Consider the following 575,747-nt stretch of genomic DNA (forward strand, 5'->3'; position numbering starts at 1 on the left):
TTCTTCCAGATGAGGAAACAAAGACAGAGTTTTGCTTAGAGCTAGTAAAAGGTGGAACCTGCATCCCACCCCAGCTATGACTGAATTACCTTCTCCACTGCCTCATGAGTCTTTTCCTTCAGTAAAAAAAAAAAAAAAAAAGTGACCAGGAAGACAACTGACATGTCTACTCGCCCAGAACATGGCTTTTCCCTTATTGACTCTAATGAAACAAAAGCCTTACAAATGGATGCTGCTTTCTACCACATTGTATAGTCATTATCGGTGAAAGTGTCCTTTCCTCATTCCATTCTGACATCATGGAGTGGCAGGTTTGTATCTTGTGTTCAGTTCTGAGGGCACTGCTGATTGTAAATGCCCAGTAAATGTTGACCAAGGGAAGGATTTAACTAGAGCCAACCTTAGGATAGGATGCAATTCTTCTAAGTTTTACATTACAATGTTGCAAACATTTTTTATTTAAATATTTACATTTTTTAACTTGTCATGTTTACAAACAATTTCAGAATAGAATTTTAGTAATGCACTGGACACCAAATTTCTCACTGACATGTTTTCTCAAAAGCAGGATCAGACTTCTGCCAAAAATGTTTGCAAAATGCTGACTCTTTAAAAAATTTCTTAGAAAGATCCAATACCACTTTTGTTACCTAATAAATATTTAGAAGTCCTGCATGAGGTTGTGCTGGAATGAAATAAATGAGAATATGAAGTTCTTGTATTAGTTTGTAACTGACAATGCAATGGCGGCTCTTCTCACAATTAGAAAACATTTTTTTAATTATTTAAGAAATGAACATCAGTGGTGGAATCATGACTGACAAAGTGTGTAAAACCTCATGCCTCTTTCATTGCTGTAATCCAACTGGGCTGTCTCAGGTCCTGACGAAGATAACCCAGAAATTGATTTTGTCGCCACAGCCTGGAGTTCAGGAACTTCCATTGCTTCCCCCTGCTATCTAGAGTACGCAATGTAAACTTGGTGTGGCAATAAAATCCCCTGACTATTGGGAGGTCCATTCCATTTAAATCACAGTCTCCTATGACTTTGTTCAACATGACCTCAGGCATTTCTTGCCCGCTCCCTTTCTGGCCTAGGAACGCCTTCCTCTTTCAGCACTAGCTTTTCCAGTGGCTTTATCTCTGCAGAATGCACACTGATCATATTCCAGAGGGGCTTTTCTTCCCATTCCTTTCCCTTTCCTGCTCCATGGTTTCTGATGATGTGCTTGCCCCAGGAAGACAGTTGCCTTCTCATTTTCTCTTTTATTAAAAACTTTAAAAGCAATATAAACTAATTATGAGGGATCCATTCCACGTGCCCGCCAACCTTCTGCATTTTTTCTAATATCTAGAAAACTCCGGCTAGTTGCAAGTCCAGTTAACCACAAGACTATTTTCTGCAGCCTGGGGATCTATATGTGCATATTTCTGGTAATCCTGAAAGATTCGTTCTTGAAGGCAGAGGGATCTTCATCTACTTTCTGTCGAACTGCCTGTATCATATGCAAACTCTTTTGTTTGGGGACCCCCTTCCTGAGCCCCCCTACTATACACTTCTGATAGTGTTCAAGTTGTTTAGTTTAAATTAAACTAGGCTGGACAAGCAGAGTACCTTGAGCAGGGTCTGGGGTGTGATTCGGGCCTTTCTCATGTAACTGAAGTGCTTCCTCTCTGGCCTTACCAAGCACTAGTCTCTTTTCATCCTCAGTTAAAAGGATGTTGAGCAGGGCCTGAATATCGGCCCCATTGGGGTTGTAAGTGGCAAAGATGGAATCTACAAACCTGTAATTTTTAAAGGGTCATCCCAGTAAGAGGGGTTGGAGTTTTTCCAATTGAGTAGATCTGAAGTAAAGAAAGGAGAATGGGCCCAGTAATATCCTGCTGGGTGCCCATCCCCTGTGGTTCCCACTGGTATACGGCCCAGAGGGGAAATTGCCCTGCTAAGGAGTTAGCCTTATCCTCTCCAAATTCAGTACCCACCTCATCTTTGAGGGGAAGGGGTCAACCGTCTCAGGCTTTCTCACAGGGTCTACAGCATCTGAGATTCCAGGATAGGGAGGGAGCTCCTTTGCTGTTGGGAGCACTTGGAGCCTGTATATCATCCCATTCCTGACACCGGAGGACAGCCTTAACAATGGACCCTAAAACAGCCTCCTCCTGTTCCTGTTCCTCCTTCTCCTTCTCCTCATGTTCTCTACTTTTTGGTATGACCGGTACCTCATCTTTTCTCTGAAACATCAGCTTAGTTCCTTCCTTATTCCCATCAGAATCAAAATTATGCAATGACATAAAAGCCTGCACATATTGTATTTCTCCCCATTTCCCTGAACCTTTTACGAAAAGATTCTGACTCTAATATAGTACAACTAGTGACCTGGTGCACGAATTTGTGCACTTTGAAAGGAAATTAGTTAGAAGGTGGTCAGCAGGGCAGGAGTGGGCGAGAGGGGCCAGACACGCCCTGGAGCCAACCTCCCGTGGTCCCTCCCTTGTGTCTGCAGAGTGAGCGGGATCCCTCTGGCAGGTGGGGTCCCTCGGCCTGATCTGAGGGAAATGGGCTGAAACCAGCTCTCCGACATCCCCCGAAGGGTCCTGGAATGCAAGCGGGCACTATGCAAAGTTGCTGTCATATAGGGTGTGGAATGCAAACGCAAGTATGCAGTAAACCAGATTTGTGGCCAACAGTGCCCCAGCAAAAACATAACCCAGGGCCAAAGGTGGAATCACGTGGCTCCGCAAGGAATCTGGCTCCCTCCTCTCTGGTTTCAGGGTGTGTCACCCAAGAACCGCTGCTGCCAAGTCACTGCAGCTCAGCAGCTCCTAGGTTAAGCGTCTGCCCCCTGGTGGTCTGTGCACATCATAGAGACTGGTTGGAAGATAGGAGGGGCACTTAGCATATTAGCCTTTTATATATATACTAGAGGCCCAGTGCACAAATTTGTGCACAGGTGGGGTCCAGCTGGCCCCACCCACATTGGGGGGGGGGTGATCAGGGGTGGGGCTGGCCGGCGGAGGGGCCGTGGGCTGTTGGCCAGCCAGCCCCATTCCCTGGTTGAACTCCTGGTCAAACTCCCAGTCAAGGGGACAACTTGCATATTAGCCTTTTATTAGATAGGATATATATAATTCAAAGACCCATGTGGTGGCCACCTTTCCCCAGAATCTAACATATACACCAGTCAAACATATATGAATGTTTATTCCAATACTGCTGGCAATATGGCAGAGCAGCAGGTCATCCACAAAAATCTGCTCTGCACCCCACCATAAGCCAGCTGCTTATATTGGGTACATGGGGAAAGAGCCAAAGGGTATGCCAAATGGGCAGTTAACAGGTAAGCAGGCTGGAGATTTACAAAGGCCTGTGGGTATGCAAAATAACTGGGGATTTTCAAAGGGCTTAGTGATATGCAAGGGCTAGGGCAGGGGTGGGCAAACTTTTTTACTCGAGGGCCACAATGGGTTCTTAAACTGGACCGGAGGGCCGGAACAAAAGCATGGATGGAGTGTTTGTGTAAACTAATATAAATTCAAAGTAAACATCATTACATAAAAAGGTACAGTCTTTTTTTTCAATAGTTTTATTCATTTCAAACAGCCGGATCCAGCCCGCGGGCCGTAGTTTGCCCACGGCTTGGCTAGGGTCTTCAAAGGACTGTGTGTAACTGCCAGCCAGGTTAGAACGTGCCTTCTTTAATCAGACCAAAACAATTACGGTTAACAGAGCACGATTAATATTTCTTACAATTCTAGCTGGTTCCCCAACATTCTATTTCTGCCCCTATCAATTGGATTTGGCAATGATTTCTCACATATGATACTAAAGGCACAGGCAACAAAAGACAAACTGGAGTTCATGAAAATAAAAAAGTTTTGTGGATCAAAAACCACTATGAACAGAGTAAAGAGATAACACAAGAATAAGAGAGAAGATATTTGAAAATCACATAGCAGGGAAAAGATTAATATCCATAACATACAGAGAACTCCTAAGCCTCAACAACAAAAAAACCAACAACCTGATTCAGACAATGGGCAAAGGACTCAAATGAATATTTCTTCAATAAATATACACAGATGGCCTATAAGCACAGGAAAAGATATTCAACATCACTAATCTTCAGAGACTACAAATCAAACCTACTATGAGATACCACCTCACACCTTATAAAAAAAACCAACCCTCTCTCTAAAATCAATAAAACATATTCCTGGGCCTGGCCAGTGATGTTTTTTAAATAACTAGTGTGAGAGAGGATCTGAAGAATATGGAAGACCTTGTGTACGGTTGGTGGGAATGTAAAACAGCACAGCCCCTATGGAATACAATATGACATAAAAAAATTAAAAACAGAATTACCATATGGTCCAGCTATACAACTTCTGAGTATATATCCAAAAGAATCTAAACCAGGGGCTTGAAGTTATGTTTGTATATCCATGTTCATAGCAGCATTATTTATAACAGCTAAAATATAAAGCAACTTAAGTGTCCATTGACAAATGAATGGATGAATAAAGTATGGTATGTACATACAATGGAATGTACTCATCATTAAAAAGAAAGGAAATTCTTTAATATGCTACAACATGAATTGTGATGAATTGAATGTCAGTAAAAAATTTTAACAAGGATGGGGTCAAGGATAGGTAACCAGGCATAACTCCAAGTCTTCCACTCCCAGACATCGGCGTCAAGGTCCTGATTAGACCCTTGTAACTGTAAATCAAGGACGTTTGTGGTTTCTGTGTATAAAACCTCGCGGAACACAAAGCTCGGGGCTGTTACAGGAGAAAGCCTGTGGCCGTCACTGGCCAGTTCAATAACTCCTCGCTTGCTGTTTAAGACCTAATTGGAGTTGGTGGTCTTATTCTTGTGAATGTTGGTCCACAACAGAATGAACCTTGAGGACATTATGCTAAGTAAAATAAGCCAGTCACAGAAAGACAGATACTGTATGATTCCACTGTATGAGGCACTCAGGTAGTCAAAATTATAGAGACAGAAAGTAGAATGGCAGCTGCTAGGACGGGGGAAAGGAGGCAATGGGGATTAATCAATACAGAGTTTGAATTTTACAAGATGAAGAGTCAGAAGATGGCTAGCAGTGATGATATGTATTTAATACCTCTAAGCATACACTTAAAAATGGGTAAGATATAATTTAATATCTTATATAAATTTATTTAACACAAATAAATTGGAAAAAAATGTAATACTTCTTTCTGTGGCCAGGTTGCTCAGTTGGTTGGAGCATCGTCCCATACACCATAAAGATTTTGGATTCAACTGCCTGTCAGGGCACATACCCAGGTTGGACTTTAATTCCCATCTGAGACGTGTATGGGAGGCAAACGATCAATGTTTCTCTCCCACATCCATTTTTCTTTCTTCTCTCTAATATCAATAACATTTATTTCTGGACCAGGCCAGTGATGCTCAGTGTTTAAGCTTCAGCCCATGAACCAAGAAGTCACAAATGAGGTTCCTTATCAGGGCACATGCCCGGGTTGTGGGCTCAATCCCCAGTATGGGGCATGTAGGAGGCAGCCATTGATGTTTCTCTCTCATTGAAGTTTCTATCTCTCTGTCCCTCTCCATTCCTCTCTCTAAAAATAAATAAGAAGATATTTTAAACAAAAACATATTCTTGAGTGAGGATTTTTTAAAAACTTAAATACTTCTCCACTATAAGAGACATCTTTTTGTTGTTGTTTTGTTAATCTTCACCCAAGGATATTTTCCCATTTACTTTAGAGAGTTGAAGGAAGAGGGAGAGACTGAGAGAAACATTGATGTGAGAGAGACACAATGATTGGCTGCCTTTTGCATGCAGCCCAACCAAGGCCAGGGAACCTGCAACCGAGGTACATGACCTTGACTGGAATCAAATCTGGGACTCTTCAGTCCACAGGCTGATGCTGTATCCACTAAGCCAAACCAGCTAGGGCAAGATATCTTTAGGAAAGTGAAAAGAGAGTTCACAGAATAAGGGAAATGTTTGCAACTCATATCTGATAGGAACTAGTAACCAGCAAACATTAACGAGTCTTACAACTCAACAAGAAAAGGACACCCAGATTTATAAGGGCAAAGGATGTAAATAAAAATTTTTACAAAGAAGATATAAATGACCAAAAGAAACATGAAAAAGTGGGTAACATAATTAATTATTAAGGAACTGCAGATCAAAACTAAAGTAAGATACAACTTTACATCCACTAGAATGGCTAAAATAAAAAAAAGTAGACAATAACAAATGTCAGTGATGATCAGGAGAAATTAGAGGCCTCATTCATTGCTGGCAGGAATTTGAAATTGTGCAGCTTCTTTGGAAATAGTTGAGCAGTTCCTCAAGAGGATAAACATAGAGTTCTCACATGACCAAACAATTCTACCCCTAAGTATCTACCCAGGAGGAATGAAGACATATGTCCATGCAAAAACGTGTACTCAAATATCCATAGCAGTATTATTCATAATAGTCCCAAAGTAGGAACGACCAAAACATTCATCAACAGATCGATCGAAAAGTAAAATCTTGTATATCCACAAAAAAAGAACATTATTTGGCTAAAGGAAAGGAAGAATTCATGCAATATACTGCAGGACTAATCCTTAGAAACATAATGTGAGGTGAAATATGCCAGTCACGGAAGATTACAACATGTAGGATTCCACTGATATGAAGTGTCCGGAATAGACAAAATCATTGAGCTGGAGAATAGACTAGTGGTAGCCATGAGCTGTGGAGAGGGGACAATCGGGAGTGACTGGTAATAGATACTAGAGTTTTCCTTGGGGATGAGAAAATTGATTTGATGACAGCTGCATAATTTTCTGAACACACTACAAACCACCACTATGCATACTTTAAATAATGAATGTTAAGGTATATGAATTATATCTCACTAAAGGTGTGATAAAAGGCAAATAAAATAAAATTACATAATTCTGTGATGCATGTTTAGGAAGCAAATTGAGAAAGAAAAGTGACAAAGTAGATACCATCAAAGAAAGGGGTCATGAGGACCTGGCAATGGCACATGGGTGTCTTCTATGGAGCTAAAACTGTTGATTACTTGATCAGAGTTGTACTTACACAGCTCCCCTCCCTCTGTCTCTCTCTCCAATATTCATAAGATAAAATTAACGCTCCTTACCATTTCTAAGTGTACAGCTCAGTGGCATTAAGTACATTTACATTGTTGTGCAACCATCATCAACATCCACTGCCAGAACTTTTTCATCATCTCAAACTGAAACTGTCTTCATTAACCAGTCCTATTACTCCTTTCCCAGCTCCTGTAATCTCCACTTCACTTTCTGTCTCTATTAACTCGATTACTTGAGGAACCTCATATAAATTAAGTCATAACACGTGTCCTTTTGTGTGTGACTGAGCTGTTCTCTTCCAAATAATTTACTGAAAAATATATTTATGTTTTATTCACATTTTGTGGCTATGCTATGATTCAAAATTTAAATTTCAGGAAAGAAAAAAGTATGGGTGCAAATTGGAACAGAATGTATATATATATTTCCAGAATTTCATTATGTATGAAAGAGATTTTTTTTCTTTATTGATTAATGTATTACATATGTGTCCTTATCCCCTCATTGCCCCCCCTCCATCCCCACTCATGCCCTCACCCCCCTGGTGTCTGTGTCCATTGGTTAGGCTTGGTTGATCTCCCCCCCTTACCCCCATCCTCCCCTACCTTCCCTCTGAGGTTTGACCATCTGATTGATGCTTCTCTGTCTCTGGATCTGTTTTTGTTCATCAGTTTATGTTGTTCATTATATTCCATAAATGAGTGAGATCATGTGATATTTATCTTTCTCTGACTGACTTATTTCGCTTAGCATAAGGCTCTCCAGGTCCATCCATGCTGTTGCAAATGGTAGGAGTTCCTTCCTTTTTATAGCAGCATAGTATTCCACTGTGCAGATGTACCACAGTTTTTTAATCCACTCCTCTGCTGATGGGCACTTAGGCTGTTTCCAAATCTTAGCTATGGTGAATTGTGCTGCTATGAACATAGGGGTGCATATATCCTTTCTGATTGGTGTTTCTAGTTTCTTGGGGTATATTCCTAGAAGTGGGATCACTGGGTCAAATGGGAGTTCCATTTTTAGTTTTTTGAGGAAACTCCATACTGTGGTCCACAGTGGCTGCACCAGTCTGCATTCCCACCAGCAGTGCACGAGGGTTTCTTTTTCTCCGCATCCTCACCAGGACTTGTCATTTGTTGATTTGTTGATAATAGCCATTCTGACAGGTTTGAGATGGTATTGCATTGTCTTTTTGATTTGCATCTCTCAGATGATTAGTGACTTTGAGCATGTTTCATATGTCTCTTGGCCTTCCTTATGTCCTCTTTCGAAAAGTATCTATTTAGGTCCGTTGCCCATTTAAAAAAAAAAAATATATATATATATTTTATTGATTTTTTTTTACAGAGAGGAAAGAGAGGGTTAGAGAGTTAGAAACATCAATGAAAGAGAAACATCAATCAGCTGCCTCCTGCACAGTCCCTACTGGGTATGTGCCCGCAACCAAGGTACATGCCCTTGACCAGAATCAAACCTGGGACCCTTGAGTCTGCAGGCTGATGCTCTATTCACTGAGACAAACCGGTTAGGGCAGTGATGGCAAACCTTTTGAGCTCGGTGTGTCAGCATTTTGAAAAACCCTAACTTAACTCTGGTGCCGTGTCATATATAGAAATTTTTTGATATTTGCAACCATAGTAAAACAAAGACATATTTTTGATATTTATTTTATATATTTAAATGCCATTTAACAAAGAAAAATCAACCCAAAAAATGAGTTCGCGTGTCACCTCTGACACGTGTGTCATAGGTTCGCCATCACTGGGTTAGGGCAACCCATTTTTTTGACTGGGTTGTTTATCTTCCTTTTAAGTTGTATGAGTTCCCTGTAAATGTTGGAGATTAAACTCTTATCAGAGATAACACTGCAAACATGTTCTATCGTGCAGTGGGCTTTCTTGTTGTTTTGTTGATGGCTTCTGTTGGGAGCCATTAAAGATATTGGCTTAAACAAAGCCATCTTAAGAACTATAAGTTTCTGGCTCCTCCAGAAACTCCTAATTACCAGAAACCACCTGTGTCTTGCAAATTGGCCAGCAGTTAAAAGATAAACTACCCTCACACAGCCGATAAATCACATATCTCCACTGATAAGCACACAGCCATCCAGAGTCTGCTAAATCACACATCTCCGCTAATAAGCACAGCCATCCTAAATCACTAGTAATAGGTTACTGCCCATAGACCCCTTTACCCACCCCCCTTCCCTAAAACAGTATATATCCTGCCGCTGTGAGAATAAAGTTTGAGGCTTGATCAGAACTTGTCTTGCCTCCATTCTTTCGTGTCCCTTGCTTGTTTCATTCTCCTAGGGTGTCTCTTCGTTCCCCCGTTGTTGTCCCGCGGGTCGGGACAGTCTGGTGCCCAACGTGGCAACTTGGGGACCCCCTGCGAGAACGTCTGCTTGAAGCGCCTGGCCAGGCACCCCTTAGAGTCGCCGCGCAGTATTGACTCGTGAGTGAAGACTCGGCATCTTGATCGCCACAGTTTCGCCCGCCCGTGAGACAGATCGTTGTGAAGGTAAGCAGACGAAACTTTCCAAGCAAGAATTTCAAAATACCTCTTGAGAGCCTTCACCCCCTTTGGCTGGCCTTTTTAGTTTTCTTGATCTCCCTCCAGTCCACTAATAAGCGCTTCACCTCGCCGTTCGGGGAAGAGTGAAGGGTACCCGAAACCGGCAGTGAAAACTCTGAATCACTTGGAAGAGTAATTCTTCTCTGGCCCGACCTGTGTTGCCCTCTCTGGCAAACTCTGAGCTCGCTAAGTCTTAGTGGTTGCTATCCTGGTATGGGGCTTATACATCCCGACCTATGACACGCGAGCAGAGGCCGTAAGGTAAAAGGAGAGCGGTTACATAAGGATCACCAGAGATTTAAGAAATTCCCAGCTGACCTGGCACGGGGTTTATACGTCCCAGAGGCTTACGTGGAGGAGGAAATCTTGAGAACTATCCAGCCAAAATAATGGGCAACTCATTGAACTCTCATGAGGTATTTCTAGATGGGCTCAGGGAGTCCCTCAGGACACGGGGAGTAAGGGTTAAGAGAAAGATTTAAGAATTTCTCAGAGGGCTCAGGGAGTCCCTCAAGGCTCGAGGATTTCGGGTTAAAAAGAAAGATTTAAAGAATTTTTTCACTTTCGTCACTAACCTTTGCTCATGGTTTATTATAGACTTTTGATTAGCATGTTTAAAGTGTTAAAATTTTAGAAGGTAATCTTTTATAATTTTTGCATGTTATTATAGAACATAACCCTTGGTTTCTTGAAAAAGGTACATTAGATCTTAAAAGTTTGCCAAAAAGTTAATCAGAACTTGCCAAAAATTGTTTCCCCTTGTGGAACACGGCACTTCATTTCCTAGAGGCTTTAGAAGAGGTCAAGGAGGATGGATCTCCTCCCCCTTGCACCCTCCGCTCCTTAAGAGAAGCAGAAAAGAAAAAAAATGGGAGAAATGGCCTTCATGGCTCCCTCCACCTCCATGTCCTAATCCTGAAATGTTTAATTTGCCGTTAATAAAATCACCTGTGCAAAAAGGCCAAATTATAAAGAGATTGGAATATTAAAAGGTACTCCTTAAAATCAGGCTGAAAAAATAGTGCCATGGTCATCTTAATGTGTTTTCTTATCTTAATTTGTATTTGGAATCTAAAATCTGTAATAAGAAATGAAACCCCGCTGTTGAATCCGCCTCTGGTGTGGAGAGATTCAAAGGTGGCAAGAGAGAGCAGAGTTACAAGCTCTCCCACAATGAGATTACTTAATGTTTTACTTAAAAATTACCGGAGAACATCTTATGACAACCAAACTTTGGCTAAGATAACTTTGGGTGCTAGCCATGACTTTAGAAAGCAAAATAGGAATAAATTTAAAATGTCTTCTATTAAGCATGACTTTGGGAAAAATACGCCATCTGAGTCATTTGCTGAAACTTCCCCCAAAAGCAGAATGTGGGAGAAGGGAAGAAGGAACACGTGGCGATCCAGTGTGGACGCCCCCTCCCCAAGTATTCTAAAATTAAAGTCCTTCTTGTAATTGAATAGCTTTTACTAATTCATAAATGCATCCGGGATTTCTGTGCACATGTAAAGGGAAAAGGCCAGTTTAAAAACGAGTGCGCATAGTTTTGAGCTGAACTTGACCTTTTGCTGAGTACAGAATAAAAACCCGAGACTGTTTTGGTCTTAAAAATGGCAAAGATGAACCTGAGAAAGAAATGCAGATAGGTTTCCCAAGGTGATTTAAAGTAGCTCTTTTGAAATTTCCAGCCCTAAGGCAAGTACCACCAGGAAGTTGATGGTCAAGTTTACATGTGAATAGCTATGGTTTTGCTTATTAGCTGGAAACTTAAAACTTTTAAGTTCAAATCATCTAAAAGTATTGAAATTTATAATACTGAAATGTTAATCTGAGTATGCCTAGTATGAAGTCTAGATGATAGAAGTTAATCTATTAATTGAAAATGCCTTATATTTTGTTTGAAATGTATCCTTAAATGTAAAAGTATTGATTTGAAGAATGCTAAATATTTAATTTGCTTTAAATTTAATTGATATCTCTTAATAATTATAAGAAGTATATAATTTTTAAATTATATATATATTTGGTGGTCTCTCAAGTTGGATTTCAAAACTGTAACTAAGGAATGACTTTGAGAAATTTCACGGGCCCTGAAATGTTTTTCAAAAGTCTATTCTCTCTTTTTAAATTTAGCTAAATTTAATATACTTGAAATCACTGGGAAAGCTTTATCAAATAAAAATTAATAAATATATATTTTAAGTTTTTGCCTCTGAGAAAGGGCAAAACAAGTTATTTTGTTTAATATTTCTTAAAATACAGCAGTGAAATTTTAAGATATAATTTAAAATACAAAAGCTCCTCACTACTGCATTTTAAATTAGGCTGGAGGTGGGGCAGCATTTGCACCTCGTGTATCAGACATAAAGCTTTACTGAATTTACTAATCTTTGTAAGCAATTGAATCCTAGTAAAGTAAAATTCTTCTAAAAAGTTACTGAAGGCTTCCCATGATCCCTCTGTATATGCAAATAAGCCGAAAGGGAACGCTGTCTAAAAAACATTATTTTAAATTTAATAAAAAGAAGAAATTTTAATATTTTGAAATATCTTCCACTAACATTTACAGATTGTTGTTAAAATACTAAATCTGACAATAGTTAGTCACCATAAATGAAAAATCACTTGAAATATATAGCTTTGCCACAGTATTTGTTAAAATCTCAAAAGGCAACCATGTTCCTTACATTTGTTGCTTGTGTGAGAAAGAAAACTGTCTAGAAGGAAATAAAAAGAGTTTTCCTTCAGATGTCTAACTAAAATTAAAAATCAATATGTTGGGCCTCATAAGCTAAATTAAATAATTTGTATTTTGCCTCCTTAAACAAAGTTTATGTAAATTTACTTAAAGACTAATACCAGAAATTTAATTAATGTCATTTACTGTCCATAACTTAGGACAAGTAAAGTTAAAAGAATAAATGTTATTTCAAACTGACTTAAAATTGGCAAATTGGGCTAAGTGGATATTCAGGGGAACTTAGCAGTCAACTATTAAAAGATAAACTTTTACAATTTTTATATAAGACCTCCATCATTATGCCAAAAAAAACACTAAGCAGGAACCAATTCCTGGAGCTTTAACTGTTTTTACTGATGGATCATCAAATGGGAAAGCTGCCTATCATACTATAAATTCTGACAGAGTCATACTGACCAGTCATACTTCTGTGCAAAGAATTGAATTAGAAGCTATTAAGGCTGCATTGCAAGATTTCCAACAGCCTGTTAACATAATTTCTGATTCCTCTTATGATTCGGGCCTAGTAAGTAGAATTGAAACTGCCCGGTGACCAAAGTTTATTCTTACTATTTAAGCAAGTTCAACAGATTGTACAGCAGAGAAAATACCCTTTTTATATCACCCATATCAGGGCTCACAGTGTATTACCTGGCCCATTAACTAAGGAAAATGCACATGCTGATCAATTGGTTGCTTTATTAAAAGAGGCTTCAGAGTTTCATCAGCTTTTAAAAATCCCAACTTGAAAAACAAAAAAGGGGGATGATGGAGAAATCACCTTCAGGTAGGCTGCACCTAGCTTTAATTACTCTAAAATTTTTTCACTTGTGATGCTGATGGAAAGACACCTATGGAGCTACATTGGTGTCAGAATAAAACAAAAGAAAATGGTCTAGTTAAATGGAAGGATCCCGAATCTGGTTTATGGAAGGGACCTGACCCATTATTAACCTTTGGCAGAGGCTATGCTTGTATATTCCCAGAGAATTTTTCCAAACCCGTATGGATTCCTGCTAGAAATATTAAACTGCATCAGGAATCTAGCCAGACTGAAGATCTTGCGCCTGGAGCCATAACATGTAGCTGTAAACAATCAACTACCTCAGCCACAGAGAGCAGCGACTCCAAGCAGTCCACTGAAGATGAGGAGCAGGAGGAAGACAAACCAGACAACCAACAGCCCAGAGACCACCTGGGGCACGGTAAAGTGAAGTATGATAACAATTAATTCAGGTAAAAACTAATTCAGATAACATGCCTAAGTTTTACCTAGGTTACCCAAGGACTCTAGATAATGTGTTTACCCAAAACTGTAATTTAGATAGCATACTGTCTCTGCTTCTCTAAATGTCTTTTTTTTTAAAAAAACTAGGTTCCTCATTCCAAACCTTGAGTTTAGAAAATTAAAGGTGTCATGACCTAGAGCAAAGAATATTCTTACATGGTATTATTCTACAAGTTTTATTCATAAGTTTTGATGCTTTACAACAGTATATTGTGCATTTATCCCAAACAAACTTACAAATTAACATTTACTTTGGATATTTTGAGAATGTGAAGGGATTTATCCCCTCCTGGGGAAGGCACTTAAGCATTCTGTATTGACCTCTCTTGACTTTTTTTTGCCAAAAGGAGCTGTAGCTACCGGTTCCGCCGGATTAGGGACAGCATTACACACCTATAATAAATTATCTAACCAGCTAATTGATGATGTCCAAGCTCTCTCAGGCACTATCAATGATCTCCAAGATCAGATAGATTCATTAGCTGAAGTAGTACTACAAAATAGAAGAGGGTTAGATTTGCTCACAGCAGAACAGGGAGGAATATGCTTGGCCCTACAGGAACGCTGCTGCTTCTATGCCAACAAATCCGGGATCGTCCGAGACAAGATAAAGAAGTTACAAGAAGATCTAGTGAAGAGACGGAAAGAATTATTCGAGAACCCCCTTTGGAGCGGACTGAACGGACTCCTGCCCTACCTGCTCCCTGTTCTCGGCCCCCTTATAAGCCTTCTCCTAATCCTAGCTTTCGGCCCCTGGGCTTTTAGAAAATTAACAGACTTTGTAAAACAGCAGGTTGATAGCATCCTGGCCAAACCCATTCAGGTACACTACCATTGTCTAGCCATGTTAGACCGTGAATGTGATTATAATGACTGCTAAAACTCCCTCCCTGCGGGGACAGCATGACGCCAGAGGGATGCTTGCCTACTCCCCATAGAAGGAGAAAGGCATGGGCACCGACCTGGGTGCACGGCAAAGCACTGCAAGGGAAGGTCACAAAAATTTTCGACCGCCTCTGGATTTCCCTGTGAGCACACCTGGTTTGCATAGAGGTTGGTATCCATACATAACTATCGGCTCTGCCTCTCCTCCCCAAAAGATACCAAGAGCCACTGACGGTGGGATCCCACCATCCCACGGGAGGAACCAGGTCCCTACTCCCCCAGTCGGTTAAAGCCCACCCTTAATAAAGAAAAAGGGAGGAATTGTTGGGAGCCATTAAAGATATTGGCTTAAACAAAGCCATCTTAAGAACTATAAGTTTCTGGCTCCTCCAGAAACTCCTAATTACCAGAAACCACCTGTGTCTTGCAAATTGGCCAGCAGTTAAAAGATAAACTACCCTCACACAGCCGATAAATCACATATCTCCACTGATAAGCACACAGCCATCCAGAGTCTGCTAAATCACACATCTCCGCTAATAAGCACAGCCATCCTAAATCACTAGTAATAGGTTACTGCCCATAGACCCCTTTACCCACCCCCCTTCCCTAAAACAGTATATATCCTGCCGCTGTGAGAATAAAGTTTGAGGCTTGATCAGAACTTGTCTTGCCTCCATTCTTTCGTGTCCCTTGCTTGTTTCATTCTCCTAGGGTGTCTCTTCGTTCCCCCGTTGTTGTCCCGCGGGTCGGGACAGGCTTCTTTTCTGTGCAGAAGCTTTTTATTTTGATGTCGTCCCATTTGTTTATTTTCTCTTTAGTTTCCATTGCCCTAGGCCAATGGTCGGCAAACTCAGTCAACAGAGCCAAATATCAACAGTACTTCTTCAAAATAGACTCCCCCAGGCCGAAAACTGACTTCTGCGCATGGGCCACGAAGTTTCAATGGCACTGCATGCGCACCCGCACATGGCATTTTGTGGGAGAGCCACACTCAAGGGGCCAAAGAGCTGCATGTAGCTCGCGAGCCGCAGTTTGCCGACCACTGTCCTAGGCTGAAGATATTGCTTCGACATATGTCAGATTTTTGCAGCTTGTGGATTTCTCTAAGATTTTTATGGTTTCCCATCTTACGTTTAAATCCTTTATCCATTTTGAGTTTATTTTTGTGTATGGTGTAAGTTTGTGGTCTAGAGGAGATTTTGGATGGTGACTGGAGAGTGATGTGGGTTGAGAGTGAAGGTTTGATAAAGATGAAACATTACTGCATATAATGAGATTGAATCCAATGGACAAACATGTTTTGGAAATAAAAGACAGAAGGGACAGTTCAAAAAGTGAAGTTCATGAGAAACTGAAAGGGAAGTAGACCCCACTCACAAGTAGGAGAACTGGCCTTAGTTGGAATATGGACAATTTATCCACCAGAGTTGGAGGAAAATTTAGATACATGTGACTCATGTGGTGTCTCCATGTGAAAGTGCTCTTGATTGCTTTTATTTTTCTCAGGGAAATATGAGGCACGAAGACATTAGGGAAGTGAAGTGACCAGCAAAATGTAGGAAGAGGGAGGTACATTTTGAGTTCACGAATGTACCATTTGTCCACATAGTTTTTCTAGAGACATTTTCATTCTTTCAGGGCAGGTCTGATGCAAGCGCAAACAAATAACATACAACAGATGAGACATGACCGCACTTTTACCTGGGAGTCATTTATTCCTTCAATTAGTAATTCTAGTTAATCTACTCTTTTATTAACAATATGTTCTTACTGATTTTTTGAAAGAGAGGAAGGAGGAGAGAGATAGAAACATCTGAGAAGGAAACATCAATGTGAGGATCCAGCATGACACGCAGGCATGTGCCCTGATCCAGAATCTAACCAGTGGCCTCATGGAGCCTAGGTCAATGCTCAATCTCTGAACCATATTGGCCTGGTTAATTTATCTACTCTTGAACCTGGGTGAATAAGGATGAAAACAGAACTGGGCACTGGATACATGTAGATAACCTTTCTTTCTTTTTTTAACCCTCACCTGAGGATATTTTTCCATTGATTTTTTTAGAGAGAGTGGAAGAGATATGGAAAGACAGAAATATTGATGTGAGAGAAACACATCGATTAGTTGCCTCCTGCACAAGCTCCGACCAGGGCCTGAGCCGGGAAGGAGCCTGTAACTGAGGTAGGTACTCCTGACTAGAATCGAACCTGGGACCCTTGGGTCTGCAGGCCGACCCTCTAACCCAGCCGTGGGCAAACTACGGCCCGCGGGCCAGATCCGGCCCGTTTGAAATGAATAAAACTATTGAAAAAAAGACCGTACCCTTTTATGTAATGATGTTTACTTTGAATTTATATTAGTTCACACAAACACTCCATCCATGCTTTTGTTCCGGCCCTCCGGTCCAGTTTAAGAACCCATTGTGGCCCTCGAGTCAAAAAGTTTGCCCACCCCTGCTCTAACCACTGAGCAAACCGGCTAGGCTATTGTAGAACATTTTCTAACACAGGGAGACTTTGGGGATACCTAGTCTTTAATTGGCTTAATTTTAGGGTACCAACATGTCTAAGCCATCCAAAGAATGGTGTGGGCCTGGAGCCAACGTGCCCATGAAAATCATACATAAAATAAGGCTGCTCTGTTGGCTTCTCCCATACACATTTTTTGGCAATGTTATAAAAAAAATTTGAGAGGATGAATTTTGATGATGTTAAAAAATTAGAGTATTGTCCCTTGCCCCATGGTCACCAGCCCACTTAGGTCTATCCTGGAGCACAGGGAAGCCAGTCCCTTGCCTATCTAACAGACTGGCCTGAGAGATGTGCATATTACTATAAAAGCATCATTGAGGGATCAAGAACAACTTCAGTTTGATGACCATGTGTTACAGAGCAAGAGTTTTAGATGAGGGGAAAGGGGCAATGGGGCACACTGCCCACCAATGATCTTCAAGCCCCCTGGTCTGGAACATTAGGAGTTGGCCGAGCAACGGACACAGTAGTTGGGGGTGTTCCGTATGGCACAGTTGAAGAAGGCACGGAGGTTTTGTTTCCTCTCTCAAGGTACAATCTTGCACTTTACAGTTTGCAGTCTTTCTTATTACATCACAACATCAAAAGGACTATAGCCAAGGATCACTGAAGCTAATGATACGGAACTAAACCACAGAAAGGACACTATCTGAAGGATAACACAGAGGTCAGAGAGACTAGAAAGGACACAGCCATAAGTAGGCAGTACTCACCCTTTACACAGCCAGCAAACACCTGAAGCTAATCCCAGACCCTAAGGGTCTGCATGTCAAGGAGTGCTGCTGCTCATGGACCCAGGCACTACATCAGCCACTGATTCACTGGGGCCATGTCAGTGGCTGCCTATGTGAGGGAGTCTGCCTCCTCCTTGCCTTCTCTACAGAAGAACCAAGAGGTTATGATGTATGAGACAAGCAGAGTGCTTCAGACCTGGACTGCCCAGATGAAGGGCTTGGTGCTGGTACTGGTGCCAGGATCTTCACGTGTCAGGTTGGGGATTGTGCTGGTGTTGGTACTGAGTTTGCTGCCAAGCCTGTACTGTGACCTGGGATCAGTATATTACTCATCCTATGAAATAGTCATTCCCAAGGCTCTGACAGTTCATGGAAGACAAGACCCAGTGGAAGAGGCTTCTTATATGTTATGTATTCAGGGCCAGAAAGAGGTGATTCACCTGAAAGTGAAGACAGACTATTATATCAAGAACTTTCCAGTCTTCAGCTACCACAATGGCATCCTGGGACAAGAAATGCCTTTCATCTCACATGACTGTCACTATGAAGGCTACATAGAAGCACTCCCGGGTTCTTTCGTTTCTGTCAACACCTGTTCGGGCCTCAGGGGCATCCTGATTAAAGAGGGAAAATCCTATGGCATAGAGCCCATGGACTCTTCAAAACGGTTTGAACATGTGTTGTACACCATGGCCCATCAAGCACCAGTCTCCTGCAGTGTCACTTCCAAAGACAGCCCAGTGGTGTCCACCAGCCAACAACAAGGGAGCAGGAAGCCTGGCGGTCTACAGGAGCTGTCCTACTTGTGGTCACTCACCAAGTATGTGGAGATGTTTGTTGTGGTCAACAACCAGCGGTTCCAAATGTGGGGCAGTAACGTCAATGAGACGGTCCAGAGGGTGATAGACATCATTGCCCTGGCCAACAGCTTCACTAGGGAAATAAACACAGAGGTGGTGCTGGCTGGAATGGAGATTTGGACCGAGGGGGACCTCATAGAGGTCCCAGTGGACCTGCAAGTTACACTCGGGAATTTCAACAGCTGGAGACAAGAGAAGCTCCTCCATCGTGTGAAGCATGATGTTGCCCACATGATTGTCGGACAGCATCCTGCACAGGGTATGGGACAGGCATTTCTCAATGGTGCCTGCTCAAGTGGTTTTGCAGCAGCTGTTGAATCCTTCCATCATGAAGATGTCCTGCTGTTTGCAGCGCTCATGGTCCATGAGCTTGGGCACAACTTGGGTATTCGGCACGACCACTCAGCCTGCATTTGTAAAGACAAACCCCTCTGCCTCATGCGTGACAATATCACTAAAGAAAGTGGCTTCAGCAACTGTAGCTCTGACGACTTCTACCAGTTCCTCCAGGAACACAGAGGGGCCTGCCTATTTAACAACCCTCAGCGGCACAAAGGCCGCTTGCGTAGGGATTCCTACTGTGGAAACGGTGTGGTGGAGGGTGAGGAGCAGTGTGACTGTGGTTCTGCCTGTTACACTGACCCGTGCTGTGACCAAACATGTAGCCTGAAGGGGAGTGCAGAATGTAGTGATGGACTCTGCTGTTTTGGTTGCCGACTGAAGAATAAGGGATTCATGTGCCGTTCTGCTTTGGGAGAGTGTGACCTCCCAGAGTATTGTGATGGTACCTCTGCAGAGTGCCCCACAGACACCTATAAGCAAGATGGGACGTCATGCGGTAGACTGCACTACTGTGTTGGGGGTCAATGCAGGAACCCTGATAACCAATGCATGGCTATGTATGGGGACACTGCACGGTCAGCCCCAGAAAACTGTTACATTTCAATGAACAGCAAAGGGGACCGGTTTGGAAACTGTGGCCATCCCACCTCAGCAATGTCAAGATATGTTAAGTGCTTTGATGATAATGTATTTTGTGGGAAAATTATATGTACAAATATTAGACGGGTCCCATCCATCATCCCATCCATCAAACCCCATCACACACTGATCCAGATTCCTTATGAAGGTGACTTCTGCTGGAGCTTGGATGTCTATAACATTACTGATATCCCTGATGAGGGAGATGTGCACTCTGGCACTGCTTGTGCCCCAAACAAAGTCTGCATGAATTACTCCTGCACTGATCATGCTGTGCTCAACTATGACTGCAGACCAGCAGAAATGTGCAATGGGAGAGGAGTCTGTAACAATGTAAGGCACTGCCACTGTGAGGCTGGCTATGCACCCCCCGACTGCAGGACTCCAGGAAATGGGGGGAGTGTGGACAGTGGTTCTCCTGGCAAAATTGAGGATGAAAATCTAAGTGAGGAAGAAAGGAAAAGTCATAGTGTTGATCATGGTAATTTTGGCAGAGGAGAGAATGGAGATGAAAGGAAAGCCAAGGAAGAGGTTGTGTTGATAATCCCCTTTTTATTTTTCGCAGTACTTTTTTTATTTACAATTTGCTGTTGCTGTTGTTGTCTTTTTGCAATGATGTTTGGTGTACTTTTTGGTGCTGGTATGGGGACTGGAAAGAATTTATTTCCATGTTCACATGAAGCTCCAGAAGAAAGTGGAGAAGCAGTTACACAAGGAGAGAAGAAGGAATTAAAAGAGGAAAAACCAAAAGCAGAAAATAAGTAGTGCTGGAAGAAGTCTTTTATAGCAAACTCTTCATACACTTGGTGGAAGGAGGCTCAGTAGAGCAAATGTGAAGTGGGCATTGACAGCAGCTGTGGCTCTGATCAGGACTCTAAAGACTGTAGAAATGTACTGATGTGGGAGGAGAGATGATTTTCTTCTTCTTTTACTAATTAATTACATATGCATATGTGAAATCATTTCAAGACTTTTACTACTTTTTCCCGTTTTCACATTTCATGAAACCATTTAAATAAACTTTTCTCATGGACCATTCCTATCAATGTCTTGTCTTAATTGGGACATTTTTTAGTTACCAGCTTTTCAGTGAATGTTACCTTCTAATCATCTTTGTTTGACATATATATCTGTTTCAGGTTTTTCATCCCAATCACAACTACACATTATATTAGGAAGGTTGTTCATTTGGTTTGTTGTTCTTATTTAACTGGTGAAATATACTCATTAAATGAAAAGATTTTAAATTGAAAAGAAGTCTGGTCCATGTGGCTTAGTGGTTGAGTGTGAATCTATGAATCATGAGTTCTCGGCTGGATTCTAGGTTGGGGCATATGCTAGAGTTGGAGCTTGATCCCCAGTGGGAGGCATACAGGAAGCAATCAGCCAATGGTTCTCTCTCTTTCTTTCCCTTTGCCTTCCTCTCTGAATCAATAAAAAATACTTAAAAAAAATAAATAACAGTGTTCAGATAAGGCACATAAACTAGGTCTCCTTTTTGTGGCCTATGAACTAGGTCTCCTTTAGATTTGAGACTCTCAGTAAAGGGCTCTATCTGATCCAGGGTGGTGTGATCACCCTGTGTCTGAGTACATAGGAGAGAGTAAAGAACCTAGGCAAGAGGCAAGCTTGTCCAGTGCTAAGTCTAGTTGGAAGTATTCATTTTTCCTTTTTTTCTGATTTTCTAGTTTATGTATTATATTTACTTCTGATTTCCATTATTTAATTTTATTTTTGTTAATCCTCACCTGAAGTAATTTTTCCATTGATTTTTAGAGAGTGGAAGGAATGGGGACAGAGTGAGAAACATCGATGTGAGAGAGACATGCCTATTATGGGGAGACCAGGATTGGGGATTGGGCCTACAACCGAGGTATTTCCCCTTGAATGGAATCCAACCTGCCATCCTGCAGTCTGTAGGCTGATGTTCTATTCATTGAGCCAAACTGGCTATTTCTCATTTCCATTATTAAGTTTATATATTATTGACTGACAATCTAAAGGAAGAGAGCATTGGAGGGTAATTAATTGTCTTTAAGGAGAGCACAAAGCATGTAAAATAATAACATTATTAAATATGTGCAACACACTATTCTAAACATTTTACATTCATTATCTTAACCCTCCCATTCACCCTATTACACCATCTTCTTCCACATGAGGAAACAAAGACAGAGTTTTGCTCAGAGCTAGTAAAAGGTGGAACCTGCATCCCCCCAGCTATGACTGAATGTACCTTCTCCACTGCCTCATGAGCCTTTTCCTTCAGTAAAAAAAAAAGTAACCAGGAAGACAACTGACATGCCCTTACTTGCCCAGAACATGGCTTTTCCCTCATTGACTCTAATGAAACAAAAGCCTTAGAAATGGATGTTGCTCTCTATTATGAACCTACTGCACTGTGTAGTGATTATCAGTGAAAGTGTCCTTTCCCCATTCCATTCTGACATCATGGAGGGGCAGGTTTGTATCTTGTTCACTCTGAGGGCCCCGCTGATTGTAAGTGCTCAGTAAATGTTGACCAAGGGAAGGATTTAACCAGAGCCAACCTTAGGATAGGATGCACTTCTGCTAAAGTTTTACCTTATAAGGTTACAAACACTTTTATTTAAAAAATTACTTTTTTATTGTTGTTAATCCTCATCCAAGGATATTTTTTGCAGTGATATTTAGAGAGTTTGGAAGGAAGGAGGAGAAACAGACAGAGAGAAAGAAAGACATTGGTTGCCTCCCTGCATGCATATGCCCCTGGATCACAGCCGGAGGTACCGGCCCTCTGGGCTCAGTCCTTGGGCTGATGCTCTAACCACTGATCCAAAGTGGTTAGAGCAAAATTTACATTATTTAAACTTGTTATGTTTACAAGCTTAATTTCAGAATAGAATTTTGGTATTCCACTGGGCAAAAAAATTGACGTTTTCTCAAAAGCAAGAGCAGACTTTGGCCAAGAATGTTTGCAAAATGCTGACTCTAAACAATTTCTAAGAAAGATTCAATATCACTTTTGTTATTTAATAAAATTATGGAAGTCTTGCATAAGGTTGTGCTAGAATGAAATAAATTACGATATGAAGTTCTTGAATCAATTTGTAAATGACAAAGCCATGGTGGCTCCTTTGCCAGTTAGAAAACGTATTTAAAATTATTTAAGAAGAGAACAACAGAGGTTGAATCTTGACTGACCAAGTGATTACAACCTCATGCCTCTTTTATTGCTATCATCCAATTGGGCTCTCTAACGTTCGTTTTCTAGAGTAGACAATGTAAACATGCTGTTGCATTAATGTCCTGTGACAATTGGGTGGTCTTATCCATTTCAACCATTGTTTCCTATGACTTTTGAAAATAAGCATCTCCTCATATCAGTCCACCTAACAGGAAGAAGCTCTCTGTTCATTTCATACCATGGCCACATCAGACTCTAGGTTTTTCATCCTAGTCTTGTTTCCATTGAATAACCTTGCTCTTCCATATGCCTATTTAGTTCAGCTCTCACAGCTCCAGCGAGGATCTTGAAATTGATCCAGCACAGCATTCTCTACTCTACTGAATGAAACATGGGTTCTCTTTGAGGATACTCATGAAGAAAACCTATGGGGAAACAGTCTGAAATGAACCATCAAGCGGTTGTTTTCTATAGAACAGGGATATGTAAGCATCGTTGCATTGAGTGAAATTTCTAATTGGTACTCTGAGAGTTACAAATGTGTTTGTTTATTCATGGAACATGTTCTCAGAATATCAAATTCTGGAGGTACTCATGCATTAGTGGAAAAATGGAAAGAAATCTTGTAGGAGATAAAAGGAGTAAACTCCGAAACCACAACCTTTCTTCTAATAATGCATTTTCAGTCAATAGTCATGCGTTGGGTGGTAGTGCAGATAATTTCATAGGACTGAAAAAAATACAGGGTATCAGTGCCAGGGAACAGGAGAAAAGGCTCTCCTGGTGCCCTCCACTGACCACTTATTCACTCAGCCATCCTTCATAGTTCTGTGGCTAATTTAGGTCACTGTAGAACTAAAGAAAATCACATACCTATGCCAAACGAAGCAAAGGCTACCAATGAATCCTTTGCTTTTAAAAATTAGAATGATCAGGCCAGCATGGCTCAGTGGTTGAGCACTCCCCTATGAACGAGGAGGTATAGTTCCATTCCAGGTCAGGGCACATGCCCAGGTTATGGGCTCAATTCCCAGTGTGGAGCATGGAAGAGGCAGCCGATCAATGATTTTCTCTCATTATTGATGTTTCTGTCTCTCTCTTCCTCTCCCTCCCTCTCTGAGATCAATAAAAATATATTTAAAAAATAAAAAAAATTGGAAGGGATCCCAACTTTCAGGTAACTGATGTGTCTTGATTTAACAAAAGCTCACAGATAAGAATCTCCTTACAGGAAAACTAAAACAGCTGAAACAAAATTATATCAGTACATCAAATCCTCCAACTATTGAGAGTCTACATTAAAATATTCATATTTTATATAATAAGGCACGTAAAATAAAAACCTATGGTTTGTTCATAAAATTTTTCAGAACAGGTACAATTTTTATTGCTCTCTCTTGTCATGTTAGATGTTTTTGTAAGCACAGTAAATATCTATCTATCTATCTATCTATCTATCTATAAAACCCTAAGCGACTGATCGACCATTTGACTGGTCGACCATTCGACGGGTCGCTATGACGTGCACTGACCACCAGGAGGCAGACGCTCAATGCAGGAGCTGCACCCTGATGGTCAGTGTGCTCCCACAGCGGTAGTGCCACTCAGCTGACCGATGGGAGCCAGACACCAGGCTCATGGCTGGCAAGCGCAGCTGTGGCGTCACAAGTCTCTCCTGCCTCTGCGGCAGCAGTACCGAGCAGTGGTGGCAGCTGGCACAGCCAGGATGAGTGGTAGCGGCGCAGCACTCGGCCCGTGCTCAGGTTCCTCCCCAGCCGCCTGCCGCTTCATGCACTACTACATCTTTTAGGGGATGTTGGATTGCCCGTTTTGGCCTGATCCTCAATGGCCAACCAGGCCTGCAGGGATCAGGTTGAAACTGGCAGTTCAACATCCCCTGAAGGGTCCTAGATTGCGAGAGGGTGCAAGCCAGGTTGAGGGATCCCACCAGTGCACGAATCCATAACCCAGGCCTCCAGTATTAAAATGTTTTCTAAAACAACTCAGGCCTAGGAGAAAACAAGAGTCACTCTCTCTCCTAAGCACTGTGAGAGCTCCTCTCTTCTCCTTGGATGCTAAGCATATGAGTGCTGTGTATGCTTTGAGTCTTGTGTTTTTCCAGCCTAACAGACCCAAACAGGAAGAACTTCCCGAGAGCTGAAAAAGTAACTCTTTTTAAAGGAAGAAAGTTATCTTTCTTCTGATTGACATGGCTTTCATAATTATCTCCCTTAATCCCAGGTGTTACTTTCTGGCTGATTGGTCTTACACATGGAACTTCACTTCCTTGGTCTGGGTTTCATTTTCAGTACTCTCATAGAGTGGATGGGAGATTAAATTAGATAACATGTGTGCTGTCTCTAGTGCAGTACTGGGCTGGTGGGTGGTCAAATAAATGCTGAGAAGATCTAAAATCAAATGCGATGTTTGGTGTAAGATTATGCTATTAACTAGAGGCCGGGTGCACAAAAATTTGTGCACTTGGGGGTCCCTCAGCCCGGCCTATGCCCTCTCACAGTCTGGGACCCCTCGGGGGATGTCAACCTGCTAGCTTAGGCCCATCCCCCGGGGGATCGGGCCTAAGCTGGCAGCCAGACATTCCTCTGGCAGCCTGGGAGCCCTTGGGGGATGTTCACTTGCCAGCAGGGAGCAGGCCTAAGCTGCAGTCGGACATCCTTAGTGCTGCTGAGGAGGTGGGAGAGGCTCCCGCCACCACTGCTGTGCTGGCAGCTGCAGCCTGGCTTGTGGCTGAGCAGAGCTCCCCCTGTGGGAGTGCACTGACCACCAGGGGGCAGCTCCTACATTGAGCATCTGCTCCCTGGTGGTCAATGTGTGTCATAGTGACCAGTCATTCCCAGTTGTTCTTCTGTTAGGGTCAATTTGCATATTATCCTTTTATCATATAGGATAGAGGCTTGGTGCACGGGTGGGGGCCGGCTGGTTTGCCCTGAAGGGTGTCCCGAATCAGAGTGGGGGGTGCCACTGGGGTGCCTGGCCAGTCTGGGTGAGGGGCTGATGGCTGTTTTCAGGCTGGCCAAGCCCCCCAGCGGGGACCTTCACCCCATGGGGGTGTGGCCAGCCTGGGTAAGGGGCTGAGGGCCGTTTTCAGGCTGCCCACAGCCCCTTCAGGGTTGGGGAGTCCTGCTGGGGTGCCTGGCCAGCCTGGGTAGGGGCTGATGGCTATTTTCAGGCTGGCCACACCCCCGGCGACCCAAGCTCCCAGCCTCTCCTTTCTTTCTTCTTTTTTCCCCCCTGGGATTTATTTATCTTCTATAATTGAAACTTTGCAGCCTTGAGTGGAGCCAAGAGCCGGCCAGGGCAGGTGGGAAGCTTGGCTTCCTCCATTGCCAGGGGCAACCCAAGCCTCCTGCTCACTCCAGCTCTGTGGCTGCTGCCATCAGTTGGGTTAATTTGCATACTCACTCCTGATTGGTTTGTGGGTGTGGCTTGTGGGTGTGGCTTGAGCATAGCAGGGGGGTGGTTAATTTGCATGTTTCTCTTTTATATATAGGATCATATATTGATGGTGACAGTAAAATTAATCCACAATCAAGTCACAACACTGAATTTCCTTTATACTTAAGGCATTCTGACCTACCATTTGGTCATTTGCAAACATATTCTAGTTCCTCTACTAAATTGTAAATCTCCAGGGGATGAGAAATAAGATTTGGTTAATATGGCAATCACTGCTTGGGCCCAGTTATGGGTAAGACTGGTAGGGATTTTATTCTTTTTCCTCAGAGCCTCACTCAATACCACCATGACTTTAAAAGCAATCATGCTTTTTGGAAATTAATGATTCTAGCTTTCTCCCTGTTTTGACCATATCCTCAGACCTTATGCACAAATGATTAAGTACAGGTCTTGTATATTTTAGGCCTTGCTGTCTAAGCTTGATGCTTTTTACAGACATCAAAGTGTATTAAGGGACTGATACATATTGCCACTTATCATTCATTCATTCACTCATCCTTCCATCCCACCAATAATGAGTCTGTACCTATGAAATGTTCTAATCCTATGAAGATAGCAGTAAACAAGACAAAGTCTCTCTGATCCATTTAAAAAATTACAAACCTGCCCTGAGTAGGTGTGCAGTAACCAGAGCTGAGATGGATTGAAGGACCACTCCATCTGCTATGTAAGCAAGGAACAGGCAGGGGCAAAGCAATGGGCAACCACAGAAACATAGACTCCTTAAATGTGCCAAGCTGAGTTCTAGAAGCTTGTGGGAGAGTGGTTGAAGTGCTGGTGGTGAGAAGGGGTTGATCTGGGAATAATATGAGGTTGAGCTAAAAGCATTTGCTGATGGAGCAGATATAAAGTGTGCGAGGAAGGGAGCACAGAAGGATGTCTCTCCAGTAGCTTTGCCCTGAGCAACTGCATGAATACACTTGCTATTTACTGAGATGGGGATGCATGTGGAAAGAGCAAGGTTTGAACATGTTTAGTTTGAGATGCCTGTTAAACACCCAAGTTGGCTCTTCAGCTATGCAGCATGATGACTGTGTCTGGAAGTAGGAGAGAAGTCAGCTAGAGATGTATATTTGAGAGTTGTCAGCTTATAGATGACATTCCAAGCCATGGGACTGGGTGAGACTGCCTAGGCAGCAAGTATAGCTAGGTAAGGGAACAGATCCCAGAATGGGGTGAGGACTTAGCCCATGGCATTCCATGTGTAGAAGATGTTGATGGGATGAGAAGCATTCAGGAAAGAAGTGGGATTCAGAGTGGCCAGTGTGGTTGGAGTACCATCAAGAGTGTTGTCCTGAGAGAACCAAGATGGCGGCATAGGTTAACGCCGGAGTTTGCTGCTTTGAACAACTACTTCAAAAGTGAAACCAAAAAACGGAAGGGACATCACCCAGAACCACAGGAACGCTGGCTGAGTGGAAGTCCTACAACTAGGAGGAAAGAGAAACGCATACGGACACTCAGAGGAGGCGCAGTGCTGAAGTCAAATTCTGAGGTGCGGAGTGCGCGGAGCGGGCTGGCGGCGGAGGGCACGGTTGGCGTTTTCAATCGGGAGGGAGTCGCAGACTCTGAGCTCCAGATCCGGGCGAGTCTTTAGGGACCCAGACTCAAACGGGAGAAGCGGGACTGTCTGGCTTCGGTCAGAGCGAGTGCAGCTTTCTCTCTGAGCTTTGCAGCGGGTGCTGGGACTCAGAGAGGCAGAGCCCCTGGGGACAGGACTGAGAGCAGCCATAACTGCTCTCTCCGGCCCACCCTGTTGATCCTGTTCTACCCGCCCCGCCCAAGCCCTGCACACAGGCATTAGCCGGATAGCCTCAGGCAAAGGCTAGATTAGCACCTCCCTAGAGGACAGAAGTTCTCTCACTACTGACACAGCTGATTCTCATAGCCACTTGGCCTAGAGGTCAAACCCTCCCTGGAATTAGCTACAACAATCAAGATTTAACTATAAGACTGCAAACAAAGACCACTAGGAGGTGCACCAAGGAAGCATAACAAAATGCGGAGACAAAGAAACAGGACAAAATTGTCAATGGAAGATATAGAGTTCAGAACCACACTTTTAAGGTCTCTTAAGAACTGTCTAGAAGCCACCGATAAATGTAGTGAGATCCTCAAGAAATCTAATGAGACCCTCGATCTTATATTGGGGAACCAACTAGAAATTAAGCATACACGGACTGAAATAACGAATATTATACAGACTCCCGACAGCAGACCAGAGGAGCGCAAGAATCAAGTCAATGATTTGAAATGCGAAGAAGCAAAAAACACCCAACCGGAAAAGCAAAATGAAAAAAGAATCCAAAAATGCGAGGATAGTGTAAGGAGCCTCTGGGACAGCTTCAAGCGTACCAACATCAGAATTATAGGGGTGCCAGAAGATGAGAGAGACCAAGATATTGAAAACCTATTTGAAGAAATAATGACAGAAAACTTCCCCCACCTGGTGAAAGAAATGGACTTACAGGTCCAAGAAGCGCGGAGAACCCCAAACAAAAGGAATCCAAAGAGGACCACACCAAGACACATCATCATTAAAATGCCAAGAGCAAAAGATAAAGAGAGAATCTTAAAAACAGCAAGAGAAAGAAACTCAGTTACCTACAAGGGAATACCCATACGACTGTCAGCTGATTTCTCAACAGAAACTTTGCAGGCCAGAAGGGAGTGGCAAGAAATATTCAAAGTGATGAATACCAAGAACCTACAACCAAGATTACTTTATCCAGCAAAGCTATCATTCAGAATTGAAGGTCAGATAAAGAGCTTCACAGATAAGGAAAAGCTAAAGGAGTTCATCACCACCAAACCAGGATTATATGAAATGCTGAAAGGTATCCTTTAAGAAGAGGAAGAGGAAGAAAAAGGTAAAGATACAAATTATGAACAACAAATATGCGTCATCAACAAGTGAATCTAAGAATCAAGTGAATAAATAATCTGATGAACAGAATGAACTGTTGATTATAATAGAATCAGGGACATAGAAAGGGAATGGACTGACTATTCCTGGGGGGGAAAGGGGTGTGGGAGATGCGGGAAGAGACTGGACAAAAATCGTGCACCTATGGATGAGGACAGTGGGTGGGGAGTGAGGGCGGAGGGTGGGGCGGGAACTGGGAGGAGGGGAGTTATGGGGGGAAAAAAAGAGCAACAAATGTAATAATCTGAACAATAAAGATTTAATTAAAAAAAAAAAAAGAATTAGTTAAAACAAAAAGTTAAATATGCCCTGTGAATATGCTACATTACACACACACACACACACACACACACACACACTCTAGTGAATATGCTACATTACACACACACACACACACACACACACACACACAAAAAAAAAGAGTGTTGTCCTGAAAACCAAGAGAATAAAGTGTTTTCAGAAGAGTTATATACTTCAAATCCAGTCCATTCACAGATTCTCTTGACTCTACCTTCCAAATATATCCAGAAAATGATCTCTCTGTTCACCACCACCAAGTCTCCAATGCACTGCAAGTCACCATCAACTCCATGGTAGCCAACTGCAAAATTTTTTAAAGGGTTTCTCTGCTTCCTCACTGGCTCCCACAATGGCCTCTTTTGAACTCAGCAGGCAGAGTGATCCTTTTAAAAGGTAAATTAAAATGTATCCATTATCTGTTCAATGTTGCTGGTAGTGAGAAGGCTAACCCCTATTTTATAAAACTACTGTTTGGAATTCTCTGCTATTTTTTTAGACAGACTCTCATTCTAAAAAAAAAAATAATAATAATAGTAACTTTGATTTCTAGCCTGTTTTAGTCTGATTTCCAGCCTGTTTTAGCCTGCTTGAATAATAAGTGCTGGAGACCAAGATCAACAGTAATTGATATATATGTGAGGAGTCTGGCAGAAGGCTGACCAGGACTCCTTTTGATATTCCCAGGGTGAATATCTACATTTTATTACCTGCTGCTGACTCAATTGCCTAAAGCAAACTCCCCCCAAACCTGACTGTTTACTAAACATTACCATTGATATGTCTGTTTGCATTCCTAAAGGCAATTGTGTATTCTAGCTAATAAAATCAGCTGGGAATGGAGCAACGGAGAGAGCTTGACCGCTATGGTTAGGCTGTCCTTTGGTTCCCCCGGTAATCAAAAAATTAATATTTCGTCTTGTGTATCATTTGTGCGTCAGCCCTCCCTCCAAGTCTTTGAACCCGCAAAAGCCACGCTCGCCGTGGACTCTCGCAAATAAAAAAGATAACAGCTGTCTGACCTTGTAGGCCAGAGACTAGATACACGCATACCCTCAATGCCATGCCAGGTGTATTTTTTAATTGGCTAGAACTGTGTTGTTTTCAAGGCTGCCAGCGAGATAACCACTAAGCAGACATAGGGCTGGCTCTTTAATAAAAAGGGAAGTTCTGCTTGTAGCTTTGCTTAGAATTTGAATTCATTATCTCTAAGCCCACCGCGGTGAATAAAGTGATTTATTCCGTTTCTCTGTAACAGTAGGTCCCTAAGGAGAGGAGTGAGTGTTGATCATTTGATTTCACAGTAGAGTTATTCATTCCACCTGAAATGGAGCTGTTTAGATGGATGCATGGGGATGAAAGCTCATTCTAATGGAGTCAAAATATAAAGGATGAGTCAAAACACACTTCTGAAGGTGTTCAACCTCCTGAGTATTCAGAGGAATGAAGATTATATAGCCACAAAGATATATCACTATGCACCCACAAGATGGGCTATAGAAGACTGAAAATTCCAATTATTACTGTGGAACAGTGGGCACTCTCATAATGCAAACTGGTATGCCATTCTGAAATAGTACTCTTTATGTCCTAGTCAAATTGAAGGCTACAGTACCTTATCACTAGGCATTTTATTCTTAGGCCACGGGTGGGGAACCTTTTTTTTTTTTTTTTTTTTTGCCAAGGGCCATTTGGATATTTATAACATCATTCATGGGCCATACAAAATTATCAACTTTAAAACTAGCCTGCTGTATTTGGTCAAACATTTGGTCAACTCACATTAAGGCTTTGGCTGGGCCAGACCAAATGATTTCGAGGCCTTATATAAACTGAGGGCATGATGTTCCCCACCGCTGTCTTAGGTAAAACCCCTGGAAATGTCTAGTTATTAGCGACATGTTACGAACAATAATGTTCATAGGAGCCCTCTTCAAAGTACTGCAAAAGAAGAGAGCCCTGTGTTCACATATAATGGATGTTAAACGAAATAAATCCACAAAAAGAATTATAAGTGTAGAGCAATGGAAAGGAATGAACTATAGCAGCACAAAAAATCAGTAAGTAAATTTAAGTAGTAGGTAGAGTAAAGAGTTCATATATAAACATGACATCCATATGGATTCAGAGGAAGGTAAATGATAAAATGAAAATCACTTCCAAAATGTTAAAATAACATCCTCCCAAAATCGCCTGCTCTATAGAAGCAAATACAGTCAATATCAACTTCTTGGAAAGTATGGATATTACATCATAGTTTGTTCATTTAAAAACTAAACAAAAACAACAAAACAGCTGAATATGGTAAGGGCTGCAAACTATATGAAGTTTTTACTGCCATATTCCCATACCTTCTACTCAGGTCCCCCTATCCTTGAAAAACTCCATCATCACAACTACAGTAGCTGTGCAGGCAGCTAGTTGCCAGTGGAATGGCACAAAAGTTTGGAGCTCCCACCAAAGCCCTATGGCCATAGAGTTGCTACTAATTTACATGTCTGGCAGTTCTCTAGAAAAATCCTCATTCACAGGGCTTGGCTTGCTAGAAAACTGTAGTAAAAAACAAGCACAGTTTCCTGGCATTGGATTTGGCAAAGATTTCTCACATATAAAACCAAAAGCACAGGCAACGAAAGACAAAATAGATAAAATGGAGTCCATGAAGAAAAATAATCATGGGTCAAAAACCACTGTGAACTGAGTAAAAAGTAACACAAAGAATGAGAAAATATTTGAAAATCACATAGCAGGGAAGAGATTAATGTCCAGAATATACAGAGAACTCCTAAGCCTCAACAACAGAAAAAACAACAACCTGACTCAGAAAATGGGCAAAGGACTCAAATGAATATCTATAATAATAAAAGTATAATATGCTAATTAGACCAGTCAACCAAACAACCTTATGGATGTCCTTCCAGACGACCTTCTGGATGAAGCCAGGGTGTGAGAACCCAGGCAAGTCACCATGGCTGCAAGGGCCAAGCCCCTTGCATGTATTTTGTGCATCAGGTCTCTAGTTTCTTCAATAAAGATACACAAATGGCCTATAAGCACAGGAAAAGATACTCAACATCAACTTCTGGGTATGTACCCAAAAGAATCTAAAGTAGGGGCCTAAAATTATATTAGTATGCCCATTTTTATAGCAGCATTATTTACAACAGCTAAAACATAAAGCAACATAAGTACCCATTGAAAAACAAATGGATGAATAAAGTATGCTATGTACATGCAATGGAATGTATTCATCATGAAAAAGAAAGGAAATTCTGAAATATACTAAATCATGAATGAACCTTGAGGACATTATGTTAAGTGATATAAGCCAACACAGAAAGACAGATACAGTATGATTACAATGCATGAGGTACTCAGATAGTCTAAATTTTAGAGACAGAAAGTAGAATGGCAGCTGCTAAGGCAGGGGAGAAGAAGGCAATGGCGATTTATAGATGAATGAATACAGAGTTTGAGTTTTACAAGATGAAGAGTCAGAAGATGGTTAGCAGAGGAGATAAAAAATGGTGGCAGAGCCGAACCGGTTTTGCTCAGTGGATAGAGCGTCGGCCTGTGGACTGAAGGGTCCCAGGTTCGATTCCAAGCAAGGGCATGTACCTTGGTTGCGGGCACACCCCCAGTGGGGGGCGGGGTGCAGGAGGCAGCTGATTGATATTTCTCTCTCATCGATGTTTCTAACTCTCTATCCCTCTCCCTTCTTCTCTGTAAAAAATCAATAAAATATATATATATATATAAAAATATATATATAAAAGGGTGGCAGAGTAGGAGGATGCTGCATGGACATGTTCCCAGGAACAAGATGGAATTACAACTGAAATACAGAAATGCTTCCTGAATCATCAATGGAAAATTCACAGGAGAGAACCCTGATACCCAAGGACTGAAGGTGGAGACCGCATAGAGACTGGTAGGAGGGGTGGAGGCACAAAAGGGCTGGCCAGGCACCCACAGTCAGCAACTGAAGTCCTGGAGAGGTATCTCAACTGAGAACTACGGGATCTAATCCCGAATCTGGGCTCCGCAGCAGAGAGCATCAATCTGAGGAGGGTACCCACAGAACATCTAGCTGTGAAAAGCAGTGGGGTGCTGTCTGCCAGGGAGTGGCAGCTGAAAGTTTGGGTACCTCTTAAAGGGCCAGCATACAAAAATTCCCTGTGGAACCACCCACCTTGTGCTCTGGCAGAGGGAGGGTGAAGTGAGAGCAGAACCCAGGACTGGGGACTCAAGAGATAGAGCTGAGTCATTCCCTCACACAGAGGAGGACATCTTTCCCACAGACATCTGCCTTGCCTTGGGGGGGTGGGGGGAGACAGTCGACACACAAGGTGGAAAACACCTTGCCCTGAGGCCACTTAAAAGATTAAAAGTAACAATTAGCCTCCAGGCAGAAGCAACTGCCCCACCCTGCTGAAAAACTCCCATCACACCTGAGGATGACTGCCTGGGTGCAATTCAAGTTGGAATCCTATTAGTCTGTAGACAGAGGTCTCTGGAGGCTTTGAGTCCTTGCCTGATCCAATTAGTCAGAAACAGCCTTTAACACTGTCCTGCACTAGAGATTGAGAGGTATAGAGATCTACCTAAAACATAGTCACAAACCCAAACAGACAACCAGAATGAGGAAACAAAGAAACAACCCCCAAATGAAAGAACTAGCAAATTCTCCAGAAGAAGAAGTAAGTGAAGCAGAGATAAGAAATTTATCTGAAACAGAATTCAAGTAATGATGTTAAATGATGTTAAATGATGTTAAAAATGCTCAACAGTATGAAAAAAGATATAGTAACTATGAAAAAAGAACAGTCTGAGATAAAGAATGACATAACGCAAATAAAGAACACATTGGAAGGAATACCCAGCAGATTACGGGAAGCTGAGGACTGAATCAGTGAATTAGAAGACAGAGTTGAAGATATCACTCAATTAGAGAACCAAAAAGAAAAAACAATTAAAAAACAGGAGGACAGCTTAAGGGAGCTATGGGACAATGTGAAACATAACAATATTAGAATAGTAGGTGTACCAGAAGAGGCAGAAAGGGAGAAAGGAATAGAGAAGTTGTTTGAAGAAATAATGGTAGAAAACTTCCTTAACCTGGTAAAGGAAAAAGTCAGACAAGTCTAGGAGGCACAGAGAAACCCAAACAAGAAGAACCCAAACAGACCCATGCCCAAACACATCATAATTAAAATGCCCCAAATTAAAGACAAAGAGAGAATCTTAAAGGCAGCAAGAAAAAACAAAACTGTTACCTACAAAGGAGTTCCCATAAGGCTAACACCTGATTTCTCATCAGAAACTCTACAGGCCAGAAGGGAATGTCATGAAGTACTCAACGTAATGAAAAGCAAGGATCTGAGACTAAGATTACTATATCCAACAAGGCTATCATTCAAAATAGATGGTCAAATAAAGAGCTTTTCAGACAAAAAAAGGCTAAAGAAATTCATCACCACCAAGCCAGCATTACAAGAAATGCTAAAGGGATTGTTGTAAGGGATTGCTGAGAAGAAACACAGAGAGAAACCTAGCCATACAGAATTTAAATGGCTATAAATAAGTACCACTTAATAATAACAACCCTAAATGTAAACAGATTAAATGCTCCAATCAAAAGGTGAAGGGTAGCTGAATGGATACAAAAACATGACCCAACTATATGCTGTCTACAAGAGACCCACCTCAAAATGAAAGGCATACACAGGATGAAAGTGAAGGGATGCAAAAAAATTTTCCATGCAAATGGAAAAGAAAAAAAAGCTGAAGTAGCAATACTCACATCTGACAAACTAGACTTTAAAAGCATCATGCTACGGAAAACCAAGATGGCAGCATAGGTAAACACCTGTACTTGCTGCCTTCCACAACCACATCAAAATTACAACTAAAATACATAATAACTATAATCCAGAACAGCAGGAAAGCTGGCTGAGTGGAAGTACTACAACTAGAGAGGTAAAGAAGAAAGCGCACTGAGACTGGTAGGAGGTGCGGAGGTGCAGAATGAGCTGGCACCCGGGTGTGCTGCTTTTTTAATCAGGAGGGAGATACAAGCTCCTGCTTGCTCTGAGCTCCAGTGCCGGGCGAGAAAGAAATGTATGAAAAAAGTATGAAAAAAGATATAGTAACTATGAAAAAAGAACAGTCTGAGATAAAGAATGACATAACACAAATAAAGAACACATTGGAAGGAATACCCAGCAGATTAGGGGAAGCTGAGGACTGAATCAGTGAATTAGAAGACAGAGTTGAAGATATCACATTAGAGAACCAAAAAGAAAAAACAATTAAAAAACAGGAGGACAGCTTAAGGGAGCTATGGGACCAGACACATATGGGGAGAACTGGACTGTCCAGCACTGGGGCAAGAACATGGGAGCGGCTTTCTTCCAGATGGAGGTGCTCACAAGGTCATTGTTCCTGTGTTGGGACTTTCCCGGTGCAGGACTGACTGGCAGCCATTGCTGTGTGCTCTGCCCTGGAGATTCCCTGAGACCCTGACCTACCCAATTTACAACCCCACCCAAGCTGTGTGCAGCGGCTTTTGCATATGAAGGGCCTGTCCTTTCTCAGTCTAAAACCTGTCAAACAAACTGCAGCTGGGTCAGGAAGCCCCAAAGCTATCAAAAGAAGGCCCAAGGCCACACCAGCACCAGCCTGCCTTGCTTCACAGCTGGGCCTCGTCTGGGCATTTCCAAACCTGATGCAAAGAGGAGGAATTTGCAGATCTCTCTGTAGCTACTGCTGGGTGGCCCCAAGTAGTGGCTGACTCTGCACCTCCTTGGAGATCCAAGAGCCAGTGTACCCAGTGGTCAGTGAGAGACCACACCAGATTACAACTCTTCACATCCATAAGTGACACACTCAAGAGGCAGACTCTGTAGCACCAAAGCCCCACTGAAGCAAATACTGCACAGCAGCTCTTCCATTGTAGACATAGCTGGTCCTTATAGCCAATTGGCTTGGAGGTCAATTTCTCCCAGTGATACCAACAGCAATTAAGGCTCAACTACAACAAGACTGTGCACACAGCCGACAAAGGGGTGCACCAAGAGTGTCTACCTCAGGTGACTGGGGAGGCTGAGCCACTGGGCCCTATAGGACACCTACTACACGAGGCCACTCTATCAACTCAAGGAGACTTAGCAGCTACCCAATACATAGAAACAAACACAGGGAAGCAGCCAAAATGTGGAGACAAAGAAACATGTCACAAATGAAAGAAATGGAAGAAAACAAACTACTGGATATAAAGTTCAAAACCACAGTTATAAGGTTACTCAAGAATCTTCTAGAAATCTCTGAGGAACTTAGTGAGACCTTCAAGGATCTTAGTGAGAATGCCCCCAAAAATGAAAAAAGGGCCAGTCAGAAATTAAGCATACACTGACTGAAATAAAGAATAATATACAGAGATCCAACAGCAGACTAGAGGATCCCAGGAATCAAGTCCAAGATTTGAAATACGAAGAAGCAAAAAACACCCAACCAGAAAAGCAAAAAGAATCCAAAAATATGAAGATAGTGTAAGGAGCCTCTGGGATACTTCAAGCGTACCAACATCTGAATTATGGGGGTGCCAGAAGAAGAGAGAGGGCAAGACATTAAAAACCTATTTGAAGAAATAATTACAGAAAACTTCCCCTATCTGGTGAAAGAAATAGACTTACAAGTCCAGGAAGCATAGAGAATCCCAAACAAAAGGAATCCAAAGAGGACCACATGAAGAAACATCATAATTAAAATGCCAAGAGCAAAAGACAAAGAGAGAATCTTAAAAGCAGCAAGAGAAAAAAAGTCAGTTACCTACAAGGGAGTACCCATACGACTATCAGCTGATTTCTCAACAGAAACTATGCAGGCCAGAAGGGAATGGCAAGAAATATTCAAATTGATGAATAGCAAGAACCTACAACCAAGATTACTTTATCCAGCAAAGCTATCATTCAGAACTGAAGGTCAGATAAAGAGCTTCACAGATAAGAAAAAGCTAAAGGAGTTCATCACCACCAAACCAGGATTATATGAAATGCTGAAAGGTATTCTTTAAGAAGAGGAAGAAGAAGAAAAAGGTAAAGATACAAATTATGAACAACAAATACACATATATCAACAAGTGAATCTAGAAATCAAGTGAATAAATAACCTGATGAACAGAATAAACTGGTGAATATAATAGAATCAGGGGCACCGAAAGGGAGTGGACTGACTATTCTCGGGGAGGGGGGAAGAGGTGTGGGGGGTGCGGGAAGAGACTGGACAAAAATCGTATACCTATGGATGAGGACAGTTGTGGAGGGGTAAGGACAGAGGGTGGAGTGGGAACCAGGTGGAGGGGAGCTATGGGGAGAAAAAAGAGGAACAACTGTAATAATCTTAACAATAAAGATTTAATTAAGAAAAAAAACCAAAAAAACAAAGAGGACCACACCAAGGCACATCATAATTAAAATGCCAAGGGCAAAAGACAATGAGAGAATATTAAAAGCAGCAAGAGAAAAACAGTTAGTTACCTACAAGGGAGTACTCATACAACTGTCAGCTGATTTCTCAACAGAAATCATGCAGGCCAGAAGGGAGTGGCAAAAAATATTCAAAGTGATGAATAGCAAGAACCTACAACCAAGATTACTCTACCCAGCAAAACTATCATTTAGAATTGAAGGTCAGATAAAGAGCTTCACAGACAAGAAAAAGCTAAAGGAGTTCATCACAACCAAACCAGTATTACATGAAATGCTGAAAGGTATTCTTTAAGAAGGAAAAGGTAAAGATAAAAAATTATAAAATAAAAAAAAAAAAAGCCGAAACCGGTTTGGCTTAGTGGGTAGAGCGTCGGCCTGCGGACTGAAGGGTCCTGGGTTCGATTCCGGTCAAGGGCATGTACCTGGGTTGCGGGCACATCCCCAGTAGGAGATGTGCAGGAGGCAGCTGATCGATGTTTCTCTCTCATCGATGTTTCCAACTCTCTATCTCTGTCCCTTCCTCTCTGAAAAAAATCAATAAAATATATTTTTAAAAAAATTATGAACAACAAAGTGACAACAAATACATAACTATCAACAAGTGAATCTAAAAATCAAATGAATAAAAAATCTGAGGAACAGAATAAACTGGTGAATGTAATAGAATCAGGGGCATGGAAATGGAGCGGATTGACAATGCTCAGAGGGGAAAGGGGTATAGGGAGGGTGTGGGAAGAGACTGAGCAAAGATCTTATATGCATGTATTCAGTACCTATGGATGCGGACAGTGGGGTGGTGAAAGCCTACTGTGGGATGGGAACCGGGTAGAGAGGAGCTATGAGGGGAAAAAGAGGAACATCTGTAATAACCTGAACAATAAAGATTAAAAATAAATAAATAAAATAAATGGAAAAAAAGAAAAAAGCATCATGCTAAGCAAAATAACCCAGTCAGAGAAAGGTAAATATCATATGATCTAACTCATTTGTGGAATATAATGAACAACATAAACTGATGCACAAAAATCAAGCCAGAGGGGGAAATATATATTAGAATATAATAGAAGTAATCCTGTTATTTGCAAATTTTTAATATTTCCTACAACTTTTGTGATATCATACTATGTTAGTACAATTTTGGTAATATTATACTTAAAATCCTCTTATTCTTGAAATGTTAATGTTTATTGCATGTGATATTACATGTAAGATCATTTTTCTTGAATAATTGGTGTTTATTGCATGTAGCATTATCATATTTAAAATCATTTTTCTTGATATGCTGTTGCATGTAACATTATCATATTTAAGATAATTTTTCTTGAAATATTAAGGTTTATTACATGTAACATTATTATATTTAAAATCATTTTCCTTGAAATAAAAAAAATGAAAAAAATGTTGGTACATATAACTTAAAAATGTACAGAAATACCTGATAGTCTAAATGTACACAATAGGTACAATGGATTATTAACCCTAAATGAAAATACAAAAACATTATTGACTTCAAAGATATAGGAGGAAAAAATAAAAAAGAAGATGGTTAGCAGTGATGGTATGTATTTAATACGACTAAGCGTACACTTAACAATGGATAAGATATAACTTAATATCTTATATAAATTTATTTAATACAATCAAATAAATTGGAAAAAAATAGAATACTTCTGGCTCTGGCCCAGCTGCTCAGTTGATTGGAGCATCATCCCATATACCATAAAAATTTAGGTATCAGCCCTGACTGGTTTGGCTCAGTGGATAGAGCGTTGGCCTGCAGACTGAAGGGTCTCAGGTTCGATTCCAGTCAAGGGCATGTACCTTGGTTGCGGGCACATCCCCAGTAGGAGGTGCGCAGGAGGCAGCTGATCGATGTTTCTAACTCTCTATCTCTCTCCCTTCCTCTCTGTAAAAAATCAATAAAATATATTTTTTAAAAAAATTTAGGGTTCGAATGTCTGTCAGGGCACATACCCAGGTTGGAAGTTTGTTTCCTGCCTGGGGTGCGTATGGGAGGCAAACGATCAATGTTTCTCTCCCACATCCATTTTTCTTTCCTCTCTCTAAAATCAATAAAACATATTCCTGGGCCTGGCCAATAATGCTCAGTGGTTGAGCTTCGGCCCATGAACCTAGAAGTCACAAGTGAGATTTCTCATCACAGCATATGCATAGGTTGCAAGCTCAATCCACAGTAGGGGGCATACAGGAGGCAGCCATTGATGTTTCTCTCTCAATGAAGTTTCTTTCTATCCCTCTCCCTTCTTCTCTCTAAAAAATTAATAAAAATATATTTTAGCCCATATATTTGGCTCTGTGGATAGAGGCCTGCGGACTGAAAGGTCTCAAGTGATTCTCTCTCATCACTAATGTTTCTATCTCTCCCTCTCCCCTCCTCTCTAAAATCAATAAAAATATATATCTAAAAAATATATATAGCTCTCCTGAAACCAAGATGGCGGCATAGGTTAATGCTGGAGATTGCTGCCTTGAACAACCACTTCAAACAACAACTAAAGACGGAATGGACATCATCCAGAACCACAGGAAGGCTGGCTGAGTGGAAATTCTACAACTAGGAGGAAAGAGAATATCATACCCAGACTCAGAGGAGGCGCAGTGCTGAAGTGAAATACTCAGGTGCAGAGTGTGCGCGAGCGGGCTGGCGGCGGAGGGCGCGGTTGTTGTTTTCAATCGGGAGGGAGTTTCAGACTCTGAGCTCCAGATCCGAGCAAGTCTCTAGGGACCCAGACTCAAATGGGAGAAGCGGGACTGTCTGGCTTCAGTAGGAACTCGAAGGCAGCTTTCTCTCCGAGGTTTGTAGCGGTTGCTGGGACTCTGTGAGGCAGAGCCCCTAGGGACGGAACTGAGAGCAGCCATAACTGCTCGCTCCGGACCGCTCTGTAGATCCCCAGGGACCCGCCCCGCCCAAGCCCTGCACAGAGCCTTTTGCCGGATAGCCTCAGGCAAACGCTAGATTAGCACCACCCTAGAGATCCAGCACAGAAGCTCTCCCACTGCAGACACAGCGGACTCATAGCCAGTTAGCCTGGACATCAAATCACCCCCGGTATTGCCGACAACAATCAAGGCTTAACTACAACAAGACTGCGCACAAAGACCAGTAGGGGGTGTACCAAGAAAGCATAAAAAATGCGGAGACAAAGAAACAGGACAAAACTGTCAATGGAGGATATTGAATTCAGAACCACACTTTTAAGGTCTCTTAAGAACTGTCTAGAAGCCGCCGATAAATGTAGTGAGATCCTCAAGAAAACTAATGAGACCCTCGATGTTATGATAAAGAACCAACTAGAAATTAAGCATACATGGACTGAAATAACGAATACTATACAGACTCCCAACAGCAGACCAGAGGAGCGCAAGAATCAAGGCAAAGATTTGAAATGCGAAGAAGCAAAAAACACCCAACCAGAAAAGCAAAATGAAAAAAGAATCCGAAAATACGAAGATAGTGTAAGGAGCCTCTGGGACAGCTTCAAGCGTACCAACATCAGAATTATAGGGGTGCCAGAAGATGAGAGAGACCAAGATATTGAAAACCTATTTGAAGAAATAATGACAGAAAACTTCCCCCACGAGGTGAAAGAAATAGGCTTACAGGTCCAGGAAGCGCAGAGAACCCCAAACAAAAGGAATCCAAAGAGGACCACACCAAGACACATCATAATTAAAATGCCAAGAGCAAAAGACAAAGAGAGAATCTTAAAAGCAGCAAGAGAAAGAAACTCAGTTACCTACAAGGGAATACCCATACGACTGTCAGCTGATTTCTCAACAGAAACTTTGCAGGCCAGAAGGGAATGGCAAGAAATATTCAAAGTGATGAATAGCAAGAACCTACAACCAAGATTACTTTATCCAGCAAAGCTATCATTCAGAACTGAAGGTCAGATAAAGAGCTTCACAGATAAGGAAAAGCTAAAGGAGTTCATCACCACCAAACCAGTATTATATGAAATGCTGAAAGGTATCCTTTAAGAAGAGGAAGAAGAAGAAAAAGGTAAAGATACAAATTATGAACAACAAACATGCATCTATCAACAAGTGAATCTAAGAATCAAGTGAATAAATAATCTGGTGATCATAATAGAATCAGGGACATAGAAAGGGAATGGACTGACTATTCTTGGGGGGGAAGAGGTGTGGGGGGTGCGGGAAGAGACTGGACAAAAATAGTGCACCTATGGATGAGGACAGTGGGTGGGGAGTGAGGGCGGAGGGTGGGGTGGGAACTGGGAGGAGGGGAGTTATGGGGGGAAAAAAGAGGAACAAATGTAATAATCTGAACAATAAAGATTTAATTAAAAAAATAAAAATAAAAAAATATATATATAGTTTAAACAAAAACATACTCTCAAGTGAGGTTTTAAAAAAACTGAAATACTTCTTTATTGTAAGAGACACATTTAGGAAGTGAAAAGACAGCCCCCAGAATGAGAGAAAATATTTGCAACTCGTATCTGATAGGAACTAGTAACCAGCAAATATTAACGAGTTTTATAACTCAACAAGAAAAGGACACCCAGTTTTATAAGGGCAAAGGATGTAAATAGAAATTTTTACAAAGAAGATAAAAATGACCAAAAAGAATATGAAAATGTGTGTTACATCATTATTACGGAATTGCAGATCAAAACTACAATGAGATACCACTTCATGTTCACTAGAATGGCTATAATAAAAAAAGTAGACAATAACAAACGTCAGTGATGATGATGAGAAATTGGAAGCCTCACTCATTGCTGGCAGGAATGTGAGATTGTGCAGCTTCTTTGGAAATAGTTGAGCAGTTCCTCAAGAGGATAAACATAGAGTTCTCACATGATCAAACAATTCCACTCTTAAGTATCTACCCAGGAGGAATGAAGACATATGTCCATGCAAAAACTTGTACTCAAATGCCCATAGCACTAGTATTCATAACAGTTCCAAAGTAGAAACAACCAAAACATTCATCAACATATCAATCTAAAAATAAAATGTGGTATGTCCACACAAAATGGACATTATTTAGTCAAAAGGAAAGGAAGTATTGACTCAATCTACCACATGACTAAACTTTGAAAACATTATGCTAGGTGAAATATGCCATTCACTGAAGATTACAACATGTAGGATTCCACTGCTATGAAGTGTCCAGAATAGACACAATCATTGAGCTAGAAAGTAGAGTAGTGGTAGCCATGAGCTGATGAGAGGGGTAAATAGGAGTGACCGCTAATAGATACTAGAGTTTTCCTTGGGGATGAGAAAATTGATTTGATGACAGCTGCATAATTTTCTGAACACACTACAAACCACCGCCATGTACACTTGAAATAATGAATGTTATGGTATGTGAATTATATCTCACTAAAGGTGTGATAAAAGGCAAATAAAATAAAATTAGATAATTCTGTGATGCATGTTTAGGAAGCAAATTGAGAAAGAAAAGTGACAAAGTAGATACCATCAAAGAAAGGGGTCATGAGTACTTGACAATGGCACATGGGTGTCTTCTATGGAGCTAAAACTGTTGATTACTTGATCAGAGTTGTACTTACACAGCTCCCCTCCCTCTGTCTCTCTCTCCAATATTCATAAGATAAAATTAACGCTCCTTACCATTTCTAAGTGTACAGCTCAGTGGCATTAAGTACATTTACATTGTTGTGCAACCATCATCAACATCCACTGCCAGAACTTTTTCATCATCTCAAACTGAAACTGTCTTCATTAACCAGTCCTATTACTCCTTTCCCAGCTCCTGTAACCTCCACTTCACTTTCTGTCTCTATTAACTCGATTACTTGAGGATCCTCTATAAATTAAGTCATAACACATGTGTCCTTTTGTGTGAGACTGAGCTGTTCTCTTTTCAAACGATTTACTGAAAAATATATTTGTTTTATTCACATTTTGTGACTGTGCTATGATTCAAAATTTAAATTTCAGAAAAGAAAAAAGTAGTGGTGCAAACTGGAACAGAATGTATATATATTTCTGCAGAGTTTCAGTATGAAACAGAGGAGATACAGGATGTCAACTGGAGAGTGATGTGGGCTGAGTGATGGTTTGCATATAGTAAGATGGGATATAATGGATAGACAGGTATTTTATATATAAAAGACGAAGGGACAGTTGGAAAAGTGAAGTCCATGAGAAATTGAAAGGGAAATAGACCCCAGACACAAGTAGGAGGATTGGCCTTAGATTGGAATATGGATAATTTATCCACCAGAGTTGGAGGAAAATTTAGATACAGGCGACTCAAGTGGTGTCTCCATGTGAAAATACTTTGATTGCTTTTATTTTTCTCAGTGAAATATGAGGCACAAAGACATTAGGGAAGTGAACTGACCAGCAAAATGTAGGAAGAGGAAGGAACATTTTGAGGTCAGGAATATGCCATTCCTCAGAATAGTTGTGGGTTTTTCTAGAGATACTTTGATTCTTTCAGGGCAGGCATGACACAAGCACAACAAATAACATATAACAGATGAGACATGACAGCACTCTTACCTGGGAGTCATTTATTCTTTCAATAAGTTACTCTAATTCCTCTACTCTTTTTAAAAAATGTTTCTACTGATTTTTGAGAAGAGATGAAAGAAGAGGGAGATAGAAACAACTGAGAGAGAAACATCAACATCGATGGGTTGCCTCCAGCATGATCCCTGCTGAAGACCAAGCCAAAAACCTACATATGTGCCCTGATCTAGAATCCAACCAGTGACCTCCTGTTACATACATCACTGCTCAACCACTGAGCCACAGTGGCCGGGTAGTTCATCCTTTCAAATAAGGATGAAAACAGAAGTGGGCACTGGATACATGTAGGTCATTTTCTAACACAGGGAAGGCTTTTGGGCTACCTAATCTTCAGCTGATATAACTTTAGGGTACCAAAATATTCAAGCCAGTGGTTCTCAAACTTTTTAAACAGGGGGCCAGATCACTGTCCCTCAGACCGTTCGAGGGCCGGACTATAGTTTTTAAAAAAACTATGAACAACTTCCTATGCACACTGCATATATCTTATTTTGAAGTAAAAAAACAAAACGGGAACAAATACAGTATTTGTATTTGCATGTGGCCCGCGGGCCGTAGTTTGAGGACCCCTGATCCAAGCCATCCAGAGAAGGCATTGGACCTAGAGTTACCAGCAATTGTGCCCAGGAAAATCACACATATGCGAAGATAGCTCTGTTGGCAACTCCCATATACATTTATTGGCAGTGTTATAAATAAAACTCAAGAAACGGAATTTTGATAATTATAAAAAATTGGAGTCTTGCCCCTTGCCCCATAATCACCAGCCCTTTTGGATATATCCTGGGCACAGGGCAGCCACCCACTTGCCTTATCAGTCTGGCATGAGAACTGTGCATATCACTATAAAGCCTCATTGAGGAATCAATAAATCCTGAGTATGATGTCCATGTGTTACAGAGCAAGAGTTTTAGAAAAGGGGAAATGGGCAATGGAGTGTGCCCACCAACGATCTCTAAATCCTCTGGTCTGGAACATTAAGAATTGGCCAAGCAACGGACACAGGAGTTGAGGGTGTTCCGTGTGGTACAGTTGAGAAGGCACAGAGGTTTTATTTCCTTCTCAAAGTACAATCTTGCATTGTAGTTTGCAGTCCTTTGTGATTACATCACCATAATATTAAAAGGACTATAGCCAAGAATCACAGATGTTAAAGCTGTGGAACGAAGCCACAGAGGACACTATCTGAAGTATAATACAGAGGTCAGAGAGACTAGAAAGGACACAGCCAGAGGTAGGCAGTACTCACCCTTTATGCAGCCAGCAAACACCTGCAGCTAATCCCAGTGCCGAACAGTCTGCATGTCAAGGAGTGCTTCTGCTCAAGGACACAAGCCCTGCATCAGCCCCTGATTCATTGGGGCCATGTCAGTGGCTGCCTTTGTGGGACTCTGCCTCCTCCTTGCCTTCTCTACAGAAGAACAAAGTGGTTATGTATAAGACTAGCAGAGCGCTTCAGAACTGGGCTGCCAGGATGAAGGGCTTGGCGCTGGTACTGGTGCCAGGATGTTCATGTGTCAGGTTGGGGATTGTGCTGGTGTTGGTACTGACTTTCCTGCCAAGCTTCTGTAGTGACCTAGGATCAGCATATTACTCATCCTATGAGATAATCATCCCCAAGGCTCTGACAGTTGAGGGAAGGCAAGACCCAAGGCAAAAGGCATCTTATGTGATATCTATGCATGGCCAGAAACAGCTGATTCACCTGAAAGTGAAGACAGACTATTTTATCAAGAACTTTCCAGTCTTCAGCTACCACAATGGCATCCTGGGACAAGAAATGCCTTTCATCTCACATGACTGTCACTATGAAGGCTACATAGAAGGACTCCCGGGTTCTTTCGTTTCTGTCAACACCTGTTCAGGCCTCAGGGGCATCCTGATTAAGGAGGGAAAATCCTATGGCATTGAGCCCATGGGCTCTTCAAGACGGTTTGAACATGTGTTGTACACCATGGCTCATCAATCACCAGTCTCCTGCAGTGTCACTTCCAAAGACAGCCCAGTGGTGTCCACCAGCCGACAACAAGGGAGCAGGAAGCCTGGCGGTCTACAGGAGCTGTCCTACTTGTGGTCACTCACCAAGTATGTGGAGATGTTTGTTGTGGTCAACAACCAGCGGTTCCAAATGTGGGGCAGTAATGTCAATGAGACGGTCCAGAGGGTGATAGACATCATTGCCCTGGCCAACAGCTTCACTAGGGGAATAAACACAGAGGTGGTGCTGGCTGGAATGGAGATTTGGACCGAGGGGGACCTCATAGAGGTCCCAGTGGACCTGCAAGTTACACTCGGGAATTTCAACAGCTGGAGACAAGAGAAGCTCCTCCATCGTGTGAAGCATGATGTTGCCCACATGATTGTCGGACAGCATCCTGCACAGGGTATGGGACAGGCATTTCTCAATGGTGCCTGTTCAAGTGGTTTTGCAGCAGCTGTTGAATCCTTCCATCATGAAGATGTCCTGCTGTTTGCAGCGCTCATGGTCCATGAGCTTGGGCACAACTTGGGTATTCGGCACGACCACTCAGCCTGCATTTGTAAAGACAAACCCCTCTGCCTCATGCGTGACAATATCACTAAAGAAAGTGGCTTCAGCAACTGTAGCTCTGACGACTTCTACCAGTTCCTCCAGGAACACAGAGGGGCCTGCCTATTTAACAACCCTCAGCGGCACAAAGGCCGCTTGCGTAGGGATTCCTACTGTGGAAACGGTGTGGTGGAGGGTGAGGAGCAGTGTGACTGTGGTTCTGCCTGTTACACTGACCCGTGCTGTGACCAAACATGTAGCCTGAAGGGGAGTGCAGAATGTAGTGATGGACTCTGCTGTTTTGGTTGCCGACTGAAGAATAAGGGATTCATGTGCCGTTCTGCTTTGGGAGAGTGTGACCTCCCAGAGTATTGTGATGGTACCTCTGCAGAGTGCCCCACAGACACCTATAAGCAAGATGGGACGTCGTGCGGTAGGCTGCATTATTGTGTTGGGGGTCAATGCAGAAACCCTGATAATCAATGCATGGCTATGTATGGGGACACTGCACGGTCAGCCCCAGAAAACTGTTACATTTCAATGAACAGCAAAGGGGACCGGTTTGGAAACTGTGGCCGTCCCACCTCAGCAATGTCAAGATATGTTAAGTGTTTTGATGATAATATATTTTGTGGGAAAATTATATGTACAAATATTAGATGGGTCCCATCCATCAAACCCCATCACACACTGATCCAGATTCCTTATGAAGATGACTTCTGCTGGAGCTTGGATGTCTATAACATTACTGATATCCCTGATGAGGGAGATGTGTACTCTGGCACTGCTTGTGCCCCAAACAAAGTCTGCATGAATTACTCCTGCACTGATCATGCTGTGCTCAACTATGACTGCAGACCAGCAGAAATGTGCAATGGGAGAGGAGTCTGTAACAATGTAAGGCACTGCCACTGTGAGGCTGGCTATGCACCCCCTGACTGCAGAACTCCAGGAAATGGGGGTAGTGTGGACAGTGGTTCTCCTGGCAAAACAGAGGATGAAAATCCAAGTGAGGATGAAGGAATCAGTTACAGTGTTGATCATGAAAATATTGGCAGAGGTGGTGTGAATACAGATGAAAGCAAAATGAGAAGCCAATTACTGTTCATAATCCCCTTGCTTATTTTAGCAATACTTCTTATTCCTTGTTTTTACCCCTGCATTGTTTGTTTTCTCTTAGCATTGCTCTGTGGTCTAGTTATTGGTGCCGGTTTTAAAGCTGGAATGGCTTTAGCACAGCGCTCAAAAGAGGCCCCAGAAGAAAGTGAAGAATCAGTGACACAAAAGAGGAAAAAGGCATTAAGTGAAGAAAACCCAAAGGAAGAAAATGATTAGTGTTAGGAAGAAGTCTTCTATAGCAAGTACTTCATACACTTGGTAGAAGGAGGCTCAGTAGAGCAAATGTGAAGTGGGCATTGGCAGTAGAAGTGGCTCTTATCAGGGCTGTAAAGACTATAGAAGTGTACAACGTAAAGGAGGGATTTTGTTCTGTCTTTTACTAATTAATTATATATGCTTATGTAAAAGCACTTATAAAACATGTTACTGTATTTTCCATTTCATGAAACCATTTAAATAAACTTTTCTCATGGATCATTCTCATCAATTTCTTATCTTAGTTGGGACAATTTCTGAATTACCAGTTTTTCACAGAATGCCCCCTTCCATCCTCTTTGTTTGACATATATATCTGTGCCAGGTTTTTTCATCCCAATCACAACTACACATTATATTAGGAAGGTTGTTAATTCATTTGTTGTTCTAATTGAACTGGAGAAGTATACTCATGAAATAAAAAGATTTTAAATTAAAAAGTAAGTAACAGTGTTCACATAAGGCATCATTTAGGTTTTCTGTGGCCTATAAACCTTAGATTTGGGACTCTCTGGAAGGGCTCTATCTGATCCAGGGTGGTGTGATCACCCTGTGTCTGAGTATATGGGAGAGAGTAGGCAACCTAGGCAAGTGGCAAGCTTGTCCAGTGCTAAGTCTGGTAGGAAATATTCCTTTTTCCTGTTTCTACTTTTCTTATTATATTTATTTCTCATTCACATTATTAAATTAATATTGCCTGACAATCCAAAGGGACAGAGCAATGGAGTGTTGTTAATTATCTGTAGGAGAGCACAAAGCATGTAAAATAATAACATTATCAACTCTGTGGAAGACATTATTCTAAACACTTTACAGTCATTGTCTTTTTAAAAATATTCTTGTTTTATTGATTTCAGAGAGGAAGGGAGAGATAGAAACATCAATGATGAGAAAATATTTGATCAGCTGCCTCCTGCACATCCCTTATTGGGGATCCCAGAAATGTGCCCTTGACCAGAATCAAACCTGGGACCCTTCAGTCCACAGGTTGATGCTCTATCTACTAAGCCAAACCAGCTATAGCATTCATTGTCTTAATTTAACCCTCCCATTCATGCTATTAGACCATCTTCTTCCACACGAGGAAACAAAGACAGAGTTTTACTCTAGAGCAGTTCTCAACCTGTGGGTCGCGACCCCTTTGGCGGTTGAATGACCCTTTCACAGGGGTCGCCTAAGACCATCCTGCATATCAGATATTTACATTACGATTCGTAACAGTAGCAACATTACAGTTATGAAGTAGCAACGAAAATCATTTTCTGGTTGGGTCACAACATGAGGAGCTGTATTTAAAGGGCCAGAAGGTTGAGAACCACTGCTCTAGAGCAAGCATGTCAAACTCACGGCCTACGCTGCATGGCACGCAATGAGTATTTTTGCGGCCCAGCCTATATAATGGTATGTAAGGAACATCTTAATAAAAATTTGTAACTTAATTTTTACAATATCCTATTGTACATAATTATTACTAACGATTTACAATGTTTGCTAATGACTGATTACTATAATCGTGCTGCATTCATTTCCCTTATGCACCTTATTCACAGGTGCGCCATTTCTCTCCACTAATACTAGCAGCAAATATTTTAGCAGCCGACTGTCAGGTAATTAGTCTTGTACTGACTTGTTTGGTGTGCACAACAGGAAATATTTTGCTTTCGGAGAACAAGAAAAATAGGTTTATTTGCATTATTAGTTTGTGCAGTTAGTTATTCAGTGTCTGGTAAGTTAATGTTCAAGAAAAATATTAATTTTTTTATTAAAATGTTCTATTATTTTATGTTAACAATTACTCATTTATTTCAGCCCTTTGTATTCAGCATGTCTCTATAGAAATGAACATACATTTCTATGAAAATTGAAGCTTCTGTTTTTTTGCAGCCCACATAAACTTAAACCTTGTATATTTGGCCCGTGTTAGCCTTTGAGTTTGACATGCTTGCTCTAGAGCTAGTAAAAGGTGGAACCTGCATCCCACCTCAGCTATGACTGAATGTACCTTCTCCACTGCCTCATGAGCCTTTTCCTTCAGTAAAAAAAAAAAAAAAAAGAAAAAAGTGACCAGGAAGACAACTGACATGTCCTTACTTGCCCAGAACATGGCTTTTCCCTCACTGACTCTAATGAAACAAAATCTACCGCACTGTGTCATTATCAGTCAAAGTGTCCTTTCCCCATTCCATTCTGACATCATGGAAGGGCAGGTTTGTATCTTGTTCAGCTCTGAGGCCCTGCTGATTTTAAGTGCCCAGTAAATGTTGACCAAGGGAAGGATTTAACCAGAGCCAACCTTAGCATAGGATGCAATTCTGATAAAGTTTTATATTAAGAGATTAATTATTATTAATTATTAAATTATTTTAAAGAGAACATCAGAGGTGGATTAATGACTGACCAAGTTTTGCAACCTCAAGCCTGTTTCATTGTTATAATCCAATTGGGCTCTCTCACATCCTTACTGACATACCCCAGACACTAGTTTTGTCCCCACAGTCTGGAGTTCAGGTACTTCCATTGCTTTCCCGTTATCTGGAATAGACAATGGAAACTTGCTGTGGCATTAATGTCCTATGACAATTGGGTGGTCCTGCAATTTTCCACATGGCTAATCCTTGGAAACATTATGCTAGGTGAAATTTGCCAGCACAGAAGACTACTACATGTAGGATTCCATTGCTATGAAGTGTCCAGAATAGACACAATCATTGAGCTAGAGAGTAGAGTAGTGGAAGCCATGAGCTACAGGGAGGAGAGAGAATGGGGAGTGACTGCTAATAGATACTGGAGTTTGCTTGGGGGTGAGAAAATTGATTTGGTGACAGTGGCATAAATTTCTGAATATACTACAAACCTCTGGTGTGTATACTTTAAAGGGTAAATGTCACGCTATGTGAATTATATCTCAACGAAGCTGTGATTAAAAGGCAAGTAAAATAAAATTACAGAATTCTGCGAAGCATGTTTAGGAAGCAAATTGAGAAAGAAAAGTGACAAAGTAGATACCATAAAAGAAAGAGTGATGATAACCTCTGAAGCAGGAGGACTTGTGACTGGCAATGGCACATGGGTAACTTCAATGGAGCTAAAACTATTGATTACATGATCAGAGTTGTACTTACACAGCTTTCTCTCTCCTCTCTTGCTCTCTCCAATATTCATAAAATTAACCCTCTTCACCATTTCTCAGTGTACAGCTCAGTGGCATTAAGTACATTTACATTGTTGTGCAACCATCATCAACATCCACTTTCAGAACTTTTTCATCATCTCAAACTGAAAGTTTTCATTAACCAGTCCTATTACATTTTTCCCAGCTCCTGTAACCCCCACTTCACTTTCTGTGTCTATGAACTTGACTACTTGAGGAACCTCATATAATTTAAATAACACGTGTCCTTTTGTGTGTGACTGTTCTCTTTCAAATAATTTACTGAAAAAATATATTTATGTTTTATTCACATTTTGTCACTGTGCTATGATATAAAATTTAAATTTCAGAAACGAGAAAATTAGTGGTGCAAACTGGAACAGAATGTATATATGTATATTTCCAAAGATTATCACTATGTATAAAACAGAGATTTTAGATGGTGACTGGAGAGTGACGCGGGCTGAGAGCGATGGTTGGATAAAGAAGAAACATTACTGCATATAATGAGATTGGATCCAGCTGTTGAAATGCCCGAGTGTAACTTGCAGGCCCCCTGGGACCTCTATGAGGTCCCTCTTGTTCCAAATCTTTATTCCAGCCAGCACCACCTCTGTGTTTATTCCCTCTGTGTAGGCCAGGGCAATGATGTCCATCACTCTCTGGACCGTCTCATTGACGTTACTGCCCCACATTTGGAACCGCTGGCAGTTGACCACAACAAATCTCCACATACTTGGTGAGTGACCACAAGTAGGACAGATCCTGTAGACCGCCAGGCTTCCTCCTCCCTTTCTAACAGTCTGGCCTGAGAGATGTGTATAACAACATAAAGCCTCACTGAGGGATCAAGAACATCTTGAGTACGACGCCCATGTGTTACAGAGTAAGTTTTAGAAGAGGGGAAATGGGCAATGGAGTGTGCCCACCAATGATCTTCAAGCCCCTGGTCTAGAACATTAGGAGTTGGCCAAGCAACTGACACAGGAGGAGTGGTGTGTGTGTTGCGGGGGGGGGGGGGGGGGGGGTGTTCCATGTGGCACAGTTGAAGAAGGCCTGGAGGTTTGGTTTCCTCTCTCAGGGTACAATCTCGCAATTTAGATTCTGCAGTTCTTTTTTATTACATCACAACAATATAAAAAGGACTGAAGCCTAGGATCGCTGAAGCTAATGCTGTGGAAGGAAGCCACAGAGAAGACAATATCCGGAGGATAACAGCGAGATCAGAGAGAATAGAAAGGACACAGTCAGAGGCAGGCAGTTGCTATCAGGAGGCAGGACATATCCTTTATGCAGCCATCCTAAACATGGACCTCATCCCAGTGCCTAACAGTCTGCATGTCAAGGAGCACTTCTGCTCAGGGCCACAGGCCCTGCATCACCCACTGATTCACTGGGGCCATGTAGGTGGCTACCTTTGTGAGGGACTCTGTCTCCTTGCCTTCTTACAGAAGAACAAAGAGGTTATGTATGAGACTAACAGAATGTTTCAGACCTGGGCTGCCCAGATGAAGGGCTTGGTGTTGGTACTGGCGCCAGGATCTTCACGTGTCTGGTTAGGGATTGTGCTGGTGTTGGTAATGAGTTTCCTGCCAAGCTTCTGTAGTGACCTGGGATCAGCGTATTACTCATCCTATGAGATAGTCATCCCCAAGGCTCTGACAGTTGAGGGAAGGCAAAAACCAGAGGAAGAGGCATCTTATGTGATATCTATGCATGGCCAGAAACAGCTGATTCACCTGAAAGTGAAGACAGACTATTTTATCAAGAACTTTCCAGTCTTCAGCTACCACAATGGCATCCTGGGACAAGAAATGCCTTTCATCTCACATGACTGTCACTATGAAGGCTACATAGAAGGAGTCCCGGGTTCTTTCGTTTCTGTCAACACCTGTTCGGGCCTCAGGGGCATCCTGATTAAGGAGGGAAAATCCTATGGCATAGAGCCCATGGACTCTTCAAAACGGTTTGAACATGTGTTGTACACCATGGCTCATCAAGCACCAGTCTCCTGCAGTGTCACTTCCAAAGACAGCCCAGTGGTGTCCACCAGCCAACAACAAGGGAGCAGGAAGCCTGGCGGTCTACAGGAGCTGTCCTACTTGTGGTCACTCACCAAGTATGTGGAGATGTTTGTTGTGGTCAACAACCAGCGGTTCCAAATGTGGGGCAGTAACGTCAATGAGACGGTCCAGAGGGTGATAGACATCATTGCCCTGGCCAACAGCTTCACTAGGGGAATAAACACAGAGGTGGTGCTGGCTGGAATGGAGATTTGGACCGAGGGGGACCTCATAGAGGTCCCAGTGGACCTGCAAGTTACACTCGGGAATTTCAACAGCTGGAGACAAGAGAAGCTCCTCCATCGTGTGAAGCATGATGTTGCCCACATGATTGTCGGACAGCATCCTGCACAGGGTATGGGACAGGCATTTCTCAATGGTGCCTGCTCAAGTGGGTTTGCAGCAGCTGTTGAATCCTTCCATCATGAAGATGTCCTGCTGTTTGCAGCGCTCATGGTCCATGAGCTTGGGCACAACTTGGGTATTCGGCACGACCACTCAGCCTGCATTTGTAAAGACAAACCCCTCTGCCTCATGCGTGACAATATCACTAAAGAAAGTGGCTTCAGCAACTGTAGCTCTGACGACTTCTACCAGTTCCTCCAGGAACACAGAGGGGCCTGCCTATTTAACAACCCTCAGCGGCACAAAGGCCGCTTGCGTAGGGATTCCTACTGTGGAAACGGTGTGGTGGAGGGTGAGGAGCAGTGTGACTGTGGTTCTGCCTGTTACACTGACCCGTGCTGTGACCAAACATGTAGCCTGAAGGGGAGTGCAGAATGTAGTGATGGACTCTGCTGTTTTGGTTGCCGACTGAAGAATAAGGGATTCATGTGCCGTTCTGCTTTGGGAGAGTGTGACCTCCCAGAGTATTGTGATGGTACCTCTGCAGAGTGCCCCACAGACACCTATAAGCAAGATGGGACGTCGTGCGGTAGACTGCATTATTGTGTTGGGGGTCAATGCAGGAACCCTGATAATCAATGCATGGCTATGTATGGGTACACTCCATGGTCTGCTCCAGAAAACTGTTACATTTCAATAAACAGCAAAGGGGACCGGTTTGGAAACTGTGGCTGTCCCACCTCAGCAATGTCAAGATATGTTAAGTGTTTTGATGATAATATATTTTGTGGGAAAATTATATGTACAAATATTAGATGGGTCCCATCCATCAAACCCCATCACACACTGATCCAGATTCCTTATGAAGATGACTTCTGCTGGAGCTTGGATGTCTATAACATTACTGATATCCCTGATGAGGGAGATGTGTACTCTGGCACTGCTTGTGCCCCAAACAAAGTCTGCATGAATTACTCCTGCACTGATCATACTGTGATCAACTATGACTGCAGACCAGCAGAAATGTGCAATGGGAGAGGAGTCTGTAACAATGTAAGGCACTGCCACTGTGAGGCTGGCTATGCACCCCCTGACTGCAGAACTCCAGGAAATGGGGGTAGTGTGGACAGTGGTTCTCCTGGCAAAACAGAGGATGAAAATCTAAGTGACTATGAAAGGAAAAGTCATAGTGTTGCTCATGGTAGTTTTGGCAGAGGAGAGAATAGAGATGAAAGCAAAACCATAGGACAGTTAATGTACGTATTTCCCTTGTTTCTTTTAGCAATATTTTTATGTCTAATTATAGGTGCCAGTCTTGGGGCTGGAAATGATTTTTCACAGTGCTCACAAGAGGCCCCAGAAGAAAGTGAAGAAGCAGTTGCACAAGAAGAGGAGAAAGTAATAGGAGAGCAAACCCCAAAGACAGAGAATGAGTAGTGATACGGACAAGTCTTCTATAACAAACAGTTCATACACTTGGTCAGAAGTGGGCTCAGTAGAACAAATCTGAAACAAATTTGAGAGTGGCAGTGGCTCTGATTGGGACTCTAAAGACTATAAAAATATACTAACGTCGGGGAGGAATTTTATCCTTCTGTCTTTTAGTAATTAATTATATATGCATTTGAAAAAGCACTTATAAAACATTTTACATTTTCACATTTTATGAAACCATTTAAATAAACTTTTCTTATGAATAATTCCTATCAATGTATTGTCATTAGTAGAGCCAATTTTTGAGTTGCCAGTTTTTCAGAGAATGCTACCTTCCATCCTCTTTGTTTGACATATATATCCGTGCCAGGTTTTTCATCCCAATCACAACTTCACATTATATTAGGGAGGTTGTTTGATTTGTTGTTCTATTTGAACTGGAGAAGTATACTCATGAAATAAATAGATTTTAAATTAAAATGTAAACAACAGTGTTCACATAAGGCATCAGTTAGGCTTTCTGTGGCCTATAAATTTTAGATTTGGGACTCTCTGGAAGGGCTCTATCTGATCCAGGGTGGTGTGATCACCGTGTCTGAGTACATGTGAGAGAGTAAGCAACTTAGGCAAGAGGCAAGCTTGTCCAGTGCTAAGTCTGGTTGGAAGTATTCATTTTTACTTTTTTCTACTTTACATCTTATATTTATTTCTTATTTCCATTATTAAGTTATATTATTCCCTATAACCCAAAGCATTGGAGGGTTGTTGTCTGTGGGAGAGCACAAAGCTTGTAAAATAATAACATTATCAATTCTGTGCAAGACGCTATTCTAAAAACTTTACTAGTATGTTCATTGTCTTAACCCTCCCATTCACTTTTAGACCATCTTCTTTCACATGAGGAAAGAAAGACAAGAGTTTTGCTCTAGAGCTAGTAAAAGGTGGAACCTGCATCCCATCCCAGCTGCCTCATGAGCTTTACCATCAGTAAAAAAAAAAAAAAAGAAGAAGAAGATGAAAAGTGACGCCCTGACCAGTTTGGCTCAGTGGCTAGAGCATTGGCCTGAGGACTGAGGGGTCCCAGGTTCGATTCCTGTCAAGGACATGTACCTTGGTTCCTGGCACATCCCCAGTAGGGGGTGAGCAGGAGGCAGCTAATCGATGTTTCTCTCTCATCGATGTTTCTAACTCTCTATCCTTCTCCCTTCCTCTCTGTAAAAAAACAAATTAAATATATTTTTTAAAAAAGAAAAGAAAAAAAGTGACCAAGACAACTGACTTGTCCAGAACATGGCTTTTCCCTCATTGACTCTAATGGAACAAAAGCCTTAGAAATGGATGCTGTTCTCTATTATGAACCTATCACACTGTGTAGTCATTATTGGTGAAAGTGTTCTTTCCCCATTCCATTCTGACATCACGGAGTGGCAAGTCTGTATCTTGTTCAGCTCTGAGGGCCCTGCTGGTCGTAAGTGCTCAATAAATGCTGACCAAGGGAAGGATTTAACCAGCGCCAACCTTAGAATAGGATGCAATTTTGCTAAAGTTTTACATTAAAAGGTTACCAACTTTTTTATAAAAAATTTTACATTTTTTAACTTGTCATGTTTACAAACTTAATTTCAGAATAGAACTTTGGTGTTCCATTGGGCAAATTTCTCACTGACGTGTTTTGTCAAAAACAAGGTCATACTACTGCACAGAAGGTTTGCAATATGCTGACTCTTCAACATTAATAGTATTCCACTCTGGACATTAAGATTTACATTTTTGTGAACTATGGAAGAATTTCTAAGAAAGACCCAATACCACTTTTGTTATTTAATTAATTCTGGAAGTCCTACATGAGGTTGTGCTAGAGCAGTGGTTCTCAACCTTCCTAATGCCTGCCGCAACCCTTTAATACAGTTCCTCATTGGTGACCCCCAATTTCATTGTTATAAATTGAACATAATTAAAGCATAGTGATTAATCACAAAAACAATATGTAATTATATATGTGTTTTTCCGATGGTCTTAGGCGACCCCTGTGAGAGGGTCATTCAACCCCCAAAGGGGTCGCGACCCACAGGTTGAGAACCGCTGTGCTAGAGTGAAATAAATGAGGATATGGAGTTCTTAAATCAATTTGTAACTGACACAGCCAAGATGAGTCTTCTCATAGTTAAAAAACATGTTTAAATTTATGTAAGAAGAGAACATCAGAGGCAGAATCATGACTGACCAAGTGTTTGCAACCTCATGCTATTTCATTGCTGTAATCCAAATAGGCTCTCTCACATCCTTACTAACATACCCCAAACACTGATTTTGTTCCCACGGTCTGGAGTTTAGGAACTTCCATTGCGTCCCCCGTTATCTAGAGGAGACAATGTAAACTTGTTGTGGCATTAATGCCCTATGACAATTGGGGGGTCCTGTCCATTTCAACCACTGTCTCCTATGACTTTTGAAAATAAGCATTTCCTCATATCAGTATGTCTAACAGGAAGAATCTCTGTGCTCATTATACATCATGGCCACTTTGGACTCTGGGCTCTTCATCATAGTCTTGTTTCTACTGAATGACCTTGCTCTTCCATATGCCTATTTAGTTCAGCTCTCACAGCTCCAATGAGGATCTTGAAATTGATCCAACACAGCATCCTCTACTCTATTGAATGAAGCATGAGCTCTCTTTGAGGATACTCATGAAGAAAACCAATGGGGAAACTAGTCTGAAACAGACCATCAAACAGTTTTCTACAGAACAGGGATATGTAAGCATTGTTGCGTTGAGTGAGATGTCTAATTGGTATGGTGAGAGTGAGGAATGTGTTTGTTTATTCATGGAACATGTTCTTAGAATACCAAATTCTGGAGGTACTCATGGATTAGTGGATAAATGGAAAGAAATCTTGCAGGAGATAAAAGGAGTAAGCTCTGAAACCACAACATTTCTTCCAGTAATGCATTCTGTCACCTAATAATCATGAGCTGGGTGGCAGTGCAGACAATTTCACAGGAAAAATAGAAATGGAAAAATAGAAAGACAGTATCAGAGCCAGGGAACAGAAGAAAAGGCTCTCCTGGTGCCCTCCACTGACAACTTATGCCCTCAAAGCCATCCTTCATAGTTCTGGGATAAAGTAGGTCATTGCAGAACTAAAGAAAATCACATAAATATGCCAAACAAAGCAAAGGCTACCAATTAATCCTTTGCTTTTAAAAATTATGATGGATCTCAGCTTTCAGGTTACTGATATGTCTTGATTTAATAAAAGCGCACAGACAAGAATCTCTTTATAGGAAAATTGCAACAAAATGGTATCAGTACATCAAGCTGTTGATGTACTGATACCTTCCAACTATTGAGAGTCTACACTAAAGTATTCAAATTTTATATAAGGCACCTAAAATAAGAACCTGTGGTTTATTCATAAAATTTTCCAGAAGAGATCCTATTTTTATTCCTCTCTGTTGTCATTTTAGGTGTCTTTATAAGCACTATAAATATATTAAAACATTTTACAAAACAACTCAGGCCTAAGAGAAAATAAGAGCATTTCTCTCTCCTAAGCACTGTGAGAGCCCTTTTCTTTTCCTTGGATGCTAAGCGAATGAGTGCTGTATATGCTTTGAGTCTTGTATTTTTCCAGTCTACTAGATCCAACCAGGAAGAATTTCCTGAGAGGAAAAAAACAACAAACCCGTTTAAAAGAAGTAAGTCAGCTTTCTTCTGATTGACGTGGCTTTCATATTCATCTCCCTTAATCCCAGGTGTTACTTTCTGGCTGATTGGTCTTACACATGGAATTTCACTTTCTGGGCCTGGGTTTTCTTTTTAGTAAGATGGCCACACAAAGGATGCTTTCATAGAGTGGATGAGAGATAAAATTAGATAACATGTGTGCCGTTTCTAGTGCAGTACCAGGCATGAAGTGTGTGGTCAAATAAATGCTGAGAAGATCTAAAATCAAATGCAATGATTGGTATAAAATAATGTTATGTTAATAATCATACGTTGTTCAGCGACGATAAATTTTTTCCTATAAAATATTTATTTTAAGAATTATTCAATAAAAAATATTGACTTTTTTCTTTTGATCTTTATTGTTTACATAGGTCCTCCTTTTTCCCCTATTAACCTCTTCCAATCCTCTCCCATCCTCCCCCCATCCCAGACCCTCATCACCCCATTGTCTGTATCTATGGGTTACGCATATATGCATACAAGTTCATTGGTTGATCTCTTCCCACCCACCTTCCCCTGCCTTCCCTCTGAGGTTCAACAGTCTGTTCATGTTTCTATGGCTCTGGGTCTATTTTTGATCATCAGTTAATTTGGTTCATAAATTCCACAATAAGTGAGATCATGTGGTACTTTTCTCTGACTTGCTTATTTCGTTCAGCATAATACTCTCCAGATCCATCCATGCTGTTGCAAATGGTAAGAGTTCTTTCTTTTCTATTGCTGAGTAGTATTCCGTTGTGTAAATGTACCATAGTTTTTTTATCCACTCATCTGCTGATGGGCACTTAGGCTGTTTCCAAGTATTAGCTATTGCAAAATTGCACTGCTATGAACATAAGGGTGCATATATTCTTTCTGATGTGTGTCAGGTTTCTTAGGATATATTCCTAGAAGTGGGATGACTGGGTCAAATGGGAGTTCCATTTTCAATTTCTTGAGGAAACTCCATACTGTTTTCCACAGTGGCTGCACCAGTCTGCATTCCCACCAGCAGTGTAGCAGGGTTCCCTTTTCTCTACATCCTTGCCAACATTTGTCATTGGTTGATTTGTTGATGATAGCCACTCTGACAGGTGTGAGGTGATATCTCATCGCCATTTTGATTTGCATCTCTTGGATGATTAGTAACTTTGAGCATTTTTTCATATGTCTCTTGGCTTTCTGTATGACCACTTTAGAGAAGTGTCTATTTAGGTCCTTTGTCCATTTTTAAAAGTATATATATATTTTATTGATTTTTTACAGAGAGGAAGGAAGAGGGACAGAGAGTTAGAAACATCGATGAGAGAGAAACATCGATCAGCTGCCTCCTGCACACCCTCCCCCCCCACTGGGGATGTGCCCGCAACCAAGGCACACGCCCCCAACCGGAATCGAACCCGGGGCCCTTCAGTCCTCAGGCCGACGCTCTATCCACTGAGCCAAACCAATTTCAGCAGTCCATTTTTTTTTTAAAAAAAAAACATTGTAATGCATAGCGCAAATATTAGTTACTACTATTATTTAAACATTTAATTTTTAATTTTTAATTTTTTTTGGTATAGCAAAGGTGAAGATTTATTGAAAACGTATAGACTCCCACGTGGGGAGGGGAAAGAGTCCCTTATTTAAACATTTTAATATATTTTATTGATTTTTTACAGAGAGGATAGAGAGTTAGAAACATCGATGAGAGAGAAACTGATCAGCTGCTTGCTGCACACCTCCTACTGGGGATGTGCCCGCAACCAAGGTACATGCCCTTGTCTGGAATCGAACCTGGGACCTTTCAGTCCAAAGGCCAACGCTCTATCCACTGAGCCAAACCAATTAGGGCTCTTTGTCCATTTTTTAATTGGATTGTGTCTTCCTTTTGTTAAACTGTATGAGTTTCCTATATATTTTGGAGATTAACCCCTTATCAGATGTATCGTTGGCAAATATGTTCTCCCATGTAGTGGGATCTCTTGTTATTTTGATGATGGTTTCTTCTGCTGTGCAGAAGCTTTTTATTTTCATGTAGTCCCATTTGTTCATTTTCTCCTAAATTTCCATTGTTCTAGGACAGTGGTAGGCAAACTGCGGCTCACAAGCCACATGCGGCTCTTTGGCCCCTTGAGTGTGGCTCTTCCACAAAACACCGACTTCTGCACATGGGCCACGAAGTTTTAATCGCACTGTACGTGTGCGCCCGCATGTGGTATTTTGTGGAAGAGCCACACTCAAGGGGCCAAAGAGCCGCATGTGGCTCATGAGCTGCAGTTTGCCGACCACTGTTCTAGGAGATGTATCAGTAAACATATTGCTATGAGATATGTCTGAAATTGTGGTCTCTATGGTTTCTTCTAGGACTTTTATGGTTTCACGTCTTACATTTACGTCTTTTATCCATTTTGAGTTTATTCTTGTGTGTGGTGTAATTTGGTGGTCTAGTTTCATTTTTTTGCATGTATCTGTCCAATTTTCCCCAAACCATTTATTAAAGAGACCATCTCTGCTCTAATGTATGCTCTTGCCTCCTTTATCAAATATTTATTGAGTATAGTGGCTTGGGTTGATTTCTGTGTTCTCTGTTCTGTTCCATATGCCTGTTCTTGTGCCAGTACCAGGCTGTTTTGAGTACTGTGGCTTTGTAGTATAACTTGATATCTGGTATTTTGATTCCTCCAACCTTGTTCTTCTTTCTCAAGATTGCTGCAGCTCTTCGGGGTCTTTTTTGGTTTCAAATCAATTTTTGGAGTATTTGTTCTAGGTCTGTGAAATATGCCATTGGTACTTTAATAGGGATTAAATTGAATCTATAAATTGCTTTGGGTAGCATGGAAATTTAAATGATGTTGATTCTACCAATCTATGGACATGGTATATTCTTCCACTTGTTTATATTTTCCTCTATTTTTTTTCAATGTCCTTTAGGTTTCCAAGGACAGGTCTTTTACAACCTTGGTTAAGTTTATTCCTAAGTATTTTAATTTTTTTGTTGCAATGGCAAATAGGGTTGTTTTTAAGTTTTTCTTCCTGAGAGTTCACTATTGGGGTATAAAAATGTATGGATTTTGGGTGTTAATTTTGTATCATGCTATGTTTCCAAATTCATTTATTCAATTTAGTAGTTTTTTTTAGGGAGTCTTTAGTGTTTTCTATGTACAATATCATGTCATCTGTGAATAATGAGAGTTTTACTTCCTCCTTTCCAATTCGGATACCTTTTATTTCTTCTTGTTGTCTGATTGCTATGGCCAGGACTTCTAGAACTATAGTGAACAAGAGTGGTGAAAAAGGGCATTCCTGTCTTGTTCCTATTCTAGGTGAAATGGTTTTAGTTTTTGCCCATTGAGTATGATGTTGGCTGTAGGTTTGTCATATATGGCCTTTATTATGTTGAGGTATGTTCCCCCTATTCCCGCTTTGCTGAGAGTTTTTATTAAAAAGGATGTTGAATTTTTTCAAATGCTTTTTCTGCGTCAATTGATATGATTATGTGATTTTTTGTCTTGCAATCTGTTTATGTGCTGTATCACATTTATTGATTTGTGAATATTGTATCAGCCTTGCATCCCTGGAATAAATCCCATTTGGTCATGATGTATGATCTTTTTAATGTATTGCTGGATCCAGTTTGCTAAAATTTTGTTGAGGATTTTGGCATCTATGTTCATCAGGGATATTGGCCTGTAGTTCCCTTTCTTTGTCATGTCTTTATCTGGTTTTGGAATTACGATGATAGTGGCCTTATAGAAAGAGTTCCTTCCTCTTGAATTATTTTGGAATAGTTTCAGGAGTAGATGTGTTAGTTCTTCTTTGAATATTTGGTAAAACTGCCCCATGAATCCATCTGGACCAGGGCTTTTGTTTGTTGGGAGTTTTTTTGTTTTTGTTTTTGTTTTATTACTGCTTCAATAGTTATCAGCCTATGTAGGTTTTCTGATTCTTCCTGATTGAGTTTTGGAAGGTTGTATTTTTCTAGGAATATGTCCATTTCCTCCAGATTGTCCCATTTGTTGGAATAAAGTCATTCATAGTATTTTATTACAATCCTTTGTATTTCTATGGGGTACATTGTTACTTCACCTCTTTTGTTGCTGATTTTGTTTATTTGGGTCCTCTCTTTTTATTTCCTGGTGAGCCTGGCTAGAGGTCCATCAATCTTATTTATGCTTTTGAAGAACCAGCTCTTGGTGTTACTGATCTTATGTATTGTCTTTTTGTTCTCTATGTGATTTATTTCTGCTCTAATCTTATTTCCTTCCTTCTACCTGTTCTGGGTTTTTCTTATCATTCTCTTTCTAATTATTTAAGTTGTAATGTTAGATAACTTACTATCAGTTTTTCTTGTTTTTTGAGGTAGGCCTGTAGTACTATTAACTTCCCTCTCAGGACTGCTTTCACTGTGTCCTATAGGTTTTGGATTGTTGTGTGCTTATTTGCATTTGTTTCCAGATGTTTTTAATTTCTTCTTTGATCTCTTTGGTAACCCATTCATTGTTTAATAGCATGCTACTTAACCTCCCTATATTTGACCGTTTTTATTTTAGCTGATTTCTAATTTCATGCCATTATGGTCTGAGAAGATGCTTGATATCATTTTAATCTTCTTGAAATTGTAGAGACCTGTGTCCTAACATGTGGTCTATCTTTGAAAATGTCCCATGTGCACTTGAGAAGAATGTATATTCCATAGCTTTGGGGTGGAATATTCTGAAGATGTCATTTAGTTCCATCTGTTCTAGGGTGTCATTTAGGATTGCTGTTTCTTTGTTGATTTTTTGTCTAGAAGGTTTATCCAGTGACGTCAGTGGGGTATTAAATCCTCTACTCTGATTGTATTGCTGTCAATCTCTCCCTTGATATCCTCCAGAAGTTTTCTAATATAATTAGATGCTCCTGTATTGGGTGCATATATGTTTACCAGAGTTATAGCCCCTTGTTGTATTAATCCCTGTAGTATTATGAAGTGGCCTTCTTTATCTCTTGTTATGGCCTTCACTTTGATGTCTATTTTGTCAGAGATAAGTGTTGCTGTACCTGCTTTTGTGTTTCATTTCCACTTGTTTGAAAATTTTTTCCCCATTCCTTCATTTTCAGTCTGAGTCCTTTGTTCTAAAGTAGGTCTCTGATAGACAGCATATATATGGGTCATGTTTTCTTATCCATTCAGCTACCCTATGTCTTTTGATTGGTGCATTTAATCCATTTGCATTTAAGTTTATTATTGACTAGAGGCCCAGTGCATGAATTCGTGCATGGGTGGGGTTCTTCGGCCTGGCCTGTGATCAGGCCAATTGGTGCCGGCTGGCCAGGGGGAGCAACCATGGGAAGTTGGCTGTGGGAGCACTCTAACCACCAAGAGGCAGCTCCTGCATTGAGCTTCTGCCCCCTGGTGGTCAGTGTGCATCATAGCAACCGGTCAAGTGGTCGACCGGTCATAATGGTCGCTTAGGCTTTTGAATATAGAGATAGGTACTTGTTTGTTGTCATTTTTATTCTTTATGCCTGTGTTCCTTCTTCCCTTTCTATTTCTTCCTTTTATAACAGCCCCTTTAGCATTTCTTGCATTGCTGGCTTGGTGGTAATAAACTCCAGTAGCCTTTTTTTTTTTTGTCTGTGAAGCTCCTGATTTCACCGTGAATTTTTAATGATAGCCTTGCTGATTAGAGTATTCTTGGGTTCAGTTTGTTGCTTTGTATCACTTTGTGTACTTTATTCCATTTCCTTCTGGTCTGATGTGTTTCTATTGAGAAATCGGTTGATAGTCTAATGGGAGATCCCTTGTAGGTAACTTTCTCTCTCTTTCTGGCAGCCTTTAAGATTCTTACTTTGTCATTGATATTTGTCCATTTAATTACAATGTGTCTTGGTTTTGGTCTTTGGGAGTTCATCTTGTTCCTTGAACTTGTGTGACTTTTTTCTTCCCAAAGTCAGGGAAGTTTTCTGTCATTATTTCTTCAAACAGGTTTTGTATTCCTTGCTCAGCTCCCTCTCTTTCTGACACCCCTATTATGCAGATGTTATTCTGTTTCATGTTGTCCCAGACCTCCCTTAGATTCTCATCCTGCTTTTTTATTTTATTTTCCAGTTGGGTATTTTTTCTGCCTTATCTTCTAACTCACTGATTCACCCCTCAGCTTCTTCTAGTCTACTGTTGAAACTTCCCATTGTGTTCTTTTCTGCAGCTATGTCATTCTTCATTTCCTCTTGATTCTTACACATGGTGAATTTCTCATCCAGACATTTGACCATCCTTATAACCATTACTCTGAATTCTTTCTCTGACAAATTACTTGCCTCCATTTCATTTAATTCCTTTTCTGGCGAGTCCGCCTTTTCTTTCATTTGGGGGTTGTTTCTTTGTCTCCCCATTTTCGCTGCTCCTTTGTAATTGTTTCTATATATTAGATCAAACTTCTATGGCATCCAGATTTTTTAAATTGGTCTTATGTAGTAGATGTTTTGTGGGACCCAGTGGTGCGGTCTCTCAGGTATCCTGGGCTGGGTGTTCTAGGGAGGCCCTCTACTTGAGATATTTGAGTTCTCCTGATATAGTTGGGTCCTGAATGTTATTATCCCATTTGTGGGTGGAGTCTCCTCTCAGGTGTCTGATTATGTGGCTCGCTCCCTCCCATGTCGTGCCAATCATTGTGAAGGCACTGACTGGACAGCACAAAATACAATATGACAAGACACAACACAAGGAAAAGAACATGAATGTACATAAGACACTTATGACTCCAATAAAAGTGACCACCAGAGAAAAAAGAATTAGAAAAGAGAAAGGAGTGTAAGAATGATAGTGAAACAAACAAAACAAAAAGAGAAAAAGAAAAAATATATATGGGGAGAAAACAACAACAAAAAAAACAAATAAAATAAAAAGCACAAACAAAACATAAAAACACCCAGAAAACAAAGGGGGGCACAGAATCTGTAGATGCAGAGCTTAAATAGAAAAAAAATAAGGTTAGTGGATTGGAAGACTAGGGGAAGGTCCATGATTTAGAATAGAGGGGAGAAAAGAAATGAGAAGACTAGAAGAAAAATAAATAAAATAAAGTAATTTTTTCATTTTTTTTTTTTAAAAAAAGGAGAATAGAGGAGAGAGAAGATAGGCATAAATTTAAGAAGTGAAACAAATTTAAAAATTAGGAGAAGAAACAAACGAGAAGATAAAAAGAAAAAAAATGAGTAGTGAAGAAAGAAAAAAAGAGAAGAGGAAATGGAATAGGAGCAGGGAAGAGGAAATTAGATATATGAATAAACCAACATAGACTAGAGTAATAACACATCAATAAAGCAGATAAAATCATTTTTGAAAAGGGAGAAAAAGGAAGAAAAGAGGAAAACTAAGACAAGGAAAGGACAAGAAAAATGGGAGAAAAAAAAAGAAAAGTGAGGAAGAAAAAGGTACAATAAAATTTAAAAAGATAACATTAAAAAATGATAGTAAAATTTAAAATAATAAAATTTAAAAATAAAAAAGGTAAATGTCGTTCATTTCAGCAGAGTTTTAATGCCCCATGGGAGCTGGTTTAGGACCCCACTCCTCTGTTCTGTCTTCTAATCCTGGGATTCCTGTTAGGTACTTAGGTGCTGGCCACTCTCAAGCACTGTCTTTTTGCTTTTGGCACCCTGCTTGAAGCTCCAAACGAACTATAGGTCCTCTGCTTATGTGTCTCCACAGGCATTGGTTGCAAATAGGTGGGGCCAATCAACCCTCTTTTCCTGTCTGCCAGCTGTCAGTCTTAATTACTCAAGTCTCTGTTTCTGACAGGGCTTTAGGTGAGTTGGTGCTGTTTCGCTTTCCGGGAATAAGATGGGTGTTCTTTTCCTGACCCAGAGCTACTCCTCTGCAAGTGGCCCAAAATATTACTCTAGCCTTGGTTGGTCAGAGATCTTTTTATGGAGACCAATGGGGTTGGGAGCAACCTGGAGTTTTTATCAGTCTGGTTCCCAGAACAACAGGGCAGATAGGCTCCTCTTCCAATCCAGTCCCTGAGGGCTCTTTGGGACTATTCAGACCTGTAAGCTTGGCCTCTGCAGTTTGTTTCCTCTGGAAAGCTCAAACTGCAGGGTGTGGCAGGCTGTATTACCTGTCTTGAGGCTACTGGAAGAGGCTAGTTCTTCTGGGGAGAAATGGCCACTTAGGTTTGGAAGCTTAAGAATATCCCAATGCAGGGCTCCTGGCCACATCTCCCTGCCTTGCTTCCTTGCCCAGCCTCTCCTCAGTCTGTGCCTCTCTCCTTGCACCAAAGCCTCTGGTGAATGTTTGCAATTGAAAAGTCCTGCATGCTGGATTTAGAGAATAAAAGCAAAGACAAAACAACAATGAAACTGTGGGTTTCTCTCCTACCAGCACCTCACAGCTCAGGCAGCCTTTTGCCTTTTGCTGAGCAGCATTTTGCGGTAGTGCTCTTATGTCCAGATTCCCCAGCAGCCAGCAGTCTTGCGGCTTTTCTTGTTCACAGCTGGATGTTACCCATGTTGGTGATGATAACAATTATCTACAATCAAGTCACAACACTGAATTTCCTTTATACTTATAGCATTCTGACCTACCATATGGTCATTTGAAAACATATTCTATTTCTCCTACTAAATTGTAAATCTCTAGGGGATGAGGAACAAGATTTGGTTAATGTGGCAATCACTGCCTTGGGCCCAGTTATGGGTAAGACTGGGAGGCATTTTATTCTTTTCCTCAAAGCCTGACTTAAGACCACCATGCCTTTAAAAGCAATCATGCTTTTTTGGACACTAAATCAAGGATTCTAGCTTTCTCCATCTTCTAACCATATCTTCAGTCTTTACGTGGATATGATTCAGGGCAGGTCTTGCACATTCCAGGCCTTTCTGTCTAAGCTTGATGCTTTTTATAGGCGACTAAGTGAAGTAATGAACAGATACATTTGCCACTCCTCATCATCCATCCATCCATCCATCCATCCGTCCATTCATCCGTTCATCTATTCATTCCACCGCTAATGAGTATGTACCTATGAATTGTTCTAGTTCTACAGAAATAGTAGTAAACAAGACAAAGTCTCTCTGATCCATTGAAAATTTAAAAAATTAGAGAGCAACTAAGATGGCGGCATAAGTAAACACCGGGAAATTATCGCCTCACACAACAATTGAAAATTACCGCAAAGGACTGAGCAAACATCATCCAGAACAACAGGAAGGCTGGCTGAGTGTAAATTCTACAACTAGAAGGAAAGAAAAGCACGCTGAGAGCCAGAGGCGCTGCGGAGGTGAAGTGCAGAGGTACGGCGGCGCGCGCGTGCGAGGAAAGGGGGTAGCACCTGAGGACGCGGCTGACTTTTTGAGTCACAAGCTCCTGACTGCTCTGAACTCCGGTTCCGGGAAGTCTCTGGGGACCCAGGACTCATACGGGGAGAGGCTGGTCTGTCCGGCAGCGGGCGAACTTGAGGGCGGCTTTCCCTCAGAGGTGCTTGCAGCCGTTACCGGAACACTGAGACGCGCGACTCCGGGCGGAGAATCGGCCATGGCTGCTTTCTCCGCCCTCTGACTCCCTGAGACCCCGCCCCACCCAGGCTGCGGCAGAGGCTTTTGCATGTGAATGTACCTAACTGCAGCCGAACCAGGCAGACCTGGAACTTCCAAGAGAAGGCCCAAGGCCCCGCAGCGGCTTGCATTGCTTCACAGCTGAGCCTCTTCGTGGCTCCTGCTGTGTGGCCTCAGGCAGAGGCTGAATTAGCACCTCCTTAGATCCAGGAGCCACTGTACCCAGTGGTCAGAGGGGGTCCATCCAGACTGCAACTCCTCAGATCCATAAGGGACACACTCAGGGAGCAGACTCAGTGAGCACCAAAGCCCCACTGAAGCAAGTCTTGCCCCAGAAGGGTGTCTTCAGCACAGAAGTTCTCCCACTTTAGACACAGCTGATTCTCACAGCCAATTGGCCTGGAGGTCAATTCCTCCCAGTGATTCTACAACAACCAAGGCACCAAGAGTGCACCAAGAGTGTCCACCCCAGGTAACTGGGGAGGCTGAGCTACTGGGCCCTACAGGACACCTGGCGCACAGGGCCACTCTATCAACACAGGGAAGCTGCCAAAATGCGGAGACAAAGAAACAGGTCACAAATGGCAGAAATGGAAGAAAGCAAACGATTGGATATAGAGTTTAAGGCCACGGTTATAAGGTTTTTCAAGAATTTTATGGAAACCGCCGATAAATTTAATGAATCCCTCAATAAGGATAGTGAGACCACGGAGGACATGAAAAAGGACCAACTAGAAATTAAGCATACACTGACTGAAATAAAGAATAATTTACAGAGCTCCAGCAGCAGAAAAGAGGATCCCAAGAATCAAGTCAAAGATTTGAAATACAAAGAAACAAAAAATACCCAACCGAAAAAGAAAAAAGAAAAGAGATTCCAAAAATATGAAGATAGTGTAAGGAACCTCTGGGACAACTTCAAGCGTACCAACATCAGAATTATAGGGGTACCAGAAGGAGAGAGAGGGCAAGATATTGAAAACCTTTTTGAAGAAATAATGACAGAAAACTTCCCCTACCTGGTGAAAGAAATGGACTTACAAGTCCAGGAAGCGCAGAGAACCCCAAACAAAAGGAATCCAAAGAGGACCACACCAAGACACATCATCATTAAAATGCCAAGAGCAAAAGATAAAGAGAGAATCTTAAAAGCAGCAAGAGAAAGACAGTCAGTTACCTACAAGGGAGTACCCATACGACTGTCAGCTGATTTCTCAACAGAAACCATGCAGGCCAGAAGAGACTGGCAAGAAATATTCAAAGTGATGAATAGCAAGAACCTGCAACCAAGATTACTTTATCCAGCAAAGCTATCATTCAGAATAGAAGGTCAGATAAAGAGCTTCACGGATAAGAAAAAGCTAAAGGAGTTCATCACCACCAAACCAGCATTATATGAAATGCTGAAAGGTATTCTTTAAGAAGAGGAAGAAGAAAAAGGAACTCTTACCATTTGCCACAGCATGGATGGAACTTGAGAGCGGATAAATACCACAGGATCTCACTCATTTGTGGAATATAATGAACAACATAAGCTGATGAACAAGGACTGATCCAGAGACGGAGAGGCATTGATTGGACTGTCGGGACTTGGAGGGAAGGTAGGGGAGGGTGGGGGTAAGGGGGAAAGATCAACCAAAGGACTTATATGCAAGCATATAGGCCTAATCAATGGACATGGACAACGGGGGGGTGAGGGCATGAGCGGGGGTGGGGGGGGTGGGGGATAGAGGGTAACGTGGGGACAAGGACACATATGTAATATCTTAATCAATAAAAAAATATATTAAAAAAAAAAGAAAATTTAAAAAATTATAAGCCTGACCTGAATAGGTGTGAAGTGACCAGAGCTGAAATGGATTGAAGGACCACTCCATCTGCTAAGTAAGTAAACAACAGGCAAGGGCAACTGCAGAAACAGAGACCTCCTGAAATGTGTCAAGCTTTGTTCTGGAAGCTTGTGGGAGAGTGGGTGAAGTGCTGGTGGTAAGACAGGGTTGATGTGGGGATATTATGGGGTCAAGCTAAACGATTTGCTGATGAAACAGATGTAAAGTGTGAGATGAAGGTAGTAAAGAAGGATGTCTTTGCAGTAGCTATGCTCTGAGTAACTGCGTGAATACCCTTGCCATTTACTGAGATGGGGATGCATGTGGAAAGAGCAGGGATGGAACCTGTTCAGTTTGAGATGCCTATTAAATACCCAAGTTGGCTCTTCAGCTATGCAGCATGATGACTGTGTCTGGAAGTAGGAGAGAAGTCAGCTAGAGATGTATATTTGAGAGTTGTCAGCTTATAGATGACATTCCAAGCCATGGGACAGGGTGAGACTGCCTAGGCAGCAAGTATAGCTAGGTAAGGGAACAGATCCCAGAATGGAGTGAGGACTTAGCTCCATAGCATTCCATGTGTAGATGTTGATGGGATGAGAAGCATTCAGGAAAGAAGTGGAAGACAGAGTGTGGCCGGTGTGGTTGGAGTATCACCAAGAGAGTGTTGTCCTGAAAACCAAGAGAATAAAGTGTTTTCAGAAGAGTTATATACTTCAAATCCAGTCCATCCACAGATTCTCTTGATTCTACCTTCCAAATATATGTAGAATGTGACCTCTGTTCACCACCACCAACTCTCCAATGCACTGCAAGTCACCATCAACTCCATGGTAGACAACTGCAGAATTCTTTAAAGGGGGTCTCTGCTTCCTCACTGGCTCCCACAATGGCCTCTTTTGAACTCAGCAGGCAGAGTGATCCTTTTAAAAGGTAAATTAAAATATACCCATTATCTGTTCAATGTTGCTGGTAGATCCATAAAGGGAGGAGTAAGTGTTGATCATTTGATTTCATAGTAGAGCAACCCGGAATGGAGCTGGTTAGATGGATGGGTGGGGATGAAAGCTCATTCTAGCGGAGTTAAAATATAAAAGATGAGTCAAAACACATTTCTGAAGGTGTTCAACCTCATGAATATTCAGAGGAAAGAAGGTTATATAGCCACAAGGGCATATCACTATGTACCCACAAGATGGGCAATATAAGTGATAATTCCAAGTATTACTGTGGAACAGTGTGCACTCTCATAATGCAAACTGGTATGCCACTTTGAAATAGCACTTTTTATTTCCTAGTTCAATTAAAGTCTCAAGTACCTTATCACTAAGCTATTTTACTCTCAGGCCAGGGGTGCGGAACCCGATTTCTGCCAAGGGCCATTTAGATATTTATAACAACAATCCTGGGCCATACAAAATTATCAACTTTAAAACTAGCCTGCTATACTTGGTCAAACATTTAGTCAACTCACCCCTAATGCTTTGGCAGGACCAGACCAAATGATTTCATGGGCTGTATACATACTGCAGACATGACCCCTGTCTTAGAGAAAACCCATGGAAATGTCTAGTTATTTGTAACATGCTACTGGACAATAATAGTCACTGAAGCCCTCTTCAGCAGTGGTTCTCAACCTTCCTAATGTCGAGACCCTTTAATACAGTTCCTCATGTTGTGGTGACCCCCAACCATAAAATTATTTTTGTTGCTACTTCATAACTGTAATTTTGCTACTGTTATGAATTGTAATGTAAATATCTGATATGCAGGATGTATTTTCATTGTTACAAATTGAACATAATTAAAGCATAGTGATTAATCACAAAAACAATATGTAATTATATATGTGTTTTCCGATGGTCTTAGGCAACCTCTGTGAAAGGGTCGTTTGACCCCCAAAGGGGTCGCGACCCACCGGTTGAGAATCGCTGATCTTCCAAGTACTGCAAAAGAAAAGAGCCCTGTGTTCACATACAATGGATGTTAAATTGGATAAATCCACAGTATAGAGCAATGGAAAGGAATGAAATGTAGCAGCACACAAAATCAGTAAGTAAATGTAAGTACTGGGTAGAGTAAAGAGGTCATATGTAAACAGGACATCCATATGGATTCAGAGGAAGGTAAGAGGTAAAATGAAAATCACTTCCAAAATGTTAAAATAACATCCTCCAAAAATTGCCTGCTCCATAGAAGCGAATACTAGTACAGTCAATATCAACTTCTTTGGAAGTATGGATATTAATCGAATCATAGAACTATCAAGTTTATTAATTTAAAAACTAAACAAAAACAATAAAGTATCCATTGACAAATGAGTGGATGGAGCAAAGTATGGTATGTACATACAATGGAATGTTTTCACCACTTAAAAGAAAGGAAATTTTACAATATATAACAACATGAATGAACCTTGAGGACACTGTGCTAACTGAAATCAGCCAGTCACTTGAAGACCAATTCTATATGATTCCACTGTATGAGGTACTCAGAGTAGTCAAAATTATAGAGACAGATGTAGAATGGCAGCTCCTAGGGTAGGGGAGAAGGAAGCCATGGGGATTTATAGATTAATGAATACAGAGTTTGAGTTTTACAAAAAGAAGCATCTGAAGATGGCTAGCAGTGAAGGTAGCACAACATTATGAATGCACTTAATGCCACTCACTAAGTGTACACTTAAAAATAGATAACTTTTGTATCTTATAAAAATTTATTTAATTCAGTAATGTAAATTAAAAGAAAAAATGAAGTACTTCTTGCTCTGGCCAGGTTACTCAATTTGTTGGAACATCATCCCTTATACCAAAAAGGTTCCGGGTTTGATTCCCAGTCAGAGTACATACCCAGGGTTGCGAGTTTGATACCTGATTGGGGTACAAATATTAGTGATGATGAGAAGAAAATGAAATCCTTACTCATTGCTGGCAGAAATGTGAAATTGTGTAGATGCTTTGGAAATAGTTGGCCAATTCCTCCAGAGGATAAATGTAGAGTTCTCACATGACCAAACATTCCACTCCTAAGTATCTACCTAAGAGAAATGCAAACATATGTCCATGCAAAAACTTGTACTCAAATGTCCATAGCAATATTATTCACAATAGTCCCAAAGTAGAAATAACCAAAATTTTCATCAGCTGATGTATCTAATAAAAAATGTGGTATATGCACACAAAAAGAACATTATTTGGCCAAAGGAAAGGAAGTTTTGACATAATCTACCACATGGCTGATCCTTGGAAACATTATGCTAGGTGAAATTTGCCAGTCACGGAAAATTAGCACATGTAGGATTCCACTGCTATGAAGTGTCCAGAATAAACAAAATCATTGAGCTAGAGAGTAGAGTAGTGGGAGCCATGAGCTGTGGGGAGGGGAGGATGGGGAGGAATGCTAACAGATACTAGAGTTTTCCTTGGGAGTGAGAAAATGTTCTAAAATTGATTTGGTGACAGTTACAAAAGTTTCTGAACACAGTACAAACCACCGACATGTACACTTTAAAGCAGGGGTCCTCAAACTTTTTAAACAGGGGGCCAGTTCACTGTCCCTCAGACCGTTGGAGGGCCAGAATATAGTTTAAAAAGAAACTATGGACAAATTCCTATGCACACTGCACATATCCTATTTTGAAGTAAAAAAACAAAACGGGAACAAATACAATATTTGTATTTGCATGTGGCCCGCGGGCCGTAGTTTGAGAACCCCTGCTTTAAAGGATGAATGTTGCCGGAACCGGTTTGGCTCAGTGGAGAGAGCGTCGGCCTGCGGACTGAAAGGTCCCAGGTTCGATTCCGGTCGGGGGCATGTACCTGGGTTGCGGGCACATCCCCAGTGGGAGATGTGCAGGAGGTAGCTGATCGATGTTTCTCTCTCATCGATGTTTCTAACTCTCTATCTCTCTCCCTTCCTCTCTGTAAAATATCAATAAAATATATTTGAAAAAAAAAAAAAGGATGAATGTTAAGGTATGTGAATTATGTAAGGTATGTGAATTATGGTATCTCAATAAAGATGTGATTAAAAATAAAAATAAAAAAAATTACAAAATTCTGCAGTGCATGTTTAGGAAGCAAACTGAGAAAGAAAAGTGACAAAGTGGCCAGGACCGGTTTGGCTCAGTGGATAGAGCGTCGGCTTGTGGACTGAGGGGTCCCAGGTTCGATTCCAGTCAAGGGCATGTACCTGGGTTGCGGGCACCTCCCCAGTGGGAGATGTGCGGGAGGCAGCTGATCGATGTTTCTCTCTCATCGATGTTTCTAGCTCTCTATCTCTCTCCCTTCCTCTCTGTAAAAACTCAATAAAATATATTTAAAAAAAAAAAAAAGAAAAGAAAAGTGACAAAGTAGGAGAAACTAAGATGGCGGCATAGGTAAACACCAGGAAATTGTCGCCTCACACAACAATTGAAAATTACCGCAAAGGACTGAGCAAACATCATCCAGAACAACAGAAAGGCTGGCTGAGTGTAAATTCTACAACTAGAAGGAAAGAAAAGCACGCTGAGAGCCAGAGGCGCTGCGGAGGTGAAGTGCAGAGGTATGGCGGCTCGCGCGCGCGAGGAAAGGGGGTGGCACCTGAGGACGCGGCTGTCTTTTTGAATCACAAGCTCCCGACTGCTCTGAACTCCGGTTCCGGGAAGTCTCTGGGGACCCAGGACTCATACGGGGAGAAGCTGGTCTGTCCGGCAGCGGGCGAACTTGAAGGCGGCTTTCCCTCAGAGGTGCTTGCAGCAATTAGCGGGTCACTGAGACCCGCGACTCCGGGCGGAGAATCAGCCATAGCTCCTTAATCCGCCCTTTGATTCCCTGAGACCCCGCCCCACCCAGGCTGCGGCAGAGGCTTTTGCATGTGAATGTACCTAACTGCAACCGAGCCAGGCAGACCCGGAACTTCCAAGAGAAGGCCCAAGGCCCCGCAGCGGCTTGCATTGCTTCACAGCTGAGCCTCTTCGTGGCTCCTGCTGTGTGGCCTCAGGCAGAGGCTGAATTAGCACCTCCTTAGATCCAGGAGCCACTGTACCCAGTGGTCAGAGGGGGACCATCCAGACTGCAACTCCTCAGATCCATAAGGGACACACTCAGGGAGCAGACTCAGTGAGCACCAAAGCCCCACTGAAGCAAGTCTTGCCCCAGAAGGGTGTCTTCAGCACAGAAGTTCTCCCACTTTAGACACAGCTGATTCTCACAGCCAATTGGCCTGGAGGTCAATTCCTCCCAGTGATTCTACAACAACCAAGGCACCAAGAGTGCACCAAGAGTGTCCACCCCAGGTATCTGGGGAGGCTGAGCTACTGGGCCCTACAGGACACCTCGCGCGCAGGGCCACTCTATCAACACAGGGAAGCTGCCAAAATGCGGAGACAAAGAAACAGGTCACAAATGGCAGAAATGGAGGAAAGCAAACGATTGGATATAGAGTTCAAGGCCACGTTTATAAGGTTTTTCAAGAATTTTATGGAAACCGCCGATAAATTTAATGAATCCCTCAATAAGGATAGTGAGACCACGGAGGACATGAAAAAGGACCAACTAGAAATTAAGCATACACTGACTGAAATAAAGAATAATTTACAGAGCTCCAGCAGCAGAAAAGAGGATCCCAAGAATCAAGTCAAAGATTTGAAATACAAAGAAACAAAAAATACCCAACCGAAAAAGAAAAAAGAAAAGAGATTCCAAAAATATGAAGATAGTGTAAGGAACCTCTGGGACAACTTCAAGCGTACCAACATCAGAATTATAGGGGTACCAGAAGGAGAGAGAGGGCAAGATATTGAAAACCTTTTTGAAGAAATAATGACAGAAAACTTCCCCTACCTGGTGAAAGAAATGGACTTACAAGTCCAGGAAGCGCAGAGAACCCCAAACAAAAGGAATCCAAAGAGGACCACACCAAGACACATCATCATTAAAATGCCAAGAGCAAAAGATAAAGAGAGAATCTTAAAAGCAGCAAGAGAAAGACAGTCAGTTACCTACAAGGGAGTACCCATACGACTGTCAGCTGATTTCTCAACAGAAACCATGCAGGCCAGAAGAGACTGGCAAGAAATATTCAAAGTGATGAATAGCAAGAACCTGCAACCAAGATTACTTTATCCAGCAAAGCTATCATTCAGAATAGAAGGTCAGATAAAGAGCTTCACGGATAAGAAAAAGCTAAAGGAGTTCATCACCACCAAACCAGCATTATATGAAATGCTGAAAGGTATTCTTTAAGAAGAGGAAGAAGAAAAAGGAACTCTTACCATTTGCCACAGCATGGATGGAACTTGAGAGCGGATAAATACCACAGGATCTCACTCATTTGTGGAATATAATGAACAACATAAGCTGATGAACAAGGAATGATCCAGAGACGGAGAGGCATTGATTGGACTGTCGGGACTTGGAGGGAAGGTAGGGGAGGGTGGGGGTAAGGGGGAAAGATCAACCAAAGGACTTATATGCAAGCATATAGGCCTAATCAATGGACATGGACAACGGGGGGGTGAGGGCATGAGCGGGGGGGTGGGGGTGGGTAGAGGATAACGTGGGGACAAGGACACATATGTAATATCTTAATCAATACAAAATATATTAAAAAAAAAAAGGGAAAAAAAAAAAAAAAAAAGTGACAAAGTAGATACCATAAAAGAAAGGGTCATGATTATCTTTGAAGCAGAAGGATTTGTGACTGGCAATGGCACATGGGTGACTTCTATGGAGCTAAAACTGTTGGTTACTTGATCAGAGTTGTACTTACACAGCTTTCTCTTTCCTCTTTCCCTCTCTCCAATATTCATAAGATAAAATTAACCCTCTTCACCATTTCTAAGTGTACAGCTCAGTGGCATTAAGTACATTTACATTGTTGTGCAACCATCATCAACATCCACTGCCAGAACCTTTTCATCATCTCAAACTGAAACTGTCTTCATTAACCAGTCCTATTACTCTTTTCCCAGCTCCTGTAACCTTCACTTTACTTTCTATCTCTACGAACTTGATTACTTGAGGAATCTCATATAAATTAAGTCATATCACATGTGTCCTTTTGTGTGTGATTGAGCTGTTCTCTTCCAAATAATTTATTGAAAAATATGTTTTACTCACATTTTGTGACTATGCTATGATTCAAAGCTTAAATTTCAGAAAAGAAATAAGTATGGGTGAAATGTATATAAGAATGAAAATATATATATAAATATATATATATCTCCAGAGTTTCATTGTATATGAAACAGAGAGGAAATTTTGGATGGTGACTGGAGACTGACATGGGCTGAGAGTTATGGTTTGATAAAGATGAAACATTACTGCATATAATGAGATTGGATCCAAGGGACAAATAGATGTTTCAGAAATAAAAGACAGAAGTGTAACCAGTTTGGCTCAGTGAATAGAGCATCAGCCTGTGGACTGAAGGGTGCCAGGTTTGATTCCAGTCAAGGGCATGTACCTTGGTTGCGGGCGCATCCCCAGTAAGGGTTGTGCAGGAGGCAGCTGATCAATGTTTCTCTCTCAATGATGTTTCTCTCTATCCCTCTCCCTTCCTCTCTGTAAAAAAATCAATAATATATATATATATAATTTTTTTTTAAGAAACATTAAAAAAAAAGGACAATTGGAAAAGTGAAGTCCATGAGAAATTGAAAGGGAAGTAGACCCCACACACAAGTAGGAGGATTGGCCTTAGATTGGAGTACGGACAATTTATCCCCCAGAGTCAGAGGAAAATTTAGATACAAGTGACTCAAGTGGCGTCTCCATGTGAAAGTACTCTTTATTGGTTTTATTTTTCCTCAATAAAATATGAGGCACGGAGACATTAGGAAAGTGAACTGGCCAGCAAAATGTAGGAAGAGGGAAGTACATTTTGAGATCATGAATGTGCCATTTGTCCACATAGTTGTGGGTTTTTCTAGAGACACTTTGATTCTTTCAGGGCAGGCATGAAGAGAGCACAAACAAATAACTACAACAGATGATACATGACAGCACCCTTACCTGGGAATCATTTATTCATTCAATAAGTAATTCTAGTTCATCTACTTTTTAACCTGGGCATCTAAGGATTAAACAGAAGAGGGCACTGGACACATGTAGGTCACTTTCTAAAAAAGGGGATACCTAGTCTTCAACTGGCATAATCTTATGGTATCGATATGTCTCGGTCATCCAGAGAAGGGCCTGGAGTTACCAGTCAACATACCCATGAAAATCACACATAAGTGAAGGCTGCTCTGTTGGCATCTCCTTTTTGGCAATGTTATAAACAGAACTTGAGAGACTAAATTTTGATGAGTTTTGTCCCTTGCCTCATGGTCTCCAGCCCATTTGGGTCTACCCTGGGGTACAGGACAGCCACCTCCTTGCCTATCTAACCAACTGGCCTGAGGCATGTGCATATTACTATAAAGCCTCATTGAAGAATCAAGAACATCATGAGTTTGATACCCATGTGTTACAGAGCAAGAGTTTTAGATGAGGCAAAATGGGCAATGGAGTGTGCCCACCAATGATCTCCAAGCCCCCTGGTCTGGAACATTAGGAGTTGGCCGAGCAACCGACACAGGAGGGGGGGGGGGGGAGTGTGTGTGTGTTCCGTGTGGCACAGTTGAGGAAGGCACGAAGGTTTTATTTCCTTCTTAAGGTAAAATCTTGCATTTTAGAGTTTGTAGTCCTTCTTTGTGATTACATCACCACAATATCAAAGGACCATAGCCAAGGATCACTGAAGCTAATATTGTGGGAGGAAGCTGCAATATGGACACTATCTGAAGGACAACAGAGAGGTCAGAGAGATTAGAAAAGACACAGCCAGAGGTAGGCAGTTGCTATCAGAAGGAGTAGTATCCAGCCTTTATGCAGCCAGCATATACCTGGAACTAATCCCAGTGGCTAAGGGTCTGCACCTCAAGGAGTGCTGCTGCTCAAGGACAGAGGCCTTGTATCAGCCCCTGATTCATTGGGGCCATGTAAGTGGCTGCCTTTGTGAGAGAGACTGCCTCCTCCTTGCCTTCTCTACAGAAGAACCAAGTGGTTATGTATGAGACTGGCAGAGTGCTTCAGACTTGGGCTCCCCAGATGAAGGGCCTGGCACTGGTACTGGTGCCAGGATCTTCACGTGTCAGGTTGGGGATTGTGCTGGTGTTGGTACTGACTTTCCTGCCAAGTTTGTGCAGTGACCTGGGATCAGTATATTATTCATCCTATGAAATAGTCATCCCCAAGGCTCTGACAGTTGAGGAAAGGCAAGACCCAGGGGAAGAGGCATCTTATGTGATATCTATGCAGGGTGAAAAACAGGTGATTCACCTGAAAGTGAAGACAGACTATTTTATCAAGAACTTTCCAGTCTTCAGCTACCACAATGGCATCCTGGGACAAGAAATGCCTTTCATCTCACATGACTGTCACTATGAAGGCTACATAGAAGGACTCCCGGGTTCTTTCGTTTCTGTCAACACCTGTTCAGGCCTCAGGGGCATCCTGATTAAGGAGGGAAAATCCTATGGCATTGAGCCCATGGACTCTTCAAAACGGTTTGAACATGTGTTGTACACCATGGCTCATCAAGCACCAGTCTCCTGCAGTGTCACTTCCAAAGACAGCCCAGTGGTGTCCACCAGCCAACAACAAGGGAGCAGGAAGCCTGGCGGTCTACAGGAGCTGTCCTACTTGTGGTCACTCACCAAGTATGTGGAGATGTTTGTTGTGGTCAACAACCAGCGGTTCCAAATGTGGGGCAGTAATGTCAATGAGACGGTCCAGAGGGTGATGCACATCATTGCCCTGGCCAACAGCTTCACTAGGGGAATAAACACAGAGGTGGTGCTGGCTGGAATGGAGATTTGGACCGAGGGGGACCTCATAGAGGTCCCAGTGGACCTGCAAGTTACACTCGGGAATTTCAACAGCTGGAGACAAGAGAAGCTCCTCCATCGTGTGAAGCATGATGTTGCCCACATGATTGTCGGACAGCATCCTGCACAGGGTATGGGACAGGCATTTCTCAATGGTGCCTGTTCAAGTGGGTTTGCAGCAGCTGTTGAATCCTTCCATCATGAAGATGTACTGCTGTTTGCAGCGCTCATGGTCCATGAGCTTGGGCACAACTTGGGTATTCGGCATGACCACTCAGCCTGCATTTGTAAAGACAAACCCCTCTGCCTCATGCGTGACAATATCACTAAAGAAAGTGGCTTCAGCAACTGTAGCTCTGATGATTTCTACCAGTTCCTCCAGGAACACAGAGGGGCCTGCCTATTTAACAATCCTCAGCGGCACATAGGCCGCTTTCGTAGAGATGCCAATTGTGGAAATGGTGTGGTGGATGATGGTGAGCAGTGTGACTGTGGTACTGACTGTAACACAAACAAGTGCTGTGACAGTACATGTATGCTGAAGGCTGATGCAAAGTGTAGTCCAGGACCTTGTTGTAAAGATACGTGCCAATTTCAAGAAAAGGGCTTCAATTGTCGTCCTGCTTCGGGAGAGTGTGACCTCCCAGAGTATTGTGATGGTACCTCTGCAAAATGTCCCGATAACTTGTACATGCAAGATGGTACACCATGTATAGGATATTACTGTGTACAAGGTGAGTGTAAGAACCCTAATCTTCAATGCCAAGAATATTTTGGGACCTTTTCTACTTCTGCTGAAGAAAATTGTTATGAATTGGTAAACAAGCACGGGGACCGGTTTGGAAACTGTGGCCTTCCTACTTCTGCTAACAAAGAGTATGTTAAGTGTACAGCAGAGAATATACGGTGTGGGAAAATTATATGTTCAGGTATTAGACAGATGCCAATCATCAAACCCTATCATACAGTGATCCAGATTCCTTCTCCTGAAAACTACTGCTGGTCCATGGATTTCTATGACACTGAAGATAAAGATGATGGAGGAAATGTGAAATATGGCACTACTTGTTCCAAAGGGAAAATCTGCGCAAATGCATCCTGCATTGATGATGCTGTGCTCAAGTATGACTGCGATGTAGAAGCAATGTGTGATCGGAAAGGAGTTTGCAACAATTTGAAGCACTGCCATTGTAGGCAGGGCTATGCACCCCCTGACTGCAAAAACTTAGGACCAGGGGGTAGTGTGGACAGTGGTCCCCCTGGTTTGCCACCTGATGAACAGGCAACAGATGCTGCAGCTTCTGCCACTGGCCATCCTGCCAAACATGAAAAGATCTTAGACAACATGATCTTATCATTCTTAATACTTTTTCTCATAATATTAGCAGTTGTCAGTATTGCCTCGTGTATCCTTTGTAAAGCTTCAAAAGAAGAGCCCACAGGAGAGAAGCCTCCAGGAGAGAAGCCTCCAGAAGAGAAGCCTCCAGAAGAGAAGCCTCCAGAAGAGAAGCCTCCAGAAGAGGCTGCCCCAGTGGAAGGAGGGGAAGAAGAGGCAGAAGAAGAGGAGGAGGAGGAGGAGGGGGGGGAGGAGGAAGGAGCTAATGAATAAAACAAGTAGTGGAAGGAAGAAGCCAAATATATGAAACACTTCAAACACTGACCAGGAACCAGAGGTTCAATGACACAAAGGTGAAATGGGAATTGATAACTCCATGGCTCTGACTAGGATTATATAATAGTATAAACAAAATTTATACTAATTTTATAACAGTATAGAAGCTGAAACTAAAATTTTGTCTTTAGTTTGAAAATAAACTAATATGAGAAGAGGCCTACTCTCACTTTCATTATTCATTTCAGTAATTAAGGTTTTATTTACTTAATATAGTACATATTTTACTACTTTTGCTTCTTAACATTTCATTTGAACTCTTCACATGCATCTTCTGACATCAATGTCTTTGTCTTGGGCCAATTTTTGCAATCACCAGAAACTTTTTCAGAACATGCCATCTTTCATCTAAGTTGTTTGATATATGCTACTGTATGTGCCTGCACTTATTACTGTCACTTGGGTTTTTATTTCAAGTAGCAACAATTATGTGAGGATAGTTGTTTATGCAATTGACTATTCTAGTTTACCCTATTAACGTGCATTCATGAAATGAGTTTTTAAATAAATAAAACCCTATTCAGATTAGACATCTCTTCAGATTCCATTGGTATAGTTATTAGGTCTGTTTTGTTATTAGATTCAGTGAGAGAAACTATATCTGATAAAACAGAAGACCCCCTACCCTGACTGGTTTGGCTCAGTGAATAGAGCGTCAGCCTGCGGACTAAAGGATCCCAGGTTCGATTCCAGCCAAGGGCATGTACCTTGGATGCAGGAACTTCCCCAGTAGGGGGGTGTGCAGGAAGCAGCTGATCAATGTTTCACTCTCATCGATGTTTCTAACTTTCTATCCCTCTCCCTTCCTGTTAAAAATCAATAAAATATATATTTTTAAAAACACACACAAAAAAAACCCCCAGAAGACCTTTATTGCCCTAGAGCAGCCGTGGGCAAACTACGGCCAGTGGGCCGGATCCGGCCTGTTTGAAATGAATAAAACTAAAAAAAAAAAAGACCGTACCCTTTTATGTAATGATGTTTACTTTGAATTTATATTAGTTCACACAAACACTCCATCCATGCTTTTGTTCCGGCCCTCCGGTCCAGTTTAAGAACCCATTGTGGCCCTCGAGTCAAAAAGTTTGCCCACCCCTGCCCTAGAGTCAAGCGGCCAGTGTTGAAGTCATCCACCTTTTCAAATATGACAGATGTGTAACATGGTTTATGTGTATTTAAAGTTATTACTTCCAGTATTTCCAGGCCCTTTCTATAGCCCTACTCTCTTTATACCTAAAAGATTTCTTTTCCTTTTAGAGCAGCTTTCAGAGCCCTTCCTCTTTACTAATCTTCCTGGGATGAAATTTCAGTCATGATTGATTAACATCAGCCAGAGCTAGGAAATGAAGTTTATACTAATTTTATAACAGTATAGAAGCTAAAACTATAATTTTGTCTTTTCTATTTTTCTTTATTTATTGAAATTAGTAAGTTATTGACTAATATCAGAAGGAACCTCTCCAATTATAGGTAACAGAGTTTTGGAGGTTGTAGATACTTCTATGTGATGAGAGCACAAAGCAAGTATAAAATTAACATTATTCATTCTATGCCAGGAACTGTGTTAAACACTTTATAGTCATTGTCTTGCCAACTAACCTACATACGAAACCTCCATTGTGTATATGAGGAAATAGATCAAAGAGAATTCTAATAAGTTGTAGAACCTGCATGTCTCCCGAGGCATGACTCAATCTACATTCTCCACTACCTTATGGGCCTTTTCCTTCAGTAAAAAGTGATGAGGAAGGCAATGTGTTCTTACTGACCACTATTATGAATCCTCATGTTGTGTAGTCATTATTGATAAAAATATATTCTCTCCTATTACATGCTGGCATAATGGAGTGGCAGGTTGCCATCTTATTCTGTACTGTGGGCCTAGCACATTATAGATGTTTAATAAATATTTACCAAGTGAATGATTTAACCAGAGCTAGCCTTGGAATACAGGCCCAGATTCACTCCATGGGCAGGGTGCTACTTCCTAGCACAGTGGCCGGCAAACTGTGGCTCACGAGCCACATGTGGCTCTCTGGCCCCTTGAGTGTGGCTCTTCCACAAAATACAACGTGCGGGCACACAGGTACAGTGCGACTGAAACTCCGTGGCCCATGTGCAGAAGTCAGTTTTCAGCCTGGGTGAGTCTATTTTGAAGAAGTACTATTGATATTTGGCTCTGCTGACTAATGAGTTTGCCAACCACTGTTAGCACAACCAAAATCTTGCTCAGATGCAATAATGCTAAATATTTATAAACAGTCAAGTAAGTAATAAAAAGTTTATAAAACCTCAAATTCCAGCAAATGAAGGTTGAACACCATTAAGATAGACTATGGTAAAAAAAAAATTTTTGACAGACTATGGTAAGGGAGGGACCAGTTTCAATGTGGGTGGGATTGAGCAGATGTAACTCAACATGTTAAATCTCCATGTTCAGTGGTCAGCACTTTCTATAAAGCTCAAGTGACAATGGTTCATTCTGCATTGTGTGTGACTGTCTCTAGGAATTAATAGCATTTCACCTGATTTCTCTCCCCCATTGTATTTGGGGGATTCTGAAGAATGCTGACACATTCTAATAACCTGTTGGTAGTCACTTGTGTCCCAGTCAGCTGCTCCCAAAAAACACTCTGATAGTGATTTATTGCTACCCTTTACCTGCTTCCCTGGGTGGTTATTATCCTTTTTGTGCTGCCTCAGGCCAGCAGAGACCCAGGCCCTTCCCTAGTTCCTCAAAGCACAGCCAAGTCCAGGCTCTAGATTTTTATCCAGATGTGAGAAAAATTACAATGTGGAAAAGAACACATTTGGGTTTTGCCAATACTAATATTTCTGGAGTCCAGGGATGTGACATGCTCCACTGTGGAACTTGGGTAGGCTATGTCTCTCCTTTGAATTGATCTGACAACTTTTGTTCCTGCAGAAATGCTTTTAGGAATATCCTCATAGCAGGAATCAGACTCCATTCTCTGGGACTCAGTGAAAGGAAAAAATTTTTTTAAATAACATATACTGAAAATCCAGATCACATCATCATAACCACACATGGATGAAATCATGCCCACAATGACGACACAGCATATATAGACATATGGTATTAATTCCTTATCAGATATATGATTGACAAATAGGTTGCCTTTTCACTTCTGCTGTACAGCAACTTCTTAATTTGACATAGCTCCACTCATTTATTTTTCTTTTGTTGCCTTTGTGTTTGGTGTCATATCCAAAAAATCATTGCCAAGGCTGATGTCAAGGAGTTTGCCACCACCGTTTTCCTCTAAAAGTTTTATGGTTCGCGATCTTACATTCAAATCTTTAATTTATTTTGAGTTAATTTTTGTGTATGGTGTAAGATAGTGGTCCAGCTTCATTCTTTTTCATGTGGCTGTCCAATTTTCCCAACACAATTTATTGAAGATACTGTCCCTTTCCCATTGTATTCTTAGCTCTTCTGTTGTAAATTAACTGTCTATACATGTGCGGATTTATTTTTGGGCTCTCTATTCTGTTCCATTGATTTATGAGTTTCTTTTTATGCCAACACCATATTGGTTTTTTAAATTATTTTTTGAGAGAGAAAGGAGAGGGGTAAAACATCAATTTGTTGTTCTATGTATTTATGGATTCACTGATTGATTCATCTATGTGCTGATAGGGGAACAAATCTACAACCTTGGCATATCAGGACATGCTTTAACCAATTGAGCTACCCAGCCAGGGCCCATACTGTTTTGATTATATAGCTTTGTAATATAGAAATCAGGAAGTGTGATGCTTCCAGCTTTGCTCTTTCTCAAGATTGCTTTGGCTACTTGATGTCTTTTGTGGTTCCACACATATTTCAGGATTGTTTGTTGTTTTATGTGAAAATATTACTAGAATTTTTTTAGAGTTTATACTGAATCTGTAGATTTCTTATGGTAATATGAACATTGTAACAATATTAATTCTTCCAACCCATGAGCATAAAATATCTTTTCATTTACTATGTCTTCTTCAATTTCTTTCTATAATGTCTTACGGTTTCCAGTGTACAGTCTTTCACTTCCTTGATTAAATTTATTCCTAGTTATTTTATTCTTTTTGATGCAATTGTAAATGGGATTGTTTTCTTAATTTCTTTCTGATAGTTTGTTATTAGTCTATAGAAATGCAGCAACTTTATATTAATTTTGTATCCTGCAACTTAACTGAATTTATCAGTTTTAAGTTATTCATTATAACAGTTTTTGCTGGAATCTTCAGGATTTTTTATATATAATATCATGCCACCTGAAGTAGTGACAGTTTTACTTGTTCCTTTCCAAATTAGATGCCTTTTATCTTGCCTAATTGCTCTGGCTAGGACTTCCAATACTATATTACATAAAAGTGGTAACAGTAGGCATCTTTGTCTTGTTCCTGATGTTAGAGGAAAAACTTTCAGTTTTTCACTTATGAGTATGAAGTTAGTTGTGAGCTCAAAACTTCATTTTTGAGTAGAATTTTGTCATTTTGAGTGGGGTGTAATCTCACTGAAGTGTTTGTTGTTTTTTCTTAATCCTCACTGGAGGACATGTTTTCATTGATTTGAGAGAGAGAGCGGAAGGGAGAGACAGAGAAAGAGTGAGAGAGAAACATCAATATGAGAGAGAAACATTGATCCGTTGCCTCCCACATGTACCCTGACTGGGGATAGAACACAATCTAGGTATATGTCCTGACCAGGAATCAAACCCGCAACCTTTTGGTACATAGGATGATGTTCCACTAACCAAGCCACCCAGCCAGGACTGCAGTGTTTTCTTGAAGAAGAAAAAAAAATCAATTATTTTCCTTCATCAATCAAAGTGCTGAACAACTTTAAAAGTAATTTTCACCCTGCTTCTGGACATAAAGCTGTCAACCTTTTTGAGCTCCTTTATTACACCCCCTCCCATTATATATGTACTAGAGGCCCAGTGCATGAATTCGTGCATGGGTGGGGTCCCTCCGCCTGGCCGGCGATCAGGGCTGATCAGGGCCAATTGAGGCTGGTGGCCGGGGAGGGATCATAGGAGGGACCGCAGGCAGGCTCCAGGGAGTGTCTGGCCCCATTTCACTCAGTCCTGATCGGCCGGACCCCAGCAGCAAGCTAACCTACCAGTCAGCATCTGTCCTGTGATGGTCAGTTCACGTCATAGCGACCAGTCAGTCAACCGCTCAGTTGGACACTTAGCATATTAGACTTTTATATATATAGATCATGGCTCCAAGAGATTACTTTGCAATGGGAAGATGAGTCTTCCATAACACTTCCCATAAATAGGCACCTTATGTACTATTATGGAAAATGTTCTACTTCTAGAGTCTATTGGGGAGAAAAGGAGTTAAATACTATGAGATAGATCCTTATCTGGGAGTCACTTATTCATTCAACAATTCTAGTTCATCTACTCTTGAACCTGGGCATATGAGAATGAACGAACAGAAGTGGGCACTGGACACATGTAAGTCATTTTCTAATACAGAGGAGACTTTTGGGATACCTAGTCTTTAACTGGCATAATTTTAGGATACCGTGCTCACTTCGGCAGCACATATACTAAAATTGGAACGATACAGAGAAGATTAGCATGGCCCCTGCGCAAGGACGACATGCAAATTCGTGAAGCGTTCCATATTTAAAAAAAAAAAAAATTTAGGATACCAATATGTCCAGGCCATCCAGAGAAGAGTGTGGGCCTGGAGTTACCAGCCAATGTACCCATGAAAATCACACATAAGAAGTGGCTTCTCTGCTGGTATCTCCCATTCACATTTTGGACAGTGTTATAAACAGAGCATCTTTTCACATAGTTATATAACTTTTATATATCCTCTTCAGCGAAATGTCTCTTTATGATCATTTTCTAACTGGATTATTTGCTTTGATATTGGTGAGTAGTAAGAGTTCTTTATGTATTCTAAGAATAATTTTTTTAAATCAGATAAGTGGATTGCAAATATTTTCTCCCCCTCCATAGCTTGTCTTTTCATCCTTTTAACAAAGTCATTCACAAAGCAAGGATTTTTACTTTTGATGCAATCCAATTTATGGAGTTTTCTTTTATGGATCATGTTTTTGGTGTCATGTTTAAGAATTTTTTACCAAGTCTTAGCTTTTAAAATATGTTCTATGTTTTCTTCTAAAAGAGTTTCATAGTTTTATATTTTACAGTTAAATTTATGATCTATTTTGAGATGATTTTTGTATGAAGTGTGGAGTTTAGGTTGAGGTGTTTTTTTTTTTACTATATACACCAAACTTTCTAATACCATTGGTTAAAAAGACTATCTTTTCTCCACCCAAATTTTTGCCCTTTTGTAAAAAAGCCATTGGCCATACATGCATGCATTCTCTATTTCTGGTTCCTCAATTCTGTTTCATTGATCTATGTGTCTCATCACCAATACCACAGCCTTAAAATTGAATAGAGTGGTTCCTCCCACATTATTCTTTTCCAAAATTACTTTAACTATTGTATTTCCTTGCCTTTTGGAAAATTTATATTCACAATAAATATTTCACAATATACACATATATCAAATTATCAGATTGTACACTTTAAATACATATATTTTATTTGTGAATTATTCCCCAATGAAGCTGAGGGAAGGGGAAGCTGAGGAAAGAAAATACCAAAAGTTTGATAGAAAAAGAAGAAAAGACATGAACAGACAATTATTTAAAAACATATAAATGTTCAGGCACTAGAAGTTTACTGGTAGAAAAACCAAAAGGAAGAGCTCTATTCATAAACATTCTGTCCAATTCCAGGATTCTTGTGTATCAATTTTTCCTCCCTGAAAACACTCTTTCCCCAATCAATTGTTACAGGAAAACAAACTAAAATCACTATAGTATTAATAAAAGGCTAATATGCAAATTGTCCCCTCAACCGGGAGTTCGACTGGGAGTTTGACCAGGGGTAGGGCCGGCCGGCCAACTGCCCATGGCTCCTCCCCCTGGCCAGTCCAGTCCCCGATCACCCCTCATCCCAATGGGGGATGGAGCTGGCCAGCCAACCTCCCACGGCCCCTCTCCCCGACTGGCCCAGCCCAATCATCCCGATTGGGGCAGACCGGCCAGACCCCACCCGTGCACAAATTTGTGCACCAGGCCTCTAGTCAGGTGCACAAATACTAATAAATACTAAACTCCTATTTGATCAAAAGTAAAAATATAAAAATGGCCCTTAAACATATTAAAACATGTTCAAATTCATTCAGATTTGAAAAATACAAATTAACACTGAGATGCCATTTGTCACCGATCAGTTTGGTGAAAATTACAATGTGTGGCATAGCAACATATTTTGTTGCTTAGACTGTGCAGAAACAGACACTAATGCATTGCTAGTGAGAATGCAAACTGGCAAAACCCTTCTGAAAGGGGGTTGGCAATATCAAGCAAAGTTACAAATACAGTTAGCACTACCTTCCCATTTCTAGGATTATTTGTTGATGCATGTGTATAATTTCAAAACAATGTAAACAACTAAAAGCACATACACAAGAGAATGATTGAAAAAATTAAGGTATATCCACAAAATGGAGTACTATGCAGCTAATAAAGAAGAATGAAAAAGATCTCTATAAACTTATATGGAGTGATTTATAAGATGTATATGTAAGTTTAAAAAGGAAAGTGTAAAATGTCACGCTATATTTACATAAGAAGGGATAAAAGAAAATATACATGCATCTGCTAATTTGCAGAAAGAAATTTTAAAAAATAAACTAAATACTATTGAGATTGGTGAGTAGAATCTGGATGGAAAGAATGAGGACATGGGGACAGGTTAAAGACTCAAGGAGGTATACTTGGAGTACATTTTTTTCTATAGTACTGACTTTTAGTACTATAACATTTGACAAACCAACAGGAAATACAAGCAGTAATATATGAGCCCTACTAAAATAAAAATGAATAATATAACCACACTGAATAGTTCTAGATGGAAAAATACTAACCTAAATAATTTTGAAGAAAATTATTTTGACCTCATACTGGAAGGCTAAAGATAAAAATTACTGAACACAAACATTGTTCTCTAGTTCATATATTTGCTTTTTACAGAGGCAGGGTTAGTTATTCTAAAAATAATTTACATATATTCTATTGAGCAAATAAGTATATATATTGTGAACAACAGAGAAAAAAGGAAAAAGGATCAGAGGTTTGAAATGGGCTGTACGGCAGAGTAGGAAATGGTGCAAAGCCATTGGACAGCAGAGGTCTATGACTTACCCAAAGATCCACAAAACCCTGCTCTGGAACCTTTAGCTTCAATGACTCAAAAGAGTAACATGACAGGAGAAAGCTGTTCCAGGAGAACAGGGACTGAGGGAAGGTAGTTATGTAGTTTTTTCTTTTGTAAGGGCTTGATTCTGGGTCACAGTACTGGTTAGACCTCTGAAATTTTCCTCTCCTTGGTATACCCCCTTTATAAAGATAGCAGGAGCACAGCTAAGGAACACCAAACCTTGTTCTTTGCAGGAGGTTGCAAAGTAAGGACACTCCTAAAGGAAGAGCGACAACAGGAATAGGAAGAGAAACAGTCAAACGGCAGTTGTCATCATATAATACTCAGGGATGGGAGCAACTGTGCTTCTAGTATGCATGCCTTCCAATTTCTGGCAGCGTTAGTTATTCTACTGGGGAGAAATATAACACTGTCCAAACTGGCATAGCTTTGAGGTCTGGGCAAACGACTGTGTCTCAGACAAAGATTTGGGTTCCAGGGAATGCAAATGAGAGACAGAGGTATGGGATCACTAGCTATTTCACTTGGGCCATGACAATGATAATCCAAATTATTTACTTTGCCTCCCTCCTTGCCCTTTCTTCTATGAAATCAAATGGTCAGGGATAAGATTTGAACTGATTTTTCTTTCAGAACTTCCCAGGTAGGATGCTTGAGAATGGGCCATTCCCATATTAAACTACATGTCATCTTATTGCTAATAGTAACTATACTTCAAGGGATGCATCTTTATTAGTAGATACTCATCCCTAGGAATCTAATGATGTTCAGACAATTGGAAGAAAAAGCAGATGTGGCCTATGACCTATCTGCTCATACAATAAAAATGGTATATTATTAATTTGAAGCAAAATAAAGGATTATTTGTCAAGAACCTCCCTATTAATACACTTCAAACTAGGAAACTGGTCTTGGACATGCCTTTTATTCAGGATGACTGGGTATTCAGAGGGTGATCTGGATTCTCTTGCAACTCTCGGCACTTGTTCAGGGCTAAAGGGAATCTTGACTTTACATGGCATTCTTTCGCATCTAGCCTATACTTCAAAGAATTTTGAGCATATGATTTATAGACTATCTTTAAAATCAGGTCTTGTGAAGATAAAAAGGATGAGCTCTTAACCACTTCACAATTTCAGAGCAGAATAGAACCCTCCTCAGATACTATACCCAAATGTGGACATTTCCCAAATATGTTAAAAAGTCATTGTTGCTGACAATAAGCGATTCAAAAGAATAGTGTTACCAAGACAATAGGATATAACGGATACCCATGCCCTGGTCAACAGGTACATGAAGGAGCTAAATGTGAAAGCAGTATTTATTAGAGTAGACATATGGACAGAGAAAAACCTAATGAACACCTCCCTGACTGTTCAGGGAGTACTTCAAATTTTTCATTTCTGGAGAGACTAGCATATTTTGAAAAGACTGAAGCATGATGATGATTATTGGCCAAAGTCTTGGGAAGTACCAAGGCCATTCATTTCTCAGAGATATCTGCACTACTTAGAATGCAACAAGTTTTGAATCTTTCTCTCATGAAGATATGCCACATTACGCAACTCTCATGGCTCACGAGCGTAGCCACAACTTGAGAATGAAGCATGATCATGTGGCCTGCAAATGTCATGGCCAGACATTTTATACATAAACTTATTACTGTAAATATGGGCCTCAGCAACTGCATTTTTTAGGTTTATGTAACAGCTTCCACTACTTCCACCAGCTGTTACATAAGCACAGAAGGGACTGCCTATTTCATAAATCTTAGTTCCAAAGTTCCTTTGGAAACTCATATAGTGGGAATAAAAGAGTGGAAAAAGAAGAAGAATGTGATTATGGCAGTGTCCTTGATTATCAAAAGAATCACTGTTGTCTGCCCTCATGCTGGCTGAAGGGTTCAGTTTGTACATTTGGATCCTGCTGCAAGAACTACTGACTTCTAAAGGCAACTACACCTTGCCGTTCAGAGCTCCAAGAATACTGTAATGGTACCTCCATTACAGACAAATTCCTACAAGCAAGGTGCAGACATAGTGCAGATAAATACCTACAAGCAAGATGGCGCTCCTGGCAAATAACAAGGTTATTGTTATCAGGGCTGGTGGCAAAGCCTAGAGAATCAGTGTGTTAAAAATCTCTGGAAAGGGCACCGAGGTTGCTCATGAAAGTTAGTATTATCACATGAATACCAAGAGAGACAGGACAGGTCTAGAAACTGTGGCAGTAAATCTAAAGGGATTTTTAAGGTCCTCCGCAAGTGTGATATAAAATGTGGTAGGCTGCTATGTGAAAACATCTAAAAGTTCCCATACATTGAAAAACATCAAACATTCAGTTCCTCATGCAAGTCACATGGTGTTGGAGTGCAAAGAGGTGTTTTTTTTAAGCCACGGACAGGGCTAATGAGAAGTTGTTGAAGGATGGTAGCCTAGGTGGTCCACAGTGTTGGAGACCAGGTGTAAGCTAACAAGGTCCTTGCACCTGAAGAGGCTAGCAAGGCTGGGACCCTTACCCACAGTTTTCCCAGACTTGTTTGGATGGCGGTTATCAGAATGAGAGCAACCTCTGTAGAATGAGAACAGCCTTTCATGGCTTACCAAGAAGTCTGTAACTATTTACTGAGATTTGCTGTACCGAGAATTTGTCCTTCTGCTCTATCCCTCCCTTAGAGATTAAGAGGAACAAAGAATACATTCCTCTTGACAGACCTCCTATTCAGTGTCTTGTGTATAAATAGCATTGTGTGGTTAATAAACTTGCTGCAGTTCCTCGATTGAGCTGCAGTCTTCCTGATCCCACTTTCCTGTCTTTCTTTCTTTTCTCAATTCCCACCTCCCTACCTCAGCCCGGCTCAACCTGTCAGGCTGGCCCTGACACCACAGAAGATCTGTATAAATCAAACCTGCTAAGATACCACTATATTTCACTATGACTGCAACCTGACCTCGTGTCATGGGAGGGGTATTTGCAATAATTTTAAAAACCGCCACTGTGTCTATGTCTAAGTGCCTTATGAATTCAAGGGTTATGGGGTACAGTTTAAATAGTGGCCCAGGTTCATGTGTCCCCTCTGACTCTCAGTAGGACAAAATACTGATCAGCCTAACCTAGGTCTTTCTTAGCCTTTTATTACTTCTCATTTCCACTATTCTTTTGTTTGCCTACATCCATAGAAGATTTAAGACCAGTGTCAATGCAAAAGATTCATCTTGCAGAAGCAAAATGAACAAATCTGACAAATATTTGGTAATTGCCATCTTTCTGATAATTAATCCACATATGAAGTAATATTAAAAGGATGTTTTAAGGAATTGACTCCTTAGTTCTGGTGTTCCTCAAGGTCTATGGAGATGGGAATACTTTCTTGCTTCCATCTGTCTTTCTATATCCCAAATGCTTGTTAGTTTTCAAATTAAAAAAAGGTAAAGTAGCTCCCTGGATGAGGCAGTCTTTCTTGTTCTGTGCTACCCAGAAATCAGCTCTCCAGAGCTTTGGGGCAATGAGAAGACTCAAGATGTAATGTTGACAGAACAAGGACATGTTATCCTCCATAGTAAGGCTGAAACTCATGGCCTAAAATCTAAAGAGCTATTATTGAGCTCCCTAAAATTTCTATGGAGAGCTCCTTTGGAAAACTCTCTGGAACTTCCTTTTCAGAGTACCCTATCAAATCCCCCATTGTAACCTCCCATGTCGATTTTCTTTAATCTTAAGGATTTTGCATTGGACAGACCAAGGAATTTATCAGGTGAGAATCATATGATTATGAGTTCCAAATATTTTATCATTCCAGTTTTGTGCACCTGGCTTTTCCCTTTGTTTTGGCATCATAGAACAAGCCTCAGATTGGACTTGTTCATAACCTAACTAGAAAGATCAAACATTATTTGTTATGTGATTCAAGAAGAAACAGATTAGATATTCCAACCCATAAATGAGGCTCTAGTCTAGGAATCTTTTTGCCCCCCAAAGGTTCAAATTCTACTTACTAGTCATTCATTCATTTATTCATTTATTCTATAAACATATTTAGCTCTGTTAAGTTGAACCATGTAAAATTGATATTAGACCATTTTCACCTACAAAAATGGCAAGTTCAAATGGTTAAACCTAATTCAATTTTCAGCACTATTAAACCTTCTTAGGACTTCTGCTTGTAAAGGACATTTTAGAGTTTTTGATTCCTAGAGTTTCCTCTAGTCATGATTTCTCTTAAATCTTATTATTCCCTGTAACTTCAAAAGACTGGCCCTAATTTTTTAGAGTAGGATGGTCCCAAGACTTAGAATGGCACTGAACATATGAGACTAGACTATGGTGCATCTGAGTATCTCACTGTCACTTTTTTGATAGTTGTCCTTGCTTATTCTGAGTTTCCAAACCTCTTCAAAGAACAGAAACTTTCTTTGTCCAACCTCAGAGGCAGACATAGCAATGACAGCTGAGAAAACTGTTGCATGCCACCCTACTTCACTTGAAACCATGGAATAGAGAACCTGGAAGTGGCATGTATAAATAATAAACTATAATTAATTTTTCTAAGAAAAGACTTAGACAAGTCTAATATTCACCAAGGTAATAAGTCCTTCTCTTAGATGAAAAGTGGCTTCATCTCCTTGAACAAAGACTTTAAGAATCACTAGTGAATCTGAAAATAATAAAAAGATCCTGCCCAATTCACCTAGAATGGCTACTAAACCGTAGTACTATATTCCCTTTAATTTCCAAAAGACTAAAGATGTTCCCCAACACTTTTCCCAATCCTTTAGTATGGAATAACTGCAGTTCCTGTATCCCAGTACTAGTTTCAAAGAGTAGTAGAGGTGCTGGTAGCAAAAGCAAGGGTAGAGTCCAATGGATCTAGGCCCCTGCTATAGAATCTCTTCTGTGAGCATAATAATGGTGTCTGGGTGTCTGCATCACGCCGAGTTTCTTGCTTTAGTTGAAAGAACTTGTACTGTGTCCATCCATATACTCCACAGTTGAGCAGACCCTGGGATGATGCTGTTAGAGCCTGGAGGAGATGAAGGGGTGATGGAGCCCATCCTTCAGGTTTTCAGAGATCCAGGGACTAGTTCCCAGTCCCCTTATTTATAAAGAATTGTTATATTTCTTCTAACCCATACCTCAAGATCTGGCATCAGTTTTTAATATTTTCTACCTCTCCTGAACTCACTCTTTACACTGTACCTTGTCATGAATGATTAAAAGAGAGTTGGTCATATTTTTTAGTGTTTACATAAGGACAATGAAGTGATTTCAGTGCCCCTCCTTAATGCCCCATTTCCCAGGTCAGGATTGAGAAAACTTCCCTATCAGCTTAGTCAGCTCCAAAAGTCTTCTTAAATTTGATAAAGGAAGAAGAAAGAGAATTGTCCCATTTCTTTATTACTGTCTCCCTGTTCACCTAGAATAGCTCATTTATCCCATTCAATTCACTCTGAATGGGAGAGAATCATGTCATTATTAGTGCTTCATAAGAACATTTGCTTTTTTGTTACTCATCCCTTAAACATACATCAATAAGGTGAAGTTGACCACACATAAATATGCTCTGAAATGCATGGGAGCACTTTCACAAAGTATCTACCACATCTGTGAGGAAAATTTCACATTCTTCGTAACTAAATATAATTTCTCTTTTGCAATGTAGAAATACCCTGAGGGGAAAAATTTTTGCTTAGAGATGTATGGCAGTATAAGAGAACAGGAAAAGAGGGCATGAGAATATCGATGCTAGATGTTGAAGATGTTACCTGAAGTACATAGAGGGCCATGTGAAGCTTGGTGTCCTGTGGCTCAATCAGCTTTATGATCATCAAAATGACAGCTATGAAAACACAAAGTATAAATCTTATCAGCACTGGCTACCTGAGCATAAAATTCTTCAGTATACATGCTTAAGCATTTTTAGAAAATGGAAGCTACCGACAGAATGAAAACCAGCAGTAAGATTAAGCAATTATGTAAACCACTGGGCCTTGGGTCTCCAATGTTTATTCCTCAGTGATTAAACTTTACAGATTATTAGTGCAGCAATGGTGGTAAGACATACTACAGGAAGACAGTCACACTTTTTAACATTTTCGAGTTTATCAAGCTCTTTCATAAACATTATCCAATCTGATCCTTGCTACAACTTTATGTAGCAGGATGGACAGGTATTAGTATCTCTGAGTTCTGTCAGGACATTTCCTCTCATATCAGGTTGCATCACATGTCTAATTATCTTAACTTGCAAAACATAAGAAGAATTTAAGGAGGTTGGGAAAAACTGGGAAATATGAGTGGGAACAACTTAAATTTTACAAGCTGGACAGGAATTTGCAGTAATCCTTCTTGGTGAGACCTCTTTGCTTGATCAGAACCCCATAATGCCCTCTTCATTGCCCAGCTCTTTCCAGTAAGATACCCACCTGGGCCCCAGCAGCACAAGAAGGCCACTGGGTAGAAGCGTACTCGCTGCTCTACGATGTGAATCGCTGCCCACTGTTCACTTCCCAAAAAGCCAGTTGATTTCACAAACTTCTTATACAGAGTCTGGGCTTGGATGAGTAAGACCTAGACAGGGGTACAGCAGTGAATAGTTTGCCCAAGACTTAGTAACTTTCCAGGTCTATCCTCCTATAATTTTAGAAGGAACGTTCTCTTAGGATCTAATAGCAGAAAAAGCCCATTCCTCTGTCTTTACTATCTGAAACCAGGCTTTTTCTGATAGAAAATTATCTTCAGAATGAACTTTTGCTTGGCTAGGGAAATAGACAGATATTAGCCAAACTTGTGGTTACCGTGTTCAAAACACGAACCTTAACAATAATGCTCAGGATATTTTCTCACTGAGACTGATCATAATATGCATGAGAAATAAAATTACTAGTAAGATCTATGCCCTAGCCAGTTTGGCTCAGTGGATAGAGCATTGGCCTAGAGATCAAAGGTTCCTAGGCTCGGTTCTGGTCTAGGGCACATACCTTGGTTGCTGGCTCCTTCCTGGCTCAGGCCTGGTCAGGGTGTGTGCAGGAGGCAACCAATCAATTCTCTCACATCCAATATTTCTCTCTGTCTTTCCCTTTCCCTAAAAATCAATGGAAAAATATCCTCAGGTGAGGATTAAAAAAAAAAAAAATCTAACCAAACCCTCTTTAAAAACCCTTTATTAGAAGTTAAAGTACTCTATACTTAATATCCTTAAAATAAATATTTTAGCACTGTGACTGAGCTTAAATTCTCAATTGTAAGCAAAAAAAAAAGGGGCAGGGGTCTTTTCTTGCCCTTTAGCTAATTGAAAGAACTATAAATCAGTTCAGAAGTCCAACATGATTTTTGTGTGGAGTGAATTATGTAATAATCTTGGTAACAACTTTGACCAAATTTGAAACTTTTCCCTAATAATCCAGATCCATACTCTAAATTAACAACCAATTAACTAAAGGTTTGGCCATTTAAGTTTCTTTTTTCCCCACAGAAATAGGAATCAAAAGGAGGCTTGAACTTATTTGAGAATATTTATGGCTAGTAGAAGCAGTTAATCATCTGTTGTTTAAAAAAGAATCAGAATGCGCCCAGCTGGTTGAACATTGACCTATGAACCCGGAGGTCATGGTTCGATTCCTGGTTAGGGCACATACCTGGGTTGTGGGTTCGATCCCCAGTGTGGGGCATGCAAGAAGCAGCCAATTAATGATTCTCTTTCATGTTTCTATCTCTCTTTCCCTCTCACATTCCTCTCTGAAATCAATACAAATATATTTTTAAAAAAGGAATCAGAATGATAATTCTGAATGCCCACTGAAGCCTGGGTTATTCTGAAGAAGGAAACAGGAATCCCCACGGTGCCAGGCTACCTGTCTCTCTTGTCAATCAGTTCTAAATATAAACCATTAAAGCCATTTTAATGTAAATTAGTCATTGTGCAATCTTTACACACTTGCTGATTTGAGCTAAGTTATCTCCATAACTTATATTTGAATTATCAAAGGAAATTCTCCACAATTATATTTGGTTCATGTGTACTACCTGTACTAGGAAACAAAACATATTTGGGGGATAAATTTGGTCTGCAGGTAGATAGTCTGTAATCCCTGAACTAACATATAAAGAGAGGAGAAAATGATACTGAAAAATAGATATGGCAAATCAGAAGGCATATTGCTTGCTTACTGATTTTGTACTAGGCAGTTATATATGAACTAGAGGCCCGATGCATGAAATTCGTGCAAGAGTAGGCCTTCCTTCCCCCGGCTGCTGGCACCAGCTTCCCTCTGACACCCAGGACCTGGGCTTTCCTCCAGCCGTCGGCAGGCACCAGGAACCCTGGCTTCCCTCACAGCCTCGGCTTCATCTGGAAGGACCTTCGGTCTAATTAGCATATTATGCTCTTATTATTATAATGTATTGTCCCATAGCTGATTATTTTAATTGTACATAATTCTGATGATGTCGGGTGAGTATTTAATAACTGCCTGAGTCACTTAGCACCTTAACCCAGTTAGACATATCATAATCACAAATTTATAGCCAATAAAGAATTGAGAAAAGAAAACTCTTTCATTATTTTGAAAATTAAACCAAAGCTCACCCCACACATTCCAAAGTATCTATATATACTAGTATAAAACTCTAATATGCAAATAGACTGAACAGCAGAACAACCAAACAACTGAACAACCAGTCACTATGACATGCACTGACTACCAAGGGGCATGCGCGGAACATAGCAGGCATCAGCAGCAGACGGCAGAGTGTGAAACATGGTGGGCATTGGCCATTGTGGGATGGTGGAGCAGGTGAGAGGGGGCACCAGGCCAAGGCAGGGCGCCAGTCACTGTCATTGGGGTGAGCCTCTGGTGGTTGCTAAAAATTCTTAGCTTCCATGCTCTGCGATGCCACCCAGCACTAGCACCCACAGTTGGCGCCGGAGCTGCCACTTCCACCCACTGCTAGTGCCTGACACCGGCCCCTATCTCTCGGCACCGTAAGGGGGTGCGAGCGGCAGCTGCTGGCTCCAATTGCCCCTCAGGGCTTCTCCACCTCCCCCTGCTCCTAAGGAGCAATCAGAGCTGGCAGCTGCCTCTCACACCTGCTGCCAGCAACGGCCCCGCTCGCACCCGCTGCCAGCGCCTGGCACCAGTCCTGATCACCCCTGAGGGCTTCTCCACCTCCCCCTGCTCCTGAGGGGCAATCGGGCAGCAACCACTGCTCACATCCACTGATGGCACCGGCCTCGCTTGTACCTGCTCCTGGTTCCAGCCCCAATCGCTCTGCGCTGTCAGCGTGTGGGAACAGCAGCAGCGGGAACGGGGCTGCTGGCAGACAGGGGACTGGAGGTTGCGGCAGGAGGGGCTGGGTAGGGGCGCAGAGGATGGGCTGAACCTGCCCCTGTGCCCATGGCAGCCTCATGGCCTACAGTTCCTTTAAAGTTGCACAAATTCATGCACTGGGCCCCTAGTCCTATATAATAAAAGGCTAATATGCAAATTGACCAAACGGTGGAATAACCAGTCGCCATGATGCACACTGACCACAAGGGGAGCACTGCTCATCCAGAAGCTGGGCTCATGGCTGGTGAGCGCAGCAGTGGTGGCGGGAGCCTCTCCCACCTCCATGGCAGCACTAAGGATGTCCAACTGATGGCTTAGGCAGGAGTGGGCCTAAGCCATCAGTTGGGCTCCTGGACTGCAAGAGGACGCAGGCCAGGCTGAAGGACCCCCCTCCCAACCCTGACCCAAGTGCACAAATTTTGTGCACTGGGCCTCTAGTCATTTTATATAAAGGATATACTTGACACATTGTAGTTTTCTGCTCTGATCCTCCATGGGGATCCACAGAACACATATTACTTCTAGAATGAGGATAATTCCTACAGAATGAATACAGGTTCTTTTTCCCACTCATCATTTGATCTTGGGAAGTCCAAAAAACTAAGGTAATAATTAAATTGTCAATATCACCTAGCCACTTTGTTGTCTGGGACTATCAAAAGTAATTCTCCACCTCATCTTTCCCAGGCCTTGGAGTACTACCCAATCCCTCCCTATCCCCACTTCTTTCCATAAAGGCAGATAAGGTGGCACCATACCACAATGGTGAAGAGGCTGAGAAGAAAGCTGGCCAGGAAAATGATGAGCCCATAAAAATAAAGTGTTCTACAGACTGATGTGTTGGCAGAAGGCAGGAGTTCAGCCATGGCTGATGGTGGTGAGTGCATCAGGATACACCTAGGAAGAGAATCAATGGACAAGAGCACTGCTACAGATATAAAACTATAGAGATACCTATTAGTGCAACAAAAGTTCATGAGTATAAAATTTTACTTATCATTTTGCTAACACTTTGTTCCTTCTCATAGACACATTATTTTCTAGTCACCTTGTTATATTCTATGTATGTATTTACAGCCTTGACTGCACATTATTCTCATTATTCATATAGTTCATTTAAATACAACACCTTAGCCAGAATGTATGTAGAAAGTCCTCTTCTATCTCCATTTATAGAACAAAGTATGTGTAGACGACCATGAAAATGATAGATTTGGTCCTTACTTACCTGTTGTTCTGGCTAAAGTTTCGGAAACATTCACTGGCATTGCCCAGACAGAATACAGGTATCATCAATAGTAGAGGTATCAGGCTAGGAGGAAAAAAAAACTTATCACCCTAATATTCAGACTGTTTTATGCCCTCTTCCATTTGCAAAATATTATCCTGTTCTTTTCCCTCCTCTATCATCCCACCACTCTCCACTAATACATACACATTTAAATTCTCTAAGAAAAATCGTTCAAAAACCTTAACTATACTGTCTTTTTCAATACCTGGGGAAGAGAAGTGAGGAATGCATTTTATACTTAGGGATATGAACACTAACAGAGTTTCATAAAGAGTCTCTGGGAGTTGTGTGATCTGATAAAATCCAAGTGAGTCAAAATGAAAGGAAATATTTTACAAGGAGCTCTCTGCTTGCTCAGTCTGTTTCACTTTCCATGGTGACCAGAAATAACTTCATTCTCATATGTCCTTTCCTGGGAGCTTTTCTAAAATAGACCTTTAAATAACCAATTATTATCCAGAGGAAAAGATCCAAGAGTAAAAGTTACAAAATCTAAAACCAACTCTGTAATGACCACTTCAATGAAATCCAGACCCCTTCTGGGCTTAATAATTTTAAGAATCTCACCCAATGTTATAAAGGTAGATGAGATCTTGAAAGCCCCTATTATAAGTCTTTAAGAGATGTAGAAAGGAATTAAAAGTCCAAAGACTTAAAGGAAAATACCTGACAGGCACTTAGACATGATGGCAGAATTGAGGCTAAAACCCAAATCTGTAACTTCAAACTGTTTGCCTATTTGAGAAAATGGAACCAAAGATCACATATTTGTTGCTTCCTACTCAGTAAGGCTCCAAGAGGACATAGGCATGACAGACTCAATAGATATAAAGGACATTGTTCTCCTATTTTCTCCCACCTAGACCCCAGAATAATGAGAGTCCACACCTTGCTAGGAGAGAAAGCAAAATATCTTACCTTGACGAAATGATGGCTATCTGACCAACTTGACAAGTATTATCTATAACCTATGAAAAGGATAAATGTGAGCAATGTCTTAGGATATTGCCAATCATGTTATAATAAATACCAGGTTATTATGTGTCACTTGACAGAATAAAAATTCCCAAGAGTCAGCTTGCTTCGTTAAGAAATATTTGCTATAAAATTCAGTGAAATAGTTCCTTAGCATAGGAGATAAGAGAATTTTATCTGTGTTACTATATTCTAAATAGTACAATAGTCACAAAAAGAACCTGTAGGAAGTAGCTTAATATAAGATTTGACTACCAGAACAAATTCTCTTTAAAAAAAGGCAAATGTTAAATTACACAATGTTCCATCTTCTAATAACAGTTCAATCCTCTTCTTTTATATCCAGGGAGGTGTGGGATTTTCACTCCTTATGAATGGAGTGAAAGTCTATGTATAAGATGACCAGCAGCCGAACCGGTTTGGCTCAGTGGATAGAGCGTCGGCCTGCGGACGCAAGGGTCCCGGGTTCGATTCCGGTCAAGGGCATGTACCTTGGTTGTGGGCACATCCCCGGTGGGGGGTGTGCAGGAGGCAGCTGATCGATCTCTCTCATCGATGTTTCTTACTCTCTGTCCCTCTCCCTTCTTCTCTGTAAAAAATCAATAAAATATATTAAAAAAAAAAAAAAAAAGATGACCAGCAGAACCTAGCTGATTTGGCTCAGTGGATAGAGCGTTGGCCTGTGGGCTGAAGAGTCCCGATTTTGACTCCAGTCAAGGGGATATACCTCGGTTGCAGGCTCCTCTCCAGCCCGGGCCCTGGTTGGGGCTAGTGCAGGAGGCAACCAATTGATGTGTTTCTCTCACATCAATATTTCTCTGTCTTTCCCTCTCTCTTCCATTCTCTCTAAAAATCAATGGAAAAATAGCCTCGGGTGAGGATTTAAAAAAATTAATAAAGATAATAAAAAATAAATTTAAGAGAGATGACCAGCAGAAAGTATAACAGGCCAGGGTTAGTATAATAAGGGCAAGGTCAAATAAACCCTTTGGATTATAAGCCCTTCAAGACTTGTTAGATTCTAGAAGAAAGAACATTTCAAAAATCTCCAGTTGTGTTAGACACTGTAAAACAAACTACAGAAGAATGGTCCCTACCCAGTAGGAATTTATGGCGAAAGATATTGAACATAACACCTTAAAGAGATAACAGAAGAGAAAACAAGTGTTGTTGTTTTTTTCTATTTTACGGTAGAGACCATATGGGATGGCATTGTTAGGGATCAATAAGCATTAAGTGAGCAATTAATTAATAACCAGAGATGACTAACTGACTTGCCTTAAGAACTTTGAATCAAGAATAGCAAATTATTTCAAGTTGGATAGAAATTGCTGACTTTAGGTAAAATGGGAAATAAGTAAAATTAGTCTTTGGTGACTTCTCCCACTCATGTCCCTTTTTCTCTTTTTATTATATCCTCTATCCAGCAGGTGGCTAGCCTGTGTTTAATTCTTATTCTTAACTGGATATCAATGAATCTCTGATAAAAAAGTTTATTAGTAAAAGTTTAGGACATAAGTCTTGCTAGGGTATTTAAAAGAGAACTCAAACATGAAAAAAAAAAACCTGTCAAGGCTTTAGGAATAAAGCTAAAATGACAGAATAATAGACAGTGGAGTTAAATTTTTTGGCTAAAGTTTATCTTCTTGGAATATTAGTGTTATAGCATGTGTTACATAAAGAAAAGCACAATATGTGCATTTGTATGACTATAAAGCAATAGAATACCATATATGACAGTTAATCTTCGTCTCTCTCTCTCCCTTTTCTTCAAAAATTAGTTTGTTCTGCCCGGCTGGTGTAGCTCAGTGGTTGAGCCTTGACCCACGCACCAAGAGGTCACCAGTTTGATTCCCAGTCAGGTCACATGCTTGGGTTGTGGGCACAATCCTCAGTAAGGGGTGTGCAGCAGGCAGGCAATCAATGATTCTCTCTCATCAATGATGTTTCTATCTCCTTCTCCCTCTCCTCTCCTCTCCTCTCTGAAATCGATAAAAATATTTTGAAAAATATGTATAACTAGAGGCCCAATGCACGAAGATTGTGCAAGAATGGGCCTTCCTTTCCCTGGCTGCCGGCACCACCTTCACTCTGGCCGGAGCTGCCTTTCTGCCTTAGTCCAGGTCTGGAGCCACCTTTCCACCTTCCCACACTGCCCAGAGGCCCAGAGCTGCCTTTCTGCTTCGTTCCTCCACCTTCCCACACTGCCCAGAGGCCCAGAGCGGCTGGGGTGGTGTGGAACGCCAGCATTGTCGCCATTGGTACGACACAGCCGCTAGGTGCCTGCGTATGCAAATTAACCCGCCATCCTTGTTGGGTTAATTTGCATACTCACTTCTGATGGGCTGGTGGGCATCGTAGAAGTACGGTTAATTTGCTTCTTTTTCTTTTATTAGTGTTTTATAGTTTATAAAACATATAAAGACATTTAAATAAATGAAAATTGCTCATATCATAAAAATGTATTCTGCCAAGATCACTTAGTGATATACTAAAAGAGTCAGAAATAAGAAAGAAAATATACTATACAATGTAATACTATTCACCAATAAAAAGTAATGAATTACTTATATAATACTATAATGGATAAACTTCAAAAGCATTATGCTAAATTAAATAAAACAGACAAAAGAAATTATATACTGTATGATTCCATCTATATAAAATGTCCAGAAAAGGACAATCTATAGACAGAAAGTAGATTAGTGCTTGTCTAGTGCAGAAGGTGGGAAGGGGATTAACAGTAAATGGGCATGGAAGATTTTATTGGGGTGAAGAAAATATTCTGAAACTGTCATATGATGATGACTATACAACTTGATAAGTTTACTTTAAAAACCATTGAATTGTATATTTAAAATAGGTGAATTATATGATATGTAAAATACATACATGCACACAAAGAGTCCAGATGTACTGACTTAGTGAATAATTATAATGCTAGACAATGCCAAAACTCTGTGAACCAAAGGGGGAAAGACAACTAACTTCTCCCTGGGTTAATCTTATTTTCTGATTACCATACATTAATTCCCCTGCTCTTCTGCAAACCAATATTTTTTATCTACTCATACTGAAAAAATACAGCAGAGCAGAACACTCGCCCTTTCCATACCTATAGTTCAAATCCCAGGTTTCCAAGCTGAACACTTTCCCTGACTCTTCGCCAAGATCTTTAGCAACAATGATGTACTGGCATAGAGCCAGGATTATTTCTTTTACTGAATAGAACTAGGCAGGAATGGCAGTACTGTGCATAATGTTTCCCATAATGAGTCTTTCTTTTTTTTTTTTGTGGTATGAGATATGACGAAATCATGTTAACAGGATAGAAACTCAGTGAGAACATGTTTTCCTTTTATTAATCTCAATTAATTCACCTAGTCTGTGCTGAGTGTTTACAATATTGATCAAGGATACATGGGTTTGTTTTAGCATACTGTTCTTAACTATTAACTTTGAATAAAACTTACCAAGGAAAATGTGCTCTGTCCACTCTGGGTGTGTTTCATCCTTAGTTCTTTGTACAGATACCAGACGTAATTGACGGTGTAGAGAAATGAAGAAATGTAGAATATCTAGGTAAAAAAGCAGAACAACCCATCATAACTGCCCCACTCTGATTTCCTTTGATTTATTCCATTATTTTCTATTATAGGAGTTCTACCTACTATTCTATTAGTAACTTACTATCTAGTATCTATACCATGTAAAATATGGGAATTCTATCCAGCCTACCTAAAACATGCCTCAGCTTTTTTTTTAAATATATATTTTTTAATTTTTTAATCCTCACCAGAGGATGTTTTTCCATTGATTTTTAAAAAGAGCAGAAGAGAGAGGGAAAGACAGAGAGAAATATTAATGTGAGAGAAACACATCGATTGGTTGCCTTCTGCATGCATCCTGATCAGGGCCCCAGCCTGAGGAGGAACCTGCAACCGAGGTACGTACCCCTGACCGGAATCTAACCTAGCACCCTTCGATCCACAGGCCAATGCTCTATCCACTGAGCAAAACTGACTAGGACTATATTTTTATTGATATCAGAGAGGAAGGGAGAAGGAGAGAAACATCAGTAAGAGAGAATCATTGATTGGCTGCCTTCTGTATGTCCCCTCCTCGGGATTGAGCCAGCAACCCAGGCATGTGCTCTGACCGGGAATCAAACTGTGACCTCCTCGTTCATAGGTCAATGCTCAACCATGAGCCACACTGGCAGGGGCCAGCTTCCTTTTTAAAAAAGAAGTTTTTATTGATTTTAGAGAGAGAAGAATGGAGAGGGAAAGAGAGAGAGACCTGCCAGAAACATTGACTGCCTGCCTCCTGCACACTCCCTACTGGGGATCAAGCCGGAAACCCGGGCACGTGCCCTGACCAGGAATTTGAATGGTGACCTCTCCATGCATGGATTGACGCTCAACAAACTAAGCCAACTAAGCTCAACCACACTAACCAGGGCCTTATTTTATCCTTTGCAGAGGAACCACAGTATTATCCAATTCCTCTCACCTAACTGGTCCACTTTTATGCACAAAATAGGTCCAGAATCATGAGTGTATGAAACAGAATGACAGAATTCAGAGGGGAGGGAAGTAAAAGGGATGATGATAAGAGATTAACCAAAGAACATATATGCATAGACCATGGACACAAACAATAGTGTAGAGAAAGCCTGGGTGGGGAAGGACAGGGGGGTGGGGGATGGGGGACATCTTTAATACTGTCAACAATAAAAAAAAAATCATAGAATCTTTTTCTATTTTATTTTTTTATTGAAAATTCCATAAGGTTTTCAATTTATATTTTTTATTAAGTTTACTGGGGTGACATTGGTTAATAAGATTATATAGGTTTGAAGTGTACACCTCTATGATACATGAACTGTATATTGCATTGTGTGCCCACCACCCAAAGTCATATCATCTTCCATCACTATATATATGACAGCCTTTACCATTTACTACCCCCACCCCACCCCTTTCCCTCTGGTAATCACCATACTGTTGTCTGTGTCTAGGGGGGCTGGATGAAAAGGGTGAAGAAATTTAGCAAGAAAAACTCATAAATGCAGACATTAGGTGATTACCAGAAGAAATTGGGGGTGGGGGAGGTAAAGGTGGGGAAAAGTGATGGACAGAGACTTGACTTGGGATGGTGAACACACACTATAATATTCTGATGTATTATAGAATTTTATACCTGAAACCTATAAAATTTTACTAACCAATGGCACCCCAATAAATTCCATTTTAAAAGAGGAAAAAACTAACAGGAAAGTTGTTTTGAAAAATAACAGAGACATCCTAGCCGGTTTGGCTCTGTGGATAGAGTGTCGGCCTGTGGACTGAAAAAAGGTCCCAGGTTTGATTCCGGTCAAGGGCACATGCCTGAGTTGCGGGCTCAATCCCCAGTAGGGAGCATGCAGGAGGCAGCCAGTCAATAATTCTCTCTCATCATTGATGTTTCCATCTCTCTCTCCCTCTCCCTTCCTCTCTGAAATCAATAAAAATGTATTTAAAAAAAAATAATAATAATAAAATAAAAAATAAATAAATAACAGAGAAGTCAGTGCCCTGAGCAGTCCTGGATCTGTCTCCTGCTTCAACAGTGTTTGGATGGAACAGAGCCAGGAACACCTTCGACCACCCTCCTGTGTCTTATCCAGTTACCACCTTTAGAATCACCTCCGGGACCAACCAACACACCAGTTCTACCTTAACTCCTTGTTGCCGAATAACCATGAGCTCTCAAATTTGTCAGAATTATTCCACTGAGGTGGAGGCTGCAGTCAATCACCTGACCTGCATCTGTGAGGCCTCCTATAACTACCTCTCTCTGGGCTACTATTTCGACAGTAATGATGTGGCTCTCGAGGGCATGGGCCACTTCTTCCGCAAGTTGGTGGAGAAGAAACGTGAGGGCACTGAGCATCTCTTTAAGTTGCAAAACAAGCGTGGTGGCCGCATTCTCTTTCAGGACATGCTGAAACCTTCCCAAGATGAATGGAGCAAAACTCAGGACATCATGGAAACTGCCCTGCCCTTGGAGAAGAACCTGAACCAGGCCCTTTTGGAGCTGCATGCCCTGGGTTCTACCCATGCAGACCCTCATCTCTGTGACTTTCTGGTGAACCACTTCCTGGATGAGGTGAAACCGATCAAGAAGATGGGCAACCACCTGACTAACATCCACAGGCTAACTGGCCCTCAGGCTGGGTTGGGTGAATATCTCTTCAAAAGGCTCACCCTCAAGCAGGACTATGAGACTTTGGAGACCAGAGGCCTTTCAGAGGCCCCTCTGCATTCCCTTGGTACTTGAGCCTCTTCCCAAAACTACTAGTCATTCTTTTAATCACCCTGAAGCCCTCTCCCATGCATTGGACCAAATGAAACAATAAAGCTTTTTGCAGAAAAATAAATAAATAAATACATACATACATAAATAAATAAATAATAACAGAAGACGCCTTAGCTGGTTTGACTCAGTGGATAGAGCGTCGGCCTGTGGGCTGAAAGGTCTTGGCTTCTATTCCAGTCAAGGACACATGCCCAAGTTGCAGGCTCGAACCCCAGTAGGGGGCATGCAAAAGGCAGCCGATCGGTGGTTCTCTCTAAACATTGATGTTTCTATCTCTCTCTCCCTCTCCCTTCCTCGCTGAAATCAATAAAAACATATTTTAAAAATAATAACAACAGAGAAGACAATGGATGTCAGTAAGTCACATAGATAAGGGGCATAGTCTCAGTGTTAGAAAGTAGTTTAGTGGCAAGAATTTGGCTGAACAACACAATAGCTCAGGTACAAGATCCTGAACAAGCTCACTACATAAAATGCCAGGTCTCCATATTTTCAGTGAGTAACCAAAATATCATGTATTATCCAGACCTGCATTGTCCAATACAGTAGGTAACTAGACACATGACTATTCAAATTTAAACTAATAAATATTAGCCCTAACTGGTTTGGCTTAGTGGATAGAGCGTCAGCCTGCAGACTGAAAAGTCCCGGGTTCGATTCTTGTCAAGGGCATGTACCCTGGTTGCGGGCACATCCCCAGTAGGGGGTGTGCAGGAGGCAGCTGGTCTATGTTTCTCTCTCATTGATGTTTCTAACTCTCTATCCCTCTCCCTTCCTCTCTGTAAAAAATCAATAAAATATATTTACAAACTAATAAATATTAAATACAATTTAAAATACAGTTCCTCAGTCACACCAGCCCTATTTTAAGTACTCAATACCTAAGTGTGATTACTGGTTAACACTTTGGATAGCACAGACAGAGAATATTTCCATCCCCCCTGATCTTGAGACATGACTTTACCTCCCTCCTTACAATGCCTGACTTTAGACCATTTTATTCCTCAAGTTTATCAGGAAAAAATGAAAGAAAGAAATCTCAGATCAATACATTTGACTCCTAAAAGATATAATAAGGAGAGACTGAAATTTTTGGTTAGGTGAAATTTTGGTTTGGTTACCCATTCAATGATACTTTTCTGAATCTCCCCAGTTAGAACCAATCACTTGGGTGATGGGTAGGGGCTGGGAGGATGGGGGGGAAGGGAGGAGGGGAACAGGAAATATCTATAATACTATCCTATCTAATAAAGAGGTAATATGCAAACTGACCATCACTCCAACACACAAGCTGGCCGCATCCATGTGGACACAAGATGGCCAGCAGGGGAGGGCAGTTGTGGGCAATCAGGCCAGCAGGGGAGGGCAGTTGGGAGGGACAAGGCTGGCAGGGGGAGGGCAGTTAGGGGTGACCAGGCCGGCAGGGGAGGGCAGTTAGGGGCAATCGGGTTGGCAGGGGAGCAGTTAGGCGTCAATCAGGCTGGCAGGGGAGTGGTTAAGGGGTGATCAGGCTGGCAGGCAGAAGCAGTTAGGGGCAATCAGGCAGGCAGGCAGGTGAGTGGTTGGGAGCCAGCAGTCCTGGATTGTGAGAGGGATGTTTGACTGCCCATTTAGGCCCAATCCTGATCGGGCCTAAACGGGTAGTCGGATTTCACTCAAGGGATCCCAGATTGAAGAGGGTGCAGGCTCGGCTGAGGGACACACACACCCTCATGCATGAATTTCATGCACCGGGCCTCTAGTCAACAATAAAAAATAAATTTAAAAAATAAATTAACTGATTAATTAAAATAATTTTTTTAAAAAGAACCAATCACTTCTTTCACATTCCTAGTTTATACTTTTATTAAAGAACTAGAGAGGCGGTGCACGGGATTCGCGCACTGGTGGGGGGCGTTGCCTGCGGGGATCAGCCCACTGTGGCAGTGCCGCTCATCCCAGTCAATGGAGTGGCGCTCTCACTGTGGGAGCACACTGACCACCAGGAGGCAGCTCCTACATTCAGCGTCTGCCCCCTGGTAGTCATAGTGACTGGTCGAGTGGTCGTTCTGGTCATTCTACCATTTGGTCACTGGGCTTTTATTATATAGGATATAATTTGCTTTGTACTGTAATGATTTAGATAAAGAACATATGTCTAGTCTCCCATTAAATTTTAATTTCTGAGGTGAAGAATCATATTTGTTTCTATATTTATACCACCATAACATAACCAACCTCACTTTCTAGCAACTCAGCACAGAACTTTATGCACAGCCGGCACTCACAGCTCGAGGTGAATTATCACTAGAATTGTAAACTCCTGAGAATAAGAAATTTATCTATCTTGTTCATCCATGTGTACTCCAGAATGTAGTATAATGACTAGAACATTGTAAACAATAAACAGTTATCTAATAACTTTGAGGTCCTTTATCTGAGGCCACAGGCAGATGTAAGTTTAGTTTCTTAAGAAAAAATCTGTAGCAAAAGGATTTCTAAAATGTTTCCATCATTACTAAAGTGAACATTTAAAATAAGTGATGGTTTATAGCAGGAAGTAAATTACATGTCTCTCCAATCATGACAGTAAAATTTGATATGTGATTTGATTGCCTTGTCTTTCTCTCTCCTCTTGAGATTTAAAGAGAATGGCCATTCTATGATGAGGAAACAGAAGTCTGAGGAAGCAATAGCTGGGTGGAGGTGGTCAAAAAGGGGAGAAAATGGGAGACACCTGTAATAGAAATTTTTTAAAAGGCAATTTCATTTAAGCCCAGTAGGGGGAACCAGGATGTCATTATATCAGATAGATTCCCTCCACCCTCATACCAGACACAGAAAATTCTAAACTTGGCCTTTCTTACAGTTTAGAAAAAACTCTACAGTGGGGCCTTGACTTACGAGTTTAATTCGTTCCGTGACGGAGCTTGCAACTCAAATTACTCGTATGTCAAATCAAAAAGTGAACGAGTGAGACACATGATGCTGGGCTAATATTGTGGCATTCACTGTGACATTCGCTGCGCCAACTAGCAGTGGGGTATCTGAAGCTGGCTCATAACCCGAATTTTAGCTCGCAACTCAAAGCAAAAAATCGGCCGAGAGGTGGCTCATATCTCGAAAAACTCGTTAGTCGGGACACTCATAAGTCACGGCCCCACTGTATTTAGAAAAAAAACTATTCAAGCCTGAGAGATATTGTTGTTAATAACCTTGAACATTGTGATTAATGTTAACATTCTTCAATTTATAGTTGACTATAAATTTATCACCTTACTTTGTATTCTTTTGAGAAACTCAACTCTATCATCTTTACTCTCTTAAAATACCAGCGAAGCAAATAGTTACTGAATTACTAACATGTGTAAAGAAGAGTCTATAATAGGAAAGACAAACAAGAACCTTCTATTCAAGCTTATATTGGTATAAATTTTATAACTTAAAAGTATTTTTACATAAGACTGACATTTCATCCTATTTTTGTCATAAGAAACCCAAGCTGATAAGTGAATTTGTTTGTTTTAATATATTTTATTGATTTTTTACAGAGGAGGGAGAAGGATAGAGAGTTAGAAACATCGATGAGAAACATCGATCAGCCACCTCCTGCACACCCCCCCACCGGGGATGTGCACGCAACCAAGGTACATGCCCTTGACCGGAATCAAACCTGGGACCCTTCAGTCTGCAGGTCGACGCTCTATCCACTGAGCCAAACCAGTTAGGGCAGTGAATTTGTTTTTAAAGTGACTTATTTAGCCCTGGCTGGTTTGGCTCAGTAATAGAGCGTTGGCCTGCAGACTGAAGAGTCCCAGGTTCGATTCCGGTCAAGGGCATGTACCTTGGTTGCGTGCACATCCCCAGTTGGGGGGGTGTAGGAGGCAGCTGATAGATGTTTCTCTCTCATTGATGTTTCTAACTCTCTATCCCTCTCCCTTCCTCTCTGTAAAAAAATCAATAAACTATATTAAAAAATAAAATAAAATAAAGTGACTTATTTAAGGTCTGTTATATGGCAGAAACTATTTTGCTTCTACTATTAAAGTAATGAAAAAGTAATGTAAGAAGTTATTCACCCAAAATCTCACCAGCCTAAAGCAGATCCAACAAGGTAACTCCAGAGTCCTGATTTTCAATCAGGTCTTTTTTTTAATAAATTGAATCCTGAGACTAAATGAAGCCTCAATGACTTTGGTTCACTCTTTTACAAGATGAAGATACTTAAAACTATATCAAACATGTGGTTTTTCTACTTCTTTGTAAAATTGTCTTCAAAGATGGCAGCTCAAACTTATCATAGAAAATAGAGATAGAGTACAATCAAGTATAAAAATACTTGAGGATGAAATTTTTAAAACAAATTTCTGATTCTATGCCATCAGAAGTGACAGAAAATAATATAAGAGAGTTTCACTCTAGACTTTAAATGTCCCAAAACACTTAGGATGACAGATAAAGCTATTTCTATTACATGGGTCAAGGGTACAAGGGATTTTTTTCTTGCTGTTAAGAGTACTTACTCCTGCCCAGCCAGCATGGCTCAGTGGTTGAGCACTACCTATGAATCAGGAAGTCACTGTTCAAATTCTGGCCAGAGCACATACTGTTCAGGTTGCCGGCTCAATCCAATGGGGGACATGCAGAAGGCAGCCAATCAATGACTCGCTCTCATCATTGATGTTTCTATAGCTCTCTCCCTCTCACTTCCTCTCTGAAATCAATAAAAATATATATTTTTAAAAGGAGTACTTACCCCTAACAAAGAGGATTGGTCATGATACAAATCTGTTCTGTCACAGATCAAACACAGTGCCACTGCAATAATCAGACGTTTGTTAGTTTGTGGCTAAAAGAGTTGTAAAAGCTAGCCACAGGGGGCTAATATCAGAAATCTACTCAGACAGAAGGGCCTAGTGCCTCTAAATATGGGATTAAATCCAGGAAAATCAGCTATCAATTAGCAAAAGTTTATTTGAATTCCTATTATATTAAAACCATTTGAAGACTCTAAAAAAATCACAATAATTTTATATAGACCCACAGCCACTGTAGAATTTATGCCTTTGACTTAGGCTAAGTCTAAGAGGTCAGAAAGGCAATGAGAACACATTTACAAGTTAAGATAGTGAAATCCAATTCTAGCTGAGGGAATATTTTTATTTATTTATTTATTTTTATTTTTTAAATATATTTTATTGATTTTTTTTACAGAGAGGAAGGGAGAGGGATAGAGAGAAACATCGATGAGAGAAACATCGATCAGCAGCCTCCTGCACACTCCCCACAGGGTATGTGCCCACAACCAAGGTATATGCCCTTGACTGGAATCGAACCCTTGAGTCCGCAGGCCAACGCTCTATCCATTGAGCCAAACCGGTTAGGGCGGGAATATTTTTAATAGATCCCGCTTTCTATTGCCAGGCATTCAAAAAGAAATGGATCAGTAAGAATGTGGAGAAAATAAAAGGCCTACAGGTGAATTCTGTTCTTAAGGAAATACACAGAGATACTACTTTACCTTCAAAAATAATGATAATAAAAATAACAATAGTTTACACTAAGGGCAAGCATTTTGCATTTGTTATCTAATTTAATCTTCACAACAACCCTAAAAACCTTATCATTGTCCCTATTTTACATAGGGAAACTAAGACAGAGAAGTTAACTTGTTAAAAAAAAAAATAATCACACAGCAAACAAGTGCTAGAGCTGGGATTTCAACTCACGTATGTTTGACTCCAAACTCTATGCTTTCACTCCAAGCCGTGCACTTCACATCATCTGCAATCCCAACTGCTATCTCTAAAGTACCTGACGACCATCTTCCATAAAATGAAGCTGGGCTCGTTCACTAAGAAAAGATGATTGCTGACATGTCAACCTGTTTCCAAAAAAACACTAGAATACCCAAGAGTAAACAGAGAAGCTGACTAGGACAGTGTCTGGTACTGTCATTATCTTGTTTCTCCATAGCAGTTATCTCTGGTAAAGAGAAATATTAGTACAACGATACTCCTAGACCCTTTTGGGAAAAGCATTGAATTTGTTTTTGATCCCAAGATTGGTATGGGGACAATTACAAATAACCAAATATGGGGGACAATTACATATAACCAAATCAATTTTCTCAGTGCAGAACTTGTCATCTAATAAATTAAAAATCTCAGCATCTTAGACTATGGATTAGATTCCATCTTTCAGAGCTGGTCTAGACCAGGGTTGGTGAACTTTTTTCTGCCAAGGGCCATTTGGATATTTATAACATCATTCGAGGGCCATACAAAATTATCAAGTTAAAAATTAGCCTGCTATATTTGGTCAAACATTTAATTAACTCACCCCTAATGTCTTAGCAGGGCTGGACCAAATGATTTTTCAGGTCTTATAAGGTCACAGGGCTGGACATTCCCCACCCCTAGTCTAGACAAAGCCTTTTGAGCCAACAGGGCTGGACATTCCCCACCCCTAGTCTAGACAAAGCCTTTTGAGCCAAATATTATGTCACTTTAACATCTGTTTACTGATTGGCTAAGTTCACAAAAAAGTAGCACCTGAAAAACATCACATCTCAACTTGTTAATCAAATACTGAAATTATTTCTGATGGCTTGGTTCTCAAACTCACTTTGCTTCTCAGCTACGTTTCAGAAGAAAAGACTAGCTCTTGGTAAATGATTGATTTCTTCTGTTTCAGTTCAGTGAAGTGGCACAAGGGTACAGAGCCAGTTCTTCCCCACCCCCAATCATCTCTGGATTTCCTACAAAACTCTTTTCATCTAAATCAGACAGAAACTCAACAGGCACATAATGAAGTTATAATATAACTAGAAGCCTGGTGCATGAAATTAGTGCACTTGGGGGGGAGGGTCCCTCAGCCTGGCCTGTGTCCTCTTGCAGTCCAGGAGCTCTCAGGGGATGTCCAACTGACGGCTTAGGCCTGCTCCTGCCTAAGCCATCAGTGGGATATCCTTAGCATTGCCGCGGAGGCGGGAGAGGCTCCCGCCACCACCGCTGCGCTCACCAGCCGTGAGCCCGGCTTCTGGCTGAGCAGTGCTCCCTGGTGGGAATGCACTGACCACCAGGGGACAGCTCCTGCCTTGAGCATATGGCCCCTGGTGGTCAGTGCACATCACAGCGACCAGTCATTCTGCCATTTGGTCAATTTGCATATTAGCCTTTTATTATATAGGATAGGTGGAAAAGCCTGATTCTAATTTGTATCTCACATCCACCCCAAGAGAGGAGGAAAAGCTCAAAAGAAAAAAATATTCACATGTCCTGAAGCTTTAGCATCCTAAATCTGAAAAGGACTGTGAAAGGCCATTTAGTGGAATAATTTCCAAATGCTGGTTAAGAATTTAGTGCTGATCCCTGACAAAATAGTCACTGGTCTAAGAAATATTGAGAAAAATATAGTCAATGTAATAAGTATTTCATAAAGCTATATTTATTTACTACTTTAAAGAAACCACCTTTGCCCTAACCGGTTTGGCTCAGTGGATAGAGCGTCAGCCTGGGGACTGAAGGGTCCCAGGTTCGATTCCAGTCAAGGGCATGTACCTTGGTTGCAGGCACGTCCCCAGTAGGAGGTGTGCAGGAGGCAGGTGATCGATGTTTCTCTCTCATCAATGTTTCTAACTCTCTATCCCTCTCCCTTCCTCTCTGTAAAAAAATCAATAAAATATATGTACTTTAAAAAGAAACCACCTTCTATTCTGAGATTATACTAGCACTTTGCCTAGGTTTTTTTAGTATCAATTGTTATTCCTTTTAGGAATTCAGTGGTAGCTGTTTTTAAGTGTTCTTAATTTAGCAGAATACAAAATTAGCAACTCCCACTTTTTTTTTTTTTTTTAGTTTTACTCATTTGTAAAATCCTAAAGTCTAGGAAGCACTGAAACACTTATCTAGTGATCACTTGACTTTCATGTAAAAATAGAAGATCCATTTCACACAGATAAAAATTATAGACATATCTGATAGGGAAACAACGAAGAGACCATGATGACTTATTCCTAGCAATCCTCAAGGTTTCTTACCAAATTAAATTCTTTCCTACTACTGCTTAAGCCCATTTTTGTTTCATTCTGCTTCAATGGAAATTATTAATAACTACTATTTTCTAACAATCTCAGCACCAGTTTTCAAAAAGGTTTTTTTCAAAAAGGGTCTTCCTACTCAAAGAATGAAACTGAAAATCTAGATTCAGAAACTTGGATATCTTGTTTGTTTAGACCAGGTGACTGGTTCTCTTTCTTTACTATGATGCTTGGAAAATCTAGAACTTCTTCATCTGCTTGTGCAAACAAGGAATGCCCTGCTTTTCTCAAGAACCAGTTAGAGGAGAATTTTGAAAAGCAGAGACATTTAATCTAAACTGATCAAATTATGAAAGTGAGAGGTAAAAGAAGAGAGGTGAACTTTTACTTTTCAATTGTATATCCCTCTTTACTTTTTACCTGTTTATTGAGAATATATATTAGTTTTATAATTTATACATATCAAATTTTAATACAATACAGACAGCAAATGAGCATAATAAAATGATGTTCAACATCTTAAGTTATTAGGGAACTGCAAATTAAAACAACAAGATACCACTATATCCTTATTAGAATCTAAAGCACTGACACCAATGGCTGGTGAGGATGCAAAGCAACAGTGACTGTTATTTATTGCAAATTGGTGAGATTGCAAATTGTATACAGTCATGTGTTGCTTAATGATGGGAATATGTTTTGAGAAATGTGTCATTAGGCAACCTCACCATTGTGCAAACATAGAGTGCACTTACACAAACCCAGATGGTCTAGCCCAGTGGTCGGCAAACCGCGGCTCGCGAGCCACATGCGGCTCTTTGGCCCTTTGAGTGTAGCTCTTCCACAAAATACCACGTGCAGTATTTTAAATATGAGGGAAGCTTTTCTCAACAGGTTCCAGGAATTCAGAAACAGCAAAGCGGCATTAGCCTTTGTTAAAAAACCTCTCAATGCTACTGTAACAGAATTTAATTTTTCTCCCTTTAATATTGACATTGGCAACTTTGAAATGCAATTGCTGGATTTAAAAAACAAAGAACTCTCGAAATTTGAACGTCTTTGTGCTGATATAGAAATATTGGAGAAAAACAAATGTGAACTTAGTTCACAGCACAAGTGGTCTGCTTTGAAAGACCTGGAGAAGGAAGATATGTTGATTTTTAACACCTGGAATAGTATTCCTGACTCATATAATCAACTGAAAAAACTAGCATTTGCTGTTCTTTCCTTATTCGGGTCTACATATTTATGCGAACAATCATTTTCAAGCATGAATCTTATCAAGAGTAAATTGAGAAGTCGTCTTATTGATGAGAACCTGGAATCGTGCCTAAAATTAAAAACAACAACATACAAACCTGATTTACCCAAACTTTCCAAGGAGATGCAAGGCCATCGTTCACATTAGTGTTTGTCAGTCATTATCATGATTTAATTTTAAGGATATTGTAAGGTAAATTGTAAGGAATTTAATTTTATCAATAAATAATATTGTTATTAAGTATGATATCAAGTTTTATTCAACGTACCTATAGTTTAACTAAGATTTAAAACTTTAAGTAAAGTTTATTAAGTTAATTTTAGGGAACATTGTGGAGTGAAAGAAGATGTAGTGTCGAGGATTGAGAAAGGTATGTTGAGATGGTTTGGACATATAGAGAGGATGAACAAAAGGAGATAGACGAAACAAGTATACAAGATGAGTGTGGATGGGAGAGTTGGAAGGGGTCGACCTCAGCGAACGTACCTCAATCAGATAGAGGACGTTTTTAGCAAAGGCCAGCTTAGGAGTACCCTGATTAAGTTAATAACAATGTACCTACCTATATAGTTTAAGTTTAAAAAATTTGGCTCTCAAAAGAAATTTCAATCGTTGTACTATTGATATTTGGCTCTATTGACTGACCACTGGTCTAGCCTCCTACACACCTAGGCTATATGGTATAGCTATTACCCCTAGGCTGCAAATGTGTACAGCATGTGACTGTACTGAATCGTGCAGGCAACTATAACACAATGATAAGTATTTGTGTATCTAAGCATTAAAAAGATACAGTAAAAATATAGAAGATTTTAAAAACGGTGTACCTGCATAGGCCATTTATCATGAATGGAGCTTGCAGGACTGAAAGTTGCTCTGGATGAGTGAGTGAGTGGTGAATGAATGTGGAGAACTATGACATTACTGTACACTACTTTATAAATACTTTACCACTTACATTACACTAAATTTATAAAAAATATTTTCTTTCTTCAATAAACTAAACTTAGCTTACTGTACATTTTACTTTATAAACTTCAAAATTTTTCTTAACTTTTTGACTCTTTGTAATAACAGCTTAAAACACAAACACATTATAAAGCTGTACAAACCCTTTTCTTTATATTCTCATTCTATAAAGTGTTTTCTATTGTTAATGGTTTTATTTTTTAATGTTTTAAACATTTAAGACACATTACATACATTAGCCTAGGCCTACACAGGGTCAGGATCATCAACATCACTGCCTTCCACCTCCACATCTTGTCCCACTGAAGGTCTTCAGGGCCATTCATGAAGCTGTCCTCTCCCAGGACAACAGTGCCTTCTTCTGGAACACTGAAGGAGCTGTCTGAGGTTCTTCTTGAGGAGGTGTCATTCTTTTCATATATACATCCATGGTGGTTTGCTAGGTTTCTTTTTTCATTATAGATTTGCTTGTAAACAGATAATGTACCATGACTATTCCTCAGTATTAATAAAAACCTTTCAGTGTTGAGGTCTATGTTTTCAAACTCTTAAGGAGCTTGTTGAGGTGTGCAAAAGCTTCTGCTAACCCCTTCATGTGAATTTTCTTGGGAGGAGTCTTCTTTTCTTTCTCTTATAGTTACTTTTCTCTTGACTCTCCTTCAGCTATGCGTTCCTGTTCCAGTTCCAATAACTCATTAGTCAATTCCTTAGAAGCCACCTCCAGGAGCTCATCAATGTCATCCTCATCCACACCCAGGTTAAAGTTGTTAGCCATCTCGGCCATAGCCTTGCTGATCTCAACAACCTCCTATTCCTTGAAAAATCCTTTGAAATCATGAACTACGATGTCACTAAGCAATAGGAATATTTCAGCTCCATTATAATCATAGGGAACAACGTCATATATGCAGTCCTTTGTTGCCCAAACACCATTATAAGAAGCATGACTACAGACATTTTGGAAGATAGTTGGGCAGTTTTTTACAAATCTAAACAGAAGTTTACCATAGAATCCAGAAATCATGCCTTTCCCCCTAAACGATTTAAAAACTTATATGCACACAAAAGTTACACACAGATATTTACAGCATGGAGCCCATGCCCAACTGGTATGACTTAGTGGCTGAGCTTCCATCCATGAACCAGGAGGTCACGGTTTGATTCCTGATCAGGGGCATGCAGGAGGCAGCCAATCAATAATTCTCTCTCACGTCCTAGCCATTTTGGCTCAGCAGATAGAGTGTCAGCCTACAATTCTAGTCAAGGGCACATGCCCTGGATGCGGGCTCGATCCCCAGTATGGGGCGTGCAGGAGGCAGCCAATCAATGATTCTCTCTCATCATTGATGTTTCTATCTCTCTCTCCCTCTTCCTTCCTCTCTGAAATCAATAAAAATATAAAATAATAATTCTCTCTCATCATTGATGTTTCTCTCTCTACCTTTCCCTTCCTCTCTGAAATCAATAAAAATACATTTTTTAAAGTTGTGCAATTTCTTTTAAAAATATTATTTTTTTAATCCTAACTGGAGGACATGCTTAGAGAGAGGAAGGGGGAGGGAGGGTGGGAAAAGAAAGAGGGATGGAGAGAGAGAGTGAGAGAGTGAGAAAGAGAGAGAGAGAAACATGCATCAGTTATCTTCCATAGGCTCCCCAGCTGGGGATCAAAGCCACAACCCAGGGATGTGCCCTGAGTGGGAATGGAACCAGCAAACTCTCAGTGCATGGGATGACGCTCAACCAACTGAGCCACGCCTGCCAGACTATCTGGGTGATTTTAATTATTGTTTTGCTTCTCTGGATTTTTCAAATTTTCTATAATAAACAAATAATTTTTTTACTATGAAAAACAATAAAAGCTATTGTGTCAAAGTGTGACAATAAACAAAAGGGTCCCACTTCCCAGATTGTATTATTTTTTTGCTTCCTATTTATCTGAGTGTGCCTTTCTTGTAATGTACAGACACAATCTAGCAGTACTCACCTGTCCCACTGCTTGCAGGTTATAGCAGACAATGTCCTTATTGGCTGCTGAAGTTCCATAGAGAAGTGCTTCAATGAGCCAGCATATCCCCAGGAGGAGGTCAGAGAAGCTCAGATAAAAGAGTGGCCTCATCTGTCAAAGCAACAAAAGCCTCATTTCATAAATGATGTTAACAAGGAATTATTTGTATGTTTTACGTTTTTAGTAGAAACTGGGCATCGTTTTTCTGGAGCCTGTCCCACTGGTTGACTGTGAGGAGTGTAAAGGAATACACCAGGTAGGCGGGACTCTGCTATCACAGCTACCCTAACTGTCCCGGAATCAGAGGACTCATGGATTAACATTGGCCCTTGTTCCTCAGAGACACTCCTTCCTCAAACATAGAATCAAAGTAAACATAGAACCACAAATCCGTGCACCGGGCCTCTAGTTTATCTTATAAGTTTCCATATCAATGAAAATATCAGAATAAATTGTATATGTTGACTATGAATTTCTAACCACATTGGTAAAGTTTGCCTTTCTTACTTTCTAGTATCCTCCTCCTCTCTCTCTTTTTTTAAAATATATTTTATTGATTTTTTTACAGAGAGGAAAGGAGAAGGACAGAGAGTCAGAAACATTGATGAGAGAGAAGCATCGATCAGCTGTCTCTTGCACACCCCCTACTGGGGATGTGCCCACAACCAAGGTACATGCCTTTGACCGGAATCGAACCTGGGACCCTTCAGTCCCCAGGCTGATGCTCTATCCACTGAGCCAAACCGGTCAAGGCCCTCCTCTCTTTTTTATCTCCCTACTCCCACTTTTCTAAAAACAGTTTTGGTCCTCCTATAGAGAAAACTATAAAATATTTATTGAGAGATACCAAAGGAAGATCTATAGTGAAAAATATACCATGCTCATGGATTATAAGACCCAATGTTATAGAAATGTCAGTTCTCCCTAAATTGATATATAGGTTAAATGCAATCTCAATTACATCTCAACATATTTTCTTGTGAAATTTAGCAAGCTGGCTCTAAATCTAACTGACAGATACAAAATATCAAGGTAAACTCTTGAAGAAAAACAAGCAAGACACTCAAAGAAAAAGGAGAAGGACTTGTCCTACACATATCAAAACTTAATGTAAAGCTAGAGCACAGATACTGTGGTCCTAAGCACAGGGATGAACAAACAGACCAATGAAACAGAATAGAGAGCCCCAAACAACCCCAAGCATGTATACAGACTTTTGACATATGGTTGAGGTGGCTTTTTAGATCAATGGAAAAAAATATAGTCTTCTCAAAATATGGTACTATAACAATTGGATATCTATTGGATAAAAGTAATATCAGGTATCTATTGAATAAAAGTGGATAGAGCATCAGCCTGTAGACCAAAGGGTCCCATGATTTTTATCTCACACTCAAAAATCAGTTTCAACTAGTTTAAAAGATCAAATTGTCTTCGACTTCTGGCTATGGAGAGTTTTCCTAAACAAAACACAAAAAGCTCAAAATGAAGTAATTGGAAAATGTGACCCCATTAAAATGAAGAAGAAAAAAAAAAAAAGCATGTGTTAAAATACACCATGAAGTATAAAGACATGCCACAAAGTGGGAGAAGATATTTGCAACACATATAACTGACAAAGGACCAATATCCAAACCATATTAAAAACAAACAAAGAACTTACAAAGCAATAAGGAAACCCAACCAAAAAAAATGGACAAAAGATTTGAACAGAGGATAAGAAGAGAGGAAATCCAAATGGCCATAAACACATGAAAATATACCTGACCACACCAATAATCAAGGAAATGAAAATTAAAAGCATAATGAGGAAAAAAATTACATACAACCATTTGGAAAAGTTTAGCATGATCTAGGTCCTATTCTATATATGCATATTCTATAACAATTCTGTTATTAGAAAAATACATTAGAGAAATTTTTGCATGTGTGCACCTGAAGACATGTACAAGACTGTTAATAGCAGCACAGATTGATAAATTGTAGTATATTCATAATATAGAATGCTAAACATTAATGAAAATGAAATGAACCAGAGATACATAAAACAACATGGATAAGTGGCACAAATAATATTAAGGAGAAAAAGCAAATCACAAAACAATACATACAAAAAAATACCTATGTCAAATGCAAAAACAATCAAAACTAAGTTGTTTAGAGATACATACATTACTGGTAAAATTGTTCATAAAAATAAAGAAATAATTATCACAAAAATCTGGGTAGTGGTTACCTCTAGAGGTGAGGGAGAGAGTTGTGATTGGGAAGAACACAAACAGGTATGCTTAGGGCAGTGATGGTGAACCTTTTGAGCTCAGCGTGTCAGTATTTTGAAAAACCCTAACTTAACTCTGGTGCCATGTCACATATAGAAATTTTTTGATATTTGCAACCATAGTAAAACAAAGATATATAACTGTTAATGGGTAAAAAATTAAAACAATATAAAATAAACTCTGGAGGAGAGAGGCAGCCAAGTGACTTTTATAAACAAGAACATAATTATGGTCATTGATTCAAGAAATAACCTTATATATAGGGAGCTGTTAGCCACTAAAGCATACTTAAAGTTTTTGTCAGGGAAAAGGAAGGGGTTTACATATTTTTACTCGTGGTTGGAAAACCATTAGTTCTAGTAATAGGAGATAAAATCAATCAATTAAACAAAAATTAACTGAGTACCTATTATTGAGATCAAGAAAGATTTCACCCCTCCTATTAGTAAAATACTACGTTGAAGGTAATACAAAGAAATTGTACAGTATTAGGGAAATATAATCAACACAGTGCTTGATAAGGAAAACACGAAGAAAAGGCATAAGGCATGTGGCGGTGAGGGAAGGGGTCAATGGGGGAAAAAGGGAGACATCTGTAATACTTTCAACAATAAAGATAAATATTTTTAAAAGGCATAAGACATGATCCTAAATATAAAATCAAAGACTCTTTTTTAAAGCATACACAAACACACACACACACCTGCAAAAGCAGAATGAGGATGGGGTAGGGTTAAGCACTGTGTGACTTTCCCTAGCGCGGTCTGAGTCCAGGTCTATCCTGGTGAGGTGAAAGACCTAAAACAACTCATACGAATACTCTTCTAAAACTCTGCTTCCCAATATTTCTATTCAAGTAAAATAAAGAATATCCAAAGTATCAAATGTGATCTTTATGAGGAAATTAAGTCACACGCCATGCAGTGAACTATATCTGCCCTGAGTATTTTTTTAACATTGGCTGGCCTGGGACACTTTCTTCCTGTTTCAGGTTGTCTCTGAGTCACTGTCTAATCAGCTTGTCCCCTCTAGATTTCCCATGGATTTTTCCAATTTACTATAATTATTTTGCTGTTATTGTTAATCCTCACCAAGGATATTTTTCCATTAATCCTTTAAAGAGAGTGGAAGACAGAGGGAAAGACAGAGAGAAACATCACTGATTGGTTGCCTTCTGCACATTCCCCAACCAGGGCCTGGGCAGGGGAAGAGCCTGCAACCACGGTATGTGCCCCTGACCAAAATCAAACCTGGAACCCATTGGTCCACAGGCCGATGCTCTATCCACTGAGCCAAACCGGATAGGGCACTATAATTATTTTTAATTTAATAGACTACTTTGTCTTTTTTAGATATGCCTTCCATGTGTTTTTGCTGGAAGAAATAAAGGAAAACAGCCAAGTATGGCTTACATGTTTAACCTGGAAAAATTAGAATTTTTCCTAGGCCAAGAAAACAGAATATGTGGGAACCACTGAACTAGTGATTGCTAAGATCTTTTAAGTTCTGGTTATGTGAAAGGTGTCAGAATTGAAGCCAGAGAAATTAAAGGTCTCAATTTTCTCATCTGTGAAATAGGTCTACACCATCCTTCTCACAGAAGAGTAATGAGGACATTAAGGCACTCAGCATAGTTGGAACACAGTAAGTGTTCCACATACAGAACTATTTTTGTTATTAAAGTGGGCCCAACAAAACCCAATGACATTTTCCACATATATGTTCTCCCATATATGTTCTAAACTACATTTTGCCTAGTTTTGTGCCATTTGGCCTCATTAAAGAAACAGTTGTTACATTTCTCATAAAATCTTTTCTGAGCTAGAAAATTCATCACTCTTCTTAGTCCTCTCTGAATCAGGAAGGTTTTTTGTTTTATTACACCTTAAATACATACAATATTTGTCAACTATACCTCAATAAAAGGAAGGTTCTTACCTTGAACTTTTTGGTATGAATAGTTTTACATAGGAAGTATTTTTGCTGTTTTCACCATTAAATTGTAATTGTATAGAAGGCCAGAACAGCAAAAATAGTACATTTTGTATAGCAAAGTCTTTGAACTATTTCCTAGCCCCTCTAGCAACTTAACCAACATATTAACATCAGAAAACTCACCTCTAAGCAGGACCCTAGCAAACTTAGAGTGAACCTAGGTTCCAAACTACACTGTTTCCTTAACCTTAATAATACATACAAAAAAATAAATCCATATTTAGTAGTCAATCTCTGTGTTCAAAGTTATAATTAAAATAATTACCTAGAAGAAAAGGGAGACCTATTGACACTGTCTAAAATATCTCAACAGATCATGACAAATTTATAAGTGACTCATAGGATTATTCCATCATTTATAGGTGACACCTCTCTTAATTATATCAAAAGCTAAGTCACTAAAATTTCAAATCCAACACAAAAAGAGATTGCTCACCTCTGGAGATTTCTGTATATTCTGGAATACAGCATAAGCAATAAGTGAACTTGAACCTATAATACTAACATAGATAAAAGATCAATAAAACAGGACAATTGGGGTTCCTTCATTTATGCTATTGATTTTTATAGCTTTATTGACATATAATTGATGTAAAATTACCTGCACATGTTTAAAAAAATATATAGACTGCTTCATGAATTTGTGTGTCATCCTTGTGCAAGGCCCACATTAATCTTCTCTATTTCATTCCAGTTTCTAGTATATGTACTACCAAAACTATTGATTTTTTTAAGTAAATCCTATTGATCAAGTTGTCCTTTGATTTTCAGAAGTTAGCCCTCAATCTGTATTTTTTGGTCTTATTGTTGTTGATATTGGTACATTTTATTAATCTGAAAATATCAACTTGGTAAAGAACAACACTTCTCTCTAACTAAAGAATAAAAGCAAATCCCCAGGGTGGATAATGTAGAAACTTTCAGAATTCTCAAGTTTTTCCTTTTTTTTTTTTTTAAATGTATTTTATTGATTTTTTACAGAGAGGAAGGGAGAGGGATAGAGAGTTAGAAACATCGATGAGAGATATACATCGATCAGCTGCCTCCCTGCACACTCCCCACCGGGGTTGTGCCCACAACCAGGGTACATGCCCTTGACTAGAATCGAACCTGGGACCCTTGAGTCCGCAGGCCGACGCTCTATCCACTGACCCAAACCGGTTAGGGCTCAAGTTTTTCTTACACTAGTTTAAATAGTCATATCACATGAGATTATGTAAACGTACCTCAGAGTAGCCATAACAAATTGTATCCACTGTATTGCAGAATAAACCTAAACAAAATGAGAAAATAAGAATAAAACGAAGCCTTGTACATTTAATGTTCAACCTCATTCCAGTTTCACTGTTTATTAACTATCTGTGCAGAGCACAAACTATTTTTCAGTACCTAATCAAAACACATTATAAATCTGAGAATGAGTAGAAAGTCTGACTAGAACCATGGAAAGGCAGGGCAGCTTCTTTCTTCCTCCCTTACTGCTACACTCTGGGAAACAGTAAGATAATAGAGAGGTAGAAAGTGACTGAGTGGAAACAAGCAAACACAGAGTTAAATGAGAAAATTAATAAAGGGAAGAATAAAATGGAGAAGAGGTAGGAAAAGTTAAATTGTGAGACAGGACAGATATATGGGGAAAATGGGGAAAAAGAAAGGCAAACAAATGCTAGAGTTGAGTGACAGCTAGACAGACGGAGGAAAACAGAATACTAAGCAAAAGAGAAATAGAAAAAAGAAACAATATGGAGAAAGATACTTGAGTGAAAAATACAGAACAAGGAGGAAGAAAGGGGGAGCAAAAAAGAAGAGAGCTTCCCCACAGCTACTAATCTCACCAAGTCCAGATTGTCTGTCAGAATTCTAGCCTCCAGCAGGAATGCCATAGGGACTTTAGCCCCAGCTATGCTTAAACAGCCAGATCCTTCTGCGTCAGGTTCTGAATACCCAAGTGGTGAACAGGTGGCTCCGCCCCTATCCCAGCTGGGCTCCTCCCTATCCAATCCTGCCCTGTACCTTGAGGGCAAGGAGAGGTGGCAACAAGTGGAGGAGAAAGCCAAGTAGAAAGACAAAAATAGGAAAAGCAGGTGACAAGGAAACAAAGTTCTAAAAAAGCATTAAAATTGTAAGAACAGGTGAGGCAGGAGTAATAAAAGTAGAAAGAACGAGTCATAGTGAAAAGGTAAACAGAGCTGCAAGAAATGGAACAGAAAAAGGGAGAGAAAAATAGGGAAGGGAGGTTTGCTTAAAACTTGCCCCTTTTTATATACAGAAGCCTGTGATGACAATAAAACAATTAAAAAAATAAAAATAAATACCACTGGACTTTAAGGAATAAAACAATTAAAAAATAAAAATAAAAATAGAAGCCTGTGATGAGAAATATACACTGGACTGGATATTCACTCAATTAATAAAGTTTTAGTAATACCAAGAAAAAGCTGTGGAAAGAAGAGGTTATTAATATCTCATATTTATTTAATACTAACACCTTCAATATTCTATACCAAAAATCCCCACCAGAAATATCATTATATCATTAAATTACATGATTCATTTAATATACTTACGTTTATCAACTTTGTGTAAAGCATTGTGTTATGGACGATACAAAGACAAGATACAGACCCATACTTGCAGAAGTTTATAATATAGTAGGAAAAACAGCTTGAATACCAAAAACCTTAAATTATCTGCATACAAAATCATATGTACTGATTGGCATATGAGCAGTATTTGTAAGAACTGGTAAAATTTGGACAAAAATTGGAGGAAGAAGGAACCATACTTTTATACATTCTATGAATATTTACTGATAACATAAATTAGATCATTTGCTTGGCTTGAGTAATTTAAATATATGACATGTATTCATATGAGGTTAAGAATATAGTGTGGAGTAGAAGACGAGACATTGTTAAGTGGAGGTAGGCTGTAATCACTTTGTTTATTATTATTAGATAAATAAATTAGATAAATAAATTATTAAATAAATAAAAATACCAATAAATTTCTGGGTCAGAAATCCCTATTATAGGTTTTAGGGAGTGTTTTGCGGCTTCTAATCACATATCTATGTAATAAGGGCGAGGGGACTAATGACAGTCTCACCAAGTGATAAAGGAATGCTTTTGAACAAAGGACTCTTGTCTCAGTCAAGAACAAATCTCAGATTGTTCCGAGAACAGCCATGCGAAATTAGTCTGCTGCTCTCGATAGGACTTTCTCTTTTGGCATCTCTTCTAAAATGCCTATGTCACCAGCCAACATGTGGGGATTTACTTTTCCATTTTTCTCTCTAAATTAGTCCTCTGCCTTCTGTATATTCAGCACTATCTTCCTTTGAAATGTCTCTGGAAAAATAATCTTCCCATCTTCTTTTTCTACAAGGGTTAATCAAGCCCAAATGATAAAGTGAGTAATATTTATTTTCAGTTTTCTTTTCTCCTCCTTTTTTAACATTTTACTTGAGAGAGGAGGGGGGAAGGGAGAGAGGGATGGAAGGAGGGCAAGAAGGAGAGAGTTGAGGAAGAAGAGAGGGGGGAGGGAGAGGGGGGAGAGAGAGAGAGAAACATCAATATGAGAGAGAAACATCCGTAGATGCCCCAACTTGGGATTGAATCTACAACCTGGGCATATGTCCTGACCAGGAATGGAATCTACTACGGGATAAAGTAGGGGTACAGATGATGCTCCACCCAACTAAGCCACACAGGCCAGGATTCTTCTGTTTTTACTTCTTTAGCGAGCTCAAGCACACCCCAGTTCTCAACGTAATGGGCCACTCTATATTACATATCAATTTAACAGATATTCATTAAACTTCTACCATGAGCAAGTTAATGCAGTGGTTAAAAAGTCAAGAAAACACCTACCTAGTAAAATATTTTTATTTAAGTAAAAACACTCAACACAAGGAAGATTTTTTAGTACTAATAACTACCAATTATTGATTGCTTTCTATGTGTAAGGCTCTATACTAAGCATTTTAATCCTCACCACAACCTTTGAGATAAGCAGTATTATCCCCATTTTATTTTATTTTATTTTATTTTATTTTTTTTTTTTTTTTGGGCAGTTCTTCCTTTATTTTTATTGACAAATGTATTATCAAAACTTTTTTTTTTTAATTTTTAATTTTAATTTTAATTTTTTTAAATTAAATCTTTATTGTTCAGATTATTACATTTGTTCCTCTTTTTTTCCCCCCCATAACTCCCCTCCTCCCAGTTCCCGCCCCACCCTCCGCCCTCACTCCCCACCCACTGTCCTCATCCATAGGTGCACGATTTTTGTCCAGTCTCTTCCCGCATCTCCCACACCCCTTTCCCCCCCAGGAATAGTCAGTCCATTCCCTTTCTATGTCCCTGATTCTATTATAATCACCAGTTCATTCTGTTCATCAGATTATTTATTCACTTGATTCTTAGATTCACTTGTTGATAGATGCATATTTGTTGTTCATAATTTGTATCTTTACCTTTTTCTTCCTCTTCCTCTTCTTAAAGGATACCTTTCAGCATTTCATATAATCCTGGTTTGGTGGTGATGAACTCCTTTAGCTTTTCCTTATCTGTGAAGCTCTTTATCTGGCCTTCAGTTCTGAATGATAGCTTTGCTGGATAAAGTAATCTTGGTTGTAGGTTCTTGGTATTCATCACTTTGAATATTTCTTGCCACTCCCTTCTGGCCTGCAAAGTTTCTGTTGAGAAATCAGCTGACAGTCATATGGGTATTCCCTTGTAGGTAACTGAGTTTCTTTCTCTTGCTGTTTTTAAGATTCTCTCTTTATCTTTTGCTCTTGGCATTTTAATGATGATGTGTCTTGGTGTGGTCCTCTTTGGATTCCTTTTGTTTGGGGTTCTCCGCGCTTCTTGGACCTGTAAGTCCATTTCTTTCACCAGGTGGGGGAAGTTTTCTGTCATTATTTCTTCAAATAGGTTTTCAATATCTTGGTCTCTCTCATCTTCTGGCACCCCTATAATTCTGATGTTGGTACGCTTGAAGCTGTCCCAGAGGCTCCTTACACTATCCTCGCATTTTTGGATTCTTTTTTCATTTTGCTTTTCCGGTTGGGTGTTTTTTGCTTCCTCGCATTTCAAATCATTGACTTGATTCTTGCGCTCCTCTGGTCTGCTGTTGGGAGTCTGTATAATATTCGTTATTTCAGTCCGTGTATGCTTAATTTCTAGTTGGTTCCCCAATATAAGATCGAGGGTCTCATTAGTTTTCTTGTAGATCTCATTAAGTTTATCGGCGGCTTCTAAACAGTTCTTGAGAGACCTTAAAAGTGTGGTTCTGAACTCTATATCTTCCATTGACAATTTTGTCCTGTTTCTTTGTCTCCCCATTTTGTTATGCTTCCTTGGTGCACCCCCTAGTGGTCTTTGTTCGCAGTCTTATAGTTAAATCTTGATTGTTGTAGCTAATTCCAGGGAGGGTTTGACCTCCAGGCCAAGTGGCTATGAGAATCAGCTGTGTCAGCAGTGAGAGAACTTCTGTCCTCTAGGGAGGTGCTAATCTAGCCTTTGCCTGAGGCTATCTGGCAAATGCCTGTGTGCAGGGCTTGGGCGGGGTGGGTTGCACAGGATCAACAGGGTGGGCCGGAGAGAGCAGTTATGGCGCCTCTCAGTCCTGTCCCCAGGGGCTCTGCCTCTCTGAGTCCCAGCCCCGGCTGCAAAGCTCAGAGAGAAAGCTGCACTCGCTCTGACCGAAGCCAGACAGTCCCGCTTCTCCCGTTTGAGTCTGGGTCCCCAAAGACTCGCCCGGATCTGGAGGTCAGATTCTTCGACTCCCTCCCGATTGAAAACGCCAACCGCGCCCTCCTCCACCAGCCCGCTCTGCGCACTCCGCACCTCAGAATTTGACTTCACCACTGCGCCTCCTCTGAGTGTCCGTATGCGTTTCTCTTTCCTCCTAGTTGTAGGACTTCCACTCAGCCAGCGTTCCTGTGGTTCTGGGTGATGTCCCTTCCGTTTTTTGGTTTCACTTTTGAAGTAGTTGTTCAAAGCAGCAAACTCCGGCGTTAACCTATGCCGCCATCTTGGTTCTCCTATCCCCATTTTATAGATAAAGAAACCAAGGCTTAAAAAAGTTAAGTCACTTTCCTGTGGTTACAGAGTTATCAAGTAGTAATTCAAATTCAGTCAGTCTGACATCTCACTCTTAACACCTACAGTATTCTAACAGGAAACTGATTAATGGGAGGAAAGGGAAAGATCATTTTAAAAAGTAACATGACATCAAGAGAGCTCTTTTATTAAGCAATTACTTCTTAGATATGACAACAAAAGCATAGGCAACAAAAGAAAAAATAGATATATTGGTCTTCAAAATTAAAAACTTTTGTGCTTCAAAGGACACCCTCAAAAAAAAGAAAGAAAAGGCAACCTAACAGAATGAGAGAAAATATTTGTAAACCATATATTTGATAAGGGACTTGTATATAGAATATACAAGGAATTCCAACAACTCAATAATAAAAATACAACCTAACTTTAAAATAGGCAAATGTTTTAGAAATTTCTCTCAAAAATACACAAATCAGACCTGGCCAGTTTTGCTCAGTAGTTAGAGCATTGGCCCTCGAACCAAAGGGTCTCGGGTTCGATTCCTGGTCAAGCACAGGTACATAGGTTGCAGGTTCCTCGACCCTGGTAGGGGCGCATGTGAGAGGCAACCTATTGATGTGTCGCTCTCCTGCAGATGTTTCTCCCTCGCTTTCCCTCCTCCTTCCCTTCCACTCTTTCTAGTAATCAGTGGGAAAAAATATCCTCAGGTGAGGATTTAAAAAAAAAATACGAATCACTAATAAGCCCCTGAAAAGATGATCAACATGATAAGGTGTCAGGAAAGTAAAAATTAAAATCACAAAGAGGTGCTATTTCACGAGTATTAAGATGGCTATAATTAAACAGAAAGACAATAGCAAGTGTTGATGAAGATGTGGAGAAAAAGGTTGAACCCTCATACATTGCTAGTGGGAATATCATATTTGTAGCCACTTTGTCAGTTTCTCAAATAGTTAAACATATACTACATGACTCAGCTTCTAGATATAAACCCAGCTCTACTCCTAGAGGTATATTTAGATACAAATGTTCATAACAGTGTTATTCATAAGAGACAAAAAGTAGAAACAACATTAATGTTCATCAACTGATGAAGGAATAAAATGTGGTTTACTCATGCAATGGAATATTATTCAGCAATTAAAAGGAAAGAAATACTGATAACATGATACAACATGGGTGAACCTTGAAAACAGTACGCTGCCCTAGCTGATTTTGGCTCGGTGGATAGAGCATCTGCCCACAGACTCAAGGGTCCCGGGTTAATTCTGGTGAAGGGCATGTACCTCAGTTTCAGGCTCAATACTGGCCCCAGGTTAGGGTGCATGTAGGAGGCAACCAATCAATGCTTCTCTCTCACATCAATGTTTCTCTCTCCATCTCTCCCCCTCCCTTCCACTCTCTAAAAAAATCAATGAGAAAATATTCCCCGGTAAGGATTTTAAAAAACAAACAAACATTATGTAAGTCAAAGAGACCAGTCACAAAAGACCACATATTGTATGACTGCATTCATACAAAATGTCTAAAATAGACAAATTTATACAGTCAAATAGATTAGTTAGGGCTAGGAAGATAGTTTGGGGAGTGACTGCTAATGTGCACAGGGTTTCTTTCTTTCTTTCTTTCTTTTTTTTTTTTTACAGTCAGAGGGTGTCTTTTTAGGACAACAAAAATATTCTAAAATCATATAGTGGTGATGGCTATACAACTCTATGAATATACTAAAAATTCTTGAAATGTACACTTTAAGAAGGTGAATTATATCATAGGTGAAATATATATATATACACATATATATATACATACACATATATATATTATATATATACCCAAGCGATCTTCCGACTGGTAGCATGACACACACTGACCACCAGGGGGCAGACACTCAACACAGGAGCTGCTGAGCTACAGTGACCTGGCAGCTGCGGTTCTCGGGTGATGCAGCTGTAACCAGAGAGGAGGGAGCCCAATTCTGGGGTGCATCACCTGAGAACCACCTTCTTGCAATCTGGGACCCCTCAGGGGATGTTGGAGAGCCAGTTTCAGCCTGATCCCCACAGGTCAGGCTGAGAGACCCCACAAGTGCACGAATCTGTGCACTGGGCCTCTAGTATCTCAATAAAGCTGTTGCCAAAAAATGAAGTTTGGGACAAAAACAAGGAGGGAAATGTCCCATTGCTGAAATTCATGGTGTAATGATTAATGGATAACATGTTTCTGTCTTTACTACTGAAAAGAATAATATTGAGATTAAAAAGTGTAAAATAAACATTGCAAGAGGGAACTGAAGAGAAAGATTTTGAGAAAGCACCTGACTGCTCTAAATGAATCCACCACTCCTGGCCTGAACAAATTATACTCCAGCACTTTGATAAAACTTGCAGGTCAACCCAATAAACCATTGAATGAAATCTGAGGGTTCATGTAAAAATGGAAAAACTGCTGCCCTAGCTAGTTTGGCTCAGTGCGTCAGCCTACAGGACTAATGGGTCCTAGGTTTGATTCCAGTCAAGGGCACATGGCCAGGTTGCGGGCTCGATCCCCAGAAGCAGGCATGCAGGAGGGAGCCAATCAATGATTCTCTCTCATCATTGATGTTTCTATCTCTCTCTTCCTCTCCCTTCCTCTCTGAAATCAATAAAATATATTAAAAATGGGAAAACTGTTAGAAATTATAGAAAACTGGTTACCACTAAAAAATTTTATTTTTTAAAAGAGTAAAATCTGCAAATCATAAGTGAAAAGATTATAGCATTGATACCAGACAAGATTGTAGAATGAACTATCCAAAAGATGTTTTTAAATAAACAGAAAAATATAATAATTATGTCAGCATGGACTTATAAATAATCATGTCTGATTAACTTCATTCATTCTCTTTTTGGATAGAATTACTACACGTAGTATATATGGCATTTTGACAAAACATTTGATAAGAAATTTGGTGATGTAAAAATAAATATAGACCAAATAGAAGCACAATTAAGGACATTTCTTAAGTAAACCTAAGGGAATGCTAATTCATTGATGGATATCAATTTAGAAATACGTTCTAGTGGAGTGAACCAGCATTCTGACTTGGCACTGTTCTATAAAACACTTTCATCAATGACTTGAAAGAAAATATAGTAAGCATATGTATGAAGTTGTGTGTGTCACTTATCTACTGCTACGTAACAAATTTCCACAAATTTAGTGGCTTAAAACACATAATCTCACATATTCTATGGATCAGGTGTCCAGGGTTAGCTTAGTTGGGTCCTCTGCTTCAGTGTCTCTCATCTATAATAAAAGTATAATAGGCTAATTAGACCAGACGGCCTTCTGGATGACCTTCTGACGAAGCTGGAGCTTCGAGGGAAGCCCAGGTTCCGAGTGCCTGCAGGCGGCCGGAGGGAAACCGGTGCCAGCAGCGGGTGAGGGGGGTGGGGGGAGGGAAGGAAGGCCTACTCTTGCACAGATTTCATGCATCGGGCCTCTAGTAAGGTTATAATCAAGATGTTGACTGATTCTCATCTGAATACTCAAATGGGGAAGGACCTGCTACCAAATTCATGTAGTTGTTGGCCTAATTCAGTTCCTTGGGGGTTATTGGTCTGAGGGCCTGTTCCCTACTAACTGTTGGCCAAATGCTACACTCAATTCCTTGCTTGCCCTGTGGACTTGTCCTGCTAAGATGTCCTCCTAGCAAGATGGAAGTCACAATCTTATGGAACCAAATCACTGGACTGACATTCCATTATCTCTTCTGTATTCTATTGATTGTAGGTTTTGTCAACACTCAAAAGGAAAGGATTACAAGAGTGTGAGTATCAAGAGGCAGGGGCCATCTTAATGTCTTCCCACCATGTGAACTCTAACATGTCAAGTACTTTTCCAAATCAGATCATTTGCAATAGCTGTTCCCTCTCTCTGGAATGCTCTTCCTCCAGATAATCACATGACTGGCTCCTCATCCTTCTATTATCAGCTCAAATATCACCACCTCACTGCCAGAAGCCGGTCCATCCTTGCTGCTTGACACAGTTGCTGCAGGGAAGAAACATCTGCACAGCATATGTTTCAAGGGACCTGGCGTATATGGCATACTGTTCTTAATATGTTTGCTCCCCTTCTTAGCGCTATGTGTTTTAACCAGGACCGCTTCCCCGAGAAAGGTTGTTTTCCCAGGTGGGGATTTTTCCCTGGAGTCAGGGATTAACAGGACTAAGGAAGGGAATAAATCAGTAAAACCCCTTAACTAAGTGCCAGTCGGGTAGTTAATCACCTTAACTACGCACAATCATGCTTAAGCTACATAATCTTTACTTAGGATAATCTCCTTCAGTTACTTCCTTGTAGCTTGACAGAACAGTAGAGTAGTGACCTTGGAATGGAGATAACAAACGCCCTAACCTTGGGAATAGAATGGATAGGATTAAAATCAAATGGTATAAATACAGATGTAATAGGAGAATAAAGAGAGAACCTGGCTGGAGAACCCAACTATACTGATCATCTGAACGCTGCCTTCCTTCTTTGCTGACTCCGTCCACAACTTTGGGAACCCCTGGACCTGCTGGGGCTGGACCCCAACACCTCACAGATGAACATTTATGAAATTCCAAAATATCTGGTTTATTTGTTTGTGAGGCTTAGAAAAGTACATAAAGTAAGACAAAATACATGAATTGAAAGTGGGACAAAAGGAGGAGAAAAATTTCTGCTGAAATTACTTGATGCCTGGATGTTAAAATCTGAGTTTGAAAATATTACTCTATTGAATAAAACAATATTAAAAATAACAGAGCGCTAGCTGGTTTGGCTCAGTGGATAGAGCATTGTCCTGCAGACTGAAGGATCCCGGGTTTGATTCTGATCAAGGGCAAATGCCTGGGTTTCGGGCTCAATCCCCAGTGTGGGGTGTGGAGGAGACAGCCGATCCATGATTCTTCATCATTGATGTTTCCATCTCTCTCATGCACATTCTATCCCTTCCTCTCTGACATCAATAAACAATAATAGAGGCCTGGTGCATGAAATTTGTGCAGAGGTAGGGTCCCTAAGCCTGGCCAGCAATCAGGGCCAATCAGGTTCCCCGCCTCCCCAACTCCTCCTTCCCTTGCTCCCTCAGTGCCCCACTGCCGCCCCCTGGTGGTCAGCGCACATCATAGCAAGCGATCGAACTCCTGGTCTCCCAGTCGAACTCTGGAGAGGACAATTTGCATATTAGCCTTTTATTATCTATATATATAAAAGGCTAAGTTGACTCACACATGCACAATACATATAAAGCTCTCACTGGCGCCAATCACACATGTGTGTTTTGATCTGTCATTGATGATTGTGAATTTGGTTGACACTTGTATTATAGAGAAAAGTTGAATAGTGATATTAAAATATTTCTTCTAATTTTCTTTCAATGTGCACAAATTTGTGCACCAGGCCACTAGTATAGGATATACATATTAAACACACACACACACACACACACACACACACACACACACACACACAAACGTTGATGGCTCCAAATCTTTAACTTAATAAGACCCTCTACAACAGGGGTCCTCAAACTAGGGCCCGTGGGCCACATGCAAATACAAATATTGTATTTGTTCCCGTTTTGTTTTACTTTAAAATAAGATATGTGCAGTGTGCATAGGAATTTGTTCATAGTTTTTTTTTAAACTATAGTCCGGCCCTCCAACGGCCTGAGGGACAGTGAACTAACTGGCCCCCTGTTTAAAAAGTTTGAGGACCCCTGCTCTACAACGTGCCCTTTCACTATCAGGCTTTTCCCCTTGCTAGAAATATCCTTTGGTGTTTGCCTTGTAAATGCCTCCTTTCAAGATCCATCTTAAAAGTCATTTCCTGCCTTTAACTTTCCCTGACATCCCAGAACAGGACTGACTGAATCTGCATACGTATTTTCACAAGACTGTGTCACAGTCGTATTATCTACCAATGACATCGTACGTGTCACATTATGCCGCTGTCTCCTCCCCCCACACGGACTTCCTTCGGGACAGCGCTGTCTCGGCCGTCTCTGTATTCCCACAGGCAAACAGGACCCGGTGTAAACCCACCACACCCTGAACACAAGCTGCCCTATAGAATTGTTTGGGGCCTCCATGGGTGGGGTACTCGGCTTCCAATAAGGCCTGGCGCCTCAGGGTAGGCCCGACTGCCAGACTGGGCGGAGGGCAGGCGTGACCCGGATGAAGAGCCAAGTCCGGCGACCAAGTCGGGCCGCCAAGGGAGGCGGCCGAGGATGACTGAGGGGAACACTGCGCCGACTGAGGGTAGTAACTCAAGTCGGAGTGACTGACAGACTAACCGAGGGTAGGAGTCAATCCCAGCCGCCTGCCTGATGGGTCGAAGGCAGGAAAAAATAGGGCTGTGGCGTCGTCCACTTCAGAGACAAGGAAAGACAGCGAACCAAGAGCTGCAAAGACGCCGAAACACGCGCCTCAGCCTCTCCTCACGCGGAGGAGGACGGGAAAAGGGATGGCCAGTTGCGCGCCTCAGCGCGTGCGCGTGCGCGTGCCCCTCAGTCCCTCCCTCCCTCCCTTCCTTGCTCCACCCCACACGTCGCTCCTCCCTCTCATCCTAGGAAGGCGTGAGCCTCGCTGAGTGCGCGCGCACACGGCAGCCCTCTTTCCCCGCCCCTCACGTGGCCCCTCCCTCTCGTCCTAGGCGGGCGTGAGCCTCCGGGGCGGGGCCTCCTGGTCACGTGCTCCCGCTCTGCGCTTTCTCCGCTACAGCCTTACTAGCTCCCACTGCCAGAACCCGGCGTGATGGCTGCCGCTGTATCCCGCGCCTCTTCCCTCTCCCCGCTGTTTCCCTTTTTCTTGTTCCTCCAGCTTCTCTCCGCTCCGCAGGGCAGCAGCGGCCTGCACACCAAGGGAGCCCTTCCCCTGGATACAGTCACTTTCTACAAGGTAACGGGGGTGGAGGACATCGCGCCCAGGGGAGCGCGCAAGGGACAGAGGGCTGGCTAGAGGTGGTCTGCAACTACGGTCTTCGGGGCTCCCCACCATCCTATCGGGCTGGTGGACTCTGGGCCGACGCCTTAGCATGACCATGGGGTCTGCAAGCTCCAGGGCCCCTGCGCACCCTCGCCTTAGCAGTATTTTTACTTCCCCTTTTGTGAAAGATGCACCTCAGGGAACTGGGTGCCGCTTTCCTTCACCTATCGGGAGGGGGCGGTGTCAGGCGACATCCAATCCTGGAGTCCCAAGTGGGAGACCCGGGCGGTGCCAGGCGGACGCCACAGCTCAGGCTGTGGTTGGGCGGCGAGGTAGAAACCAGTCATGTTAGCTTGCATTTCTGCGCCCCTCTTCCCTTGGCGTGGATTGCAGCCAGCTTTGCAATATGCAAATAATGTCCAGAGAGCCTGCGTCTCCTTAGAAAGTGCAAGCGTTAAGAATAAGCTTCGGTTCTACCACCCTACAGGAAATATTGGGCCTGGGGACAAGGATCAAGGCATAGAAGGATTGCCACTACCCCCACACCCAAGTTTTCAGAATTTGGGGTTCTGGCCTGGATAAATGGCCGTTGGAAACGTTGAAGGCTGAATGCAGCCTCAACCCCTCCTCTTTCACCTGTCTTCACCCACTGGCAACCTTCAAATTTGCTTACAAGATGGGCAAACTAAGGGTTTGAGAGAAAGAGAGCCCGTTGTTTTCTTAATATGTACCCATTGCTGGGGAAGTGAAACCTACAAGTGGAGTTCAGAGTCCATCTCAAGTGCCTGAACCCTTCCTATTTTCAGAAGGGTTTCTTGTCGTGGGTTTGGCACGTGTGGCCCATTCAAGGCAGTTTCAAGAATTTAAAAGTGTAGGTATGGCTGATGGGTGGTCACCCCACAACACCCTATGCTTTGGGGGCATTTATTGGCAAAGTGACACCTCTACCCCCAAACATGGGACTGGGAAAACATCACAGACCAAGTGTGACTTAGAGGGAGGCTTTGCACTGTAAAGTTAACAGTATTTCCTAATCAGTTGATGCCTCACCATCTTTACTGCCACCACCCTGGTCAATGCTATCATTACAAGAGCCTCCTCTCAGTCCAAGCTGCTTCTCTCTCCTTTAATCTCCTAACCATTCTTTTTGTCCCCTCTGCTCCAGCCACACATTTTTTGCTGTTTAAATATTCCTAGCTCATTACTGCATTAGGGCCTTTGCACTTGTGACTACAACATTCTTTGAAGGCTGGTTGCTTCTCATTAGGCTTAGGTTAAATATTATCTTCTTTATTTTTTTATTGATTTCAGAGAGGAAGAGAGGAGATAGAAACATCAATGATGTGAGAGAATCATTGACAGGTTGCCTCTTGCACGCCCCCAACTGGGGATCGAGCCCTCAACCCGGGCCTGAGTCCTTGGCTGGAATTGAACCGGGAACCCTTCAGTCCGCAAGCCGATGCTCTACTGAACTAAACCGGCTAGGGCAAATATTACGTTCTTAAAGTCCTTCCTTGATTTCCCCATCCCCTAGCCTGAAGTGCCGGTCACATTACCCGGTTTGATTTCTGTGTAGAGCTCACTCATCACCAATTTTTTTTTGTCTCTTTTATCATTTCCCTCACTAGAATATTGTATGCTTGGGAAGAACTACCTTGCCTATTGGTTCATTGATCACCTGCACAACCTAGCAGGTTACATGTCACGTAGAAGATGTTCAGCAATAATCTATTGAATGAATAAATGTTTTATCTGGTCCCTTTCTAAATCTCACTCTTTTCATTATTATTGAACAAAAGGGGGGCTTCCTAATGTTATGTCCAGGGCCTTGGCCCATACTCTGCCTTTAAGTGATTTCCAGTGTCTTTGTTTCTTGCCCTTTGCCATCAAGAGTGATGAGACCGTCCTTTTTCTTTTTCTTTTTTTAATTGTTTTTAAATATATTTTTATTGATCTCAGAGAGGGAGAGGGAGAAATAGAAACAGCAATGGTGAGAGAGAATCATGGATCGGCTGCCTCCTGCATGCCCCACAATGGGGATGGAGCCTGCAACCTGGGCATGTGCCTGGCCAGGAATTGAACCGTGACCTCTTGGTTCATAGGTCAGTGTTCAACCCCTGAGCCATGCTGGCCAGATGCCTGTCCTTTTTCTCTACTGTCCATTTTCTTGTTTACTTAAAACAGTGCCTGACACATGATAGACCAGCCGTGGGCAAACTACAGCCCGCGGGCCGGATCCGGCCCGTTTGAAATGAATAAAACTAAAAAAAAAAAAGACCGTACCCTTTTATGTAATGATGTTTACTTTGAATTTATATTAGTTCACACAAACACTCCATCCATGCTTTTGTTCCGGCCCTCCGGTCCAGTTTAAGAACTCATTGTGGCCCTCGAGTCAAAAAGTTTGCCCACCCCTGTGATAGACTCTCAGTACCATTTTATTCAATGAATGAATGAATGAATGAATTCATGTATACACTGAAGAAGTTGCCTAAATCTAAGTTATGGTGGAGCCAATTCCTCAAGGATAAAGAAAAGAGAGAGAGACCTAAAGCAATTAAGAGGTACAGACTGGGTCAAAAAAATAAAGAAAAAATTTACTGTGCAAATGCTTGCCATTCAAAACCATTCTATCAGAAGGTGTAAGTAGATGGAGGCCTCTCAATTCTCTTTAAACATTAGAGCACTGTGTTAATTTATTCCATATTAATAATATTGTTATTGTTATTCCATAATACAAATGTAGGCCCCTTTCAGATAGAGATCATGTGTTGTGCTTTTTAAATTGTTTTCCCACTGAACATGTAGCATCTGCTACCAAAGTCTGTCCTAGTTTTGTTCATTTAGCACATATTTTCAGATCATCTGCTACATACAGGTACTGTTGGGCAATAGGGATACAGCAGAAAACAGGTCAGACAAGGTCCTTATTCTCATAAGTGTATATTCTAGTGGAGAGGACAGATAGACAAGCAAATAAGGATTTCAGAGTGATTAAATGCAGCAAAGAAAGTAGAGCAGGGTAAGAGAGTGTGGTATGAGTGGAGGAGGCCTCCATTAGGAGGGGATATGTGAACTGAACTTTGAATGATAGATAACCATGGAAAGAACTAGGGAAAGGGCAATCCAGCCAGAGACAGAAAATGAAAAGGCCCTAAGTGGGAATGAGTTTGGTGTATTGAATTGAAATAAGGCTAGCTGGGCCAGAGGGATGTGATCTGATTTACATTTTAAGTCTTCCTTGCTTTTAGGCCTCCAGAGCTCAGAATTTTGGGGGTCAGTGACCACTTAAAGATGACCTGTTCTGGTGGCTTCTCCCTCTTCCCTTGTACCCCTAGGCAGTGTGAAATTTTTTTAAAACCCTAAAACAGACACCAACACACAATAAAAAACAAGGACTAACAAAAACTGGAATGATGTCAGCTTGACCTAACTAGGACAGTAATTGCCTGTGATGAAATACTGACTGGAAATGATCACTTTGATTAGAAAAAAAATTTGTTGGAGAAAGAAAAGGCACTATTACTGATCAAAGACAATTTGTTAGATCAAATCTATGCATTGGAAGAAACCATCAAAAAAAGTCCTTGGGCTCTGACCGGTTTGGCTCAGTGGATAGAGCGTCAGCCTGTGGACTGAAGGGTCCCAGGTTCGATTCCGGTCAAGGGCATGTACCTTGGTTGCGGGCACATCCCCACTAGGAGGTGTGCAGGAGGCAGCTGATCGATGTTTCTCTCTCATTGATGTTTCTAACTCTCTATCCCTCTCTCTTAGAAATCAATAAAAATAAATATATTTAAAAAAAAAAAAGTCCTTGGGATCCCTCCATATGTCAAATGTAGAATTAACACATGACCCCTCAGTTCCACTCCTAGGTATATACCCCAAAGAAATGAAGACAAGTATAAAAACAAAAATTTGTACATGAATGTTCCTAACAGATATTCACAAATACCCAAAAAGGTTGAAACATCCCAAATGTCCATCAACTGATGAATGGCTAAGCAAATTGGTCTATTTATACAACAGAATATTTATTTGGCCACAAAAATAAATGAAATATTAATGCATGCTACAGCATGGATGGACTTTGAAAACATGCTAAGTGAAAGAGGGAAGTCACAAAAGGCCACATATTGTATAATTCCATCAGAGTAGACAAATCCATAGAGACAAAGTAGATTAGTGGATGATAGGGATTGGGGGAAAGGAGGACTGGGGAATGGCTGCTTAATGGGTACACGGTTCCTTTTCAGGTTGAAAATGTTCTGGAACTAGGTATTAGTGATGATCGCACATTGTTGTGGGATTGTTTTGTTGTTGTTTTTTTGTTTGTTTGTTTTTGCGTAGTCGGCAGGATTGCACAATGGTGTTAATGTACTAAAAATCCCACTGAATTTTACAATATCCCAGTAAAGCGAATTTTACAATTAAAAATCTTAGCCCTGCCAGTTTAGTACCTAGAGATCCAATCAGAGGGAACTGTGGTCTAGGGAAGGGATATTGTCCCCACCCTGGACTCTCAGCAACTTCTCTTGAGCCCTGAAATTGCAGAGTTCAAACTGTGGGTGCCCTAGCCTAAGTGCCCTCCATGGTGCCAACTCCTTTATAGATGGTTAGTTGGCTTTTTTTTTTTGGTCAGATTTTTTGGTTGAATGTTTCCTGAGAAATCCACCTCCCTGGGATGACAGACATGACAGGGGCTAAAGTATTGTGTGCTAAGGGTATCCTTGGCCTTACCAAAGGGCCACTGGAGGAGAAGGTCTTAGTACCTCTATAGCTTTGCTTTTTCTAGACAGGGTTGTATTTGTCTTCGATTTGTGTGAATAAGCATCTAATGGGGTACCCAGCATATAAATTGTTAAATGAATCAATAGGTGAATGAATGAATATTAGTAATTGAGATCTTGTCCCCTTTGTGGGCTTGGTTTCCACTCTGTTTCTTAACCAGGGTTCCGTTGGGAAAGGCAATTAGCCCCAACAATTCCTGGAACCCCCTACCCACTCAATTCTATATACCTTCAGGTCATTCCCAAAAGCAAGTTCGTCTTGGTGAAGTTCGACACCCAGTACCCCTACGGTGAGAAGCAGGATGAGTTCAAGCGTCTGGCTGAAAATTCAGCCTCCAGTGATGATCTCTTGGTGGCAGAGGTGGGAATTTCAGGTATGAACAAGTCCAGGCGACTGGGAAGGGCAAAGGGGGAGGAAGCTAAGAATTATTTCCCTACTTGTAGAGGGAATACCCAGCACCTTTCTGTCTGAGTCACACACTAAGTAAAAATGGGGTCATGACCTCTCAAGAAATCATGGCAGGCTTCTCTTGAGCAGATTCTGTGACCACAAAACCTCTGCTCAGCCTCATGGGTGCCTGAGGGAAGGGAATCCACCATTCTTCACCCTCCAACCTCCACTGACATTAAATTTACTATGAGAACTTGGAGCTCTTGCAGGGGACTGTGGTCAGAGGGGGTACCATGCCTCCTAAGGGACAGCATAGTCCATTCTTCCATCCTCATTTCAGCTCTTTTGTACCAGAACTATTGAGTTTTGGCTTCAGCTCAAATCCACCAGAGTTGCCACTAAACCAAGGGCAGCTGTCAACCACAGTGACAGCTTTGATAATAATAGTGGCCACCAATTAGCAGTTTACAGTCTGTAAAGATATATAGACGTTGCATTTTAAAGCTTCTCTTGAATCCCAACTTGAAAAGCAAGACATATTTTCTACCTGTTATACTGAAGCTCCAGGCTGTGGGGGAGGAAGTGGCTCATCCAGAACTCAACCTAAGTATTTATTCCCAAATGCAGTGGGTTCTTCCCTCTCTGTTTCCTCCCAGCTGGAATGCCTCAGCCCCCACTAAGCTCACACCTCCGTTTTATTTTCATCATGGCACTAATCATTTTATGTACATTTGTTTAACATCTTTCTTCTCACTCTTAGAAAAATATGAGCTCCTTGAGGTCAGAGAGCTTTATACTCTTAATCACAACTAGATATCCAGCATTTAGAACAGTACCTGGCACACAGTGGGCATCTCAAATACTCAGTAGCAGCATTTTCAGATGAGGAAAATGCAGTCCAGAGAAGTTAAATGTGGCTTGACTCATGCCACATGGCTAGGAAGTAGCAAGGAGGAATTCAGACACAATCAACATGCTTCTTCCTCTCAGCTCGGATAGGCCTCATAACAGTCTTCTGCCCCGCTTTCCTCATGGTCTTGCTCCTGATATCTGGTTTCTGTTCACAGATTATGGTGACAAGCTGAATATGGAGCTAAGTGAGAAATACAAGCTGGACAAAGATAACTACCCAGTCTTCTACCTCTTCCGGGATGGGGACTTTGAGAACCCAATCCTATACAATGGGGTGGTTAAGGTTGGAGCCATCCAGCGCTGGCTAAAGGGGCAAGGGATCTACCTAGGTATGCCTGGTTGCCTACCTACATACGATGCTCTTGCTGGAGAGTTCATCAGGGCCTCTGGCATGGAGGCCCGCCAGGCCCTCTTGAAACGAGGGCAGGACAACCTGGCAAATGTGAAGGAGACTGAGAAGAAGTGGGCCGAGCAGTACCTGAAGATCATGGGGAAGGTCTTAGACCAAGGTGAGGACTTCCCAGCATCAGAGATGACGCGGATCACCAAGCTGATTGAGAAGAACAAGATGAGCGACGGGAAGAAGGAGGAACTCCAGAAGAGCTTAAACATCTTGACTGCCTTCCAGAAGAAGGAGGCCGAGAAGGAAGAGCTGTAAAAAGGGACTCCAGGGTTTTCCAGAGTTTGGTGTGGGTGGGGAGAGTTTCCTGCTGGCTGTGAGACCTTTCTGAGATGTAAGAAATCTGAGCATGCCCAGACATTGATGCTGATATGACTATGCTTGGGACATCTCTATAGTTAGTCCAGGTACAGCTAGAACACTTACTCAAATGGCTTATGAATTTCCTCAGAAGGAACTGGTGCTATAAAGAATGTACTGCCCACATTCTTGAACGGTGTAATTCTAATCCAATTAAAGTTTCCATGTTTTGGTTAAGTGGACCTTAAGCCATTCAGTTTCTTTCACAAATGATACTTTGGACCATGACCTGCTTTCCCCTTTGACTTTATTTTTTAATCCAAGTTGGTATGGATTCCACTACCAGGGTAACAGACTATCCTGGTAACACTGTAGAAGCTGGTCTGTCCCAGTTCAAAGCCTGTCTAGATTACTTTCCTCTAGTTTTCAGACTCAAGGGGACTGGTTCTAGGTGGTAAATTGTGTTGTCCACATTTTCTTGTCTCTAAAACTGAATGGCAACATTAATAAACCTCAGTGTAATTATTTCCCATACTTCATAAGATATGTGTAGGAAATTCTTAGTTTTGCTGATATAATCTGATAGAGGTTTTTTTCCTGGTTCGATTTTAGACAGCTAAATAATACGATTCAGTCCAATGTGGGAGTTTAAAAGGAAAAGGGGTTGTTTGCCACCTAAGTTACTTTCTCACTCTCAGTTACTCGGTATATACCAACTTTTTTAAAAAGCAGAGGGAGCCCTGGCCAGTCACTCAGCTGGTTAGAGTGTCCCAATATGCCAAGGTTGTGGATTTGATCCCTGGTCAGGGCACATACAAGAATCTACCAAAGAATGCATAAATAAGTGGAACAACAAATCTATGTACCTCTCTTTCAAATCAAAAATTTTTTTAAAACAGGGAGGAGCATTATTCTAACTTTGAAATTTGTTCTCTGGATGAGTAGTATCTGCAGTGGTAAACTTCATAACCTCCTCATTTTTATATTTACTGTTTGAAAATTAGCAGAATACAGCTCCTGAAATTGCACCCAAATAAATTTAAGCTGAACAAAGTAGGCAAATAAAATTGTTCCTTCATTTTAGCCACATTGGTATTTAAACTCACTGGAAACAAAAAATGCAGGAAAACCTGTGTGTTGAAGTTGATGGAACAAAAACAGTTGTGGTAGTTTAGGCTAACAACTCCATTAAGTAAAAGATGCTCAACCTAAATGCCTGCCCATAGCCAGCATAGATACTCTCAACATTGACAAAAGAATTTTCAGTATTTCCCTTCCTTCAATTCTAAATGAAAACTTTGGATGTTTTCGGATGCTTCTCACTGGTAAACTTACTTTAGCTTATTCTAATTTCTTTTTTAATCTACCTAAAACAGTCGTTCCCAAAGAACTAAGTACTCACTGTCTTATGGAAGTAAGAGTACGACAAATGACTGGTAGGGAAAGAACTCTAAAACTAAAGTTTTCCAACATCCCTGAATGTGGTTTCATCTCAATGTGAGAGGAATAAAGGTGGCAACACATCCAGGGTACTTCATTGGATGGGTCCCATGGATATCATTATAAGCCATGAGTTGAAGCAACATGGACTGTTGGACAGGACTAGACTATCATATATCAGAGGCTCTTTGTATCAAATCTTTTTCACTAAAGATGGGCTGTTTCTAGCTTAGAATTTGAACTGATTTGCATATGCCACATAAAATCCAATCTTCCCTGGTACTTCCTTCTACTTAGCATTTAATTAAATAATATGGATTCCTTCCTTTTACTTCTTAGCATCTCATTAAATAATGTGGCTCAAATGCTGCTCATCTTAATGAAGGCTATGGACTGGTTTCCCAGAATCAAGCAAGTATATATAACTTTTAGGGAATTCCCAGATTACCTGAAGCAAATGAGACCTTGAACCCAACACGAACAATCCCATCCTAGAGAACTTGCAAGTTATCTCAATTATTGCTAAGAATATTTTAAATTTACAAATAGTACTTGGCATTTGATGCCACAAAACACTGCATTAGAATCATATTAGGAAAGATTGGTTATTCAGTAGAGAACTAAGACAGAATGGGAATTTGAACATGGCCATCAAGACTAAGAATGTGAGATGGTGTGTGTGTGTTGAGAGAGTGAGTGTATGTGTCTGGATTTTAGCTAATTTCATCCAAGCTTCAGATTTTGAATCTTATTCAACCCTTACCCCACTGGGTGGTCTTAAGTAGTAATCTCATATGCAATAACTACTTCTCTCATTATACCTTACCTGGGACCCACTTTAACTAGGATATGTGGAAGCTGGAAGTTACAAAAAAGCTGTGTTCCTGAAGCATAAACTCCTAAAGTACGTTAGACATCCCACAAATAATTTTTCTAAGTATTTGGCTCACAGTTGCTTACCTCCACTTGTATGACATACTGGTACATGTCTGCACTAAACAGTGATAGCATCTAAAAAACAGGGAACATAAAAAAATATAACCCTGAGCCCACCTTTTGGGAAAAGTTAAAAATGGCATTGAAGTATATCCAAGTCCTCACCTTTTGCTAAAGGAAAATAACAGTGGGATGGAAGCAGGCAAAAACTGACTTCTCATGCCGAACCGGTTTGGCTCAGTGGATAGAGCGCTGGCCTGCGGACTCGGGTCCCAGGTTCGATTCCGGTCAGGGGCATGTACCTTGGTTGCGGGCACATCCCCACTGGGGGGCGTGCAGGAGGCAGCTGATCGATCTCTCTCACTGATGTTTCTGGCTCTCTATCCCTCTCCCTTCTTCTCTGTAAAAAAATCAATAAAATATATTAAAAAAAAAACAAAAACCTGACTTCTCAGTGCTCAAATAAGAGCACTTAATAATCACAGAACAGACAAAAAGGAAACCTGAGGAAAAACAAACAGCTCATTTCCACTGTGTCAGTGCGGCAGAATAAACAAGGTCTTCACCTGTGTATTCACGTCCTCTTGGATGTCATGTCATCAACGTGTCTGCAAGCCTCCAGTTAACTTCCCACCAAATTTGGAATCACATTCCTTCCCCTGGCCTCAAAGTCCTTATTGCTCTGATCCCCACGCTACTCAAACCCTACCTCTCTCTTTCCATTAAGTCCCAGCTACTTGAGCCCTTTTTTTTCCCAGTCACTGGAACATGCTTAGCTGTTTGCTGCCTTGGGGCCTTTGCACTTGCATTCCTTTTTCCATGGCTGACTCTTCCTCATTCAAATCAGATGGTGGCACTCAAAGCATCCTCTCAGACCCAGTTTATCACATACCCTGATTTATTTTATTAAACAGAACTTAATTATAAGCTAATATTTCTTGTTACTTTTCCCACTTTAGCCACTAACTAGGATATACGGCAGTGATGGCGAACCTTTTGAGCTCGGCGTGTCAGCATTTTGAAAAACCCTAACTTACCTCTGGTGCCATGTCACATATAGACATTTTTTGATATTTGCAACCATAGTAAAACAAAGATTTATATTTTTGATATTTATTTAAATATTTAAATGCCATTTAACAAATAAAAATCAACCAAAAAGATGAGTTCGCGTGTCACCTTTGACACGCATGTCATAGGTTCGCCATCACTGATATACGGTCTCACTATTATATCAGCAGAGCCTAAAATGGAATGTAGCATGTAGTAAAATAAGTGCTCAATATACATATATTGAATTATTGAATGCTAGCATGCAACGCACTACTTTTAAAGAAAGACTAATGGCCTTGGAAAATAAATTTTAAATTCACAAATATTACAGTTTTGCTGAGGAACGTAACACTAAGTACAAAATTGAGGTGAATTAATACCATTTAAAAGGTAGACAAAAATAATAAAAGGTAGCTTCTAGGAATCTGAACAAAAATGAACGAGGCAGAAATGCCAACTTAAAGTTGTTTATATAAATTAACCCATCCAGTTTAAAGTAGTTTTCCTATGCTTAATTCTGAAAAAGGAAGAATATACTTCCCATTTTAATAAATCACATCAAATAAGTAGGAAGTTTCAATAACAAGGCCATAGATACATTGAAACCCCTTTTTATATTAAAAGTTAAAATGAAAGACAAATTCAGATTGAACATTGTGATTGCAAAATATAATGCAATTTGAACAATTAAAATTATGAAAATATACAAAATTGATGGGCAACACAGCTAGGCATTTGTACATTTTTCATTGTTTGGAGAACACTAAAAATTTATCTACCTTTAATCCACATCAGATAAATGATTTAAACCAAATGTTTGCTTTGGAGAGTTTTAACTTAGGATTCTCAGTAGTATAAAAAGCAGTAATTTTTCAGTCTGTAAACAGTAGTCGTGTTTTTCTCCTTTCCTTTTTTAAATAGCAATTTACCACACAAAAACAAAACAAAAACCCATACAAACCAAAAAACAGCAGCAGCAGCAGCAGCAGCAGTGGGTTATTTAAGAATTCTCTTCAAATACCAATGACATACGATTGCTGGAGAGGTTGCTTTTTACTCATGTAAGAATATATATATATATATATATATTTAACTGTACACAATTTATAGTGCATGACAGTTTCCAAAAGAACAGATTAATAAAAGATATTGGCCATTTCTGCATAATTTCATTCTTTTTACAATTTTCTCAAAACGCAAGAGGTTGGCTCTAATTGAAATGCTACGTTTAGTAGGAAAATCAAGTAACAAAGGAAATATAACCTCGACTTAACATTGCCCCTAAAACACACCGTTTGAGTTTTTAGTAGAGGTCCCAAGCAAGAGACTAGTTAGGTAGACACTGGAGTCACACACTGTCCCTGAGGACCAAGGCCAGCCCACTGAACACACACATGCTAGATTGATCAAGGTCAGTTGAAGACGTTTCAAAGAGCATTTCTACTTTTATGTACAGTATTTTTGGATATTCAAAGAAACATCATTTCAAAAACACATGCCATACACACATACCCCCCTATACACACATAAAATTCCATCTAAACAGGCCATTGTTTTATGAAATTATGATATGTCATTAAATTACATTTGGAATCAATATTTTCAATTCATCTTGTTGATCAGTTCTTCCTTTGGGGATGAGGTGTGACAGCTGTGGCTACCAACTGACATCAAAAACAGTATTTTCAAATTACTTGATGGACTAAGATTTCCAACAAGTCTTATTTTAAACGAGTAATGTAGTAATGCAGTAATTTTCTTAAAAATTTCCTTTGGGTTTAAACAGTTATTAATCACCCTATCAAACTGTAAGTCTAAGAAAGTCAAGATGAGGAGACAAAATACAATTGTGTTGCATACAGAGACTTTCCAAGCTCTCACTCAGTTGCTTTTGGAAGAAAAAAGTATCACATTTCACAGAAGTGAGTTGAAAAGGACATTTAAGGTCTTCAAGACCAATCCTCCACCAGGTGCTTGAATTTCCTCATCAAATTCATTTCTTTGCTCTTACAAAATTACTAACTTTAACAGTATTTAGGTAACAACAACCAAAAACAGAAGCACAGATTCAAATACAAAAAAAGTTACCAAAGGAATTACATAAACTGTATAACATTTTCAAGAGCAATGTTTATCTTTTCTGTCAGACCTAGTTCAGAAGCTGTCGTCTTCAGGAGCTCCAGGTGAACAACGCGTACGCCATCCTGGTGTAATTCTCAAGTTTGTAGTAAACTGAACCTCCAAACCAATGAGAAACATTTCCTTTGCCAACCTAAAACTTAAAGCCTAAGTTAAGTCCATAATATACATTCCTTCCTTCCTTCTCAAACCCCCCACTTAAAAAAACAACACTAAAGTCTTATATCTTTATTTTCAAGCATATATATGGTGTATATATGTGTATATATGTATATACACCATATATATGCTTGAAAATATACATATATATGTAAAAACATATACATATACATATATATATATATATATCTCACAAAACCAATGACATTGGTATTACACTTGCCTGCATAAATTATGTACACTTCTCTTCTTTAAAAGTGATTCCCATCTTTCCCAAAGAGATAAAAGACAAGCTAGTCCTCAGCAGGCTTATGAGTGGTCTGCATTGCTTTCCCCTCCAAACAGCTGCAAGGTAACAGAAGCCTTAGAAGCCTATCTGCAATCTAACTCTCACCCGAGCCAGGATGGGGATGCCTTGACTAACAGGACTATTCAGCCAGAAAATGAGCACCTGTAGTTGTCTGAGTGGTGCCCTTCAGTGGCAGGTGCTTATGCCAAATTTCATCTGAGGCCCTTTGGGTACCTGCCTTGGGTTCTGCAGGAGCCAAGCAGCTGAAGAAGCCTCAAAACCAAACTGCTAATGTGGAAAGAGGGCCTGCTCCCAGTATGGTCCCCCTATACTTCTCCTTTCTGCTTCTTAAGGGCTCAAAGACCAGACCAAAATGTCCACTGCTGTAATGGCAGGGTCATTTAGCTGCTCTGACATCGACGCTTTATGCTTAATTTCTATCACTGCTTTTATAGGACCCTCCTCCACCAGATGTTTCTGGTGAGAGAAGGGCAGAAGAAAAGTGGGGTTCTCTTGTGGCTGCCATATGCATATGAACATGTATAAAAAAGTGGTCAAACCCAGATGAGGGTCCCGCTTCCAATATATGTACAATAATTTAATCAGTTGTATACATTTAATACCTAAAAAATTAATTCACGATCAAAGTCCTTCATGCATTTTATGAGGAAGTTCTGGATTCAAATGATGGTCAACCATAAAGATTTTTGCCTGGGAAGATGATAGCATTTTCTGCCATAGCATCATCAGTGCCTATGGTTCACACTTCCTTAAATTTTTAGTTTCTTTGTGGTCTCAAGTCTTTTTTTCAGCAGCTCCCCAATTTCCAGAAGTGAGTGCAGATAACTGCTTTGCACCTTCCCTTGCACAGTCTTTGAAAACTTTCTCTCTTCCTAAAAAGGAGACAAGAATTAGTGGTCCTGCTCAGAAAGCATTCCCCCAGATAACAGCTCCTCAGCTATAAATTAAAATTACCATTACCTTTGTCTGACTGCAAACTCCATCAGAATAGTGTCATTTTCAATTTCATAAAATGCAAAGGCTAAAGCTCATTACAGATGTATATTTTTCCATCTGATTTTTCACTGAGACATTCTTTATTTCAAGTAGCCTTTGTCATTAGTTATATGAAGTCAAAAAAACGGACATTTCTAATGAGAAGCTTCCATCAACAAAAGTAGAAAATTGTTACTAGTTTGGACACAAAATCACTATTTTGTTATGAGATATATATACAAGGTGTAAAAAGTGAGATTTCTGATTATTAATTTCATCAGAAAAATGTAGAAATTTTATTATTATTATTATTATTATTATTTTAATCCTAACCCGAGGACATGCTTAGAGAGAAGAAGAGAGGGAGAGGAAGAGAGGGAGAGTTATGCTTATGTAAATACAGGCATCAAGTTTAACAGTATCATCATTTTTAGTTATAATCAACAAGTCTCTCTCCATATTGAAAAGTCCCTGGGTTCTAGGGGCCAAATAACTAAAAAATGAGCAAAGCTTTTCTCAGCCTACTCAGATGTGTGGGTTAAATATTTGCTGCTCATTTGACTTGTGGTAGAGAATATAAAAAACAAAGGGGATGGAGTATTCAAACACAGAAAGGAGGTTGACTAAGAACTGGTTAGGTTTACATGAAATTGGCAGTGTTCCAAAGCCTAGAAGAAACCAGGGAAGCACATCTTATGACCCAACAATCTACTATTTGAGATTTAATCTACCTCAGAAACACAAATGCGCATAAGAAAGTATGTACAAATATACACTGAGTGGCCAGATTATTATGACCACCTGACGTTTGTAGGCAAATTAGCTATAATTTCGTGCTGAAGTTGCTAGAGGGCCAGACCATTATAAATAGGGAAGCAGGTTGTTTACCATGACAGAAGTGATTTTTTTCTGAAGATATGGGTAAACAACGCAATTTAACAGCCTTTGAACGTGGGATATATTTGAATGTGAGTGGCTAGATTATTATGACCACCCCATCAGTACTTCGTTGGGCCACCTTTTGCCTTCAATACTGCAACGATTCTTCTTGGCACTGACTCCACGAGATGTTGAAAGGTGATGCGAGGAATCTGACACCATGCCTGATGAATAGCACTGTCCAGTTCTGTGGGATTTGATGGTTGTGGAACCAGCTGCCTGATGGCTCTTTTAACTTCATCCCACAAATGCTCAACTGGATTGAGATCTGGTGATTGTGGGGGCCACCTAACAAGGTAAAGTCTCCCTCGTGTTCTTGAAACGACTCCTGCACAATACGAGCACCGTGGCATGGCGCATTGTCTTGTTGGAAGAAGCCATCTCCATTGGGATACGCCATCAACACGATAGGATGAACTTGATCAGCAACGATACTTAGGTATGTTGTGCTATTCAGACATTGTTCCACACGAACCAAAGGGCCTAAATCATGCCCCAAACCATAACACTACCCCCACCAGCTTGAAGGGTTGTACTCATGCATGTGGGTTGCATGCTTTCATGCTGTTTCGGCCAAATTCTCCCCTGCCATCTGCATGATGCAACTGGAAACGTGATTCATCGGAACACATGACTTTTTTCCAATGTTCGATTGTCCAATCCTTGTGTTCCTGTGCGAATTGGAGACATTTTATCTTGGTAACTGCAGACAGCAAAGATGTTTGAACAGGCCTTCGGCTTCCATATCCCATACGATGCAGTGTATGGCTAATTTGCCTACAAACGTCAGGTGGTCATAATAATCTGTACACTCATAATAATATATATCCCACGTTCAAAGGCTGTTAAATCGGGTTGTTTACCCATATCTTCAGGAAAAAAAAATCACTTCTACTGTCATGGTAAACAACCTGCTTCCCTATTTATAATGGTCTGGCCCTCTAGCAACTTCAGTGTAAAATTATAGCTAATTTGCCTACAATTGTCAGGTGGTCATAATAATCTGGCCACTCAGTGTATTTCATTCAGTACTGTATGTAAAAGTCAATTATAGAAATAAGCTGAAATAGCCAGTAGCTGTGGTGCATTCATATTTTGAATACTAAACAGCTGTTTAGAACAAGATTGGCCTATATGCATTAGCCTGAACAGATCTCATGAATATAAGATTAAATGAAAAAAAGCCCAGCTTCAGAATAAAATAGAGTACCATTTATTTTGAAAACCTAACAGATAGTAGAGTACCTTATAAGTTTATATTAAAACCAAATGGTTTTAAAATGATACATATAATACTGTGTATTTTCTCTATGAATATAAATGAAAGAAGAAGAAAAAAAGACGATCTTGGAACGTAACCAGTTTCAGTGGATACCCCTAGGAAGGAGGAAAGGGGACCAGGACTGGCAGTGGTAGTCCATAGGACTTCTAGATAATGTTTCTAGTTTAGAAAGGAAGTTGGGGGGAGGGGGGGAGGAAAGAAGTAACCTAAAGGAAACTGAAGATTTTTTTTTTTTAAACTCAAAAGACAAGTACCCAACACTATATGGATCCTATATTTGGTGGCTGGTGCTGCTCAGTAATGTAGAATAATTTTAACAAAAGTAAGTAATAAAAGGTCATTGTTGTTTTATTTAATCCTCACTATAATCCTAAAAAGTAGGTATTAATATGATTTCCATTTTATAAAGAAATTGAACCCTAGCCAGTTTGGCTCAGTGGATAGAGCACCAGCCTGCGGACTGAAGGGTCCCGGGTTCGATTCCAGCCAAGGGCATGAGCCTGGGTTGCGGGCTCGATCCCCAGTGTGGGATGTGCAGGAGGCAGCCAATTGATGATTTTCTCCCATCATAGATGTTTCTATCTCTCTCCCCACTCTCTCCCTTTCTCTCTGAAATAAAAATATACTTTAAATAAAATAAATAAAAATCTCAAAGATACCCAGCAAAGCCCAACAATATAAAGCAATGTGACATTTATTCAAGTGTGCAATCTTTTAAGACTTTTTTGTTTTTTTAAGAGGTATGATAATTTTGAGTTTTTGTTTTTCTACATTATTCAGAAAAGGGGATGTGAGTTTCAAATAAAGAATGACTTTGGATTTGGTCTAAAAAGTAAAAAATTAAACAGTTCCAAATCTGTAACTACAAATTTCCAGATTTCCTTATATGAAAAGTGTACCAAAAGGACAGCAAGTGTCTCTCTTCTCTCAAGTAGGAGATAGGAGGCAAGAATCTTATCTGGGGTGTACCTACTTCTTTAGATTCACTCGGTTCCCAAGTGCCTGGAAGTCTTAAAGTCTAACGGCAGATATAAATGTGTCATAGAAACACAGAACAGGGAGAGGTGGGAATGGTTCTGGATAGTGGGACTGGGACTGATTGGAGGCTGGGGACTGGGGGACAAGGGGGTTGGAAATAAAGAAGGGGAAATGCACCACCCACACTCCCACCTCCACCGATACAACAAACTACTACTGCAGTCACCTTCTAATCAGAATTCCTGTAAGGAGAGAATGATGAATTGAAAATTAACATGTCCTTATGATAGAGAACATTTCAATATTTCTTTATAACTTATTGCTGATTGCCTACATTCTCTTACCAATGAGAGAGAAGTGTCTTCTAAAATAAGTTCTTCAAGTTTAAGTGCAATTAGATGTGTTTCAAGCCCTTTAATATGATCCACAACATTGGAAATTAAAGTCTGAAGCCCAGTAACATAGTCTTGAAAACTGGTAAAGACAGGTGGCTGAAAAAATCATTTTTAAAAAATTGAAAGATTATCAAACATATTCCTTATACTTACATCATTTAAGCTATACTAATTTCATACTATAGCATTACTTAATGCTATTAACAATAATAGTGATGGATACAGTTTTGATATTAACATAGTCTTGAAACCCATAGCATATTTAATTGCCACCAAATAATGCTAACTCGGCAACAATGACATAAGCATTCTTTAAAAATGAGATTTTAATTCACCCTGGTGAACTAGAGATGAAATTCCAATAGAAAAATATCTTGGCCACTGCTCAACTTTGAATTGAGAATCTCCTGGAACACTAAAGGAGATGAGAGGACCCCAAGACTTTATTTCTTCTCTTTTATGTCTTTGAGATTTCCTCTAATAGAAAAATGATGGGAGACTACAGTCAAGAAAATTCTGCCCTAGCTGGTTTGGCTCAGTGGATAGAGCATCGGCCTGCGGACTGAAGGGTCCTGGGTTCGACCCGGTCAAGGGCACATGCCTGGGTGGTGCGCTAAATCCCTAATAAGGGGCATGCAGGAGGCAGCCGATCAATGATTCTCTCTCATCATTGATGTTTCTCTCTCTCCCTCTCCCTTCCTCTCTGAAATGAATAAAAAAATATATATTTTTTAAAAAGACCAATGACAAACTGGAAGAAACGGAATCATCTATGATAAAGGATTAATAACACTATTATATTATTAAGAGTCCAACAGGTCAGACCATATCAAAAGGTAAAATATTACTCGCCGAAACCGGTTTGGCTCAGTGGATAGAGCGTCGGCCTGCGGACTGAAGGGTCCCAGGTTCGATTCCGGTCAAGGGCATGTACCTGGGTTGCGGGCACATCCCCAGTAGGAGATGTGCAGGAGGCAGCTGATCGATGTTTCTCTCTCATCGATGTTTAAACTCTCTATCCCTCGCCCTTCCTCTCTGTAAAAAATCAATAAAATATATTTAAAAAAAAAATATATATTACTACCACAATAGGAAACTTGGGCAACGACAGAACAAAAAATATAGCAAAGAAATCCCAGCAATACATCATACAATTTAAAACACAGATAAATGCAAGAAAGCTAGCCAATCAAGTAATAAACCAGCTTTTCACTCAAGAAGCAGTCTTTGAAGGTTCAACATCAATAGAAATTTTTAAATGCAAATTAGAAAAAAAGGAATAGTAATGTTTGCCTATCACAGTGATGGTGAACCTTTTGAGCTTGGCGTGTCAGCATTTTGAAAAACCCTAACTTAACTCTGGTGCCGTGTCACATATAGACTTTTTTTATACTTTCAACCATAGTAAAACAAAGATTAATATTTTTGATATTTTATATATTTAAATGCCATTTAACAAAGAAAAATCAACCAAAAAAATGAGTTCGTGTGTCACCTCTGACACGTGTCATAGGTTCACCATCACTGGCCTATCAGATGGGTAAGGGTACAGATACACTCAACACTGTTGTGAAATGTAAAAATGTACATACATAGTAACTTTAGATCTACGAGATATCGTAAGAAAATATTATAAATTAATCTTTGTGTATATGTCCATATTTTAATAAAAGCATAATTTATAATATTTAAAAATGAGAACCAACCAAATATTCACCAATGGGAATAAGTTATGGTGGTGTATTAATATAACAGGATAGTATATAACCATTAAAGGTAATGAGATACATATATATTAACTGAAATGAGATGTCAGTAAATGTCATTAAATAAAAAACAAAAACAAACCAATAGTTGCAAAACCTACAGAGCACGATTCTGGTTTGTTTGCAGTGGCTGTCGCTGCTTGGTGGGAATATGGATGATCTTCACTTTATTTACACCGTTAGGTTATTTAGATGATCATAAAAATAGGAAAGTTATTTTTATTTTCGGAATTAGAAAAGCAACAACTACAAACCCCACAAAATCCAAATACCAAAAAGCTACTTAACAAGTTCTAGGACTGTAGGCCTCCATTAACACAGAGAGTAACAGAGCAACTCTGATCTACCCTTCCAGACTTTGTACTCATAACTGTTAAATTATCTTAAACACAGTGAATGAAGGGGCAAGGGAGATGAGAGAGCAAAACAAAACAAATGTGCAAACTGTTAAAGTGGTGAGACTAGGTAAGGCTATTTAGGTGTCATTGTACTATTATTTCAATGTTCCTGTAGGTGTATAATTTTTTTTAAAGTTGGGGAAAGAAAATAAATGCATATAGGACCCTAAGGTCTCACAACATGCAGGAAAACAAAAAGCAGCATGCACCCAGATTATTACTTGTATTTTCTGTTATTACCATGATGATGCTGGTTTCTTTTTTCTTCTTTTTCTTTTTCTGTAAATTTAATTTGTATGGTCGCAGGACACTCTCACAGTAACTGGACACCCACAGAATAATAGAAATAGTCTGAAAGAGGAAAAATTACAAATTCATGAATAACGATTACACTCACGATATCAATCAGGAACAGTTAAATGTAATGGATTAAACAAATAAATTGACAGTTGTTCTAAGCAAATCCCTTCAATTTCTCCTCCAACTCTCCATTCTCTAATTTCAATGTTCACCACATTATCCAGGCCTTCATCATCTCTGGCTTAAATACAGCTTTATCCTTTCTTCAGGCTCCACTTGATCCTATTTCCTTTCTCTTGCCTATTGGAAGTGAGAATCTATTAACATCCTTTTCACTCAAGTGAGAAGTCCAAATTCCTAAACATGGAATCCAAAGGTTCTTTACAATATGTCTCTTTCCACCCACCTCTTCAGCCAAGTAAGATACTACCTTACCTGCAAACCTTAACTTAAATACATATGGAGAATCTCCCCAGTTGGTCAGCACACATCCTGTTTGTTAGATGTTTGTATGTCTTCTTCTATACTATAGTGCACACATGTACATATACACGCAATTTTATTCATTCATTCAGTCAGTGTATTATAGGCACTTATAATGTGCCAGTCACCAGACAGAGAATACTACCCTCAGAAAGTTTACAGACTAGCAGGAGAAGAAAAGAAAAAAAAAATGCCACAGAAATTACAGAAAAGATGTTATCAGTGTTTGTGATACATCCTCCTCTCAGCTAAAAGGAGGAGAGTTTTGATATACCAGCTCCTGGATCATCCTTCATAATGCAGAATCTCAGTAATTAGAGAACAGCCCGACAAATAAAAGAAGCTGGAGGAATTAATTTAAACTACATAATAGCTGAGTCAACAAGGAAAATGAACAGAAAAGAACTAGATTTGGAGTGCATCAGAAATCTTTCAAGATGAGTCCATTGTTTTTCAATTAACAAAAGGCAGGGGTGAGGGATTAAATTATAGGTCTAGGGTGCCTATTATCTGTTCATTTTTGAAAAATTAATCCGTCAGACAATAGAGAACAATCTAGTTTTTTAGGAAAAAAACGAAACATACCTCAACAAAGAAGACTAGATTTTCTAAAAGAGTAGGGTGTGTTTTCAAGTTACCATCTTTAATTTCTAATAGATCACCTTTACATTTACTGAAGACATCTAAAAACAGAAAAATATTTCATGGTTTTATTCAGTCCTTGTTTCATGTTATTCTTAGGAACACAATGTACAATCTACTACAGAATAAACAAATATTAAAGCTTAATCAAGAAAGCCTCCCATCCACACACAATAAACCAAATACCAAAGAATATCTATGTTAAGCTCTTTTAAAAGCCACATGACTATTGCTCTATTGTCTTTAAAATATAAAAGGTGGCTTTATAAATTACATATTCTAGTGTCTGAGCCTTTTCACAAATAGGCCATTGGCACAATAAAATTAAGATTCCCAGTGAATAATTTAGAAGAACTTGTGCCATTAAGGGCATGGTAGAGATGCACCTTCATAACAAATACCACATTTAATTCTTATAATCTTGATCATCTTTTAATTCTCATTCTTCATTTGGGCAATAAAATTAAAAACTGTTTAGAATCCTGAGGAGAAAGTCCCTTATAGATTCAAAATGCTTATGTATATCCTTTTACCAAATAATCCCACTTCTAGGAATTTAATCACAAGAAAATACTCAATAAGTATCTAAACACTTGTGTTTCAAGATGTTCATTTCAGCATTGTTATATATATGCTGTTTATAAATACTGCTACAAATAACTCAAGTGTATATTATGTATTCGATGGAGGGAAGCATAAACAAATTTGGTACAATGATTTAAAAAAAAAACCGTGGAATATTATGCAGTCATTAAAATGAATGGAGTGTACATGTAACTGAAATGGTAAGATATCCAAGATAATAGCAAATTATAGTCAGAAAAGCATACGTTATACCTTTTCATATGTTAAAGACAATTACTACTATGTATTTCCATATACACATGTATGGGCAGTTTGGGTGGTTTCTAGGCATACAGACTTCAAAGTGTCAACAGTTCTTACTCTGAGGGAATGGGGCTGGCAACAGGGGAAGGACCATACATAGCTGTGTACTATTTATATAATAGGTATCTCTATGGCTTTTGTAATAAAACCTTTTAAAGTTAAAAGCACATCTTAAACATATCAAAAGTATGCATTACTTTCAAATCCTCTTGCAAGTTCTAACTTAAAAAAAATGAGCTATTATCAGACAATCAGATACAAAAGGGGACACACAGTAAGTATGCTTACCTTTTAACTGTTCTAGTAAAGACTTAAGAATATTCTCTACTCGCTCCTGGATCTCTACTGTATCCTCTAAAATTGAAAAACAATGAAAAACATTCATTTTTTTTTTTTCCGCAAGCTCAATACCTGCAAGCCACATGTAGGCAAAGACATTCTTTTCTCTTAAGAGACAGAGAGACAGAGACAAATGAAAGGAAAAGAAAAGAAAAACTGAGAAAAGATAAAGGAAAAGACTTCTAGTCTAGGAGGACTAGAAATCTATGTGTTTCAAATACTCCAAATGACAGGACAGGAAGTACAAACCTTATGATTCAGAAGGGAAAAAAAACACCACAGCCTATAGAATATTTGTGATTCTCACTTGTTTTAGAGCTTAGAAAGAAACTTTTCTCCACAAAGTTGAAAATTTCTTTTTTTTTTTTAAAGAATAGTTTATTGCGCAGCCGGCAACCTATGAACCAGGAGGTCACGGTTCCATTCCCAGTCAAGGGCACATGCCCAGGTTGCAAGCTTGATCCCCAGTGTAGGTTATGCGGGGAGGCAGCCAGATCAATGATTCTCTCTCACCACTGATGTATCTATTTCTCTCCCTTCCTCTCTGAAATCATTTTATTTATACACACACACACACACACACACACACACACATATACAATAATTTATCCATTTTTAAGGAGAAAAGGGAGAGGGAGAAAGAGAAACACCAATGTGAGAATGCAACATTGATCAGTTGTCTCTTGTACGCCCCCACCAGGGATTGAGCCCACACCCGGGGATATGCCCATGATTGGGAATCTAATAGGTAACCTCCTAGTGCACAGGATGATGCCCAACCAACTAAACCACACCAGTGAGGGCTAAGGGCCTCATTTTTAAATAAAGAATTCAATCTGAAATCTAAAAACAGTGTAACAAATCAAGAATTTATTCAGCTTTTGAACTTAATAAGATTTCAAATATGGAAAGGACTTAAACTTCTAAAATATTACTTTATAACCTTTGAATGTACTTCCCTGTAAGCCAGAAATTTCCAGAACAGCTTCCAGTTTCCATCTCCTTTAAATTTTTCCAAATAGTGAGTTATAGATATTCTGTCGTATTTACTAAGTGCAATGTTGCAATGACAAAGACCCATAAATAGACTCATGCAAACATACACTTACCTAAACCATTGGTATCCAGCTCATAAATATCACAAACAAGATAAAAAGAACTGGTCTGACACTGAGAACAGCCAGAATTAAGGAATCCACCCATTCTGGTAGGCACAGGACCAAGGAAAGGATACTGAAAAAAAAGGAATAAAGTGATGTTCTTTAAATTCATATAAAATAAGAAATGGCTGTAACTAATGGATAAAAATCTATCTTAGTGATTAAGTTACAAACCACTGATCAGCAAACTATAGTACCCTCCCCCCCCCCCGGCCTCTTTATCCACAGGGAATACATTCCAAGACCCCAGTGGATGCCTGATACTATCAAACCCTGTATATACTATTTTTTTCCTATACATACATACCTATGATAAAGTTTAATTATAAGTCAGACAAGAGATTAATAACTAAAATAAAATAGAAAAATTATAACAATATAACATAATGAAAGTTAAGTGAATGTGGTCACTTGTTTTAAGGAACTCCTTGCTTAAGTCTTAGTATAAGATCAGTGCTTTTGGGAGCAACACATTGCCAGCAATCAAAACATGTATTTTGCATTAAAAAAAAAAAACACACACACAAAAAAACATGTATTTTGCTTATGTCTTCCACCCATAAATTTAAGCCCTTTCTACCTTAACTAAGCACTTACCACACACTGTGGACATAACTTTTGCAATTTGAGGTGCAACAGAAAAATACCACAAATTTCTTTTTTTTTCTTCACAATTTTATGGATGGAATATTGGTTCTTACTGTAGATCTTAGCAACCTCAGCATAAGACTTTTTTTCTTTCCTTATTAAATTGTGAACTTTTATCTTTTCACTTAAAAGGAAGCACTTTATGGCTTCTTTTTGGCATTTCCAAATTGCCAGCATCACTACTCTGTGCTTTGGGACTATTAAGTAAAATAAGGGTGACTTAAAAACAAGCAGTGCAGCCAAAACCGGTTTGGCTCAGTGGATAGAGCGTCGGCCTGCGGAATGGAAGGTCCCAGGTTCGATTCCGGTCAAGGGCATGTACCTGGGTTGCGGGCACATCCCCAGTAGGAGATGTGCAGGAGGCAGCTGATCGCTGTTTCTCTCTCATCGATGTTTCTAACTCTCTATCTCTCTCCCTTCCTTTCTGTAAAAAATCAATAAAATACATTAAAACAAACAAAAACAAAAAACAGAAAAAACAAGCAGTGCAATACCCTGATAACCAAGGCAGCTACTAAGTGACTAAAGGGCAGGTAGTGTATACAGTGTGGAAATGCTGGACAAAGGGATGATTCACATTCCAGGTAGGATGGAGCGGGATGGAGCTGGACAGTGTGAGTGTGCTTCTCAAAACAGCAAGCAATTTAAAATTTATAAGCTGTTTATTTCTAGAAATTTCCAGACTGTGTTTGACTGCAGGTAACCAACCATACCTGTGGAAAGCATAACCAGGAGTAAAAGGGGACTGTGATAACAACTACATCATTATAGAGAAAATAGATAGCTATTAAAAATGTGTCATCACACTGCCCGGCTGGCGTGGCTCAGTGGTTGAATGTCAACCTATGAACCAGAAGGTCAGGGTTCGATTCCCAGTCAGGGCACATGCCCGGATTGCAGGCTTGATCCCCAGTAGGGGTCGTGCAGGAGGCAGCCAATCCATGATTCTCTCTCATCATTGATGTTTCTCTCTCCCTCTCCCTCTCCCTTCCTCTCTGAAATCAATAAAAATATATTTTTAAAAAATTTACCATCACAGTCCTGGCCAGTGTGGCCCAGTGTGGCTCAGTTGGTTGGAGCATTGTCCCATACACTGAAAGGGTTCAATTCCTGATCAGGGCACATATCTACTAGATGGCAGGGTCTATCCTTGGTCAGGGCCCATAGGGGAGGCAACCCATAGATATTTCTCTCTCACATTGATGTCTGTCTGTCTCTGTCTCTCTTGCCCTCCTTCTCCCTTCTCTCTAAATATAAATGAATGTGTCCTCGGGTGAGAATTAGAAAATAATTTACTATCACCAAAAAAAGCTATTTTGCTTTTTCTCACTTTCCAGTTTGGATATTGAGACAGCCTCTACAATCCCCCAAGTTTGTAATATTTGCCTTTTTCCTACAAATGTCATAAACTGGGACAAAATTCTGTTTCTTACAATTCACCCACCCAAATTCATATTATTAAAAAGATAGTCATAAATTACTGAAGCTTCGATAGTATATACCTGAATTTCCTTCTCAATAAATCGCTTTCCTGTCTCCAGGGCCAACTCCAGCTGTTGAAGGAGCAAACGAAGAATATCAACCCGGGAGGCTACACCGTTCTCAGTGGTCTTCTCCGAGTTCTTTGGTTCCACAGGGTGGTTAAGACTTGGGAGTCCACTGATCAGCCTCAATGTTAAGGAACGGATTCTTAACCACATGGTCTCCTCCTCCAAGGAAAGTTTCTTATGCTCTTCAGAAACATCCCTTTAAAAAAATCCCCAAACCATCCCTTTTACTAAATGTGTTCGTTGCCTTTAAATCTTTCAAAGTTAACTTTCATCAGACAAGATGCTTTTGAGTGGTCCCAGCTTTCATTTACTAGCTGAATGATCTTAGACAAACCAAAATCATCCAAGTCCCCATTTAGGTATCCATAAATGGGAATGACAACCTACCTAACAGGTTATTTTCCCCTTAACTGAGACTTTTCTGATAATACAATTCAAATGACAGAAAAGTAAAAAGGAGAAGAAAAATGCCCTGATAACCAAGCATCCACCATATTAACAAACTTATAAATTTCAGATTTTTGCAATACAGGGGTACTCAAAGTATGCAACTAAAAGTATTTATACAATTTATTTTAAGCAAATAACACAGGTTCACAGTATTCATACTATTTTCCAAACTGCATCTTTTAATAATAGAATGTGTAGAAAAGATTAACATAGCAAGCCTGAGGCTATTAATTTAGAAGAGCCTGCTTGTAAGGGTAGCTCTAGGCTGATGTCTGGAAACTTGGTACTCCAACCATTCTCTAAATGACAAGAGTGGCTCACTGCGCCTAGACTGTATAAGCCTACTGTTTATGGTGAACACCTGTTTTCCTTCTGGGAGTCTAGAATGTTGGTACATGCTACACAAAGCATGCCTAACCCTTGGGCATCTACTCTCTAATGGGCTTCTCTAAGCAGAAACATTGCACACTCAATACTGTATTTTCCGTGGCTAGAGAAAGGAGCGTGTGTGATAGGGCACCTCCCAGGAAGGAGAGGACATTGGAAGTCTGTTCATGGAATTCTCCAGATTCCACCTGTATGTTTTTCCCTTGCTGATCCTGTGACGTATCCTTTTATTATAATAAACTTTAGCTGTGAGAACAAGGATATGTTGAGTCCCATGAGTCCTTGCAAATCACTAAATGTGTTCTTGGCAATCCCCAAGTCACAGTATATTCAGAACTACCTCATAGACATATCTCTGCACAACCTATTTCCTTAGGTTCCACTTTTCTAGAAGCAGATCTGCTGAACTAAATAGTATATGGATTTTTCAATCTTGATACATATACACATCACTAAAATTTCTGGTTAGGGAAAGTTATATAAAGTTTCACCCCCATGTAAACGTACAAAAACGATTTTCCCCACCACCTTGCTGAGCACAGTATTAATCCTTTTTATCTTTATCCGACAGGTTAAAATATTTTTACTGCTGGCCCTCACCAGTTTGGCTCACTGGATGGAGCGTCAGCCTGGGGACTGAAGAGTCCCAGGTTTGATTCCAGTCAAGGGCATGTACCTTGGTTGCAGGCACACCCCGAGTAGGGGGTGTGCAGGAGGCAGCTGATCAATGCTTCTCTCTCATCGATGTTTCTAACTCTCTATCCCTCTCCCTTCCTCTCTGTAAAAAATCAATAAAATATATTTTAAAAAAATATTTTTACTGCTGTAAGATACATTTCTTTGAATTTCCTGTTAAGCCATTTACCCAATTAATTTTTTAGTTATCTTCTTCTTAATTCTCTCTATATATGAAGGCTATTAATATATATAAAGAGCCCTGATCTTCATGATCTAGTGATTAAAGCATTGGCCAACACACCAGAGGGTCGTGGTTTGCAGGTTCTATCCCAGGCCTCAGTCAGGGTGCATGCAGGAAGCAGCCAATCGATGTGTATGTCTCACATAGGTGTTTCATACTCTCTCCCTCCTCTCTCTCTCTCTGCCCTTCCCCCATCCCTTCCACTCTCTCTAAAAAAACTCAATGGAAAAAATATCCTCAGGTGAGGATTAACAAATATATATATATGTGTGTATACACACACACACACACACACATATATATTTTATACTTTCTGATAAACTGATATATATATATATGAAGAAACTTACCAACTTACCACATATACTTCTATATAGAGGGCTAATATTTACGAAGGTTAAATCTTTTGTTTCCAGATTTGATGTAATGCTAAGAAAGGCTTTCCCTAACCATTTTCATTTTATTTTATATTTTCTTCTAGAATTTCTAAGAAAATATAAATTAACATAATCTTTAATCTATCTGGAGTCTGTTTGCATAGATGCTGTGAAGGACCTAACTTTTAATCCCAATATAGGGGTGAGATTTATTTTCTTTCTTTGGTTTACCTATATTTTCTGATCCCTACAATAAACATATTACTATATTTGTGTAAAAAGGTTTAAAAAAAAAACCCAATTCTTAGATTCATTCTAATTCTTTAAAAATAAATTGCTTGGGGGGGTACTTCCAGTTACCTATCTTTTGGATCCCAGCTGAAGAAAACATTTAAGTCTCTGTTGTCTCGCAAGGCTTCCCATGGAATGTCGTCTTCTTCTGGCCGAAGATTCATCGACTTTATACTTTCTGCTAAGCTGATTGTTCTGTGGTATATAAAATATATTTATGTATTATTGAAGTTATAAACCAGCCATAAAAACATTAGCTAGGACTTTGTTTTATTAGAAAGGAATGGGGGAAGGATTTCTACTAAGAAGTAAAGGCTCGCCCTAACTCGTTTGGCTCAGTGGATATAGCATCAGCCTGCGAACTGAAAGGTCCTGGGTTTGACTCCGATCAAGGGCACGTGCCAGGATTTCGGGCTCAATCCCGTGTAAGGGGCGTGCAGGAGGCAGTCGATCAATGATTCTCATTGATTTTTCTATCTCTCACTCTCCTTCCCTCTCTGAAGTAGATAAAAATATATTAAAAAAAATAGTAGTAGAAAAGGCTCATAGAAGGTGAAAGAGAACCAAGCACAGATCATGCCAGCCTGAGTCTGGAATCCACAAAGTGGATCCCTGAAATCCCATGTGTGCAGGGATCCTTATAAACACAATATCGCCCAGAGCCTAGCTGGCTTCTGTATGGAAGCTGGCAGTACTCTCATTCTCATGACATATATCAAGTTCTCTTCCCCTTTCTTCCCTGCATCCCCTTCTATTTTCTCCTTTCCTCCCATTTTTCTGTAGCTTAAACCTGTTAATGTCACCCATGAGCCCATTAAAGGCTCTCAGCATTTGATCTTATCCCTTAGTTCCTTTGTAGTTCTTATGGAATTCTATATAATAAAAGCCTAATATGCAAACTGTTCGATTGGGAGTTTGATCACTCGCTATGACGTGCTCTGACCACCAGGGGCGGTGTGGAACATGGCAGGCATCAGTGATGCAGAGCTGGCAGCAGTAGAGGTGCTGCCAGCCCCAATGGGCCCCAATGAGAGCAGGACTGCAGCAGGATGGTAGAGCAGGTGAGCAGGCGGCGCCAGGCCAATTGGGTGCAAGCAGTGGCCCAACTGCCCCGCCGATCGCCCCACAGACTGCAGGGGGGGGGGGGGGGGGGGCTCCGCACAGTTCCCAGGCCCTGAAGGAGCCAGGCAGGGGACCTGGTCCCAATCAATCACCCCTCACCCCGCAGGCAGGATGGTGGAGCAGCACCAGACCACGGCGGGGTGCCAGGTGGGGCTGCAGGGCTGCGAGGCTGGGGGCACAAGCAGGGGCCCAATCCCCACAGGCCACCCCGAGGGACCCCACTCATATATGAGTTCAGGCACTGGGCCTCTAGTACTTACATATTTGCTTCAAGTAGAAGGTCTAACAACATCCGTTCAGTACGGACTTGTGCAAAATGAAGAGAATTATTCAGCCTGTTCCTAAAAGCGATAAACTCTGGGATCTTCTCAAATGCACCATATTTGTAAGCTTGAATAATATATTCTGAGGTCTGGGAAGGAAAGACATTACCTTGGTATAAATATTTCACAGGTCAGACAATGAAGGCAAACATTGCCAGCCAAAATTTTAAAAAAAAAACAACAAACCCTCAAACTAAAATTAAGATGTTGAATCTACTCTTTAAAGGCCTTGGTCACCAAGGAGACTATTGACTTTTTAAAACATTATTTTCCTTCTTTCCTATACCAGAGTCAAATGTCTTCTTTACTAATATTACCACTGGTAATACCCAGCTGCTGCTGCCACCATACAAACTTTTTCTTAGCAATTTTGTCTTTCAATTCAACAGGACTGGAGGTTTGTTACACCAAATCAGTCAAAAAGTTGGTCTGTGCCATTGTGGAAGGGATATTACTCCATGTTTTTCTGCATCTAAGATAAACTGTTTTATACAAAGGTTCCAAAACACTAGAATAATATAACCACCCTACCAACACCACCCCCCAAAAAATCACTCTCCTTCAGAAAAAAAAAAGGCTGCTCCTTGGTTTTATTTATTTCTAAATACAATATCACAAACATAGGACATGTATTATATCAGGATAGAAATAAGGCGCCAAACAAAAGACCTAAAAAACTCATGTCATAATCTGTTCTGAGAACAGAAAGACTTCAAGAACCAGACTACTTGTCCATCCAAACTACCTAAGACCTTTGCTGGAAAATTCCATAAACAAGTAAGTGAAGGCAACACTCACCACATCTGATTTAATTTAGATTAATACATTTACAGATGAAACATTGTAAACAGAGGCAAGATAAAGAATTCTCAACAGAAATTCTGGCACAACAGAACAAAATCTCAAGGAAGAACATTTCATAGGTGGACCTATGCCATCAGGATTAGAAGTCAGGAGGGCACCCCTTTGGACCAAGGAAAGTGTGAAGTTCAAAGCTGATGTCTACCCTAAAAAATCCTTTCTAGATCCTTTCCAGTCTGTTTGGCATAACCTCAATCAGCTTTACCCCCATCTCCATAATGTTCCAATTATCTGCCCAATAGGAAAATAGGCCAATAGTTCACAACATACCCTCTGATACACAGCCTCGCAGGGTTCATTTCAGGCCGCGGGATTGCGCCACGGGCGCTAATTCAACTGCATTCGATGCGGCTTTTAAACCCCCATGGGACACCTCGGCGAGCTGTTTGCCTGCAGTATCTGGAGAAATTAAAGACGGACGGACACAAGAAAATTAAAAAGATTACTTGTGATCCTGCAGGTTTAAAGAAGGACTATCTGAAAAAGCTCAAGTGTACCTTCTAATCGAGCCTGATTAAAGGACAGTGATAGGCCCTATAAGAAGAGGCCAGGACACTCTAAACACATGCCTATCCGATGGCCACTTGGCTTGGAAAACAGCAAGGTTTACCAGCAGCCCTTGCAATAGGAACTTAGAAGTTGAAGGAAAAAAAAATAGCTGGTTAGGAACATATGATCCAGAAATTAATCAGGATAAAATATGACTTTGGTGATTCCAATCAAATTTATCAATTACAGATCCAAAATATGATATGTTTAAAAGAAAGAACCCAGCCTTACTGAGTGTAGAAGCAGTTTTAATTTGAAGTGGTCCATGGACTACCACTTTAGAAAATGGCAACAGCTTTAAAAAGAGAAAATAGGGGGCAACAAAGAGGGTGTAGTCCTTTAACTCTAGTTCTCTAGTTGCTCTTTTGACAATAGTCCTCCTTTAATGCTGCGGTAAACTGTCACTGCAGAACTAGAAAAGGGCTCGAGCAGCTACCAATAGGACAAAAGCCGGGAAAGGACTACAATTTGAAGACACCCCCCGCCATTAGAACTGCAGGCAAAACTGGAAGCCACCGGCACTTTAAAGACTTCTGAATATCAGAGAATGTTGTCCGTACCTATTTCTATTCATGTATGAACCACTGAAGCTATTTAGATCCCATTCGGATTCCTGAAATGAACCCTGGTCACTAAAAATTTGCATAATACATGGACATCAAACCCCTGAATAATAACTTCTATGGATACCTAAAATAAAGACTTTTAAAGGGAAATTTTTAAAGTATAAATATATAAGTAACTTACGAAGATATGAAAATCTAGCACTAATTCTCACATTGTAAAAATCTATTCACAAGCAATAATGACGGCAGACAATCACCTTCTCAGAGAGAAAATTCCTGTGCAGACCTTCCAAATATAACTTTTGATTCCACAGCACAAAGCCTTAAAAAGCAGAAAACCAGATTTTCCATTTAGGAGTAAAAGTGTTCTTTCAAAGAGCTAGTTGGGAATTGAAATACATCAGACACTCAAGGAAACACCAAATGGGAACACTAAAAACTACCAAGAATAAAAGATATAGAGCGTAGAGTTTTTGTTTCCAGAGAGATATTTCTAATACTACCCCAGAAGATTTAACACATATAGTACCAACACTACAACCGTGATCTTTCTCAGCCTCAAATTCCTACAAGAAACAGTCCACACCAGTCTCCATTTTCATATTTGGGGACTGGGGTTAGGCACTAAGGTTTAAGGTGTGTTTTCCTTGCTATACTGTGTTTGCTTTTGCCTCCAGAATCCCCAAAGATTATCTACCTAATATAATTAAGTAAGCTCTGTCTTCCCAGTTAGTAGTAATAAAAACAAATGTGTCAAGTAGAACATCCTAGTTCCAGATCAATAAAACACTATAATTTTATCAGGTTCAGCATTACAAGCATTGAGATGAATTGTCACTCCTGCCACATACAGCAAAACACCAAAGATACAAAAAGCCACGTTAGAGACAACATGTCCTCTCTAATCACTCCTGGGGATCTCCTTTCCCTACTACAATACTTTTATTTGGTGTGTGTGTTCAAAACAACTGTTCAGACACAATTTTTGTGGGGGAATAATTAAAGCTTAACTATAGGGTAAATAATGTATCTCTGTTGGCCAAGTCATGAACAACATGGCTCTTTAAGAATGTTAAATGACTGGAAACAAGTAAAACCAGCCACCAGACTTGAACTAACCCCTTATTTACCCCAACTCCCACTTCAAAACTATCTGAGAAACAAAACTTTGAAAAGAATTCTTCAGTAAATCAAATGTTTAATTAGCCTCTTCCTTAAAATATAGAAATGAAAGCTAGAATGAGATTTAAGGAACAGTTTTTTCTTTTGTGTTAGTAAAACTACTTGAAAACAGAAGGCAAAGCACAGATAATTGAATGCACAGTGAAAACTCAAGAGATTTATAACTGCCCACTCATGCTAAGAAATTTTAGAAATCCAAGGTCCAAAAGATACTCCCTGACCTCTAAGCCAGGCCAGCACCTTCTGAGCAATATGTTCAAATGCTGATGCCTACTTCACTCTCTCCCTGGTCAGGAGCTATGGCACAAAATGAGGTCTGGACAGAGATACCAACAACTGTGGGGGAAAGAGGTCAAAGGGGAGGAAAATAGGGCTTAAAAGCCAGTAAATGAAGCATACCAGTCCTTCAGGCCATGCCCTGAAACTTGTCAGGACATAATTATTACAAGCTGAGAACAACAAACCTATTGACTACAACCTTAAAGAATTAGATAGCAGATAGATTAGCCAAAGCTGTTATAGTTACAAAACATTTTTTAAAAATCCTCATGAGTGTTTGCCATGAAGAAACCCAGAAACCAGCTTGCTGACCCAGTTTCTTGGTTGCTACTAGACCAGAAAATGGAGAGCTACGGGCAGATATCTGGAATGGCCCAATTCCAGGTGATGAGTCTTGGAAGCACATGAGAACCAGTCGGCAGTGACCTAGAAGACATGCCTTAGCTTCACACATCTTCCTGGGTAGTTTTGCATAGTTGGTCAACTGAGTAGAAACCATATATATGGCTCTTCCACAAAAACGACTGCTTAACTGACAAGTGGAGACCAAGTTTGCTTGCAATGAAAAATATGGTGCAAATCCCATCCTTTCATTATGGCACATAAAAGCTCTATCTTATTCATTGCTGAAATGACCTTCAATTGGTCAATTTTATAATTCTAAGAAAACGTAAGTGCGTTTGCTGTTGACAAAGAGCACAGTGGTTATAGACTTCAGAAATAAATCAAGGTAACAGAGAACAGCTGCTATCGCAGAATCTTACACAGCTTCTCATGTCCTTGGAAAAAGTCTCTTAAAGATTAAAAGACCGACCTAAGTGGCATAAAACTTCCTATTCTGTTAATACCCAGTTTTAACACCTTTGTATGGATTCTATCAACCACAAATAACTTCAACTATACCTATCAGCCTTGGCCAGTAAGCTATGGCATACAGGCACTTGCAAGTACAGCAAGATACACCTAAAGTGTACCTGTGACACGGGAAGATGCTCTCTGAATCATGTGCATTCCACAGGCAAGACCATAAAAAAAAATTTTTTTTTCACTTACATCTTTCTGGTTGGAGTGGAAAAACCTGAGTGCGAAGTTACAGGATTGGGATGCAGCAGCATACTGACCTAGGGATTCAGCGTATCGGGTCAAAAGGTAACTAGGTCGGAAGGAAAGAGAAAAAAACATGTTATACTTACCCACCTATAATATCATATACTATACTTCAAATTATTTTGGCAGAGAAATAGTTAAGCATATGGAAAATTTAAAACATCTTGCAACAGAAATCTAATTTACAGAATCAAATTTTTAAAAAGAACAAAGTTAATTCAGTTTTGGGGAAGCTCTAAAGTTCAATGCCATGCTTTCTTATACTCAGATAATTAATGGAGCACAGATTATGAAAGAAGAGAATACTATCTTCCTGAAACAGCTCTACAGGGAATAGAGAAAATACTCCAATTCATCGCAAAGAATAATTCCAACGCAAATTCAAAGAATCTCTGAGGAAAACAAATGAAGTACAGGTGTCAACCTGAAGTCCAAGCCAAAAGTAAAGATTTCAAAACCATGTTTGCTAAGAAAAAGGGTTCAAAGTATATAGCCATTTGCTGTCTCTAAGAAAAACTTTCTTACCATTTCTAAACTATGCAATTTTTAACATTACTACATAATGCTGGCAAATATAAATCTTACTGTTTTTCAATGAGTCATGATATGTGATTATTTCATCTAAAAAGCTTAATACCAGGAACAACTTTGCTGCTAAAATCAAAATGTTTCATATATCAGAGCCCCACACTGGTGTAGCTGACTGCTCATTATTCAGAGTATATACTACCAACCCAATGGTATCATGCTGGATATGCTTAGCATCAAGGCTGGAGTACAGATCCAACACAGGTTCAAATGCTCCCAGCATACAGTAGATTCGAACAAGCAGCAATTTGAATTGAGCATTGGAAGGGCTATGGATTAATCCCTCTTCCAGCAAAGTCAAGGCCTGCCACACAGCAGTCTCGTCACCTAGAACCAAAATATAATAGCGTTACCCACAGATCTTGACAGCAAATATAGGGTTCTCAAAAACAAAAAATTGCTGACATCACCACCTCCCCTAATTATTCTAAGAATGAGTTTAGATGGCAGAGAAGAAATTTTAGATACACACCTATAAGCAAAACAGGGGGTTTCCCTGAATAGGTACCTCAATTCTTAAATATGCATCTATAAAACTGACACAAACTTTTAAGCTGCCAGGACTTGTAGAGGGAAGTTATGGAATCTCAGGGAATCCTAGATTCCAAGAAGAGACGAACTTTGCAGGAGAACTGGTGTCACCAACCTTCCCAGTTCAGGATTTTCTCTACAAGACCCAGATGCTTTCTCTAAACGTCATTTTTTCTTCTATTGTAACTCTACCAATAGGATATCAAATAAGATTTGAAAAAAATTGCTCATTCATAATCAAAATAAAGTGATACACATTTTGAGCCACCAAAACTCAGAAGTTCACATGTAACTATGGTATTAAAGATTAAGTTAATTCTCTTTTAAGAATCTACCTGGCCCTAGCCAGTTTGGCTTCGTGGATAGAGCGTCAGCCTCAGGCTGAAGGGTCCCAGGTTTGGTTCTGGTCAAGGTCACATGTCCAGGTTGAGGGCTCAGTCCCCAGTAGGGGCCGTGCAGGAGGCAGCCGATCAATGATTCTCATCATTGATGTTTCTATCTATCTCTCCCTCTGCCTTCCTCTCTGAAATCAATATCCTATATAATAAAAGGCTAATATGCAAATTGACTGAACCGCAGAACGACCAGTCGCTATGACACAGACTGACCACCAGGGGGCAGACGCTCAACAAAGAAGCCCTGAGCCGGTCTCAGGGTTGGCAAGCACAGCGGCGATGGCAGGAGCCTCTCCTACCTCCATGGCAGTGCTAAAGATGTCCAACTGCTGGCTTAGGACCGCTCCCCTAAGCCATCAGTCAGACATCCCCCAAGGGCTCCCGGACTGTGAGAGAGAGGGCGTAGGCCAGGCTGAGGGACCCCTACCCCCCCAAGTGCATGAATTTCATGCACCAGGCCTCTAGTATATATATATATATATATATTTAAAAACAAATTACTCCAATAAAAAAAAAAAAGAGTTGAACAATTATAGAGAACAGAAAATTTTAAGAAATTCTAGCTGTTCAAGGATAACCAGTATCAGGGGGGAAAAAATCTTCTTAAAGATCTCTTTAAAATAGAAACAAAATCTCAAAGTAAATAGCAAAAAAAAAAAAAAAAAAAAAAAAAGATTTCATTTCATACTTCTTTCTGAACTATTGAACCAAATATTATAAAAACATGTATCATTTTATTTTGCAAATTTTAGGATATAACTACAACTGTACACAAATTCTTACCAAATCAAAAAAAGCATCAAAGACTGATGAGGTTTTTTTGAGGTACAAAATTTTTCTAACAAAATTTTATAATATAACAAAATGACATAATATCTGGGGACATAATGTACAGCATGGTAATTATAGTTAATACTGTATCGTACATTTGAAAGTCACTAAGAGAGTAGACTTAGTAAGAAAAATGTTATAGCTGTGTGGGATAGATGTTAACTAAACTTATTGTGGCAATCATTTCACAATCTATACATATGTCAAATCATCATACTGTATACCTTAAAGTAATACAATGTATCAATTATATATCAATAAAACGGAGGGGGAAATGGCATTCTTCACTGCCCTTTTTATTTTTGCAGCATAACTATAAAGAAATGCCATTTTGCAAAAACATTTGAGAGCATCACCCATTTCCTAAAATAATCTTCTTAAATCCTTTCATATTCAAATCATTCTTTTTCAACAGCCTTACCAATTTTCTATAAATTTCAATTTTCTGCCAGATCCTCCATGAATAATGACTATGCCTATGATTGGTGCACTTCAACATCACTTTCACTGACTTTAAAAAAAAAAAACTTGGCCCTAGCTGGTTTTGCTCAGTGGTTAGAGCATCGGCCTGCGGACTGAAGGGTCCTGGGTTCGATTCCAGTCAGGGGCACATGCCCAGGTTGCAGGCCCAATCCCCAGTAGGGGGCATGCAGGACGCAGCCAATCAATGACTCTCTTTCATCATTGATGTTTCTATCTCTCATCTATTTCTCTCTCTCTCTTCCTCTATGAAATTAATAAAAATATATTTTTAAAAAACTTGTACCTTTATAATATCTGCAATTTCCCATGCACTTGCACTGTATGGCTTTGGACAACTTACCTAACTTATTTCTCTCTGCCATTTATTTCCCGCATCTGTAAAACTGTAACAACCTTAACTGCATTATTTTGAGGTTTATATTAGCTAATTCATGTGTAATATTTTAAGTGCCTAATGACCAACAAATGTTAGCTGTTACTATTAGATGGCCAGGTATCTTTGCTTAAAAAAAACAAGAAATTAACAAAGCCATAGTCAGTATGAGCAAGATTGCATGTTAGAGGTAAGTGGGGCAAGGTATTCGAGCAGGGACAAATTTGCTAAGTAAATAGTTCATCAATGATTTTTACATTAGGGTGACTTTTACAGCCCTATGCAACCTCATGAATCTGGGGTTTAGATAACAAATACTCTAATAAAGATGATTTAACCTTCAATCCCAGTATAATACAGTGTAACAAATACTATCATATGGGTACATATAATGTCCTATAAAAAGTTCTGAAGAGGCATGAAATCCACAGTGAGGGAGGGGGTGAAATAAAGACCATCTTGTCAGAAGTATTGTTTGAGTAGAAGTTAGAGGAAGGAGGTAACAAAGTTTTTTCTAAGAGAGGCAATACGATGTTCAAAAAAACCCCCAGTAGATTCAGGACTGTACGTACATAAGAATCTGGAGATGCAGGCAGAAGCTGGATTTTAAAAAGGCATTGTAAATTACCCTGAAAAGGCTGGCCTTTATCCTCAGGAAAATAGGGCATCTCTGGAGAATTTTAAGCATGAGTATAACAGTATCAAAACTGAGTACTTTGTGAAATGACCCATGAGGGCAGGGGTTGTGTCTATCTTGCACACCACTTCCTCCCCGGCCTTTGTTTCTTCTATAGTTTATTCTAGTAAATAATATGCAATAGTATCTGAAGTTATTTTTTCCTAAAGACTGCTAATGAGAGAAAATGTTAGGGGGAGGCACCCTAAAGAAAAGGCAATCTCAGACCAAGCTGGTTTGGCTCAGTGGATAGAGTGTTGGCCTGCGGACTGAAGGGTGCCCGGTTTGATTCGTTAAGGGCACATGCCCGGGTTACAGGCTTGATCGCCAGTAGGGGGCGTGCAGGAGGCAGCTGATCAATGAATCTCTCTCATCATTGATGTTTCTATCTTTCTCTCCCTCTCCCTGCCTCTCTGAAATCAATAAAAAATATATTAAAAAGACAAAAGAAAAGGCAATCTCAATGCCATTCGCTGAATCATCCTTTACCATATATTGTATGTTTGTCTTAAATGGGCTAACCAGAACTGTATTCCAAAAAGACTGCATTTTCCTGTATATAATTTTTTTACAAGAAAAAATCTTAATTTTTTATTAGAATTAGGCAGAATATAAAAGCAAACATGGAAAGGAACTGATCATTTTGCTATATATAATTTTTTTAAATGAGTAAAGGGGCTATTCCATTCCATGGGCCTGTACATCCATCTCTAAATCAGTTTCTCTGTATTTTAATTATTGTAGCTTTGTAATAAGTTCTCTACAGTCATTATTCACTATTCATAAATATTTTAAAAAAGAACAGATATCCACTGATTTAAGATTTTCCTGATTGCAAGGAGGGGGATACGTGGAGACTTAGGTTCTTCTAGAACAGGGGTGGGCAAACTTTTTGACTCGAGGGCCACAATGGGTTCTTAAACTAGACCGGAGGGCCGGAACAAAAGCATGGATGGAGTGTTTGTGTGAACTAATATAAATTCAAAGTAAATATCATTACATAAAAGGGTACGGTCTTTTTTTTTTTTTTTTTTAGTTTTAGTCATTTCAAACGGGCCGGATCCGGCCCGCGGGCCATAGTTTGCCCATGGCTGTTCTAGAAGCACCTTGGAGAAGGGCAAGAAAGAAAAATCTAAGAGCATAAATCAAATTCTTGGGTTATGTAATTAGTCCATGGATTTATAGTCAATTAAAAAAAGAGTAGTATCAAAATGAAATGATTGCTCCTTACCTGTTTCTCTCCATATATCAATAAGCACATGGACAGCAAGGAGACAGTAATAGTCTGAAAACTGCAATTCGGTTTTCAAACAGGATTTCCCTACAGGGGGGGAAAAATCATGTGTATTTAACATTCATTTAACTATTACTGCTCCAAAGAAGTTTTTTAGAGCAGGAACAGTGATAAGAAGGAGAGGAGAGAGGTGGGAAAGGAAATAAGAAGAACAGGTTAAATATCAAAAGAAAATATAAGCCATGAACCAAAGGATTCAAATGATGAGACTAGACTCAGCTGGAACAGAAGGGTTCCAGAACAGAGATGGTATCCAAAATGGTCCAACAGGGAAAGCAGCAAGATTTGAAAGGCTTTAGGTGAAGCACAGAAGCCACGGCCATGTATAACTGAAGCCATGTTATGCTCATTACTTCACCTAAATTTTTAGAATGCTGTTAAAGAAATACTGATATCATCTAATCAGATATTTTATCACATATACCTAGCAATCTGAAGATCTTCTACTTCTAAATACCTCACAATTTACAACATTCCTTTTGTTCACTTATGTAGGCATATAAGCAGAAAACGTGACAATTATCATAAACTATGCAATTCATGAGCCCAATGTGATAGCTCACCAGATCGGGAAGAATATGGACAATATAATTAGTTAAAACTCCAAACTTATTTAATATTATGTGCCAACTACACTTAAAGTTTTAAGAAATGAAATGTGGAAGAAAATAATAATAATAAAACTCCAAGCTTTAGAAAGGCTTTGCACTTTATTATTTGGGTAGTCTTGCCACTTGACAAAATATTCTCCTTGCCAATCTCATTAAAACAGGACGCTGTGATTCAAAACAAAACAAAACTAACTTCTAAGTCTTAGCATATCAGAGAACAACTGCACATTTTGAAAGGTTGCTCACCAAATTCTAGTCCATGCTGGTATCTTAACATCAGTTCTCGGACCACACTCAATTTCTGATTTTTATCCATCGTGTGGTACAAGCCTAGTAACCTCGTCAGCTGCACCACACACAAATGCTGCTGCAGAGCTCTGATGTCAGCAGGCAGTGCCAGCTTATCCTCTGTTGGTGTCGACAAAGGAACAACTCCAAGTAACTGATTAATAAACTGCAGAGTGGGAAAAAAAGGAGGACAGGTCTCAAAACAGATCTAGTTTTCAATAGGCCATAATTAAAAAATACTGAAATGGTCTAGAAAAAGACATCAATCAAGAAAAAATAAAAATTAAAATCCTTTTACAATATCATTTTTTATTCACCAAACCATATTTTATTAAGATAGAGTAATGAAATAAAATATACATTGTTTTATTTGATATATTGATAATGTTAATTATATTTTAAAGTTAAAGTCAATGTTTAATTTTATCAGGTATCTAAATAATTATATATTTAAATATAATGTACATACACCCCACACCTATAAAGTTATATACAGACTAGAGGCCTGGTGCACGAATTCGTGCACAGGTAGGGTCCAGCCAGCCCGCCCTGATGGGGGCCCATCGGGCTGGGCAGCAGGGGAGAGAGGACGTGAGAGATTGGCCGGCCCTGCCCCTGATGGGGGTGTGATCGGGGGCGAGGCCAGCCGGGGAGAGGGGCCACAAAAAGTTGGGGGGGGGCCGATCGGGGCCCCAATCAGGCTGGTTGGCCACTGCAGCACGCATCATAGCAACTGGTCATTCCAGTCATTCCGATCATTCTGGTGTTCCGGTCACTTGGCGTTTATCCTATATAATAAAGGTTAATATGCAAACAGACCGAACAGCGGAATGACCAGTAGCTATGACATGCACTGACCACCAGGGGGGTAGATGCTCAACAAGGAGCTGGCCCTGGTGGTCAGTGTGCTCCCACAGGGGGAGCGCCACTCAGCCAGAAGCCAGAAGCCGGGCTCATGGCTGGCGAGCGCAGCACGCAGTGGTGGGAGCCTCTCCTACCTCTCTGGCAGTGCTAAGGATGTCCGACTGCTGGCTTAGGCCCACTCCCCACCAGCAGTTGGACATCCCCTGAAGGCTCCCGGACTGCGAGAGGGCATAGGCCAGGTTGAGGGGAACAACAACCCCCCCCCCAACACCCCCCACCCCTGTGCAAGAATTTTGTGCACCAGGCCTCTAGTATATATAGATTATGTATGTATGTTAATATAATTATGAGCAATAAAATATATTAGACATTCTAACAACTTTGACTATATGCTATTTTTTTTTCTTCAATTAGAGGTTAGTCCCATTTTAAAAGAATTTGGCTCCTAATTCATTGGGACAACAGTTCTCAGTTTGAACCTTACAGGGCAGTTTGCAATCCTCTTACAAACTGCTGAGCAGCAGAATCCCACATTTAAAAGGTTGTGGCAGCAAAATTACCCCTCTCAATGAAAAATTTACATAGAACTACACAACTCATTGCAGCAGCTTTAAATCCTTTGTATCGCAGAACAATGACTACCTTAGCATTGCTAGTATTCCAGCATTTCTAGAGGGTTCCTCTTACTACATCACTATGATGAGATCCTGTGAGATGACCTAGGGCAGTGGTTGGCAAACTGCAGCTCGCAAGCCACATGCGGCTCTTTGGCCCCTTGAGTGTGGCTCTTTCACAAAATACCGACTTCTGCGCATGGGCCACGAAGTTTCAATCGCACTGTACGTGTGCGCCCACACATGGTATTTTGTGGGAGAGCCACACTCAAGGGGCCAAAGAGCCGCATGTGGCTCACAAGCCGCAGTTTGCCGACCACTGACCTAGGATTTTCAAACATACCAGCAAAGCAGAGGGGCTGGTACCAGATTCATACTGGCAAACCTTTATGAATCTCAGCTGATGACAATATAAGTGTTCCTCTAATGCCTCCCCATCATTTGATGCTTCAACTTACAAGATGGTAAGCACTATAAGACATGATCAGTTGTTCCCTAGCTTAGCCCTTAGCACATTGTAAGTGCTACAAACACTGAATGAATCTCTCCCACATGGTTCCATAGTCTGTTTACTAATAAATCCCTCCAGTAACATGAAATTCAAACACTATTTTTAGAGAATTCTGGCTACTAAAAAGATACTTTTCTCACTAAATTCTGAATTCCCTGTAACAACTTGCTGACTGAGTGGAAGAGAGAGGTTTAGTACTGGTTCTCATCCCTTTCCTACAAGAGAGCTTTCAAATATAAGAAAGTAAGTAATGTGGAATACTATTCTGCAATAAAAAGGAATGAACTATTGATACATGTAACAAATGCATGAATCTCTAGGGTATTATGCTGAGTGAAAAAAGCCAATCTCAAAAGGTTATACATAATATGATTCCATTATATAAAATTCTTAAAATGACAAAATTGTAGAAATAGAAAACATTAGTTGTTGCCAGAGAGTAGGGGTGAGGAAAGGGGAAGGTGCAGGGAGGTGGCTGGGGGTAAAAAAGAGTAGCGCATGGGATCCTGATAGTGAACTGCTCTGTGTCTTGATGGTGGTGGTGGTCACATAATCCACATGTATTACATACTGCCCTAAGAACAGAAAAACACCCCTAGCTGGTTTGGCTCAATGGATAGAGCGTTGGCCTGCGGACTGGTTTGCGGGCTCCATCCTTAGTAGGGGGCATGAAGGAGGCAACCGATCAATGATTCTCTTTCATCACTGATGTTTCTATCTCTCTCTCCCTCTATCCTTCCTCTCTGAAATAAAAATAAACAAAAACAAACAAACAAACAAAAAAACACCACACTCACAAATGAATGCATACAAAACTGGGGAAATTCAAATAAGGTCAGTGGATTGTATCAATATCAATTTCCTAATTATGCTATTATACTATAATTATGCACTGTGTTAGCATTAGAGCAAAATGGGTGATGGGTAGGTATACAGTGTTCTCTGTATTATTTCTCTTATAACTGCATATAAATCTACCATTATCTCAAAAACACACACATATGCCGAAACCGGTTTGGCTCAGTGGATAGAGCGTCGGCCTGTGGACTGGGGGGTCCCAGGTTGGATTCCGGTCAAGGGCATGTACCTGGGTTGCGGGCACATCCCCAGTGGGAGGTGTGCAGGAGGCAGCTAATCGATGTTTCTCTCTCATCGATGTTTCTAACTCTTTATCCCTTTCCCTTCCTCTCTGTAAAAAATCAATAAAATATTTTAAAACACACACACACACACACACACACACACATAAAAACAAAAAAGGAGAATCTAATTATCTACAAAGGGTTATTCTCATTGTGGCTGAACTTAACAAGAAATCATGCCTTTAATCTGATAGCCCCTAGAAGTGCTTGGCTTGATAGAGCAGTTATCTTGATATCTCGTGTTCACCACTCTCACATTTTAGAAAGGAAACCCAAACACTTAACCTAGTTACAACAAATACAGGCACCCAAAAGAATTCCGAATAGTACTTACTTTTGTACACTGTGCAGCAGGCAAGAGATCAACAAACACCTTGAGGTCTGTAAAACAGCAAGGTTTATCCCCAAACTTTTTAAAATACTGAAACATTAATTCTTCTGGGTCACCTAAGAGAGAAAAATAAAAACCACTAAGTTATTCATGGACTGAAGCAATTTCTAATTTAAGTACAGGTCTGATTTGAAAAATCTTTAAATTAACATTTTGTTTGAATGCTTGAGTGAGAGTGAATGAGAATAACAATGAGGGCTGGAAGGCGGCTTGTGTAGTTAAAAATAAAAAAATACTTTTAAAAGGAGTAGAATCTTACATTCAGTTTACCTATTAATACACTTAGGAAATGTGAAGCTCTTCATTCAATTAAAATTTAAACAGTTAAAAAGTTTTCATCAAAGTTTAAAGAGTTAAGTTTACATGCAAACATTAAACAAACATGCTTCTCTACAACAGTTCCTGAACTACTGCAGTATCAAATAAATGTTAATTAAATGAAAGGTAATGTTGGTTAATAGCCACACCAACAGAAGAGAAAATAAATGGGAAGAACCTCAGGCCAATAACTCCAGCAAGATCACCCACTATTAAAAATTTAAACCTGGAAATGCAGAAAGCTACCAGGTTCACTTTATTTTTTCCTCAAATTAAAAACAAAAAATAAAAATAAAATGTTCTCAAATTGAACTAGGTTTAAGAAGCAGAGATTCTAACCAAGGAGTTGTGTAAGATTTTAGGTCCCAGTTCCTATTCACATATGTTTGGGAACAGAGGTCCCTCTAACCAATTTTCACAGGACTCTGTGATCCAAAAGAGACTGAAAATCACTCACTGGTCTGGTTAAAAAAAAAAAAAAAAAAAAAGTTTTTTTAATTGCGGAGACTAGACAAATTCACTAATCTGTAAGATGCTTCACTATCCAAATACTTATTTTCTCCCACGTCATTATCCTTATAAACTTTATCTTCGTTAATTGCCCTAACTCTGCTAACTCAGTCTTTCATCAACGTAAGAGCTGGGAGCAGATTGTCAATAAAACTTTCATCCACTTCAAGAAATTCTGAAACTTTTATGAAACTGGCTATTTTACTTTGAAATTTGATTATTATTGTTGGATCAGCAAAAAGAAAAAGAAAATGTCTGACAAAGACTCTGATGGATAAGAGAGAGATTGAGGGCTAATTTTATAAGTGATCCATTAATTAGTAAATATTTTCAGGTTATGGAGACATTTGCTTCCTACACAGGATTCTGTTATTGTAGGCTTCAGATAAATGAATATAGCACTTGGGTATTAAGGGATTCCCTGTACTGTCTCCAGAATTCCCAAGTATCACTACAGTTTCTTACCCAGTTTGTACTCATCATTAAAACCTTGACGTCGTAAACGTCTAATCAGCTCCAGTTTAGCTAGATGTGGTCCTCGAAGATGACGAGAACTTTTAGATTCTTCTGTTATCCGATCTTCTATAAACTTCACAGCTTCTTCTGCAGAATAATGTACTTCTCCTTCTAAAGAGCTGGGTATAAACACATGAAAAAGGTATTTTGTGCCTCTACTGTCTATTCCAAAAGTTAAAGCTAAACTGATTTGAAGAAACAAATAAAAAATTAAGATAAAGCATTTTGATAATTATAAAACAACTAGAGGCCTGGTGCACGAATTTGTGCATGGGTGGGGTCTGGCCAGCCCGCCTCGATAGGGGCCAATGGGATGGGCTGGTTGGGGGGAGGGGACGTGGGAGGTTGGCTGGCCGGCCCCACCCCTGATGGGGGAGTGGGGGGGCTGATCAGAGGGCCGATCAGGAGAGGGCCGGCCGGGGGGAGGGGTTCTGGGCAGTTGGCAGGGCAACCCCCATCCCCTGGTTGTACTTTGGGTCAAACTCAGGGTCGAGGGGACAATTTGCATTATTATCCTTTTATTATATAGGATACAAATGGAATAAAAGAGCTGTAAGCATATTCTGGCAGATAACATGGCATATGATTACTCCCAATTGTGGCATTTGATTACTGCTGAATGATTAACCAACTCTACCTCTTTTTAAAAAAAAAAAAAAAAGAATGGATCATTTTTGCAATAAGTTTTACTTTAGCCCTAGCTGGTTTGGCTCAGTGGATAGAGCTGAGGCCTGTGGGCTGAAGGGTCCTGGGTTCGATTCCAATAAAGAGCATATGCCCAGGTTGTGAGCTCAATCCCCAATAGGGAATGTGCAGGAGGCAGCTGATCAATGATTCTCTCTCATCATTGATGTTTCTATCTCTCCCTCTCCTTCCCTCACTGAAATCAATTAAAAAATTTAAAAAAAATTTTTTTTTTACTTTATAATTTTACAAAATGGAAAAAAAAAATCCTACTTTTGCAAGTGATAAAATTATTAAGACAGGAAAAGAGAATTCAATTAGGCTTACAATGAAATTTTTTTGCTACAATATATTTAAAAATGCCATTGTAAAATAAAAGAAAAACATAGCAAAACAAAGCAACAACAACAAAAACAGTGCCACTGTAATTCAGGAAAGAAGACAACTTACTGTTCACCTTCAGCAGGAGGAGTCCAGGCTTCTTCAATCAGTCGAAAGACAGAATCGAAATAAGTCAGATAGAATTGCCAGTCATCTGAGCTAAAAATCAGATTGAATGGTACACACAGGATTAAACACAAGTTGTGACAAATCTGCGTTAGGAACCATGATATTCAACCTATTTCTAAGTTATACTTTAGTTCTTACTAGAAGCCCATCCTTCCCTCTGGGTTTCCCATACAGCCCCAAAATCACAGCACTCTAGAGGCGTTTTAAAAGTAAAAAACTTTTAAGATACTACTTTTTCCTTCAATAAAATCATCAGATCTAGAAAATTAATATTAACAGAAAACTCCCCACATTAGCACTTCCTAAATGGGGGAGAGGGAAAGGTTAGGCTAATATTGAATATTAAATTTGACAAATGATTTTCAGTGTTCATTTTAAAGACCTAATAACTCTTTACTGAAAGATGGTTCATCAAAAACCTTTTTTTTAAATTTTAAATTTTTCAGGACACACTTTATGCCCCAAAATCTCAAAAGACATAGACAAAACATCAATAATGACACCTGAAAACCCCATTCTAGTCATATAGTCCAAAAAGAAGCATCTACTCACTTTTTCAATAAGAGGCGCCGGGAAAGGGCATTGCACTCTGGCCACCTGCTCAGCTTCTTGTACATAGCCATGCATTTATTTTCCCGGCTCTGAATCTCACTAGTCAACTTCTCTACAATTAAAAGTTATAATAGTTGATAAGCTGGTTTCATTTTTGCTCAGAAACCAAAATAAAGTCCAAACACAAAAAGGAAAATAGCACATTTTCCCTCTCTCGGAAAACGGAGCCACCATTAGATACAAACTACTATCTTATTAAAAAACTAGAGGCCCAGTGCACAAAAATTTGTGCATTCGAGGAGTCCCTCAACCCGGCCTGTGTCCTCTCGCAGTCTGGGAACCCTCAGGGAAGGTCCAACTGATGGCTTAGGCCTGCACCATGCGGAGAGCAGGCCTAAGCCCACAGGTGGACATCCTTAGCGCTGCCGTGGAGGCAGGAGAGGCTCACACCAACACCGCTGTGCTCGCCAGCTGTGAGCCTGGCTTCTGGATGAGCGGAGCTTCCCCTGTGGGAGCACACTGACCAACAGGGGGCAGCTCCTGCATTGAGCATCTGCCCACCCTGGTGGTCAGTGCACATCATAGAGACCGGTCATTCTGCCATTCAGTCAATTTGCATATTAGCTTTTTATTATATAGGCTATTTTACTGAAGAGAAAAAAAGTACATTTCTGATAGTAAACTTTTACAATATTTTTTTTCTGTAAAAGACAAGGATCCAAAAAGATAGATAGATAGATATAAAAGACAGGATCCAGAATGTATTGAGTTGAGGCTCTAGTACGTGGGATACACATATAAAGTCCCAATAGAGCCAAAGCCGGTTTGGCTCAATGGATAGAGCGTCAGCCTGCGGACTGAAGGCTCCCAGGTTCGATTCCGGTCAAGGGCATGTACCTGGGTTGCGGGCACATCTCCCGGGGGAGATGTGCAGGAGGCAGCTGATCGATGTTTCTCTCTCATCGATGTTTCTAACTCTCTATCTCTTTCCCTTTCTCTCTGTAAAAAATCAATAAAATATATATTTAAAAAAAAAAAAAAAAAAAGTCCCAATAGAATCTCAGGACTGGTATATTTAGTCCACACACAGATTTCCCACCCATACAGTTCCAAAACATTGAATAAGCTTAGACTGGAATGGGATGAGCAAGGTGACAGAGATGTTAGGAGAAAGATAAAAAATGAACAGAGATGAATCAAACTCTTCTCCAACAGCTGAAAGGAGGAAAACTACGACTATATTTCTGACCAAATTAAATTTGCCCTATCCTTTTCTAACAGATTAGCAGATTAAGGATACTGACAATTACATTATGAATTTCCTATAGTCTAAATTTAAACTACAGGCAGAAATACAATCTAGATGAGTAGAAACAGAAAGGCTGACTTGTACCCATCTGCAAGGAGGCTGAAGGTAAGAGAGTAAGTAATGTTAAACACACACACACAACTCCTGCTACATCTATATATATAAAAGCCCAGTGACCTGAACAGCGGAACGACCAGAATGACTGGTGGCTATGATGCACACTGTGGTAGCCAACCAGCCTGATCTGGGCCCCAATCAGCCCCCCAGCAACCGCCCACAGCCCCTCACCCCCACTGGCCCAGTCCGATGGGCCCCCATCGGGGCAGGATGGCCAGACCCCACCCATGCACAAATTCGTGCACCAGGACTCTAGTTTTTACCCCAAAGACTGTAAAAGCACAATTTAAAAATCAGGTTTAGCCCTGCCAGTGTGGCTCAGTGGTCGTGCGTCGACCTATGAACCTGGCCAGGGTTCGATTCCCAGTCAGGGCGCGTGCCCAGATTATAGGCTCGATCCCCAGTAGTGGGTATCTCCCTCCCTCTCTGAAATCAATAAAAATATTTTTTAAAACAAACAAACAAAAAAACCAACCAGGTTTACTCAGGCAATAACTGCATTTCCAAGAATTTTTCCTAAGGAAATCATCACACATGTTTAAATAGTTAGGAAGCAAAAATCTTTGTCACTCCCTTGCCAGGTGGCTCAGTAGGTTGGAGCATTGTCCTGTAAATGAAAAGATTCAATTCCTGGCCAGGGCACATACCTGGGTTGCCGATTCATTCCCCAGTCAAAGTGTTTCTCTCTCACATCATTTTTTTAAAACAAATAAACAAAAACACTCACAGACGCAGACAACAATATGGTGATTACCAGAGAGAAAGGGCGGTGGGGGAAGGTAGAAAAGGATAAAAGGGGGATAAATGGAGATGGAAGGAGACTTGACTTGGGTGGGGTGGTGAACACACAATACAAAATAGAGATGATGTATTATAGAACTGTACACCTGAAATCTAAATATTTCATTAACCAATGTCACCCTAATAAATTCAATTAAAAATATACTTTAAAAATAAATAAATGTACGACACAGAAAAGTCTGGAAGAACATAAAATGATCATAAGTGACTTTTTTATGCCTTTATATCTTTCTGTTTCTCTATGAAAAAGAAATTTTCCACAATAAACATTTTTCATGTTTAAGCAGGAAAAAATACTTTAAAACTTTCAAAATTACCTCCTAATTTTCCTCTGATGACATCTAAGGCTTCCTGGTACTTTCCCAAACGCTCCAGGATCATATAATAAAGTTCAACCTTACAGAAAAACAAACAAGTGCAACCACTGAAACTTTTCAATAATAAAAAGACAGTCATGGAGATGTAAAGTACAGCACAGGGAATACAGTCAATAATACTGTAATAACTATGTATTGTGCCAGATGGTTATTAGACTTATCGGGGGGAGGGGGAATAACGTCATAAATTACATAAACATCTAACCACTATGCTGTACACCTGCAACGAATATAAGATACTGAATCTCAACTGTAATTAAAAAAGAAAAGTTATTTGTATGTTTTTAAAAAGTTATCTAATAGAAAAGAACACTATTCTCAAATGAGATGAAATTAACAGTAAGAATCAGACAACAGAGTCTTCCCTATCTATATACATCTCTGACTAGAGTACTTGCTGAAACAGCTCCATGTTCATTGTCTAAGCTTGGGTTTCCAAAGCTTCACATTTACACAAAGGGCAAGAGTGAAGACCCAGCTCTCTTAACTAGAATAAAACAACAGTTCTTAATATTATAATATTTATTGTAGCAATATCAAAATCATACAAATACAAAAGTAGGGCTTAAATTACTCACTTCAGCCTCTGCTTCTATCTTGTCCTCTTTCACCATTTTTTCTACCATTCTCTCAGCAAGGGGCAGAAACATTGTTTTTGAGAGGTTTTCATCCTGTGCTGATATAGACTAGAAGAGAAAATAATAAATGTTTCATGCTAATTTCTCCCTGCCTGCACTATTTATATTACCATGCAGACCATTACTATGACTCCAGCACATAATTATCATTATACTATGTCAAATATCAGGCCTAATTTGAACCTGCCAAAAAGATACACTAGAGTGGTTTGCTTTACAAGAGATTTCTTTATTAGAAATTCATTATCCTATGCAATCTTGAAATGCTGAGTTTCCACATGACCTAACTTTTAAATAGATTATTCAAACATTTTTCTAGAAATATGTTAAGAGGGAGTATGCCTATACTGTTTATTATATACAAAGAGTATCATCAAGTGTTTGAAAAGCCTTTCAGATGTTTTGAGATGTTCATACTTTGGAAGAGAAATGCCAATTGTTTATACAGCTTACTATTAGCTACAATTACCTGAGATTGGTAACTAAAATCAATGAATGATATTAATAATTTTAACACTGCCAGATTCTGCTCAGAGCTCATTTATCCCCTGTAAACAACCTTTCAGGGTAGCTATTATGCTTATTTTATAGATAAAATGATGAGATTCCCCACTGCACTCCAAGACATGAGGTGAAGCCAGTATTTGAACGCAGACTTGTCTAAACCCAGAGGCTCTCTGTTCTTAACTGCTCCATTTTAACTCCTACCTCCCCATCCTCTCCTACAACCTATCTCATTTCAGTCCTTACAGTAGCTCTGGGAGATAAGCATCTCCATTCTGTAAAAGAGCAAACCAAGGCTCAGAAAGCAAAAGTGATAAAACAAGGTCACCCAGTTCAATAACCTATGCACTAACCAACAGTATTGTCTTAAAGACAAACGTCAGGTCAAAATATCTAACATCTCAGAGTACATACTTGATCAAATAACCCAGTAATGGATCTCAGATTCAGGGGAAATACAGTCTGTGCTACACACAAATAAACCAATATACCAACTCATAAAGAATACCAAAACTCCCCAACTCAAAAAGTCAACTGACAATATGGAAAGTCCCTGTTTGAGACATGCTACAACACATGACTACCCCAGACGTTCACAGGATCCCTTAAGGACAGTAACTATATACAAATATAAAAACAAATCTCAATCCCATTAGAATGCCATACTCACTTGCATAATTAAGCTCATCACAGACCAAAAGTAGTAAGGGTTTTTGGGGACAATCTTATATAGAGTCATGCCAGCCTGAAAGACAGAGAGCCATAAATACTTAATTTAGAAAAGGTCATACAGAGGGCAGTTAATGATCTAGATATATGGCAAGATATCTAGGAGAATAACAACACGTTTACATATCCCAGTTCCTGTAAGTGCCGTGACTTGATGGATAGTATATTTTGGCTAGCAATATAGGTAATCACAAGTGTGAACTTTTACATCAGAATAGTTCACCTTTGAAACATATTTTCTCAAATTAAAACCCAGTATTTCTAGCGCTAGCTGGTTTAGCTCAGTGGATAGAGCGTTGGGACTGTGGGCTGGAAGGTCCCGGGTTTGATTCCAGTCAGGGGCACATGCTCGGGTTGCGGGCTCAATCCCCAGTAGGGGGCATGCAGGAGGGAGCTGATCGATCACACTCTCTCATCATTGATGCTTCTATCTCTCTCTCCTCTCCCTTCCTCTCTGAAATCAATAAAAATATATTTATAAAATAAATAAAGTAAAATAAAACCCAGTATTTCTAGAAAATACTGCAATACAACAAACATAGTCCAAATAGAATACCAAAGCAAACACAAAATTTGGGTTATGAATGTACATCAGTAAACAAACTTTACTAATGACAAGATACTAACCAGTTATAGTAAAACAAATAAACAAAGAAATCTAGACAGTATATTTAAAACTTAAAATTAGAAAAGATTACTGACATAATTGAAAAATTTCTTAGATCAGGAAAATAATCAGGTTCTTTGAAGACACCATTAATTAGAACTGAACCCTTTCATTGTGAAATATACAGTATACAAATACTGTACTTAAAAGCAGGGGCATAAAAAGAAAGAGCGCCTGGCCGGTGTGGCTCAGTGCTTAAACATTGATCTATAAACCAGGAGGTCTAGTTCATTCGATTCCCAAATGGGGCACATGCCTGGGTTGCTGGCTCAATCCCCAGTAGGGGGCATGCAGGAGGCAGCCAATCAATGATTCTCTCTGATCATTGATGTTTCTCTTTCTCTCTCTCTCCCTCTCACTTCCTCTCTGAAATCAAAATATATTTATAAAATAAATAAAGTATATTTATTTACTTTATTTATTTTAAAAAGAGCAAAATAGATCCATTAATATGTAACAGAAGATTTATCCATAATTAGCCAAGTAGTAATCAATGCTATGAACTCCATCAGCTAATAATCACAGTTACTTTCTTTTTTGTTTTGATCTTTTGCCTATCTTCAATCCACTTTAAAAATTTCATGGAGCTTCTATTAAGGAAATGCCTATTCCTGCCAAGGAAACAAAGATTGTGTCCCAGTCTCAAAGACACTTAAAAGCTAGGGAAATATAAGCCCTGGCCAGATAGCTCAGTTGGCTAGAGCATCATCCCAATACGCCAAGGTTGCTGGTTCAATCCCTGGTCAGGGCACATACAAGTAACAAGCAATGAACGCATAAACAAGCAGAAAAACAAATCAAATGTTTCTCCCTAAGGAAAAATAAAATCAACCAATGAATCATAAATAAGTGGAACAACAAATCAATGTTTCTCTCTCTCAAATTAATAAAAAAGTAAAATAAAAGCTAGGGCATTCAAAAGGAGTCTGAAGGAGTAAGGAACTAATGTGTATATATTTATACTCTTCTCAGAAGAAAGAGACCTCAAAGACACTGTGGAGGTAGAATGAAGATGACCTGGAGACAAAACAGATAGAGTAGAAGGAGAGTCCAAGATGGTTTGAGGTCCGTACTTCCAACACCAAACTCAGTAGGAATGGAATGTAAAGTGTTAATTGTACTTGATTATTTGGGGAAAGAAAACATTTTTTAAAAAATATTTTTTATTGATTTTTTACAGAGAGGAAGGGAGAGGGATAGAGAGTTAGAAACATCGATGAGAGAGAAACATCGATCAGCTGCCCCCTGCACACCTCCTACTGGGGATGCGCCCACAACCAAGGTACAGGCCCTTGACCGGAATCGAACCTGGGACCCTTCAGTCCGCAGGCCGACGCTCTATCCACTGAGCCAAACTGGTTAGGGCAAGAAAACATTTTTATAATGACACGCAAAAATAAAAAGAAATAGGATATAAAATATGAATTTTTAATATAAAAGACAAATTGTCATGTCCACACCCTATCTTACAGACACTGATATTCTGCTGATACACAAAACTTTTGAAGATAGACGAGTCTGAAAACCATGGCTATAAACTGGTGACTCAGAGAACCAAAATGTCATTTACAGAAAAAGGAAAGTCTAATCACAATGTGAATGACTAGAAACTCTTCATTCAAGGGGATTTTAAAAAGTACCTGCCAGAGATGTCACTGGGGAAGTAGAAGTTTTCTGATTCTCTGGCTTCCTCCCTTACCTCCACCAGTTTATGAAAATCATTTATTTATTTAACAAATATTAATTGTGCAGATGCTATTCGAGGAGCTGAGGATTCAGCAATAAACAAAACAGAAGCCCTCACCTGCATGAAGCATGACATTTAATTTGTAAAATACCTATTACCTTAGACTGACATACTGCTTTCAAAATAAACATACATATAAGCTAAAAAAACTGTAACTACCATAAATAGCAACACAGGTAGAATAAAAATTAAGCCTTCTATTCTAAAACATTTAACACTAGAGAACTCCATTCTTTCAATACATGAAACTAGAATAATGCAAAAGCACAATATAGGTAAAACATATTAAAGAACTGTAGTTGTAACCTGGGCAGGTAGCTCAGATGGTTAGAGCATAGTCCTGATATGCCAAGGTTGCATGTTCGATCCCCAGTCAGGGCACATACAAGAATTAACCAATGAATGCATAAATAAGTGGAAAAACAAATCGATCTTTCTCTCTTTCTCTCCAATCAATTTAAATAAATAAATAATTTTCCTAGACTCTGAAAATTTTTTAAAAATTAAAAAAGGAACTGTAATGTTAAGCCACATTGAAACAATATCTCCAAAAATCAAGATACAAAACTGCCTAACCAGGTGACTCAATTGGTTGAAGACTGTCCCATACACCAAACAGGTTGGGGTTTGATTTCCAGGCAAGGCACATGCCTAGGTTACAGGTTGGATTCCCCATCAGACATGTATGGGAAGCAACCCATTCGATGTTTCAGTCTCACATCGATGTGTCTCTCCTTCTTTCTTCCTCTCTCTCAATCAATAAAAACATGTTCTCAGGTGAGGATTAAAAAACACATACATATATATATATTTAAAAACTTAGGTAAGCACATAGAAAATAAATTTTAAGGATTTATATTAATATAGTATCTTCCACCCTCCCTGATTATTGTAACTTGATATTTAAAGAATAAAAGGTGGTTCTCAACCTTCCTAATGCCGCGACCCTTTAATACAGTTCCTCATGCTGTGGTGACCCCCAACCATAAAATTATTTTCGTTGCTACTTCATAACTATAATTTTGCTACTGTTATGAATCATAATGTAAATATCTGATATGCAGGATGTATTTTCATTGTTACAAATTGAACATAATTAAAGTATAGTGATTAATCAGAAAAAACAATATGTAATTATATATGTGTTTTCCGATGGTCTTAGGTGACCCCTGTGAAAGGGTTGTTCGACCCCCAAGGGGTTGCGACCCACAAGTTGAGAACCGCTGGAATAAAACAAACAAAAACAAGTAAGAAAGTTCTGCCTTCAGAAAACATTACACCCACAAACAAGGCATTTTTAAAAAAAATACTAGCTTGGAATAAAAAGTAAGGCATGTCAATTCATTAAATAAAAAAAGTACTAGCTTGACATCATAACTCTCTATGCATGGGTTTATCAGTGCAGGTCTCATTTCTCGGAGATGTCCGCTTTACCCATCATTAGTCCAAACGTGCACCAATGAGGCTCCTTCACAGGAATACAAGGAACACCTAAAATGTGCTAACTGGCAAAAAAAAAAAAAAAAAAAGAACAAGTATCCCAAGCAATGGGGATTCCCCTCACACCCCACCCCCCGTGGACTTAAAAATCTCATCAGGCTATAAATAATTACAAATTAGATGTAAACTTAAAAGTTACTCTTTCTATGATCTGTTCATTTTTTGCTCTGAGATTTCTGCCCATTTTCTGAAACTGTAACAGCAATCTGTTGCAGGCGAAGTTGAAGCCAACTTACCAAAACCAGACAAAACATATACCATCAGGCCACAAAAGAGGAACAACCAAATTTCCCCCAAAGAAAACATTTTTAAAACTTGAACAACAGCTTATTTTTAAAAAACACAAAGAAAATAATTGGCTGATCTCTACACACAAATACATAATTCAGTTCTACAGATACATGTAACTGTGCACATGTGCATGTACACACACCACTGCAGTTAAATCACATTAAAGAGACTTTGATCCCTAATAGTAAATCCCGCAGCCCAGGATGTCTGCAGATCAAGTTACCTGTTGCATTTTCTTGTATTCGCCCACTCTGGCATAGGCCATGAAGAGGTGAGAGTGATATTCCTCACTACTAGGAACTTTCTTCACAGCTGCCTCATAAAGTTTTGTAACTAACTCCGCTAAGACAAAGAGAAATAAGATTTTCTTTCATTACTGAAGTATAACTTAAATCTTAACAGCATTTAATTTTTTAGATTAAGTTCAACATTGAGCAAAACTAATCATTCATTACTCAGAAAAACAAATGTGGTAAAAAGTTAAGGAAAAGCAAGAGAGTAAAAAATATTTAGGACAGCAAGTATCTCCTGGAAGATAAACGGGGACATGAGATTGATGAGGAACACACAGGAAGTATTCTTAGTATTGATAATACTCTATTTCTATAAAGTTGAGCAGTAAGTTCATTATTCCACATCAAACTGTTTAGTGTTATATCAAATATATTCTTCTATAATATGTATTAAGAAAAACAATTATTATTTCACAATAAAATATTCAAGAAATCAACAATTAAAAGCTTTCTTACAGATGAAATGGCAGATCTTCTAGAATATGCTTAGAAAGAATTTAGCAAGGGGAGGAGTATAGATAAAATTGATCATGTATAAGTTATTACGGAAGATGGGTAATTAATACAATGGGATTTATTATGCCACTCTCTGGTTTTGTCTATATTTGAATTTTTATATATTAGAAAGTGAAAAAAGTGGCCTAGGCAGTGTGGCTCAGTTGGTTGGGCATCGTCCTGTGCGTGGGGGATGGGATTGCCAGTTAGATTCCTGGTCAAGGAGCATGCCCAGATTTCAGGCTTGATCCCCAGCAGGGAGCATGAAGGGGGCAGCCAATGGATGTTACACTCTCAGATGAATGTTTCTCTCCCTTCCTGTCAAAAAAACAAACAAATAAACAATAAAAATATATATATATTTTTTTTTTAAAAAGCGACCCCAGCCAACGTGACTCAGTGGATGAGTGTCGACCTATGAACCAGGAGGTCATGGTTCGATTCCTGGTCAGGGTCAGGGCACATGCCCAGGATACAAACTCAATCCCCAGTGTGGGGTGGGCAGGAGGCAGCTGATCAATGATTCTCTCTATCATTGATGTTTCTATCTCTCTCTCCCTCTTCCTTCCTCCCTGAAATCAATAAAAAGATATTAAAATTTTTTATTTAAAAAAAGGGTGATAAAAGGGTAACTCTCCCACTTAGCAAATCGTAATGCCACAAATAAAACTCAAGTCCTCATTTCAATTCAAGGATCCTAATATACTGGAAAAAATTTCTGTCTACAGTCTTCAGAAATCATGGTTAATGCATTATTTTACCTTTGCCATCCACTCAAATCATGAGTGAGAAGCAAATCAGGCAAATAGAGAACTCAATCAGAAATAACCAAAAACTTAAGCTCAGGTTTAACACCAAGGAAAAGAAAGAAACTTACGACGATGCATCTCCCGGTAAAGAATAGTCAGTGCCTGCAGCGAGTTATCATCTGTGGGTTCAAGGGCTGCCACCTCCTGTGCCAAGGTAAAGGCTTCCTCTTGCTTCCCAGTTCTCTGTAATCCAATGGCCTTTAACACCTGACAGAGAGAAAAGACAAATCAGGTTGAAAAGGAATGAAAAGGAACCATAGAAAGCCAATTTGAAACCACAAGATGTAAGGTATATCTAGACTGTTAATCAACTAAACCATTTTACTAAAAAATGAACAGATCAAGATTCTTTCCTAGCACTAGCCAGTTTGGCTCAGTGGATGGAGCGTCGGCCTGCGGACTGAAGGGTCCCAGGTTCGATTCCGGTCAGGGGCATGTACCTTGGTTGCGGGCACATCCCCAGTAGGAGGTGTGCAGGGGGCAGCTGATTGATGTTTCTCTCTCATCAATGTTTCTAACTCTCTATCCCCCTCCCTTCCTCTCTGTAAAAAATCAATAAAATATTTAAAAAAAAAAAAAGATTCTTTCCTATTTCAGCCATGTTAAGAATGCAAGCCCTGCCCTGGCCAGGAGGCCCAGTTGGACAGACGTCATTCCGATAGGCCAAGGTTTTGGGTTAATCCCTAGTAGGTGAACATACAAGAGGCAACTAATGAATGCATGAATAGGTTGAACAACGAATCAATGTTTCTCTTTCTCTCTCAAAAAGCAGTAAGTATGTCCTCGGAAGAAGAATAAAGAAAAGAGAGCCCTAGTCAGTTTGGCTCAGGGATAGAGCGTCGGCCTGCGGACAGAAGGGTCCCGGATTCGATTCTGGTCAAGGGCACATACCTTGGTTGCAGGCTCCTCCTGGGCCCTGGCCCTGGTTGGGGCAGGTGTAGGAGGCAACCAATCAATGTGTCTCTCTCACATCGATACTTCTATTTTCCCTCTCTCTAAAAACTCAATGGAAAAAAATCAATGGAAAAGAGAGAGAGAGAGAGCAAAACATCGCTTAAAAGACTGTGAAAATAATTAGATAAGTTATGTTCAAACTACTCATGGCATTTAAGTGATCAAGAAAATATTCTGAAAATTACTAAAGAGATTAAATATCTTTCTCACTTAAAGTCAAAAATACAATATATAACACAACAAATGTTAAGTTCAAGGGCAAATGAACTTACCTTAGCACAATGAAGATCCTTATGTTTCTTCAATAATTTATCTGCTTGTTGAATTGCCATTTTATTATTACCATTATCAAGATAATCTATAAAAACAGAAATTATGATAGTTTATTCCTGCAACAACAAATATGAAAAATGCATAGGCTGGTATCAAATGTTTCAGAAAGTATAATAATTCCGTATTAAAAACATCATGGAAAAACATACACACATTCATGGAGCTCTGGCCAGATAGCTCAGTTGGTTAGAGCTGCATCCCCATATGCCAAGGTTGTGGGATCGATTCCCAGTCAAGGCACATACAAGAATCAACCAATGGCCCTGGCAGGTATGGCTCAGTTGGTTGAGCCTCATCCCCTGCACCGAGGCCACCATTCAATTCCCAATCAGGACACATGCCAAGGTTTCAGGCTTAATCCCCAGTGGGGAGGCATGTAGGAGGCAGCCAACTGATAGTTCTCTCTCTTCCTTTCCCTTCCTCTCTCTCTAAAACCAATAAAAACAAACATCATAGAGCTCATTTTCACTCTAAATGACTAAGATGGTCCAAAATACCACTTTATATCCCTACAGCCATCTCTCATCCAAAAGCACTATAATCAGCTCTATTAGTCCTTAATGAAGATTCAAACATATTTATATGATAGATGACGTTAATATTTTTACCTATGATAAACAGGTTTAGTCACCCAAAAATTAAATTTTTTTTTAAAAAAATAACCCTTTCTTAGTACCCAAGCTTTAAATTTTACCAAATAGACAATGTTCCTTGAATAAAATGTTTAATGAGTTATACTTACTTTACCACAAAGTATAATTCTCTGAATTAGAAAATAAGATAAAGTTTTACCTATGGGAGGTGGGGGAAAATGGAAGAGAGAAAGTCCAATAATACCAAGAGTGGGCAAGGATGCAGGAAGAAAGCACTTTCAAATACTGGTTGAAACTGAAACTAGCAATGACTTTGAAGAACAACTAACGTCTAGTTTCCATAAGCTATGTATCCATTCCTAATCTTAAGGAATAAGGGGACCCATTATAAAATTGTGCTAAGGGGAAAAGAGCAATCTGTTATTATTCAAAAGTCTAACAAAAGCAAGATTTATTTCCAGATGAGATGTACAAGAAAATGAGAGATATTTTAAATGGGAAATGGTAGCTGTCAATTCTAAGTATAGAATAACTAAACACAGGCCAACCACAACCTACTATACTAATTTCAGATCCCTCTTTGCATATCAAGGTCCCATATCAGCATAGAGGCAGAGGATGAGGCATAAATAACTCAAAATAACCTATTTTGCAACAATGAGAGAGCAAGAACAACTCTCATTCATTGCTGGTGGGAATGCAAACTGGTACAGCCACTTTGAAAGACAGTTTGGTTGTTTATTTAAAAAGCGAACATGCTCTTACCACATGATCCAACAACTGTGCTCCTTGGTATCGACCCAAATAAGCTGAAAACTTACTTCCACACAAAAACCTGGACACAATGTTTAGAGCAGCTTTATTCATAATTATTAAAACTTAGAAGCAACCAAGATGCCCTAAAATAGGCTAATGGATAAACAAACGGAGGACCGTCCATATGATGTAATATTACTTGGCAATAAAAGAAAATGAGCTATCAAGTCACATGAAAAACATGGAGGAAGCTTAAATGCATATTGCTAAGTGTTTTAAAAAAGCCAATGTGGCCCTGGCCAGGTAGCTCAGTTGGTTGGACTATTGTCCCAATACACCAGGGTTACAGGTTCAATCCCCAGTAGAAGGCACATAAAATAATCTACCAAAATAGGCATAAATAAGTGGAACAACAAATTGGTGTTTCTCTCTCTCTCTCAAATCAATAAATTTTTTATGTATTTTTATTGATTTCAGGGAGGAAGGGAGAGGGGGAGAGGGATAGAAACATCAATGATGAGAGAGAATCATTGATCGGCTGCCTCCTGCACGTCCCCTACTGGGGATCGGGCCCACAACCCAAGCATGTGCCCTTGACCAGAATCGAACCCAGGACCCTTCAGTTGACAGGCAGATGCTCTAACCACTGAGCACACCAGCTAGGGCAATAAATGAAAATTTTAAAGGCCAATCTGTAAAGCCACATACTATATAATTCCAACTATGTGACATTCTGGAAAAGGCAAAAATTAACACAATGAGTGGTTGCCAGGGACTGAAGGAGGAATGAATATGTGGAGCACAGGGGATATTTAAGACAGTGACACTATTCTGTATGATACTGTGATGATGGATACATGTCATCATACATTTGCCAAAACCCATAAAATGTACAACACAAAGAATGAACCACAGCCCAGCTGGCGTGGTTCAGTGGTTGAGCGTCAATCTATGAACCAGGAGGTCACGGTTCGATTCCTGATCAGGCACATGCCCAGGTTGTGGGCTTGATCCCCAGTATGGGGGCATGCAGGAGGCAGCCAATCAATTATTCTCTCTTATCATTTATGTTTCTCTCTTTCTCCCTTCCTCTCTGAAATAAATATCCTATATAATAAAACCCTAATATGAAAAAATACCCTAATATGCAAATCGACCAAAAGGCAGAAGGGCTGGTGGAACGACTGGTCCCTATGACATGCACTGACCACCAGAGGGCAGGCGCTCAACACAGGAGCTGCCCCCTGGTGGTCAGTGTGCTCCCACAGGGGGAGTGCCACTGCTGGCAAGCATAGCGGTGGTGGGAGCCTCTCCTGCCTCCGCTGCAGGCGGACGGTAAGAAGCGAGGGGTCCCGGACTGCGAGAGGGTGCAGGCCAAGCTGAGGGGACCCCCACCCTACCCCCTATACACAATTTTTGTGCACCGGGCCTCTAATATACATATATATGAAAGAATGAACCATGATGTAAACTAGTAAACTATGTACTTTAATTATTAATAAGCTATTGGCTCAGCTACTTTAACAAATATACCACATTAATACAAGATGTTAATAACCCTGGTATATTGGTAGAGGGGAAGTTGTGGGGATATATAGGAACTCTCTACTTTCTGCTCATTTCCTGTAAACCTAAAACTGCTCTAAAAAATAGTTTATTGCCCTGGCCGGTTTGGCTTAGTGGATAGAGCATTGGCCTGTGGACTGAAGGGTCCCAGGTTCGATTCCGGTCAAGGGCACATGCCCGGGATGCAGGCTTGATCCCAGTGTGGAGCATGCAGGAGGCAGCCCATCAATGATTCTCTGTCAACACTGATGTTTCTCTTTCTCTTTCTCTCTCTCTCTCTCTCTCTCTCTCTCTCTCTCTCTCTCTCTCTCCCTTTCGCTCTGAAATCACTAAAAATATTTTTTTAAAGTTTATTAATAAAAAATAAATTTAATAATAATAATAAAGTTCAAAATAATAAAAAGCAAAGATTCATTTCTAGAGCAGGAAAATGAGAAATGTTATAAGTAGGATAGAGGGTGGTAGTTATCAATTCTAAATATAGAAAGATAACTGGACACAGACCAGTTTTTAATCTATTACCACTATTCACTGTTCATCAAAGCAGGTCCCAAATCAGCATAGGGATAGAGCAGGCATGCTGGGGTCCAACCCCAGCAGGTCCAGGGGTCCCCAAAGGTGTGGATGGAGTCGGCGAAGAAGGAATGACACGGAGACAGTGTTCAGTTGATCAGCAGCCTAGCCAGGATCTCCAGCCAGGATCTCCAGCCAAGTTCTGGTCTGGATCTCCAGAGAGGTTCTGGTTAGGATCTCCAGCCAGGTTCTGTGTCCATGTTCTCTTGCTAGGTTCTCCAGGTTCTCCAGCCAGGTTCTGTAGCCATGTTCCCTCGCTAGGTTCTCCAGCCAGGTTCTGTCCAGGTTCTCCAGCCAGGTTCAGTTACCAGGTTCTAGTCAGGTTCTCTTGCCAATTTCTGTAGTCAGGTTCAGTCCAGGATCTTTTGCCATGTTCTCTCGCTAGGTTCTGTCTCTAGGTTCTGAGGCCAGTTTCTGTCCAGGATCTTTTGCCATGTTCTCTCCAGCGAAGTTCTTCTGTCTCTAGAGAACGTTCTGTGTAGGTTCTGTGCCTAGGTTCTGTCTCCTAAGTTCTGTGTGTCTGTTCTGTGTTGTTACATCTGTATTTATACCAGTTGATTCCAATCCTATCAATCTCTATTCCAAAGGTTAGGGCGTTTCTTATCTCCATTCCAGGGAGTAAAGATTATGTAGCTTAAGCATGATTGTTCGTAGTTAAAGTGATTAATTACCCGCCTGGCACTTAGTTAAGAGGTTTTATTCCCTCCCTAACTTCAGGGGAAAATCCCTACCTGGGGAAACAACCTTTCTCAGAGACCTTGGTTAAAACACATAGTGCCAAGAAGGTGAGCAAACATATTAAGAACAGTATGCCATATATGCCAGGTCCCTTGAAACAGCAAGCATGGACCGGCTCCCGGCACAGGCATAGACAACTCAAAATAATCTATAGTCGTGGTGGCCTAGAGTGCTCTGAATAACAGAAATAGACTATCATTTTACCTAATGGTTTCAATTTTTCTCCAATAAATATATTACTAAAACCTTTGACAGCCACATAAATACATGAGTTTCATCTCTTTAGTCCTCAATGCACTTAATATTGGTGAGCACTAATAATGCTAGGTAAGAAGATTAAAAAGAAGCCTTACTCTGGAGGAAATCACAATGTAGGAAAAAGAAGTCAAAAAGAGTCTTATTGTGAATGGAATCACAACCTATAAAGGAAGATCAAAGACTAATAGGTAGAGAGATTGGAGAATCAAAGAACTCTAAAAGCATACAATCTTGGCCTGAATACCCAGCATGTAATACCAGTTTTCTTAAATCCTTAGCTCAGCTAATAAGCCTTCATTTGTCCTTTACAAAATATGACAGAGATAAACTTCAGCTCAATAAATGACAGTTCTTCCTAAATACTTGATGCTGACCTCATGCCGAGTCAGTTCTAAGTTACTCCTGACTCAGTCCTAAAAGATCCAGGTTTACAGAACATATCCTGAAGCCTTCTCAAAGAGTAGACATCTTTGATGAGACGCCATATCTGAGATCTGCTCATAAATGGATCAAGCCAGAGTCAGGACTATAAGGACTATAAGGACACTGAACTTTTCCCTCTGTAGCTGGCAAGGCTCTGAAATTGTTGTCCCTATCTGCCCATGCCCTCTCCTCTGGAAATGGTTTCGATTGCCCTCTGCTGAAGGGGTAGGACTGGATGACCATGTCTAGACCATGTAATTGTAGCCCAATGGGGTGGACATTTGACCCAAGCTGGATAAATCAGGTTTCTTCCTGATAATCTGAAACTGCAGCACTGAAAGCTGGACTCAGAAAGCTCATTTGGAAAGCAACAAATATGAGTCTGAGATTACCAGTAGCAGCTCAGGAATTTCCATTTTTGAAGGAGCCTTAGTTAGGGATGCAAGTTAGTTGATGGGGAATGAAGAAAAGGAGTTATCTCTTGATTCTTCACTCACATAACATTTATAAAAGAAATTAAAAAAATTCGCCCTGGCTGGTTTGGCTCAGTGGATAGAGCGTCGGCCTATGGACTAAAGGGTCTTGGGTTCGATTCCGGTCAAGGGCATATGCCCGGGTTGCAGGCTCAATACCCAGTAGAGGGCGTGCAGGAGGCAGCTTATCAGTGATTCTTATCATTGATGTTTCTGTCTCTCTCTCCCTCTTCCTTTCTCTCTGAAATCAATAAAAATACATTAAAAATATATTTTTTAAAAGAATTAAAAAATTTCAATTATCTTTATCAAAAAATTGGGGGAGGGGAAATGCAGCGCTGATTAAGCTCTAGCCACAGCTTGGTATGGCCACAAAGCCAAGATGTTGGGCCCTGAGTAAATTAATAAGCAGCGAAAAAGTAAAAAATTTTAAAAAACAGCCTGAAGAACCAAGCAGAGAAAAGAAGACACACAGATAGAAGCAGACATGAGCATCTGAAAAAGAAGCTTCAGATCCTAACAGCTTTCCAGTTTCCATGAGGCCCTGAATCACTGCATTCCTGCCCTGGGCTCCCACAAGGGTTTATGGCAACCCCCCTTTATCTGAGCTATCAGTGGGTTTCTGTTTCTTGCACCTGAAAGTTTTAATTGAGACACTCCAGCACATGCAGCCTGCCATCAGGCTCCCCTTTCCTGGATGCCTCTCTTAATGACTACTGATTAATTGGTTGCTGAGTCTTTTGGGAAAAGTTTATTTTCATTTTACATTACTGATTCTAGAATATAAATTATGTACCCCTTGGAGAAAACAGGCCAATAAATATGATATGTAAGTCTGTTTTTTAGTAAATCTTTTTAAAACTAACTTAAGGGTAATTGTGATTTGACCATAAAGATTGGTGTTGTTCCCTTAATAACAAGAGTAAATAAAAATCAGCCATACACAAATCATGCAGAGGAAACAGTAAGATGATAGATCAGTTAAAGCAATGTTTTCCAAAGCATAGGTACCAACGCAACCGAAGTGTTTTTAGGTGGTCCTTGCAGACAGCACTAGTAATACAGTGAGAAAGTTGATTTCTTTTCTATTATTTCCTTTATATTAAGGAGGTAGTCTCAGTTTGGTGTCAGCCTACTACTTCTTTAATAGTTGCTAATGTCTTTTGTTCACAAGGAAGGAACAGATCTTAGATTCAGTTTCACAAGTATTAGACCAGTGATGGCGAACCTTTTGAGCTCGGCGTGTCAGCATTTTGAAAAACCCTAACTTAACTCTGGTGCTGTGTCACATATAGAAATTTTTTGATATTTGCAACCATAGTAAAACAAAGACTTATATTTTTTATATTTATTTTATATATTTAAATGCCACTTAACAAAGAAAAATCAACCAAAAAAATGAGTTTGCGTGTCACCTCTGACACGCGTGTCATAGGTTAGCCATCACTGTATTAGACTCTAGTTAAGACTTTTAGTTCTGTTTTTATTGTACTTTTTTTTGTTAATCCTCAGCTGAGGATACTTTTCCATTGATTTTTAGGGAGAGTGGAAGAGAAAGGAAAAGGAAGAGAGGAATATAGATGTAAGAGAAACACATCGATTGGTTGCTTCCTGCATGAGCCCTGACCAGGGGAGGAGCCTGCAACCAAGGTATGAGTCCTTGATTGGAATCAAACCCTGGACCCTTTGGTCCACAGGCCGACGTTCTATCCACTGAGCCAAACCACCTAGGGCTCATTGTACTTATTTTTGTGGCTTTGTTGTCTCAGGGCAAGTGACAGGGTTCCCATTAATGGCAATGATTTAGATTTTTTAAAAATAAATTTAAGTTTAAAAATCTATTTAAAGAAAAATATTACATAAATAATAATATAGATAAAGCTAAAATAATCAGATTAGGTAAAAGAATGATAGAAATTTGGGAAACACTATGTCAAGTCATTGGCAACAGACTATCAATTTTGCTGAATGAGTGAGCAAGCCACTTTCCTGGGTCCAACAGAAGCTCCTCTTCCTGGAGAAATAGACAGACAGCTGCAGGCCCTGACACATGCAGCCTACTGTCTACTTGCCCTGAAGAGGCCCCAGGAATAATGTGTCCAATCCTACTTAGGGATCCTGACAGTAGGAAAGGGATCAGAGCCTTGCAAATAAAGAAGGAAAGGCTTTAAGTTCTGTGTTCTTGCAGCTGCCCTGAAAGTCTCCAGAGCAGCTGAAATGACAACCTGCAGAGTTTCCACTTCCTACAAGAGCTTCAGAGACTAATAAAGACATTGCGCCAATTTAGAAAAAGGCTGAATATAAAATAGCTCCATAGTTAAAGTACAATGTCCTTTGCTTAAAAATCCTAAGTGTTTATGAATAGGAGCCTAGCTTTTACCAAGAATACAAATGGTAAGTGAAACATGCTTTCAGTCAACAAGCCTTTAATTAAATGTGCAAGATGAGGAGGGGGATGTCAAATTTTAAAAATAAAAATGTCTCCTTATTGAACATCTCACATCCTACATTTGCCCCCCATTTAAGTTATTTCTCCACACAATATTCAGAGCTATCTTTAAAATAAATTTCCAAATCCTTAGATCCTCACATGGAACCAGCTTCTTTTATACACTCACTCTCTCCATCCTTCTGTCTCTACCTGGAGTTTGGCCAGGCACCGAAGGGGAAAAATGTCCTAACTCACCAAAGAAGTGATTATCAATCAGGAAACACAGCTGGTAAATATGTTACACCTGATCCAGACTAGACTGCAAACTAGTAAAACAGTTTAAAACAAGGATCTTGTACCAGAAAAGTGAGAGAGAGAGAGAGAGAGAGAGAGAGAGAGAGAGAGAGAGAGAGAGAGAGAGAGAGAAAGAGAAAGAGAAAGAGAGGGAATGAATGAATCCTAAAAACTGGAAATATTTTCTCTTTCACATTTCTCTGCTTCTATTTTGCAATTGCTGACCCAGCAATTCCTGTATTTGGACCATCACTCCCACCACTCCCCTTCCCTAACCACTACTAGTAAAAACATTTAAAAACTACGAATAATGGTAGAAGAAAGCCCTGTCGTACCAGAGTACAAAATTGGTTGAGAACCACATAGCACATGAGAATCATTTTAGCAAAAGGAGAATGAATAATAAAGCAGGTGTTCTAGTAAGACCATGGGTGATTTTCAAAAACCAAAAATGCAACGCCCAAACTTGCCAATTTATGAGTAATAAGATGCAGCCTCAAGATGTTTCAACTAATCACATTTATGCAGAGAAAAACTATTATAAACGTAGATACTAGAATGTAAACTCCCCACATCTCATCCCACCACAGTTTCACAATTATTCACCCTTACGGCCCTATCCACTTTTACCCCAAACAATATTCAGCAAGAGCTTGAAGACCGTCCAACAGTTGTAAAATCCTAAAACCTTGGCAATACAAATAGTGCTATACAAAGATAGTGATGCTGCTGAATCTGAAATCTATAAAGGCCTGGACTCTCCTGTGAGAATGCCTGTGTTCAAATCCAGTTCTGAGCAGGCTAATCTCTGGCCTTCAGTTCACAACCACAATACCTACCTAGTGGGACAGCACACACATAAGCACTCCATGCTGACAGCCCTTGAACTTGCGGATGGTGGGCAAGCACCACCATGATTGAGCTGTTCACTGTCCGCTAATGAATGTCTGAGTGCAAGAAATGATAGTGGTTTGGGGCACTAATGTATTTAAACACAAGAGCAGGGGCTGTACCAAAGTCTGAAGGTCAAAAGTCAACAACAGTCTGCACCCTTTCTTTTCCTAGTCCTATCAGTTTATATTAATCGCCTTGGAATTCCTAAAAAGCCTCTTCTAATCTTCTTCCCACATAACGATAATAAAAGCTACTAATTCTGTCTTCACTTTTAAGAATATGACATGTCACTTCTGGTTAACATATCCTGATGTTTATCCATGTGAAATGGACAAGGTTTTTCTTCTTGGATAGTTCAAAACACTATTAATTCTAACTGACTTATGGGGCACCAAAGGCATTTTCTTTGGTCCTGAAGAACAATTGTGGAAATCCAATTATTCTTAAAAATATTGAATCTTGCTTCTGGGGGAAGACTTTCACTGCATGTTCGCATCATTTGCCTTCACTCAACATTCCAACTAACTTGATTTGGGAGAGAAGAGGCTTTAGTTTGGCAATTAACAATGCTTCTGGTTCCTTTAATTGGCAAGGAGTTGATAAAGTGAGTGATAATACTATTTTTGGAAGATAAGTAACTGCCCTTTAGAGAACAGGGGGACGGGGAACAGGGGGCGAGAAATGCCAATTCTCAGACATAGCCCCAGATCAGTCTTAAGAACCGGTAGAGTAATAGAATGTTCCACTGGCAAGATGGCCCCATTGAAAGTTGTAAGGAACTGCAGAAGGCCGAGTATGGGCAGGTTTATTAAGACAGTATGGACTTGAACCCGGGAGACCAGAGACCCTTTCAGAATGCCAATGAGGCGGAAAACTCACAATGAAACGAACGAAGATGTGACTTGGCCATTTTCATCGTTCTCAGAGTGTGTTTTCTAACTACATAACTGAACGAACAGAAAACAGAAGCCCATGAAAACCTACATGTCTTTTACCAAAGACAGCCATTTCTAATGTATTATAACTTAGGAATTATAACAAGGATGACGATATGCCCCCAAAAAGTGTTGAATCTTTCTAGTTAAAAAATAAAAAGTCTGCAGGCAGCCGCTGCACAGAACTGTAAGGAGCCACTTACGGCCAACCCTGGATTCAGTTCTTGCCCTCAGTCGCCCTGGCAGAGTTCATCCTTGCCCTTTGAAAATGTATCCTGGAGGGCTTGAGGGTGCCGCCTTGGGGAAGTGAAAATCAGGGGCCTGTCTCCGCCGCTCACCGCCTGCGTGGCCTGCGTGGCCTGCGTGACCTGCGGCAAGTCAGTATCTTCAGCTCAAAGTGCGGTGGTTTCTAGCACAACCGTTAAGAGGGTGAGCCTGGGACAGTCCACAGGGTTCAGGTCCTCGCTCCACCAAATGTGAGCTGTATGACTTCAGGCATATGAGCACATCAGTAAAGTCCCATTTCCTCATTTATTAAAAAAAATGCGGGGGGGGGGGGACAGATTGGGAAAAAAACGACCCACCTCATGAGAGCGTGTGAAGATTAAATAAGATAACCCATATAAAAAGCCCAGGGCAGTGGGTGACATAATGAGTGGTCTACACACATTGGCTATTATTACTGATCTCACAGGATTCTTCTTGGAATAAATGAGATGTGAGAAGTAAAGCATCACACAGATGACAAAAATAAAGCAAGACCAACTGTGCCAGAAACACTGTTACCCCTTCTCCCCCACCCCCACCCCCCCAAAAAAAGTTAAATGATCTCAGCCATTCGGAGAAGCCTCCATTTAGTAACATCCACGCTAAAAACGCGAGCTAATTTTGCAAAAACCGCTGACCTTGAAGCCTTCTTCACCATTAACTGAGACAGACCACGACCATACAACCATCTGAGAGGAAAGGAACTGCCCAAGGGCCCACCACTGTCCAATTACTGAACATGCCCGTTACCGAGAAGGCGCTTCTCCCCGACCCAAACCTGTGCCTCTCCACAACCGGGGCGGCCGGGTGACATCCAGGTCTGACAAAGCCCGGGGCTGAGGTGGGCGGTGAGGATGGAGGGGACCCACCGCGCACAGGGGAAACCGGCCAGGCTGCGGGAGGGAAACGCATGCCCTCGCAGCAGCCCCGCAGCACCCTCCATCGTCAACTACCCGTCTCTTCACCGCTACTTGGGGCCCCAGACACCCCCCTCCAAACCCGCTCGCCGCCCACGTGTGCCCAGAGCAGCTGTTCCTCCACCGGAGACCTCGCCATTGGGAAGCTCGGATCGGGCCTGTTCTGATTCGAGCGGGGTGACCTTGTGTCAGACCCCTCCCCTCTCCGGACCTCTTTCTCCGTGGACACCCAGCGCAGCTCGTTACACAACCCCCCAGGCCCGGTTCCCGCAACTGAAAAGTCTGTACGTGAGGACTATCCCCTCAGCCTCCACCTGCGGGGAGATCTCGGGGCTCCCTTGGCGCGGCCCGAACAGACGCAGCCTACGGGCAGCGCCGGTCTCCGCGAGAGGAAGTGTCTCCGCTCTGCCGACCCGCCGCTGCCCCGACCGCGCCGCGGCCACCTCGGGGCTCAGGAAGGCCCGCCGGCGCCTACGCGAGGCCCGCGGCTGCGGCCTAGAGGCCCGCGCGGCCCGCCCCCGGCGCCCGCGGGCCCCGTCCCCGGACCCTCAGCGCCCCTTCTGGGCCTTCGCCCCGGTCTCGGTAGCCTTCGGCAGCGCTCGGCGCTTCCGGGCGGCGGCCGGGCTGGCCACAGGCACTCACCGTAAATGGGCCGGAGGCGCCTGTCGTTAGGGTCCTGCACATGGCCCCGTGTCGCCATGATGACAAGCGCAGAACCACAGTGCGCACGCGCGGGGCAGGCCTCCAGGAAGGGGCTGTTAAAGGGCCAGTGCCGATCTCGCTCGCCTATCGCGATGGGTGGCGACCGAACGCACCTGCGCGGAAAGCGGTGCTACCTCGCACCCCTGTTCGGAGAGTTGCCCGTTCGATAGAAACTTCCTCTCCTTTTTGACGGTGGAGTCAGCCTCGCTAAAGGCGGCTGTTGCTGTTGAAATCCCTTCCGAGTCGCCTCCTGGGGCGAGAGGACGGGAAGGGAGAAACTCGGTGAAAGTCAGGGCTCAGCCGCTCCTGCTTATCCTATTTATCCTCCGTGCTGAAGGACCAGTTGGACTTGTCTTTGATTCATTGTTGGGGGACCAGGAAATCCTCCGGGAGAATGAGTTCCAGATCCCTTCACGGCTTTCTCGGGGCTCAGCCAACTAGGAAGCACCTTAGATGAATAGCAATCCAGTCCATTATACTTCAATAAAGCTGGAGAGGAAAAGTAACTCAGCCAGTATGCATGGCAAGCGCTTCAAATATATTATCTCTTTAACACTCCTAACAACCCTCGTACCTTCCTAGGAGGTGGATATTGTTATCTTCCTTTTTCATCCGTGGGCTTAGTTATTGAGTGCCTTAGTTATTGAGTGCGTATAGTTATTGAGTGCCTGTTGTGTGGCATGCTCTGTTGTAGGCACGCAGGGTGCATCAATAAACAAATAGGCAATCTTTGGTGGAGTTTTACTTATAATGGGGAAGACAGACAATTAAATGAGTAAAATAGATAGATGTACAGGTGGGCAAAGTAGGTTTACAATTGTGAGTACAGGTGTTAAGGCTATTGTAATAATCATAAACTGCATGTCTCCTCTCTCTCTCTCCCTCTCCCTTTCTCTCTCTCAAATCAATTTTAAAAACACCTTTTTTTTTTTTTAAAGAAAGAATAATGAAGGTCAGGAGCCTCAGGTAAGCTGACCCCAGGATCACCTGGAGATGGATGTGGCCAGGTATGACCAGGCTCAGGTTGAGCTTGCAAAAGGGAGAGGCGGGAGGAGACCGGGCTCAGGTTGGGCGAGGAGGAACAACGCTTGTTCATCGTTGGGGCAAATGAGAGAGCCAGTGAGTCACCTGAGTTTCAAAAGTTTCCCAGAATGGAAAAATACAGCACCTGCAAGGGGGCCCAGGGGGGCTCCTGGCCAGGACTGTGGTTACTCAGCTAAGTTCTTAGGTTACCTTTGTTGGCCTGCCACCCGCCCCCCCCCCCCCCCCCCCCCCAGGAATGCTGACAGGCTCAGCACCCGGTTCCCTAATTTGGCAGGGCCAGAGCATTATGGGCCTACCTAACAGAGGCCTCTAGATATTTGAGTCACCGTTCTGGGTGGAATATATTTCCCTCCCCACTGAAAGCCTGTTCGGCATCCAACTAGGATGAATTGGCCTTTTTCTTTTCCCATTCCTACCCCTTGTCCTCAGAGCCTAAGGCTGAAGCAGTGACCTGGCTCCGGGCCTGTCCTTACCTGCTCCCTGAGAGACAGCTTCCACACCCTTTGGCAGGCATGAATCATTTCAGGTAACAAATGAGATGACCCCACCCCACCCCAGGAAGCCAAAAAACCATTTTTCTTGCTGTACAATTCAGAACTCAGAACAATGAGAGCTGACATGGGAAAATGCTTGGAATACAGTAGGTGCTCATTAAATGATGCTTTCCATTTTCTTGGCTTAGAACGGAGGTACGCCCTTCATTCTTGTCCTGTTTGGTGGCAGATTTGCTCTGGTGAGAAACCCTCTCCATCAAGGGCAATGGCACCCATAGGTGCATTGTGCCTGAATAGCTGGGGACACAGGGCGGATGCTGCATTACCTGAATATAGTGACTGTGGGTATCTCCACCCGATGACTTTTCTAGTTTTTGTTTTTCTTTCCCATCTTCTGCATATATTCCTATCTAATCCTAATAATCCTCCTAAGAATAAACAGAACTGTGTTTCATAGTTTTTATAACTGATTTCCTGCACTTTTGACAGTAAAATAAACAGCAACTCTGACTCTGAAATCAAACCAGATTTAGATCAAAATCTGGACCCTGACATGTATCAACTGTGTGATCCTAAGCAAGGGACTTAGTTTCTGCATCTGTAAAATTATGATACTAAAAGGACCGACCTCATAAGGTTGATATGAGGAATAAATTCTGTGGTTTATGAAAAGAAACAAGCAGAAAGAAAGCACTCAACAACAGTTACGTACCATTACTATTTTTAATATTAGTAATAATATTATTACTCCCTTCTCTTAAAACTGCAGAAATCACCTCCTGACAAATCAACATACAATAAGTGCTGGCAAGGATGCAGAGAAAAAGGAACCCTCGTTCACTGCTGGTGGGAATGCAGACTGGTGCAGCCACTGTGGAGAAAGGTATGGCGTTTCTTCAAAAAACTAAAAATGGAACTCCCATTTGACCCAGTCATCCCACTTCTAGGACTATATCCCAAGAAAACAGAAACACCAATCAGAAAGGATATATGCACCCCTATGTTCATAGCAGCACAATTTACAATAGCTAAGATTTGGAAACAGTCTAAGTGCCCATCAGCAGATGAGTGGATTAGAAAACAGTGGTACATCTACACAGTGGAATACTACACTGCTGTAAAAAAGAAGGAATTCTTACCATTTGCCACAGCATGGATGGAACTGGAGAGCATTATACTAAGTGAAATAAGCCAGTCAGAGAAAGATAAATAGCACATGATCTCACCCATTTGTGGAACATAATGAACAACATAAACTGATGAACAAAAATAGGACCAGAGTCATAGAAGCATCAAACAGACTGTCCAACCTCTGAGGGAAGGCTCGGGGGGTGGAGGGGGGGGGTGGTAAAGGGGTAAGAGATCAACCAAAGGACTTGTATGCATGCATATAAGCATAATCAATGGACACAGACGGGGGTGGGAGCGGCTGGGGAGAGGTCAATGGGGGGAAAAGGAGACATATGTAATACTTTAAACAATAAAGGCTTTAAATTAAAAAAAAAAATCACCTCCTGATACTTCAGGACACCAAGGAAGGAGTTTCCCCAACTGATTCGTACCCTGGGAGGAGTAATACCTTGGAATCTCCCTTAACACTTAGCATAAAGTAAGCCAGAAGAACAAAGTGCAGAACTAAAGGTAGACAAGGCAGAGAAACATAGAACTGGGAGCTAAGAGTTCAGGAGAACCAAGGTTATGATCTTAGTTTGCCCAACAATTGGCATTGTGATCTTGGGTCTCATTTTCCCCATCAGAAGAGAGGGTGGATTCCCAGTCCCCTCTACCTCTCAAGCGCCCCTATGTAGTCTTTGTACACCCTAGCACTTCCAATTATTTCCACTAGGTGGCATATGAATGCCAAATTGCCCAGGCTACTTTCCAAATCAGAAATTATCTGAATTTAATAATTTTTAAAATTTTTTATTATTTTTTTCTTTACTGATTACGGTATTACTTATGTGTCTTTATCCCCGCATGGCCCCCCACCCCCCACCCCACTCGTGCCCTACGCCCCTGTTGTCTGTGTCCATTGGTTAGGCTTATATGCATGCATACAAATGTTGATCTCTCCCCCTTTAATTAATTTTTTAAAAAACATACCAGCCCTAGCTGGTTTGGCTCAGTGGATAGAGCGTCGGCCTGTGGACTGAAGGGTCCCAGGTTTGATTCCAGTCAAGGGCACATGCCCAGGTTGCAGGCTCGATCACTGGTGGGGGGCATGCAGGAGGCAGCCAATCAATGATTCTCTCTCATCATTGATGTTTCTATCTCTCCCTCTCCCTTCAATAAGAACTCAATAAAAAAATATATTTTTTTAAAAAACATACCAGCCCTAGCTTGTTTGGCTCAATGGATAGAGTGTCAGCCTGCGGACTAAAGGGTCCCAGGTTCGATTCCAGCACATGCCTGGGTTGTGGGCTCAATCTCCAGTAGGGGGCGTGCAGGAGGCAGCCAATCAATGATTCTCTCTCATCATTGATGCTTCTCTCTATCCCTCTCCCTTCCTCTCTAAAATCAATAAAAATGTATATAAAAAACATACCAAATATGAAATATTTGTAAGCTATCTCTATAATTTTTAGTTTATCTTTTTTTTAAATATATTTTATTGATTGTTTACAGAGAGGAAGGGAGAGAGACAGAGAGTCAGAAACACCGATGAGAGAGAGAAACACCGATCAGCTGCCTCCTGCACATCCCCTACCGAGGATGTGACCGCAACCCAGGTACGTGCCCTTGACCGGAATCGAACCTGGGACCCTTCAGTCCGCAGGCTGACGCTCCATCCACTGAGCCAAACCGGCTAGGGCTAGTCTATCTTTTTTTAAGTATATTTCTTTATTGGTTTCAGAGAGGAAGGGAGAAGGAGAAAGAGATAGAAACATCAATGATGAGAATCATTGATCGGCTCCCTCCTGCACGCCCCCTACTGGGGATTGAGCCCGCAACCCAGGCATGTGCCCTCGGCCGGAATAGAACCTGGGACCCTTCAATCCACAGGCTGATGCTTTATCCACTGAGCCAAGCCGGCTAGGGCTAGTTTATCTTTATTATTGAAAGTATTACAGATGTCCCCTTTTTCTTTATAATTTTTATACTCAAGATTATTGAGGTGTTTGTTTGTTTTTATTGATTTCAGAGAGGAAGGGAGAGGGAGAGAGAGATACAAACATCAGTGATGAAAGAGAATCATTGATTGGCTGCTTCCTGCATTGGGGGATCAAGCCCAAACCTGGGCATGTGCCCTGACCAGAATGGAAGCTGGGACCCTTCAGTCTGCAGGCTGACTTAGGTGGGTACAGGAACAACGAACATGATAACCATGAAGGAATCTGTGGTATCTGTCCTGGCCAAACCGGCTAGGGCTATTGAGTTATTATTTACATACCATAAAATTCATCCATTTTAAGTGCACAATTCAATGATTTTTAGTACATTTTACAGAGTTTGGCAACCATTGCAATAATCCAATTTTAGAACATTTCATCAGCCAAATAATATCACTCTATAAGCTATAATTTAAAAAATTATGAAATGTTTCAAAATCCGTAAAAGTAAAGAGAATAATACCCATATTTACATATCACACAGATTTAACAAATGTTAACATTTTGCAAGCATAGCCTTTTAAATTTAATTTATTGGGGTGACATTGGTTAATAAGATTATATAGGTTTCGAGTGTACAATTCTATGATGCATCATCTGTATATTGCATTGTTGCCCACCACCCAAAGTCAAGTCTTCTTCCATTATCGTATATTTGATATTTGGACAGAGAGTGGCCACAGAACCAGGGCCTCTGACAGGTAATGGTATTTATCCAGAATTTCATAACAATAACTATTTATCTTTTTACCTTATTTTTTAATGTTTTTGATGTATTTGAGAGAGAGGAAGGTGAGAAAGAGAAACATCGACTTGTTGCTCCACTGGTTTATGCATTCACCGGTTGATTCTTGTATGTGCCCTGACCAGGGACCAAATCTGCATCCACGGTGTATTGGGACGATGCTCTAACCAACTGGGCTACCCAGCCAGGGCCAACAATGGGCCCTTCATTTTGAATGAAGGAGACTCTGGGAGGTAGTGTTGCTGTGTGGTCAGTTCTCTGATAAGAAAAAGCATGAGATGAGAGATTACAACCAGTCAGGAAATTCACAAGCTAATTCTAAGTTTTATATGCAAATACAAATGACCTAGAATAGCCAAGAAAATCTTGAAAAAGAGGAGCAGAATGAGAGGACTTACATTGGAAGGCTGAGTAGAGTGATGAGGAGTCCACAACAGGCACTGGAGGTGGGAGCAGGAGCGCCCCAGCAGGGTATTCCTGCCCGGCTTCCTCATTGCTAAGGCAGGAGCTGGTGGGACTTGCTCCCCAGCAAAAACACAAGGAGGCGCTTACCACAGGGTTTTCACGCTGACGGTGCTCATCCCAGAAGAGGAAAGGTTCCACCCATTTCCCCGGCTCACAAACGCCTCTGACAGTGGCTCCACCTGTGGCCTCAGGACATTCCAGGGGCTCCTGCTCAGAGTCCAGTTTCCTCCCAGCTGATCTGTAGCACATCCCTGAGGGAGGTCACTGTCCTTCAGGAAGCATGATCATATTTTATTCCAGGTTAAGGCTACTAGGAAGAAGAGGAGAGGAATTGCGGACGAAAGGGGCCACATGTGAACCTGACAAGCTCAGGGAAAGCCTGCATGGCAGTCTTGCAAACTCAGAGACCAAAAGTAACCACAAAGGATGAAATTGAACTTTAACTAAAAGCAGTGATGGTGGGTAGTTACGTCCGAGGCCGGTCTCTTCACTGACAAGGTCAACCTTTATCTTAACTGAGCCTAGCTGTCTTTTTGCACCTATGATAACATATCCTTGAAGTGTCTGGGTTACTTGTAACTTCCCTTTTTCCGGACCCCTTGGGATACCACAGATTCCTTATCATGTTCATTGTTCCTGTACCCACCTAAGTATGTGTCTATCATTTTATTTTTTATCCAATCCCAGAGGTTTCCCCCTCCCTGCTTTGCTTTCTCCCGCCTCTCTAGTCTCTCACCAATGGATTTCATGTAACCCACCTACATCCCTCCTTTGATTGCAACGTATGAAAATAGAGGAAAACCTGCCATTTCTCCGGAGCATTATCTCAATCCATTGAGGTTCTGCTTTCCAGCAATTGTCGACACTTTGGCTCAAATAAACTCACAAAAATTTTTAAAAAACAGAGAGAACTTACATGATCAGCTCTCAAGACTTACCATAAAACTAGTCATCAAGACAGTGTGGTATTGGCAGAAGTAGACAATAGATTAGTAGATATGGGTTTTTTAATTGATTTTTAGAGAGAGAGAAAGTGAGAGAGAGACATCTATTGGTTGCCTCTGGCATATGCCCAGTAGGGGATTGAACCCACAACCTAGGTACGTGCCCTGACCGAGAACTGAACCCACGACCTTTTAGTGTGTGGGAAGACATGCCAACCAACTGAGCCACTCAGCCAGGGCCAAGGAAGTACCCTTTATTATTTTTTCTTTTAAATCTCTGTTGAAATTATTACATATGTCCCCTTTTACCCCATTGCCCTCTGCCACCCCCCCCTCAAAGAAGTACCTTTTAATGTTTATTATAAATAAGGACATAAAGAAAGCGTGGTGTAATTTTGCAAGTAGGAATTGAGTGCCTTCTATGTGTCTGAGTCTGTGCTGGGCACAGGGCCAGGAATATGTGACTCTAGGCAGCTGCTGGCAAGTAAATGTGGGAGGAAGGGAAGCGGTTGGCACTAGAGACTCAAGGAAAAGGTGCATTAAATACATATCCTGTTAGAGATTTAAGGCTGAGGCTGAGGGAGAGGGGGAGACGGTGTGTGTGTGTGTGTGTGTGTGTGTGTGTGTGTGTGTGTGTGTGTGAGAATTGGGGCTTCGAGGAAGTGTTGGGAAGGGGGAAGTCCATGGTGGCTTTTCAGGCTTGGTAATGACAGCTTTGGCTAGAGGAGAATAATTCCCTTCCCCCATCTTGGATAGGGGAACGCTCTGTCCACTGACCTGAATTTGGCAGAACAGGGAAGGGCAAGGCAAACCTATCCCAGGGCTTTTATCAACATTCCAAGGCAGTCGATGCTGAATTTGCCTAAACCAAGAAGGGAAGTTCTGCTCTAACCGGTTTGGCTCAGTGGATAGAGCATCGGCCTGCAGACTGAAGGGTCGTGGGTTTGATTCCCATGAAGGGCATGTACCTTGGTTGCAGGCACATCCCCAGTAGCAGGTGTGCAGGAGGCAGCTGATCAATGTTTCTCTCTCATTGATGTTTCTAACTCTCTATCCCTCTCCCTTCCTCTCTGTAAAAAAGCAATAAAATATTTTTTTAAAAAAAGAAGGGAATTTCTGGCCATGCTCCCCCAAATTAGATTCAGGAAATCTGGGCTGTGTTTGCAGGAATGATGAATGGAAGGTGTCCAGGACCCGAAATTAATTTTTTTTAGTTTTATTTTTTTATTATGTTTAATTTTTCAATTACAGTTGACATTCAATATTATATCAGTGTCAGGTGTACAGCACAGTGGTTAGATTTTATATTACTTACAAAGTGATCCCCCCCCCCCATATTTCCCATATACAACCGGCACCATAGTTATTACAACATTATTGACTGTGTTTCCTATGCTGTACTTCATTACATCCCTGCAGAAATTTAAATGTTTAACAAGCTCTCAAATGATTCTGTGCCAGGGGGCGAGGGTGGCGTGTTTCTTAAACTTAGAGAGACACCGCCTAAGCCAGTGGTTCTCAACCTTCTGGCCCTTTAAATACAGTTCCTCATGTTGTGACCCAACCATAAAATTATTTTCGTTGCTACTTCATAACTGTCATGTTGCTACTGTTATGAATCGTCATGTAAATATCTGATATGCAGGATGGTCTTAGGCGACCCCTGTGAAAGGGTCGTTCGACGGCCAAAGCGACCCACAGGTTGAGAACCGCTGGCCTAAGGGGACCTGCAGCTAATCTTTTACAGGTGGTCTCCTAGTAACCTTCTCAAGTCCAGCCTAAACCCTTTCTGCTGTTACAATAATCAGCAGGCCCTCCTGGCCTGTTTGGTCAGAAATAATATGTTGGTAAACTTGTAAAATTACTTCTGCTGGATACAGGCCAGGACAAGTAAGGCACCCCAAGGAGGTAAGTGAAGTCTGAGCTGGTCATTATTTCTCCTTTATTCCTTGCTCCCCTGGCTGACGCTGTCTCCCACTGTAAACTCTGCATTCAGAACTTCTGAGTCAGCCATGCAAGGGAAGAAAGTGAGTTGTTCCCTGGAGACAGGGTCACTATTCTTCTGTTTATTTATTCAAAATGTATTTATACCAAGTTGGCGAGTGAGTGGAACAACTGGGACTCTCCTACACCGCTGGCGGGAATGGGAATGTTAGATGGTACAGTTACTTTGGAAAACAGTTTGGTGGCCTCTTGTAAAATTATCATGTGATTCAGCAGTTCCACTCCTCAGTGTTTATCCAAGAGAAATAAAAATATATGTCCTCCCAAAAGACTTGTACAGAATGTTCGTAGCAGCCTTATCCATATTAGCCAAAAACTGGAATCAACTCTCACATCTATCAATGCAAATTGTGGTACATCCAGAGAATGGAAAGATACCATGCAGGAAAAGGGACTGAATTTTTTTTTTTTTTTTTTTTTTATTGCTTAAAGTATTACAAAGGGTATTACATATGTGTCCATTTTATCCCCCCGCCCTAGACAGTCCCCTAGCCTCCCCTATCCCCCAGTGTCTTATGTCCATTGGTTATGCTTATATGCAGGGACTGAATTTTTTAAAAATGTATTTTTATTGATTTCGGAGAGGAAGGGAGAGGGAGAGAGACTGAAACATCGATGAGAATCATTGATTGGCTGCCTCCTGCATGCCCCCTACTGGGGATTAAGCCCACAACGCAGGCTTATGCCCTTGACCAGAATTCAACCCGGGACCCTTCAGTCTGCAGGCCAACGCTCTATCCACTGAGCCAAACCAGCTAGGGCGGGACTGAATTATTGATATGGTCATATGATCAATAAATAGCAGGGATGGACCCCAACCCCATGCCAAGTGCAAGAAACCTGACACAGAGGTGGACGTACTTTATGGTTCCACCTACATGAAACTCCACTCTGTAGTAATAGCTTATTAGGGGCTGCCAAGGGCTGGGTGAGGGGTGGGGATGACTGATGAAAGATCAAAATAGTCTATATCTCTATTATAGTCATAGTTACATATGTCAAATACATTGTACTGTGCATTTGAAATTGGGGCTTCGTGCCCTAACCAGTTTGGCTCAGTGGATAGAGTGTTGGCCTGCAGACTCAAGGGTCCCGGGTTCAGTTCTGGTCAGGGGCATGTGCCTTGGTTGCGGGTACTTCCCCGTGGAGGGTATGCAGGAGGCGGCTGATCGATGTTTCTCTCTCATCGATGTTTCTGGCTCTCTGTCCCTCTCCCTTCCTCTCTGTAAAAAATCAATAAAATATATATTAAAAAAAAAGAAATTGGGGCTTCATTGTTTGTATTGAAAAAATAGGGTAAAAAAGAAAAAATACATTAGGCCTTAGATTATTCAAACAAGAAGTCATGCAAAGCAGTCAACAAATCTAAAAATCTGGTTCATAATTCTCTCATCAATACATTGTGTGCAGTAAGGAGGAGTACAGGGAGAAATATGGATTCTTTATTTTTTTCTTTCTTACTTGGAAGATTATTCAATGTAGGAAGTGAATGTCCTTGTAAACCCAACCTTTCAGAGGCCACCACGGGGAATGGATTCTTCCTCCAGCCTATTTCTAAGCTATTCTAACATATATTATTAGATAAATAGTTTATGATTATTAATACTATTTTTAATATTATTTACAAATATAAAACTGAACATATTAATAAGATTTTATATTTGTCCTATTAAATACCAAAGTTTACAAACATAAAATCCTATTAAATCCTATGAATATGTTTGGTCTTTCAACGTTTTCATAAGACAATTTATTTTACATCTCTTTTCATACTTACTTCTTTTTTACCTTTTGTATAGTTTTATTGAAGTATAATTTATAATTTATTTAAGTGGTCTCCTTTTCATCCCTAAGAAACAGTAATAGACATCTTTGTAATTACACAGCATTAGTATTTCAGATATAACTTGGCTTCCTAGAAGTTTCATGGACAAGTTGCGTAGCCAAAAGTCATAACAGTTTTTTTTTTAATATAGGTTTTCTTTTTTAAATTTTTTTAAAAAATATATTTTATTGATTTTTTACGGAGAGGAAGGGAGAGAGATATAGAGAGTTAGAAACATCGATGAGAGAGAAACATCGATCAGCTGCCTCCTGCACACCCCCTACTGGGGATGTGCCCGCAACCAAGGTACATGCCCTTGACCGGAATTGAACCTGGGACCCTTGAGTCTGCAGGCCAATGCTCTATCCACTGAGCCAAACCGGTTAGGGCAAATATATGTTTTCTATTGATTGTAGAGAGAAAGAGGAAGGGAGAAGGAGAGAAAGAAACATTGATGAGAAAAACATCGATCGGCTCCCTCCTGCATCCCCCTACTGGGGATCAAGCCCACAATCCAGGCATGTGTCCTGACCGAGAATCTAATCAGCAACTTCTTGGTGCATGGGACTATGCTCAGCCAACTGGGCCACACTGGCCAGCACAAAAAGCATAGTACTTTCAAGGGAGGAAAACTTATTCCCTTTCTGTTGCAGGGTATATGGGTAGGGGAAGGAGATTTTGTTTGAAGGATTCTATTTAGTTCACAAGATTGATCTAAGGTTTTGTTATAAATTGAATAACACTTATGGATCAGCTTGAGATTGTAATCACCACTATAACACTTCTTCTATGGGAAAATCTGTTTCAAAGTTCAGAAACCTGTTTACAAATAATCTAAATTCACTGCAGGTAGAAACTACACCTAAATATTGTGACCCAAAGATTCATACTGTTAAAAAACAAAATCCACCTAGCTAATTTGGAGTTTTAATATGTTTTTTTAATTGATTTTTTACAGAGAGGAAGGGAGAGGGATAGAAAGTTAGAAACATCGATCAGCTGCCTCCTGCACACCTCCCACATGGGTTGTGCCTGCAACCAAGGTACATGCCCTTGTCTGGAATCCAACCTGGGACCTCTCAGTCCGTAGGCTGACGCTCTATCCACTGAGCCAAACCGGTTAGGGCTAATTTGGAGTTTTAATAGGTGCTATTAAGCGATACATGGATTGGTGCATGGGACTATGCTCAGCCAACTGGGCAGCATCCCATCTAGCAACTAGAAGTGTGGTCCCAGGGGTTGTACAAAATGGACAGCTAGTGATTATAGAGGCCGTGCACACCTGGAGCCCCCAGAGTGGCATCACCGAGCTCCTTCCCCAGGAACTGCACTCAGCATCAAGCTGCTCTAGCTTCGAACGGTGTCTGTGAGCATCTGTGCTCTAGCTCAGCTTATTTTGTTAAGTTGAGATGTGTTAGCAAGACGTGTCCTAAGGGAATAGCTTCTTTGATTTGCACCATTTCACCTTATGAAAGGTTTCACAGGAATGCTCTACTTTCAGTAGCGGGTAAACCTGTATATTCTTTATTATATCACAGCATGTATCACACTTGTTATCATTACCATTGGGCCTGTCTCCCGGGCAAACTATTGGGAAGGCAGGAGCTTGTCCTGTTGTTTGCCACTGAAACTCCAGTTTCTTATCTGGGGCCTGTCACATAGGAAGCACTCTACATTTGCTGAGCAAATCAGTGAGGCTGGTGCTGAAGCTCTGGACTTATATTTTATTAAAATAACAAATTGGTTGAATAAGTTATATCCAGACAATAGATTTACTATTGAAATAGAAAAAGATAGCCTGGCCAGTGTGGCTCAGTGGTTGAGCATTGACCTATAAACCAGGAGGTCGCAGTTTGATTCCCAGTCAGGGCACATACCCAGATTTCGGGCTTAATCACCATCAGGGGCATGTGGGAGGCAGCCAATCAATGATTCTCTTTCATCATTGCTGTTTCTATCTATCTCTCCCTCCCTCTTCCTCTCTGAAATCAATAAAAATATATTTTAAAAAAAGAAATAGAAAAATATATACTCTAGATCAGTGGTTCTCAACCTTCCTAATGCCGTGACCCTTTAATACAGTTCCTCATGTTGTGGTGACCCCCAATTTCATTGTTACAAATTGAACATAATTAAAGCATAGTGATTAATCACAAAAACAATATGTAATTATATATGTGTTTTCCAATGGTCTTAGGTGACCCCTGTGAAAGGGTCGTTCGACCCCCAAAGGGGTCACGACCCACAGGTTGAGAACCGCTGCTCTAGATAGATATGCTAATATTGAATAGATCTCCAAGAGATTATGTAGTATAAAAAGATAGAACAGCCTGGCTGGGAACCCAGGAACCAAGAGGTCACCAGTTCGATTCCTGATTAGGGCATATGCAGGGCTTTGGGGGCTTGATCTTCCATGTGGGGCTTGCAGGAGGCAGCTGATCAATGACTCTCTCTCATCATTGATGTTTCTTTCTCTCTCTCTCTTCTTCTCTGAAATTAATAAAAATATATTTTCAAAAAGAGAATATTGAATGGGACATTCTCTTTAACATACAAGGTAATGCCCTGGCTGGGTAGCTCAGTTGGTTAGAGCATCGTCCCCATACACCAAGATTGCAGGTTCATTCCTGGTCAGGGCACATACCGGAGTCAACCAATGGGTGCATGGATGAGTGAGACAGCAGGTCGATGTTTCTCTCTCTTCCTTTCTCTCTCTCTCTCTCTCTCTCTCTCAAATCCATAAATAAAAATAATTTGAAAAAAACATTTACGCACACAATATAAAGTGTTTAAATCGCACTGGTAAGTGTATAGCTTAGTGACTACTTACTAGTACATCTGTGTTTACCACTCTGTAGATTGAGCTGTAGAATGTTTTCAGGACTTGGAAACTCTCATATTCCTTTGTAGTCCACAGCCTCCAAATGGAACCATTATTCTGACTTCTCTTACCTTCAATTAATATTGCCTGTTTTTTTAACTTTATAACTCTTGGAATCACACAGACTATCCTGCCTATTGACACTAAATATTCTGTCCCAGCCCAGTTGGCATGGCTCAGTGGTGCCCACCTATGAACCAGGAGGTCACGGTTTGATGTCAGTCAGGGCACATGCCTTGGTTGTGGGGTTGTGCAGGAGGCAGTGATACCCAATGTGGGCTGTGCAGGAGGTAGTTGATCAATGATTCTCTCTCATCATTGATGTTTTTATCTCTCTCTCCCTCTCCCTTCCTCTCTAAAATAAAAAAATATATTAAAAAATAAAACAAACAAAATATATTTTAAAAATATTCTGTCCTGTTACAAATAAATAATTTGTAACATGCTTTTCCTTCTTAGCACTATCTCATAATATTTGCAAGTACCTACAATAAAATCATGATTTGAAATCGCTGTATTTTATATAGGATGTTCTTGGTTATATTTAAATGTTTATTTATTTATCTTTTATTCATGAGGGAAGAGTTCAGACAATCCATACGGTAGCAAGGAGTGAAACTGGGACTCAATCCTCTGCCTCAGCCGCTCACTCTTCCACCGCAAAAAGCGAAGTGCTCAAATATGGGCAGAACCTTGCAGATATATTGCATGCCAGAGGGCACTGTAATAGCAAAAAGAGTGACTAATAAGTATTAATGGCTCATGACAAGAGGACAAAAGACAATTACCTTAATATATTAGGCGTCTTAGTAATGTTTGTACAGTATTATTCATGCAAATATTATTAGCCTGTGCCACAGGCAGTTGATAGGCCCAGAACTGGTTAGGTCTCTGTCTCTCATTCCAGATGTGCAAGGGCTGGGACTTCCACGGACCCGCCCCCGTAGAGCTCCGAGGAGCCAATCGGCGCACAGGAGGCGGGGCCCTGGGAGCGACAGCGGTGCTGTCCAATGGGTGCACAGGCGGGGCCGCCTCTAGCCAATGGACGCGCTCCTCCGCGACGGTCGGAAATGGTGAGGCGGCTTTGGGGGCCGTTGTTCAGTGCGGGGTTTGACTGAAGAGGCTCCGGGGCCGGAGCTGCCGAATCAGCCCGACGTCCTCCTGGTCGTAGGTGAGTGCGGCGGCGGCCCGCTCCTGGGGAGCTTCCCGCGGCGCGGAGGCCGGTACTCGAGGGCGGGGAGTGCGGGCGAAGGAGCTGTAGGCCCGGGGGTCGCGGCCGCTGGGGCAAGATGCCCGCGCCGCAGCGTCCCCTCAGGCCGTTGGTGGAGGCGGCGCTTTCTCCTCCGGGAACGGGAGCCTCGTCCGACCCCGGCGCCGCCGCCGCCCCTTCCCGGCCTTGGCCCCCGCGGCTGGGGAGCGCCCCAGTCGGAGCTGGGCCCGGGCCTCGAGCTGCCGGCGGAGGCCGGGGGTCGCGGTCGCCTAGTGCGGGCTCGGCCGCCGGCCGCCGGTTCGAGTCCCCACTCAGACCAGCTGTGTGGCGGGTAAGTGTCTGCCTGGACTTCCGCTCCCGCGGCCTCCGGAGTGGGGGTGACTTTCGCCCGGTAGGGTCGTGGTCCGGGGAGAACGCTTTCCCGTGGAAAACGGTCACAATCAATGTTGGCTGCTGCCGGGTCCAGGCTGCGGCCCTCCCCCCGGCCCCACCTCCGACGTCGCCGGGGGAGGGACCGTTGGGACCCGCTTCCCCGGAAGGGGGAGCTCCGCCCCCTCGGGCCGAGGGCCGGCCTCCGGAGTCGGTAAGGGGGCCCCTCCTCACCTCGACGCCTGCACCCCAACCTCGGTGCCTTCGCCCGTTCGCTCCCCACCGCGGCCCCGGGGAACATGGTCAGTTGTCGGCGTGAGGAACTGCAGGCCCCGAGCGGGTCCGTCCCTCAGCTGCCGAGGGGCAGGGCCAAACCGACCCTCAGCGAGGCCGCCCCACCCCCTTGCAGGTGGAAGACCGGCTTCTTCGCGGCTCCGAGGCGCCGCCCCGGGTCTCGTGGACCGGACTGGGTCGCCCGAGTCGGCCCTGAGAGCGCCCCCGAGGCTCCCCGGTTGGGGACGGGATTGATTTTCCCGCCAGGCGCTTCCTCCGGTTTCCATTTCAGACCGGGGGGGCTACCTTGACCCTGGTCACTCCCCGGATTAAATGCCACCCGGCCCGGAGGATTCGGCATCCTTTCTGTCCCTCCTGAGGAGGCTTCTTGAATCATTCTCCTTTTTACTTACGTTCTTCCAGATCTACGTTTACTTGTTCCTTCATTGCCTTTTAGGGCCACGGCCTAAATGGGTTTCCCCGAATTCTCACCCGCGATCTTCACTTCCCATTTCCTGGTCCGACTCTTGGAGCTTCGGTTTAAATGTCATCTCAAAAAGTTCTTCGCCATCCTTACCTAAAGTCGATTCCCTCCACTCGCATCTCCCTTTGTCCGTGTACTTTTCCATCAAAACACTCATCTTACGGTGTATCTATTTCTTTTGCTTATTTTTCTCTTTTAGTAAATTGATTTGTTGGGCAAGACACTATCTTTCTTTAATTTGTAAAGTATTGTTAATGCCGGGCACAGCGTCTGTCACACAGGGTCTTAACATGTTGCACGAATGAATGTGTTTTGAAAAGTGAGTTCCTTTGGAAATGTCAAAACCATTAAGGAGCTGTTTTGGGAGGCAGCATTTAAGACCATTTAAGACCATTTTTGTGTCATGGAAAGGCATAATCTAAAGTAAATATTGGTAATAAAATTGCCAGCACTTTGCTTTCTGCATTGCTATCTTGTTTAAAAAGAAGGAAAAACTGGGGGTAGGTGTGGCGTTGAGCGGGGGATAGAGGGGTTAATTGGTGAGAAAAGGAGACGTAATACTTTAAACAATAAAAAAAGAAAGAAAAAACTTTACAGTGGAGAAACTGGACAGACACTCCAAGTGATCAGAGTTAACGTCACCTGTAATAATAAGCCTGTTGGCCGGAACCGGTTTGGCTCAGTGGATAGAGCGTCGGCCTGCGGACTGAAGGGTCCCAGGTTCGATTCCGGTCAAGGGCATGTACCTGGGTTGCGGGCACATCCCCAGTAGGGGGCGTGCAGGAGGCGGCTGATCGATGTTTCTCTCTCATCCATGTTTCTGACTCTCTATCCCTCTCCCTTCCTCTCTGTAAAAAAATCAATAAAATATATTTAAAAAAAAAATAATAAGCCTGTTGACCTAATACGCTCTCTGATGTAATGCACCAAGGTGAACACAGCATCACTTCTGTGGCATTCTTGCCAGATATGTATTAATCATGAGAAAACATCAAACCCAAACTGAAGGACATTCTACAGAATAGCCAATACACTTAACAAGGTTATGAGAGATGAAGAAACAAGAAACATCCCAGGTCAAAGAAGATTAAGGGGAAATAACAGTGCAGTATGTGACCCTGGATTTGATCCTGAACCAGAAAAAGGGTATTTGTGAAATTTGAAGATCTATTGATTAGTTGCTAGTATTGTATTAGTGTTAGTTTCCTACATTTGATAATTTTATTATGGTTATTTGGGTGAAAAGTATATGGGAGTTCTTTGTGCTTTTTTTTTGTAAGTCAAATTATTTTAAAGTAAAAGTTAAACAAAAATAAAAACAAGGTGAAACCCATGTATTGGGTATTAAATAAAATGCACTAGTTTTTGTGACATTTTCTGTGCACTGTTTCTTTGTGTGTGTGTGTTTTGCTTGTCATCCTTAAAGCAGAAATGAAATTGAAAGTTCTCACTTCTATTTTTGTAGTTTTCTGGAAGAGCTAAAGATGGCTGAATTTCTAGATGACCAGGACACTCAACTGTGTGACAACTGGTAAGAAATTAATCTAAGAAATGTTATTGGAATGAGGATAAACTCACTTTTGTAAAGGGTTGGTTTATTTATTGGCAGGTTAAAATTAGAATCATATAATTTGTCCTGCAAATATATAGTTCTGAAGCCTTTTTAACAATTTTAGATAATATTGCCTATTTTGGTAATTTGACAAAGATAGTTGGTTTAGCTATCATAGTGTGGTGTAGGGAGTGATTAGAGTGATAGGATGAAGCTGGGCTTCAGGGCTCTGGTTCCTGCATTTAATTAATTAGTTAATGACTTTTGGCAAGTCACCGAATGCTTTGGGCCTCACTTTTCTGACCCATAAATAAGGGAATTTATATTTTTGCCTTTCTGGAAAATATCTTCATATGTTTTCTAAAAAGATACTAAATATATCATAAGCCCTAGCTGGTTTGGCTCAGTGGATAGAGTGTTGGCCTGCGGACTGAAGGGTCCTGGGTTTGATTCTGGTCAAGGGCACGTGCCCAGGCTTAGTCCCCCAGTAAGGGGTGTGCTGGAGGCAGCCGATCAATGATTCTCTCTTCATCATTGATGTTTCTATCTCTCTTTCCCTCTCCTTTCCTCTATGAAATCAAAAAAAGTATATTAAAAAATATATACATAATAAAAATGTTGGACTAGGTTAATTTTAAAAATGTATATATTTTTAGTGCCCCTGACTGGAATTAAACCCGGGACCCTTCAGTCCACAGACCGACGCTCTATCCACTGAGCCAAACCGGCTAGGGTGGTTAATGTGTTTGTTTTTTAAGTATGTTGCAAGGATTTCCCTGAGTGGCTGGTTGTCTAGGGGTTGATTGGGAGCAAGGGTGAATGATCTTGGCTCTATATATAGTAGTGAGAGAGCATTTGGACCAATGTAGCTGAACTGTTTTTATAAAGGATTTTGCTGGAAGAATGTTCAATTGCTTTAAAAAAATAAAAAAGTCTAAAGACTTCTGGCAGTCCAGATTAATCATTATCATTTCATGATTCCAGAACTGTTAAGTGAAGACTGGGCGTAGTCTCGAATGTTGCGCTTTCTATTTTGGAGTTTTTAACCCACGTGAGTGACAAGAAAGAGCAACTCTGCTAAAGTGAAACTTAGGAGTGCAGCTCATCTGATTCTTGATTGGGGTTTCTCAAGAGCACTTGTATATTTTAGTGGTATATAAGTGCTCTTACTAAAGCTAAAGAAAGCAAAAGTGCCTGTTATGTTTAACTTACCAAATTGTGGTAGGAGGAAAGAGATATTTAATAAGGGAAATAGTTTGATGTAGATTGATGAAAGGTTCAAGTCAAATAACAATTTTTCTTTTTTTTTATCGCCTTTTTCTTCTCAGTCTTTTGGCAGAATTAGGATATAATCAGAGCAACTGTTGGTCAGAGTATTCTTTCCCTGAATGGAATTAAGATTTCATTTCTTTTCTTTTTGTTTTTAATATATTTTATTGATTTTTTACAGAGAGGAAAGGAGAGGGATAGAGAGTTAGAAACATCGATGAGAGAGAAACATCGATCAGCTGCCTCCTGCACACCCCCTACTGGGGATGTGCCCGCAACCAAGGTACATGCCCTTGACCGGAATCGAACCTGGGACCCTTGAGTCCGCAGTCCGACGCTCTATCCACTGAGCCGAACCGGTTAGGGCAAGATTTCATTTCTTAAATTTGTATTTTAGCTTTGTTTGAGTTTTATATATAGTTACTAATACAAAGTAATCAATGATATAAATAATTACAAGCAAACATCACTGTTGGTTTTATAAGAAAACAGATATATGACTTTAGCATCAGTTAAGATACTCTTTTTAAAAATATTTTAAAAATTGACTTATAGAGAGAGGAAGGAAGAGGGATATGAGAGTGAAACATCAGTTGGCTGCCTCCTATACGCCCCCTACAGGGGATTGAGCATGAAACCCAGGCATGTGCCCTGACTGGGAATCCAACCAGCAATCTTTGGTGCGCAGGACACCCCGTCAACTGAACCACACTGGCCCGGGAGAGATAATCTCATTTATCAGTCCAAGGAATCTCAAACCTAGAACAATCTATAAATAACTGCCAAAGGAATTAAAAATGGGGGGGAGGTAGTTAATGGAAAGCTAATGAAAACAAGGTTATTCAAAGTGAAAGCAATTTATTTAAAGAAAAGAGCAGATTAGCATGGGAGGCTGACTAAGCCAGCACAGACCTCCCATCTAAGTAACCCTGTCTAAATTCCGGGTTTTAAAATTTTGTCTTTAGAGCCATATTCCTATTCTCGAAGAAAAATTAAGGTACTCTTCAAAATATGAGCTGCGATTAGACCAGTAAAAAGAGTAGTTTGGCCTTAGCTGGTTTAGCTCAGTGGATAGAGCGTTGGCCTTCGAACTGAAAGGTCTCGGGTTCTATTCCAATTAAGGGCATGTGCCTGGGTTGTGGGCTCAATTCCTAGTGGGGGACTTGCAAGAGGCAGCCGATCAATGATTCTTTCTCATCCTGGATGTTTCTCTCTGTCCCTCTTCCGTCCTCTCTGAAATCAATAAAAAAAATATATTAAAAAAAAAAGTAGTTGTGATTAGAAAAGATGTTTTTGCATGTTAACTCTTAAGGTGTCTTCTGATTGGGAAGAGAATGGTTCTAGGGAACAAGCTTCCTTCAGCTTTTTATTTTTGCATGTATTAAAGGGTTTGTTTCTGGCTTGTTATGTTTATTGTTTGGGAGGCTACTGTGAATTTTACTTTTTTTTTTTAATATATTTTTTATTTCAGAGAGGAAGGGAGAGAGAAAGAGAAACATCAATAATGAGAGAGAATCATCGATCAGCTGCCTCCTGCATACCTACTGGGGATTGAGCCTGCAACCTGGGCATGTGCCCTTGACCGGAATCGAACCCGGGACCCTTCAGTTCCCTAGGCCAAGGCTCTATCCACAGAGCCAAACCAGCTAGGGCTGGGAATTTTTCATGAAGTCTTGGCTCGCCTTGTAATCATTTCTATCTAAAATGAAATTTTATCTTTAACTTGCTAGTTCTATCTTGGGGTTTTTAGCAGTTCTATCAATATATAGAATTGTGTTCTCATTTATCTCACTTTAAAACATCTTTATTTTATCTTTAGGTAGGAAGCAAGTATATTAGTATTTTGTCTGCAATCTTATTCTGGATGACATACTTATAGGCACCTTCTTTTAATGTAGTCTTTTCTTTAGCTAGCCTGTGAAATTGGAGTTTTCCAATTGTCAGATCCAAATGAATAAAAGGTTAGGCCTTTTAATACTATGTGCCTCTTGTTTGAATGTATATATATTCTTGTTAAATTTATTTTTAAATTATAGTTAACAAAATATATTAGTTTCAGGTATACTACATAGTGATTCAGCATTTATATACCTTACAAAGTGTTCATCACAATAAGTCTAACGCAGAAATAAAAATTTTGGAAGCAGAAAAACTATACCATCTAATAATTCGAGCAGTGAGATGATTCCTATACTATCCTGCTTAAAAAAAAAAAAAAAAATGACTGCAAAGCTGGAAAGTAGGATTGTTGGAAGACATTATCCAGGATACTTGCCACACAGCCAAATGAAACACATGTCATACTCGTTAAGTTTAAAAAACAAAACATTTCACCCTAGCTGGTTTGGCTTAGTGGATAAAGCATAGGCCTGTGGACTGAAGAATCCTGGGTTCCATTCCAGTCAAGGGCACATGCCCGGGTTGTGGACTCGATCCCCAATAGGGGGCGTGCAAGAGGCAGCCAATCAATGGTTCTCTCTCATCACTGATGTTTCTCTCCCTCTCCTTTCCTCTCTGAAATCAATAAAAATATATTTTAAAAAAATCTCACATTTCTAGACATTCAGTTGCACTGATCCCATCCATAAGCATGGCCTACTGGATTTGGCCAGGCAGTAACAATGTGGCTCCAAAGACAGAGCCAAGAAAACATTGGTCCTGCCAGATCAGTCTTATTCATGATGCTTCCATGTGCTACTTTGTTTTTAATCCTCACGCGAGGATATTTTTCCGTTAATTTTTAGAGAGAGTGGAAGAGAGAGGGAAAGACAGAGAGAAATATTGATGTGAGAGCAACACATCGATTGGTTGCCTCCTGCATGTGCCCTGACCAGGGCCCTGGCTGAGGAGGAGCCTGCAACCGAGGTATGTGCCCTTGACCAGAATTGAACTCAGGCCCCTTCAGTCCCCAGGCCAACACTCTGTTCACTGAGCCAAACCGGCTAGGGCCCATGTGCTACTTTGAATGGATTTAACACTGTTAGTGTTTTTTGCCAGATGTAGTCAGAATTGATACCTAATTCTTGTACTAAAGGTGGCCCATCCTCAGAGTTGTTTCCATAGAATGGCTGAGGTGTAGTTGGACTATATGCCTACGTTGGCTGGAAAATCTGCCCAGTGTATGGCTGTTATGGCTGCATCATGTCTGGAGGGACAAATTGCCCTTGCTCTGAGAAGTCATAGCCAGCAGACTATTGGGCCTTCCACAGTCATAGGGCTGCTGCTGTTGGGACCTCTCTGATAGACATAGCAAAGGATCAAATGTAGAGGTTGATGCAGTAGCTCCAACAGCCTGGTTTGACCTTTAGTGGAATAAATCTAATCTCGGACTGAGAGTGAAAATAAATGGTAGGTTTTTTTGTTTTGTTTTTTTAAATAATACTGGAGTGTACCATTGTGCTTTGGGGCATGGATGGTTTTGGAAAAGCCTAGCTCAGCTCTTTTTGGCATCTGACTATCTGACTTCATGTGTTGGTTGTGATCAGCTCTGACATCTAGAAAGTGAGGTTGAGCTTTTAGAGTTAGTGTATAGCAGTGATAATCCAGAGTGTTGCACAGAAGACTCAAACCTTCAGGAGTTGATTCTTGAAAGGCAGGGGTAGTAACAATCATAAGAGCTAATAGACGAGATATTCGCTAAAGGGAAATAATGGAGAATAAAGATTGGACAAGACAGATTTTCACGTGATAACAACTGTGACTAGATCAGTCAGTAATGCTTGCCTTTTTCTTTGATCTAATTCTATAGCAAAAGGGAAATTCCTTTGTGTAACTTTACCATCCATGAGATCCATTGTCAAAGGAACATTGGTGTGTGCCCTATCTGCAAGGAACCATTTCCCAAATCTGGCATGGAGACTCACATGGCTACAGAACACTGTCAGGTGAACCACTAAGGACTCAAATGTTCATTAATATGTTATACTTGCTATTTCGCCATAGCAAGTGAGCAAGTTCTCACAAAGCCTATTTATTGTTTTTTACTATTTATCCTAGGTAACCTGCAAATGTAACAAGAAGTTGGAGAAGAGGCAGTTACAGAATCATGAGGTTAGTGTCCCTGTACAATGAAGGGAGTGAGTTACTATGGGGCCAAGCGTGAGATTACAGAGCCACATGTGGAACAGAAAGCTAGTCTGGTTGTCTGTTCTCTACAAGATCCGTGCACATTGCCTCTCAAAGCCTATTTGAGGTTCTGTTTGTTGCCAGATCTGCTGCATGGCTGTTGTGCCCCATGCTCAGGCCTCAGAGTCTGTCATTCCCATTCTGGGGTTTGGCTCTTTGCAGCCTCTCTGAGCGCTAATCCAGATTGGGGGTTGCCAATGTTTATGACCTCCTTATCCACACCTGCCTTACAGCTTGTAATTTCATTTTGATTGGATCATCTGGATGATCCTAAAGAAATTTCTGTTTACACCTAAAGAAATTTCTCAGGGAGCATTTGGTGAGAGAGAACATAGTATCATTTGGTCCCTAGTTGAGATAAAACTGTCCATTGTTGAAAAATTTATCAAGGTATGCAACTTAAGATTTGTGCATTTCATCCTGTCTCAAATAAATTAACTTGTTAATTTATAATTTTAAAGAGTAATTTATATTCAAGGAAAAAAATTAGAAAAGTTATAAAAGAAAACAATCACTTGTAACCCAACAGCTTAGAGATAAATGTCTCACAAATACTTTGGCACTCTTACCTTTATTATTTTTTTCTAAGCATTTGACCTATGACTGAGGTCACATTAACAATAATAATAAGTATTTCTTTGGATCTAATGTCTACCTGCTACATAAACAACCTTCAATCAACTGCCCCCTCTTCTGGCTTCTCTCCCAGCTATTTCTGGGGTCACATTGGTGATATAGCCGTCATTTTAAAGATTTGAGTATAGATTATTTCCTAACATTCCTGCAAATAAAACTATGACAGTGTAGGCCAGAGTTAAAGAGTTTAAAAAATTTTTCCTTTAAATAAAGTTTTTACTTTATATGCTGTTCTGGTGAGTTACTAGCACTTTTTTTTAGAGTTGTTAAAGTGCTTACTATATTATCTAGTAAGTGCTAGTGATTATTTGCTCTTTTGCTGTTGAGTAACTTAAATCAGTGACATGTCCTTCATTTTCTGAGTACAGTATATTCACTGGTGATTCTTGGCGTATTTGTTCAATATAAGTCAGTGCTGTAATACAAATATGCAGATTAGACAAATCAGTGTCTTTCTCAAAGGCATTTTCTTTTCCACATTACCAAATCTTAAGACAAATTGGAATGGTAAAGGGAAATTGGGCTGGTGGAACTTTCATAAACGTGTCTGAATTGTTAGGTTTTTGCTCTTTGCTCCTGGGCTTATCTGGCTGCTTTTGGGTAACTTTGTAATGTGTGCACAAAATAAGTCAGCGTGGTTGAGTGAGTAGGTTCCTTCTAAAGTTTTCTTCCCTTTGTAGAACCTGGTGGCAGGGACAAAGCGAGAAGCCCTGACTCTTAAATTCATAGAAAAACATGGTAGGCAGGTGAGGCTAGGGTTGGAAGAGAATATTGAAGTAAATACTTTTTTGCTTTCCTTGCCCTGTACTAAAACATGCCTCTCCTAGATTTGCATATTAACTGCTTCATTACTCTGTGTTGCAGGAGACTGAGTGTCCTCTGCGGCTTGCCCTTTGCCAGCACTGTGATTTGGAACTTTCTGTGCTCAAACTGAAGGACCATGAAGATTACTGTGGTGCCCGGACAGAGCTATGTGGCAATTGTGGGCGTAATGTCCTGGTGAAAGATCTGAAGACTCACCCAGAAGTTTGTAAGAGAGATGGGGAGAAAAAGAGAGATGAGGCTGCCGTGCCTCCTAATGCATATGATGTGTCTTGGGGTCAAGATGGAATATGGATTGCATCACAACTCCTCAGACAAATTGAGTCTCTGGATCCACCCATAAGGCTACCTCGACGGCCCCTGAGAGCCTCAGAATCGGAACTTTCCCATAGTAGGACTACCAACCAAAGGAACATGACAACCCAGTTTCCAATTCAGAATAATCTATGTGAGTTGTGTTTGGGATTAGAAGGTTATCAAAATCTGTTTAATTCTCACAGGAGTCTCATGAGGGTAGGTAAGTAAGTGATAGAGCAGGGATTTGAATTCAGGCAATCTGACCCCATGCGGTAAACCATTATACAATGCAGAAAATACACATAAAGTGTTTAGCACAGTGCCTGTCTCATAGCCAAAACTCAATAATATTGCTTATTAATAACACAATTAAAATAGTATTGGAACCTTTTATCATGGCATACTTCATATTTGGAGTCCTGTGACAACTGGAGGGCTGGGCCTCTTTTATTCCTGCATAGATGCTATAAACCTGGAATATTTGTAGGCATGGACTTGAGCTAAAGCATGGCATTTCTAATGTATGTTGAGAACTAGTTTACTTTTTTTTCCCTCCAGTGGAAGAACAAGAAAGGAGTAGAAGCCGACAGTCCCCTATAGAGGGTGGTGAAGACAGTTCAAACTTGGACTTCATGTTGGCCCTAAGTCTGCAAAATGAAGGCCAGGCCCCCAAGTTGGCAGAGCAGGACTTCTGGAGGGCTGTGTGTGAGGCAGAGCAGTCCCTTGGAGGTCCCAATGCTCTGAATGACATAAAGGGTAGGTTTGTTTTATTTTCACTAGCCTCTGTCTCCACAGTTATGTGTATTTCTTACATTATACAATTTATTTTAAAAATGAAAGTTTTTCATGAGATCAGATTTGCCTTTTTTGTTCATTGCTTTTCCGACTTTTTATTTTTAAAAACTTAGAAAATAGTATAGCAAATATCTTATATACCCCTCATCTTTATTCACCATTTCTAGTATTTTTCTTTGATCTTTATCATTTTTCCCCTTGAGCTATTTGGGAATAAGCTGCAGATATAACATTTTATCTCTACATACTTTAGGATGTATATTTCAAGAACGGCATTCTAAGTAAATACACATAACATATATTTGTCATTTTTCTTCAGTGTGTCTCATCATTTTCAAAGTAATCTCTTTTACCTTAGTCATACTACAATTCCCTTTTTAACGTATCTTTAAATGTGTTATTTTTATATTGTGTCTGAAACTATATCAAACTCTTTTTGGTCTTTGTTGTTTCTATTGACTCACTCATGGTGGCTTGCTGCCTCCCTCTCTGTATGCACTCACACAAGTTAGCATTGAGTTTTCTGATGTGTTCCTCAGAATATTTATATATGCTTCTAGCAGGCACTGGGGATACTATTGATGGGGACAGTTTTAAACTGGATTTTTGGCTTGGGTTTTTAAAAGTCATAAATGTAGATTTTGGACTCAAACCCATGTAAAGGCCAAACTCTAGTTACTTAATTGAGAGAGAGGAAGGGAGAGGGAGAGAGAATCATCAGTCGGCTCCCTCTTGCAGGCCCCCTATTGGGGATTAAACCTGAAACCTGGGCATGTTCCCTGACTGGGAATTGAGCTCCAACCACTGAGCATACTGGCCAGGCTTCATAAGTCCTGAGGATTGAAATAATGCACGTACGGCTGATTCGTGCCTAGAGTTATTGCACATTTAAACTACTTTCTTAAAGAGAGTAGTGGGTAAGTGACTACTTTAATATTAGCTACTCAGGGAATGGTGGCCAGTAAATCTTTTTCCATAGTGGCATTTTTTTTGCTTGGGGTTTGTCTCTTGGGCAGTTTCCCTGGGAGGATTTACAGCCCCACAAATTGCTCCATCTCTGAAATATCTAAGGGAGTCACACTTTTAATTAAAACCCCACCAGGGGAATAACAGGTTGAATCAAATTTGTTTTTATTCACTGGCATCTGTGTGGCCTCTGATACCCAGGTGCAGCTGATGAGACCATGTTGCCTTGTGAATTTTGTGAGGAGCTCTACCCAGAGGAATTGCTGATCGACCATCAGGTGTGTTGTGAATTCCTGGAGAGTTTTAAGTAGGAACGTGTGCAGGCCAGAGTTGGTGTTGCAGGCCACAGGAGGTCTTGAGCCAACTATTTTAATAGGCCTGTTATAGGAGTAGCAACTGTGTTTTATTTACCATGATGTGGCTGACATATGGCTATGAGAACGTAGTCTTGTTCACTCTTGGAAAAAGTAATGCTCAGTCCAGCAGGCCCAGTTTGCTCCCTCCATGTGGTGACTATGTCTCTACTAACCATATGTAATCTGGTCTCATCTCGTGCCACATTTTGTTTATTGGAGCTGTACTGAAGTCCTTGCAGTTCCCTGGGTCAGGGGTCCTTGCACTTTACTTTTTCTGCCTGGAAGCCATGTGGCCTCCACCCCTGCCTCCTCAGCAGACCCCTTACTCGTAGACTTGGTTAAGACACAACCTCCAAGAAACTATCCTGAGTGACGCTCTGAAGACTAGGTCAGAGGTCCCACCTATGTGCGCCCTAAAAGTTCTGTGCCCACTTCTCTTTTAGTCTGTCACCCTGTGATGTGGTGTCTTCTGATTCCCTGTCATCTGCACCACTAGGCTGAATTCCTTGAGGACAGATTCTGGATTTTCCTAGTTTCTGAATCTTAATACCTGGTATATGAAAGGTGTCAGATATTTTTTAAAGGAAAGTTCTTGAGCCATTTAAGAACGATTAGAGAATATTAGACTTTGTTTTAGGATTGCCTAGTGGAGGGAACTATTTTTCCCCTCCACACTCTTACTCTGATTTGGATTGGCTTAGTCTAGCATTTCCAAAACTTAAGCAACCCCATAAGTGGAATAATACATATTTAAATAAACCTAGTTTTTGGTTTGGGAGCAGCATAAGAAAATCCATTAACAAGATAAGAAAGAATATTTGGTTCTCTCTCGCTATATGGTTGTGAGAAGAATCTTGAATCTTTCCAATTAATTTAAAAAGAATAATCATATGAACACAGTAAAAAGGGAAAAAGCACAGAAATGTTTAAAAGTAAAGTGAGCATTCCATCTGCATTTCCCTGACCCTTTCTAGTTCCTCTCCTCAGTGTTAAGCCTTACTAAAATTTTATGACTCCTAGAAAATATTTTAGTAATTTTTTAAACTTTTTTTAACCCCCTTCTCCCCCCGCCCTTTTTTTTTTTGAGACAGACAAGCTGTAACCCTTCCCGTGCCTTACCTTCATTTAACATGGGTAGTACTTCCCTCAAAGAGGTGGAGGAGGACCCTGATGTCATCTTCCAGAGGTTTCTGCAGCAGGCTACAAGTAACCAGTTCAACTCTTTGATGGGCCTGAGCAATGCACCCTCTGTGGAGGGCGGAATCATCATCCCATGTGAATTCTGTGGGGTCCAGCTGGAGGAGGAGGTGCTGTTCCATCACCAGGTAAAAGTTCCTGAAGAACCTGTCCACTTCACTCCATGCTGATCCCATGAGTGAACCTGGGGCTTTCAGAGCTGAGAATGCTTTTTTAGTGTTTAAGTTGCATACATACCTGACGTGGCTACTGGACATGCCCTGTTTTGTGAGCTTTCTTTACCATCTGGCAACTGAAATCATGTCACTAGCTAAGGACCAAGGAGTCAGGACTCATATGCAGGTGTGGAGAACTTGTCAGCATGGTTGAGATGAGAGCTCTCCTGATGTCACTAATATATTCTACTTTTGATCAGGCAGATTCTTTCTGTTGTGGTATTTGAGGCTTGCATTTCAGGAGACCTTGGGGCTAGTTCTACTATTGACCTTGGGTAGATCCTGTTCCCTCACTGGGGATATCTGTAAATGAAGGAGTTAGACTAGACAATTTGAAGTCCTTTCTCAGCTTTTGCTAGGATTCAGATCTGTTAGGAGGGAATACAATTTTCTGCCAACTCCCTGTTTGTTATAAGGAGCTAATACTCCAGGTGTGTTCAGGATCGTTTCTGTAGTTGATGCCATTTAGCTGTTGCTAGAACACCACACATTTCATTCGTGTAAATAAAGACTTCTGCTTTTGGATCAAGCAGTAGATAAATGACTGCTGGTTATCTCCTACGGGAGATTCTGAAAAAAGCAACCATGCAAATACTCTGTGGTCAAAGTATAGGTATACTTTTTAGGGCTCTTGACACCAGCCCTTCCTGATCCCTGCACAAATCAGGCAGTGCTTCTTCAGTGCCTTGGGTGCTAATAGCAATGATTGCTCCTTTCTAGATGCGTTTCCTTAGTCTTAGGCCCTTCCTCTCAGTGGTTGTTAAAGACCCCGAATAAGGTGTGTTCCCCTAACCTGCTGCTCCTTCCTTTCTTCCCACTGCTCCCTCTCCAAGAAATGACTCCGCCCGGAGGTACTAATTTTTTTGTTTTGTTTTGTTAGGACCAGTGTGACCAACGCCCAGCCACAGCAAACAACCATGTGATGGAGGAGATTCCTAGACAGGATTTCCAGTCTCGAGAGACCTCACCAGAGCTGCCCAAGAGGCGTGTCAGACACCAGGGTATTAGCCAGGGCTGAGCCAAAGCTGCAGGTCTGCTGCTGACACGGGCCTGTTTACCGTTTCTCATCCGCTACTCTAACATGGGGGTCCCCTGAATCCTGAACCAAGCACAGAAGGATCTCACTACTAGCGGTTGTGGTCCCATGTTAGACTGAGCGGTCTTGAGTGTAGGCTTAGAGGGTACTGGGTTGGTAGTCCGTGATTACTCAGCTGTAGCTTTCATCAGTGGACTATTTGGAGATAACTTTTAGGCCCCTGCCTCTAGTTGAAATTAGCTTAGGATATTCAATCATCATCATCATTATTATTAAAGAGTCTCAGGGACTAGGCAGGTAAACTGTTTTTCAAACTCGCTACAAAGCCAGTTAGACATTACTTTTCAAGGTTGCTTACACATCATTGTTGGTTAGTTATATGAGGACTCAAATAATAAGTATAAAGTGTGGACAAAGGTGTTCCCAACCCTGTCTGGACACTTGGGTTTCAGCAGCCTTTAGATGAGAGGCAGTTCTACCCAGAATTCTGTTCTACCCAGAATCTTCATGTTCCTGCTCCAACTCCAGCACTAATAGCAAGAGCAGTCTTTCCCCTAAAACTGGTTCTCTCTTCTCTTTTCAGGAGACCTGTCTTCTGGTTACATGGATGATATTAAGCAGGAAACTGCTAAAGTGCCCACCTACCCTCTTCCCCCTAGCAGACCCATTAACAATATGATGGCTACCTGTAACCGTGTGTCAACATCCACATCAAGCCCTAAATCTAGTTCCCAGCCCAGCGTAATGAAGCTCAACAACTTAGACAGCCAGGACATTCGGGGGCGGAATCGAAACAGCCATGATGGGCCCATGGCTGCCGGGCACGTTCCAGTGATTCGCTCTGTTCGAAATCTCTACCCAGAAAACCTCGCGCCCTCTTTCTCCCGTGGGCCTTCAGGGAGACATGGGCCAAGGTAATAATAGCTCAGGAGTGGGGCTTGTGAGTAGCTCAGGAGACCATGAGAGTGTGGGCTTTGCTTGTGCTGTGGCCTGATTCCAAAATGTTCTCTTGCTGTTTGTTGGGTATTTGTTGTTGGTTTGTTTTGTCTGCTCACAGAGAGCTGCTATGTCTGGTTCCAGCTGTTTGTCTTCTGAGTGGTCTGACTTTTGCTCAGGGGCATCTTAGAAACTAGTTTCCAATCCTTCTCTTTCAGTGGTAGGAGTGAAGGTGGCAGGAACTCAAGGGTCACCGCCACAACTGCCAGCTTCCGCAACAGGACTGCAAAGGTAATGGGGGATCCAGCCCCGAAATGCTCAGTGAGGACTCAGGAGCGGGTGGGTGTGGTATGTATGGTTCTTGAAGTCAGAGAAGGAGCTGGGCAACAGGCCGCTTGTGGCTGAAGGGTTGTTCGTTTGCCTTTTGATGAAGAGGTTTCTATGGAAGCTTGACTTTTCAGAGCTCTGAAGGTATACTGCCTGAATTTTCACTTTCTATGTGGGCTTTTGTTTGTGTTTTCAATAGGCAAAACCCCCCAAGCAACAGGGAGCTGGTGATGCTGAGGAGGAAGAGGAGGAGTAATGGTGTCTGCGAGAACCTGCACGGGTTCCATTTCTCTGCGCAGCCGCAGTGCAGGCCCTGCCTCTCGGGCTCTGTGGGCAGGGGAGATTTTAGATTTAATTTTTTTTAAGATACAACCATTTTGTGTCTTTTGAGATTGTGATGTGGGAGTTTGGGGGTTGGAGGGAGGGCTAGCAGGGAAGCTGTTAAGAGATTTCTTGTTTCAGCTTTAGCTGCTGCCTTTTGGCAGCACAAATACAACTTATGGCCTCTCAGCCCACCAGGGCTCCTCTTTTGACATACTGTCACCACTGTTTCTTGGTGCTGTGTGGTCCTGGTGGAGAGAGGAGAGGGTGTGGAAACCTGGTATTCACCAGTAAAGTGATTCTTTTTCCTGCAGGGACCTAAGCTTGGGAACTTTTGGGTAACCTCCTGTGTGCTGCCCCTCCCCACTCTAGAATTGGGACTCTGGTTTATGTGTGGAGCAGCTCTGAGAAGGTGTTCAGGTCAGTTGCAATATATATTAGGAACAGGCTTTTGGAGATGAGTTGAACTAGAAAGGACTTGGGCTTTGTTTTAATCTTCTTTGGCATTTGGCATCACTGCCTTCTGTTTCGGTGGGGAAATGGCTCCTTTGTCTTTACTGCCTTCTGATGGAGACAGTGAGGGACACCCTGTCCCTGCTAGGGCCTTGCTGGGCTCTGCCTGACTGGGACTGAAGCCTAAGCTCTGTGACTTAACTATAAACCAAGTATCAGAGCCCCCTCCCTCTTTTTATTTTATTATTATTATAATTATTAACATCCTTGTAATAGAAATAAAGTTTGTACTTGAAGTTTACCTGAGTCTTGTGGTTCCTTCTGTGCACTCTGGAGACCTCAGGGAGTGTGGGGAAGCGGAGCAGGACTAGTCTTTCTCTGCTTCCTGGAACCCTAGCAGATCCAGGGGTAGCTCCTCCTCAGAGCCACCATGGAAAACAGTAAGGAGGTTCTTCAAAAAATTAAAAATAGAACTACCGGATGGTCCTGCAATCCCACTTTTGGGTATTGATCAGAAGAAATCTAAAACACTCATTTGAAAAGATAGGTGTACCCTTATCTTACCCAAGCATTACTTACCCAAGACATGGAAGCAACCTAAGTGTCTGTCGGTAGATAAATGGATAAAGAAGATAAGGTGTAAATGTACAACAGAATATTACTCGGCCATAAAAAATGAAATACTGCCATTTGCGACAACATGGATGGACCTAATGAAGAAACTCAGATTCAGAGAACAAGTGAATGGTGGTCAGATGGGAGGGGGGTTGGGAGGATGAGTGAAAAAGGTAAAGGGGTTAGGATGTACAAATAGCCAGTTATAAAAACAGTCAAATGGGTTGTAAAAAATAGTATAGGGAATACAGTCAATAATGTAATTACGGTATCAGGTGGATACTAGATCTGTGTAATCATAAGATGCAAATGTCTGATCACTGTGTTGTACACCTGAAACTAATATTGAATGTCAACTATAATTGAAAAATAAAATTTTTTTAAAAAGAGTAGATGATCACACAATTCTTAGGGAAAATCAAAATTAGATGAAGATTATTTATTGGTGAGACTTTTTTCCTGTAGTGAGCTTTCTTTACACAGCAGTGGTGTAAATAGCATCAAACTGAATGAAAAGTTTGTTAAATGCAACCATAAATAATTATAATAAATACACATCAAGTAACTTTACAGCACATGTGTTTTAGGGCCAAGGTTTAGATCTGTCTGGACCTCAATGTGCTCTCTGGGAGAAGCAGTCATGTTAGCAGCAGATAACTCACAGCTATCATCTAATCAAGTGATTGGCCAACAGAAGCTTCCCAACCCCCTCATGGGGAGGTAGCGAACAGAATTCTGAGTTCATTCAAGGGATGGGAAGGGTTAGAGGGAACTAAGAATTTAAAAATACAGGAGGAAAAACCACTTCTAATAAATCCAAAGGCTCTTTCATTATGCAGAAATGAAACAAGAGGATCCTTGTCAGGACTACATCCTGCAGTGACCTCCAGTCTAGGGGGCTGTGGCCAACCACGTTCTCCAGACGGGGACACTGCAGGCACTCACCTCCAGACATTGGTCCCGCATCACATATAAGTGATGCAACGGGACGGTTAACCCAGGTTTATCTTTTCCTTGGGGCAGGGGATCTTTTCTACAGTGGTCCTTAAACGCAGTTCCTAGGAATAACAGGGAGGAGGTGGGATGCTAACGGCTCAAAAATCCACATGTTTCCAACAGGCAGAGGAAGGAGGAGCACATCCTCCTCTCACCAGCATTCACACTCCAAAACCACCTCTCAGCACTCACTCAGAACTTCAATATTCACAATATTATACAATAAATACAGTGATGAATTCTGTGAGAACTGGCAAGGCCCAAATGACAGTCCAACAAGATGGCATATGCTGCTCTTCAACAAAGTACCACTGGACAAAGACCCAGGGGGGGCACAAATGCACTGGGGCAGTGGGTGAGCTGGGCAGCCCAGCCCTGGCACACACTTACATGGGGCAGCGAGGGGGTGCTGGGTGGGCCCAGCCGGGGGGCGGAAGGACCTCCCTTGCGTCTCCATCTGGACTGGAAGGTCTTAGTCACTGAAGCAGACCCCGAATTGAGCAGAGCACCTCAGACAGCGCTAAAGTGGGCGCGGGACCCTGTCCTCAGCTCCTCATCCCACTGCAGCGAGGAAGGGCCGCTTCTGAGCACAGGAGTGGGGAAGGCTTGTGTCACGTGTTTTCCTATCCAGTCCGTCTGGAGCACTGTCCCTCCGACTCCAGGTGTCCTCTCACCTCCTGGAGTGGGACGCAGCCGCCTGCCTCTGTGAACCAGCGTCAGAAGGAACCCTCTGGTCGCCTGCTCCCGAGCAGCACTCGGGGAAACGCGGACCAGGGTCCCAGAACTGATGGAGAGCAGAGTCTGAATGGGAAGGGACGGGGGGACCACTGTGGACTTTTCCTCAGAAAAGCCCAGACCATGAACAAGGCTCTAAAGATTCACACACAAACCTCCCCTGTTTAGGTAACTGGTCCAACCACGTCAAGATGGAAGAAGGCCTGCAGGAGCCGTGTCCAGGAGAAACTCCAGCTCCAGGCAGGTGGGGCAGGCCTGGCCACAGGCTTGTTTGTGGATGTGTTCTCGGAAGGAACAGGACTCTGAGTGGTTGCTGGCATCTCATCGCCAGCTTCCTGCTGGGTGGTTCTGTGATGTGGAACCATCTGGGGCCCTAGGGCATCAGAATCTGGTGGCCACGAAGGACAGTGTCCAGGAAGATCAAATGAGACACAAACGGAACTAAACTACCCTACAAACACCATGAACGGTAGCAAAAGAACCAACCCATCACGAACGTACAAATACAAAAGGTTAAGTCTTCCAGGAGGCCCTGGAATGTGGACAAAAGTTCAGAAAAGCAAAATGTCGCCAACTCCTCACGCAGGACCCTCCCTGGAGGGACATGCCCGCAGCGGCAGGCTTTCCAAGCCGGCAGAGCAGTGCCTCGGTGACAGCCTAACTCTGGAGCTCCCTCCCTTCAGCCACTCAGGGGGTCTTCGCGGTAGTGAATGGCACAACGCAGTTTCTCCAGCATGATTTCCAGAGAGGAGTACTGGGGAAGCTTGATCATGAACATGCAGGTCTCCACGCGGATGTAGCGAGAGTCTGGGGAACCTACGGGAAAAACGGGGTCCGTGTTAGAGGGCTGGGCCTGCGGCCGGGCTCGGATCCCTGGGAGCCCTAAGCCTGGCTGGCCCCTCACATGGGGTGGGACGTGGTGCAGGAGAAGAGTCTGGAGGAGAAAAGGCAGACACACCACTGCTGTCCAGCACAGGCACCGGACTGCTGACCTGAGAGCCATCTTGTTGCAGACAGCAAAGGGTTTGTTTTTTAATTAAATTATTTTGCTGCATTTATTTTTCAATTTTTTAAAAAATCCTCACCCAAGGATATTTTTTCCATTGGTTTTTACTTATTTATCTTCTTTCCCATTGATTTTTAGAGTGAATGGAAAGGAGAGGGAGAGACAGAGAGAAACACCGATGTGAGAGAGACACATAGATTGGTTGCCTCCCACATGCCCCCAACCAGGGCCGGGAGCCTGCAACTGAGGTACATGCTCTTGACTGGAATCGAACCCAGGACCCTTCAGTCTGCAGGCCAATGCTCTATCCACTGGGCCAAACCAGCTAGGGCTCTTTTGCTGCATTTAAAAGTTGAAAGATTAAAACATGTCTAGATTTTTAGCTTTTACAAATATTAGAAAATATATCAATACCAGTAGCCCTGCGCATGAATCCATGTGCCAGTAGCTCACCAGTTGCTTGCTGCCCTGCCCCCTCCTGTAGCTCTTCGTTGCCAGCTTGTAGCCAGTAGCTCACTGCCACCCTCCTGTAGCTCTCGGCCCACTGCCCTGCCCTCCTATAGTTCCCTCCGCCCCCTCTGCCCCCTCCTGTAGCTCTCTGCCACCCACTTGTAGCTCGCTGCCCCACCCTCCTGCTGATCTGTGATCCGGTCATTTCGTGGTCGGTCGCTAACGACCATTTGCATATTACATCTTTATTATATAGGACTGGACCTGTATTGCTACTTGGTGAAGGTCAGGTTTGGAAGGCATGTGACCCCTGGCCTTTCCGCCACTTACATCTGGGCTTTAGTGTTTGGGGTCCCTGATCTGTTGTTCTCCCTCCCTCATGCAGGGCCCCATTCTAATCAGAGAAGGGCCTGTGTCTCCCAACTTGGCATATGACCAGGGAAGGCAGTACCTGCTGTGCCATCTGGGGGGGCGATCTTCATGGGGTATGGGGGCACATGGGCTGTGTCGGGGCCTCCATCCTTGCAGGGGCAGGTGAACGGAATGCGTTCCTGGTTGCAGGCAAACTTGATGAACTTGCACAGCTCCTCCTGGGCAAACATCTCCAGGGCCCCCCAAAAGAACTCGATGTGCTGGTCCGTCTCCATCAGCCCCACCTGGTACATGGTGTGGGCCTGGGAAGAAAGGCCCCCAGATGTGAGCAGACCTGGCCTCTGCTGACCCAGGGCCTCCCCAGGGTAGGCCAATCCCAGGACAGAGTGCAGCAGGGAAACGATGGCCGCAGGACCCAGGGTGAGGACTATGCTGACAGTGACTGCAGAGTTAGTTGTATCAGTGCTGGTTTGTGTGACTGTGACTGACCCCCACTGGGCAGGTCCTGTCACCGTTCCCACTAGAGGTGAAGTCACTTGGGCAAGGTCTCTCAGGTAGGAAGCAGCAACCTTGGGACACAGGGCCCAGTTGAGAGAAGCTGGCATGAGCTGAAGCATGGAGGGGTCTTGGCAAGAATGGTCCATCAGCTCAGAATGGTGGCTTAAGGCCTGAGCTCTGGAAGCAGGTGATCTGGGTACAAAGTTTGACTCTGCCACTTGCTGGCTGTGTGAACTTGGGCAAGTGACTTATGTCTTAGCTTTAGGTTACTCAGCTGTGAGACAGGGATGAGCACAGCTTCTCCCACATGCGAGGAGGAGGGTGCTGGGCACAGGAAGTGCTGGGACAGGCCTTGCCTGCCCGCCCAGCCCCAGCACTGACCTTCAGGAACTCGAGGTTGATGTATGGGAGGCCGCAAGTCCGCAGCTCCATCTCCAGAGGGCTGAGAGTGGTGAGCAGCTGCAGGGGCACAATGGAGCCCAGGCCCGCCCGCACGGCGGTGGCACACTCATCATTCTGTAGCTCCCGCAGCCGCAGGCTCCGGATGGCAGCTGCGTAGATGTCCTTGTTCTCCCATCTGTGGGGTCAGGGGGCACAGGTGAGGGAACAGGCCGAGGCAGCTGATGGGGTTGCTCCTAGGTGCCCAGTTACCCAGGTTTTTGTCTTGGCAGCTCAATGAACTCTTCCTATGCCACCTCTGGTGTCACCACCTCAGCTGGTCTTTTCTAATATAAACGTCCCTCTGCTGAAGATGGTACACCATCTTTCTTGATGCCCAGCATCCTGCCTCATTTCCCTCCTGCTGGTGAAAGCTGCCTGCCACCTGACCGGGACCCTTGTGCCGCTATTAGAGCCCAGCCAGCCAGCTCGGCCAGTCCCCTCCGTGCACACACACTCACGCCACAGGGATGTGCCGGCCGCGGCTGCACAGCTCCACCTCCTCGCCCGTCATGGTCAGGTAGGTGAACCGGCAGCAGGGCTTGTTGGGGCTGTCGGGGCTCTCAGTGGCCAGGTGCTGGGAGGCGATCTCGGCGCACAGGGCCTCCAGCTCGATCTCGTCGTTGATCTGGAGGCAGAGGCAGACAGGGGCTAACTGCCCGCCCCACCCCCAGGAGACAACCTCGATCTCCAGATGGGCAAACAGCAGGCAGTTTGGGTGGGGGCTCCCCTTGGCTATCATGAATGGCACGTGGCATGGGTCTGGCCAATCAGAGCCTGCCATCGGTTCAGGGTTGGGCCTGTGAGACCCCAACTGCAGGGCTTGTCCTATTTCTGTTTGGAAGCAGCAGCCTCATTCACTGATGTGGGCATGATTGTGAGATGGATCACCTTGTCTTGCTGGGGTCACCTTCAGACCAGGTATTGATGCTGTCATTTTAGCCCTGTTTGAAGCCGGAATCTCTTTGTGTACATTTCGTTAAGCTGGTTTGAGCTGGGTTTTCTATCACCTGCCAGCAGAGAGCCCTGACTTAATCCCATCTGTGGACAATATATGGGCGCCTCCACCATTTGGCACACCAAAATTATGTTCCAAAAGACAGCGATGTGCACGATGGGCTACTGAGATGACAGGATCTGACCCAGAGGAGTATAAACCCGTAGCTCTGGGATGGTGAAGGTGCAAGTGAGGGTCTGAGCATGTAGTGTCATGTGCAGCAACCTGCCTGCCGCGTGAAGGCTGACGACACCCCAGCAGAAGCTGAGAGCCTTTCTTCCTGGCTTGTGTGCTGCTCCCACCCCATGTAGTCCTGGTGTTCCTGGTGGCCTTGCCCAGCCCCTTCAGACAGAAGCCTTGCTGGACTATCTGCCTGGACACCTCTTACACCCTGCCTGCCCCAGGCCCAGGCTGCCACCCACAGCCCCAGGAGACTTCGCAGAGCAGGGCCTGGTGGGCACTCACAAATGCCCAGACCATGGGGAATCCTGCTTTGACCGTTTGGACAATCCATCCTCCCTTTTCCTGCTGACAAGCCCACTGCCATCCAGGATCTCGGCTTTGCTGCTCCCTGGAGCCGTCTGCCCTCAAGTGGTGGCTAAGGGGACGGCTGCTACCGAGAGCCTGGCAGAGGCCCCCAGAGGCCCCTCAAGTTTTGTGCCAGAATCAGCTGACAACCTCCCTCAGCTGAGGTCCCCGTGGACAGGCACAAAGCCAGCTCCCCCGCAGCACAGGCAGCTGGCCTCAAGGACAGGGGCTAGTCTGCAGGCCTCGGCCACACCACCCGCAGTCTCTCACGTGAGAAGAGGGGTGAGGAGAGAGGGCCCCAGTCAGTGGACAGACCGGGGCCCCACTGGTACCCTCGCTCCAGCCAGCTCCCCTGTCTGGGCCTTATTTCCCTCCTGGCCTGTGGAAGGACATCTGAGGACAGCCCTCCCGCAGCCCGGGGGCTCCATGAGGACGGGCTGTGAGCCCAAGGCAGGCCTGTCTCATGCCTGCTGAATGCATGGACGGCCCAGAGCGGCTCCCACAGGCTCAACCAGAGCCTGGGCACCTGGCTAGTCTGTGTGCAGAGAGGGGTGGTTAGACACGGCTGTGTCCCCGCCGTCTCTCATCCCTGCACCAGGGGAGGGACTAAGAGCTCCATTCCCTCTGCCTTCCCTCCCATCTCAGGAGGTCCCAGAACTGAGCTGTGCTCTCAGTGAGGTCCTGAAAGCTCTTTCCAGTGAAAATGGTCTGCTTGTAGCACTTCCAACCCCACCCCTCTGCTCACTCAGGGGCCGGGAACCTGTCACCCTGTGTCCCTGGGAGGCCTAGCAGGTCTGGTCAGGTCACCCGCAGGGGCTGCTGTCAGGGAGGGAAGCCTTGCGGCCAGAGATGGCAGGCGTTCCTAACGCTCCCACCAGACTTACTTGGGGCCATAGAGGTGGCAATAAGAGAGGGTCCAGGGCACTGCTCTGGGGCCCTGCTGTCCCCCAGAATAAACAGGCTTTTCACTTACACTTTCGAATTTCTTGACGTAGTTGTAAGTGAGTATGTCTGCTTCCTGCAGGTCTTGGTCGGGGTCCAAGGGCTCCCCCACCAGTGTCTTCCAGAAGGAGGGCAGGAGGTCCAGGGGCAGAGGGACATCTGCTCGAATTGCGATTCCCAGCAGCTGCCCCAGGAAGTGCAGCAGCTGCTCCTCCCCATAGGTGATGGGGCTGGGGGTCAGGATGTACTTGCCCTGCATGTGGAGGCAGAGATGGGGTGACGGAGTGGCCTGGGAAACATGTCCCAGAGCTGGCCCAGCCAGCGAGGGAGGCCTGTGAACGGGCAGAGCTGGTGCGGACACACCCTCGGGTGCCTTACCTTGTTCTTATTGACGGCTGAGCTGGGGCACAGCAGCAGGAGGGACAGCGAGGAGCTCTGCAGCTCTTTGCACACCTGCCACAGGAAGTGGCGGAAAGAACCGCCTGTGGGCGGGACAGATGGAGCCCTATCAGCACTGGGGCTCTGCCAGCCTCCCCTGCCCAGCACACCCTGTCCGACCTGGGAAGAGCACTCATTGGCCAGCCGGACCGCAGCAGGTGGAGTGGAGAGGAAACCTGCCTGCGGGCCGGGTGGGAGACCTGGGGTCAGATCTGCCAGGTCACCGACCAGCTGGGTGGCCTCTGTCTCTATCAGATGGGGACAGGAATTCTGCCAACCTCACAGGCTAGTATCAAGAAAGCAAACACAGGCCCTACGTGGGCAGCTCTCAGGCTGCGCGCTCACACTGATTTGTGGGCCTGTTGGCTCCATGTCCACCTTCGGTGCCAAGAGCAGGGCACCTGTTTCACTCAGCTCTGCTCCCACGAAGGCCCGGTGCTCAGATTTTGTTCAGTGAACGCGAAAGTGAATGGATGATGCGTGAACACATGCAAAGGGCACTGGGCAGTGATCAGCTTCCCATGGCGGCCACTCCGAAGGTGCCTTTGGGTTCTTGAGAAACTCCTCTTTGTGGCCGGGCCTCCTCTCCCCCGTGTGCTCCCGGCCAGCGCCCCACAGTCAGGAAGGTCTCAGGACAACTGTGCGTGCTTGGCCAGAGCCAGGTGGGAGACCTGCTTGGGGGCAGATGTCAGGGCCTGGCCCTCACTCAACTTCATGAAGAGGCAGATTTGCCTGCTGAAGCCACCAAGTCCAAGGGCGGGACTTTGGAATCGGACAGACCTGGGCTGAACCCCAGGAAGCTGCCTGGCCCAGGTCTGCGAAGGGGGGCAATGCTGGCCTCTTGTGACATTTTGGTGCTTTGAGGAGTGGGGGGGTTGGGCAGGGGCCTGGCATGTTCTGAGCACCGGGGGGCGGGGAGGTGGCAGAGGACACCCAGTGCTGCTGGGATGTTGCGGCCCCAGCAGCCTCCCCCCGGTGCCCAGGTGAAGAGCTGGGCTTCTCCCATCCAGAGTGGAGACATTTCCTGACTGTTTGGGGCTAAAAGTGACCGAAAGGACCATGAGGCAACATTTCCTCATCCTTACAGAGTGACATGACAGAAAGTCCCATTTCCGTCAGGGGCTCCAAATGCTCTCTCTCTCTCGGGCACTTACAAGCTCTCAGCCCAACAAGCCCCGCAGCCAGGGGCTCCCCTGGGGCGGAGGCCAGTCTGCACTGAGGACATGCTGCCTGGCGCACTTAACAGCAAAAGCAGAAGTGCATCCCTGAGCCCGGGAATGGTAGACAGTTCCCACCAGGGGCAGTGCTGGCTTCTGCAGAGCAGAGGTTGAGGAATTGGCTTTGAGTGTTGCTAATGGGGGAACTCCTGGCAGTTTAGGCTAAAAATCAGCACAGGAAACGTACTCTAAACACGGCTCCTCCCTCGACTGGGCGATGGGGTCTGATGGGGCTGCCACTTACTGGTGCCATGGACCTCCTCCCCAGTGAAGCGGATGTTGAAGGCATAGGTGGGGTCACCGCCACTGGCCAGTTTGACACAAAGCTGAGACGATGGCACGGAGGCCAGCTGCCTGGCAGCTTGGCAGAAGTAGGAGTTTTCAGAAGCTCTGATCTCCCCTGGAAAGAGAAAGGAACTGAGAACACCCACCAACCTCGGGGCAGTGTGCGGCCCCTCCCCATCTCTGCCTGCGGCTCAGCCCTCACCCTGCCCCCTCGACAGGCCCCTTGCCTTCTCTCTGCTCTGGGACATCTTCCCATCTCTCCAGTGGTGCCCTCCTGAAGCCACTCCCGGTTCTCTAAGTGTCGGCTCCTCTGGTCCCTCCTTTTGTCTCCTGGGGAGGTCACCCCCACCCCGGCCCCTCTCTGTGATGCCAGAAACCCGATGTTAGCAGGTCCTTGGCCAACCAGAATGAAGTCTACATGTCCCACCCTCCCCTGCAGTAGGTGTGGCCAGGGCAAGATGTAAGGAAAGGGTCCCCTCCCTCGTGCTGCCTGGAGCGCAGAGCTCTCATGCGAGGAACCTGCAGGTGGAAGCCACATGGATGGGGACTGTTCCCCAGCCCTGGACTCCCTTCTTCTGGAGGCTGTTATGTGTGCAAACTCACTTGTTTGTGAATGCAAGCACTGCTGCTGCGCCTGCTGGTCTGCGTAGCTAGTCTTACCTCCCACGATTTCCAGGGGGTCCAGGGTGATCTCCGGCGCCGCGTGGTCCGCGGTCCTCTGCACGGTGGCGTTCAGGACCCGGTTCATGACAGTCACCTTCGTGTCATAGAAGATCAGCCCTGACGGGAGGAATTGGAGAGGCTGGGTGGGGCTGCTTCCTTTCCTTCCCTGTTACCAAGGCCTGGTGGAGACCACGCTGCGTCCTCCAGGACGCCCTTCAGGCCCTGGGTGGGGGCCTCAATGGTCTTTATGCAGGACAATTTGTTAGGATCTACCTCAGTGGTTCTCAACCTTCTGGCCCTTTAAATACAGTTCCTCATGTTGTGACCCAACCATAAAGTTATTTTCGTTGCTACTTCATAACTGTAATGTTGCTACTGTTATGAATCGTCATATAAATATCTGATATGCAGGATGGTCTTAGGCAACCCCTGAGAAAGGGTCGTTCAACCGCCAAAGGGGTCGCGACCCACAGGTTGAGAACCGCTGCTCTACCTGAACGCTAACTCACAAACCCATGGACTCTGTCACGCCCAGGAGGCACCCAGTTGGTGGAAATACAAACCCAAACACATAGCGAACTAAGAGGTTTGCTGCAGCGTTTCCTGAAACAGCAACAATAAAACCACCCCAGTGTCTATCAATAGAGAAAGGCTGTGAATCAACTGTGAGCCCTGACAGGTGGTCTGTGAGGTGAGGCGGTTCTGTGGATGCCCACAGAGGTCTGAGGCAGGCTACCAAACAGAAAATGGAACTGCAGAACAGGACGTATAAGACCCATTCTGATTTTACAAATAAGACAAAAATGGGTCTATTTGTATGTGAAAAATCTGGAAGGACACTCGTCTGCTCATGGCCATCTCTGGGAAGCAGACAGTAGCTCGGAGCTTTAACGTGTGTTTGCCGAGCACAGAAAACTGCTCTTGGGCGGACCAGCTGCTCCAGAGGAGACCTGCACGTCACGTGTATGGCTGGGTGTGGGGGTGTCATCCTGGGCAGTGGCCTGGATGTGGACAATGGCCACGTGACATGACATGACACTGCCTGTCGGCTGGCCCTGGAGGGCCCAGGCACTGACCTTTGGCCTCCTTCAGCAGGGCTGCGATGCTGTGGGTGTACATGGGCGTCGGGCGCAGCTCCACCAGGGGCAGGAAGAAGGTCTCCAGCGTGGTGTTCAGGGACTGGAGCAGGGCGAAGCGCAGGCGCAGGCTCTCGATGGGCACGTCTGCGGGGGGAGGGGGGCAGTTAGGCTGGGGTCTCAGCAGAGCGAGGCTGAGACTCCATTTGTGAACAAACTCAGGTGGTCCTTGCCCACTGTGGATTTTACCCTCCAATGTGCCTGTGACAAAGGGCAAGGCCCAGGCAGGCCAGCGAGAGGCCCTGGGTTGACTGTGTATTATATTTTTAAACTTATAATTTTGAAATAACTACCAACTTGTAGAGAGTTGCAACAACAGTGCAGAGTCCTGTGTACCTTTCCCCCAACGTGAGATCTAACTCAGGAAGTAGGGGTTCTGGCACGCTCTCCTTTGTCTGTCCTCACACCCGTCTCCTCTCCATCTGTGAGAGGCAGATGTTGGGACAATTCCTTGCCCACGATTCCCTTCACAATATCCAGGAGAGAGCTGCGTGTGGCTGTGTGGGTGTGCAGGCGGAGCAGCAGCCTGGGGTACACGTGGGGACAGGCACAGAAACAAGCCAGGACCCATCTGCCAACATGCGACAGCGGTCATTTTCCAGGGCTTATGGAGAATGTCCTTTTCCTGTGCACATTATTTCTGTGTGCGTTCCTGGTACCGTCATGGGGGCTCCCCGACAGGGCAGGGCAGTGGAGGGCGGTGTCTGGAAAGGCATTTCCCCAGGGCCACATACTCAAGAGACAGGCCACTCTGGGGTCGGTGGTGTCTGCGGGGTCCAGATACACCTCGTGGGGGTGGAGCCGCGCGGGCGTGATGGCCAGGTGGCGGCACAGCCGGTTAATGTACTGCACGAGCGCCACGTCCATCTCCAGGGTCCACTTCCGTGAGGCCTTGTGCGCGTGGCGGACATCGATGCAGGCGCACCTAGGGGGCAGAGGGCACGGTGGGGCAGGGGCTTCTGTCCTCCAGAGCCCATCACACACAGGAGCGAGCCCTTCTAGCTATTACAGACATGTTGCTTTAGAATTAGTTAGCTGTCCAATTTGTTCCCTTCCCTCTTAAAATATAGTTTCTCATTCAAAGTGGGTGATTCTCCTTTCAACCCAAATCCCCAAACGCATCTGTTTACTGGTTTCCAAAACAAGTCAGAAAACGTGCTGCTGCCCCATGAAGCCCAGGCCGGACTGCGATCACCTCTGTGCCCCAAGGAAGGTACAAACAGTTTCTCCACTCGGAGAACAGACTCGTAAAGCGCCGCCCCTTCTCCAGGCCCAGCACCCGCTGCTGTGGGTGAGGGGCTGGAGGGAGAGGGTAAGGAGACTGTTTTGGTTTACAAACACCTTGTCTGCTTGGGGCTCACGTAGAACTAGAAAGGGGAAAGCAGATGAGTCTGACCATGAAGACGCAAGAGCAGTGACCTTACTGTGCCTGACAGGGATAGAGGGAATGAAAGACTCAGAGGGAAAAGGTTCTCTGGAATAAGAAACCGTCCCCATTAGGGACTGAAATGTGTTTCTTCCCTCCCCTCCCCCACTCACACGCTGAAACCCACTGTGACTGTATTTGGAGACAGGCCCTAATCTAGTGGGACAGGTGCCCTTACAAGAGGGACAGACCGCAGGGATGCCTCGCACAGGTGACCAGCGCGCAAGGTGGCCATCTGCAAGCCAAGGAGAGGCCACAGGAGAAACCACGCTGCTCACACCCTGATCTTGGACGTCCAGCCTCCAGAACTGGGAGGAAATGAATTTCTGTTGTTCAGAACAGGGTTTGTTTTCAAATGGATATGGAAACCCACTTTACCATCTAAAAAGTTAGAAAATAACTCACTAGGCATTAAAAATGGCAGAGAGAATGGCTTCACAGGAAGTATTTTCTTGGGCAGGCACCCAGTGGCTGAAAATCCTTTTTATAGGGGTTGAGGGACCACCTCTTACCTCTCAAAGTGGAGGTCATAACCACAGGATAAAATCGCCCTCCAGACACTACGGATGTCTTGCTTGGCTCGGTCAACAACAAACTTGTGAAATCCTTCCAAGGTCAGATACTTTTCCTCTGGGACTGATGGAAAGCGTTTGTGTTAGGAGCTTGGTGAGAACTGCGCACAGTGGGGCCACACAACATGCTCTGGTTGCATCCTCTTTCAGGGCCAATCTATCTAGTCCCCTTCTATCTCCTGTCACTCCAGCCATCTCCACCCACTGCTACCTACACGCATCACCTGACCTTATGGCGTCCCCGCAGCCTCACGTCACCTGTCTGGTCACCAAGTAATGCAGTGCTTTTCTGATAGTCCCTTCTCTCTCTCATCTCGAACACTCCTGACTAATTTTGTGACAATGGGAATAGCTTTCTCCAACTCTGCCTGGGCCTTTAGGAGGCTAAAATGCTAATGTTCCTGGAAGAGAATTCCCAAGCAGATGTCCAGATTTTACTTTCAGTTGCAGTCATCTAGTCTTTGCCCTGGATAGATGGTATTTCTGGAGATGCTATTTTGGCCTCCTTAAGTTCATGGTCATCAAAGCAGCATTCTGGGCCAGTGTCTTTGGAGATGCTGTCCCTGCCTAAACTAAAGCCAAGGGTGCCCAGCTAGTCAGGCAAAAGCAAAGAGCCTGGTTCCCGGTGGACCGCCCATCCCCAGGAGGAAGCCGCTCCCAAGCCTGCAGGGCCCACGCGCTCACTCACCTTCTTGCTTCTTGGTGGGTGACTTTTCTGGGTCCTTTTCGTCTGGCTTGCTCTTTTCTGGGGACTTGGGCTTCACAGTTGGCTTCTTCTCACTCAGAGCAGATCTGCTGTAGACCAAAGCACTGCAATCAGGATGCCTGCGCCGCCCCTCCTCCTGAGAGGAACGTGGAGCCTCCCCTATGCATTAGCTCGCACCCCCAACTACGGCTCAGGGTTCAGACGGGGACGGGATTGAGATCAGCTTTGTTCTGATCCAGAATAGTTTACGGAGCAAATGATCAGGACGAATGATATTGTCAAATATGAAAAACGTTGAATAAACACTTTTCAAATGTTCTTTATACTTCAGAGCTGCACTGTCCAGGAAGAAACCATGAGCCACATGTAACTCCTTACGTTTAAATTAGTAAAATAACATCACAAGTTCAGGTCCTTGGCTGCACCCACACATTTCGGGTGCTCGCGTGTGGCCACCTCTGGAATGGCCCAGCCGGGAAACAGCACAGCTCCAGCCCCACAAGAAGTTCTAGCGGATGGAACTGACTGAAAAGCACTATTTATTTATAATTAATAAAAAGACCCCGGCCGAAACCGGTTTGGCTCAGTGGATGGAGCGTCGGCCTGCGGACTGAAGGGTCCTAGGTTCGATTCCGGTCAAGGGCATGTACCTGGGTTGCGGGCACATCCCCAGTAGGAGATGTGCAGGAGGCAGCTGGTCGATGTTTCTCTCTCATCGATGTTTCTGACTCTCTAATTCTCTCCCTTCCTCTCTGTAAAAAATCAATAAAATATATTTAAAAAAAAAAAAGACCCCTTATTTTCTGATTATTTAAACAATTCCTCTAGAGCAGCGGTTCTCAACCTGTGGGTCGCGACCCCTTTGGCAGTTGAACGACCTTTTCACAGGGGTCGCCTAAGACCATCCTGCATATCAGATATTTACATTACGATTCATAACAGTAGCAAAATTACAGTTATGAAGTAGCAACGAAAATAATTTTCTGGTTGGGTCACAACATGAGGAACTGTATTTAAAGGGCCAGAAGGTTGAGAACCACTGCTCTAGAGACTCCTGCTAGGTAACACTTTGCTATCAGAGTTTCAACTATGAGTACTTGTGAGTCATAAGCCCGTATCTAAAGAAAAATCTATTAATATGTATGCATATCCACATGGAATAGTAGGTAGCTATTTACAAAACAGGAATGAGGCCGCCTGGTGTAGCTCAGTGGTTGAGCCAAGAGGTCACCAGTTGGATTCCCGGTCAGGGCACATGCCTGGATTGCAGGCTCCATCCCCAGTAGGGGGCGTGAGGAGGCAGCCAATCAGTGTCTCTCTCATCGAAGTTTCTATTTCTCTGTCTCCCTTCCTCTCTCTAAAATAAATAAAAACCATATTAAAAAGAAAAATGGAATGAGGAAGTTCTTTCTGTGCAGAATTAGTAAAGGGAAACAGCAAGGACTGGAGGTAGCAGAGCGCCCCTCCCCCGTCTTGGGCGTGTGTTTATTTGCTTGTGTAGAGAGTACTGGGAGGCTACGGAAGTAACACTGGCCGTCTCAGGGACCCGGAGGCTTGAGGATGGATGGGGAGAAGGGTGGCTTTTCACTGCATATACTTTGCAATTTTGTACTATTTTAGCCATTTAACATTTAAGAAGAGGATATGCATAAACACAAAGTTGTGCACTTAAGTGTTAATTAAAAGCAGTCGCTATGCTTGGGTAGTTCAATTTTTTTCAATATGCATGTATTCAGCCCTAGCTAGTTTGGCTCAGTGGATAGAGCATCGGCCTGCGGACTGAAGGGTCCTGGGTTCGATTCTGGTCAGGGGCACAAGTCTGAGTTGCAGGCTTGATCCCCAGTGGAGAGCCTGCAGGGAGCAGCCAATCAATGATTCTCTCTAGTCATTGATGCTTCTATCTCTCCCTCTCCCTTCCTCTCTGAATCAATAAAAATATATTTTAAAAAAATATGCACATATTCATTTTATAGTCTTTGTACAATAACTACACATTATTTGTGTGGTTAACAGAGGTTAGAAGTTTTGAACAAGTCTGTACATCTTAGATGTTTTATTGTTTAGACTGGTGTGCTATCCAGCCTGCATGGTCCAAATTTTACTATTCTTGTGAATAAAATGAAACGCTCTCTCAGTTGACAAGCCGAGGACTAAAAGGGCCCCAGGAGCCGAGAAGGCCCAGGATGTCTGGCCTCCCAGGATGTCTGGCCTCCCAGGAACCTGCCAGGAGGTGGTCCCTGTGTCGCCCTGCCCGGCCCATCTCCTGAGCAACGAGGGCGCCCACCTGACGCTGTTGAGCACAGCCTTGTCCTTGGTGGGTGGCTTGGTGATGGGCCGCTTGGTGCTCACCACCTTCACCGGGTGCTGCTCCTTTCCCGCTTTGCTGTACTTGCTCTTGTCGAACTTGGGCTTCGGCACGCCGTATTTCCTCAGGATCTGTGGGGCACCAAAAAGGACAGGGCCCTCAGGCTCCCCCTGAGGCACACCCTAGGCTCGGCACAGGCACATGCACGACGGGGCGGGGCAGCTACCTGTGTGAGCTGGTCCTCCAGCACCTTCTTTGGAGGCCGGACATTGGTGAAGAAGAGGTGGAGGAGGTTGCCTGGTGTCTGGGAGTTGATCTGCTCTTTGCTGAGATAAATGTCAGAGACTTTGATGGGCTTTGCCGGGGTCAGGCTCAGCATCTGCTCTGAATGGGCACAGCTCTTAAATATCTCCGTCAGCACCTCTCGGGCCCCGGGCACCAGCTTCTCACCTGTCACAGGACGAGGGCAGGCAAAACAATTCTGCTGTGAGCGCACCAGGTCAGGATGCACCCCGCAGCATTTTATTTATTTTTCATAAACAATTTCCTTTTAAGAGCGGGAAACAGACATTCAGTGGTGATGATGAGCCACTGAAGCCTCATGTCCCCTTTTGGGGAACACACCTCAGCTCCACGCCCAGACTTCTTTGCTGTAAGGTGTGGCCCTGTGACCTAGGACGTAGCCACTCCTCTGCACTCATCCCCTCTCTGGCTGCAGGCAAATGACAAGGCCCCCTGAAGAGCTGACTGGTTTCTTCCTCTCTGGGGTGTGACACACAGAGCCACACCCAGGTCAGGCCCAGCTAGGAGAACCAGGGCACGAAGGCCTTGCTGGCATCTGGGCTGAGGGTGGGGGGACGGGTGTGAGGAAGAGGTAGTCGAGCCCTAAGAGCTGACTTAGCGGAACCACAACTTAAAGAATATCGAGAAAACGCACGTGGCAGGAACAAGGCAAATGTGTCACCAAAGACTGGGCACCTTTTGTGGAAGGTTTGGCTCTAACAGAATCGGGAACTAGAACTAAATTCAGATTCAAAATACGAAAAAACTGGGAAAGCACTAATTATGGCAGAAAAAGACCTCAGGCTTCCCACGGATCTGACACGTCCCATGTGGGCAGCTGAAGGGGCACAACATCCACCAACAAGGGAACAGGCCCGAGCGGGCGAGGAGAGCAGGACAGCGCCCCAGGCCTCTCAGGCACAAAATTCCCCCAAACTCAGTGACACATATTTTAATGCAGTATTTTAAAAGTTAAAATTAATATAAAAATCCACGATGAGCAAAATATTAACAGTACTGTAGTGAGCCATATTAACGCCCGATGCAAAAGGAAAAATCATAAATATTGATTTTGTCTTTATGTAAAATGTTAACATTTTGTTCATTATACATTAAATTTAACTTTTATGAACAGTTCATTAAAATGTTATTTATCTAGATTATTAACTTTTTGGGAGCCCCATTAAATTTTGTGCCCAAGGCCTCACCCAACCCTAGTCCCAATGCTGAGAGAACATTTCAAAACTTCATGTCTAGGGAATAAAATCTGAAACAGTAACAACAAAACCCATACTCAGGATTACATTTTTGTACACAGAAACCAAAACAAACTCAATAACCCGATTATGAAATTTCTAACATTAAAGATTTAGAGCCGAAACCGGTTTGGCTCAGTGGATAGAGCGTCGGCCTGCGGACTGAAAGGTCCCAGGTTCGATTCCGGTCAAGGGCATGTACCTGGGTTGCGGGCACATCCCCAGTAGGAGATGTGCAGGAGGCAGCTGATCAATGTTTCTCTCTCATCGATGTTTCTAACTCTCTATCTCTCTCCCTTTCTCTCTGTAAAAAATCAATAAAATATATTTAAAAAAAAAAAAGAAAAAAAAAAAAAGAGGCTAAAAACCTTTAAAAAAAAAAAAATTTAGAAAAAAGGCCATGATTAAAAATTGAGAGACTGGTGCGAAATACAAACAAGAACACAAAGAACTGTAATGACAAAATGAAAGAAGACAAACTGCTGCCGCGTCGGGAGCGCAGCCCGGCCGAGCGGCTGGCTCCTGGCGGGCCTTCTGCTGACTCAGCTCTGGGGCCCCCAGCAGAGCCCGGGTCCTGGATGCACAAACGGAGTGGGCAGCCAGAGAGCGTCCACCCGCCTAAGAGCCGCCAGAACGACAAAGAGGAACTTGTGAAAAAGGAGCTGGAACTGTTTCTTCCCCAATAATTAGTTTTACAGGGTGAGGCATTCACTGTCCTCAAGTCCACGACCAAATCCTCACCAGCAATGTAAGCGGTACAGTCTAGCTCCAGAGGACAGAACACAATAAATACACTTCAAGTTGAACAAGAGGGTGCCTGGTGAGATAAAAAGGAACATGACTTGAATGCAAGCCCACATTCAGGTCAAAGCCGGCTGTGGCAGTGCCATTCCTGGTGTCCTTTGGCTGCCCTGACAGCCAGGAGAGGGTAGGAGTGCTCTCTCTACCTCATATGAAGATGCACACATTGAATCCTCCATTAGTCAAGCGATGAACCTCTTGTCCATCTCCCCAACACCCCAAATCATTTCTTAAGTCTGCAAATCCTAGGAGTGCCCCCAGAGTTCCTCTATGAGATGTAAAAAATAGGGGACATTGGGAATGGGGAGGGGGGGATAATTTTCATTCAATTTTTTCTGTAAATTTGAAACTGCTCAAAAAAAGAATATTCATTTAAAAAATCCATAACCCACCTTTAACTGACTTGTCATTGAAATAATCTTCTAACCCCGGGCTTCCCTGAGTGTCAAACAAACTCTGATTTACTACAGACACAGTGAGAATCTCTTCCGTTGACATTTCCATCAATTCATCTTCACCGTCCAAACTTGATAAACCGATCAAATCATTATTGTTAAATAAACTTGCTCGAATTTTCTCGATTTTGGCTCGGGATCTTATCTGTGTGGACAAAGAAAAGGGTCAGGACTGGAGTAGAGCGTGGCCTCCTTCAAAAGGAATGACCTTGGCCCCCTCCCTGCCCTCCCTGGACTCTCTCCTCATCTTTAGTGTTGGGCAAGTGGCCCTTCTCTCCCCTGCACTGACAGCACCACCTTTAGGGAAACACTTCAGTCTGTGGCTTTACCCAAAGCCCAGGGGACTGGAGTCCTCGCCAGCCTCAGAGCAAGTCCTCAGGGAGAAGGCAGCTCAGTTAAAGATGCGACTCTGGGGAGCAGACCGACCGACCGCTAAGCCTGTGAGGCCCCTTTCAGGAAGGTCGTGAGAACACTCTTCCCAGCGCTCCCTCTATACCTGATGAGGGAGGACAGTTTTGCTCTGAGCCTGACCCCCATTACACAGGGATGCAGGGTGTCACAGGATGCAGGGTTTCTAAACAAGGTGGCCCAAGACACAGGTGGCATCTTGAAGTGGAAATGAAACCCGGCTCCCTGTATCACCTGAAACTCTGTATCACCTGAAACTCAGCATCACCTGGGACAAGGCGAGAGCCTGTCCTCACTGCTTATTGAGCTCCCTCCTGTGATGGCCACAGCAGTGAGGCCTGAGCTGGAATGCACTTGACAGAGCCCACTGTCAGGCAAGGCCAGCCCCTTGGGCCCTCTGCCTCCTCCCACTCACAATGAGCTGGTTTACTTTTGACATGAGACTGGACAGCACTCAGAGCTGTGACCTCAAACTCAGGTAATGAGCCTAACAAATCACTGTTTCCAAAAGCTGCCCCAGGGAGCCCCTAAGTCCCTAGGACATAATGCTGGGTGCCTTAAAGAGGCTTGAGGGATTCACAGTGCTCATGATTTTAGTGGTTGCCTAGGCGGGAGAGCAGTTACCTCCACGACTGCAAAGCCTTTGATGGGGCGCGCCGCGAGCGGCTGGTTGTCCAGGGACGTGACTGTGTACATGGAGCCCATGTCTGACGCTGAGGCTGTCTCTGCGTTGTCCAGCGGCTCCCCCAGGCTGCCCAGGCTGCCCAGGCTGCCAGTGCTGCACAGGGAGATGTCCAGGCTCTCCTGGCTGGACACCACATGGGGCTCCAACAAGCCAGGAGGGATGGGCAGCTCCAGGGCTACAGGCAACAGATCCATAGACAGGTCGCTGACTGTCTGCGAGATGCCCTGGGAGCTGCAGATGGAGGCCTGACTGGTGGAGGCGGATGCACTGATGCTCATGGCAGGGGTCAGGCTGCTGGACGTGCTGACTTCCAGGCTGTCCGTGCTGGGGAAGCCGAGGGTCTTCTCTGGCTCGGCTTTCCCATCACTGCCCTCGGCCTTGTCTTTTGGCTTCTTGGGGTCTTCGTCCTGCAGGGGAATGTAGATCTCATCTTTAAAGACCCCGCCGTGGGCATTGCAGGCCTTGCGGATGGCACCTCTGACGATGCCCTCGTCCAGGTGGGTCGGGATTCCGGAGATCACCAGCAAGCGGCTGTGGGCAGTTGGGCCTACCAGGGCCTGGCAGGCATCGGCAATGGCGTCGCTCGTCACGCCCAGCCCCTGTGGGTCCTTCCTGGTGAGGTGCCGGAGAATGATGAGCAAGGTGAGGGCTCTATGGAACCACAGCATGTCCTCGGGCTTGCTGCCCCCGATGCTGAGCAGGTTGGAGTCGGAGTCCACGGAGCGGGACGACTGGCGCTTCCCAGAGGAGGAGGCCTTTTCCCGCTTCATCTTGACTTTCTTCCTCTTGGACAGGAGGCTGGGGCTCTGTGGTGTCTGTCCTGGGGAGGACGAGGAGGAGGAGGAGGAGTCACTGAGGTTTGGGGTGGTTGCTGAGGTCACTCCGCTGGCCGTGACACTCATGTTGGTAGGCAGGGTCACTTCGGCCACTGCCAGGCAGCCTTCCATGAGTGCATGGAAATATGTGGAGAACCTGCCCTGGTCGGGGGCCGCCGCTGTCCCCGAGCCTCCGCTACCAGAGACCCAGCTCTGGGTCTCCTCGTCGTACAGCTTGTGCAGCTCGGACTGCAGGGCCATCAGCATGGCCAGACAGGGGTTCAGCTGCAGGGCAATGGAGGAGGACAGGCCAGCCGGGTGCTTCCTCTGCTCCAGCGCGTGCACCGCACGCAGCAGCTCTGCCAGGAGATGGAAAACGAGTTCCTTCACGCAGGCCGCCATGTCCGTGGTCCACAGGAAGTTTCCTGAAGCAAAAACAAAGCAACAGCAGTTACTCGTAGAGCACTCGCTATGTGCGAGGCTCTGTTCTAAGCACTTCGACGGGTGAGACAAGTACTTCTATGTCCACCCTCCATCCTCATCTCCCAGGTGAAGAAACAGAGGCTCTAGAGCTGAGAGACTTGCCCAAGGTCACAGCTACTAACGGGACAGCTGGGCAGCTGGCTCAGAGGCTGTGGCCTTAACCCCCTATGGCACGTGATTGCATGGAGCTGGCTTCTGTGCGAGCACATGCCACAAGCATCATTGTTTTCTTTCTCGTAAAGTTATCAAAGCAAATTGGTGACAAGTCACTAGAACACTGTTTCCTGAACTGTGGGCTGCTTCGTACTGGGGCACACGGTCCAATTTCAGCACAGAGTGCAGAAACACACATGAAAAAGCGTCCCTTTTCTAGCTGCTTCCAGTCCTCATTTTGTCAACAAGGAAGCCTTCTTGGGGTTGTCTGTTCTGGACAGAGAGTGGGCCACAGACCAAGAGCCTCCCACAGGGAATGATATTTAGCCAGAATTTCATAACAGTAACAATCTTTTTAAAAAAATATTGATTTGAGAGAGAAAGGGAGAGAAACAACTTCTGTAGTGTTGAGCTGCAGGGCTTGGGAGCTGCCCCACAGGGCGGGCACATGCCCTCAGTTCACTGAAGTCCTGAGGCCCACTTTCCTCTTTTATTTCTCTACTTTCATCATCTGCCTGATCCCTGAAGACCTCTTACTCTGTAACTTTTTCCTTCCCTCCAACGTATTATAAAAAAAATTTAAAACAGAAAAATCAAGACTTCTGCAGGGAAAATGTGCACGCCCACCAGGGACACTTTGCTGCACCGGCTCTATCCCATACCAGCCATCTGTCCCTGTAGAGGTTCAGCCGTAAACTCATTCATTCTTGATTATTTCAAAATAAGCTACAGACACTACGTTTTATCCCTAAACACTTAAACAGATACGTCATTAATTAAAGTTGAATATTTATTCAGAAATTTTTTAGGTAAATTCACATATGGTAAATGCACAACTCTAAAGTTTACCGTTCCATTACTTTCCCCAAAATGCAACACCTTTTTAACCTTTCAGGAGTTATGAAGTCATAATGTTTGATTTTGCAATAGCACTCAGTTCCATGCCATTAACTTTACAACAGCTTTCACCTCCAAAGTTATAATAATGGCACATATTTATGTTTTTTAAAAAATGTTTTTATTGATTTGAGAGAGAGGAAGGGAGAGGGATGCAGAGATAGAAACATTGATGAGAGAGAATCATAGACTGGCTGCCTCCTGCACATCCCTCACTGGGAATCAGACCCACAACCTGGGCATGTGCCCTAACCAGGAATCGAACCAGTGACCTCTTGGCTCATGGGTCGACACTCAACCATTGAATCACATCGGCAGGGCTGTATTTATGTTTTAAAGTGAAGGGTGATAAAATTAATCTTCCTTGCACAATTAGTTGCCGCCCCTCAAAACAATGGAAATCCCCTGCAGACTACAGATTTAGAAGCCTAGGCTACCTCTTACACCAGGGACGGCGAGCCTTCTGAGCTCGGCGTGTCAGCATTTTGAAAAACCCTAACTTAACTCTGGTGCCGTGTCACATAGAGAAATTTTTTGATCTTTGCAACCATAGTAAAACAAAGACTTATATTTTTGATATTTATTTTATATATTTAAATGCCATTCAACAAAGAAAAATCAACCAAAAAAATGAGTTCGTGTGTCACCTCTGACACGCGTGTCATAGGTTCGCCATCACTGTCTTACACTCTGTCCACTTCAATGGCAGTAACCTGGCAGGAGACCATCCCTGCTGGGCTACCTGTGGTCATTCCCTCACCCATCTTGCAAGCTCCTTCTTCAGGCCAAGACAGCCCCCCACCCGACCCTGAGGGAGAGGAGCCTCACCCAGCAGCCCCACCACTTGCAGGAGGACGGATGTCGGCACAGAGTCAGGCTCATCTTCCGATTTCCCCTCGCCGTCCTCTGACTTCCAGGACAGCAGCTGCTCTGCGAAGGCCATGGCCAGTGGGAATTCCAGGGGCAGGGAATGTAACACCAGCACAGCTCCGGGAGGTGGAGACACTCCTAAAACAAGGGCCCGGGAGGACAGCTCGTGATTGGCAGGACCTGACCAAAATAAGCCTGAGAAAAAGGCCTCCCAGGTGTCTGTGGAGAAACGGGCCAGAAAGCCTGGCCACTCATCTGCTGAAGGCAGGAGGAGCCAGGGGACCACCCTCCAAGGAGTCCACTTATCTGTGTGACAACAGGACAAATGGCAGCAATGGGAAGAGGGAAGGACAACATCCCCTAGTCAGGAAGATGACCCAGCATGGAAACAGTAAGTCAGATTTTAAAAGAGGCTTCATTGGAACGGTCCCAGGTTGGTACAGAAAGAATCATCCCTTTGTGTAGCTGCAATCCCATAAGAGCATTAAGTTTATACTAGGTTTAGAGAGAGAGTTACCAGGACCATGGGCTTTGATTCTCTTTTATTATCTCCTGTCCCTGCCATGGCCTGAATGGGACCAAAGCTGCCTACAGCGAGAGGAAAAGGCTATCTCATGCCCTCACGTGCGCTGCACCCACCCCTACGCGCACACACTGTCAGACGTAAGCGGGGAATCGGGTCCTGGCCGAGTCAGGAGGGCCGTGTTGACGGGCCTGCACTTTGGGGTGACGTTTACATGGGAAGGTTTACTTGGGCATAATAGGCAAGACAGAGAGCCTCTGTGTTTAATTAAAAAGTTGTAAAAACAGCTAGTGTAGGCAAAATACTATGAAAAAACAGACTCTAATAAAAGGACTATAAAGTTACTTAGCAATGACCAAATCACTTGAGAAACAGCCTTTCATTTCATTCCCTGCAGATGAAATAGCTCCAGGATTGGGGCTGCAGAGAAGCTAAGGCTCATTTTGGGGACTGAAAGTTCAAAAATATCTTATAACTGTCTCTAGCAAGCTAGACAGCGTCAGTCTTTTCTTGTCAAACACACCAAGCAAGTGCCATGGACCTCTAAGCCTAGGTTATCCATGCCTCAGACACAGTCAGCGGGCCGCGGTACAAAACGCACATGGTCAGCGACAGCTTCAAGATTTACAGAGATGGAGAGCTCCATGGAGGCTTAACAAAAGATGCCAGGGAGACGAGACCAACCAGGCCTTCCAGCCTCGTCACCAGACTGTTACCACTTAGATGGGGAACGATGCTCACGGAGGCCCATGCCCCAGGGCCTCCTGGGATGGTGCCGGTTTTAATGAGAACTCGATGGAAGGCGGCTGGGATTATTACAGGCCAACACGAGACTGCCCTGCTGGGGTCATTCTAAATCGCAGGTGTCCCAGCACACGCTGAGAAAGGAAAGGGAATCCCCACTTAGTCTGAGCAGCATCTGCCAGGCCTTCCCCAGGCAGGAAAGGGAGCTTTTCATTTCCTGCCTCAACAATGCAGGGCCCCAAGCAGTTCTATTCTTTACTGAAAAGAAACTGGGACAGAGCAAGGTGCGAGGTACAAAACCCTTTCCGTGGTCAAAGAGAAGGAAAGCAGTGAAAACTTCCGGCTGTCCTTATCACCATGAGCTACGGCACTTACCCAGCTTGATGTGGACCTTGTCTGTGGACAGGATCACGGAAGGGTACTGGTTGGTGGTGGGTGGAGGCGTGAGCCCGGTGTTGGCCGGAGATGCATCCCGTGGGTAACAGACGGCCTCGATCAGGTTTAGCTGCCCATTTCGCTTGACTTTGTGCCCGAGCCCGTACACCAGTACACGCGCCCAAGGCGCCTTGTACAGAGAGGAGCTGAGGAGGAGGGATGGGAGTGAGGGGAGCCCCCATGCACACCAGGGAGTCAGCAGGTGCTTTGTCATGAAGGAGGAAAGTGAGAACTGGGCACTCGTAAGTCATTCCCACCCCATTTCAGAGGTCATTCTTTATAAAGACTAATTTCTAAAACATGCAAGAACTGTAACTTATTTCCAAATATAGTTAAGCAATAAAGAAAATTTTTGAGTTTTTCCTCTGTCAATTTCCCCAGAATCCATTTTTACTTTTCTCTCCCCATCACCCTCTGGAGAAAACTTACTCTTTGCGGAATCCAGACTGACTTTCTTTGCAAGATACCACAACAAAAGCGGCTCCAGGGAAATTAACATCCATGCTGACTTTGGACTCAGAGATTGGAAATTCTTCGGAGGGGAACTGTTCTGGTGCTGTCTGCAGAGGGACATTTAACAAGGCACAGGCTCAACAGGAGAGCTCTTCATCTTCCCCGCTCCCAGGCAAAGGGCAGGGCCCCCTGCTCGCTGTCTCAGGTTCAGGAGGACAGGAAAGCCCTTCGGAGGAAGGACACTACAGACAGGACAAGGCAGCAGAGTGTGAAAGTGAGGAGATCAATGGGGTTGGGCGATGGGTGGAGGTGGGTTTGGAGAAGAAAGAGTGTCATTTCTAGGAAATCCACAAGACATCCAATTAAAACTGGGGCCCAGTTCAGGGATCTTAGAGCTTTGGACTTTTACCTGCAAGAAAGAGCAGATCTGCTTTGTCAGCTCCAAAAGGCTCTCTTCGCCCTGGTGCAGGGTCCGTGTGATGGCCACATGGAGCCACTCCCTCACTGTCTGGGAGCTGCCCTGGTAGAAGAGGTCTGTGGCCGAGCAGTTCTGGGAGTGGACGCAGTGCTGCAGAGACTGGGCCAGGAGGATTGAGCTGGAGCTGATGGTGCCGTCTGGGGACAGGAAGGAACCACAGTTTGCCAGAACCACAACAGCCAATGGTGTTGAGACTTTAAGTAACAGTGACCAGACTGTCCAGTAGCCGGGCTGAGTTAGCATGGACAGGCTGTCTGGGGTAACAGACATAATGATGATCACGGGCAGGGAAGTTGGAGGGGGGGGGGGGGTCCAGGAGATCAGTGCTCTTTAAATTTTGTTTTCTCTTAAGCAGCAAAACTATTTCCTAAAATAAAATCTGAAGTGGAGGCCCAAACACAAGTGGAGCAGCTTGGGTTTGGGGCTTCCCAGAGCCCCCCTGACCTGCTGCTGGGCTGCCCTGGCCCACCCTGAGCTACACCGAGGAACTGCCAGGTGGCTCAGAATGGAGTCTGTAAAGCAAGCGTGCGTTCATCATGGCAAAACACTTCCACAAACACTTTGGAGCTTCCCAGGCATGTTTTGAAGCCTCCAGGTTACCAGGGTGGGGTAGTAGACCCCAGGCACTAACGGAGCTGGAAGAGATGCAGCTCACAGACTGGCTGGGGCGCCACAACTGTGAGATGCCCTGTTGACGTACAGTGCCACCTGTCCCTTCACCTCTTGCTCTCACACTAGTGGCTCAGAGGTCAAGGGCAGCAGGCTGAAGGCCGAGGTACCCAAGGAAGACTAGGCTAAGCAGATTCATCACTTAGCATGTACCAGAGCAGCCAACACACAGCATTAGCTCTCACCCCAAGCGCCAAGGTCAGCAGATACACACAAGCCGGCCCATTAAAACACAAGCTGCCTGAGGTCACAATGAATCAGTAGGTCTGCTTTGGAGGAGTTTGATCACAGGAACATATTCCTTTCTTTACAATGCCAGACAGAAAATCTGTGGCAACAGTACAGTGACCAGACTTCATAAACACTATTTAATTGTCCTTGATCCACAATTAGTTTGGGAAGCTCTATGAATGCTTAACAGATCAATGACTAAAGTGAGCGGTATACTTACTTTGTATTTTTCAAAGAGCGAGAAAGCACTGCCAAGACCATTTTGGCTTAGTGCGGTTATCTCTACTGGTCTGAGGCACTGTGCTCAAAACCCACCCCCCCACCCCCCCCCCCGCCCAGTGGACAATGAGGACACTAAGCACCAGCCGGCAGGGCCTGGCTCACTCTCAGGACTATTCCTGCCCGTGCTGACTTCAGCAGTGCCAGCAGCAAAGCCAAGCTTTACCTGGGAGGGGAGGAGCGAGGAGCTGATTGGACAGCAGCTGCAGGTGCTCCAGGGTAATGTCTCGGATGGCAGGGATGTGGAAGAGGCGGGTAAACAAGTGAGGCAGCTTGGGGGCGAAGATATTGAGCAGGGCCATGCGGCAGTACAGCCTGGCCAGCGCAGCCTCACACCGCAGCAGCTCTCTGCAGGGCAAAAGGCAGGGGATCACTAGGCGCCTCTGCTCCAGCCCCGCGCTGGACTGAGCCACAGGCCTCCCGAGGGAAAAGACCACAACTCAGGCTTCTCTTCTGGCCCACGTTCTGTCCTCCAAGTTAGTCACTCGTGTTTAGGCAAAAAAGGTATATTTAGTTATGTTTGCTTTTTCCCAACTCAAAAATCACTGTGGAAAAAATAATGAAAACTTATGTCCACACAAAACTTATACATGTATGTTCACAGCAGTGTTTTTCATAGACAAAAAGTGAATCAACCCAAATGTCCATCTACTGATAATGGTAAATCTGTACAATGGAATACTATTCAGCCATAAAAAGGAATGAAGTACTGATGATACATGTCACAACATGGATAAACCCTGAACACATGATGCTGAGTGAAGAAGCCAGACACAAGGGCTGCATATTGACTGGTGTCATTTTTACACATTCCAGAATTAAGCAAACCCATGGAAATAGATTGGTGGTTGAGCTAGGGAATGGGAGAGTGCAAACTGACTACTAATGGGTATAGAGTTTCTTCTTGGGGTGATACAAATGTTCTAGAATTAATTGGTGATGGTTGCAAAGTTTGTGAATATACTAAAAACCACTGACTTGTCTACTTTAAATGAGTGAACTGTATAGTATGTAAATTATATCTCAATAAAGCTATTAAAAATTTCGCTGTGGGAATTTTTAATATGATGGATTTATGAATAGATGAATAGGCATGCACCTTGAATAATGGCTCATTAGTGACTAAGCAGGTCCCATCTCTTGGTAAAATATCTAATCTAGCTAATACCAAGCATAGGGAAGACTCACTGTGTTTTAGTAGCCAATCATCACAATGAAACATTCTCCTGGTATCAAGCACGTTAAAAAGGCAAGTTAGAAGCAGCTCTGATGTTTCTATCAAGTTTAGGTTTAAGCCCTTGCTGGTTTGGCTCAGTGGATAGAGCATCGGTCTATGGCAGTGATGGCGAACCTATGACACGCGTATCAGAGGTGACACGCGAACTCATTTTTTTGGTTGATTTTTCTTTGTTAAATGGCATTTAAATATATAAAATAAATATCAAAAATATAAGTCTTTGTTTTACTATGGTTGCAAAGATCAAAAAATTTCTCTATGTGACACGGCACCAGAGTTAAGTTAGGGTTTTTCAAAATGCTGACACGCCAAGCTCAAAAGGTTCGCCATCACTGGCCTATGGACTGAAGGGTCCTGGGTTCGATTCTGGTCAAGGGCACATGCCTGGGATGTGGGCTCGATCCCCAGTAGGAGACATGCAGGAGGCACCCGATCAATGATTCTCTCCCATCATTGATGTTTCTGTCTCTCTCTCCCTCTCCTTTCCTCTCTGAAATCAGTAAAAATAAAAATATTTTAAAAAAAGTTTAGGTTTAAAACCCACTCGGAGCCACCGGGGTCATTTGATATTGTCTAGGACCCCTCTCAACTCCTCCACCTGACAGCAGAGCACCTGTGGCACAGGCCAGGTGATACTACATCCCCTTACCTGTCCCCTTCCCTCTTGCTCTCAACTTTTCTTCCCAACTTCTGCAACTGTGCTATTATCTTTACTATTTGCTTTCTCCCTAACTCCTCACTTTGAAGGAAAACCCTTGTTCTCAACAATGAATGGCACATGTGGTAAAACGCAGTAAGGGGATTTCTGTGACTAGAAAGGAGGGCTCAATTTTACCTATGAATTTGAAGGTTGGTGTTGTCCAGTGTGACCAGCCCATTGGTGGCAGTCCTTCGGTAGCCTGCTGGGGGCCTTTCCAACATGTCAATAGGATACCAGTATCGAACCAGCACACCTTCACTTCGCAAGTATGTTTCTACCTGCACCAATTCATTTACCTACAATAGTAAAAGGAAATGTCTATTTGTTTTTCTACACTAACTTTACCCCTTAGTTTTAAAATACATATAAAACCAAAGTCTTATAGCAGTAAATGCTAGCTGCATGTCACTGGGTCTAAAAGTTCAAAGACATTTGGTTAGCATTGCATTAATAGTGTGTTTCATTTTTTATACCAGTTAGCAAATTTTTATTGGTAAAATAAATTAAGGAAGATTTTCGATGTAATTATGAGTCAGAAATTTAAAAAGAATAGTGCTATATTTCAGTAACAGTTCAATGCACATTGTTGCCAGGTAAATTTTCTGTTCATTGCTTTGACGTCTGATAGCTCTATTTCATTATTAGGAAAATTAAAAGTAAACTCATGTATATGCATTCTGGATTCAAATACCAACATAATTCTTTTTGCTTAGGGTTTATTATTAAAACAGAGGGAATCAAACTGTTTGAGAAATAATAATTATTACTTTAACAAAAATTCTTATTTTTCTGATTTTTATTTTCATACATTTCCATTGCTGAAAATATTGTTAGTTATATGCTTTCTGATAACTGGAGTCAGAAGCTTGTACCCAAAAGCAGTAGGAGATTAACAGTACTACTGATAGAATGTTCTACTTGAAAGTTTACCTTAGTAAACCACCAACCAGGAAAAAGGAGTCTATTGAAGATGTGAAACTTTCCATTTAAAATCATTAATGGTACCTAACGTTATCTATCTCTAGTATCTAGATAGATACTAAAGCTTACTTAAGGGCAGAACCTCACCCCTAAGAGCCCAGCCAAGCCCTGAAGAGCCTCATCTAGCCCCTAAGTGATACCTACTCTCCCAGCAGGCCCCAGGGAGCCAGCCTCATTGTGTCAGAGTGACTTCCACAAACACCTCTCCCTGGAGAGTCAGCAGCCCTTTCAACCTCGGGCTCCCAGGCCACGTGTGCTCATTTCCTCTCAGGCCGTCTTGTGGGGTCTGGGGCTTCCCCATGGCCGGGTCAATCTGATTGTAATGGACTTAGCCCGGGATGGCCCAGCCAAGGCCTAGGGGCCCAATCTAGTCCCAAAAGGTTGACACTAGTTCTGAAGAGCGGAGACTGGCCCCTAAAACCTCAACCTAGACCCCAGTAGCCCAAGCCAGTCCCAAAGGGCAGACATCAAACTGTTTCTTTGTTCTGTGTCTGTAACAATCATGACAATGACAGATCAGCCATTCGTCAAGGACAATGGGGAATTTCTCTTTGGAACTTGGGTAGACAGCATGTAGGGACAGTCTGAACATGGCTGACGGAAAAGAATGGCCAAGGCAGTTCTGCAGGAGCCAAGTGCTGAGAGGAAAGGGTTTATAACCCCTCTTCCCTGTTCGTGCTCATCTCAGCAAGGCCATCTGGCATGACAGCACTTAGTTTGGTATCTTCACCCCTAACTTGAAGAGGAATCCATCCCTCTTTAAGGGACCTGGAGTCTGAGCATGAAAGTCTCAGTGTCTAGAAAAGGTTGTGTACTCACCGAATCCACATCTAAGACTACTCCATGAAGCCCAAAGGTTTTCAGCATCCCTCGGATGGCAAATTTTGGCAGAGCAGTTCCAACAGCACTGCTGGCTACATTATTGCTGTCCGGAGAGCGGGTTACTACCGTGAGACCTGAAGAGGGTAGAGAGAGAAGTTTTTTTCAGGAGCAAGTACCATCATCACCTTGGGAGCCTCTCTGTTAGGGTCAATGCTATCTCTATAGCATTGAACAGTACCCTCAGTTTAGCTGTAGCCAAAAAAGGAACACAGCTTGGTCTGGAAGATAATACAACAAAGTGTTGTAAGAATTCTCATAATTCAACAAAACAAAGAAGCCAATTAAAAATGGGCAAAGGTTTTGAATAAAAATTTCTCCCAAAAGAAATGAAAAGATATTCAACATAATTAGTCACTAGGGAAATGCTAGTCAAAGCCACTTCACACCCATTGGGGTGGCTATAATATAAAAGCCAGACAATAGTAAGTGTTGGCAAGGATCTAGAGAAATTAGAACCTTCATACATTGTTTGTGGAAATGTAAAATGGTGCAATCGTTTTGGAAAATAATCTGGCATTTCCTCAAAAAGTTAAACATAGCCCTGGCTGAAAATCCTCTCTGAACTCAATAAAGAAATATACTTTTTTTTTTTTAAAGTTAAACATAAAGCTACCATGTGACCCAGCAATTCCACTCCTACATATAGAAATGAAAATACATATTCACATACAAATCTGTATACAAATGTTCATAGCCAAAAGGTAGAAACAACCCAAATGCCCATCATCTGATGAATAAACAAAATGAGATATTATTCATACAACGAATATTATTTTGTCATAAAAAGGAATGAAGTACCAACATGTGCTACAACATGGTTGAAACTTGAAACATTATGTTGTATGAGAGGCCAGACTCAAAAGACCACATGTTGTATGATTCAATTTACAGTATATGAACTTTCCAGAACAGGAAAATCTACAGAGACAGAAAGTAGATTAATAATTGCCAGAGTCTAAGGGAGAGAGGAATGGGGAGGAGTTAGGGTACAAAATTCCTTTTTGGGAGATGAAGATGTTCTTGAATTAGTGGTAATGGTTTGATGATTGTTCAACTTTGTGAATACACTAAGAACTGCTAAATTGTATGCTTTAAAAGGGTAAACTTTATGGTATGTGAATTAGGTCTCAAATCAAAAGAAAAAGAAAAGTAAATATATATGCCTGCTCCTGCCCATGATGTTCGAATAGTTTTATGAAGGTCTAATGAGTGGTTTTAAATTCTCTTTTTTGTGCTTTTTCATATTTTCATTTCCTCGTGTCATAGATTTTTAATCAAAAGTTTATACTCATTCTATGAAAATTCTAAAAAGCACAATACAACCACATATTCCTGGTTTATTAGCTCAGCAGCCACGACTAAGCCTGAGAGGCCTATGTGGAACCCTCCACCTCCCCCCGCGTCCCCACTCCTCTCTCTGTACCACTGCCCTGTCTCACCCTGCTCATGCTAGTGAGCCCTGAGCATGTGCGAGAGGCCACCAGAGGCCAGAGAGGTGTCTCTTGTGCCCCACCAGGAACTTTAGGGCCTTACATGGGAGAGCCAGGAAGAGGTTATGTCACTCAGAGCAAGGAGAGTCAACCTAGGAGACCCAGCAGATGCTTGGCTCATGCTTGGGAAAACTCAACTTCTCATTTCATAGGACGTTTCATAGGTGAAGTAAGAAAGAAAGCAAAACCTTTTCGAACTTTATCAATTGTGAACTTGTTCGCTTCATCTTTAATGTCTTCAATGGTGGGAAGGTAAAGGTCTCTTGGGATGCCACCATTCTCCTCGTAGAGGAACTCAACCGTCTGTCGGGCAATGTCCACCATACCTAAAAAATAGAACAATACTGATAACTCCCCAGAGAGCATGTGATCTTCAGGCAATCATGACACTGACTTATTTCTAGAATGAAACAATAAGAGAATCTTTCAAATAATATTGGTGGTGCCCTAGCCTGTTTTGCTCAGTGGATAGAGCGTCGGCCTGCGGATTTGATTCTGATCAAGGGCAACTGCCGGGGTTGCAGGCTCCATCCCCAGGGGAGGCATGCAGGAGGCAGCTGATCAATGATTTTCTCATCATTCATGCTTCTATCTCTCTCTCCCTTCCTCTCTGAAATCAATAAAAATATATTAAAACAGCCCTATCCGGCTTGGCTCAGTGGATAGAGCGTCAGCCTGTGGACTGAAGGGTTCCAGGTTTGATTCCGGCCAAGGGCACATGCCTGGGCTGCAGGCTCGATCCCCAGTAGGGAGCGTGCAGGAGGCAGCTGATCAATGATTCTCTCTCATCACTGATGTTTCTATCTCTCTCTCCTTCTCCCTTCCTCTCTGAAACCAATAAAGAAATATTATATATATATACTGTATATATATGTTTTATATATTATAAATATTATACATATATGTATATATATTATATATGTTATATGTTATATATTATATATGTGTGTATGTATACATATACATGTATATATATGTGTGTGTATGTGTGTGTGTGTGTGTGTATATATATATATATATATATGTATATGTGTTTTCCCAAGCATGAGCATGAGCCAAGCAGACAAACAAAACAAAACACACAAACAAAACAAAACAAAACAAAACAAACAAAAATAAAACCACTGTTGGTGGGAATATGTTGCCTTTTGGGGAAGGTAATTATGAACAGTCTACCAAATTGAAAGTATTTAATGCCTTACTTTCAGGAATCTCTCTAATATCTCCCACAAAAACACACACACTAGTGTGCAAAGAACACTCTGTGCAGCATTGCTTATAAAGAAACAATGCAAATAACAAAAATATTCATGAACACAGCATGGTTAAAAGTGATACGTCATTATGCAGTCATTTCACTTTAGTTAAGTCAAAAGAACAAACTAGGACAAATGGAGAATAAGAAGAAAGTAAGGGTAATGTTTTTTTCCCCTCATACATTTTTGTATGAATTTGTTTTGTGTGTTTTTTTAAAATACATTTTTATTGATTTAAGAGAGGAAGGGGGAGGGAGAGAGAGATACATCAATGATGAGACAGAATCACTGACTGGCCTCCTGCATGCACCACACTGAGGATTGAGCCTGCAACCCAGGTATGTGCCCTGACTGGGAATCAAAAAATGACCTCCTGGTTCATAGGTCAATGCTCAACCACTGAGCCATGCTGGTTGGGCGTGAGTTTGATTTTTACTACAATAACACGTGTTGCTTAGGGAAGAGAGACAGAGAGCTACATAACTTCTATCCAGTACTGGAATCTGCTCTGTTCTTCCTTCCCTGGGGAGGACATATCATTATGTTCAATAGCACAGCCACTACCCTCCTATATAATAAAAGGCTAATATGCAAATCAACTGAACAGCAAAATGACCAGTCACTATGACAAGCACTGACCACTAGGGGGCAGACGCTCAACTCGGGAGCTTCCCCCTGGTGGTCAGTGCGCTCCCTCAGGGGGAGCGCCACTCAGCCAGAAGCCAGGCTCACGGCTGGTGAGCACAGCAGCGGTGGCTGGAGCCTCTCCTGCTTCTGTGGCAGTGCTAAGCCGTTAGTTAGACATCCACTGAGGATTCCCAGACTGCGAAAGGGCGCAGGCCGGGCTGAGGGACCCCCCTCCAAGTGCACAAATGTTGTGCACCGGGTTTCTAATCCTATCTAATAAAAGAGAAACATGGTAATTAGCATATGACCGCTACCCTTCCCATTGGCTAATTGGGGCGATATGCAAATTAACTGCCAGCCAAGATGGCGGCCGACAGCCAGGCAGCTTAAAGCAAACATTAGGCTTGCTTGCTTCAGTGACGGAGGACTCCAACGTTCCCTGCCTGCCGCTGCTGGCCTCTGAGCTGCAACTCTAAGCAACTATGTAACAAATATAGAAGCTAAACAAAACCCCAGAAACCCCCTTTCTGTCAGCGGGGCTTCAGCCAGCAGGATCGCAACATTGTTTCAAATACAGAAGGTAAACAAAGGCCAGAAACCTGCTTTCAGCAGCGGAGGCCTCAGAGCTGGAGCCAGAGCTAAAGCTGGCCCAGAATAAAAAAAAAAAGAAAAAAAGGAGCGGTTGGGAGCTTCAGTCACCCGCCAGCCTGAAAACAGCCCTCAGCCCCTCACCCAGACTGGCCAGGCAACCCAGTGGGGACCCCCACCCTGAAGGGTGTGTGACCAGCTGCAAACAGCCATCAGCCCCTTACCCAGGCTGGCCAGGCACCCCAGTGGGGACCCCTGCCCTGAAGGGTGTGTGACCAGCTGCAAACAGCCATCAGCCCCTCACCCAGGCTGGCCAGGAACCCCAGTGGGGACCCCCACCCTGAAGGGTGTGTGACCAGCTGCAAACAGCCATCAGCCCCTCACCCAGGCTGGCCAGGCACCCCAGTGGGGACCCCCACCCTGAAGGGTGTGTGACCAGCTGCAAACAGCCATCAGCCCCTCACCCAGGCAGGCCAGGGACCCCAGTGGGGACCCCCACCCTGATCCGAGACACCCTTCAGGGCAAACCAGCCGGCCCCAACCCATGCACCAGGCCTCTATCCTATATAGTAAAAGGGTAATATACCTCCCAGCACCGGGATCAGCGGAGCCGCGAGGCCTCCCAGCACCGGCATCAGCGTGACAGGGGGCAGCGCCCAAACCCCCTGATTGCCCTGCGGCTGTGTGTGTGACAGGGAGTGGGGCCACAACCTCCCTTCCGCCCTGTTCTGTTCGTGACAGGGGAAGGCGCCCCAACCCCCTGATCAGCCCTGCTCTGTACCTGATAGGGGGGAGCTCCCCAACCCCCTGATCGCCCTGCAGCTCTGTGTGTGACAGGGTACGGTGCCCCAAACCCCTGATCGGCCCTGCTCTGTGTGTGACAGGGTCCGGCGCCCCAACCCCTTGATCAGCCCTGCTCTGTGTGTGACAGGGTGCGGCGCCCCAACCCCCGCCCGCCCCCACCCATGGGCCTTGCTCTGTGTGTGACGGGGTAGAGCCATAACCTGCCCATCGGCCCTGCCCTGAGTGTGACAGTGGCGGTGCCCCAACCCCCTGATCGGCCCTGCTCTGTGGGTGACAGAGGGCGACGCCCCAACCGCCCCCCACGGACCCTGCTCTGTGTGTGATGGGGTAGAGCCATAACCTCCCCATCAGCCCTGCTGTGTGACAGGGGGCGGTGCCCCAACTACCCTATAGGCCCTACTCTGTGAGTGACAGGGGGGAGCTCCCCAACCCCCTGATCGGCCCTGCTGTGTGTGTGACGGGGGGAGCTCCCCAACCCCCTGATCAACCGTGCTCTGTGCGTGACAGGGTATGGAGCCCCAACCCCCCTGATGGGCTCTGCTCTGTGCGTGACAGGGGGTGGCGCCGCAACCTGCCCATCGACCCTGCCTTGAGTGTGACAGGGGGCGGTGCCCCAACCCCCCAATCGGCCCTACCCTGAGCGTGACTGAGGGTGGCATCGCAACCTCCCGATCCGCCCTGCTCTGTGCATGACAGGGGCGGTGCCCCAACTCCCCAATCGGCCCTGCTCTGAGCCTGACCAGGGGCTGCACCTAGGGATTGGGCCTGCCCTCTGCCACCCGGGAGCAGGCCTAAGCCAGCAGGTCGTTATCTCCCGAGGTGTCCCAGGCTGGGAGAGGGCACAGGCCGGGCTGAAGGAACCCCTTTTTCCCCCCGAGTGCACAAAAATTTGTGCACCGGGCCTCTAGTATATAATAAAAGCCTAATATGCTAAGTGTCCAGTCAGCTATTCAACCAATCAAAGCATAATATGCTAATGATATGCTAAGGCTGCTCAACTGCTCACTATTATGTGCACTGGCCACCAGGGGGCAGATGCTCCAACTGGTAGGTTAGCTTGCTGCTGGGGTCCAGCCAATCAGGACTGAGCGAGATGGGCTGGACATGCCCTGGAGCCCTCCCACAGTCCCTCCCCAGCTGGCCAATCTACTGCATCCCTCCCCGGCCCCAATTGTACACCAGTGGGGTCCCTTGGCCTGGCTTACGCCCTCTCGTAATCCAGGACCCCTTGGGGGATGTTGGAGAGCCAGTTTCGGCCAATCCCGCAGGCCAGGTGGAGGGACCCCACTGGTGCATGAGTTCGTGCACTGGGCCTCTAGTTAATTAATAAACCAAGTAAATAAATGACCAGAGCCCTGAAGACAATCACACTGTAGGGAGGACAGGGATGGGGACAGAGGTATCCCTTTGCTGTAGCCGCCTTAGCTCCCACACTGCTGGAGAGGTTGTGGGTGAAAGAGTGGGTGCTGACAGCATCTGCTTTTAAATAAGCCTTATCGCCATCACACGTATCTACCATTCCCTTACTTGTTGGCCTTGCTATAATGAAAAGTTGCGGCATTTTCTGAGCACACTTTAGAAGGATGCTTAGAGAAAGACGTATCAGACAGAATAAACAAGAAATGGGCCTAATATTAGAAGATTATGGAAAAATAACCTTTGTCACATTTTCCAAAGGAATAGAAGGTAGGAGAAAAAAGACTCTGCTGTCTACCAAACAGGAATCCGGGGACTGGGGAGAAGGCCAAATGAAACGACAACAACAAGGAGATGATTTCATTAACCTCCCATGGGTTCACCCTCTTAGAGGTGGTCTTTTGGGCACCATGAGCCATCTCCCTATCCTCCCCATCCTCCTTCGGATTTTTGCCACTGCTATATTGACGGCTGTTGTATTTGGAAGGTAAATGTTTTAAGTTTAAATTAATATAGTTCAGCTGGTTGGCCATGTCATACAGATGGATCCCAGGAGAATGCTTGAGCAAGATGTATAAGGGCCCAGAGGCACTTTGGGTGAGTCACAAGGCCAGGAGTCACTGGTCTGGCTCTGGTCCAGCAGCCGCCCTTGGATAATCACATTTTCTGCCGTGCTGTCTGTACTTTCCTTCTGCACTGGGAGCAGAGGAGGAGAAGGCACATTTGGCTACAGACATTTGTCCAGGAACAAGTGGTAAAAAAAAATTTAAAAAGATCCTGTACATACTGTAAAGTCTCCCCTTTTCTCCTCTCTCCCCAAACAGTAAGAAGCACCAGGCTTCCTGAACACACTGCTTCATTTTTCTAAACTTAACCCTGCGGTTGCCCAATTAGCTCCAGGTCTCAGCTTAAATAAACCCTGTGTTGGTAGAGGAGCCATGCTGGACTGGGCTGCCCTCCACACCTATGCTGTGGCTTCCTGTTCTGTCCTCACAACAATGCAGTTGTTTCATTACTATGTCACAAGATGCATGAATATTCTCACAGGTTATGTCTAAATAAGATCATTCCACTGTCATGGTCTAAGCTTTGGGGTAGAAACATGGAAACACACACACACACACACACACACACAAACACACGCGCGCGCGCGCGCACAAACACTCTTTCTCTCTGATAAGTCCTGGCACCAATGGAAAAAGGAATTGCTCATCTATCACTGGGACTCAGGGACTGAGCATAGAAGTTCCAAGAAAAATACAAGTCTTTTCGTGGCTTTTCTTTTTATTTGGTCCTAATCTCAGGACAAAAGAGGAGAAAGATTGCTAACGTGGGGACAATAACTAAACTTTTTATTCCATCTCGGCCACAATGACGACAGAAAACCAAACCAATGTTCCACAGGAGGACAGTGATGCCTGATGGGAAAAGGCATTTTTGCATCTCAAAAAGCATGTGTTTCACAAAATGAGGAAAAGTAGTTAAGATTCAGTAATGATCCATTGTCTGGGGTCACACCCTGTATCATTCTTTGCTGGAGAAGTTGTAGCCAGGGGGAGAAAAATATCTTACCATCATGAATCACTGTGACATATAGAACTTTATTAATGGAATACTTACTATGTGCTAGGCACTGTTTTTAGGAACTTTATCTGTACAACTCACTTCTTTCTCATATACATGTGAGGTGGTTATTATTATTGACTCCATTTTAAAGATAAGGAAAGTTCAGAAAGGTTAAGTAACCTTCCCAAGGTCACACATCTGGTAAATAGCACAGCTGTGACTTCAGAGCCCAAGCTATTGCCATCAGGGCAGGCAGCTTCCTGGTATAACCATGCCACTTCACCTCAGTAGTCCATAAACTGAAAAACACCGAGTTAAAATGACAAGGAGAGAAAACCCTGGCAATGAAAGTCAGGGCCACAGAGCTCAGTAAAGGTACAGATAGGAGACACTGTTAGGTCCAGCCCACATTTAGATGAACCCTCTTTCCTGATTTACATCCTGAGTGTCACCTAAACACATCTCTTCAAATCAAGAAGTGAACGCCATAGGGGAGCGTAAAGCACTGACCGAGTTGCAGAGCACCCTTGATCTGGTCCAGGCCCGACTTCCGCTCTGCTTCATTGCGGAAGCGTCTTCGGATAGTAGGGAACACCTTGGTCTCCCACGCTTTCACCAGCAGGGCATAGTGGTCCTCCTGGAGGAAGGCAAACTCATGATCAGAGAGAATGCTTCATGCAGTCATCAGTCCTGCTCTCACTTACAGCGCTCACCCCCCCACAGGCGAGTCACGGAAACACACTGTGTGAACCACAACTCACTATACCTCAGATGCCAGGGGAGGCAACAGCTAGACTTCCTTCTCTCTAAAGCCAACTTTACTGCTGGATTATTATCAAATACTTCATTTCTCTAACATCTCTAGGTCAGTATTGGGCAAAAGAGCCCAATAGGTATTGCTATTGATGTGTAGTTTAGAAAAACAAACACTGCAAAGGCACTGATGAAACCCAATGACATCATTCAAAGTGTAACAGTTCCAGTCTTGTATGTTCAGATCAAAATCATTCCTCATGGCTTGTCCTGGGCACTAGCGAGCTAAGTGGATGCTGCAGGTCTCTTACCTGTGGGATGTCATCATCGTCATCGTCATCACTTTCATCATCTGCAATGGGAGGCGGGTGGGGGTCTGGGCCAGAGGTGATGAAATTCTCATAGCTGAGCTCTACTTTGTAATGGCAGGACGTGTCACTGTCATATTCTGTAACAAAGCACAATGGCAGTGAGTTCTAGGCAAGAGCAGGCTGGAAACCATGCACTTCTCACCGTGGACAAACCGGATTCTCTGAATGTATGTGATAGAAAGACTCATAGTATTTGTAGGGATTTTCAAGTGCAGTGCCAAGAAATAACTAATTATTTATAATTACCCTGAGTCCTGCAATAGGTTTAGTGGGTATAATTCAACTCAGGGAAGAATCTGAAAAGTTCATCATCATAAAAATTAAACAGATACTTAAGGCAGTTTGTAAACCAGTATCCTAAGGGCCTAATATGACTTGCAGACATCTTTAGTTCAGAAAGCTCAGTTTTATTCAGTTTGATTATGAAAATTTTCAAATAATAGAAAGCTTCCACAATCAGCTTTTTATTCTTTGATGACCTCAGATTTAAAACAATTCAAAGAAATTATAAACATTTTAAAATTAGATTTCATAAAAAATTCTGGGGTTTTTATCTCATAAAAATGGACAATCTTGCAGGCTTGCACTTTCACTGAGTGATGGCAAGTTTCCTATATATGGGGGGTGGGGGGGGGGGCGAGTTCTACTTTAAAGTCTGCCTTGCTTCCTCCTTATCCCCATTTCCTTTCATTGGGCCAGTTACCCCATTCCCACAGGTACCAGAACGAGCCCAAGTTAAATTGACTAACAGCATTTGCATCCCCAGAATGCAGTGGGGCCCTGGGAGGAGCTGGCTTACGCTGCTGAGGGGTGGCCACAGCGGCAATCCTGCACGGTGGCCCATGAGTGCCTGGGTCTGATGCAACACTGGTGCCAGCATCGTTGTCACTGTCAGATGCCATGGCAAAGGGCAGGGCCTCGAAGTTAGCACTGATCTCCTCTGCCAGGTCAGTGCACAGGTCAGCAGCATTGCGGTGGGCCTGCCCTTCGGCATAGGCGAATGGGCGGGAGCCAAAGTTAGCTCGAGTCTTGGTGTTCTGGAAAGGAAAGCAAATAAAGGACTTAAAAGGACTTAGGCTTATTTATTTATTTTTAACACCGTGAGGTGTTAAATACAGGGTAAGGTTAAATACGTTAGTGAGGTGACCCTCACTAAATGTCAAACCATAAGAATGGCCCCAGCTATGGGACAGCACGTAAAGCTAGGCCAAGGGGCTGGTATAACTGTGTACACTGGCACTAAAGCTCTGAGGAAGCCAGCCCTGCCTACCCTCACCTTGCACTCTCACGCTCTTTGCTACATACAGTGACCTCTCTTGTTTCTAACACGTTCCCTTCTACTTGATGCCATTGCATATGCTGTTCCCTTTACCTGAAACATACTTTCTTCCAATTTTGCCCAGTAAGACCAGTAAATATTCTAGACCTGGCTCAAACATCACTTCTCCAGGGTAATGGAGACACGATCGGGTTTGCTTGGCATTGCTTTCATAAAGTCTACAATTTGCAAGTGCACTGTGATGATCAGTCTATGTGGCAGCTTGCCTGGTGGCCATGGGTGCCCAGATTAGACATTCTTTCTGGACATGCCTGTGAGGGAGTTTCCAGATGAGATTCCCATTTGAATCTGTGGACTGGGTAAAGTAGATTTTCCCCTCCAATGTGGTTGAGCATCATCCAAATTACTAGCAGAATTTGTTTTCCTTCCCAACAAGATAACCTACCTTTTTCTGAATGTGAACCACAGGCCACATGCCACCAGAGACATCCTCGAGATAAGGCGAGAGGCGCTGCCCACAGTATGTGAAGTACACCCGGCCCTTGGCTGGCTGCCCCGGAGGAGGTGGAGTCCCCTCTGTTCTCTCCCAGCCAATTCCTGCCACATCACCTGCGGCAGAGAACAGGAAGGAAGCATGTTTCCCCCTCTTACTATTATAAAAAAACTTCCCAATTGCAACCAGTGTGACAAGGCCACGTATCAGTGACTATCTTTGTTTTACTTATTTATGCCATTGGTTACATGTGAAAAATACATGATGCTTCATGCAGTCATCAGTCCTGCTCTCACTTACAGCGCTCACCCCCTCACAGGCCAGTCATGGAAGCACACAGTGTGGACCACAACTCACTATACCTCAGATGCCAGGGGAGGCAACAGCTAGACTTCCTTCTCTCTAAAGCCAACTTTACTGCTGGATTATTATCAAATACTTCATTTCTCTAACATCTCTAGGTCAGTATTGGGCAAAGAGCAGAAACAAAGTTACTGCAGAAATAAACAATTTTAAAAAGGAAATTTTTAGAAGAAGAAAAACACCTAGTGTCTGAGTTAAGTTAGCTACCACAATTACACATTAAATTTGGCCTTTTCCTGGCAGCCAAGACAAAAATGGAAAACAGCAGGTGGGTTTTTTAAATGGAGGAATATAAGTTTTTTTTCTTTTTATATGTGGAAAATTACTTATGGCATAAAGGTAAAAAGGTAATTTCTTAATAAATTTATAGAAGATTTAAGAGATGATCTTAAAATAATTTAAAACTCAACCCACAATGTAACATAAAGGTACACCATTAAAGCGCCCCTTACTTATATGTATTTAAGGCATTTTTGCAGGAAGCTAAGATAATAGAAGCCCTGTTGTTTTCTCATGAGGTGACTGGATACTGGGATAGAACTTAGAGACCCAAGACTAGCGTGTCCACTACATCCGCACTCCCACTTCCAGAGAAACTGCTAGCACAGGAGCTTTCTAACTAATCCATTGTTGCAAACTCTCCAATAAGTGCTTGAAGTTCTGTGATTCTATTTTTCATCACAGGGCATCATATGTTTTAGACACACTAGGACTGGCTTTCCAGTGGTCAGGGAATAGTCAGTTTTATCAGAGATGATGCTAGGATGTCCTGTCTGAAAATACGTAGCCAACATGTTTGGCTGCTTCTAATGTGAGGAGAACACCTTTATTTTCTTCCTGCTGGAGCAGGTAGGACTGATCACAATTCATCTACTACACAGATAATTACTTACATGGAGGTAAAAAAAAAAGGGGGGGGGGAGATTGGTTTTTAATTGAATTGACTATGTGACTGAAACATCTGGGCATAATATTTGTTAAAACTGGACCAGATGTTCAGGCTACCAAGAGCAAAGTCTACATTTCCTGTATAATACATTTCACAAATGCCTCATGGCTAATGGTGGAGTTCTCCTTTAAAACACACACACATGCGCACACACAATAGCCCAAGTGACCCTTATGACCAAAATGACCAGAATGACTAGTCGACCAGTTACTATGATGCTATGATCCCCTGCGGGGATCAGGCCTAAACCGGCTGTCGGACATCCTCCGAGGGGTCCCAGATTGTGCAAGGGCACAGGTCAGGTTGAGGAGACCTCCCCCTCCCTGCACGAATCTGTGCACTGGGCCTCTAGTGTGTGTGTGTGTGTGTGTGTGTGTGTGTGTATTTTTTATTGATTTCAGTCAATAAAAGAGAGAGAAATAGAAACATCAATGATGACAGAGAATCACTGATTGGTTGCCTCCTGCACACCGCACATTGGGGATTGAGCCTGCAACCCAGACATGTGCTCTGACTAGGAATCGAACTGTGACCTCCTGGTTCATAGGTCAACGCTCAACCACCAAGCCATGCCAACTGGGAAAGTTCTCTTTTTCTGAAGCTATTTATCTGCTCATTAATAACAAGCTGGTGAAAGTCCAAACTTCAGACAGAAGTGAAATCTCAGAATTTTCTCATGATGGAGGAACAAAAGTAAATGTGGCTCCTAAGTTACCAAATGGAGGCTCTAGATGATAGTGGCCTATAAAATGACAGGGTTGGTGTACACTAGAGAACAACAATGACAAGTATTTCATTTTCACTAAAAGACAAATTGACTGTTTCCAGTTGCTAAGTTTATTTAACTTCAACCTACAGAGGGTGGGAAAAAAGCTCCTGCTGCACTCACCGGGAGAGAGAGTCACGTCTAAGCGAACGCTCTTCCACTGCAATAAACTGGAGCCATTGTAGTGCACAGCCCGGCCGTTGCTGTGGAAAAACAAGGGGAGTCAGAGACAAGGCTCACCTGCCAACACGGGGGCGGGAAGTAGCAAGCAGGTGGAGGGTTCAGTGGCATGAGAGTAATTAGTAGAGAAATCCTAGGAGCCATTCTCTTTCCCTCAACATGAACATATTTCCAACCAGTATTTTATACATTATGGAGGTTAGAGATTAAAATGATATTACTTTAGTTTAAAGCACCCAACCCACTACTTTTTTTTTTAATTGATTTTTTACAGAGAAGAAAGGAGAGGGATAGAGTTAGAAACATCAATGAGAGAGAAACATCGATCAGCTGCCTCCTGCACGCCCCCTACTGGGGATGTACCCGCAACAAAGGTACATGCTCTTGACCAGAATTGAACCCAGGACCCCTCAGTCCGCAGGCCGATGCTCTATCTCAGCCGTGGGCAAACTACGGCCCGCGGGATCCGGCCCGTTTGAAATGAATAAAACTAAAAAAAAAAAAAAAAAAAAAAAAAGACCGTACCCTTTTATGTAATGACTAGAGGCCCGGTGCACAAAATTTGTGCACTCGGGGGGAAGGGGGGGGTCCCTCAGCCCGGCCTCTGCCCTCTCGCAGTCTGGGACCCCTCGGGAGATAACGACCTGCTGGCTTAGGCCTGCTCCCGGGTGGCAGAGGGCAGGCCCAATCCCTAGGTGCAGCCCCTGGTCAGGCTCAGAGCAGGGCCGATTGGGGAGTTGGGGCACCGCCCCTGTCATGCACAGAGCAGGGCGGATCGGGAGGTTGCGATACCACCCTCAGTCACGCTCAGGGTAGGGCTGATTGGGGGGTTGGGGCACCGCCCCCTGTCACACTCAAGGCAGGGTCGATGGGGAGGTTGCAGCGCCACCCCGTCATGCACAGAGCAGGGCCAATCAGGGGGTTGGGGCGCTGCCCCCTGTCACTCACAGAGCAGGGCCCATCAGGGGGGTTGGGGCTCCGTACCCTGTCATGCACAGAGCAGGGCCGATCAGGGGGTTGGGGAGCTCCCCCCTATCAGGCACAGAGCAGGGCTGATCAGGGGGTTGGGGCGCCTTCCCCTGTCACGAACAGAGCAGGGCGGATAGGGAGGTTGTGGCCCCACCCCTGTCACACACAGAGCTGCAGGGCGATCAGGGGGTTTGGGCGCTGCCCCGTCACGCTGATCCCGGTGCCGGGAGGCCTCGCGGCTCCGCTGATCCCGGTGCTGGGAGGTATATTACCCTTTTACTATATAGGATAGAGGCCTGGTGCACGTGTGTGGGCCAGCTGGTTTGCCCTGAAGGGTGTCCTGGATCAGGGTGGGGGTCCCCACTGGGGTGCCTGGCCAGCCTGGGTGAGGGGATAATGGCTGTTTGCAGCTGGTCACACACCCTTCAGGGTGGGGGTCCCCACTGGGTTGCCTGGCCAGTCTGGGTGAGGGGCTGAGGGCTGTTTTCAGGCTGGCAGGTGACGGAAGCTCCCAACTGCTCCTTTTTTTCTTTTTCTTTTTATTCTGGGCCAGCTTTAGCTCTTAGGCTCCAGCTCTTAGGCCTCTGCTGCTGAAAGCAGGTATCTGGTTTGTTTAGGTTCTATAATTGAAACATTGTATAACTCCAGCTCTGAGATCCCGGCTCGCTGAAAGCAGGTTTCTGGGGTTTTGTTTAGCTTCTATATTTGTTACAGTGTTTCAAACTGTAGGCTCAGAGGCCGGCAAGGCAGGCGGGGAATGTTGGTTTCCTCTGTCACTGAAGCAAGCAAGCTTCATGTTAGTTTCAAGCTGTCTGGCTGCTGGCCGCCATCTTGGCTGGCAGTTAATTTGCATATCTTGCTGATTAGACAATGGGAAGGGTAGCGGTCATACGCCAATTACCATGTTTCTCTTTTATTAGATAGGATGTTTACTTTGAATTTATATTAGTTCACACAAACACTCCATCCATGCTTTTGTTCTGGCCCTCCAGTCCAGTTTAAGAACCCATTGTGGCCCTCGAGTCAAAAAGTTTGCCCACCCCTGCTCTATCCACTGAGCCAAACCGGTCAGGGACCACTACTTTTATTTTTTTAAAGTAACAGCACTAGTAGCCACTTACTTGTGGAAAAGACAAGTGCCCACTGGATTAGTCCAAGCCCCATCTCGCTTCTCTGCTTCTGTAGCAAACCCAAAGGACACTATTGGTCCAGTGTCGTCATCAGTATCTCCATAGGAAACAATTTCTATTTCCCAGTAAAAAGATGGGGCCTGAAGAAACACCAGAAGTGGGCAGACAGTCAGAGAGCTGAACTTGCTTTTTCTCTCAAATTTGAAAGAAAGAGGCAAAAGCCAGTATGTCATATGTTTTCTCACCTGAACTGGCAGTGGTGAGGTGGCATAGATAAAGGTACCCCGGGGCAGACCGCCCCCAGCGCTGGGGTCAGCCAGGAAGGTGACGGAAGTAAGGTGCGATGAGAACATGCAGGCTCGAACAGGTGGGAACACTCTTGAGGCGCTCCAAGTTATCTCTTTGGGCTGCATTGGGGAAAAACTCTCATTCAATAGAATTGCAAATACAAATCCTTTTACCTTCTCAAAGAAGAAAAATAATAATAATTAAATAACGTATCTTTTTTTTTTTACCAAAGGAAACTTTTCTTTATTAAGAAAAGGCCGGCCCGAACCAATATGCTCAATTAATATTTGACAAAGGAGGCAAGAACATACAATGGAGCCAAGATAGTCTCTTCAATAAATGGTGTTGGGAAAATTGGACAGATATATGCAAGAAAATGAAACTAGACCACCAACTTACACCATACACAAAAAAGAAAAGGCAGTTTCCTTCCCCATGCCCAGTCCTGCTCTCTCAAAATAATCACTCTTAACTCTTTTAACTGTTAATTCTGATCTTACCTCTATATTTCTCCTTCTATGCTTACGACACTATTTTTAATATTTTGTTAAGACATCATTTATCCTCTATTATGACAAAGAGGTTTCAATTCCCACTGACCTACTTCTCCTGACATACATGTACATACACAGGTCCTCACCCCTCATCCTCCCAGTGCTTTCATAGGACACATTTTGGTTCAATCGGTAATCAGAATTTATATCACTAGGACTTGATATTCAGCTCAAATAAACAAAAAGAGTTCTATGGTTATACTCCCTCTCTTCTTGGTTAGGTTAATTGCCTCATTTTTTTACTTTCATAGTTTTTAATATATCTAAGCATAGAATTCCAAGCTTCTCTCTCAGATGAAAGCATATTTTTTTAAAATCCCTCCATTTCACTTTTATTCTAAAGAAAGAACTAAAAGATGTATGTGAAGATGAGCTCCAAGGACATTCAGATCACTGTTAGAGCGAAAACTGGAAACAATGTGGATTTGCAACAATAAGAGCTTGAGTGAGTAAACTGAGGCACAAGTATATGCGGGACTATTCAGTTTTTATTGGTTGATGTGGAAAGGTACTCATCTATGGAAAGGGAAAAGCTAGACACAAAACTGCAGAAGCCCATTTTTGTTAAATAGGAATTATAAATTATAGGCAACTGGAGATGATGAGGTTTCAGGTGACATTACTTTATATGTATTTTTTAAACTTTGTATTTTGAAATAATTTCACACCCACAATACTACTATAATTTTTATATACTCTTACTAAGGTGCATTGATTTTTTTGAAATATAATTCACATAACATATAATTTACCCATTTAAAGTATATAATTCAATGTTTTTTAGGATATTCACAGAGTTGTGCAACCACGGCTACGACTTGATTTTAGAAAATTTTTGTCCCTCTTAAAAGAAATCTTTGCCCATTTGTAGTCACTCCCCATCCCCCACTCCCTCTAGCCCCTGACAACCATCAGTCTGCTTTCCGTGTCTATGAATTTGCCTATTCTTGGCATTTCATATAAATGTGGTCTTTTGTGACTGGCTTCTTTTGCCTAGCATAACGTCAAGGTTTACCCATATTATAGCATGTATTACTGCAGCATTACTTTTTAAGGCTGCATAATATTCCACTGTATGGAAACATCACATTTTATGCATTCACTCATTAGCTGATGGACATTTAGGTTGTTCCCATCTTTGGGCTATTATGAATAGTGCTGCTAGAAAGTCACAGATATAGCAATTGTTAAGATTTTGCAGGTTCTGCTTTTTAATCTCTCTCATTCTCTCTCTACATAGTCTTATTTTTATGAGATTGACTACAGATCTAACATTTTTGAACAAGTGTTCTTTTTCTGTTGTTGATAACATGAAAATGTACAAGTTAATGAGCTCTGCTCCTCTACTGTAATTTCTCTATATTCATATTCAGAATGTCAAAACAATATGCTTTGACATTCAAAGATGATAGTATGTCCCTGCAGAATATATGCCTCCAAATGGCTTTCAAACGCTCATTCTAAATTCTATTGAAGTCCTAGTTGGCATTGTTCAATGTCCAGTGCTGCAGTCAGGCAGGAGGCGTGGTGCTGCAGAGGGCTCACCTGTCGCCGGTCGGCCTGCAGTGGCGGCGGTGGGGGCCTGGCACAGTCCCGGTAGAGCATCCTCAGCCGTTCACACTGCACCTCCACAACTGCCAGTCGCTCGCCTGAGGAAATACATGGAATAAGTGAAAACGAGTCTTACAACCCCCCAAGAGCGCTCCACCTCTTTCAGAGAAGGGTCAAAGCAAAATAATGCTTGCAGAGATGATTCAAATCCTAACAAAAGAGCAAATAGCCTGAGACATCTCTGTCTAGTACACATAGCTTAGCAGCAGAGCAATGTGGGATAATGAGGAATGACTGCCTAATGGTACGAGGTCTTTTTGGAGGGAGGATGAAAATGTTCTGTAATTAGACAGTGGTAATGGTGGTACACCTCTGTGAATATATTAAAACCCACTGAACTGTATACTTTTAAATGATAAAATGTATGGTATGTGAATTATACCTCAATTTTTTAAAAAAGTGTCTTAGGAGGAATAAAATGTAGTCCAATAAAAGTAAAACACAGAATTGTTTAGAATAGCAAGAAAGATTGATGGACTGTACCACAGCTACAGACACCAACACAATCCAATGATACGGGTTAGAAAGCGGAAGGAAAGTTGAGGCCAAGACACAAGGGTCAAAGTGGAGGCAGGAGTGAGGCCAGGCCACGAGGTGTGTGCCCACTGTCCTTTATCTACACCGGAAGGCACAAGTCCAGATCTGTTTCCCACTGGACAAGTCAAAGAGGGAAACTATTTAGTTATAGGATTCATGGAGTCCATTACATAAATGTAAACTAGTCATAGAGTCCAGCTATTTTTGATAAGCTGCCAGGCCTGGGTCTCAGGGAGGGACTGTCCACACAGAAGCCTGACAGCACAGGAGAGGCAGGGCGAGAATGTGGGTCAGGGGAATTCAGAGCACTGTTCCTTCAAGCGAGGCCTGAGGTCCACCCACAACTCACACTTGCGACTTTTGGTCAGAGTTTGGACAGCATTTTAACATGCTTCCCAGGGTTCCTATGAACTTTCAAAGTTTGAGAAAAACCTCTGGCTCAGGGAATGTGTGTATTTAGGAAGAAGAGGAAACAGCTGAACCTGAGAGGTTCTGGCTTCTGTAAGAGTACAAATTAAAATTGAGGACTTATTTTGGTTTCTATAAGCCTTTTTTTTTTTTTTTCAGTTTTAAAATTTGTTCCCTATGCTATTTCAACCAAGGGATCAAGTTAACTTCTCAGGAATATTGCTTCATGGGAAAAGGTTCTGTAGTGCTATCTTTCTAGATCAGATGGAATTAGATACTCTTCCTTGGATCAAAGAAGCTATACAATTTAGATATGACTTAGTTAATATTATAATGGCAAATCTGCTGCTTAATTCATCCCAGATGAAATAAAATAATAGAAGGAATTCATTTAAAAAATTTTTCATTTTAGAGACTCAATATATTACTGCCTATAAATGTTATAACATTTTCATATATGAAATAAAAAAATATCAACACATCCTATATAATAAAGAGCTCATATGCTAATTATACCGGAAGGCGGAACAAACTTCCAGAATGACCTTCCGGGGTCTATGGGGCTGTGAGGCAGTCAGGGTTGTGAGGCAGCCAGGGCGGTGAGGCAGCTGGGGCTGCAAGGGCTGAGCATCGGGCCTCTAGTTAAAAATAAAAAATCAAAGAATTTCCGCTTCTACCCATCACCTTGAATCCTCTTTACTAAACAGCATTTCTTCTAAGCACAGTCTATGACTCCTTGTAGGATGTGAGAATCCCCTACTATGTTGCAAAGTAATCCAGATGCTGGGGGTGGGAAGAGTTGTATTTTACAGGTAGATGACTAAGGAGTCAGCAACTTAATATTTTACGACATAGGGTGCTATTTTAGAATATAAATCGATAAGCTAATAGTTTTCTCTTTTGTAGCAATTAATAAGTACTTCTCATACATTTCTTTCCAACCCTGTTACCACAGAGTTATTTTTCACTAGGAAAAAAAGGTTAGGTGGGTTACTAGTAAAACCATTTGAGATCACTGCTCTAAATTATTATACTTTCTAGCCTGTACATTAAGTTCCAAATTTCACAGAATAAGACCTCTTTATTTCATAAAATATATGAAAGAGGATACTCAAAAAGAGCCCTATTGAAAAGCAAGCAATTAATTCAGCAAGTTATATGCTTGCTAAAATCATTTTAAAATGTCCTATATGCAACCTAAACCAAGAATGTTAAAAAGGAGAGGCAGGGAAATAAGTACCTAAAATTTAGTATAACACAAAATTATGGGCAAAAATTAGTCACAAGTAATTTCACCCAAGAAGTCTAGCAAACTCCTTTCTTCTATTCTACTTCTCTATTCTCAGGGGCTCTCTGAGTTTTAGCAACCGTCCTTGGCTCCACAGCACTATGCTTATTAGAGGAAGGAGATTGGAGAAGTAAAACAGATACAGAATGAAGACTGATTAAAAAGCAGGAACAAACCAATAAAAGTCAAATGTGAAAAAGGACAAAAATTCAAGGACAGAAACAAGATTAGAGAGTTACTGAAAAAGCAAATGAAATGAGGAATAGTAAATAATATGAATAAAAATGGCTAAAAAAGCATAAACTAAAGCTATAAAAAGAACTATTAAGGAAGTTAAAGATTAATTTCTTCCTTATAGTTCTTGAGAATGCTAGCACTATAAAACTGAGGAATGAATGCCAATCTAATTGTGAACAATTTCATACAGGGTCCAGTTATATCCTTGGGGATAAGCATAAACTTTCACTTAAAAACATCCAGGCCAGCTACCAATTTACAGGAAATTTGAGGACAAAAGGACATATTAAATGACACCACAAGGATACAATCGGCAAAACCCAGACTGTGGGAAACCTTTCAACAAATAAACTGCAAGGGGAAAAAAGATACTAAGGGGAATCAATATTTTAAAAGAAATTTAAAAGACATAGCTAGATGTTTAATAATATTAAAAGAATTACTGTTAATTTTTTAGATGTGATCATGGTATAGTGGTGATTTTTTTAAGAGTCCTTATTTTTTTAGAGACACATACTAAAATATTTATGGATAAAATAATATCTAAGAATTTGCTTTAAAACAATCAGGAGGGTACAGCATAGATGAAACAGGGTTGGCAATAGGTGATAACTATTGAAATGAGGTGATGAGAACATGAGGGTTCATTATATTAACCTTCCTATTTTTGTATCTGTTTAAACTTTTCAGAAACACACACAAAAAGACGGATGTTAGTGCAAACTCCTGATTTTGAATTCACATGTAGCCAATCACAATAGTCAGAAAGTATGTGCAGCCCAAAGGACCATTCATAAATAGTTCTAGTAGGGAAATTAAGGCAATGAATTCATACGAATGGAGAAAAAACCCCACTTTGACATGGTCCTAAAGTTAAACTGAAAAATGCTGATTTCCTATTTGGTATACACTGAAAGCTTTTTATTTCCATTTCTAGATCTGGGATGAAAGTGAATTATGATAAGTATTGTCTGTAGAATTCAACTGTTTGACAGGTGTGTGCATGAAAACTGTTTAATTTCCATTATCAAGTTGTAATGTGCTGACAAGACTCAATAAGATAAGGTACTTTCCATAACAGGTACTCACCAGCACTGCATTCCTGGGCTACTAGGTTAAGAACTTCAACAGCTGCTGGGCACTGTTGTATGAATTCTTCACAAAATAAGCTGTCTTCTAAAAGCTGGGCCATGACCAGGCATGCTCTTAATGTTAAAAGATTTACAATATTTCAAAGTCATCAATGTTCATTCTCTAAAAAGTCAACTGTGAAAAACATTTCAATCAATTTTGTCCCCTAATTTACAACAAGGTTCAAACTCCCCCTTCCTCTTGCTTTTTTTCTGAGCAGCATTGGTTTGGAAATACAGAAGTAATTTATCTTTTCCCACATGGTAACTGCTGACACTGCACGAACAATCAGAAAAGGGAAAAATGGTTGTCACTTCCAATAAATGGAGACAAAGAGCCAGGTGAGACATTAGAGTTGTCTCCAAAAAGCATTCCCTAAGCTGCGCTGCATGGGCAACCTTTGTGTTCTGAGAACAAGAGGAATCCAAACGCTTGGATATCTGTATTTTTCTGACTCTCACCTGAATCAAAGTACATATGAAAGCTTTCTGAGAAGTCTCATTATCAAAAGCGAAACTTGTTTCTGTTGCTTAATGGTAAATAGATGTATTTGCAGGGAAAGACTGCTTTTCTTTCCAACACCAACACTTGTGTGCATTCCCTAGCTTTCTCGTTATCAGTCTGGATATGATGAACTAGATATGAACTAGTATGGTAGACTGTACCATTTAAAAAAGGCAAAGTAACAGAGGAATTCCTGTGAGAGAACAAAGTTCTTTTACCAAAGCAAATCAGTGGAGCCTTCATTCCACATATCACATTTTGATTATTTTTTATTTTTTCAAGGGAACAGCTAAACTTTATTTCAAGGACAGAAACTGGAGACCTGCCAAGCCTAGAGTGCAGGAACTCCAAGGACCTTGCCCCTGGAGCCTACACCACCTTGGCATATTAGGGGATCTCTGAGGGTGCTCACCTTGTTCTTATTTCAGCCAGGAGCCGAACGACTGCCATCACAGGAGCTGACCCATCTCCTGTTGCAGGAAGTGAGGTATGAATAGAGAGACTTCCCTCCTGAGGAAGCAACATGGACTGGACTGCCTGTACTACCTTCTCAGTAATGGACAGTTTATGAAGAGGCAATGCCTGATGGTGGTGGTGGGGGGGCATGGCAAAAAGTTAAATTCAAGTAGTTAGTTTATAAGAAATGAGGGTGTTAATTATCTGGAGTTAATTCTCAAAATATCAGTTAAACAAATAAAATCACCATACAGAAAATTACAAACTAGACCAAAACAATAAAAAATATAACACAATAAAATATTTCTAAATAAATAATTGAATTTTGGCATCAAGTTAACAAATTTCACACAAATGTCACTATTAAATAATTATCCCCAATATATAAATACACATCACCAGTAAAACTCAAGATAATCAAGTATTTGTGCTTTTGTACTGTGCACATTATTCATTACAGTGCGGTTACCATTTGCAGTGACATTTTGTAATGCATTTAAAAATCACCTTACCTCTGATCTTGGAACACAAAGTCTAGACAATGGAATAGTCAGTGTGTCTGATGCTTGCGAAGTCTTTCTACAGTCTATGGGTGGGAATCTGACTGTAGCTATACCTTCCTGTTCATTGATAGAAGCCACTATTCCGATGCTTCCTGATATTCCTCTGCCTAAAACCTAGAGACACAGATGGATCAGCACCACCTACCAGTTCCGATAGTGAAAGTAACTCTACATGTGACAAATGGGAAGAGTAAATTCATAGCTGTCATTAGGCATTACAGTAACAGTTGATTATAATGCTGATATCATATAATATCAGCAGTTTATTATAATACTAAGTCCTGAACATAAGTTAAAATAATAGGCCCTAAAATTTTATGTCAAGGTGGTCACAGTATGATTTAATCTCAATTAAATATCAAAATTTCAATTCTAAAATAGTGCCGATACTGAAGATACCACAGGACATAAGTATTATAGTATCACAGTTAACAATATACAGTAATGTTTTAATATTCAGTCTGCAACACAGTGTGAATTAGAATGCATTTCTCAGATTCCTTATTTAGCTTGAAGGACCAAGGATTTTATCCAACAGGTGGACAACACTTGTCGGTACAGATAGTCAATTAATCAATGGATGCTTATATGCAGAGGAAAACAATGATATGGGGAAATGGTGGCTGGTTACCTGAACCTCGGACCCTATCTTGATTGTCTCTTTAAAGCCTCCAAGTGCACACAGTGCGGCAACGGCCTGGCGGGCAATTCTCTGAAGTTTGGCGAGTTTTCTACCACTACTGCTTCCGTTTTCCAGAATGCTTTCTGCATATTTCCCCAATTGTGGAATGTACATCAGTGCACGAGACAGAACCTAAATATAAGAAGCAGTCCATGTAGGAGGAGCTGGAGTTTTGGTTATTTTGATACAAAGGGTGATGAAGTGTCTACAACAGTGACTGGGTGTCATGTACTGAAGTAACTGTGGGTGTGGGAGGGATGAAATAACTATTAGGTAAGACCCCTGACATTCCTGTCATATTTGCCTTAGGTAGTTGGACAGAACTGGAAACACACAACCTCAAAACAGGGGAGAAACAAACACTGTATTAATAAAACCCCTAAAATAAAGCAAACATTTATCTGAAGGAAAACCGTCAGAGCATACTCCCCACATCTCACACCCAACTACCTTTAGGACATGGTACATAGAGTCACTTGAAGAATGACCATGGGAAAGGGGAACTGATCACAGATCTCTAGCTGCATTGGTCATGATGCATTACTAACAGAACACTCAGGGAGAGTAAATCACACAGAGGCCACCGTAAGACTTAGTAAGTACCTTCATAAATGCAATAAACAAGGCTGCACGATGTCCTAATGTCAGCACCACTCAAACACAAGCAAGAAGGAGAATCAAGGGGTGCCATTCTTTCCCTGAGAACTCTGTCCTGTTTTCTGCAAGATTAGAACTGGTGAACAGAGCTGAAACTACTAAATCAAAGCAAATCTGAGGGGGAAAACAGGGAACAAGTATAACTGGCCAATATGGGAAATCTCGCTTTCCTAAAAATGTCCCTTGCTAGGCATGATTCAAAAAGAACCCTAGTCTCCTCAGTTCAGCAGCAACACCGCACTGACCTTTTCTGCCGTTGTGGTCCATATCTGAGCGGCATTTGATTCAGGTGCCATTAGCAAGCTATGCAGCAGGGCGATCACTTCCGCAGCCATGCTGTTTGCCACATGCCCACTGATGAAGGGTCGGACGGGGTCGGTCCTGCAAGTGCCAATAGGGAACACTGTCAGTGCCCAGTGCCAAGAAGTGGCTTTTAGTGTTGGTGTCAGAATTCACTGACTGAGAAGAAGCTAAGTTATCATTAGGAAGAAATCTTTTCAGTAACTAAGACTCCTCTGAAACGATGAACCTCTGATTTTGATGGTGCAAGCCGTAGGATCTTAGGATGGAGGAGACCAACTGTACCTGCACTGCTCACAAGCATGGAACACCTGGCAAATGCATTCACCCACTCCTCTCCCAGAAAGAAGCTCATGTGCACACGGGGATGGTGGGAAGGATTGTTTGGAGGAAGTAAAGGCAGCAAGGCCAGAGTTCACTAACACTCAAAAAACTGTAGCTGGTGTTTGTGGTTGTGGCCTTTCTCAGAACAACAAGCCTCCGAAAAAATAAATGTGCCCTGGCTGCTAAGGCTCAGTTGGTCGAGCATCATCCTGTGCACTGAAAGGTTGCCGGTTCAATTCCCGGTCAGGGCACATACCCAGGTTTCAGATTCAACCCCAGGTCAGGGTGAGTACGGGAGGCAGCCAACTGATGTTTCTCTCTCCCCCTCCTCCCTTCCTCTCTCTCTAAAATAAGTAAAAACATATTAAAACAACAACAACAAGCCTCTGGTTATAGGTGTCCTCTCAGCCAGGAGTGCCTCCCTATTTGTCCATCACAACCTCAGGTGGTATTTTAAGCCCCTAGCCTCCATTTCCAGCAGGTCAATGGGTGATATAAAATTAAAACCCTAAAAACAAACCCATCACAAAGTAAATGTGAAAAGAGACTGGACAGGCTCGACCCTAGGGAAGGACTTACCTCGCAAGCTCAGAGTTCCTCTCTCGGCAAATGGAGGTCTGGGCAGTTTTCTTTTTGTCACCCGTGGACAGTCCACTCACAGTCTCTGGGTTGACCGATTCCACAGGTGGCCCAACACTGACGATGAGGCCTGACTGTGCCCACTTGGTTGCTTTCCGGAGAGCAGCTGCGGCCTCCTCTGTGACCACCTCGCAGCAGCCACCCTGCAGGGCATTGGAAGATGCTCTCGAGATCCATGCCACTCCTCTCATCACTAACCTCTGTGAAATCTGTGTCCCCAACTACCAAACCAACCCAGACTCGTTTTCAAAACTTCACATATTAACATTGTGCAGAGGAAGGGAAATCCCCCAAAACATCCTGTGTCCTCACCTAGACAGAGAAAACTGTTAGTCTTCTAGATGTTTTCCATGCACATTCTCACTTACATTATCATGGATCACTCTACATGCAGTTTTTCCATTTATTTCTATCAGTTATCAAAACATCATGAATATGTTCCTATATTGGTATAAAGAGTTATCTGACTCTTTTTGAGAGTTGTACTGTATTTTATCATACAAATATAACAATTTTTAAAATTTTTATAATGTAAAGCAGTGGTTGTCAACCAGTGGTCTGCGGACCACTGGTGGTCCATGAAGTCTGAGAGGTTGGAGACCGCTGATTTAAAGAATTGAGGTACAGCCCTAACCGGTTTGGCTCAGTGGATAGAGTGTCGCCTGCAGACTGAAGGGGCCCAGGTTCAATTCTGGTCAAGGGCATGTACCTTGGTTGCAGGCACATCCCCAGTAGGGGTTGTGCAGGAGGCAGCTGATCAATGTTTCTCTCTCATCGATGTTTCTAACTCTCTATCCCTCTCCCTTCCTCTCTGTAAAAAAAATCAATAAAATATGTATTTAAAAAATTTAAAGAACTGAGGTATAATTGACATATAACAATTTCTTCAACCAATCCTGTATACATGTGTACACAGATCCTATTTGTTATTTACAAACAGAACTGTGAAGAGCACGGTTTTCTCTGGATACTGGAAAATGCCTTTGTATCCTCACCTTGACAATACTGGTCATTATCCAACTTTCTTAACTTTCCCATCTGCCAGGCGAAAATGACACATTACTGTTTTTATTCCTTTCCTTTATTAATATACTAGACTAGAGGCCTGGTGCACGACATTTGTGCACTGGGGGATGTGGGGGTCTCTCAGCCGACCTGCACCCTCTCCAATCCGGGAGTTTCTGTTTTTGCAATCATATGAGCAAACTGTCTGAGACCCCAACTCAGTTTGGTTTGTTGCTCACAGAATAATAGAGGCATTTTTTCTTTCTTTGCTTCATTGGTGGAGATTTCCTAGAAGTTTTAGGATATCTTCCCTTTAATTTTTCCTAGACACTCTGATTTTACTTACGTCTCTCACCTTTGCTTTCCGTCCATCCCTGACTGCAACAGTAACTTGCTCCAGGCTCACTTTGCTCTAGTGCAGTGGTTCTCAGCCTTCCTAATGCCGCGACCCTTTAATACAGTTCCTCATGTTGTGGTGACCCCCAACCATAAAATTATTTTCGTTGCTACTTCATAACTGTAATGTTGCTACTGTTATGAATCGTAATGTAAATATCTGATATGCAGGATGTGTTTTCATTGTTACAAATTGAACATAATTAAAGCATAGTGATTAATCACAAAAACAATATGCAATTATAGATGTGTTTTCCGATGGTCTTAGGTGACCCCTGTGAAAGGGTCGTTCGACGCCCAAAGGGGTCGCGACCCACAGGTTGAGAACCACTGCTCTAGTGTCTAGGAGACCTGTTTGTCACCAGAACTACGATTCCCAGCATTCCTGGTTCTCTCTGCACTCTGGGCTTCTGCTTCCAGTCCTGGGGCTGCCACCAGAACTACTATCCCCAGAATTCCTGGTGCTCCCCGCACTCGTAGTTTTCCCTTCCTGCTCTGTTTCCATCCCATGGCCTCCCACTCTGCCAAGTCCTCCAAGCACAAGTTCTCCCTCTCTGCTCTTCGCTTGGCAGCTTGGGGGGAGCGAATGAGGGACCATGTCCCCCCAAGCCACCGGCTCTCCAGCTCTGCTCTCCGCCTGGCGCCTGGGTATGCAAATTAACCTGCTATCTTTGTTGGGTTAATTTGCATACTCACTCCTGATTGGCTGGTGAGCATAGCAGAGGGACAGTCAATTTACACATTTCTCTTTTATTCTATAGGATTACTAGAGGTCCAATGCATGAAATATGTGCACTGGGGGGAAGGGTGCACGCGCCCTCAGCCCAGCCTGTGCCCTCTCGCAGTCTGGGAGCCCTTGGGGGATGCCCGACTGCTCAGTCAGCCAGACATCCTTAGTACTGCTGGGGAGGCAGGAGAGGCTGCCGCCACCACTGCTGCACTTGCCAGTTGTGAGCCCGGCTCAGGACTTCTGGCTGAGCAGTGCTTCCCCTGTGGGAGCACATTGACCACCAGGGGACAGCTCCTGCATTGAGCGTCTGCCCCCTGGTGGTCAGTGTGCATCATAACGACCAGTCGTTCCGTGATTCAGTTGATTTGCATATTAGCCTTTTATTATATAGGAGGATGTGATTTGTGAGCCTGGGCATACTTTTATATTTTGATGGGCTATTCATCTATTATCACTTTTAAAGTATTTTTAGGCTGTAAAACTTTTTTAACAGAGCTAAGAAAAAATTTGTAGGTCAAAACCAAGAGTTCTCTTTTACATTTTAACATTAACAACAAATTGGTTATTTTTTAAAAAATATATATTTTATTGATTTTTTACAGAGAGGAAGGGGAAGGGATAGAGAGTTAGAAACATCGATGAGAGAGAAACATCGATCAGCTGCCTCCTGCACACCTCCTACTGGGGATATGCCCGCAACCAAGGTACATGCCCTTGACTGGAATCGAACTCAGGACCCTTCAGTCCCCAGGCTGACGCTCTATCCACTGAGCCAACCCGGTCAGGGTGACAAATTGGTTTTGACTACTTCTCTTTAAAATGGCCTCAGGTAAGCCATTGACTTCAATTTCTCACCCTGCCTCTTTGTGGGAACTTAAATTTAAAAAAAAGTCTTGTGAAAATCTGAAGCACAGCAAATGTGCTTTAATTGTGGGTCTTGTCAGAGCAGGTGTCTGCATATTAGGGTTACCTTGGTCATGTCTCGATCCATTTTCACAACCTTCTCCATGTTGGCACCAGTACCAAGTCGGAAGGGCCGTCCTTCTGAGCTACTGAAAAGGGGAGGAAAGAGAGGCACCAATACTACCGGCTCAGTCAAAGGTGGGCCTGCATACTGTGGGGCCGTCCAGCAATGGTCAGGCCACCATTACCGGTTTTTAAAATGCACTGTTAAGACTCAATTTTTCCAAAAGGACATGATCTTATGTTGCTTAATTATAGACTTTAAGGAATTAAAACAACAGTTGTTTTTAGAGTTTAAGGATAATTAAAAACCTATGTGAAAATGATGTACAGACTAAAGGGTTGAATGAAATTCAGAGTCTGAATCTACAATAAAGAAGGTCGAGCACACAGGAGACACTCAGTAAGTGACCTGAATCCCCAAGTGAGGGGAATTTTAATAACAGCATGAATTCAGTGCCTTGATGTGAATGACTGGATCTCCCTTTTTTTTGTTTGTTTTGTTTTGGTTTTTTGTTTTTCTTTTAAATCTTTATTGTTCAGATTATTACAGTTGTTCCTCTTTTTTCCCCCCATAGCTCCCCTCCATCTGGTTCCCACCCCACCCTCTGCCTTTACCCACCCCCCACTGTCCTCATCCATAGGTGTACGATTTTTGTCCAGTCTCTTCCTGCACCCCCACACCCCTTTCCCCCCAAGAATTGTCAGTCCACTCCCTTTCTATGCCCTTGATTCTATTATATTCACCAGTTTATTCTGTTCATCAGATTTTTTATTCACTTGATTTTTATATTCACTTGTTGATAGATATGTATTGGTTGTTCATAATTTTTATCTTTACCTTTTTTTTTCTTCTTCCTCTTAAAGAATACCTTTCAGCATTTCATATAATACTGGTTTGGTGGTGATGAACTCCTTTAGCTTTTTATTATCTGTGAAGCTCTTTATCTGACCTTCAATTCTGAATGATAGCTTTGCTGGGTAAAGTAATCTTGGTTGTATGTTCTTGCTATTCATCACTTTGAATATTTCTTGCCACTCCCTTCTGGCCTGCATAGTTTCTGTTGAGAAATCAACTGACAATCATATGGGTACTCCCTTGTAGGTAACTGACTGTGTTTCTCTTGCTGCTTTTAAGATTCTCTCTGTCTTTTGCTCTTGGCATTTTAATTATGATGTGTCTTGGTGTGGTCCTCTTTGGATTCCTTTTGTTTGGGGTTCTCTGCGCTTCCTGGACTTGTCAGTCTATTTCTTTTACCAGGTAGGAGAAGTTTTTTGTCATTATTTCTTCAAATAGGTTTTCAATATCTTGCTCCCTCTCTTCTTCTGGCACCCCCATAATTTGGATGTTGGTTCATTTGAAGTTGTCCCAGAGGCTCCTTACACTATCTTCGTATTTTGGATTCTTTTTTCTTTTTGCTTTTCCAGTTGGGTGTTTTTTACTTTTTCGTACTTCAGATCTTTGACTTGATTCTTGCGATCCTCTAGTCTGCTGTTGGAACTTTGTATAATATCCTTTATTTCAGTCAGTGTATGCTTAATTTCTAGTTGGTCCTTTTTCATATCCTTGAGGGTCTCACTAGACTTATTGAGGGTCTCACTGAATTTATAGGCGGTTTCTAGAAAATTCTTGAAAAACCTTATAACCGTGGTTTTGAACTCTATATCCAGTAGTTTCCTTTCCTCCATTTCTGTCATTTATGACCTGTTTCTTTGTCTCCACATTTTGGTTGCTTCCCTGTGTTGATAGAGTGGCTTTCTGTGCTAGGTGTCCTATAGGGCCCAGTGGCTCAGCCTCCCTAATTACCTGAGGTAGACACTCTTGGTTCACCCCTTTGTGGGCTGTGTGCACAATCTTGTAGTTAAGCCTTGATTGTTGTTGGTATCACTAGGAGGAATTGACCTCCAGGCCAATTGGCTGTGAAAATCAGCTGTGACTATGGTGGGAGAACTTCTGTGCTGGAGACACCCTTATGGGGCAAGACTTGCTTCAGTGGGGCTTTGGTGCTCACTGAGTCTGCCCCCTGAGTGTGTCCCTTATGGATCTGAGGAGTTGTAATCTGGATGGTCCATTCTGACTACTGGGTACAGTGGCTCTTGGATCTCTAAGGAGGTGCTAATTTAGCCTCTTCCTGAGGTTACCCAGCAGGAGCTATGGAGAGATCTGCAGATTCCTCTTCTTTGTTTGGGGTTTGGAGGTACTCAGATGAGGCCCAGCTGTGAAGCAATGCAAGCTGCTGTGGGGCCTTGGGCCTTCTTTTGGATGTTCTTGGACTCTCTGACCCAGCTGCAGTTTGTTAGGTAACTGTAGATTGCAAAGGGCCAGGTCATTCATATGCAAAAGCCTCTGTGCACAGCTTGGGTGGGGCGGGGTCTCAGGGAATCAACAGGACGGAGCAAACGGCTATGGCTGATCCTCAGTCCTGCCCTAAGAGGTCCCGGGTCTCAGTGTCCCGTGGTAATCGCTGCAAGCACCTCTGAGAGAAAGCCACCCTCGAGTTCCGCCCACTGCTAGACAGTCCAGTTTCTCCCCATATGAATCTGGGTCCCCAGAGACTCGCCCAGAACTGGTATTCAGAGCAGTGGGGAGCTTGTGACTCCCTCCTGATTGAAAAAGACAGCCGCGTCCTCAGTTGCCAGCCCTTTCCGCATGCACCTCCATACCTCTGCACTTTACTTCCGCACCTCCTCTGAGTCTCAGTGTGCTTTTCTCTTTCCTTCTAGTTGTAGACTTTCCACTCAGCTAGCCTTCCTGTGGTTCTGGATGATGTCCGTGTCTTTTAGTTGTATTTTTGAAGTGGTTGTGCGAGGTAGCAATTTCAGGTGTTTACCTATGTCGCCATCTTGGTTTCTCCCCTGGATCTTCCTTTTTAATAATTCAGCTTCCTCTGCCACCAAACTTATACTGTGACATTTTGCAATACCCAAGATGTTTCTTAGATATTTCTTCATAAGCACTGACCTGCCCTGAACCTGCTTAGTTTATGCCAACAGCCCATTAGTGTTTTCAGTTGCCACGATGACAGACAAGGGACCCAATTATGAAGATGAAACCATCACCAAATCATGTAGAGCAGGTGTTTATGACTCTTCCACCTGAGACATAAACACCTGCTCTACAGTCCCTTGTGCTCTATGGCAGGCCTCCCGATGTCCTGGATCCCACTAACAGGGCCCCAAAGGCTTGTGGTCATTGGACAATAATGACATATTTCTACTTCTTTGAGCAATCATACCATTCATACTTCCATGAATAAAACCTAAAAAAAGTTTATCTTACATCTCCACCCCACAGTCAATGGCATCTTCAAATTTACTGATGGCTGAAGGATGCCAATAACACTGTTTGCATTATTCCTTCTCAAAGCCCAAGTCACACAGTAAATTCTCCATTGAACACAAACAATACATTGTCAACAGGGCTTTTGCTCTGTTGGGTTTGGAGAGATAGAACTGAGCTGTGGTCAAGTTGTGAAGAGAGACCCTGTGTCTGACTTTCAGCCCAGCCTGTTTTTCCAAGGGGAATGACAGGAATGACAGTAGTAGTGATTACGTCTTAGAATTGCTAAGAGGGCTGAGACAGTTAACATATGTAAGGGGCTTACTCAGCACAGGGCCTGCGACATGGTTAGTGCTTGATGACGTGTAGCTATTAAATCTCTGTTACCTTAGTAATGGCTGAAGAACTTCATGGGATGACTGGTCCTCCCGCTTGTGGATAAAGATAGAGAGCTTGCCATCCACTGCTTCACTCTCTTCTCCAGGATCTTTATCTCCTTTTAAGGAATTCTTGGGACTGGTTTTTGTCAATGTGGTGTCAGGTTCAGAAGCGGTTGGAGAAAGAACTGTCTGACATCCTTTAAGCAAATAGAAAAATTGCAAAGTTGTTTGTGCAGTGAGAACACTGGTTTTGGAATCTCTCTTCCTCCCTTTCTCTCCGTGTCCCTTCTCCCTTCTTCATCTCTTTTATCACAAAGCTGAGTTGCCACAGTGGACAAGTGAAAGCTCGTGTGAGTGTCCACAAAGGCAGTGCCAATTTTCCCGTCCCAAAGTTGCTCACCTGGGACCACGTAATCTGCCAGCTTTGCTAAGAGCAACGAGGCGATCTTAGATGCGGGGTCGCTGGGATCCTCCTGCTCACTGTTTAGGGAGGGAACAGAGTAGCTCCATGGTGGGAGCTCCACGTTCCCACAGTCTTCTACGCTCATTAGTGGGAGAGCCGCCCGGCACAGCTGAAGGATGATAAGGACCAGCTTTGGAGACGGGCGTTGGTCAAGCAGCAGGGAGAGGAGTTTGGACACACAAGCTGGCTGGCTTAGGATGGCTTTACCTATGTGGCTCCTGAAAAAGAAGGAAGAAAAGGTACATGATGCTGGGAATGTTAATTTATAGAAATTCAGAAGCAAGAGGTCCCTACCTGAGGTTAAACCAATGGATCACTTCAGATTTCATGAGGAAGACCTGGATTTGGAACTGTGCTTTGATGGTCAAGAATTGAGGTTTTTTTAATTATCTGATGAAACCTCATAATTCACCAATAATACTTAACAAGAAAGATTTTTTAATATTTTCCTGACCCCTGATGCTCACTTACATGAGATCCTATAGTTTGGCATGACTCATAGAGCACCCAGACTTAGAAACCTAACCTAGGAGCCTCACAGTTCATCTTTCAGTCCTTTTTAAGGAGTACCTCGAGACACGAGCCACCATGCAGTGCTGGGCAGGCCTCACCAGTCTGGGATCGGCCACAGCTGTCACTAAGGAGAAAGCACTGAATCCAGCAGGAGCCACACAACAAGCAGCCTGTGCGGACAAGCTCTCGTGGGCCTCATGGCTCAACATGATGGTCCTAAACTTCCACAGAAATCTTCTTTTAAAGACACAGCATGAGGCCCTGGCTGGGTAGCTAAGTTGATTAGAGCATTGTCCCAATATGCCAAGGTTCTGGGTTCAACTCCCAGTCAGGGCACATACAAGAATAAACCTTTGAATTCATAAATAAGTGGAACAATAAATCAATGTTTCTCTCTCTCTCAAGGTCAATAAATAAAACTTAAAAAGACACAGCATGAGAAAGTGAGTTAATGATAGGTCCTGACTGATCATTCCTTAATCTTGTTATAATGAGGGTAAGGATTTTTGGTTATTGAATGTAAATGCATAGACTTGAAAGGCAAGCAGATGTTACCAGCAAAGTATTGAAGCAAACTATACTACTTTATGATGTGGATATTCATCTAAATAATCCTCACATTTTGGAACAAAATACTATTTTTCAATGACATTATTCTCTATTATTTTTCTTGAGGCAGGAGTATGTCAGAACAGCCTAGTAATTTACATGGTTCAAAAGATAAGGCAACCAAAGGAACCCCAATCATTCAAGAGGCAAGCAGCCTGCTCCCAGGGCTCGGTGGGCCTGCCCTACCTCGAGAGATCGTTGAGGAGACTGAGGACATCCTGGAGAGCATCGTTCCCTGCAGCCTGGTTGCCACAGCACTCAGTCGCTCGGGCAAGATGGTTAGTGAGAAGGCTGGACACCTGACGGGCCAGACCTGAGTGCACGGCCTCTGTGGAGCCGCCTTCAGAGTTAAAGAGAGAAAAAGCCTGGTGAAACCCCAAGAAGCCATGGTGAACCTGCAAGTTGGCAAGTCCTCCTCCTTGGCCTCCCTGTTAAAGCCCTCCCCTCTTGCCCATTTTTTTTTTAACTTGCTCAGTATTTCATTAGCTATCCAATTAGCATCTCCTCATTAGATAACATCTGCACACAAAAAGGTAATAGCAACTTGAAAAATGATTCAATGTTGAGAAAAGACACTATTCTTAATTAAAACTGAATATAATCCTATATTTTATTATAATAAAAGGGTAATTTGCAAATCGACCGAACGGTGGAATGACCAGTTGCTATGATGTGCACTGACCACCAAGGGGCAGACATTCCATGCAGGAGCTGCCCCCTGGTGATCAGTGCACTTCCACAGAGGGAGCACCGCTTAGCCACAAGCCTGGCTGACGGCTGGCAAGCACAGTGGCCTGCCTCCACAGCAGCGCTAAGGATGTCAGTCAGACATCCCCTGAGGGCTCCCGGACTGCAAAAGGGTGCAAGTCGGGCTGAGGGACCCCCCCTGCCCCCAGTGCACGAATGTCGTGCACTGGGCCTCTAGTTAATCCATAAAAAAACATAATAAAACAGACTGTGATTGGCAGGGAAGAATCACCATTTTACTGCAATGAAAACATTAATTTTAACCCACACCCTACCTCTTCTCAAAATAAAAAAGCTTTTTGGAGCTTCATTTTCACTGTAGTTTCAGAGCCTCTCCCACCCCCACTCCCAAGCATCCTATATAATAAAAGGCTAATATGCAAATTGACCGAATAGTTGCTATGATGCACACTGACCACTAGGGGGCAGACGCTCAATGCAGGAGCTTCCCACTGGTGGTCAGTGCGCTCCCACAGGGGGAGCTCCACTCAGCAGAAGCCGGGCTCATGGCTGGCGAGCGCAGCGGCAGTGGTGGGAGCCTCTCCCACCTCTATGGCAGCACTAAGGTTGTCCAACTCATGGCTTAGGCCCACTCCTCGTGGATGATATCAGTCGGACATCCCCCAAGGGCTCCCAGACTATCAGAGGAGAGGGAGCAGGCAGGGCTGAGGGGGACCGCCCCCCCCAATGCACAAATTTTGTGCACCAGGCCTCTAGTTTCTTATAAAAGCCACAACAATTTTTTGTCTTTTCCTGAACTTCCTATGATTTCCTGGATTCCAGTGTCTATGTGCATTGTTTATTCTGCTTGGAAGTCTTCATTATCCCTTCAAGAGTAACTGACATGTCACCTTCTTTGGTAAGCTCTGCCTGATCTGTAGCACAGCTGGTCTATAGAAACCTCTATGGTCCCACATCACTTTGTATTCACCTTAATTATGGCATTGACTACCCTGTAATTATATGTTCACTGGTCAACTTCCCCCACTAGACTGTATCTTTTTCTTTTTTAATTGATTTTAGAGATAGAGTAAGGGAGAGAGAGGAATCCTGCTTCTTACCTTCTTCTTTTTCCCATTCAACACAGCGGTTGGCAAGCACCTGGAAGGCTGCCCAGGCCATGGTGGCCACCTTCTGTTTCTTCGTTTGTTTCTCACTGGAGCTGGACTCGGTCTGACTGCTCAGGCTACACAGCCGATCCATGAGCTGAACGAGGCCACTGCGCACCAGGCACTTCTCTTCACTCCTGGGCCAGGTGGAAAGGGTTATACAGAACAAACATAACTGACCAGCCCTCAAGAATCTCTCACTTAAGACTCAGGTTATCAAAGGGGCAAAAAACATGTCGGTATAGGTCTTTGTTTACAACTTAGAATACTCCCGTGTATAACTGAACACAGAAATGTTTTTATAGAATGAGGATCTCCTTCATTAATAAGGAACTTCAAGTTCTGGTTTGTTCATACAGAACAGCAAAGTAAAAACTGATGGCATCAACTCGAGGTTGCTCTAACAGAAAAAAATTATATGTTTTTATCATAAGGGGATTCAAAGAATGACTTCATGAGTGCCTGACATCTTCAAACTATTAACTGAGTGACTAAGAAAGGAAACAGATGCGCACATGAAAAAAATTTTTGACAAAATTGTAAGTAATTTCCTAAGGACCTTTTTCTTTTCTTCAAACCTCTTCATTCTCGCAATGTAATATAACCTCTAATGGCCACATTTGACCATGTAGGAACTCATCAATAAGGAATTTACATAGTAACATCGGGCGTCAGGAGGCAAGCTCATTTAATCAGCATGATATCATTGGATAATCAAAGCAAAAAAATCCAATTTTTTAAGTTAAAAATATTTTTATTTAATTAACTACAATGTGGTATAACTTACATACAATAAAAAGCATTTCCTTGCTTACCTGGTGTAAGGTATGGTACACAAGAGTCCAATGCTATTTGCACACGCAATAGGGTAACGAGCACACAAAGACACGACGGAGGTCATGGTCTCGCCAAAGGCTTCCTGGACCTGCTCAACCATCCCACCACAGGTTAGTTCTTCAATTCTAGGAAACAAAACCAAAACTCAGGCTTCCTGAGCCATGTCAAGAACAGTGACAGTGAACATGAGGGCAAGAGATTTCTTCTGAGAAACCTGAGTGTCTAATGAATTTAGAACTAAAGGGATCGCTTCTTGGCGATCACTGGTGTTTCCCTAACTGCAGGACCACAGGAGACCGCTGGGCAGGATTTCTAAGTGTGCCTCCAAGACAATGCCACACACTCAAGAGAAGTACAAGGAATCCTAGGTTAGGTAAAGTTAAGCAGGCTCCCTACTGCAGGACTTCTCAGAGCCTTATAAAGTAAAAGTCCATAGTATATCTAAGAGCAAGAAATGGTACCCAACATTTCCCAAATGTATTTAATAATGAAAACTACTTATTTGAGACACACCTACAGTGTCCCATGCAGCAATGAATGCTGTAAATGTGATTGTACCTAATGAGAAAGCCAAGGCCCAGATCAGCTAAGTGTCCTTTTCAAGTTCACACTCGATTAGCAGAGGAGAATCTAGCTGACTGAAGTAAGGCTTGCCCAGTGTAAAAACACAACTTGGGCTAGATTCTGTAGCAATTGCTATTAGTTTAGAACTGGAACTATCTAGATATACCGACAAATATATGCAATGTAATATTGTTTATAATAGTAAAAATAAATCCTAAGGTTTAAAAATAGGGAGTTGGCTTAAAAAAGGTTCAGCAACATGATATAGTGCTATAGAACCACTAATAACATTATAGGAGATGAGATCTATGGTTAGAAGAAAGACAGAATACACTAAAACGTTAAGTTTTATTTTAAGATACTAGATTTACAGGTGATTTTACACTTCGGGATTTTTTGCATTTTTTCAAATGTTTGACATGAGACATTAGTAATTGAGGGAAATGTTATGGAGAAATTATTCTGGAAGTAAGTTGTGGTATTATTAGTGTTACCCACTAAGCCTTCTGGGCACCCCTGTGGTAGGGTGGGCATGTGACTAGTCTGGGCAATGACCAGAGCTCTGACAAGGGGACCGACAGCTTTTGAGATGGTGGTCTCCTCTCTGTCCTGGGCTCCTTGTGATTACCATGAGCCAAGATGGACCTGTGATGGGCATGAGCAAGAACTAAAATTTTGCTTAAACCGCCAAGATTTTGGAGTTGTTTGCTTCTGAAGAATAACCAGCCTTCCCTGCTTGACAGAAATTTCTCAAGATATTCACATGAGCTCCTGGTTAACACATTTTCCTCCAGCCACTGCCCTCCCTTGTTGGCCAGAATTCCCTAGAGAGTTGCCAGGAGGCACATGCAGCCTCCAGCAGTCCCAGCCCAGGACTAGGAGAGAAAAGCCTTTTCTATTTCTCTCTGAAGATCTCTAAAGCACAGTGGGAAACTAGTAATGCAAAATTCCTCACAAATCAGTTACAAAACCTTCTTCTAAGTTAGTATCTACAATTATGTTTTTAGAAATTAATACAGTAAATAAGCATAAAAGTATACAAAAATACAAGTATAAGGATGTTGATTAAAGCACTATTGTTAATGCAAAAACCAACAAAACAGAAAAAAGGAAGAAAGGACAGAAGGAAGGGAGGAAGAGAAAGAGAGAGAAGAATGAACCGATGTGCCCATCAGCAGGGGATGAGTTAAATAATATAAAATTTAGACATCCATACAATGGAAGTCCATGAAGTTCTTAGAAACTGTAAAGCAGATTCATATGTAGTGATATGAAAAGATAGACCCAAGATATACAAAGCAAAACAACTTTAAAGCAAGATTACAGTAAGGCATGTAGTGTATAATAGGAATTAAGTTTTAAAAAATCACCCTCATACACACGTATGTGTACAAAGAGAATTAAACAGCTATTTATGTATGTGCACTTGATACAACAAGCTGTTAATGAACAGTAGAATTTAAGAGGAAAAGGTGAGTAAAGAGACTTATTTTCTCTATATGCTGAATGTTTATAAAATCATAAACTTTTATAAAAATATAATATTTTAGGAGGAAACATAAGCAAAACCACAGTCTATGACTTGGTCCCAAGAATAATCTTTGGAAGGGCTTTGCCCATTCCAGACAGGACAGTATAAACCCACAGAAACAACCGACCTGGGTCCTCCCTGAAGAACCATTGTCACTGGACCCACAAGATGCGTCACTCCCCCAACTCGCACAGCTGCAGTCAACAGTTCGCGCATGTGCACCAGGGCCTGCTTGCGAGTGTTTCCCCGCCTCCACCTTGTCTGTGCAGCCAAAAGGAAGCTGCTGCTGGACACCTGAAATGCATGAGAAGGAAGCACGCCTGATTCTGGCTAACTGTCACAGGCCTGTGCTTTTCAGTATTATTTATCTGTGGTCGGCAATGCATGACATACAGCTTGGTCAGGGTTGGTGCCGATGAAAGCAAACAGCTGCCCCAGCAGGACACTGTAGGTGGGCTTGTCCCTGCTGTCCTCGATGGCCAATGACTGCAGAAGCGTAAAGGAGCTGCTCCGGTGGCTGGTCCCATGGCGTCGCCTACGGAAAAGAAAACTGTTGGCTCAGAAAAACAAGAGACCCTCAGGGAGTGTGTTTTGTTAATTGAAAAGCATTCAACTGCGTGTGGGAATCCAACCTTGGCCATTAGCCATTTACCTCTGATTTGCTCTAGTAAATTCCAAATCTTCATTACCAATCATTTCCAGGTCAGAAGGAGCCGACATGCTACGAAGAAAAACAGGCTGCCGCACAGCGTGAGATATCACCTTTGTTTCAGAAGCTGATTTACAAGCTGGAACAGAGAGGAATAAAAGGATTCACATATCTGCTATCCCATTTGTAAAACCTAGATATTAGGTTAAAAATAATCTTAGCTTGGAAAACTAAAATCTTTTCACCAAATTGGGTTTCCAAAGGCTCAAAAATTCATTTAATTTCATAGACTATCAATGTCCACTTTAGTAGAGCATTTTAAAAAGCAAGAGAGAATAAAGTGATTTCTGGCAGCAAAAATTTATTAATTCAAGTAAATCCAGACCCTTTTTTTCACCCAGAAATAGCTTTTGTTCCCCTTTAATCCTGGATTTAACGAACTTATTGCCATTTGGGGACACCTGTTTTGATCATAGTAAGAGTAAATATCACATTTGAGCTAGAATCTGACCAGCCCCTTCCTATAAGATACACTCCTTAACCCTATCCAGGAAAACAGTTGCTTTATAAAGGAACACTTTAAAGTAAGAGCCGCTTGGAAAGCATCCCCAGCCTTAGTGAGTCGTTGTCTTTCTATGGGAACTGTAAGTAACCAGGGCTAACGGGGCCAGGGACATCATGTAGCGGACCATCCTGGCATGCGATCTCGCCGCACACTTGGCACACTTCCCCTGATGTTCTCAGGGAGCGGTAGCCTATGGGGAGGATCAGAAACCTGGGAGTCAGCCTAGACTTCTCTCCTAAGTGAGAGGAGCCCTAGGCAATCAGCTGATTGCAAACGAGTTTGCTTGCTGAAAAGTGTCCACCAGGTAATGGGCTGGATTACATGCAGTCTTTCATTTAAGAATATGTTTACTCAACTTGTGTTTTCAGGAGAAGAATTAACACTTGTTATTTTGGACTATGCCCAAAGTTGTGATCCCACTTAAGTAAGAAGACTCATTAATGTCGCTGAGAAACACTTTTTCAGGCTAACAATTAGAATGGGATCAGGGGGAAAAATCTAATAGTGGAAATTCATGCTAGAAGATTCCACCTAATTATTAAAAGATGAAATGGGGGGGGGGACAAAATGCAAACTCAGTTTCAAGAGGAAAATATGATGCATTAAAAGATTCACAATACTGCCCAGCTAGCATGGCTCAATGGTTGAGCATCCACCTTTGAACCAGGAGGTCACAATTCAATTCAATTCCTGGTCAGGGCATATGCCCGGGTTGCTGGCTCAATCCCCAGTGTGGGGCATGCAGGAGGCAGCCGATCAATGGTTCTCTCTCATCATTGATGTTTCTTTCTCTCTTTCCCTCTCCCTTCCTCTCTGAAATCAATAACATATTTTTTAAAAAAGATTCACAATATTGACTATCTAGTTATATATGTTACTATGAAAATGGCTAACCATCAACTAAAAATAAGGGGCATAAAATTATAAAAATACATGTCATTGGGCTCCTTAGGATGCTCTCAAGAAAAATGGAAGAGGCAGGCAAGGAAGCATCCCCGGTGCTCAGCTGCCTCACAAAACACCACGTGAATTCTATGAAAAGCATTTCGTGGCTGGAAAAAGTAAAAGGCACAATAAAAGATGTTAAAATTTCCTTTTTCTTCCTTTCTGAGAGTACACAAGAGTGATTTTTTAAAAAGTAGCTAATGCACATTTTATGAGCCGGCTAGTGCAAAGAGCCTGTGCAGGGCTGGCTTGGAGCAGTACCCGGAGTCTCTGCAGGGGTCCCCGAGATGCTTCTGGTGAGGCCAGAATGGGCCGCAATGGTGACATGCAGCAAGAGTTCGGCTCGGTTCATTAAGCTCTTCACTAATGTCTTCGTTTTAGCCAGTGGGTGTGAGGGTTTCTGAATAAGAGAATTCACTTCTTGTAGGAACTTCTCCCTATAAAGAAAGGCTCAGGTGCATTTAGTCATTCTCTAGTTTACCAAATCCAAAGTTTTTTTCATTACAAAATATATGAGAAGATAGACGGGAAACTAAGCAAAAGTCAACTGATCAATATTGCTCACCTCCCCTTTTCCCCATCAGAGGGGAGCAGGGCTATAAAACTGTGGTCAGTTTTAGTTCTTTCTGCCCAGTTTCAAATGCCATGGTGCTAACTTTTGAAGGTTAAAATAAAAATTCACACGTCTAAAGTATTTCGTGAGTACACACTCTTTTATAAAATATCTGTTAAGACTAGAGCTTCACATTTTTTGAGCACCAAGGGAATAAATTAGCTTTGCATAGTTATTAACATCACTAACCTCAGTGATAGGACCATGTTTTCAAGATCATTTCCATCAAAGGAGACTTCCTTCATTGAACACAAAAGTTCTAGTTCTTTCACTTTGTTCTAAAGAAGGAAAAATCAAGAAAAGATGGTATGTGGGATCTGCAAAGACTGAGTTTTTCTGCACATGTTAAAAGGAATAGAAAATTTCAGGGGGAAAAGCACCCTCTTTGGTCCATATTTCTATGCCAGAAGCACATTTGTAAATTATCACTTGATACTTCAGTGATTAAAAATGGTATTGGCCACTTTCTGAGGATTTTTTTTTTCAGTGCTTATAACTCTGCCATTGATTTCATTTTTTTAAGGCTTGAAAGCAAAATTTGATAATGATGCTAGCTTCTTTATAACACTATTAATCAGTTAAAAAAACAACTTAACAATCCCTAGTCGGTTTTGCTCAGTGGCTAGAGCATTAGCCTGCGGACTGAAGGTTCCCGGGTTCGAGTCCGGTCAAGGGCACATGCTTGCTTTGCAGGCTTGATCCCCAGTAAGGGGCCCCGTGCAGGAGGCAGTCAATCAATGATTCTCTTTTATCACTGATGTTTCTATCTCTCTCTCCCTCTCCCTTCCTCTCTGAAATCAATAAAAATATATTTTTAAAACAAGGGAGTCAACATGTGCATTCCCATAAAAATAACTTAAGAAGTAATTTATTATTTGTATTATTGACATGTTGTTCTAATACATTTTATTTAACCCTTTTAAAGAATGGGTGCATTTTGGGGTGTGCAACATTTTAGGAAGTGACCTGATTCTCTCTCTGTGCACGCGGCATGGACTCGCACCTCGTTGAAGTGATAGTCGTAGAAGAACGGCGTGTTGCTCTCCAGCTTCCCCTGCGCGGCTTCATCCGCCTCACTCTGCCATTTCTGTTCCAATTCCGCAACACTCTGCCATTGAAAGAAAACAGCGTGAACCTCAGTGCAAAAGGGAAACGCTTGCGGCCTACAGATGCCGAGTGCTGGTCGTGATCGTCATAACCATTCAGGTCACTTTGTAAACTTCCTTACATGTCTAGGAATGAAGTGATTTCCAACAGCTATAGGAGACATGCTGGTGTTTAGCCTTCCCTTACCTGCAGCTGTCTCTCCATGGCATTGAGTTTCTTAAAGGTCTCTCCCATAATTTTACACAGTAAGTCATACTCCTCAGCGTGCTCTTCTTGGTACTGGAAGTTTATGAGAGACTGCAGTGCATCAACCAAGTTCAGGTGCTTAATCACACATGACACCACCATCTCCTCCATCACATCTGGCTGAATTACCTCTCTGTGATTACAAGGGAAAGTGGTCAAGGATATGCCATGTGCTCACCTTACCAGTACGTTCTTACAGGTTAAAGAACGTAGGCTTTGATTTAAATACATTAAATATTCACACCTATTCCAATAAAGAGGCATGAACATATGATGGCTTTCCTATCAAGTTGGCAATAACTAAATATATTTAACTGATAAAACTAACATTGGCTGATAAAGCTGAAAATCAAAATGAATGATATTTCACTTTCTACGATTCATACATTTTGAACTCTAGTCACATTAGAGCTGGAAGAGGTGTCAGAATCAAAAAAGACCTTTGGCACCATTTATCTGCCAATTAATTTCATGCAGTTTGTGTTTCGTGTGTATGGATGTTGGGCTGAAAGCAATGGTGCGTCTGTATTTTTTTTCATTTTAAATGTCATCTATTCTTTATATTTTTCTCTGAAATAGGCAATCTTGCCTCATTAGGCAGAGCAGAGGCTTGCAAAATAGGGTTCACTTTAAACAAGAATACCATGAAGACTTCTGTAACTGCAAGACTTCTAGAATAAAGACCCCTCCCTCACCATCTCTTTAGGCATCAAAAACAAAGAAACACCGCTTGACTCTATGGAAATAAAAGTAGAAGATAAAGCCACCTGAGAAAAACCTAGAACTTGTCAAACTGTAGCATGCATTAGAATCATATGGAAATATTGTGAAAACAGATTATTGGGCCCCATCCTCAGAGGTCCTGGTTCAGCAGGTGTGAAATGGGGCCTAAGAACTAACAAGTTCCCGGGTGATGCTAACTGCTCACTACAAGCCCACACCAGAGTGCCACCTGGGATACTTGGTTAACAATCATTAAACAAACATTAAATTAAAGGTTCATTTGCTAGATTATAAGAAAGTTACCCCCCTTCAACTATTTAAACATGTTTTTCATTGGAAAAATGAAATGCTATACAGAAACATACTTTATGCTTGGTCTAAATTGAGGTCTAGCACGCCCAGAAATTTCCCTGAGCTTTATCATGATTCCTGGAGGCAGCCTGATCCGGGGCAGATCAAAGTAGCTTCCAACTGGAGGCACGAGGACGTCAGAGGGGTAGGTGAATTCTCTGTCTTCTTCAATGGTCAGAGGCAATGGAGACGGGCTTGGAGTAAGGGCAGGGGAGATCACGCCATTGGCTTCCACCTGCCACTGGCACCTGAACAGACAGAAAAGAGGTTCTGCACTTCCTCTTCCATCTGGAAAGCTACTTAAAGTTTGCAGACAAATAAAACATGAAGGATCACATTATGTATTTATTCACTACTTAAATATGCTCTAAAGAAAATGAGCATGTTATACAAAACCACATCTTTGGAAATCTACCTCCTTCCCAACATTTCATTATGAAAACTTTAAAACATTTTAAAAGCTGAAAGAATTACATGGTTATCAGCCATATACCCATTGCCTAGATTCTCAAATAAATATTTTGCCCTATTTGCTTTATCATCCATCTACCCATCCTTTTGGGGATCCTTTAATTTAATTACACAATGACACCCACAGGATTGTCAGGCAGTGTTTGACCATCCGGCAAACACTAAAAGTCGTTTTCCACATCAAGTCATTTCTCCTTTGTGAGCAAAACCAGCCCCATATGAGCCTTTTGTTACCTTTGTAAAAGTTTGGACCGCAATAGCTCCTGACAGGCTTCTTCTTCTTTGGTAATTTCTGGTCCATTGTACAGGATTCTTAACATGGAACAAGCTAACACAGACAGACCTAAAGCCAGGTCTACCAGAAAGGGCAAGCCTCCTGACACATCCTCTGAAGACTCCTACAATGCAGAGAGGGGCAAACCACACTGGTCAGTGCACATGGTAGAGCCCCTCCACCTGCACTCACCACACTGCACTGTCCCCAACCAGAGGGCTCACAGAGCAGCATCAAGTACCACTGCTATGGGACCCAGGGACAGCACCCAACCATGAGCAGAGAGATGGTGGCACTGGAATGACCACAGAGTGAAGTCTCAACACAGTTCTGGAGAGAGAAGAGCCAATAAGACTCCATATTAGAAACAGCACAGATCCCATGCACGAGTGTTTGGGTAACTCCTCTGCTGTGCCTACCTGGGTATAAGTCACTATTTCGTTTTGTCACCTCCATCCTGTGCTCAAACCAAGATGTTGTCAGTGATGACAGAGAATTCATTCAATAGCCCTGACTGGTTTGGTTCAGTGGATAGAGTGTCGGCCTGTGGACTGATGGGTCCCGGGTTCAATTCCAGTCAAGGGCATGTACCTTGGTTGCAGGCACATCCTCGGTAGGGGGTGTGCAGGAGGCAGCTGATCAATGCTTCTCTCTCAATGATGTTTCTAACTCTCTTTCCCTCTCCCTTCCTCTCTGTAAAAAATCAATAAAATATATTAAAAAAAATTCATTCAATAAATATTTATTGAATACCTCCTGTGTACCAGCCATTGCTCTAGGAGCTTGAGATACAGCAGAGAATAAAATAAAGATGCCTGCTCACTCAGCGCTTACGTTCTAGCAGAGAATTCCACTCCAGAGAGTCTTAGCTTGCTTAACCTTAAGTGATCCCCAATCTAAAATACACTGTACAAATCAGGCACCTTGAGGGGCTAGTAAACTCCTACTCCTCCCTCTCCCTTTTTTTTTTTAGGTGGGAAAATAATTTATTTACATAGATTCCGGGGTCAGAGGGAGGTGGGGAATAACTATTATGCACTGCTAAAAAGGGTAGATAAAATGTGTACACAGAATATAACACAAATATAATCAGAGATAGACCTACTCTAGCAAGAAGAGCCTTTGGGACTAGAATGAAAATAATCTGACCCTACTACTCTTAAAACCCAGAGTCCAAACACTTAGTGTCTAAGTTTTCTTCGTCCTATGGAAAGACTCTGGATGCAGATCACCACTCCCGGCTTCGAAGACAGAGCCCTGGCCACGGTTCTCTGTGCTGCTAAATGGATCTGAGGTCACAGCTAGTTTTATTCCATAAAACCACCACTTACTACCAGTAGTCTACGCCTTTCAAATGGAAGAGATGGATGAAACAGTGACTCATATTCTGCCCTGCTTCCAAGGCAAATATGATGTATGCAATCAAGGCACAAAGGAGAAAGGACTATGTCCACAGCAGAGGTTAGTCAAGTACCTGAGCTCGAACTGTGCAAGCAAAGCCCCACATGGCTTTGTCAGGAGTGTTGTGTTCACGGCCACTTCTCATTTCAAAGGAGAAGGTGACTGTATCTCCTTCCACCTTAAAATTTAAGGGGGGGAAAATGCACTTTAAAAACAAGACACACGGTTTTCAAGAGAGCAATGAATTTCAGAGATTTACTTTCAAAAGGACTACAGCAATACTTCACTCCTTTCCTCACTTGCTTTTTAAATTCAAATTCCATCCCCTCTCATTTGGACATCAACCTTTCAGGTGTCTCTCCTGCCCAGGTGGCTTTTGGGACGAGGCATCTGTGAAGTGGATCACAACTGCCCAATAGCAGGATCAGAGTAAAGATGAATCAAATCTTAAGCATAATTTTAAAAATACCTCAAATGTCTATTCTTTCTGCCCTCCTCCCCCCTCTTCACATCACCACCTTGCTTGTGCCAATAAGGCAAGCAAATGGCCCGTGTCGTGCAGAACACAGAGGCGGTGCTGGAAGAGCCTGCTCTGTGTGGTAGAACCAACACAGTGTTTGAGAATCAAAAGGCAGGAAAAGGGAACAGCTAAAAGTGCTGTGCTGATCTGGCGTCGGATGCTCGGGACTAGCCCTCTGGAAGAAACTCATTGTCTGTGGCTGAATTAGAGCGGGTACATAATGTATATGAGATAAAGGCTCTGGGAACACACTTGGGAGAGGTCTGGGGGTCTTAATGGGTTTTTCTGTTCATATTCATGTTCTAGGTAGGTATGTGGTATTTCAAGGGCCCAGATCACAGAGCATGGCTCAAATCTTATCAGTCTCAGAATGGATCATCATTTTTGCTCCTAAGGCCCAAATTCATCTGCAAACATTGGTTCCACATTTGTAAACTTCAATGGCCCTGTGGGTCCAGGGCAGCCACAATAAGGGTGTCCTTTCTCAGGGAAGAAGTGAGCTGGAAGAACTAGCAGTCCTTTCAGTGGCCAGGGAAGGAAATGTGACCACCTCAGTCCATGCAGTAACCCGTGGGACAGGCTCTGCAGTGGACAGGGGTCTGATGCCCTGCAAGGGAAAGGAGGGTCATTTTGAATGAAGTAGTGACTTCACAGGCCTGGCAAGGTAGCCCCACCTCAAAAAAGCCCCCGTGGCAACATTTTCTGGAATTCTAGTTAATATACTTGGGCCCATGAGGAATGTAAGTTCATTTTTCCTTTCTATGAAGTGAATGTGACTGGATACCATACCTTCACCAAGTCTTTCGGCCAACCAGTTCCTAAGACACTACGGCTGCCGTATCCCAGTGTATTGCCTCCATACTCAGCAACTTTCCTACTGTTTGTGTTAGGCCCCGCGTATATCACCAACTTCAAAACAGAAAATATACTGTTAGACTGTAAAAGAAAAACAAAAACAACATCTACAAATAAAAAGGCTGCAGAAAATGTTGTTTAAAAATACATTTATAACCAGGCACTGAAGTCATAATATAACTAATATTCCCTGATTTTTTTTAAAGGTACAACTGATATTAGTTTGAATGCAATCAACCATTGGTATTTACCAGGCAGCTACAGAATAACAAATATTATCACAATTTAATTGACTTGGGCACTTCACATTAAAATAGTTACACTCAGTTAACATATATATATTTTTAAATAGCTATTAGAATCCTAAATAACTACATATAATTCATTAATAAAAGGTACAGTTTGCCCTCTTAAGTCCTCCCCAAAATTAATAAAGTGAGCAAATACAGGTAAAAAGATGGTTATATCTCATACAACAACAAAATAAAGAAAAAAACAAAACAACCCAAAAACCTCAATGAATGAGGATTTTAAAAATGCAACAAATTGAAAATAAGCCATATATTCTTAGAATGTTGCTTCATGGTATAAAAAGAAAATGACACAGATTTGGGCAGAAAGGGGGCTGCTCCTTGGGTCAGTTTTCATGTATCAACGCTTTTCTTCAATAAAGGCTCTTCGCTGATATCCAATTAACCACCTTTCGAATTTAGAGGTCGTGTGGCATTCAAATACTCTCACAGGAAGAATAAGGCTCTGGCTTCTGTGAATACCAAATCCTGTCTTCAAACATGTACTGACAGCCTGTGACTGCATCAGAGAGATCAGTTTGGATCTAAAAGCTGCACTTTTAGTCCTGGACACTTATCATTTTGTGACTTTGTACCCTCCTGACATCAGCGGGACCACTGGAAAAGTATATGTTTCTTCTATCCATGTAGTGAGCATCCCTGTACCTCCACATTTAACACTAGTATCTAGTGCAGGTGCAGGCAGCATCCATCAGAAGATGCAAATTACTGGCTTTTAATGGAGAAACTTAATGACACCAACTAAAATGGCAACTCTTCCATTTCTATTTTAAATAGTCATTATCATTTGCATCTAAAACATGGGGGTAGCTGATGCCAGGGGCTATGAAGTGGTGTAGACTGATGCCACTTTTTAAAAAAAATCTATTTTTTGAGAGGCCCACCAAAGACTATTTTCTAAAGTCTCTTGTTTGCAGCTATGGTGATTTTGGGGGCAAGTCTTAAGTCCCTCCTGACATCTGGGAATCTTCACTAGCCCAAAGATAATAGGGAAGAGGATTCTATAATTTGCCAGTAGTGTGTTTTACTATTTCATTATATATTCAGTTAAGAAGTCCTTTATTCTTAACCTAAGTATCCCCGGGATATAAGACCAATTGCCCTTACAAAGTTCAGGAAGGAGAGATATAACAGACAGCTAACAATCTACATAAAAATAGTCCTGTGTAAGTACAAAGCTATTAGATAATCCTTCAGTTGTTCTTTTATATGTTACATATCACGATTTCATTAGCCTTTCCTCATAAGTTCAGCATAATGGTTTATAATGTAACAATTATAAACAGAAGAAAACATCTCAAGCCCTAAACACTTCCTTTTACTTATAATTTGGTTTGGCCACCAGGTTGGAAACTACACCTCCTCCAAGTATGTGGAAGTGTAGTCTCCTGAGACAATGGCAAAGAATAACCTAAACAAAGACAAGCCCTTCTAAAAGGATACCTTCTCCCCAAGAGATACATGAGAAGCCCCAAGAATTGGGCAGTAAGACCTTTCTAGATGAATGGACACACATCTACAGGAATTCCAAGCACAGAGGGAGGCAGGAAGTAAGCAGAACAAAAAGAAAAATTTCCTTTGACTCGGATCTAAACTTTGAAAACTTACAAAAGCCCACTTTCAACATGTTATTAAAACACTGTTCTTAGACCCCAGAGGTGCTGGCTTTTTGACTCCCCCAATCACTACCTTCAAGGCATTATCTTAGGGAAGCTCTCCTAAGAGATATCTGCAGACAGAAATACGTCAAGAATGATGACAAGCAGCAAAGGAAAATAAGAAGCATATAAAGATAATCAGCTTATTAGCGGTGGAACCAATTCTAAAGCGGTTCTTGCTTACTTTGTCATAGTCATATTGTGAAGAGCATCTGCTATCGAATCTAAGATACAGGCAGCGAGCTCCTGGGATGTGCACAGTCTCTTTAAATTTATAGTTGTCTCTGACAGGATGGACTGTTTCCACAGTCTTGCCAGCAGCCCATGGAGCAGGAATCTTTAAACCAGTGAGAAAGCCTGGCTCTTCCTTCTCTTCCAGCATCCTACAACCAGACAAAGAGAACATGACTAGTTTAGCAGCAAGGACAGAAAGAAGAAAATTAACACAGTGAAATAGAATAGGTTAAGAAATGTCACTTTAATTTTCCACAGCATGCAGTATGACAACATTGTGGCTTTTGAATGCTTGATATCAGTGGCGATCAGAAACATTTTAAAAAATCCTACATATAAGGTTCTTTTCTTTTGTTGTTGTTATACAATATATTTGCATTTCCCTCTCTTTTTTCAAGGCGGAAGTCCAAATCGTACCCAAGAGGAGACCTCGCCAACTCTCATTTAAAGTTACTCAGGAGAAAAAAAAAAAAGATACTGTAAGCCTTTAAATTGGCCGGTTTCCAAATCCCACAGGATCAGCATCCTATAAAGGTTCCTTTTGTTGATATCTGAACATCAATTGCTGAAAACTCCATAAGTCTATGCAACTACTTTATACTGTAATTTTTACTTTAGAAAAGTATCTTCAAAGTTCCTCTTATCTATTATAATTGAACTCTCAAGGATGTCACAGCCCCAGGTTGTGGGATACAAACTCCCAATCCTGCACTTAGCTGCTGTGGAATTCTCTTTCAGCTCTGTGCTATCCAATATGGTAGTTACTTAGTCAAAATATGGCTACTTAAATTGAATCTAAATTAAATACAATTTAAAATTTAATTTCTTGGTCACATTAGTTACACTTCAAATACTGGATAACAGCATGTGGCTGTCGCCAACAGTACTAGACAACAAAAATACACATTTTCATTACTGCACAAAGCTCACTTGGATAGCATACTACTCTAGAGAAACCCAGAAGTCCTTCCTTTCTGATCAATGCTTTTAAAGACAACTTTAGTGAGATGTAATTAACATATAACAAATTGCACTTTTTTAAAGTGTACAACTTGGTAAGTTTGGACATATGGATACACCTGTGAAATTTCCTCCTTCTTCTTGATAATCCAGACCACTTTGCTTTCTGTCACTAGAAATTAGCTTGCATTTTTCAGAGTTTTATATAAATAGAATTATATAGTATACCAGAGGCCCGGTGCATGAAATTCGTGCACTCAGCAGCGGAGGGGGGTGGGGGTGGGGTTGTTCCTCAGCCTGACCTGTGCCCTCTCGCAGTCCGGGAGCCCTTGGGGGATGTCCGACTGCCGCAGAGGTGGGAGAGGCTCCTGCCACCACCACTACACTCACCAGCCATAAGCTCAGCTTCTGGCTGAGTGGCACTCTGCCTGTGGGAGCGCACTGACCACTAGGGGGCAGCTCCTGCATTGAGCTCCTGCACTAACCCCTGGTGGTCAGTGCGCATCATAGCGACTGATCCTTCTGCCGTTCGGTCGATTTGCATATTAGCCTTTTATTATATAGGATACCTTTTGTGGGGGTTTGGCTTCTTTCACTCAGCTTAAGTAGTCTAAGATTCATCTATGTTGTTGAATATATCTATAGTTCATTCCTTTTTATTGCTGAGTAGGATTTCATTGTATGCTTATACCATTGTGTGTATATATCCCCTCACTTGTTGATGGACATTTGGGGTGTTTCTTGCTTTTGGGCTATTCTAACTAAAGCTGTTATAACCTTCAATACAAGTCTTTGTCAGAATCTATGCTCTCTTTTCTCTAGAAGTGAAATAGCTGGGTCATATAAGTTTAACTTTTTGAGAAACTGTCAAACTGTTTGCCAAAGTCATCATGTTTTACATCCTCATAATTAATATTTGACAATTTGTCAATTCTGAACTAATCTCTTGATCGGTGGAGAAATTTATTCTAACCTGCTCCTATAAGACTACAAAGCAATTCTATAATTATCCGTAAAATTTTGTCCCTGAATTCTCTTTATTTTTTCAGTTAGATGATCCTCGCTAAAAATCACTGTTGTAAAAGAAGCACTAGGCTTTCACCAGAAGAAAACAAGGCAGGGGTTCCTGCGAGGAAGCAGCATCGCTCACCTCTCATCAGGGAACAGCCTGCCCTTCTGGTCTGATGCACCACATGGGGAACAGCCCACCTCGGCAAAAACTGGACACTGGGTTTTAAGCAGCAAAGCCGTCTGAAACACAAAACCATCATCATGTCTTAAAGTGCTTACGTCAGTTATCTGGATGGTACCAGAGCCAAACTTAGAATTATCACTTAAATCATCTTTTTGCAATCCTAGTCTGCCCTCTTTCACTAAAAAATGCTTTGCTACTTAGACCATTTAACATCATTTTAATCAATGCTGGAATGGAACATATTTATATTGGTTACCGATAGCCACCAAGAACTCAGAAGACGAAATATCATGGCAGGATCTCAGTAGCATTGTAGATTAGCACTTTTATAGCTGACTAGCAATTAGTATTTGCTAAAAGATTGCAGTAAATAATTTAGTCAAACAAATAAATTGTTTTCCTTTAATGTTTCAGTTTACTTTTAAGACACGATGTTTTTCTTCATTCCATTGTTAGTTCCCTTGGCTTCTGAGAGACATGGTTATATTTATTCTGCCTTCAGCGAATGCACACGGCTGCAGAGCAGTGCACGCTGGCACACCAAGGATCGTACCTGACTGGTATAGAGTACCAGCTGCACTAGCTGAGGCATCAGGGCGTCGGCCATGATCAGAGTCTGCAAATTTGGATGCATCAGGGAAGTCAGTAGCACTGGAAGAAGGTGACCAAGCATGGTAGCTTTAGTAACTTGTTCCAAGCCTTTTAACCTACAAAAAATGTCAAGAAAATGCACTTATGTTATCCCCCAGCATGTGAAAAAGCAACTGACATCATCTTTATCTGACAAATTCTCTTGAATTAGTGAAGCACTTATAGTTGACAGCAATTTAATCCACAAATTTTCCATCTTCTACTACTGAGAGAGGAAACAGAAATCTCAATAGATTTCCTCTTCAACCTATGATTTTGCACACACAAAAAATGTTTACATGGTGAATTTCATAGCACCTCTGAAGCGCTTTATAAATGGGTCTTCTAGCCCTGACCGGTTTGGCTCAATGGATGGAGCGTGGGCCTGCAGACTCAAGGGTCCCGGGTTCCATTCCGTCAAGGGCATGTACCTTGGTTGTGGGCACATCCCCAGTAGGGGGTGTGCAGGAGGCAGCTGATCACTATTTCTAACTCTCTGTCCCTCTCCCTTCCTCTCTGTAAAAAATCAATAAAATATATTTTAAAAAAAGAAATAAATGGGTCTTCTAGGTAGGCAAATGGCTATTCTAGGTAGCTACCATCTGCAGAGCTCCCTTGGCTCTGGGGCTGCCCTGAGTCTCTGACAGCAAGAAAATGAGTGGCTACACCACCAGTTCACCTACCCACAGAAGTAACCCCCACTTTTGCCTAGAGAAACTGGCTTGTGTGGGGTACAGAGGCAGGCAGATTTTTCATTTGATTTTAAAATCACACCCCCCCCATTTTATTGAGATCTAATTGACATATAAAATTGTATAAATTTAAAGTGAACAATGTAATGACTTGATATATCTATATATTGTTAAATAATTACCTAGGCACAGTCTTTTTTTATTTTTAAAGAATTTGCAATGGCCGAAACCAGTTTGGCTCAGTGGATAGAGTGTCGGCCTGCGGACTGAAAGGTCCCGGGTTCGATTCCGGTCAAGGGCATGTACCTGGGTTGTGGGCACATCCCCAGTAGGAGATGTGCAAGAGGCAGCTGATCGATGTTTCTCTCTCATCGATGTTTCTAACTCTTTATCTCTCTCCCTTCCTCACTGTAAAAAATCATTAAAATATATTTTAAAAAAGAAAAAGAATTTGCAATGCCTCTTTTTTTAAAAAAAAATATTTTTATTGAGTTCAGAGAGGAAGGGAGAGGGAGAGAGAAATAGAAATATCAATGATGAGAGAGAATCACTGATTCTCCTGCACACCTCCAACTGGGATCGAGCCTGCAACCTGGGCAATGTGCCCTTGACCAGACTCGAACCTGGGACCCTTCAGTTTGCAGGCCAATGCTCTATCCACTGAGCCAAACCAGCTAGGGCCCCTAGTCATAATCTTAACATCCTAATCTTCTGCTAGAAGAATTAAGATATGTGACTTACCCAAAGAAATATGTGGGTTAGGTAAGTTCTCTAAGACTACTTAGGATATTGGGATTGGAACCAGAAACAGAGCTCAGATCTCCCAGGCTCTCAGACTGTATCTCCTCCCAGGGCAGATCTGTACCACTTGCCAACAGTGGACCTTACATGCCTTAACAAGCCCAAATGCAACACTGTTCTCAGTTCCACTCTGCCCACCTACTCCCTGGGAGAGGCTCAGAAACAGGGACGTGGGGACAGATGGGTGCCTGAAGGAAAAGTTACACTGCAGGATTGTTCTAGAGCAGCATCTCTAACGTTAAAACCATCAACACGCATGGTATGTAAGTCATCTTTAACAGCAAACCACAGCAGAAATTTTAATGGGGAGAACTGAGAAAAGGCTTTATTCCTGGGAATGAGACGTTCATCCTATATATAGGTCACTCCTATGTCTGGAGCAGTAAAATTACAGTAAAATCTTAGATAGCATGTCACTGTTATCCTTTGCATAGCAGTTAATTGTCAGCATCACTAAGTCACTGCTACCTCCCTAAGGTGCTTATCATGAGAAACTAAGTGCACATGGTGCTGAGCTAGGGACTAATGAAGGTACAAGACCCGAAGGTCAGAGCCGATGCTGCCCCCACAGCCTTGCTGCCCTTAGTTCACGACTGTTAGCCCAATCATACCTATAAGCACCATCACTGAGATCTAATTGACATATAAAATTGTATAAATTTAAAGTGAACAAAGTAATGACTTGACATATCTGTATATTATGAAATGATTACCTAGACACATTCTTTTTTTTTTTTTAAAGAATTTGCAATGCTTCTTTTTAAAAAAAAATATTTTTATTGATTTCAGAGAGGAAGGGAGAGGGAGGGAGAAATAGAAACATCAATGATGAGAGAGAATCACTGATTAGCTGCCTCCTGCACACACCCAACTGGGGATCGAGCCCACAACCTGGGCAATGTGCCCTTGACCGGAATCGAACTCTTTACCATTAAAGAGTTCTTTTGCACTTGGCTTTGAAACACCTGCCCTTTCAACTTATTCTCACAAAAACCCTGTATATTAACTGAATATCTGATAAAAGATTTCACTTTCATAAGCAAGTTGTTCTTCCTGAAGGGCAGCAGGTCACAGTTCACAATCCTTTTCCTCACCTCTGCTCACGGTCAGGTATGTCACTATTTATGAGGGCGGTTGTGACCTGCTGTAGCATTTCCAACACTTCATCACATCCAGTCAGGATCTGGGTGGCAAGAGCCAGAATACTGACCTTGAGCTCCTAGGTAGAAAATACCATAGTGTTATTTTTAAGCTTTGTGATGAACATGCACTCACAATGACAACATGAAATGACATATTTTATGATGCATTTCCAAATTAAATAATGAGGTGGCCAGAATAAGCCCAAAGCAGTAAGTTCCGCTAGGATGGGAAGTGGTAATGTGATTAGGGAGGCTAAGGTCGGGAGTGCTGACAGAAATAGGCAGTATTTCCTGGGGGGGGAGGGGGGGGCGGGGAGGGCACGGGAGTCCCCAGGAGAAAGGCATTTCTCCCATCCCCTCCAGCACAAGGGAGCTCCCGGTGGCCAGCCCAGAAAGTGTCCCGTGGAAGAGTGCCTTGGGTAGTGTGAGGATAGCTAAAGAGAAAAACAGAACAGTAAAAGGCGCATGTAGAGGCGGTGAGTAAAATGAGACAAAAACACAACATTCTGAAACAGTACAAGTGACCTTTTCACTTAATGTTTTAAACCATTACACTTGAGCTAAAAATTAAAGTATCAGGCTATTAAACATTAAAAATAATTATTAGAGAGTTCATGGGGGTACAAACACTAAATAATGTAAGAAACACTAGTTAAGGTCATAGGAATGTTTAGTTTACAATTATTTTCTATTAAAAAAATATAACCAAACTAACCCATTAGATGAAATCTGTGTTTTTTATTTTTCCCAGAAATACTAAACAACCCAGTCTGTTCTGCCTTTACCAAGATTATTTCTTTCCATGGGTTAAGAATTTATAAAATTTAGCCTTTCAAATAGAAAACACTGGTTTTCATTGTTGGAATTTTGTGGGGTCTTTTTCTTTCTTTTTTGGTGTTACTAAGAGAAAGAGAATTCTGAACTGACCAGACGAGATAAAGCGTCGTTTAAGTGGTACTGACCATCTGAGCCGTCATCTGCTGACTGCACACCTGGCGGTAGCACAGTGCCAGGTATTTTACATGTCTCGTCTCTAATGCTCACAGCAACCTTACAACAGAGATGTTATTGTCCTTTTCTACTGATTAGGAAACTAAGGCAAGAGAAGGTAATGAATAGTATCAGCAAGTTAAATGATTTATTCATGCATTTCTGCCTATTTAAAAACTGATTATATAATGAGATAAACTCATAAATATGAACTAGCATGTGTATGATTTACATAGTACATATACATCAAGGAGTAAGAAAAGGGCAAAGTGTAATGAATTTTATCTTTAACTATGGCTTCCTTGGTTAATTTTTCAGTGTGTTTGGTCAACACTTTAGAGAAGAAGCAATTTTTACTGATTTCTATAATTGTCCCACAAAGATGAAATTCTGAAGAACAATGCAAATACAGCCTTGAGCATCTGTCAAAATTTTAACAATGCTATTAAAGATTGTTGGACTGCTATAAATTGCCATGTGCAAACAAATTATTGAATTTACACAGGAGCTAACTTAAAAATAATTACTGAAAATGAAACGAACTATATAAGGTTCGAAATTATTCAATATGAAGATAGTGAGAAAATTATCATCTATTTAAAGTTATTTGAATAAAGAGAATATAATAAACCGGCCAAAATGTCAAAGTTGTTTAAAATGTTATGCCCCTGGATTTACTTATATTTCTATATATATATAAATAAAACTTTCAGGTGCATATGAGATCACTTGTAAGAGCCATATTTCATAGTTCTTTAAAAAAAGATAAAAATGAACAAAGGCATGAAGACTGACAGGCGCACATGGAATGACACATTATGAAAGTGTCACAAATATGGTAACCACTGTGCAATGACATAAAAGTCTGTGAAATGAGTGGCCCAATAAAACCTCTCACAAAAATATAAGCCACATGGTGAAATCCGACATCATAATACACAGAGATACAGCCAATTAAGCTGTGCTTTACGCGCTGGGTAGAAAGCATCGTTAGAATAAAGCTTGGTGTTTACCTGTACCTTCAATGTCTCTCCCTGCAAGGAGTTGTCACTGTCATCATTCTCATCAGGTTTAATCAAAATAGTGTTACTGAGAAGGTGGTTCTGAACTGCCATCAGATAACGCAGGCAGGAGGATGCAGCCTTCAATACAAATAAGGGCATTTAAATGATCTAGATCTACTGAAAGAAGGGATCACGTGATCCACACGTTTTTAAAACATTTCCACAAGGGAAGCAAAAGAGAGAGTACAGAAAACAGACTAAGTTAGTTTCTCAGGTGATTTTTTCCACTTGGCTTTTGACACAGAATTTAATACATTTACCATGACTTTCTGCCTTCGGATAATTCTCACTAATCACTCACATACTTGAATTTTTGCCTCTTAATAATTTTCTTCCCCACCCTTCTTCCCCTCCATTGAGAAGACTACCAAAACCTTTAAAAGAATTTCGGTTCTTATCAATCTCGGTAGAACACTGGCAGTTTAGAAAACAATGCTAAATTTCAAATTAACTGGGAAGAAATCCTCACTATTTTAAACAGAACAAAAACAAGACACTTAGAGCAGCAGGCATCATCTTTAGAGAAAGTATTTCAAGAGCATTTGTCTAGTTCTACATTTCCAGGACAAGCACAGCCATCCATGGACCTTCATCAATTATGTCCACCCTGTACGCACACACCCCAACACAGGAAAATGAGAACAGAAACACTGGGTTCAATTTCACTTTAATTAAAAACGTTTTTACTGAGATCTGGTCAAGATGGTGGAGTAGGTGGATGCTGCACTCACCTCCTCCCATGACATCAAAATTACAACTAAATTCTAGAACAATCAAACTGGATAAATACATTTTTACTTACAGGCACAGTTGAAAGGAGCTTTTGAAAATCATCTTTAGAGACAGTTTGGCACTTGGTGATTAAGATACAGGATTCTCGTACAACAATCTTCAGAATGTAGTGTAAAAGTTCATCATTTAGTCTTTAAATGCAGGAAAAATGTAACAATAAGATACTGATGGTTTAGTAATAAAATGATACATTTTATACAACTGGCATAAGATGATAAATAGAAGATTCAAAGCTAACTGGGTCTGGAAGCAAATCATCTTACTAAGGATACTAACAGCTGGGTATATTATCTAAATCAAACTAATAGCAACAAAATGGTATCCAAGCACCTAATCCAAGTATCTTATAAACAGCAAAAAAACCCAACACCTTTCTCCCCTCACCAGTTCTAACCACACCCTCACCCTCTCACAAACCAGCAATTTGGAAAACGATGCTAAATTTCCCTAGGCCCAAGTTACATCACTGATAAAACTGAAACGTGCTAAATGGCAACTGCTATTGTCTTACAACTGATGTACGGTTTAAACTTTAACAGGCTAGCTCCACTAGATATTACAGGAGACTAAAGTTGGTCACAGTTAAGTGTAAAGTAATTACTGAGAAAAACACAAAGAGCGAGCTAGCAGTGACTAAGATAACTGATGTCACCTGTAATGATCATCGTCCTCGCTGCCGAATCGGTTGTTTTGAAGCTGCTCAGCTAAATTGGTGAGGATCACATCCCGCAGCTGGGAGAGGCCACTGTTTCTCTCTCCTAACACAGAACAAAGCTCCATAAACAACCCTGGTACTTACACTTAGAAAAGGATGTTATTTTTTAAAAAAGTTTTTTAACGAGCAGACTGTCGATAACCTAGCACCCAACACCTGTACTTACCTTACACAAGCAAGGAACAAGAACACATCACAGCCATTGTGACTTATTTAACTGGTGCATCCTTATTTAAGTGGAGTTACCCCACTGATAGATCACAAAGTGTGACTTCTAACTCCTTAAATTAATGTTGCTTATAAATGTAGTGTCTTTGGCATGATGAATTTTGTTGTTCAGTCTAACTTTGAAGTTACATTTTTTTAAAATGTATTTTTATTGATTTTAGAGAGGAAGGGAGAGGGAGACAGAGATAGAAACATCAATGATGAGAGAGAATCATTGACTGACGACCTCCTGCACACCCACTACTGGGGATTGAGCCTGCAACCCAGGCATGTGCCCTTGACCGGAATCGAACTTGGGACCCTTCAGTCCGCAGGCCGACGCTCTATCCACTGGGCCAAACCAGCTAGGGCTGAAGTTGTATTTTAATATGTGGGAAAAAACTGGCTTAGAAATCCCCAAGAAGTCATTATCTTTAATGTTCCTTAAAAATCTACAAGCAGGTACAGTTTCTAAGCCGAGGAGAGAGAAAGGTTTATAGAGTTTGAAGGTACATAAAACACGGTTCCTGTTTCCGATCCAGTTAAAGGGTTGGCATATGTGTAGATACTTTTTAAAAATTAATGCTGACTAACAGATATGAAGGAAAAAAATCTATTATCTTACTATCCAGTTGTTTCCTTAGGGACAAAAAAAGGATGGTAGTTCAAGGATAATTAAAGAATAATTCTCACCTTCTGTTAAGACCAGCTTAAGTAAGTTATTGATTTCAGTTTCACCTGGGTACAAGATATTTAAACCAGAGCTGAAATGACAGAAAAGTCAAATGCTTTTAGACAAATATTCTAGAAAACCCAAACTCTACTTAAACTTTTATTTTTATAAACATGCCAGTTTGGTTACATAACACTCTGAGGGACAGTTCATCACTAAAAAGCAGCTGAATCTAAATTCATGTTGTGATATAGTCCACTGATGGTTTCCCTATCTTCCTCTTGTCTGTGAGTTACCAAAACGATAACTTCAATGAGGCCAGATGCAGAACTAGTTAAAGAGAATTGCGCTATAAAAAAATCAATGGAGCCAAACCTGCTATATATGCAGGTTGTGCCCTCCAAAATAGCTTTTGAGAAGGGGACTTTCTAATTCTCAGCTTTTCCCAAGAATGGTATTGCAAATAGCACCAGAATTTTTTTATGAGATTTAACATGTAATAAGTATACATGTTAAATGTTAACCTATGTATATACCCATGAAAGCATCACTACCATCAAGATAGTAAAAGGTAATAACCATCAGCCCCAGAAGCTGTCTTGTGGCACAAGATTTTAATTTTTGCCTTAATGGTCTCAACAAAAAGAGACCCAAAGCATGATCTATTGTGGAAGGAAAAATTGCCCTCACACTTTGCTCACCCCTGTCACATGGTACTTCCAGACCAAGCACTTAGTTCTCTCTTGGTCACTAAATTATATTTGATCATAATAAGGCTATAATCCTGGATAAAAGCTCATTGTACTAATGTGTATATTAAATGATAATAGACAATGGTACATAAACTCTGCCCTCTTGACTAATAAGGTTTTAAGTAGATTTTTAAAAGGTTAACATGTTGAGCACTTAACTTTGTGTCAGGCCTTATCTTATTAAAATCTCACAAACCTATTTTTATGCTCATTTTATAATGGAGGAAACAGAAGACTTAGGTTATAGCCAGTAAATGGCAGAGCAAAGACTAGAACCCAGGTCTGCCTGCAGCCAAAGCCGGCTTCTTAACCACCCTGCCACACTTTCTCCCAAGTGAGATAAGCATCCACTTATAAACCATCAAAACATCCACTTAATGGGTTTTTTTGTGTCTTTTTTTTTAAGATCCAATGATGACGTTAGGTACACAGATGGCGTGGGTCCTCTGGGAGTGGGGCCATAGCCTCTGTCCAGTTGAAGTATCCTCTGTTCACGAGGTTCTGATGGATGGGATGAGGGAAGAGATGTCTATGCTACCAGCTGGCCAGGAAGATCATGACGCAATGCAAGGGAAGCATTTTGAAGAGAGTGCTATGGAAATTACTTGCTGATTACCTGATGGCAAGGCAGACTTCCTTCTGAATTTCAAGGCAAATTTGATCTTTTGGTGCCATCAACAGCTGCCAAAGAAGCAATCCTGACCGTCGAATAATGTCTCGATTCCTTTCAGTTTGTGGGCTGAAGAAAAATTTAAATACCACCTACAGAAACATAAAGGACATATCTAAAAGTGTTCATTCTACTGGGGATAAAATTATCCCTCTGGAGAAAGTACATGAAGATATTCTTATGAATAGATTTTTAACCACAATCTCTTCTATTGTGTAATGGTATAATTACAGTAAATATTGTATATACATAGATCAGTGACAATGAACTACATATAGCAATACTCCATTAACTGCTGTGCAATGAATATGATGATAATTCTAGTTATAGGATTAGAATGTGGTAAGATGCAAAACAGGAATGTTACTAAATTTTCTTCTGGTAGAAATTAGCTGGCTGAAGCCAAGGTGTGTGTTTCTTTTTTTCTCTAATATCTTATTTATCTCAAAACAGTGTGTTTACCTGAAAGACAACAAGAATGCAGCGTATGATACAGGTGTCTCCATTAACCATGGCCTTCTCCATAATGTCACAAATACTGCTGAGATGGTGAGCTTCGATCGGATGCTGTTTGCCCAGGACACTTGTGATTGGAAGATTTGGGTTGGTAGCAAGAAGATTGAGTTGGTGTATGCACATCGCACCAACGTGGTGCAATAATTGGTTTATAACCTCATTCGTGGTTATAGCCTCTTCTAGAAAATAAAAAGGAAACTCAGTGAGGAAAGACATCTTTGTGGGCAGTCCCCACGGAGCAGTCTTTTGACTTATAAAAGGTGCACACGTGCGCGCGCTCACACACACACACACACACACACACACACACACACACACACACACAGTATCTTGGTTCCAGTCGCTTCAGCTACTGTTAGAGAATCTTTCTCCCTGCCAAAGTCCTGGGGTGAAAACACTTGGGAATTTTCTTTTTTTAAGAGCATAAGTAGCTACCACCCTTTCTATATCTTAACAACTGGCTAAATGCTTTGCATGCATTACCTTACAACATCAGTATAAACTTAGACTATTTTAGCCTCATTTTGTAAAGGAGTAAATCAAGAGTCAGGGGGGTTAAGTAACTCACCCTAGGTCACAAAGCTAATGAGTGGTAAAGCTGGGACTTGAATTCTGGCCATCTCAACTCAGAGCCCATGCTGGTAATCATCCTAATAAAATCTCTCCATCTTCTATGGCTCCTCTATGGTAGAACTCACCATCTCTCCCTGATTCAGAAATATCTCCTCCCACAACACCTCAACATTTTTACCTCATTTAGTCACCACAGCCTAAATAGCCTTTGATCCAACCTTGTGAGGGTTGACAAGCATCTTATATAATAACAAATTCAAGGAATGGAGGTGAAAATTCAAATAGGCAAAGTACCAAAAAAAAAAAAAAAAAAAAGATTCTTTCTGCTAAAACAGCTGAAATGAACTGCCTAAAAAGAACAGGAAAGCAGGTAATCTTGGAGAGGCAGGCCTGGGTGGGGGAACCTTACAGCTGCAAAAGGGCTGTGGGCACTGGGAACTATGAGAAAAGGACTCAAGGAAACTGAAGAGAAGGTAAACTTTGCTAAAACTAAACTTTTGGATTTCGTGTTAATCCTAAGACCAGACTGGGGCCCACTGATTCTGTGTCTTTTGAGTCCCTGATCTTATAACAATAGAATTCAAGTTCATACTATTAGTCTTTACTGAGAATGCTGTGGGCATGTGTTTTCCCCAAGCTCTGCTCCGAATCAAGTCAGCCCCCTCTGGCCGCAAAGATGCTGGTTTACACAATCTGCCCCAACCTGGTGGCATTACTGAGCTGATCAAGCTTGAGGTGGGAGATGGGAGCATCCCAGCTAAGAACACCACAGACTTCCACTGTTCTAACCCAGAGTTCAGGTTTGTTTTTGTTCTTGTTTTTTTAATGGATACCCACTTCTCAATTTGGTGTATGCCTTTGTCAATTTTCAGAGCCTAGAAATAGTTGTTTTTGATTCTTTGTCAGTTTTATCATTGCTTTATGGGGGGAGAATTTGCTGAGCTACTCACCCCTCCATACCACTAGAGCTGACTTCAATGCCAGGAGATTTTAAGCACTTATTAACTTAATATTGCTTCCTGGCAGTGACACCTCCCCACGACAACATGCCTCTCGCTAGGGACCACCTCCAGAAGAGGAGCAGAGGAGACAGGGGCCTGGTGCAGAGCCCAATTCCTCCTTCATGGACGGGAAATGCCCAGAACGCATGAAGTCACCACCTTCTTCAACCGAGCACAAACGGTGGTTTTGTGTGTTGGCTGCTCCACTGTCCTGTCAGCCAACAGGAGGAAAAGCAGCACTAAAAGCACCCAAATCCAGAGGAGTGGGAAACCACGCCAATAAACTCATTTGGGGGGAAAATTAACTTAATATTAAGAATCTTAATATTAACAAATATAAAGATCCTTTATTGATAATTCTATCTAATTATAAGCTTATGCATAAGTAAGTTATCAATATAAAATATTATAATCGCATATAATCCCATGCCAAGTACAAAGAAGCAATTTTTGTGCCAAAGTTCTGACAAATGCAGAAGAAACGTAATTTTCCTATAAAAACGTCTATGGACTACCTCAAAAGCTCTATTATTTATAAACTTATTTCCTTAATCATAAACCAATCATATAGCAAGGATAGGTTTCTAAGTTCCAAGAGGGAAGGCTGTTGACCCATTTTGTTGCCTGGGCCATGTTCTCACTTCCTCATGCTGCTGTACTCTATTTCTTAAGGAAAATCTCTTCCTGTAAGACTGAGCGCACCTCACCTCTGGGCTCGGTGATGATGTGGCTGACACCGAGTCTCTGGCACACGTAATGGAAGGCCTGGTTCCCAGGATTACACCACTGATCGATATAGTCATTCGAGCAGGTCCACAGCATGTTGTTTACTGTATCGTAACAGGCACCTATAAAAACAGCATTCTCTATTCAACTGTCATGTCATCCCCTGCTGTATACAAAGTTCTCATAAGCACTGCCAAAGAATGGAAAGGCAAGGGTTCTCCCCAATGCTAACAATCCACACCTACTCCCATATATTTACTTGGCAAAGCATTAGACTGGGGCTCAACAAAAAAGCAGGATTCAATTTCTACTTTGCTTAACTCCTATGTGAAAATCGAATAAGTCTCATGGAAGAGACAGTTCTCAGTAACTGACTTATATATGACCTTTTTAATCCCCAAAAAGATCTAAATGGCTTACATTAAAACCCAGATATAATAGGACTAGTTAACATAATACCCAATAAAGCCTTAGTAACTAAGCCCAAAACTTAAGATATGAGCTTCCTAGGAGCCAAGGTAAAGAGAAAAATATTACATAATGCTCATTTTCGAACAATAAGAAGTATACCAATTCCTCACAGGAAATAAACCTTTTAATTGCATGAATTTTAAAGCGTTTGTTATAGGCATCATTACACAACCTAATGGACAGTATCTGCAACAGCAATTTATGCAGAGGAATTTCACATGGCAATTTCTTATATTAACCCCCATTAAACAGTAGTATAAAAAAAACCTTTCCTTCAAGGAAACTGGAATGCCACAGGAAATTGGCAAGATTTTTGAGAGATACTGCTAACACTCTGAATTTTCCAAGGAGAAGTGGGCATTTAGTTCTTACCCAATCCTGGTACAAGAGCACCACGGCCCAGTGAGCTTCCAGCAGCATCTATCAGATCGGCTCGACTTGTGAACTGACCATCCGAAATATTATACACCAAGCTTGAAGCTAGGACTTCGGAAACAAACATTAAGTTGTTTAATAAGCCTTAAAATGGTGGTCTGTCTACTTTTAAAGTTTAAATTTGAGACTCTAACCAGACTTTCATAAAAATCACCCCTTTTTGTTGTCTATTGATGGTAACAATGAGGATACAGAATACACACAGTAAGACCACAAAAAGAAAAACTGTGACAAAATATCTTCCTAAAGAGTGACCATATTTTTGAAAGTGGTTTTTAAATGGCTGCTTTTGCATAAAGGTGTTTTCAATATAGATTAGCAAAAGGAGTTATGATCATTAAGTCACAACGTAACATCTGTCCTTCCAGGCAGGGACTCTACGACTTGGAGACGCTTTGGCCTTTTCCCTTAACGCTGGATAATGTCGTGACGACAGCATGGGCTCTAGGTGTCTGGGTTTGAATTACAGCTCTACCACTTCTGTGTGATCCTGGGAAATTTACTAAACCTCTCAGTTTCCTCACGTGCAAGTGGAGATAATAAAAGTACCAATCTTATACAGTTCTTGTGAAGAATAAATGAGTTAAAATATGTCCTGGATCTATACAAACTCATATGCACTAGCTGCTATTGGTACTATTTTCTCCCCCGCTTTCAAACATAAAATTCGAGCCCTGTGTCACTTGAGCTTGTTTTTCTTGTGCCCATCACCCTAGGAATCCAGATCCTCATCATGCCTGACATGAGCTATAATCTAAACTGTGCCCTTTGTTTCTGTTCTATTTTCTACTGTTCCGTCCTGCACAGCAACAAAATGGTCTTCCCCAAATCTTTTTCATTGTACCATGCATATGTTCAACATGCATAGGCCTTTCCCCCCACTTGGCCAGTTATATGAACAATATCCATTTTTCACAACTGAAACTCAAGAACTCATTTAGTCACTCCCTTCTACCCCACCCCTCAATGACCCTTTCTTTCTGATTCCACAGCACTATTATCGGCTCCCCACAGTCCAGGCACTGATACACCATCGCATAGCATTTTCCAGTTGCTTCTCACAACTACATCATTTCTCCCAACCTGACTATGAGCTCCTCAAGGCTAGCACCACTTCTTCTTGCTGAGTAGCCCCCACAGTGACCAATGTGGAACAGGACACAGAAGGAATTTCAGTATTTATTGATTTGTTGGTCTAAAATAGACTCCCTGTGTAAGCTACATCCTAGCGAAAAAAATAGCACAATGAAGACCTCCTTTAATCAAATGGGGCCAATTTCAATTGAGAGAAAAAGCCATGTCAAGGAGACTAAAAAGAGTTTCATAAAACTAATAATAGTCAAGACAATCCAATTTTAAAATGTCCAAAGGACTTGAATAGGTATTTCTCCAAAGAAGATATACAAATGGCCAATAAGCACAAGAAAAGATGTTCAACATCATTAGTCATTAGGGAAATACAAATCAAAACCATAATGAGATACACTTCATACCCACTAGGATGGCTATAATAAAATTTTTTAAAAAAAGGAAAATAACAAATGTCGGTAAGGATGTAGGGAAATTGGAGCCATTGCATATTGCTGATGAAATGGAAAACAATGAAGTCCCCTTGGGAAACAGTTTGGCAGTCCTTCCAAAGGGTAACCATACAGTTACCATTTAACCCAGAATTCAACTCCAAAGTATAAACCCAAGAGAAATAAAAACATGTCCACACAAAAACCTGTACATGAATGTTAGCATTGTTCAAATAGCCAGAAAGCATAAACAACCCAAATGTCAACGAAGTTGGCAACAAAATAGAAGAAATGTCAAAAATAAAATTCACTTACTTTTTAAAGACGACAAACCACTTGTTCCACCAAAAAGAGACCGGGTGGCAGAGCTGCCTGATCCCCCCGGAGGTGGGACCAGCATCACCAAGTATGTGCCACAGGTATATATGGGCGTCTTCCGAAGCATTTTTAGAGGTAGCCCACAGCTAGTATTTGCTGATGAAAAGAATGAAAGTGGTGAGTAGAAATATTTTACACACATTAATTTGGTTAGCAAAACCGATCAGAGGATAAGAAGGGGTCCCCAGATTCATACAAGAAAATACTCAAATTCATAAAATAGAACAGGAAGTAACAAGCTAAGGAAAAAATAATGATCTTCTGGCTCCCTGGCCTGGCCTCAAGTCTCTCCTGAGACTTGTGGAAATAAAACAGTACCCTTCTTAAATTCTCATATAAACTCGTAAGTTTTTGACAGTCTCATAATGAATTAATCACAAATGTTTTCTCTTCCTAACATTTCAATATATAAAAGAATTAAAGCATACAATTGCATAAAATTCATTAAACATATTAATCCAGATCCATTTTTCTACTCTTATTTTTTTTACGACAGTTGATGATTTGGTATAAATTCACATAGTTGGTATGTAATTTGTAAACTCTTCAAGAATAATGGTTCTTAATCTTTTCTGGGCTATAGATAACCTCAAAAATGTGATGAAAATTATGACAGATACATGTGGTACTTAAAACTGTGGGGGAGATTGTTTATCCCACCCAGTTAAGAACTCCTGCTTTAGAAGTACAGAACAGTGTGCTTAGTAGGTGACCTTTTATTAAGAATAGGAAGAAAATAAGAACACAAATTTGTCTTTACTTTTATTTGCCTAAAGAACTCTGTAAAGATTAAAATTAATATAGTTACTTATAAGGGACAGGTTGGGGGCAAAATATAGAATACACCAAGATTTTTCTACATGTAACTTTTTATGTTGTTTTTACTTTTCAAGCTCTATAAATGTATCATTCATTCTAAAATATTAAAGTACAAACACTAAATGAAATTCTAGAAAAAGCCATCTGCTGTGGGAGGTTTGCCTCTTACTTGCTTGGTCAAGATTGTATTTGGTGAAGACAAAGTTAAATATGAGCTTTTTACATTTACAAAGCATATGCTAAACATAAAATCAATTAATTAATGAGAAGGTGTTTATAGTTAAAGATAAAGCTGTTTTAAATTATTACAGATTCATGCTAATTCATATCCATAGCCAACAACATGTATTAGCTTGGAATTAAAAAAAAGGGGGGGGGGCAATGATTGGAAAGAGACAAAAAGGTGAATTATGTAAAGAGAAGTGCTTTTATATGGTGCAATGTGCTCAATAAAAAGTATTGCCTGGGGAGCATTTGAGGTCTTGCTCCCTGGCATAAGTCATCAGTCTGGCTCAAGCAGACTTACAAAATTAAAAAATATATATATATATCTATTGCCTGAATCCCACAAGAAGCTCTCACTAATTATACAGCAAGCCAAGAAAAGACATTGAGGAAATTTCATGCATATTACTAAGTGAAAGAAGCCAATCTGAAAACTCTACATACTGTATAATTCCAACTGTATGACATTCTGGAAAAGGAAAAACTATGAAGATAATTAAAGAAATCAGGGGTGGCCAGTATACCATCTGCTGCAGGATATTGATGAGGGAGGCTATGCATGTGCTGGGGCAGGCGGTATATGGGAAATATCAGTCCCTTCCTCTCAAGCTTGCTGTGAGCCTAAAACTGCTCTAAAAAATAATCTTAAATTATAGATATCTAGCTGAATGGAGCTATGCAAGCTAACAGATGGTAAGCGAAGGGCAGCATACCTGCTTGGTCCTCTTTCAGTGTGTTGGAAATGGTGGAGCCAGTGAGGGCGGCCAGCGTAGCGGATGGGGAAGCTCTGTAGCGGGAAAGTCTGCTCAGAAGCATCTCATTAATGCTTTTCGCAGATTCACCCTCTTTTCTCATTAGAATTGTGCGTTCCTGAAGTGGACTGGCCACATACACACCATTTTCAACCTAATATTCAAAGAAAAAGAGGTCCTTAAATGACATCTGTTTCCATGTAGTTAGCAAATTTCTATTTGAAAATTGCATTATCTAGTTGCGCAAAACCATTTCCAAAAATTGTACCTGAGTAGGGGTAAACCTCAAAACCTAAGTGCTCCACAGAAACTACTGAGAACAAAGGAAAAGCCATGCGAAGTTTGAGAGCTTTCATTCTTCATAATAGCCCAGTTTCTAAAAGTAATGAACCGAGTTTAATAAATTCTACAAAAGGTCATAGATTACAATTCCTTATATTGAATTCCTCAGGCAGCTCTTACTAATTACAAGCATCTGACAGGTACAAGTTCACTGAGAAGAAAACAAATCAGTTTTTGATTTACTATTAATATGAAGTACAACTAGGAGGGTAATGTCTTCTTGAAATCGAATTAGTGGCTAAAACCCAAACTCCGCATTAACAGCAGTTAACATTAGCCCCAGCTGCTTGGGCACTGGAAGAGCAGTCCCAGAGAAAGGCAGACTTTGTTTGCTAAAAATAAATGCCAACATCAACTGGATCCTTGCTGGTGCTTGGCAGGTCCTCATTCATCACTTGATTATTCCCCGGCAAAATCCCTGGAGTGGTGATTTCAAAATTCCTTTACCAATTTTGAGCTTGACTTTAAGCAGACCACTTGGCAGTCTTTATTGCTACAAAGATCCAGAGCACTTACTGTAAGCTGCTCACACTCATCTCTCTTCTAACTCAAGAATCTTTGTTTTCAGCCTCATTATTGTTCCTTTCCTCTTAATTCAGAGGAAGAAGCACTTCACCTCATGTTATTTAAGGTTAAGTCTTCCACCTCTGCCTCCTCTCTAACTGTTCCCTTAATTCTGTCTGCTCCTTCATTGCTAGTGTCTCCCTATTAACTTACTGGTTTCAAATATTCACAGGTTTCTAGATCTTAAACACAAGCTTGGTGGCTCATGGGAATACCATCCCTTTTCTCCACTTCCATTTGCTGTCCAATTTCTCACATATATCTCCTGCAGCTTCTGCATCCCACACCCCCTTCCAGACCTAGGCTCCTGGATCTGGCTGGAGTCTCAGAAACTGGTGCCACCAATAAAGGTGGCACGGCTGGCCTGCAGCTGTGGGGTGTAGAGATAAAAGCGAATAGGAGTACAAAGTGGCAAGGCTTATCAGGAGCAAATAAAAAGCAAAGCAATCCAAAGTGAAAATTTGGTAACAGAAGAGGCAAGAGAAAGCAAGCAAACTCAGGAGCGTAGCCAGGAAGGAGCTGTGCAGAGTAGCACCTACTGTGTGCTAGGCAGTGTTCTAGGACCTAGGGACACAGCAGTACACAAAAGAGACCAAAATCCCTACCCTCCTGGAGCTGACATTCTAGGCAAGGGAGACAGTGAAGAAATAAGCAAATAACGGGTAATAATAAGGGCGATGAAGAAAAATAAAACAGGGAAAAAGCGATACAAAGAGACATGATTTTATTTTACATGAAATATTTTATACAGGTTAAAAAAACACATCATTGATGTTTCTGATAAGGTGATATTTGAGCAGAGACCTAAAAAGTGAGAGAACATGCCATGTGGTTATCTGTAGGGTTCCAGCACAGAGGTCCCTGGATGGGAGCACACTGGCTATTTTGGCTTGTCAGCAAGGAGGCCAGTTGCGGCTAGAGTGGCATGAGCGCAGGGAGTGTGGTCGGTGGGGAGAGTGGGAGGTGAAGAGGGGGCCCAAATCATGCAGCACCTTTACAGAGGTAGTAAGATTTGAGATACACTTTGAAGGTAGAGCAGGAACATCTGCTGACTGGACAGAGAATTTGGGAAGGAAAAAAAAGTGGAATCAAGAGTGACACCAAAGGTCTCTAGCCAGCACCAGAAGGTCACAGATGCCATTAACTGAAATGGGAAAACCCATGGGAGGGGCAGGAAAAGTCCTATGGGGTGTCCCACAAGGCAAATGAAAACAATTTCAAGAATGTGGGAGTGATAAACCACATTAAATACTCCTAAAAGGTCAAGTCAAATGAAGAATTGACCTTGAATTTATTAATGAGGAAGTCCCTGGTGAATTTGAGAAGAGCTGTTTTGGTGGTGTGATAAGGATACAAGACTTAATAAAGTGGGTTCAAGATGGAATACAGAGGAACGAACATAAAAACAGTTAAGAATAACTCTTCGAAGAGCATTGCTGTAAAGGGACACCAGAAATAGAGGCGTGGCCCTGACCGGTTTGGCTCAGTGGATAGAGCATCGGCCTGGGGACTGAAGGGTCCCAGGTTCGATTCCGGTCAAGGGCATGTACCTTAGTTGCAGGCACATCCCCGGTGGGGGGTGTGCAGGAGGCAGCTGATTGATGCTTCTCTCTCATCGATGTTTCTAACTATCCCTCTTCCTTCCTCTCTTTAAAAAATCAATAAAATATATTTTAAAAAAAAAGAAATAGAAGAGTGGAGGCGGATAGGGTCAAGAGAGTTGTTTTTTAAAGACAAGATATCCTCTAACGCAGCAGTTGCCAAACTTCTGGACCTCGTGGACCAGACCACCAGTTGGCGGCTGCTGCTCTAACATATTTGGATGATGTACTACATAGTCCATTGAGAGAGGAAAGCTGTTAATATAGGAGGACAATAGCAGAAAGAATCAGCCTCCCTACCCCAACTTTCAATACACAGCAGGTAGCAAATACAGCCTTTTTTTGTACTAAACAATGTCACTTGGAAATCAATCTACTTCAGTCTATGCAGATCTGCCTCATACTTTTTAATGGCTACATAGTGTTCCATGATGTGAAAGTATCATAGGCAGTAAGCCAGATAGCTATGTTTAGCTTCTTAAGTCAGCATTTTAGAAGCTTCTAAACTAGTGGTAGTTAAAAATTTTTATTTAATGAGAAAAAAATTCAAACATATGCAAAAATATCGAGTGTAGTATAATGAACCTCCATATACCCATCATCTAGATTCAACTATAATCTAGATATTGCCACACCTGTTTAATTTATCTGCCTCGTTTGTCGCTCATGCATCTTAAAACATATCCCAGTGCTCGCTTCGGCAGCACATATACTAAAATTGGAACGATACAGAGAAGATTAGCATAGCCCCTGCGCAAGGATGACACGCAAATTCGTGAAGCATTCCATATTTTTTTTAAAAGAAAAAAAACATATCCCAGACATCATGTAATTCCACTTCTGAATATTTTACTACACATCTCTCAAAATAGATATTTTCTCATAGAAACACAATACCATTATTATACTTTAAAAATAAATTAAGAGTCCTGGCTAGTGTAGTTCAGTTAGTTGTTTGAGCATCATCCTGTACACTAAAAGGTCACTAGTTTGATTCCTGGTCAGAGCGCATGCCCAGGTTGTGGGTCAGTCCCCGGATGGGGTGTGTATGGGAGGCAACCCAATCAATGTTTCTCTCTTTCCCTCTCCCTTCCTCTTTCTCTAAAATCAATAAAAACATATTTTTTTAAAAATTAAGAATAACCCCATGGTTTCATCGAATACTCAATTTATATTCAAATTCCAAATTGTCTCCAAAGGTGTGTGGTGTTTCGTTTTTTTTAATTTACAGTTTGTTTGTTTGATTCAGACTCCAAAGATGATTCAAAGGTTGTTCTTTTCACCTACAGCAGGCTCCTTCTTCCCCAACTTTTTATTTCATGTCCCTGGAAGAGGCTATTTTAGTTGCTCTGTTTCCTCCAGGGCAGTTATGGGCTTTTGATTGTATAGCTATACATCTGAAAATATCTTTATGTTGTCTTTACACTTGACTAATACTGTGGTTGTTGACAAATGACTTTTAGGTTGGAAATCAATTTCCCTCAAAATTTTGAAAGCCCTGCTCCATTTTTATATCCAGTAATTCTATTGAATAGCATGGTGCTTTTCTAACTCTATATCATTTGTATAAGATTTTATTTTATTTCTGGAAGCTTTGGAATCTTCTCTTTATACTTGATAATCTGAAGTTTCAAGTAAGCACACAAGAAATACTGCCTAGAGCTGAGGAACAAGAAATAAAGGCTTAATTATAAGCTACAAACACAACTGAAAGAGGAATTAAAATGAATGAAATAAAGCCTGGCCGCATGGCTCAGTGGTTGGGCATCAACCTATGAACCAGGAGGTCATGGCTGGATTCCTGGTCAGGGCACATGCTGGGGTTGCCGGTTCAATCACCAGTGTCGGGGGTGCAGGAAGCAGCCAATCAACGATTCTCTCTCATCATTGATGTTTCTCTCTCTCTCTCTCTCTCCCTCTCTCTTCCTCTCTGAAATCAATAAAAATACATATTTTTTAAAATGAATGAAGTAAATACATTAGAAAGAATAAGAAAAGAGTAAAAACTAAGCCAAAGCCTCACCTATCACAGCAAAAAGAAGTCAACATACAATATACGGAGTTCATAGTCAAGAAACAGCAGTGTAAACCATTTACTTGGAGATACAAAGAACAAAAAACTGAAACCAGCGCTGGCAGGGGATGGGGTAAAGGACTCTCACTTCTCAGTATGAATCTGGATATGCTACCCAAAGTTTTAATCCATGCACATGTACTTCTTTGAATACAATTTTTTCTTTTAATTTAACAAAAGCATGTCAGGGAAAGGGAGAATTCTTCAATGTGTTCCCATTACACTTAGGATAAAAACCTAAGTCCTTTAACCAGCTAGTAAGTCTGTTTAAAAACAAGCAAAACAAAACAAAACAGATTTTCTGACAATTTAATTCTGAACACAGGTTCAAGCAGTACAATCTCTTGCAGATCAATGCAAACTTTCACTCCGGCAGAGACATTTGACAAGAAAAGATCATGATTAGAGAAATACTGAGAAACCAGTTGGGAAAGAATGTCTGGTGAAAGGCTACTAGATTCCTGACTGACTAACTGTTAGCTGGCAGGATGGATGACTGGTTTCCCAAGTTTTAACCCTATTAAAATTCATTAGAAAATGGCTTCAATGTTTGTTTTATTTTTAGGAATGCTAATTTCTTCCCAGAAGGAGGCTGTAAATCATATCATGAAAAAGGTTTGGTCACAGACCTGGCTTGAGCAATTTTTCCTTTGTAAGTCTTTGCAAATACAATCTAGATAAGTACTGTCCAATAGAACTGTCTTCGATGATGGAAATGTTCTATGTCTTTGCTGTTCGATATGGTGACCACTAGCCAGTCACAATGGCTACTGAGTACTATAAATGTGGTTAATGCAACTGAGCAACTAAAGTTTTAAATTTACTTAATTCTGATTAATATAGATTTAAACAGCCAGGTGTGGCTACAGGCTACCACACTGGATAGTGCAGATCTGCCGTGGTCCCCGGCCTCTTCTTGCTCCAAGCTCTCCTCTCTGTAGCCCAGCCACTCTCTCTGCATTCCAGCCACTCTAGCTCACTGTCATTTCCTGAAACATGCATGCTCGCTCCTGCCACAGAGCCTTTGCACTTGTGGTCTCCTCTTCCTTGAATGTTCCCTACCTTACTACTGAACTTCTTCATCTGGTTAACTACAACTTTTTCTTCACTGCCTAAAATTATCTTACCCACTTATTTGCTCACTTGTTTATAGTTTTTGTCTTTTTCTTTTCTTTTTTTCTTTCCACCATCACTATCCCAACCCACCCAACCAGCCAGAATACAAGCTCCATTTGAGCAAGGATCCTATCCACCTTGCCCATCACTGAATTCCCACCATCCATATAAAAACACTGCCTGGCTCTCAGTAGGCAGCCTGGTAATATCTAATGAATAAATAATTGTCTTCTCACAATTTTAATTGTCATCTTTTTTAGGGACTTTCAAAACCTATCAATAGACCCAATCTTATTATTGCAATGTAGTTCCACATTTCCAACAAGCCCCCTGAGCATTTCTACTTAAAAACTCCACAATTCACACATTAACTACTGTTATCTCCATTCTCTTGCCAAATTGGCCTTCAGAAAGCTAGGCTTTATTTGGCCATACAACTCCAAACAAAGAAACCTTCAAAGATATCCCAGAGAAAAATCCATTTTGAGGCAAGAGTGAACACCTTGTACATACTCCAAGTTTCTTAGGTCCTTTGTCAACCAATATAAAAAGAAAGCAAACAGAAATGTCTCTAAACACACGAAGTAAGAAAGTAAAACTTACCACAAGTTCAAAAATGTCCATGAAGACAGAATGTCCCTTAGGTGTTTTCTCATTCAGGCTGGCAGGAGACCAGATCCAATAGAAGTAAGTACCATCTGAAGAAAGGTGCACGGTGCTCATAGTGCTGCCAACAGGGAGATGATTAGCTGGCATTGGTACCATCTGGCATACCTGGACACAAATAGAAGGAAAACTTCATCAGTGTGACATAAATTCTGATGAATTCTATCAGTTCATCGTTAATACTATTAATTCCAAGATGAGAATTCAATAAGCTTTCTGGGCAAAATAAACCTGATATTTATCTCTAAGAATAATATATGAAAATTACATGACAAAAACATAAAAGTTCATACAACTGGCCATGCAAGATAAAAAGATTCTTGAGATTAATTCAAATTACATTTTTAAAAATTTATTTACTAAACACTTTGACTCTGCTATGCGTGTTTTATCAAACATTTATTAAAAACAAAGTTTTAGAAAAACAGTACTTCCTGAAATGTTCTTAGTAAATGAATTTAAGACTATTAATTATATTCAAAAGATATGAACTATATCTTACTAATCTTTATATCCTCAGCACCTAATTCAAAGTCTAGCTCGAAGTTATTTAATAAATATGGAAGGAAGAAAAAAAGAAAAGGCAAAAGGAAGGCAAAAGGGAAAGCAGAGACTAGGGAGAAGGGGGACAGAGAAAAAAGTTTTAAAAAAATGAAGGTGCATGCAAGATCCTAAATTAGCACATGAGGGCTATTGAAATTCACCAAGTCCATCAGGAGGAAACAGACAAACACCAATACTCTATATTAGACATGAAGGCATGTATTTCTAATACTACCTAGTAAACATCCTTTGGTTTCAGCATAATGAATAGTTTTGCATCATTTCACATTAAATGTGAAGTTACATACTAATTTTTACTGCCAGAGAAAAGGATTTAATATGAGAGAAAACTAAGAAAACTGCTGACTTGGTTTTTAAAACACCCAAGAGTAGGAGCCGAACTGAAAATCCCAAAGTAAACATAATTAGAGAAGATCAGATGCCTTCAGGGTACAGTAAGAACAATTTTCAGTTGCTCCACCTCTGGGTGAGTCATTAGTTTTCCTAAGATTACTTTTGAACCCTGAACTAATTTCCTATGAATTTTTTCCAGATCTGTTTTGTCTACATCAAAAGTTAAAGTCATTTAATTGCTGTAACCACACTTTGAAACTTATTGTGCTAGAAAATTTAGAAAGTTGACAGCTACTGATTGGCCCAAATTGCTCTGATGCACGTATCTGGTTAGTGACAACACTGCTTTCTTGGACAACATCAGAGTTTTTGCAACAACACAGGGGACACTGATATCACTTCAAATGTAAACCATGTTCCAAGATTTCAAACAAATATAGGAGATATTCTCATCTGTATGCATTAGTGATAAGAAACGAAGGCGCCAAAACCAGTTTGGCTCAGTGGATAGAGCGTCGGCCTGCGGACTGAAGGGTCCCAGGTTCGATTCGGTCAAGGGCATGTACCTGGGTTGCGGGCACATCCCCAGTAGGAGATGTGCAGGAGGCAGCTGATCGATGTTTCTCTCTCATCGATGTTTCTGACTCTCTAGCTCTCTCCCTTCCTCTCTGTAAAAAATCAATAAAATATATTTAAAAAAAAAAAAGAAAAGAAACGAAGGCAGTTGGGCATCTACTTGTTAATGTGTTCACTTTATTCATCTAACAATTATCGAGCACCTACTATGTGCTTTGGAGACACAAAGGTGAACAAGATTCAGTCTCTGTTCTCCAGAAAAGTCATAACTGAGTGACAGACAGAGAGATACAACATCCCACTTAAGTTCTAGACGTAATTACTGACAGGGCAACCACTCCACAGATGAGAACTCTAACCATCCAGTTCAATTTTGGTTGAAAGGCAGAAAGTTATGGCATAAAGAACTCAAATTTTAGAGCTGAGAACCATGCATTCAAGTTCTTATGTTGCCGTAACTGTATGGCCTTTGGCAAATTACTTAACCTCGGTGAGCTACATTCCTCTGTCTATATCATTAAAGGCCTGTGGTCGTGACACCGTAACAGCGGAATGACCAAACAACTGGTCACCAGGAGGTGCATGGAGCACCTCTCGTGGGCCAGGACTCGTGGCTTGCGTGGTGAGGTGGGGCTTGCACGGGGCTGGTAGGGCTCGCGCAGCTGGCGCGGTGGAGGCGGGGCCTACGGCTCATGCAGGGCGGGTTTGGGGTCCCGCTGGCGCAGCAGGTCTGGGTCTTGCACGATGTCACGTGCTAAGCATCTAGTTCAACAATAAACACTTACTGACTGCTTGCAATGTGCTTAGCATCATTTGCCTTATGTTTATGATGACACTGCCATAATTACACCTCACAAGTGTATGTAAATTGCCTAGATCAGGGCCTGGTACATAGACATTGTACTTTATCATCATTAATCACATGCTAGGCACACATACTACATTATAGGGACACAAAGATGAGTAATACAGGCTCTGGCCCTAAAGGTGTGCACGGTCTTGGGGAGGATTAGACACAAGAGCAGGTAATTTCGGTATGATGCAGCAAGTGCTTTGCTAGAGTGCTATTAGAGCAATAAAGATGAGCTCTAAATCCATCTCACACAATGACTCTATCTAAACTCATTTTAAAGCTCCCATTCCCTCAGAAAGGTTGTTTAGAATTGAATAGGGAAATGATGTCCCAGAACAGATCTGGCAATAATAAGAAGAAAAAAAAGAAGGAGAGGAGAAAAAGAAGAAGAACAAGGAGGAAGAGGACCAGGCAGAGGAGGTCCTGGTATTTATATCATCTGGTATTTATACCATCTCTGATTCTCTAGAAATTTTTTTTTTTTAAGATATTTCTTTATTGATTTCAGAGAGGAAGGAAGAGGGAGAGAGAGATAGAAACATCAACGATGAAAGAGAATCACTGATTGGCTGCCTCCTGCATGCCCCTGACTGGGGATTGAGCCCGCAATCTGGGCATGTGCCCTTGGCCAGAATCGAACCTGGGACCCTTCAGTCCGCAGGCTGACGCTCTATCCACTGAGCCAAACCGGCTAGGGCTAGAAATTTTTTTTAATGATAAAGAAAAGTTTGTTACTGGCCTTAGAAACTCTTAGGGAGCACATTCACTCAAACCATGTGAGAAAAGTCTAGACACTAGACAAAAAACACACACAAAAAACCAAAAACAGAATGCCCGGACAATGACAATTCAAAGGATGCACTCTGGCAGGAAATTACATCAACTGTGTTATTACTTCTGAAGAACTTCCCTTACTGTCTCCAAAATGTAAAGACAATGCCTTGGTTTTCTGTTTACCTGAAGGGTATTCTGGTCAATGACCTGGAAAAGGGAGTGAGGTTTATTATCAAAAGATACAGGCCGGTGGAGAAGACTGCCGCTGCCGAAAGCAACCCATCCCGGTTCCAGCTCCTCGTTCCGGCAGTATACAAAACCTCTGTAGGAAAAGAAAGGTACTTAGGTTGGGTCGCCCAGCTGGGTCTGAAGCCACAACAGACAGAAACATTTTCCTGAATGTTTAATGTTTTAAAAACCTAATGTTTTTAAATGGCTAAGTATGCAAACAATTTGAAGGTGAGTGATTATATTACATTAGCTTTTGGACTGCAAAACTAGGGTAAATATTAACTTTTCACAACAAACTTGCGAAGAGAAAATATGTTGGAGAAAAGGTCTAATCTATATACATAAAACCCTAATATGCAAATAGACTGAACGGCAGAACCACCGAACCGGTTGCTATGATGTGTGCTGACCACCAGGGTGTGTGTGCGGAACATGACGGGCGTCCGCAGCAGGCGGCAGAGGGGGGAATATGGTGGGTGTTGGCCGTGGCAGGATGGTGGAGCAAGTGAGTGGGGGCGCCAGACCAAGGTGGGGTGCTGGTCACTGTCATTGGGGAAAGCCTCTGGTAGTTACTGAAAATTCTTTGCTCCCACACACCGTGGTCCTGCCCAGCACTTGCACCTGCTGCCAGCACCAGCCCTGCTTGCACCCGCTGCTGGCGCCCAGTGCCAGTCCCAATTGCTCGGCACCATCAGCGGGTGTGAGTGGCGGCTGCCAGCCCCAATTATCCCTGAGGGCTTCTCTACCTCTCCCTGCTCCTGAGGGGCGATCAGGGCAGCAGCTGCCCCTTGCACCTGCTGATAGCACCGGTGCCGCTTGCACTTGCTGCTGGCGCCAGCCCCAATCGCTCTGTGCTGTCAGTGGGTGCAAGTGGGGCCAACGCCGTTGGCGCATGTGAGTGGCCACGGCGGAAGCAGGGCTGTCGGCAGAGAGAGGACTGGGGGCCGCAGCAGGAGGGGCCGGGTGGGGGCGTGGAGGATGGGTCAAGACCCCTGTGCCCACCGCAGCCTCACGGCCCACAGTTCCTTTCAAGGTGCATGAATTCATGCACTGGGCCACTAGTTAAATATATAAAAGGATCTCAACAGTGATTTCTATTGTCAGCAATTCATAGATCTTACATCCCAACTGAAAATCACTACTAATCCAAGATCAAATCCAAGGACAAAGAAACTAAACTATTGTCCACCTATCAACATGGAGAAGAAACTAATATTATAGTAATTCTAATCATAGAGGAACATCTGGTTAAAACAATGACCCTAGGGCTACCAGACTCTTTAGAGTCAAAACAAAGCTGAAATGCACTAGCAGAATGAGAGGGGTGGGTGACAATAACAGAAAACCAGAATCACATGAATGTGTTCAGACTTATTATTAGTCAGTCTATGGAGAGTCAGCATGCGCCCCCATGTTTTCTTCAGAGAGGATTACATAAGGAGGAAATGTTCCAGCCAAATAATTCAGCAAATTCCATGCAACTCACCTGAGAGTACCATGTAATCCAGAGCCCAGTTTGCTCACTCCTCTTCCAACTGAGTTAGTAGTATACAGGTAAAGACCGTCTGCAGTGAGACAGCGTCCCAAGTCAGCATCTGAAACATTTTTTATAGGTAAATTATATAAATGCTTTTCTTTTTCTTTTGTTTTGTCTTTGTTAATACTCACCTGAGGATATTTTTCCGTTGACCTTTTACAGAGAGTGAAAGAGGGAAAGACAGAGAGAAACATCGATGTGAAGAAACACATCGATAGGTTGCCTCCTGCAAGCGCCCTGACCAGGGCTCAGGCCAGGAGGAGCCTGAAACCAAGGTATGTGCCCTTGACCGGAATTGAACCTGGGACCCTTTGGTCCGCAGGCCAACGCTCCCTCCACTGAGTCCAACCAGCTAGGGCTAAATGCTTTTCTAATGAGATTATAAATGTGCTTTTTCTTTAGAGGAGGCTGAGTGAAAGATAATCTCCCACTTCTAAAATAAGTGCTTCGATGTGACTTCCAGGGAAGATGGCTAGAACCCCCACAGCAAACATCCAAAATGCATGTAGGGTCAAGGACCAAGATCAGGGAAGGAGGTCAGATAGTTACTAGCAGGAAAACCTGGTCCTGCCTGCCAAATGTTTTTTCTTTTTTGGGATAGCAAAAATACTGAGTCCAATTTACACATTCCTAATTCTAATCTGAAATGACTAAGGATACGATATGATTTTGTAGTAAAAAAAAAAGGCATGAGCTTTTAAGAGCGCTGAGCACTTATTAGTTGACCTTGGGCCTCTTTGAACTTCAGTTTCTTTGTCCATAAAATGAGGATAATGTGTACCTCAAGAATTACTATGAAGGTTAAATGAGATAACACAGGTAAACACCCATATTGCAATCTAGTTCAAAGCCAGTGTTCCATAATGGTATATGATATTATTCTCACATACTAATAATATACATTCAACTAAAATCCGCTTCTTTGGATTTTCCACCCAGAGATCCTAATTTTAATTTCTGGAGCAACACAGCACAAAAGTGCTCTTCTATTTAAAAACAGCAACTGCTGTAACCGGTTTGGCTCAGTGGATAGAGTGTCAGCCTGCGGACTGAAAGGTCCCAGGTTCGATTCCGGTCAAGGGCATGTACCTTGGTTGCGGGCACATCCCCAGTAGGAGGTGTGCAGGAGGCGGCTGATCGATGTTTCTAACTCTCTATCTCTCTCCCTTCCTCTCTGTAAAAAATCAATAAAATACATATAAAAAAATAAATAAATAAATAAAAACAGCAACTATGTTTCCTGTTAGCTATATCTTCCCCTAAGATAAACATTGTATCTCTATATGATAGTAAATGGTTTACTAACTTATAAAGAGAGTCTTTAAAAAAGCATATAAATAAGTCCTTCAGTGTTTATTTTCATAATCATTCCACTCACTATATATAAGTGGAGTTTGTCTACTACTTGTCATTTTAGGGGAATCCAATGTCACTGTACTCAAATTAGTACTGAGTATGCTGTTATCTTAAAAATTCGGTATACTAAACCTGAGACAAGTGTAATTTGTACCTAGTGGTTCCTTAAAAAACAAAGAGTTAAAGTGGGTAATTATTTGTAAAACTCCTATTTATTGGTAAGGTTAATGTTTAACGTTATAATCACAATAACAAGTACCTATTACAATAACAAACAGGTCTGGGAGTAACGTGGACTCCTGGCAGGCCAGGAACTCCACAGGAGAGCAGCATGGGTGTGCCAGGGTACTGGACAGCATGTCTACCCAGTAAACAGAGAGGCCAAATTCAACGGCAACTCAGTTACATGCAGTCAATTAAGAGAGCTTCTGCCATTTTCACTGAGGTCACAGAATAAACTGATATGTAATACTTGTGAAACTGTAAAAAACATTTTAATCCAGCCTACTTTGTTTAAAAAAGATACTTAACAATTCATGCTCCCTTGAACAAGCTCATTGTTTTGCTTTTAGGATGAGAGGGTTCATTAACACACACACAATAAATTACTAAAAGAAACAGTATCAGGCAGAAAGACCTGATACTCTATTCACGGACATAAAAATTCAACTTAAGGCTCCCATGCCCAAACTCAAATGCCCAGGAACCAATTTAAGTAATGCATGCCTCTTTGGCAGAAGTGTATGGATGATACCTTTTCCTGGCGCTAGTAAAACCTATCCATTTTCTTACCTCACTGAGTATCAGCTTTTATTATACTGTGACCGATAAAGCAGACAATGAACACACTGTATAGGAATCCTGAGCTCTTTAATTAAAAGGAACACAGACTTATATCTAAACTGTTTGCCACAATTATCTTAAACCATTCTTTTCACATCTTAATTTCAATCAGAGGACCAAAACCCATACATTACCTTTATTTTCAGAACTGGAGCCAGTGTTGCTATCTGGTGCAGGCAACATATCTTCATAGCCCCATGACACTATGTGTTTGCCACCAAGCAAACAGGAGGGGGATCCAGGCCCCCCTTCCAAAAGCAACAGCCTAAAAAGGGAAATGGAGAATCACAAACACACCAAAACTACCCATTTTGGCAAGAAAATAAAAAAGATACTTAATCTCAAAAAGCAGAAAACTATAACAGATTTACAAAGACACTATACATCTGAAATGAAATTCACATTATATTTTTATATTTAAAATTTACAAAGCAGTGCTTTTAGAAATGTTATGATAAAATTACAGCTATGTGTAAAATATATATATGTTATATATATGAGAGAGAGAGAGAGAGAGAGAGAGAGGCAGATGTGAATTGGGAAACACATATACCAAAACATTAGGAGTGGTTATCTTGGGTAATAAGATTATGAATGAGCCCTAGCTGGTTTGGCTCAGTGGATAGAGTGTCGGCCTGCAGACTGAAGGGTCCCAGGTTCAATTCCAGTCAAGGGCACATGTCTGGGTTTCAGGCTTGATCCCCAGTAGGGGGCATGCAGGAGGCAGCTGATCAGTGATTCTCACCATTGATGTTTCTCTCTCTCCCTCTCCCTCCATCTCTGAAATCAATAAAAAGCAGCAAACTTTGTGAATCCTTTAAGTCAGACTAAGTTATAATTCAGGATTGTCTTGAACAGCTATCCATTTACTATACATGTGTGTGATTTTGCCAGCTCATTAGGATTAAAGTAGAGAATAGATGATCAACACAAAATTGTAAATTATGTCATTAGAAGGCTTAAGACAATTAAAAACAAAGCCACAAAAATATATGAATAGTTAAAGAGTCTAGCAATCTACTTATTAAAAGAGACCTTATAAACAATCTCCCTTGTGTAGAAGAAGGATAAGGATCCAAAGTGACAACTCACCTATACAGCACATCGGCTACAGGCAGGGACCCTAGATCAGTCTGTTTCTGTAATAGATGGACTGTATGGACAAAAGTTTTCAATGATCCCCTAAAAATAAAAGGAGAGAATAGAAAATCATCAAAATTGAAAAGTCAAATAAAAAGGTTGTTAATGTTAATTTTATTAACCAAATGGGAACAGTTCCAAATGTGTCTATCTGCTTATGTCAATCATATGTGTTGTACAAAGTACGTATACTTACTTAGTATGTGAGTGGCATGATCTGAACAGTCAATTATAATGTTCCTGCATTTGTAAAGGTAGATAATTTCCCCTAACACAAAAGTTCAAAACATAAGGCTCAGTACAAAGACCATGTGACTATTATTCTTAGATACTATTTTCATCAAGAAATTTTCTAGTCTAGAGGAGAGATTTCATAGGAGGAGGTTATATTTAAAGTTTAACACTATTTCCAGAATTAAGTTTTTAATGTCTTTCTTAGGTTCATCCACTTTACATACATCTCATTGAAGCCCATCATATCAAAAAAGGAATGTATTTAAATAATTACTACTTTGTACTGACAGCTTCCCTTGCTGTGACTATAATACTTCAGAGGTCACCACTACCTGATTTCCTTTTGGTTCCCAAGGTTGGAGGCTCTGGGAAGTCCCTAATATGATCAGCAGGATCTAAAAGAAGGTGCTATTAAGATGCACAAGACTTACTTGGCTAGATCCCAAGTATAAATCACCACAAGAACATTTCCTGATCTAAATGATTGCCTGTATCAGATGGGTGACTTCGGATTGCTGCCTTATTCTCTTAGCCAAGGCTTTAATTGCTAGGTATCACATGCCTAAACCCCAAAGAAATGGAATACCTAATGCTGGACTGAGTAGGCCTAGAGTCCTCCTCTTAATTGCCCCTTTCACTATCAAAAGAATCAAAACCAAAAACCAGTATATGACAGGGAGGCAGCAGATAGAGTATAAAACCAAAGAATCAAAATACAAGACTAGCCCTAGCCAGTTTGACTCAGTGGAGAGAGTGTCGACCTGTGGACTAAAAGGTCCCAGGTTCGATTCTAGTCAAGGACACATGCCCAGGTTGTGGGCTCAATCCCCAGTGGGGAGTGTGCGGGAGGCAGCCGATCAATGGTTCTTTCATCATTGATGTTTCTGTCTCTCTCTCCCTCTCCTTTCCTCTCTGGAATCAATAAAAATATATTTTTAAAAATTTAAAACAAAAATAAAGACTAGTATTAGACAGGGAGGCCACAGATCTATAATAATAAAAGCATAATATGCTAATTAGGCTGGATGTCCTTCCGGACCACCTTCCGGACAAAGCCAGGGCTGCGAGGGAAGCCCGGGTCCTGGGTGCCAGAGGGAAGCCGTGGCCGGCAGCCGGGGGAAGGAAGGCCTACTCTTGCATGAACTTCGTGCATCGGGCCTCTATTAGAGTATAAAAACACAAGTTGGGAGTCAGGACACATGGCTCTGAAACCTGGCTTTGACTCACTAACTATACCAGGGGTCCTTAAACTTTTTAAATAGGGGGCCAGTTCACTGTCCCTCAGACCGTTGGAGGGCCGGACTATAGTTTAAAAAAAAACTATGAACAAATTCCTATGCACACTGCACATGTCTTATTTTGAAGTAAAAAAACAAAACGGGAACAAATACAATATTTGTATTTGCATGTGGCCCGCAGGCCGTAGTTTGAGGACCCCTGATCTATACCATCTCAGTCCTGTCACCTAACTCCTATGGATTTTTACTGTTTCATCTGTCTAATAGGGCAGGATTCCTCCCTGGGGTGCAGTGAGGTTAAAAAAAATAAAAGGGCAAAAGCACACTGGAACATTTAAAACCAGCCATAAGGTATTATTTACTTGCTAGACTCTCAGATTTTAAGAAAAAATTCCTCCCATGGCTCCTAAGCCACTATATGATCTGCAAACCTCATCTCCTGCTCCTCTCCTTCTACCATTGCCTTCCTGCTACCCTGCTCACTTTGCTGTCCCCTCACTCCCTGAAACACAGAGAGAGCACCAGAGTCATGCCACTGCTGCTCCTCTTGCCTGGAACTCTGTCACTGGATTTGTTGCGTGGCTGACTCTTCCTCATCATACAGGCTCAGTTCAAATGTCACCTTTCCAGCAGTCCTTCCTGGTATCATTAGCTAATGCTGTCCCCACCTCCACTTAGCCATTCTCTATCAAAATAGCCTGAGTTGTTCACTTACAGTGACTATCCCTCTCTGAAATTATCTTACACATGTATTTGTTGCTAGCTGTCTGCCCCTCTCACTCTCATGTAAACCTTGCTAAGAACTTCATAATTCTCCAAGAAGAATTTTCTCACATACTCTTGGGGGGGGGGGGAAGAAGAAGAAAGAAGATTAAGAATAAGAATAAGAATAAGAATAAGAATAAGAATAAGAATAAGAATAAGAAGAAGAAGAAGAGGAAGAAGAAGAGGAAGAGGAAGAAGAAGAAGAGGAAGAGGAAGAAGAAGAAGAAGAGGAAGAAGAAGAAGAGGAAGAAGAAGAAGAAGAGGAAGAAGAAGAAGAAGAAGAGGAAGAAGAAGAGAGAAGAAGAGAGAAGAAGAAGAAGAAGAAGAAGAAGAAGAAGAAGAAGAGAAGAAGAAGAAGAGGAAGAGAAGAAGAATAGGAAGAAGAGGAAGAGGAAGAAGAGAAGAAGAAGAAGAAGAGGAAAAGAAGAGGAAGAAAGAAGAAGAAGAAGAGGAAGAAGAAGAGGAAGAAGAAGAAGAAGAGAAGAAAGAAGAAGAAGAAGAAGAAGAGACGAAGAAGAAGAAGAAGACGAAGAAGAAGCAGAACGAAGAAGAAGAGAACGAAGAAGAAGAAGAACGAAGAAGAAGAAGAAGAACGAAGAATAGAAAGAAGAAGGAGGAGGAGGAGGAGGAGGAGGAGGAGGAGAGAAGAAGAAGAAGAACTCAATCAAAAACATTCTGAAGAAGAGGGACAAATGTGACTAATCTGTCAGACCCCATGGTCTCTAGCCAACTAGCTTAGAGGAAAGCAAGGGTAGTGAACCTTTTTTTTCTCACAAATGTGTGCCAGTGATCATACAGGCTACTGGGCAGGAGAACATAGAAATCTTCTCCCAGAAAAGTAACCCCAAGCACTTTTCCTATTGACAGTGGATCAATAACATCAACTTACACACAAAGAATAGCACACTATTAAATCTTGATATATACAGAGAGATCTTTCAATTAAATGATGGAGGCAAACATCAGGGTCCAAAAATATAATTTGTGACCAAGTCAGTGTGACTGAGTCCAGGTGAGTAAAAACCCACTCGCCTGCTAATGCATTCCTTATAAATACACATAAAAAAAACATTTTTTAAAGCTCCACAAACTTTTAACTGTCCTTCCAGAAGAAACACAGATAGAACACCTTCCACGAACTACCTGCTGGAAAACACTAATCATCTCAGGGGTGAGTAGATAATGGCAAGGGTTGATTCTCCATTTCTAGCTGTTTAAGCTGTTATCATGGTATAGCAGAAAGCAAAAACTTGAACTTGGGTTCCAGCTCAGGTTGCTGGTGCCAAGTTTTGGTGAGAAAGCATCTTATGTACTGTCAAGGCCATGAAATTCAATACTGAAGACAGAGAAGGACTTCTGAATGCTAAGACTCTGATTGCCCTCTGATTCACTCCCCCACCCCAGGCAGCGCAGCAGTCACAAGGTCACCAAGTGGTCCATCTGATTTCCTTACCTGGCACATGCCAAAGCCACCAGGGCGGCAGCAGCATTTTCTTTTTGCTTATGAGGGATGTGTCGATCTGTGTCAGAAGTTTCCTCTAGCCAAGAGCACAGCAAAGTTTCAATTCCATTGAGACAGTCAGCAGGCTCCTTGGTCAAGCTCAAAGGCTGGCAGTCGCGAAGGCAGTTCAATAGCACCTCAGCAGTAATGTTACAGAGAGAGGGGTCTGTTCTACTCTGAGACTGAATAAGGGGGAAGACCAGCAGGAGCCCCATCCGGGATGTGAAGGGAGCTTGCTCGGGTTGCTGCAACAAGCCCTGGCGTTTGAGCAGGGCCAATGTTTCTTCATCACCCGAACTTTCCCTTTCATGCTGTTCTTCCAAGGCCAGCTGGCGCTGGGCATTCCACAGTCCTCGCAAGGCATTCAGGCGGTATTCCAGCAGGCGGGCATAGGCATTGCTCTGATTCCCACAGACAGAGCGCAAACGTTCTGCTAATTCCATCGGGTTCTTGGTCTCAAATGTTAAAATCTAAAAAAAGAAACAATAGAGAAACAGTTATGTACTGCTTTCATCATTGCTTTCATCTATGGATTGGTTGCCTCCCATCTGTGCCCTGACCAGGGATCAAACCTGCAATCTGAGTATATGCCCTGACCAGGAATGGAACCTGCAACCTTACTGTACAGATGATACCCAACCACCCAGCTAGAGCCATGCAAATAATGATTAAATGTTCTTCACCATCAAGTCATACAAAATTATTTCCCTACCTTTTATCAAGATTCATCAAACACAAATTACCCTTTTGGTTATTTTTCACCTGGCAATTGATAAAATAACACAAGTTCCTTAAAAAATTATCACTTTTCAAGGGCAATCATATACCTTGAAGCTATAATCATATCCAAGTAAATTAGATTGCCCTTTTTTCCTTTTTTTTAAAAAAAAATATTTTTATTGATTTCAGGGAGGAAGTGAGAGGGAGAGAGAGATAGAAACATCAATGATGACAGAGGACCATTGATCGGCTGCCTCCTGCATGCCCCACACTGGGGATCAAGCCCACAACCCAGGCATGTGCCCTGACCTGGAATCGATCCAAGGTTAACACTCAACCCACTGAGTCACACCAAATGGGCCCTTTTTTCTTTTTTCAAAAAATCAGCAATCAGCTTCCACCATGATGATCAACAACCAAAGATTGAGATATATTTGAGTGATGGGAAAAAAAAAAATCACAACTTTAAATTTTATTACCTTCCCAGTTATGAACATCTAAGCAAATACGAAATGTTGTTGCACCCTAGCCAGCTTGGCTCAGTAGATAAAGTGTCACCCTGCAGACTGAAGGGTCCCAGGTTCGATTCCGGCCAAGGGCACATGCCTGGGTTGTGGGCTCGATCCCCAGTGGGGGCATGCAGGAGGCAGCCGATCAATGGTTCTCTCTCATCATTGATGTTTCTATCTCTCTCTCTCCTTCTCCCTTCCTCTCTGACATCAATAAAGAAGTATATTTTTAAAAAAAGAAATGTTGCATTTTTTAAAAAGCTTTCCAACATTGATTATGTGATTTTCATCCAATACAACTCTTTGATATAAAATTTATGTGCTCCATATACATTTTTACTTAAGGTACACTGACATTCTACTTATGTTATATGAAGCAACTACTAAAAAATTCAATACAGGCTTTTATTAGACTCAAGAATCAAAGCACATTAAAAAATACACAGTAACTACAAAAAATAATAATCTTGGCAAATTTCTTAAATCTGAGAGGATATTCTTATATTTTAGTAAGTAACATTACTCCTAGGAATTTCTCACAATGATACATTTAAAGAAAAATATAAATGCAAGAATGTTTACTGTAGCATTACTTCTAACAAATTATAATAGGAAAACATTTAAAGTGTAACACAGGTGGAATACTAATAGCCACAAGCAACATTATTTCAAAGGATAATTAACTATATGATATTATGTGACAACGGATAAAACATATGATCCAAATTTTCTAAGAAAAAAGATTAAAAGGAGACACATGAAAACATTTTTAAAAAGTAAAAATAAATAAAAAATAAAAAGAATCAAAGAACAACTTGGTAACATTAAACCTGGCTATTCATTTTTTTTTTTATCAATCTCAAACATAAGTGCTTCTGAAATGTGATATTTCCTTGTTCATAAAATAATGTGTATGACAGAAACCATAGCTAACTTCAAATATTAAGAGTAGCTAAAAAAAACTATATAATATACTTCTGCATTTTTCTGATGGTTCTATTTTTATAAGTACTTCAGCTTATTTTTAGCATTCCACCTGAAAGACATTCTGAAACAATATGAGATATAATATAATTAACCAAATATTATGTAATACACACACTTAAGTGACTGTTATGTGTATTGATTTAGCAGTACCTAACACACACTCAATACTTTCAGAAATCCATTAGACTTCTCAGCAATTCAATGGCCCTTTTAGAACACTAAGAACTGTCCACTATGCTGCCATTTTTTAAGAATTTCTAAAGTTTGAAGGTCATGGCCTAAAATCATTTTATAAGGACATCATACCTTAGGGTTTTAGTAAGTCAGCTCTGGAGGATCTATTCTGGTCCTTATGAATATTAAATGATTTGTTCTCATATAAAACCACTGCCCTCAGTAACTGCTCTTGACCAAGAAGATAAAATACCAAAATGTCATCAGAAAATTAATATTCTTTTCTTTAAAAGGAAGAAGAGTTATTTAAGAAAAAGGGAAGATCCCTGTCACCCTTCATCAGAAGGAAGGGTCACTTTGGAGATAATGCTCAAGTCACCCCAATTAAGGAAATAACTTTCAAAGTAACTCATACCCTCACTGTAATTTTATCATACATGACATGTTCTTAAGCTAAAACAACAACAATCACATGGAGAGCTAATAAAAGGTAGGCAAAAATATTCTTTCCCAACCAAATCTGAGATATAAGAAGAGCAGAGATAAAATTCCCCAATAAGGTTAAGTAAAAAGCTAAAAGATATATTAAGCCTACTTCTGAGAGAAATAGAAAGTAATCCCATTTCTAAAAATTTACCCTAAAAAAGGAGACATATATACTACTATTTGTAATACTTTAAATGAGAAAATAAAAATAAATAAATAAATAAAATAAAAATTTACCCTAAAGAAATGTTAGAGAAATAAAAAATGTACAAAGATGTTCATTGCAGTCTTATTATAGTGGAAAAAGTAGAAGCAATCTCAACGTCTAAAGGAGAAGTGTTTGATTAAATTATATGCAACACAATGGAATATTATGCAATAATGAAAAATTTAGCCATACAGCAGCAATAAAAAGCAGTATAAAACTGTATATGCCCTATAATAGGACTATGTAAAACACACTTGTTCAAGTTTGAAATGTCACTGGTAATTATGGTAATAGAATCATGGCGGTGGGGTTCTCTATTTAAAAAAAAAAAAAAAAGAAATAATAGTGATAAGTTAAATAGTTTATATTTTTAAAAATCAGTCATGGCCCAGGCCTGGCTGGGTAGCTCTGTTGTTGAGAGCATTGTCCCATAATACCCAGGTTGTAGGTTTAATCCCCGGTCAGGGCACATACAAGAATCTACCAATAAATGCATAAAAAACTGGAACAACAAATCGATGTTTCTCTTTCTTTCTTCTTTCTCAAATCAATTTTCTAAAAAGCAGTCATAACTAGAGCTGATGTTTTTCACAAGCAAACACTATCTTTAAATAACTGGTAATCAGATGGTGCTACAATAGATATATTTACAGTTTGGGGGACATATCTGACAAAGTATAATCACAAGTACCAAAGAAAATGGTACTTGAATCACTATTTTAAAATATTTTTTTTATTGATTTCATAGAGGAAGAAAGAGAGAGTCAGAAACATCAACGATGAGAGAATCATTGATCAGCTGCCTCCTGTATGTCCCCTACTGGGGATCTAGCCCGAAACCCAGGCATGTGCCCTTGACCGGAATCAAACCCGGGACCCTTCAGTCAGCAGGCTAACACTCTATCCACGGTCACAAACCAGATAGGGCACTTAAATCAATCACTTCTTAGTTCCACCTGTTGTACTTTGGAAGCAGTTTATCTCAACACAGGATTGATTATATTCCTGATTAGAAGAAAAGGCTGGGTAGTGGGTGGGATGGGGAAGACCACCATAAATGGTGGGAACTATCAATGAAAAATAAAACCTCTTACTCTCCAAGAATAAATGATATTTAAAACTCAGGCCCTAGATCAGGGGTGGGCAAACTTTTTGACTCGAGGGCCACAATGGGTTCTTAAACTGGACCGGAGGGCCGGAACAAAAGCATGGATGGAGTGTTTGTGTGAACTAATATAAATTCAAAGTAAACATCATTACATAAAAGGGTACGGTCTTTTTTTTCAATAGTTTTATTCATTTCAAACGGGCCGGATCCGGCCCGCGGGCCGTAGTTTGCCCACGGCTGCCCTAGACAGTTTGGCTTGGTGGATAGAGCGTTGACCTCTGTACTGAAGAGTCCCGGGTTCGATTCCGGCCAAGGGCATACTTCCTCAGGTTGCAGGCTCGATTCCCAGTAGGGGGCGTGTAGGAGGCAGCCAATCAATGATTCTCTCTCATTGATGTTTCCATCTCTCTCTCCCTCTCCCTTCCTCTCTGAAATCAATAAAAATATATTTAAATAAATAAATCTCAGGATCACTCAGGCTCCAAATAGATGAATTATATTACTATACTACCTAGTATGGTACATTAACCCATTCAATTAATTATATGAACCTATCAGCATAAAAGGCATTTACACCTGGATTATTTCAAAGCAGACCAACTGGTCAGACTTGCAACCTCAACACAAAACTTTCCAATAAAGGATATAGAATAACAAAACCCTCTCAAACATTGGAGTGAATTTTTAAACCCTTCTATAGCTTTTCCTAACATTTTTCACATTATATAGATGGCAATCATGGCCAAATTGAATTGCATATGGTAGTTCAAAGAAAATCAGAAAGATCTCATGCGAACCAAGTAAAATCAATTGTGAGTGGAAGGATAGAATTCTCTCTCTGATATGAAAGCCTATATCAAGAGTGGATCACTTATCAATTAAATTAGACCCTGGAGTTATATGACCTTATCCAAGCTTGGAAATATATGTTCATTCACATTCTCTTTCAACAACTTTTTAAAAAGGGTCTTTAACTTAACTGATAACCAGAATTAAGTTTCACCCTTTAATTCATAAGTTTAAGCCCATAGTTTGGTGCCAAAACTAGAAATAGACCCTGATTTGTCACAGATTATTTGGCTTAGCTCTGTCAAACTTTCTCCAAGAAATGGTGATTTTTCCCAGACCTTCCTATAACTGCTATTGATAGCAGGATTGTTAGAACTGTAAGGATTCAACATATAAGAAATCACTATTCAAACTTTTGCATGAAAGTTCCATCTTGTCCTGGCCCTTGCCTAACTTTCATCTTTTGTCAGTCTAAATCCTACTAATCTTTCAAAACGCAGCTCTGCCACCTACTTTGAGAAACTCTGATTTCTTCTTTCTCCCTCTTCCTCTTTCCAGAATTAGCTTCTCCATGTTTCCATAGTATCCAGCACATACCTCTATCAGCAGATCAGCCACAAACTATGGGGAAAAAATGTCTGCTGTTTTTAATAAATGATGTGCATTAAGGAAATGTAGAGAGTAATGTTCAAAATGGCTCTTGAAAGTTGATCCAAGGCATCAAAATCTCTTCTCGTTATCAAGTAATTTTTTCACCAACGTTATTCACGGCAGAACCAATACAGATCATCTTCCTATGTTTATAATTAACAGATAAAATTTGGAGAAAGATGTAGAATGAACTCCCCAAAATGGTTTTAATACTATTATAAATGTTATTAGGAGAATTTAAAGAAAAAAGATATTTCCAAAAAACTAACTTTATCTGTTAATTACTTGAGTTACATAATTTAACATAAAGACTACCATGGTGTGATATATTCAAATACTTAGCATAAACATGTTTTAGTAAGAAAATCACTGTTGACCGTTTTTAAATAAAAATGTAAAAAATTAAAGAAATTATACAAGTCCGATATGTATAAACCACACTCTACTATAATGGTGTTTATTTACAGTGTGCCCCTCTCTTTTAACTGTGAGTCCTGAAAGGGGAAAAACATATCTTATTCATATTTGTATCAGCAGAGCTTAGCATAGAGTCTGGCCACATAAATGTTTGATAAATTAATGAGAAGATACATTCCAAGAATAATTATCTTAGGACGTACAGCTGGTTCCCACTGTATATCTGAATAACACTCCCTCACTTGGATTGATTATACTTCTGCATTCTGGAGCAATGGAGAAATACTATTCTCTTCCACATAAAAGCCTTTTAATTCCATGAAGAAAACACATGCGATAGAAGAAGGGGACACCAGAAAATGAGTTAGGGCAGTTGTTCTCAGCCTGGCTGAATATTAGAATTGCTTTGAGAGCTTTTTCATAATACTAATGGGGCCTGGGAGGATGAGTGAAAAGGAGGAGGGTTTAAGAAGTACAAATCACCTGTTATAACAACAGTCATGGGGGTGTAACATACGCACAGGGAATATAGTTCAATGATATAGTAATAACTATGTAGGATGTCAAATGGATACGGGACTTAGGGTGAGCCTTCATGGGTCTATAAATGTTTAATCACTATGTCGTACACCCTAAACTAATGCAATACTGTATGTCAATTGTAATAAAAAACAACAAACAGTACTAACTGAGTGGGCCCCCTCCTCGTTTGATTATCTGGGGAAGGGAGACTTTTCTTTCTTTCTTTCTTTCTTTTTTTTAACTCCAGAGGTGAAAGCAGTGTGCAGCCACGATTGCAAACCACTAAGTTAGCCCAGCCTCTGCAAATAACTGTTCCCCGTAGACATTTTACTTAAATCCTCTGTCTGTATTTCTACATCTGTAAAATGAGGGTAACACCTGTTTCTATTTTACATCATTGTTAAGATCAAAGGAAATAGTGCACAAGGAGTGCTCTGAAAAAGTGGAAACCGCTAAACGATTGTTAGAACATTACAGATACTTCCTTATTTTAGAGCGATTACCACCAAGAAAGGAATTTTTCTGGATAACCCTACAAGAAGGAAGACTTGACTAGATAAAAGATGAAGGGCTGGGGGTGCGGTAAAGGAGATTTGAATTTAACACATGCTTCTTTTGAGCCAACACTGTTTAAAAGATGCTAATGCAATCTTAAAATGCATTAGTAGAATTCCAGTGCCTGTAGCAAGGGAGGTAATAATCCCATTTATATTCTGCAATGGTCAAACTATAATAGTTTGAACTGGAATATCCCGTTCAGTCCAGAGTGTGTGCAGGAGAGGATGATTTGACTAGCCTGTAATCGTGTCACATTAGGAACGGTTAAGAAACTGAGGATGTGTGGCCCAGAAAGGAGATGAGTGGGAAGAGGGACTGCCTTCATAAGACTGAAGGGCTGCTACGGGGAAAAGGATGACATTATTGCTCCAGAAGAAGCAGAAATAGGACATTACTGGGTTGCACAGCACAATAGGGAACTTAGATGAAAATTCAGTATTTATCAGAATTCCTGGATGTATTTACTTAAAAAAAAGTAAAAAAGATTCTTGATGCCTGGCTGGCTTGGCTCAGTGGTTGAGCATCAACCTATGAACCAGGAGGTCATAGTTTGATTCCTGGTCAGGGCACATGCCTGGGTTGTGGGCTCGATCTCCAGTGTGGGGCATGCAGGAGGCAGCCAATCAATGATTCTCTGTCATCATTGATGTTTCTATTTCTCTCTCCCTCTCTCTTCCTGTCTAAAAACAATAAAAATATTTATTTTAAAAAACAACAAAGAAAAGAAAAACAAAATTTAGGATAGTGGTTTCTTACATGGAGAGAAGGGTTAAATTATAGAACACACAGAGGGCTTTAAAGGTACTGGTTAAGCCCTGGCTGGTTTGGCTCAGTGGATAGAGCATCAGCCTGCGGACTGAAGGGTCCAAGGTTCGATTCCGGCCGAAGGCATGTACCTTAGTTGCGGGCACATACCCAGTAGGGAGTGTGCAGGAGGCAGCTGATTGATGTTTATCTCCCATCGATGTTTCTAACTCTCTATCCCTCTCCCTTCCTCTCTGTAAAAAAATCAATAAAATATATTTAAAAAAAAAAAAGGTACTGGTTAAGAATCCATTTATTTCTTAACTGGGTGATGGGATCACAGATTATGTATACAGGGTGTCCCAAAAAACATATACACACTTTAACAGCTGGTAGCTCAATTCTGAAAATGAAATGTATTTTAATAATTACTTTATAATTATTCAAAAGATATACCTTATATATACCATATATATATACCTTATATATATATGTTTGAATATATTATATATTAGTAAAAAATGTTGCAATTCCTATTATTATTCCAGCCCTATAAAGCAGATCAAGATCATTATCTCCAGTGTTGACTAGCACTTAGTGGTTTCTCTAGAGATGGCATCACTGTAAAATGAAAGTATTACCAGTATAAGGTATGAATAGCCCAAGGGCTTCTTATTTTTAGGAACAGCGTGAGCTGATGCACAAGCTTAGCTCTCAATGATGCTATAGTTGCATCTGCCTCTGGAAGGAGCTGTTGGTTGTCTAGGGAGACTAAGGTCTAGGTAGAGACTCTTAAAGGCGGCAGGGGAAGGAGGGTGGACAGAGATTGCCTCCCAGAGGATGTAACATTTGGTTGTCACAAGTATAGAGGTGCTACTGGTAAAGGTCAGGGATGCCATGAAACATCCTCAATGCAGAGGAAGCCCTCACAACCTAAATCACCTGGCTGATATTGAGAAACCCTGTCTGTGTAACCACTTGGAGAGCATTCAGGAAGCCCATCTGACTTTAATTGTGATGACCCAATCTCCCATACGGATAGAGGGAGCCCTAGTTTGCAAAGTTTGTTGATCCTCAGAATTGTGCACAGAAGGGAGTCTAATTATATGCTCAATTAAAATATAAGGTTTTTCTTCTTTTTTTTTTTAACCCTCACCCAGAAATATTTTTCCATTGAGTGGAAGAAAGAGGAAAAGACAGAGAGAAATATAAATATAAGAGAAACACATCAATTGGTTGCCTCCTGCATGAGCCCCGATCAGGGCCCAGGTCATGGAGGAGCCTGCAACCAAGGTACGTGCCCTTGACCTGAATCGAACCCGGGGCCCTTTGGTCCATAGGCCGACGCTCTATCCACTGAGCCAAACCGGCTAGGGCTAGAATACAAGCTTTAGCCCTGACTGGTTTGGCTCAGTGGATAGGGATTCGGCCTGCGCACTGAAAGGTCCCAGGTTCGATCCCAGTCAAAGGCATGTACATTGGTTGTGGGCACATCCCCGGTGGGGGGTGTGCAGGAGGCAGCTGATCGATGTTTCTCTCTCATTGATGTTTCTAACTCTCTATCCCTCTCCCTTCCTCTCTGTAAAAAATCAATAAAATATATATTTTTAAAAAATAGAATAGTTTTATGGATAAGTATTACGTGAAAGAAGGCTTCTGATAGATTGTAATCTCCTTAAAAGTGCAGACTGATTCTTCTTTATATCTTCTGCACTGAAAATCTCAGTATGCTTTGAATCGCTGCTCCTGAAAAAAGACACGAGCACAGCACCTGGCATATAGTGAGCACTCATAACTTCAGTTACTATTACTTAAAAAAAATCTTTTTCAAATTCAAATTCTAGCAATATAGCTTACAACTTTGTCTATTTTCCCCCTAAGGCAGTGGTTCTCAACCTTGGCTGCACATTAGAGTCACCTGGGAATCTTTTTAAAATCCTGATTTCTGGGCCTCATCCTCCGGAAATTCTGTTTTTTGTTATGGGGTGGGGCCACAACATTAGTAACAAAGAAACAGAATTTCTGGAGGATGAGACCCAGTAATCAGGATTTTAAAAAATTTCCCACGTGATTCTAATGTGCAGCCAAGGTTGAGAACCACTGCCCTAAGGTATCACAAGCATCAGAAAATCTGACACAAAATAGATGCTCAATAAATATTTATGAATGAGTGAGTGACTAAAAATGCTACCCCACAGTGCACTTACATGCCTCCCCCCAAAAAACAAAACAACAGAAAGCAATAGGCACAATGAAGCACCACGTCCAAAAGCACCCCCAGATCAGCACAACTTCTGCCTGAGACTCCCAACCTCACCTTCTAGACAACATACACAAGAAAGCTGAAATCAGTATCATTCACACACTGATGATAAGGTCGGTGCATTAGTTCTAAACCCACGGCTGGTAACTGTTTGGCTGGACATGAATATGCACCCAGTGACTATTCAATAAAAATTACTGATCACCGTGGCTGACCCCTAACCACATCTAAGAAACATGAGAAATGCTGCATCTTTCACGCCACTGAATCTTGCCCTTCTCATCAATTCCTATTCACAGCTGTGCCTGACTAATTAAAACTGCCTGGAAACCTCGTCTATCACTTTACTGGTTATTTCTTCTACTTAATCAAGATTCCACTTTAGAATTCAAATCCATCTGTCTCCCTCAGTCTTCAAAGAACGAATGTTCGGAAAAACTAACCAACTAGCTAAAATTAAATGTACCTTTTCTAGCTAAGACTTAATATGTTGTTGGAGACTGGGAACAAGGAGTGTAACGATGAATCACTAAAAAGAAGATAACATAAAGCTTAACCATGTTAAATATTTAGATATTCAACTCCCACCTTAGAAATCAGGGACAAATCCAGAAATTATTGGCTAAAATGGGTTTATATCGAAAGGCAAAACTTTCTGATTAAATTAACACATGTCAAATATTGCTCACCCAAAGTAATTACACATGACTATCAACTCTAAAGTTTTACTCATCCATTTGTTTCCCTCTCATTTAAACATGAGAAACCTAAATTGGCTCATAACCTATAGCTTCATCTTCAATATCTGAAAAATATAGCATTCATTGCTGAGCTATAGGTCCTGTCTCATGAAAAAAACGAAAAAACAAAAAACCTCTGTCCAAAAAACAAATTCCAAAACTAGCTTAACTCAAGAGTTTCAAAAGAGCTCAACATACTACAGGCACACAGGTGCTAACAGAAAGCACAGGAGACTGGAAATAAATCTGGCAGTAGATCTCTGAACTGTCTCGAGTTTTTCCTACTGCATACAAAAATTTTATATTAAGGAAAAAATCAAGAACAACACAAAAAAAATAAGCAAGCCTCTAAACCTTATCTATAAGCACAAACAAAAACTAATCAAGCAATAAAAGCAACCTTAATAATATAATAAACACAAAGATAAATAGCAAAATAAGCAATTTGAGGACAATAAAGTATTTTACAAAAGAAAATTATTGACTATATATTAATAACATTATAACATTTGTCTACAGAAAGTGGAAGTAATTTCATGAAAAAAGTACAAATAATTTCTATTTTTCTTTTCTTTTTTAAAATTTTCTCCAGAGAACATGTACGACTTTTGTAAGAAGTTATTTTAGAAAGAATAGAAAGCAAATAGTCTTTCCTACAGGCTCTAACGCACACAGGAAGCCTGGTAGTGAGGGAGCTACATTTACCAAATGTTGATGTGCCAGAAACTATGCTGAAGCTTCCATTTCCATTTTCCTTAATCTTGAAAATCAGAGCATAAGGTAGGTAAGTAGCAGTGTTGTGCTCATCCTTCCTATATAATAAAAGCCTAATATGCAAATCGACCGAACGGTGGAACAACCAGCAGAACCACTGGTCACTATGCAGTACACTGACCACCAGGGGGCAGACGCTCAATGCAGGACATGCCCCCAGCCCACAGGCCCCAGGCCAGCCAAGGCAGGTGCCAGCGGGGGCCCCCCAATCGCCCTCACCAGTTGCCCTGCAGAGGGAGGCAACCAGCGGCGATGGCAGGGGCAGGACCAGCAAGCTGGCAGCACCAGGGCAGCCAAGGCGGGTGCCAGCGGGGGCCCCCCGATCACCCCGCCGGTCGGCCTGCAGATTAGCCCTGATCGCCAGCCAGGTCTAGGGACCCCACAGGTGCACAAATTCGTGCACCAAGCCTCTAGTACTTCAATAAAGCTGAAAAAAAAAATCTCTGATGAAAAATGAGTTAGCGTTGGAAGTAGTTCCTTTTGAAAAATGAAACTCCAGTATTGGGAATAGCCTAGTGATTCAAATACAAATCATGTAAAATGAATTTACCTGCACGTCAGTTACCTACCATTAACCACCGGCTATTAGGAATAACATTGGCCCCCTCATGGACAGAACTTGGAGCTATGATTCACAAACGTCCTTCTGTTCCACTATAGCTGAGAAACAGCACCTCTCCCCAGTCACTGTGCTCTCCCAATGCAGCAATGCGCAGGGTAGAAGGAGAGGGGGCCCGAGGCAGGTGTTAGGAACTGCTAATTTAGAACATAAGGACAGTATGTTGGCCCCAGCTGTGTTTGCTCTCATGCCAATTGTTTGCCATATGAACTATAAACACATTCCATTTAAATGGATGACGTGTAACAGGACAATACACAGAACTCCCTGCTTGAGCTTTTACAGGCTGTTGACCTCATTGGTTCTGCCAACTCCCTGTCCCAGTTGATTATAATCCTCTGGGCAGAAATAGTTGACTTCTTTTTTTTTAAATATATTTTTATTGATTTCAAAGAGGAAGGGAGAGGAAGAGAGAGATAGAAACATCAATGATGAGAGTGAATCATTGATCATCTGCCTCCTGCACATCACCTACTGGGGATTGAGCCCAAAACCCTGGCATGTGCCCTTGACCGGAATCCTTCATCCCAGTATCTTCAATCCGCAGGCCAACACTTTATCCATTAAGCCAAAACGGCTAGGGCAAAATAGTTCACTTCTTAGCTGAGACAGACCATGGCGATAAAAAAGTAAAGCCCAGTGAACATAAAGGTTGAATGTTTTTAAAGGCTAAGCATTCAAACTGCAGGTGGAAAAACTTTATTTATTCAAGTCACTACAACACAGAGAAAAGTTCTGATTGCTTTGATATTAAGAAATAAACTAGATTAACACAAGAAGTGTTCTACCAAGGGATGCATTAAGAGGACTATATATTTTATCTGGATGAGCATAATTAATCTTTCTATTTTTGAGAGTAACCTCTAAAGCAAGAGTTAGAGAATGGATTAATATTATAGTTCAGAAAAATAAGCTTCATTATGTAGACTCTAGGATGTCCTGGAAATATGCTTTTATGATTATTCTGAAAGTTGTATCACACAAAACTGTGGACCAAAAACTTACAGTCACTAAAATGTTAGGTAGAGCATAATCCTATCTTTGAAAAGGGCTTTTTTCTCTATCTTGCAGATCTAAAAGATCTTGAACCCAGCTTTCTGTGTAAATGCATCAAGTAGGCAGCCCTTGCTCACCACCCCTGATTTGCTTTATTTGTGTTTACAAAGAATTCCAATCTCTCACTTCTAAAGTAATATAAGCTTACTATAAGAGCAGAAGTTGAAGGGGCAGGGCTCAACATCAGCTCTGACACACTATCACCTCTCGCCAAATATGCCAGGTAGGGTGTGTTCAGAGTCTGCCAGGATGAAGATAAGGGGGCACAGCTGGCCCTCAGAATTCAGCTCAACATCACGAAGGCCTTCTCTAGATAACCAATTTAATCATCTTTTAATAGTAAAAACCTAGGTGAGTGTTTTAGGAAAGAGGACTACAGAGACAACTCTTGAGATTTCTAGATCTGTCTATAAACCATTCATAGTGGCTGGGCAGATTCAAATGAATCTCATTGTTTAATAAACAGAAATTTCATTTCCAGGCAAGAGGGTAAAAGTGAAAGGTTTTAATTTAGTGTATTTAGTTGTTTCACCCCTCCCCCACCCGGTTAATAAGTCACAGATAAGTCACAGAAAATCATCACAGCATTTTTACATATTTTTACTTTACGTTGCCTGACTTAAATTGTGCCAACGCAAGAAATGTTTCATTACCAAGGACATCATATGTACCTACTTAGTAACATAGCTTAACAGATAAACTACTGTTCAGTGTGTTTAAGAGACAAAAATTCAAAGCTATGCTATGTCAATCACTTATCTTTTTATTCCTCTGATTTCCTAGTCTTTAAAACAAAAACAGAATGACCCATACCTAGATACCTCTCAGAAATGTGAATAAAGAAGGTACATGCCTAGCGTGCCCATTCTCTCTCATATGCTGGTGTTTTCGTTCAATTTACAAATATTCAGTAAACAGTCCTAACTGGTTTGGTTCAGTGGATAGCGTTGGCCTGTGGACCGCAGCGTCCCGGTTCAATTCTGGCCAAAGGCACATGCCCGGGTTGCGGGCTTGGTCCCAATAGGGGGGGCATGCAGGAGGCAGCCAATCCATGATTCTCTCTCATCATTGATGTTTCTATCTCTTCTCCCTCTCCCTTCTTCTCGGAAATCAATAAAAATATACATTTTAAAAACCCCACAAATATTCAGTAAACATACCACACTGTGGGGTAGTAAGAAGGAGGAGGAGCTCTCATTCTCAAATGCACGTGCAGTTATGGGGAAATTGAGAATTTTTCCCATTTAGAAGCTTTTTGTTTTGTTTTGTTTTTAATTTACAGAATGCCTCACTTTTAAAATATATCAGAGTAAATGCCATAGTTTCAAAATGACTTGGAAACAAGAAAATCATCAATAAACATTAGACATCTATTTAGTTTGAGTCACATTAAGCCCCTTAAAAGTAAAAACATGGAAAAACAAAAAATAACCCAAAACAAGATCACTAGGTACAACCCTTGCTAGCCTAGGAGTTTAAATGAACTATTTAAACATATTATTCACTATCATCTCCCTAAGTAATGAAAAGCCCAAGACTAGCAGGGCTGGAGCAGAAGCATCAAAAGAGAAAACTTACTATGTTATATGCGTGAATTATTGTCACTGAATATTACATTACATAGAAAAGTAAAAGCTTGTAAATATGCTTTTTGGGGGTAGATTTTACTTCATGAAGTTGCTGAGGATTTTTTTTAAGATAGTATAGCACTATACAGTTTCTATACAAACAGAAACTACACTTAATGGAAAGGCTATATTTGAGCTGGACTTTACTTCATGATTTGTTTCTACTATTTACTTGCATTCATTCAAATAACAATGAGAAGCTGATGAAAGGATGACAGGAAATGGTAAGGACCACCATAAATCTCTGAGCTGCCAAATTATGACTTAGAGCAAGAACACCCATCTCTCCTCCATTACCTGGAAGCAGGTTTATAAAATTCTCAAAACAGGCCTGGCCAGTGTGGCCCAGTGGTTGAGCATCAACCTATGAATCAGGAGGCCATGACTGGATTTTTCCTTCTCAGAGACTGAAACTTCGTTTGCCTTTTGGAGGAAAAGAAACTGGGCTAGAATATGAAAAAGCACACGAAGCACCTTCTGACTTGAACCACATCAGTACACTATCATAAAGAAGAGAAATAGAGCTTTTTTTCATTAAAAAAAAAAAAAAAAAAAAACCACTCTGCTTTTGAAGGATTCTCTAAAACATTGAAAAAAGCTTTTAGACCACAATAAGGAAAAGCAAAGCTCTTATATAAAAAAAACTCATTTCATGAAGAAATAAACATATAGAAAAAGATTGTCTGAAGCAAATGGAAGACCAGAGGCCTCAGAGCTGGGCAGGAAATGGCATAGCCATGTAACAAAAAATGTCTCGGTTCTATTTAGGCACTTGAAAATACAAGAAGCAAAGGGAAAAAATTCCAACTATCAACCCGAGTTTTAAACACACAGAGCATAACTTTAATTGATCCTCAAAAACCCAACAGCAGAAACTGGTGTGTTGCTTGATGAGCGAGACCTTGTCTGCAATGAAGGAAACCTCAGAATTTCTACAAGACAGTCAGTTGTTAAAAGGCTGGAAGCATCATGGTTTTCCTTTAGCAAACATCCGTGACAAAGATGAAGTCTTTGTGTTAGCCCGGACCAAAACAGAATGACAACTCCATGGAAACAAACAGGAGGATTTCATAAGGGCTAAGAACCTGACTAGATAGCCCCTGACCAGTATCCACCAGTCCCAGGTTAAAACTATGCTGATCTCTCTACCAAAGTTATTTCGACAACTCTAAAGTTCCAAGCACGAGCACACAGCTTCAGGACAGTCAAGGGGCAATTTAAGAACAGGTGAGGAATTCTTACCCCGTACCTTTCTAGGCAAATGGACATTTTGTCAAACTTGTACTATTTCCCTAAACTCTAACCATGCTACTTGAGAGAAAAGGCTCTGAAATTAACCCGCCTACAGACTGTTTTCATCATCTCTTTCACAGAAAAACATTATTATACCATTAAAAAAGTGCCAGTTTCTTGTCTTTCATATTTCCCCAAAGGTGGCTTTTCCCTGAGGTTCAACGACGACTGCTGAACAGAGATAAACTGCATTATTTTAAGAAACTACAACCAGATCCTTTCATGTGTCAAAGCAAAATCCCAATATAAATTCTAAACTTTAGACTATATCTCCATGTCCTGCCCCCCCCCTCAGATCCACCTGCTTGCTAATAATATTACAGAAATGTAACTTTTTAAATGTGAAGGGTAATTTTAATCCCATCAGCCAACATTTGCCAAAAAGCAATATGTGCAAGACAGAATTAATAATGGTTGTTCTTGCTCTGGCTGGTTTGGCTCAGTGGATAGAGCATCGGCCTGTGGACTGAAAGGTCCCAGGTTCGATTCCAGTCAAGGGTATGTACCATGGTTGTAGGCACATCCCCAGTAGGGAGTGTGCAGGAGGCAGCTGATCGATGGTTCTCTCTCATCGATGTTTCAAACTCTCTATCCCTCTCCCTTCCTCTCTGTAAAATATCAATAAAATATATTTTTTAAAAAAAATAATGGTTGTTCTTTTTTCTATCCTTTAGCCTGGCTCCTAAAAGAGACAGGAAGGTGGGGGGGGGGGGGGGACACCAGAGTGTTACTCAAATGCTCCTATTAAAACCAGGGAACAACACCTGAATCTCAAATTATTTTGAGTCATCACTACAAAACTACTCTCCACCACGGTATTTGCTGGTTATTTCAAGTCCTACCTCAGTTTCAAACACTGCAGATATTAAGAATTTGAGCCTATACAAATAAAAATGAGTTTCCAAACAAAGAGAAACGCTGCCCTACAGAACAAATATTTATTCTATATTTAAGTAAGCATAAGATTAAGGATGTTCCAAATGGAATTTTAAAAAATATATAATGTGTCACTCCATTTCATCACATGGGTAAAGATTTCTCCTCTTACATTATGTGTATGGTTATCACAGAGAAGGATGGTATCGCCAACAAAAAGCTATGCAGTCAGATTTCTCAACATTCAAATAATTTTTTAAATGTGCCAAAATGAGACCTAATAAGTCCAAGAGATCTCATTTCTAAAGATTCTTGGATTATAAACAGAATGTTGAAAGGTGTGACATTTGTGTCACTTGGCTCAGTCACTGACATTTCTTTATCTTTAAATAGGGAGTGGACATTTCATGATCCTGACTAGTATGCAAAATATGTCCCTCAAACCTGTAAACACCATGGTAAACTAACAGCTTTTGGTCGTCTATATGTATTGTATCATACATAAGCTCAACTACATGTTGATTCAATTTAAAAAATCGGAACAAGCCCTGACCGGTTTGGCTCAGTGGATAGAGCGTCAGCCTGCGGACTGAAAGGTCCCAGGTTTGATTCCGGTCAAGGGCATGTACCTTCGTTGCGGGCACATCCCCAGTAGGAGGTGTGCAGGAGGCAGCTGATCTATGTTTCTCTCTCATCGATGTTTCAAATTCTCTATCCCTCTCCCTTCCTCTCTGTAAAAAAAATCAATAAAATATATTTTTTAAGAAATAAATAAATAAAATAAAAAATGAGGACAAGATGACTCTAATTCCAAAGACTAGCCCAAGATCACTAAAATTATAAGGGTCACTGCATGTGCACTAAATTGCATCAAAATGGGAAGGATAAGTAACATCATTCCTATACTTTTCAAAAGCTGAATGTCATGATAAAACTGACAAAAGCCCCACTGCTTCTCAGTAGATCTTTTCCTTCTCTTAGCCAATAAAATAATATATAAATACTGCCGTGATATATTCAAATATTTATGCATATGGCTAACTACCAAGAAGTTTTAAGTTCCTTCAGCTTTGGTGAACTGAGAGTCTAGCAGTGTGTTAAATGGTATAAAGTATCCACATAAATCAGTACAAATGTGCATCCTATGTCTAAATCATAGGCTAGGAAAAAACTGAGCTACTTGTGTTTAAAAACCAGCATGCCAATTTTAATCATGTCATTTCTAGAAAAGGATGTTTCATTCATCTGCTACTCCACCCAAAACAAATGTAGACTTTAAGACACAGGAGCTATTGGTTTTTGAGAGCCTACTATGTGCCAAACACTGTGTTAGATATTTTGCATCCGTGCTCCTCAGATTATCTATGGTGAAGAACCAGCTGAGTTTCTTTCTGATCCACTGCAGAACAAAACTTTTGTAAAACAGAATGAAATCAATTATTACAAAAATAAAGTGAAGAGCTAGCTGGTTTGGCTCGGTGGATAGAGCGTCGGCCTGTGGACTCAAGGGTCCTGGGTTCGATTCTGGTCAAGGGCACATGCCCAGGTTGCGGGCTCAATCCCAGTAGGGGGTGTGCAGGAGGCAACCAATCAATGATTCTCTCTCATCATTTATGTTTCTATCTCTCTCTGCCTCTCCCTTCCTCTCTGATAGCAATAAAAACACATTTAAAAAAGTAAAGTGAAAAAAGGACACAAACTATGAGTCCAAAGTTTTATAATTAAGTTCAGCAGGTATAAAATTAGTCTAGCAACTGTGATGAAATTTCTAAATGCTTACTACTCTCCATTTCTGTGCTTATCTTGTCATTACAGGCAACAGACAGTTCATGGTATATGGAGCCATGCTCTATTTAGTTTACCAAAGTAATTTTAAAAGTCTCCAAATTCTTAGTAGTGACAACAGGCTAAGCCGTAGTCGGCAAACTGCAGCTCGTGAGCCACATGCGGCTCTTTGGCCCCTTGAGTGTGGCTCTTCCTAAGCCTTAGGAGTACCCTAATTAAGTTAATAACAATGTACCTACCTATATAGTTTAAGTTTAAAAAATTTGGCTCTCAAAAGAAATTTCAATCGTCGTACTGTTGATATTTGGCTCTGTTGACTAATGAGTTTGCCGACCACTGGAAAGGAACTCAATGTCTTTTTAAAAAATATATTTTTATTGATTTCAGAGAGGAAGGGAGAGGGAGAAAGAGAGAAACATCAATGATGAGAGAGAATCACTGATGGGCTGCCTCCTGCTCACCCACTACTGGAGACCAAGCCCACAACCTGGGCAAGTGCCCTGACCAGGAATCGAACTGTGACTTCCTGGTTCATAGGTTGAAGCTCAACCACTGAGCCACACAAGTTGGGCGGAACTCAGTGCTTTTTGGAAAAAAAAAAAAAAAAAAGCTGGATTAATTACAGATTTAACTTTTCCCATCCAAGTTCACACACCCTCTGAATTCTATCCAGGGAGCCTATGGATCCTTAGTCCGATTCAGAACCTCTGAGGGAAAGGAAATGCTGCTTTAAGCTCATCCAAAAAGTGCTTTCTTCAAAGTTCCCCAAATGTATTTTTACCTCTCTACCCATTTTCTTTAATGTTTTTATCATGGACATGGGCAGTAGGGCAGTGAAGACCTGGGTGAACAGCTAGGGGCTGGGAGGAGAGAAGTAAAGGGTGAAAATAGGAGATATCTATAATATTATCAACAATAAAAGATATATTTTTATTTTTTTTAATATATTCTATTAATTTGTTACAGAGAGGAAGGGAGAGGGATAGAGAGTTAGAAACATTGATGAGAGAGAAACATCGATCAGTTGCCTCCTGCACACCTCCCACTGGGGATGTGCCCGCAACCAAGGTACATGCCCTTGACTGAAATCGAAACTGGGACTCTTCAGTCCGCAGGCCAACGCTCTATCCACTGAGCCAAGCCGGTTAGGGCAAAAGATATATTTTTAAAATTTTTTTATTTATTTTAGAGAGAGAGAAAGCAACAGAAAGGGAGAGCGAGAGAAACAGAGAAACATCGATGTGAGAGAAACATCAATGAGTTGCCTCTTGACCTGGGGATTGAACCCACGACCTGGGCATGTGCCCTGACTGGGAATCGAACGGTCAACCTTTTGGTGCATGGGATGATGCTCAATCAACCGAGCCACACTAGGCAGGGCCATTTTGCTCCTTTCTAAATTAAATAAACCAGTTGATGTCTTTCAGCTACACCACACCTAGATGATCAGGAAGGAATCAGTATCATGAAATAAAGAAGGTAATTCTATTATGTACCACTGTTTTGATGAAAATACATTGACACAAAGTATCCTTTAACATTCTTAATTATTTTATTTCAACAGTAAGGAAAAGCAAACATATAAATAGAGATAGGAGGTCCAGGTTTGCTACAGAGCACAAAGCAAACAGGATCAGATGTGTTACAAATACTAGTACAAGCGAAACATTAATATTTTGTTGGTATAAAACCACTATTTGAATGCTACATCTGTAGTTATTAGCATTACTAAACCTATAATTTGCACAAAACAATTTGCAAATGACAAATCTCTTTACTGTTAATCTAACATTACTATACACTGTGCTATGACCTAGTAATTCAGTCAACTGCGGGTTTCAGCAAAAACACTAGGGATTCAAGTGTGTACTCCAGGTATCCCATTGTGGAACATTAATTATTCCACAATTGTGCTTAATAGCACTTTAGAAACTCAAAGCTCCACACAAATATTCTACATCATCTGGAGAGGAATCATTTAGCACTATAAACATCCCTTTAAATTATAAACTGTCAATAGTACCAGGTTGCAGAAATACACTTTAATAATTACTACAAATTTAAATTTATCAAATTTCATCAAACAAATAACACTCTAAATGCTAAAAATCTTTTAGCTTCCTATAAGCTTAGATTATCTTTAAAACAGACGTTTAAAAAAAGCAGTAATGTGCAGTAAAACAATTATATTATACCCATAAATTACTATACAGCCATTAAAAATTGTTTTTAAGTTATTTGACAAAATGGTTCCAATAAGTGATTAAAGAATAGAAAACTGCATAGAGAATATAATCCCAATTATTTATGAAGAAAATAGAACCTGAAACTAACATAAAATAACTAGAGGCCCAGTGCACGAATCTGTGCACGGGTGGGGTCCGCCCACCCCAATGGGGGCGGATAGGGCCGGGGCAGAGGGGGAGGGGCCGCGGGCTGGCTCTGCCCCCTGGTCAAACTCCCAGTTGAACTCTCGGTCAAGTGGACTATTTGAATATTAGCCTATTATATGGGACTAGTGGCCTGGTGCATGGATTCGTGCACATTGAAAGGAAATTAATTAGAAGAAATCCTATATAATAAAAGCCTAATATGCAAATTGTCCCCTTGACTGGGAGTTCATGATAAATGTTTAAACTTATTCTAATATCTCCCTGTACACCACATTAAGAGTAAAAACACTTTCAGAGTGCTTGACTAATTTCCCTTGTAATGAAGTATTTACAACTTTAACTTTAATGCCACACACTCTTCGAACTCAAGAGAAAGCAACATGTCCATGTCTGAAACGGGTTCCTACTCTGTCTAGAGTTTGTCCTTGTGATTTTTTAATAGTCATTCCAAATGCTGGCATCATGGGAAACTATCTTTGAATTAATTTAAATGGGAGGCCAGTGTCAAACAGGGACAAATCAATTCTTGGAATCAGAACAACCTCTCTTTCTGCAGATCCTGTTAATACTTCGGCTTTGATTATGTTAGGTCGTAATCTTTTGATAATAAATCTAGTACCATTACAAAAACCCCACTTTTTATTATTAAGATTTCTCAGTAGCATGATGCTTGCACCTACTTTCAATTTTAATTTATGACACGGCAGTCCCGAAGGACTAAATTGCCAGTGCGCGTCATATGTACTGGCCGGTCGGTTGGGTTGGTCACTTAACCTTTTATATATATAGATACTGAATGTCAACTGTCACAATAAAAATGTTTTTTAATTTAAAGAGAAAAAACAGTAAGAACTAATTAATATAGTAAAAAAATAATTAAGTTTTGCATAGTAAGAATTCAAAATGGTTACCCATGACCCAACAATTCTCCTTCTCAAGAACTACTCTAGAGCAGCAGTCACCAACCTTTTGGACCTCACGGACCACCAGTGGTCCACGAACCACCAGTTGGCAACTGCTACTCTAGAGAACCACTCCCGTGAGTGCACAAATAGGCATGCAAGGATATGCACTAAGGAACCATTTCTAACAGTGAAAAAGTGAAACCAGCCGAAACCGGTTTGGCACAGTGGATAGAGCGTCGGCCTGCGGACTGAAGGGTCCCAGGTTCGATTCTGGTCAAGGGCATGTACCTGGGTTGCGGGCACATCCCCAGTGGGGGATGTGCAGGAGGCAGCTGATCGATGTTTCTCTCTCATCGATGTTTCTAGCTCTCTATCTCTCTCCCTTCCTCTCTGTAAAAAATCAATAAAATATATTTAAAAAAAAAAAAAGTGAAACCAACCAAGATGTCCTAATCCCTGGAACCTATGGATGTGACTGCAGTGCAATCAAAGAATATTTCTTTTCCCTCTTACACTTTTAGGTATTTTCTCTATTTTCTGCAACATTTATACATTACTTCTTTAAAATCAAAAAAGTTTTGCATAGCCCTGGCCAGTGTGGCTCAATTGATTGGGCATCATCCTATGTACTGAAGGGTTGCTGGTTCGATTCCCAGTGGGGGCACATGCCCAGGATCCAGGGTCGATGCCCAAGTTCCGGGCTCGATCCCAGTTCAGGGGTGTGCAGAAGGCAGTTGACTGAATCAATGTTGTGCTCACACATCGATCTTTTTCTCTCTCTCCTCCCTCCCTCTCTCACTAAAAATCAATAAAAATATTTTATTTTTAAAATGTCCTTTTTTTCTAAATATATATATTTTTTTATTTCAGAGAGGAAGAGAAACATCAATAATGAGAAAGAGCCCTAACAGGTTTGGCTCAGTGAATAGAGTGTCGGCCTGCGGACTGAAGGGTCCCAGGTTCGATTCCGGTCAAGGGCATGTACCTTGGTTGCAGGCATATCCCCAGTAGGGAGTATGCAGGAGGCAGCTGATCAATGTTTCTCTCTCATTGATGTTTCTAATTCTCTATCCCTCTCCCTTCCTCTCTGTAAAAAATCAATAAAATATATTTTTAAAAAATAATAATGAGAAAGAATCATTGATTGGCTGCCTCCTACATGCTCATATTGGAGATTGAGCCCACAACCTGGTCATGTGCCCCAACCGGGAATCAACTGTGACCTCCTAATTCACAGGTTGACGCTCAACCACTGAGCCACGCCAGCTAGGCTAAATTATTTTTTTTTTTTAAGTTTTGCATAGCATTAAAATACAATCAATTTAATATCAATTATTTTCCATATAGGTCAAAAACACAAAATGCCTCCTTATATTGGCATGTAAAAGAGAAGATTTAAGGATCTGAGTTGAAATAGTCTGTGTAACAACTGCTGTACTAGTACACTCTGAACACACTCTAGGGGCCAGTGCATCTCTTCCCAGAGTGGGCAGCTCCCTCGATCTGCGGGCCTCTGGCAGCATCCCCAGACCATCAGAGTAAGAAGCTGTTGCTCCCTCCTGTCTATATATGGACATGGTCTGTATTAACTGGATTAGTGACCAAAATGAGTATATGCCAGGAGTCCAGGGAGATCACACCACAAGAGAAGTGCTCTGCAGGGATGTGATAACAGCTCAGCAGCAGGAACAGAAAACTCTGGCTCCTTTCGGCTGACCATGGTGCAGCCTGCATTTCCAGGTGCCCAATTACACCCATTGGACTCATTTTTTAATTGCAAGCTACTGGCTTAAAGAAAAGAGAAATTTAAGCAAATCCATGAATTCTAAAGTTATCTCTATGGGGATTTGAGGAAAAGAGGTTCTATCAAGCAATGTTACGTGGGAGTCTGAACTGGTATGGTCATTTGGAGAGAAACTGGGCAGTATCTATTAAAATTTAAAATGGTCACCCATGACCCAATATTTCTACTTCTCAGGAACTACTCTAGAGAAATACTCCCATGTGTGCACAAACAAGCATTCAGGAATATGCACTAAAGGACCATTTTTAATAGTGAAAAACTGAAACCAACCAAAACACTTGCTATGGTAGTCTGAAGAATCCCTGAAAGGTGTTCTAATCCCTGGAGCTCATGGACGTGACTGTAGATGGCAAAGGAGACTTGGCAGATGTGAGTAAATCAAAGATCTCGAGATGGAGAAAGCCTGGACGATTGGGCTCTAAATATAATGACAAGGGTCCTTGGGAAAAGGATGTGGGAGGAGTCAGTGAGAGAAGGAACGACGACAGGTCATAAAACAGGGTGATGGATTTTGAAGATGGAGGAAAGAGCCCCAAGCCAAGGAATACAGGAGGGCACTAGAGCTGTGAAAAGGCAAGGGAGCAGTTCTCCCCTAGCGTCTCCAGGAAGAACCAGATCTGCCAACACTTCACAGGAACATAATGTGAATCATTGCTGACTTCTGCTCTCCAAAAATGTAAAAGAGTAAGTTGGTGTTATTTTAAGTCATTAGTTGTTGATAATTTGCCAGCAAAGCAACAGGAAACCAAGACACCCATCAATAGGACAATGGCTAAATAAACTATGGTATTTCTGGAGTCTTGTGCAACACTTAAAAAATGTGGTAGATCTATCCAGAAAGACATAGAAAAAGCAAAACAGAGCATTGAGTCTTTTGAAGAAGCAAGTTACAGAAAGACAGGTCTAGCATCTCAAAGTGTTATGTATATATACACACACATACACGTACATATTCAAAAATAGTCTTGAAGAATACACAAATAATTTTCTCCCTGATTTAACTGGGGTGGGGAATAGATGGAGACCAGGAGTTGGGATGGTAGTCAAAAAGGAACTTCAGTTTCATCTGTTACTTCCATTTTTTTAATGTATTTCTTTATTTCAGAGAGGAAGGGGGAAGGAGAGAGAGATAGAAACATGAGTGATAAGAGAGAATCATTGATAGGCTGCCTCCTGCACATCCCCTACTGGGGATCGAGCCCGCAACACAGGCATGCGCCCTTGGCCGGAATCGAACCCGGGACCCTTCAGTCCACAGACCGACGCTCTATCCACTGAGCCAAGCCGGCCAGGGGTGTTACTTCAATTTTTTAAGAATGTATTCCTGTATTAGTTTCTAAAAATGTAATAGATACATAAGGTATGTTTAAAATGTATGATCAAAGTAAAAGTTTTACAATTTCTTCTGTCTTCTCTCCTTCTAAAATAACTATGCATTTGTCCCATCGTTGATCACCTGCTGTTATTTACATGTCTACAACTATTAACTAAACGGCTTGCAAAGCAGATCACACTCCTTGTGTTCACCCAACAACTGCCATTGTAAAACAAGACGGGAAGAGGGAGGAGCGGGGAGGAGAAAGCACAGGGCATTTTCAAGAATTGACAGTTCTTCCATAATTATCACCACAAATACCTTATGACTTGGGAAAGAACAGGTGGATGACAATCTACCCAGTAGTCCTGGCCAACAGGTAGTATTTTGTGACAGTCAATATGGAAGCCAAGAAGACAGATAATAATCAAAACTGATTTATTTAGCAAGACCTTAGACATACAATTGGAGGAAAAGTGAAGTGAAGACTATCTATTATCTATCTAGCCATATTGCAAATAAATTGAGAAGAAAATCCCAGAAGGATCTCTCTCTCGTTCTTCTCTTTCATACACACACACACACACACACACACACCACTACCTCCATCACCCACTACTAGAGAAAAAAAAAAAAAAAGCTGTTGATGGGATCGTTTGCTTTCATATACGATAAGCACTGACTGGAAAAGCATAAACTAACTTTCAGCAACAGAGCACCATATAGAGAGTCCACACACTGAGCATACACAATCACATTCCTCCACAGCTAATCCTGACATTAACCCTATTACTATCCACCTCTTAGAGGTGAAGAGGCAGCCTAGCAAATGGTTTTAGATAGAGCCTGCATCCTGGACCGGATTCAGATCTCTTTCAGTCTGTTTTGCTACTAAGAGTATGACCTTTGTCAAATCACTCCACTTCTGTGCCACAGTTTCCTCATTTGTAAAATAAGGATAATAGTACCATCCTCATACTCACAAAGTTTTTGTGAGGACCGAATGAGTTAATGCATGGGGAGTGCTTAGCACTGAGTCTGGCACACAATGTGCTGACACTGTTGTCTTGGCCATGGTAGAGATGGTGACAATAATGACAAAGAAGCTGCAGTGGAAGAGGAAACCAAGGATTACTAAAGGTATGGAATTTGCCCAAAGTTACACAGCTAGTGAGGGGCAGAGCTACAATTTCAACCCCAATCTGGCTCTTGAAACCTGACTTTGACCTCCTGACAATACTGTCTCCCACAGTCCTTAGATACTTCATTCTAACTTGACAGCTGGCCAGCCAAGCCTCAGAGCTTTCATTTTTTAAAATATATTTTATTGATTTTTTTACAGAGAGGAAGGGAGAGGGATAGAGAGTTAGAAACATCGATGAGAGAGAAACATCGATCAGCCGCCTCCTGCACACTCCCTACTAGGGATGTGCCCGCAACCAAGGTACATGCCCTTGACAGGAATCGAACCTGGGACCCTTGAGTCCACAGGCTGATGCTCTATCCACTGAGCCAAACCGGTTAGGGCAAGCCTCAGAGCTTTCAAACCATTTGCCCAAGCTCACAGAACACTGCACCAAGATTCAGTGACTCTTATTCCAGTGCTCACTAATTACATGGTAGTCAATTTACTGGTGAACAAAGGTAGTTTATTAATTTATTCACTAACACTTCTAAATCTAGAATTTAGAATTCAATAAAAGTACATACACACTTTCCAAAGAATTCTGACCAAAGATAAACAGGCTAGCAGTATCCTCCTAGAGAACAGATCAACATTTATAGATCTAAATACTGTCTCAAACATTTCAGTTAAGTATATCCTAAGTATTCAAAGCCTTGACTATTTCAGTTGATCAGGTCCAAAACCAAATCTCCTTTTTTTTTTTTTTTTTTTTAAAGGGGAGAATGATGATTTTTATTTTTTTAAATATATTTTGTTGATTTTTTTTACAGAGAAGAAGGGAGAGGGATAGAGAGTTAGAAACATCAATGAGAGAGAAACATCAATCAGCTGCCTCCTGCACACTCCCTATTGGGGATGTGCCCGCAACCAAGGTACATGCCCTTTACCGGACTGGAACCTGGGACCCTTGAGCCCGCAGGCTGATGCTCTATCCACTGAGCCAAACCAGTTAGAGCACCAAATCTCCTTTCTTTACATGGCAAAAAACAACAACAAAAAACAAGCAAACAAACAAACAAGAAAAAAACAGAAAGCCCTGCTGAGCCTTTTTTCCTTTCCTAAATATCAGTAAAGCATTCTGGTGTGGGTTTTGTTTATTTGTTTTATTGAGGTATAACTGGCATAAAATAAATCATACACATATAAAGTATACAATTTGATAAATTTTGACACATGATACAACCATAGAACCATGAAACCACAATCAAAATAGGGAACCTACCCATCACCCTGAAAGTCTCCTCATGCTCCTTTGCAATCCCTTCAAAGATCCCTTCCTACCTGCTTCCATCTTCGGTTAACACTGATCAGCTTTCTGTCACTATAGATTAGTTTTCATTTTCTATAATTTCCATATACATGAAATCTTACAGTGTTTGACTGGGTTCTTGCACTCACCATAAACCTATGTGGTGAATATCAACAGTTCGTTTCTTTTTATTGCTGAGTGGTACCATATGGATATACCACACTTGTTTATCCACTCACCTTTTGGTGAACAGTTTTGGGCAAACAGAAATAAAGCTGCCATGAACATTCATGTCCAAGTCCTTTAATAGTGTGTGTGGCGGAGGCAGGGGAAGGTGTGCTTATAAACACACACGATGAAAAATGAGAAACACTAACCAAAATGCCTGGGTTCAAAATTAATCTAATTTTTACTATGAGGTAAAGAATACCTTGGCCACACTGAGCAAGTCAATTAGTATATCTGTCAACATCCATATGTATGATGCCTGTCCCCACCTGGAATTTGTAAAGAAAAATGCGATAGAAAGCAGAAACTTTCACAAATGAGCTATTGTGTTGCTTTTCCCTTATAAAGTCTTCATTTAAAAAAAGACTAATGTTCTATAAAATATAATGCAAATTTCAATATTTGAGTGGGCATTTTTGAGCTAGTTATTTTTTTATTTCTTTTAAATTGATATTTATTTCAACACTTAAAAATAATTTCCTACATGCTTTTTGCTTCTGCCAGCAATGTAAAATTAAATACAGGTAACTATTTTTAAGGCCAAGAAAAAAACCTCACTATTAATTCACACCAAGTTAAGCCCAAGTCCTTTATCTACAAGGCCCTACCTGACCTGCATCACCGATACCCCATCTTCTATCACTATCCTCTTCCCTCCCCTTACTGAGCTCGGAGCTCCAAGCTAAGGATGCTAAGGATGCTTCCCTCTCAGGGACTTGGCTTGCTGTCCTGTCTGGAATGAGCTTTCCCCAGTAGCCATATGGCACTCTCTCACTTCCTTCAGGTCCCTGCTCAAATGCCATCCTGGGCTTTCCTTTCCTACCCACACCCACTGTAAAACAGCTATACTTTTCTCCACCACACTTATCATTTGACATTTATGTAGAGTATATGTACATTGTATATTTGATTACTTGTTATTGTTTATATCCTCCCACTAAAATAAAAGCACTAGTGTGTGTATGTCTGTTTTTGTTAATCCTCGCCCGAGGATATTTTTCCATTGATTTTTAGGAGTGGACGAGAGAGGGAAAGACAGAGAGAAATATCGATATCAGAGAAACACATCGATTGGTTGCCTCCTGCACACGCCCCAACCAGGGCCAGGGAGGAGCCTGCAACCTAGATACATGCCCTTGACTGGACTTGAACCCAGGACCCTTTGGTCCGCAGGCCAATACTCTATCCACTGAGCCAAACCAGGACTAAGAATTTTTTTATCCCCTGCTATGCCCCCAACACTGCGGAGAGAGGGCCCATCCCACTCCTGAATTCCACAAATACTCATTGAATAAATTTGTTGATTAAACACTATTTGATTTAAAAAACAAAACACCTTTCTTTAGCTCTTAGAGTGTGAGCCTGTGGTTTGATTCAGGTCAGGGGCATATGCCTGGGTTGCAGGCTCGATCCCCACAGCCAATCAGTGATTCTCTCTCATCACTGATACTTCTGTCTCTCTCTCTCCTTCTCCCTTTCTCTGAAATCAATAAATATATATACATAAATAAAACAAAACACCTTCCTTTATAATTTACTGGGGAAAAACTCTTAATTCAAATGCTCATCTTTTGCTTAAATTAAAATGCTAAGTTAATGCTGATCTACTTCTCAGGATGGGTTCTTTTTTCATATTGACATTTAACTTTGAGCAGCACTTACAGAGTGAAAAGAACAGTGGAATTCAAAGGCAGGAAAGCAAGGGTCTAATCCTTTGCTCTTCCTTAACTAGCTACACTACAGGGACCAAGTCATAATCTCTCCTAATCTCAGATAACTTCTTCCTAAAATGAATGAAATTATTGCTAAGCATCTTCTTGCTCTAAAATTCTGCAACTGTATTTCAGCTAGTGCAGTCTTTTCTTTTTTAAAATTTTTGTAAGAATTCACTTGAACCCTAACCACTTTGGCTCAGTGGCTAGAGCATTGGGCCTGTGGACTGAAGGGTCCCGGGTTCGATTCCAGTCAAGGGCATTTTATGTAGGTTGCAGGCTTAATCCCCGGTCAGGGTGCGTGTAGAAGGCAATCAATCAATGTATCTCTCTCACATCAATGTTTCTCTCTTTGTGTCTCTCCCTCTCCCTTCACTCTCTAAAAATCAATGGAAAAACATCCTCGGGTGAGGATTAACAACAAAAAAAAGAATTTACTTGAGAGGCTGATGACAACTGCTGGGAAGCAAGATCACAAATGCTTGCTAATGCAGTCTTATACATTAAGGTTCACAACCATAAATTAGTTGGCTTAATTTGAGTCTCACCTCCCAAAATGCAAAATTGTTAACTGAAGGATTCTACAGAACTCTAAAACCCTGGTGAAAATTTGGCCATTGCCCCTGGCTGAGTAGCTCAGTTGGTTAGGGCATCAGTTGTGAGTTCATTCCCCGTCAAGGCACATACAAGAATCAACCAATGAATGCATCAATAAGTGGGAAAACAAGTCTCTCTCTCTCTCTCCTCTCTCTCTCTCTCTCTCTCTCTCTCTCTCTCTCTCTCTCTCTCCCTCCCCCTCCTCTCTCTCTAAAATAAATTTTTTTTAAGTGGCTGTTTTTAAAAAAAAAAATGGCCATTGTTCACCGAAATGTCCACTGGAAGGAGAGGCATGAAAGAGAGTAATTCATAGGGGTGGTAGTATTTCAAAAGTTAGTTTTTAAAAAGTTGATGGGCCTCTAATCTTTCTCAAATGTGAAAAAATAATGTTATCAGAGCCCATTAATGGAGGAGTGCATAAAAAAGTTGAGGTACATACTGTATGTACAATGGACTATTACTTGACCATAAAAAAGAATGAAATCTTACCATTTGAAAAAGCATGGATGGACCAAGAGGTATTATGCTCAGTGAAATAAATCAGACAGAGAAAAATAAATACCATATGATTTCACTTATATGGGGAATCTACAAAACAAAATAGACACTGACTCAGATGCAGAGAACAGACTAAGGGCTGCCAGATGGAAGGGAGGTTTGGGGACTGGGTGAAAAAGGTGATTGAGAAATACAAATTGGTAGTTACAAAATAGTCATGGGGCCTGGCCTGTGTGGCTCAGTGGTTGAGGGTCGACCTATGAACCAGGTCCTGATTTGATACCTGGTCAGGGCATATGCCCATATTTGAGGCTCAATCTCCAGTAGGGGGCGTGCAGGAGGCAGCCGATCAATGGTTCTCTCTCATCATTGATGTTTCTATCTCTCTCCCTCTACCTCCCTTTCTAAAGTCAATCCTCCTATATAATAAAAGGCTAATATGCAAATCGACTGAACAGTGGAAAGACCAGTCGCTATGATGCGCACTGACCACCAGGGGACAGACACTCAACACAGGAGCTGCCCCCTGGTGGTCAGTGTGCTCCCACAGGGGGAGCACCACTCAGCCAGAAGCTGGGCTCACAGCTGGCGAGCCTCTCCTGCCTCTGAGGCAGTGCAAAGGACCCCTCAAAGGATGTGCCCTAAGGGGTCCCAGACTGTGAGAGGGCACAGGCTGGGCTGAATGACCCCCCCACCAGTGCACAAATGTCATGCACCAGGCCTCTAGTAAAAATATATTGGTTTTAAAAAATAGTCACAGGGATGTAAATTACAGCATATTACTTGCCTTTTCTGTACCATGGGTGCAATATTTACAATTGTTATAATGAGTAACAACTTGTAGCTACTAGGATCCTTTTGAGAATTTAGTAAGATGAGGCCAGACACAAAGGATACACTTAATCCATACTATCATAATTAAGTAATTAAATATGAACACACCCACACAAATACAAACCTATTAGCTACAAAAACATTCTTAGCTACCCACTTCTCCTGATACTATGTAGCCTATGGAAAGAAATAAAAAAAAGTTCTTTACAACTGCCATAAATGTTTATCACCCTTACACATATTGGTTTCTGAGAGGTCAAACCATAAATTTTTTAAGATGTTTTTTCTTCTTTAATCTCTCAGGCCAGAGATGTTCTTTCTTTTTAAAATCATTCTTCTGTGGAAACAGCTGACAAATTCATTCAACACATTTATACAGTAAACATCTTAGGAAAACCAACTTAACAATTGAAGCATTCCTAACTACTACTCTTTTTAATCCTAAAACAATAAATAAATTGCATATATACATTTTTTGGACCTGTGAAGTTAGATTGGTCTCTAAGGAACAAAGAGCATCCACTTCCCATATCTCGTACAATAGAGCCAATTAAATTAAAAGATTCCACCATCACAGCATAGTACCTCTGAGTTTTCAAGCAGATAAGACACTTAGACACACACCTTACTTTTTATAGAGCAAGCCCAAATGAGATACAATAAAACTATGATTCAATGTTAGGAATTCCCTAGCAACTCGTATCTTCCTCTGTTTTGGTGGCCAGGCTGTAAAATAAACCAATTAAGAGCTCACAATGGGAATGCTGCAGCCTCAGCCTCAAATCCAGACTCAAAAATACAGTGGACCGTTTTCGCATCTCAGGCACGTCCAAAGGAAGGTCTCAGCCAAGGCGATCCCATCACGGCCGTTTCCACAAAGGGGCAGTAATGGGTCTTCATCCATTTCCAGAGATGTTCCTCGTGCCCAAAGCCAAAGGGCATGCAAACCCGAAAAACACAAAAGATTCCTCGCATTCCGTGTACAGCCTGCAGGCAGGCCCTCCGCTCTGCGCCCTGCCCCAGAGAGCCTCCTTCGGGTAAGAATTTCAAGACACCCCGCGCTACACCGACACGTCCGCCTGTCATCCCACCAAGTGAAGGGGAGGGTCGGGGGTGGGGGGTGGGGGTGGGCAGCGTCTGCATCGCTGGCCTCGAAGAAGCGATCGGCCGCCTTCCCACCGCTGGGAGGTCGATGGCAGTTCCCATAACCCAGCCTACGTGGTTTCCTTCTGCCCCCGAAGCAGGAGCCCCGTGGCTGAGACCTGCTTTTGCACCTGCCGTGGCGCCTACGCCGGGGGCGTCGCGGCGACCCCCGCGCTCACAGAAGGGCCTCGCGGCCTAAAGCGCCCGTGACCCCGGGCGGAGAGCGCTCGGAGGGCCGCACCGCACCCCCCGCGGGCCACACCGCCCGCTTCCCTGACAAAGGCCCCGTGTCCATCCGAGGCGTGACACACAGCTGCCGGACTGCCCACGGCGGACCGGCAGAAGCCGCTAACCCCCACCGGGGCAAAAAAATAAAATAAAATAAAAATCAACACCGAACTGGGGAAGGAAAGAGGGGTGATGCGTCGCGCTAAGATGGAAATGTCCCCAAAGCCGGGCAGCCTGGGTGTGCCCGTGAAGTGAGTCCGGGGGTCCGTGGGGGAGGGGAGGGAGGCTGGGGAGGCGGCAGTGGCTCCCCCGGGGCGCGAAGGCCGCGCCGGGTGCCGGTCTAATAAAATGCTGGTGCCGAGACGAACACGCAAATGCCAGCCCCGGCGGGGCCGGGGTCCGAGGGCGAGGGAGGGCGGCGAGCGGTCTGCAGCCCGGCGGCCGCGCGCCCCCACCTGCCCGCCGCGCGCCCCCACGCACCGGCCCGGGCAGCCCCCGCGGGCTCGGGGCCGAGGTGCGATCCGACCCCAGGGGTGCGGGGCGGGGGGGCTCCTCTGACGGCGGAGAGGAGGGGGGCGGCCGCGCTCGCTCACCTCCAAGTCGGTGTCGGCGGCCTCCGGGGCCCCGAGGATCTCGCTGGGCAGCTCGGCCAGGTCGGTGACGCGGATGAGCCCGTCGTGCAGAAAGATGGTCTCTTCCTTCACCGAGAGCCACTGCGCCGAGTCCGCGGCCGCCGCCGCAGCAGCTGCCGCGGCCGCCGACGAGCCCATGGCCCCGGCTGAGATGCTGACGGAGAGGAGCAGCCGCCCGGCCCGGGGAGACGCGAGCAGGAGTCGCCGCGCTCACCAGTCCATGGCAGCAGCAGGCGCGCCCGCCTGCAACGCCCCGCTCGCCGCCTCGCCCGTGCAGCTCCGCCCTAGGCGGTCCGAGCCGCCATCCCCGCAGCCCCCGGCCCCGGAGACCCCGGCCCCGCCGCCGCCGCCCTGAGGAGCAGGATCCGCCTCTGGCGCTCGGCAGCCAACTGTCAGTGAGACGCCATGTTGGGGGCGGGGCTCCCGGCATGCCCCGCGGAGCGGACAATACGGCCCGGCCCACCGCTGGCCCCGCCCACCGCCCTGCAGTGCCGGGAGCCGGGGTCCGGGGCATTTCCACGTCGCCTTTGAATCCATCTGGCTCTCAGACTGACCTCCCGCTCCCCTTCTTGCCCTAGCCATTTGGGGGCGCCCTGGGTCTGCAGTCCACCTGGGGAAGAGGCTTCCGACTCAGGTGTGCACCCCTCGCTCAGGCTAGAGCCCCCACAGAGCATTTAGGTTCACTCCCTGCTCTCACGTTTAAATGTGATATGTGCAAAAAATAGGGCGCAGAGTAGGCGCTGCACACTTGTTCATAAGCCCTAGGTAGGACCGCACAGTAGGTGCTTCATATTTACTAAAAAATCTAGCACTCAAAACTCAATGAAAGCCCTAGCTGGTTTGGCTCAGTGGATACAGCGTTGGCCTGTGGACTGAAGGGTCCTGGGTTCCATTCCATCAGGGGCACATGCCCAGGTTGCAGGCTCGATCCCTAGTGGGGGGTGTGCAGGAGGCAGCTGATGGGTGATTCTCTCTCATCATTGATGTTTCTAACTCTCTCTTCCTCTCTGAAATCAACAAAACTATATTAAAAAAAACCTCAATGAAGAAGGTTTTTGGTGCCGCCGTCATGGTTCGTACTCTCAACTGCATCGCCGCTGTGTCCCAGAACATGGGCATCGGCAAGAACGGAGACCTGCCTTGGCCCCCGCTCAGGAATGAATTCAAGTATTTCCAAAGAATGACCACAACCTCTTCAGCAAAAGGTAAACAGAATTTGGTGATTATGGGTAGGAAGACCTGGTTCTCCATTCCCAAGAAGAATCAGCCTTTAAAGGACAGGATTAATTTAGTTCTCAGTAGAGAACTCAAGGAACCTCCAAAAGGAGCTCATTTTCTTGCCAAAAGTCTGGATGATGCCTTAAAACTTATTGAGGAACCAGAATTAAAAAATAAAGTGGATATGGTTTGGATAGTAGGAGGCAGTTCCGTTTATAAGGAAGCCATGAACAAGCCCTGCCGTCAACGACTCTTTGTGACAAGGATCATGCAGGAATTTGAAAGTGATACATTTTTCCCAGAAATTGATTTGGAGAAATATAAACTTCTCCCAGAGTACCCAGGTGTTCTTTCTGATGTCCAGGAGGAAAAAGGCATTAAGTACAAATTTGAAGTATATGAAAAGAATGAGTAATGTGAAGGTGTTGACTGATTCATTTCAAGTTGTTCCCCATCCCCTCCAAACAATTATGTATTTAACATTAGAGAAAGATATTTCTGTTACTTAGATCTGTGGATAATTATTTCTAAGCAATGTATTTCTATTAATTAGTTTTAATCTCAACCACAACATTTGTGAAACATCTGTTGTTGTAACTGTCTGAATCCTCAAGAAATTCTGAGGATTAGGTCCCTAGCACCTGGCTACAGTCATATATGCCAAGAAACCACAATGGGAGAATCCCCTGGTAACATTAGTTACCTATAAAGAAAGGAGCTGGCCAAATTTGTCCAAATGTCAGAAATGGATTGTAAACAGAAGAATTAGAACTTAGATACTAAAAGAGAAGTAGATCAATCAAAACAGGGACCAGAATTACTCTATACATATCACACTTCTGAAAAAAGTTCTGTTCACTCAGATTCACTAAGTTGAGAACTACAGTATATCCCATAGGGATAGTAAGAAAGCAGGTAGGAGACTACTTTTTTGATGATTAAAAGAAAAGGCCTGAGACCTTTAAAAACTCTATTTGTAATCTTGGGTGAGATGCCATGGGATGTTACACTGATTGAATAAGAATAGGCTGCTCTTCACACACAAAAGGTAATCTAATAACAAGCATATGGCTAAAATTAAAAGTTAAAAGAAACCAAAATTAGTAAGTTAGAAAATAAATTTCACATAATTAAAAAATTAAAACTTGTTTTATCCCTCATGTTAATATTTGGATTTTTAGGTATCCAAAGAAATAGCATTTTTTGCCTTATAAATTGGCTCAAATTTTTTTAGGGTAAAAGTTAACGATATCACCGAAACCAGTTTGGCTCAGTGGATAGAGCGTCAGCTTGCGGATTGAAAGGTCACAGGTTTGATTCCGGTCAAGGGCATGTACCTGGGTTGCGGGCACATCCCCAGTGGGAGATGCGCAGGAGGCAGCTGATCGATGCTTCTCTCTCATCGATGTTTCTAGCTCTCTATCTCTCTCCCTTCCTCTCTGTAAAAAAATCAATAAAATATATTTAAAAAAAAAAAAAGAAAAACCTCAATGAAAATAAAACACCAGTCACAATGCTTGGTGTCCACTGTCTGGCAATAATAAATCCTCCCTGAATGAAAGTTCAAACTATTTGCTATATTTCAACATTCAACACTGATTGATATAAACCTTAAATATACGCACACCATCCAATCTTTATACAAATATGAAAAAAAACCTAAAAATGTATGGGAGAATACATACCAAATTGTTAATGTGAGTTCCCAAGCAGAGTAGGACTGGTCTAGAACTTTGAGATGAGAATGTTATCCTTGTATTGTTTTCATGCTTGCAAAAAATAAAGCGCTCCTTTGTATCAAAGGACTTGAAAATGTGTGTCCACCAAAAGCCTGCACATGGATGTTTATAGCAGTTTTATTCATAATTGCCAAAACTTGGAAGTAACCAAGATGCCCTTCAGTAGGTGAATGCATAAATAAACTCTAGTGCATCCAGACACTGGAATATTACTTGGTGCTAAAGAAATGGCTACCCAGCCCTGAGAGATGTTGAGGGACCTGAAATCCATATTACTAAGTGAAAGAAGCCCATCTGAAAAGGCTACATATCATATGACTCCAACTACATGACATTCTGGAAAAGGCGACACTATGGAGACAATAAAAGGATCTCTGGTTGCCAGAGGGCAGGGGGAGAGAGTCATAAATAAATAGGATACAGAGGATTTTTGGGGCAGTGAAAATATACTGTAGATACCATGATGGCATGTCATTTTACATTTGTCCAAACTCATAGAATATAGAACAGCAAGAGTGAAACCTGCCCTAGCCGGTTTGGCTCAGTGGATAGAGCATCGGCCTGCAGACTCAAGGGTCCCAGGTTCAATTCCAGTCAAGGGCACGTACCTTGGTTGCGGGCACATCCCCAGTGGGGAGTGTGCAGGAGGCAGCTGATGTTTCTCTCTCATCGATGTTTCTGACTCTCTATCCCTCTTCCTTCCTCTCTGTAAAAAGTCAATAAAATATATTAAAAAGAAAAAGAAAAAAAAAAGAGTGAAACCTAATGAAAACAATGGACTTGGGGTGATAATGTGTCTATGTAGGTTCATTGATTATAACAAATGTACCATCTGGTGCCATATGTTAATAATGGGGAAAACTATGCATGTGTGGGGGCAGCAGATACACAGGAAATATCAGTACTTTCCTCTCAATGGGAACCTAAAACAGCTCTAAAAAATACTTATAATTAAGAATCTACATATATAAAAGGCTAAAATAATAAGTGTCCATCCGACCATCCGGTAGCTATGACCCAACTAAAAAGAAGTAAGAAATGGTGGACCTTGAAAATGACTTCAGGTTTTCTCACTGCGCAGAATATAGTCAAACACTGCTGCAGTTAAATATTTTACCCTTTGTTCTTCCTGTGTGATCTACAATAATAATCTGTTGTGTTGATATTTACTGCTGTGTTGCTGACAAATACCTGAAAGAGAAGTTGGGGTGCTTCACTGGGCTGGAAAAAGTTTAGCTAAATCAGAAAGCTGGTCTAATTAGACAAGTTTATTCTACATATATAGAAGGCTAAGTTGACTCCCACATGCACCATACATATAAAGCTCTCGCTGGTGCCAATCGCACGCATGTTTTGATCTGTCATTGTCGATCATGAATTTGATCGACACTTCTATTATAAAGGTGAATAGTGATATAAAAATATTTCTTCTAATTAATTTCCTTTCAATGTGCACGAATCTGTGCACCTGGTCACTAGTAAATAAATAAACTTGAAGAACATTAAGATGCATCCCCTGCCGAAACCGGTTTGGCTCAGTGGATAGAGCGTGGGCCTGCGGACTGAAAGGTCCTGGGTTCGATTCCGGTCAAGGGCATGTACCTGGGTTGCGGCACATCCCCAGTAGGAGATGTGCGGGAGGCAGCTGATCGATGTTTCTCTCTCATTGATATTTCTAACTCTCTATCTCTCTCCCTTCCTCTCTGTAAAAAATCAATAAAATATATATATTAAAAAAATAAAGATGCATCCCCTTTGATTCAGCAATTCAACTTTGAGGAAGTTGTCCAAAAGAAATAATTCAATCCATAGTTAAGGATAGGTATACAGGGATGTACAGCTTAGTATTGTTTATCAGAGGGGAATTATAATCAGTCTAAATGTCCAACAATATGGGACTATAATAATGGTATATCCATTAGATAGAATATTATGAAGTCATCAGAGTAATGTTTATGAAGAATATTGACACAAGTAAATGTTATGATAGATTGCTAAATGGAAAAAAGTCAGGCCAAAGTAGTAAGGAAATTTTGAGATTTAATCGTGTTTATAGTGTGATTGCATTTTTCAAATTACATGCATGTGTGACCATAGGTGTAGAATAAATGTCTGGGAAGGTATTATTCCTGATAACATTTGGGTGAATCTCGGGAGTGCATTTCCAGGTGACTGGGGAATTTGTGGTTTTTACTTTGGAATGTTTCCCAAGTTTCCTTCCTAGAGCATGCATTACTTCTGAAAAAAAGCAAAAAATTAAAAAATAAAAGCTTTGGAGCACCTGAATGAGGGTACATCAATTTATTTATCCATCATAACACCCTTCAGAGTATTCATTAATAGCCCCATTTTACAAGGAACTGAGGCTCAGAATTAAGTGACTTGCACCTGCTGAGGAATTGGCAGGATGGAGACTTGAACCCCTAGCTAGCTCCATCCGGCACTGCCTCCTCCCAAACAAATAAATCATATACATTGTACTGTTGCAACAATCTCATGTCCTTTACAATTATTGTTAATTTCATTATGTTTATTCCTCAAACATTTGTTAAGCCACTAGTAGGTGTCAAATCCTGGGAGGTCTATAGAATGGAGATACAATATATCTGAATGTCTGAAATAATATATGAAAAATTGACTCCCTGCTCTCAAAAACCTGGACAGCTAATCTAACAAATGCAGAAAATCATGCATAGGGAGATGGCTATTCTTCTCTTAGTCACTCAACAAGTATTTCTTGATTACTGATGTGTGACAGACGTTGTTGTTGGTGTGGGGTTACCGTGCTGAGCAAGGCAGAAAAGTCTTCTCTGAAAGAAGCTGCCCTGGCTGGGTGGCTCTGGGGATTGGAGCGTCCTCCTGTACACCAAAAAGTGGCGGGTATGATTTCTGGTCAGGTCACATACCCAGGTTTCGGATTCAATCCTCAGCCATCCAGGTACATGCGGGAGGCAACCAATTGGTGTGTTTCCCTGTCATATCAATGTTTCTCTCCCTCTCTCTCTCTAAAAAAAAAAAAAAAAAAAAAAAAAGAAGAAGCAATACTGGGGAGGAGGAAAGAGTGGGAGAGGTCAATGGGAGAAAAAGGGGACATCTGTAATACTTTGAACAATAAAGATACATTTTTAAAAATCAATAAAATAAAACAATTTCTAAAAAAGAACTGACAATCTAGTGTGAGGGGATAGATAAAAAGCAAAGTGACAATAAGCCGAAACCGGTTTGGCTCAGTGGATAGAGCGTTGGCCTGCGGACTGAAAGGTCCCAGGTTCGATTCCGGTCAAGGGCATATACCTGGGTTGCGGGCATATCCCCAGTAGGAGATGTGCAGGAGGCAGCTGATCGATGTTTCTCTCTCATCGATGTTTCTAACTCTCTATCTCTCACCCTTCCTCTCTGTAAAAAAAATCAATAAAATATATATTTAAAAAAAAAAAAAAAAAAAAAGCAAAGTGACAATAAGTCCAGCAGTTCAGAGCAAATATTGCCATAAAAATAATAACAAAACAGGCAATGTGAAAGAATGGCCATTTCAGCAAATCCTGGTAACAGCCCTCTGAGAGAAGTAGTATTATTCTCCCCACTTTCGGCTGGGACACCAAGGCCCAGTTAGATACTTTGTTCAAAGTCTCAAAGCCAGTAAACACTCAACCTCAGAGATGAACCTAGGTCTCTCTCATTCTACAATCCCAGCTTCCTTATTTGGGCTGTAAAGACACCCCTGTTTCATTCCTTTTGCTCACAAGGTCCAAACCAAATGGCAACCATCACAATTTTAAAAAAATATATGTTATTGATTTTTTACAGAGAGGAAGGGAGAGGGATAGAGAGTTAGAAACATCGATGAGAGAGAAACATTGATCAGCTGCCTCCTGCACACTCCCTATTGGGGATGTGCCCGCAGCCAAGGTACATGCCCTTGACTGGAATCGAACCTGGGACCCTTTAATCCTCAGGCCAACGCTCTATCCACTGAGCCAAACCAGTGAGGGCAACCATCACAATTTTTTAATGCTCAGGTTTTGGGATCTAAATAACCATGGTGTGCAGCTCAGAGAAACATTCCCCTGCTTTTGTTTAGATTTCAAGACCAGGAGTCAAGGTGCCCAGGAACTACTGTCTTTCTCCACAATGAGTGAAAATAGCACATATCCAGGACTGAAAGTCTGTAGATTGCATAATGAGTAGTTATTTAATATTTTAGCAACAGTTATTAGTCATCGGGCCACATGGCTGCCACTGTACCATGATGAGGCTGCTGATGAGTTAATATTTATAGAACCCCGTCTGGAAAAAAGACCATTTACTGGGAATTTCTACACGGGATCAGCAGGACAAAGAAAGTCCCTGGTCAAAAGAACTGGATGCTGGGAGCTTGTTGGAAAAGAATCTAAATTTAGTCAAGGCAAGCACACACATACACACACACACACAATCACACACTGTGCACACAGAAAACATCCATTCACAGATTCATAGAAAGGAAAGCTTATGATTTCTTTGGAATTGCCCTTTACATACTTTCATTTGAGAACGGCGGGGGGTGGGGGGTGGGGGGGGAGTTGGAATGGGAAAAGGAGCAAGAGAAGGTGTTAGCTGGGCAACCTTAAGTTGGAAGCAAAGAGGAAGCATGAGAAAACTCTTAGGAGTTGGGACTCAGTTTCCCCTGGGAGGCACCTCCCCAAGAGAGAGCCAGCTTGTTGATTCAGACCATCTCCTCGCTACCCCAGCAGGGCCCCTCTGGGATTTTGCAATCTCTCTCTCCCTTCTGCTGGCTTTTCTGCACCAGCTGACTGTCTAAAACGAGTCTGTAATCCTTAGCGGGCTCAAAAAAATACGAGTGTGGCATAAAGATAAGTGGTCCTTGATAAGCCTAATAGAGCTTGAAATAGCTTTAAACAAAGCAGCCATGTTAATTTTTAAGGTCTTTGAAAACACAAGGAACACACACACACCTTTGCTAAAGAGACACACACACGAACAGAATCTGTGGGGGAGATGGATTATTTCCACCTCACTAATCACTGTCACAAAGAGGAAACACACACACACCTACTCAGTCTTTTTTTCAAGTGATCTGTGGGTCGTTTTTTTTGGTGGTGGTTGTTTGTTTTCAAGGAATATTCTTTCAGCTTCTTGGGCAGGTTTATGAGGCGACAGGGAAAAGAAATCTGAGGAAAGATATTTGAAAGTGAAGAGGGAGAATGTCTCCTTAGAGCTTTTTGAATGATCATAACTAAGGGACCAGCATCCACATGGATGAAAAACCTAACGACAAAGAAGCTTGAAGAACAGCTCTCGCCCGGCTGGCGTGGCTCCCAGGTTCGAAACCCAGTCAGGGCACGTACCCAGGTTTTGGGCTCTACCCACAGTGCGGGGTCTGCAGAAGGCAGCCGATCTCTCTCTCCTCCCTTTCTAAAAATCCATAAAAATAAACAGCAGCTCTACAGAAAAATCAGCACCACGGAGCTCAGAAAGACGCGTTCTCTGGCACCCCCTTGCGAGCATAAAGGGCCTTGGTGCACCAGAATTTCTGATGGGAATTTGCTAATTTGCAAACATTTCCCCACTGCAAAACAGATTAAGAGGCAGAAGCCCCACAAAAGAAGAGTGGGCAAAAGAGAGGACCATAGTTTGCACCAGAGGAAAAGCGAACACTGTTTTCAGTCAGTCGACATTTACTGTGCCTACTTTGTGCAAGCTAAGTGTTAGGTCTGACACTTAGCTTCCCTGCCTCACGAAGCTTAGGATGGGAAGTCACGTGAAGCAAGTGATTCGAAAGGGGATGAGAAGTCCAGGCACCTGGTCTGAAAAGTGGGAAGGTTCCCTGAGGATGTCGCATTGAGTGCTGGTAACTGATGTGTATGAGTTAGCTATATAAACATGAGGGTGGGAGAGGGGGATTTAGTAAACCAAAGGAAAGCATTTACATGAAATGCAATGTACAGGGTGCTCTAATCATGGACTGCCTGGGTTGGGGTCTCAGTTCCCTTGTGTCTGAACCCAGGGATGGTGAAGCTCTGGGGTGAACACATCTGTTCTGGGGGCACTTTAAATTAGCATGGCCCTTTTGGTAAATCACTTTGGCTATACATATGCAAAGGTCATAGAAGGACCATGCCTTCTGAGCCATCATTTAACTTCTGGAAATTTACCCAAGGCCTGTGTGGTTCTGTTGGTTGAATGTCATTCCAAATACCAGGAGGTCGCTGGTTCAATTCCTGGTCAGGGCACATATCTAGGTTGTGGGTTTGAACCCCTGTTGAGGCATATACAGGAGACAACCAATGGATGTTTCTCTCCCTCTCAAATCAATTAAAAAAACACATCCTCAGGTGAGGATTTTTTTTTAAAAAATGGATGAGAGACTATCACTGTACACCAGTGGAATGGTTAGAATATAAAAAAGACAAACATGGGGAAGTAATGTGCAGCGTGGTGACTGTCGTTTAGTATCACCCAAGAGAAATGAAAACATGTCCACACAAAAATCTGTATGCAATTGTTTAGTGGCTTTATTCATAATCTCCAATAATTGTAGACAAACCCAATGCCTTTCAATGGGTGAAATTTAGAATAGTAATACTTTGATACAATGGAATACTGATTGGCAGTAAGACCTACTGAAGCATGAACAAAAAATGTTATGCCAAGATTTAACATACTATCTGGAGCTCTGGAAAAGGCAAAACTCGGAAACAGAAATTCTACCATTGGTTACCTACAGTGGGAGCTGACTTTAAAAGAGCATGCAAATACTGTGAGATTTCACTTATATGTGGAAAATAAAAAAACAAGCCAAACAGAAAAGGACCAACAGAGAACAACTGATGGCATCAAAGGGGTGGGTGAAAGGTTTTATTTAAAAAAGAGCATGCAGGATCTTTAGTGATAGTGGTGCTTACAAACTATAGATGTCACAAAGCTGCACACTAAAAATCAGGAATTTCACCAAGTGTAAATATGTATCAAGAAAATCAACTTTAAAACCAAAACCCGCCCTAACCAGTTTGGCTCAGCAGATAGAGTGTCGTCCTGTGGACTCAAGGGTCCCAGGTTCGATTCTGGTCAAGGGCATGTACCTTGGTTGCGGGCACAGCCCCAGTGGGGAGTGTGCAGGAGGCAGCTGATCGATGTTTCTAGTTCTCTATCCCTCTCCCTTCCTCTCTGTAAAAAATCAATAAAATATATTTAAAAAATAAATAAAACCAAAACCCATCAGAGCCATTTTTACTTCTCTATTGCCAAAAACCCATCTGATGACCCATTGTTCAACAGGCATTCTTGCCCAGGAGTATAAACTGGTACAGCCTTGGCGTTCTGATAGAAACCAAATGCATAAAGCCTCCACCTTGGGAAAAACAAAACACTACCTACTTGGCTCTCCATCCGCATACTTAATGCCATTTACTACATTGTTTGTAATTGCAAATGGAAACCCAAATATCCATAGAATGATGCTAGTCAGTTTTTTCCCCCAGATGTTTCTTTCTAATGAATTGACCATTCCACATTTCCTAAGTTCTGAAATGGCCAACAGACCATAGAAAGACATTTCTTTAGGCTCCTGCTTGAAACCAGCAGCTTCAGCAAACTGCTGGCCTTGATTCAGGGCCAACAAGACAGTTCTTACCAAAGGTTTTGTTTTCCACCGTTTCAGTTACCTGCAGTTAACCAGTCCAAAAACATTAAAATTCCACAAATAATTCGTTTTAAATTGTGCACCATCCCAAGTCATGCGCTGAAGTCTCTCAACAGTCCCTCTTTGTCCGACTTGGGATATGAATTGTCCCTTGTCCAGTGTACACATGCTACATATGCTAGCTAGTCATAAAAAGACCAACCGTAGAGTGTCATGGCTTAGTGATCCAGGGTCACCGAAGCAGATGATCCTCCAGAGTCCACAGCCTAACATCTTACCACAATGCCTACTTCATCTCAGCATGAAGGTGAATGTATTTTAAGACCACATTCACATAACTTTTATTACAGCATAATTGATGTCTCCAATTTATAAATTAAACTTTGTCATAGGTATGTATGTATAGAAAAAAACAGTATACACAGGATTTGACACTATTCATGTTTCAGGAATCCACCAGGTCTTAGACCACATTCCCCATGGATAAGTGGGGGACTACTGTACTATGTAGCACTAAAGATAGACACTTTTTATGGAATTATCAAAATATGTATATTTCTATAGTCATACAATGTACTATATATTAGTTTTAAAAAGGAGGGTAAATAACAATATTCATTTGCTGTGTAAGCTTTAATAAATTAACTAGAGGCCAGAAGCACAAAAATCATACAAGAGTAGGCCTTCCTTCCCTAGCTGTTGGCACCTGGGTCCCGGGCTTCACTCGAAGCCTTGGCTTTGTCGTCTAATTAGCTTATCATTATTTTATTATAGATGATTATAGGGGTAAGGCTGAGAATTAGATGGGTGAGAAATGGATTGTAAATCATTGAATGGGATGAGTCTGTGACCTAAAGACTTATCTCATCCATGTACACTAACTGGCTTAGCGATTGGAGAAATGCTATTTTATATTGGTAGGTGCTGGGTGAAAAAGCTGAGAAGCTGGACCCTAAGGAAGTGCTTCCAATTCTCTTTGGCTGAGTCAAACACATATCGAGGCGTACAAGAAAAAAAAAAAAAGACACAGGAAACATATCAGTTATTTAATCGGGTTCTTATAAGAAATTCAGAACACCAGTTTGTGAGGATAAACCCCATTGGTGAGAGCGAACAGAGAGCGGAGGTAGCCCTGGAGCTGAGGAACAGCTTTGATTTTTGGCAGAATTTGTGAGTCCACAGCTTTCTGGTCAACCTTGCGCTGATCTGTAATCTCATATTTCTATAAGAAAGAGAAAAGCATGTAAGAGTTGGGCACAAGTACCAAACTCCTGGATTAATCATTTCAAATACTCAAATCCCAAGAATATTTAGAAAGCAATTTTGATACTGCTTTCCTTGGAGGGCTGGGAAATACAACAAAAACAACAGCTCTTATCCTTTTGTCACTGCAATAACACACCAAAGACACATAAGGACGGATTCCCAACAGAACAGAAGCAGTAACTCAAGAGTTCTGCCAAAACTTCAGGATTGTGAGTTGAGCTCCTACCTGGTATTAAGAATCGTTTTTAGCAGAATCTGGAACAATATTACTCCCCAGATATTCCTCATTATTTACAACTTTCATTTTTCTTCCTTTTGTTTCACTCCTGAACTGGGGAGGCATGGCTATGAGAGCAAAGACAGAACCAGCAGCTCACCTCTTTCTCTGTGTCGAAGATCTCGCCCTCCTGGTGTCTGGGTTTGCGCAGCTTCTTCTTCTTAAAGTAAGCATCATTGAGATGTTTGGGGATTTTCACACCACTGATATCAATTTTGGTGGAGGTGGCGATGACAAATTTCTGGTGTGTTCTACGAAGAGGAACTCGATTGAGGGACAGAGGTCCTAAGGGGGGAGAAATCAGTATAATGAGGGAACAGGGAAGCAAAGCTCTAAGAACTGACTTTGAATTTGCTGAAATCCGGAGAGTTGAATTTCTGAATTTTCTCTGGAGCTGAAGAAATTCCAGACTGCTTTTTCTGCTGCCTCCATCAATACTCTTTCACTCTTTCTCTTTGAGGCAGCAGATCTTTGCAAAGACCCTGACTGGCAAGACCATCACCTTCAATGTTGAGCACAGTGCCACTACTGAGAAGGTCAAAGCTAAAATCCAAGACAGAGAGCATCTGATTCTTGCAGATAAACAGGTGGAGGATGGCTGCACTCTCTCAGGCTACAACATTCATAAAGAGTCCACCCTGCACTTGGTGCAGGACAGCATTGAGCCCTCTCCTCACCAGCTCGCCCAGAAGTACAATTGAGATGAGATGATTTGCTTCAAGTGTTATGTCCGCCTGCACCCGGGCACTGTCAACTGCTGCAAGTAAGGCTCACCAACAACCCGTGCCCCAAGGTTAAATAAGGTTCCTCCACCACCTCCTTGGCCTGCAGGTTCAGCCTGAACCCTATGGCCTCAATTTTTCCCTTGCCCATTTAGGAACTCCATTCTATTGCCAAATGGCAGACCAATTACGAGTCTTGGGTAGGATGCATTCCTTGGGGCTGGTAGCCAACCATTCTGCATTTTAGGTGACAGTTACTTAATAATGTTGTTACATAACATTGAAATACCTGATTCCTTAGAACTCATGTATATAAGGCAATGAAATGGGGCTCAGCATCTCATGGCATTAAAACTTCCACATAGGTGGAAGCAAAGTGTATACTGCAAGCATTTAAAAAGACAAATTTCAACCCAGCTGGCATGGCTCAGCGGTTGAGCATTGACCTATGAACCAGGAGGTTGCGGTTTGATTCCCGGTCAGGGTACATGCCCAGGTTGAGGGCTCGATACCCAGTAGGGGGGCAGCTGATCAATGATTTACTCTCATCGTTTATGTTTCTCTCTCCCTCTCCCTTCCTCTCTAAAATCAGTTAAAATATAGAAAGACAAGTTTCAGAGAATATAAAATCCAACGGCTTTCTTACCGGTCACAAGTAGCAAGCCACTGTCCAGCTGCTTCAGGAAAACCACCCTCTGTAAAGTAAGCAGAAACAGTAGACATTTCTGCAATTAGAAACTGAGTTCTGAATTAACCAAATCACAGGTTTCTAAATTTGGTCAAGGAAATGTCTATATATGCATATGCATAGAAGCTCTGGAAGCAACTGAACCAAACTGCTAACAGGGGTGACACTAGTTTATGAGCAATACTTGTGTGCTTGTTCTCTTTTCAAAAAAGGAGCAGCCCTTACTTTCCACATTAAGAAATTAATAACCTTTCACTCAGTATCCTGCTCCTGCAAACCTAGCCAAAGGAAGTAACTCAAATACATAAACATTTTGGGTACAGGGGTATTTGATTCAACTGTAACAAGTTACATTACCAACAGCAGGAAGTAGTAATAAATTATTGTTTAATAAAATATTAAACATCTTATGCTAGTTACTGGGTGCTGAAGAGTCCTCCCCAGAACGCACCCACTACGATCAAGCACCACAAGCTCACCTTGCCTCTGTGGCGCCCAGTGAGGATGATCAGAATGGTCCCAGGAGTGATGCTGGCCCGCAGTCTCCGCACATGCTGACTGAAGGGTTTCTTGCCATGGCTCAGCAGCTTTCGAGGCACATCTTCAGTAGGATAATATCGAGGCTGGAGAGAACCCACAGGTCCAAATTTATTTAAATAAGCTCCTCAGCTTAAGCAGAGCCGATAGTCAATCAAACCTTTGCTACAGCCCTTTTACTTCAAACTTTAGAGATTGCATCACAAGCTATCATTCATTATACACTGGGTGGGTAAGAGTGCTTCTCAAGCTTTTCTCAGGTCCCTGACTATCCTTCTCCAGAATGTTATGTTATAAAGGAGGCAAGGCTTGTTTTCCATTCAAATTATGTGTGTTCCTATCGGTCCCATTTTCCTCCCCTTTTTTTCCACGAGGGAAAACAAACTGTACAAAACCAGACAGTTCAGACCAGTACTGCCAGTTCGATTATGAAAGAAAGACCCCATGCCTTGCCCACATGCTCAATCCCCAGTGTGGGATGTGCAAGAGGCAGCCAATCAATCATTCTCATAATCGATATTTCTCTCTCTCCCTCTCTGAAATCAATGAAACTACATTAAACAAAAACAAAAGAAACACTGCTCTAGTGGACCAATGAACTATAACCTTGCCAGTGAGTGTCCTAGGCTCTTATTAACTCTCACAAACACCCTGTGCGACAAACCATTCCTTATATTACATGCTAAGAAACAACAGCAGAGAGAGTAACTCTACTTTAATATCAAACAGCCACACTGCAAACCAAAAACCCATTTTTCTCCCTAAGTCTCTGGCAAACATAAAATTCCAAAACCCGAGTACTCAAAAAGATGCTAACAGTTCTCAAGCCTCAACTAAACATCCAACTACAGTGTCCCCCAAAGCTTACCATTTTGCGGAGTTTAACCACTCGGGTACCACCATTCTTGTCGCCACCAACTGGTTTTGTGACAGTAGTAGGAACTTTCTCCTTCTTTTTCTTTTCAATCTAGTAGAACACAAATGCGACAAAGCGTCAGAGGCAGACAAAAACCTTAAGGTTAAGACACAACGAACGTATGGAATCGATGGTCAGTGGTGTCCCGCACCCCTTCCTTACCCTGGATTTAGGGGCCGAATACTTCCTCTTGTACATGGCCTTTCGCGAATACATAGCCGACCGGGAGTATCGGCCGATTCCTCTGACCAGGACGGGGTTTCGGCTGCAGTGGGGCTTCCCCTTCTTCGGGGCCTTAACCTTGCCGCCGGCATCGGCCTTCTTCTTGGCTGCAGGTTTCTTGTCCTTCGTGTCAGGCTTCTTTTCCTTAGTATCTGGCTTCTTCGCCTTAGCATCCGGCTTCTCAGTTTTCTTTTCACCCGCCATCTACCAATAAGTGATATTGTTTAAAAGGTACAATTATCCCCTAACAAGGCAGGATCCTAACTGTCCAAGGGGGTTCCCAGACAAGCCCGCCTCCTCCAAGTGGCGGTAACGTCCTTTCCACCCCTCCCAAGACACAGGCGTCCCTCCAAACCCAGCGCGTGCAGCCAGACCTCATAGTGGTTAACGTGGGTGTTCTTGCAAACCACTGTACACTTCAAGATTTGAAGGCATCTTACAGAATTAGCCCAAACTCTGGCCACGTTGGGGGAAAAAAGAAAAAGCCCACGACACTTCCGGTCGCGAGCGTGGGGAGACGGGAAAGTAGCACTGGGCCTCATCCCCAAATCTCAACGTGGCCGAGACACGCTCAGCGGCGTCTTTTGGCAGCCGGGCCCGGGATTCCATACCGCGCGCCCATCGCCCTCGTCCCTGCGGGCCCATTAGTCTGCTACGGATCCCCGGAGGGCCCCATTCCCCCAGCCCAAGAGGGTAGCGAGCAGCCGGAGACCGGAGGCTCTCTACGGCATTCCACCTCACCCTCTTCAAGTCCCACTGCAAACCCAAGCGAGGCAAATGAAGCGCCTGGGAGGCGTCTCAGTTGGCCCCAGACATGTCTGACCCTTGCAGGTGTCGACTTGGTACCCTCCTGGTTCGGATGGCGAAGGATTGGGGTCTTGAAATCGAGTCTTGCAGAGGAGCGCAGCCATTCTTACCTTGCAAGATGGGAAAGAGAACTAAGGTCCTGGCTTCCGGTCTATAAGCATCACGGATGGGGTCGAGTATCACTTCCTTCCGGGTCGGAGGCATCATGGGAAATGTAGTTTTTCTTCTTTTGAAAGCGTCATACTAGAGAGCTGTTTTTTCTAAGAGGCGAAAGCGAAGAACCTTTTGTCTCTGTTTCATGTTATATAGACCAATAAATTCTCACAGTACCTCTGGGAACCGACATTTTCCTTACCGAGGACACTGGAGAGCACTACATTATCAATATTAGAAGGAATAGATGGATGAAGAATCTGATCACCAAGTAAATTGAAATCTTTTCTATGAAAGGCTAATTGGGAACCTTCCGCGGACATTTTCTCCACAGTTGGCTTAATGCTTATATCCCCTAATCAGACTACGCGCAATGGCAGAGGTTCAGGAAAGCTAGAATTTAAAATGAATAAAATATATTCCTGCTTCAAAGAACACACGCTCAATGGAAAAACAGAAAATGAATATAAGTTCTTCCTTCTGGGAAATTCGGGATTGTTTTCGGTGGTTTTTGTTTAAGATTTGGAAGAATAAATACAAATTTGGCCCTGGCTCAGTTGGTTAAAGCGTCGTCCTGATATATCAAGGCTGCCGTTACATCCCTGGTCAGGGCACATAGAGACAACCAATGAATGCATAAATAAGTGGAACAACAAAAATCGATGTCTCTCTCTCTCCCCCACCCTTCCTCTCTCTCTGTTAAAAAAATAAATTTAAAAAATGCAAATTTGGCAGATGAAAGTGGCTATTGGAACAATAATAAATGCAATAGGCAGGTCAGCAGTGTTAACATTCTGAGCAAAGCATCTCCGAGAAACTGCTATTCCAGAAAATGTATAAGAATGAGTGAAGTGCAGAGTTGTTTTATTGACCCCTCAAAAATTCTGACACCCTCTGAGACTTTCACGTAGAAAAAGCCCCAAAATATTTGTTAGATGACCTACTGTTGAAATAAAAATGGAAAGGCCTCCCTCTTGTGTTATGTTGGGGTATTGCAAAATTTAACATTCATTAAATTGGGCAAAATATAATCAATGTACTGTGTTAATTATAAAGTAAACATTGCCCTATCCGGTTTGGCTCAGCGGATAGAGCTTCGGCCTGCGGACTCAGGGGTCCCAGGTTCGATTCCGGTCAAGGGCATGTACCTTGGTTGCGGGCACATCCTCAGTGGGTGGCGTGCAGAAGGCAGCTGATCGATGCTAACTCTCTATCCCTCTCCCCTTCTCTCTGTAGAAAAATCAATAAAATATATTTAAAAAATAATAAAGTAAACATTAAGCACCTCGTTGTGCCACATATAAAATTCTCTTAAATTTGTGCAGTACTTTATTAATTATAAAGCAGACATTAAATCATTTTAAGTCCTAATGAAACATCCCTGTGAGGTAGGAATTTAAGATGAAAGAACTAAGGCTCAATTACAATAAATGACTTATTCAAAGTCACATATACACTTACATTGACTCATGTCTCTTAGTGCCACAGAAAGACAGAAAACTAGCAGGCAGTTGTGCTGTGGGAACTTAACTCTTTTCTCTATTAATTAGTCTATGGTTCAATTGGTTTTGTTTTATATCATTTCGCTTCAAGTCACAGTTTCCAAGAACCTAAATAGGACATTAAGTGAGAACTTACTGTACTTCATAAACATTAGCTCTTTTATTCTTTGCAACCTAACCTATGGGGTAGGTAGTATCTTGATGAATCCATTTTACAGAGAAGGAAACGGAGACACAGAGTCAAGTGACTTACCTATGGTCTCCCAGGCTGAGCTTTGGAGATCAATGACTTAGCCCCCATACGATACTACATCTTAGAGTTTATATTGGAGGGTGTTCGGTTCTAAGCTGGGAAAGGTGTGTTGGGGACCATAGAACCTGGACTGAGAGAATCATGGAAGGCTTCCTATCCCAGGGGACTTGACTTCTAGTCTGAGACCTGAGGCATAAACTGGAGTTCATAGGAAGGAGGGGTCAGGAATGAACCCTCTCGGGAGTGGGAATGGATTGTTTAAAGGCCCAGAGTTGGGAGGGGAAGTGAGACTTATTCAGCATGACTGGGTCAAAGAGAATGAGGTGAGTGGTAGAGAGAGGCATGGCTGGTGCAGTGAGCAGGAACCAGACAAGATGGCTGATAAAATAATTTTTTTTTTTTACTTCATCCTAAAAGCAATCCATTCCAGGTAGGGAGTGACTAGATTTGTGTTTTAGATTACTCTGGTTATTATGTGGAGAATGGATAGGAAAGGGCAAACCTGCAGGCCTAAGATCAATTAGGATGTTTGAGTCACCAAGGTGGCCAGGATTTAGGGAGAGTGAAAAAGAAACAGGTTGGGCAACTTCTTGTTGAACCCCTATTACCTAGGTTAAATTTGCATATATAAAAGACAAGTTTTAAAAATGTATCTACTTGATTTTAGAGAGAGAGAGAGAGAGACAGTGGAAAGGAGAGATGGAGAAACATTGATTTATTGTTCTACTGATTTATGTATTCATTGGTTTTTTCTTCTTGCATGTGCCCTGACCAGGGATCGAACCCATAACCTTGATGTATGGGGACAATCCTCTAACCAACTGAGCTACCGACTATGGCAAAGACAATTTTTCTAAAGATTTCTTTAAATTGTTTTTTGTTTTTAGAGAAAGAGAAAGGGAGAGGATGAGAGAGAGAGAGAGAGAGAGAGAGAGAGAGAGAGAGAGAGAGAGAGACATCGATGTGAGAGCAGTTGCCTCCTTTATGTCCCCTACTGGGGATTGAGCCTGCAACCTGGGCATGTGCTCTGACTGGGAATCAAACTGGCAACCTTTTGGAGCCCAGGATGATGCCCAACCAACTGAGCCACACCTGCCAGGGTGAAAGACAATTTTGGTAAGGGGCTTACTTTTTCCTCAATGCTGATGAAGCACACCATGTGCCAGTTCTTTATCGAGGAGTGAGAAGGGGCGCATTGGGAGGAAAAAAAGCAAGGATTTTGGCGCTACCTAATGTGGGTTGAATTCACTTACTACTTCTGCGGCTTTTAATATGTCATAGGTATAGATAACAACTCCACCTTCTTCCTCTACTCTGCACCATCCTCCTCTCCAGCCAGGAATGCTCTAGTATTCTACTATTCTGAACTGGCTTCTCTGTTACTGGTCTTGCCCTCCTGATCTGATTCCTCACAGAGTACCCAGAGCAATACTTAAAAAACATAGAGATTATGTTCCTTTTCTGCTAAAATCTTTCCATGGCTCTTCAGTTCACTGTTTATTTTTTTTTATTTTTTAATATATTTTATTGATTTTTTACAGAGAGGAAGGGAGAGAGATAGAGAGTTAGAAACTTCGATGAGAGAGAAACATCGATCAGCTGCCTCCTGCACATCTCCCACTGGGGATGTGCCCACAACCCAGGTACATGCCCTTGACCGGAATCGAACCCGGGACCCCTCAGTCCGCAGGCCGACGCTCTATCCTCTGAGCCAAACCGGTTTCGGCCACTGTTTGTTTTTTTAAAATATATTTTTATTGATTTCAGAGAGGAAGCAAGAGGGAGAAACATCGATGAGAGAGAATCATTGGTCAGCTGCCTCCTGCATGCCCCCCACTGGGGATCAAGCCCACAATCCAGGCACATGCTCTTGATCAGAACTGAACCCGGAACCCTTCAGTCTGCAGGCCGACACTCTATCCACTGAGCTAAACCGGCTAAGGGCCACTGTTTATTTTTTTAAATTAAATTTATTTGGGGTGACATTGATTAATAAGATTACATAGGTTTGAAGTGCACATTCCTATGCTACATGATCTGTATATTGCATTGTGTGCCCACTACCCAAAGTCAAATCACCTTCCGTCACTATACATCTGACCCCCTTTACCCTTCGCTACCCCCCTCACTCTGGGCACCACTATACTGTTATCTGTGTCTATGAGTTTTTGTTTGTTTGTTGCTCTGAGCTTTATATCCCACATATGAGTGAAATCACATGGTTCTTAACTTTTTCTGTCTGACTTATTTTGCTTAGCATGACATTCATGTTGTTGCAAGTGGCAGTATTTCACCTTTTCCTATGGCTGAGTAGCATTCCATTGTATATATGTACCACATCTTCTTTATCCATTCTTCTGGTAAAGGACACTTCGGTTTTTTTCACGTCTTGGCCACTGTGAATAATGCTGCAAGGAACATAGGAACATATTTGCGCAGGTATCCTTGCAAATAAATGTTTGCAAATGCTGGGGGTTGATACCCAGAAGAAGGGTTGCTGGGGCATGTGGTAACTCGATTTTTAATTTTTTAGGAACCTCCATTCTCTCTTCCACAGCGGCTGTATCAGTTTGTATTCCCACCGGCAGTGAAAGAGGGTTCCTTTTGCTCCACCACCTCTCCAACACTTGTTATTACTTGTCTTGTTGATAATAGCCTACGGGACCTCTCCCATCTCCATCTCCATCTCTCTTACCTCATCTGCTACGACTCATCCTTCACCACCATCCTCTCCCCCAAGCCAGACACTTCCTTATTGTCCTTAAAATACAAGAGGCATCAGGGCCTGGGAGCCTTTGCCCTTGCCTCTCCCCTGTGCTTGAAATGCTAGTTCCCTGACTTATTCCCTCTGATTGCTTCTGCATCTGAGCTTATTTAAATGCCATTTTCCGGGAAAGACCAGAAAGGAAGCTGAGAGTATTATCTTGAGTATTTTTTTAAAAAAATATATTTTATTGATTTTTTTACAGAGAGGAAGGGAGAGAGATAGAAACATTGATGAGAGAGAAACATCGATTAGCTGCCTCCTGCACACCCCCCACTGGGGATGTGCCCGCAACCCAGGTACATGCCCCTGACCGGAATCGAACCTGGGACCCTTCAGTCCGCAGGCCGACACTCCATCCACTGAGCCAAACCGGCTTCGGCATCTTGAGTATTTTTTTTTTTAAATATATTTTATTGGTTTTTCACAGAGAGGAAAGGAGAGGGACAGAGAGTCAGAAATATCGATGAGAGAGAAACATCGATCAGCTGCCCCCTGCACACCCCCCCAATGGGGATGTGCCCGCAACCAAGGCACAGGCCCCCGGCCGGAATCGAACCTGGGACCCCCCCAGTCCGCAGGTCGATGCTCTATCCACTGAGCCAAACCAGTTAGGGCGGCATCTTGAGTATTTTTAAAAAATATATATTTATTGATTTCAGAGAGGAAGGGAGAGGGAAAGAGAGATAGAAGCAATAACGATGAGAGAGAATCATTGACTGGCTGCCTCCCGCATGCCCCCGACTGGGGATCAAGCCGGCAACCCAGGCCTGTGCCCTTGACGGGAATCGAACCTGGGACCCTTTCAGTCCGCAGGCTGATGCTCTATCCACTGAGCCAAACCAGCTAGGGCGAGTATTTTTCTTGATTACTGTAGCTCCTCCCAGGAGAACCCAGGGATGTTTGCCCTTTCACTTCACTGTTGTATCCCCCTAGCCTAGAACGGGCGCCTGGCAGATAGAAAATACTCAACTGATGTTTAATTATCTCACTAAAGCTAACAACGGCAAAGCACTGACCAAACGGGCTAGGCCTAGTTCCAAGCATGTTCCATATGTAATCCTCACAATAATCCTATGAAGAAAATACAATCATCACTAGCTTCATCGTACAGGCACGAAGGCATGAAGAAAACGGAGGCTCCGAGAAAGTTCAGCAACTCTCCCAAGGTCACCCAGCTCCTTGGGCGGAGCTGCGATTTGGGGAATGAAATGAATGAATGTCCCACTTGGCAGTCAGCTCCGGGATGGACACGGAGCGGTGGGACCGGAAGCGGCCGGGTCGTGGGAGCGCCCGGCACTGCCCCCGCAGCCAAAGGCCACGGGAGGACGTGAGCCCAGCGGCTGGCTCAGCGGCGGAGCGTCACCGAGGAACCGGGAGGTCACGGCTGGATTCCCGGGCAGGACACCTGCCCGGGGTTGCGGGCTCCATCCCCAGTGGGGGGCGTGCAGGAGGCAGCGACGGATGATTCTCTCTCATCATTGATGTCCTATCTCTCTCTCCCTTCCTCTGTCTGAAGTCAACAAAAACATATTTAAAAAAATAATAAAGGAGAGCATGAGGGAGCTTGGGGGACTGAGAAGCGCGGCTGCACCAGCCACCGCGCAGCCGGCGCGGCCGCCGGGAAGCAGGAAGTGGCGGCGGCGGCGCGGTGACGTCACGAGGGCGCCCGCGGCGACGGGCGGGGGAGGAGGAGGAGCCAGCCGGGCTGGGGGGCGGCGGCACAGTCTCCGGGATCCCCAGGCCTGGAGGGGGGTCTGCGCGCGGCCCGCTGGCTCTGCCCCCCCCGCGTCCGGTCCCGAGCGGGCCTCCCTCGGGCCATCCCGATGGTGACCGGGCCCAGCGGCGCCTGAGCCAGGAGCGCGCCGGTCGCGGAGCCGGAGGGCGGGAGGAACATGACATCGCGGAGGTGAGGAGCCCCGGGGGCCCGGCGCGGCCTCGGCGCGTCCCCCGCCGCGGTCCGTCAGCCCCTCCCGGAGGGGGCGCCCCGGCGGGGCTTCGGTCGCTCGTCCGGAGTCGGGGGGGGGAGCTCGGGGGAGATGCTTTCTTCCAACCTCCTCGCCCTCCCGGGCCGGGCCCCACCGCGCCCCCACCCCTCGGTCCCCATTCATTTCCTGCCTCCCCGAGTTCCGGCTCCCGCAGCCTCGGGGATGCCGGTCTGGACGGGGGCAGGTAGAGCCGCCGCGGGACCCGCGGACGCCAGCGGCCCGGCCCGGCGCCGCATTCCTGACCCATTGCCTCATGAGAATTGCCTCATGGTGATTCCGAAATAACCCCGCTCGCCCGGGAGGCTCCGGGGCCCGGGGGCCGGAGGGAAGCGGAGGGCGCTGCGCGGGGCCGGGCCCCCGACGGCGGAGCTGCTGGCGGCCCCCGCCTCCCGCTCGCGTTTGGGGGCTTCGCTCAGGACCCCGACCCCTTTAGATGCGGGTTTGCATCACCCCCTCCCTCCCCTCACGTGCCAGGAATGGAAACACTGACTGTATCAGCAGCTATTAGAAGTATTTCCTTTCTCAGCGACCTTCGCCTTTGAGAGGTGGGAGGGAAGGGAGCTGTGTCTCTCGTTGTTGAATCCTTCATCACAACCTTAGAATTCAGGAAGCATTCATCACCCGTTTGGCGGATGTGGAAACTGAGGCTCCGACGCAACCTGCTGATAAATGACAGGGCCGGAACCTTAGAGTCGCAAGGAGGATTAGCGAATTAACGAGATCCTGTGAAAGTTCAGGGTAATACTGAGAGCTAACGTTTGTTAAGCTGTTACTGTAAGCCACACACATCTAATCTTCACTATAACCCGACGAGCTAGGTACTATTATCCCTCCCCCCCTTTTTAAAAAATGTATTTTTATTGATTTCAGAGAGCAATGGAGAGGGAGAGAGAGAGAGAAACATCAATGATGAGAGAGAATCATTGATCGGCTGCCTCCTGCACACCCCCTACCGGGGATAGAGCCCGCAACCCAGGCATGTGCCCTGAGTGGAATTGAACCTGTGACCTCCTGGTTCAGGGATGGAAGCTCAACCACAGAGCTGTGCCAGCCAAGCTATTACCTGTCCCCTTTTTAAGGATGAGTAAACTGAGTTTCAGGAGTTAGGCAACTTGCCAAAGGTCACCCAGCCGATAAGTGGTGGAGCCAGAATCCCCACTGTTTAATCACCATGTTGCTCTTACTATTTTATAATGTTGCTAATTATTTTTTAAGCCCTTATTTTGTTGTTAAACAGGAGTGTGTGACCTCTTGTTTTCGGATGGCGATCCTGCTATTTTGTATCGCCTCTCTTTATAGACATTTCACATATAAGACTCATTGTTCAGTCTTAATTGTCCCGTATGGCCAATGTCATAGACATTTGAAAAACTGTTTTAAGCAGTTGGGGTTATTTGAATGAGAGTCTTTTCAAAATATTAGGAATGTCTTCTCAAAACACACCTGCACATTATTTATTGGTGGATCTGGAACGAAAACTGGAAACTTAGGAAGTGACTTGGACAGGTTTGTTGGCAAGTGCTTACAGATCGGGGTAATATATAACTGCATTTCAACAGAACAGTGTACAGCCTCAAATGTTGTCATCCTTGAGGGAGCTTTTAAATAAAGCAGTTGTCTATTCTTTAATCTGTCAAATAGTCATTGAGCCTTTTGTTCCTTGTGTCTGCTCTTCTAGACAAGTAAAGATCTGCTTCTTTAGGAGACAAAAGACTGGGGCTTAGGGGGTGGGGAAGGGGCAGAGTAGTAATAGATCCTACATTGTCCAGCTTGTTAGTCTAGAAGCAGGGAAGTGTGGGTATAGCAAGTGACAAAGATGACAGTTTGAAATGGAGTAATTGCTCCTCTCTTCCAGCTCTCCCTATTATAAAATAGAAATGTCACCCTAGCTGGTTTGGCTCAGTGGATAGAGCGTCAGCCTGAGACTGAAGGGTCCCAGGTTCTATTTCGGTCAAGGGCACATGCCAGGATCTCAGGTTCGATCCCTAGTAGGGGGCATGCAGGAGGCAGCTGATCAGTGATTCTCTCTCATCATTGATGCTTTTATCTCTCTTTCCCTCTCCCTTCCTCTCTGAAATCAGTAAAATATATATATATATATATATATATATATATATATATATATATATATATATGTCTGCCACCTAAAAAGGCAGGTTCTGAACAACACACATAATTGGGAATTATTATTTTTCAGATTGTAGGTCTGTTTTATTATTTTTAACCAGCTTTATTGAGGTATAAGTGACATGCAATAAAATGCATATATTTAAGTGTACAGTTTGATAAGTTTTGACATATGTATGCACTTGTGAAACCACCACCACAACCAAGATAATGGACACATCGAACACTGTTTGAGATGGTTCCTCATGTCCTTTATAATCTCTTCCTCGTCAGGCGACCGCGGTTCTGCTTTGTGCCCCTATACATTAGTTTGCATTTCCTAGAATTTTATATTAATGGAATTTTATATCTGGCTTTTTATGCTTGGATAATTATGTTGAGATTTGTCTATGTTGTAGTATGTGTCAAATAGTTCATTATGTAATTTTGTTGCGTAGTAATCTTCCATTGTATGGATGTACCACCAATTGTTTATGCATCCACCTGTTGATGGACATTTGAGTTATTTCCCCAAGTTTGTCTGTCACAAACAAAGCTGCTCTGATCGGTCACGTACAAGAGTTTGTATGGACATATGTTTTCATTTCTCTCTGGTACACACCAATCAGGGGTATGGCTGGATCATATAGTAGGTGTCTATTTAACTTTTCCAGAAATTGCCTAATTGTCTTTTAAAGTGGTTATGCTATTTACATCCCCACCAGCTGTATGTAGGAGTTCAGTTCTTCCACATACTCGTCAGCACTTGGGATGATCACTTTTTAAATTTGAGCCATTTTGGTGGGTGTGTCATGGTATCTCATTATAGTTTTTTTTAAATTTATTTTTTATTGATTTTGAGAGACAGAGGAATAGAGAGAAACATTGATTGGCTGCCTCCAGCACACTCCCTGTTGGGGATGGAGCCTGCAACCCAGGCATGTGCCCTGACCGGGAATGGAACTGATAACCCCTTGGTTCATGAGTCCACAGTCAACCACTGAGCCTCACCAGCTGGGCTCTCTTTGTTTGTAGGTTTAATTTCTTTTTTCCTCGGTGATCACGCCGATCATCTTTTCATGTGCTTATTTACTGTCTGTATATTGTCTTTGGTGACGTGTTTAGTTGGTCAAATATTTTCCCTCTTTTTTATTTAATTGTTTGTTTTCTTAGTATTGAGATTTGAGAGTTCTTTATTCTGGAAACAAGTCTTTTATCAGAATTGCAAATATTTTTCTCTTAGTCTGTGTCCTGTCTTTTCACTTTTTAAAAACAATGTCTTTTGAAGAGTAGAGGTTTTTAATTTGGGTGAAGTTTCGTGTATTTTTTTTTTTTTAATGGATAATGCTTTTGGTGTTATTTCTAAGAAATCTTTGCTTAACCCAAGATCTCAAATGTTTTCTACAAGTGTTACAGTTTTAGGGTTCTGATCCCCTTTGAGTTAATTTTTGTATATGGTATGACGTGTGGATACATGTTCTCTTTTTTGGCATATGGATAGTTATTCCAGCACTATTTGTTGAAAAGACTGTCTTTATTGAACTTGTACCTTTGTTGAAAATCAGTTGTCCACTTACTAGTATATGTGGGTCTATTTCTGGACTCTGTTCTGTTACATTGGTCTGTTTGTCTCTCCTTATGCTAATACCACATGATCTTGATTATTGTCTATTTATTTATTTATTTTATATTTTTGTTGATTTCAGAGAGGAAGGGAGAGGGAGAGACAGGAACATCAATGATGAAAGAGAATCAGTGATGGGCTGCCTCCTGCATGCCCTACACTGGGGATTGAGCCTGCAACCCAGGCATGTGCCCTGACCCTGGAATTGAACTGTGACCTCCTGGCTTACAAGTGGATGCTCAACCATTTAGCCACGCCTGTTGGGCCTGAATATTGTCGCTTTATAACATGTCTTGAAATCAGATACTGTTAGTCTTCCAACTTCATTCTCCTTTTTCAAAGTATTTTTAATGTCAGTATTAATTCATTCAATAGGTAGTTATTCAACCAGGCAGGATAAAGCAGTAAGATGGGCAAAGATTGCTATTCCTGTGGCTGAGAGAGAGAGAGAGAGTAGACAAACACATGAATAAATAAGACAATTTCAGGTAGTAGTAACTGCTGGGAGGGAAAAAATAAGCCAGAAATGGGGAGAATGTGGTTGGTTTTGATTAGGAGTTTAGGAGACCTCTTTTTGAAGAGGTGATCATATGAGCTGACTCCTGAATGACAGGTAATATTCTGAATTTTGTTTTGCTTAATTATTAAAATAATTATTTTTGATTCATGTATAGGGTTTAGATTTTGTGTAGCATTCAGTATTAAATGCCAGTATATTCAGTGTGCTGATTACTCTCAGTATCACAGGCACAGAAAGGAAGGCACTGAGAAAGCAAATGACGTTTTCCCAAATAATTTAGTGATTGTAGTACTGAATTCAGATTTTGAGATTGCCTGTCTGCCCTACTCTGCCTTGTTCAGCTGACAAAACTGGCTGCGTTTTCCATCTTCCTTCAGCATCCTTTACATTTGCTTTTGTTCCTCTGAAAATTCACGTCTGCTGACTTGAGCTGAGAGGAGCAGAAAACAGCTCGTTCTGAGACTTGGCTTTTGGTTTATCTATTGTAGGTCAAGTACATTTTGTCCCAGGCTCTCCCCGGTGGCCATGTTTGTTTCTCTCCCATGGGAGTAAATAAACGTGCCTTGGTGAAAAAATAACAGTTCTGTGTCTGTCCAGTTGAAGCTGGATGTCTGTATTAATGTCACGTCCTGATGTAAGCCCAGGTTTTTTGGCCAGAGCTGCTCAAGTGCAGGGGCCACTGCTAAGATTACTTACCCTTCCTGCACATGGTCAACGTGGAGACTGTTAGTGAGTCCCACAAGATCCTGGGAAAGCAGAGCCAACTCCTGTCGGGTATTTGTTACCCTACAGGATAATAGAGGACACTGTGCTGATTCCTCTCCCCTTTGGGAAACACGGACGGCCCTTGCCATTCAATGCTGACCTTTTTAAGGAAAGGAAAGACACATAAGGAAAGGAAAGGCTGATAGGAAAGAAATGGATTCATTTGAAAGATGGTGTTGGAGGAGAGCCCTAGGGACTCGGGACAGCCAGGGAGAGAAACAAGTGGGTCCTAGAGCCTGAAACATTGCTGGAGGCAAAAATGGCCAAACCGAAGCTGTCCTACTCCGGTCACATAATGAGAAGGCAGGGTTCTTTGGAAAAAGACAATAATGCTGGGAACAACAGAAGGCAGCAGGAAAGGAGGAAGACCAAACAGAAGATGGATTGATTCCATAACAGGAGCCATAGGTATGAGTCTATAGGAGCTGAGTAGGGAGGGCTGCTGAAGACAGGACCGTGTGGACGCCGCTGATTCATAAGGTGACCTGGAGTCTAGCCGGCTCAATGACATGGAAGACACCAAGGCAAATACTGAAGTCGGGCAGGTTCTGTCCTAGCTGGAGACGGCAACCAAGGGCTTGCGACTCCTGAATGGATTCAGACACCCTAAAATACAGCCCAGTTCATTACTGAGTTTTGGAGGGTTGTGTGCATTTAGCAAACCCAAATGTACTATGGACCCTGGCAACAATGAAATATGAAAGATACAAGTCATGTTTGCAGAGACCATTGAGTGTAGAGAGGGAGACAGACTTCATACGCCAACCTCAAATGCGTTTGATGAAGGCAGCATCAAACTGAAACAAATTCGTCAGTAACATACTGTTTAGAATACACATATACTTGTATCTGATACAGACATACACATTGTATATATCTGTCTGTCTATACACACATGAATATATGCACACACATTTATTTGAAAGATAATGGACTATAGAGTCAAGTCTTTATCATCCCACCAACCCACTCTAATGAAACATGGATCCATTCATTCAAGAACTATTTATTGTGGGATTACTAAGTGCCCGGCACTGTGCTAGGCATTGGGTGTTCCAGATTTTAGGAAACAGGCAAGTGCAAAAGTGCTGAGGTGGGGAAATTCTGGGGTGCTTGAAGAACAGAAGGGAGCACATGCAGGAGCTGTGAGACTGGGGACATAGGTGGGGGCTGGAGCACACAGGGGATTTTAAGGTCCTCAGAGAGGAGGGGGGATTGTATTTTAAGAGCAATGCAGCCCTGACCAGTTTGGCTCAGTGGCTAGAGCGTCGGTCTGTGGACTGAAGAGTCCCAGGTTCGATTCCGGTCAAGGGCATGTACCTTGGTTGCGGGCACATCCCCAGTAGAGGTGTGCAGGAGGCAGCTGATCGATGTTTCTCTCTCATGGATGTTTCTAACTCTCTATTCCTCTCCCTTCCTCTCTGTAAAAAATCAAGAAAATATATTAAAAAAAAAAAAAAGAGCAATGCAGCCCTGGCCAGTGTGGCTCACTTGGTTGAGCCATGCACCGGAAGGTTGCCTGTTTGATTCCCCGTCAGGGCATATGCCCAGGTTGTGGGTTGACAGGAGGCAACCAATCTATATTTCTCTCTCACAAAGATGTTTCCCTCTCTCTCCCTCTCCCTTCCTCACTCTCTAGAAATCAATAAAAAAAACCATCTATTTTTTCTTTTTTTTTTTTTAAGAGCAATGTAAAATCATAGAAGGATGTGATCAGGGAAGCAGCATGAGCTGACCTATTTAGAAACACCCCTCTCGCTGATGTGAAGGAAGGGTTATGGGAGGCAGGAGTGGACCTGGAGCACAGACAAGCTAGAGAGAGACCTTGAACTAGGTAGGGTAGGAGCCATTCGCCGAAACACTTTTGGAGGCAGCTTCCTTTTATTGCCTTGTCAACAGGGCAGAGATGCTGACCATTGAAACTCCATGAGAAGGTAATGATTTATAAAGACATAGCTGTCCGCTCCCATGAAAAAGCTGCCTTAACTTTGTTTCCTAGTCGGTGTTACTTAGTACGCTTGTCCCTATGGACGGCTCCTTCTTCGTGGCTTATCCTTTTCCTATAGAATATTAAATTTTAATTATAAAAGAGGAACATTCTTATAATCTGCAGAAAGTGCTGAACTTTAAACTTTCTCCCCAAGGACAAAGATAATGATTTTTTTTCTGGAGCTGTGAGTAAGAAAGACATACCCACTATCACTTTATATTTAGACAAGAAACTGAAATTAGACTTTGGATCTCTAGTTTAAATTCCCTTCTAGGCATAGTAGCCTTGAGAATAAGTTCCTGAAATTATTGGCCTGCTTGACTGTTTCCCACATCACTGGGGGAAGAGGGTACGTAGATAAAACAAAATATTCAGCATCGTTGTATTTTCTTTTTGGTTCATCAGCATTTTTTTAAAGACATACTTGACATAACTAAGTTCCTAGCCTCAGAGAGCTAAGCCTTCGCAGGATCTGCATTCACTAATGAGAGCATTTGATTTCTGGTGTGATTTCCCGGCAAATAGTTTGGGTTTTTAAAACTCACACAGGCAGGAATTCCATCTCTTGTTTCTTCAAGCCCCCTCAGCACAGGGCTCATGTGTTTTAGACATTTCCTTTAGACATTGATTTGAGGCTCTTTTTCACAAATGGTGCTGGTGGTGGTGGTGCTGGTGGTGGTGGTGGTGCTGGTGGTGGTGGTGGTGCCGGTGGTGGTGGTGGTGGTGGTGGTGGTGCTGGTGGTGGTGGTGCTGGTGGTGGTGGTGGTGGTGGTGGTGGTGGTGGTGGTGCTGGTGGTGCTGGTGCTGGTGGTGGTGCTGGTGCTGGTGGTGGTGCTGGTGGTGGCGCTGGTGGTGGTGGTGTGGGTTTTTATCTCTATGGGCTAGGTGCTACCCACCTGGGCCATGTTATGACCCGAGAGCCTTACTAATGACAGACAGTGCCTAGTGCGGCTGGTTGGAAGGAGTTGTCCAGGGCGGGCAGGTTTGTAGATATCGAGACCCAGCAAGAGGAGGATGTGCTTCCTATCCCTTCTCTATATGCTTTTTCTCCACACCCCACCTTTCAGGGTTTTAGCCGACCGGGTTTTTCTTCACTACACACAAATTTATTCATTCAACAGTTGCTCATCTAGTGCCTACTGTATACACGGAGAGGACTGGAAATTTATGTTTCTTCTCATCTTGTCTGGACACACTGTATTAATCACCTTGTTGATAAACTCAAATGAAGTCATCCTGATTTGCCTTTCCTCTCCTTTCAGGTAATATAGGTTCACTTACATAACTTTTTTTTTTTTTGGTAGATGAAGCTCTATTGTTAGCATTCACACTAGGTGGGGAACGAGGGTGGGGCTTAGAGATGTGTGGCCTTAGTATCCAATATTACAAGTGATTATAATCCTTGAGGCCAGCCCTATCATATAATATTAATTCTGTTAATCCCACTGTTCTTTACCCTCGCTGCGATCTCAGGGATTGAATGAACTCTCACAGCTCCTTATTAAGTGACAAGCCTACTGTGAATCACAAAATTGTCCGTGATTGGACACAAGTATTAAACGTATATTTGGGAAAGAGTTTTTGATCATTACGAACGCTTTTTGAAAAAAAGACCTAAGGAAGGAGGGTTGACAATATATGTCAAAGTTCAAATAGAGGGGTAATAGAATAGAAGTTTTAGTTTCTAATTCTGTGCCCTTTGAAATAATGTAGGGACAGCCCCTGAAGCTGTGAAGTTAAGTTTATGAAAAGGCAGCATAACATAAGTGGTACCTATGTCAAAATGGCCTCTGTGAAACTGACATAATTATGCAGGAGAAGAATCTGTTCTGTCATATCTTCCACCAAAAATAACAGTGATAACAGCAGTGATAACTAATGTTTATTAAGCCCTTACCCTGCCCATCCTTTGTGCTAAGTGCTGGTTACTAAGTTTCCGCTGTAAACATCACTCACCTCTGTTCACTCCTAATGACATGTTAAGTAAAATTATAAGTTGTAAAAGAAATAATATAGTTTATTTAATCAAGGTGTGAAGAGACCACCACCTGCCTTATCTCCTGTTGCCAGTGTGCCTGAGAGGTGTGGTGGTTGGTTACCTAGCTCACCTTCAGCAGTTATTGTTTCTAGTACTCAGTTAATTCTTACCTGAGCAGTGGTGCTGAGGACCAGATTTCCTCCTTATGTGTATGCTACCAACTACAGTAATTTTTTTTTAATCCTCATCTGAGGATATTTTTCCATTGATTTCTAGAGAGAGTGGAGGTTGGGGGGGAGAGACAGAGAGAGAGAAACCCAAGGCCGGGGAGTGAGCTGCAAACCAGGTACATGCCCTTGACTGGAACCGATCCTGGGACCCTTCAGTCTGCAGGCCAAAGCCTCTGTCCTCTGAGCCAAACCCGCTAGGGCCTAACCATAGTAATTTTAAAAAAGTTAATTGATTTCAGAGAGAAAGGAGAGAGAAAGAGAGAGAGAGAGAGAGAGAGAGAGAGAGAGAGAGAGAGATTTTGATTTGTTGTTCCACTTATTTATACATTCATCGGTTGATTCTTCTATGTGCCCTGACCGGGGATCAACCTGCAAACTTGGCGTATCAGAAAGATGCTCTAACCAATTCAGCTACCTGGCCAGGGCCTAACTACAGTAATTTTATTTTATTACTATTATTTTTTTAAAATATATTTTTTATTGATTTCAGAGAGGAAGGGAGAGAGATGGAGAGAGGTAGAGAGATAGAAACATCAATGATGAGAAAGAATCATTGATTGGCTGCCTTCTGCACACCCCCCCCGGGCGGTATTAAACCTGCAACCCAGGCATATGCCCTTGGCCAGAATCGAACCAGGGACCCTTTAGTCCGCAGGCTGACCTCTATACACTAAGCCAAACTGACTAGGGCCTAACTACAGTAATTTTAATAATAATTTCCAAAGTGAATGTCTAAGGCATTTGTGCAAAAGCCAAAAACTTGCCCCAAAGCCTCCCCATGCATTTGGAATCACCAAATTTTTATATATATATATATATATTTAAATCAGAGACAATGGCTGTTCTTTTGAAATAGTTTTTATTTATTTTAGAGAGAGAGGAAGGGAGAGGGAGAGAGGTAGAAACATCAATGAGAGGGAAACATCAATATCTTTTAGCTGACTCCTACACCCCCCCACCAGGGATCAAGCCAGAAACCTGGGTATGTGCCCTGACCGGGAAGTGAAACTGAGCCACAGCTGCTGGGCACATTTTGATATTTTAAGTGAGAAAAGAACCTTTGCCTGCTGACATCTGTGCCTCCTCCTGACCGTGCAGGAGTCATCCTGTGACCCGACCTAGGTCAGATGGGGAGCTGTGTAGATGTGGGAGAGGCCCGGACGGGCTCACCCCAGGCCTACCCTTTTCCTTCCCTTCCAGCCACAGGTATTTATTAAGGAACAAAGTGTTGACTCCTTACCAGGGGCTACACGTGGGGAAGATGTAGACAGCTTCTCTGCCCTCACGGTGTTGCCCGTCCAGCCTGTGACCTGGAAACTGTAGAAATGTGTGATTGGGACCCGCGTTGGTATCACTGAGGGGGAGCTTGTGGCACATGGAGAAGGTAGGATGGGGGTAGGGATCTGAATGTGGAGAAAAGGAAGTATAGAGGCCCCATGTGGCACATTTACGGAAAACGGAGGTCACCCGAGCCGGAGAGTCAAGTAGGGGCCAGACCTGGTGGGTCCCGCTAACATCTGTGACTTAATTGTATTTTTTTCTGACTGAAAATGAAATTTCTTGTTCCTAAGGTGAAATTTTACTGGCTGGTTCTGTGCCAAGCATTTTATGTGCATAATTTATTTCCATCTCACAGCAGTACTATGAGTTAAGTTTTTTCTAAGTATAACCAGAAACCCAGAAGCTGTAAAAGAAAAATCTGATAATTATCATCATGCTCAGGTAGACTTCTGTGGGGAGAAAGATACCACAGACAGAGTAAAAGGGGATAAGCTAAGATGGATACTTGCCACGCATGCAATAAAGAATCATTTTCTGTTATATGAAACGCTCCTATAAATCAGTAAGAAAAAGAATCCAATAGAAACGAGCAATGAAAACTGGCAGCTTACAGAAAAAGGGGGAGGGGGGAAGTGGCCAGAAACATGAAAAAGTGCTTAGTCTCACATAAAAATGCAAACTAGAATGGCACAGTTTCCCGTGAAGCAGAATGGACAAAGATGAAAACGTTTGGCAGTGTATGTAGTATTGGTAAAAGTGAGAGAACGCAGGGACTTTCACAGTCAATTTGTGGAAGTTGAAACTGGTGTCTCCTTTTGTGTGCAGTTTGGCAAATTTGTCAAAGTAAAAAGAAAAAGTCTTGACAAAGCAATTTTTGTTTCTAAAAATTTAATTTATAAATATGCTTGTAAAAGTGTGGACAGGTGCTTGTAAAGGATGCGTTCTGCTGTGTTATTTGGTTAATCCTCCCCTGAAGATATTTTTCTATTGCTTTTAAGAGAAAATGGAAGGGAGGGGGAGAGACACATTGATTGGTTGCCTTCAGCACATATCCCAACCAGGGCCAGGTTGGGGATCGAGCTAGCAGCCGAGGTACATGCCCTTGACTGGAATGGAACCCAGGACCCTTCAGGCTGACACTCTATCCACTGAGCCAAACCGGCTAGGGCCTGCTGTGTTATCTGTAATAATAAAAAAACCTAGCAATAATATGAGTATCCTGGAATAGGAATTAAATTATGGATGGTGTAGTCATACAATGGAATATTGTGTAGCTATTAAAAAGAATGTACTGCCAGGCTGATGTGGCTCAATGGTTGAGCATGGACCTATGAACCAGGAGGTCATAGTTCGATTCCTGGTCAGGGCAAATGCCTAGCTTGTGGGATCGATCCCTAGTAGGAGGCATGCAGAAGGCAGCTGATCAATGATTCTCATCATTGATGTTTCTCTCTCTCTCTCTCTCTCTCTCTCTCTCTCTCTCTCTCTCTCATTCTCTCTCTCCCCCCCACCCCCCTCTCCCTCTCTCCCTCTCTCCCTCTCTCCCTCTCTCCCTCTCTCCCTCTCTCCCCCTTCCTCCCTGGGAATAAAAAAAAGAATGCACTGATATAGTAAGTGAAGAAGATCAGGAGGATTCTGTGTGTGTGTGTGTTTCACACAGGTGGGCTCGGAGGCAGCAGTGTGTTTGCACACATAGATAAGTTTGTATGTTTATGCATGAGACGTTTCTTAAAGATCGAGAAGCTGCTAACTGTAGCTACTTCTGAAGAGTGCACCCGGGACTCTAAGAGAAGCATGGGCTTTTTCTTTGAATTTCACACCTATCTGTGCTATTATAACAAATGAATTAAAGCGATTTGAGAAAGTTTTTTTTTTTATTCTTCACAAGATCTGGAAGGATACAGATTCTATGAAAAATTAGAGAATCCTAAAATAGCTGGCTGAGATAAGGAAAGATGAAATGGGAGTGAAAGTCAGGATAACTAAATCAAAAGATCTTGATGGAGGCCATAAGCATTGCACTTGAGGCAGCCGTCACAGTGGTGAGGCAGAGGACAAACATGGGAAATTCTTTTAGAACTTTAAAAAAAAAAATTTCTTTATTGGTTTCAGAGAGGAAGGGAGAAGGAGAGAGAGATAGAAACATCAATGATGAGAGAACCATTGATCAGCTGCCTCCTGCATGCCCCCCACTGGGGATCGAGCCCGCAACCCAGGCATGTGCCCTTTAGTCCACAGGCTGACGCTTTATCCACTGAGCCAAGCTGGCTAGGGCGAACCTTCTTCTTCTTTTTTTTTAAATCCTCACTCGAGGATATTTTTCCCATTGATTTCTAGAGAGTGGAAGGGAGGAAGGAGGGGGAGAGAGAGAAACATTGATGTGAGACACATCAATTGGTTGCCTTCCACATGTGCACTGACTGGGGCTGGGGAACCTGCAACTGAGGTATGTGCCGTTGACCAGGAATCAAATCTGAGACCCCTCTGTCCACAGGCTGATGCTCTAACCACTGAGCACCCGGCCAGGGCAGAACCTATTTTAAAAAAGAAGGAAGAGATGACAGTGGTGACAGTAAGGGACCAGCTCAGCAGATAGATGACGTGGCCCAGGCTGGATGACCAGTGATTAAAAATGAAGCAACCTCTGAGCCTGCAGTATCAAATGAAGACTTATAATGGAGTAAGCTGTTGGGAGAGAGCACAACACTTCACTTTCCATAGAGGGGAGATAAAGATTATTTTCCTTTTATCCTGGCTGGTGTGGGTCAGTTGGTTGCACATCATTCTGTGCACCAATAGGTTGCCGGTTAGATTCCCAGTCAGGGCACATGCCTGGGATGCAGGCTCGATTCCTGGTGCGGGGTGTGTAGGAGGCAGCCGATCCACGTTTCTCCCTCACATTGATATTTCACTCTCTTCTTCTCCCCCTCTCTCTCAAATTAATACAAACATTTTTTTTAAAAAAAGGACCTAAGAACTATCATTTCCGTTTTGCAGATGAGGAATCTGAGGTGAAAGAACTTGCCGAGGTCACAGAGCTAGTAAGTGGTAGCGCTCAGATGTGCACCTGCCTGTGTGATCTGCCGTAGTCCTGTGGCTGCAGGACGCTCCATGTCCTTAATGCATGGCTTACGGCAGATGTTCACCCTGCGCTGTCTCCTTCTCGGTTGTAAAACACTGTGATTGGGCCGATATTGGTGAGCAGTCTCTCTCTCTCTTTTTTAAAAAATATATTTTATTGATTTTTTACAGAGAGGAAGGGAGAGGGATAGAGAGTTAGAAACATCGATGGAGAGAGAAACATCGATCAGCTGCCTCCTGCACACTCCCTACTGGGGATGTGCCTGCAACCAAGGTACATGCCCCTGACCGGAATCGAACCTGGGACCTTGAGTCCGCAGGCTGATGCTCTATCTGCTGAGCCAAACCGGTTAGGGCTTGAGCAGTCTCTTAAAAGTTCACTCAACTGTCAGTATCAGGACTCTACCTTTAATATTGACTTATGTTCCTGGAAGCATTGAATTAGCCTGTAAAGGTCCAGGATAATTGGACTTTAGGAATGACTCTTCTTACCGCAAATCTTGTGACCTTTGGAGCCCATGAAGGAAATCTTGCTGGAAATGAGAGAGGAATTTTTTGAGGTGAATACCATCTGAACTATTTGAGAGTAAGTGGCAAACTTGATGCCTTGTTACTCCAAAATTCTTCTGTGTGTATTTCCTAAAAACAAGGACACTCGCACACATAATCACACTCATCAAACTCAGGGAAATTTGCTTTAAACAGTGCTATCATCACATTACTGTCCCCCTTTCAAATTGTCTCTGTAATACAGCAAAAGACAAAACAAACAACGAAACCCTTCTTTTCCCTTTATTTCCCTTCCCTCTGCTCCTTGATACAGTCCAGAAAGAACCATGCCTTGCATTACTTGTGTGTTGTTATGGGCCTGCAATCTGGATAGTTCTTTGACTAGTACGTGCCGGTTAGTGGAATGTCACTCATTTCGGGTTTGTCTGTGTTCCTCATAATTAGATTAGGTAATGCGTTTTTAGCAGGAATATTACAGACATGACGCTGTGTTCTTCTCTGTGGATGCTGTCAGGAGGCACATGATGTCATAACTGTTCATGTTAACTTTCACCAGTTGATTAAGATAGTATCTGCAGATTCTCTACTGTGAAGTTCTTTAGTATATTTTACTTATCAGTTAACACGTAATTAGTAAGCATTTTGTGGGGATTGCAGTAAATATTCGATCTCTCCTGAAATGTTCACCATTAGGGTTAACATCCATTGATGATTCTTGCCTGGCTGGTTGGCCCTGGCTGGTGTGACTCAGTACTTACTTGTTCAGTTCCACTCCATGTGTTCAATCTCCTGACCAGGTGGACTGTCCCTTTGGGCTTGACCCACTAAGTGACTGGGTTAATATTCAGGTCCCCTCCCCCACCTACTGGGCTAGCAGGATCCCAGGCCCTACCAAGGGGATGGCAAGGAGAGGCAGTGACCAAGGAGAAGAGGGGGAAGGGGCAGGGAAGGTTTGATTTGTATTTTTATTAGCCGATCTGCTCATAGGCATTTCAGCTGTGATGGTGTGGAACGTAGTGCTGACAGAATCCTGTTGTTCATTGTTCTCTCTTTCTCTCTCAAGATGGTTTCACCCAAATATCACTGGCGTGGAGGCCGAAAACCTACTGCTGACAAGAGGAGTTGATGGCAGTTTTTTGGCAAGGCCCAGTAAGAGTAACCCAGGAGACTTCACACTTTCCGTTAGGTAAGTGGGAAGAAAAGGAGAGACTCCCGAGAGTGGTTTCCGGGTAGGAAATGTTGAAACCACGAGTGGACCCTTGCTGCCCTTGTGTAGAGTTTGAAGGTCTGCCTGCTGCCCTTGGTGAGGCCTGGCCCACTGATCAGACCTGACTCAGGCTCGGCCTGCTGAGAGTGAGGGGTTTGGGACTTCAGCGGAAGGGGGTGATGGTGGGCATCCTCGAGACCACCGAGGCTGAGCTGGAGCCGAGTATAACCACTTCCTGAGCCACCCTTGAAGCCACTCATCCTGAACCTGGATCCCTGCATTTTTCCTTCCCTTCCATTGATCTCTGGGAAAAATACTTCCAAAGAGTTTCATTTGTCTTTTTTTTCTTTCTTTTTTAAAATATGTTTTATTGATTTTTTTACAGAGAGGAAGGGAGAGGGATAGAGAGTTAGAAACATCGATCAGATGCCTCCTGCACACCCCCTACTGGGAATGTGCCTGCAACCAAGGTACATGCCCTCGACCAGAATCGAACCTGGGACCCTTTCAGTCCGCAGGCCGACGCCCTATCCACTGAGCCAGACCGGTTAGGGCCATTTGTCTTTTTCAAGAAATAAAATATCATTGAGGAAGTTGTGGTCCTGTGCGTTCCCCTGCCCAGTCCCATTCCCCTTCCTCTCTCCTCAGAGGAAACTACCATCGAGAGGTTGGCATATATCCTTCCTGGCCATACCTTTATACTTGTACTGCATTTGTACTGTGTATGAACAAGGTCAAGTTGGTGTGTGTGTGTGTGTTTAGAATTCATATCCATGGCTTTATAACATACGTATTATTCTGCAACTTTCTTAAACATTTTTTTTAAGTTCTATGCTGGTGTCTATAGATTTAATTATTAATTTTAATGGCCCTATAATCTTTGAATGGTGTGAACACATCATAGTTTACCCAGTCCCCTATTGTTGAACATTGGGCTGTTTTTAGTTTGTATAAAAATATATTTGTATTGATTTCAGAGAGGAAAAGAGAGGGAGAGAGAGAGAGATAGAAACATCATTGATGAGAGAGAATCATTGATTGGCTTCCTCCTGCACACCCCACAACCCAGGCACATGGTCTGACTGGGAATCGAACTGTGACCTCCTGGTTCATAAGTTGATGTTCAACCACTGAGCAATGCCAGCTGGGCCTGTATAAACATTTTTGTACAGCATGGCCAAAACCTGTTACCTGAGTCTTTGAGTAGGTAGAGGACAGTGGTGGGCAAACTCAGTCAACAGAGCCAAATATCAACAGTACAACGATTGAAATTTCTTTTGAGAGCCACATTTTTTAAACTTAAACTATATAGGTAGGTACATTGTTATGAACTTAATTAAAGTACTCCTAAGGCTTAGGAAGAGCCACACTCAAGGGGCCAAAGAGCCGCATGTGGCTCTCGAGCTGCAGTTTGCCGACCACAGGTATAGGAGAATTTGATAGACATTGACTTTCTCTCAAATACTGATTCTCTTTACTCAGGCTCATTCCGGGAGTTAGAACTGAACTGCTTTATGAATTTGATTTTATGAGGATATTTTTAAATAAAGAAGTTAGTAAGATGTGTTCTTGGGGATGCGTGTAGGGTCACTTGGGGACTCGGGAAGTCCCTTTCGATGCAGTTTAGTTTTTAAGGAGCCTCTGTCATTGGCCTTTACTTCCGTTTTATGATTTGGAATGGGTGGACTCCTTCATGAGTCCTCTGGGCTTGTCCCAGCACTGACATTGAACCTAAAGTGATATTTGACCCTGTAAGAGTTTGGATGGAGATCATATAATGATGATGATGATGATGGTTATAGAAAAATTATTGGGGACTTGACATATTCCAGCCAGTTGAGCTAAACACTGTAGACACATCATTTTATTTACTTTTCCCACCAGCCTCTGAATAAGTACCACATTATCTTTATCTTTAGGTGAGGAAGCTGAGGCACAGGTTAAGTTAGTAGAGCCCTGTTCCACACAGCATCAATATGTGACCTCATTGGCCCGATTCTTAGATACTGAAATAGATTCAGAATGACTCTACCACTGCCATTTCTGATTACCAACCCATTAAGTAAAGTTTATGGTTTCTTTGGAGTCTTTTTGTTCTTGGAATATATCCCATTAAGGGTGTACAATTAGTACAGTGTTCAAAGTTACAGGAATTAATTTTCTGTGTAGTTGAGCTTCAAAGTTAGATTCATTTCATTTTTTATTCAGTTTTTTGTTATATGTATAGTTTAAAAAAATTTTTTTTTAGCCCTGACTGGTTTGGCTCAGTGGATAGAGCTTCGGCCTGTGGACTGAAGGGTCCCGGGTTCAATTCCGGTCAATGGCACATGCCCAGGTTGTGGGCTCTGTCCCCAGTGTGAGGCGTGCAAGAGGCAGCCGATCAATGATTCTCTCTCATCATTGATGTTTCTCTCTCTCCCTTCCTCTCTGAAACCAATAAAATATATTAAAACAAATATATATTCGTTTGTATCTTGTTTTTTTCTCTAATAACATAATGTTTTTGAGATTTATCTATGGTGTTGCATGTATTTGGTGGGTTTTTTAAATTGCTGTGCGGTATTCCATTATATGAGTATGCAGCTATTTGTTTATCCGTTTTGGTGGTAAATATTTGAGTTTTCAATTCTTTCTATTATAAATAAGGCTGCAGTGAATATTCTTATGTAAGTCATTTGATAGCCATACAGTTTCATTTCTTTTGGGCAAGATACTTAGGATTGGATTTACTGGGTTACACGGTAGATGTATATTTGTTTAACTTTTAATTTTGTGTCTCGATTAATGATGAAAAAAATTGTCACTTAAAATATGCAATTGGATAAGTTAGACTTTCAAAGTAGAAGCTGTACAAGGGAAGAAACCAATAAACAGAGCCCTTTGTGTTGAGATGACGGACTGTGTGGTTCTTTCATTCACTGGGTTTCTTACGGGGAATAGTTCCTTGGGTTTGTTTTAAAGTTTAGATGAAATCTAATGATGAATATGAGATCTGTTGTGATAGTGTAGTGTTTTATTTATTTCCCTCTTTTTCTGATGGACTATTTTAGAAGAAATGGAGCTGTCACCCACATCAAGATTCAGAACACTGGTGACTACTATGACCTGTACGGAGGGGAGAAGTTCGCCACTTTGGCTGAGTTGGTTCAGTATTACATGGAGCATCATGGGCAATTGAAAGAGAAGAATGGAGATGTTATTGAGCTCAAATATCCGCTGAACTGTGCAGATCCTACCTCTGAAAGGTCAGTGACATCTTAGTAACTGCAGTCTCTGTGTCTCTTCTGCACCAGAGGTGTTATGTGAATGCATTATGGGGGTTTGGCTTGTACCTGTTTATCAAGCTGCAATCTGATTTTTAAAATTTCCAAAAAAATAATTTCCATTACAGTTGACATTCAATATTATATTAGTTCCAGGTATACAGTGTCATGGTTAGACATTTACATAACTTTTAAAGTAATCCCTTGATAAGTCCTGACACCATATATCATTATTACAATATTATTGACTATATTCCCTAAGCTGTATTTTACATCCCCATGTCTGTTTTGTACCTGCCAATTTGTATATCTTTTTGTTTGTTTGTTTGTTAATCCTAACCTGAGGATATTTTCCATTGATATTTTTAGAGAATGGAAGGGAGAGGGAGAGACACAGAGAAACATCCATGTGAGAGAGACACATTGATTGGTTGCCTCCTGCATGTCCCACTCTCTGCCACCCGATCAGGCCGGGGAATCAAGCCTGCAACCAAGATACATGTCCTTGACTGAAATCGAACCTGAGACCCTTCAGTCTGTGGGCCGATGCTCTATCCACTGAGCCTAACTGGCTAGGGCGAATTTGTACATCTTAATTAATCCCTTTGCCTTTTTCAGCCCAAGCTGCAGCCTTTAGTTTTATTAAAGTAAGAATAATAGGATCACATTATTCTCAGGATACCCTTTTCTTACAAAAGCTTCAGTCATTGTGACTTATGCTCATTCCAAGGGGCTCGGGCTGTTCCTGTATATTCTTCGTAGGTGCAGTAATTTTAAGATAATCTTTGAGTGTTATGAGAAGAAAACAAATGATAATGGCGACACCAAAGTCGCAGCCGTTCTTGGTAGTAGTTACTGACCAGCCATTCAGCAATGCCACCAACAGATGTCAGTTTAAGCTCAGAAGTGGAAAAGCTGAGAACTCCGAGGGTCCGATTTTTCAGCAGCTCTTTTTCGTTGCACCCACAGATGTGTGAGAATGACCTTGCTTAGCGGGAATGTATTATTTCAGAGCTTTCTCCCCCTCCCCCCACTGCTGTGTTGGAACTGGGCTGATGGAAACTGGGGCTTGACTTAATTTGTATTGATTTTATTGGTTTTCTACATTCCCATCTCCTCTGACTCAGTACAAATTCAGGGTCTCTTAATTAGGTTTGTGTATCTTGTATCTTCGACCTGTACCTCCATGTCAATGCTATTATATGCTGATAATTTGTTTCTCCAGCTGTGACTGTAGCTTCCAGAAAAAGGCTGCCCGCCAACCCTGTGCAGTTTATTTCTAAATTTTACTCTGTTCAGTTGAGGGTGGATGAAAAATAGCTCAAAGTATATTCCTTTAGTGATGAGCCATTAGCATCATCTGCCAGAATAGTACTTGTTTTCTTAGCAAGATCCTGAGGGGAAAAAGCTACCTAATAAACATGACTATGTTAAGGTTTTCTATAGTATCTCAACGTCTGTCCTCGAATGGCCTATGTCAGGACTCTGGTGTGCTGGTTGCAAATGCAGATACAAGTGCATTGGTATCTCTGGTTGTGAGCAATGGGAATTCATTTTTAAGTACGACCCCTTAACTATTTGGGTCTTATATGCATTACAGTTTGAAATGATAACCCAGCATACAGGCCAAAGATGTTGCTAGCAAACTCAGAGGCTGTGCAAGTATAGGTTGTAAATATGGAAAAGTTTGAAATGCTTGAATAAATTTAAAATGAAGATGTTTTTTGCATACTGTTCATATACCAGAGCGAGGGCAAACATTTATTTTATTTTTTTTATCGAAAAATTTATTTTTCTTTATACAATTCTTTTTGTTTTTCTATGGACAAACATTTATGTCATTCTCTGTCTCTGCTATAACTTTCTATTATAATTTCTTTAAAAGGCTGTGATTAAGTAGTTGGGCCTTTTAATGCTGGGTATGGAGAACTGACAAAATATATTTTTAAAAGGTGGGATATGTAAAAGAAAAAGGAAAGATTGAGGACATTTGTCAAATGACTGGGGGCTCATTGAAGAAGTTTAATGGTCATTCCTTTTTTAAAAAAAATATATTTTTATTGATTTCAGAGAGGCGAGAGAGAGAGAGAAAGAGAGAGAGAAACATCAATGATGAGAGAGAATCATTGATTGGCTGTCTCCCACACACTTCCCACCAGGGATGGAGCCTGCAACCCGGGCATGTGCCCTGACTGGGAATTGAACCATGACCTCCTGGTTCATAGGTCAATGCTCAATCACTGAGCCATGCTGGCCGGGCTAATGGTCATTCTTGACAGCTTTGTCATTCTTCCTGCCTGCTTGGGTTGCAAGTTCTGTCTTATGTGGTATCTATCGTTCCGTCTCTTGGAAAAATGTGTGTGTTTTTAAATTATGTTTAGGAGAGCTGACTATATATGGTAGTTTTGTGAAAGAGTATTGTGATTTCATGGCAGAACTCAATTTATTTTCATTTTAAAATATTTAGGTGGTTTCATGGACACCTCTCCGGGAAAGAAGCAGAGAAGTTATTAACTGAGAAAGGAAAACATGGTAGCTTTCTGGTACGAGAGAGCCAGAGCCACCCTGGAGATTTTGTTCTCTCGGTCCGAACTGGTGATGACAAGGGAGAGAGCAATGATGGCAAGTCCAAAGTGACCCACGTCATGATCCGCTGTCAGGTAAAGCCTCAGTTGAACTTGGATCTGTTTGCCAATTCTCATCTTTGGTGATTTTCCACTTGGAGAAGACAGATACCATTACTTCCAAAATCAGATTTTCTTGCTCACTTAGTCAAGGGCTTCTACACTTTTAGCAATTATAATTTTTTTATTTCAAACTTTACTAAATCATTTATTTCCAGTCTCTGGCAGTTTAAGTCATGCCTCCACCAGCCTTGGAGTTTGTTGTGCTTCAGAGAGGAATAGTTATTTACCTTCTATTCAGCAGCCTATTGTATACATAAAGAATACTATTTTAAAAAAAAGAAAAAAGAAAAAAAAAGAATACTATTTTTCATTTTTTAACACTATGTAGTTAGCCCAGCCATTGTGGTTCAGTGGTTGAGTATTGGTCCCCAGTAGCGGGGCGCGCAGGGGGCAGCCGATCAGTGATTCTCTCTCATCATTGATGTTTCTGTCTCTCTTTTCCTCTCTCTGAAATCAATGAAAACATTAAAAAAGCCACTATTTAGTTAACTTACGAAGGAGAAACTTTCTTGTGGCCTACATGATGTTGGATACTTACTTACTGCTTCTCACACCTCACGGTAGACTCTTGGTCAGTCATTCCATTTTCACCCTTCTTGTTGCATCCTTTTCTTGCTGTTACCCAGTTGTCTGATCTTTCCATTACTGGGGGTGGTGGGGAGTTCCTCTTTGGACTTCAGTTGGGAAAACAGTAATTTAACATAGAGGTAATAAACATTTTTTTGTGTTGCAAGGAACTGAAATATGATGTTGGCGGAGGAGAGCGGTTCGACTCTTTGACTGATCTCGTGGAGCATTATAAGAAGAATCCCATGGTAGAAACATTGGGCACAGTTCTACAGCTCAAGCAGGTAAGCGTGTTAGAAAGCTAAAGTGCCATCTCCTTGCAAAGCTGAAAAATCATAATGTAGGATATTCCAAATACACAGAAGTAGAATAGTATCCCGACCCTCTGTGTGCCCATCACCCAGCTTCAGTTATGATCATCGCATCAAATTCTACTTCATTTTTTACTCCAATTATGGCCCCTCTTCCTGTGGTATTTGGGAAGAAATTCCAGATACAGCATTTCCATGACTATCTCCATAGGTACCTCCAAAAGGCCTTTCACTGTAGGTGCATAGTCATTTTGGAGTTACTGCTATTTCAAAGTTTACTCACCACTTAGTGGCAAATTATTTTACCTCTCTAATATTTTGGTCTATTATAACAAAAAGCAGATTGAATTTATACCAGCGGAGTAAAGTGTGTGTGGAGATTGGAGAAACATTTATTTCCCAACAGAACAGAAAAGAAAGTGAAACTGTATTTGAAAATGCTTGAGAATTACAATGTCCTGTGAACTTCCTGTCCTTGCCTTCAATGAATACCAAAGCAGACATCTCTGTTACGTTTTGTTTTTTGGCATTAACACTTTTTTTCTGTAATACTTTCTTCCTTTCACACCAACGGCTGAATTTGATTAGCCCCTTAACACAACTCGTATCAATGCTGCTGAAATAGAGAGCCGGGTTCGAGAACTAAGCAAATTAGCCGAGACCACAGATAAAGTCAAACAAGGCTTTTGGGAAGAATTTGAGGTAAGTTACTAAAAAAAATATATATTTGTAACATGAGTGAATAAGTCCTATTTTTAATAGATGAGAAGTTGGCCTTGTGTTTGCAATTGGATCTGAAAGACATGAATCTATGTCTTAATTCGGCCGTTGATTGACATGGAACGAGTGGCTGAGGGGCTTCTTTGAAACAGAAGGGTATTGTCTTCTGGGGGGGAGTTGGCAGTTATATGAAACGGATGGGCCAGTAGCTCTGTTTGGCTCCTTTGGTTTGCTGGCAGAAATCCAGACAAACAAAAGGATCTGACTCCTTTGGAAGGTTTTCAGCATTGGCTGGGGTCTTCAGAAAGAATCTGTAGCCTCAGTGCAGTGACCGAGTAAGAGAAATGCCTCCTGTCCGCTTTAATTTGGGTTGACATTTATAATGCTGGGAAGTGAAGTGAGCTGACTTCTTTCCTTAAATCAACTCGGGTAGGAGAGTGTTCCCCAGTGGGAATGCGCAGAGTTCCTGTTGTTCTCTGGTGTGTCACTTACCAGTTCACATTGTCATCTCAGCCTCTCTCTTCTCATCCACTTGACAGAACACTTCTCAGAATCAAGGATTGTGCTATATTCACCTTCATAGTTGTCCTTAGCATGTGTCACACTGCGGCACACAGCAGACACTCCATATAGCCCGTTGTTCCATACTTTTGTAGGACTTTTAGAATTTACAGATATTTGTGGAATGAATGACTGAATGGCCAAATAAAGCCATTTTAGTCAGTGTGTACGATCGACTTGTTGAGATATTTCTGTTTTATAGACGAGGAGCCTGAGGCTCAGGGAGGTTAAGTAACTTGTCTTTCCACAAATATTGGTGGAATCGAGGCAGTGAGGGCGGGTACAGAATTGAACACTCACAGTTCTTGTTCAACATTGTGAACAGAGACTTGAATTCAAGTTTATTCTTTTCTACCGGGCATTGGGTTAGTCACTGAGGATACCATGGCAAACAAGATTGTCAGGGCTTCCGTCTTGAAGGAGCTGAGAGAGGGAAGACAGTGATGAAAAGCATCACTGGAGAAGTGATGGTGAACGTAATACGTCAGAATTGCAGAATATCAAGCTTGCGCTTTTTATTATTCTATTCTGCCAACCTCCATAATAAAAGACAGCATTTCAACATTCATCTAATTACATTTACTCCATTTCATTTAGTCTCTAAAGCCTCATGAGATAAGACGGATAACTGCAAAAATTTTAGAAACTTACATCAAAATTTGAATGAGAAAGAATTTTTCAAAAGTGTTTATTATGTAAAATCTCAAATATATACAAAAGCAGAGAGAATAGTGTGTCACAGCATTATACTAATCGCCTAGCATTAGCAATTGCCAATCTTTTTTTTTCTTAAAGATTTTTAAACATTGATTTTTAGAGAGAGAAGAGAGAAAGAGAGAGAGAGAAACAAACATGTATGTGAGAGAGAAACATCAATGTGAGAGAGAAACATCTATGCCCCCTACCGGGGATCGAGTGTGTGCCCTGACCTAGAATAGAACCAGCAATCTTTGGGTGCATAGAATGGTGCTCAACCAGCTGAGCAATACCAGCCAGGGAAATTGCTAATCTTTTTTAACAACACCATTCACTCCCCCAGCCCTGGTTATGGCAAATCCCAGATGTCATTTCATCTTTAACTTCCATTTTAAAAATTATAACCAGAATATCATCACATCCAAAACTCTTAATAGTAATTCCTTAATATTAATACCTATCAGCTACTATTTACATTTTCTTGATTCACACACACACATAGTTTGTTTGAATTGGGAAGTGCTTTTTCTCCCACTTGATTATGAAAAATTTTTGAATGTATATAAAATAGATTTGTATAGCCTCACTGGAGTGCTCAGTTGGTTGAGCATTGTCCCATACACTGAAAGGTTGCTGGTTCAATTCCTGTTGGGACACAAACCTGGGTTTTGGGCTTGGTCCCTGGTTGGGGTGCGTGTGTGTGGGAGCAGCTGATAAATGTTCCTCTCTCACATCGATGTTTCTCTCTCTCTCTCTCAAAATCAATAGAAACATTTAGCCCGGTCAGCGTGGCTCAGAGAGCATCAACTGTGAACCAGGAGGTCACGGTTTGAGTTCCGATCAGGGCACATGCCCGGTTGCGAGCTCGATCCCCAGGGTGGGGCGTGCAGGAGGCAGCCGATCAATGATTCTCTCTCATCATCGATGTTTGTTTCTCTCTGTCCCTCTCTGAAATCAATAAAAATATATTAAAAAACCCCAAAACCAAACAAACATACAAACACAATACACACACATATAAACCCACACGACACTTTTTAAGTGGAGTCCTCCCCCTCCCCCCCACCCCCGCGCTTTAAAGCTTGTTTCGTTAGCAATTTGATTTGTTTTTAAAGCCCAGCCTTCTTTGGGTTATGCAAACCCTTCTCCGTCATGGTCCGAAGCTGATTTCAGTTTGCACAGGCATTACAGTCATTTCACTGACAGCCAGACAGATGTCCTGATTCCACCAGCAGCTCAGCTCACCGGCGCCTCTCCAGGAGGAGCTCGCGCCTGTCTCCAAGCCCACAGTCCAGTTTGATTTCTTTAAAAGTGATCACATCCTTCTCAGGGGAGCTATAATTTCTCCTTTGAGATGGTTAGGTTTTATGGAAACAGGACTTAAAGTGCACCCCAAAGCTGTGTCTAGAATAAGCATTCTTTCTGGTGATCCCTAGTGGAAAATCTTCCCCTTGTGACTAATCAGTGCCACAGTGAACAACAATCCCAGCCAGGCTGCAGCCTCGGGCTTAAAATACTCCAGGGTGGCGGGCATGAGCTGTACCCAGGATTTTCCATCTAGACCAGGCTCCCAGTAGCTCATGGAAGGGCTGCTGCCTTCCTGTGGGCAGAGCGTTGCAGCGGTTAGAGGTTTTATTCCAAAAGCTTCAGTCTGGAGAAATGCCTTTATTTCCTTTGGTCTCTCTCTCTCTCTTTCTCTCTTTCTCTCTCTCAGCCCCTCCAGTGTCATGTTTTTCTCTTTAGAATTGTTTTTATTTGCTGGCTCTCCTTGGCATCTTTGCAGAGATTTAAGAACCAAAGGTGCTTTCACATTTCCACTTCACTTTTTCCCTTTGCCTTTAAAGGACCTTCTACTTTCTGCCTCTGCCATTGTCTTGTCTTCCTCATCGAGTGGACTTGTGCTGTGCCCTCCATTTCTTCTTAGCTCCTTCCCTCTTTACTTACGTATTTTTTTTGTTAATTCTCACCCAAGGATATTTCCCATTGATTTTTAGAGAGAGTGGAAGGGAGGGGGAGAGACAGAAACATCGATGTAAGAGAAACACGTTGATTAGTTGCCTCCCACACAAGCCCCAACCAAGGCTGGGGATTGAACCTGCAATGGAGGCATGTGCCCTTGACATGAATTGAACCTGGGCCCCTTCAGTCTGCGGGCCAACGCTCTATCCACTGAGCGAAACCGGCCAGGGCTGTAGGGGTTTCTTTTTGGTCATCGCATTGACTGGGGGAGCCGCTACTGGCGTTTTGGGGGCCACGGGTGGGGAGCAGTTCACTGGCCCTAAATGTGGGGGACAGTTCTGCACAGTGAGTTCTTGTCGCATCCACAGGCAGTCGTGCTGCTGGGATCTCCCACATGTACAACTTGGATTAGTGTCTTGATTTTCTCTTGATGCCTTTAAAGGTTTAATAGTTTGATGCAATCCATTGTCTCCAGATCTGCTTTGACTCATGCAATCAGGTGACTGGAACTGGTCTCAGGCCCTTTTGAGGGTTCATCTTTGGTGCAAACCCCTGAGCTGTATTGCTGGGGAAACAGGGTGTCTGGAGCTTGTGTCTCAGCTTTACAGGGGCCTTTTTTGCTCCTCTCCCAGCCTTATCTTTGATGGAGACACAGTCCTTCTCAGCTTTTGGTGCCCCAGGGGCTGCTGGAGAGAAGGAGGTTGTGGAAGATAAACCAGGAAAGGAATGTAACCTCCTGGGGGCAGGGCTTGCTGGGCCTTCTTCTGCCTCTCCCAGCCCTCAGCCTGGTGCTGGGGAGGAAGCACCCTCAGCAGGGGTTGCTGATGATCTCATGGCTGTGGGAGCCTCAGAGCAGAGCTTGGGAACTCACAACTTCTGAGTTCTTTTTATTGTCAGCCTGGTTGTAGATGGATGACAGCCTTTCTCTGTGGGAAATGAAATGTGTTCAGGCAAGGACACAGATGAGAATGGGCTGATGGGCACTGAGGAATGAGCTGGGGGGGGGGGGGGAGGGCGGTGACACATTGCTAGTCCTTATTAATTGCAGACAGCTGCTAGGTAGCACCTGACTGTGCTTGGGACAGGGGTTCTGCCTGTCCTTTCCTTCTTTTTTTTTTTTTTTTAAATCCTCACCCATTGATTTATTTTATTTAAAGGTATTTTTATTGATTTCAGAGAGGAAGGGAGAAGGAAAGAGAGAGCGAAACATCAATGATGAGAGAGAATCATTGACTGGCTGCCTCCTGCACATCTCCACTGGGGATCGAGCCCACAACCTGGGAATGGGCCTGACTGGAATCGAACCCAGGACCCTTCAGTCTGCAGGCTGACGCTCTATACACTGAGCCAAGCCGTCCAGGGCTCCATTGATTTTTAGAGTGGAAGAGAGAGGGAAAGACAGAGAGAAATATCGATGTGAGAGAAACACATCAATTGGTTGCCTTCTGCACGAGCCCCATCCAGGGCCCAGGCTGGGGGGGAGCCTGCAACTGAGGTATGTGCCCTTGACTGGAATCGAACCCTGGACTGTTCAGGTCCTCAGACCAACACTCTATCCACTGAGCCAAACCAGCTAGGGATATGCTTTAAAAAAAAATTATTGATTTTTAGAGAGAGAGGAAGGGAGGGAGAGAGAGATAGAAACATCATCCATTGGCTGCCTCCTGCACGCCCTCTACTAGAGATTGAGCCTGCAACCCGGACATGTGCCCAGATCGGGAATTGAACCTTGACTTCTTGGTTCATGGGTTGATGTTCAACCACTGAGCCACACTGACTGGGCTTATGTGCTTCCTTGTATGCCAGGCCCGTTTCTGTACTTTACAAAGCAATCTCATGTCACTCTTCCATCAGCTCTGTGGGGTAGGGAATTAGGATTCTCCTCACTTTGCACTGGAGGAACCTGAGATACAGACAGGCTTTTACTTTACTTGGTGAAGTAAAAGCTGAGGTTAGCGGCAGGCCTCCACGAGCTCAGAAGAGAAGGCCTTGTGAGTTGTTCTGAAAAGCTTGGACTTGACCTTAAAGGCAGAGGAAGAGAGGGAAGGTGATTAAACAGAGAGGGCCTGGATGAAACGCACCTTTTGTAGAGACTGCTCTGGCCATGCGCCCTCCGCCAGTGACATGTCACGTGAAGTTTGTTTCCTAAGTGTCAAATTCGTTTAGCTTTTGTTGGAGGTGTTTTTCTTCGTTGATTTTTAAGCAATTGAGTCAGTTCATAGTATTTGGTCTTTTTGGACTTCACCTTAATGTTCAAAAATCAAGATTGAACCTCCTTCCTAATAACATGGCAAATACTGCTCAGTAAGACTGGCTCACTGTTCAGAGTAAATGCTGGCTTGAAGACGGCAGATGGCTTTAATTAATCTGCACTCATTTAAGATTTTGAGTAGACGTTTCGTTGTCACAGTTCCGCTCACATTGTATTTTACTTCTGCCCAGGTTCCAGCTAGCTAAACACTTTTGTTATTTGCCCGGTGTCACGGCTGAATATTGCATTTTGAAAATGAGAGTTAAATAGCAATTTAAACTCCTGACTTTCATACCTGTCTGTGAAATTCAGACAAATGAGATGGAAATAACAGGGCTGCTGTGTTATGAAATATTGACTCTGGCACTTTTGTAGAAATCTTTAAGGAGTAACCATTTTGGCATTTATTTATATTATGTATATATAAAGTATATATATATTTATAAAAGTATATATACATAACACATATACAAAGTATGTCTATGCATAATATATATAAATGATATATATTTTTCCTCTTCTTTTTAGTCTGCCTTTCACTTTCTTGATTTGCCCTTTCACTTTCGTGATTTCCTGTTACAGATTAGGTTTGTTTGAAACTAACGGTCCTCCGAAGAGGCACTTTTTGTCATTTTGAGAATGAAACCTACTCCTTGAAAATGCTTCAGCCTGGCTCATCCACCCTCCTGTCTGTCCTGCAGCTGCGCCTACTTTCCACTTCCCCACATCCCTTCCTCCTCCTCCTCCTCCTCCTCCTCCTTTTTTTCTTCTTTTTTTAATATATTTTTATTGATTTCAGAGAGGAAGGGAGAAGGAGAGAGAGATAGAAACATCAGTGATGAAAGAGAATCATTGATTGGCTGCCTCCTGCACACTCCTTACTGGAGATTGGGCCTGCAACCCAGGCATGTGCCCTTGAGCAGAATCGAACCCAGCACCCTTCAGTCCTCAGGCCAACACTCTATCCACTGAGCAAAACCGGCTAGGGCACATTCCCTCTTCTGTTGGGGCCAGTTCCAGTCCCGCTGTGGCTGCCTGTGTTAGTCCCTTTCTTTCCTGTGGTCTCCACCTCCCTTACCTGTAGAGGTGCCCTTCCTGACCACTTGCCTCAGGACCCCGAGTTTTCTTCTTCACTCTCTGGCTCCGAAGGCCATGAGGGGATGGATGTCTGTGTAGATACAGGCTGGCTGCCTGTGGCTCTAACAAAGGAGGTCTTCAGAGCCTTGCTCACAAAGCTCACATGCCTGCGGCCCAGTCCCCAACCACTGCGGTTCTCTGGTATTTAAATGTGACAACTGACATCTGTAAGGGTTGCTCTGAAGTAAACAGTGGTAAAAGGAGGCGGGCCAACAGCTCCTCGAGAACATGGGTCACATCTGTTATTTGTATCCTGTACACCAGTACCCACTGGCTTTCATTCTTTTAAAAAAATTAAATTTATTCGGGTAGCACTGGCTACTAACATGAATTTCAGGCCTACAACTTTATAATATGGCATCTGTATGCTCTGCTGTGTGCTCATCACCCAAGTCTAATCTTCTGTCAGCATGTATTTGGTTCACTTTACCATCTTTATTCTCAGTAATTGTTATTTTAAAAGGCTTATCTTTTATAAATACTTATTCATTGTAGAAAATGTAAGAAAAAAAAGGTGAGAAAATAGAGAAGGAGAAGGAGGAGTAGGAGAAAGGGCCTTCATAATCCCACTAATCTGACACAGAACCCCATTGCTTTTTGGTGTAATCCTTCTGCCATATCTTACATATGAGTGCAAAACATATGGCTTCCGTCATACACAGTTTTGCAAGGTGGAGCTTCTTTTCACTTAACACTTACTCTGATTCTTTTTCCAAGGCATGAAGTAGTCTCCAAGAACATCTTTTAAATGGCTGCAGAAGGTTCTTTTGTATGAATGAACAATAGTGTTATTTAGGCAGCTGTTTCCATTGGCCATTTATGTTGTTTCTGGTGTTTTTGCCACTGTTGGTACAGTGTTAACATGAACATTCTTAGAGTTATTGCTCAGGACTGTGAACATTTCCTGGGATAAATTCCTTAAAGCAGAAACCAAGCCAAGCTGTTGTTTTTTTAAAGCTTTTGACGCATAATAATATTCACTTTTGCTTCTCTCTAGACACTACAGCAACAGGAGTGCAAACTTCTCTATAGCCGAAAAGAGGGCCAGAGGCAAGAAAATAAAAACAAAAACAGATATAAAAACATCCTGCCCTGTAAGTATCAGCATTCTGCTCAGTCATCGTCACTCTTGCAGATTTTGATTTGCAGCAGATCCAAGGCCTTAGCCTCTTTTAATTGTGAGCCGTTTCCAAAATAAACCACTGGGACAGGGACTGCTGGCCTCATTCACGGAGTTCCTGCGTGCTGATTACTGAGTGAAACTGCCAGGCGGAGGCTTTGAGTGTGGTTGTTTTCTTCTGTTGATTAATCTGTTTGCCTAAGAGCGATGATCTCCCAGTGTCAGGCCACACCAGGAGCCCTTTGGGGTCCCGGGCTTGTGTCCTTGCTCTGTGGTACCTGGCTCCTGGGGCACACCTTCTTTCTGAGACTCTGTTCCTTCACCTGGGGACAGACAAGCTCCTTCGAGGGCTCTTCGCTCTGCTCCCTGATGCCACTAGCTCCTGAGACTGGAGATTCGGGTGCATACCTGCACTTGGCTCAGAAGGCGCAGCTCATTAAACCCAGATGCTGTCAGGTGGAGCCCATAGGGAACCATGGGTAAAAGAGGCCCAGAAGGATGGAGGCCTTGGACGAGGGTCCCAGAAATGGCACTTTCAGTGATAAATCCTATATGTCCATAGTATATTATCAAAACCAGGAAAATGGCCTTATGACTATTCTCTTAAAGAAAGGCAAAGTGTGGTGCTCAGGTTATTGTTATGCTAATTTAGGATTTAATTTTTTAATGTGGTTTTACCATTAAATGAACACAACTTGGACTATGTTGAGGATGAACGGATTTGAACAGGTTTGTCCTGAAGAGGTCTGAGTACTTTGGTGACTGTGGTCTTTTTCTTCCAGTCGATCATACCAGGGTTGTTCTACATGACGGTGACCCCAACGAGCCTGTGTCCGATTACATCAATGCAAATATTATCATGGTAAACTTAGCTCTTCACAGCGCCTTCTGACCATACATATTTTTTATTTTAAATCCTTTCTTCTGTCTTAAAAGCAACTTTCAAATGTTGGATGGATTTTCTTCTTAAATTTCTAGCCTGAATTTGAAACCAAGTGCAACAATTCAAAGCCCAAAAAGAGTTATATTGCTACACAAGGCTGCCTGCAAAATACGGTGAATGACTTTTGGCGCATGGTGTTTCAAGAGAACTCCCGAGTGATTGTCATGACAACGAAAGAAGTGGAGAGAGGAAAGGTATATGAAATACTTTTCTGATAAAATATTTTAAAATGATTGCTCACGTCAGGTTGACCATGTTAAGAATTGAATAAACAAGTTAAGTTAAGCTGAAGCTAACCGACCCTCTGGAAAAAAGGACGTTGAGGAAATTTGATGATGATGTGCCTTGGTATAGTTTTCTTTAGGTTTCTTTTGCTTGGGGTTCATTGAGCTTCTTGGATCTGTGGATTTACATGTGTGGTGTTTTTTTCCAACACCACAGTGTGTAATCTGTTAGCCCTATTCAGTGTGTATTTTTCATTCAGATATTGTCCATTTCACCTCTAGAAGTTTTATTAAGGTCTTTTTAATATCTTCTTTTTTTAAAAAAAATATTTTAATTGATTTTCTACAGAGAGGAAGGGAGAGAGATAGAGAGTTAGAAACATCGATGAGAGAGAAACATCGATCAGCTGCCTCCTGCACACCTCCCACTGGGGATGTGCCTGCAACCAAGGTACATGCCCTTGACTGGAATCAAACCCGGGACCTTTCAGTCCGCAGGCCGACGCTCTATCCACTGAGCCAAACTGGCTAGGGCAAATATCTTCTTTTATACGTGTGCATTATCCCCTATACCTTTGAACACATACAATACATTTATAATAACTTTTAATGTTCTTATTACTAATCCTATTACACGTTATTTCATTTTTCTGGTTTTTCAATTGTTTAAGGTGGGAGGGCAAATCCAGCTGTTACTCCGGTGTATCCAGAAACAGTGGTTGAAAAGGGAGTGTAAGAAGGGCCTGCCTGGTGCTTTCAGGTGATTAGAGTACTAGTAAACCAACAGTGATTTCCCTGGTCACATAAACTTACTGTTCATGACTTTTAAGCATTTAGAAAGTAATTTGAATGACCTGAACAATACATTCAATTAAATATTCAAGCACAGTTATTAGTAAAGTAGCCTTTATCACCATCCCTTGTCCATCCACTTTAGTCCCCTCCTCCAACATAAACCCTGTTTGATGTGTATTATTCTACACTCTTCTTGGCGTTTACATATGTATAGGTATTAAAAGGCATTGCTATCGGCATTACATACCTATATTTACATATTTATGCCTTTACCTACATATATGTACCTATAGAAGTATATAGTACTATTTTCTGAAAAATACTATATGAAAAAGTGCTTTCATACTGTAACTTTATTGTGCATCTTGGGTATTTCTCCCACTAAATACATGTTCTAACTTCTGTCTCATAGTAATTGCATGACATTTCATGGTGTATATTTATCATAATTTATTTAACCATCATGTGCTGGGCATGTAAGTGTTCAGTTTTTCTAAATAGTGCTGAAGTGAACAGTCTTATTCTTGCTTCTGTGTCTATGTGGCAAGTGTTTCTCTAGGATAGATGTCGGGAATTGCTAGGTCATAGGGTGTGCATGTTGAAAATTTATGTAGGTTCTGCCAAACTGCCTTCCAGAGTGGTTTCCCAGTGTGCACTCTCCCCAGCTGCGCATGCCTGGCAGCCATCTCCCCACACTCTTCATGACACTTCAGGTGTTCAGAAATTATAACATCCACCCTCTCAGAGAAGCAGACAGATCTCATTGAGTGATAGCTGTGTGTTAGCCAAAGCCAGTCTGTCCACGCAGCTTTCTTAGTTTGGAAAAGTTCTGTGTTTGTGTTTGTGTTCTAGGCAAAGTGTGTTTTTAGACATACTTGATTTGGCTTCTATAAAAGCTGCATGGAATGTAGCAGTCATACCTGGAAGTTAAACATAAGACAGATGGGCGATTTTGGATTTTAGCCCTCTTACTGTAATTTTCTTGTAGTTGTGAAGGGCAGTGTGATTGGATAAGATTTTCATTGTTGTACTAGTAGTTGATACGCATCTGAAGATCTTTGAGGCCTAATCTGGTCTTTGTGAAACAAAGGTCTCCTGCAGTAACATTAGCTGTTCTTGAATTAATGGATGAGTTAAGGCATCTTCATAGTTTCCGCTTCAGGTGAGTGTCACCTGCCCTCAGTATGGAAAGGAAAGCTGAACTCCCTTGAACCTCTTTTCTATGTGTTGCCCGATGAGAGTTATAGGAGGCCACCTGTTTCTCAGAGGACTTGAGGGTGTAAAGACAGGATACTCGTATCCCTTCAGAAGGATCATTATTGTCTCTTTCAGATGAGCTGCCAGAGGCTCCTACAGCAGACACTGGGCCCGATCACTGCCTCCTCCTCACTTCTTCATCCCAGCCTGCGCCTGCCTTCCTATTCTTCCCCTTCACTTCGTGGGTGGAGAGGGTGACATGAGGGCTTTTATTCTCTCCACAGGCCTCCTGACACCCTGCTGTCTCAGCATCATCCCTGCTCCCGAACAGAATAAAAGCCAGACTGGATTCCTTTGGATCCCTGGGCTTGAATTTCAAAACTAAAGTATTAGCCCTCACAGTTTAGAGATTTTGTGTCAAGGTGTACATCAGAGTTTGGAAAAGTGGGATGCGGGCTGTAGTACTTCACAGCTATTTAAAGTGAGCCAAAATGTTTTTAGAGTTACGATTTAATTTTGTGTTCTCTTGAGTGACAGCAGTCCTCAAATTGATTAGCCAGTAACAGCCTTGAGTACAATTAATATTAAAGGTGTTCATTTGGGGAAAATGGTATTAAATCTGTCACAGGGTATTTCGATCTATAAAACACTGGAGGGAAAGCCGAATTCAAAATAATAATAAATCAATGACCCCAAGCTGTGCCAAGCAAAAAAGTGGCACCATCCATTAAATTCGTTGAATGTTCCTCCTACCATGTTTTTCTTTTCTGTAATTGACCATTGACTGTGGGGGGCTAGTCTGCAGCTGCTCTGATACGTCCATTTTTATAACTGGGAATTTCTCCATTTTCCTAAAATACAAGGAAATTGTCTTTTGCTGATATTTGTGTCCGGTTGTGGAAAGGAAGTAGCATCGGTGACCCTGCCCAGAAAAAAGACCCCAAAACACAACATCATTATTTACTCAGGGCACATATATATACAGACTCCTCTCTCATGGAGCGGAGTGTCTTCCTCTTTGGCAGCAAGAATGGTTTCTTGGTGCTATATTTTCCCATCTGCCTGCTCTGAAGCCAGCAGCTCTTGCAGGCTTGGCGTTCCCAGGCACCCAGTTAAGCGAAGGTGACGTGTGCAGTAGGTAGCAAATGGGTCTGGATATAGAAAAAGCAGCTGGTTCAAAACCCCGGCGGCTGCCTTGCTGTGCTGGAGGTATTCACACTTGGGTTAGATAAGGCGCAGAGCCCTCCTACGCAGGGGTGGAAATGAACCAGACGGCCTGGCTTTTTGGGCAGCTCACCCACCTCCAGAGTCCTTGCTTGCCTCCCCTGTGGAGCGGCTGGCAGAGCTCTAGAATTCAAATCTCAGTGGTTGCTAGACAACACCCTCAACCTGGCATTTCCTCTCTTTGCATCTTTGAGTCTTTTTTTTTTTTTTTTAATATATTTTTATTGGTTTCAGAGAGGGAGAGAGAGATAGAAACATTAATGATAAGAGAGAATCATTGATCGGCTGCCTCCTGCACGCCTCACATTGGGGATTGAGCCCACAAACCCAGGCTTATGACCTGACTGGGAATGGAACCGTGACCTTCTGGTTCATAGGTTGATGTTCAACCGCTAAGCTGCCCGGCTGGGCACATCTGTGATTCTTTAGAATTAAATAAACAAGCATAGACTATCCTTTGACCCGAGTGTTGGATGGGACAACTCTGCACACATGGCCTTTTCTTCCCCCTCCTCCCTGGTTCTCCAAGTCCCTGCTTTCTAATTGGAACTCTTCTCTCCTTTTCTTTGGAAATCCAACAGTTCAGTGATGGAAAGGCCCTTCTCCAGATTAGTGGTTGTTAAGCAAAACTTGGACATTTGCTTTCTGCTGGCTCACAGATATTAACTGTCTTTTTATATCTGTTCCCTTCCAGAGTAAATGTGTCAAATACTGGCCTGATGAGTTTGCTCTGAAAGAATATGGGGTCATGCGTGTTAGGAACGTCAAAGAAAGCGCCGCTCATGACTATACGTTAAGAGAACTTAAACTGTCAAAGGTTGGACAAGTAAGTATATTGTCGTATTTTAGAGACTTTGGGAACTGTTTATGATATGCAACCCAGGGTCATGCAGTTACAATCATTCATCCATTCATTCACTCATTGGTTCAGCAGCCATTTGTTGAATGCCTTCTATGTGCCAGGTACTCTCAAGGCACTGCTGGTACATTGCAGACAAGACCTACAGCCTTTGCTCTTCCAGAGCTTAGAGATAGAAGTTTAAAATTTAAATGAGCAACTAAGTTTTCTGATTGTGCCGACTGCGAAGGCACAGGGTGGCATGCTATAGAGTGAGTGTGTACTTGAGATGGAGTACACAGGGAGGGCTTCTCTGAGGGAGTGTCACTTGAGCTGAGACCTGAAGGTGGAGGAGTCTGGAATCTAGAGTTCAGAGAAGAGGGTCCCAAGCACAGGGAGCAGCAAGTGCAAAGGTCCTGAGGCCTATTTAGTGATCAAATTTCACGGCATCAGATTTTAACTGCATATAGTTCAGGTTTGTCCCTGGACTGACTAACTTTAGATGGCATGGTTAGGTTTGGATTTATTTAATTGGACGGTTAGAGAGGGGCTTTCTTATTCAAGGCCTTTGGGGATACAAAGCTTAATGAAACAGTCTTTGTCTTTAAGGAATTGTGATCACATAGCAGCAAGAAACCACATATACAAGTAGCCGTACTCTAGAGCAGACACAGGCCATCCCACACATCTGAAGTGCCATGGTGTTGCCAAGGCTGGGCTTCCTTCCAGCTAGGGCACCAGGGAGACAGTCTCAGAAGAGGTTGGGCCCTTAAGGATGGGGATTCCGTGCGAGATGAATTCCCAGACAGAGGTGCCATTGTGAGCCACGGCATTGAAGTGCAAACTGCAGGAAAGTGGGGTTTATGGGGAACGAAGGCACTTGGGAATCTAGGGGATAAACTTGTGTTGAGACAGGTTGGGACCAAGTCGAGGCCGAGTCTTAGCACTATGTTGAGAAGTGTGAACTTTATTTATTAGTTGTCATAGAACCTGTGACTGTTCTCAGCCGAGTGAACACATGCAGAATGGAGTGCCAGGAAGGTGTCTGGTAGCGGGGCAATTGGGAGAGGGGTTGGATGGGTGATCCCGATGGTCGGGAGGCCTGTTCGGAGCCTCTGCAATGGTCTGGGTCTAATGGCCTTCTCTCTACATCTCCCAGAGACGCCAGCAGTTGTTTTGCTTGTTGTCCCCTTCTTAGTCCTTCCTATGGAAATGCACATTTTGTTAAAATGCCAGAGCAAACTCTGCAAGAAAAGCCATGGATGTGAAAGATTCCCAGGCATGAAGTCTGCAGGGCGAGGGGGTAGTTTGGCTATTATTGGAGGAGGAGGAAGAATTAGAGACATCTTAGGGTTTTGAGCCCGAGTGGACAGTGGGCTATGGCAAGAAATCCAGTAAATTTCTTGCCGAAACCGGTTTGGCTCAGCGGATAGAGCGTCGGCCTGCGGACTGAAAGGTCCCAGGTTCGATTCCGGTCAAGGGCATGTACCTGGGTTGCAGGCATATCCCCAGTAGGAGATGTGCAGGAGGCAGCTGATCGATGTTTCTCTCTCATCGATGTTTCTAACTCTCTATCTCTCTCCCTTCCTCTCTGTAAAAAATCAATAAAATATATTAAAAAAAAAAAAAAAAAGAAAAAAAGAAAAGAAATCCAGTAAATTTCTGGGCAGTGCTGAGTGCCCCAATGAGGTGGTGAACGTGAATATGTATGACACCAATCACCTGGTTGTGTGACTTTCCTCCATGGACACTCTACCCTGTTTCTCCCATACAAATAGAGGAAGTGGGTGGTTGTGTCTGTCCGGTCTGGGGGGCTTTGCCTGGGGTCACAGTGCATGGAGAGGGTGTATGATGGAGAGTGATTGTCAGGATAGTGTGTGGAATCTGAGCAGGGGCTCAGTGAAGCGCCTGGAGGTGGGGCTAAAGTGGGTTGGAAACCTCAGAGATTGTGGTCCAGGATGGATGCTGGGACTTCTGATGTCAGTGGGCGTGCAGTTCTGATGGTGGCCGAGAGGAGCTGGGAAACGGCAGCTGTCGAGCAGAAATGCGAGCGAGATTTAGAAGACATTGGACAAGGATTCCAAATGGGGTTTTCTTCAATTTTAGTGATAAACCATCCATCTTGTATCAGAGATTTTTGAGCAGCAGGTATGGGAAGGGTTGGTGTTTGGGTTTCTGTGTTGCACCCTCTGATGCAGGTGGTGACACAGGACCCATCATTTCTCCAGAATTGCTGGTCACCTGTTATCTGCTTTTTATATAACATGTTACATATTTTCTAACGTGCTGTCACATCATTTCATTTAAGCCTCCTAACTGCCTGGGAAGGAGAAGTTGGGGCAGGGACCTGAGGGACCTTTATCAAGGAGAAGGAGCATGGATGAGTAGGGAGCTGGTTTCTCTCATTCCCCAACTGTCCTTCCTGCAACTGTGTCGCCCCTTGATTTTTAGCTAACCAGTAACATCCAGAAAAATCTTTTTCGTGATGTCAGCAAATTAAATGCACATAATTCAAGAAAAGATCCTAATTGTGGTTCAGATTCTGGTTGTGGACACTGGTCTAGTTACTCTGTCCTTGTTTTTAAATCCCCTTTTAAAATGTCACTTAGCTTGGATTGCCTCCAGATCCAGAAGGAGATGTAACGATGAATAGTGCTGCTCAGTGACTTCACCCGGGTGGACCCCGCACGTGATGCTTTTGCGTGTTTTGCAGCCTTGGGACCATGGTTGACCTTAATTAGTGATCACTGTCCTCAGAGGAGCCCACATGCTGAGCCTCCTCCCATCTGCAGAGCAGTGGCTGTGTGTTTAGTTGCTCCTGTTTAATCCTCACAGTGGTGTGAGAGAGGGACTATTGTTCCTATTTGCAAAGGAAGAAAGTGAGGCCTAGAGCTGTCCAGTCACTACAGTGTGTGTGCATGCTGGGATTTTGGCCTAAATCCAGCCATCTGATTGCAAAGCCTGACTTCTTATCTATTTTGTACTTGACAGAAGAAATGCAGATATTATGATATTATAATAAAAATGTGTGCTTGGGGGAGGGGAGAAGGGTTAGGTACAAAAGAACAAAGAGGAACGAGTGACTTGAGGAAGGAGAGCCCCAGGGCCCCACGACCTCAGTGGCCTCCTGGGTTGAGCTGCTCTTGGACGAGGCTGATCAGAGAGGAATGCTCGCTGCTGTTGATTTAGGTTGGCGTTTCCTCAAGGACAGATTGCCGCACTAGACATCTGGGTTCTGTGACCAAGGCCAAGAGTTGACTCCGGGGTTGCTCAGCCCGATCCAAGAGGAGGAGCAATCTGGAAAACTGACGAGCACCTTCAAATGGAGGGGGAGGGGCTTCGTGCTGACCGGCGCGACTGGCTCACATGGGATCTGAGAAAGATCAAAATCAGGCAATGCCGCAATCCCTTGATTTATTTAATTCTTTTCTGGTTTTTCTTGGCTCTACTCCAGGGGAATACGGAGAGAACGGTCTGGCAATACCACTTTCGGACCTGGCCTGACCACGGCGTGCCCAGTGACCCCGGGGGTGTGCTGGACTTCCTGGAGGAGGTGCACCATAAGCAGGAGAGCATCATGGATGCGGGGCCAGTGGTGGTGCACTGCAGGTGACCAGCCCTCCCACCCTCGTCCACAGCCTGTCTCGGCTCCTAACGCCCAGGGCTTTTTTAACCTACCTACCCCCAGCTGTCTAACCGTGGGAAAAATTTAATCTCTTTTTGAGGCATGGATAAACTGCATTAAGGAACACTTTGACCCCAAAGTCTATTTCTTGTAGATCCTACAGGACTGCTGGGTACTGGGAATGGTGGTACAGGGGTGGGGAACACAGTCTTTATTCTCAAGGAGCTCCTAGTCTGGTAATGTTTGCTTGGTTTTCTTTTTTAATAGGGTAATTTAGGGTTCATTTCTTTGTGATTCTATTTTACCAAGAAATGACATATATTCCCCCCCCCCCCCCCCCAACAATATACTTTTTTGCTTCAAAAGGTTAGGACCGTTGCTCACCCAGGCTTCTGGAAGCCAGTTCTGTGGCCTCTGCCCCAGAGTTTGCAGGCTTCTGGTGCCTAAGTTCGGGCTTCATGGTTATTCTGGGGAAAGCTTGGTTTCCTAAATCTCATTCATGTGTTGGGCAAGTAGATGTGTGTGAAACTTTACTCAATTTTTTAAAAGCTCTGGGGCTAATGTTTTTCACACACAACTCACATTTGATCCTCACAACAACCCTATAAGGTATGTACTGTTATCCCCATTTCACAGATGAGGAAACTGAGGATCAGGGACGTTAAGAGATTTTGCCCAGGCACATTGTGCTGGAGAAGCTGGGCTCCGAGTGCAGGTTGGACTCACTCCAAAGCCCTGTGCTCTTAGCAAATATATTTCCCAATATAAATAGACAATCTTATAAATACTCCCAAGAGCAGATATTGGTTCTGTTCATATTAATAGCATGGTTTTGAGTATAAAACTTCCGTGAATGACTTCATTGTCATTGCTTCTTGTCCTCTGCCCACAGCGCTGGAATTGGCCGGACAGGGACGTTCATTGTGATTGATATCCTTATTGACATCATCAGAGAGAAAGGTAGGTCAACTGGAGGGCAAGAGGCTACAGTTCCTGTTTTTAGTTTATGGGCAGAAAGTGCTAGTGAAAATAGCCTGGGGAAGAAAATTTGAATGTTAAAAATTTTCACAAATCTGGGCCGAAGACTCCAACTTTCAATACATTTGCCAGAGAACAGAAGTGATGCTGTTTGAGCATTTGGCGTAAAATGCAGCCCAGGATCTGCGGATCCCAGTGTGACTTTTGTTGAATATGCAGTGGTGGTCTCTACCCAGCCACCTACTCACTCTTCGCTGACGGGGTGGAGTTGGAAAGTGGGGGAACCCTACCCCTGACACGTTATCATGTAATCATCCGGGATCATTGGTATTGATCAGAGGCCAGTGCTGTAGCCCTTGGAACGTGCTTGGTCAGAACATTAAAGACTAAATGTGCTTTATGTCTGAGCCTGCTAAACGTGGGGCATTAACCTCTTGATCCTGGCTCTGCACCTTCTCCTGATGCTTCGTGTGCTTGCTTTGTAGGTGTCGACTGTGACATTGATGTTCCCAAAACGATTCAGATGGTGCGATCTCAGAGGTCAGGGATGGTCCAGACAGAAGCACAGTACCGGTTCATCTATATGGCCGTCCAGCATTATATCGAAACACTACAACGCAGGATTGAAGAAGAACAGGTACCGAGCCTGCACAGCCTGGCACTCGGACTTTCATTTTCTTTTCTGGGCAGCTGGCAAATGCTCTCCTTTTTAAAAAATATATTTTTTATTGATTTCAGAGAGGAATGGAGAGAGGGAGAGAGATAGAAACATCAGTGATGAGAGAGAATCATTGATCGGCTGCCTCCTGCACGCCCCCTACTGGGGATTGAGCCCGAAACCCAGGCATGTGCCCTTGACTGGAATGGAACCTGGGACCTTTCAGTCCACAGGCTGATGCTCTATCCACTGAGCCAAACCAGCTAGGGCAGATGCTCTCCTTTTGATCAGGACAGGCTCTGATAGGAGACATTTAAAAAAAAGTGTTTGTTGATTTTAGGGAGGAGAGAGAAACATTGATCAGCTGCCTCCTGCACACCCCCTACATGCCCAGGAATTGAACCGGTGACCTTTTGGTGCATGGGACAATGCTTCACCAACTGAGCCACACCGGCCAGGGCAGAAGACTGTCTTTATTTGGGAATGGGAAACGATTCCCCCAACCAGGAAGGGCTTCTCTGAAAACTATTCCCTGCTTCATGGCTCTGATTTTTCAGTCTGGAGGAGCTTGGGGAGGGGCCGCATGCTACCCTCCTGGCCTGGCAGCTTGGGGAAGTGCCACATAGGAAGGGTACGGTTTTCCCCAGCTCACATGGCATGCTTAGAACTTAAAGTCTTGATGTTTCCAGCCTGTTCCAGTTTAATCCAGACCATATTTATCCTGATTCCATCTCTTAAATGAATGCTTCACTCTTGATAGCATACGGTGGTTTGAACCACTAATTTGGTCGAGTTGGAATCGGTGAAATTTCAGTTTTAATAAGCATGCATAATGAAGAAGAATGTGGCGCTGGAGCCTTTCCATTTGAAGCTATTCATAACAGACACAAAGCTGAGTTAATTAGGAATGAGCTGAGACGAGGGAAATGAGGAGACTGCTCTTTTGGGGAGCTGTGCTTGTCTCCCTCCCCTCCCCCACCCCAGCCCCGTTGCTATGCTCAAAATAGGAACTAAGCTCTTTTCAAAATGGGACCTGCCACCTTTACTGAACAGTTTCTAGCCTGGCAGCACAAAGAATGGTCAGCCAGAGGCAACTAATTAGTTTGGTCAGTTCTCAGTTCACACCGGAAGACTCACTAGATTGTTTCATTGCAGAAAAACATCTTCAGAGATAGTGTGTGTCTGGAAGCGTAGGGTCAAATCATTAACAAGCTACTGGTTTTGAACTTCCGTGCTTTCAGTCTGACTGTGTTATTGTAAGTGCTATGAAATATGTAGATTGTTACTATAGGCTATTGTATATTTATCTTCCAGTTACACTTAATTTGGGTCAGGAAGGGTTAAAGCATAAAGTGGCTCAAAGTGAAGGATTCCCAGTAAACACAGAGAAAGTGCATCACTGTGGGTACAAAGTGGAAACTTTGGAAATGTCGTAAAGCACATAATGCACTCTTGGTGGGAAAGGCTTGGAAAAGCTCTCACTATTTCATTCAGAGGTTTTGGTTTTTATCCTTGTTTTGGAGAATTTAGGGACTTCCCTTCCCAGCTTTTTAAAAAAAATTATATTTTTATTGATTTCAGAGAGGAAGGGAGAGGAAGACAGAGAGGGAGAAACATCAATGATAAGAGAGAATCATTGATCTGCTGCCTCCTGCACGCTCCACACTGGGGATCAAGCCTGCACCCGGGCCTGTGCCTGACCAGGAATTGAACCGTGACCTCCTGGTTCATAGGTCAACGCTCAGTCACTGAGCCACACCGGTCGGGCTTGAGTTTTTATAAGTGGTTCTTCTCACATTCTGCCATTTTGAAGTAGAGTTCTTTGTTAACTTCCATTCACAGTTACATTTTTAAACAGCGTGCATGATTCCCTCCACTCAGTGTTTCTCTCTCTCTCTCTCTCTCTCTCTCTCTCTCTCTCTCTCTCTCTCTCTGTGAAATGCCTTTTTTGCTTTTTTCTTCCCTTAAAAAAGTCATATCCTTATACATGCAATCTTCACCTTTCAGAAAAGCAAGAGGAAAGGTCACGAGTATACAAATATTAAATATTCCCTCACGGACCAGGCAGCTGGAGATCAGAGCCCCCTCCCGCCTTGCACCCCAACTCCATCCTGTGCGGAGTAAGTAGTAATGAAGGAAACTCTTTTCACCTGAACATAATTCTATAGCCAAGCTTAAAAACTACAAGTCTTGACTGGCTTCAGCTGTTGGGTCTGGGCTGGGCTCTTGGAGGCTCGGTCTGCCCTTGGGGACTGGCTTTGGCTTTTGGGGTCTAGGTTGGGTTGTAGGGGCTAGTCTCAGCTCTTCAGCCCTTTGGGACTTAGATTTGGCTTAGTTCTCGGCTGGCCTATTCAGGGTAGACTAGGCTCTTTGGAGCTAGGTTCCGCCCTCTGGGACTGTCTTTAGCTATTTGTGACTGGGTTGGGGTCTTAGGGGCTCGGCCGGCTCTTCAGAACGACTGTCAGCCATTCTGGGACTAGATTGGGCTCCTAGGCCTTGGCTGGTCTATTCCGGACTCGGTCCATTACAATCACATTGAGCCGGCCATGGGGAAGCCCCGGTCTGCCTGAGAGGAAAGGACCCTTCAGTGAGCACACGTGGCCTGGGAGCCCGAGGTTGAAAGGGCTGCTGACTTTCCAGGAGGAGGTGCCTGTGGAAGTCACTCTGACACACTGAGGCTGGCTCCCTGGGGTCTGCTGGGAGAGGAGGTATCACTTAGGGGCGAGGCTGGGCTCTTCTGGTCCAGGCTGGGCTCTTGGGGCAGGCTCTACAAAAAAAACCCCTAAAAATTAAAAAATACCAACCACCTACAAGTCTTTGTAGCACACATCTTTCATTGAATTGTTGGCCAGCTGATTTGTGAGTATATCAGTGGCTGCCTGAATTTGAATGTACCTGAAGTCTGATCGCACACAAGTAGGATTACATGGGGTTGTGAGTATATCGAGTTGTGGTTTTTTTAGAAGAACCTCATTATTCTTTTGATGGCATGGGATTTGTTGCAGAGGTGGACAGCACCCCCTTTGGTTTATTAAGAGTGTTTACTAAGTAAAAGTAAGTTAATTCACTACTAATGTGTCAACACAGTCCATAGTCAACAGAAGTCTGCTTGGTGTTTAAACCAGGGGCCAGCAAACTACAGCCCCCAGGCCAAATCCTGGCTGTGGCCTGTTTGAGTACAGTTCTCGAATGGGTTTTAAAGGGTTACCAACACGCACATGCACATGCACCAAGAATAATATATGACAGAGACTGCTTTTGGCTTGCAGAGACTAAATTATTTACCCTGGTTCTTTATAGAAAAACTTTGCCAACTCCATGTTTAAACAAACACGATAGGAAAACAGGTTAAATTGATTATGTGAATGGCAGTTGTAATTATTATTTTCTATATATTCTAGCCATTCTCTGGTATAACATTTGCTTTTTCCCATTTAAGGGTCTTATTTCTATATGCTTCTGATGTGGATTTTTAAACCCCTGCTGACTTTAATACTCTTCTATAAACATTTAAAATGGCATAGAAGAGGCTTGTGTTTATATTTGCTTTCTATTTAATGTTGAAATGAAATTATATAACAAAAATATGCTCTCCACCATGCTGTCTCTTCGCTCTATCTGCTTTTTTCTTCCCTACGGACTGACAGGGAAAGTTGGTATTTTAAATCGCCATCTGTAATAATTTGCAGTGGAACCAGCAGGTCTGGACTGAGTCCTTGCCAGGGAGCTTTCCCCCATGTTGGCCCAACAGAATCAGCTCTGATGACTCCCTTGTCACCAAGGCCTGCCTGTGACATAAACAGTTTCTCTCTCTCTGTTCTCGTCATTCCCTCGTAGGGCACACACCCAGGACATCCCGACCCTCTCCTTGTTTTGTCTCCACACCCCTGGTTGGCACCCACAGCTGCTTGATTCCTTGCTCTCTGGGACTGCTCTGCTATCCCCTCCCTGCTCAGCAGAGTCGGGGCTCTGATGCATTGGCCTCCATCCCAAGGCCCTAACCACCCTCCCACCTCCCACTGAGCTTCATGTTCAATGTTCCCCTTTACGTAACCAGATTTCTGGCCTGACTGCTCTTACACTTTCCCATCTTGGCACTCTTGCCCATTCAGATCCTTCTGGTTGAAGTGAGAACCCTTCCTTCCTTCCTTCCTTCCTTCCTTCCTTCCTTCCTTCCTTCCTCTCTCTCTCTTCTCTCTCTCTCTCTCTCTCTCTCTCTCTCTCTCTCTCTCTCTCTCTCTCGTGCATGAATTTGTGCACATTGAAAGGAGATTAATTAGAAGAAATATTTTAATATCGCTATTTGCCTTTTCTCTATAATAGAAGTGTCAACCAAATTCACGATCGACAATGACAGATCGAAACACATGCATGCGATTGGCCCCAGCGAGAGCTTTATATGTACAGTGGGGCCTTGACTTACGAGTTTAATTCGTTCCAAGACCGAGCTCGTTAAGGAGTTTGTTAACTCAAATTACTCTATCAACTCAATGCAAAAAAAATCGGCTGAGAGACAGCTGGTATCTCAAAAAACTCGTTAGTCGGGACACTCGTAAGTCAAGGCCCCACTGTATCGTGCATGTGCGAGTCAACTTAGCCTTTATATGTATAGAATAAACTTGCTTAGTTAGACCTGCTTTCTTTTTTTTTTTTTTTTTTTTTTTTTTATTGCTTAAAGTATTACAAAGGGTATTACATATGTGTCCATTTTATCCCCCCGCCCTAGACAATCCCCTAGCCTCCCCTATCCCCCAATGTCTTATGTCCACTGGTTATGCAGACCTGCTTTCTGATGTAGCTAAACTTTTTCCATCCCAGTGAAGCACCCCAACTTCTCTTTCTGGTAATTGTCAGCAACCCAGCAGTAAATATCAACACAAAGCAGATTATTATTATAGGTCACACAGGAAGAACAAAGGGTAAAATATTTAACTGCAGCAGTGTTTGACTATATTCTGCACAGTGAGAAAATCTGAAGTCATTTTCAAGGTCCACCATTTCTGCTTTTCAGTCGGGTCAAGTTTCTAAGCTTTGTAAATCTCCATTTTCCGGCTAATGAAAAGAAAATAGGAATCCATGAGTCTTCTACCTACCTACTCCAGGACTTCTGTGAGGCTCAAATGAGATGAGGCATGGGGAAAATGCTTCTCTGACACTTGGTTACAGTGTGAAATGTTTCCACCTGGCTATAAAGCAGGCCATGTTCCTGGGCTGAAGAAACTGCAAGGAGGCTAGTTGCTAGGGAGAGGAAGCTGGGTGTTGCTACGTGATGTCATTACCTGGATGGACACTTACATATTAGCCTTTTATATGTATAGATTTATTTGTAATCCTCACCTGAGGGTATTTTTCCATTGATTTTTAGGGAGAGTGAAAGAGAGAGGCACAGACAGAGAGAACATAAATGGGAGAGAAACACATCGATTGGTTGCCTCCTGCATGAGCCCCAACCAGGGGCCAGGCTGGGAAGGAGCCTGCAACTGAGGTACATGCCCTTGACCGGGATCAAATCCGGGACCCTTTGGTTGAACAGGCCGACGCTCTATCCACTGAGCCAAACCGGCTAGGGCGAGAACCATTCCTTCCTATGTGTACATGCCCTGCCCTCCTTCAAGGTCTAACTCAGAGTCCTCATTACACAGGCCTCCCTTGCTCTGCCCGCCTGGAAAACAATTCACTTTCCTCCAAACCCCTGAGAGCAGAGGGGCTTGAGGCTCGTATTTCACTTTAATTTCACAGTTGCTTTGCTGTATATTTATGTCCTTTATCCTGTTCTAGAATGCCGGTTCCAGGGGCAGGAACTATATCCTCACTGTAGCTGGTCCCCAGAGATATACTGTGTGCCTTACCAATGTCATGTAAACTTAAACCACATGGTCTGCATTTCTGTTAATGTCTCTTTTCTTTTGAGGATGAGAGAAGATAATGCTCGAGTCTATGAGAACGTGGGTCTGATGCAGCAGCAGAAGAGCTTCAGATGAGAAAACCCGCTGAAACTTCCGCACAGAAATAGGTAGGAAATGGCAGTGCTGTTGGTTCATTATTTTTGCCTTCCTGCCTTTTAAAAAAAATTTTTTTTATTGATTTCAGAGAGGAAGGGAGAGGGGGATTGAGTCTGCAACCCGGGCAGGTGCTCTGACCAGGAATTGAACTGTGTCCTTCTGGTTCATAGATGGATACTCAACCATAGAGCCACACTGGCTGGGCATCCCTGAACTTCTTTTTTCCAAGCTGGATTTATTTTAGCATTAAGCATTAAAAGCAAATGCAGAATTAATTCTGAGAAGGGCAAGCTTAGCATTTATTGTAGATAGATAGTTGGTATTGGTGATGGGCAATGGTTGATATGGTTAGTCCAAGCTGTGCAGGAGATGATCTGTAGGATCTGGGGAGCGTGGGACACAGCACAGGATGGTTGGAGTCAGGATGTCTCAGTTCTCATCCCAGGAGGCCTCTGACAGGCTGCGTGACACAGGGCACTGGACAGCCAGAGCCTCCGACTGGCTCCACTGCACGTCCCTTCAGCTCTGTTGCTGGAAATTCATCTCCCTTGTCCATCTCCACCCTGTCAATCACCTTTTCAGACAGTGACCCATGTGCACTGTATGTTTTAATGATAAGTTAGAAACTCATAGTTTTAGTATTTCATGTTGAAATTCTCATTTCAATGAGCAGTATATTTAAAAAGCTTTAAATCTTCTGTTAAGTGGTTTAATGCCTTGCTGGACTTTTAGATGCATGCTCCTTCAGAATTCTCATTTATTTCTTCTCAGAGGTGGGCTTCACCCTCTCCATGAAAAGATCAAGAACAGATGCAAGAAAGTTTATGTGAAGAATGAACTTGAACCTCGAAGGCTTGCGTTGTGGTCGACTCCCTTTTGATGAACAGAATCTGAAACCATTTAAAGACCACTCCGTTCTAACTCAGCACCACCCGATTTCCAGTTGCTCATTTCCTCAGATAAGCAATCATCTCTACAGTGTAGACAGTGTTATATTTTATAGAGTTTTATTTTAAATTGAGGAAGCAGTTAACTTGTGCTCTGTACTTTGCAGATGGTGGTGATTCGAATCCTAGTTATTGGCATTTTTCTTTCTTTTTATAAGCCTAACAAATTTAATTTTCCCCCCTCTTTGGGGGGGATAATGGGGCACTTGTTAGAGGAAAAAGTGGGGAAATTAAATGACAACATCCTGTAGAAATGAGGACAGTTTTATTTATCATCATTTGTCCAGTAATGGGTAATTCATTTTGATGGCCTCTTTTTTGGGGGGCTAAATGACAATTAGGCCAGTGCCCCAGACTTTCAGAACTTGACTCTCTTCCTTTGTATTGCCTTTAAGAAATCATGGGGAAAATCCTGGGAATTTAGGATCAAGGTGTGCTTTTTCTTAGCAGATAACCAATGACCATTCAGCCTACTGTGGTGGGGAAATGTTTGCCATATATATGTGTGTGTGTGTGTGTGTTGTTTTTTCATTTGAGAATTGTCTTGTATTTTAAAAAAAATGCATCTGTGGATAACCAGTGTTTTGGTTTTCAATTGTTGCTGACAAACCACCCAAAACATAGTGGCTTAAAATGTCTCTTTGTTCCTGTCTATTCTTCAGTCTGATGGGGCTCAGCATCTTGCTGGTGTCGCTTGCTGGTGTCTCTCCTGCTGGCCGGCAGGTTGGCTGAGACGCTGGGTGGCTGGGCCCCTCTCTGTACACGCGGTCCTCGGGTCTCATTCTCCACGTGTCTCTCCATGTGGCCTCGACAGCAGGGTCGCTGGGCCTCTTCCGTGGCAGCTCAGATCTCCCAAGAGTGTAAGGCAGCAGTGGCCAGGCCTTCTTACGACTTAACCACAGAACTGTCCAGCATCACTTCTACTGTCCTCTGTTGATTAGAGCAAGTCACAGGCCCGACCCAGATTCAGGAAGAGGGGACTCCACCAGGGCATGAAGTGGAGGTGTAGTTGATTGGGGGTCCCCAGTGTAACTGTCAGAACCAGTACCAAGGAACAAAACTATTGTTAGTAGAAGTAGGAGCTGCTAGTGAGTGGCCTTGGGAAGCTGCAGTGGCATGTGTAAGCTGGAAGAGAGGGCCTTCCAGAAGCTTCCTGCACCAGTTCTGCGAGCCCTAAGCATCTTTTCTGAATCATCACTTCTGGTCTTGTAAGGACGGATGTGTCTAGGGGGCAGAGCATTTGAAAGCACCATCCCATCACTGCGGCCTCTGCAGAGGGAGGTGAGTAGGAGCTCTCTTCCTGCTACTGGTATCATTCAGGCCTCCATGCATGTGTGCAGTCAGGCTGCCGGGAGCAGGAGCATCCTAACAGGCTGTGTGGCAGATTGAATCAGCAGTAGGATTTGCTAACATGCTACCTGAAGTGCCTTCTCTCAAAAACATCCCTCTTTGCCCCATGCGTTGAGTCGTTGTTCGGTGACTGTGTCTCAGTGACAGCCTCACTGGTTGGCTCTGAAGAACAGAAAATGCTGCTGCAGCATTGCCATGAGGCATGGTTTCCTCTCTGGAACCCTCCTAACTTCTGCTCCTGAGAGGAAGGACTTGACCAGCCCTGGTTGTAGTTCCCTCCTGAGGTCTTGGCCTCCCTTGAAACCTTGAGATCCTTTGGGCCGAGTGATGGCTGCCATTTTCACAGGCAAAATGTGTAGTGTTCCTCCTATATTCTCCCTTCCCTGATCCATCGACCTTAGAATTGCTTCAGAACACAAGTGTGGCCTGAAAGTGATCACCTTACGAGGAATGTAAATGACTACTGTCTCCTTGTCAAGCCTGCAGAGAGATTCAAGTTCAGATTGCGATAAGGACCTTGAATCCTGTTCTTTTTATCGCATTGTCACATTGAATGGTTCTCCTTTTTTGCCTCGATTTTATGGAAATGTTTTGACTTTGTTTATTGCCATTTTAATTCTGTATGTCTAGGTTTCTCTCTCTTTCTTCTTCTCATTACAGCAGTCCCTTTAGCATTCTTGTAATGCTGGGTTGGTGGTGATGTATTTCTTTAGCCTTTTTTTTTTGTCCGAGAAGCTCTTTATTTGACTATTTTTTTAAAATTTAAATTCTTTATTGTTTAAAGTATTACATATGTCTCCATTTTCCCCCATTGACCTGTCCCTGGCCACTCCCACTCCCCCGCACATGCCCTCACCCCCCTACTGTCTGTGTCCATTGGTTATGCTTATATGCATGCATACAAGTCCTTTGGTTGATGTCTTACCCTTCCCCCTCCCACCTTCCTCTGCCTTCCCTCTGAGGATGGGTGGTCTGTTTGATGCTACTATGTCTGTGGATCTATTTTTGTTCATCTGTTTATGTTGTTCATTATATTCCATAAATGAGTGAGATCACATGATATTTATCTTTCTCCAACTGGCTTATTTCGCTTAGCATAATGCTCACCAGGTCCATCCATGCTGTTGCGAATGGTAAGAGTGCTTTCTTTTTTACAGCTGTGTAGTATTCTATTGTGTAGATGTACCACAGTTTTTTAATCCACTCATCTGCTGATGGGCACTTAGGCTGTTTCCAAATCTTAGCTATGTAAATTGTGCTGCTATCAACATAGGGGTGCATATATTCTTTCTAATTGGTATTTCTGATTTCTTCTCTAGAAGTGGGATTACTAGGTCAAATGGGAGTTCCATTTTTAATTTTTTGAGGAAGTCCATACTGTTTTCCAGAGTGGCTGCACCAGTTTGCATTCCCACCAGCACTGCACGAGGGTTTCTTTTTCTCCACATCCTTGCCAACACTTGTCATTTGTTGATTTGTTGATGATAGTCATTCTGACAATGTGAGATGGTACCTCAATGTCATTTCAATTTGCATCTCTCAGATGATTAGTGACTTTCAGCATGTTTTCATATGTTTCTTGGCCTTTTGTATGTCCACTTTAGAAAAGTGTCTATTTAGATCCTGTGCCCATTTTTTGATTGGATTGTTTATCTTCCTTTTGTTAAGTTGTATGAGTTCCCTATAAATTTTGGAGATTAAACCCTTATCGGATATAACATTGGCAAATATGTTCTCTCATGTAGTGGGCTCTCTTTTTGTTTTGTTGTGGCCGTCTATGTTGAATGATAGCCTTGCTGGATATAGTAATCTTGGTTTCAGATCTTTGCTTTCCATTACCTTGAGTACTTCATGCCATTTCCTTCTAGCCCATAGAGTTTCTGATGAGAAATCAGGTGTCAGCCTTATGGGAACTCCTTTGTAGATAATAGTTTGCTTTTCTCTTGCTGCTTTTAAGATTCTCTCTTTGTCTTTAATTTTTGGCATATTAATTATGATGTGTCTGGGTGTAGACCTATTTGGGTTCTTCTGGCTTGGGGTTCTTTGTGCCTCCTGTACTTGTGTGACTTTTTCTTTTACCAGGTTAGGGAAGTTCTCTGCCATTATTTCTTCAAACACGTTCTCTATCCCTTTTTCCCTTTCTGCCTCTTCTGGCACACCTGCTATTCAAATGTTGTTTTGTTTCATGTTGTCCCATAGCTCCCTTAAGTTATCATCCTGTTTTTTAATTGTTTTTTCTTTTGGTTCTCTGATTGAGTGATTTTTTTTTTCAACCCTGTCTTCTAATTCACTGATTTGGTCCTCAGCTTCCCCTAATCTGCTGTGTATTCCTTCCAATATGTTTTGTATTTGTGCTATATCATTCTTTATTTTACACTGCTCTTTTTTCATAGTTACTATATCTTTTCTCATGCTGTTGAGCACTTTTACCATCATTATTCTGAAGTCTGTTTCAGATAAGTTTTTTTTAATCTCCATTTCGTTTATATCTTCTTCTGGAAAATTCTCTTGTTCTTTCATTTGTGGGTTGTTTCTTTGTTTCCTCATTTTGGCTGCCTGTTTGGGTTTGTGACTAGGTATTAGGTAGATCTGCTACACCTCTCAATCTCTAGTGCAGGACAGTGTCAAATGCTGTTTCTGATGAATTAGATCAAGCAAAGACTCAAAGCCTCCAGAGACCGCCTCTGGCTACAGACTGATAGGATTCCTCTTGATCTGCCCTCAGGCAATTGTACACAGGGCAAGAGTTTTTTTTCAACAGGGTGGGGTAATTGTTGCTGCCTGGAGGCTAATTGTTATTCTCAGTCTTGTTAGGGACAAGGTGTTTTCCAATAGGGTGGGTCAGCTGTCTTCCCCCCCAGGCAATTCAGCCTGTATAGCAATTGTCTGTGTGAGAAAGATGACCTTTGTAGAATGAGGGAATGGTTCAGCACAGGAAACTGAGGTGTCTGCTTTCTGAGCTCTAACCCCAGAGCCCTGGATCCTGGCTTCTGCTCACCCAGCTCCAGTCCACTCTGCTGTTCCGAGCACAAGATGGGTGGCTCCACAGGGAATGTTATTTGTTGGCCCTTTAAGAGGGTGCCTGAATTTCCAACCATCTCTCCCTGGCAGACAGCTACCCCACTGCTTTCACAGCCATAGATTATGTGGGTACCCTTCTCAGTTCTGTTGCTCTCTGCTGGGGGGCCTACCTTGGGAATTAGATCCCAGAGTTCTCAGTGGCAACCCCCCACAGCTGAGATATCTCCGGAACTTCAGCTGCTGTCTGTGGGGGCCCAGCCAGCCCTTTCGCGCCTCTGCCCCTCTTACCAGCCTCTATGCAGTCTCCACTTTTGGTCCTTGGTTATCAGGATTCTCTCCAGCAAGTCTTCCATTGATTATTCAGTAAGTTCTTCTGTATTTTAGTTGTAATTCCAGTTTGGACCTGGGAGCATGTCCGTGAAGCATCCACTTACTCCATCGCTATTTTTTAATCTCCATGTTTTTGACTCTGGACTTTGGGGGCAAAGTCTCTCACCAGCATACAAGGGTCTGACTGTATAAATGTATCCGCTACATTAAGCCTCTGCCTGTAGCTTTCGATCGGTGGTTTTTGCCCTTGGAACGGAAACACCGGATCTTGGCTCGCTCTCTTCTGATATAGGACATTGATTTCATTTAGATTTCCCTCCACCATGTCAGTAAACTATCATGCTAGGTCAACTTTTGCCAGACAAGATTATGACAGTCTCGAGGTGCTAAGTTTTATTGTGTTTGATAAAAGGGGATTATTTCAGGTTCTCAGATTTCTTTCTGTGGGATGGAATCAGGCAAGTGAAGTTGTGGGGAGTTCGGAGTGCAGGTTAAAAATAAAATAGTGGAAATGGAAGTTCCAAAGAGGTGGTTTCTAGGATGTCAAAGGGCCCAGGGCCACAGCAGTCAGTAATATTTGAATCAGGTTACCCGGAAGATACGTATGAGAGAGACATGGATGCGGTCAGCTTCGGGGTCGCTGGTAGACATAAAATTTGCACAATATCCCATAGCTGGTTGAGTATTTTAAAATTATAAGCATAGGATTTTATATTTGGGATGAAGAAATTATCTGGTATGTGCTACTTCGGTTTTTTTTTTTAAAATGCCAAATTTCAGTCTTAATAACTTTTATAAAAAATAAAAACCTAAAGACACCTCATATCTACTGTGTGACCCTCCTGAAAATGATGTTCATCTATTCTATGGGAATCAGTGGCTTTTCAAACGTGGTTGAGTGGGGTTGAGAAAATAGATGGATGACTTTCTTGGCGTTTTGCATTCTTTAAGGAGCCCAGTTGCGTTGGAAAAGCCAAGAAAATCATCAAGATTATTTTTAGGGGTGATTGTACTGGGGATTGTAAGAATAAGATAAGGTCTTGGGTTATTTCTAGTTTAGGGGAATGTGGAAAAGTATTCAGTTGTGAAGTGCTTTGTTGTAGTTAATTAATCCATAAGGAGAACGTAGACTGTAGACATAAGTGCAAACCCAGTGCAACTTTCTGTATGTTGTTGGGGGAATAAAGTTTTGGGGGAATAAAGTTTTACAGAGCAAGCACATCACCTCCCTGATTTCACAATGCCCGTATTAGCCCTTAATTTTGTTGAAGTCTTTTTCCCTCTTCCTCTTGAAAAATAAGTTCCAAAATATAGTGTATTGAATCTTCCATCATTAAAATGTTTGCTCTTTTTTCGCTACGAGCAGTTCACACATGGCAAAGCTATTAAACAGTTGGTTTTAGTGTGGTGTATAACTTTGCTGTATATCAAACTAATTTTTACAAGTTTTCATCCCAAACCTCAAATCATGTAATTAATAATTTGCCTGTCTTATTTATGACCTAATTGTGATTCTTTTATTAATAAAAGCTAATGGAAAAGGATCCTTTATTAAGCTGATGACTAGACCTACATTTAATTTTCCTGCAGTATATGAAGTATTGTACCAGAGTATTAAAAGATATGTAATATTTTATTGATAAATCTATCCTTTAAAAGGAATACGTTTTAGGATGTCATCATTCTGATGTGAATCATGTAAATGTTGATAATATGCACTGTTTATTTTACATTTAGTGTTTCCAGAGATTCACTTAATTGCCTTTTTGCCCACGTATTATGCAGTCTATTTGCAATTGTTTTTAAAAAGTGACATTAAAAGAATAGTTTATGTAGAGAAACATTAGTGGGTATTAATTGTCCCCCCACCTGTATTTATGGGTGTTAGTTCAACTGCTTTGCTAGCTGCAAAGCTGAATTACCAGAGTACAAGTGTATTTGTAAACTGTATGGGAACTAAAAATTAGGAATAAAACCATTTTCTTATATGATGGTACTTGTCATTTACTTCATCAGACGTGTCCAAGAAGCACTGGGATTACAGGCCACTTAGCCCCTTACACCAGCAAAATGCTGACAGTCAGCAGCTCTTACCTAAAAGATAAGTTGGAATGTAGAATGATTGTCAGGTCCTCGAGATTTTATTAAGTGCCTACTCTATGTATAGCTTTGGGAGACAGAAGGGGAATTGTTTTTTTTTAAAGTATGTTTTTTTATTTCAGAGAGGAAGGAAGAGGGAGAGAGATAGACACATCAATGATGAGAATCATTGATAGGCTGCCTCTTGCACGTCCCCTACTGGGGATTGAGCCCACAAGCCAGGCATGTGCCCTTATGGGGAATCGAACCATGACCTCCTGGTTCTTAGGTCAGTGCTCAACCACTGAGCAACGCTGGCTGGGCAAGGGGGAGTTCTTTTTGGAATCAATAAAAATATATTAAAATAAAATAGAATTCTTTAAAAAAACAAACAAACACCAACAAAACTGTATTTTTTGACTACGTAACACATTTGCTTTGAACAAAATGTAACAGGTTCCAAACAGCATACAGAAATTTCTCCTCTGTGCGGTGGATGGTGTTTCTTGTTCTACCCCAAGGACCACCAGCGACTTTGAACTCTGAACTGTTCTGTGTCCCTGTAAAAGGGCTGGTTCTAAGGGCTTTGCATCTGTTACTCAAGAGGTAATGTCGAACTGTCCCCAGTGAGGCTGAACCAGTTACACCTCTATCGGCCTGTCTCCCCACACCTTTATCACATTGTCATGTTGCCGCACTTGCACCTTTGTTGCTCTGATAGGTGAAAAATGATAGTTCAATGTAATTAAATGTGTATTTTTCTTAAAAGTGAGGCTGAGCATCCTTTCAATTGCTTTGTACATGCCTTTCTGTGAACTCTGTCGCTTGACATATTTTTTTCTATTAAATTCTGGATCTGTCTTGTTTTGAGTTTAGGAATGAAGATATTTCATTCTTTGCGGCTGATGGACATGACTGGAATTACTGAGTCACCAGCATCAATTTCTATAAAATGCTCCTCATTGGGTGCCTGTGGGTGCACCAGTGTGGGAGTTGTGGCGTAGGCCTTGCTGGGATTGTAATTCTCAGCGGGGAGGAGAACAGGCTGGGAAAGGGGCTGCAGCCACCATGTGAGACCAGCTGTAATTATACCAGCTAGTGAGTTGAGAATTACTTCAGATGTTTTTTCAGATTCAAAAGTGCCAAACAGTATGCATGCATGCATCCATTCAACCACTTTTTAATGAGTGCAATGACTCAGGCATTGGGCAGGGTGTTGTAGGGAATACAAAATAAATCTCTCTTAATCCTTGACTTAAAGGACTTTATGGCCCATTTAGAGAAAGGAGACACACAGGCTGAATACAAGATTGGATAAAACTGCTATGCAATGAGGCCTGGATCAAGGCAAAGAGTATGAGGAAATGATAACGCACCACATGCTAAATGACAGTTACACGCAAACATCATTGGAAGGTTTATTCAGATTATTTCTAAACCTGCAAAGGTACTGTTTTTTGTTTTTTTTAATGTATATTTTTATTGTTTTCAGAGAGAGCAAGGGAGAGGGAGAGAGAGAGAAACATCAATTGGTTGCCTCCTGCACACCCCTCACTGGGGATCAAGCCCGGAACCTTGACTGGGAAATAAATCGGCAACCTCATGGTGTATGGGTTGATGCTCAACCGATGAGCCACACCGGCTGGGCTCCCTTGTCTGTTTTGCTCATTGCCAGGGACCTGCATCTGTAACAAATACATTTAACAAATTAATACAAACTTGCTATTTTACAGTTCTGGAGGTCAGAAATCAACTGAGTTTTACTGAGCTAAAGCCAAGGACTTTGCAGGGGTTCATTCCTTCTGGAGGCTGGGGGCAGAATGGACTCCTGTGCCTTTTCTGGCTCTAGAAGCGTCTCACATTCTTTGCCCCCTGGCCTCTTCCTTTCTCCATCATCAAAGCCTGCAAAGGCTGGTCAAGTCTGACACTGACATTCCTCTGACACTGAACTCTGACATTCCCACCTCCCACTTTCATGAATAAGGACCCTGATGATTTTATTGGGTCCACCCAGTTAATCCAGAATCCTCTCCATCTCAAGGTCTTTTTTTTTTTTTTTTTTTTAAAATCTTTATTGCTGAAAGTGTTACATATGTCCCCTTTCCCCTGGCTCCCCCCCACCAACTCCCTCAAGATCCTTAATCACATCTGCAAAGTCCTCTTTGCCATGTAAAGTACCATATTAACAGGTTGCAGGGATTGGGATGTAGACATCTGGGGGGTGTGGAATTCTCCACAGCACACTTGGGCCTCCAGGATGGAGGACAGCATTCCTGGGAGGAGAAGTTCCCAGCAAAGAGTTGCTGCAAGAGAAGGGCTCTGCAGGGAAGGAAGAAATATTATCCTAACACTCCCGCCCTCTGATCTCTGGCTGTCTCCCATTGCCCCAACCCATCTGCCTGTCACAGGGCCAAGGTGTCCAGGTGCTACAGCCCATAGCACAGAGAATGGATCTGGGGTAGGGGCAGGGGGCAAATAAAGAATAAAAAGCCCTTGTGCAGACAGCAGGGGGTGAGGGTGAGGGCAGGACTGGGGGGATGAGAGGACAATGGGGGGATAAAGACACATTTGTAAAACCTTAATTAAAAAAAAAAAGCCCTTGTCCCGCGCCATCGCTCAGTGGTTGAGCATCGACCTATCAACCAGGAGGTCACAGTTTGATTCCTCATCAAGATACACACCCAGGTTGCAGGCTCAGGCAGCCAATCAGTGATTCTCATCATTGATGTTTCTATCTCTCCCGCTCCTTTCTTCTTTGAAATCAATAAAAATATATTATTAAAAAAGAAAGACTAACAAGCCCACTACAGCCTCACCGCTCAAGGCTGTCTATGGGCCAGCACCATCGTCACCAGGACCACTGGACATGCAGTCTCAGGCCCCACTGAGCCCCAAGGCAGTGGTTGGCAAACTCATTAGTCAACAGAGCCAAATATCAACAGTACAACGATTGAAATTTCTTTTGAGAGCCAAATTTTTTAAACTTAAACTATATAGGTAGGTACATTGTTATTAACTTAATTAGGGTACTCCTAAGCTGGCCTTTGCTAAAAACGTCATCAATCTGATTGAAGTACGTTCGCTGAGGCTGACCCCTTCCAACTCTCCCATCCACACTCGTATACTTGTTTCATCTATCTTTTGTCACCCGCGCGCGATTTGCGGGCGCAACTAGCACTAACCACTGCACTGAGACTGCTGACTGACTGGCTCACTCAACTTGTGCATGAATCACGTTCGCCTTCCCCGCGTTGCGTATCCCGCGGCCCGCCTGCGCCCTGTCTCCCGTCGCCACCCCCCACTTCTTCTAATGCCACTTCTTCAAAATAGACTTGCCCAGGCTGAAAACCGACTTCTGCGCATGGGCCACGAAGTTTCAATCGCACTGTACGTGCGCGCCCGCACATGGTATTTTGTGGGAGAGCCACACTCAAGGGGCCAAAGAGCCGCATGCGGCTCGCGAGCCGCCGTTTGCCGACCACTGCCCCAAGGTATCAGAATTTGCATTTTTTTGCAAGATCACCAGGCACATTTGCAGTTGGAGACCGGCTGCACTGGAGGACTTCCATCCATCTGGAGACAAAGGTTGTTGGCAATTATACCCAAACTGAATTAGTGTGCGTCTGCAGACACAGATTTGAGACTCACTTGGCACCCTAGGAGCAGCCCCAAAGAGTAAGAAAAACCCAAAGACTGGATCTTAGAGAACAAGGGGACTGTCTTGAAAACAGATTCAGATATTCTTAGACATCACACCTACCCAAACCGAGTTTGTGAAATCCCAAGCATATGTTCGATCCATCTAACGAATGAAAAAGAAGGGAGAAAAAAATGAAAGGCAGACGCTAAAATTAGCGTCTGTTCAGGAGGTGACAGATGTCTGGGTCTTGATAGATTTCTAGACTTGTAAAAAATTTTTTTTCATCTTTATTCATGCATGTCTGATGGGTGCTTTGGCTATTACCATTATTTCCCCCCCACATACTAAAATTAATTTTCTTCTTTCTAAAGGGTTGATTCCAAGTGTTACTTTGTGTGAAGGCTTTAGAAAATGTTCAATAAGGGTGTCAGTTATGGACAAAAACTCCTCCGTTCCAGCCACACAAATGATGCTCCAGCTGTGCTTTACTGTGAATTGATGCTTTGTGTTGAATTCCTTTTCCGCATTTGAAAATGGACTGAAATCCTTGCTTAGGACCATATAACTTCTATCTTTAAATTTAAGAATAAACCAGCGGGCTTCTGCTAAGGGTAAGTGAAAAGAATACATTTTGGTTCAGGTTGCTAAATATGTTTGAATTTTATAGGCTCACGGCCGACATGGAGCTTTCTGGTGTGGGCGTGTTGATTCCGTGGGGAAATCGGGGCTTTGGAACCCACAGGCCTGGGTTTGTTTTCTGGTTTTGCCACTGACTAGCTGTGTGACCTTGGGCAAGTCAGGGAAGGCCTTTGACCCTCAGATTCTTTACTTTTTTAGGAAAATAGAGGCAGTGGCACCTGCCTTGTGGTGAAGGTTTGTTGAGAAGTTCAGTGGCAGTGGATGCCCTGGCACGTAGTAGTTGCTCAATAAATCTCTATAGTCTTCCTCGAGGGCTTGGGGATGTCTTTGACATAGCCTGTTCCTATGTTATATGAATTTGCCAGTTAATGGCATGTAGAAGGGAAGACATAAGTAAAATTCAGAGGTTTCATTAGAGTTCACAGTCCTTCTTAGAGGTGGAGCAAAAATCATTTAGCTTGGCCAGTGTGGCTCAGTGGTTGAGCATCAACCTATGAACCAGGGGGTCACAGTTTGATTCCTGGTCAGGACACATGCCTGGGTTGCAGGCTCCATCCCCAGTGAGGGGCGTGCAGTAGGCAGCTACTTAATGATTCTCCCTCATCATTGATGTTTCTCTCTCTTCCTTTTTCTTCCTCTCTGAAATCAATAAAAATATTAAAAAATAATAATTTACATTCTTTTGCAATTAGTGTTGGAAATCCTCAACAAGCCTTCCTCTCTGGCATGTACAGTACCATGAAAACCAAATAATACATACAATGTTTGGAGAAAACAATGATTCGTACTAATACTATATAAAGGAAAGCATGGGAATGATAGCTCCCACTTTCCAGATAGCTTTTCCTTTGATGCGAGGAAGGGAGGAGGATGGATGAGGCCAGAGCAGGGCCAGAGGTGTCCCGATGCCTTAAAAAAATGTTTATTTGAGCTAAGTTTCCCCATGTCAATAATTTGTATACCTTGCTATATAAGATAACATACTTACATTATAAGATTATATGTCCCATATATTTCTATGGATTTTTATAGCACTTTATAACATGTTTCTATTAGGCGATGATATGTTCCATCTATTCTCTTGAAAATTTGAAATATTTAGGAGAAGACATTAAAAAGACGAACTAGGAAAATAAATGTGACAATCTCCTTGTAAATAGACAGCACGTTGCTGAAGTCAGCTTGCAAAAAGCCAATGTTCGTTACCACTGACGGAGTGATGACTAGAGGCAGGCACCGCGCCAGGTGCTTGGCGTGGATTCTCTTATTACATCCACACAACCAGCAGCCCAGGTATTATGATCTTCATTTTACAGACGAGTAAATCGAGGCAGCTAGCCAACACACATCGATTGAGCGCTTATAACGTGCCAGGCACCATACTGTTGCACCTGCACAGTTTTATTTCATCTTCCAGTGATTCTGGGAATTACACGGAAAACACAACTTTAAACCAGGGGTTGGCAAACATTTTCTGAATTGGGCCAGATAGTAAAAATGTTACATTTTGTAGGCCCTGCAATCTTTGTCGTGATGGTTCAACTCTCAACTCAGCCAGAGATGATGCACAAATGAAATAGAGGGGCAGTGTGCCAGTGAAACTTTATTAATGGGCCCCGATGTTTAAATTACATTTAAGTTTCACGTGTCACAAGGTATCACTTTCTTTTGGATTTTCCCCCACCATTTAAAAATACAATTTTTTTTTCTGAGCTCGCGAGTTATAAAAAAGCCGGCAGCCTGGCTGGTGTGCTCAGTGGTTGAGTGTTGACCTATGAACCAGGAGGTCACAGTTTGATTCCTGGTCAGGGCACATGCCCAGGTTGTAGGATCAATCCCCAGTAGGGGGCGTGCAGGAGGCAGCCGATCAATTGTTCTTTCTCATCATTGATGTTTCTATCTGTCTCTCCCTCTCCTTTCCTCTCTGAAATCATTAAAAATATATTTTTTAAAAAAAGGCAGGCAGAGGGCTGGATCTGGCCTGTGGGCTATGGTTTGCCAAGCCTGGCTTTTGACCATCAGTTCTTAGGGCAGGAACATTGTAGACTTTGCTCTGCATTGTACACTCAGCTTCTGGGACACCACGGGGTGCACGTCTGGTGGATGAATGGATGAGTGACGATAAGCTGATATCTCAGAAGTCCTGTGAGGGTGATGTTTTCTCTTCACTTCAGGCCACAACCCTGGACATAATTAGGTGAGCATTTTTTAGGGGGCATTATATACACCATATAACGCTGTTGGGATTACAGGTGTAGACCGGGGCTGTCCCAGGCAAACCGGGATGCATGGTTATTGCAGTGCTTCCCACCAGGGAGATGACTCTTCACCATAGTGACAGCAGGACATTGGCGTGTGTGTGTGTGTGTGTGTGTGTGTGTGTGTGTGTGTGTGTTTTCACAGGCACGTGTGTGAGTGTTGAACAATACTGATTTCCCCCCACAACTTTTAATTTGAAAGATTTCAAGCCTGCAATAAAACTTGTAAGAATATTGGAAGGACACTGAACAATATTTGTCACCCTGACCAGCTGTTTTTGACATTGTATCACAATTATTCTATGTATTTGTGTATCTATGTGTCTTCCTACCTATGTATCTATGTATCTATCAATCATTTTCCTAAGAATCAGGTGCAGCCTGGCCAGTGTGGCTGGGCGGTTGAGCGTTGACCTATGAACCAGGAGGTCACGGTTCCATTCTCGGTCAGGGCGCGTGCCCTGGTTGTTGGGCTCCATTCCCAGTGTTGGGGGGTGCAGGAGGCAGCCGATCAGTGATTCTCTCTCATCATTGATGTTTCTATCTCTCTCCCCCTCTCCTTTCCTCTCTGAAATCAATAAAAGAAACACATTAATAAAAAAAAAAAAAGAATCAGGTGCAGATAGCATGACACACCCCTTGAACACTGCAGTGTGCAAATCCTAAGAACAGAGACATCTGTCTTCAGAACCACAATACAGTGTTCACATTCAGGAAAGTTAACATTGTCTATCATACAATCAATATTTTATTTTTTAAAAAAATATATTTTATTGAATTTTTACAGAGAGGAAGGGAGAGGAATAGAGAGTTAGAAACATCAATGAGAGAGAAACATTGATCAGCTGCCTCCTGCACACCCCCTACTGGGAATGTGCCCGCAACCAAGGTACATGCCCTTGATAGGAATCGAACCTGGGGCCCTTCAGTCTGCAGGCAGACACTCTATCCACTGAGCCAAACTGGTTAGGGCACAATCAATATTTTAATTTCCCCAATTGTCCCCCCAATTTTTTTTTTGAGCTGGCATGCTTGTTTGTTTGTTTGGAACCAGAACTCAATGGACAGTCACGTGAGGCACCCAGCAGTCCTTTGAATTCAGTCTCCTGGAAGCCAGACCAGCTCCCTGGCCTCTTTCTGTCTTCATGGTGTTGCTATTTGAAAAACACAGGCCGTTGGTTTTGTACAAAGCGTCCATTCGGATTTGTTCAGTTGCTTTTTGTGATGAGATTTAGGTTAAACATTTTTGGCAAAAATACTATATGGTTGATGTGTCGTCGGTGGGTCGTCCCCTCAGAAGTGCAAGGTGTCACCTGTCCCATTATGGATGATGTGAACCTTGACCACGTGGTTAAGGGAAATGCCACTCAGAACAAGAAATCATTGAAGAGTGTAAACAGGGAAAGACAAGCAGGTGCACGGGGTTCTGTCTGGCGGACACAGTTTGCTCGGCTTCCAGGTTCTTACAGGCGTGCAGGTGACTGAATTCATCCGGCGAAATAGCTCGCTGCTCCTCGCTCCGTGGCCATCAGTATGCGAAGCCGCGTTCTCGCTCAGCGGCTGGAGATTTATTGATTGTGTCAGTGTCCATGATGGGGTGCAGCAAATCTTGCCTTGGCATTGCATTAGTTTTCACATCGTGTAGCCACAAAGATAGAGGACGTGGTCCGCCTCCCTGCTCCTTATGGTCTTTCCAAGGGCAGCAGTTGGGACACGTGCCACTGTGGTCCAGGCCCCCGTTATCCTCATCCAGTGACAACATCCTCGTCCCCTAATGGTCCCTCCAACCTCTGCTCTGCTTGCCTTCTTACCGCAGTCCGCTCTCCATGAAACAGCCTCTGGGAATTTTTCAAAATTCAGATCAGATAATCAACCCTTTTTTTTCTTGAAACTTTGCCTATTGTCCTTAGAATGAATATCTAAATACTTCCCCTGGCCTGCCCTGGATGGCCTGGCCCTGACCTTTCTCTCAGACTTCGTTCTCTTCCCCTCTGTGGTCTCGGAACCCCAGCTGCAATGGGCTTGCTTTCTGTTTCACCAACACGCTCCTGCCTCAGGGCCTTTGCATACGCTGTACTGTTCTTCCACCTAAGACAGCCCTCTCTTGTTCCCCCACTGAGGTAACTACCTGTATCGCATGCTCACTCGAGAATGCTATCATTTCAGGATCCAGAGGCTCCACAAAGTTACTCGGGACCCACCCTTTGACGCGGCGTTGGCTTTATGTAGGCCGCTTCTCTCCTCATCGTGGCAGGGTGGCTGCCAATAGTGCCAGCTGTTACATCCCCCCTCCCCCGGCCACTCCTAGGAAAACAGAGTAAGTTTTTCCTAATAGTTCTTTTTTTTTTTTTTTTTAATATTTTATTGATTTTAGAGAGGAAAGGAGAGGGGGAGAGAGAAACATCAATGATGAGAGAGAATCATTGATGGGCTGCCTCCTGCACTCCCCCCACTGGGGATCGAGCCCTCAACCCAGGCATATGCCCTTGGCCGGAATCGAATCCGGGACCGCTCAGTCTGCAGGCTGACACTCTATCCATTGAGCCAAACCAGCTAGGGCCCTAATAGTTCTTATAAAAAATATGAGATTGGCTTTAATTAGGTCCCCACAGGTCACATGCCCATTCCTGAGCCAGTCCTTCTGAATACGAGGCCTACCCCTTAGAAGCGGGTGTGTGTTGGCCTTTGCCAAGCCTCATGGACTGAGGGTGGGAAAGGGTTCCCCAAAGAACACAGTGTCCTGTTACCAGAAGAAGAGGAGTGGGTGCTGCACAGCCAAGTGAAAGGTGCCCATCACTGACTCTTGTAAGGACCTAAGGAAATAAAAAGCAAAAAGAAACACTGAAGTCAGCGTCAGCAATACCTGACATGCTAACCGGGATGTGTGTGGTGAAGGCCTCAAGTCTGCAGTGTGGGTTCCTGTGAGGATGATCGACCTAAAACCAAGACTTTTGTGGGGAAGGGCTGGGTGGGAGGGAAGAGCAGCTGGTTTGATCCTTAGAGCTCGTGTGTGTGTGTGTGTGTGTGTGTGTGTGTGTGTGTGTGTGTATTACATGTGATGGGTACTTAGATGCCATTAGTTACTCTCTCTCTTCCTTCCTTTCTTTCTTTGAGAGAGAGAGAGAGAGAGAGAGAGAGAGAGAGAGAGAGAGAGAGAGAGAAGGGGGAGAGAGAGAGATAGTAAGAAACATCAATTTGTTTTTCTACGTATTTATGTGTTTCATTGGTTGATTCTTGTATGTGCCCTGACCAGGGATCAAACCTGCAACCTGGGTATATCAGGACGACACTCTAACCAACTGAGCTACCCGGCCAGGGTTAAGATGCCATTAGTTTCAATTCCCTATTTTTTTTTTTTTAAGGTGAGGAACCCAGACTCTGAAAGAGGAGAAATGATTGGCCCACCCTCCCACAGTGACAAACCCTACGTCCTGGCACCACTCCCCGCAGCCTGGCATTATTTTTCATTTTACTGTATCTGCAACTTTTCCTTTACCTCGAGCAAAACACATTTACATTCATTTTGAAAACCAAAGGAGAGTATGGCCGGCATTTTTAGTGGCAACAGCAATTGAGTTTCCCGGGGCTAACTGCAGCCCTGATTGAAAACCGCCAGCGGTCACCACCCCGGGGAGGGCTGCTAAAGCCTCCCCTCTCAGGATTGTCTTTTTCTAAAATGCAATTTGGAGAAGGAGAAAATATCTGCGGCTCCTGCCAATCATTTTGTGTCACGGTCACGGGTGCCCCTCCGGTACTGATGGAATTGTGTCAAAGCAGTCCTTCGCGCGCCAGGCCTCCCCATGGCAGATGCCTCGCGATAAGCACCCATTTAACGGAGCTGGACTGAGGCTCTCCCGCGGTGAGAGTGGCCTCTGTATTGATTTGCTAGTGCCTTAGGGGACCTCTGTTTCTCTTTAATGGAGGGGGCTGACCAGAGTGGGATACAGCGTCTGGTATCCAGGATTATTATTTCATTTTTTGTTTATTGATTTTAGAGACAGAGAGAAAGGGAGAGAGAAACATCCATTTGTTGTTGCACTTATCTATGCATTCATTGGTTGGTTCTTGTATGTGCCCTGAGAGGGGATCGAACCTGCAACCTTGGTGTATTAGGAAAACTGAGCTACTCAGCCAGGGCCTAGTTTTTCATTTATTAAAGCAACATTATTGCTTCTACAGTGCTTACTAATTTTGAGCACTTTTCTAAATGTTTTATTTTATGTGAATATTTTTTTTTATTTTATATTTTTATTGATTTCAGAGAGGAAGGGAGAGGGAGAGAGAGATAGAAACATCAATGATGAGAGAGAATTATTGATCAGCTGCCTCCTGCATGCCCCCCACTGGGGATCAAGCCTGTCACCTGGACATGTGCCCTTGGCCGGAATCGAACCCAGGACCCTTCAGTCCACAGGCCAACGCTCTATCCACTGAGCCAAACCAGCTAGGACTGTATAAATAACTCTTTTAATTATCTTATGATACTACTATTTCCACTTTATAGAGAAAATTAAATCAGAGAGGTTAAAGCACTTGTCTAAGGTCACACAGCTAATAGGTGCCAGAGGTGGGATTTGAACCCAGGAAGTCTGCCTCCAGAGCCTGTGCCCTTCAGCTTTCCACTTTGCTGATGCATGATATGTTTCCTTTTAAAATGTATGTAAGAAAAAAAAGGGGGGGGGGGGAGGAAGGGGAGAGGACTGAGTAAGAATCAACTTAAAGAAAAACATTCAATAAAGAATAAAGCGTGCATGACAGGGCTATGGCAAGATGGTGACCATGGTTTTGAATAACTAAAACTTGGGAGATACTAGGCAGTCTAGAAGTCTAGAATTCTGTACGAGGGGAAAATGCCTGCATTAGGCACGGGAAGAAGCCAGGTGGGGGCTCCCGAGTCTGTTCGGAGCCACAGTGCCAGTAGCTAACAACATGGCTCGTCCAGAATGAGAAATGTCGTCCTCCCATAGCCACGGAGCCCGTGACTTCCTTTAAGGGCGCCCGGATCCCTTAGACCTGACCTTGCTGGAGGCGGAGGTCCAGTGTCCTTCACTGAGGTGCCGCTGCCTCCCGAAGCACCGCCGTTTATCGTTTAGCAGGTGGTTTAATGCACTGTCTGTGGAATGAGTGTGGGGTGTGCTGGCTGACCTTCGGCCAAAGTAATTAATGGGCTTTTCCCACGTCCCCTGCGGTGGCAGAGACGGGATGGACAGTCTGCATAGAGCAGCGGAGTCCGCTGTGGGCAGCTCATCTTGCCACTCACCCTCTCTGATGCCATCCCATCTCCCTCCACTTTGCAAACAACCCCTAACTCTAATCCTTACCCTAACCCCTAACTTTTACTCAAACCCAAATCCATGTCCTAACCCTAACCCTTCCCCAGCCCTCACTGTTACCCTAACCATACCCTTATCCTAACACACATACTCTCTTAATTTTCAACCTAACCTTAACCCTAATCCTTACCTGAATCCTCTATTTCTCTCCTTTATTTACTTTATCCCCCCAGCTTTTTTGAGGTGTAATTGACAAACAAAAATTATATGTCTTTGAGGTGTGCACCACGATGATTTGATATGCGTACACTGTGACATGACCACAATCAACACACCCCTCCCCCCACATAGCTGCCGTTTTTATCCACCCTTTTTTTTAGTTATTCGCTTATTTTTTTTCACCCATATTTACTGAGCACCTACTATAACAGTGAGGGTTCCAGAAGGAAAGAGAAGGCACATTTTGACTGGGTAATTAAGGAGACATTAGTAAAAAGATTTTATAAGGATATGGATGTGATCAATGTAACTAAGGGGTATACTGAGGCACTGAGGGGCTAGCACAGGGAGCAGTTAACATCTCTGGGGCCCTGGGAGGGAATGGAGTTGGGGTCCCAGTCACAGGTGAGCCTGTGGAGGAGGGGCCAGCGATAGGAGCTCCTGCTAGGTGGGCCTGGTGGTTATCAGAGCAGGGAGGGGTCGGGAAGAAAGCACCAGACTTCTTCCTCCCCCTGCCCTCCTGGCAACTCCTCACTCTTAGTCTCCACCTTCCATCCCCAATTCCAACCCTCCCCTCCAATGACTCAGGGCAAACTGTGCATTAAGATCCACCGAGTCACAGAAAAAGCTGCCCCTTCCGCTCCAGCCTACGCCCTCAAAGGCATCAAATAAAACCAAGAAATCACCCAGGCCTCCACACTTGATTCTCTGTCTTTTGTAAATATTTCTATCTCAGCCCCTAAAAGTGATCTCACTGATGGATGAATAACAATCTAGAGAGAGGACTGAAGAAACTGACATCATTCCATTGAGATCCTTTATTATGCAAAGTTTTATTCAAATTATGCAAATATCATCCTCTCAACTAGTTGAACTTGCTCCAGCTGGGGGTAGAGCACTGGTTGTGGGATGGTGGGAGAAAGATTATCAGGACGCTAAGAAAAGCAACTAGAAGCAGCGGTTCTCAACCTGTGGGTCGCGACCCCTTTGGCGGTCGGACGACCCTTTCACAGGGGTCGCCTAAGACTATTCTGCATATCAGATATTTACATGACGATTCATAACAGTAGCAACATGACAGTTATGAAGTAGCAACGAAAACAATTTTATGGTTGGGTCACGACATGAGGAACTGTATTTAAAGGGCCAGAAGGTTGAGAACCACTGAGCTAGAGGGTCCCAAAATCTGAGAAAAAAAGTTCATTTTCAGGATAAATGAAGAAAGGACAGAAGGTTTGGTACAACAGAACCCAACATCCATTATTACTACTGTGGATGTCGATACCACGAACAAGAACCCTATTCGTTTGACAGAGTGTTTTCTTCTTTTTTTTCCCCAAGGAAATTGGGTGGTGGTCTTGGCCTTCTGAAAGCCTTTTAGCAGTTTCTCATTCCCATTCGCAGACCCAACCACATCCTCGGTCTATGCCCCAGGGAGTCCTGAGCTAAAACTGTGATGCATTAGTTTAGGAACAGATGGCCAGGTCTTTGTCATGTCCCTTGGTGGGTCTTGAGCTGTGAGCTGATCCAGAAAGGGGAAAAGGGGAATATGGCTTCCCCGCTGAGGGTCCCTGAAGGGGTTAACAGCTGGGGGCCACCTACTATCAGCACCTCCAGCAGCTGGGGCAACAAGTCCTCCCTTAAAGGGGCCCTGGGTGGCCCAGGGAACTGAGGTTGATGAACTTATAAAACATGCCCAACATTTCACAGACAAAAGGTAGCAGAGGCAGGATTTGAACCCAGGTCTGTCTGATGCCAACATTTCTTCCTCCCTCCCACCCCCCCCTTTTTTTTTTTACCACTAGTCTACATCCTATATAATACAAGGGTAATATGCAAATTGACCCTAACCACGGAATGACCAGAACGACCACTCGACCACTCACTATGAGGCACACTGACCACCTCTCGGTCCCTTTTCCCAGCTAGCAGGCTCCAATTGCCCAATGGCGAATGGGGAACCAGGGTTCGGTGGTGGCGGGGGGCGGGTCCGGCTGCAGGCAGCTGGGGAAGATGGCCCTGATCACAGGCCAGGCCTAGGGACCATACCCATGCACGAATTTCGTGTGCCAGGCCGCTAGTTGTTTAATAAAATGCAAAATCAAACAAGTTTATAACTACTTGGATAGAAGGAATAAAAGAGAAAAGAATCAACCACTTATCAATCTGAGGTTTGAGAGCCTAGGGGCCTGGGTATATGATGTCATCCCGACAAATGGGAAAGTTGGCATGTGGAGCCACAGGAAGGAGGCGAGATGGCAGGTTCAGGTCTGGCCAGGCTGCTTGTGGCAGAGAGTGCTAGGATGCAAATTTGCATTCAGGGAGAGATGACAAAAACCACCATTTTTTGAACTCTCTGAGATGGCCAAGGGCCAGGACAGATAGCCCAGCGTTTGTGGGGAGCATTGCATGATGGGAAATGCCATTAACACTTGGAAAAGATGCCATGCAGCCAGGGAGATGAAAGAACATTGCACTTTCTTCCAGGGACTGTGAGGACGCGGGCTTGTCCCCAGAGAGAGGTAGCAATTGAAGACAGTTTCACAGTTGATGACAAAACAGAACAAGCACATAGCGAGGGAGTCAGAGGCCTGAATTCTAGCCCCAGCGTCATGTTGACAAACATGCTGTGTGTCCTTGAACAAGCCACTCACCCTCTCTGAGCCTCGATGAGAGTGAGTAATGGTCAGTAAAGCGAGTTCTGCCTTCCAGAAGCCAGGAGGCATAACATAGAGCAAAATCAGATAGATTTGTTTCTTAACCATGTCCAAGATTATACTGTTTGTCAGCCACACTTTGCCCACTAAACCCTTAGGAAGAGCACTATTTCCACAAAGAAAAATGTTCCTTCTTTATCAGCTTCCAAGACCAAGTCCTCTCAGTCTACCCACTGTTCTCCCTCTTTTGCAGGGGCTTTAAGTAAACGAAAGACTTCACTTTCCTCACTTGGCTCTGAGTTGGAAAGAGCAGCAGGTAATCCAGATTTTCAAAATAGGAGATTTCAAGATTTAAATATACAGGCAACTAATTAAACAAAGATTTTAAATCCCACTCACAAACCAGCTTTGGCCCCAGGCGGCTCGGAACTATTTTAAACAGAGAGGTCAGAAACAGCATGTCCGCGTGACGTGAAATGACAGGGAATGTTTGCTGATTGGCTTAATGACCGTATGCTGATTTCCAGTTTGATTATGGCAGAAGTGGACAAGCTGGTGGTTGGCAATCAAATGGAATTACGTCTGATTTCTTCCATCAACATTTTAAGGTTTTCTGCCTTCCTTTTCCTGTGTTGAATTTTGCCACATTTTTTTGGTGAAGTGACCCAAAGGTCACCCACCCTTTATGCTGGGGACAAACATTCCTCCGAATTAGCTCCTATTCCTCCCGGGGGCTCTCACGGCAGCAGGAAGAGAGACCCTGCCAGCCCTGTCCCAGCTCTGTCTGTGACCTTCCCCTGTGCTCGGCTGCTGGGAGCCTCTGCGGTCTCATTAATGTTGGAAAAGCACTTTGGGTCTCAAGCTGAAAGGGACCAGGAAAGGCAGGGCGTAATTGTTTTGTTTTTCTCACATCTTCAGTGTAGAAAGGCCATCAGAGGCGGCCAGAGCCTTCCCCATCGAGGATGAGAGGCTGCAGTTAATGGAGGGACGAAGGGTCTGGCAGAGGCCGAGAGAGGAGGGCGCTGGAGAGAAAGACACGCATTCTCCTGGTCCCTGTTGGTCAGTCCTCTCCTGGGCCTGCGACCCATCATGTTCCGGTGACATCAGCCTTTTAGGGTCCACTCTGATCAGGCCTATTTATGTACCTTTTCCTATCAGAACATGGCTCTGGGACACCCCCCTCCCCGCCCCCGGGTACTCAGGTGTTGGCGTGTCTAAGGGACATGTCTGTGTCTCCCTCCGGCTGGGAGTTCCCGCCTAAGTAGACTGTCTCCTGGCATTTCTTGAGAAAACGGGAAACAGGTCCTGGTTTTGGGTTATAATAAGACAGTGACTCATGTCAAATAAAAGTTAGCAACTGCTCTGCACACCAGGTTTAATACCGAGGGGTAATTTAAACCCAAGGAAAAGGCAGAGATATTAATAAACAGTTGAGGGGAAGTGTGAAGAGAGCATATGAGAATCTTCGGTTAAAAAGCTTACTGTAGTTGGCATCTAAAATAAGACCCTGCTCAGCATTCTGTTCTGCTCATTTGCAAAAAAAGAGATGTATTGTTTTAAAAATAATTAAGTCTAATTTTGCATGTTTGGGAGACGGCTCTCCACTGGCTTAAGAATCTATTTCTTTGCAATGCTCTGAATACATCTTAATGCCCATCGCTAAACGGTTGGCTGCTTTATGCACTTTCACATGCTCACCGAGGCAAAGCTGGTGTCCCTAGAAAAGTGATGCCTGGGGTCCTTGGGAATTATATTTGGAGTCCTCTGTGGACCCTAGAATTCTTGTCATTTAGAGCAACCATTGAGTCCAGTTTTCTTCAATTTAGATGTAAGAATACGGAGGCCCAGAGAGGTGAAGCAACTTGTCTAAGGACACACAGCAAGTCAGTGGCAGAACTGGGATTAGAATTCAGGCCTCGCCCTAACCGGTTTGGCTCAGCGGATAGAGCGTCGGCCTGCAGACTGAAAGGTCCCAGGTTCGATTCCGGTCAAGGGCATGTACCTTGGTTGTGGGCACATCCCCAGTGGGAGGTGTGCAGGAGGCAGCTGATGGATGTTTCTCTCTCATCGATGTTTCTAACTCTCTACCCTTCACCCTTCCCCTCTGTAAAAAATCAATAAAATATATTTAAAAAAAGAATTCAGGCCTCTTCCAGCTTCAGCAGTTGTATTTTCCACCAAATTTGCGTGCCCCACATTTCAGTCACACTTTTAACATATCCACACCCCACCTGCGCTATTGTTTACTTCGTGTTTTCCCCCTTAAACCAATTCACTTTTAAAACAAAGATGTTTCTTTCAAAGGAAAACAGAAGTGTAAATGGAAAATCTAATTACTCACCAAAATAGGAGGTACAACAAAAATTAACACAAGGCAAACAAAGCAAGGTAGTTAAACTCTCGCAAGGCACCTGTGGTTGATAAGACAGGGACTCGTATAGAACAAAAGCCAGCATTTCCTCCTCTCCCTGTCGGAATCGGGACGGGAAAGGGATGGGCTTCTCTTGAGGTGAATGTGCCCCATCGAAGACCATCTCAAGAACCACCACAGTCCTCACTTTAGACGAATCTGGACCGTGAGAGCTTCCCTCTCTTTCCTTCTTTCCCTCCCTCCTTGGCCCTGGCGAGGCCCTGTCGTAGATGCTGTTTGGGGAAGTGCAGTGTGAGATAGGGTTTCCAAGAACCTTCTTTAAAAGATGGCTGTTGGGCCCTTGCTTTTTTTTCTTCATCTCTTCCACTTTCCTGTTGGTTGGAATTTGGATGCGATGGCTGGACGCAGGCAGCCATGGCGGACAATGAGGTGGCCATGAGAATGGAGTCTACGGACCCTGGAGCCACAAGATAGAAGGAGTCCAATCCCCTAAGCCTCTTGTTTGTTTGTTTGTTTGTTTTAAAGAAATAAGCTTCCATCTTGTTAAAGTTCCTGTTACGTTGGCACCTGGCTGTTCATAGCCCAAGTTCATTCCACTACAAAGGGAGACCAAGTGAGCTCTGGATTAGAAATGAGCAAAACCAGCTCATATTTCATGTGAATCTGGGGATGAAACAGAAATAGTCCCTGCTTTGCAATCCCCAGCAACCAGTGTAAGCTTCCCATAAGGCTCACCCCTTGGGAATCCTCAGTTCTGCTCAGAGCTCTGTGTTTCTGTCCCAAGCGGTGCTGGGGGCTGGTGTCTGCCTGCATTTACCTCAGGTGTTAGCCTGTGGAGGAGGCGATCGATGCAGGTATAAATGGGACCGAGAGGTGTGAGAGCATGGTGTGTTGGAGGGATAGCAGTCCCTGATAACTGCTAAATAGCATCGCAACGGGAGCAGGTCTGTCCTCAAACCACCTCACCTTCTGCCTCTGAACCACACCAGGCACGTTTCCAGGAAAGCAAACCGCCCCATTCTTCTCTTCCCCTCATAACATCCTCAGCAGCTGCACAGTTGTTATGTATTTTAAATAAAGCATTTAAAACCGCTCAGAATTTAGCAACAATCACCATGGATACTCATCACTGAAATCTTTTGTTACCATGGCAACATTCCGCCCTGCATCCCCCACCCCCTACCCCCATCGTGCCTGTTTACCCTAAGACTGACATATTGCTTATGGTGAATGATAGGAAAAAAATTGGAGAGGAACTTGCAAGGGCATAGAAGCATGAAATATCTCGCCAGAAAATAGGTATTTTTCCATTATTGTAATGAGTATGTTTCACTCTCCTATTTTTATCAAAGATAGATGACTATTATTACAAGGGGGAAGAGGAAGATCAGTGATGGATTAAAGCTCAAACTGTCCCTTTTGTCATCTCCTGGAGATGATTTTTAGCAGGCGTTCTTGCTGCATTGAAAGCGTGGTCAATAGCAATCCAGGAGTATTGAACCGTTGGTGCCATTTGACCCACTTCTTGCAGCTCTCACAAACACTCCAAGAAACCCTTTAAAAGGAAGAAACGCTGTGCAAAGGCATTCCGCCCGAGCAGCCTGCATGGAATGGCAAGAAACGGGAAAGACGCCTGTGCCTGGTGTAGTTCCGCGAAGCGATCATAGTGACACGGAGCGATCTTTTGTCGCATTTACCAATGACAAGTAGGACATGGCTGTACATTTACTGTTCAGAGAAATAATGGTAAGCAAACCGAACAAAATACACCCGATCCCAGTGACTGTAGGTGTGGGTCTGAAAATGTTTGTATGCTCCGGAAGCAAGATTGGAGAGAATCTGGGGATGCTGAACTCCTTCTGGGTCAATTACCTTTTTAAGAATCTGAGAACACCTTAGGCCAGTGGTTCTCCACCTTCCTAACGCCGCGACCCTTTCATACAGTTCCTCATGTTGTGGTGACCCCCAATCATAAAATTATTTTCATTGCTACTTCATAACTGTAATTTTGCTACTGTTATGAATCGTCATGTAAATATCTGATATGCAGGATGTATTTTCATTGTTACAAATTGAACATAATTAAAGCATAGTGAGTCATCACAAAAACAATATGTAATTATATATGTGTTTTCTGATGGTCTTAGGCGACCCCTGTGAAAGGGTCATTCGACCCCCAAAAGGGTCGCGACCCACAGGTTGAGAACCGCTGCCTTAGACCATCTCCCCAGAAAAATTTTGCACATACTTCTAGAAGATTCCTTGGCCAAGGGCCACCCCTCCCTACAAAGGTCCAGCAACTTGAGGTTTAAAGCATAATGTTCATTTAGTTCAATCTTTAATATATATATATATGTATATGTATATATATATATATATGTTAGTATTTTTATTGATTTCAGAGAGGGAGGGAGAGGGAGAGAGAGATAGAAATATTAACAATAAGAGAGATTCATCAATTGGCCACCTCCCGAATGCCCTCCACCAGGGACTGAGCCCACAACTGGGGCACGTGCCCTGACCAGGAATCAAAATCAAAAGTGACCTCCTGGTTCATAGGTCAACGCCCAACCACTGAGCCACGCTGGCCAGGCCATTTAGTTCAATCTTGATCATTAAGTAACTTAATTCCATGAAAAAGCCAAAACCCAAAAACACGTTCAGAAATTTTGCATATAGGACCTGTTGGCTGCCTGTCCCTCCCACTAGAATGTAAGCTCCATGAGGGCAAGGGGTTTTGTTTACTGCCTATCTCTAGTACCCAGAACAGTGTCTGTTCGAATAGTAGCTACTCAATGTTTCCCAAATGAGGGGATTCTGTAACAGCATGTCCACCTGCAAAGGGTTATTATTAGAATTAGGGCTTCGCACGAGAAGCCTCCATGGCATCGCGTGTTGCTCACACCATTTACTCACCCCGACAGTCAGTACTCTACTGTGTAAATATCCCACGATTTATTCATCCAGTCCTCCATTGGCGGGCATTTGGGTTGTTTCCAGTGTATTTGTTTTCTTTTGATCTTTTACGATCGTGACGAGTACCGCCTGGAACATTCTCGCACATGTCTTTCAGTGAACAGATGGACTCGTTTCTCTTTGGAATGTGCCTAGGAATGGAATTGCTGGATTCGAGAGTATTGCTGGATCTGTTTCGTTCTGATAGAGAGTGCCAGTTTTCCACCGTGGCCGTACCGATTTGCACTCCTGCTCAGACAATTCTGCATGTCTCCCCAACTCTATGGCGACCGCACCATTCCGTGGCCCCATATATCCTGTAAGGCCACTTTGGCTATAATCACCCCATTTCTGACCCCCCCGGTGAGGTTTCTTTCTTGGCTGTGGCCCATTTCATCTCTGCCCATATGATTTAGCTTTTTGAGAGGGCTCCTCTCTTTCCACCAGTTGCCTCAAAAACATTGAATGCTAGTGTTTGCTGAATACATCGGGACTGACTCAAATCTCCTGGAACAAATCCCAAACATTGGTGCTCCCGTTTTTATTTTGGGGCCATGTGTTGAGAGGAAAACTTGGAGCCATTCAAAACATGAACTAGAAGCACATTGCAAGAAATTATTACAAACAACAAACAAATACAGTAAAGTTGCAGGATACAAAATCAATGTACCAAAATCCACTGCTTTCCTGTACTAGTATACGAACAATGACATTTCAGAAAAAGAAATAAAAAACCCAATAATGCAAAAAACAATTCCCTTTGCAACTGCAACCAAAAAAATAAAAGACCTAGGAATAAACTTAACAAAGGATGTGAGGAACTTATATGCTGAAAACTACAAAGCATTAGTAAAAGAGAGTGAAAAAAACAACAACAACCCATAATGAAATATTCTGGGTTCATGTATTGGAAGAATCAACATAGTTAAAATGGCCACATCACCCAAGGCAATATACAAATTTAATACAATCCCCATCAAAACCCCAATGTCACTTTTAAAAGAAAAAGAACAAAAAGTCATCAGATTTGTATGGAACCACAAAAGACCCCGATTAGCCAAAGCAGTCCTGAGAAAAAAAGAATGAAGCTGGAGGTATCACACTACCTGACTTCAAACTATGCTACAGAGCCACCATGATCCAAACAGCATGGTATTGGCAGAAAAACAGACACACAGGCCAATGGGACAGAAATGAGAGGCCAGAAGTCAAACTACATGCATACGGGCAAATAATTTTTGACAAAGGAGCCAAAAACACACAGTGGAGACAAGAAAGACTTCAATAAATGGAGCTGGGAACATTGGAAAGCCACAAGCAAAAGAATGAAACTAGATTGCAGTTTATACCCACGTATGAAAATTAATTCAAAATGAATCAAAGGCCTAAATATAAGGCCCGAAACAACAAATTACATAGAAGAAAACATAGATGCTAAACTTATGGACCTTGGTCTAGAGAACGTTTTATGAATTTGACCCCAAAGGCAAGGGAAGTAAAGGCAAAAGTAAATGAACGGGACTATACCAAACTAAAAAGCTTCTGCACAGCAAAAGGCACTGACAACAAAACAAAAGGACAACCAACCAAACGGGTTAAGACGTTGGCAAAATTTATAAAGAACTCATACAACTCAACACCAAACAAACCACCCAACTGAAAAATGGACAGAAAACCTGGACAGACACTTCTCCCCAGAAGACATACAAATGGCCAAAAGAAGTAGGAAAAGATGCTCAACTTCATTAACTGTTGGGGATATGCAAATCAAAACCACGATGAGATCCACCTCACACCTGTGAGAATGTTTCAGGTGCATCCTTTGTCCTGGGTCCCAGCAGGCTTTGATCGTGTCTTCAAAGACCATGAAAGTGGAAGGAGGAACACGGGACCGTACTGAGTGCCTCGCTGGGCCACGCCCTGGGCAAGGTGCACAAGCGCTCGTTGAATTGAATCAACTTCCGCAACAATACCAACATTCTCTTTCTCCAGTCCCCTCTCGGGGAATAGCATCTTCACCCACCTGCTCCATAAAGCCAGACTCTTAGGACTTATCCTTGGCAGCTCTCTCTCCCTCATCCCCACAGCTGATGGATCCCCCACACTGCGGTTCCTACTTCCAAATAAATGTCAAACTTCCCACCTCTCCCCACCCTCACTGCCACCATCCCGGTCCAAACCTCAGCCATTTCCTGCCTGGACCACGGCCAGGAGGCTCCGAGCTGGACTTGTGCTTCTATTCCTGTCGTCTACCATCTATTCTGCACCCAAAGACCAGCGTGAGCTTTGACATCACTCGGCTGAAAATCCTTCAGTGACTCCCCTGTAGCAGATGTCTGGGTGCCCCGCTCATCCCTGCCCCCCATTTCTGGGCTCCCTGACAGCTTCCAACAGTCATGCCTAAGACAGCCTGAGGGCTTTACCCGGCTAGTTACAGGGCAGGCCACAGTGCCAGGAGTTAGCATCCCTTGAGTTTGTTTCCACCAGTGACTGGTGATGGTCGGTGGGTTAATACCCCAGATCCCTCGCCCCTTGGTTGAGGGTTGCATTGAGTAGGGATTTGGGTCTTACTGCCCAAAGATAATCTACTTAATGATACACTCTATCCTTGCTTCTTCTTTCTTTCTTTTTTTTTTTGCCTTCCCCCCTCCTCTACCAGCGCTTCCCGAGGTCACCTCCACCCCAATTATTTGCACTGACATTTTAAAAAATATATATATTTTTTATTGATTTTAGAGAGGAAGGGAGAGGGAGAGATAGAAACATCAACGATGAGAGCGAATCATTGATCTGCTGCCTCCTGCATGCCCCACACTGGGGATCGAGCCCACAACTCAAGCAGGTGCCCTGACTGGGAATCGAACTGTGACCTCCTGGTTCATAGGTGGACGCTCAACCACTGAGCCACACTGGCTGGGCTGCACTGACCCCTTTGTCTCAGGGTGTCAGGTCATCAGGAGGATGTGCCCACTCTGTATCCCACCTCCTGCCCTTAGAACAGCGGTTCTCAACCTGTGGGTCACGACCCCTTTGGGTGTCGAACGACCCTTTCACAGGGGTCGCCTAAGACCATCAGAAAACACATATATCATTACATTTTGTTTTTGTGATGAATCACTATGCTTTAATTATGTTCAGTTTGTAACAATGAAAATGCAGCCTGCATATCAGATATTTACATGACGATTCATAACAGTAGCAAAATTACAGTTATGAAGTAGCAACGAGAATAATTTTATGGTTGGGGGTCACCACACCATGAGGAGCTGTATGAAAGGGTCGTGGCATTAGGAAGGTGGAGAACCCCTGCCTTAGAATGTCCATTGTGCCCTCCACCCTACAGCCGAGTCGTTTTCAAGGACACAGCCTTGAACGAGCAATGTGTTGTTGAGACCATCTGGATGGTACACATGACTGAACCCGTCTCCGTCCCCTCCACAGCCCGGAGGACGGTATAGCACACACACAGGAAGCCCACACTCAATGCACCCAGCCAGCTTAAATGAGAGTGGACAGAGGCCGTCCTCACTGAGCTCCGAACTGTCTCTAAAGAGACACGCCACCTTCCAAAATGGCTCTGAACACCATCACCGCTCCGCGAGGAGGCACCTGTGCCAGGATCCAAACACTGGTGTGTTCATACCTGAGGAGCCTGCTAACGTGTCCTCTTTATTCAATCACATGAGGACATAAGTGAGCGATATAACCCCCCGGCCCAGAGGACTTCATAAATCAGTGGTTCGGATCATAGGGCTCTCGGTGAAAAAATAAAAAAATTGTTCCTCATTTCGAAAATCATGATCTTACTGTGTGTTTGCGCTCATCTGTGCCTATATTGTGGCTGTGGCATCTGCCTCCAGTGCAGCCAGACAGCGCCAAACCAGTCACCTCCGCGCTCCTAAAACCCCGTGCTGACCGCTGAGGGCGCACAGAGGGAGGGAGGGTCTGGAGGGGTGGGGTGTCGGAGGGGTCATGGAGAGGACATGACCGCGGGGTTACCTGCGAGCTCGGCCCCTCCAATCAGAGGCTCCTCGCCCTCCCCTGGCCTTGGAATGCCCTATTCTGCCCACCGTCCCCCAGCCCGAGCCATTTGCAAGGACGCAGCGTGGCTGAGAGCCACGCGGGGTGGAGACCATCTGGACAGGTAAGTACGCACGTGACGGAACCCGGCCAAGGCCGCTGTAGAAACTTTTCCGGCTCTGGCTGCCCGGTGCCGAGACCAGCCTCGGTTCTAAGTGCCCTTGCTTGTTCCAGCCGCTGCGCACCGGTCCGGAGGGGCCTGCTGCCCTTGCCCTCCGAGTATGGGTTCCCCTCTCGCTTCAAGGGGACCCAAATCTGGACTCCCCCACTGCACGTAAGAGGTGCCCCAAATCCTCATCCGGTCTACCAGGCAGGTATAATGGGTCGCTGGCTGCTGGCTCCGTCAGGGTCCCAGCTCCTCAGACACGCGGAGATTCTGTGGCCTCGGGGCCTTTCGACCTGCTTTCTGCCCTGGTTTCATTGATGGGCCATTCGCCCAGAAGAGCCTTCCCTCACTCCTCAGTCTCCGCTCAGCACCCTCACTGCCCCCTCTGCCAGCTCCCTGCTCCTTCCCTTCCCAGCCCCTATCGGCGTTGGTAGGGGGAGCTTTGCTTATTTGTTCAATGCCCACATTCCTTCTCAAATCGTCAGCCTCTCTGAGGATAACGCTGTTGCATTCACTGCTGTACGCCCAGAGCCAGGTTCAGAGGCGCACAGTAACAGTTTATTGAATGAATGAATGAATGAATGAATGAATGAAGTGTTATTCTTCTCCTCAGTTCACGGATGAGGAAGCTGAGTTCACAGGGGCCGAATCATTTGCTCAAGGCCACACATTGGAAACTGAAAAGGTCTGGACTCGAACTCAGCACCGTCTCTTCAGTAGAAGTCTGGGAGCGGAACTGCTGAGTCATATGGTAAGTGCATCTTTAACTTTATAAGGGGCTTTTTCCAAAGTTATTGTCTCATTTTGCGTTCCCACCAGCAAGGTATGAGAGTTCTACTTGCTCTATATCAGTGATGGCGAACCTTTTGAGCTCGGCGTGTCAGCATTTTGAAAAACGCTAACTGAACTCTGGTGCTGTGTCACATATAGAAATTTTTTGATCTTTGCAACCATAGTAAAACAAAGACTTATATTTTTGATATTTATTTTATATATTTAAATGCCATTTAACAAAGAAAAATCAGCCCCCAAAATGAGTTCGCGTGTCACCTCTGACACGCGTGTCATAGGTTCGCCATCACTGCTCTGTACCCTCGCCAACACTTGATGCTTCCAGCCTCATTAATTTTGACCATTCTAGTGGGAGTGTTGTGATATCTCAGTGTGGTTTTAATTTGCATTTCCCTAATGATCTGAATATCTTTTCTTGGGCTTATTGGCCTTTACACAGCCTTTTTAGTGGAATATCTTTTTTAAAAAAGCACATCTCATTTGCTGGGAAGATAAATGGCATAATCATGGAACAGGATGGAAGCAAAGTGTGAGATGGGAGAGAAGAAACCAGCCAATTTGGGGGGTGGAAGGAGCTAGGGGAGTTGTGAAATTTAAAAATTAGAAGTTGAAGGAGGGAAAAGTGCAGATTATTACGGTAGGAAGTCTTGTCCACTGCTGTTTCTCCATTACTGACCCTGTCTGCCGCATAGGAAATACCCCCTTAATGTTTGTTGATTAAGTAATAGCAGCCTTACAATATTTTATTATTTATCCGACGACTTCCCTCCCTCCCTCCCTCCCACCTTTCTTTCCTTCAATATTAGAGGGTATATCCTGCACCCATGGAACAGGCATGAGTAGGGTGGCCAAATAGGCAGAGGTAGGTGCTAAGGACTGAATGTCTGTGTCCTCTCCCCAGTTCATAGATGGAAACCCGCACCCCCATGTGATGGTATTTGGAGGGGGCCTTGCGGAGGTGACTTGCTTAGATTAGGCCATGAAACCGGGGTCCTCGTATGACATTTGTGTTGTTGAGAGAAGAGGCGGAGACATGAGGTGTGTCTGTGTGCGAGCACACCAAGGCAAGGCCGCGTGAGGACATAGCCGGGGAGAGGGCCCTCATCAGGGACTGGACCATGCTGGCGCTCTGACCTCAGGCTTCCAGCTTCCAGAACCGTGAGAAATACATTTCGTGGCTTAAGCTGCCGGGGTGGTGGCATTCTCTTAGAGCAGCAGAACCGACTGAGACGGCGGGGAAGGGTGAAGAATTCAGGTGGCAGGGACGCTTCCTCCGAGGAACTCACAGACCCGTTCACCTCCTCGGACTGAGATTACACCCTCAAAGGGGCCTGCAACACCGATTGTTCATCACTCTAAATGGGTCCAGAAAATGTGATATGGCTCAGTGGATAGCGTGTCGGCCCCCAGACGGAAGGGTCCCGGGTTTGATTCTGGTCAAGGGCATGTACCTTGGTTGCGGGCTTGATCTCCAATATGGAGTGTGCAGGAGGCAGCTGATCGATGTTTCTCTCTCATCAATGATTCTCTCTACCCCTCTCCCTTCCTCTCTGTAAAATAATATATATGAAAATGTGATATGTATCCAAACAATGGAATATTATTCAGTCATAATAAGGAATGAAGCACTGACACATGCTACAACATGAATGGGAACATGATGCTGAATAAAAGAAGCCAGACACATGATTCCGGTTATAGGAAATGTTCAGAATAGATAATCCCAGAGGCAGAAAATGGATCAGTGGCAGCCAGGGGCTGGGAGGAGAAGAGGGGATGGGGAGTCGTGGTGATGGTTGCACAATGACTATACTAAATGTCACCGAATTGAACACTTTAAACTGATTAATTTTATGCTATGTGAATTTTACCCTAAAAAAAAGCTTGTAAACAGAAAAATGATTCCTTATGGGGATTATTCTAGTTAATGGCAGAAACCTTGGCAGCTGGTGCCCAGTTCCATGCCTCACGTGGAGGTGCCACAGTCGCCCACCCAGTTCCGGGGGCGCCATTCCCATGGTATTTATTCTTTGTGAGTGGCGCCCCCTAGAGTTGGAAACGTGGCAGGTCAGCCTGCCTGTCAGAAGCCAGCCAGCCTCATTTGTTGGACCGGCAGTGTCTGCTCAAGCCTGTGGCTTTCTTCTCTCTCCGAATGGCTCGGGAACACGGAGCTGGCCTAATGATCCTCACTCCAATTAGAAAAGCAGTTCAGAGGCGGGAGCACAGGTGCCTGCAAGTGGCGGGTGAGAGTCCCCAGGCAGCCCCCGCGGTGGCTCCCGCCCAGCACTGTCGCGCAGGTTCAAGGGGCAGAGTGAGGAGGGCTTTAATTGCATTGAGCCAGGGCCGCTGGCTTCCCAATTACTGGGCATTTGAAGTTATTTGATGTGGGAAAACCCTCCGCCCTGCTGAACTGCCCCCACACTGCAGCGGGAACAGAGAGCACAGGCTCAGCGCCAAGATAGACCCGGTGCCGGAGAGGCCTCTGTCCCGTTTGGTGTGAGCGATTTCCTCCTGGGCACAGCTGGGCCAGGACGGCGCTTAAAAATAATCCCCCACATCCGAGCGTCATTTACATGCAATGATGCTAAAAATAAGCAAGTTTATGGAGGGGCGATTTACGAGCAACAGTGCACTCGTTTTAAGTGCTCAGTTTGATGAATTTCGACAGATGTATGCACCTGTGTAACCACCACTCCAGTAAAGATACCCATCAATTCTATCACCCCAGAAACTTTTCTCATACCCCTTTGCCATTTATCACCAGCCCCCTCAGCCCCAGGCAGCCACTGGCTGCCCTGCTTTCTATCCCTACAGCTCCCCAGAATTCCATATAAATGGAATCATGCATGACATTTCCTCTCTGGCTTTTTCAAAAAGCTCAGCATAATGTTTTTTCTTTTAAATATATTTTTACTGATTTCAGAGAGGAAGGGAGAAGGGGAGAGAGAGAAACATCAATGTTGAGGGAGAATCAGGGATCGGCTGCCTCCTGCATGCCCACTGCTTGGGATTGGGCCCGCAACCCAGGCATGTGCCCTTGACTGGAATCAAACCTGGGACCTTTAAGTCCACAGGTCGACGCTCTATCCACTGAGCCAAACCAGCTAGGGCTCAGCATAATATTTTTTATATTCATCCATATTGTTGTGTGTGTCAGTAGCTGATTCCCTTTTCATTGCTAATAGTATTTCATTATATGGATATGCCACGGTTTGCTTCTCTCTGCGCATGTTGATGGACATTTGGGTCACTTCCACTTGGGGCGCGTATGAATAAAGCTGCTGTGTGCTAGTCTTTGTGTGGGCATATGTCTTCATTCCTCTTAGATCAATGACTAGGAGAGGAATTGCTGGGCCTATGATAACTGTATGTTGAGCTTGATAAGAAATTGCTAAACTCTTTTCCAAATTCTTTGTACCATTTTGCATTCCCAGTAGCAGTTCCATTTGCTCCTTATCTTCACAAACCCTTGAGGACCAAAGGGGTCCAGGGACCCTTGTCAGTAATAATTAGCTTTAGCCATTCTGGGAGGTGTGTGGTGGTATCTCCTTAGGTTTAATCTCATTTCCTTAATGATTGATGCTGTTGAACACCTTTTCACGTGCGTATTGGCCATTTCTATAGTTCCTTTTGGGAACTTTCTGTTCAAATATTTTGCCTGCATTTTATTCGGATATTTGCTTATTATTGAATTACTAGAGGCTCGGTGCACAAATTTGTGCACCGGTGGGGTACCTCAGCCTGGCCTGCTCCCTCTCACAATCCAGGATCTCTTGGAGGATGTCAGGCCTGCAGGGCCTGCGAGGATCGGGCTGAAACCGGCAGTCCGACATTCCCCAAGGGATGGAGCAGTGTGTGAAGCCGCAGGTGGCTGGGGAGGAGCATCTGCCCCCTGGTGGTCAGTGCATGTTATAGCGACTGGTTGAGCGGTCAAGCGGTTGTAACGGTTGCTTAAGCTTTTATATATATAGATAAGATGATATATTTATTCCAAAGGCAAGGGATGAAGTTATTCAAGATCTTCAGTGTGGTGGGAGGGGTTCCTAACCTCCCTTTCTCTCTGGGGTCTGGCCAGGATAACAGAAATGGGGGGTGGGGGCTTTTGGTGAAATGACTATGGTAGAGAAAGAGACAGAGATGACTTTAGCACAAAACCTCAAACTTTAGAACTCATGAGAATCACTTGGAGAGCCACAGGCTCGCTGGGAGCCCCACCCCAGAGCGTCTGCTTTAGCAGGTCTGGGTGGGGTCTGAGAACCTGCATTTCCAACAAGCTCCCAGGTGATGTTGGTGTCAGCTGCTGGTCTGTGACCACACTTGGAGTAACACCTTAAAGATGCTTGAGGCCGCCGTTAGACCCAGGGAGGACCTCTTACTCCTCCCCTCTTCTTCAATTTGTAGTCTCTGAAGCCCCTCCCTCTTCCTCTGCCCACCCTGCAGAGTAACTGGATGCAATGGGATGATCGACAACACACATTGTCCAACCTGGAGAGGACCAAAGGGGTCCAGGGGCCCAAGAAACTAAGGAAGGGGGAAAAACATCAAGGAGGACCTCTGAGGGGTAGACACACTGGTTGCCCTGAAAGTTGAGAACATAAGTCATAAGTGGCTGCTTTGGGCCTGGATATGTATCTCTTTTTTGTGTGTATGGAGGGGAGTGGGGGTTGTCTCCACTGAGCTTTAAATTCTTCGGACTTAGTTGCCAACACCTATCCATTGACAGCAATGTAGGATCATTTTTATGGCTGATGGTTGCAACCAAACCCTTCGAAAACTTTCATGTGAAAAGTACAATCGTGCTCATTAAAAAACACACACAACTGTTAGTGACTTTGGTGGTTGTCTTTAAGACCTATAAACACATTTGGGGACAATGAGGCCTGGAGACACACCCAGGCCCTGTTAGCGTGCGAGTGTGTACGATAGTGTGGATGTGCACGAGCACGCATTTCCTCTTAGGTGGGTGTTTTTGTGCAGCCCAAAAGGCTGCACAACCCCAATTGGAAACCTAACAGTAAAGACACTTTGGTTTTGCGAGCAGCTGGCAAGAGGGAATTTACAAACTACAAAGAGTAAAATATAAAGAGGCTAAAAAAAGAGAGAGAGGAACGGAAAGGAAAGAACACCTACAGTGCCAGTAACTAGGGCTGGATGAAATAAGAAACATTTTCGATTTTAGTTAAAGCGTTAGGATTTTTCACAGTGCTTACACGAGAAAAATAAGGAGGTGGAGGGAGTGTGGGAGAGGGTACTGCCAACACAGGTGAAGCTAAAATTTAAATTCTTGTTAAGCCACCTCAACAAATTGGCCAAGTGTGCTATTAATAGAAACGGTCCTTTCGGGAAGACAGCTTGGTGTAAACCCCCTTGCCCCTTTTCTGCTCTTCCTTACCCTGCTAAGGCACTTGGGGCATAAAGACTGGGTTCAAGTTTCAGTTTTGCTCTTTCTTAGCTGTGCGACCTTGGCCAATTTACTAGACTTTTCTGAGCCTCAGTTTCCTGATCTGTAAAATGGGGATAAGGACAGCAATTTCTTGAGGAAACTGGAGAAAACTCAGCATTGGGTCTTAGGCCACAGTGACCTCCAGGGGCCCACAGATCTTATAAATGAGGGCAGTGAGACTCATGGAAACTGACCAATCAGAGGAAACACCTGTTTAAAGAGCCCCCCTGCCCCCCCAACTACCCCCCTGTGAGCTCCTGCCTCCAGGGAAGTGGACTCAGTGTGGTCCCAACTTTCTATTTTTCAAAGAGTTACTGAGAATCCCCACATTTCTGTGATCTCTGGGTTCTTAAGTGTTGGCAATTAACTCACATTTTTCTAAAACACCGACTAAACTAGACAGACCAGAGTCTGCAGGCTACCCCTGGCCACAATCCTCTGGTGACATTTCTCACCCTACAGAGGAAGAAAAGGAGATGGTTGCCGCCCTGTTCTGTCCCATTTCAGCTCTGGGGAGGGTGTCATGCTGAACGCAGGCAGACAATATAATAGCAGATAAGAATAGCGAACCTTATTGAGCGCCTGCTATGTGCCAGACGCTGCTCTGAGCATGTCACGTAAGACAATTCATTTCCTACTTCCAACAACGACCCTATTTCATTTGGGTCACAAAGGGGTGAAATAAATACCGGCTAAAAGTCCACTTTAGGTACTTTAAGCCCCAATTAAAAACCTTGCATGTTGGAGCTGGTAGTTTCTTTAGAGACGGAGGTTGACTCCTCAGGCCCCCCATGGTCCCCACCCCGTGGTTTTCCTTTCAGGACCTTGGGAGACAGGAAAAGTGTTAGTCTCTGAAGCCCCTCCCTCTTCCTCTGCCCACCCTGCAGAGTAATTGGATGCAACGGCGGAGGGACAGCAGGTGCGCAGCGCCCAGGGGGCACCTTGTGTTTGCGCATCAGCAGTGAACGCACGCGTGGGGGAGGGAGGAACGTGGGAATGGGTTCTGCCCGCGGAGAAACGCAACTGCAGAGACAACTTTTCTCGTGGCCGCGGTGGTGGGGGAGGAGGGAGACGGGGCGGCGCGGCTCATCAGCCCTGAATGAGCTTCCCCTGCGCCCACAGCTAAGGGCGGAGCGCGCGCACGTGTGTGCGTGTGTGTATGTGTGCGGTGGGGGTTGGCGATCGAGGGTCACGCGCAGGTGGTTTTGCTGCGCCGGTGGCGGCGCCGCTGGAGGCGGCGGAGGAGGGACAGCGGGCCCACCGTCGCTGCGGTCGGGAAGGTAGGCAGGGCCGGGCTGCGGGGAAGGGTCCGGCCGCCGCCGTCCTGTCTCCCCGCCCTGGGTAGGGAGTTGTGGGGGGTTGTCTGGGACGGGGAGGCGGGCACCGGACGCGTCCCGGGAACGGGGCTGCTGGGAGCCCGAGGATGCGCTAGAACTGGGGGTGGGGCGACGACCGAATAGGACCGCGGCGGCGAGAAGGCGCAGGACGCGCGGGGTCCGACCCGGGTTTCGGGGGGCGGGTTCCTGCGAGGGTGTGCGCGTTGGCGCGCGGAAAACAGGTGGTCGCCGGGTGCGAGCGGTCCCTGGGGCGCAGCGGCCTGGGTCCGCAGCGGTGTCCCTCTTCCCCCCGAGGGGAGCCGCAGGGTGTTGGGTGTGCGCCTTCTGGGGGTGGCCCCAGGGGTTGCCTGGAGCCAGCTATCCCCACCTCAGGTTAGGCCCTGGCCAAGGAGTAGGAAGAGGGGAACCTCCGAAAGTGCTGGAATCTGGACACTTAGAGACTTCAGTGGCCATCTGCTTGGGTGCATCAGATTTTTACCTCCATCCCTACCCCCCACCCAGGGCATTTTATCTTCCCGGTTTGTAGTCTCCATAACTAGTCAGAGGGGTCTCCCTGGCCGCACCCACTGACAGTATCCTGTTATTTCACCACCTAAACCAGGGGTTGCATTACAAGGACCAACAGATGGAAAATGATCCCAGCCCGAACTGAGTCCCAGCTGTATGCAAGGCACTGTCTAAAGCACTTTGCTTTAGATTCTTTATTGAATTATTCCAACACGCCCCTCTCCAGGTTGCTACTTGTAGTCACTCCCATTTCACAGATAGGGACACTGAGGCACAGCAAGGTAAAGGTCAACTTGCCCCAAATCATGGAGAGAAAGTGCCAAGTCAGGATGAGAACCTAGGTCGGGTGAGTCCAGGTCCGAGCCCTTAACCACTGTGCCCTGCTGAGCAGATGGACCGTGGGGCCCCCTGGGAGCCACTGGGAAGATCACCATTGCCAGGCAGGATTGTGGATCCAGATCGACAATTTTTCGGGAAGCCAGAGATTGGGACGTTTATGTAAAATCACCGTTAGGTTTTGGCAATTAATTTAAACTTAAGAGCACCTTTTATAATGAAAAGTTTCAAACATACACAAAAACAGGGAAACTAGTTTTAATAACAATTTTGAATAATGTATGAACCAAGTAAAATATGTTCCACAGCCACTTCTGTCCTAAACCTCTGGCTGTTCACTGCCCTGGTCTAAGCCCTGGCCATTTAAAGTGTGGCTCTGGCCCAGCCGGCCTGGCTCAGTGGTTGAGTGTTGACCTATGAACCAGGAGGTCACGGTTTGATTCCTGGTCAGGGCATGTGTCCGGTGGGTGGTGCAGGAGGGAGCTGATCAATGATTCTCTCTCATCATTGATGTTCCTATCTCTCTCCCTCTCCCTTCCTCTCTGAAATCAATTTTTTAAAAAAAATATTTTAAAGTGTGATTCTGGTTCAGCAGTATTGGCATCACTAGAAATGCTGCCTCAGACCTACGGAATTGGACCCTGGATTTTAGTGAGCACCCCAGCCGGTCCATATCCATATTGAAGTTGGAGAAGCAATGTTCTGGGCCTTTTTGTCTGGACAAGTTTTATCAGCCTGCCTTCTGAGAGGTCTTCCTGCCTCCAGGTCCACACTCTTCTCTGGGTTGATTGCACTCGGAGCTCTTGTGTCAATACCCTAAGGCTCTGATAATTTGTGGAGGGAAGGATTTTCTTTAGGATGGCTCGGCTGCAGGACACAGTAAAACTGACAGGACTAGTGTTACCCTTTTTAGGGTCCCGAGTTGTGTTCTTTCTTGTAAAACTTACAGGTTTGTTTGTTTGTTTATTTTTCCCTTGGGATTGTTTCGAAGAGGAAAGAAGTTAATATAAGGAAGAGCATTTGTCTATATTTTCATTAGCCAGGACTCTTTCAGTGAAAAGAGATAACTTCAACCAACTTAGGCAAAACAAACAAACCATCGAAAAGGGACTTTGTAGCTTGATGGCTCAGAAAAGACGAATGGGGAGGACTTCTGGCATGGTTGGATCCAGGGCCTCAAACAGTGTAATTGCAAGCTGATCTCTCTCTCAGGCGGCAGTGGGGGCTTTGGGGGCTGGCTCACTTGGACGAAAAAGCTTGAGATTGGGAGCATTTGGTGCTTAGCAAAAAAAAAAAAAAAAAAAAAAAGCGGGGTGGGGGGAGGGGTGGAGGATAAATGCTTGGCAGGAGAGATAAGATGACCCATACACAGTTGGAAACCATATTTATCATCACCTTTTTTGTACTGTCTGGCTTTCCATACTAAACTTCACGGTCCTTGGGAGATGTGCTCTGTCCTCCTCATCGCTGCATCCCCGCCCTGTAGACGTCCTGCCTTCACACAATGATGCTCAGAAAGCCCTGAATCCAATGCAATTGACTCACGTAGAGAGTCAGTCTCTGAGACACCAGCCTCCAGCAGCAAACCTCTCCCCGTGTGAGTTCCAGCGTTCTCAAGCTCGCAGTACAAAGAGCATCTGACCTTGGATGCCTTTGTTTCTCTCACCGCCACCCCTCAATTCAGAGTCATTTGTCCCTTTGCAGGTGCCAAACAGCTAGGAAAATGGGCCCAGCATGAGGCATTTTCCAACTGTGCGCATTTTATTATGCAAAGCTAACGGGGCTTCCTGTGTGACCCCGGCCATCCTGGCTGTCTGTGATTGTTACCTCAGAGCCAGGGAGGGACACAGAAGCTTTCAAAAGTATGTGCCAATCAAAGGGAAATGTGCATCCCTTATTTTGTTAGGGGCCAAGATTCTTTGGAGAAACAGGACTCTGGTTGCCAGCAGCTAACAATGAGTCTTAAAAAAGAGCAAAAACAAACAGAACAAAAACCCCCACAGAAAACAAACAAGCCATCGCCCATCTCCAAAAACAAAACTAAAAAATCCTAACATCAGACAAACAAAAAACAACCACACCAAACCAAAACAACAAAAATGAGAATGCAGAGAAATCTGGAAAGATCTTCAGAAGTCCTTTGGAGGTAGAATGCCTGGAACTGAATCTCTGTCGTTTTGGTCGAACCTGAATTGGAGAGAGAGTAAAGAGAATAAACATAGTCTGAGAGGAACTAAAAACTATGTCTCCTATGAATCCCATCATTTGGGATCTTGACAGGTTCAATGAGTGCCTGTTTAAAAAAAAAAGTAAACATAGCAGCCACTCACATTTTAGTCTGAACTAGCCACTTGTTGACAGCTAGGAGCTGCAAACTCAACTGCTTATCAGCATCCAGGCATGAAATATCAACAAGCAGGCTGAACCAGGAAAACAGAAGAGTGGTGGGGACATGATGAGTTGGAGAACGCATGTTCCCTCTACATGGAGCAATTGCCCTCCCTGACACCTTCTCACTGACATTTTCCCTAATTTTCTTTCCATTTGGCAAACTTCTTTCCCTCCCTTTCATTTTTCTTCTTATAGTAAAAAGATTCTGGTAATTACTTTCATTTTTTATGATTTAATTGTATTGAAATACTATAAGCACATAGTTTAAAAGTCAGATGATAACATATTTACTTATTATTTAAAATTTTTTAAAAAAAATCCTCACCCGAGGATATTTTTCCACTGATTTTTAGAGAGAGTGGAAGAGAGAGGGAAAGACTGAGAGAAACACTTTGATTGGTTGCCCCCGGCACAAGCCCTGACCAGGGCCTGGGCCGGGAGGAGCCTGCAACCATGGCATGTGCCCTTGACTGGAATCGAACCAAAGATCCTTTGGTCTGCAGGCCGATCCACTGAGCCAAACTGGCTAGGGAAGATTATAACATATTTATAACAAAATATTAGTTTTCTGCTTCTTCCCTAGTCCATCCCTAGAGATGATTTTCAACTCTCGTAGCTGTTTCTTAAGGCATTTTCCCATCATTGACTGGCTGCCTCCTGCATACTCGCTACTAGGGATCGAGCCTGCAACCTGGGCATGCGCCCTTGACTGGAATTGAACCCAGGACCCCTCAATCTGTAGGCCAACCCTCTATCCACTGAGCCAAACCAGCTAGGGCTCCCATCTTTATATTTCTAATCCTGATTCTGACATATTTTTAGTTATGCCATTCACTCACTAATTAATTAGTTAATTAAACACATAAAAAAATCACCTACTATGGGCCAGGGTACTATGAATAGAGTGATGAGCAAAAACAGAGTAGTTTCTGTCCTTTATGAAATTCTTCACTAGCAGAGTTTTTGTGGCAAGGAAAAGCATTCAGGTAGAGGGAACAGCACATGCAAAGCCCCTTGGGAAAGGGAACATTGTGAATTTTAGAATAATTTCCCTAGCCCCCTTGGAGCTACAGTCTTTAATTAAATGAACCTTCATAGTAGAGACTTGGAAGAGAGGCACTGTGGTTGAGCTGATTGATGGGTTTAAACGTGTCTCCCCGATCCACAAAACACTTAGCTCCTCTGAGCCTCAGTTGTTTTGCCTTAACAAGTGCCGTTTCTAAAATGCAGAAGTTTTGTGGTGACCATAGACTGACATCTTATAAAGTTCTGTCCAATGCCTGCCATAAACGGTCAAAAAGATGCTTGTTGATATTATAATCACTATCATTTTTTCTTCATTGTGTAATATCAGCTGATAGAGTAAATCCAGGCCAAATCCGGAGGTTGTGAAGGCCCGTCTGTGAAGTCTGGGGGACAAACAAAGCTCTTCTTTGCGCCGATGACCACATCTGATGTCCTGAGATCACAGTGGCGAGAGAGCGCGTGGCTTTTGAAGGCGCTCTGAGCTGGCCTTTCCCGGCCTGCAGCCATCAGCTTTATCATAGGAGTGCGTCAGAGCTGTGCGAAATTCCCCTCACGCCCTGTGAGGACTGTGGTCCGGAGGCAGAGAGCGGATGCTTCTGGGACTGGTTTGCCTAGAACGCACCGCTAAGCTCTGCCCCCACGGCCGAGGCTCAGAATTCTGTTTGTTCTGACCTTGCTCTGACCTTGGTGGACACTGAACCCAGGTGATAGACGGTTTATGGTTTGTTAGGGTGATGATGATGATGATGGTGACCTGATGTGAGCATTAAAGTTGGAGGAAGACCAGCATATCTCTCTCCCTCCCTCCCTCCTTCCTTCTCTCTATTTTTTTAAAAAATATATTTTATTGATTTTTTACAGAGAGGAAGGGAGAGAGATAGTTAGAAACATCGATGAGAGAGAAACATTGATTAGCTGCCTCCTGCACATCTCCCACTGGGGATGTGCCCGCAACCAAGGTACATGCCCTTGACTGGAATCGAACCTGGGATCCTTCAGTCCAGAGGCCGATGCTCTATCCACTGAGCCAAACCGGTTTCGGCCTCTCTATTTTTCCCAAAGGTGTGGACAGAGTCAGCGAAGAAGGAATGACACGGAGACAGCGTTCAGTTGATCAGCAGCCTAGCCAGGATCTCCAGCCAAGTTCTGGTCAGGATCTCCAGCCAGGTTCTGTGTCCATGTTCTCTTGCTAGGTTCTCCAGCCAGGTTCTGTAGGTTCTTCAGCCAGGTTCTGTAGCCATGTTCCCTCGCTAGGTTCTCCAGCCAGGTTCTGTCCAGGTTCTCCAGCCAGGTTCAGTCACCAGGTTCTAGTCAGGTTCTCTTGCCATGTTCTATCCAGGTTCTGTAGCCAGGTTCTGTCTCTAGGTTCTGTTGCCAGTTTCTGTCCAGGATCTTTTGCCATGTTCTCTCCAGCGAAGTTCTTCTGTGTCTAGGTTCTGTGTAGGTTCTGTGTCTAGGTTCTGTGTCTAGGTTCTGTGTAGGTTCTGTGTCCAGGTTCTGTGTCTAGGTTCTGTGTCTAGTTTCTGTCCAGGATCTTTTGCCAGGTTCTCTCACTGGGTTCTGTCTCTAGGTTCTGTCTCCAGTTTCTGTCCAGGATCTTTTGCCATGTTCTCTCCAGCGAAATTCTTCTGTCTCTAGGTTCTGTGTCTAGGTTCTGTGTGTAGGTTCTGTGTCTCTCTATTTTTTTAAAATACATTTTTATTGATTTAAGAAAGGGAAAGGGAGAGAGAGCTAGAAACCTTGATGAGGAGAGAGAATCATTGATCAGCTGCCTCCTGCACACCCCACACTGGGGGTTGAGCATTGGGGCTCAAGCCTGCAGCCTGGGCATATGCACTGACTGGGAATCAAACTGTGACCTCCTGGTTCATCGGTCGCCGCTCAACCACTGAGCCACACTGTCGGGCTCTCTGTCTGTCTCTTTGTTGTCCTATCTGTCTTTGCCTCTGTCTGCCTCCCAGTCTCCATTTTCATCTCTTTGTCTCTGTCTCTCTCTGTATGTTCGTGTCTCTGTTCCCCTCTGCTTATCTCTCCATTTCTCTGTGGACTTAACATTAAGTTCTCTTTCTCTCTCTGTCTCTCTCTGTCTCCCCTGCCCACTCCTCAAGTTTTCCCATCTCCCAAACCCTTCTTGAACTTTCTGTGATTTCATGAAAATAGTCCCCTCCAGAAAAGGCATTTTAAACCAAGGATTTAGCTAACATGATTTCCATATTTTGTGTAAGCATTAGGTGACTTGTATGTTGATATCCTTAGTTTAGTTGAGATAGTCTCTTAAAAAATATCTTTACTGATTTCAGAGAGGAAGGGAGAGGGAGAGAGAGAGAGAAATATCAATGGTGAAAAGAATCATCGATCAGCATGCCCCCTACTGGGAACTGAGTCCGCAAACTGGGCATATGCCCTTGACAGGAATCGAACCTGGGACCCTTGAGTCCACAAGCCGACGCTCTATCCACTGAGCCAAACTGGCTAGGGTGAGATAGCATTTTTATTAGCAGATTTGTGCAGCTTGGTTTGCAAGAAGTGAGATGTGACTAAATTATTAAATTCCTACACTGTCAGAGCGCTAATGGATTGGGAAAGGAAATTATAGAAGCATGTTCTCCCACAGGAACTCCACTGGCATTCAGAATTAACTTTTCTTAATTCCACATCCACTGCATTGCACATCGGCTTTGAGAGGAACATTGAAATCCAAGTGCTGGGTGAGCGCCCTGATAGGCAAAAAGAGTGGTAATTAAATTAGGAGCCAAAAGTTGTTCTTTGGTTTCTTCCTGCAAGTTTTCTCACCTTGGGGAATATTAGGGAGAGGAAATGGTTTGCAGAGTCTTGACAAAATTAGGATGATCAGCCTTTATGGAAATGAGCAGGTCCGCAGATAACTCAAAATGGTTTGTCTTGTGCGGGGGCGGGGGGCATAGGTAGGTGGGAAAGTTTTAAGGTTTTCCTCCCTCTTTCCCTCCCTCCCTCCTTCCTTTTCCGTTTGTTGAGTTTTCCTCCCCTCTATATTAATGCCTGGATCAGTAACCTGTTGCGCTTGAACCTGAACTAACATTCAAGACACTTGAGTTCAATCCCAGTTTTGTTGCTCACCAGCTGTGTGACCTTGGGAAAGGTATGCAGCCTCTCTGGTCTTTAGTTTTCGCTTCTGTTGAGTGGGAACTTTTAGGCTCGATGACCACTAACATTTTTTCCAGATCTAAAATTCTTTGACATACACGGAAACAAATGTTTAATTTTTTTTTTTTTTAAAGACTATGTTTTTATTGGTTTGAGAGAGAGAGAGGAAGGGAGAGGGAGAGAGAGAGAGAGAGAGACCTGGATCTTCTGCAGGAGAGCCCAAAACCCAGGCAGGTGCCCTGACCCTAACCGGGAATTGAACCGGTGACCTCTCGGTGCATGGGACAATGCTCAACCAACTTAGCTACACTGGCCAGGGCCAAATGTTTAATTTTTAAATATGTATTTCTCTCCGCTTGTTATGAAGAGGCCAAACTCATTAAATGACTTGAAAAATAAGAAAGCTATCCATAATCCTGCCAACCCAAAGAGTTATATAGATATTTTGGTACATTTCCTTTCTCTTTTTTTGATATATAGTTTCAATATGCAGGCTGTTTGTATTGTGCATAACACTTAAAATATTTTCAGTTATTGTTTATGTTCAATATTATTCTGTATTAGTTTCAGATATACAGCATACTAGTTAGACAGTCATATACTTTACACAGTGACGCTCCCCCAGCCCCCCGGTTTTTCCAGTACCCACCTGTCAGCATATGTAGATATTACAGTATTATTGACTATGTTCCCTATGCTGTAATTTACATCTCTGTGACTGTTCTGTAACTGCCAATTTTTACTTCTTAATTTCTTCACCTTTTTCACCCAGTCCCCCAACCTCCCTCCCCTCTGGCAACCATTAGTCAGTTCTCTGTGTCTGTGAGTCTGTTTCTATTTTGATTTTTATTTTGTTCTTTAGATTGACATACAAGTGAAATCATATGGTATTTGTCTTTCTCTGGCTGACTTATTCACTTAACATAATACCCTCTAGGTCCATCCATATTGTTGCAAAAGGTAAGATTTAATTATTTTTTCATGGCTGAATAGTATTCCATTGTGTATATGTACCACAGCTTTTTTATCCCCTTGCCTGTTGTTGGGCACTTGAGTTGCTTCCATATCTTTTTATAAAAATATATATATTACTGATTTCAGATCTCCACAGGCCACCCCAAGGGACCCCACCCATGCACGAATTCATGCACCGGGCCTCTACTGTAAATAATGCTGCAGTGAACACGGGGGTGCATATATTCTTTCAAATTAGTGTTTTGGGTTCCTTCAGATATATTCCCAGAAGTGGAATCACTGGGTCATAAGGCAATTCCATTTTTAATTTTTTGAGGAACCTCCTTACTGTTTTCCATAGTGGCTGTACCAATCTGCATTCCCACCAACAGTACATGAGGAGTCCCTTATCTTCACATCCTCACCAACACTTCTTGTTTGTTGATTATTGATGATAGCCAAACTGACAGGTGTGAGGAGATACCTCATTGTGGCTTTGATTTGCAGCTCTCTGATGATTAGTGATGTTGAGCATCTTTTTATGTCACTTGTCCATCTGTGTGTCCTCTTTGGATGAGTGTCTATTCAGGTCCTTTGCCCATTTTAAAAAAATATTTTATTGATTTTTTACAGAGAGGAAGGGAGAGGGATAGAGAGCTAGAAACATCGATGAGAGAGAAACATCAATGAGCTGCCTCCTGCACACCCCCCACCGGGGATGTGCCCGCAACCAAGGTACATGACCTTGACCGGAATCGAACCTGGGACCCTTCAGTCCGCAGGCGGATGCTCTATCCACTGAGCCAAACTGGCCAGGGCCCTTTGCCCATTTTTTAATTGGGTTCTGGTGGTGAGTTGTGCATAACACTGTGTGTCCTGCAGTTTCTCCTGAGCATGTCTCTCTGTCCTTCCTGCCTTCCTGAGTCACATTTTATAATATTTCATTGAGCAGCTGGATAAGCAGCCACTCCCTGGTTGGTAGGCATGTTGGCTGATGCCAGCTTTTCTCTTTTATGGCTACTTTAAAAATATATATACATATCGATTTCAGAGAGGAAGGGAGAGGGAGAGAGAGAGAGAAACATCAATGGTGAGAGAGAATCATTGATCAGCCCTTTCCTACATGCTCCCTACTGGGGATTGAGTCCACAACCCGGACACGTGCTCTGACTGGGAATCGAATCATGTCCTCCTGGGTCACAGGTAGGCACTCAACCATGAATCACGCCAGCTGGCCTTTTATGGCTACTTTTGGTGGTGGTGGTGGTGATGGGGGCTCAGATTTGCTTAAGGCTCCAGCCTGCATTGTTCTAGTGCTTACACAGAGGAACTGGGGCCCGGCTTCCCCGCGAGCCCCCTCCACGGCAGGCCCGCTGGATAAATCTGGGCAGTAAATATATCCTGTTCAACCTAAAGGTTGTTTTTAATACTTTTATTTAATTCCCACATTAAAAAAATCTAAGTGATCTCACATATAAATTTGCAGCTTCTGTTGGAAATTTAAAAATAATGCCAAGTAGCAATACTTAGGTGGTGTTGACAAGTCTCATTTGCCCTCATCCCATGAGACTACCCCTTTCATTTTGTGGCCCCTGTGGGCGTTGAGTTTGAGACCTCTGGTGAGTTTTGTTGTATTTGAGCTGAACCTTGCTACTGGGTAGGCACAGGCTGAGACAGGCTGGACTTTTTAACTCTCAGAACAGGACCCAGGATAGAAATCTGGGCATTGGGCCATGTCAGGCCGCGCCTGCAGGTGCTGTGGGAATTGTGTGGCTGAATGTCTGTGCTCTGCATTGTTTTTGGTGATTTGCGTGTAGAGATAAAAATCATTGCTTGGATGCTGCCAGGCTGCTGGGATGGGTTACTTGGCAAACCTCCTCCCTGGTTTTGAGAACTCAGCTTGACGATGGACCATTATTTATTTCTTCTTGCCTGTGGTTTTATGTAGGTATCTGCCACATTCTGAAGTCATAATTCAGGAGCCTTAGCCAGGCTGTCCTCCGTCGGACCCACCCTGGCATATACTGAAGTTGTAGTTCCATTCTACTTGTATGTGCCTCCACTGTCATATAGTAAGTGTTCAATAAACAGAGATGTCTTTGTAGCAGAGATAATAATGCTCAGCAAGTGGCCCAGGTGCTCTGCTGTATTTCCAGCCCCCCTATAATTAAATGGGGCCATGTGACTGGTTCTGGCCAATGAGCTGTGAGCAGAGGGGTGTGTGTTACCTCTAGGCCTAAGCATAGGAAAGTGGGTGTGAGTTCTCTCTGTGTGCTTTTTTCTTTTTTCTACCCTGTGGAGTGTGAAGGCCTCATGTTGAAAATGTGGAATTGCAGTATCATTTTAACCCGGATTTCTGACTTACCTGGACCCACAGCAGACGCTTTGTGAGGGAGAAGTAAATGTTTGTTGCATTAAGCCACTGAGATTTTGGCATGTTTGTTACTGCAGCATAACATAGTCTAAGCTGACTGGTACATTCACTATTAGAATTGATGAATAGGGACTCCACATCCATGGGTACGAAAGCTTTTGAGATATAGCCAGTGCTCAATCAATATTACAGAATGGATAAGAACCAGTTTGGCTCAGTGGATAGAGCATCAGCCTGCAGACTGAAGGGTCCCAGGTTCGATTCTGGTCAAGGGCATGTACCTTGGTTGTGGGCACATCCCTAGTAGGGAGTGTGCAGGAGGCAGTTGATCGATGTTTCTCACTCATCGATGTTTCTAACTCTCTATCCCTCTCCCTTCCTCTCTGTAAAAAATCAATAAAATATATTTAAAAAAAAGAAAACAAATCTGGCTTGTGTTTTTAGGTGATATATACCCAACTCTTTTTTCCTCCTAGGATGGCATATTAGATTGGAAGGACACCTTCCTGGGGAAGACAAGGGGAGCTAACATTTATTGAGTGCTGTCCATGTTATTTATTATCCACCTTTAAAGATGTGGAACATGAGCTCGTGGGAGAGTAGGCAGTTTGCCCAGGGTCATAGAAATATTTAATACCTGGTTCTGCCAGAATGCCTCCTTTCCATCTTTTCAATTGTCTTTAGGTCCCTTTTTTTTTTTAATTTTAGAGAGAGAGAGAGAGAGAGAGAGAGGAAGGGGGAGAGAGAAACATTGATTTGTTGTTCCACTCATCATGCATTCATTGGTTGACTCTTATATGTGCTCTGACCAGGGATCAAGCCTGCAACCTTGGCATATCGGGATGACGCTCTAACAATGGAGCTACTTAGCCCGGTCTTTAGGTCTTTTTTTTTTTTAAAAAAAAAAATATTATATATTGATTTTCAGAGTGGAAGAGAGAGGGAGAGAGAGATAGAAACATCAATGATGAGAGAGAATCATTGATCGGCTGCCTCCTGCACGCCCCACACTGGGGATCAAGCCTGCAACCCGAGCATGTGCCCTTGATCGGAATCGAACCCAGGACTCTTCTGTCCATAGGCTGATGCTCTAGCCATTGAGCCAGACCATCTAGGGCAGGACTTTAGGTCTTCACTTTAACGCCTCCTCCTCAAGGAAGCCTTCCCTGATCTCCAGGCTAGATTACTTCTCACTGATATGTGTTCTCCTAACTCCTGGTACTTCTCCTTAGACTTTTAAGTGCTCTGAGGGTAGGTCCTGCATCTCTCTTCCTCACACACTCAGTGCTGTCTCTTCAGCACCTAGTAAGTGCTCAAAATATGTTTGTTGAATGAATAAAAGGGAGTCAGCAAACCTGGATTTTGTCCATTTTTATTGTTGTTTTGCCACCAGTCGACTGTGTCATCTTGGACAAGTAACTTAACCTCCGACTCCCAGTGTTTCCCATTTGTGCAAGGAGAGTGTTGGATTGGGTTAGTTTCTTTTGGCTCCTGGGTTCCATAATTATTTCATTCACAAGTTACCCTCTGTTTCTAGGCAGCGTGTGGTAGAGAGGGTTGCTTAGATAGGCTTGTATGCAGACTCAAGTAATCTCCAGTGATAAGAGCCATTCTCCTTTTCCTGGTATGTGAGAGGGGGGCACTTTACAAATGGGAGCTTCTGTCACCTTTACAAAGGGAATTTATACCCTGCCTTTTTAGGCAGAATGGGGGGTGGGGGATGGGTCATGTTGGCTGTTTTTTAGTTGCCTGCAGCTCAAAATAACGCTTCTACCCAAGTGGCCTCCCTGGCCGCATATTTTGACTCCTGTCAGAGTTCCCGTTCTGATTTGCATATACGTTTGTGACAAGGGCATAGGTTTGTGTCAAGGGCATAGGTTTGTGTCAGATTTGGGCTCAGACTCTAGCTTTACCATTTATCAGCTGCCAGTCCTTGGGCAACACACGCCTTTGACTCTTGGTTTTCTCATCTGTAAAATGGGGATGAAAGCCGTGCCTACATCATAGGACTGTTCTGTGGATCAGATACGACAGTACATTCAAAGAGCTTAGCTCAGTGGGTGGCAGACCGACAGCATCAAAGGCATCTTACATGGCTCGACACCCCGCCCTCGTGCATGTGCCACTTCCCTGCACCCCGAGACTCCAGCTTGCTGTGTGACTTGGAGAAGTTGCGTGGCCTCTCAGCTGCGTTCCCTTTGTACAATGAATGGGTTTGATGGCACAATTTCTGAAGTTCCTTCCGGCGCTAACAATTCATCACCCTCAGATTGCCCATACAGCACACCCGTAGCCATTTATTTAAATAATCTATTCATTATACCCTGCTTGCCTTTGCGTGCTGTATTAATGTTAGATAATAGTGGCGCAGAATTAATGGAAGCCAGAGAAATTCTGCAGGACGTTTGTTAACGTGGGAGGCTGAGCAATACGCTGATGTACCTAATCACCCTTTTCTTCCTTTGCAGTCTAAGAGGGCATACTCAAAAGCCAGCAGTGATGTCTTCCCCCTCCTGTTGGCTCGAGAAACCGGCGAATGCAGTTTTATGTTAAATTGAAGATGCACTAAATAGCATCGCTGAAGCAGGGAGAAGCACTCAGTTGTCAAAAAGTGCTTTTTAATCACCTGCCTGAATTTGAGTGTCTGAAGGGTGTGCGGCAAGTTCCGCTGCCCACCCCTAGGAAATGCGGCTCTTGTCCTCCCCACGGAGTAGATGAATAAAGGGCTCCCTGCGTGTGCTTCTTGGTGAAATGCACAGCGCCAGTGAGCTCTATTCTTCTCGGCTTCTCTCTCCCTCCAACTCCTCCTCTTCCCCAGAAGCCTCGCTATGATTCCGGCCTGGCCTTTTATGTCTTAAACGCACTGTTCTTGGCTCAGCGTGCAGTTCGTTTTACGGCTAACAAAGGCAGTGTGCCTCGAAGGCCTTCTCCTGCTCTACAGCCTTCATGGCTCCCTATTGTCTCTGGCATGGAGGACAGGCTCCTCAGCTCAGAATCCGGTCTTACCTTTCCTAGGAAGCCAAAGGGGTGGACCTGCTTCTCCCACACCTGCTTGGAGACGTTAACATGTGCCTCTATCGGTTCCTTCGTTCTGTTCCCTCCGTCTGCCATGCCTTTCTCTCCCTCCCTGAGGTTTCTGCCTGTCAGCATCAAACTCAAACTTCCAGGACCCAGAGCCAAAGGATTTCTCTTTCATGTGAAATTAAATCAGTGATGCAACTTACCACCCAGGGATACAGAGATGACTATGCTATGCATCATTTCATTTCCTCCCCAAAACAACACAGTGAAACCGATAGCTTTATCCCCATTTTAAAGACATTAAATAGAAAGATCAGAGAGGGGAAGTGACTGTGCCAAGATCACACAGTACATGACAGAACCCCAGATTCAAGCCTAGATCTGTCTGATCGCAAAGCTTGTGAGCTCAGCCTCTTGACTGGATACCGGATTCCTGAAATTAAACGTCCCCGAGGTTCAGAGGTGCTTGATAAACTCTTGCTCCATGAATGCACAGTTAGAGAATTAACTTTCCAGCGAGCAGGCTCACTCCCGGGGACCCGTTCAGGCAGATCCCGGCCATTCTTCTTTTCTTTACTTTTTAGTCTGTGAATCAGTTTTGTCCGTTAGTTGCGTTTATATGTCTTTTCATTTTTATGTGAGAGAGCTGGTTCATAAAACCCCCCAGTTTTGTGAGTGTAGACAAATGAATGTAGTCATGTGCCGCCGTGAGATACAGCCAGCCCAGCATCCTTCTCCTCCCCCAGGAACAGTGAACGGATCTGCCCCAGGAGAGAGGGTCCCGCCAGGCTTCTGAGAATATGTTAACCTTGCCGAGGTCCTTACCCACCCAATCCCGTGGAGACAAATCATTGGAATTGTTTCTTACTCTAAGGTTTAGTTCTGGCAACTAGAAATGCTCTTATGTAACTGGCATTGTCCTAGCCAGGAAGGAGGGGGAGAAAAGGAAAAGGAAAAGGAATTCGTCTTCTCAATGAAATTAGCAGCCCGCAGGAGGGTGACTGTGCGCCCTACTCCTTCATTTGCATGGATGTGCATATGGCCCGTGGCTGAGGCGTTTATTTGTCAGATATAGGTGCATCCGCCAGGGTCTGAGCTGACGCTACACATTTCCTCCTGCTCTGCAGTGTGGCGTTCTTGGAACTCTAACAAAATCCGCACTAGAAAGACTCGGGTGGAGAAATAGAGTGGAAACAGAATAACCTCCTGCCAACCCACGCTCTGCTTTAAATACAGAACAATGTCTATTGAATAATTCAGCCCCGCCTGTCAAAATATTTTTTTCGGGGGTGGGCTATTCATTTGGAAACGCTCCAGGGGCCCCTTTTAATTACAGCCTTTAGTGCGTTTCCAGGGCTGAGCCAGTTCCGCCTGCCTCTGTCTGGTTTCATCTTCCACGACACACATCTGGCCTTCGAAGGAGCCTGTTGGCGGGACTGGGGCTCAGTGGGCTGTTACCTCGGTTCTCAGAACCCACACCCCTTTCACGGGGCGGGGAATTGGGGCGGGCTGCTCATCGTGTTTGCCTCTCAGAAAGTTGCTAGCATTTCATGTTTGTTCTGTTAAACGTTTCACCTGTGATTGGGGCTCTCTTGTCTGTTTGGGGGGGGGGGGTTGTTCCCGGTGGAGTGTCTGGGCCCTTGGGGGTCATAGGAGGAGGGAGTTTGACTTTGTAACCTCTGAGATCTTCAGGGTGATGCCCACGGAGAGCACCCAGGATATAAATGAGGTTATTTAAGAAGGGTTGTACCTTTTCAATAATAATGATAATAATAATAATAATAATAATAATAATAAATTGTTATCTAATGAGCTCCAACTCTGTGCTGGGTCTGTGTTAAGCCCTTTCTTTCATTTAACCTGCACAACAGCCCTGTGTGGTGGGTCTAATTATGCCCACTTTACAGATAGGAAAACTGAGTCTCAGAGAGGGCAAAGTGCATGCCCAAGGTCAGAGCGCCGGCAGAGGTCATTGTGGAGACTGAAGCCCAGCACTGCCTGACTCCAAAGCTTGCAGTTTTCCCCTTTCTGCTGCATGAATGCTCCAGAGCCATGCGTGGGGGTGCTCACCTGACGTGGCCTCCAGGCTGAGTTTGTCCAGGGCCTGGCTTTAGGAGCATCCTCCCGTGCACTGGTTGGGGAGCCCGGGCATTCTGCTCCCTGGGAGTGAGGGGTCAGGGGTGCTCTTGCTGGCCTGGTGTTTCAGGGTCCTAATCCCTGGAACCCATGAACAGACCTCATATGGCAAAAGGAACTTTGCAGATGTGGGGAAGTGAAGGCTCTGGAGATGGGGAGATTGATGACCCTGGACTGGCTGGTGGTCCTGCTGTAACTATGAGGGTCCTTGGAAGAGGGAGGCAGGAGGGTCAGGGGTAAGAGCATCCTGTTTTCATCCGTTTGGGCCTCTGTAATGAGATACCCCAGCCTGGGTGGCTTAGAAACAACAGAACTGTCCTTCTCCCAGCTCTGGAGGCTGGACGTCCAAGATCGAGGGGACAGCAGATTCCGTGAGGACCTGCTTTCTGGTTGTGTTTCTGTGCTTTTTGCTGTTTTTTGTTATTTTCTGGGAGCTTTGAGGAGGGGCTGGCAGGCCCTGGCACAGCTGGGGACCTGCCTTGTGGGATGAGCTGGCCTCCCGCCCCCAGCCATCTGGTAAACCCTGGCACCGTGTCCCCAAGGCCTCCAGCGCTCACTCCCCAGACCCGGTACCAGCCCTTTCTCTCAGCCTCCTGCCACTCAGCTGGGCTCCCTGCTTTGCCCACTGGAGGAGTCATCTCCATGGCAACTGTGTCAGGCGCACTGGGCTAACAGCGGCCAGAGGGAGTAAAGGAGGGAAGGGTGTCCATGCCAGCCAGCCCCTCTCGGGGACCCACACAAGCCGGGATGCTGTGTCTCTAGCAGAGATCTTGGCTGCGGAGTGTGGCAGATCCTGGAGCAGTTGGGGAGTGGCTAGGCTTGTCTGTCAGTGACTTCTCACACCTTGCTCCCTTCTTGTGTTGTGTCCTCCACTCCCAACCCCGTTCGAAGATCCCGGGGCCTCTATAGAACCATCAGTTACCTGTGAAATGGGGTTTTTGCAAACACACAGAGAACTGTGATGCCCTTAAGCAGGATACGTGGGAGCTGGCGAATACTCAGTGAGCTCACTGTATATTCTCTGTTGTTTGAGACAGGGAAACTAAGGCCTGGCTCCTGGCCCCAGGACCCTCCCAGGCATCAAGCCTGTTCCCCCTTTCTCTGGGACCACCTCCCTCCCTGGGCTTCTTCCTCTTTCTCTCCCACAATCAAAACTTGCCTGCCTGTTGCCTCCCGACACCAGGCCCCTGCTAAACAACTGGTTGTTTATGATTCTGAATGTTCAAGGGTGAGTGGCAGGCTTTTCAGGAGATTTTTGCATCTTAGAAGGGCAGGCCCAGCAATGATCAGGTCTTCATTCCAAGGCGAGATCTTGGGAGGGTGAATGTTGCCAGGAACCAGGCAGTGAGAGGATTTAGCAACAACAAAAAGATGGTGTCACTGAAGTTCAGAGAAGTTAAGCCATTTGTTCGGGGCCACACAGCTGGTAAGCAAAGCTAGGATTTGAACCTGGGTCTACTTTCCTTTCTCTCTCAGTCCTTTAGTCATTCACCCAGAGTCATGCACACGGGAGACAACCTGTCAGGTGCCCTAAACCCAAAGGTCAAATGCTCATCCACGGCTCCGGTCCCTCACAGCTCAGCTGGGAGAACAGACTGTACCAAACCCATCCTGTCCTCCCAGGTGGATCTGAAAGGCATTTGTAATGCAGATCTGAGCCTGGGCAAGGACCCAGCTCCCCACCGTCACCTGTGGCTGAGCCATTTCCTAAAAATCCAAGAGGACATTTTCCCCTCCCAAGTCCTGCAGCCTGAAGCCCCCTCTTTGTCCTGTTTGAAGAGCATCTCTTCTCCATCTGTGTCCCCTGCTTTCTTCATGGAGGTGGGGGTGTCAGGAAGAGAAGAGCAGAGACTCTGGGGTCAGAGTTAGCGGGTGAGCATTCCTGATGGTCCCTGCGTGTAATTAAGACTTGCAAATCCGCGCTGCCACTACCGCCGAGGTGTTGGCGGAGGTGTAATTAATCTCTGGCACCTTGGGGTGGCCCAGCATCCCCAAATGGCCACTCTTGTCACTTAGCCAGTCTCAGTAGGATGAGCGTGGGTAAAGGCTGGTGGGATTCAGGGCTGCTTGTGGGCCTCGCTGAACTCATTCATTCGTTCATTCATCTCATCCACTCACTCTCCATTCATTCATTTCCCAGATATTCACTAAGTTCTTTGTATCAGAGACAAAGTGCACAGCCTCTGCCCTCAGGGCTCTGAAAATAGCAGAAGGAACAGACTCCGAGGCAGAGTCCTTATGTCAGTCCCGGAGGCTTCCTGGAAGAGGCGGCACTTGAGTTGTCTTCTTCACCTTTTCAGAATGACAAAATGGGTCTCGCTCATTGCCACCAACTCAGACGAGGCAGAAGCATGTCAGAGCAGCACACAACAGCCGTCTTGTTCCTTGCTCTGAACCCCGCCTCCAGAGGCCGCCGCCGTTACGGTGCGGCATTTATCCTTTCGAGGTCTTTCTAGGTTTGTGTATGTGTGTAATCCGATGTCAGCCTCCCAGCCTCTGGGTGGTTTGTAGTTTCCCCCAGGCCAACCGCAGACTCTCCCACATCTTTGAGTTCTTGCAAAAGAATCCGTGCGCGTGCATCAAAAGCCCTACTGAGCCATGTGGACTTTGCTGGAACCTTCTTAGAGAAGGCAGAGAAAGGGTTCCATTGCCAGGCGTAGGGGAGGAAAACAAAACGTTCTTTCCTACCTCCCAGGTTCCGGGCTGGGGCAATGCCACAAAGGACAGATCACCAGGAGGAAAGCAGAAGAGATGAGTGACACTAAGGGGTGTTTAGGGCTTGTGCTGACAGGCCCTCTTAGGCTAAAGGAAAGGGGTTTATTTGGGGCTTCTGGGCCGGGGGAGGCAAGTTCTGGGAAGGTGACCAGGAAACGGCCTACTCCACCCACATCAAAGGACTGGGGGGAGTGCGGGAAGGGGAAGGCTTGCCCACCGGTTTCAGGAGAAATGGACATACTGCTGTGCTAGGGAAAGGGGCCTGGCCATAGGAACATGGGGGCAGGAGAGGGGCTGAGCGTGACCATGGCCTCGGGTAGAGAGAAAGCTTTGCTGATGATTCTGAGCTCGGAGACAAGGTATTTCTTGAAGCTCAGAATTTGTGAATAGCTCGAGGCCTGGAGTGGGGCCTCAGGTCCAAATCTCGGCTCAGCTGGTGGCCCTCGCTCGTCATTTGGGATCTCTGCTCTCTCCTCCCTGTAGAATCACATGGACTGTGCGTCTCTGCTTTCTTTCTTCTTCTTTTTTTAATGTTCTTTTTTTTTAAAATTGATCTTTAAAGAGAGGTGGAAAGGAAGAGGATAGAGAGATGGACAGATGGAGAAACATCATTGATCGGCCGCCTCCTGCACACACTCCACTGGGGATTGAGCCCGCAACTCAGGCATGCGCTCTGACCGGGAATCAAACCGGTGACCTCTCGGTTCCTGGTTGACACTCAGCCACTGAGCCACACCGGCCGGCGCGTCTCTGCTTTCTGACTTTCCATCTGGGAGACAGCACTCCGGTTCTGAGTCAAAACAGGAAGTGAGCGCTATCGACCCAGAGGACACGGTTCCGGGGTGGCAGTGACGTTCACATTTAATGCCAGTTTAGGAAAGAAAATGGGTCACCGGTTTGAGTGACTGACATCCACGTCAATCACTGTTGTCTTTGTGATTCATATGAGGAAGAGATGAGCTCCCCAGGGTGTGCCTCCCTGGTATGGGAGACGCTTTCCGAGGGGGCGCGAGATGATGGGAGGCCCAGCATTGCATAACCTCATGAATCACACAGAGAAGAGTGTGTTCTCTTTTCAAATCCTGTCCACCCTTCAGATGAGGTCATGGAGAAAGCCTCTGTGGGGTGCTCCTGGGCCCCTAACACTTGTTCTGATTTCTCTTCAACGCTCTGCTCAGACATAGATTTACTTTTTTTAAAAAATAAATATATTTTATTGATTTTTTTACAGAGAGGAAGGGAGAGGGATAGGGAGTTAGAAACATCGATGAGAGAGAAACATCGACTAGCTGCCTCCTGCACAACCCCTACTGGGGATGTGCCCGCAACCAAGGTACATGCCCTTGACCGGAATCAAACCTGGGACCCTTGAGTCCGCAGGCCGACGCTCTATCCACTGAGCCAAACCGGTTAGGCAGCGGTTCTCAACCTGTGGGTTGCGACCCCTTTGGGGGTCGAATGACCCTTTCACAGGGGTCGCCTAAAACCATAGGAAAAAACATATTGAATATATAATTACATATTGTTTTTGTGATTCATCACTATGCTTTAATTATGTTCAATGTGTAACAATGAAAATATAGCCTGCATATCAGATATTTACATGACGATTCATAACAGTAGCAACATTACAGTGATGAAGTAGCAACGAAAGTAATTTTATGGTCCACAACATGAGGAACTGTATTAAAGGGTCGCGGCATTAGGAAGGTTGAGAACCACTGGGTCAGGGCTATATTTACTTTTTTTATGGGCACTGCCTCATGCACAAGTAGAAAGAATAGTGTGAGCCTCAAGGACCCGGCTTCAGCAACGGTCAGCTCATGCCCAATGCTGTTTCATCTATACCCCTCCCACTTCCTCCCTCCTGTATTATCTTGGGACAGAGTCTAGATATCATGGGTATTTTTTTTTCACTGTTTCATAAATCAACTCTCCCCACCATTCCTATAGCCAGGCTCCCTTCCATGTCACATTAGCATTTCCGTTTTCTTCTCTAGTCAGCCACCCCTTGTCGCCGTATCACACAACCTGTCATCAACAGCAGGAGCTGGGATGAGGCGAGGGGTCTACCTGGTCCTCTCTTGTGCTTTGGCTTCTTGGCATCTCGTAATATAGATAGTAAGGACCTGCCAGTTGGCACCATGACACTCCCTGGATGGATCTAGTTGGTGTTGGCTTCTTGGCACCAAGTGTGCTACTTCAGCCCAAGCACGTCTTATCCCAGTGGCCAGATCCACACACGCTAATTAGATAACCATCCGTGTTAAATGAATCCCGCACAACAAACAAGATGAAGGCTCTCGTCTCTGATCAATCCCTAAAGACTGTTGGCCAGGATGTGTTCCACGGGGCACTACTGTTTATGGGGATCTTGTGTAACTGATAACCCCCCCAGGATTTTGTAGTCAAAGAAGCCTGGACAATAGTGGGTTACACACGGTGTTCACTGCAGGCCTTCTGAGAGCCTGTGGAACATGAATGGTGCCCTGAAGTTCCAGGGAGGGGCTGGCAAATCCAGAACCGCCCCCACCTCGTTTCCACACCCAGGACTCTGATCTCTAATACCCATCTTGGGCAAAGGTCTCCGGAAATGCTTCCTTAATCATCTATTCAAGTGTCCCGAGATACAGAAGGCAGAAAGAACGTTGCCCCACTACCCTTATGGAGTCGGGGAGACTTAAGATGTTAGAGGACATGCCAGCTGTCATTGGCGGAACGAGGAGGAGAATATGGCTGAGGTCGGCAGCCTTTTCCGTTGAATGTGGGTGCCCAGGACAAGTCCCCTTGATTAGTGCCACCCTCCCTAACCACCGGAATGTCATTAGTTGGGGGAGACCGGATGATAAGTGATCACAGCCGTTAGGGAATGAGACAGATCGAAGTCAAAACTGTCCCCCGCTCTTACTTGATAGCCGTGTGTCCTTAGGCAGTTGCCTCCACCTCTCTGAGCCTCTGCTGAGAAACTGACCCTACCCGCAAGCTTCCTGTGGACGTGATTGATTGGGGAGGTGCTAGAAGAGTGCAGGAGTGATACCAGGAAAGGGCGGTGGCCAGTGTGGGGCAGCATCGAGCTGCCTCCAGAGTGGGGCAGGGAGTGGCCAAGGAGAAGGCTACGTCCCAGGTGGGGGTGAGGCTGACGCCTTGGCACTTCTTGCTCTGCTTGCACGGCAAGCGAGGCCGCGGTGGTTCTGTAAAAAGCCCCACAAAGATGCAGATGTTGGCAGCTGGAAATGGCTGGAGGACACTGAAGGGCGAAGGCCTGAATATCAGCTCCAGCCCCATCGCCTGATCAGCACACATTGCATCGCAGCCTGAGTTAGGGGAGGGTGGGACCCAAAACCGCTCAGCAAGGCGCCTGGAAGCAGTGATAAGATCTCCCAGTTGTTAATGTGCCGGGCACACGATTGAGTCCTCACAACAGCTCTGATGGCCACTGGCAATGGTCTCCATTTTACGAACAAGGAAATGAAAGCCCAGAGAGGTTCAGCAACTCATCAGAGGTCACCCAGCTGGGGGAGAGTGGAGCCAGGGTTCAAAATTGGGCTGGCTGACCTTAACCACTGCACTACACAGCCACATTACACATTACCTAGATCCGTGGTCGGCAAACCGCGGCTCGTGAGCCACATGCGGCTCTTTGGCCCCTTGAGTGTGGCTCTTTCACAAAACACCACGTGCGGGCGCGCACGTACAGTGCGATCGAAACTTCGTGGCCCATGCGCAGAAGTCGGTTTTCAGCCTGGGCGAGTCTATTTTGAAGAAGTGGCATTAGAAGAAGTGGGAGTACATTCGCTGAGGTCAACCCCCCAGATTGAGGACGTGTTTAGCAAAGGCCGGCTTAGGAGTACCCTAATTAAGTTAATAACAATGTACCTACTTATATAGTTTAAGTTTAAAAAATTTGGCTCTCAAAAGAAATTTCCATCGTTGTACTGTTGATATTTGGCTCTGTTGACTCATGAGTTTGCCGACCACCGGGTAAGATGCTCATTAGTTGTCCCTCCCCTCCTCTCTTTTCTCCTCCCTCTCTCCCTCCTTCTGACTTCTTAGAACAGTTTCCCGGGCACACTCAGTGTCCAATAAATATTTTTTTTGAATTGAGTAGCACCCCAGTCTGGAGCAGTAGATGCTTAGCTCACTAAATTTTGATTGAATCCGCTGCCAGGAAATCAGAGTGCATGCAAGTTCTGCGGAGATAGCGAGTTGTGGCCACGGAATTGAATACCGTTTGCAAATCTCAATAACTTCCTGAAATTCTCTGAGGGGCGTGGAGCGGAAGAGCGTGAAGAATGATGAACATGACAAGTGGGAATCCTTTAGTCCCCGCTGCTTCCTTCTCCTCATGCTCTAGATTTTCTCCTTTTCTTTGAGGGTTCCTTCTTCTCTCCTCTGAAGCATCCTCCCCGTCCCCCCTCCCCCTCTCCAGCATAGATGATGGGAAAAAATAAACGCAGTGTAAATGCAGTCATTCTTAACGGGATATTTGTGTGTCCGGGGCATGGCAAGTGGCTGGGCCACACGGAACAGGCAAGCATTAAGAAGCTTGTGAAGAAAGAGGGCTGGGGACGGTTACATTAGGGCACGTTTTCATTTTCTGTGTGTTTAGAATTGTCCGACTATAAACCTACTAATGAGACATGATAAATGTCTGGTTGCAGCCACGGGCTAGCATTTGCATCGGAGAAAGCACATTTTGAAAAGGTCACCATTTAATTTTTGCCTCGTGCAGCCAGCCCGCGTCTTGGTTCTATTGAATTCAAAGCCATGCAGTAAAATCACTGCTTGTTTGTGTACTTTGCTCTGGTGAGCATATCTCAGCGTTGCCTGGAACAGCGTGCCGTAAGTGACCTGGGTCAGAGAGGGGTGTTGAATGTGGAGGTTAGGCTTTTAACCTCAGAGAAATGCTAGAAATGGTGGAGATCTGTGACTGTACTTTTAGGAGAGAGATAAGCGGACTCTTGTAACGGCTTCAGATGTGGTAAAAGTACAGCTGCCTTCGTTCATTTAATACAGAGAAACGCAGAATCGTGACCTGGGGAGGGCCTAGCCTTGATGATATCATTTGAGTGCCTGGATCCAGCTGTACCTGAAGCTGTACCTGGTGATTTCATTTACCTGAAATAAAAATTCTCATTTTCTAAAATGCTTGTAAAGTTGGGCTTTGTCCACATATAACTTAAAGGGTCCTGACTGATACATCAAGCATGAAGAAACTGAGTGGTAGAAATAAAGCTTGTGCGGTCTAGAGTTTGAAAGGATAGTTTACTACATCAAACCACAAGACGTTATCAATTTTAATGTGACCCTTGATTCTTTTGGCCACACAGCAAAGGGTCCTATTGTCCAACATCAGTATGCACGAGTTTCTGCCCGTTTGAAGTGAGTGCACTTGGTGTCATTAAACGTCTACTGGTTTCTCTGGTTTTGTCAAACGCTGTTCTTATCTCTGTGGTTTTCCTAGGTTCTCTGGGTAATAGATCATCCAGGCACTTTATAGCTGTGCTCCGTTTTATTGCTATGAAGCCTTGTTGTTCTCCGAAAGGTGTGCTGCAGTCGCTCAAGCAAAGCTCTTGAACTGGGTTTTCAGATGATCCCAACCAGAAAATAAAAAGTAAAAAGTCTGCAAGCAGCGCCTGAACCAAATCGGAATCTCGCGTTTGGAGAGGCAGCTGTGGGGCGTTTCGGAGCGGAGCGAGCTCTCCTCTGCAGGCCTTCCCACCCCAGCTGGGGCTCGAGTGGCTGTCCTTGGGGGTCAGTCACACCTGGTTTGGATTTGATAGTGTGGCTCTTAGGCGTCTTCACAGAATTGTTCAAAGATTGCAGTTGCTTCCAGTAGATCCGATTCGTAAGTTCATGGCTGCAACAGCTGCTCTCTGAATCAATGTGTAAATATGAATGGGGTTTTGAGTGCCGGGGGATGGAAGCAGACAGTTTGTGGGGAGTCAAGGGAGGCAGTTTCATAGGAGAATGGGGAAATGCAGGGCTCCCACCCCAGGTTCAAACCCCCGCTCTGCCACTAGTTGGGGGTCCCTAGACAATTATCATCTTGTCTCTGAGTTTCAGTTTGCTCTCTGTAAAAAGACGTGAATAACAGAACCTGCCTCTCGGGTTGCTGTGAGGATTAAATTTGATAAGGAGCCCTAACCGGTTTGGCTCAGTGGGTAGAGCATCAGCCTGTGGACTGAAGGGTCCTGGGTTCGATTCCGGTCAAGGGCATGTACCTTGGTTGCAGGCACAACTCCAATGGGGGGTGTGCAGGAGGCAGCTGATTGATGTTTCTCTCTCATCGATGTTTCTACTCTCTATCCCTCTCCCTTTCTTTCTGTAAAAAAATCAATAAAAAATATTTTTTAAAAATTTGATAACGAATGTGCAGTCCTGAGCCGAGGGGCAAAGTTATGGCACTATGTGCTGTGGGTACAAAGTAAATGCTCAGTAAAAGGCAGGTGTTTGTATCAATCAGGATTTGCTTTTATTATGAGGAAAAACATCCTGATTCAATTGGTTTGAACATAAAGGAAGATTTATTATCCCCAGAGGCAGTGACTCCAGGATTAATGCAGTACCTCGATAACTTCACCGCAGATCAATGTCCGCACATTCCTCTCTGCTCTCTAAATGTCAGCGGCGCTAATGATCGCACGGTGGCTCTCCCAGTTTTAGGTGTCATTTTCCGATGCAGTCTCATGTCCAGTCCGGGGCGAATTGTTATTTTCTTTTGTGTGTCTCTTTAAGAGCAAAAAAGCCTTTCTCCGAAGACCCCCGCAGGTTTCTCCTCACCTCTCGCTGGCTGGGACATGCCTGCGTCAAAGGGAATGGACCCCGATGCTGACCCTGGGAGGGGTCACCCTTGCCCAAGAACCTTGTGGTAGATTGCATTTTCCAAGTATCGGACGACTTCTCCCATCTCCCATCCTCTTCTTGTAATGTGAGTCTGAGGCTTTTTCCACGGAGCAGCAGTGCCTGTGGTCCTTCCCCTCGAACCCGGGCATGCTTCTGACTGTGGTGGAGCGAACCCCGTCACTTCCGAGGGTAGGCAACAAAGGCCCACTGTAGGCTCCTCCCTGTTTTCTTAGAATGCCTGCTCTTGGAACCCAGCCGCCACGCTGGGAGGAAGCTCAGCTAGCCCATGGGAGGCCCATGTGGAGAGGAACCGGGACTCCGAGCCCACAGCCAGCACCACCTTGCTGCCATGTGAGTGAGCCATCTCCAGAGTGGACCCCCCAGCTCCTGGCCAGGCTGCCCCACTGTGTGGAGTGAGGATGAGCTCTGCCCAAGGGGCAGATTTCTGAGTAAAGTAAATGATAGTTGTCATGTTAAAACACTAAACGTTGGAGTGGTTTGTTATCCACCAAAAGATAACCATAACGAGGGAGGGAGGGGGAGGGGGAGGGGGAGGGGGAGGGAACGAGGTGAGCAGACCATGGGAAGAACTGGAGCTTTGATGGTAAGGAGGAAAGAACGTTGGGAAGGCAACCAATCGTGTTTGTTACGCAGTTAAAGAGGATGATGGTGATTGCAACAAGGGACCGGATTTAGTAAGTTCTATTTCTAGTGCTGGTGGATAAAGTCTCTTCCTGGTCCCACAGACCAGGGCCTACAACAGGAGTACTCTGCCTGCTGAGTTGTTGAGAGCGGACGACAGGGGGGACCCGGGTTCAGGCAGGGAATCCGTTTAGGAGACAGTGGCAATGATCCTGGCAAGAGAAGGTGAGAGCGCGTTCCAGGGTGTGCGCTGTGGCGTGATGAGAAGCGTTTGGATTCTGGATGTGTGTCGGGGGCAGAGCCAATAGAATTTGCTGATGGATCATGCGACTTGTTTGTCAGTAGGATGCTCTAAAGAAAACACACGTTTTGCTGCACCTGCAGGAATGGCTGCTAAATGTTTGATTTATTGAGGCAGATCCATTCGTTGATAGATGATGGTTGCTGTTGGTCTGGTGCCCAGGTGGGGAGATTAATTGACCTTCACCTCTGGTGCCTCTTGGTCTATCTACTTGGGTTTGAAGGAGGCAGAAGACGAGGCTGATAATGGTAACAGCTAATATTGCTTGAGAACTTAACTTGATGCCAGGCCTTGTTCTTAGCACCCATATCTGATATGGGAGATAGATATTCTTTGTTATATATTTAGGAAAAAAATCAGAAGTAATTACAAACTTACAGAGAAGTTGGGAGTACCTTACCGACTTTTTCCCCTGCTGAATCGTTGGACAGTAAGTTGTCTCACTTAGCTTTTTGGTGCCTCAGTTTCCTCTAGTATAAAAAGGTCAGGAGCTTGGGGTTTTAATCAGAGAGACCTAAGTTGAAATCTTGGGTACCATTGCCCTGGCCGGTTTGGCTCAGTGGATAGAGCATCAGCCTGCAGACTGAAGGGTCGCAGGTTCGATTATGGCCAAGGGCACATGCCCAGGTGGTGGGCTCAATCCCCAGTAGGGGGCGTGCAGGAGGCAGCTGATGAGTGATTCTCTCTCATCATTGATGTTTCTATCTCTCTCTCCCTCTCCCTTCCTCTCTGAAATCAATAAAGAAATATATATATTAACTAAAAAAAAAAAATCTTGGGTACCACTGACCTGATGGGTGGCCTTTGGGAAGACAGAGCAACTCTCTCAGGAGCGATAGGTGTGGAGCCGCAGCAGAGAACCTGGTTCATGGTGAAGACGCACCTGGATCCTTGCTGAGGTTTCAGAAAACAGTGTGTTTCACTCAAAAGAGGGAAATAGTAATTAGAGACACAATCTGATCTTGGCACCCGGAAGGGATCTTCATGGAAATGAAGCGTTGTCTTCCCATTTTACAGATGAGTCAACTGAGTCCTGGAAAGAGTAAGAAGCTCTTGACAGGAAGCAGGTGTGGCACTGAAAGTTTTGTCTCGGGTTCAGTCTTCAGAATGTTCTATTAAAAGTGGGTGGACTACCTTCTGTGAGCAATTCAGGAAGAGTTACTCTCGAAGCACTTTTGGTTAAAACAAAAACACTTTGCTTTCATAGCAGCTTTGAACAAACCCCGCTCTTCATCCCCTCTCCCTCCCAACAAGCAACCCAGTGCTTCTGGGCCAGCAGTGACCTCACCTGCCATTGTACCTGAACCTTAGGAGGTGTTTGCACATCAAAGCAGGGACCATCCTCTTCTCTCTCCACAACGGGGACAAAATTGCTTTCTTCTGATTGAGACATAATTGCATCAGGATCCCAGCAGGGAGAAGAGAGGATGAAATGCTGAAAGCCCTTCTGGCCCTAGCTGGTTTTGCTCAGTGGATAGAGCATCAAACTGTGGACTGAAGGGTCCCAGGTTTGATTTCGGTCAAGGGCACATGCCTGGGTGGTGGGCTTGATCCCCAGTAGGGGACAAGCAGGAGGCAGCCAATCCATGATTGCCTTTCATCATGGATGTTTCTATCTCTCTCTTCCTCTCTGAAATCAATAAAGATTTATTTTTTAAAAAAAGCAAGTCCTTTTGTACCTTCACAAAGTTCCTTGCTCTGCTCTCATTCAGTGGGGTAGCTCTGCTTTCTTTGGGTTTCCATTAACCTTTTTTTTCCCCCTGGTCAACCGTGCACAGAGTGCTTATGTGTGACTTTGTAAAGGTCTTTATTTATTGTGGAGGAGCATTTCCCTGGCATGTCTCCCATTCAACTCATTCCAGATTAACCTTTTCCCAATTAAATCAAACTCTAAAAGAATGCAGTGCTGGACAAAGGACTTCCAGTATTCCATTCTCTGTGTGTGTATGCACGTGTCCATCCATCCACCATCCATCCATCCATCCATCCATCCATCCATCCATCCATCCACTCATTCATCCTGTGAAGAAGGCATTGTTATTTCCATCTTATACATAAGGAACCTAAAGCTCAGAGAGGTTGTGATGTGCCTCAGGTTACACAGCCAGTAACAAAAAGTGCTGGGTTTTGCTATTAGCAAGGGAGGGATCAGCAAACATTTCCAGAAGGTTGACTGATGGCCTGGGGCCAGATCAAAGGCCGATCCCATGGTAGGAGTGGGACGGGGAAAGAAGTGTGTGGGGCATGTACTGAGAAGCTAAAGCCAGCAGTTCCCGAAGGGAATAATTCTTGGCCTGAGTCTTGAAGACTGGATATGGAGAGGTCAAACTATTCCAGGCAGAGGGAACAGCATGTGCAAAGACAGGGAGTATAAGGGACATGCTGGGAGTCCAGGTGGCTTAACCATATAAGCGTAAGGTACATTTGGAGAAACTATGCGGAAATGAGGTTTGAGGTAAGAAAGGTCAGAGGTCAGACCAAGAAGGATGAAGGAAGGACAGAGTAAGCCATGGCAAAAAGTTCAGATTATGTGTTGAGGGCAGTGGGGATCTTTTTTGGGGGATTTAAGCAAAAGTTGGCTAATCATATTCTCTCTCCAGAAAATGGCCTTTGGTGGTAGGTTAAAGAATGGGCCAGACTGGGAAGCCAGTAAGGAATATTTGTAGTTTCCCAGGCAGGTGGAAGTGGACGTGGGGCGTGCGAACATGTCTCCTGGATGCAATAGTTGGAAAACCCTCCTTTATATAGCTTATCAGAGGGCTGGCGGGGTCCTGCAGGGAGTGGGTGCTGCCGGATTGCCTCCCTGAGGGTTTGGGTTGGAGTGCATTGTTCTTGTCTTTATCACAAGGAAGGAAATCTGATTGCTAAGCTTGGGCCACATGTCTGTCCTTAAAAACTCATTTTGTTCAGAAGGAAACCTACAGGAGAGAAGGGCCACTTTCAGTTTTGATTGATGGCAGCAGGACAGGTGGACGGACCCCTGTCTCAGTAGGAGATGAGTTTTGTGATCTGTACCACATCCCCTTTGTGAGTGATTTCAGCACCACGGAGACGGACAGCTACCTGTCCCTTTACAACCTGAGCACCTGATCTTATCTGTGCGTTTCTGCCTTAGATCTCTTCTTACCCATGGCACTGAAGGCCGCTTAGCCCATGCACAGGCTGGGAGGGCTGGCGAGTCAACACTCCCGGGAGTAACCTTTAATCAGTAGGAGACAAGAGCCGGTGGATAAATACCCCGGACCGTCCTTCGAAGGGGGCATTGCGAGGCATTCTACATGGTTCTTTGAACCTCATGTGTTAAAAGGCCCACATTTTCCCACTGCCTCACAGGACAGATCACTTCTCCTCCTGGCGCCTCAGCTTCCTCAGCTGTGAAATGGGGACAATGCTTGTCTCTATCTCAGGGGTTGAATATGATGAAGATTAAGGGAGCGTCTATAGAAAAAAAGAGCTTGAAACAGTGCCTGCCTGGCATAAGGCTGGATAGTCTATAAGGATCAGTTATTACTATTTGTTTGAATTTGAATGTTTGCTTGATTTTGGCTCTTCGTCGTCTTTCTTCAGATTTCTTTTATTCTCTGAGTTGATGCTCTATAAACAAAAACTTCATTGCATAAGAGATTTACTATTTATAGGAACCCCGTTGTGAATTCCCTTGAAAAAGAGGAGGCATCATCTTGTAATGCAAATGATCGCTCTTAATTGTCCTTCTAAACCCCGATTTCAAAACCATCAGGTTCCCTGAAAGCGAGGGCAAGCCCTCCCAGGCCGCATGTGGCCCTTGTAGGGGGCACAGTAACTGCCAGGGCACAGAGCTGCTTCCCAGTCAGGGGAATCTAAGTGGATTTAGAGTCAAAAGCATCAGGTTCAGGACTAACAGACCCCCTCTCCCCCTTCCCCTCCTCACTCGAGCAGGGACATGTCAGACGACTGGGGTTTCTTTCATTTACCTGAGCTGGGAGTCAGGTTCTGCAGCTTCAGCCCCGGCTGCAGCCACAATGTAGGTCACTGACGGGAAATGATCACGCTGCTGTTTCAGATGGAAATGGAACGTAATAGCTTATATCTTTTTTCTCTGCTGTGTGGTGCCAGGGGTGTTTTAATGGTGCAGGGAAAGTGGGGGAGGGCGTGCCTGAAAGCCTTGCTTTTTAGAGTTCTGTTTCATCCATTAGATTGGTGACCACATTCTGAATTCTCTCCCCTGGCCCGTCTCTATAGCTGTTATTGCCACCCATTCGCCCTGCCTTTGGAAGCAGCCCGTGCCTCCCAGCTCAGCACCTCCAGCTGCTGCGAGCCTCACCAGAACACTCTTATGTTTCATTGCTCCAGTCCAGCCGGCCAGTGGAGGGTGTGAACATCCAACTGCTGTATCCACACAGTAGGCTCTGAAAGGCACATTGGGAAACGGGGGGGGGGGGGGGGGGGCGATCAATATTTTTATTGATTTTAGAGAGGAAGGGAGAGGGAAATGTGTGAGAAATGCTCACCTGTCTGAATTCAGATAACGGACTCGGAGACAGAAGTGTGGCGAAAACTGAGACTTTTCATACATTCTCGAGAGCGGGTTTCCGTCCCGATGGACAGGCGCACACGGAGCAGCGAGGCCAGCCTCCGGTTCCTCATTGGCTGAGTGCTGTGGGTCACCTGTTTCCTCACAGGCCGCCGAGGTCTTACTGTATCCCATCGGGCCGTTTTAGAAACTTGGGCCGAGGCCTTTTGGTCTCCACCTCCCCTTGTCTAGTTGAGGCAGGTGCCTTGGGGGTTTCCACCATGATGCTGGCTCCTGTCCCCAGTTCTTTGTTCTTATATCTGCTTCCCTCCTTCCTACATTCTGTTTGCTCTGGGGAAATTCAGTCACTGTTTTTTGATTTTTTTTTTTATTAAAAGTAGACTAAGCTGGAGATGGACCACAGAGGCCTATTTCCCTCAGATAGAAACATAAATAATGAGAGAGAAACATTGATGGGCTGCCTCCTGCACGCCCCCTACTGGGGATCGAGCCCACAACCCGGGCATGTGCCCTGACCGGGAATCGAACCGTGACCTCCTGGTTCATAGGTTGACGCTCAACCACTGAGCCACTGTGGCTGGGATTTTTTTTTTTTTTTTTTTTTTTAGCGCTAATTCCCACCCCCAGCACACCTTCTTTGCCTGAAGCAAAGGTCCTGAGAATCTGCGTAAACCACATTTCTGGAGCCCAAATCTTTGTGGAGCATCATTGTCATAGGTTCAGATGGGCTTTCTCTTCATTTATGGTTCACCTCCGGTCACCAGGGACTTAGCGTTAATCCATTCTCCACACCTTAATGGGCGCCATCATTTGGAAATGCTGCTCCCAGTCTGTCTCCCTAAAATAAAGCCTTTCGGTGCCTTCCAAGGCTCTGAAGATGAAGACCGAATTCTCTCCATGGGCCTCTGTAGTCTCCTCCCAGGCCCCTCGCTCCGTCTCTGCCCCATCTCATGGGCTTTCCCCAAGTTCCTTGAAAGGGGAGTGCCTCACTCCCTCTGTCACGGGGCCTTTGCTGCTTCTGTGCTTTATTCTTCCTTCCTAGGTGATCTCATGCAGCCCAGGTTTTAATTACTATTGATGTGCTGGCGACGTCCAGATCTGACTCTCTAGCTCCACCCTCTACCCTGCAATGCAGAGTTGTTAGATACCTAGGAATTGTGCATAAATCTACATCTTCACTTGGATGTCGATAGGAAGCTCAGATAATATGTCAAAGATAACTTTTGACTCCCTCTCCCACCCTGAGCCCTGCCTCCTCCACAGCTTCATCTCTGCAGATGGTGCCTTTACCTCTTTGCTCAAGTGTCACCTGTGATTTCCTTGCACATCAGTCAGAGTCCCAGCCAGAAACAGGGCATATTCAAATCATGGTAATTTCAGGAGTTATTTATAAAGGGGCCATCCAGAAAGATGTGAACAAAGGGAACTCCAGGGAGAGTGCAGGACCCGGGGCCGGAAGCAGAAGAGCTGTTACCATTCTGGGCTGAGATGGATGGAGAGAGAGAGGGGGTACTGGAACCCAGAAGGAGAGACCTGTGTGGAGCAGGCCACCTTGGAGGGTCACTGAGGCCAGGGTTTATAGCCATCCTGAGGCAACTTTGCAAGGAAGAGAGGGGGATAAATACTTAGTCTCCTGTCTCATCTGATTTCTTGTTCCTTATTGGAATAGTGATTGGCCTGAGTAGGAACTAAAAAAAAATGTGTTGAATGAATGATGGCAAGTCCTCCCCTCCTCCCTTGACCTTGTTAAGCCCTGCATGTTCTTCTGATTTCAGCTCCAATGTCCCTTCCTCCAGGAAGCCTTCCCTGACTCACCCAGACTAGATCATCACCCCATTATACACTTCCATGGCTTCTTTCATGGCCCCATCACATGTTGTAAATGTATTTGTGTGATTATTTAGTTAGTATCTCTGCTCGTGGACCAAGCCGTGGTGACACTGGTCATATTTGTCTCATTCATTCCCTGCACCCACACCAAAAAAAATGTTTGTGGGATGAATAAATAATAAGTGGACTTTCTCTAAGACTGGTCCTCTCTAACAGGTAGATAATTTTCTGTAAAGATCTCTTAGGGTGCTTTGGAAAAGCACCAAAGATGCTTTTGGAAAAGCCAGCCACCCCCAAATCTGGCTGCTCTGAGTTTCCCTCTGGTTCACCTTTCCGCGTACATGCACTTGGGCAGAGAATGAATTAGTGTTGCCGCATCCTCAGCGCTGCCCTGGTTTCACCTCTTCAGTCTTCCTCTAGCTTTAATTCTCTTGGGCCCAGAGCAGAATACCAACACAGATTTATATGCAGAAATTTGTCTTCCCAGCCGCTCCCCGAGCAATGAAAAATAAACAAGACTCTTCTCTCTCTTTCAAATCTCCTACTCCATCTAAATCCACTAAAGACAGCCATACATCACTGATAAGCAGTCCTGCAGGTTGCTGACTGCTCGAGGGTGAGAGCTGAGTGGGGGTTGAAGGCCAGCCCAGACTCTGCTTACCGCCTGGCTGCAGTTAGCAAATGGGCTCCTTTGCTTAATTTGCACAAAGGGCTCCATGAGCGGGCAGTGGCCCTGAAAAGAACAGTGAAGAACAGAGCTGGCTTTGGTGCGGCAGCGATGAGATCACACTTGTTCTGCACACTCATCATTGAATGAGTCACACCACCTGGTAGATTGTCAGAAATCGGTGCCCTTTGAAGGGTCCTCAGCTCTGTCCGGTGTTTCCCAGGGCAGGCCAGGAGATAGCCACCAGGGCTTTCTTTGGAGTGGGCTGCTGACCGCCGTGGAATGGCCAGTCCTGGGACACAGCTGTCCATGCCAGCAATTGCCGTGGCTTACCTTGCACCTTTCTCTTGCACTTTGGAGGGTTCCCTCAAATGCCTGGTGATCTTTGGTTACCTCCCTACACTGAGAGAGAGAGAGAGAGAGAGAGAGAGAGAGAGAGAGAGAGAGAGAGAGAGAGTGTTTAGGATCTGAATGTGGTCTGTTGGTAGATTTTGTTTTGGGTATTGGAGTGGGGAGTCAATTGCCCCCAAATGCAGAGCATAGAGGCTTTTCTCAGAGGCCACTGTTCCCATGTAACCACCTGAAGAATGAAGAAGGTGATGGAAGCCCGGTGCTAGGATTGCTGTGAGAATTATACGGGGTACTAGAGACTTTTAAAAAGTTTATCAAAGTACCCGGCACTTAGTTAGTGCCCAATAAATACTTGGCTCTGATAATTATGCTCCACAAAATTGTAAGTTCCTGTTTGGGTTATCTATCGCCGTGTAATAACCCACCCCAAAGGTTAAGCGGCCTAAAATCATGACCATTTCATTAGGTTCATAGTTTTTAAGGGTCAGGAATTCAGACAGGACACAGTGGGGGTTGCTGGTCCCTATTTCATGGCGCTTAGGGGCTCCGCTGGGCAGATTCTGACACCTGGGGTTGCCCTGAATGGCTGAGGGCTGGAGTCCTCTGGAGATTCTGGAAAAATCCCTGACTTATCTGGTGTCTGGGCTGGGCTGACTCAGAGCTGGATGGGATGCCTTAGCTGTTGATCTCATCGCCTTCAAGTGGTCTCTCCATGTGAAGGCTTGGGCTTCCTCACAGCATGGAAGCCACAGGGTAGGAGAACTTCTTACATCGCAGCTCCGGGCCCCGAGAGGGAGTGTCCCAGTGAACACGGGGAAAGCTGGGTGGCCTTTTGTGTCCTATGCGTGGAGGCCACAGAGCATCACAGGCCATTACTCAAAGCAGCCACAAGCCCACCAAAATCCAACAGAGGGGAACATGACACCCTCCTCCCCCACTGGGAGGCACGTTGAAGAACTGCAGCCATGCTTTCAAGTCGGGCCAGCTCCCGCGTGTAGTCCATCTCGCCATCCCCTCCTGGCACAGTCACTGAATGGAAATTCACAAGTCGAGAAGCTGACTCAGAGAGAGATGATCCATTTATTCAGGGCCTCCAGGTAGTCTTTTTATACTTTGTCCCATTATCTACCATCCCCTGCAAACAATGTCTTTGTCCTCATGCAGCCTGAAGCACAGATACACTTTTGAAATACGAATGAAGTGATGTCTCCGAATTTGCTCTGTTTGACTCAGAAGTTTCAGACTAAGATATCCAGCTGGCAGGTAACCTAAACAAGTAAAGCCATCCAGGTAGAAGAAGATAAATGACCACTGAAGCTTGGTCATGGGATCGGCAGACAATAGGGAGGGGTGGCGACTGTGGTGAACAGGAGAGCCCAAGGCCTGTTACTTAGCTCCAAGCTGAGCTTGCCCAGTGGCTCTGTGAGCCCAGGACCGCCATAGCCCCAGATTTTTCAAGAGAATCCGGGAGTCTGGATTGTGGAGTGAAATCTCCCAATTTGTAAATATCAATAGCAAATTCCAATTTGAAGCACTAAGCAGGCTACCTCTGCCTGCACTAGAGGCAAAATAGAACAAACATGGTGGCCAAATTCAACCACCTTCACTGGTTGGTAAGCTCTGATTTGGGGTTTTGGCTTTTCCTAGGGAAATTTGATATTTGACCATTTCCAATGGCAAGATGGAAGCCTGCATTAACTTTGGTCAGACAATTGTCAGCTTCATTTTTTTTTTTTTTTACTACCATTTGAAATCGGACGAAGATGAGACAATGAAGTGGTGCTTTGAATGTAAGCACAGATGATACAGTAACAGGGAAGCACATTGACTGTGACTGTGGGGTTTTATCCTGGCCCTTTCAAAGGCACTTTGGGACTCGAAGAAGGTAGGTGGGGGATGGGGGAGGTGGGGGGAGAGGAGGTGAGGGAGAGAATTGATCACTTGTGTTGCTGAAAATAAACATCTACACATAACGGAGCTGAAAAAGCAAATACAGTGGGGCCTTGACTTACGAGTGTCCCGACTAACGAGTTTTTTGAGATACCAAGCTGTCTCTCCGCCGATTTTTTGTATTGAGTTGATAGAGTAATTTGAGTTAACAAGCTCCTTAACGAGCTCTGTCTTGGAATGAATTAAACTTGTAAGTCAAGGCCCCACTGTAAGGTGATGAAACGCGAAGCTCCGAGGTCAGGTTCTGTTAGGATAGGTGATGTTCTGTGGCTATTGTACCACGGGGAGACCTGGATCTTAACGCAGGTGTGCCATGCGTGTTGCACAAGAGGAGACACATGCTTTTCTGAAACATGAGGCGGGAACATTTTCCTACAGAATATTTTCGTTTTCGCCCCGGAAATCTGAGGAGCACAGGGATCATCCCATCTAATTGTATAAACCATCGTTCTTTTTATTTGTCGGCCACTCAGGTAACAGATGTTAGTTGGAGCAGAGTTGCAAAATGTGGCTCAGCATCCAAGGGGAATCTAAACCATCCGTCCTCGTACCTCCAAGAGATGGCCGTTTTTGCAAAACTAGTTTGGAAGACACCCTTCACCGTCTCGCCTATGTATGTCAGGGGCCAGTGCGAGCTTTGGGAGGCTCTCGATGGTACCAGGTTAAAGGACCCGGGATGCCAGGATCCAGCTTTGGTTCAGCCAGGGTCCCCGACGGAGATAAATGCAAGGGGGACAGTAGGGGAGCAGAAATGAGGTGCCATTTTATTATTAGCTGTGTTTGGGCTGAAACCTCAATGCTGTTCTCTCTGGTAGGCCGGGCTGGATCCAGGGCTTATTAGGGCATCTTCGTCCCTCTTCAAGCCCAGTATGAATCCCGGACTCTTCGGCTTCTCTGACCACATGGGGCAAGTGGCTGGAGAGACGGGGATCCGTGATGTAGGAGAATCACATCAGAGGAGCCCACCCCTGACAGCTCCCCCGCCCACTGGTAAACACGTTCCAGCCCGTGTCCCGGAGTCGAGCCCAAGAAGATCAGCCTTCCTCGTGGGCTCTCCGCCCCCCACCTGTCAGAGAACCCATCTTCCCCACTTACGAAGTGACCTTTGTTCCAGTGGCAATAGGAAAAGGTGGGGTCAGGTGCTGTGCCATGCGCTGTCCATTCGTCCCACAGACGTTCACTGAGCCAGGACCTGTGCTCACGGCTGGTTGTCTGTCCTGCCCTGTAGTCAGCGCCTTGCGGGGGGGGGGGGGGGGGTGAGGTAGGGTGGCCACCTCGCTCTGGTTTTCCTGGGACGTCCCCGGTTTCAGCACCAAACGTTCCACGTCCCTGTCACCCCATCATCCCCGGACAGACCAGCCATCGGCCGTCCTCGGGTGGAATGTTTGGCCGAGATAACGTGAAGAGGACAGGGAGGGGTGGTTCTAACTCACAGAAGAGATGGCAGTGGGTGGCTCCCGCGCCCCCTGAAGTCCCCAGGTGGCCATTACATCCCCGAGTCCCCAGCACCTGGCCTCTGCTATTCCCTTTGGGCCTCATCATGTTCGGCCCCAAAAAGCTAGAAGCAAAATTTTCCCCAGTGTGCATGGTCCCCAATTACAGATAACAAATGAGAGGATTTTGCCCGGAGCTTATCGTCCAGAAGAGAAATAAAAGGATCTAGGTACATTCAGCAGAAAGGTATGTAAATCAGTCATTAGGAATTATACACTGTGTCTCCACAGTGGGCTGCCTGGTAATTAAAAAAAAAAAAAATTCTTTAAAAACCGCTTCCTTTCCTTTTTCGCTGACCTGTATTTTTCTTTTCCATGCTTCCTTTTTGATTTTTTTTTAACCTCCTTCCTTCCCTTCCTTGTTCCCTTCTTCCTTTTCTTCCTTTTCTTTGAGAACATGAATCTCTTACTGTAACATAGCCTGTGGCACATATAGGTGCTCAATAAATATATGCTGCATGAACAGTAGATGAACCACTCCTATAGGCTGGAAAATGAAATTGCGGACCTTGGAATACTCGCTCAAGTTCAAACAGATGGCAGCACTACCCTTCCTTAGATTAAGGACAGTGATTGGGAGAAATCAGATTGGTTTCAGGGTGGCCAGACACTTGGACCCCGGACCCCGGACCACGTTTCTCTCCTGGTGAGGCCTGGAAACACCGGGCGGGGTCTGATCACCCTGGGTGCTTCTTAAAATCGCTCTGTTCTTGGGTTCAAGGCTGGACCTATGGAATCAGAACCTGTCAGGGCCAGGAATTTGCATTTCTGATAAGCTCCCGGAGTGTTTTTCATGTGCATTCGTTTTAAAACCCCACTTGCCCTATATATGCATAGTTTGTTTGCTTTGATCATTTGTGCTTCAGTCTTGGGCCTCCCTCCTGGTTTCTATTAACAGCTCTTCCCTCCCCCCCCCCGCCCCCCCCCCCGCCCCCATCTCTTTAAAGTCTTGAGGAAAAAGAAAAATAAAAGCAGAAGCCCATCTCTTTGGGGACCACTCTCAGTTGAAAAGAACCGAGAAATGGTGAAATGACAGCAATGCAATGTAGTTTTCTCATTATCCCTTTGTTCTTGGAGTGAATCCCACTACTTGACATAAAGAGATTTTTTTCTTTTTGGTATGAGGTAATGAAAAATCTACTCAAGCACCGTAGAAACGAGCGGCCGGTTTTATACTCCCCTAAAGCCTTCCTCCTGGTTTTAACAGCCAAGAATTTCCCTCAGTGGACTTCGGGTTGTTGAGAAATGATGAATGCCAGTTATTCAAGCTGCTCCGATGGGCGGGCTCTGCTCATCACGCAACCCAGAAAATGGATGGCTGGGCCGCACGCCGCGCCCGTCCACTTTCCCCGCACGATCTCTGTTCCCATTCCCTGGACATCGTAGCCCGGAGACTAATTTTAGCTCTGTCCTTTGAAAACTGTAGTTAATTGGAGTTCAAGAATGCACACGTCCATACAAATCACCCCAGGCCACCGTCGTCGACTCTCGATTCTTAACCGAGTTTTATTGGAAAGGCTGATTTCAGATGAATTGATGTATCTGTATCCTGGGATGAACATATGAAACCACCCCTTGTCAGTTAAAAATGGTCGAATCTCATCAATTTCTTAGGGTTCAAAGCACATAACGTATCCAGATGTCTGTTTTAAAGTTATTCTTTTCTTTAAAAAAATATTTTTATTGATTTCAGAGAGGAAGGGAGGGGGGAGAGATAGAAACATCAGTGATGAGAGGGAATCATTGATAGGCTGCCTCCTGCGCTACACTGGGGATCGAACTGTGAGCTCTTGGTTCATAGGTCAGTGCTCAACCACTGAGCCACACTGGCTGGGCTATTACATTATTCTTTACACCTTTTTGTGTAAATATTTTATACATTGAAAAGAATAACTTTAGTCTGGCTCAGTGGTTGAGCATCAACCTATGAACTAGGAGGTCACGGTTCCATTCCCGGTCAGGGCAGATGCCTGGGTTGCGGGCTCAATCCCCAATAGGGGGCATGCAGGAGGCAGCCGATCAGTGATTCTCTCTCATCATCGATGTTTCTATCTCTCTCTGCCTCTCCCTTCCTCTCTGAAATCAATAAAAATATAAATTAAAAAAGGAATGTAATGGACACCTATGCCCTCACCACCCGGTTTAAGAAATAACACTCCACCAGCACTATTAAAGTCTGCTCCCCAATCACCTTCCTCTTGCGCCCATCAGAGGTAACCACCATCCTGAATTTAGTGCTTCTAATTCCCATACCTGTGTGTGTGTGTATATATATATATATATATATATATATATATTTTTAAATCTTCACCTGAGGATATTTTTATTGATTTTAGAGAGAGGATGATGCTTCAGCCAACTAAGCCACTGGGCCAGGCACGTGTTTATACTTTTATCTCTCACGCATGTGCCCCCAAACAAGACGTATTGTGTTGTTTTGCACGGCGCCTTATCTAAATGGTAACGAAGGACACGCGTCCTCCTGCAGCGTCACGTGGAGGTTTACTCGGGTTGCTCTGTGTAGCTCCAGTTGGAAGTTATTTTCCAGAAGCAGGTGGCTGGAAAGGTTTGCAGTGAAATCGCCAGTGCGTGAAAAAGGAAACGCATTTCATTTGTACAGTCTTTTCCCCAGCCAGCCACCCAAACTTGTTTCAGCCTATATTTTTGGAAAATCTTTGTATTGAGCAAGATTCCATAAAATTTTCAGGTCAAAGAAAAGCACCCTCACAGTACGGTAAACAATGGAGCCGACCCACCACGGTGGGAACCAGGCTTTTGCAAGAGGAAGAGAATTCCCGGGAACAGAGTCAGACGAGTCCCGCCACTGGCCGTGCCTCGCCCGTGGTAGATGTTCAATAAATATTCGCCGCGTGAACAAGTGAAGGGGGACAGGCACCCAGGTTGGAAGAGCTCAGGCGGTGGCGGAGGGTGGCTCTGAGTTACAATCGGTGTTGCCCTTCGTTCCGAATCAAATGGTGTTCAAGGATGGGGTAGGCGGTGTGGGTGAGAAGCCAGAGGAGAATTGCCTTAGAGACGTAGGACCTCTGTGTTCAGTGCTGAGCTCTGGGTTCAATTCCTGGCATTGATTAGGTGACCGTGGGCACGTGGCCTAACCGCCCTGTGAGCCTCAGTTTCCTCATCTGTAAAATGGGATAATGAGAGCGTCTCACAGGGTTAGTATGCGGAAGAAGGGGGGTTGGCATGCGCAGGATTCGGGATAGGTTCTGGCTGTCCACACAGGTGACGGGGAGGGGTCGTTCTCTCATTTTCATCAGGCTAATGCAGCTCTGGTGCTGAGAGGAGCTGTGGTAGCCGCTGCTCCAGAATTTCATGTCAACAGCAGCCTTGACCTCTGGGGAGCTCGAGTGAGCGCCTCTCTGGTGCCCTTGGATTTGGGGATGTTTGGGCATCCTCTTTGCTGAGTCTGACCTCTTCCCTGTTTTCCTTCCTTTCTGCATTAGTGTCCCCTCATGTGTCCCCTGCATTCTGCCCTGAAGCAGCTTCCCCTCTCCCCCCTCTAACTCATTGTATTAAAGACCCTCTGAAGGAAAGAAATGTCTGAATTACTGTCCCCACAATGTATTCCAGGCCCAGGCTGTTTTCTGAATCTCTTTGCAGTAGCAGAGAAACAGAAGTTTAAGATTGACAGCTATCTCCCTGAGGGGTAGGGAGGTGTGTGTGTGTCTTTGGAGATTTCTGGAGGAATTGATTAGATCCTGCAAAATTCAATGTCAGACTCAAAGATTTCATGTGAGCTAATCAAGCCAGGCATTTGAACACAATGATGAATGGCATGGGGCCAACATGTCTTAGGATTTCAGACTGTGGCAGGCAGGTTATACTCCTACTAATTGGTGGCTGTATTAATATCTTTGTTCTATAAATATTAGTGGTTAACACTGAATTAAAAGAACAGAATTGTCCTCCCCTTTCTGATGAAGATCTATGATACTCAAGATGCAGTAAACTCTAGTTTTGTATCCGTTAGCTATTGCTGTGTAACAAACAACCTCAACATCACAGCAGCATACAACAAACATGTAGTTTTTAAAATATATATATATATATATATATATATATATTTTTTTTTTATTGATTTCAGAGAGGAAGGGAGAGGGAGAAAAGAGATAGAAACATCAGTGATGAGAGAGACTCATTGACTGGCTGTCTCCTGCATGCCCCACATGGGGATCAAGCCTGCAACCCGGGCATGTGCCCTGACTGGGAATCCAACTGTGACCTGCTGGTAAATAGGTTGATGCTCAAGCACTGAGGTATGCCAGCTGCGCCAAACATGTAGTTTTTGCTCACAAGCGAGTAGGCCGGCTGGAGGGGCCCTGTTCCACGTGTCTCTTATTCTTCTCTTGGGACTAGCAGGCCAGCCAAGGCGTGTTCTTTTCTTGGTAATGGTAGAATTTGAAGAGGGCAAGGCCACTGTGCTGCCCATTCCAAGCCTACGTTTGTGTCATATCTGCCTGTATCACATTAGCCCAGAGGTCCTCAAACTTTTTAAACAGGGGGCCAGCTCACTGTCCCTCAGACATTCCACACACGCGCACTGCGGGCCCGGGATGAGTCGGCTGCTAGGCAGGACAGGCAGCGGCGGCAGAAACACCCGGCGGGCCGGATAAATGTTGTCGGCGGGCTGTATGTGGCCCGCGGGCTGCAGTTTGAGGACCCCTGCTAGCCAAATCAAGTCACGTGGCTAAGCCCAGAGTCAAGGGGCAGGGATGTACACTCTGTCTTTGGTGGGAAGAATCACATAGAACAGGGCATGGAAGCTGGGACAAGAGTTTAATCTATAGCAGAGCCGGTGTGATGGAGCCAGACAGACCTGGATTTGAACCCCTGCTCTGCCCCTGCCTATTATGACTTGAGCACATGACTTAGCCCCTTTGAGCTTTGGTTCCTCCTCCATCTGACGAATGGGCATAATAATGGTACCCGTCCCTATCTTGGATGTGTCGTGAGGAATACACAAAACGATACACACAAGCCACTGAGAGCTGTTGGCGTGTGGCGAGGGCGCAGGAAGTTCTGGCGGAAAACAAAAGCTCTCGGTGGTAGAATATACTCCTCCAGGATGTGGGCATGAACAAGACATCTTGACACGAGCCACCGTGAAAATGACTGCTTTGCTGCTCTTCCTGGAACTGGGACCTGAAGGAGCCTATGAATCTCCAAATATGTCTCACTTGGCTCACACTAGATGATGGCACCAGATCTGACCCTCGAAATGGGAAGAGTGCGAAGCCTTCAATTGATCAGCAGGAAAGCAAACAGCAGCAGCTGCTAAGGATAGCAATATTTCCTGGACACAAGCAGATGGGAGGACAGATTGTGGCTATCCTCGGCTCTGAGGAATCTATTAGAAAACATTTTTAAAAAGAGGGAAGCCCGGCAGGTGTGGCTCAGTGGTTGAGTTTTGGCCTGTGAACCAGGAGGTAACAGTTCAATTCCTGGTCAGGGCACCTGCCCGGGTGGCGGGCTCGATCCCCAGGAGGAGGTGTGCAAGAGGCAGCCAATCAATGATTCTCTCTCGTCACTGACGTTTCCATGTCTCAATCCCTCTCCCTTCCTCTCTCTAAAAATCAATAAAAATATATTTTAAAAAATAAAAGAAGGAAACATTAACGTATTTGTTCAGGTTAAATATTTAAGATTAGCTGGGCTAGCAATTATAAGCCAAATCATATTCTATTAGAAAAGAAATGAAAGTAGCCTGCTGTGCTCAAATAGCTTTTGCAGTAAAAATGAATAACACGATCAGTAATGAATTTTTTTTTCCTAGTGGTGGTCTACCTTATTTAGCTATTTCAACTCATTTGCAAGAGCTGCTAGCCTCAGGAATGCACACTTACGGGCCCCGCCGTGGCAGTGGTAATTGCATCCGTGATATGGCCACTTAGATGTCGTAATCCCAAGTTGCATATGACTCAATGAAATGAAGGCAAGAAGGCAGCAGGGAAGTGGTCCTTTTAATATACTTTTTTTAATCCTAGAGTTTATGTCTCCAATTTTCATGCATTTCCAAGTTCCATTAATGAAGGCACTCTTATGAAATAGAACTGAAATGGATGTTTAAAAATAGCGTATCTGCTTTTCTCCGAAGTCTTTCAAGACCAAATCTGTCTGCACCTGTGATGATCTGATCAGTGGACCTTATAAAAGTGCCACGGAATGTCGGGGCGGGAAGAGGTCAGAGAAATCGCCCCCCCTCCCTTCCTCCCCCTCATTAACAGAAGAGAAACGTGAGGAGCCAAAAAGCCATCCTCACGCAGGAGTGAAGAATCCTGGCTGTGAACAGGCTGTGTAGGTAAGGGGCTTAATAAAGTTGGGAGGACGACCACGGGCATCTGTGCCTTGTGAGGAATGCTCTGGAACACTTCACTGGTCGTCTAAGCGCCGTGTCTGTTCTCCGCTTCTTGATCAGTGAGGGACCCCTGTATTGTTTGGGCACCAGTACACACCCAGCTGAATATTGCTCGTTATTGAGGATGGGGGAATAAGGAAGGGTTTTTCACTTTGGGGGAAGGGAAATTCTAAGTTCTATAGTTCATTTCACCTTGTGTGTGTGTGTGTGTGTGTGTGTGTGTGTGTGTGTTTTGCGGGGTGGGGGTGGGGGTAGGGAGGAATGAGAGAGAGACAGGGAGAGAGAGGGAGAGATTGCAAGGAGAGAAGAAAGTCAAGAAATACGGGTGTAGGTTCCCATCACTGCCTTTTGGAAGATTCCACCCCTGGTGGGTTGGGCAGTCCAGGTCAGACGGCGGCAGCCATTCCAGCCATCCCCAACGCGTGCTAAACACATTCCGGTCAAGTACAACATCCACGCCCTGGTGGGCAGCATTGAGCTCCAGTGAGTGTCCGGCTCTGTTCCTATTGAAGCGAGAGGAAGTGCCTGTTTTCTACCAGCTGGATCCCCTGTGGACGTGGGGTGGCGACTTCATCCCGAACGGAGAATCAGGAAGGTTTCTCATGTCCTCGCTCCCACCTCAGCTCAACCTGCAGAGGCTCCGACAGCCCCCCGTTTCCCCAGGCCTCCCTTCTAATTGAGCCGCCTCAGAGGGCAGTGCCAGGTCAGACCTGTTCGGGGACATTGCTCCTGTGACGGCTGTCCGACGGCGTCTCCTAAAGCAATGACATTTAATTACAAAGAGAGGCTTTCTCTCGGTCCCGACCACGGCACAGGTTTCAATCAAAGGCACGCAGTCCTTGTACTATTTCCTCTCCCTTTCTCTTGCCCAGTGAGATGGTGAAGCAAAAACTACAACAAAAAAACACCCACAAAGAAGCCCCACCGTTTGTGCGTTTACTCGACTGTTTTGACAGGCTTCCAGAGGGCTGTGAAGTCGCGGGCTCATTTCTCAAGTTCGGGTTCCATCAGATAAACACATTTTGATTAAACCGCTGTTTAAACTCATTATCAGCCCAGCAGTGACTCCTTTCAACATGACCTTCCGTGTTTCCTGGTTGCCGATCTTGGTTTGTGTTCGACCGAGGCTCCTAAGGGTGGCCCCGGGGAAGGTGGGCATGGTGGGGAGCGGGGAGACCCCTCTTAAGGTGGGACACATGTACATTTAGGCTAAGAGAAACTATACAGTGAGTTGTGAATAGATGTGATGCCAAGAGATGATACGCTGACATGGTGGTTAAGGGCCAGGACTCTGGGTCAGACCTGCCTGGGTTGGAGTCTTGAGTTCATTACTTACTTAGCCTCACTTTCCTCATCTGTAAAATGGGCATAATAATAGTGTCTACCTCACAGGATGGCTGTGAGGGTGACTAAGGGAAGCTGGAATGTGTGGGGAGTGTCTGGGTAGCCTAGGCAGGCCACTACTCTCCGTTTCAGTCCCAGGCAGGCATGACTGGTTGTCTGAGCCTTAGCATCCTTCTCCAGGCAGCTTCCACCAGTAGATAGCTGTGTGCACACAATACGAAACTTCTGCTTCATCCCTAGGCATTTCCTTTAAGTATTAAGTTCTGGTGGCGGGGGAGGGGGAAGGGGCACTAGACCATGGGGTCAATGATATGAACAAGTTTCCCTGGACCTCTGGGCTGAATTTGCTATTGCCCCCTTCTCTCACTGCCCCCCCAAAACTCCCCCAGAATGTTAGTCCAGGTCCTCAGGAAGCCACCACCACAAGCTCCCTTTGGGGAGTCCAAATGCCTGAATAAAGTAGGGCCCAAATCCACATCCCCCCTGTCTCGGATCAGAGCTACTCAGAGTGTGGTCCGCATGCCGGTGCTGGTCCTTGAACCAACCGGTCTGTGACCACCAAGTGGCTGGCTTAAAACAATAGACACGTCCTGGAGGCCAGGAGTCCAAAATCAAGGTGTTGGCAGGGCCGCGCTCCCTCTGAGACTCTGGTGAGCTTCCGTCCTTGCCTCGGTCAGCTTCAGGTGGCTCCCGCATTCCTTGGCTTGTAGACGCATCACTCCAGCTCTGCCTCAGTCGTCACACAACCTTCGCCCCTGCGTGTCTCTCTGCGGGTTGTCTCCCCTTTTTGGGTAGATATCCCAAAAGTGTATTTTTCTTTCTCCTTTCGGTTTTACCCACATGTCAATGACACGCAGCACGGCATGCATTCCAGGTGTGCAGCACGGTCACTTGGGGTACAGATATTGTGAAATGATCCCCATAATGAGCTTCGTTAACGTCCATCCTGCAGTTTGCCTTGGTCTCTGAGGTGCATGGGGTGCTGCAGCCTCACTCGGTGTTCTCGGGTTTTCTCAGAGGTGTCTGGTCCATGAACAGCTGTTAGCTGTTCTTCTGGTGCGGGGAGCGAAGTTGGAAACGATCTACATTGCCCTCTTGCTGGCATCGCACTCTCTGCTCATCTTATAAGGACACCAGCTATAGGACTCTTAGAGGACAGCCAAGGGCCACTCTAATCAATATGACCTCGTCTTAACTAATTGCATCGGCAAAGACTCTATTCCCAAGGAAGGTCACATCCAGAAGTTCCAGAGGGACAGGCATTTGGGGACACTCTTCGACCCGGTCCAGGGTGCACTTTCCAGAACACATTTTGAGTAGCACTGTCTGAGCTGGTTCCATCCCCTGTGCTGCCCCCTGCGTGGGCGTGGAGGTGGCATGAAGAGTCTCCCTGGGCCCAGCCAGTGTGACTCAGGGGTTGAGCATCAACTCATGAACCAGGAGGTCATGGTTCCATTCCCCGTCAGGGCACATGCCTGGGTTGCGGGCTCGTTCCCCAGTGTGGGGCATGCAGGAGGCAGCCAATCCATGTTTCTCTCTCATTGATGTTCCTATCTCTCTCTCTCTCCCTCTCCCTTCCTCTCTCTCTCAAATGAATAAAAACTTTTTTAAAAAAGAGCTCCCCCACTCCCGGGAAGATGAGTGGAGACATCCTTTGGGGAGCAGGGGCCTCCCCAGCTGGCCCCATGCTGAAGAAATGAAACGTTTCCCATCACAGCAGAGCTGACGCTCGCCTCGTACATGTCATAATCCTACTGGTGGCTGGCGCCTCCCTGCCGCGCACAACAGGTCTGCAGGCCCTGTGAGTGGGATTTCTTTCCCTCCTAGCAGATAATTTTCTAAGGAAAGCAAAGTAGGAGCACAGCGTGAGGTAAACACCCTCGTTAAGGAGAGGAAGACAGAATAAACAGAATTCCTTTGGGCAGCAGCTCCTGTTAGTGAACGTGAATAAGTCTGCTTGACAGCAGAGGGGTCTCCGGGAGGAGGCCCAGGACAGCTCTGCAGACTAGACGGAGGAACTCATTCTTCGCCGCGGCCCTGGCTCCTCCTGGGAGCACCCGCCTGCAGGCACGATGAGCTCGCTGTGAGCAGGTTACGTAAGGCTGTGGAGGGGGCGGGAGCTATGAGGTCTATTTTTTTGAGCACCTGCGTGAACCATTTGGAATCCACCTCGCAAGGAGGGTATGTCCATCACCTGTTTTCCAGAGGAGGAAACTGAGGCCCAGGGAGGTGAAATCATTTGTTTCCAGCCGCACAGGGAGTCTGCGCCCGAGCTGGGGTTGGCGCGCATGTCTCCGACGACTCCTTTGGGTCCACAGGGTGCCCGGAATCTGGAAGGGTCATCTGAGCCGCCTCTGTTTCCACGGGAGACTAAGATGCTACCCCGAGAAACTGAATGTCGGCTGTGTTCTTCCATGAAAGAAGCTGTGATTGGCTGAGCTATATCAGACCTGGGGGCAAATTCCAGCTAAGCCACGGACTAGCTGTCCTGGCCCTGGTCCTGCATTTCCCAACTTCCTTGTGTGTGTGTAAGGGTGTGGGGGTGTGGGGGGGAGGGGGAGTAGAGGGGAGATGTTCCCTTTGGGTCCTGATAATGGGAGGTGCTGGAGTGAGATTAGAAGGTGGGAGGAGGAGAGAAATCAGGGCATTTGTCCCCTTTCTCTCTGCCCCTGGCAATTTTGCTAACTCCCTCAAGGTTCCAGCTTCCACCAGGTGACCTTCGCCACAGGGTTCAGGAAACCCCACCTACTCCCTCCATCCTTCCTCCCTCCAGCCTTTCTGCTATTGCGAATCTCCGGTGGCCTCACCACCCCTACCCACTCCTCACCCATGTCACCAGTTCCCTGCACTGGATTCTCTCTGTTGTCAATACTTGATATGGTGTCTAACATCTCGACTGAGACACCAGCGAAGTGACTTCACTTCTCTGAGCCTTGGTTTCCCTATCTGCAAAATGGGGCTAATAATCGTACAGTGGGGCCTTGACTTACGAGTTTAATTTGTTCCGAGACCGAGCTCGTTAAGGAGCTCGTTAACTCAAATTACTCTGTCAAGTCAATGCAAAAAATCGGCTGAGAGACAGCTGGTATCTCAAAAAACTCGTTAGTCGGGACACTGGTAAGTCAAGGCCCCACTGTACTTACCACCTAACGCATTTTTGAGGATTAAATGAGATCATTCCCGTTAAGCCTTTGGCTCAGTTTCTGGCATCTGCTAAGAATGATCTCCCCAGCCCGGAGACCCTGGGCCGAGTTTCTCTCAGCAATTTAAGCAGCACAAGCAACTCTACAGTTAGTCGCTCTGTAGAGCCTGATTTTGCTTTGCTTTTCTGAAAAGCATTGTCTCTGGGTCTGCATATTCATGAGCACCACCAGGAAAACCCCCCCCCCCCCCCCCCCCCCCCCCCCCGCCGTCCCCATCTATCAGCTTCTGCCCCTCTCGCCTCCACCTCTCGCCCCATCTCTCCTCGCCACCGTGCACAGCCACGTGGACGCAGAGAAAATGCTGACCTTGCAGAAGCTCTTGGGGCCCTGAAAGCTTGTGTGTTCTCATGAAACACAAGCTCGTCGCATAAATCGGTCTGTCCTAGAAGCTCCAGTCTCTGATATCAAGTGTCATCCTATCAGGCTGTCGGCTAATTTTAGCCTTCCCCCTGACAGGCTCCCAGACATGCAATTAACACCCCAGGTCGCCGAGATCCAGGCGCCTCTCCATTTTGCATGATGATCGTGAGACCTTGACCATTAACAGTGCTCAGGTTCAAAGTCCGAAAGTGCCACTGCACGTGGCTGTCCCCCCCTCCTCCACAATTCTGGGGCCGCCAGTTGTCCCTTTAAAATCAAAATCAAAATGGTCCGCACCCCTATCCCAGGTCTGGGGGAAGCCTGTGGCCTTCTTGGGGGAGAGCTAAGGGTTCTCGGAAAACCTTTGTGCTCTCTTTCACTTCTGTTTGCGATTCATGTCACGTCTGGCCTCCTGGAGCTGTTGGCTTCTCTTTGTCTTGCTCAGAGCACAGTCCCTCTCCTCTGCGCCTCGAAGCATGACCAGCACAGGCCAGGTGTGCATAGCAGACCTTCACTGAAGGTTTGGGGGTGGCTGAGCTGGACCACGGCTTAAGACAGAACAGGAAACGGATTAAAATGGAACGTTCGACACTGCACGTCTCCCAGCCATGCCCACTCGAGGGACTTCCTCCTCAGTGGTCGGTCTTCCTGGGCTCCCACCTGGTGCCACGTTGCTAGGGTTCCTGGCTCCCTGATCTCCCCCTTCTCGTCTCTCATTTTGGTTTGCTGCTCAACCTCCAGATTCCACATTCATGCTACTTTTGCACCGAGGGTCGAAAACATTTCCCCCTCCGCTGGGATTTCTCACAGGCACACAACCATCTTTGTTTAGAAGGTCGTTTTGATGCGTGTTTGTGGGGGGAGAGGGTGAGTTTTCTGCCCGTGTGTCCTGGGACTCACCCCAAAGCTTTGAAGAGGGTGGAGAAGGACAGAGATGGCAGGAAGGGAAGAGAGCCTCAGTAAGCTGGAGGAAGGCGGGGGGCAAGAGTTGAAGGCCCAAGGGAGAGCCCAGTAACGGGATTGGTGACGTCGTCTCCAGTGGCCACCTATTGTCCATGTTGCTGGGACGTACACCTCTTCTCTGTCCCCCTGTGGAACATTCAGTGACCGATGACATTGTTAGGAAATTCTGGCTCCGAGTAGATGCTTTCGAGGATGTGAAGAAGTGATGAGGCTGCGGCTGCTATAAATAACCCTCGTGCATCTGGGGGAGCACCTGTGGCATCAGGTGTGAGGGTGCTGAGAGGACCATGAGGGAATCAGCATGGGCGGTGCAGACGTGGAGGCACAGGAATATTCTGGAACGCGCGGACGTCCAGGGATGAACCTTTGGACTTCCTCGGGAGGTGGGATTAATGGCAGCCTGTGACAGGATTATTCAAGGAGCTGTTTTCATACAGTTATTTCCAAACTGTGAGCAGGGGTGGGAAAACCAATAAGAAATGGTGCTATATCCTGGGGCTGTTACCAGTGGGGTTCATTTTCCTGCAGGTCTGAAGGAGACAGTCCGGTTCTTTGCTGGGTGAAGACTGCTCCTGACATCACAGCTCCCTCTCTTCCTCCCTCCGTCCCTCCCCCTCCCCCTCGCCCTCCCTCCCTCCCTCCCTCCCTTCCTTCCTTCCTATTCCTTCCTTCTCTCCTTCCTCCCTTTCCCTTCATTCTTCTCTTCTTCTCCTCTGTCCCTTTCTCCCTGTTTTCTCTCACCCTCCCTCTCTCCCTTTCTTTAACAAATCAGTGCTCTTGAAACACCTACTATGTGCTCTTGAACACCTACTATGTGCTCACCCTGGAATAAGACAGACACATTTGCCCTCATGCTTCCCTTTATGACGCATCCATTAAACATTTTTACAGTTAAACATGTGGTCACAGAATGCTGCCACCGAATGTCAGAGAAGGAAAGCACCCCTCTCATTTTATGAAGGAAGAAGCCAAGGCACAACCCCCACAGCCTCCCAGAGTCAGGGAGGGTCTGGAACACAGGTCTCCCTTCTGCCCCCATTGCTCGGCCCCAGTCCTGGGTGGTGAATTACAAACCTCAGTCTGGCCCTGCCCCAGCCCACACTGCTTTGCTCTCAGGCTAATTAACGACGCCCTTCTTATATAAGAGAAATCTCTGGGAGCTGTAGGAGATCAAATGTTTACTTTCTCAACAAACCAAAGTACGTGAAATGTGGACATCGGTCTCCTTGTGAAAGTAAGGCCGCGAGGACTCGGACCAGGGGGAGGTGGCTCTGCAGTGCCCGTCCCCCTGCCCCTGTCAGGTCTGTCCTCTCTGTCTCCGTTTCTCCGCTTCTGTCTCTGACAGTTTCTCCGCTTTGCTCTGCCTCCATCTCGCTGTTTCTGCCAGTTTCTGTCTTTTTCGGTCTCTTTAGATGTCTCTCTCTCTCTCTGGGTCATCTCGCGCCGGCTCCCTGTCCTCCCGCCATGGGCGCCAGCCAGACCCAGTTACTTGAAGTCCCCCCCCCGCCCCCCCCCCCCCCCCCCCGCCCAAAGTGCCACCTTCTCCCGCCCTCACAGCTGTCGCACGTGTTCCCTTCTCTGGGAGCACTGATACCTGTCCCCTCCTCCCCAACTCCCGCCTCCCTTATTCACCCTCCAGGTCTGCGTTTAAACGTCACCTGTACTTTGAGGAGCCTAAGTCCCACAAGGATGGGTTTTTGAGTCAACCCTGCTGTATCCCTTGAAACTTACTTTTAAAATGGATTCCACATGATTCTTTTTTAAAATACATTTTTAAAAGTTGATTTCAGTGACGAAGGGAGAAGGAGAGATAGAAACATCAATGATGAGAGAGTATCATGGATTGGCTGCCTCCTGCATGCCCCCTACTGGGGTTTGAGCCCACAACCCGGGCATGTGCCCTGACCAGGAATCAAACCATGAACTCCTGGTTCATAGGTCAATGCTCAACCACTGAGCCACACTGTCCAAGCTTCCTCAAAACTTTTAAAGGGATTTTTATGACAACTAGAGGCCTGGTGCATGAAATTCGTGCATGGGTAGGGTCCCTAGGCCTGGCCTGTGATCAGGGCTGATCTTCCCTGGCTGCCCACAGCCAGCCCTACCTCCTGCCACCGCCCTCGGTGTGTGAGGCAACTGGCGGGGTGATTAGGGCCCTGCTGGCACCCGCCTTGGCCTGGTGCTGCCCGCATCTGCTGCCACACACCCCAGGTTCCCTGTTCCCCATTCCCCATCGGGCAATTGGAGCCTGCCGGCTGGCAGGAGGTATAGAGAGGTTGGTCAGCAGGCCCTGATCAGGTGATTGGGGTCTGCAAGCTGGGGGCAGCTCCTGTGTTGAGCATCTGCCTCCTGGTGGTCATTGTGCATCATAGCGACCGGTCCTTCTGCCATCTGGTTGATTTGCATATTATGCTTTTATATATACATCTATATATATATAGATATATATAGATATATATAGATATAGATATATAGATATAGATATAGATATAGATAGATACATAGATAGATGACAAATCAGTTACTGATTAATTGCATCTAGATCAGTGCCTGGTGCATGGCAAGTGCTGAGTAAATACTGGTTGAATGAGTAATTGAATACATAGAAAGCCCTCCCTGGTCCCCCAAATCTGGGTCTATCCCCCACAGCATCCGGTATTCCTGCCGTTATAATCTTTATCTTTATTGTAATTGCATAGTGTATTGGTCAGGCGGCTGTAAGAGGATCTCACCAGTAACTCAGGGGTGACTAGACTCGGCCAATGCCTGGCCCTCACAGTTCTCCGTGGACCCATTCAGCTGCGTCCACAGTGGGCCTGCCATCTTCAAGATGTGGCAGCAGGGATTAAGGAACACAGAGACACAGAGGCACTAGATGATCCTAATGTGTGGAAAGATTTAGGAATTGTCACCATTGATCCCAAACAAATTAATGCTTGAATGAATGAATGAGCAGATTTGCCCTCAGGTGTTGATGATCTATACCGGTGGTTACAAATTGATACCTTCGGAGATGGCATGCTTTGTTTGGCTTCTCTGGGACTTAATTTTTATTTTACTTGCCAAGATTTAAAAGCTGGAAGATATCATGTAACTTTTTCTGCCCATAATACTTGGACTTTTGGGGCCTCTCTCAGAAAATTTCTATGGTCTGAAAACACTGGGATCCTTGAGATAGACATGTGCTCTCATGTTTGCCACAGTCCCCACCACTCCCTTACGCTCACCTCTCACCGCCCTCACACAATTGGTGCTATCTGGAGCTTAGAGGCATTTACCTCTGATTCTCTTGGTCTAAGTAACCTGTGTGATATCGCAGAAAGTCCAGTTTACCCCAGAGTCAGTCTCCTTTGAGAGCCATAACGAGAGACAGAGAGAGAGAGAGAGAGAGAGAGAGAGAGAGAGACTGAGATTGAGATTCTCAAGGGCATTCTAGGCTACATATCGCTCTTACCTGTCTCTTCGATCCATTTGATTCAACAGCCGCCAGTCCTACCCCCTGGGAACAGAAACACATGTTGTCTATTTCATCGGTGCTCTGGGGTGTGGGCCGAGGGCTTAGCGGGACAAGGACTGCGCCGGAGTCAGGAAGCCTGGGTGCTTTCCTGGCTTTGCACTATCTCGCTTTGTAATCTTTGACTGGGGGCCTTGGGCCCCTGCTCTGTGGCAGGGAAGCACTGGGACTCATTACCTTTCCCTTCCTTTCCTGCTCTCGGACCCAGGGAGTGTGGCTCCATTGAAAGAGTCCAGAGGTTTTTCCCTTTGCAAAGGGCTGTTTCTGAGCTAGAGACCCGCTTCGCGTACGGCTCATCCCTGAGATGAAGCTGCTCACACATCTTTTCCTGATGGAAAGCAACCATTTGCCAACTTTGCTCCCGGCCATGCAAAGCTATGCGGCAGTTAATTAAGCCAGCAAATAAACGATCATCAAACACATCCCATTAACAGGCACGAAAAGGGAGATTGCGTCTCTCAGGCACAAACGTAAAAATGAATGTCTGCCATCTTTTGAGGAAGGCCTTTTAGTTATTTATTTTTTAAATCTCTCATCCGGGCCAGTAGTTGGTTGATAGCAAACACAGCCGGAAAGAGGTATATTCAAAACCCCGGTCTACCATGGACTGACCGAGTCAGGTTTTGGAGTTCTCCCTCTTTTCCCTGAAGGAATCCGGCCAAGGAGTCCAGATGTCTCTATCTGCAGGACAGCCTCGCGATGGGGTGCTTAATAATGCATTCTTGTCTGGTCACCGTTGAGGCCGCTGTGCATGAAAAGTAGTTCCGGAAGGAAGGGGCCTCCCCTCTCCTTCGTGCTGAAGGTGAGAGGTAGCCCGGAGGTGGATGCGTTTCTCTCCGAGCCTCTGCGGGGGCCTGTCATCAGCCTGCTCACCGTGCGTTTTTATCTTTGTGGAATGTGCCAGAACCGGACAATAACAGAACTGTCAGAGTGGACGTTGTAGCGGCATCCCTGTCTCAGCTGGGGCCCCTTAGATGCGGACCTCAAGTCAGGGATTCAAGTGGAAGGGGTTTATTTGGGGGTGACAGGGCGGGGAGTGGGGAGGTGAGAGAAGGGAGTGAGAAGAGGGTGAGCCTTCGAGCCGGGCATTACTGCGGAGCTTAATCCCATGGGAGAATTCGGGAAACAGTAGACCAGCAGTTCTCAACCTGTGGGTCGCGACCCCTTTGGGGGTCGAACGACCCTTTCACAGGGGTCGCCTAAATACATCCTGCATATCAGATATTTACATGACGATTCATAACAGTAGCAAAATTTTATAGTTATGAAGTAGCAACGAAAATAATTTTATAGTTGGGGGTCACCACAACATGAGGAACTGTATTAAAGGGTCGCGGCATTAGGAAGGTTGAGAACCACTGCTGTAGAACGCGAACCTCAGTGGACCCACCCAAGGGCTGAAGGAGCTGGGGTATTTCTACATCTACTCTATCATCATCATCATCATCATCATCATCATTATTATCATCATCATCATCATCATCATCATTATTATCATCATCATCATCGATTGAAGGTTGCTCCCCAGGGATTATCCACTGGGTTAATTTTCTGATACTTCGCCCTGCCTTGAGCAAGGGTAGAGGTAGAGGGGGCATGTAGGGTGCACTACAATGATGAGGCCCAAGGAGAGATGATGGGTGGAGGGCACAAGGCTGTATGTGGCCAATATCCAACCTTCCATCTTTATTTATTGATTTGAGAGAGAGAGAGAGAGAGAGAGAGATCAATTTGTTGTTCCATGTTTTCATTGGTTGCTTCCTGTATGTGCCCTGACCAGAGATGGAACCCGCAACCTTGGCATAGAGGGATGACACTCTAACCAACGGAGCTACCTGCCCAGAGCCCCAACCTTCCTTCTCTTGATACGTGTCCTGACTTTCATTCCACACAGTCGCTATTTAGCCTTTGGAGGAGGCTATCGCTACCCGCTCCCGGATCTAGGAATGGGAATATGCAGAGTAGGCCTCATCCTATCGTCATAAGCCTACCCCTGGAGAGAGGTGTTGGTTCAGAAGAACACTCGGGGTCACTTGGGCTGCTGAGAGTCTGGGGGAGGCTGGGAAGGATTTCCCACTCTCCTGAGAGGACTTCCAAAGGCATCCTTCTCTCCCCCCGTCTGGACTTGGGAAGAAAGCACACAGCTTTGGGAGCTGTCAGGGACCATCTCGAGACCATGAAGGAGGGGCACGTGAAGATGAAGCCAGCACCGCAGGAGACAGGGAGAAGAAACAGACTTGAACCCCGGTCTCGTCATGTTGCTGTTGAATCCAGCTGTCCTTGACACTTAGCCCTTCTTAGGACTTCTGGTTATTTGAGCCAATGAATCACTTTATTATTGAAGTCAGTGAGGTTGTTTTGTTGTTGTTGTTGTTGTTTGCAACTGTATACTCCCTACATGATTCAAATGAACATACTCAGTTTGGGGCAAAGGGGGAATAAGTGAGAATGTGGGCTTTCTCCTGTGCCAGTGGTTCGATGATGAGCTGATACGACTGTTCTGGAAGCCGAGTTAATAGCAGGCAGCACAGGGCGATGACTGTGAGCTGGCCTTTTGGAGGCAGGCAGACCTGGGTTTTATTCCCGGTGCTGCCAGTCTTAGCTGTGTGACATCGAGAGTGTCTATACCTCTCTGAGCCTCAGTTGTCCTCTCGACAGAATGAGGGGTAATACAAACACCAGCCTCAGGGGATTGTTCAGAAGGTAAAGGAAGGGGAGGCTTGGGAGGAACTCCGTGCTCAGTGATGGCCAATGATAACGATCACTCCTGTTAGGGAGAGAATATGTGGTCACGTGTTCTCCGATGGTGCAAACTCCCTGATGCAGCAAAGTGGACTAGGAATTGACCCTCAGTAGATAATCAGATAAGGGCCTGAAATGTGCATATGAGAAATTCGTTTGCACCGGCATTTAAATGGGGGCAAAACAGGGAAACAACGTACATGCCCAATGGTAAGGCCTCCCGTATAGCCATTAAGGTGAAGCGATGTGATGTATTGGGTCATTGAAATGATGGTGCATGTTGTAGTGTGATATTCTTTACACATTAAATGGGGTGAAGTCGGCACACCGAGATTGGTGCTGCTTTGGAAAGTAAAAAGATGCATGCTTTTTTTTTTTTTTTTTAGGATTAGTTGTCTATTTTTATTATTCTGGGATTCCATTTCTAGATAACCAAAGAAGATTTTTAAAAAATTTTGTTTTATTGCTTAAAGTATTACAAAGAGTATTACATATGTCTCCTTTTTTTTAAATTCCCCCTTGACCTTCGCCCCGCCTCCCCCACCCCCCAGTGTCATGTGTCCATTGGTTATGCTTATATGCAAGGATGCATGCACCTTAACATTAAGGTTTGCTCTCTTTGGGGGAGAGTGTGGGATTATGGTTCATTTTCAATGCCTATTTTCCATGTTGCTTAGGTGTTTAGTTACACAATGAGCACAGATGACTTTTATAGTCAGAAAACACATTTTAACAAAATTTATTTTATTTATTTATTTGACCTTGTCATCGTAAATCATTTCAGGAGCCATTATCATTGTGTAAACAATATAATCACCATTTCTAGCATTTGTTCTTTTTTAAATCCTCACCTGAGGGTATGTTTTTATTGATTTGAGAGAGAGGAACATTGATCAGTTGCCTCCCGTACTGGCCCTGACCAGGGATCGAACCCACAACCTGTTTGGTGTATGGAATGAGCTCCAACCAACTGAGCCACCCTGCAGGCTCTAGGGATTTTTGCTTTTAATGTCTCATTTCTCCCACTTGTTTATTTATTTGGGTGTGTCTAGAAAGGAAAAATGATTATTTTGTGTGTTTTATTAATTTCTTTTTTTTAAAAATATATTTTATTGATTTTTTACAGAGAGGAAGGGAGAGAGATAGAGAGTTAGAAACATTGATGAGAGAGAAACATGGATCACCTGCCTCCTGCACATCCCCCACTGGGGATGTGCCCGCAACCCAGGTACATGCCCTTGACCGGAATCGAACCCGGGACCCTTCAGTCCGCAGGCTGACGCTCTATCCACTGAGCCAAACCGGTTTTGGCAAATTTCAATTCTTTTTTTTCGTTTTTAAAGTTTATTCTCATCCCCCACCTCCTCCCTTTGGCAGCCATAGCTTGATTTCTGTGTCTGTGGGTACATTTTTTCTATTGTAAAAATACAAACGAGGTTCAGTTCCCTCGACCTGTGAGACTGTCTCGTGCCCTCGTTTTCCTGCATACAGAGTGGCTTTCACTCCTCCCCACGGAAGACGAAGGCCCCAGAAAGGGGTTCCTTTAACCTTAACTTGTTCCTGGTTACTAAAGTAACCTGTGCCCCTCGTAAAAAAAAAAATCAATGATAAAAATATATTACTCAGTCCCTGCACCTTCCCCTCTCCACTACGTCACTCCCAAATTCAAAATGTGTGTATTTTTAGCTTTTCTATGCACATACTTACCTACTGTGTTTGCCTCCTATGAACGTATACGCTAACAAATACCTCTCGTATTTCTTCTATTCCAAATCGCCAACACTGGTAAGCTACTCTTTTGACTTAACAGACTCTTAGCAAAGAAGGCAGGTCTTCATTTCAAAATAATTGGAAGATATTTGGCCCTTAAAAATCAAAGAGCTAGGATGCATAGATGTATTGCTTTTTCTTTATTGATAATTTATGTACAAAAACGCACAGGTTACTGCAGTTTGATGAGTTTTGATATATACTGTTTTCATGTGTTTTTTTTTTTAAATAACAACAACATAGGACCATACTTTATACACTTTCCTGCAAGTCACTTTTTGCATTTAGCAATACGTCTTGGGTATCTTCGCCCATCTAATAGCCGCCTCGCACTCCATCATTGTAACCGTGCAGCAAATCTCCTTGTGCATCTATCTTGGTGTCCTTGTGGGAGAACTGTTCACAGGTGGATTGTTATTGATGTCCAAGCGCGATCGATTCAGAGTGCTTCGCGGAGGCTGCTCAGGAGATGGGATCTCTGTTCTCAGAGGGCACAGCAAGGCCGACATCCGCCTGCTCCTGCTCCCCCCCTTACGGTCCTGACCAGGGACCTCGCCTCCACACCACGCCCTCCCAAAGGTGAGGGGTTCTGGGCAGAGCCCACCTGGCTCCCTTCCTCATCGGCCGGTTTTGTACCCAGTGAAACCGTATCCACTCCATCGGGCACCTTGGGGGTTTGCATTTATCAGAGGGATGCCAGCTCTGCTCTGGCTCTTGGGCTCTGGGATACGGTCGGGAATTGATGGCGATGGCCCCCACGCTGAGGCTGACGTTCTAGTGGAGGAGGTAACAACCAAGGAAACAAACGAATAATGCAGAAAAGCAGGCTAGCCACTTCTCAACGCCTCACCTGGTCACCGCCACGGTGGTGGGGACATCCCTAGGTGCCCTGCCTTACAGACAGCCCTCCCAGCTGCAACGGCGAGTGGGGAAATGTCTCTTTGGAAGATCATCGCGTATTCCTATGTCCCGTCCAGTCTGCAGAGAAGCATGTTTCTCTCTCTCCCTCGACCAGTGATGGCGAACCTTTTGAGCTCGGCGTGTCAGCATTTTGAAAAACCCTAACGTAACTCTGGTGCCATGCCATATATAGAAATTTTTTGATATTTGCAACCATAGTAAAACAAAGACTTATATTTTTGATATTTATTTTATATATTTAAATGCCATTTAACAAAGAAAAATCAACCAAAAAAATGAGTTCGCATGTCACCTCTGACACGTGTGTCATAGGTTCGCCATCACTGCCATAGACCCAGGAAGGTTCTGGGATTAGTGATCCCACAGAAGGAAATCCCACATTTCATGGAGGTAGCAAAGATTAGTGAAAAGAGCCGGTGATGAGGGATAGATTATCCTGGATTTTTTTTTTTTTTGCGGGGGGGAGGGGGGGCGGGAATGTAATCATAAGGGCACTTATACCAGGGGAGCAGGAGGGCCAAGGTGAGTAGGAGATGAGACAGTGGGAGCAGAGGCTGTGTGGGGCCATGAGCCAAGGAATGTGGGCAGCTTCTAGAAGCTGGAAAGGGCAAGGAGGTGATTACCCTGGAATCTCCAGAAAACTCTGACCGCCCGTTTGGACATCTGACCTTCAGGCCTGTGAGATAATAAACCCGCATTGTCTTAAGTCACTAAGTTTGTGGCAACTTGTTACAGCTGCACCAGGAAACGAATCCACCAGGCCGGCGAATTACTGCTGTGTGACTCCAGACAAGCGGCTAACATCTCTGAGTCTCAGTCTGTTATCTGTGAAGTGAGCATCATGACGCCTCTTCTCTGGGTATTTTTTTTGAACAATTAGAGATAAAGCATTAAATAATGTTTTATCTCTAATTGTTGTTATTATGCTCCAGGCACTAAGGTAGAGCATTAAATATTATGCTCCACCTTAGTGCCTGGAGCATAATAATAACCTTATTTGAACACCTTATAAGATCACACACCATAAGCCAGTGACAAAAAAGAAAGACAGACAGACAGAAAGAAAGAAAGAAAGAAATAGAGATTCAGAGTCAATAACAACAACAAAAAATAAGGGCATAAATTCAATTCAGGAAGAAGATCACTCATGTAAGCAATATGAATTTAAGAGATTCCCCTAGTTGAGCCTCATTGATTTTTAGAGAGAGGAAGGGAGAGAGAGAGAGAGAAAGAGAGAGAGATTGGTTACCTCCCAAATGAGCCCCAGCTGGGGATCAAACCTACACCCAACCAACTGGGCCACCGATTGCCTATTTATTTGCTAATATATTACCTATATCAGGGAAGAGAGAGATATCTCATTTGTTTAAAAAACGTACATAGACTATCATTGCTTGGATATACCCTAATTCATTTAACTAGTCTTCTATTCAAAGGCATCTGGATCGATCTTAATATTTTACTCTTACAATTCTGTGGTGAATAACCTTGCACATAGATCATTTTGCACAAATCCAAACACCTCTATAGGATACATTTCCAGAAGAATTGCTGTGTCAAAGCATATCTGCCGCATTTATAATTTTGATAGATGTTGTCAAATTATGCACCGTAGGAGGCCTGCCACCAGCAGGGCTTGAGAATACCTTTCCCCACAGCCTCGCCAACAAAGCCTGTTATCAGCCTTTTGGATTTTTGCCAATCTGCCGGGGGGAAATGGCATCTCAGTGTTGCTTTAATTTGCATTTCTCTTTTTGGAGCGAGGTCTGAGCATCTTTGCAAACGCTTAAGAGTCATTTACGTTTTCTTTCCTACCACCTGTCTATTCATTACCCTTGAACCATATTTCCATTAGGCTGTCTTTTTATTGATTCCCTCATGCACCTTTGCTGAATAAACAAATGAATGACATGAAATGAATGTAAATGCGGGGCTCTGAATACCCTGGTTCAACATCCCAAATAAAACCCCGCAGAAGCAAGAATGGACTGGGCCTGGCTGTGGCTGTTCACTGTGCTCTTTGATCAAAAGCCCAGGACCTCACATTTCAGTACCAGCCCCGGTGGACAGCTCTCCAAGAGGCAGCGGTACTGAGGCCCAGGGAGGCAGCCTTCTGCAGCCGAGAGCTGCGAGTGTCCGGAGGCCCGCCTTGGTCCTGCGTGGATGCTCAGTGGGGCTGGAGCAGGGTGGGGTCGTGTGCCTCCCGGGCTCAGGAGACCTCATTCCTCCTCTGAGATGGGTGGTCGGGAGCGGATCTCTGTACTTGCGACACGAGATGAGCAGGTGGCAGGTTGACATCCGAGTGTGACTGTTAAGGAGGTGAAGCTTGGCTCCCACCGGGATGGAAGGTGTGCCAGCCTCACCTGGTGGACCTTCCATGAACCACACACCTGCCTTGCTTTCAGCCAGAGTGGGCTTAGCACCAGTTCTCACGATCTTAGAGACAATGGTTGTTTCTACCTGTCCTGCCGTTGACTTAGCATCTTGTGCCCGGGTGTGTGTCTTACTCGATCGCTCTCTGAATTCTCCGGCAGGGTCACAGCCACGCCTTCCCTCCAGTGCCCGCTGTGTCCCTCTGCTGCTCTCCAGCACAGCAGCCCTGCAAGCCCCTGGAGACCTCCCTCCCATGACCGGTAAGTCATCCATCAGCCCCGAGAGCCAGTGGAGAGCAGCATCTATTTAAAGAAGCACACATTTCCAGTGCTGAGTCACACCGGGCTGGACCAGCTGGCCCGTGTCGGGGCAGCGTGGATGCTCGCGGCGCAGCGGCCACTGCAGCCTGGCTCAGACGTTGGCAGCCACCCCAAAGACGCACTGAGCTGAGGCGCCCCGTTTAATCACATGACGCCCAGGCCCCTCTCTCAGGTACACCTTGAGACTAGAATGGCTCCACCACAGTCCTGTCATTCTTAAAGGGAGGGGATCGAACAAGTTAAACTTGAAATCATTTTCAGTGTAACCTGCGTATAATGAGCGTCCCCTGGGGCCCAGTCTTCGTTCTTTGTCAATTCAAAGAAATAACAATTTGTCGGAAAAATATAATTGAACACAATTCCACTTTTCACTTGGTAGCTCAGAAAACCCCCAAAGGTCGTCGTGTGCTTGGGGGTGAAGGTGGGGTCAACCTTGGAGTACATTCTTTTTTGTGAATTGGTTTGTTTGTTGTTTTCAGGTACAACTTGGATTCTTTTGACTTTAGATAAAAAGGAGTTTATCCTCGGTGAGGTTCCTATTTCTATCTTATTTTTGATTTTCTATCTTATTTTTAATTTTTCATCTTATTTCTATCTTATTTTTTTAAAAATATATTTTATTGATTTTTTACAGAGAGGAAGGGAGAGGGATAGAGAGTTAGAAACATCAATGAGAGAGAAACATTGATCAGCTGCCTCCTGCACACCTCCCACTGGGGATGTGCCCGCAACCCAGGTACATGCGCTTGACCAGAATCGAACCTGGGACCCTTCAGTCCACAGGCCGACGCTCTATCCACTGAGCCAAACCGGTTTTGGCTTCTATCTTATTTTTAATTTTCCACACATGCATAGATCAACACTACACATGGTTACACATTAGAAGGGAGGAATGGATAGCAGGTTAAGCTCCTCCCTCCCACATCTGTTATCTTGCCAGAGACACTCACTGCTTACAATCTCTTATATATCCTCTCGCCTATTAAAGCAAATTGGCTTTAACACAAATGGTATCTTTCCCAACATAGTCCGGGCATTTGTCTTTTTAATTGTTTAACTATGGAAAAACCGAAACATATACAGAAGATGCATTCCTCTGTATGCATTGTTCACCTTAACAATTATCAGCATACCGCCCTTGCTTTTCCAACTATATAGTGCGCCTGGACCTTGTTCCATTCCAGTTCGTGTAAACTTGCCTTGTTTCTTCTCCTGGTTGCTTAGTATCTATATATATATAAAAGCCTACGCTGGCCAACCCCATGGCTGGCCACCTCCCCCCCCCCCCCGCCCCCCATCAGCCCCGATCACAGGCCAGGCCGAGGGACCCCACCCGTGCACAAATTTGTGCACTGGGCCTCTAGTTCTATAATAATAAGGATGGATGTCCCATGATTCAATTCACCAGCCTCCTGTTGATGGACATTTATATTGTTTCCAGTCTTCCGTTACCATAAACAAATCCTGCAGCGAATATTTTTTTTTACGGCCATTCCCGAGCACGTGTGGACAAATCTGTAAGACGTTCCTGGAAGTGGAAATGCTGAGTTAGAGGCACGTGCATTTAATTATTGATAAGGGCGGCCAGATGGCCCGCTAATGGGGCCGCATTCCTTCCCGCGCTCGCTAATAGCACACGAGTGTGCTCACTTCCCCACATGCTCATCGGCATGATGTGTTATCACATTTTTTATCTTTAAAATACGTTCTTCTAGTTAGGTCTCCAGCAGTATTTCTCAAACCCAGAAGTGAGATGTATTTAGTAAGTTGTGAAGCCAGTTTAGTGGGTGGAATTCATCAGAGAACAGACTAGAACGTACCAGAGAACGCTGTTTGTGACAAAGGCAAGTGTTGCTCGTGGACCCCCTGCTTCAGTCGCGTATCTTTGTTTGCCTGTGTATGTGGACGTGTTGTGATGTGAAACGTGGATCGTACTGTGGGTGTGGGTCTAACGGTTTGAAAAGTTCCCCTTCCCCCTTCATCTCTGCCCCGTCCTCAGAGAAAGATGTTCTGATGCAAACCCACCCCACAACGGGCACCCGACCCCGCCTCGCCCCCTGCCAGGTGCAGACAGCTTCTCACTGGGCCTCCAGGAGGCGCCGCGGAGGACTGTTTCACAAGGGGGAGCTGTCACTCTCAGGGCAGATGTGTCTACTTTCTGGGGGGCTGCCCTGTCAGACTCCTTGGCCCCAGACACTCCGGCAGAAGCTTCCAGTCGCCGCGATGCCGAAAATGGCCTCACTCACTTTTCTAAGCTCCCCTTGCGGGGGCTCTACCATCCCCAGTGCAAAGCCTCGCTGCCTTGCTGGGTTCTGGAAACAATGGCTATGGTCGGACTCGAACAACTTTTTGTCTCAGTCACCTTTGCTTTAAAATGTCCTTCCGGCCTCACTCAGGATCTGCTGTGTCTTCTGCATGTGTGTGTGTGTGCACATACACACACACAGACACACACACATGCGCACACACACACACACACACACACGCACACCACACACAACCTGGCCATTTCCCTACTCATCCCTCAGGTCCAAGTGTCACTCGTTTCGGGAGCTCCCCCTGTCAGGAACTCTCTCTTCCTCTCCCTCCACAATCACAATGCCTTTCTCTTTCCCCTCATTCTGTGAGTGACCTGACCCTCCATCCCGTGTTTATGGAACTCCCCGAGGACAGGCCCCTGGTACCCTCCCCATAGGTGGATCCCGAGTGTGGTGTCTCCCGGCGAGGAGGGTCTCCACCGACGTTTCTCGAAGGAGTGATTAGTCTGTGTTCTCACTGAGTATCAGGAGAGGCACTGATGGGCACTGCAGCGGCCGTTTCCTAAGGGACTAAGCCAGCCTTCTTCCTTCGGCTGCTGCAGCTCTGTGCCGTCTGCGAAACGACAGGGAGATCTGATGAACTGTCCTAGGCAGGCGACCAGCCGGGGGCCTGGCAGGCACAGAGGCACACGCGGCCCAGGGAACCTGCACAGCAGCAAGCAGCTGTTTACCAGGAGAGGAAGCAGAAGGTGCAAGGCCCCTTGAAGTCCAGGCTCCTGGCATTCTATTGTTCAGAGCAAGCCCTGGCCAGCACACAGGGGTGGGGGGTGGGGGTGGGAGTTGGGAGGGGGAATTGACCACCTCTTGGAGCCCCACTGCAAGGGCTGTGGGTACCGGGGAAGGCAGAATTAGGGCCATTTTTGCAGCCAGCCACACTCAGCTCGTTATCCGGAGAGCACATCAGCCCTTACTTCTTGGACTTCTTGTGAGGATTCAGTGAGATGGTGCACAGGCAGCAGTGGTTGGAGCCAGGCTTGCAGGAGGTGCTCAGCAAACCTCAGCCGCGGCCGTGGCTGCTGCCGTGATCATTAATAGTATCACTGTGATTGATTGGAATCCTCCTCGTCGCCGGGCACCTGCTCAGTGCAGTTCCCAGGTTCAGATCCCCTGGTCAGACTGGCTCCCGCACGCCCGATGGACTTCCCTCTCAACAAAGGGGCCAGTCAGTTCACGGAAAACTTCCGTGATTTCTCGCAGATGCCACAGCGCATGAGTGTCCTTTGACCACGCGCTGTCAAGGCAGCCGGAGCAGAGATCTATTTAAAGAACATGTAGGTGCCTTTGCTGTTTGCCACCAAAGCCGGGCCAGCGATGGAGACACATCTGACCCGGCCGGAAGGGTGCGGACAGGAGACAGACCTCCCGCCTGTCATCTGCCTCGGCTCAGGAACAGGGAAGGAATCGCCTAGTGAGGTTTGGTCACCTCCTGTTCATTAAGGCTGCCGCCAGCGGCACGTTAATGGTTTCTCGTTTATGTTTATTTCCAAAGGCGAGTGATCGAGCCTGGCGTTGGACTCGCCTCACAGGCTGGCGCGTTGCTAAATTCCGTAGTCCTGTCGACAGGGCCTCCGCTGGCCCAGTGACCGTGGCATCGAGCTTAGAGAAGAGGGGTCGGGGGGTCTTGGCTTTGTTGGGGTTCTTATTTATTGCCAAGCGAAGAATGGCCAGGATGCCGTTCACCACGTGGGAGAAACCTCCACAGCAGTCGCTATTATGGGGCTGACACCAGCCCTTCTTCCAAGTAGGAGGCGGCACCAGCGTTTGCGAAAAGCACCTCCGTGTGTAGGGAGAAGCGCAGAATGAATTTATTGATAGAAATCTCCATGACTTTTATTTTTTTGAAAAGAGGGGGAAATGCCTTCTTTTGCTCCCGTCTCCAAACAGAAGCGAAGCCAGCGATGGCATGTGTTTGTGATTCATCAGAAAGCAGATGGACTTTATTTCTCTTATTTTTGGAAGGTGGCTGTCTAGGTACTGGGCTCTGGCGAACGGCAGAGGGATTATATTTGGAAACCCTAATTGGGAGAGGCTTTCTTTAAAAAGCAGCCTAAAGCCACGCTGGCTCCCACGGACGCTTCCTTGGTTCTTTCTTTTTTTTATCTTTAATCCTTCTGACACCCCGGACGCAGTTCACACATAGAATGAAAGCAATCTATTCTGCCCATCCTTGATGTTTACGTGGCTTTGTAGTTCCTCTCCGGCAGCTCCATCTCATCCTCTGGCCCTCACTTTGAAGAATGGTGTCAGAGGGAAATGCTAAATTTAATGTTTTGTAGCTGAGACACTCAACTCCAGTAGGCTAAAGCAAATATATATATATATATATATATATAGCCATTGATTGACATTATGGGAAAGTGCAGGAGCTTCAGGCATGGCTGGATCCAGGTGCTCAACCAAAGGCAGAAATCATTTTCTTACAATGCTCTCTCTTTTGCATAAACTTCAGTCTTGGGCTAGAGGAGGGCAACGCTGCTCCAGGCGTACATTACACTGGCTTAGCAACCCCAGTCTGAAAGGTATACCTCCTTCTTAAGAGCACTAGCAATCGGGATCTCATGGGCTTGCATTGATTGGTCACTTGCCTTTCTTGGTACCAACAGTGTGGCCAGTGGTACAAACTAGATGGGTTGGTCAGGTGTGGGCATGTGCCAGCTCCTGGTGTCGAGGGAGGCAACAACTCCACTCAGACTTCACAGGCCAACTACGGGGGGAGGATGACTGACCCAAAGGGCAATCAGGGGCCAGGAAGTATGTCCCGACTCCGGCAAAGGCAAAAGATGACCTTTGCGATAACGTGCTAACCTGGGGCCTCCAGAAAGCACACGCCAAGACGGGATGAAATGTGCAGAGATTGGATTAGGGAAACATTCTTATGGGGGAAATAGGAAGAGAGCCAGGAGGGCTGGGAGAGCCATCAGACCCCGAGCGAAGGGGGAGGGAAGGAGGTTGTCTGGGAGCATCCCAGGCTTCTGTTCAGTCTAAGGAAGTTGCCGCGAGGTGTCAGGCGTCCTCCGGCCACGGCGTCTGCCAGAGGAGCCCCACGTCTCCCGAGATCCGCGGCCTTGTGTGACTGTCTCTGCTGCACCGGCTTATTGGCTGGGAGCAGCCCATGGGAAGTGTGGCCTCGTTGGCACCGATGGATTTTCGAGCGTAGCAGCTGGGGCCCTCCGTCAATTAAGCTTCCTGTAGCTGGAAGTCTGCGAGGCACCTTCTCAGGGCTGCCACAGATAATAACTCATCTTTCTAAAGCACCTCATCGACTCAGAGGTGCTGCCACAGCTCGTAGCTAAGTCGATTCCTTCGATACAAATAACAGTGTCATCACCTCCCCCCATTTTACAGATGGGGAAGGTGAGGCAGGAGAGGTAGTGATGTGTCCCAAGCCACTCCACTAGCAGTGAAGAGCTGGGACTCAGATCCTGACCTTCGCCTACCTACCTATCATGCCCACCCTGCACTGGGTGGAATAGCGTCCCCCCGAATTCATAACCACCTGGAACCTCAGAATGTAACCTTACTTAGAAATAGGGCCTTTGTAGATATAGTTAGGTTAAGAGGAGGTCCTCCTGGATGAGGGTGGGCCCTAAATTCAGTAGAACTGGTGTCCTTATAAGAAGAGATGAAGGCACGGATACAGATGCGGCAGAGGGAAGAGTGCCATGTGACGGTGGAGGCAGAACCTGGAGTGGTGCAGCCACAAGCCAAGGAGTGTCGGCAGCCACCAGCAGCACGGAGAGAGGCACGGAGCAGACTCTTCCCTAGAGCCTTCAGGAGAGAGCATGGCCCTGTTGACTCCTTGACTTCGGACTTCTAGCCTCCAAAACTGGGAGGGGATAAATCTGTTGTTCTAGCCATCCACTGGGTGGTAGTTTGTTACAGCAGCTCTGGGAAACTGATACACCCTCTTAAACGCACCTGCCACCCCCCTGGTTCTTCTCTCTGTCTGTGCTGCCTGACCCTTCCCGGGACCCAGCCCCATGGGCACTGCTGATTGGATAAATCCAGAACCACAGAGCCTGTGGTCAGATAGCAGAGGCATAGAAATGCCAAGCGAAGGAGACTCAGGTCATATGCAAACTAAGGAAAGCGGCCGAGACATTGTCATGTTGGTAGCAGGTACCCCCAGATGTGATGTGATGAGACGGGCGGTTCACCTCTATGGGATGCTCTCCCCAAATCCACGGCTCCAGCCTAATCATGAGAATCATCAGATAAGCTCAAATGGGGGGACCTTCTACCAATGACCTGACCAGCACTCTTCAACCTGTCAAGGTCATGAACTAGGAAAAGACTGAGAAACTGTCACAGATTGGAGGAGACTGAGACGCGATGACTGTCTGCAACCTCAGACCCTCGCACACCCAGAAAGACACGAGTGAGATCCGAACGGAGGCCGTTCATAGCATTGTCCCCATGTTAACTTCTTAGTTTTGACAGCTGTGCTGTGGAATTGTAAGATGTTGACATTAGGAGAAGATGAATGAAGGGTATGTGAGGACTCACAGCTTTTCTCTAAATCTGAAATCATTACAGAATAAAAAGGCGAGAGAGAGAGAGAGAGAGAGAGAGAGAGAGAGAGAGAGAGAAGCAAAACAAAGAAAATACCATGGGGCCAGGGAGAAACTTGATGTATGATGGACCAAATCATATCACGTCTGGCTAAATTTCATAGCCTGTCCTTGGCTACATCTACCCATCCGTCATTTATCTACCCATCCATTCAACAATTTTTATTGAGCACATGTTGTATATTATATACTCTTAGGTTCTGGGGATACAGCTGTGACAGACTATCAGGTGTCTGATCTCATGGAACTTATATTGTAGTAAGAGAAACAGACTATTTACCCATCAATCAATCAATCAATCATCTATCTATCTCAATGAACGCTAAATAATCAGATGATGATAAGTGCTGTGCAGAAAACTAAAATAGGCAACGAGGGGGAACTGGTCAGAGAAGGCCTCGCTGAGAAAGTGGCTTAAGCTGGGAGCCGAATGACCAGGAGGAAGCCTGCCCTGCAAAGAGCAGGAGGAATGCAGTCCAGGCAGAAGGCACAGCTGATGCAAAGGCCCTGAGGTGGCAGCAAGCTTGGGTGTTTGAAAGGCCTGGGGCTGGAGCACAGCGAGAGGGGGGAGGGTGGTAGGAGATAAGGGCAAAGAGGCCTGGGCTGGGAGTGGCGGGGAGATGTAGGGCCTACATCATCTACTGGGCTCCTTCCTGTGTTTCAATCCCCTTTGGTCCCTAGGAACATCTAGGGAAGTAGACCCTCTCGCATCTTTTTACAGGGGTGGGACGGAAGGCTCAGCATCTCTCTTCCTTTCCCTGCAAGGGATTATGGGAGTATCAGGATAGGCCAACAAGGAGAAACAATTTTGTGCTTTGATGCCCCTCAGAGCTGACTTGAGAATGACTTGTAAACTCTTATGAAAAGCACCCCCTGGGTCTTACCTGGTTCCTGTGAAAAACCAGCAGGCGTTTTCAATGCAGCCGGCCGTCTTGTGTCCCCTGGGCCTTCCTCTCTCCCGGTCTCCTGTGCTAGAAAGGGCGAGCGCCAGGTTCCCGGGTTTGCCGCCTGAGTGAGCAGGGACGTTGCGTGAGGCTGCAGGTTTCGAGCCGTCGGGTCTGGGGCAGGAGATTTGCCGCTGATCTCCCCCCACAAGTGCCACTTCCTATCTTTTCTCCAAGTCTCCTCTTCCATGTGGTTCTGGTCGAGAGGGGCCGTGGGTGAATGGGGCGCTTGGTTGCTTTCAGCTCAGCTTCTGTGCCCTTTTCAGGCTGTGGTGGTGATGGTGGGAGGCCCCGTGAGCTGCAGGCATCCACGTCAGAGAAAGACACTTTTATCTCCGGCAGAAAACGGTGCCCCTTCCCATCCAGGCAGTCATTCGTTGATGTATCAGGTAGTGATTGGGAAGTAATTCTGTGCCAGACACTGTCAGGTACCTGAAGACACATGTGGGCCCTGGGCCTCGAGCAGGGACCTCCTGGGACGGAGACCTCGTCCAAGTCCTCTAACCTTGTGTGTCGAGACCAGCATCTGGTGACGCAGAATCCTGTTCCAGGCTGTACCGGTGGCCCCTCCCTGGAGTGGAACGCACCATAGTTCCTTTAAACGACCCCCTGGTGTTGACATGTAGGTTGGTTCCCATTTGTCATTATGAGAAGCAAGGCCCGGGGGATCGTCTTTGTACAAACGCCTAATTACTTCCTTGGGTTACATCCCAGGGGTGGAGTAGTCAGCGGGTGTGTGTCATTTCTAAGGTTCTGGACACACAGTGCTCGATCGCCCTCCAGGAAGTTCTCTGCCAGCTGACCTTGCCACCTGGATCGGCGGGTCGGATGCCGGGCCTGCCACCCGGAGGACGTGTTCCCCGTCTCGCCACGTGGGTCTCGCGGCAGCCCAGCCCCTGCCGCTCCTGGCCTGCTGGAGACCTGTCGTGTCAGGCTAGGGTTGCATAGTGTGATGCTGAGACATCCCCCAGGGGGAAAGGTGCTCCCCAGATGTGGGAGGCGGGAGGGAGAAACGCTCGGGGCGCTGAGAGGTGAGTCACGTGGCATGCCCCTCCCCCCGCCCCCCACTTCCCTGGTCTCCCGTGGAAATAGCCCTGCTCCATCTCTCCCCACGCACACACGTAACAGCAAAAGCTTCCCCATGCACACTATGTTTTAGCGCTCTTGTCATTCTTTTGTGATTTGGGGGCCTTTTTCTATCTCTCCCGGTGGCCTGTATGTAGCATGGAGGGGTGGAGTCTTACTCATCTCAGTATCCCCAACATCTGCCTAGTGATACAAAACTAACAAAAGGCGAATGAGAATCACAGTAATGGTAATAGTATAGCTAATGTGCTGAGCACTTACTCTGTGGCAAGCATTTCACAGGCTGTTTCCAGCCCTTTTCCTATTGTATCTCCCTGGAGGATCCCATAGATGAATGATGTAAGTACTGTTATTACCCCCATTTCACAGATGAAGATGCCAAGGCTCAGAGAGGTGGAGTGACTTGCCCAAATTCACACAGCCTGTGAGTGGGACTCAAGCCAGTTTCTTTCAGTCATTCTGCTGGGTGCTTGGCGAGTATTTAAGGCACCAAATGGGGAGCGAGAGTCCCCTCTGCTCCCTCCCCAACACTAGCTAATGACCGACCGGAAGACATTGATATATATCCATCCCAGCAGAATTGAGGGATCTGGTCTATTCATTTCCAGGGAAAAGCCAGGCCGGGGGTTTGAGAGGGTCATCTTAGAGGAGCGCTTTGCAGGACCTACTTCTCCTTTACCCCGCCCCCCACCCCCCACCTCCAGTTTCGGTGGGAATCATTCCTTTCCCATCAGAGCTTCAAGCTCCTTTTGAAAATGTAGATTCTTCCAGCAAATGCCAGCCCATCCTTAACGCCTTGGTGGGTGTTAGGACATCTGAGCTTTTTGCTCAAGCTGCTCTTCCTCTTTCCACTCATTCTCTCCACTGTCCAGCTCCGATCCCCTCCCCAGGCAGCCTTCCTGGCCTCTCCTGCCCCCTCGGCTCTCCCCCTGCGGCCGGCAGCCTGGCGCTGATGGTCTGCGAGGACGGTCTAGCCCAGGTCCTCCTGAAACTGCAGCATCACGAAGACACGGGCTCCTTGCGGGATCCCATCGTCTACCGACATATATCACCAAACACGCATGTGCGGGTGGCCGGCTGCCTGCTTCCTGAGATCACAGTAAGATAAAGATACAAGCATCCACAGCCCCAAGATGAATCCACTGATTTGGCATTGCCCGAGCACCACCTTGGTCCTGGGCCCTGAGAACTCAGAGATACAGGAGACGGAGCTGTGTTCCTGGACTGTCCCGTCTGATGGGGGAACCGGTTACAGTGCAGGTTGGCCCAGCGGAGGGTGAGGCTGAATCGGAGGAGCTCAGACGAGGGACGTACCTCCGGTCAGCCTTCAGCAAGTGCCACGTATTTGTCACACCCCAGAAGCAGATGGTGGAGGGGCCCTGGGAGAGGGGGCCCTGCTCGCTTCCTTTATTTTCTTGGCACGAGGGACCGTGCTTCCGGTACCAAGCGACTGGGCAGCTGCCCCCGGGAGACGCAGTTGCTAAGGGGAGGGCCTGCGGTGAAGCCAGCTCACCTGGAGGCCCAGTGTCCGCGAAGATGCTGCCACCGAGGTCCTGGACATCGAGGAGAAAAGTGAGGCCCATCCTCGCCCTGCATGACACGAGCTGGAGTGCATTTGCAGAGAAGAAAACATTATGTCACCACTGGCAATGCGACGCCATATTTTTCTAATGCGCTTCAAAGTAAATACGGAACAGTTGGACCTTAAAACAATGTTTGCCCGTAGACCCCCTGACATCCTTTTCTGCATCTCTGCAGAATAGGTGCCATTCTTTGGGGAACTCTTCTCTTTAATATTACTACTATTCGTAATAATTATAATACAATAGCAACAATAAAAAAGTAAAGATGAGACACATGGGACTTGCTGTACGCCAGGCACGGTTCTAAGTGCTTTTATATGTATTAGCTAGTGTGATCTAATGACAGCCACACGAGGAGGTATTGCTTTTATCCCCCACTTCACAGATGGCAGCACTGAGGCACAGAGACATTCAGTTACTTCCTCCAGGCTGCACAGTCCGTGTGCGGAGGAGCCAGATTGGAACCTCGGCAGCCTTGCCCTGAACCTGGCCTTTTAACCATTTCTCACACTTTCTGCCGACTCTCCTTCCTCCAGCACCTATGGACAGTTTGGTTTTTTAAAAATATATTTCTATTGATTTGATGGGGGGGGGGGAGAGAGAGAAACATCAATGAAGAGAATCAATGATCGGCTGCCTCCTGCACACCCCCCACTGGAGATCAAGCCCACAACTTGGGCATGTGCCCTTGACTGGAATCAAACCCAGGACCCTTCAGTCCGCAGGCTGATGCTCTATCCACTGAACAAAACCATCCAGGGCGGACATTTTAGGCTGGATGCTTATCTAGGCTCCTGGAGGAAGAAAGGAGACTGGTTAAGCACCCAGCACACAGTAGGTGCTTAATGAATGCTCTTCTTATTTAGAGTATACAACTCTTGTTCACATCCTTTAGCTCAGTGAAACGTCCTGGGCTCACTGGTTGGTAGGTGGGGAAGGTGTTATAGTCCCATTTTACAGATGAGGGAAACCGAGGCTCAGAGCATGCAAGTGACATATTCAAGGCCACACAGCTGGTGAATGGGGGAGCCAAGCACGGAGCTCAGCGCTCCAGAATGCAAGTCCCCTCTCTTTCCCCTCTCAGTGCCTTGCCTGGTAGCACCGAATTGACTGATTAATGAATAATACTGGTTGGCTTGTCTTAAAAGCGTGTCCTGCCAAGTCCTGTAGCGTCTTCTCTGTAATTACCCCATTTTCTCCTGCGGGGGCTAATGAGCTTCCTCAAGACTTGCTCCTTTCCCGGTGGGAAGGGGTCTGTCAGGACACAGGCCGGCCTCGGGGACCCAGCCGTTCTCTCTCTAGTTTGCTCTTTCTCCTTCTCTCTTTCTCTTGCTCTCCCGCGTCTCTGCGGCATGTATTTGTTTTGTCTTTGACGGATCCCCTGGGCTGAGCTGTGCTCCTGTGACATTTCTTCCCTTTTGTGTTCCTGATGATAGCATTTCCCCGGAGGCTCTTAAAAGAGAAGGATGGAGGGAATAAAGCGCCGCCTGCCTGGCAGGGCCATCCAGCCCCAGAGCCTGGTGGCCGGACGAGCGCTTGGACATGCGTCCTTTCTCTTCAGGCCTCCTCCTGTGTGGACATGTGTGCAGCTGCACGTGCACACGTACACACACATGCACGTGCACACTGTGCTGTGATATGATTGAAACACGGGTTCCTCTGGCCAAGAGGGAGCGCCTGATCCCTAAGGCTGAGTTGCTGTGAGATGATCCCTAAGGCCTCTCATCGTAGGCTCCTCTGCAGACTTGCTGCATCCGTTTCCCACGGCCCCTGTAACAAATAAACGTCGTGGCTTAAAGTAGCCCAGGCTTATTATCTGCAGTTCTGGAGTCAGAAATCCTAAAATCAAGTGTTGTCAGGGCTGCGTCCCTTCGGGGCCTCCAGGGGGAAACCTGTTTCCTTTGCTTTGTCAGCTTCTGGAGGCTGCCTGCTTTCCTTGGCTTGTGGCTACTTCCTTCCATCTTCAAGGCCAGCAACATAATCCATCTCTCTCTCTCTCTCTCCTCTCTCTCTCTCTCTCTCTCTCTCTCTCTCTCTCTCTCTCCTCCCCACTCTCTCCCATCCCTCCCTCCTTCCCTCCCTTTCCCTCTCCCTCTCCCTCCCTCCCTCTCCTTCCTTCCCTCTCCCCCTCTTTCCCTCCTTCTCCCCCCACACAGTCCATCATCAGCTCTCCTCTCTGACCTTGGTGCCCCCATTCCCCCTTGTTAGGGTTCTTGTGATTACACTGGGCCCTCCAGGTAATCTTTCCGTCACAAGACCCTTACCTTCATCATATCGGTAACGTCTCCTTTGCCATGTAAGGTAATATATTCGCAATATCTTGGGATTAGAATAGGGACATCTTTTGAGGCCATTTTTCTGTCCCACTTGCCAAGTGAAACGGAAACTTTTTTGTGTGCAACCTTCTTTCCGTTGGGGCTGTCTCAGTGCCCATCTCTCTGGGAGACAGTACAGCACAATGGGCCCTGAAGCAGACTGCTTGGATTCACACCCTGCCATCCCCTCTCTTCCTAGCGGTGTTACCTTGGGCAAGTCACCTAACCTCTCTGTGTCCGATGTCCGCATCTATAAGATGAGTGAATAATGTAACACAGCTTAATTGCACTGTCATGCCATGGGAAGTACTGGGGTGACAAAGATGTCATGTGGCGAACAATAAGCACCAACAGTGAATGGGAGAGACCATTATAATTAGGGGTCTACATAGCATAATAGTTAGAAACTCAGGGGGCCTTGGTTCAAATCCCAGTCTCACCGCGTAAGAACAAAATGGCCTCGGGCTATTTGCTTCCGGTGTCTGCGTCTGTTTTCTCAATTGTTAAAATGAAAATCAAACAATGAGCCCGGCCAGCATGGCTCAGTGGTTGAGCATCGACCTATGAACCAGGGGGTCATGGTTTGATTCCTGGTTGGGGCATATGCCCCGGTTGCGGGCTCCGTCCCCAGTGTGGGGCGTGTGGGAGGCAGCTGATGGATGATTCTCTCTCATCATTTATGTTTCTCTATCTCTCTCCCTTCCTCTCTGAAATCAATAAAAACATATGGTTTTTTAAAAATAAAACCATGATCATATTAACACACAGGATTGCTGTGAGGATAATAATAATACGGTGCCCGAGGGCCACCCGGAACACGTGGGTGGCTTTGGTTGGTAGAGATATCCCCACCACCATCATTCCCCATCCTCCCTGGGGGTGATGGGCAGCCTTCCTGGGCTGCCTCCGGCCTCAGCAGCACAAGGGCAGGGCAGGGCAGGGCAGGCAGCTCGCTGCATCCAGGGCCCTGAGGCCCCCCTTTGCAGGCTCCGGCTTCGGGAGGCTCAGAGCAAGGCCCGCTCAGTCTTGAGGTGTCTGGAGCTGAGGCGGCTCCCGGCTGCAGCGCTGTTAGAGGTTACAGCAGCAGCTGGTTCTTCAGACGAGGGGCTCTCGGGACAGAAGAGGGGTTTAGAGATGGTGACCAGGAGGATGGGGGCAAAATTTCCCGAGAAGACAGGGCTAGTTCCTAGATGGCGTGATACCAGGGAAGATGCAGGGTTCTGGTTTCAACCATATTATCTTTTTAAAAATTTTGCTGCAAAGCCTTGTTTCAATGAAGACTTGGGCAGATGCCCAGTATGCAAAAACGGTTAAAAGCACTACTGCTCAAGTGGAAACTAGGGTGGGTGTGGGGGGGCAGCAACTTGAGCCTCTTTTTCACTCCCATGGGGACCTCTAGGGGGCCCCATTTGAGAAAAACTAGCAGGGTGGCAAAAACCAACAAAAACAGGCTTTGGAGTCAGACCCAAGATTCTTATCCCTGCCTCTGCCACCGCCTGGTGGTGTGAGCTGTGGGGCTTCCCTGCATCTGTCTGAGCCTCAGTCGTCTTGTATGAAAATGGGACCATAATAGCACCTGCCTCATGAGGCTGTGAAGACTGGCGGCAGAAACTCTAGAGTGCCTAGACCAGCACCCAGTACGTGGTAGATGTCCTGGCATTTAGCAGGTGGTAGCTGTATTGACAGGCCCCCTGAGAACACGTGTCTAATGCCCAAGGAAGCTGTGAGATAGAGTAGATATTCCTTGGGACCGGGAGCCGAAAGGCTTGGGACCTACTTGGGTTCTGAATCCGCCACCAGCAGCCTGTGTGGCTTTAGTCCCTCTCTGGGCTTCTTGAATCACCTTTCAGGTGTTTATTGAGGGGGCTACTGTGTACCTGGCACTGTTCTTGGCACTAAGACAGAGGTCCTGGCATCAGAAAGGCTGGGTTCCAGGTTCAACTCTACTACATCCTAGCTCTTTGGCTGTGGGTAAGTCACTGCCCCTCTCTGGCCCTCAGTTTCTCCATGTGTAAAGTGAGGGGGTTGAACTTGTGTCATAGGGCCTTCCCAGGAAAGATGCAGTGAGATCCTGCCAAAAAATTGTAGAATGCACTGGAACTTGACTCTGACCTTCTGAAACATGGGCTTTGGAATCATACAGCCTTGGGTTTGAATCCTGTGCCTGCCACTTACTATGTAACCTTATGCAAGAGACTTCTTGAGTCTCAGTTTCCTCATCTGTAAAATGGGGATAAGAATAGTATCCTCACAGGGTCATGGTGAGGGCTCAAGGAGATGATTCAGGTAAAGATCCTAGCAGAATGGCTGGTGCATAGTTGGTTCTCAATAAATGACAGCTGCCTTCACCACCATCAAAATCACCATCATCATCACCATAAAGACCACCGCTATCATCACCACCAGCAGCATAAGCATCATGATCGTGAGCATCTGTGAAGTGTAGCTCTAAAAGGTCTCTGAGATTCTGACATCTGAAGTTCCGCTTTACAAGGGGAGAATTAAGTGGCAAATGTGGCAGCTCGCCCTGGGGCACCTGAGTGGCACCCTTTGGAGGAGGGTCCCCAATAAAGAGGCTTCTCCTTCACTTTGCAGAGAAGGTCTACACGGACCTCGGTCTGTTTGAG

At 43.3% G+C, this 575,747-nt stretch overlaps 10 protein-coding genes, 2 long non-coding RNA genes, 4 other non-coding genes and 2 pseudogenes across 45 annotated transcripts; 12 read left to right on the forward strand and 6 right to left on the reverse strand.

Annotated features, from left to right (window-relative positions):
* The first annotated feature begins 17,030 nt into the window (after positions 1 to 17,030).
* On the forward strand, positions 17,031 to 20,701 carry LOC118678648 (disintegrin and metalloproteinase domain-containing protein 1a-like). The gene has a single exon (XM_036354484.1). It carries the CDS (start codon positions 17,975 to 17,977, stop codon positions 20,483 to 20,485), a length of 2,511 nt encoding a protein of 836 aa, XP_036210377.1. The 5' UTR covers positions 17,031 to 17,974; the 3' UTR covers positions 20,486 to 20,701.
* A 25,294-nt stretch (positions 20,702 to 45,995) lies between these two features.
* Positions 45,996 to 48,495, forward strand: LOC118678598 (annotated as a pseudogene).
* A 4,394-nt stretch (positions 48,496 to 52,889) lies between these two features.
* On the forward strand, positions 52,890 to 55,530 carry LOC118678368 (disintegrin and metalloproteinase domain-containing protein 1a-like). The gene has a single exon (XM_036353987.1). It carries the CDS (start codon positions 52,993 to 52,995, stop codon positions 55,528 to 55,530), a length of 2,538 nt encoding a protein of 845 aa, XP_036209880.1. The 5' UTR covers positions 52,890 to 52,992.
* A 24,026-nt stretch (positions 55,531 to 79,556) lies between these two features.
* Positions 79,557 to 83,420, forward strand: LOC118678599 (annotated as a pseudogene).
* A 4,243-nt stretch (positions 83,421 to 87,663) lies between these two features.
* Positions 87,664 to 87,770, forward strand: LOC118678663. Its single transcript, XR_004974959.1, has one exon. It is a non-coding gene; the product is annotated as a U6 spliceosomal RNA (small nuclear RNA).
* A 5,248-nt stretch (positions 87,771 to 93,018) lies between these two features.
* On the reverse strand, positions 93,019 to 208,043 carry NAA25 (N-alpha-acetyltransferase 25, NatB auxiliary subunit). 5 transcript variants are annotated; one of them, XM_036354353.1, is made up of 33 exons: positions 207,886 to 208,043; positions 196,065 to 196,150; positions 194,907 to 195,045; positions 193,465 to 193,583; positions 188,978 to 189,052; positions 187,744 to 187,851; positions 187,106 to 187,184; positions 184,562 to 184,673; positions 183,950 to 184,039; positions 182,765 to 182,934; positions 181,415 to 181,527; positions 177,908 to 178,115; positions 176,988 to 177,077; positions 172,614 to 172,794; positions 171,826 to 171,925; positions 167,273 to 167,424; positions 165,960 to 166,085; positions 163,419 to 163,662; positions 161,218 to 161,341; positions 160,058 to 160,123; positions 158,825 to 158,922; positions 157,697 to 157,807; positions 155,242 to 155,388; positions 126,099 to 126,145; positions 125,309 to 125,372; positions 120,578 to 120,709; positions 105,457 to 105,561; positions 101,927 to 101,976; positions 100,946 to 101,029; positions 100,476 to 100,614; positions 96,814 to 96,958; positions 96,154 to 96,227; positions 93,019 to 95,411 (listed from the first exon to the last, which is right to left on the reverse strand). In XM_036354353.1, the coding sequence occupies exons 1-33, from the start codon at positions 207,941 to 207,943 to the stop codon at positions 95,205 to 95,207; spliced, it is 3,843 nt and encodes a 1,280-aa protein (XP_036210246.1). In that variant the 5' UTR covers positions 207,944 to 208,043; the 3' UTR covers positions 93,019 to 95,204. The 5 variants fall into 5 exon arrangements, with proteins under 5 accessions (XP_036210246.1, XP_036210250.1, XP_036210251.1 ...); XM_036354354.1 differs by lacking the exons at positions 93,019 to 95,411; positions 96,154 to 96,227; positions 96,814 to 96,958; ... (2 more) ...; positions 101,927 to 101,976; positions 105,457 to 105,561 and adding an exon at positions 118,768 to 119,444 and having other exon boundaries at positions 207,886 to 208,042; XM_036354356.1 differs by lacking the exons at positions 93,019 to 95,411; positions 96,154 to 96,227; positions 96,814 to 96,958; ... (5 more) ...; positions 125,309 to 125,372; positions 126,099 to 126,145 and adding an exon at positions 149,175 to 151,595 and having other exon boundaries at positions 207,886 to 208,041.
* On the forward strand, positions 107,726 to 108,304 carry LOC118678556 (ferritin light chain-like). The gene has a single exon (XM_036354381.1). It carries the CDS (start codon positions 107,726 to 107,728, stop codon positions 108,302 to 108,304), a length of 579 nt encoding a protein of 192 aa, XP_036210274.1.
* On the reverse strand, positions 125,490 to 125,594 carry LOC118678675. The gene has a single exon (XR_004974967.1). It is a non-coding gene; the product is annotated as a U6 spliceosomal RNA (small nuclear RNA).
* ERP29 (endoplasmic reticulum protein 29) lies at positions 137,655 to 144,928 on the forward strand. Its single transcript, XM_036354359.1, has 3 exons — positions 137,655 to 137,866; positions 142,919 to 143,057; positions 144,142 to 144,928. Exons 1-3 carry the CDS (start codon positions 137,723 to 137,725, stop codon positions 144,642 to 144,644), a joined length of 786 nt encoding a protein of 261 aa, XP_036210252.1. The 5' UTR covers positions 137,655 to 137,722; the 3' UTR covers positions 144,645 to 144,928.
* On the forward strand, positions 207,287 to 210,371 carry LOC118678543. The gene is made up of 4 exons (XR_004974936.1): positions 207,287 to 207,527; positions 208,884 to 208,952; positions 209,419 to 209,515; positions 210,253 to 210,371. It is a non-coding gene; the product is annotated as an uncharacterized LOC118678543 (long non-coding RNA).
* A 2,960-nt stretch (positions 210,372 to 213,331) lies between these two features.
* Positions 213,332 to 214,367, reverse strand: LOC118678474. Its single transcript, XR_004974907.1, has 2 exons — positions 213,737 to 214,367; positions 213,332 to 213,596 (listed from the first exon to the last, which is right to left on the reverse strand). It is a non-coding gene; the product is annotated as an uncharacterized LOC118678474 (long non-coding RNA).
* Positions 214,368 to 222,488: 8,121 nt separating this feature from the next.
* TRAFD1 (TRAF-type zinc finger domain containing 1) lies at positions 222,489 to 239,397 on the forward strand. 4 transcript variants are annotated; one of them, XM_036353405.1, is made up of 12 exons: positions 222,489 to 222,628; positions 225,259 to 225,324; positions 230,363 to 230,498; positions 230,611 to 230,664; positions 232,240 to 232,645; positions 233,053 to 233,250; positions 234,457 to 234,533; positions 235,703 to 235,936; positions 236,904 to 237,024; positions 237,643 to 237,973; positions 238,214 to 238,286; positions 238,522 to 239,397. In XM_036353405.1, the coding sequence occupies exons 2-12, from the start codon at positions 225,278 to 225,280 to the stop codon at positions 238,576 to 238,578; spliced, it is 1,734 nt and encodes a 577-aa protein (XP_036209298.1). In that variant the 5' UTR covers positions 222,489 to 222,628; positions 225,259 to 225,277; the 3' UTR covers positions 238,579 to 239,397. The 4 variants fall into 4 exon arrangements, with proteins under 4 accessions (XP_036209298.1, XP_036209300.1, XP_036209297.1 ...); XM_036353407.1 differs by lacking the exon at positions 222,489 to 222,628 and adding an exon at positions 222,879 to 222,998; XM_036353404.1 differs by lacking the exon at positions 222,489 to 222,628 and adding an exon at positions 224,725 to 224,939.
* A 722-nt stretch (positions 239,398 to 240,119) lies between these two features.
* Positions 240,120 to 390,305, reverse strand: HECTD4 (HECT domain E3 ubiquitin protein ligase 4). Of its 19 annotated transcripts, XM_036353394.1 has the most exons (77): positions 361,869 to 361,901; positions 358,897 to 358,990; positions 356,327 to 356,844; positions 352,589 to 352,678; positions 351,631 to 351,761; positions 349,247 to 349,355; positions 347,713 to 347,851; positions 344,367 to 344,537; positions 338,028 to 338,220; positions 336,208 to 336,366; positions 334,310 to 334,423; positions 333,448 to 333,588; positions 331,113 to 331,345; positions 330,597 to 330,742; positions 329,249 to 329,319; positions 328,286 to 328,391; positions 327,644 to 327,764; positions 326,791 to 326,919; positions 324,740 to 324,864; positions 322,076 to 322,229; positions 321,478 to 321,578; positions 319,318 to 319,516; positions 317,099 to 317,245; positions 315,863 to 315,967; positions 314,349 to 314,512; positions 313,658 to 313,891; positions 312,510 to 312,702; positions 312,220 to 312,324; positions 311,406 to 311,494; positions 310,865 to 311,040; positions 309,097 to 309,232; positions 308,838 to 308,979; positions 308,572 to 308,738; positions 306,328 to 306,474; positions 305,465 to 305,649; positions 303,843 to 303,996; positions 302,472 to 302,752; positions 302,079 to 302,268; positions 298,419 to 298,500; positions 295,258 to 295,460; positions 294,300 to 294,435; positions 293,347 to 293,529; positions 292,665 to 292,829; positions 292,109 to 292,278; positions 291,151 to 291,266; positions 287,526 to 287,629; positions 285,384 to 285,545; positions 285,130 to 285,278; positions 282,983 to 283,062; positions 280,734 to 280,897; positions 279,809 to 280,046; positions 278,950 to 279,086; positions 278,396 to 278,522; positions 271,817 to 271,954; positions 270,076 to 270,212; positions 268,411 to 268,571; positions 266,505 to 266,686; positions 265,091 to 265,296; positions 264,658 to 264,788; positions 264,169 to 264,374; positions 262,485 to 262,664; positions 259,248 to 260,548; positions 258,153 to 258,360; positions 255,648 to 255,871; positions 255,401 to 255,552; positions 253,099 to 253,205; positions 252,351 to 252,474; positions 251,147 to 251,337; positions 250,353 to 250,499; positions 249,274 to 249,393; positions 248,573 to 248,728; positions 247,052 to 247,155; positions 246,705 to 246,926; positions 244,668 to 244,834; positions 244,150 to 244,345; positions 243,350 to 243,572; positions 242,122 to 242,258 (listed from the first exon to the last, which is right to left on the reverse strand). In XM_036353394.1, exons 3-77 carry the CDS (start codon positions 356,815 to 356,817, stop codon positions 242,122 to 242,124), a joined length of 13,074 nt encoding a protein of 4,357 aa, XP_036209287.1. In that variant the 5' UTR covers positions 356,818 to 356,844; positions 358,897 to 358,990; positions 361,869 to 361,901. The 19 variants fall into 19 exon arrangements, 18 of the variants coding, with proteins under 18 accessions (XP_036209279.1, XP_036209278.1, XP_036209287.1 ...); XM_036353386.1 differs by lacking the exons at positions 358,897 to 358,990; positions 361,869 to 361,901 and adding an exon at positions 389,967 to 390,143 and having other exon boundaries at positions 240,120 to 242,258; positions 253,099 to 253,202; XM_036353385.1 differs by lacking the exons at positions 358,897 to 358,990; positions 361,869 to 361,901 and adding an exon at positions 389,967 to 390,143 and having other exon boundaries at positions 240,120 to 242,258.
* Positions 341,262 to 341,368, forward strand: LOC118678659. The gene has a single exon (XR_004974956.1). It is a non-coding gene; the product is annotated as a U6 spliceosomal RNA (small nuclear RNA).
* LOC118678162 (dihydrofolate reductase-like) lies at positions 389,545 to 392,425 on the forward strand. 2 transcript variants are annotated; one of them, XM_036353409.1, is made up of 2 exons: positions 389,545 to 389,624; positions 391,054 to 392,425. In XM_036353409.1, exon 2 carries the CDS (start codon positions 391,075 to 391,077, stop codon positions 391,636 to 391,638), a length of 564 nt encoding a protein of 187 aa, XP_036209302.1. In that variant the 5' UTR covers positions 389,545 to 389,624; positions 391,054 to 391,074; the 3' UTR covers positions 391,639 to 392,425. The 2 variants fall into 2 exon arrangements, with proteins under 2 accessions (XP_036209302.1, XP_036209301.1); XM_036353408.1 differs by lacking the exon at positions 389,545 to 389,624 and adding an exon at positions 390,390 to 390,639.
* An 8,016-nt stretch (positions 392,426 to 400,441) lies between these two features.
* LOC118678687 lies at positions 400,442 to 400,580 on the reverse strand. Its single transcript, XR_004974974.1, has one exon. It is a non-coding gene; the product is annotated as a small nucleolar RNA SNORA2/SNORA34 family (small nucleolar RNA).
* A 1,055-nt stretch (positions 400,581 to 401,635) lies between these two features.
* On the reverse strand, positions 401,636 to 406,171 carry RPL6 (ribosomal protein L6). Of its 2 annotated transcripts, none has more exons than XM_036353970.1 (7): positions 406,150 to 406,171; positions 405,173 to 405,436; positions 404,963 to 405,061; positions 404,037 to 404,180; positions 403,516 to 403,564; positions 402,248 to 402,432; positions 401,636 to 401,826 (listed from the first exon to the last, which is right to left on the reverse strand). In XM_036353970.1, the coding sequence occupies exons 2-7, from the start codon at positions 405,434 to 405,436 to the stop codon at positions 401,674 to 401,676; spliced, it is 894 nt and encodes a 297-aa protein (XP_036209863.1). In that variant the 5' UTR covers positions 406,150 to 406,171; the 3' UTR covers positions 401,636 to 401,673. The 2 variants fall into 2 exon arrangements, with proteins under 2 accessions (XP_036209863.1, XP_036209862.1); XM_036353969.1 differs by lacking the exon at positions 406,150 to 406,171 and adding an exon at positions 405,974 to 406,116.
* A 6,228-nt stretch (positions 406,172 to 412,399) lies between these two features.
* On the forward strand, positions 412,400 to 461,332 carry PTPN11 (protein tyrosine phosphatase non-receptor type 11). 3 transcript variants are annotated; one of them, XM_036353915.1, is made up of 17 exons: positions 412,400 to 412,620; positions 420,826 to 420,966; positions 427,848 to 427,970; positions 431,042 to 431,236; positions 433,722 to 433,914; positions 434,676 to 434,792; positions 435,408 to 435,521; positions 443,141 to 443,237; positions 444,046 to 444,125; positions 444,242 to 444,400; positions 448,341 to 448,472; positions 451,927 to 452,093; positions 453,002 to 453,069; positions 453,573 to 453,724; positions 455,753 to 455,865; positions 459,657 to 459,758; positions 460,519 to 461,332. In XM_036353915.1, the coding sequence occupies exons 1-16, from the start codon at positions 412,607 to 412,609 to the stop codon at positions 459,724 to 459,726; spliced, it is 1,935 nt and encodes a 644-aa protein (XP_036209808.1). In that variant the 5' UTR covers positions 412,400 to 412,606; the 3' UTR covers positions 459,727 to 459,758; positions 460,519 to 461,332. The 3 variants fall into 3 exon arrangements, with proteins under 3 accessions (XP_036209808.1, XP_036209809.1, XP_036209810.1); XM_036353916.1 differs by having other exon boundaries at positions 451,939 to 452,093; XM_036353917.1 differs by lacking the exon at positions 420,826 to 420,966.
* The last annotated feature ends 114,415 nt before the right edge of the window (positions 461,333 to 575,747 follow it).

This window comes from Myotis myotis, unplaced genomic scaffold (genome assembly GCF_014108235.1).
Source record: "Myotis myotis isolate mMyoMyo1 unplaced genomic scaffold, mMyoMyo1.p scaffold_m19_p_20, whole genome shotgun sequence".
Lineage (NCBI taxonomy): Eukaryota > Metazoa > Chordata > Mammalia > Chiroptera > Vespertilionidae > Myotis > Myotis myotis.

Excerpts from the sequence above, each read along its gene's own strand:
- LOC118678648 (XM_036354484.1), top strand. The coding sequence starts at position 17,975 with ATGTCAGTGGCTGCCTATGTGAGGGAGTCTGCCTCCTCCTTGCCTTCT.
- LOC118678368 (XM_036353987.1), top strand. The coding sequence starts at position 52,993 with ATGGACCTCATCCCAGTGCCTAACAGTCTGCATGTCAAGGAGCACTTC.
- LOC118678556 (XM_036354381.1), top strand. The coding sequence starts at position 107,726 with ATGAGCTCTCAAATTTGTCAGAATTATTCCACTGAGGTGGAGGCTGCA.
- ERP29 (XM_036354359.1), top strand. The coding sequence starts at position 137,723 with ATGGCTGCCGCTGTATCCCGCGCCTCTTCCCTCTCCCCGCTGTTTCCC. Across the intron at positions 137,867-142,918 it reads ATACAGTCACTTTCTACAAG|GTCATTCCCAAAAGCAAGTT; the intron begins GTAACGGGGGTG and ends ATATACCTTCAG. Across the intron at positions 143,058-144,141 it reads GGCAGAGGTGGGAATTTCAG|ATTATGGTGACAAGCTGAAT; the intron begins GTATGAACAAGT and ends TTCTGTTCACAG.
- NAA25 (XM_036354353.1), bottom strand. The coding sequence starts at position 207,943 with ATGGCGACACGGGGCCATGTGCAGGACCCTAACGACAGGCGCCTCCGG. Across the intron at positions 189,053-193,464 it reads AATACAAGAAAATGCAACAG|GCTGGCATGACTCTATATAA; the intron begins GTAACTTGATCT and ends TCTGTCTTTCAG. Across the intron at positions 178,116-181,414 it reads CTGCTGCACAGTGTACAAAA|TTTATTAATCAGTTACTTGG; the intron begins GTAAGTACTATT and ends CCCACTCTGCAG.
- TRAFD1 (XM_036353404.1), top strand. The coding sequence starts at position 224,839 with ATGAGAGATGAAGAAACAAGAAACATCCCAGGTCAAAGAAGATTAAGG. Across the intron at positions 225,325-230,362 it reads ACTCAACTGTGTGACAACTG|CAAAAGGGAAATTCCTTTGT; the intron begins GTAAGAAATTAA and ends CTAATTCTATAG. Across the intron at positions 237,974-238,213 it reads TCAGGGAGACATGGGCCAAG|TGGTAGGAGTGAAGGTGGCA; the intron begins GTAATAATAGCT and ends CTTCTCTTTCAG.
- HECTD4 (XM_036353385.1), bottom strand. The coding sequence starts at position 390,143 with ATGGGCTCGTCGGCGGCCGCGGCAGCTGCTGCGGCGGCGGCCGCGGAC. Across the intron at positions 352,679-356,326 it reads GTGGCTTTGGCATGTGCCAG|GGGATCATTGAAAACTTTTG; the intron begins GTAAGGAAATCA and ends TTTTATTTTTAG. Across the intron at positions 294,436-295,257 it reads AGGAACTCTGAGCTTGCGAG|GACCGACCCCGTCCGACCCT; the intron begins GTAAGTCCTTCC and ends TGGCACTTGCAG.
- LOC118678162 (XM_036353409.1), top strand. The coding sequence starts at position 391,075 with ATGGTTCGTACTCTCAACTGCATCGCCGCTGTGTCCCAGAACATGGGC.
- RPL6 (XM_036353970.1), bottom strand. The coding sequence starts at position 405,436 with ATGGCGGGTGAAAAGAAAACTGAGAAGCCGGATGCTAAGGCGAAGAAG. Across the intron at positions 405,062-405,172 it reads ATTCGGCCCCTAAATCCAGG|ATTGAAAAGAAAAAGAAGGA; the intron begins GTAAGGAAGGGG and ends GTGTTCTACTAG. Across the intron at positions 403,565-404,036 it reads CTGGGCGCCACAGAGGCAAG|AGGGTGGTTTTCCTGAAGCA; the intron begins GTGAGCTTGTGG and ends CTTACTTTACAG.
- PTPN11 (XM_036353915.1), top strand. Across the intron at positions 431,237-433,721 it reads GCAGATCCTACCTCTGAAAG|GTGGTTTCATGGACACCTCT; the intron begins GTCAGTGACATC and ends TAAAATATTTAG. Across the intron at positions 434,793-435,407 it reads CAGTTCTACAGCTCAAGCAG|CCCCTTAACACAACTCGTAT; the intron begins GTAAGCGTGTTA and ends GAATTTGATTAG.